This window comes from Panthera pardus, unplaced genomic scaffold (assembly GCF_024362965.1).
Source record: "Panthera pardus isolate Hobbes unplaced genomic scaffold, ASM2436296v1 HiC_scaffold_3, whole genome shotgun sequence".
NCBI classification, from domain to species: Eukaryota; Metazoa; Chordata; class Mammalia; order Carnivora; family Felidae; genus Panthera; species Panthera pardus.
Window position 1 is genome coordinate 21,890,705 of NW_026526876.1, and position 576,716 is coordinate 22,467,420.

Here is a 576,716-nt window from a genome sequence, read left to right on the forward strand (position 1 = left end):
GCAAAGTAACTTCAGCTTTGAACTTTTTGAAGAGTCTATAGCTCCTAATTAGTAGGCCACATTGTGTCATATAAACTAGCTGTTTTATCAAGTATTTGAGGTGGAAAATGAAGAAGGAGGGGGAGGGGGAGGGAAGAGAATGAATGTAATCCACTCACATCCTACACAATGTGGAAGCCACACACCACACTGTAAAACTCAGTGGAATGTTAATCTCTCTGATAAGGTCTTTATAAATTCTCAAATGGACCAAGGTCTCTTCAATAACAAAAGTATCTCAAAATGCCCTCAATACCATGTATCTGAATATGTTTCCAGCTGCTTATAGTGCTTGATGTAACATAGTTGCCATTGTGAGTCCCTGTTCTCTCAAGGCTGTTTCTGCAGGAACAAAGTGCACTTGACTCAGAAGTAACCCATTTCAAGAGATTCCAGAACTTGCAGGCAGAAGTTGCCTTTCATTGTCTAGTAGGTTTTAAAATAACTCAAAAGACTAGTGTATTATACATCCCCAGATAGTTATGAATTTGCTGCATTTCATTCTTGATGTTTCAAGATCCCCTCTCCCCCTAAGACTTCCAGCCCCTTTTCTAGCCACTTTTTTGTAGTCTTCTCTTAGGGAGTGTAAATTACCTGATAAAATTGTCCACTGGGGATATTTGAAACTGTATCCTTGTTTGTAAGAACAAGGATTCAACAAGGATCCAGGTGAATCCGGTTTACTTCACTTGTAGAAATACAACCTTCTGATTATCTATGTAATCATTTTTTATTACGTTTATTCACACTTGTTTGTTTGCTTTTGTTGGTTTGTTTTGTTTTATTTTTGTTTTTTGGACTAAAATAAAGGCAAGGATCTATTTCTAGACCCCTGCCTGGCATTTTATAAATATTTGTTAAGTGAGTGAATATATGAATGATATGTAGAATAACCTTAATTTTTGGTGACAGTAGGTAATTTACCCAAAGTTTATAGTTCACTGCCCCAGCCACTTTTTATTTTGGTGATAGTGTCTGCAGTGACTGGGAAAATGGGGAAGCGCCCCTATCACACCATTTTCCTCTCAGATAGTTCAATTACTAGATAATAAAGAATAAGTTTTAAGGCCTAATAAACAAGTCAAAGGAACATTTATTGATGTTTTTGACAATTTGGCAGGTTTATAACCATATTTTTCTTCTTTTATCAATATCATAATTATATAAAATGTTTATGTAACATTTATTTAATATTTTCCACCATGTACACAATTGACAATTTAGAAAATAATTAAATTTAAAATTAAATATTTGAATGGTTTTATATAATTGGAGTTAACAATTCAAATATGGTTCTCAGAGCACTGAATATCATTAATAGCATTAGGGGAAGAAACACATTTAAAACTTAATTACAGAACTGGCTTATGTTTACTTTTCAACCATATAAGTTTCTCCAGTAAGATTAAAACAAAATATTTGCTTTATTTTTCACAGGGACATGATTATGTCATAACATAGAATGTTATGAACATTTCAAATTTTTGTAAATCACATCTCTTTATTTTCCTTTGATTTCAAGGATTGGTGGCCAGTTTATGTATCAACTTTGGATTATATGATGTGATGGTCAATTTTATATAGTCTCCAATGATTCAATTGCATACTATTCCAGGTGTTTCTGTGAAGGTATTTTGTAGATGTGATTGAAGTCCATAAGTGGGTGACTTTTAGGTAAGAGAGATTATCCTAGATAATCTGGGTGGGCCTGATCTAATCAACTGGATGTGCTTTAGAACAGAATTGACATCTTCCAGAAGACTACAAAATTCCGCCTGTGGACTGTAGCTTCAGTTTGTACCTGAGAGTTTCAGCTTTATCCTTCCTGATGGCCTGGCTCACTGATTTCAGACTTGCCTAGCCGGCCCTCATAATCCTGTGAGCTAATTCCTGGCAGTAACATCCTTAATGTGCACCTTCCATTGGATCTGTTTTTCTAGTGAAATCTTGAGTGATACACATGAAGGTTCTAAAGATGCCCCATTGTATCTTCTGGTTGAATTTGAATGAATGATGAATATTTCCTTTCAAAACTAAGTTTCTCTATTCCTACTAGTCAAAAATACACAATACTTAATTTCTTAAAAAGCACTTAGGTCAAATTAACTAGAGTTAATTCTGTAGTGACATGAGTAATTTCCACCTAAGTTATTTGTATGCTAAGCGTAGGCTTTCCTCTATTACAAGTATATTAGTTACCTCTTTCTGCATAGCTTATTGCCTCCAAATTTAGTCACTGAAAAAAATAACACATTTATTATCTCACAATTTCTGTGGGTCAGGAATCCAGGCATGGACAGCTGGGTTCTGTGCTTCAGGTTCATGGGCTTAAATTAAACTGTCAGAGGGGGCTGTGGTCTCATCTCAAGGCTAAACTGGGGAACGACCCACTTCTAAGCTCCCAGTTTGTTGGCAGAATTCAGTTCCTCATTAGTTGTCAGACAGAAGGCCTCAATTCCTTGCTGGCTTTTTGGATAGAGTCTGACTTCAGTTCTGTGCCATATGGGCTTGGCAGCCTGCTTCACCGAAGCCATCCAGAGGGAAAGTCTGCATCCTTTTGTGACATCCCAACCCTATGCCAAGTTCTGTTCATTAGAAGCGAGTCAGTAGGAACAGGCCACACTGAAGCGGGAGGGGGGGGGTGGTGTCAAAGGGTTTAAACCTCAGAAGGTGGGGCTCATTAGGAGCCATCTTAGAAGACTGCCTACCATATCTTTTGTTGTTGTTGTTGTTAAATAAGGCACGTTTACTGCTTCGTATCTGTGCAGTGACAGCAGAGAAGCCAGTCTCTGAGACGAGAAAGATATCACAGTCCAGGACATGAACTTTCAATTTCCCCACATGCTTATATCTTTAGCTGTGGTGAGAAACACAGAGATCTCAAAATGTGTGCCCAAGTTTCTCAGCCCTCTCCACATTCCTGTGTCATTCTTAAAGACCCAAACAATAAAAAATAACCCAACATCTGTGGTTGAAACCAGAGCCGAGTGACTATATACTTAAATGATTGTACCCACACTAGGCAAGCACATCAGCAGTACAAAGAGATGAGAGAATGGGGATCAAGGAGTTGGAAATCTGGATAAATATACAGTAACTCTAACTAATTACTAAAGCCAAGTAGTGTATGTTGGCTAAGGAGAAAGTGTTACGGTGATGAGGAGGAAACCAACCAGATGGGGTCTGGATACGTTTGCTCCGGGCCCATGGATGTTGCCAAAGCACTATTTCAAAAGGTGCCAACACCAGAGAATTCCTCAGGGGAAATTCTTGTGCTGGGAAGAAGGCTGTCCTATTGTTTGTGAAAAACGCCTTCACATTTCAGGTCACAACACAGCAGTTCTGATGAAACTGGTTTGCAGAATGTAATCCTTGTCAGCCCACTTCCTTCTTGGAATTACACAGTCTCAAAGTTACAAGGAAATCGAAATATCATCGTGTAGCTCAACCCCTAACCTAGTGCAGATTCTCTTTGACCATGTTGATGGAAGGTCGTCTGTATCTTCTTGAGTCCTGTAGTGACAAGGAAGTCACTGAGTCCTGAGGCAATCTTTTCAGTATTAGACCTATCTATTCAATGCAGTGTTTGTTTCATGTTGAGTTGAAATCTGGCCTCCTGTCAGTTTTATGACTTGGTTCTAGCTTGGCTCTCAAAGACAGTGCAAAACCAGGCTATCCCCTTTTGATGTCATGGACTAGCAAATAGCCAGAAATAGTTCTGTAAATCTTTTTTTATTTGCCCTCTATAACCTGCACGTCTTTTATGATACATTGTATTTTCCTTGGGGATTCTTTGTATATTACAGCTTGCCACAATGTTCCCTTCTCTCCATAAGCTGTTCCTTTTAATAAGCTCTAATTTGTTAAGATCCATCTTAAAATAGGAGCACCTGGTTTGGAGACATCACTCCTGAATATGAAAATCATCAGGGAACTCTTCTTATGAGCTGTAAACAGTAATGTAAACAGTATTGTTAGGATTTGGGCAGTAAATGTTATATTGTTGGCTCATTTGATATTCTGAAGAATGAAAAATGAAAATGAAAATTCTCCCTAAATTTATTTTTCCCTTTCCCTTCCCTTTTCTTCCCTTCCCTTCCCCTCTCCCTTTCTTTCCCTCCTTTCTCTATTTCTTTTTTTCTTTAACAAGACTTTGAGAAAATGAAATATATCTATTATTATCTACTATGTGTTGGACTCCATTCTGGTACTTCATATGCATAACTTATTTTGTACTTCTTCAAACTCTGGAAGTAATTAGAAGTTCTCTCCCTACAGATGAGGAAACTGAGACTCAGAGAATTTAAGTAGGCTGTTCATGTTTACACAGATCTTGGATTGGCATCAGTTGAATCCATTTTTTTTTTCTCCCTGTAAACAAGGCTAGACAATCTTCACACTTCTCATATAGAGTCTTAACGGGTTCTAGAGGTGACCCATTTAAAACCTAGTGGGATAACCAATAAAAGGATTTGCATTATCTCTCAAGATCTAATTTGTCTGAATTGACCTAACTTAATGTCAGGACAAGGACTGGCAACGAACTTCCTTCCGTAATTTATGATTTCATGATTTCATCATTGTGTAATTGATTAAAAGAAAAAGCTACTTTGGATTTATCTCCATGTGACTTCCTCTTTTAGGTTTTGATTCATCATTCTATGTCAGTGAGCTTGTATTAAATCTTTGGGTTGGTCATGTTGTTAAATGCCCTGTCCATATTTGTGTCATCAGCATATTAGATAATTAAAAAGAAAAAAAAATATATGTGTATATATATATATATATATATATATATATATATATATATGTGTGTGTGTGTGTGTATATATATGTGTGTGTGTCTGTGTGTGTATATATATATATACATACACATACTGCCATGGCAAATAAATCATATATATTTGCCATAGGAAAGTAATACACACGTGCACACACATATATGCACACATACACAGGCTGTATTTATTTATTTAGTCTAAATCAATAATAAAGCCATTGAAAAGCCAGAACTAGGAAAAGAGCCCTGTGACAGATTATTAGATTATCATTTACAGAGTGGTAAAAAGCTCTTAATCAGCATTCTTAAGACATAACTTTTCACCCAGGTTTGACTACTTTGCATTAATCAGCCCCTGCTGCCCTATCTATGACTATCTAAAAACACAATGGCTAAGACTTTGCCAGAGTCAGTGGAAATTATGTAACTATTGTTTCTTCAGACCACACCAGCCTAGGGATATGAATTGGGTCACATTTACATAAAAATCATGTATGCCCTCCTACATACTCTGTGACCTGTGGTCCCCTGCAAAGCCCTGTGCACATATACCCAGCAAATTCTAATTCTTTCCAGGAATCCTTAGGGGGTGATCTCACTGGCTTTTGGGCATGGATGATCTTAGTTATTTCAAGTTAGGTCACCCTCTTGTTCCCTCCCTGACCCGGATACTTAAAGATGTTGCTGCCTGGGCATCTGGGCTTGCTAGGCTGCAGGTCAGCTCAACACATCCACGTGACCCCTGTGCCCACAGACACTTTTGCACTTCGTCCTGAAGCTGGCTTAAAGTTCAAAAGCCACCTCAGAGAAACTCCCTCCAGCAGTGCTGGTACTTCTCTGGATCGGTTTCTCCAATACAAAGGAGACCTGCTGCTCAAGACCATCCTGAAGTTCAAGGTACTGCTGATGGACAGGCTACATACACACGCCCTAATTCATCCGTGATCTCTGCGTCTCCCGGTAACACAACCCACGCACTATGCTTGGTCCTGAGGTGAACAATACTCCAGTCTCGTCCCTCTGTGTTACTCCATACATGGGTTTCAGTGTAGCAGTTATGTTTCTACACTTTCTCAAGGACTTTCTGAAAAGAGCTTTTTCAAGTTATCTCTATCTTTCAGCCTTCAGAATTGCATGTATACAAACTGCAACCAGTTAACAAATAACATTAGGAGTTGAAAATTGACCTTCTCCTTCATAAGAGTCCAAATGTGGCTCAGCATCCTCCATTAAGAAGAAGTGTTTTCTAGAAGATGCCTGTCAGCAGAGCCACCATTTGCCCAGGAACAAATATCTACTCAGTGAATCACTGAATAAAAATATAGGTGCTTCCAAATATGATGCTAATATTTTCTTTAATAATGGAAAAAGGAGCTTTCATTGGAACAATTTCCGTCTCACCTGATATTATTAGAAATTTATTTCAACTTAGAGGCTTTGGAATGGAGGTGGCGAGGTTCATGTGAGAGGCCACCTGTGCTGGGCAGTGAGGTAGCATTAAACTGTCATGGCCAGCCGGAGGCATATGAGAGAGGGGCCAAGAACATCCTGTGAAGTGGCATGGGGAGAAATACTTCTCCATCTCTCTCTCTGTCTCTCTCTCTCTCTCTCTCTCTCTCTCTCTCTCTCTCTCTCTTTTTTGGCATTGTAATTTTTCTTATGGCAGACTAAAGCTTTCTCAATGTCCCATTATATGCGACAGCCTTGTATTAGCTGTGCCCTGGAAAGCCAGAGGGTGGTGAGGCACCCACAAAGTGACAGGCTCATGGAACGGTGTGGAGATGGCAGGTGGCTGGGAAACCCAGGGCAGAAGTCTGGAGTCAGGTGAAAAACAACCATCAGAACATAGAAGTGGCTTTTAGGGCCCCTCTGCAGGTCTTTCAAAGGCCCTGGACTCGCTGAGGTACAAGATGGGGTCTCAGACTTTTGTTATTTGTTTCTGAGTCTGGAAGGCAAAGAACTTAGTGAAAGTTGAGTTATAAACATTTTCCATTATTTACTCATTTCAAGATACTATCAAAATAGCAAATCCGTTGAGTTGAGCATGGCAGTAACTGAATTGGCTCTCTGGCCCAACATTTCTCTCATGCTGGCTGATTCACCTCTACCCATATTTCATGCATTCATAATGATGTCACATCTATTTCCAAAGAAGGTGTAAAAGTGCATAATTAAAAGCATGTATACAATAGAATCATAAAATTAAAGAGCCAATTAAGAACTACCAGTGGGAAATATAGACATCTGCCAAATGAAGAAATTATTGCTCCTGAGCTTAAATTTCATCACCTTGTCAGATAAAACAAAAAGGAGAAGCGTTACTTAGCATGCACTAGTTACACATCAGATAACTGCTTTGTAGCACCAGTGATGGGCTTGTCACAGTAGATGACATGGTGTTGAATAATGAGGTGGGCATATTGATAGATCTATGATAGACATATAGACAGGTGTACATAGGTAGATGTATGTATATCCATATATGTGTAGGTGTGCATACATGCAGAGATGCAGTTAGCTCTATTGCATATTGCTACATAATATGAAAATAAAGTTACAAGAGGACACTTCTGTAAGATCTGAAGTAACACAGAACAGCAAGTTGGTGTTTTTTTTATTACCCGATTTGATACAGAGGCTTATTGAATCTATAATCTATAGAGAGACATACCCCTTAACATTAGGTTTTCAAGAGGGCTTTTAAACTGAGATTTCTGAACCTCACTCCAGATATATTGAATCTGGTGCTCTGGGAGGGCAGTGGATTCAAGAATAAGGTCCATGAAGAGTTCCTGCAGGACTCTGATCTGTGAGTAAATAGGAGATTGGGACCCCACTGCCTTGGATTATTACTCTCAAGTATCAATTGCCCTTACCTAAATGTTGACCACATGTGGACAAAGAACGACCAAAGACTGAGGTCAAGAGACTGAGGGAATATTTCACAATACTTTATACAATAGTCATTCCTAGTATATTTTCCTCCAGTAGGTACCAAGTAGGTATTGACTAATTTATTAAATGCCCCATTAAAGAGACATTGAGATAATGTAAATATAAGCTGATTTTCTTCCTCCTCCTCCTCCTCCTCCTCCTCCTCCTCCTCCTCCACCACCACCACCACCACCACCACCATCAGCACCACCAAAAAGAGAATAAAGCAATAACCCAAGAAAGTGCCTGTACTGTGTGCTGACAACCTGAATTCCCTTTTATCCCCTCTTCATTTGAGCAGGTCACTTTAGATTCTTTGGAAGTAGCAAAAGATGTTAGATATTTAGGCTGCTAGCTGGCCCTGTGCTTACCAAACCTTCCAGTTGATTCATGGCTATTCCTTGAGTTGGTTTCAGACGATGGATATTGTGACTTTATTACCTTTTCAAAGCTTTTACGTTCATCATTCTGAGTGCAGCCCAGGTGTCAGCAAGATCAGACAATGTTTGTGGCTTCAGCTAAGGTTAAAGAGAGGCAAAGATTCTTACAGGTGATGATGCCAGAGAATGAATCAATAGTCAAATTTAACCCAAGTTCCAGCTTGTTAATACAGTGCATGGTTGAGCTGCATTTTATTCCCCACGAGGTTTTTCAGAGCAAGCTCATCAGCCCAGGTGCCCCATATTGCTGTTGTGCCATTTCAAGATGTATTTCTTTCAGAAGGTAGGTTTTGTTCTTCAGGAGCTCAAAAGGGATTTGTAATTACCTTTGGACCTTTGAATAACCCAGAGTATGAATGAGAGGGGTCAGTTGAGGTGCCTTCCAAAGTTAAGTGGGTACTCTATAATCACAGTATCATCCCCTGTAGAAGCCTTATCATCAAATTTTAGGATTAAACACTGATTCTAAAATAGAAACAAATATTGTCCAGCCTTTGTTTGGATGATTTACCTGTGAATCAGCCTAGTACCTGGAAAGGGTATACTTTGATAAGCAGAACTATTTTATATGGCTGTTCATGTCTGAGGCTTTCAGTGGGCAGACACAGTCTCTGAATCAGTTTAACATAATATGTCAAACATTAGTCCAGAATTCACTAAAGTAGAGCTTGATTTCCATTTAGAAAGTGACTTATAAAGGAACTATGTGCTAGAAAGACTTAAAATAGGAAAGCCTTTTGTTCATAAGAGTTAGAATTCTACGTTTGGATAAGGTTGTAAAAAGTAAAAAACAAAACCAAAATTCATCAATTCAAGTAATTTTTGCTTATTGAAGGTCTACTGTGACCCAGACATAATGGTAGGGACCAGCGATGCCAGTGAGAATGAAATAAATATAGCCTGTCCCTCATGGAGATTTAATCTGGCAAGTAAACATACAGTTGATCCTAGAACAATGCAGGGGTTAGGGGTACTGACCCCCACACTGTCAAAAATCCATACCTAACTTTTGACTCCCTTAAAACCTAACTAGCCAACTATTGACTGGAAGCCAGACCAATAGCATAAGTTGGTTAACACATATTTTGTATGTTACATGTATTATATGCTGTATTCTTGCAATAAAGTAAGCTAGAAAAAAGAAAATATTATTAAGAAAATTATAAGGAAGAGAAAATACATCTGATAGGTAGGTAACTACTGTACTATGTTTGTTGGAAAAATCTGTGTATAAGTGCCCAGTTCAAGCCTGTCTTACTCAAGAGTCAACTGTATATGAAACAAGGCCATTTAATATAGTTTGGCAATGTTATAATAAGAGGATTTTAAGATGCTGAATTAAGATCACGTAGAAAGGGCATCCAAAACAGATGTGAGAGGTGATGCAAGGTTTAGGCTGAAGCCCAGAGCTTTGAATTGGAGTTCACCTGGTAGAGTACAAGGCTGGGGGAAGTGAGGGTGCATGGAAAAGGCAATGGAAGTGTGAACGGTATTCACAAATGCTGGAAGGCAAAAACGCCATGGGGTCAGAGAACCTGTAGGAATCTAAGGAAATCAATACCTGTTTGAATTTGGAGATAAGGGTTGAGAGTAGGGAAGCCTGTTAGTGACAGTGCTGAGCTTCTGGTTTGGGGAAATTGGTGATAGTTTGATGATACAGATGACAGATTGGATTTTAAGAATATTGATTTTGAAATACATGTTTGACATCCAAGTGGAGATGTTCAATAAATTCTTGGCTGTATAGTTCTTAATTTGGGGGAAAAGATGAAGGCTAAGTCTAATCCATAGATATGGGAATGATAACTACCAACCTGATAGTTGGAGCTTGTGGTTGGATGGCACCGTGTAGAGCAAGAAGGGGAAAAGACAGGTGAGAACTCAGGTTGGTAGCAGCATGAAAAGAAAAGACAGAGGAAGTAAAGGGGGTAGAAGGATTGCTGTTTCCCAGAACGTTAGGTTTCTAAGCAGAGATGACTTTTGCTCTTGTTAGGGTGGTTCATAATTACCTGCAGTCGCACAAAGTGTTTTCCTTTCATCTCCATCCTTGGCCCTGCATCTCTCTCTTCTCTCTTCTCTGTTTTCCTTTGACCTCCTTTCTACTCTCCCTTCTCTTCTCTTTCCGTAATCTTTTCATATATATTTAGTACTTGTCTAACACAATTAAAGTTGAAGTGTGGATGGAGCTTGGAAAAGAGAACAACTGTGAAGCGTGTCGTGTTATTTGTATGTGTTTATTCTAAAAACAATAAGATCTAATAATCAGCCTTCTTACTATCTCTAATTTTATAAATTCATGGATATTACTTAGTATATGCTTTCTACGAGAAAAATCTACCGTGGAGAGATGGATCAATTAATTAGATTACATATAACTAATTATTTCAGTTCTTTTCTAAAGCAAATCTAATGATAAGGTCTTATTGCCAGTTATCTCTGTATTCTGGATGTTTTCTACTTGTCCCTCATTCACTCTGCATTTTCTTGTTAATGCCCTTTGTTTTGGGAGGCCCACTTTTATGAACTGTATCAACCAAACTCCCTTGCCCTTTGCTTCCAGTTGGGTTTGGACAATTGGAGGTGCCAGCAAGACATGGCAGGGTAGGATGAAGTGAGATAGATAATGCATCAGCTCTCTTCTTACTGGCCACAAGTTTTCAGTGGCTGTATTTCTCAACCTAAGGTTATAGCTCCTGCCCCTTCTCTCTTCTGTAGCCATACGGCTCTCATGTACAGTGCATGTAGAGCCCATGTTCCTCTGTCTTAGCAAATGGTAATGGAATTTCGATCTTATTAGCTATGAGGTGCTTATCATCCCCTTTTGCTTTCCGTTAATTCTTTATGAATAGTGTCTTCATTAAACTCTTCTCAGTTATCCTTTTTAAAGGCTCTATCTATTGCTTCTGGTATCTTGATGGACAGAATCTGGACTGCAGGCTATTTAAGGGTAAGATCTCTACATGATATGTTTTACTTTTATTTCCTCAGTGACTTAAAAAGGACTAGTGCCTTAAAAGAGTCCATAGGAAGTATTTAAAAATGTTTATTGGAAGAATGAATATATGAATGAATGCTACTTCTGGAATGAGTTAAGCAGAAATAGCACAAAGTAAGAGGCAAAACAACTTATAAAATATACCTTGAAAATGATTGGTCGATCCCAATCTACATGGCATTTAGACAAAAAAAAAAAAAGAAAAAAGAAAAGTGATGACTATTTCTCCTTTTAAAGACAATTCAAATAAAACACCTAGATTGCTATAGCACCAAATTGAAAACTAGGCTGTAGGTATTGAAGTACACACAGAAAAGTTAGATGAAAAAGCATGGAAATTCAGGAGGCCATGTTCGAAAGGAATGTAAGCCACAGGGCTCCTTCCTTGAGAAGTTAACTCCCCGATTTGAGATTAGCTCCTGTGGTTTGGCTGGCTACGTGGTAGATGTTTAGCAAGCAATAACAGACATTTCCCTTTTTTCCCCAGGCAATACAGTGCCCAAACCAAAAAAGCATTGTTCTATCTATAAAACAAAATAAAACACAACAAAATGGCACAAGCCCACAATGGAGCATGTTGAAGCAGTATTTTCCAGTGAGAGTCTTAAGGATTAAGCAGCAGTATGGCCAGATTAGTGTTTCCTTTTCATGACCTTCTTGCTGTACACAAAGTGAAATGTCAACACACAATGAGCTGGTTGGCTAACGAGGTTTCTGTGCAGTATGGGGGGCGGGGTGGACGGGAGAGCTGGATTGAGATGCCAACCGGACTGACCTTTTCCATTTGTGTTGTGAGAAAAGCCACAGAGAGTGGCCGGGTTACTGTCTAAAAGCCGAAGGCAGTGCTGAATGGGCAAAGGCCTTCAGGGCACAGAGGACATGCATGTAAATGTTTCTGTGGCGGTCTGCCGTCTTTTTATAAAGCTTCCGCTGTTCCCAGGCTTGCTGCTGCTGCTGTTGCCACTGTTCGTGTCACTGCCAGTGTGTCACTGCCACCGTCAACGATGCTTTCATGACCACCACCACAGTCAAAACTGACAGTAATGACAAGTACCCTGGCGGTGTTCCTGCTGTGCTCCTTCACTAGGAAGTATACAATATAACAGTGGATTCCTGCTTCAGACTAAGAGGCATACCACAAGCCACACACTCTCACTGTGTGACCAGAGTTTAGGAGGCCCTGTGCTCACCAACAGTCACAAACGCCAACTTGCAGTCCTCAGTTCTCCACTAGTACACTGTGTGATTTTGAGCTACTTACGAAGCAAGTAAGAGAATAATTTGTAAGTCAGCTTTTGATCAGGGTAAGCAAAAGCCCAGAGATTTTGAAGTGGGATAAAATAGTATTTTGCATTAATTGATAATAAAGTATTACTTTATATTAATAAAAATATTACACAGGAGAAATGAAAGCCAGGAAAACATATATATATACATACACACACATGCACACACACATGTGTAATATTTACCAGAGACCTTCAGATTAACTTTATAATTCAATCTACTTTCTTCATTGTCACCTTATTGAGGGATAATTTTTCTAAAGTAAAATCCATCCACTTTAAGTGTATAATTATATGTTTTAACAAATACATCTAGTTATGAAACCAGCACCAAGATCAAGTTTTAGAACACTTCTGTCCATTCCCAATATTTCCCTCCTGTCCTCTTATGGTCAGTATCTTCCCCCAACACTGACCCTAGGAAGTCCCTGATTTGCTTTGTCACTAACTACTCTTTTTGTCTCTTCTTGAATTTCATACAAATGGAACCAGACAATTATTAGTCTTTTACCATTTTAATTCATCTATTAAATTTTCAACTGTGTTTCCTCTTGTTATTATTTTAATAATTGCTTTCTGGTGTGCAGTATATATTTTTGACTTGTGCCAATGTATTTATTTCCAGTAAAGAATGGGAACTCTGTATTAGAATAGTTCACCCAACCCAACTTTACACTCTTTTTATCACATATAATACGTCTCTAAACATTATGAACCCAACAATATTTACTCTATATTTAAAATCAGTTTTTGTTTCAGACAATAATAGGTCTTCTAAAAAATAAGAGAATCAAGGATTAGAGTATACATGCACCAATATTTTATATTTACATATGTATTTGCCATTCCTTGTGCATCTGGGATATGATCTGGTATCATTTCTCTTTTCCTGAAGGATTTCTGTTAGTGTAGCACAGAGCTGCTGGCAACAAATTCCTTCCATTTTTATTTGGACATGCCTTTATTGTACCTTCATTTGTGAAGAATAGTTCTTTTCGAAATATAAAACTATTGGTCAACAACATTTGTTTGATTGCTTTTTGTCTCTATGTCCTTGGGTCATGCCAGTGTTTTCTGTACCTCACTGATTCTGCTTAAGAAAAAAAAATAGTCATCAATCTTACCATTTTCTTCTATAAATAGTGTGCTGTTTTTCTCCAATTGCTCTCAAGATTTTCTCTTTTTCTTTGCCTTTCAGCATTTGATGACGATGTGTCATTGTGTCGTTTCCTTTATGTTTTTCTGGTTGGGTTTGTCAGGCTTGGTTGTGAAGGATCATGCTTTTCACCAGATTTGGGAAGATTATTTCTTTCAACATCTTTTCTTCCACCTTTCTTTTCACCCCCTTATGCCACCTTCAGTTGCACATTTGTATTAGAATACCAGCCACTGTTTCATACATTTCTAAGGTCTGTACAGTTTGCTTCAAGGTTTTGTCTCTGTTCTACAAATTTGATAATTTCTATTGGTCCATTTTCCAAGGTAACGGATTCTTTTTTAAGCCATCTCATATATGCTGGCTATCCTGTCTAGTTAATTTTAAATTTTCAGTTATTGCATTTTAAGCTCTAGTATTGCCATTTGATCTTTTTTTTTTTTTTTTAAATGAGTATAGTTGACCCATGATGTTATACTAATTTCAGGTGTACAACAGGTGATTTGACAAGTTTATATGTTATGCTATGCTCACCGCAAGTGTAGCCAGCTACCCTCCGTCACCACCATACAACGCTATCACAGTAGCATGACTATATTCCTCATGCTAGGGCTTTTATTCCCGGGATGTACTGCTTCCATAACTGAAAGCCTGTACCTCCCAGTGACCTTCACCCATTTTGCACATCACCCCACCCCCTTCCTTCGTGGCAAGCATCAGTTTGTTCTCTGTTTATAGGTCTGATTCTGCTCTTTGTTTATTCATCTGTGTTTTTTTGGATTCCGCACTTGAGTAAAATCATATGGTATTTGTCTTTCTTAGTCTGACTTATTTCACTTAGCATAATAGCTTCTAGGTCAATCCATGTTATTGCAGGTGGCATGATCTCATCCTTTTTTCTGTCTGTGTAATATTCTCTATGTATATGCATAAGTGTATCCATATTCTCTCTCTCTCTCCCTCTCTCCCTCTCTCTCTCACTCTCTCTCTCTCTCTCTATATATATATAATATATATATTATATATATAAAATAACATCTTTATCCATTCATCTATCAATGGACACTTAGGTTACTTCCATATCTTGGCTATTGTAAATAATGCTGCAATAAACATAGGGGTGCATATATTTTTTCAAATTAATATTTTTTTGGGGTTTTTTGGGTAAATACAAGGAGTAGAATTATTGGATCATATTATAATGATATTTTTAATTTTTTGAGGAAACTCCATAGTGTTTTCTACAGTGGCTGCACCAATATACAATCCCACCAAATGTACAAGGTGGGATTTCTCCAAATCCTTGCCAACACTTGTTATTTCTTGTCTTGCTGATTTTGGGCATTCTGACATGTATAAAATGATAATATCTCATTGTGGTTTTGATTTTCATTTCCCTGATAATTAGTGATATAGAGCAACTTTTAAAGTGTCAGTTGCCCATCTGTATGTCTTTAGAAAAATGTCTATTCAGTTCCTCTGCTCATTTTTTAATCAGATTTTTTTTTTTTTTGGTGTTGAGTTGTATAAATTCTTTATATAGTTTGGAAATTAACTCGCTATTGGATATATCATTTGCAAATATCTTCTCCCATTTAGTAGGCTGCCTTCTTGTTTTGTTGATGGTTTCCTTCACTGTGAAAAAGCTTTTTATTTTGATATAGTCCGAATAGTTTATTTTTTATTTTGTTTCTCTTGCCTTAGGATACATATCTAGAAAAATGTTTTGTGTGTGTGCGTGTGTGTTTTTTTTTTTGGTGAGAACATTTAAGTTCTACTCTCTTAGCCTATTTCAATTATACAATGCAGTTTTATCAACTACAGTCACTGTGTTTTCCATGAGATCTTCAGGCCTTCTTCATCTTTGTTTTAATTTATTTTTTTAAGCTTATTTATTTATTTATTTATTTTTAGAGAGAGAGGGAGAGAGAGAGAGAGAGAGAGAGAGAATCCCAAGCAGGTTGTGAACTAGCAGAGCCCAATGTGGAGCTTGAACTCATGAACTGTGAGATCATAACCTGAGCCCAAACCAAGAGTCAGACGCTTAACTGACTGAACCACCCAGGCACCCCAGGCCTTCTTCATCTTATAGCCGAAATTTTATACCCTTTAATGAAACTGTTCCGATTTTCCCACCTCTCAGCTCTGGCAACCACTTTTCTACTCTGTTTCTCTGAGGTTGACTTTTTATGTAGATTCTACGTACACAGGATACCATGCAATGTTTGTCTTTCTCTGTCTGGCTTATTTCACATAGCATAATGCCTTCAAGTTCCATCCATGTTTTTGCAAATGGCCAAGTTTTCCTCTTTCTCATGGCTAAATAATATTCCCATATATATATTACATATGTACATTTATACATTATATACGTATATATATACACATACATGTATACACACACACACACACATACACACACACACACACACCCTATCTTTTTTATTCACTCATTTGTTGTCAGATACTTAGCTTGTTTCCATGTCTTGACCATTGTGAATAATGCTGCAATGAACATGGGGGTGCAGATATCTTGTTTTCATTTCCTTTGAATATAAACCCAGAAGTGAAATTATTAGATCATACAGTAGTTCTATTTTAATTTTTTGAGCAATCTCCATACAGTTTTACATAGTGGCTGTACCAATTTATATTACCACCAACAGTGCACAAAGGTTTTTTTTTATTCCCTCCACTCCTCACCAAAAGTGCGGGTCTAGTAATTTTTGCTTTAAAAGTAGGCATTTTAGATAATGCATTATAATGATTCTGGCTTCTATTTTTTTCTTCTAAGTGTTAGTTTTTATGTTTTAGTAGGCTGTTAATATGCATGGATACAAGTTGAATAATCTGTCTTCCTTGTGGTGTACAACTGCTGAAGTCTATGCTGTTTGGGTTTTGTTTTTTATGCTTAATTCTCTAAGCGTCTCCCCTACATCTGTTCACTTGAGTGGTCAGCCAATAGTTTGTGCAGAGGCTATACTGAAACTCCTCAAGCGGCCAAGATTTCCACCTTTGCCACCCAAGCTGTGTGTGGGGGTTGAGGAACACATTCAAAGGCGTAACAAGTTTACAAGTCTCCCTAGGCTTTTGATTTTTGCCAGATTCTCCAGTGTCTTCCACATGCATATACAGTTTAGCAGTCAGCCAGAGAGTGAATTATATCAGCCTTTCTATGGTTCTCTTGCTTCCAAAATCTCCTCATTAAATTTCTACTTGCTTTACCACCTACCCAAAACCAAGTTCATCACCTCTGGCCAGTAGAGTTTTACTGCTGGAACTTGGGAGCAGAGAAATCCTCTAGGCAAGAAGCCCAAAAGCTCATTGTTTTTTCTCACAATGCAGTGGTAGTTTTTCATGAGCAAGTTCTTGCTTGCCTTTGGGTGTTTTCCAGTGCTCTGAAAAGGTTGATTTTTAATATTTTAACCTAATCATCTTTTCTTCTTCTTCTTCTTCTTCTTTTTGGTTTTTCTTCTTGGGGAAATTAAATGACCTCATGTATCCATTAATAAATGGAGAATGACCTATTTTGCATAATTTTTTTTATGAACACACTCCATTATCCGAGTTCATAGACATTTTTATGACTCATATATACCAGTACTGAAAACACTCACAAACTCAAGCAAGTCCAATGAGCCTTTGGAACTTCATGGTGGTGATCGCTTCTCGGCCTTTTGGCTAAGATCAAGTGTGGAACTTCATGGTGAGATGGACTGAATGGTGTCCCTGTCAAATTCATATGTTGAAGCTCTAACCCCTAATGTGACTATAATTGAAGATAGGGATTTTAGGACATCATTGAAGTTAAATGATAATTAAGGGCAGAGTGCTAAAACAATAGGATGGTTGACCTTATGAAAGGAAGAGATTTTCCCAACCACACCTACCAAGGAAAGGCCAAGTGAGTGCACAGTAAGAAGGTGGCCGTGTGTAAAACAGGAAGAGAGCTCTCACCAGAACCAGCCACACGGGCACCTTGAGCTCAGACTTCTAGCCTCTAGAACTATGAGAAAATACATTTCTGTTCAGACTACTCAGATTATGGAATTTTGTAATGCAGCCTGAGCTAATATACACGGAGTTCTCACTCAGGTAACTACTGCAATTCTAGGAGGTTTCGGAAGTTATCCTATACCCCTGCTTTTTTTTTAATCAATAAAAATATTGAGATTTAGGGAGATAATGTCTTCATACAAATACAAATAAGTTATCAATAAGTTAGAGCCACTGGACTAATGCCCAATTTCATCCCTAGTGAAGAACCTACTAGCATATTTTATAGCTATCAAGCCTTTGATCAGATATTGCACATCTAGTGATTCATCTTTCGGTTGAGTATCAGATCTGTCACAGTGATCCTACGGTCCTGCATGGTAGCAGTCTGCAGGGACTGAGGAGATGCTAGCCCGTCATAGGACATGGCTTCACCTAGGACCCATAGTCTGCACCACTCTTGTCCCTGACCATCTTCACTCATTGAAATAATGTTTTGTTTTGTTAGATACTTGAGATTGTAACACCTAGAGTGTATCTGTTCTTGCAGTAAGCCAGCATTTATTTATGTCTTCATTCTGGATATGAGGCAATCCTCAGCTGAAAAGAATGAATTTCCACAGAGGTCCTTATTCATGTCTTTGCTTCTAGTGACACTTGAGATAGCTGTATTAAGGAGTGAACACATAAGTATATTGAACTTACTCAGAATTTTTAGAGTGCTGAAGATTTCTGCCCTTAGCACTATTCAACCAAACCCCAAATCTAAAAAGTCTAAAAAAAAGATAAATGGAGCCACCCAGGAGAAATCAAGACATTTTCCTATTTATAAATCTTTTTTTGCTGCACTAATTTCTCTCTGTGCCTACTCAACTTAGACTTTCATTTGTCTGTATCAATTCAGTTTATCTCTTTAATGTAATAAACTTTCCTCTATTCCTGGAGTAATTCTCCTGTTATCACTGGCACTATTGTGTAACATCAGGGAAATTGAGTCGTGGATGTGTTCTCAAGATAAATCGACAGTCTCCATTTCCAAAACAGGCCTGTTTCACTTCCTAAAGGATTTAATCTTAAAAAGCTGTGGAGTGGGATTTTTCCCTGTGAATTAGATGATGCTATCTTACTATATTCTACAAATACACTGAGTATATCATCCATAAATGTATATACATACATACATACATACATACATACATACATATATACATACATACATATTCTCTGATTCTGCCCTGGAGGAGCATCTAAAACCAAAAGATTAACATAACAAGATTATCATCTTCTGGGTCATTTTCTCAACTAGTGTTCCTCACTTTCCCACAGGACAGGTCTGTCAGTGTTCTTACCCGCCCCCCTCTGCCCCGAGTTCCTGAGCATGAGTCAATCCTGTGGTAAAATGTTCCCATTGTTACTATAACTTCAGGCATTGGAGGGAAAGCCCATCTTTAGGGGTTATTTCCAGGATAACAGATTATTAAGAACTGTCAATTACATAGATGACTATACATTGCCTGACACATAACAGTCACTAAGCACTTACTCAAATACTTGTTAAATAAATAAATAGATGTCTTATCCACAATGTTGTTTACAACAGTAAAAAATACAAAACAACTTCAATTTCTAACATGAGGATGTTTTAAATTAAAGTGTATTACAATGCATTCATTCAGTGAAGTGATACTTGAATGTTAAACATGATGATTCATGTGGATGTTAATTTGTCATGCAGTGCTTCCTGATTCTCCCTCTGCCTTTCCCAGTACTCTTTTTTTTTTTTTTTTTTTTTTTTTTTTTTTGTCTCTTACACTGCCCCCCTCTTATCCCCTAAGTATAGTGAATTTCCAAAATTCTGCCACTGGCTCTTTTAATTTTCCCCATGGTCGTCCCCTGTATACACATATTTTTAGCTCTTCCCTGTAGACCACACAAAGGGCTAAGTCAGGAGTAGTTGATAAGGGAGTGAAGACCTTGAATTATAGACAGGATTTGGACAAGTAAAAATAGGGAGAAGACTATCCTAAGCAGAAGAGAGAGTATAAGAAAAGTTGCAAGAAGGAGCAGGGCTATTTGAAGGACAAGTATCATTCTTAAGTATCAGGGGTGAGGTATGAAACTAGGTTGGGACTTTATCTGCAGAAACTTTAAAACTTAATTTTATAGATAATAGGCTCACAGATAGGTTTTCTCAGGGGAACACAGATGAGTGAGTTACGCCTAAAGAAGATTCGTATGACAACATAAGGAAGCTTTTGACTGGGCAGAGACAGGAAACAAAAGTGTATAAAAGAGCAGAATGAATTAGTGAGAGTTTGTTAGGATATAGCAGCTCAGTAGTTGGCAAAGTATGGTCCTTTGGACCGAATATGCCTAATGCCTGATTTTGTAAATAAAGTTTTATTGGAATATAGCCACACTTGTTCCTTTACGTATTGTCTGTGACTACTTTTATGCTACAGTAGTAGGGTTGAGTGTTGCGACAGAGGCTGTATGACCCACAAAAACGAAATTATTTACTATCTGGTACTTAACCAAAAAGTGTTTGCCAACACTTGTTCTAACTCAGAGGCGCTAGCATTGACATACCCTAAAATTTGACAAAACGTAGGGGATGGGACAGAGGAAGGGTCCAAAACAAAGTGGGAAGCTTCATTTCTGTATGAAGTTCTGTATGACTGGAAGGACCATGGCATCGGAGGACATCATGCAGTCAGGAAGAGAAAGACTCTGAAGAAAAAGTAGATGTATGCATCGTTGGCTAAAAGTTCCCAGAAAATAATGGAGAATTTAAAATCTTACTATCTCATCTGTAAGTATAAGTATTTCCAATATTTTAAGCATCAAAGAGAGTTCTAGTGTTAACTACGGGCCTTTGCTGGGTGGTCTAAACATCTCCAAGGTTGTTCTGATTACCTTCCATGCTTCACTGACAACTTTTTCCTAAAGTTTGGTTCTCCAGTTAGAATAATTTAATTTCTGGGCCATGCCTGGAAATGCCATCACTGTGCCTGAGCAATGGGATGGTGAATCCTTGATCCTTGAAGTAGTTTTTCAAGAAGATTTTAGACGAGGGGCACGTCAGTGGCTTAGTTGGTTAAGTGTCCGACTTCTGCTCAGGTCATGATCTTACGGTTCATGGGTTAGAGTTCCGTGTTGGGCTCTGTGCTGACAGCCCAGAGTGTGATTGGGATCCTCTGGGCCCCATCTCTCTCTACCCCTCCCCCCCTTTCAAAAATAAATATTAAAAAAAATATTTTAGACCATATTGTTAATGTCAAAACAGATTATTGCAGATTATTCTCTTAATTCATAAAGATTTTCATGGCACAAAAACAGACACTCAGATCAGTGGAACAGAATAGAGAACCCAGAAATGGGCCCACAGATGTATGGCCAACTAATCTTTGACAAAGCAGGAAAGAATACCCAATGGAATAAAGACAGTTTCTTCAGCAAATGTTGCTGGGAAAACTGGACAGCGACATGCAGAAAAATGAACCTGGACCACTTTCTTATACCATACACCAAAGTAAACTCAAAATGGATGAAAGACCTAAATGTAAGACAGGAGGTCATCAAAATCCTAGAAGAGAAAGCAGGCAAAAACCTCTTTGACCTCGGCCACAGTAACTTCTTACTCAACCTGTCTCTTCGGGCAAGGGAAACCAAAGCAAAAATGAACTATTGGGACCTCATCAAAATAAAAAGCTACTGCACAGTGAAGGAAACAATAAGCAAAACTAAAAGGCAACCAACGGAATGGGAGAAGATATTTGTAAACAACATATCAGATAAAGGGTTAGTATCTAAAATCTATGGAGAATTTATCAAACTCAACACCCAAAAAACAAATAATCCAGTGAAGAAATGGGCAAACGGCATGAATAGACACTTCTCCAAAGAAGACATCCAGATGGCCAACCAACACATGAAAAAATGCTCAACGGCACTTATCAACAGGGAAATACAAGTCAAAACCACAATGAGATATCACTCCCACCTGTCAGAATCACTAAAATTAACAACTGAGGTAATAACAGATGCTGGTGAGGATGTGGAGAAAGAGACTCTGTTTCGCACTGCTGGTGGGAATGCAAACTGATGCAGCCACTCTGGAAAACAGTATGGAGGTTCCTCAGAAAATTAAAAATAGAGCTATACTACGTCCCAGCAATTGCACTACTAGGTATTTATCCAAGGGATACAGGTATGCTGTTTCAAAGGGACATATGCACCCCCCAATATTTATAGCAGCTCTATTGACAATAGCCAAAGTATGGAAAGAGACCAAATGCCCATCGATGGATGAATGGATGAAGAAGATGTGGTGTTTGTGTGTGTGTGTGTGTGTGTGTGTGTGTGTGTATACACATATATATGTACATATATATACACATATACATACATACATACATACATACACACACACACACACACACACACACACATGGAGTATTACTCGGTGATCAACAAGAATGAAATTTTGCCATTTGCAACTATGTGGATGCAACTAGAGGGTATTAGTCTACGTGAAATTAGTCAGTTGGAGAAAGACAAATATCATATGACTTCACTCATATGAGGAACTTAAGATACAAACAGATGAACATTAGGGGAGGGAAGCAAAAATAAAAAAAAACCAGGGAGGGGGACAATACATAAGAGACTCTTAAATGCAGAGAACAAACTGAGGGTTGCTGGAAGGATTGTGGGAGGGGGATGGGCTAAATGGGTAAGGGGCATTAAGGAATCTACTCCTGAAATCGTTGCACCATATGCTAACTAACTTGGATGTGAATTAAAAAATAAATACATTATTAATAAAAAATAAAAAATATACAGCTAACTAAAATTCATAAAGATTTTCAGAAACACTGTCAATCTACTAGCATTGTGCTCTAAAGTTTTCATCATAGAGCACAAAATTTTCAGCTCAACAATTTTTATTATTACTTCCAAATTCATATTGGAGATGATGTCAAACCACAGAAGAAAATTTAATTTCTTTTCTTGACCTCCTTACCTTTAAAAATGCTTAATAAAAGCTGATAGCTTCGCTGTCTAAATTACATTATGCTATTGAATAATGAATTATTAATTATATTTTAAATATATATAAACCTAAGTAACGTGACCATTTTTTTATAACCTGTTTTGGATGGAGATGGAAGTGACATAAACAGAAAATTAAGTGGGCATATGTGCAGTGTAGTCTTTCCACAAACATCTTTGATTTTCCTCACTTGAATATTCAAGGATATTGGTTTCTGTATGAAATCATTCATATTGGCATATCTTGTTCTGTACAGTTCTACCCAGAAGTTCCTTTAATCTCAAAAACATGCATAGAATTCTTATACAATGGAATACTACTTAGCAATGAGAAAGAATGAAATATGGCCTTTGGTAGCAACGTGGATGGAACTGGAGAGTGTGATGCTAAGTGAAATAAGTCATCCAGAGAAAGACAGATACCATGTTTTCACTCTTACGTGGATCCTGAGAAACTTAACAGAAGACCATGGGGGAGGGGAAGGGGGGGAAAAAAAAGAGAAGGAGGGAGCCAAACCATAAGAGACTCTTAAAAACTGAGAATAAACTGAGGGTTGATGGGGGGTGGGAGGGAGGGGAAAGTGGGTGACGGGCATTGAGGAGGGCACCTTTTGGGATGAGCACTGGGTGTTGTATGGAAACCAATTTGACAATAAATTTCATATAAAAAAAAAACATTAGTAAAAAGAAAAGAAGGGAAACAGAGGAAAGAGGGGGAGGGGGAGGTGGAAGAAGAAGAAGAGAGAAGTAGGCTACACAGGAGATGAGTTCCCACCTCTGTCCCCACCTTTCTGGGTAGCTTTCATCCCCTGGAAGGGGAGAGAGCCAGAGGCTGCCCCAGGCCTCCAGACTTCTACATTCTCATTCTGCTCCAGCAGCCTCTGTGGTAGGACTGACCAGCACCCACCTTCAGCTTCTGGAACTTCAGCTGGAGGTGGGTGAGCCTCACAACTGCATCTTTCTGCTCTGAGTACTCAGGCAGCTCCAGAATCACGTGCTGGCACTCTTTGATCACCTGATGCAGCTGCTGGATGTCAGAGGCCAGGGACAGACCCTGCCCAGAGCTTCCTCTTGGATGAAAGCTGGGGAAATGACGTTTGCTTGTCATGAAGGAAAGGAAGTGGCCTCCAGCTTAATCACCAAGCCCAGAGATGCCCCAGGCACCCATCCACCTCTAGCCCTCCCACCTCACAAGGACCCAGGGCCAGAGCTCAGCAAAGCCCCTGGACTCAGCACACTGTTCCACTGAGGAAAGAAGACAGGCTCAGGTCTGAGCTAAGGAACTGAGGCTGATCTCGTCTCAGGGAAGGGACAGAGATGCCCCAGGAGCCATCTTCTTCCTCCAGGAGACCAGGCAAAGGGAGGTGACACCAGATTCTTGGAGCTCAGTGTGTGGCCCATTGGAGGGGCTCAAAATTTTTTTAATGAATATATAAAACACAAATGAAATACATATCTGTACTGGCCACGCTTAAAGACCATATATAAGATGAAAAGTTCTAGGTAAATCTTCTTTTATTTAAGTTACATTTGAATGTTACTATGTTTCTCTCAAATGAAAGTTGAAGATACTTTGCATTAAAAAAAAGGAAGAAGGGTGGTAGGGCGTCTCAGTAGGTTGAGCATCTAACTCTTGATTTGGGCTCAGGTCATGCTCCCAGGGTCCCGGGATCAAGCCCCACAGGGGACTCTGTGCTGAGGGTGGAGACTGCTTGAGATCCTCTCTCTCTCTTGCTCTCAAATAAAAAAAAATAATTTAAAAAAGGAGGAGGAGGAATATTGACTGTGTGTGGTGTGTGTATGGTAGCAATAGAAAGGGAAAAAGAAAACAAAGGAAAACGTGGAGACTTAGTGTCATCCATGATGGGTTCCCTTTTTAGGGTTCTTTCTGAGTTAGTAGGTATGAATTATTTCCTAGCTCTCATGGAGGAATGCAGATGCAGAAAAATTAACAACTGTAGATACAGAACACTGCACTGAGTTGGGATACTTTGGTGATTTCTGAACTTGCACTTATACCTCTCTGTTATTATAAACATAGCCTTGTGTATTTGAGCATTATTTAAACTACCAAAAAATATTAGCTCTACCCAGCAGGTAGACATCTCTGACAGAATAATGTTAAATTAAATAAACAGTGTCTAATGAGATCTGTTATTACCTGCTCTTTGGTCATGCTTGGGCATGCAGTCTGAAGGCTTGTGTTTCTAAGTGCTATCATAAATCTTTCAGCCTGTTTTGCTCCTTAAAATTCTAACTAATATCTCTCCTCTAATGTTGAAGTCTGTAACCTCATTTAAATCTTTAAATCTCATTTAAATCTCCAATGTTGATGTCTTATGTCTTCATTAAATCTTATCTCTGAGGGGCGCCTGGGTGGCTCAGTTGGTTAAGCGTCCAACTTTGGCTCAGCTCATGATCTTGCGGTCTGTGATTTCGAGCCTCACGTCGGGCTCTGTGCTGACAGCTCAGAACCTGGAGCCTGCTTCGGATTCTGTGTCTCCTTCTCTTTCTGCACCTCCCCTGTCTGTGCTCTCTCTCCCTCTCAAAAATAAACATTTAAAAATTAAAAAAAAAAAAAAGAAACTTGTCTCTGAAAAGATAAGAAAGTCTGCATTGCAACAGATCATTTTTTATTTAAAAAAAATTTTTTTTTGTAATGTTTATTTATTTTTGAGACAGAGAGAGGCAGAGCATGAACAGGGGAGGAGCAGAGAGAGAGGGAGACACAGAATCAGAAGCAGGCTCCAGGCTCTGAGCCATCAGCCCAGAGCCCGACGCGGGGCTCGAACTCACGGACCGTGAGATCGTGACCTGAGCCGAAGTCGGACGCTTAACCGACTGCGCCACCCAGGCGCCCCAACAGATCATTTTTTAAAAGAGAAAGTCCACTTGCTTGAAAATCAGAGAGTATTAAGAAAAGAATTCTGTCAGAGGAAGAAATACTTGTATATGGTGAATCCTTCCATTTTCAATGATTTTTATTAACATCATTCTCATCAGGACTCCCTAAGGAGTCCTGTCCAGAGCTTCATGTGCTCAACTGTGCTGGATGAAGGAAGGAGAAGATAGAATTCCAACACATGGCTAAGAGTCTAAATTAATCTGCCTTGACTGCATATTGTTTGTGAAGATGTTACCTCCCAGGTAGCTATTTCTGTAATATGAAAGAAAGTCTCTTTAAAGAAAAAAGCATATAAATTGATAGATAATAGCTTGCATTCATGAATATGTTGAATCAACTCTTGCCGCTACACAGACTCATACCTGTTTATAATAACTTATTACACAGTTTCTTTCCTAGTTACCTCACTAGGAAGATATAAGATGTATAAGAAGGGCATAGACTAGAGTCCAACAGACCTGAGGTCGAATCCTATTTTTGGTTTATTCGATGTGCAGTATCTGAGCTTAAGCGCCCATAAGAATTTCAAACTTATATTCAAATCTGAACTCAGATCTGTTTTTCCTTAGGATCTATTCCTTCTTTCATATTTCTTGTCTCCAGCAGCCCCTGACTCAAATCAGAATCCTGTAAATCGTGATAGGCTTTCCCTTTCTTAGTCCACCATGATTTTTCTGCACGTGTAACCTGCCAATTGTCCTAACGGATGTGCTTTTCCACCACTTCTGTCTTCGTTGAGGCCCTGTTCAGGGCTCCATAGACTGCCTTCTCTCTGGCTGGTCTCTGTGACTCCAGCTGAACCATTGATCTGTCCTTTGTAATGTTGCCCTTGTGACCTCTTTAAAATACCAGTCTGACCGTGCTGTGCTCCTAAGTAAACTACTCAGTGCCTCCTTGCTGCAAACAGGACAGATGCCAGCTTCTCAGCATGGCCGTCACGTCTCTCTGGTGTGGCTCTGGCCTGCCCCGTGCAGTATGTTCCAGCCACTTGTGTTTTGTGAATGGGCTGAGATCTTTGGTGCCTGAACCTTTCTCACACTTCTTCTTTCACTGTGAATAACTCTCCTCTGTAGTTTCTTTTTGGAAATACACAAGAAGCCCACAAACAAAAATGAAGCAAACAACAACACAACTTTGAATATTTAGATTTAGTATTGAGTCTTTAGGAAGATTTTCTTACCTTCTCTACAGCAACCCTCTCTGTACTGTGTGTGTGGTGTGTGGGAGGGGGAGGGGGGCTAAGAATTAGTTACCAGAGAAAGCAGAGGTCCTCACTTTTTCCTGAAATCCTTATTCTTGGGTTTAAATCGCATTTATTTTTATTTATCAAGACTCTTCTTGCTGCCTAAACTTACTTCTGACATATTGTTCAGTCCTGGCTTTCCCTTATGCCTTGATCCTATCTCACAGACTCTATAATACAGCTACCATGTTTTTAGTTCTGAAAGTAATTGCTCTAATAAGTGCCACTCTAATAAAAAAAACATGTCAGCTCTTTTATTAAGTATAGCTCACATTTGCTCCCTGTTTACATGTAGTTGATTGTGTTATAACAATTTTTAAACTCTTGAATGTCATTGTTTCTGTGTTTTAACAGCACACCCTACCACTCCTAATTATCTTTTACTGGGAAAATATGCACCGTATACTTTTTATGTAAGCATTTTGCAAAACAAACTCCTTTATGGATTGTGGTAATTATTTGACAAGGTTTATCACCACAGGGTAATTTCTGTATCCTATCTCATTCCAGATATGGACATTATACTTGTGATCATGTGTTACCTTTGTGCGAAAGATGCTGCTGATTCACAAAGTACACGTGTTTTGAGTAGGTTATACATTGGGAGGAGATGAGTCTCACCAACTATACGTGCTTGCTCATAATTTAATGACAATCAAGTGTATGCCAGCTGACTGGGACTAGATCTGTGGAATGTAATCATTGAACATGAATCATGCTGCTTTGAAGGGGAGACAGTCAGGACTCTTACCTAAATTGAAACCCAATCCTAGTCCACTGTTTCCCAACTGATACATTACAAAGAAACCCTTGGTGTGCTGGGGTGTAATATTGATTCTCTTACCACTATTAATTTTTGACGTTGGACAAAAAGGGGAAAGATGGTGGCCATTGTAGTACAGAACAGGAGGCTGTCTGTATATGAAAGAGGACCAAGAATTGTTTGGACCACTTCCTGTTAGGTAAGAGTAGGAACCATCTCTGGGGATACTACTCGCCTCTTCCCTCCTCTGTTATCCTGGTGGGTTTCATAGACTGTCACAGACCAGAAATTATTTGATAGTGCAGCTTACAGCAATGATTCTAGCAGGCTTTTAAAAACATGATATGATACAGGAGCGCCTGGGTGGCTTGGTTGGTTAAGTGTCTGACTTTGGTTCAGGGCATGATCTCGTGGTTCTGTTAGGTTTGAGCCCCACATTGGGCTCTCTGCTGTCAGTGTGGAGCCTGCTTTAGATCCTCTGTCTCCCTCTCTCTGCCCCATGTGCATGCTCTGTCTCTCAAAAATAAATAAAAAATGAAAAAAATTAAGCATGCTTCTATACAGTGCTGTTTTATGGAATTAATATTGCAGACAACATGTAGGCCATTACTACTTACCGACTTCCAAGAGCCTCTGAACAATCTACACAGAATTGACATGCAACAGAAAAGCACACATTGGAACAAAAATCTTGTCAGTATTAAGTCAACAAGTCTCTCTGGCCTAGTGACACTTTTAGTACACCTGAAGCTATATTGTGCTGGCTCAACAATCAATGCGCCTTCACTACCCCTAGGTGTGTTGGTTAATTTTTCTTCTTGAGAATCAGGAATGACAGCTTATCCCTAGGACAAGAACTTGGGTAGACTGTTATCATTGTCACCATCATGATTAGAAATGGCAATGACAAGAATGTTCGCAGGCACTAAGTGTTACGCACTGAGCTAAAAATGCAGTTAATCACTGGCTCTCGAATGTAATTGTAATATGTCACCAGATCTCCTGCAATGACATATGTGACAATAGTTTTCCTTTTGGCTTGTCAGAGTCAAGTTTGTGGTGAAGTCCTCCATCATCTTCCCCCAAAAAGAAGGAGGTATACCATCACAAAGGTGACTGCTGTGTTTGAGAGCAATTCCATTGGCTAAAGTATGTTTTCCTAGTTCTTGATATCATCCTCTGTTCCACTGAGTGTCACTAGCTTATGCTTATAAAAGAGTCTGGAGTTCCAAGCTTTGTTAGGAAGTGAAACCCCATGTCTGGTCTTAAGCAGAGAGCTCTCTCTACATGACTCCTGCCCTCTGCCCAGCCTGTGAAGCATTCCATCTGCCTATGTCTGTGAGAAGGCACACAGCCTCTGGGGCTGAACCGGTGGGGTCAAATAATGTTCTCACCATTTAGTGTAATTAACTCCAACCACCCGTCTGTTGCAAGCCCCGGTGCAGCCAACACAAGCAAGAGTAGGCCAAGAAGAAATTTCTCCTCATTATTAAACCTAAATCTAAGCACTTGTCTGTCTGTAAAAACAGAGCAAAGGGAGGAAAACTGAAACCAGCGCACGGGGTCTGAGGTTTCAATAAATGTCAGGGAGCGTCAAGTCTGTTTAGATTGCAAATTATTGCTGGCTGACGGTCTTACCGTTTTACAACTAGAGATTGCTGTCATGGGGGTGACGTGGTGGAGGGGAGCCTCTCACATCACAGCCAGAGGGGAACAGAAGTTACCAAATACTATAACAATCATAAAACATTACAAGAGGGACTTTAGCGTTTGCTAAATTTAGTCTTTCCTTAATGCACATCTCAAGAAACAACAGCCCACAACACTTCACCCTTCCTATTGAGTTTGATGAAGTGTTGGATTTGCCAAAGATTGAGACCTCATTTCTCTGATTTAACCATCCTAAACTTTACTTCATCCCTCTCCTCTGCTCGGACACTTTGAACATCTGAGAGTGATAAAGGCGCCTAAATGTTTCAAGGTGAATTAATGCCTTACTACCTATCCTGGAGAAACACACCAATAATTTGAGTGGTGGTTAAGACTGTTTTTCAAGTAGATTAAAGGAGTGGGCAATTACCGATTAAAATAAACCCAAGGCATGAGCATTCCAGCCCTATAAATGGATGAACGCTGGTCAGCTGTTTCCCATTGGTGGAAAGGCTTTTCTCATGGCGAAAAATATACATGCTTCTTGGTGTGTCTACTGAAATTTACTAATATTGGTTATTCAATCTGTTTCTGACTAACACTTGATGTGCTGTGGCCAAAGTACTGAGTTAGATACACTGAAAATCAAGAAAGTGATGGTCCCCCCTTCTCCCTGAGCTCAAAGTCAAGTGTGCTTGTTTTAACCAAAGTTCTTTTGGTTTCAAATAACTGGAAAATCCCTCAAGTTAACTTAAGGCCAAAGGGAGAAAATTGTTGTAAGGTGCAATGGGATCTGTAGCTCCAAGAGAAAAAAATATTGCAGGACCACATACAAGCCTGGAAGCAGGCACTAGGAAGCTGTTAGAAATAAGATAACTTTCTCCAAATCCCTAGTTGCACCATCTGCACTTTCTCTTGCAGGTAGGCTTTATTCTTCTTGTTCTCAGCCTCCTAGGATTTATCTTTCTTTTCTTAACTATGCATGTAATTAAACAAGGTCTTCCCGGGCGAGCTTCCCATTTCAATTAGCTAGCTTTTGTAAGTCCCAACTCAGAATTTATGGAGGAGAGAATTGGATTTGTCCAACTTGGGTCTGATGTACATCCTTGTCAGTTAATGTTGATGATAAGATTCAAGGTCTGAAATGTGTGGCTTAATTCTGAGTATATGAGAGGTGAGCAGGGTCTGTCGATACAGTTGATTGATCTGTTTTCTATACTGATACATTTAAAGTGCCATAAGGATGAGGTTACAGGTGGGGGATGTCATACGATTTTTTTGTGAGATTTTGAGGAAGACAGAATCTATGAACTAGTCAATGTCTGGAAAAAAATCTAAGAAAGGAAAAATAATTATGGTTTCTACCTCATTGTCACATGAACTGTGATGGTATTTCTTGATAGTAGCATGACTACTTCCCATAATCTAATTTCTCGTAAAGATTGAGGTAATATGCCAGGAGCAGCCAGAAATCGACTTCCATGGCATTGCAGTCCAGTTCACAGGTGGCCTTGACATGGAAGAGAGGAGGGAATTCCTGGCGGTGAAATTATGAGCCTTCTATCTTTCTGTCCATATTTTCTGGGAGGGTTGTTGGTCTGAAGTCAGAATCTCCTCTGTTGCTTGGGGAACAGCCAACAGTATGAGCAAATGACAAGTACCAGACTGCTTTAGTTTGGGGTCCCCAGAAGCAGAATTAAGTCAAGGATTTGAGTGAAAGTATTTTATGTGGGGGACGACAGAAAACGCCCATAGGAGATTGAAGAAGATAGGCAAAGAAGGGGATGCAACCCATGAAGACTGTGCTACAGAGCTCATTACAAGCATGGATAAATGGAGATTAACTCACGGAGGGAATTTAGGAATCAGTGTAGAGCATATGACTTAGAGTCATCCTATAAAAAGATCACTGGGGAAATGAGGTCACTGGGGAAATGGTAGACAAACTCCAATCAGTTGGACTGATTGAGGACTGTTCCCAGGGTTTTGTTTTGAATACTTTGACAGCTCCAGTTTGCCATGCTGGCAGCAAAGCACCTCCGGGAGCAACAGGGAGCCTTTGGGAGGAGAAGTGCAGGTACTGGCAGTTGTACTGAAGTGGAAAGTGTGAGATGGTGGTGGGCACCGTAATAATGTACTATAGTCCGACCCGTGCACCACTCCTGTCACTGGTGCACTGTGTCAGTTTCATTGTGTCCTATGTTGACGCTTCAAGGTGGTGGCCAGGTGCAATATATTAGGTAATTAAATAAAATACTTAAAACAGGAGGGATCATGGGATAAGCCACAATCAGCTTCAGTTGGTCTCAAGACTACACTTGATACTCCTTGTCTTCCTTTTCTTGTACTCATTTCATATATTCCTCGTTCTTGCCCGACATTTCTGCTGGTTTCTCACCAAGGAGAACCTCAGAACTTCTTCCTTAGATATCAGAACCCTTGGTTACCATGCCCTTGTCAGGCTGCAGGTTCTGAAACTCTTGCAGTCATGCATTTCGTCTCATCCCCAGGCATAGAAGCACCAAGAAACATTCAGTGAATTCCCTGAGTTCAACACATATGTTTGGCCCTATTCTGTAATATTAGTTCTTTATGATAATTAGGGTCAAATCCACCAACCAGTTGGGGGACAAAACACACTCCAGCTGCAAGAAGAGAAAGCCCTTAAGGAAGAAAACAAAAAAGCAGCATTCGGTAGTGGGAAGTTAGTTAGTGGTGTGCACTGAGATAATACGGACACCGGGATGTGAGCAGGACGTGGCCAGGATCTGCTATGTAGCCATAGAGAAATACTTCGTGATATTTTGCTGAGTGAATAAATACATACACATTAGAGATTGATGACAAGGAGTTTTGGGAAAAAATGTAGACGCGCTTCTCGGTCATGACCCAATATTTAAAATTACGTTGAATGTGAATCCTCACCAGAAAATCCCAATAAAGGGATCCTTGTTTAAACCCAATGAATTACTCATGCTGCTATGGATAAAGAACTCAGGAAGGGACAACATTGTTAGCTAAAGTGATTGACTGGCTGTCAAGGGAAAATGTGGCTGGGACAAATATGGTTGGCACTCGGGAGTCTAGGGTGAGTCTTTGCACCACGAAGGGAGGCCACAGAGCATCGGAATTAGGAACACTGGCTCAGGCCCCAGGCTTTTGATGTCCAAGTCCTACTCCTGTGCAAGTCAGGACAAGCTAGCCTATGCTGCAGTTTCAACCCCACAATTCCAGCCTTTAAAACAATATATTTCTCAATATGTCACAGTCCATGCAGGTCTTTAGATTTTCAATTATGATATTAATGTTTTTTGGAACAGCTGTCCCTTTCCTTCACCTTACTTGCACTTCCATCCATCAAAATTCTACTTAACATCCAAATTCCTAATTAAATTGTACTCTTCCATGGAACATTCTGCTCTCCCCAATTCCATTACAGGAAGAGACCACTCCCTTCTCTTAACTCTGTGAATTTTATTTTGCATGTATTACCTCTTAAGTGCTTTTGTAGTTGAGTTTTCCTCTGACCCTTCTTCTTGAGGATAGGGATGTACCTTAGACATCGTATCAGTCCTAGAAAACACACAATAGGTACCAAGTATTTGTTGTCTAATGACGACAGTTTTAGTGACAATCTTATATAACTTTTGCCTAAAGAATCCTTACTTTTAATGTGTGGATAACTTTTATTCTACAATAGGCTGTATAAATCTTACACTAAACATAGTGGTAAGGCATAAGAAATGTGTGTGTGTGTGTGTGTGCGCGCGCGTATGCGTGTGCGTGTGTATAGAACACACTGGCACCTTTTCAGAGTAATGTTGGCACCTGTCTATCAAAATAAATGAATGTTTCCATTTCAGTTGCTTCATTTGTCAACAACACTACATGTCAGAGCATGCGTTAATCCATATGACTCTTCCCCTTAACTTATACATCTGGTTTTTATGCCTATCAGAATTAAATATGTCAAACCTCAATTTTTCTTACTTGTTTTTCAAGGTACCAGTTTTTGTTCTGGGATGTTATGCATGTGTATGTTTCAGTAATGGCTTTTTTTTTTTTTCCCAGACAAGCAGAGAATATGGTAAAGATAATTTATAATTTATCAAGATACCACAGTACCACAAACTAATTTTTCCAACAAAAATACTAGACAGTTAAATAATAAGGACATTTCAGATTTATGTATGTATCCGTTCATTGAAAAATAATTATTTTTAGACTTCATGGAAACAAAGGTGCCCAAATGCCATCATGGAACTTATTTCCGATGGCGGAAACACTCAAATGATCACCCAAAGGCAATATTAACACCGGTGATGACAGCAGTGTGTGACATACGTGATGTACCACGATGGTGTGGAGCAGGGTACTGGATCATAGTCAGGGAAGTTGGGAAGGCTTTCCTAAGAGAATGAGTGAATGGGGAGAGAAGGGCTCAGTGACATTACAACATGGTGGCCACCTTCACGTGGCTCATAGTTTGGTTAAATAGAGTAACGTGAATTGGTGAGTGCCACAGAAAGTCACACAGGGTCTCTGAGTAAGTCTGTATGGATGTTGATTCTCCTTTAAGTCTGGGATTGGTGTCATGAAGATATTAATGTGCTGACTCTTGCAGTGTGGGTGTTTGGTGACGATAGCCCACGATTAAAGACAGCGCCAACATGGAGTTAGCACGGCACACATTTCTGCAGGACCCAAGGGAAGGTTGAGATTTGGGATGTTCTCATTTTCTGGTTATGTTTTGTTTTGTGTTTTGCAAGGGATTGAACTATTTCATTGCTGTCCTCATGGCCTTCAAGTTCAGAGCTGGGTTTTTTCTCTACAGTCATGCCAGCTTCATTCAGCAGCTACGTAGATACAGTGATCCATATCTGTATATTTATTTATTTAGCCCTAAGCCTTTTTCAAGAATTCATACAAAATATTCCTGGTAAATGAGTTTTTTTAAATTAATTTATTTATTTTGAGAGAGAGGGAGAGATGAATGGGGGAGGGGCAGCGAGAGAGGGAGAGACAGAATCCCAAGTGGGCCTTGTGTTGTCAGCCCAAAGCCCAACGCGGGGCTTGGAACTCATGGAACTGTGAGATCATGACCTGAACAGAAACCAAGAGTCAGCTTAACTGACTGAGTCATGAAGATGCCCCATTGGTAAATATGTTTTAATCGTTATCTTCCTCCTCTTCTGCATCCTGGGTAATCTGGAAGTAATGCAACTCATAACCCTCTTTACTGTTAGCAACTACACACAACCAGTCATGTTGATTATCCTTCACATACGTTTTGGTAAGAAATTTCAGATACCTTTTGGAGAAAGGCACTTCAGAAGTTAACAGTGATCTTGCTCTTGCCTCTTTCAGTGGTTACAGCCCCTCCATGGAGATTCCCAGCTTTGCCATTCACTTGGATTCTCTTTGCAGAAACTGCTCAAAATTGGCAGCATCCATGATTCCATCTTCTACAGGGTGTGTGCAGTCAAGTGTAAACTTCAGAAGTTGATTCTTTATTTTTTTTCTGCCCCCCACCCCCGCCACAAGTCCCCCCCCCCCCCCCGCAGGCGCCATGGCGGCAATGGAGGCAGAAAAGGTAGTCAGTTATTGCATTATAATTTGTTGGATGAGTCCCATTTCTTTAGGACAAAAGGGACACAGGAGCTCAAGAAAACCAACACAGCACTCTCATGCCCTTGGTGATTGGGATGCTGTCTCCTACGAGTGGGCTTACAGGATGTGTATATACTTAAACACAGCATTTTCTTTGAAAGTGTATTCGGTTCTGTTAATCCATCCTATAGTGTGTGAAATTTTTTGGAAGCAAAACCTCTAATGCTCTCCTACCTTCATAGCATGCTCTTTGCTTTCTAAACAAAAAAAAAAGACAAGGGGGAAGTTATAGGTTGAAGTGGAAACACATCTATGTGTCCTAACATGCACATAAAGTGGTAAATTTTAACACTATAACTAAGGATTTCACACCAATAATCTTCCAAGAAGGCCCCTCTGTTTTCCCCCATGGCGAAGAAAAGCAGCCAAGTTTCTCTTGTTCAGCATCTTGAAATGGGCTCAAGTTTGATCCAGTGGTATGTAACTGTAATGGTTGTGGAATATTGCTTAACTTGCCAAGCAATCAAGCATAGCCATTTGCTTGTACAGCATGGGGCAGACCTTTCTGGAAGCCTTATGTCAGGAGGGTGACTATTGCGTCTCTTCACAGACTCTCTTTTTTTCTTATAACCTCTTGTACCTGGGTGTCTGAATGCCCACCTGGTAATAAATTCCTTCTCTTTCTTCACCAGAAACATTATTGCAGATTTTTTTTTTCAAACCAGGGAATTTAAAGGTTTCGGCAGAATAAAATCTCTCTGATCCCATTTTATTTGAGGCAGTGCCATAAGGAGAGAGGCAACAAAAAAGAGAAATGAAACCAGGAAGAAAAGGAGGAGAAACTAATATTATTGAGCAAATACTGTGTCACACACTGTGATGAGCACTTTACACAAGTCATGTCTTTACATTTATAACTTCTCCATTAAGTTTATTTTACCCTTTGTAGATGAGCAAGCCAAGCTCAGAAAGGTTAAGCAAATTAGTCAAATAGTGAATTGGAATTCGGCAATTATTTAATCGCCTCTCACCGTCTGCCAGTGCATTCTATTAGCGTTATGATCTGTTTCAAACACCGTTATTTTATCAGCACAAACATATTCAGCTGACATACAAAATAACTAGACGAAATGATTGGCGTAATGAAGAAAAGTAGCTTGCAGATTGACTTCTGTATCCTCAACCAGTGGCTCTTGCATTTAGTATACACATTCAGGGCTTGGCTGGACGTTCCAGGAGCATCTCCCCACTGCTGACTTGTAGGCTTCTCTCCTCTAGTGTCTCTCCAACGGCAGTTCCAGTGCCAAAGCCAATCCATCAACTTTTCAAAGGATGCCAGAACTTTTCGTTCATTCAACAGTCTTTCAACAAGTGTTTATTGAGTTCTTTATCAGGCAGAGTCCTGGCAGGAAAGAGAGCTCATCACAGATGGTACAAATGAAAAGATTTTAATGAAGGGTCGACTTAATGATATGTGGGCAGGGTTACAAGTAAAAATAGAGAAAGGATACAGTACCCAGAAATTAGGAGCAGCAGGAAGCCATTACACCCCCACAGTGGAAGGAATTAGAAGAGATTGCTTTCATGGAAGGAACAGAGTACTGGCAGGAGCTCTCTAGTTGTGGGGGGGACACAGCTCCTGCTGGAGATGGACTGAGGCAGTGATAGGGCAGGGAGGAATACCACAGTCCTTCTCTCCTCCCTCCCTACACATCTTCATAATGCCTCCCATTGGCTGAAGCACCCCAAAGCCATCTATCTAATGTTGGGTGCAGCTCACAGGGGTTTACCTCCAAGGGCACAGAGCAGGGCACAGAGGGCTGAAAATGGATCTGGGGTGAGTTGGGGATGAAACATTACTTGTCCAAGTACCCCCAAGTGTCTGGCTCTAACCTAAGCACTAGGGATGGAGCAGTGAGCACAACAGACAAGATTCTGCACTCAGGCAGCTATGTTCTAGTGCAGGATGGAGACAAAATAGAACAACAACAAAAAAAAGGTGAATGCTGAGGAAAGCCATAGAATGTCCCATGGTGATAAGCACCAAGGAGAAAATAATGAAGCTGGGAAAGGGGTTTTGAAATGTATGGAGGGTAGAGTTTTAGGTACGGGCAGCCAGAAATGCCCCTTTTCACCCCCAAAAGATGGCATTGTCAGAAGACCTAATAAAAAGGAGGGCGTGAGCCGTACTGGGAAAGAAGCATCACAGGCAGTGGGGACAGCAAGTACAGAGTCCCTGAGGAAGGCAAAGGCCTGGCCTGGTAACAAGCAGCTGCAGACAGGTGAGGGAGGAAAGAGGCGGGTGAGATGGAGTCAGGGCTTGACTCAGAAGGTCTCTTTGACTCATGGCATCTTTCTCCATCCCATGGCTTCACATTTGTGTTTTGTCTGTGACCAGACGCTGTACAGAGGAGGTAAAATGCTGATAGCAGAGAAAAGCTGAGAGGTGCAAGGTGATTCATCCATCACCATCTAGCATGGGCCAGTTCTCTTGTGGCAGGCCAGTTGACAGCACGCCTTCCGTTTATAGATTGGTTTTTGTTGGGTGTGATGCATATTCCTGTGACAATCACCTTTGGCCAGCGTATTAGAACACATGGTAGGACCATAGCGACCAATGCATAAGATGCAGTTTAGAAGGGACTGTGGCATTATTTAAGCTTCTCCAGGAGAAGCCATGAAATCAGACTACTTGATTTTACTTCTCCTGTACCCTGGGCCTTTTAGGTTTTCTCTACCCTCTAAAATAGAGTTTCAACCGCAAATTATAAATATTTTAAATGTATGTATGAGCTTCTCATGACTAGTCATTACCACCTCTCACTTAGATAGTATATTCATGCTTGTATGTATGTGTATATATGTGCATATCTGTATCTCTTTACATTTATAGATTATCTATATACATATCTATTGTATACATGTAGATATCTCCTTAGCTTTATATATATAAACTTCCTTCCCAACCTTTTTTTTTCTGAAAAATTCCTTTCAGCCATCAAGATTTCACAGCTCAGGTATCAGCTCCTTCAGTGAAACTTTCCCAGATAAATCGAAGGCATCTTGACCAGACTCTTCATGATGTCATGGCATTCAGTTCAGACAAATGTTAGAGACCTAATGATGCTGATTTGTGGTTTATCTCTTTACAGATCAATGATCCCAATTAGACTGTGACCTTCTGATGGCCAGAGATCCCTTATACCCTTTTGTGTTCCTGTCTTAGCAGGGCATATGGTTCATTGAACTTGATTAGAGCTTAAATTTATTTATATTTCAGTTAGTTATATTCCAGTTATTTGACTAACTGTGAAATATTATATTTTATTATTATTATTATTTATTATTTATATGATTTATATTATAATTTATTATATTATATTTCAGTTAATATAGAGTGCAATATTGGCTCAGAAATAGAATTCAGTGATTCATCACTTACAACACCCAGTGCTCATCACATGTGCCCTTCTTACTACCCATCACCCATCTAGGCCATCACCCACCCACTTCCCTCCATCACAGAGCAGATTTAAAGACAGGTGGTAGATAGATAGATAGATAGATAGATAGATAGATAGATAAAATGAATAAGCCTTATTCCTCATTACATGTATATATTAAATACATAGGGCTTATCTTAAATGCGAGTTTGCAGGACTGATATCCTCAACGGTTCAATATTAAGAGGATGTGCCGATGAGATCATGGATAGTGCTGTCAAACGGACTCTAAGTTTTAATTTACTAAAAATTCCAGAAAACAGATACCTCGAACATAGATAATTTGTTGTTGGCCATGAAGCAACCACAGAATACCCCAGCTTCCCTCAAATCCAATGGCCTTGCTGAGCCTGTCATCTGGGAGGTCTTTGTGATTTTATCTTATCTCTATTTGAGAGTCATAAAGACGAGTAACTAAAATGTGGTTAATAAACCCCAGCTGGGCATTTTCTAGGTGAATAAACACACCACTTTTTCTACTGTTTTTTCATGTGGAAATGATGAATAGGACTCACAACTCTTGTTTTCATTATAAGTAGAAAAGTAGAAATAATATCAAGTTATGATACTTGAGGTTGTTATAAAGTGCTTTAGAGACACCCTGAAAGTTTCAAATAATTATAGCTCCCGTAAAATTTTTATGGCTGCCTGTGGATTTTCATGATCAAAGAAAAAGTAAACAGAGAACACTTTTAGCTCAAAAGATATTCAGACCCTTATGATTTTTTTTTGTTGTTGGCTCTCCCTCTATTCCTAAAAGAGTGATTAATAGTTTCACAGTGTAAAAGCACTCATATTTGAGATTAAGTAATTGGATGAAATTGATTCCTGAATCTAATCTTCGTGCACCCCAGGCATACTGCATAATATATTACCTTGGTAATTAAAAATACAATGAGCTAGATATAAAGAAAGTTTTCCAAAAACTTCGAGTTACCAGTTTCATTCCAGTCCAGCTTATAGATTTCAGCTCCATGTTTTTTTCTTTTGCTAAAAAGTACATTATTACTACAAATAGTGGAATTTGAAGAGTTACAGATTAGATTTTAGTGTCATTAATATTAGTATCTTGATTTTAATAATTGTGCTGTGGTAATACAATAGATTGTCCTTGGTTTTAGGAAATAACAAACTGTTTATATGAGTCAAGAGGAAACACGTCTTTTCAATGGTCCAGAAAAAAAGATTATGTGTATATGTGCATACATACATAGGCATATGATGTGTGTATATGCATGTACACATATATACATGTGCACAATTATATACACACCCATATACATATATGTGAATAGATGCATACACACCTTTATGCATGCATCCATATATAGATTTATGAAATACATACATATTGAATACACATACATGAGAAAACATATCCCATGCATATATAGACAGCATACATGTATGTACATGAATGTACATATGTATGCATAGCATACATGTATGTACATGAATGTACATATGTATGCATATTTACCTATTTTATCACTAAAACATGCTTTACATTTCTTATGTTTTACATAAAGATATTTACATATAGTGACTCTGGGTGACTAATGTATAAGAATCCTTTGCACTGTTTTGAAACCTTAATATGTCTGAAATCACTTTAAAATTAAAAAAATCAAAGCATTTTAAGGCAGGTTGGAAGTGCTTCATTCTACCAAGTGTTCTAGAAGCAGGTAGAGGATTGAATCCACATACAAATATTTGGCTTTGTGCTGAGGAGAACTGTGTTTTTCAGACCCTAATTGCATTTCTAGTTCTAGTCAGCAATTCTATGGAAGGTGTGTAAGGAACAAGAGTGAAAGAAGCTTTTACAACTCAGAGTAAGGAAAATATATATACTTATATACACATAATTCTGATCTAGAGTGGGTCCACTTGTATTGTTTTAACTGAGATAAATTTACATAACCATTTTAAAGCATATAATGCAATGGTGTCTATAGCACATTTGCCAGATTGTGTGACCACAGCATAACCAAGTTCCAAAACACTTTTATCCCCTCCCCATACCCCCTACCAAAACAAACAAACAACAACAACAACAAACAACAACAACCCACTTTCTGTTAAACAGTAACTTCTCTATCTTTGGCTACCACCAATCTGCTTTGTGTTTCTATGCATTAACCTATTCTGGATATTTCACATAAATAGACTCTTACACTCTGTTGCCTTTTGCATCCGGCTCCTTTCACTTTTTGAAGTTCATCCATGTTGTAGCATGTGTGAGTACATCGTTCCTTTCTTTGGCTGGGTAATATTCTGTCGCATGTAGATACTATATTTGGCTTACCAGGTTATCCGTTGGAGGGTATCTGGTTTGTTTATACCTTTGATTATTGTGAATTGTGCTGCTATGAACATTTGTGTTCAAGTATGTGTTTGAGAACGAGGTCTCCATTTTTGCTGTGTATACCTAGGAATGGGGTTGCTAGGTCATATGGAAACTCTATGTTTAACTTTTTGAGGAACTGATAAACTGTTTTCCCACTAATATTGATGTTAGGGGCAAGACACATGAACTCATGATCCAGCGATAATCTTTACATTTAAACAATTGTTTTGTACATCTAGTAGTTGTTTAAGGCCATGTCTCATACAAACACCATGAGCAGGACTTGGACATTTCACTTAAATCTATACTAAGCCCTCAAGGAATTCTCATTTTAGAATCAGAATTTAGAACAAGGAAAATGAGTGATCAGGAGTAGCGTATGAGGGTTTTATATGTAACGTACCATGTTTCCCAAATTTTAAATCTGCTTGCTTTCTGAGTCATTTTAAGAACCCTATAGGGTGGGGCGCCTGGGTGGCTCAGTTGGTTAAGCACCCGACTTCAGCTCAGGTCATGATCTCACAGTCTGTGAGTTTGAGCCCCGCGTCAGGCTCTGTGCTGACAGCTCAGAGCTCAGAGCCTGGAGCCTGCTTCAGAGTCTGTGTCTCCCTCTCTCTTTGCCCCTCCCCTGCTCATGCTCTCTTCTCTCTGTCTCTCTCTCTCTCAAAAATAAAATAAAAAACATTAAAAAAAAAAAGAACCCTATAGGGAAATCAATAGAGGCATCGTTTTAAAAAAAATTATAGAAATATAATTAACATACAGTGTTATAAATTGTGTTATATACACAATTTCATGTGTACAATATAATGATTCAATAATTCTGTATATTACTTAGTGTTCATAATGATAAGTATACTCTTATTCCTCTCTATTTCATCCATCCCTTCACTTCCCTTCTGGCAACCACCAGTTTGTTCTGTATTTAAGAGTCTATTTGCTTGTTTATCTCCTTATTTCTTTGTTCTTTTTTTTTTTTAAGTTTCACATAGGAGTTAAATCACATTGTATTTGTTGTTGTCTGATTTATTTAATGTAGCATTATAACCCTTAGATTCATCTCTGTTGTTGCAAATGGCAAAATCTCACCCTTTTTATGGCTGAGTAATATCCTATTGTATATACATACCACATCTTCTTTATCCAGTCTTCCATCGATGGATGCTGGGGTTGCTTCCATATCTTGTCTATTGTAAATAATACTGCCAAAAACATAGGGGTGCATATCTTTTCGAATTAGTGTTTTTGTTTTCTTTGGGTAAATATTCAGTAGCAAAATTCCTGGATCATATGGTAATTTTATTTTTATTTTTATTTTCCGAAGAAGAAAATGGCCAACACAAAGATGCAAAGATGCTCAACATCACTAATCAGGAAAATGCAAATCAAAACTGCAGTGAGATATCACCTCACACCTGTCAGAATGGCTAGAATCAAAAAGACAGGAAGTAACAAGTGTTGGTGAGGATGTGGAAAGGAACACTTGTGCACTGTTGGGAGGAAGGCAAATTGGTGTAGCCACTGTGGAAAGCAGTATGGAGGTTCCTCAATACACACATCTTTTTTTTTATTTATTTAAATACAAGTTAATGAACATATAGTGTAATAATGGTTTCAGGAGTAGAATTTAGTGACTCATCACTAACATGTAACACCCAGTGCTCATCCCAACAAGTGCACTCCTTAATGCCCATCCCTCATTTAGCCCGTCCCTCCATGCAACACCCCTCCAGCAACTCTCAGTTTGTTCCCTTTGTTTAAGAATACCTCTTATGGTTTGCCTCACTCTCTGTTTTTATCTTGTTTTTGCTTCCCTTCCTCTGTGTTCATCTTTTTTTTTTTTTCTTAAGTTTCACATATGAATGAAATCATATGGAGTTTGTCTTTCTCTTACTGACTTAATTTGCTTAGCATAATACATTCTAGTTCCGTCTACGTTGTTGCAGATGGCAAGATTTCATTCTTTTTGATTGCCAAGCAATACTCCATTGTGTGTGTGTGTGTGTGTGTGTGTGTGTGTGTGTGTGTGTGTGTATACACCACATATTCTTTATCCATTCATCAGTCGATCGACATTTGGGCTCTTTCCATTATTTGGCTATTGTTGATAGTGCTGCTACAAACACTGGGGTGCATGTGTCCCTTCAAATCAGTATTTATGTATCCTTTGGATACATATCTAGTTGTGCAATTTCTGGGTCATTGGGCCCTTGATTTTGGGGGGAACCCCCACACTGGTCTCCCTAGTGGTTGCACCAGTTTGCACTTCCACCAACAGTCCAAAGGTGTTTCCCTTTCTCTGCAACTTCGCCAACATCTGTTGTTTCCTGAGTTGTTAATTTCAGCCATTCGGATAGGTATGAGGTGATATCTCATTGTGGTTTTGATTTGTATTTTCCTGATGATGAGTGATGTTGAGTATCTTTTCATGTCTATTAGACATGTGGATGTCTTCTATGGAAAAGTGTCTATTCATGTCTTTTACCCATTTCTTCAATGGATTATTTGTTTTTTCGGTGTTGAGTTTGATAAGTTCTTTATATTTTATAGATTTTGGAAACTAACCCTTTATCTGATATGTCATTTGCAAATATCTACTCCCATTCCATCATCCATTTGTTGATTGTTTCCTTCGCTGTGCAGAAGCTTTTTATCTTGATGATAGATCATTTTTGGTTTTGTTTCCTTTGCCTCCTGAGACATGTCTAGTAAGAATTTGCCATGGCTGAGGTCAAAGAGGTTGTTGCCTGTTTTCTCTTCTAGGATTTTGATGGTTTCCTGTTATATATTTAAATCTTTCATCCATTTTGAGTTTATTTTTTGTGTATGGTGTAAGAAAATGGTCCAGGTTCATTTTTCTGCATGTCGCTGTCCAGTGTTCCCAGCACCATTGTGGGTCTATTTCTGGGTTCTCTATTCTGTTCCACTGATCTATGTGTCTGTTTTTGTGCCAGTACCATACTGTCTTGATGATTATAGCTTTGTAATACAGCTTCAAGACCAGGATTATGATGCCTCCAGCTTTGATTTTCTTTTTCAGAATTGTTTTGGCTATTTGTGGTCTTTTCTGGTTCCATACAAATTTTAGGATTGTTTGTTCTAGCTCTGTGAAGAATGTTGGTGTTATTTTGATAGGGATTGCATATAGTCTCTTGCTGCTCACACTGATCTCCCCAACTTCTAACCGTAGAGCAGTCCCAGGCTCATCCCTGAGCCTTGTCTCCATTTACTCACACTCCCTAGAAGTCATTAAGAGTCATGGCTTTAAATGCATCCCATACACAGATAACTCTCAAGTTTTTATCTCCAGCCAGGAGTTCTCCTCTAAACTCCAGAGTTACCTGCCTGCACCGAGACTGTTCTACTTGGTTTTCCAACTGATACCTCAAACTTAATGTGTTTAACACTGTGAACACCTGATTTACTTTCCAACCTGCTTCTGCCTTGTCTTTACTATCTCAGTTAGTGGACTCACCTTTTGGAGTCTAAGTCAAGTATTTATATATTTCTTAACACCTGCATTTAATCTGTTAGCAAATCCTATTGGCTCTTTCCTCCAAATATACTCAGATTCCAACTCTTCTCACCCTCTACTGTCCCTGCCTTTGTCCAAGATGCCATCATTTCTCACCCAGATTAGTGCAATACCCTTCTAACAGGTTACCCTGCTTTTTTTTTTTTTCAGGTTTCTGATTCCCTTTGATCTTATCAGTAGGGTCTTTCCAATCAACTCTTTTTTTAAATATGAAATTTATTGTCAAATTGGTTTCCATACAACACCCAGTGCTCATCCCAACAAGTGCCCTCCTCCTCAATGCCCATCACCCACTTTCCCCTCCCTACCACCCCCATTAGCCCTCAGTTTATTCTCAGTTTTTAAGAGTCTCTTGTGGTTTGCCTCCCTCCCTCTCTAACCACAATTTCTTTATCCATTCGTCAGTTGATGGACATTGAGGTTCTGTCCATAATTTGGCTATTGTTGAAAGTGCTGCTATAAACATTGGGGTACAAGTACCCCTAGGCGTCAACTCTCCTGTAGCCCTTGGGTAAATGCCTAGCAGTGCTATTGTGCCTCTCCTCATCAGGGAAATACAAATCAAAACCACACTGAGATATCACCTCATGCCAGTCAGAGTGACTAAAATGAACAAATCAGGAGACTATAGATGCTGGAGAGGATGTGGAGAAACGGGAACCCTCTTGCACTGTTGGTGGGAATGCAAAGTGGTGCAGCCGCTCTGGGAAACAGTGTGTGGAGGTTCCTCAAAAAATTACAAATAGATCTGCCCTATGACCAAACAACTCTATTTAAAATAGCATCCCAGTAATCCCTAAATTCGTTCCCCACTTGTTCTTCTATAAACTTTACCATTAGACAAATATTACAGAATACTTCTTTGTATATTTCATCTCTCCCTACCTAGAACATGAGCTTCAAAAGAGTAAAGATTTTTGTCTGTTTCTCTTTTTTTACTGCTTTATCTAGAGCTGAGAGTAGTGCCCAGAACATGTTAAAAGTTTATTTTTAGATGCATTATGCATGAAAGGCAGTATGTCTAGAATACCTGCAAAGACTTCTTTGTGGCAAACAGTACACTCCTGAAATTAAATTAGTATGGTTAAGATATCAGTCATGTTTTGTGTATTTAAAAATATTTTCAGAGCCAGAAGATCCTCAAAAAATAGAAGACCCTTGTATATGACACATTTTCAGAGCCAAAAGATACTTTTCTAGGAGGTTTGATTAAAGGTGCCTCCGCAAGTTGATGTGTGGCCTTCAGCAGTATGATTACACATGCGCTTCTAAACCTCTAGTGAAATGTCCCTAGACTCGGTATCTGTAGTTCAGCAATGTCATTGTGCTTTTGTGACATGTCAGTGGTCTGACAGCTGGGCAAGCTGTTTAGTCCATTGTGAGCTTAAGCTATAAATTGGTGATGGCAGTAATAATAATAAGGAGCTCACAAGGTACTGGTGAGTGTCAGCTAAGATTTTGGACATGTTTTATAAAACCTTAAACATGCTACAAATGTAAGAAACCTGAGAAATGTTACAAATTTAAGGATGAGGACCCTCAGGCTAAGTAAAGATATGAAAATTAATAAGTTCAGTTTCATAATTCCCTTACCACAGAACTTTTCTTTACTATCAGATTTATTCAAACTTGATTGAAGGAATTATTCTTGCTGTTTGAGAGAGTCCTTTAGGCAGCCTGAAAATAATTTCAGGATGTTAAAATCCCAGACAGTATTCCAGGTTCTCTAAATGGGTGTAGTTTTTCAGTGACCAGTCAGATCAAAGCCCCGCCCCCTCCTCTTCTGGCCAGGTTTATGTTTCTACTCTTTTAAGAAATTAATCTTCCACAAGCCCAACAGGTAGCTAAAGCAGAACATATATAAAATGGAATGAAAGTTTTCAGGACATTGATACTGATGTAGGCCTCAAATCTGCTTTGGGACTTGAGTGTGAATGTCTACACTGACCCAGTAGGCTGTATTTCCTTCTCTATTATCATTGTCACTCACCTGCCTATCATTGATTATCATCTTAGTGCTAAGGATTCTACTCAGCAATTGATGTATGTTATTCTTTTTATACTTTATCAAATCTGTGTGTGGTAAGTATTATTATCCTCATTTTATATTGGAAGAGATTTGAACTCGGGGCGGGGGGGAGCATTATTTTTCTAAACAGGGAGATGACAGAATCAGACTGTAGATTCAAATCTAATTTCAAAGCTCATGGTTCTGTTATCACACAAGTCTCTTTTCTGACAGCCAAGCTCCGTTTTCATTTTGTAAGTCCACTTTGGTAATAGAGTTCCCCTGAAGGTGGAGAGTCTCAAAATAGGATGGGGGGTGGGCAAAGAAAAAAAAAAGGCAATAGAAATTATAGATTTCTGTTTCTATTGTATATATTATACAATATATTGTATATCTTAATACAAAGGTTAAGAGCTGGAAGAAGAGGTATTTCTTATATTCTTATCACAAAATTTTATTTGGACATAGGCTACTCTAACCTGGTGTTGCCTAATTTTGTGAAGACTTTGGCAGATGAGTGTGATCATTGCCCTGGCCTCCTGTGGGTTAGAGTTTAGTTGGAATATTACTAAAAGTTCTTGTTACTATTTACTCTTAAAGTGTCTAACAAATGTATTATCTAAAAATAAAAGTATTCTTAGATCCCTGTATACTCTACAAATAGAGTTGATGGATATATCCTTCTTTGTGTTTCTTTCAGACCCTTGGTAAAACCCTACTGGGCTATTTGCTTCTTTTACACATATAGTTCAGCACGGAATTAAAAGAAGGTGAAGCCTATATATATCATGGCCCAGCTTCTAGCTCGCCTCTGGCCTTGCTGGTTCTTATTAATGATTCATTTCTTTTGACAGGAGCGGCAACATTTCAGGACTTCTTGGGTGGAAGAAAGTTGGCAGAGAGAAAGTCCACGGTGAGTAGTTAAACATTATATGAATTAATAACCCCCATCAATAGTTTAATGGATGAAATGCATTGATTGCTTTGAGAATTATGCTGAGGTCTACAGTAATAAGCAGAAATGTCTGATTTGACATCTTTTTTTTTTTTTTAATATGTCTGCAACGTAATCTACTACCAATTACACAACAACCCCACCGAAGGAGTGCTGAGTGGTCCCACTACAGTAGTAACATGTTATAAAAGCTCGGGTTTCAGGACAATTAGCTTCTGGCTGCAGTTTATTACCCCATTTGAGATTTAAAACATTTTTTTTCCATTGCATTCCAACAATGCTTATGTGTCTGGGGCTAACACTTTAAAACAATAATGGAATGGCAAATATCTGTCTGGCTGGAGTTTGTTCAAGAAGAGGGGTGTATTAGCATTAAAAAATCAAGCAAGGCAGAGTGGACAAAACAAAAGCAACTTACTTAATTTCTCAAAATGACCAGGGTTGTAATGTTTACCAAGAAAAAAAAATGCCTTTCATTGGCATTTTGTAGAAAATTCAAGAAATATTTTGGAGAAAAGGATCATTCCTGTTTACTTAAAGGCAATTTCCACATAATAAAAAAGCAGTCCTTTGATAATTCTCATATCCATCTATATGTTTGGTGATCATCACCAGATTTCTGCCCTAAGATATATGAATCTCTTTTAATTGGCTGGTACAACAAAAAACCGGCCATCAGGAATTTTTCAGATGATGATGATGGTGGTGGTGGTGGTGGTGGTGGTGGTGGTGATGATGATGATGATGAAGAATGATGATGATGACAACAGTGGACTTTATTGAGCGTCTATTCTGTGGCCAGGTACCGTGCTTAACACTTTCCTGGTTAATGGTCTCATTTAATCATCCTAAATATCTCTTGAGTTAGGTACTATTGTTTCCCCCATTTTACAGATGAGGAAGTTGAGTCTTCCAGAGTCTAAGAATTGGAGGGTTTGAGGGCTAGCAGTAGGTCTGTAGACTGGTGCTTTTGAAAATGAGTCTAGAGGCTCGAAACAGTATGCAGTACTGCCCGGTCATGGTGGTGGTGGAGATGTTTGTGATGAAGATGATGAAGGCAATGGTAGGAGACCTGGGGAGCCTTCTTGTCAATCTCTTATATATTCGATAACTTTCTTTCCTCCAGGAATCTGAGCCATTTTCTCTCCTGTTTCCTTTCTGCCAATGTCTGTTTTGAATTATTTTATATTAATCCTGTTTTTTGCCTCCTGTCTTTCACACTGTGTGATCTGGTACTTCTTGTGGCTATTAAGGAGCTGAGTTGAGTGGGTGACATGGGAAGGTGAACCCTATCTCAGTAATTGCTCATTAAGACAGCTTATTTACAGGCCCCCACTTTCAGTGAAGAGTGAGAGTGTCATGGAAATGGGATTCCAAGAGCTCACTTACCTATGTAGTCAATCTACAGTATTCGTTCTTTGATACCTTTCTCACCTCAGATTTTTAAACTTCTAACTTTGGATGTAATCAAGTCTAGAGCGTAACCCACATGAGTGTGATGTTTCTCCATCTAAGGCTGTGTGGTAAAATCTGAATTTTGATATGACGTACGTACTTGTATCATTAAAATCAAACCTTTTTTATCCCTTGGAAAAAAGAATGCTTTCTGTGAATTAAAATATTAACATGTAGAAAATTATGAAGAGAACTTATGCAAAAATGAGTCAAGTGCAGTAAATAAAATAAGTGAATTAGCAAGTAAGCAATAATATTGTGTTGACCTAGAGCATATAGTGCATTACTGACTTTCTCCTGATATCAGCTCAGGTCAGGATGTTTCCCACCAAGGTGTGTTGGTATGTGATGCTTTAGGCACAGGAAGGGTGCATCTCCTTAAAACAGATGGCTTTTCTTTGTTCTTATTCTCCTCAGGCTCTTCATAGTGCCTGGCATGTTGGTTTCCCACTCTAGAATGGCTGGAGAAGGAACCAAGTGTTTTTCTCCATTTAGGCAGTACTATTGCCCTCTGTCGAGGTCAGCTTTGGTTCTGTGCTTGGAGTCTTTTTTCATGTGGGTCCAGTCTCCATGATGTCAGATGATCGGGCCTTTGTGTCTTCTGCCTAGAATGCCATTCCCCATTTCGTCTGTTTGGAAAATGCCTATTTATTCTTTGAGAGGCTGCTTCAACTTCAAAACTGCTGCTTGTAGCTTCCCCTCCTCTCCTCTCTTTTCCTTTCCCCAGGTAGAATTGCTTTCTCGCTTGTGTTTCCCTAACACTGTACGTATCACATTACACTATAAATATTTGTTTTGTCTTTCTCTACTATGAGACTGTAGGGCCTCTTATGGGGGACTCTGGCTTATTCACTCCTTTTTTGTATCTGCAGCACATAGCAAAATGTAAGGTCCATGTTAGGTTTGTGATAAATGTTTCTTGTCCTGCGCTGAAGTTCTGTGCCTCTGATTGTATGCTCCACCATCCAAAGTTATTATATATTATAATATTTATAATCCACATACAATACAGCAGATACTAATCCAGGAGCCATAATGTTGGATTATCTGTCATTGTTTTGTAACTGCTTGTGTATCAGTTTTATCATCTGTAAACTTTGAGGAATTGATCAAATTCATTTGCTTTTCATTCATTCATCAGTTGATTCATTAATTCATTCAAGATAAATTGATTACGTACCTGCTTTGCCCCCGATATTGGACTAGGTAACTTCTTCAACATAAAATGTCACATTTTTAGTTTGAAATACTACGTATTTTACTTAGAACACAAAAAGGTTTGGATCTGTGTAGACAATAGAGTTAATTTAACAACGCTGCTATTATAAGCTGTGCTACTAAGAGCACCCATAGACACAGTTTTGAATATAATTCAAACCAAGATAACAGCCTTTAGTTTGTGAATCTCATTAATGCTTCAAACCATATTATTTGTATCAACTAATCTTAAAATATCAGTTCTCCCAGTGATCACAGAGTAGGATTTCTAAGTTCCATTGTAGTGTTTGGTTTACCTTCTTAAATAAGCCAGAATATTGACTCAATGTGTATTTTATAAATCTAAGCAGATGTGGAAAGTCTTCAGACTTAAGAAAATCTGTACATTTGTTCAACAGCTATTTACCGAGTGCTAAATATGTGCCCAGTGTTATTTACTGAGTGCCTACTATGTGCCTAGTGTTAAAATATATGCCCAGGATTAGAAGGTCAACAAAATGGGTCTCTATCTTTGTGAAGTTTACACATTTATGGGGAGAAACATGGATGTAAACATATCATGATGGAAGAATATGCAGATTTTAGCAGAGAGGAAGAAATGCGCTCAGGTTTGGCCGAGGGTAGGGTGGGGCCAACAGACTTGTCAGAAAAAAGTCTTCATAAACTTTCCTGGGTTCTAGTCTTGGTTCTTCATATCAGTAGATGGTACTTGGGGTGAATGTCAAGAAATGTGTATGCCCCCACGCTGCCAATGCTGGGAGGAAGGAGAACATTCCAAGAGAAGGGAGAAGGATGAGCGGTAGCAGATGAATGTGAAATAATACATCATATTTAGGCAACTAGATAATATGTCATCATGGTTAGAGAGAAAGGGACAAGCTTGGTTTCAGGGATATCTAAGGCTATAGAGTAAACATTGGCGGGACTTTGTAGTCTCTTGGCTACGATGAAAGAATACCAACTATATCCTGTACATAGAGGGACATCCAGGACAGTCTTACACAGTAGAGCAAGGTGATCATTTTTCAAAAACTACTAGAAACATAAATGCGATCGAAAAATACTTGCTAAATCTTAAAATCTGAATTTGGAAACTTATACTTGTGTTTTCTTCTATAAGCGTTTGTGCTAAGTTATTTTTTTCAATCAATGGGAATTATAATACTCAAATGAGATCACATTATGGAGATGAAATTGGGAATGGGGTCTTCCATTCTATCAAAATCTTCCTTCCATACCTAGCATTAGGCCTTTATTAAGTTACTAAATTCTGTTTTGTTTTGTTTTGTTTTTTTACCTCTGGAGAAATAGCAGTCCAGTATTTAAGATCACCTCTTAGTGGAGGTTAAAATAAAGGCTTGGATTTTGGGCCTCAAACTTCAGTTTATGGAAAAAGAAGGCAGAAAAATGAACCACATAGATTTAGACATTTTTAGTGAGGAAAATAAATATTGACTGGCTATATTAGCTTCAAGTGAAAACATATCAATTGCAGATTTTTTAAATGCCAAATCACAGCAATTGATCTAGTGCAAATTAGTTTTTCCCTAACAGTTATTTAAGGGTTATTGATAAATCAGTAGTAAATAGGAAACACCAAAATTGAGGCTTTCTGAACTAATAATGTCAACTCCATTAACCATTTGTTGAGAGATTTTACCATACAAATGCTTTGAAAAATTTTTAATCTTTCAAGAGAAAAAAGTAAAATTTCATCATATTGCTTTTCATTGGAATAATGCAGTGACTTCCTAAGTGGTTTGTGACCTCAAATCTTTCCCTCGTCTAATCTATCTGTGCTGTGTTAGCTATAGAGCTCATCAATATGAAATCACACAAACCTCATTTTTAATCTTGGTTCTGCAAGTTTTTCACTATATGAGTCTCTGTTTCACTATCTGTATGATTGAAATAACAATACCTATTTGAAAAGAATGGGAAGCATTGTAAGGATTAAATGGAAACTCTTAGGTATAGGGTCTTGTGCTCTGTAGGTCTGGAACACATATTTATTGAGTAAAACAATGGCACACTTTGGGTAATGTTTAACTTTTCAACTAAGTTTATTATTTGTAGTTCTAAGCTAATTGTACACAATAAGGTAGATCCAGGTATAAAAATGATTTCATTTCTAATAGCTGGATTGTGAAAATCCTCAAATTGTTGTGTATGGAACACTATGAATGGAAATATTTTCAGGACATCCTGAAGCTCTTAATGCTTAATATTTACACATGATTGCTTGTGGACAATTTGCTTCCAAAGAGGAAAGCCAAGACCTATTCAGAAGCAGAAGAAAGCACTCCAAACAAATGATCACCTCAGTAACTGTCGAGGTAACCTGGCCTTGTTTTTGATGGATTGCAATGAATATCTGCCTTTTACAAAACAATATGCAATTGTTATTAAGAAGCCAAATGGGTAAAGAAAAAGGGATTATGTACCATAGGGAACTGGGGAAATCAATTAAAACAAGATCTGGAGGGGTGCTCCAGGCTGGCCTTCCACTTAACTCCCTATGTGAACATAGGCAACTCTCCCAGGAGAAGAGCTCTTTAACTCTAAGAGAGAACAAGTGCAACTCCTCAAAGAAAAGCAGAGGACGAGCATGAGATAGCAGACCACGGGGCAGACTCAAGTCAGACTGGCTTAGGAGAAATACTCTAAGTATCACCACAGAGATGTTTTCCGTATTCTCAGGAGGTAGCTGTTCCCATGAACACAAAACAATGCTTGCCAATGGTTGCCTTCAGAGGGAAGTCCAAGGACTACAAAATAAATTAACTTCCACGGCTAGTTCGGCCAAATCAGAACTGTAGAAAATTCAGACTGCTAGGGTGAATTAGCATATACTTGTTCTATGAACACATGGAAAACTGAAGTTTCCAGGGAGGTGCTTTTGGCACCTTAAATGAAAGCCACATTAACTCAGGGAAAAGCTGATAGTGACTAACAATTCCTACAAAAGACTATTTTTAGAAGCAAACCTGGTGAAATCATAATGGTCAGTCAAGAGAAGGACTGGCCCAATGACCTAATTACCACTTAGTGGGAAAACTAAAACCAGCCCTGGAAAATTGCGTCAATATTATGGCCTTTAATGGGCACCATTTTTAAAAATACCCATGGCTATCCTAAAAATTTTCCCTTTCTTTATGAGTAACCACATACTGAGAGCCAGTTTTATTTTGAAAAAAAAAAAAAAAAAAAAAAAATTAAATAATGAAGCTCTTCAAATTTCATGACAATCCCACCAAAAGCTCTGGTCCTAAAAGGTTAATTAGGTAATTAATCAAATGAGCAACTGTACTCCTCTTTCTGACACATCACTTGGGCCTAGATGCCTATGAACATCCCATTAATTAATGTAATGCCAAATAGGTGAGTACCTTCATATTTTAACATCAGAGCTTTCTTAGAAATGTATTTTTGTACACAGCTGCATCTAAATGCACCAGTAATTGCCTCTGCTCTTGATAGATGCCTTTAAATTTTTTTCTTTTCTTTTCCTTTTCCTTTCCTTTTGTTCCCTCCCTCCCTTCCTTCCTTCCTTCCTTCCTTCCTTCCTTCCTTCCTTCCTTCCTTCTCTCTTTCTTTCTTTCTCTTTTTTGCTGCAATAAACAAGCTACTGAAAAAGAGTGAGAAATTACCAAATGGACTTGCCTCAATGTTAGTGTGCATCTGTGGCCATAGTTCCAGAGTCTCAAAGCAAAAGTAATCTAATTAAAGGAGATGTAAATCTGGAATTGGCAATGAAAACTAATTAATCCATTTATTCATTCAATCAACAGTTCTATAGTAAATGCCTACTGCATTGTAAATATTGTAAGGGTATGCGATGCATGAAGCCAGAGTAGGCTTCAGCTCTCCAAGAGTTCAGGGACTAGAGTCATTCAATAAATTCTTGTTAATTTGATTTGACTAATTCAGTATATCCCAGGTATGATGTATTTGGTTGAAAAATACAGGTAACTGAGCACATGTTTTAAGAAAATTTTAATTACAAGAATAGTAGTCGAAATTCAATCCTTTAGTCAACAACCACAGCCAACAGCTGTGTTGTTGGATATGAAATGGTGGTGGTAAATAAATCATTCAACTGAAATTTGAACTTTGAATCTTCAGACAAGTTTTTCTGGCTTCTCTTCATCTTATGTCCAAAGCCCCTCACTGAGGCACAGCTTTCATCAAGACCTGAACCTTTATTCACATTGAGAAAGTATAATGTTTTTGCCTCCCTCTCTCCCTGATTAGAAAACATAGGAGTTTCTCAGACCCCCCCCCCCCACCCCCTACACTCCCTACCAGCTGTTTGTTTTAAATGGGGTCCATTTCAATTCTACACCATCATTCTGATATACTTCTCTTTTCACCAACTATCTTACTCTCCCACAAGCCCAGAATCCCTTTTGTTCGAAGATACATTTGTCTGGGCATAAAGGCCATGTGCACGATTTCAGAGCATATAGTTTGAAGTATAACGATTCTTTGAGTTTTTATCAAAGTCCTTATTGTTGTGGTCTGTTTGCACAAGCCATCATGGCCTTCTAATTCCTCAGCTATCTGCCTGCAATTGCAACAAACTTGTCTGTGGGCCTTTTTGAATCGTAGAGGCCCAGCTAAAGGTTCTGTTTATAGTCGTATCTTTGTATTAGCAGCTCTTCTAGAAAGTTAGCAATAAGGCAGATAATTTCTATGAATTAAGTACCTCTACATCCAGCCTTTTCATATTTAATATCTGAACTTCAAAACTGTTATAATTTTACTACAGCTGTTTTATTCCCTTTCATCTCATAAATAGGTCACACTCAGCAGGTTTTGCCTAGCTACCCTTTGTGATGAAAATGAGGAGGAATCACTTGTTAAATCCTATTTTTCCCTCCTGATATAGGTTACACAAATCTTTATGATGGGGGATCAGAGTTTATTGGAGGTTGGGCCCCAACTGCCTACTTTGTTTATAGAAAATTGAAAACTTTCCATTGTTTACCAACGCTATGGGTAATGTTAATGCTGTCTTTGGGTGAGGCTCACCAGGGACTGAGAAAATCCTGAAGCCATCTCTATATTAGTCAAGACTGGAATTGTTTGTTTGAAACACTTTCCTCCTCATATAATATTTGTTCCTTCTTACTCCAGATAAGAGTTTAATACAATAATAAAGATAAAAGATCTTTACCCCTCTCCATGCTAGATATCACTAGATTTTAGCCTTAATTCTCTGAAAAATATGATTTTTAATTCCTTTTAAGGGTCAAAACAGATGCACCAAGTATAATTCTGAATGACCAACGATATTGAATGCTGACTCCCTAGAGAACACACTCTAGTAGAGGTCAGCAATAAACATGTAATCAAATAGTTATTAAGATAATTTCAGATGCTGATCATTTTTAGGAGAAAAATAAACAAAAAACAGGTAATAGAGTTGAGAGTGAACAATAGAGAATATGGGTATGGGTAGGTGAAAACTTCAGCTAGAAGGACAAGATGAGAAAGCTTCTCTGAGGGCCTGACATTTGAGCTGAAAGGGCAACAGATGGTAAGTGGGTGCCAGATGTGAAAAATTGGAGGGAGGAACATTCTAGGGAGAAAGATGGCAAATGCAAAGTGTTGAAGCTAGAAGAGAAATGGCAAGAAAAACAAAGTGGCTGAACAGCCGTGAAAGAAGTGGGAAACTTTTAGGGGAGGAGGTGGGAGAGGGCATGTAAGTTTTCTAGATGGTGGTAAAGATGTGGGATGTTTTAGGAATCGCAGTGGGCAACCATTGATCTTTGAAGCACACATGAAATCCCATAAAATTTCTCTGTATGCAGTCTCAATGTGTGGCTTGTAAACTACCTTCTCTTGGTAACTGAATATCAGAAGTAGCTCCGGTCCCACAATGTATCTGCTGGTTATGAGTCATGCTGTTTCTCCTTAGTTCTCAGTGTCTAGCTTGGGTTCCTGGCAGCTACTGGGCAAGTCTAGTAATGCCAGCCTACAACCCATATGTTCCATTTTTAATATTACACAAACCAACACCAAATGACCGAAACTTTTAGCAACCTTAGAGGCTAGCTTACAACATAACAGGTCTTATGCATTTGCCTTTTTGTTTTCTCATTTTCATAGCACACGAAAATGTTCAGTGAAGATTTCTCATTTAAGAAATTTGAGGATAAACTTTCATGATATCCAGTTGCTGCAGAGTTGGGGATATGTTCTCCCTGAAGAAAAGTGTGAGAAGGAGAGTCCCTTATATCTTTTGGTAATGAAGAGATTGTATTCTGTCTCTGAATATCAGTGGTACATAGCTTTAGCGAACAGCTACTTTCTTGACTGTAATGGATATTATACTTGCTGCCTAGGACTCTTGAGATGGGAAATCATGAGATTCCTAGCTAGGCTCTCCTGTTTACCATAATCATCAAACATGCATTGAGCACCGGGTTCTATGTAGAACACTGCTGGGCATTTTTGGACCAGAAAGATGATCACATTAATCTACAATAGCATTTAATTCCAAAAAGTTAATTGAGATATCAAGAACACAAGGAAAGATGCCTGGGTGACTCAGTTGGTTAGGCATCTGACTTTAGCTAAGGTCACGATCTTACAGTTCCTCAGTTCGAGCCCTGCATCAGGCTCTGTACAGACAGCTCAGAGACTGGAACCTGCTTCAGATTCTGTGTCTCCCTCTCTCTCTGCCCCTCCCCCGCTTGTACTTTTTTTTTCTCTCTCTCTCAAAAATAAATTTAAAAAAAATTTAAAAATCAAAAAAAAAAAAAAAAAAAAAAAAAAGAACACAAGGAGAGAATGAGTTACTTTCCTCCAGCCTTTGATTTACTTACTTCTTGATAAGCAGGTACAAAATAGCAAAGCATCTTCACTCTCTTCTACAATCCTTGGCTAAGTTGCATGACCCTGTAAGCCATCTCTCAGAATCTGTGAATAGCCAAGATAGATATTTGTTTATCTGTTTTGTTTTGGTCTCATCTGAGACTCTTATTCTTAAAACTCTTTACTCTTAAAACTTGTTTGGATAGGGGCGCCTGGGTGGCTCAGTTGGTTGGGTGTCTGACCTCGGCTCAGGTCATGATCTCACACTCTGTGAGTTCGAGCCCCGCGTCAGGCTCTGTGCTGACAGCTCAGAGCCTGGAGCTTGCTTCAGATTCTTTGTCTCCCTCTCTCTCTGCCTCTTCCCCGCTCATGCTCTCTCTCTGTCTCAAAAATAAATAAAAACATTTAAAAAAAAAAAAAACTTGTTTGGATAAAAAGGGAGCAGCCCTTGGGGACCATGAGGTCTACTGTGAAAACCGGCATTTTGATTTTGATTTTTGCAGTTCACATTTCTTGCTAAATATGAAGAGACCTTTAAGGAGGTTGTCCTACCATGTATCTGTCCTCATCCAGTGTTTTCTCCCTCCACTTGGTACTAATATCCCCAAGTGAAAAACGAAATACCCAATGCCATTTATGCTTACCTCTATAATCTTGGAAAGACAGTTCTCATAAACTTTCTTAGATGTGATTGTAATGTCAAAATTTAAAGACTTTGAGGAAAAAAAGCCGCAAAATCACTTCTATTTTGTATTACGTTAAATCATTGGTTCCCAACTGCAAAGTGCCTTTCCTCCCTAGAGGATATTTTACAACTAGAGTCATTTTTGGTTGTCACAGCTTGGGGTGGAGAAAGGGGAGGGACTACTCTCAACTAGTGGGTAGAGACTAGAGTGGCTGCTGATGGTTTACAACGTGCATGACAATCCTCTACCATAAAGAATTATCCAGCTCAGAATGTTATTACTGCTCAGGTAGAGAAACCTTAAATGAGACTCATTCTTAGGAATCTCACAACCAATTTGCCTTTTACTTTTCAATGGTCGCAAGGCTTTAATGGAGAATATGTATTTGTCATTTGCTGAAATACTGAAATTTTGCTAATGGATTTGTCAAGTATTTGTTAAGATTTTAAATATATTTTTACATACTAAATTTCATATTACATAATATTGCTGGTTGCATTTCCAGTGATATAATTTTGTTTTGCAATAAAAATTGTGGTGTTTATTCCAAGACTGCTAACAATCCTTTGCCAGGTTAATGAAGAATGCTAGTCTGAATATGTTTGGAAGGTTTAAAGATGTGTTCTAATTAGAACTAAGTTGTATGTAAACATACCTCATACTCATATATATATGCAATGGCCATGTGTCCATCAATAATCTTGCATTAAAAGGTTTTTACAACCTGTATGTTTGATCGCAGAGGAACCAGATCAGTTATTGAGATCTGCAGGATGAATCACAAAACTATATAATACTTAAGTTCAAACATTGTCCTAGTTTTAGTTTCCATTTGAAAGCAAATAAATTAATAAAAAAGTGCTTATAACTTATAACTTTTTCCCAAGCTTATTTGTAATTGTCATCATGAGAGAAAGAGGAAGAGTCATCAACTTGAAACATATTTCCCAGGCTTTGCTAATTTCATTCTCTTCCATTGCTCGTTTTCAGTAAATAAATCAATTTTGAACATACACTATCAAGAATGATTTAAATATCAGAATGTTTGTTATATGAATGAGTTTGGGGGGTTGGCTTTATAGTTTCATTTTCCATGTGGCCCTACAATAACCAAAGAGACCGAAAGAACTCTGACAGGGTGCAAACTTCTTGAGAAATTACCAGAATTCCACAGATGTTGATGATTTCTACCTTAGCACAGCACTACTTACATCCTATGAACAAACTCTGTAGCCGGTCTTGTTTCAAGACTATGGTTAGGCCACCAGAAATAGAGCATAATGGTACTAATACGGTGGCATTCAGACTTGGTATTCATAATAAGCCATTTTCCCTGAGGCAGCTTCCAACCCCCTATGTGGATTTACTTTCCCAGTGATTATCTTTCCTTCCCTCAATGTATTCTTTGTGCTTGCTGGACTGGTTTGAAGTGTGAAGGTTAATGCACTGGGTGTGTATGTGGGAAGAAGTCCACACCACTACCTAGAGGCAGTTAATCATTCCCATTGTTATTTTAACATTGAGAATATACTTTATCTCTGGGACCAGAACCTGCACACAGGAACCAGGTAACCACCGTTTCGACATTGGGCTACACAGCGTTATATTTTATGTAATCAGTTAGCCTTTTTCATGTCTTAGGCTATACCATCAGCTTTTTGAATTCTCTGCAATTTCTCTACAGAACATGGATTTGTACAAGTCTTTCACAAATCGGTTACCTGAATTGATTAAATTCACCCCTTGTTATAAGATGCACATTTACTGCCAGCAGAAAACTGGCTTAATCTTTTGACCTCAGTAATGCTGAAGGGAATAGCAAACAGTCGTGACTTTAATGTTGTTAGGTTTTTTCTTTTTATTTCCTTATCTTTCATCCAAAGAGGTGTATGTGTATTTTTGGTGAAGTCTCTGAAGTAGGTCCTTTGATACGAAAAGTTATTTCAATGTAAACCAGATAAGTTATGTGCCTGTTTTTCTGACTCCCCATGAGGTGGAGGGCTGGACCCGGTTGCCAACTCTCAGAGCTTGGTCACATATGCTTTGTACATATGATATGTGCATGTTCTTTTCAGAATGAATCTACTTTTATTTATTTTCAGTCTGTTTCTGGGAGAAGAGATGCCTTCTTATCTCTTAGGTCCAAATATGTTAACTACTGTTTTCTCTGATCCCATTCAGTACTGAATACTGCTTCCTTAAACTTCATACACCATCAAGCCTCCACTAGGAAAAAATTAACACTGAATATTTATATCCCAGTCCAAGGGGAGATTAGACAACAACTAAATGAATGGGTGAATGGGAGAGCTTGCTTACTAATAAATGGCAGCTTCTTGGCTAAATTGCTAGAATTATTAGATGCTTTACTTTAGAAAAATGGAATTTTATTACTAAAGAAACCATTGAAAATGTATAGATAAGGATAAACTCTGGAAAAATTGTAATCTACTTCAGACCATAAAAAACATAAACAAAATATCTGCTGTGATGCCATGAGCCCAGAAAACAGGTCTTTCTCCCATTTCTCAATGCTGTTGGCTAGACTTATTCAGGGACAAGATAATTACTCTGATATACCAAGGCTGCTGACCAACACTTGCAGACAATTAATTGGACAAATGAATTGGACAAAGTTAAAATATTTGTAAACAAAAAATTGAAAATTTACAGTGGAGTGCTAAAACAGTGATTTTAGATTTTCATGAAAATTTACCACTCCTGGTAAGGAAAACTCGGTAGGTGTGATGAAAAGGAAAATACCAGAGAAAATTCACCCCATATCCCTGTTTGTGTGTGTACGCATGTGTGTGTGTGTGTGTGTGTGTGTGTGCGCACGCGTGTGTATGTGTGTGTGTGTGTGTATCTTTAGGGGTGCTTTTAACACATCCTTCTAAGACATGTGTATCTTCAATTTAACCACATAATTTAGTGGAGCCGTAGCATATTTTTCTTCTTCTTACTATTGTTCAAGGAAAGACACACTGAATCATGAAGATAAGGGATATTTAATGAAATGTACCAAGTGTTACTGAATTAGATCCAGAGTCTTTCAATAGGGATAGAGTTTATGGAGGTGTTATTGTAACTGTGGATAGGACCTTCAAGGAGGCATTTTGTTGTCTATGGAAAAAGTAACTGATGAACCATTTAGTGTTGTTGGGAGACATAATTTATAAAGGGAAACCTGCCATTCTAATAGTATCACTGAGTAGTGGGAAGAGACGAAAGAATGGGCCAGCTGCTCTTTATTGGGAGAAGATGGTGTCATAGGCCTTTCAGAAGAGTGATCAGGCCTCAGGAAATTGTCTGCCTCCTGGTGGGAACCTGGATATGATCTGGAAGTTTGACTTTCTATACTCCCCTTTCAAATACTGGCTATAAAAGCACAGCAAGTTATTTGTTACCTACCGTAGAATGAGAGGAGAATTTTGAGAAAGAATGGACAGGTAGGTTGGAAGCAGTGATAGGCTCATACATAAAAGACATGGCCAGCCCAGCTTGTTTGGTAGCTTACAAACATACACAAGCACAAACGTGAGCACTAAATTCGTAGTAGCTATATTTTCCAAGTCCTTTATAACAAAGAATCCACAAGACCACATTTTACCATCTACTTGGGAACAATATTAGCTTCAGTTTGGTAATGCAACCTCAGACATAGTATTTAAGAATAAATTTTCCTGGACCATAAAATTACACTTGTTTTGCTAGCAAAAGGAGAAAATAAATGTCTGTTTAAGCTAATTACTGTCCAACTCATGATTTTTGTTGTTGTTTAGCATGTAATAAACCCAACTTTGGAATTGGAATGGGATGTAAAATAGCCCCTATATAATATTATAAATCCTGCAAAGAATTAGACATCTGCACTTTTTTCCCCTGGCAATGGGCACTTTAACTCAAAACGTGTGTACTCGATGAAAATTAAATACATTGGGAAAATGAAAGTCAGCCAGTTCAACACACATTTTGCTTTGGGATTTAAGTAATATTTAGGATGTGGATTTCCAGGTGACAATGAAAAGTATAAGGACCTTGGGAGGTGAAATAACATATTTGCTGGACTAGAAACCCAGTATTGGAAGGACTGGAGCAGTATGGTTAACTGCGGAAGATGATGGGAGGGTGGCACCAATCGATTAGAGCAACTTTTTTGCTGAATTCCTCCTGGTGCTCACTTTAATCAGATCAGGCTATCATGGCCTTGTAGGGTGAACAGCTCATCCCAAGGTGCCCAGGACTTTCCTAGTTTTAATACTGAAGGTCCTATGACTCAACAACCCCCTTGATCCTGTGCAAACCAGGACATTGTTCACTCCAGCCCTGGGGAAAACAGCCAGCTTCTCAGGAAGCAAAATGCTTTAGAAGAACACCTGTCTTGCTCCATCAGAGACTCTGTGAAGCCAGGATGTGTAGGATGCCATCCTCACTTTCAAGACACCAGAATTTCCTTGGCACCTGGATTTCGTTATTTTGGTGTAGCATACTCCAGAAGGAATTTCTTTGCCTCTCAAAGATTCTGTCCTTCATCCCAAAGACTATCTACTCATCTCAGGTCAAGTTAAGGTTTTGACCTACATATTCAAAGTATCCTACATAAGTCACTTTGTGTGTTAAACCTAAGTGGGGCAAGGTTATATGTTACCTAGTCATCCCACTGACAAAGGGCACTTTTGTATTCAGTAGATGACCCGGATGTCCTCGCACCTTTCAGAGCCTCTCTTTCCTTTGATATAGCAATACCCACGGGAGGGGTAGGAAACTGACAGAGATAATCTGCAGGATAATTTTTGTTTCAGGTGTAGCACATAGTTTTTATTATGTAAGTATATTACGTTTGCTTGGAATACAATCTACCTTCAAGAACCTGGACAGCCCTCAACCCTAAACATCTGACCTAGAAGGGAAGACTCGGGGAGGTTACTAGAGGCAAAGTGCAACGTGCCGTTCCTAAGTCAGCTCACTGTTGAGGTATCCATGCAATCTGGGGTTACAGCATGATCCACCGTGTACCAATTATGCCATTCATATGCTTCATTTACTATATACACACATCAGAACTAGAGTTTCTTTCAAGGGCAAAACCCAAATCAGGCCACCAAAGCCACAAATCACGTAAGCCTGCACTAAACACCCACAGAGATCAGTGCAGCATACACTGTGTGCCTATGGATATATATTTGTACATCGAAAGCTAAAACAATGGCACAGATTGAAGATAAGGGAAGAACCCAGACTGTCATCATCCAGGGCACAACATTTGACAAACACAATTAGGAACCAGAAATGCAGCTCATCCATTCACCTGGGAGTTTTTTGGCAAAACTTGAAAGATACTGGCATTATGACCTCACGATGTCAGCTTTGAGTTCTGGATCTTTTTAATGAATGATTTCACTCTGAAGCACCAGGGATTTTGACTGGCTCGCCTTATTGCTCTTTTACTGATAAGTCATCAGGTTCTTCGTTTGTGTTAAGTTTAAAATGATGGAAGACAGTATAAGGTTATATTCCTCACACATACCAAAACCTGCAAGAAAAGGACAGAGTTTGGTAAAGTGGCATTTCAAACATCAGTTAGATGAGGCAGGATTTATCTGGTCATGGAGATCTCCAGCACTTAAACTCAAATCCCTGAGTCAGTGCCTAATCCATACATGGTCGCATCCTGAAGCAGACGCTCCATCTGAGGAAGCTGTTGCAATGCCTCAAAGAGTTTCCCTTTTAACTTGAATCCGATACACTTTTACTTTCTAACCAAGTGAAGGAGATGTGCGTAAAGTATTGACTACCGTTATTTTTATATGATGTCAACAATGTCTCAGGGACAGATTTGATTCTGTAAGAGAAAGGTGGAATTGAGACAGGACACGGGGAAGATAATCACTCTTAACCATAATGATTTGATCTTTCTTTTATAAGCGAGCACTCTGGATTCAATAACAAATTGCCTAGATAAATATATATGTGTGTATATACATACATACACACACACACACACACAAATATATATTGCTGTTCAAAAATTTAACAAGTTGTACATAAACGAATTGGCACTGGTATCACTAAGATGTAATAAATTCTATACAATTTCCTAATTCCAAGTAATTGACTGACCCAATTCAGATTAGCCAGGGGAGATTTGTGTGTATCTGTGAGTGCATGTGTTTTCCTAATGGCAACCTCTCTTACCTGTTTCTCCAATCCTTATGTATATATTAGGCTTCCATAATATGTCTATAATCAGTAAGTTACACCCAAAAGATGAGAGTAATGAGAATCAGATGCCTCTTTGTAATAAAGCTCTGCCTTGTCATAGTTTTTTTTTTTAATGTTTGTTTATTTTTGAGAGAGAGGGTGCAGAGAGAGAGGGAGAGAAAGAGGGAATCCCACTCAGGCTCCACACTATCAGCTTAGAGACCAGTGTGGGGCTTGAACTCACTAACCGTGAGATCATGACCTGAGCTGAGGTCAAGAGTCGGACACTTAACTGACTGAGCCGTCCAGGCACTGAAATTTATTGAGTGCTTGCTACATGACAGGCATTGTGCTAAATGCTTCACATAAATGGTCTTACTTTATTCTTAAAAAAGCTGTATTAAAGATGTGTCAGTATCTTTTTTTAAAATAAATAATAAAACTAAGGACTTAGGACATTTCCTCAAGTTCATATTATATTAGTTTTGGTAATTATAAATATTCAATGATTAAAGGAACGTCTATATTTCTAATGAATGTCTGAGTATAAAAAAAAGAAAAAACACCACATGTGGTTTTTAATCTATATGTGAGGCAGTCATATAAAAACTGAATTCCTCCCAGAAAATTAAGACATTGTGCATTAAAATTAAAATTAAAAGCGTAGTAACCAAATAGGGACACAATTCTTAACATTATTTTATGAGTGAGACAAAGCACACTTCTTTTAAGTAAAATAACAGGCAGGTTTTTAAATTACTCTTCCAGTTGACCTAAGAGTATAGAGGTCAGCTTGTGACTATTGAAGAATGAAAGTCCATTTAATGCCCATCATGTCTAATTGCAAAATTGTGCCAACAGAAAGATGCATACACATAGTAGGCACTTTATATGTATTAGGCAATGAGGCTAATCAATCAGTTGGTAACCATGTCTAAATTGTTTGCAACTAAATTTTAAATGACTTGAGTTCGGGCTGTTGCATGCAACAGATCAACTCTCCAACTTTACCTATGCCTCTGGCAGATAGCTGAGAACGCAAGAGGAAGAGAGTTATTGCGCCCTCTAGGGGTACTTTGTAGAAAAACCTCCCAAAGTACAAGTCCTACTGTTCATTACTAGCTGAGCATGAAGGGGTACCAGGGAATATGTGAGCTTGAAAGATGGAGTAGAGTTCACCTGCCTCTAGTGTGATCCTCCACCGGCTCATTCTTGGAACTGTTCCATCAGACCTTATAGGCTTTCTAATTATTTTACTATTGAAAGGGGAAGTTTCCAGCATGGCGTCAATTTCAGTTGCAGTTATTTATTTAGCCTTCACGTTCCAAAATAACTGTTAGTGGATACATTTCTACCTTGGAGAGCAGGATCTACACAGCCTCCTGTTGTCTGCTTCTGAATACTGTGTGATGCCTGAAGCGGCCCCTCAAAAATAACATCACGTGTTTCCTTATAAAGAGCTTGACTCCCTGAGAATCAGGCTATCTTTTGAAGATAAACAAGTTGTTAGGGAGAGATGGAGGGTAGGAAAAACTCATGATTGCAGCAACAGCAATCCAAAAACAGTTATAATTGCTGAAAATAAAGCAGAGAGCCAGGTACTGAGAATAAATGGATGCGTGTGGGAGTTAATACTTAACTGCTCGGCATACCCATCAAGCAATACACAAAGCAAATTTATGTAGTAGCTTGTTTAGTTGCTCACTGTGCCCCTAAGAGATGGTTGTTGTTACCCTTATTTTTTAAGGAATATGAAAGCGGTTTTGAAAAGACAACATGTTCAGGGTCACACAAATTGGCAGAGAAGAATTAGGCCTTTGGTCTTCCACCTCTTATGCTCTCTCCAACTACCTAACTTCTGTCTTCTAAGAATGTGCACTTTAATTTGTCATATGGGTGGGGGGGCTGGGTGGCTTAGTCAGTTAAGTGTCTGACTTTGGCTCAGGTCATGATCTCATGGTTTGTGGGTTTGAGCCCCGCATCAGGCTCTGTGCTGACAGCTCAGAGACTGGAGCCTGCTTCGGATTCTGTGTCTCCCTCTCTCTCTGCCCCTCCCCTGCTCGTGCTCTGTCTCTCTCTCAGTCTCTCAAAAATAAATAAACGGTAAAAAAAAAATAATTTGTTATATCTGGGGAGAACAGAAGCTCATCATTGAGTTGATAGTGCCACCTAGTTAAAGCCGTGAAGGAGTGAAATGTAGAAGGGAGTGAGAGCCCTCTGCACATTGGGGTTAGAGGGGGTTTCAGGGAGTAGAGAGAAGTACAATCGCCCTTAAAGGTCTCAAGAGGAACCAGGAAGGGATAGCAGAAGTTGACGGTTTCAGGGAGAAGAGGAAATGAAACAGCATGAGCTAATGGACATGTTAGCATTCTTCACGTGATATTGCAAATGAGTTCATCAGACTGCTCTTCCACCTCTATGCTGTAAGGTAATTTGAAATCTGATTAGAGGGGAAAGGTCAGATGAGCAAAAGCAGTAGCAAGAAAGACTTTTGAACTTAAGTAATATTGAAACAAAGCAGCTTAGACAAGGCACTGCAGTTATGAAGTCTAACTAAAGTCATGAGGATTCTGGGAAATGGAAGAAATTAGGTGTCAAAAGAAAGAGTAGCTAAAGCACAAAAATTATCGAGGGGGCTTTTCTCAAATTTGGCCCGTTCCCCATTTTCGCTTAAGAATATGTTTTCTTGAATGTGTAATTTCACATTTATCCTCATGATAATTTTTCCCCTCCCTGGAATGATGAGACAAGTATAAATTAGGGAAGAACATCTTACAGGGTGTTGGTGACATAGTGTGCCATGATGACCAACTCAGGGACAGGAAGCAGACCTCAGACTAAGCCATGCATATTAATAGATGGTATACATTGGGCTTGTTTAGTTATGTCCTGTCCAAGCCACACATATGTATGGTTTAAAGGGGTCTTTGGAAGTAGTTTGAAGTTAACCACCTCCAACTAGAAAATATTAAAAAGCTCACTTGCACATTCTTGCCAAATTTTAGCTGTCCTTCATGCATGCATGTAAAAATTGTCAGTGGCTGGAGGCAAAGCTCATGTGATAGGCTTGAGAAAAAAAAGTATGGGGCGTAATATACAGCAATAAAATGTGTCAAACAGTTTCATCCCTAGAAATGGTGGGAAAACAGTCTTGGGTTAATATCTGTGTAAGCAGATGGGCAAAAACCTCAACTCCAGATAAGCAAATTTCTACTTGTCCCATAGGAAGAAGAAAAGTGTCCTTTCTAAGCACATGACATGAAAGGAACATAAGGACTGAGTTGATTTTTTGGAACTGTGAGGATAGTGACACAATTCCTTTGACCTTGGAACTTACATGTCTAGATGTCTGAAAGCTTCTATGATTAAATTCCTCTCTCCATTCTTCAAAACTTAGTTTTCTTTCATTACCAGTTTTGGAGACTTGATTCCTTCAAATAATGTTCTGAATTCTCCTCTTTGTATTGTCCATAACGACATTGCCTAACAGAAAAATCAAGTTTCAGGCTTGGTACATGTTTAAGAATTCACTTTCAACATCTTGATGTGAGCCAGAGGTCTGCCTAACAGCAACAAAGATGAATGCAGAAGGAAATTTGGGCTGACAAATACCAGTCCCACCTGTGTTGGTTAATAAGCAAGACTCCAGCCCAGCCAGTAATCCTCTGGTAACCGTCATTTCCATGTATCCAATCAGTTGCCTGGGAATTATCCCAATAAAAAGAATACAGTGTGTCATTTATCAGGCAGCCAATTAAAGGGCCTCTGCAGCGCTAGGATAGCTGGAAGCCAGTTCTCACAAAGGAAGCAGGATGGGGCCAAGTCAGTATGGCCTTGAGGGAATTCAAGAAAGTAAGTTGTAGCTGATTCATACAGGGACTGGATTTACAAAATATTAGGAGTTGGTAGTATTTCAGTATGTCTCCTTGACGAGAATTCATGGAGGACACCCGGGTGTGGAATGACAACATATGAACTTGGCTGATCATGCTAAAATGGGGCTCTTAGTTTTTGTGACTATGAGATAGTTTTCGGAACATTTTCCTTGATCTCTGAGGCCCATTTAGCATTAAAAGTCTTGAATATGTGAAATAAAAACAAATAAATTCAACTTAAGTAAGGAAAAAAAATCCATGGGTTTATTGGGTGTCTTTGACTCTCTCCTTAACTGATGTCAGGAGAATGAACAAGAGTTGATGGGGACTTTCTATTCTCACTTTTGGAAAATGCAAACAATTCTGTTACCTCAAAACCCTTCTAAAACACAGGTTTTCACCCTCACGGTCACTTGGCTAAGGAAAGATCTCTCTAACAATGTTTTTAATCCAAAGATATTAAACACTCTCTAGGCCTACTTCAGCCAGCTCACTAATGTACAACATTGATTCAGTACCTAGACATGTCAGGAAGAAATATGTAAATGTATTCTATAGATTCTAGGATGTACTTTGTTTATTTTTTTATTTTAATATCTCTGAATTTATATAGACTTGTGCATTAAATTAACTGATTTTAAAGCACTGTGCAATAAATACATTGTTGGAATTTAATATTTTTAGTCCAAAATAAATTAATGGTCTATCTTGCAATCAATGACACCTGAAATTGGATGGAATATAAGAATGGATTTTAAATAGATTGAGTGAAGGGATGCCATCTACCCACCGGAAAAAAAAATACAAATATTTCTGTTTGAAATATAGCCCAGTAGGTGAATATATATAATGAATACATTAAGCTTAGAGTATTATAGTGAAGAAGCTAGAGATTCTGATAAAGGAATCAGCATAGAGTTCTTGGACTCTTGGAAGAGTTTTTTTGAATCATTAAAAAAAAATGCATCTGGAGATCTGTGTCTTGATTTTCATAAGATAGACCTCAAAAGCCAACATATATAGGAATCACCCTAAAGTTAGTCATTTATTCAGCCTAGTCATTCATTTTCTGATCTTACTGAAGCCAGTTTTAGTATTGAGTGTTCAGTTTAAAGCACTTGAAGTTCATCTACTCTGTTGCATGGTATCAGTTGCCTCTGAATTATTTCAATTAAAAAAAAAAAAAACCTAGCTAAACACTTTGGGAGGCACTTGATGGTTTAAATATTCAAAACAACTTTACTTGTGGAAAAGATCTTATTATAATAGAGAATAGTCAAATAAATCAACATTTTCAGTAGGTACTATAAGATTTTCACCCTCAGAATGTGTCCTGATAGTGTTCAAGTTGAAATCACCAGGTATGAGCTGAATAATTAACGTGGGCACTGGAATTTATTAGATCCAGGCTGAGATCCTGAGTGCAGTGTTTGCCAGCTGTGTGATCCTGGACCCTTGCTTCCCTTCTTGAAGATCTAGTTCCTGTTTCTTTAAGATGGAGATAATAGCACTTAACTGCATCAGGTTTGGTTTCAAACAAGTAAGATTCAATTGTGAAGTGTTTAGAAAAGGGCCTAGTCCACAATACACATTCAATAAATGGCAGGTATAATAATACTTTTTATTACAGTTAGTAGTCTACTATGGACAGCACTAACAAGTCTAATTCAGTTAAAGAAGTGGGTTCTCATTTCTTCTGCCCAGAACAAACTAAAGCCTGAGCATTCTAAACTCTGTCCTGAGACAGTGTCTAACGTGACTTGGCAAACCACAGATGGGTTCCAATTTTATTAGCTGTACAGGAAATTTCTGATTGATTTAACCTCCAAAAGACAATACCGTGTAATTAACATGTAACAAATGTCAACTCTTGTTATTGCTGGAACCGACAAGCCCTCCAGATCTCTGTCCTCCTGGCTTTTCTGTGCATCAGTGTGTTTTTTTTTCCTCTTTCTTCCTTTCTTTTTACTTTCCCATAGCGCCTTGTTGCACCCAGCTCACTTTGAATGATGTTAGGAACAAATTCAGTTGCAGTTCCTCCTGAAAGTCAGTTATTTTGAAACATAAAGAGACATAAAGAGATAAACACCACCTACCTGCTCTGTTTTGGGTGGCATAGAGCCAGAAATGATGCAACTGGTGTGAAGCTTTATCAATAGGGTTTTTTTTGTTGTTGTTTTTTTTAGGATTCTTTGTATTTGCATATCTGAGTAACTAAGGGATTGCTTTTTCCCCCAAAGCAATTTGTCCAAATCCTTAAAAGACAGCATGACCGCGGGGGGGGGGGGGGGGGGGGGGGGAACAAAACAAAAACAAACCTCTCCTCTTTAAAATTATGATATGATGGGGATTAAGACAGTACCATACCAAAATATACTGTGCTTATCATTGAGATGCCTGATTGTTAGTTCTTGAGTCTGCCAGTGAGACACTGGACCAATCTCTTTATCTCTCAAAGCTTCAAATTCATCTTCTTCAGAAAGATCTCCAGAGGTCCCTTTTAGATTTTATATTCTATGACTCCACATCCTGTTGAGAAATACACATTGCTGAATGGCAGTGCAAATTTTCAGCAAGGTTAGCAGTGAGAAGTCAGACCAACTAGGGCATGCATTACCCTTTCCCTGTAAGATGCTTCTTTTGATCTGTGGCATATAAGATATGTGTTTCAAGCTTTTGCATTAATAGAGATACTGGCTAGTAACTACCTAGTAAGTAATTGGCTGAGTTATGGCTGGAAAGAATGTCCTCTCTCATAAGCAAACTTGATTATTTTATCAGCACCAAACAGAGAGCTTGGCCATATTAACCACTGGATTCCAGTTGATTGACCCAAACATTGAGTGACGATGACAAATATAACAAAAAGGAAACAAAACTATTTCTTTTTAATTATGATTGGTTAGTGATTTTAGTCTCTGTTCCTTGCTCTACTGTTACCCAAATTCACCGCCTCAGCCCTCCACTAACCACACACACATGCACACTTCTCACTTACCCTTTTGTGTTTAGAGATTAGCTTTCATTCATTTTTTTCATGCTACTGATATTTATGGAGGACTTTGCAAAACTTTCGGCAAGGAATTAGAAGAGATACTGATGGCTAAGACCAAGGGAAGAGAGCCATTCTCAAGGAACTTTAGAGTGAAAAATAGGCAACATATATAAATAGGGTATAAAGCAAAGAGATAACAAAGTGATATGAAAATGTATATATTCATATAAAGGCAGGAAATCAAAAGAGGGGAATTTACATAAGTGGTCTTAGAAGAGACTTCATGGAGAAGACGGCACTTACAAAGGCTCCTGAGGGATGGGAGATTTGAGGCATGAAAAAGATTTGGGGTGGAGGAAAGAGTCCACCAGGTTAGAACTATATGCAAAAACCTTAAGGTCATGAACAAAGACCCTCCTTGCGGCTGGAGCCAAGGTTACAGGTGCATCATGGAGGCAAAGCAAAGGCTGGAGGGATGTGTGATAGTCAGACCATGGAGGACATGCATGGCAGGATAGAGAGCTGGGGATGTACCTGGTAGACTCTGGGGAATTAGAAATATGTTCAAGCAGACTCTGCAGGTATCTCCTTGGCTGGCTGGATCTTGCATTCACATCCTCGGTCAAATGCTATTTTCCTCACTGAGATCTTCTTTAGCTACTTTGATTAAAGCAGCCACTTACACTCCTCAGTTACTTTTATTATGTCTTACGTTGCTCTGTGTTGTTTTGTTAATAAAACAAATTACAGTCTAGGACTACTCTGCTTATGTGCCAATGTCTTTATTGTCTGCCAACACCTTCTAAAATATGGAACTCCAAGAGCAGAGGTACCTCAGCATCCTTGGTCTCTACTAATTGTCCAATGGGTGATTGAGCAAACTTGAACATGTCTGTTAAAGTCGCAGTTTACAGATATCCTCAGCCTATAGATACATAGTTTTCCTTTTCAGTATCTGGTAAAGGGAGTAAAAATGTTTTTAATAATAAAACTCAGCTTCTGCCAGCCTGAATTAGCGGCATCCCCAACTACTGTAAGGATCTCTATATTTACAGCGACGCCTCTTCCAGATGTTGTCGGTGCATATTTTTTCTTTCCAAGTACAACTCAAACTTCTCATGTGTTCCAAAACCACATGGAAGTGGAACGTTAAATCTGGGGGTGGGCATGTCTGTGTAATTTCCTTCATTTCTATAAGGTTTTGGTGGCTTTTTTCTCCCGTAGGCCACAGATTAGCTTAACAATTGCAAATCAGCTTCAGAGGTTTTCCCTTAAAGAAAAAGGAAAAAAAAAAAAGATAGCATGTTTGAACAGGCGAGGCTTGGTGAAAGTCTCTTTGTTTCACATCCTAAACTGTTCACTCAGCTTCTAGCTACCCTCTTTTCTTTGGATCAGTAAAAATCAATATATATATAATATGATATATATGTCTGTTCATGTACATATAGTTGCTCATCTCTTCTTTCAAACTGTCACAGGAACCGGAGAACATGATACTCCCTTCCTTTATACTCCTGACCAATATTGGCCTGTATGTGTGTGTGTGTGTGTGTGTGTGTGTGTGTGTGTATGCTTTAATACAAATTCCCAAAGGATGGAGAAAAAGAAGTGTAGTATAAATAAGCAAACAACCAATTGACTTAACAAATCCTTATTTAGCTGGCCTCTGGTTTTATTTTTGAGAACCACTTTCCTTGTTTTGATTTGAAATGATGCCACCAAAACATATTACAGAAACATTGCGCTTTGCAAAACAGAACAAGTCAAATGAGCCTCCCCAAGTGTAAACAGAAATCTTGTTTGGATGAACTGTTTTTAAGAATCCAAATTAAACCAAATGGCATCCTTTTAAAGTGCATGTGTTTCCCTTAAGTGCTAAAACTATATTATGTTCCTGCAATTCTTTTTTATCCCCAATGTTCCAGTTAAGCTGTGGTTTTTAAGATGTCCTGACTCTAAATGGTTTTCATACATTCGGCAAACCTGATTCTAGAGTCACCATCAATCACAATCACAATCTGTGTGTTATACGCGTTTCAGCATCCCCAGGGAACCAAGTTTGGTAACACACAGCTTGGCAGAAACCAGTTGGGTGCTGCTGTATGAGGGAAGATGAGCAAGCTTGTAGCATCTGTTTGCCTGTAATTAAATCAAGTCTGTGTTTTCCCACCCCGAGCACACTTGACTTAAGTGCCTGCATCACACCTTCCGTCACATGTTGTGACTTTTCACTTCTTCATAAACTATTACCAGTGATGGCAACACATTTCAAGGTTAGGTTCACCAGGCTGAGCATTACTTTCCTGTTAACCCTTGAGAAGGTATATTAGGAGTAACGAGTCCAGACATGAACATTTTGGGGCAAAAAAAAAAAAAAAAAAAAGCCCAATTTGTCTTTTCTGGATCAACCAAAATAGAGATAGGGTGTTCTTTTCAGCATTGTTATCAGATCAGTTTGTGTCTTGAGAGTCAGAAGAATAGGAAATTAGTCTTTCACAAATGTCCATCATATCAATGCCCTCTGCTTGTTTACTTCCTACTTGGAAAATACATTCATTTGCTCCTAGACATGAGATTGGCCTCAAAATGAAGTGATCAGTAGGAAACTGTCACTTTCCTTTTATTCCTATCCTTCCTACTTCTCCACCCCCACTCCCACCCACAACAAGCACAAAATCCTTAGCGGAGTTTTCATAAGCAGAGCTTAATATGTGGAGACCTACAGAGGTGGCGAATGGAGTTTAGATGGCTTCTCACTGAGATGAGTTTGCTTCCAGCTAATCCTGTCTCCCACCATCTGAAGCTAGCTGAATGTTGAACAGAAAGGTCAGAACAATGAGAAACATAATCTCTGGCTCCCTTGTAGATGCTTGCCAATGGGTGTGCCTAGTTATTTTGTCCCCCTTAGTTGTTTTCTGGAGATGATAGGGTACAAAGAGAGAGAGGAGACAAGACTAGCAGGTAAATAAATCTAGTGATTTTTAACAAACATAACAGGTTACATACACATCCCCACAGGTGTCCTCACCTTCAGCTCTGTTCCTTTGGAAGTTTATATAATTATTCATTAGCATTTTGGGCTTCCTTTTTTTCAGAATTGCTATTAGAGCCTGAAGCACATTCCTTAAATGTTTAAATATTTGAGGGCAGATTTGACTTTGGCCACGGTCAATTATCCTTCACAGTCTCAGCCAGGGAATCCCATTTGGATCCCAGAACTACAGTTGTCTACCATAAAGTAATAGGACAAATATTTCTACATATATAATAAAACCTTTTTAAAATACAAGAGGATTATGAATCTACATGTGAATGTCTGTTTTGCCTTTTTTTTTCCCAACTGGCATCACTCACATAAATACAGAGCTTCTCTATGTGATGAATTGGGGAGCTGAATACGCATCAGCCGGGTACATATCCACTCAAGTCAGATACGCCAAGATCCGGTTGTATTTTGGAATGGAAATCATTCATTAGTACAGTGTCTTGGTATTCCTAAAAAAAATGCCTAGGGAGATAGTGATAAATATGAAGAAAGGAAAATAAAACACAAAGAATAAAATAAGAGAAAATGGAGGGAGAGAAAGAAGACAGAGGGTTTTGATAATAGGGTGGTGGGAAGGGATGGATAAAGGATCAGCAACACTCCGCAGCGGTCCTTCCATGATTTGGGGAATGGATCGTGTGATGATTAATTCCATGTGTCATCTTGACTGAGCCATGGTGGGGCCCACATATTTGGTAGAACATTATTCTGGGTGTTTCTGTAAGAGTGGTTTTAGATGAGTTTAACATTTAAATTGTTAGACTAAGTAACGTAGATTGCCCTCCCTAATTTAGCCGGGTTGGGGGTGGGGAGCTCATCCAATCAGTTGAAGGCCTGAATAGAACAAAAGGACTGACCTTCCCCCGAATAAGAGGGAACTCCTCTTACCTGACTGTCTTTAAATGGGGACATCAGTTTTTTCCTGCCTTCAGACTCAAGCTGAAACATCTGTTCCTCCTGGGTTTTGAGTCTACCGGCCTCAAAACCATTCTGGTTCTCAGGCATTCCTACTTGGACTGGATCTAAACCATCGGCTCTCCTGGGCCTTCAGCTTGCAGACTGCAGATCTTGGAACACGTCAGTTTCCATAATCGTGTGAGCCAATTCCTTTTAATAAAATTCCCTTTTTCTCTCTCTCTGTCTCTCTCTCTGTCTCTCCGTCTGCCTCTCTCCATACATCTAGAGATAGAGATAGAGATAGAAAAAGATCCTGTTGGTTCTGTTTCTCTGATGAACTCTGACTAATGCAGTTTGGCTACTCATAATGACCTTGTAGTCTGGAGTTTTGCTGACCTTGCCCTTCATAAATCTGCATCACCATATTAATGAATCTTGACAGATGAGAAACTCTAATCTCAATCAAAAGGAGCTGGGGAAGGGGTGGTGAGTAGGGCAAAGACTAGTACTGGCAACAGCTTTTTGTGGCTGCACGTCTGTGCCCATGGCTCCCGGGATTAGCACAATCAGCAGGTGGCTGGGGAAGGACATCTGAACCGGAAGAATCCTCTCCTTCCTCACTCTCACCCCCTGCACCTCTATTCTGTTGGGGAGCATTACAGATTTTTTAACTCTAACTGTGGAAGCGAATGCAGCTGCTCTTTGTAATTGTTTGTGAAACTGAGTTAAAGGGAGGTTGTTGTGGCTCTGCAGGTGCAATCATTAGACGCATCTATGCTGTGTAATTAACCTCATTTCCATGTGAATGTCCGTGGTTTATGCGCTGCTTAGAGAACTCACGCCATGATCATTACACTTACAGTCAATCCAATTAGACAAAGGTTCCCACACTTAGAGAAGGATCAGGACAAACCACAAGGGTAGGCCTCTCTCAAGAAGGTCTCTAGTTAAATGTCTCAAAATAAACAACTGTGGCCTAATTAATTGTATGGCAGGCCAAAGGAACACACCAAAGAACTACTTATGTGTCTGGATCCCAATCCTAGGGAGCCGCTTAATAGAATCTCCCTTTGTCCACACTTGCAGTGGCTTAGAGATGTGTACAAATGGGGGACGGAGGGCTGGTGTCTACCCTCCCACCCTCTGTCTTATCACAAACCCCGGTTGCCCAATAAGATATCCAGTGGCTTTATTTTGATTTATTTTATACCCTTTATGTTTTCAGAACAATTAGGGGAAAAAAAAAAATCCATGGGTACTTCTAAGAGGAAGTTGGTCAGGCTGGCAAGGTTTTGCACAATATTTTATCAGAGCTACGGCTAGAGGGTGCCACCGAAGGATATTTTCCCTGGATGTCCCAGATTTATTGACTTCCTTTTCTTCTAAAGCTCTCTAAGGCTGCAGATCGAACCTCTCATTTTAAACATTCGTCATAATGTATGTGTTATGCGTGTCCATTCTTTCTCAGGAAGTTCGTAGCTGGATCCTTGAACATACCTTAGACTTCTGTTATCTCCCCAGAGACACCTAGCACCATGCTAGTAACTTCAGGGGAGCCCAGTAGATGCTTGGGGTGGGGGTGGGGGCTGTGCTAACTGATTAAATGGAAAGAACTGTGGCTTGTCAAATCACAGGAACCTACACGGGCTTTTTATATTCTAGAACACCTCTGAGACCTGCTTGAACCACAAAAAAGGCAGACTAAAAATAAAGGAAATTAGGAAAAGAGAATAACAACAACAAAAATACGTAAGGAGCTATAGCCCCTGGAAGAATGAGAGTTCATGATACTTTTGTGCTAAACTTCAGATAGACCGTGGCTCCTCGGAGTATACTGTCTGGACCGACAGCCGCGTCACTTGGGGTCTGTTAGAAGTTCCAAATCTCAGGCTCCATCCCAAAGCTACTGAGTGAAAGTCGACATTTTACAACTTCCAGGTGCTTCTTATGCACATGAAGTCAGAGAAACACTCAGCCTTAGGGCCTTAGAGCACCGCCGGTTCAAGGTTGAGTGACTCCCGGGACAGCTGCAGGGTTGTCCATGGTCCCTCAGAGCTCCTGCTGTCACTTTCTTATCTCCATCTTCTGCCATCCCTCTACAATTTTGTTTCTTATCTTCCTTTTTTTTTTGTTTGTTTTAAATGTGAGATCGTATCTTAGAGGAATAAATTTGGCATCTCCTCTTCCTCTCTATCACTTTCCTGTGTCTGTGGCCTCCTAACTGTACTTCTGAATCAGTCTTAGGAGCCACTTCTAGGAAGCATCTCCCAAGACTTTCAGGCCAGTTTGGCTCAAGTTTCGTTTCTTTTGCACTTACAGTACTTACCAGATACTCTTTTTTTTGTTGTTGTTAATATTTACCGGATACTCTTAAGTATTTATTTACTTATTTAAATGTCTGCCTCCCTCATTAGACTTAGAAATGCAGCATTTAGCATGGTATCTGGCATATAAATAATTGCGGCATGAAGGAAGGAAGCCCTTTGATTTCTGTACACGCCACACACAAATTAGTGTGTTCTTCAATGTTTTGATTGGCTGTGACATTTTCTTTCAGTGTGTTCAAATGCTGTATTCAAATGCTGATGGCAGGAAAATACATATATAATTGTTTTCTTAAGAGTTTTGGCAGTGTCTCTCGAAACGATATAGTGAAATTATTTGTAGAGCTTTTTAAAAATCCTGATTCCCTGGGCCTACCCTGGAACAAGTAACATGGACTCTCTATGGGTAAGGCCCAAACGCAGGCATCTTTTTTTTTTAAACTTTTTTTTAAGTTTATTTATTTAATTTTGAGAGAGACAGTGTGCGGGGGTGGGGAAGAGAGAGAGGGAGAGAGAGAATCCCAAGCAGGCTCCACACTGTCAGTGCAGAGCCAATGTGGGGCTCAAATTCATGAACCGTGACATCATGGTCTGAGCCGAAATCGAGAGTCGCATACTTAACCAACTGAGCCCCCCAGGCACCCCCAAACGCAGGCATTTTTAAAAGCCCTCCAGGTGGTTCCAAAGTGCAGTCGTGGTGGAAAATCACTAATTGAAAAGATTAGTGGGAGTTAAACTATTATAATTAAAATAAGCTGGGGCAGTGGTTTCTGATGCACTCATCTCAAGAGTTTTCGTGGTTTTGTGGCTGTGTCTTAGCATCTGTGGGTTTCATGGGGTGGCCTCTGGAGGACCCTGAGATGGCTCAGGACACCTTACCCTCAGCCTTAATTTGAGCAGCCGCTCTTTAACTGGCTTTGTAAATCCGACTTCTGTGAAGGATTGCCTTAAAGAACGGCTCTCGCTGCTGTTGAAAACAGACAAAAAAGCCTCTAAAGCACTCATTTAGGGACTAGCTAAAGGTGACAGAACATAAATAATTTATCATTTCCTTTTCCATTTGTTTTCTTTGTCACTCTTTTCATTCAGGGATGTGTTTTTGAAGAACAACTGCTATCCCATCACTCAGCTCAACTCACCTCTTAAGAGTTTACGGAAAGTTTAAATGACCCTGTCTCAATCAGTGGTTTCAGGGAAAAGAATGTGAAGAATTAATTGAATTGATGCCAAACCCACAAAATGGTTCAGCGTAAAAACCGATAATTAAAAATTAAGTAGAAATAACACATGGTCGTTCATAAGCAATTTCATTTTTATTTTTTTGTCAATAATAATTATGAAGCATCCATTATGCATAAAATACTAAATTAGCTTTGAGCAGTTTACAGTCTTATATATAATCCTATGTAACTGAAATTATATGTATATATATGTGTGTATATATATATATATATAGTGTATATGTATTTCATATATGTGCCTAATCTAAGCACAATTGGCAAGAAATGAGATTCTGTCCTACTGAGAGGAGCTTATTTTCAAGAGTCATGCTGATAAGTCTACATTTTTAAAGATGCTGTTTTAAAGAATATTTTTGTGGTACCTGAAGCAAATATGGCAGGAAGGTTAACGTTTTAAAAAATCTTGGTAGTTGCTAAAATGTTATTATTGCATGACTTTCTAGATGGTTAAAATATTAAGATAGGCAAAAGTAAACAAAATGCGAGAAAACAAAGAACAGTCAGGGAAGATTTATATGGGCATGATATTGTTAAAAAAAAAAAAAATTAAAATCGCACCAGCCATGTCTATCCCTCTCATATGACGATTGTCAGTTTCTGGCTGACTGAAAGTCTGTAACCTGCCGTTGAACCTCTCCAGTTCTGCTGTGGGAAGATTTTTCTGTAGGACAGGCCAAGGCAAGTCTAGAATGATTCCTGTAGAAGAGTTTAGGAGTGACTGTAATTTAGGAAAGTCCAAACTCCCAACCAGGCACTGTTGAGTATGCCCTTAGGAATGAGAGGCATGGTATGTGTTGGGTATTCTCTGGATCCCTGTCCCCATTGACTTCCCATCCTGCTCCTTCCTGCTTTACACCCCAGAAAGCAGCTCTTACGATGAACTTCAGCAGCTGGAACCCCTTTGTCCTCAGAAAAATACATTGAGTCAGAAACTCAAGTATCCTATTAAATCTGATAATTCTTGTCAGGGGAATGTTTCCCCATCAAGCCTCAAAGATATTCTGCAGCAATACCTATAACATGGGACTTAAGCCATGGAGAGTGTGAGGTCCAATTAATGAAAGTACTAATTACCTTCATAAAATAGTTGGTCTGGAGAAAAAATGTAAAGATAGATATAATTTAGTTTCTTTCCATTGGCCCACATAAGCCCAACCTGGGAAAATCTCACCTAGGCATCAGGTCTCTCAGTTGGTCCTAAAATTTCTTTCCTGATCCATAATTGCTAATTCACTTAAGTAAAAACAATATTTGGTCTCACAGGTGCCAACCCAAGTAAGCCATTGCTTTGCTTGGAGTGGCTGAAAAAATACAATTACATTACATTCATGAACATACCTCCTTCTTGAAAGAATGCAATTAACATTTGGAAAATGATTTGCTGCTGGATAATCTCAGTTTCTTAGTCCTAGAAAAAATATGAATAGTAAACCATACATTTTAAAAATGCACTGTATCACATAAAGACCTGGTCTTGATGCAAAAAAATAAAAATAATAAGTAATAATTATACCTTTTGCCTTATGGAACTGAAAAATCCTAACACCTTCTATTAGAATAAGCTGTTGAATACGTTGTTTTTACTTGACAGCTCCATCCAAAGAAACATCCACTCTTTGAGGTAACAAGTTTCTTCAAACAACTGCTGTTCCCAACAATGCCCTTGTGGTAGAAAGTATTGCACCCCCTTCAGCAAATGTCACTAAAAGTCTGAATTTTATAAGTTTTTATCAATTCATTTGATCATTTGATCTGAAGTAAGACTGAGCAATAACATTAGTAATAGTTCCTGGGTAATAAAGCCATTTTGGAATTGGCATTCATGGAGAGGAAGTCAATATTTTAAAATAAGAACATTTAAATGAGTTTACTGGCTCTATTTTTAGACTCATATAATTATGTCTGCATTAAAACTCTGAATCTCTCGTTATGAAATAAATCAGATATAAATTATGCCTGCTGAAAATCTTTAAATGCAGTTAATTAGGGGAAAACAGACACTTCATTTGAGGAATGGCCATGTGAACACCTTTTTGTCCTAACCACAGCTATGCTCTCTCCTTGCTGACTAATCTGTGTCCAAGTTCGTCTCGTCCGTGCCTATATTTTTGTTAATAAAAATATAAATACTTTTTAAAAACAAGCAAAACTAAAATCAGCTTCATGACTAGTAGTAGGAGAATTGATGGATTTCTAATTCCTTGTAATTGCTTTATTATGTTCAGCCAGACAATGAGAGCCAGGTTTCCATAGCAAATTCAAGTTCTGAATCAAGTCGGAATAATTTATTATACTAAATCACTCTATATGAATGAAGTACATTTCATCTTTGGCAAACAAATGTTCAAAGCACATGGACCACTTTCTTAGCAAAGTTTACTTAGAACATTATGTAAACAAGGCTCTCTGTAGATTAGGACAAGAAAACAAGAAGAGAAAACTTCATCATTTTCATTATGTGTTACAGACTAGGCACATGTCTCTGCTCATGATCATGGATGTGTGTGAATATTCACATATGACTGTTGGACTGAGAGTATGTTTAGATGAGCACTGACTCATTAACCCATCATCAAACAATACCTGATGAGCACATTTATCTTGATTTTAACTGCCATGAAGATAGGGCCAGGAGCCTTAGATTTATCTTCTCAAAATCTCTAAGAAAGACTTGAGCAGAAATTTTAAGGACTTGAATAAAAAACATGTTTCAGTAGTTTTTAAATATATTTTTGATGAAGGATTTTGGAGCCAATTTCAGTCATTATATCATTTTACTTATAAATACTTCAGTATTTGTAATACAGGTTTTTCAAGGCATTTAGTACCGTGGCAAGATGCTTATGATATAATTCTAATGGACTATTTTAACAGAATATGGATTCCAATATTTACAAAACACTGACATCTGGAAGTTGGGAGAATTTGCTATTTGAATGTTACCAGAAGGATCAGGTTCATTTGGGGGAAAAGTCTCATCTTCGCAAGGTAGAAAAAGGAAACATACTTGCATGGAATTTTAGGTGACACTTCCTATTAAATAGACATCTCCAGGTGAGAAACACAAGTCTAATATTTTCATATTTGTTGACTTTTATTGTTAAATTAGACTATGCCTCTCTAATTCCTAAGCATCATCAGTAAGAATCACTCAGTATTGTTCACAAGAACCACCAAAGTAGCCAATTACTTTATTTTTGAATGGTCTTCATCAATATATTATGAACTCATTCATTTAACATTTTTGAGCATTTTGATGCAGGAAACTGTATTAGGATCTAAGGAAATAAAATGAACAGAACATTGTTCCTCATATAAGGACTTTGTAATACAGGGTTATCAGAAGCATATAAAGAAATTACCACCACACTGTAGGCTTAGTTCTGTTGTATTAGTCATTATAGAAAAAAGGAGGTAACACACAAGACAGGATTATTGACTCTTCCCTGAAAAGGGAACCCACGAAGTCTTCCCAGTGAGATGTCAGAGTTGATTTCAAATACACAGAATAGCACCTTTCATATAGTACAGGGGCACTAAGTATTTTTGAATTTTTTTTAGAATAATATAAAATGTATAAATTATATGTTATAACCAAGTCCATATGGAAGATTTGCCTGATTCAGTATTTTTAAAATGTATTTTAGGTTCAATAACTTTGCAAATAATTCACTGGGGTCTTCTCAGCGTATGGTTTTAAATAAGGATATAGTCAGATTTTATTGTTAAAAATGTATTGGCTTTGGGGTAGTAAGACTGGCAGACTGAAGATAGAAACTTAAGACTGTTATAAATCCAACCAAAGGACATGAGATTATTTTGTCAATGAAGAGTTCTATGTTCAATAACGCTAAATCCCAGACCTGGGACATTATGTGTTCTCATTTCAGTATCCTGGGGTCATCCTGATAAGCTTATTTTTCTGCACATGAGGTTTGGAGCAGGGCTATTATATCTCCACAAGAAAGAGCAACAGCTGAACCTCATCATAACCCTGTGTTTTGTGTGTCGATTTTTGCTTTAGGGACATCCCATATATTTGCTTGGTGAGCTTTTACCTGCAAGGTTAACAAGGTCAGTGCGTGTCAAAAGCAATTATTTTCATTGGAGATTTATTTCCCTATGGGTAGCCTTAAGATATTCAAGTTACTAATGAGGGCATTGAAGTTAGGGTTTAAGTATATTATTAAGAGAAACATGACTGCCTGGAGAATAGCCATGATACATAGTTTAGCCACATCAAATCCCCTTTAGGAGACGTAAGTGTATGAATGTGCGTGTGTGTGTGTGTGTGTGTGTGCGTGTGTGTGTGTGTGTGTGGGATGGGTGGAGAACATACACATGTATATGTATTTGTGAACCTAAAGCCAAAGATTGATACTTCATTTTTGATCTGTTGACCTTTCCCCAAGACAGGCAGTTTTGTTGGTTTTACCTTGTTCTAACACTAACTTTAATCTGTCTAAAATCATAAAATAATCTTACTTTATTCTGTCTGCTGGGTTTGATCGAAATAGGTCTTTCTACCTCACTATACTATATAATCCCCAGAGCCAAAAATGTCACTTTGTAGTATTTATGTTCTTATTCTATGCTTTTGTGCTCATTCTCTGTCCTTCAGAGTCTTGACTTGCATATTGTAAACACTCAAAGTTTAAACCTTATAAGAAGAACTTCTCAAACTGTGTGTATGTGGATTCCCTGAAAATCCTGGTAATAGACAGATCTTGCCTCAGTAGATCTGGGGTGGGGTGTATTCTAAGAAGCTCACAGGTCACGCTGATCTTGCTCATCTGTAGATCATGTTTTGAGTAGCAAAGGTCTACAGTGTACCTCACTTTGGTTCCCCAGTGAGCTCAGACCCATTTCTATCTACTATGAAAATGAAGTCATTCATGAAAGGGAGTACAATTGGGATCACATTTGGTTTTAAGTTTGGGTGTTAATATTATACCAGGATTCACATATGGATATTATTGTTGTTTCCTTCAAAATGATTACCAACTACTTTTCCAGTGTGCAAATTCTGCTTTTGGAATTATCTGTAGAAATTCAAAGATGAGGAGTCACTCATTCATTCATTCATTCATTCATTCATATTATGATTCGACAGATGTTTACCAAGAGCCTAAAAAATCGTAAGTACTGTACTAGATTCTTAGGGACACATGGGTAAATAAAGGAAAGCTGTTGCCCTTAAGTACTCAAGGAGGTCAAAGAGGAGGCAAGTAGTCAACAAACAATAATGTTTCAACTTAATAAATAAAATGTGTATTTTGAGCATATTTGTTTTCTTAAACCAAATAAAAGTCATTTGGAATTAAAATTGGCATAAAATCTGGTAATGCATTTCCTTATGGAAAATAAGTTGTGGCTGTGAAGTAGTGAAACTTTTTCTTGACTGTCTTATAGCTTGATTCAACATGCACTTAGAATTGGGTTAGGAATGGCATTTTGGAATATGTCTATAGCACCACAATAACTTCTTTGAAGAAAACTATCCATAAGTAGCATCATGATTGTGGCAGAAATAACTCCATTATTTCTTATTTAAATATGTTTATCTCATAAGCTATGGATTTGGATGTGTGTGTATCTGTATGTACACATAATGCCCTATGCCAAATTTAATAATATTTAATACTTCACTCAGTGTGTTACTGGTTTTTGCAAATAAAAGACTGTACTTTATGAATTCTTAATCCACACCTCATATATCGCTTAAAGGTGGGCGACCATGTAATTTAGTATCCAAAATGAAACCCTTCAGGGTAAAAGGCTGCGCTATTAATATTTACACCAGGATAGTGGGCACAATGAGGACTGTTCTGGGGCAATCAGGACATAAGATCTTTTAACAGAAAGACCGAAAATTACTAAATAAAAATATCTCTTGTCTGGTCTTTTCAGTATTTTAGAATTAACTTACTAAAACATTATAATTTTTCTGAATAAATTATATTTGATAAATTTCTGTCTACATTTCAGAGAGTGTTGCTGGTGAGGGAGTTCTGGATTTTCCTGTTTTCTCCTGGCATCAGTCCTCCGTAATGGATTTTGTCCCAAACAGGGGGCACTAGGGTTTTCTTGTGGACAAAATCGCTTTTTTGGAAACAATAAAAAGGCTTTGTGGGGGAAAAAAAAATCTCCCGCGTTTAATAATTTGTTTTTTGAATTTAGCAATTATTTTCAGAATATGACTACTGGATACTGTATGATTTAACAGAGATTTTTAGGGGAAAATCTATAGAATTTTTAAAAGGTGGAGGATACTTCTTAAGGGTATACCTACATAAGTTGATGGTTGAAGCAGCCTATCTGGAAGAGTCATTTGATCAGTGGTTAATTTTTTATATTTATGTGTGAACTGTTTTATGAATGCAGGGCATTATTTTATAATTTACAGCTGTATTTGGCCAGACATTCTTGAAAAGGGGTAGGGTATGGATTGTACAGCTCTTTCATTAAATCTTGAAAAAATTATATTGAAATACACTAAAAGAAAGAAAAAAAAAGAATAACTCACTGGGGCTTAATAGCTTATTTCTGTAGGTATAGAAAGAAAAGAAAATGTTGTGGCCAGTTTTCTCTAAATTCTGAATACACAATAGAATGAAACCCATTTTTTCAATTAAAATTGAAATTCAAATTTTAATTGGAAAGTTGTTTTGCTTTTGCCTCAAACTGGCCTTACCTTTCACAACCTTCTATTTGATACTAATTTTTCATAAAATTAAATTTCCCCACTTATTTGAATTTTCCGTTTGTCTCTCTGCTGTAATGGAACTCTGACACTGTAACAGGTTATTTTTCACTGTTACTTTTGAAAAAGTGCTACCCGTATGTAGTTCCTCTGTTTAAAACAAAATAGATTGAATAAATGGTTAAGTAAAAATGCCAACACATAATTGACATCCAAAAGACCCGATTGATGTAATCTTTTTTTTCTATGTGGAAGTATGCAATTCATCTATTCTAATATTATTGTAGTGCTTTGTTCAAGTGTGAATGCTTAGTTTGATTTTTGGGCTGTGGTATCCTATTGTCCTTTTATCCTTTTCTATCCTTTTACCCATCAGGTCTTCATCTGTTCTTTGGAAATATAATTTCCTTTCACAATGCCGATGATTAATTTCTTTGTCTCATCATTTATCTAAAATTGTATTCCTCTTTCAACTTTTCTCATCTTCACATTTTTTTCAGTTCTTAAACAACAGATTTGTGTATAGTGTATGATACATTTGAATTTAGCACACATAGGAAAACCATCCAAACTCTGTATAGTGGGTGACTTTAGGTATAGCTAGTTCAGAACTTGTATCTCATAGCCTCTAGTTTTAACATTAGTTGAACATAAGAAGAATTGAAATGTGTGACGTAAGCCATAATTTTTTTAATAGAACAGAAAGAATAATATTATGGGTGGCCTATATCTATGATCCTAAGATTTATGGGATTTGGATGGAACAATATTTATCCATCACAGACTACATTATTTTGTTCATCAGTAGACTGCGAGCATTATAGACTCTCTGAATTATTAACTTTGCCTTCTCTGACCCTTTGGCCTCATTTTCAGTTTCAGATTTTTATTTAAATTTTAGTGAGATTATGCAGTGGATTGTCACAATTTTTCCAACTTTTGCCCTATTTGTAGAGAACCCTAAATATCATATCAGAAGACAGTGAACTATATTTATTTAAAAGGGCCATAGGTATTGGACCTTGAAAGAGGTGTGTGTGTGTGTGTGTGTGTGTGTGTGTGTGTGTGTGTGTGTGTGTTTCAGCTACTATTTTCAATGCATGGACAGAGAAACAGCTCTTAGGTTCTTACTTTTGTCAAAATTTATCCAGACACCCCTGGAGAAAAGACACTATGTCAGACTGTAAAAGTGAAACTTATTTATACTTGTTCATTATGTCATCTCAATCATCTCAAAGTCAATGCTAAGTGATTCCTCATCGTCTATTCTTGAAAGTTGACTCGTTTTATGGGGTTTGACCATTTACCTTGGAATATGATTCTTTGGTTAACAAGGATTCTATTTTAGAAAAGATAGTCTCCCTCTTGAAACCTCCACAGGTAGCCAGTTTAGTAGACATCTTGTTTTTCTGGGCATTGCAGTGATCGACAACAACAGCACCCGCCCCCCACCCCTGCCTTGGCCATTATAGGGCCAATCCTAAAGAAGGCAACATTTGTTTCACTGTCCCTCACATCCTGACATTGATCCTCAAAAATCACACCCCTGTTCTACAACCATACCCTTGGGAAAAATATTGTTCATGATTTCCCAGTCGCTGAAACTACTCTTACCTCCTTTTTTCTACTTTCAAATTTCCATTATCCCAGTGTCCTTTCCTCAGAGGAAAATTCCTGAGGATGACAGTTTGCTAAATGTTTTTCAATTCTTTTTATGCCCCTGGTCAAAATCGCTTATAAGATATCCTGGATCATGATTTTATTTTGACCATATAACTTGAAAAATTTGCCTATTTGTCTCATGTTAGGCCTCCCCCACTGTTATAGTGATGTTCGGAAGACCACCTTATAAAACTCTTCATAGCCTTTGAATGTAGATGAGAAATTCTAATTTTGCTGTTATTTGATCTTACTGCCGTCTCTGGCAGCTGACTCCATAATCCCTTTCTTCATCATTAATGAAAACTCAATCAATGGAGTCTAAATTAAGGAATCCATTTAATTAGATAACAGATACCAAATGGAATAACCAGTTCTTGTGTTGCCAGAAAGTGTTGGACTCTCTTTTTCAGCTTGGAATACTCATGTCAATAAATGTATATTTTACACTTCTGCCAAATGCTACTTTTTATCCCAGGAGATTTATTAACACAGATTACGTTTTCTTACACTCTGGAGGCAACTTCATTCCCTTTATAGGAGTGCGGGATATGCCCTTAGAATAAATTAATTTCTGAATATTAAATAAAATGCAGGAAATTCATGTGTCAAGTTATAAAGAGTCACCATTTAATTAAGCACTTACTTTATGTTATGCACTATGATAAATGCTTTCTATACATAATCTTGTAAATGAACTCAAATCTCTGTGTGTATTCTTCACCATTGTACAAAGAAGGAAACCAAGAAAGATAAGTTAATCAATACACAGTTAATAAATAGAAGTGGATTTCAAATCATGATCTGTTTGAATCAGTATGTCATGGTTAGTCTATCGGGGTCATCGTTAAGGTATTTTTTTTCATATATCACTTTCTCTAACTGGCAGATATCTTATGCTTACAAGGCTGGGCAAAATAAGACTGCCTCTTATTCTGTTCTTTTACTTCTCCCCTTTACTCATGACTTACTCTTGTTCTTCATACCCCCATATTTCCTCTTTGCCTATGGCTTACAGTTGCTGAAGGCATGCAGTGGCAACCCTAAGTACCATTGTTATTGGTATTTATGGCTAAGTATGATAAAAAGTTACACTAAATTAACAACATCTCATTGCTGCTTTTTCTCTTAGCGCATAAAAAAAAAATAGGGCCCAAATATGTTGTATCCGTGAAGCCTGATTCTAGTCATAATTTCCCCTAGACTTTGTAGTGACCATGATGTAAACACACACACAGCATTGTGGTCAGGAAACTTTGGTCTGAGTCCTGTGAAATTTAAACTTCCTTTGGGGCTTCTCCATTTACATAGGTAAACGGGAATGCAAGGAAAGGTGTCTCAGTGGCTGAAATGTCCCACAGGCTGCAAGGTAAAAATGGTACCAGGAATCCTTCCTACCTAAGACAGGACCCTGGGTGCTCAAAGTAGTTCTCAATTTTTAATGTGCATGAATAGCACCTTGGGATCTTATTAAAATGCAGATTTTGATAGACTAGATCTGGCATAGCACCCAAGACTGCATTTCTAACAAGCTCTCAGGAAGTATACGTGCTACTGGGCGGTTGAGCAGACCCTCTCTGCCCACAAATTTATTTCGATTCTACCATCCTCAGCACACGCATCATTAGCTTGCACTGTAGCCAATAGCAACGGGCTCATATCTGTGCATTTGAGGGTAATAACACGTGGTCATTGCCATCACGCACTCAAATCAGAGTGAAGCTTTGTGCGTATGCCCAAATAACTCCAGCTGAATTTTATCAGTTGATCTGGAAAAGAGACACTGATTGGTATTCCTGCATGGCTCCTCAAACTGAACCCTGCATCTTAGAATGAAGATTCTTGTTAAAAAATGAGAGCATCTTTTTTTTTTTTTTTTTTTTTACCGTTTAAAAAATTTCTTTCTGTATTGTGGTATTCTCCTTCCTGGACCAATTAAATGCCAACATTCCCTCCAGACAAGGCTGTATGATTGAGAAAGTATTTAAGATTAACCTAAAAAGAATTTTAAGAGAAAAAAAAAATCTAGTTTTCATGGTGATCCTAGGCATCAACAGCTATTTGTTGCATAGGAGAATTCTGCAAGGAAACAGGGACTTGATTTGGGGCTTGTGGATAGATATAAGGCATCAGTACCCACACTGCAGTAAACGTCGAAGTGCCTGTCATGGTTAAACATACGTGTCGATTTGGCCGGGCACAGGTGCCCAGTTCTTCCGTCAAACAGTAGTCTAGATGTTGCTGTGAAGGTATTTTGCAATGTGATTAACATTTACAATCAGTTACTTTTAAGTAAAAGAAATTTCCCTTGATAATGTTGTTGGGACTCATTCAATCAGTTGAAGGCCCCAAGAGCAAACCACTGAGGTTTCCCTGAGAGGAAAGAATTTAGCCTCAAGACTGTAATATACTAATCCTGCATGAGGGGCTGGCTGGCTCAGTGAGTGGAGCAGGCAGCTCTTGATCTCCAGACTATAAGTTCCAGCCCAGTGTTGGGTATAAAGAGTACTTAAAAAATGTTTTTTTACATTTATTTATTTTAGAGAGACAGAGAGAGACAGAGCAAAAGTGGGGAGGGGCAGAGAGAGAATGAGACACAGAGTCCGAAGCAGGCTCCAGGCTCTGAGCTGTCAGCACAGAGCCCGACACAGGGTTTGAACTCACAAACTGATCATGACCTGAGCTGAAGTCGGGTGCTTAACTGACTGAGCCACCCAGGTGCCCCCAAAAATAAAATATTTAAAGTTTTTTTAATGTGTGTGTGTGTGTGTGTTTTTTTTTTTTTTTTTTTTTTTAAGACAGAGACAGATTGCAAGCAGGGGAGGAGCAGAGAGAGAGGGAGACACAGAATCCAAAGCAGGCTCCAGGCTCTGAGCCGTCAGCACAGAGCCCCACACGGGGCTCGAACTCACAGACTGTGAGATCATGACCTGAGCTGAAGTCGGACGCTCAACCGACTGAGCCACCCAGGCGCCCCAAAAAATAAAATATTTAAAAAAGAAAAGAAAAAAAAATCCTGCATGAGTTTCCATTGTGCTGGGATGTCCCTGCAGATTTCTTCTTCTTCTTTTTTTTTTTTTTTTCAACGTTTATTTATTTTTGAGAGAGCACGAGCCGGGGAGAGGCAGAGAGGGAGGGAGACACAGAATCTGAAGCAGGCTCCAGCCTCTGAGCTGTCAGCAGAGCCCGATGAGGGGGTCGAACCCACAAACTGAGAGATTATGACTTGAGCCCAAGTCGGAAGCTTAACCCACTAAGCCACCCAGGCGCCTCTCCCTGCAGATTTCAGACTTGCCAGGCTCTGCAACTGTGTGAACTCCTTAAAAATCAATCTCTTTTGTATGTATCTATCTATCTATATATCTATCTAGATTTAGATAGATAGATATCTTCTATTGGTTCTATTTCTGTATGGAACACTGACAGATCCAGTGCCCACCTTGCTTTTAATGTATTGGTTTCTTGTCCATTCTAATGTGTCACATGTTTCCTTAAAATAAGTTGATTGAAACAATAATATTTAGTTTCACTGAGGAATGTATGTTGCATCATTCTGCAAGTATGGTACCTATTACTCTGGGTGGATGATTACTGGTCCCAAAACACCCCAGAGGGGTATAAGTCCTTAGGGTATATTTAGTAATTTTGGAAATGAGCTACACGTATGAGAAAAGATAATACAAGGGAGTTAATAATCAGGTGTTAAAGTGTATAACCAGGTGTGTAGTATCAATTATAAGGGCTGTAACTGTTTAATTGGGGAAGGAGAATTTAGTGGCACAATAGGTAGGAGATTGACTTGAGCCATAAAATTGAAGTGGCTGACATTTTTTAGCAACATAGGAGATTGTGGGGATTGAGATATTTAAAGTACAGGTAAGGGTATGAGTCAACAAGCAGAGGTAAAAATGAGATGTTACTAATATAAAGGAAGTCCAGACTTACCAGATCATCATGCCCTTATTTCCCCAGGCAATAGGCACCTAGATCTTGAGCATCTGTTACCTCTACACAGATACTCTTCTGTGAGTACACGGAGACAATATTTCATGACAGTTGTGCCTTCCAAAGGGAATGTGATTTTAACATTTCATGTGAAGGTCAAGATTCAGCAGTCCTTTCATGGTAACCCAGCACAGAGTGATGTGATGGAAATTAACACCTTAAAGTGTGTGCGCGTGTACGTATATATATAAAACACAGCCCCAATTGGACTTTTTAAAACCTCTGCTTCCTGCATCTATGACTAAGTGTGGTTAATTAAGCCTAGATCACTTTTTCCACTCCACCCATACTTCATAAAAACCTGTCGTAATTTTTTTTCTTGATTTATTTGCTCTTTTGTATTTTTCTTTTGCAATTTGCTAAAACAATAATCATTTCAAATGAAAAGACTTTCATATCAATAGGTGACCCAATGATTTACTGATCCTTTTAACACTGTGAAAAGAGAAATCCATTACCTTCTGAGGTGGCAGGGTGGGGGACGCAAAAGAAGGCCTCCTAACAGTGGTGTTCTATATTTATAGCTTTGGGCTTTTGGCTCCATAAGAGGTTTGGGGGTAGGGGGGTAAATGATACTCATTTGTAAGTATCAGCCATATTCACCAAGAAAAATGAAAATTTGATTTGTGGAATCCATTAAGATAGAAGCATGAATAATAACCTGAGAGTTAGCAGGGTGGGACTTTAAAAGGTACCTGAGTCTTAAAATGCATTATATTTTGCAATTTCAAAAGTATGTGTTCCAAATGGTGAAATGCATGCCCAAATCTGGCCCATGAAATAAAACATTCAAACCAGAAACCTTATTTACTTTGGCTTCCTCGTGGCCTTTTTCTTTTATCCATCAATGAATCAATCAATTAGCATTTTTAGGGAGTCCACTGTGGGCCCAAGAGGGTGATGAGGAATATGGAGGAAGCAAGGCATATATATATATACATGTTAAAACTAACAAAAAACTTTGGGATTCAGTCCAACTCTTTGGTGTCAACTCTTCTCTTTCCAGTCGCTTCCCAAAATATCTCCTAACTCAATAACTACTTCTTACCTAGTGTTGCCAGCTTTAGCAAATATAAATACTACGCTACACCTGTATTTATCTGGCAACTTAACCATCCATGTAATCCTCCTCATCGACGCTCTCCATAGCCTTCTACTCTAGAATAGATTACTATAAAATACTAACAAACACCCTGATAACTCTTAAAAATAAAGATAATGCCTGCTTATTGTTATAAACACTTGGAGCTAAACCAGGAGCTTAGTCAATAAAATTTTAATGGTGAAATTCAGCAAAGTGAAGAACACTTCTCTTTTACCCTCCCTTCTGCCCACCCTTTGACCTTGTTTCTTTAACACAGATCTTTGCTTTGATATTACTTAGAGTAAAGAAGAGATTGTAGGCATTGTCATTTGGGAGCCATTCAAGCATCTCCAAACCAGATTTATTTCTTACCACATACTGCCATGCTTCCTACACAGAAGTCAGTGCTTAAAGAGATTATTATCCAATAGGAAAGAAAGTGGCGGAGTCTTTTCCCATTTTTCATGGCAAATAACCTTCTTCCCAGCTCCCTGGCATTCTGGCCCATGTATGGTTACAATCCCAGACTGTGGCAAAAGCACTAATGTTTTTATAGAAAATCTCAGCGCTCTTGGAATATTGGTTGTTTGGGGCTCTGACCTAGTCTTAACCCAGATTTTCAGAAATTTGTACTTCTGTAGAGGAAAAAACTATACATTTAGGAATCAGAACATATATGTGTGTGTGTGTGTGTGTGTGTGTGTGTGTGTGTATTAATCTCACAACTTCCACCTCTCTCTTTTTCTCTCTCTCTCCTGTATCTTTGTCTTCTCCACTCCTGCTTCTGAAAGTGCTGGCCAGCTGGGACCTGTTTAGAAAATGAAAATATTCATTCACCCGGGTATTACTGCCACAGCTGCGGGGAACCTCTGCTGCCAGCCCAATACCAAGGCCAGGGAAGTCTAGAGTTTCGCTGAAGTTTGCAAAGCTTTCGGTACTTGTAGGCCAAGCCATGATTTCAGACGGAAATCGTGTGATATGTGGTCATTTGTGCCCCCAAACCATGCGAAGCTTGGAAACGTGGTGGATGTTTAAGCTTGCGTTGGACTTGGAGGGAGCATAGAGCATGAGCTGCAGGCACAGTGGTGATGGGGAAGTTCAGGTGTGTTGGACACCTCAGCCGTGGCTTACCAAACCTTTCTATCCAAAATGACACTGACCGTCTGCTTCCAAATAGCATGGCTGTATGTGTTTTAGATTTTCCCCCCACTAAAAGGAACCCTCATCTCCTGGAATCAGTGTCTTATTCACTCTTCAATAGCACAGAATTGGCTTTGGAGAACAGCAGTTTCCAAGAGAATGTCATGCTGACTTAGCAATACCAAAGTTTTTTGCATGGTGTTTTTGGCTACATGGTACATGTGGGACTAAGATACTGGCCAAAGCTGTGCTAGAGGAAAAAAAAAAAAAAAAGAGAGAGAGAGAGAGAAAGAAAGAGAAAGAAAGAAAGAACAACCTAGCATTCCTCTAGGTTTTTGAGAATTTAATGGACCACCTCTGTCATCACTCAATAATCAGAGTGGATTTAACATCCTTAGATGGTGATATTAAGGCAATTGTCTTATATATTAATGGGCATTTGAATCAGGAGTCCCCATTCCAGAAATGGGTTTAGGCAGTTTTCTCAGTTCCTTAATGGGCTGCTCAATTCTAGGCAATGCTGAATAAGTGATGTCGGGGCTCCGAAGTAAAAACTTACTTTCGAGCTCAGCAATGCCTTCAGAGTTTCTAAGTCAAGATGTTCAGAGGTGTATTTGAAAGTGTGAGCACCAAACAGCGCTACTCCTTTCCTTATGATTTCTGAATATGAACAATGAGTAAAAATGTATATGCCTTTTACTCCTCTTAGGGAAGCACCTCATTCCATGAAGATGCGACTAATAGCACTTTATACTCTATTCCAAGGGAATGTGAAATTCCCTAAATATGTAGGACAATTTCTGCTTGTTTCCTTCTTGAAACACAACATATAAATACTTGCAAAATTACTTTGGATATTGTAGAGGTGGACTATCTTGATATCCAAATGTCCCAAATCATATGGTTGAAAACCTTTATTATAGACTATTTTGGTTAATTTGGGGCGTTGTTCCTGATAATTTCCTATGTCACAGGTTTAGGAAATACAAAGACTAAGGGGATAGAGACTGTTATTGTAAGAGGTGGTGGTTTGTGATGGGATCCCAGGCTTGGGTGTGGTTTTTCAAGTACTACCTTTAGACAACAGCGAGGTGCCAGGCTGAAACTAGCCTTAAGACTGGCACGGTCATATGAACAAAGCAGAGTACTTCAGCATTTGTGTTTTCAATGACTCGGCTGCTTTCCTTCCCCTTCTTTCTCCTTTCCTTCTTAATTCACCAGATTCCTGACTTCCCCATCAGAAAGACCTTTTAATTCTTCCTGATAGAGACAAGGACCTTGTTGGTGGACACAGACATAGTAACAACAACAGCATGTAACTGGAAAAAGAAAGCAGATGTCTCTTGTGTGACTGCCACATTACAGATTTTTAGGTATTTCATGTACATATATTCACGCAGTTTTCCTAAAAATGTGAGAGGCGGGCATTGTAACTGGAACTCAGAGCAGTTAGTTGACTAGCCCAAGTTCCATAGTTGGCAAAAAAGCAATATTGGGTTCCAAATCCCGGTCCGGGTACCAAGACTATCTACTCTTCTCAAAATTATATGTAAGTGTAATAAAAATGGGATTTTACAAATTCTAACTTAAAGAGCTATGTGGACATTTTTCAGAACCTCCAATTTATTGATTCATTTTCTCATTTCTTTCTAAAAGAAATAATTAATTTTGCAGTTGCTAGAGAGACAAGAGACAAAGGACTTGAACGCAGCCTTTAAGAAGTCCTGAAAATAAACTCGCATTGTGCGGTGGGGAAAGGATGGAGGAAAGTTCACATGAATAAGCCATTACTGTTTCCTATGCTAAGGGTGATAATGATAATGATCAGAAAGACCAACACTGGAGTGATCACCATGTGCCAGGCATTGTGATGTATTCTCTACATGCATTATCTCATTTAATCTGTACAACAGCATTATGGGATGTCTACCCTTAATTAATTGAGAGAGGTCAATTAATTTATCCATGGGCACATGGGCACATGGGTCTACCGGAATCCGTGTTTTCAGCCTTCAATGCTACATGCTGGATTATGCTCGTTTCATTTGAGTGATACCAGTAAAATGCTGCTTAATTTATCAGTGGCATATGATTTCAGAGAGCTCTCCATGAACACCTGGTAATTTCTGTATGTTGTAGCACTACTGTCAAAATCAGCAGAGGCAATCGTATGCCTTGACCTTAAGGGATGCCAAGTCTTATGTAAGAAAATATGTGTTAAAGGAAAATCAACTATTGGACTTAGAATGAACTGACTCATCTTAGCCTATCCTTTGGCTGCTCTTTTATGTAAATATAAATATTATATATATATATATATATATATATATAATTTATATTATATGTATTTATATTATATATTTATATTATATATACACATGTGTTTATGTACATACACACATGGGGAGGCTTAGTATGTGGGCTTTTGTTTGTTTACTGTTTTTTAATTTTTGCATGCTGGTGTCTTCATTTAATACTGATACAGAGGGGAGACTATTGAGGGGTAATAGGGATATATATTTGGGGAAGCAGAGTCGAGAAAATATAATGGTGGGTAAAGTGTTGGCAGAAGGGTTTTTGTCCTTGTCTCTGAGAATGAATGAAGAGAACCTAAACCAATACACTCAAAGTACGAAATTTGAAATTTTGAAGTAGAAGGTAGAAAAGAATGCGATTTCTTAAGACTTGCTGTGTTATGTCTGCTTTAAATATATGCTTTGTCCCCTTGTCAGTTTTTTTTTTTTACCAGATTGATAGTGTTTTACTCATTTTGTCATCACAAATGTTGAGGGTCAAGTAACTTGCCTAATGTCACATTGCTAGTGAGTGAGATATCTCAGATTCAAAAACATGATCTTTATAGCTATAAAACCCGTGATGTGATTCCTGCTTCATATTGCCAGGCACATTCCAGCAAACATTTTAAAGTGTGTCCCAGATGTAAGAGGTTGTGTATAAAGTGCTGCTTTTTGGAGGAAATTACCTATCATCAGAAAAAAAAATTTTTAAATAAGATTGTCGATCTGTTTGGGAGATTTGAGTGCTCAAATCTGTTAATAGATGGTCTTGGTAGAGAACCTTTAGATCTCTAGGGCTGCAATTCTGATCAGGAATCCGGTGCTGAGGCTGGAAAGAACAGTGCGGCTTCAACAACAGAAGTTTCTTTCCTCTCAAAGGAAAGCAGCCTGGAAGGGGATGGTCTAGAGATCAGATCCTACGGTGAGTCCTTAGAGACCCAAGTTTCTTTCCTTTTGTCTTTCTGCTCCTTACAACAACAGGTTTCCATAATTAAGTTCATCTCACTCTCCAAGATGCCACTGGAGTTCTAGCCTTCGGGGCTTCACTCTACGTGGAAAATAAAAGGAAGTTTGAGAAGGTGAAAGGGCAAATGCCAGCACTCTGCCCCCCTTTTAGGGGCTTTCTCAAACGTCTCACACACAAACTTCAAATTACGCCTTATTGATCACCCTTAGCAACACGGGGGATTTTGCAAATAAAGTCTTTTGGCTGGGCACATTGCCACACAGATTAAATTTGGGGTTCTATTACTAAGAAAGAATGGGATAATGGATATTGGATAAGCTACTTGAAGTATTAACCACAATTATCTAATCAGGTGCTCACTCCCAGTGGCATGACTTCCAGTATAAATTCATTAAAATAACATCCTCGTTGCCATGTGTGGTCTGGGATCATTAAGAAATAATTGGATCAGCTGCCCACTCGAGGGAGAAGCCATGGAACAGGAGGATTTGGAGAGTATGTGTTTGAAACCATGCAGTCTGAGGACTGTCACTATAGATCGGGAAAAGAAGGAATGACTCACAAATGTTAATAGAGCTTAGTCATTGCCCTTCTGGAACTGTGTAAACCATGTAGGAATCCACAAGGAGAAAGACAGCGTGTGAAGCTGCATTCCCCATTGGCTCCAAACCAGATAGAGAGTCCCCACCCAGGCATCCTTATAGCTCATTTTTCAAGTATTAACATCTAAAAATATTTATTTTATCACGAACAAATAATCATGCGATCAGAAGAGTAGAAGGAACCCAGGGTAATTTTCTAGGAGAAGTGGGACTACATCTATACTTTCCCTAGATAGCTTTTGAAAGTAGGTGTTCAGTCAATCACCTTCCAAACTCCAAGAGTTTGGGCTTATTAAACGATTTAAGAGTTTTATCCATCTACCCTTGAGTTAGTTTTAACAACCCCAGAGATTTTCTGTCTTTCTCGTTCCCGACTCCTACTTCCTTCCAAGGTTTGTGACAGTCTAGCTAGAGGCAGAGGCGTGGCTTGAATTTCCATCATGCAGCCTTCCCTCCAATCAGCCATGTCATGGTGGAATTTTTATTGCTCATAAATTTTTTTACTGGCTAGATTAATGTGATTGAAAGCATCACACCCAGTAAATACCGTCTGCTATTTGCTTTAGCAATACCTGTGGAAAAGGGCAACTTGGGACCCAGGCACCGTGGAGCTGGTGAAACCATTGGCTGTGCAAAACTCGTTGGGGGCCCCTTTGACTGATGACCAGAAGTTGCTCTTAGAGGGAGGTCCACCCAGCAAGAGGCTCCATTGGTGCATGCCATTGCCATGTGTAGCCATGATTCACTTCACTGACTATCAAAGCTTTCTACAACTTTGCTTGCTGACTTTTGACCAGAGGTTCCCTTTCAACACGAGGAAAATCTGCCTAGAGAGAGAAAGAGAGAAAGCACATTACGGGGAAATAAATGGCAGCGTGTTTCTGGCGGTCTTGGTTTTATTGCCTGAGGAGCTTCGGCGTGAGCCCGCCCTGCGGTGTTGCCCAGTGGATGTGTATTGTGGCGTTTTATGGAGCATGGTTTATATCAGCATGGATTATTATAACAACAACAAGAGGGATATTCAATAAAACCTTGTTTGATGGCAAATGCTCCCACACAAAACACCTCTCACAGGCCAAAGAGATGTGGAGTGTTTATAAAAGCACTACCCTCGGAAATCTGCTTTCACAGAAAACCGCTTTTCTGAAATAGGTTGTGAAAGAAGGTGTGTGATCTGGGAGCCTGTGGTCCCCATCTGTTTTCTCCCCTCTGACCCTTGGTTGTTTGACTACATGGTCATGACCCTGTACTGAGTGGGGTAGATGGTCTGTAAAGATGTTCGCACAGCTTTGCCTTCATGCCTCCCAGCAGTGCCCGAAGCCCGCCTGCTCCCTCCTTCCTGGAAGAAATGCCAAAATTTCACTTCAAAAAAAAAAAAAAAAAAAAAAAGTTAGAAAAGAGAAACACAAACAGCGAATGTGCCAGATTGCTAAGGGGATCAAGGATTGAAATATAGCCTCAAAAGTTACATGTACCTAGAGAAACCCCAAAACTTTCCCTAAACCCAACCTGGAACGTTTATCTGCCTGACTCTCTTTAGTCTCAGGCCAGTTTTTAACCATTAGATGACTTCAAATTATGATGCTGGCAAGGGCTAGGTTAGATGGTAGCTGGGGGGAATTCTCTTTTTAAATTCAGTTCCTTGTGTGGGCGGGGTTGGCACAGCTGCCGTAGCCATTTGGTGCCAACTCCTCGGAACCGGAATGCCTCTTCTGGGCTGGAGCCCTGTGCATATCAGGGTCTGGATATGCAAGTTGGGAAGAGAAAGAGAACCCAAAAAGGGGGAAGATGTGCCAAGTCTGAAAAAGTGATGAGGGAAGGCGTAAGGGAGGAAAGAAAAAACCAGAAGTCACGAAAGACAGAAGAAAAAAGAGAGGAAGAGATTTACAAAATACAAGGAATGAGGGGAGGAAGGAAATGATAAGGAGAAAAATAAGGACCAGGTCGCTGGAAAATACATCTACACTTCGAAAACATCTTTCACTTGCAGCCATGAAGTTGGTTTCATAAGAGTTCCTGATGGTTTTGAAATTTCTGGCTGCTGTTTTCCCCTCAGACCTTTCTTCCAGGGTCTCGGACAAAGCCCCGTGCAACACCAGAGACTAGGTGAGCGCTCAGCCTATGTTTGTGAACGGACGTGCCATCCAACAGTCATGTGAATTTCTCGTGTATTGATAGTGGGAGAGAAGGCCTTGATGGAGAGCAGAAACAGGCTTTTACATGAAAGGCCGTCCAGTTCACTACCAGCCAGTGGCTCTAATCTCAGCCGAATGTACAGTGTTTATTTTTCCAAGAATGGGGCCTTCTATGACTCACGGTACTCAGATGCTACTTACTAATGGACCCTTGTACAAGTCAAGAATGTGACACACGGCGAGACGCGCAGCTTAACAATCACAAACAACAGCACAGTTAATGGGGGGTGAAGCTTCGGTGACATGTGTCACACCAAAGAGCCGACTCCTCGTGTTCCCTGAGGCCACAAATGAAGGGTCTCTGGATTGTGTAATAATGATAAAATATTGCCATCTGTTGGCATCCTGTGTAAGCAGGCTCTGACATACATAACATTGATGTTTTTCCAGACTGCCTCTCACATCTCTCCAGGGACAGGATATGTGAAAAGTACTGAGAAAAGAGTAGAACATGGCAGCCTGACCTTATAGGAAGAAAAAAAAAAAATGACATTCTAAAAGTTCAAACCTGGAGGGGAACAGACGGTTGGACAGTGGTCTAATCTCTCACTTCCAGCTATGGCGGCAGCAAAACCCACCGGAGGTTGCTGGCAGCCAGCTAGATGGATCATAGGATTTTGCTTCAGATATGTTGTCAAACGATTTGGAGGCACATGCATCCCTCGCCCCAGTGGGGTCAGGGCATTTTAAATGCTTGGGGGACCCTTTATTTGTTGACAGAGAGTTAAAGACAAGGATGTTTCGACTGTAAAAATCATGTATGATACAGGCAAAAGGGTAAATTGTAATAATCTAAAATATCCTCCCATAACTATCTATAGGTTCTGGATAAATATGACATAATTGCTTTTATTTTTATTTTTACGTGTTTCGCTGAGCTTGCAAAATGTGCAAGAAAATTGTCTAGTTGAAAAAACAAAAGTTGAGACCGGAAACCAGTGAATAATTGTATGATGCTTTAGAAGCCTACAGAAGTGTTTATTAGACCCAGTAATCTACAAGTTGGGTTATGATGTCAATTCAGAGACAGTACAATGCTAAGAGTTAGCACTGAGATCTCTACATATAGATGGGGGCCTTAAAGGGCAGCAGCTTCAGAAGGTGAGGGAAAAATAAATAAATGAAACTTGCAATACAGGGACACTTGTGTATATTTGCCAGACTCTGGGTGAAACAAACAAATGAACAAACAAACAAAGGCCTGACAAAACCATACCACAAATCCTAAGAATTTCACAAGTTTGAAGTTTAAATTTGCACTATTTTCATATTTCAGGAACCCCCAAACCAAAAAAAATTTATGGAAAAACTGTTATCAGGGTCAGTGGCCACTGATTTAGTGTCACTGTGGTGTGTATCCCAGCAGTGAACCCAAAATTGCTCTAAAATGATTTTCCCACAAATCAGCCCACAAGGAAGTCCCACAAAGGAGAGAATGAGAGAGAACTCAAAGTCCCACCAGAGAAGTTTCAATATTATATTGTTGAAGCACATGGGGAGTGGGGGGAAACCTCTTCCATGAGCAATGCTAAAAAAATGATGGTAAGGAATTTTCTAGAATTGCTGGATATGTGCTCCTTAGATGCAAAAGCCATAAGTTTAAAAATATAACCAAACATTAATCTATTTTTAGACACCTTGTAGTGAGTAAGGAACACTAAAGACCATTAAAGATAAATCTTCAGTCACAGTGAAGAGAAAGTCATCTACGCATAAACAACAATTAAAAGCCACCCAACACATGAGCAGAGTTCAAAAGTGAAGATTTAGGGGTGCCTGGGTGGCTCAGTGGGTTAAGCGGCTGACTTCGGCTCAGGTCATGATCTCACCTTTCTTGAGTTCCTCAGAGCCTGGAGCCTGCTTTAGATTGTGTGTCTCCCTCTCTCTCTGCCCCTCCCCCACTCGCACTCTGTCTCTCTCTCAAAAATAAACATTAAAAAAATTTTTTTTAAAAAGTGAGGATTCATTTAATCTCTCCAGATTTGAGCTGCTTTTTATAGAGGCAATATATTGGTTGATTTCCAATTGTTTAGAAGAAATGTAAAATCTTAATAGATGTTAAAATATATGGCATATGCATAATAATGTATATAAAATCTTAATACTAACGTCATTACCTAAATTCCACTCATTTTGTTTCATTCCTACCCAGTCCTTAAGCTACACTATTTCTCACCATTTCAAATCTCATGCACTACAGGATAAATACGAGTATGTGAATCCTCGCTTGTATAACACTGAAACAGTTTGTACCAAAAGTAGGCACCAACAAAATATAAATAGGGATTTATGGACATGCAGCATGTTTTTTGTTTTTTTTTTAAATGAAACATGTACACTGAAACAATTTTTCTTTCTTTGCTTTTCTAGAGATCCTGTTTTCCTTAGGATCTTATTAGCCCAGTAATCTTATTACTTCCTAGCAGACAGAACTCCTCTGCCTCAAGCTATGCCTCCTTTTTCCTTTCCTTGTTGATCTAGGGAGGATTTGGAGATTAGAAGGGCGAAGGTGCCTTCTTTACCAACAGCCAGGAGAAGTACTTTTTCAAAATGCCTTTCTAGGACATACTGATGCCATTGCACCGGGCCTGAGCCTATGTTACATCATACTGTTTTTTTTTTTTTTTTTAATTTTTTTTTAATGTTTTTTTATTTATTTTGTGACAGAGAGAGACAGAACATGAGCAGGGGAGGGCCAGAGAGAGAGGGAGACACAGAATCAGAAGCAGGCTCCAGGCTCTGAGCTGTCAGCACAGAGCCCGACGCGGGGCTCGAACCCACAGACCGTGAGATCATGACCTGAGCCGAAGTCGGACGCTCAACCGACGAGCCACCCAGGCGCCCCTCATCATACTGTTTTTTTCCTGCAATATGGTTCATTATCCTGTAGGAGAATTTTACCCTTAAAGATTTACATCCATCCATCCGAGGCCTGTAGACTGAAGGTCTAACCATTCCTGTTCCTGCTAAATAATATGAAAGGGCTTTAAGTATATTGTTTCCATAATTGTATTTACCCTCACATAAAGCCACCAAGCTTGGCTTCCCTCACATGATGAATACCATTGCAACTCATTCTCACTTGCTAATACCCACCACTCTCTTACAGCCCAGAGTGAAGGCAGATATCATTGTGAGTGCATTCGATTTTGGTGAAAAGGCGGTCTCAGAAACATTGCAGTATTCCTCTAGAGCCTGCCAGCTAGAGCCAGGTACTAACCAGATTTCCCCCCAAGTTTTCCTTTTCCATTGAATAATTATCCCAGTCTTCCTTTCTTTCTTTGAAAATAATAAAATAACAACAACAATAATAAAGTAAAATAATTATAATGTTATTACTAAATAAGAACATGTAATAATAAAATGTGGATTTTACGGGGCACCCGGGTGGCTCAGTCAGTTAAGCATCCAACATCCAACTATAGATTTCGGTTCAGGTCATAATCTCACAGTTCATGAGTTTGAGCCCCGCATCGGGGTCCTGCACTGACAGCACGGAGCCTACTTGGGATTCTCTCTCTCTTCCTCTCTCTCTGTCCCTCCCCTCCTTGCACACAACTCTCTCTCTCTCAAAATAAATAAGCATTAATTTTTTTTTTTAAGTTGTGAGAATATCAAAGAAAATGGGCAGTTGGACTACGTATCTGGATTTCAGAGGTGTCTTGACATAGTTGACATCTCCAAGTTTTCTAACCCGGACAGCTGAACATTATGAAAGCCCATCTCATTATTTTATGGCTGCAGTTCTAAATCTTCACTTTTCAAAAACCAAAGTTTAGATTACATCACTACGCTGCATGAGAAGTAAAATTTTTCACATGTGTGCTTTGATACACAGTGACTGCTTTGTAATGTCTGAGCACAAATCTTTCAGCAAAATTGGGAGAATATTGGAAATTATAAGCTGTAAACATCATTTGGCCGTTTTGGCCTGTGTTACAGCTCAGAGTTGTAAGGCGATCTGGTTTCACTTCTGAAATGTGCTTAGATTTTAGTTGAATGAATTACTGTGTTTTCAGAACAGCATCTCCCCAACCCATTGTGCCTCCAACGTATATCAATTCATCACTGGCACAACGAGGATCTTTAACATTTAGCAGATTAAAAAAAAAAAAAAAGGCAAGTTCTACAGGTGCCAGCAATGTTATAATCAGGACCCATGCTTGGTATCACCTTCCTAAATGGAGGCTGCACTCAGAATGTTTGTTCTGCTACAATTAATCACATGCTTTTCAAATGTCAACATAATTTTCATGGTCTGCTAAAAAGTAGTATTCATAATAGAGAAAAATAATAGAGTTACCATTAAAAATTGATCTGTCACTGTTCATTTTGAAATCGTTGGTTCTGCCTGAACAAACTGTATGGAATTTTAAAAGTTTCCATCCCGTGTATCCCCTCATGCCTGCTTGGAAAGTTTACCTGGCTTTCTGTATTCTGCCCAAGCTTCTCCATTATGCAGTGCTATACTTAAATGAAAATATGATGAAGAAAATGGAGTAGCTTGATTCTTTCTGAAAGTTGTATCTTACGTCCGGTGCCATACGCATGTAGGTGATCTAACAGTATCTGCCATTTGTTGGTGTTTGAAGTATGAGTGACCCTTGATGAAAAACAACAGAACTTGATGAATCTGATGGTATTCCTAAACTTTCCAGAAATAAGGATTTCTGACAGAGGGACAATTGCGTCTTATATTCAAGAATACTTTCTAGAAGAGGGCCCCATGACCTAAACATGTGTTCACGTGTCTTTATTATAAGCTTGAGCCAGGTTCGTTTTTATGCAGATAAATGCAGCCAATACTTAGAAAATTCCTCAAAGAAACCCCTTTCATCTGTGGGCTAAAATGTAAACAAGTCAAAGGCTAAGCTGTCATTTGTCACAGTAACTTCACATTATAGATACGGCATGGTCTGTGAGGTTTCTTTAACAAGAAACCAATACTTTGTGATCATTATGATCCAAATTCTCTCATAAGAATTTTGGATTTCCACATTCCTAATTAATATCTGCATATACATAAAGCCCAAACAAGGGTCTATACAATCCATTTTACTTTTAAAAAGAAAGTGAAAAGAATGAAGACATAGAAGAGAATCAACCTAAATAAGCAGCTGATTTTTTTTTGTATTTCAGTTATTACATGTTATATATATATATATATATATATATATACATATACATATATATAGTATCACATATATTTCATCATATATATGATATCACACACACATATGTATAGTTTCACATATAATGGCTATATCAGTGCATTTTGGGCACTAGTACCCTTTACTACTTTAATACACATATTTGTAAAATGAAATGAGAATTTGGGAAAACATGGGAAAAGTCACATATGGAGATTTTGACAGTCTTTTTTTTTTAATGTTTATTTAGTTTTGAGAGAAACAGAGAGAGCGTGAGCAGGGGAGGGGCAGAGAGAGAGAGAGGGGAGGCTCCAGGCTCTGAGCTGTCAGCACAGAGCTTGACGTGGGGCTTGAATTCATGAACTGCGAGATCATGACCTGAGCTTGAGTCGGACACTTAACTGACTGAGCCACCCAGGCGCCCCGAGATTTTGACAGTCATTTTTATGCACAGACAAATCAAATTGCCCTCAGGAGAGCACGTGTTTCATCTGTTGCAACCAGGACAAGTGCTGGAGATGTTAATTCCACCCACCCACTCCCTCGTCTCTGACTTGAGCCCTCTCCTTCCTGAAATGGTCTGAATCCCAGTTAAATCTGTAGCCGATTTCCTGAGGAAACCTGTCTGGCCCATGCAGAAATGAAGCCTATGTGCATTTAGACACAGCAATCCCTTCCTGTCCAATGGATTAGCCCAACCCCAGCTGATAACAATAAAACTCTCCTCAGGACAAATTTCCTACAAAATTTGTCACAGATTGTCGTTTAGACACATTAATTATAACTTAAAAAATAACTAACCACCAAATTCCAGAATTTTAGGGGGTGGTAATGAAATTCAACAAAACTACCCATTTCAAGACTGATTTTAAATGTTGGCTTCTCTTAGATTATCCTAATTCCTTCTAACACGACAGTCTTCTGACACCTGACCTTTAGCAGAGCACACAAGGTAGATCCTCTCAGAGGCATCCTTTGCTGGGTGATGAGTGATTAAGCATTAAAATTTTCTGCATTTCACATTTTCCAAAGAAGTGGAGTCAATAAAAATCTGAAATTGTAGATATCATGTTTGATAGAGAAATGTTAACTAAGAGTTAAAAACATTGCATTCATTGTGGATGGGAATGGGCCAGTAGTTTCCAAATCTGCATGTGAGTTGTTTCATACTGAGTGCTTGTGACCTACAGTCATTCAAATACCTTCTTAAACTGTTTGATAAGGGGAAAATATTTATTGGTTCCAGAATATTAAAATTATAAAATCAAAATTATTAATACTGTCAAAAGCTAAATTATATAAATGCTTTAGTTACAATAACATAGTAGAATGTTGGTCACTTTACTTATTTATTCATTTTTGCATTATGTTGGTTGTAATCTCAAAAGTCTGAGTGCCTAAGGCCTAAAGGTATCTTAAAACTACCCTGATCAAAAGCACCTGGAAAAGCTTTAAATCCAGATTCCTGGACCCCACTCCAGCCACTAAGAAACACCTTACAGAGTATGAACCAGGAATCTGTATTTTAAAAGCTCCCCAAAACAGTTCTGATGATTAGCCCGTGTAAATGATATAATCTGGATCAAATTTTATTTTTTTGCTAGATCCTGTGCTAAGAACAAAATCTTATGCTTGTATCCCGAATACTTAACAGCTGTCTTCAAAATATACTGATGGGCAGTTTTTTAAAGTTTGTTTGTTTGTTTTGAGAGAGAGAGAGAGAGAGAGAGAGAGAGAGAGAGAGAGAGAGAGAAAGAGAATCCCAAGCAGGCTCCACTCTCAGCTCAGAGCATGATGTGGGACTCTATCTCACGACTGAGAGATCACATTCTGAGCCGAAATCAAGAGTTCGAAGCTCAACCAACTAAGCCACCCACATGCCCCCTGATTGGCAATATTTATCTAAATTACAAGTTCATGTGCTTCTCTGCCTCGGAAGTACCACTTATGAGAACTTATATTTCTGCCTAGATAAAAGCATATTTTTACTACAAATAAGTAGGAACCATCCAAGGGTATATCTGCTGGGAACTAGCTGAATAAATGATTGCATCTAACATACTCTAGAGCTGTAAGAAGGAATGAACAAACACTCTGTGTCCCAATTGGGAAAAATACCCAGGATCTATTGTTAATGGAAAACATAAAGGTGAAGTACACAGTATATTATCACTACCATTTGTGTAAGAAAGAGGGAAGAAAACTTACATTTTTTTGCTCTGTTTTTTTTGGTGAGGTTTTTAAAATTGAAGTAAATTGACATACAATATTGTATTAGTTTCAGGTGTACAGCATAGTGATTCAACATTATATACATTACAAAATTATCACCATAATGAGTCTAGTGACCATTTGTCAGAGTGTAACTATTTTAGATATCTCATATAAGTAGAATCGTGTAGTCCTTCTATGGCTGTCCTATTTCACTTAGCATAATGTCCTCAAGGTTTATCCGTGCTGTTGTATGTTGCAGGAGTCCCTTCTCAGTTAAGGATGAATAATATTCCATTGCATGTATATATAACATTTTCTTTATTTATTCATGAATATTGAGGTTGTTTCCACATCTTTGCTATTGTGAATAGTGCTCTCATGGACATGGGAGTGCTAATATCTCTTGAAGATTCTGATTTCAATTCTTTTGGTCCAATACCCAGAAGTAGGATTGCTGGACTATACAGTAGTTATATTTTTTAATTTTTTGAGGAACCTCCATACTATTTTCCATAGTGCCAGTATCAATTTACATTCCTACCAACGGTGCCCAAGAGAATATCCTCGCTGTCACTTGTCTTTTTTTTTTTTTTTTTTTTTTCGTAATTAGCCATTCTAACAGGTGTGAAGTGATAGGACCAGGAGGCAGGAGAAAATGAGGAGTATATCAGTGAGTATAAAGTTTCATTTATGCAGGGGGCACCTGGGTGGCTCAAGTCGGTTGAGCGTCCGACTTTGGCTCAGGTCATGATCTCACAGCTGGTGGGTTTGAGCCCCGTGTCAGGCTCTGTGCTGACAGCTCAGAGCCTGGAGCCTGCTTTGGATTCTGTGTCTCCCTCTCTCTCTGCCCCTCCCCTGCTCATGCTGTCTCTGTGTCTCTCAAAAATAAATAAATGTAAAAAAACAAAGTTTTATTTATGCAAGATGAGTATGTTCTAGAGATCTGCTGTTCAATATCGTATTATACACTTAAAAGCTGTTAAGGGGGATAGATTTCTATTAAATGTTCTTAGCACAATCAAATAAAAATAAAAATTAACAAAAACACATCATTATATTTGCTTCTACTTCTCTAAAAAGAAGTAGAAATGTACACCAAAAAAACCTAAAATATGCTTTTCCTATGAAATGAGAAAGTTAAAGGACTATGGAGCTAGTAAATGCAGATAGGGCAAGAGTAAGATGTTTTATGTAAATTTACTATTGTTATTAAGCCATATAAAACATATCTACAACACTTTTTTAAAGTTTATTTATTTTGAGGGAGAGAGAGCAAGAATTGGGGAGAGGCAGAGAGACAGAGAGCGGAAGAGAGAATCCCAAGCAGGCTCTGTGCTGACAGCATGGGGCTCGTTCTCACAAACTATGAAATAATGACCTGAGCTGAAATCAGAGGAGTCCAAGGTTTAACTGACTGAGCCACTCAGGAAACCCTCTACAACATATTTTTAAATAATTAAAAATGTTTTATCATTTCTAGATAATGAAAATTTATAATTGTAATGAAATTTCTTGATGATACAGCCATACAACAACAGCAAAAAATAATACTTCCTGGAGATCCTTCAAAAAAGACATCAGGTAAACCTAAATATTTAGGAGCACATGTCAAGCCAGAGGACATAACAGTCTACCGTCAGTCTTGGTTTGACATTTAAGTGCTTTCCAAATTCCCTGGAATGACTTATTTTCTTCACCAGAACATACTCTTTGATGTTTTCTTGCCAAAAGGCCCTCGTCTCAAATCCAACAGTCCTGAGGCAGAACATGGCAGCCTCTGACCCACCGTAGTATGTTTTTAGGTGCAATAATGAAGAGAAGGATAAATCCATTTGAAATTCGAAATTCTGGGGAATTTCTGGGGGTGGGTGGATAACAGTTAACTAGCTTTGACAGAGAGCTAGAACCCCTCAGAGGACATGCCCAGATGATCTTTCCTTAGTACCCTTGTGTTTGAGGCGTAGCAGAAGTGTGTGTGTGTAATGAATACTAGAGAAAACTGGAGAATATCTGGAGTTAGAGCTACTCTCATGAGGTTTCGATACAAGAAAGATAATGCAGATTTTCATAGTAAGATACTTTTTAAATATGACTTCATTCTTACCTAACATGCCAAAAGAATATTTCTGAGTGTTAGGCATAGGGGGATTTCCAGTTACCCACTGGACCTTCTCGCAGCACCATGCTGAAGCTTGTAGAGGGGAAGGCAAGTATCCTAAGGCTTCCACCTACGCTCAAGTTCCCCAAATACCACCTGCACTACCAGCGAGCGTGGCTCTCTTGCTGCAGGCTTTGGATTATTTTCCCAAAATAAAAGACACCCAACCCTTCATGGAATTTGTAGTCATTTCATTCCTAAGGGGATGATTCATGAGTATAGAATTAGATAAACATATAGAAAAAAAAAAACTGTTGCAAATATTTAGATGTTCCCATGTGTCATTTTGATAACCAAACTGGTACTGGTACTTTTGAATAGCAACCATTACACTCCCCTTCTTGTTGCCGGTTGAACTGTAGCAGCCACTTAACTTCATAAGTTTATTTTCTGGATTGCTGGAACAATAGCTTGAACCTGCAGTCAGGCTTATGGGTGGATATGTGCCCTTTCCCTTAGCACTGGAACTGGATTTTAATCCAGCTAGCAAAAGTCAGTGCTTTTGCACAGCGGTCATGTCATTTGAAAATGTAAAGCAATGATTTGTCCTTATTGGCCTCTGAAAGATATAACACAGAACCTCTCTGAGGTTCTCTTTCCTCATCTTTAAGTCCTGACTCACTTAGCTGTAGGTGTTCATATCATGGCACTCCACGTGACAGCAGTTTGCATCTAATCATTTCACCCGTGTGTAATATACATCATATGCCATAACTTGTTACTAATAATAACCATCATCATCGTCATCGTCATTCACCTCAAATAATTTTCAACCTTGAAGGACTTTTAATGTATTTAGTTCAAGTTTATTTTTTCATAGAAGAGGAAACTGACGTCCAAGAGATGTGGGCATTGCTAATGGCGATTAGCAATCTAATTAATGGCAACATGGTAGTATGTAGATCCCAGGCTTACTAATTCCAGTCCAGAGTCCTTTGTGCCACATCATGTGACCTTACCATCATCATGGAGAAACTCTAATTCCAGGTTTTAAAAAATGTGTATACACACCGTGTATGTGTATGGATATGTTTATGTACATTGCACAAAAACTAGAAAAAATCTATTCAATCTCTTGGTGATCTTGTTTTCTTTTTTTGTGTGTGTGTAATTTTATGTTTTATGAATTTTCTGACCATAAGCAATAATTATTTTGTAAGCACTTACCAACAAAAATAACTAAATTTATGTTGGTATTACATCATCCTGTAGCCGTTTGGAGATTTCTTGAAAACAGAAAACAAATTAAGAAAGAAGATGTAAAAGTACAATTATGCTGGAATCCTAGGCCAAGGAGATGAAGGGCTTTTCTGATTTGTTTTGTTTTGTTTTGTTTTGTTTTGTTTTTGCTTTATGCTATCCCTTCTAGTCATACATGCTCCTGAGTAATGTTCCTGGAGAGAACATAAGAGCTAGAGAAAAGTTTTGCCCTATTGCTTGTTCAGTCCAGCTCACTTCTAGTTGGATTTTAACCGGGCATATGGTAGGCATTAAAAAACTTGTTGAAATGTACTCCTTTTGTTAGTGTGCTCTAAATCAGAGGACGTCCAAGCACTAACCTTTTGAAATGTGTTCATCTTTATGGCATTAAACACAGAAGACAGATCTGACAATTATTTTCACGATCTCTTATTTTGGAGTAGAGACATTAAACAACACAAATAGGACATCTGTTTGCTTTTATTTTTATTTTTGCGAAAGAAAGAGATCAGAAAACAAATTTTTTGAAGTCCCAGACATATCAAGGCAGATTTTAAGGAGCTGGGCTCCTTTGGTGAAGCGGGATGTGTGAAGACAGAGGAACCTTCCCATAACCTGCTTAGGTGGTTGGAGATCTTCATCTTTTTTTGATCAAAGACCTGGATTTCTAGGTGAAGAGGAAATAATTCACCCTCTACATTTAATCGATGCTCAGCAACTTTCTGTGCTACCAGACTATGGAGAAATTTACTTTTTTCTCTTAAGTATGTGTCTCTCCATGACCATAAAGGGACACAGTGAGAAAGAGAGGGGGCGCACAGCCCTGGAGTCAGCGTGTCAGGTGCTAGCCTCCACTCTGTTGTTAAGTTAATCGGATGATTTTTCTGAGCAGGTTAACTTCCAGCATATTTTTATTGAATGAACAGCAATTTCTCTGGATTTCAGCTTCTTTATCTGTAGAAGAAGGGAATGAATAAGTGAGGTTCATCTCTGTGTATAGGAGATGTGGATAGCTTGGAGGTACCTAGGACTGGGGTAAGTGAAAAAAAAATTTTGTGTCTGTGAGTTCATGGAAGGGACACCGTACTGATTTCTGACATTACAGCAACTCTACTCAGAACAGGTGTGAATATTGGACTTCTAAATAAGATTTTCTTTGATTAAGGATTTGGCTGATGAAATAAAGAATCCGGAGACCACTGTACTCTGTGAATTTTAGGTGTTTTCCCAGTTCTAAGATTCTGTGGTTCTGGTTATTATGATGGCAATCAAAGCTAACAATTGTTACGTACAGGAATGTTCTTATTCAAATATAAAATTCAAAATGTATTCTGTAGGCCACTGTGATGGTGTTTAACTTCTTCAAAGAGGAATTATACTCATCTTCTCATTTTTAAAAAATATCTCCAGTCTATAGGTGACTCTGACCAAAAAAAAAAAAAAGACAGAATGTAAAGTGGTTGCCCAAGATAGTAAGTGAGATCAGTGGCAACATTAGGAACTACCTATAACAATCTCTGGTCAAGTTTTGATTCTGCTAACTTAGCTGGAAATTTAAAAATGAGCATGAGTCCAATCTGTCATTGCCCGAAGGGTTGATGAAGTTTTCTAACACTTCTAGAACTCAGAGACAGAAAAACTGTTAGGTCTTCTAGTCGAGCTCTACCACCAAAGCAGGAAGCCCAGTAGACATAATAGTTGCTTGCACGCATGCTACTTTAAGGTCAACCACAAAGCCTTCTGGCTTAACAATGTAAAGATAGCCAAGTGATTCGAGGGAAGACTTTATTATAACTATTCTATTTACAAGGATGAAAATTCAATAAAACCTGGCTACCTGGAACCAAAGTAACAGCTCCATTTTGTCAAATCTCTCAAGGATTTATCAGTGAAGTTCCGTGACACATTGTAGTTGGTGACTGGCCACAGTCAAATTTTCAACAAGTCTTTCATAGACAAGTTAAGAGGCATGCTCATACAGTCACATATTTCATCTGTTTCTAAAGACCACAGCAAGGGATGGAAAGGGATGTAAAGAAAGGTAGGGTATGCTGAATAGTGTCAAAGAAGTACTTACCTAGATCTCTTCCTAAGTGTTCCTAAGTGTTCCTCTGATGGTTTTAGGACATTCTCAGAGGTATCTCAGGTGTGCCAGCCATAAATTTTCGTCACTACTTGTCGTAGTGATATTTTATTGTGCTTATTTTCCTCTCTGGTTCTTTCAGTGATGTGCATTGTTACTTTCCACCCTAATGTCTGGTGATTCTGCCTCCCCATGCTAGGCAACTATAACATCCTTTTGTGCTTCTTTAGTTCAAACATTGTTAGTACAGCTCTCTACTTTGGCTACCATGAATATTCTGTAGTCTAAAAGAGGGTCCATTCATCTAGCCATTAGTTAATCTCTATCCTGTGTTAAAGCTACACCCCAGTGATGTTCTGGCCTCTCAATATCTTCCAGAGAATCTAAAATATTAGTATTTTTTTTACTACCACTGTATTGAAAATTACCATAGACATGAATCCATGGAGTCAAGACCATCTGTGAAATTACCTCTTTGACTCTAAAATTTACCTTAAACCGGTCTTAATGGGCTTCGACTTTCTTTTCCTTTTCTTTTTTCAAGGCTCTTCAGTTTCTCTTGAGATTAAGCCTATTCAAGCTGCCCTACAGAAGTGGCCTAAGTGCAAGGCAAATATCCCATTTAGCTTCTCAAGCTGAGACTCCCCGCTACATATAGAGTGTCTGCGTAGTCTCACAAGATTTTCACTGTAAATTTCCACATAACCCCACAAAATAGTTTGTTCCCATCTGTAATAACTCCGGGTTGTTTATAGAGGCAGAATAGTCTGCAGAGTTACTCATATTTAGAAGTACTGAAAGAATAGTTGTAGAAGTAGGTACATGGCTGATGTTCCCCAAGGAAAGAACTTAAGATACAACTCTTGCCCAGTTTAATCTTGGTGCCAACATACCCAGAGACTGTGTCTTTGAAATATCCCTGCCCAAGTAGTTAAAATAAATTAAGAGGTCTGCCTGTTCCAGGAATGGCCCCTGAAATGACAATTTTTTCTTCATGTCCAGTGATTATGTTTTCAAAAAGGTGCTTTTAAAAACCACCTTTTTGCTAACGAAATGCATAATCTGTCCAAAAACAAGGCTGTGGCTTTAGCAGGTTGTTCTACTCGGCTTTCCAGCTGAAGGTAAACAGGATGCTTTGCTTCATTTTCCCTATTTTTCTTCATTTACAGTCATGCCATACTGTCTCCTCCCTCATAGCCCAAGGCAAATTCAGATGGAGCCACATCAATGTGGTAACACCAAGAAAAAACCATTTCTCCTCCTTGAGTTCAGCACACAGAAATCCAAAAGGAGAAAGAGTTAAAAAAAAAGAAAAAAAAAAGAAGCATACTTTCATGTGCTGGACCTTTACTTGTGGAATAATATAGAGGCAACGCTGAGAGCCGATTCTAGGGAAGTTAAACATAGAACTTAGGTTACAGAAAAATTCCAGTGTGGAAAATCCAGAACAAAGCATAGATGAAGTCTGGGTGCCGTTGGAATGTTGGTAGTTAATGCTCATAAGAAAGAACAATTAGCACAATCAGGAGATTTCTGTTATAAAATTAAGTAATTTCTGACTTGATTATGAGCATTGTGTCATAATACCTTCACTGTGCTTATTTCTTGGGTATTGTATGCTTCTGGAAATGCATACTGATGGGATCCCAATGCTTTGCTAAGGCAAGATCTATGATTATTATCTTGTCTTTAACATCTTAAAAATAAGTGCATCAGCAGAAGCTTAATTTAATATTTTCCTTAGTTAGCTACATCCCTTAGTCAAATAACATTTTGCTTTGTTTTTAAGCTTTTCACATACATACACACTGGTAGGAGAATGGGTCATTGCTTTATTGATGTTTTCATACCCTAAAAATATTTTTAAAGTATCATTTGTTATTTACTCTAATATTTAATATAAATCATGAAATTAACAAGGTAATAGGCCAACGCATGCAATTGTCTCTAGTTCTCATACTGTAATGGCTTTGTTATTTTATTATGCTCTCCAGCTGTAACTCATATTATGCAACTTCAGTTTTCCATAGGCAGGAATTAAGCCATCCAAGTAGATGTCATCTTGGAGTTGTACATTCTCGGGGCTGACCACTGTTGGGATATGACCAGTATGATGGCCATCAATCTTAAACTTGCCTGCCTTTTTCACTCGAACGAATGTGTACAGACTTGTCTGTAATATCTTAAGAGAAAAAAAAAATGATTTTTGAATGAAGCTGCTCACAAAAATTCAAGAGGATTTAAAAGTTTTAAATCCCTGTTTGTTTCCTTGGGGAAAATATTCAATGAAACATCATAGAGAAGTTGCATAGATAGCGGAGCTGTGGACAAATACAACCATATCCAAAAGCATGTGGAGGCACAGACCTTATACAATGGCCACATTTCAGATGTCATTAAGAACATTTGTCATCAGCAGTAATCATTTCACTTGCAAAGTTTATTGCCTTGGGGGTTGCTCAGTGTGCATTAAGCTCTGGGTGAAAATTGAGTAAGCAAGTGATTTGAACCCATTCAAATGAAAAAGAAAAAGAAAAAAAGCAAAGCACCTTGATTCTTTCAATGAGGGATCAAACTCTAGGCTTTAAGACCAAGTCCTTATCTTAACCTTTCTACACAATGCTCCTATGTGGTCTACTAAATCCAAAAAAAGTGTCCAATTTCTCACAGTGCTTTAGGCATCCAGGTCTGGGGAGATTAACTTTCCATTCATGAAATGTTTCATTCAGGTGTTCAGGAATAGTGCAGGAAAAAGAAATGAAAACTTAATATGTATTTGCATCGAGTCCTTTTACCATCAATAACCTGGACTTACTGGAAAATTAGAAAGACAAACTATAATATTGTTTATATTCTTTACAAAAATATGTTCTCCTTAATATATAGCAGCCCTGTTCACGTAGGTATGAAAGTATACCTTCTGTCCCCTCTACCAAAACCAGACTGAAACCTACCTATCACGTTCAGGTACACAACAGTAGGTTTAACTTAAACATTATCTCCGTTTTAGTTGTATCTTTTTAGTTGTGAGTAAAAAGAGCTGGCCCTTCAGTTACCACCTGCAGGGGCCCACTTTCTCTTGCAGTATTTCACGTTATTTCTTAGGTGACCTTCTTGTGATGTATGTTTTCTGGTACACTTTCTTTCACGTTTAATATTATGATCCATCTCCAAATTCATGTTGCCTGAATAAGTGAATATTTTAAATATTTTTGCTCTTGCTATTGATCTTTTTTACACCAGGGGAAAACCAAAACTCTCAGTGTTGAGAAAAAGGATGACTTCATTACTGTTATTTGCATTGCTAGTTATTATAATTAGTATTAGTATTATTTTTCATATTAGGGCCAACAAGTTCTATTGAAACTTTACTGTGTGTAAGATTTGAGGGGAGACTTCTACATGCATATGAAAAAAAATAGAAAATACAAGGATACCCTTGGAGAAAGGTGAAGTTTTAAAAATCTGATGGTATTTGAATAGATGTCATATAAAATGGCTCTATCCACAATGCATGTAGGCTGAACTACACCCCTCATTACATCATTCCAGTTACATCAATTTAGTTGATCCCACCAGTGCTTGGTTAGGTTTTTGCAAAACTTTGTTTCAGAGTGCTAACGTATTATTTAATTGCACATCCGCCCGTGAAAGTGCCCGGGGAATTTTTGCTATCAGGACATCTTGGAGCTGCAGAGGAGTGCCATCCCAAGAGTGCTGATTACCCACTCTTGAGGCAGTAACCTAATCCTGATCTCAATACCAGTATCATGCTGTCTAGATAGAGTAGGATGTCAAATCTGTGTACACAGATTTCACGTCACTGGTACATGCCCAGCCCCTAGAATAGAGCTTAGTATATACAGTCAAAATAGTTATAGGCTCTTCTTTTTAAGATGAAAACGAGAGCTCTTACTAATTGGGAACTGTTACATCAGAAGAAAAAACAATGGACCATTTATTTATTTTAATGTTTATTTGTTTTTGAGAGAGAGAGAGAGAGGTGGGGGAGGGGCAGAGAGAGAGAGAGGGAGACACAGAATCCAAAGCAGGCTCCAGGCTCTGAGCTTTCAGCACAGAGCCCAATGGGGGGCTCGAACTCATGAACTGTGAGTGAGATCATGACCTGAGCCAAAGTTGGACGCTTAACTGACTTAGCCACCCAGGTGCCCCTGGGCCATTTATTTACAAGAAAAGAGCTTATTTTACACTGAAGATATTTCATATCCACCTGAGGGAATGTGGGAGCTGGAAGCATGAAACAGCTCCCACCCCTCTGCCTGTAAGGATGGCTGTAATTAGTTCTTTCACATGCTGTTGCTTCGGTTAGAAAACAACCTTTGGCTAAATTATCATTCATTTCTTCATAATCCCCTATTTAATTTTGTTCGCTAAAAACAAAACAAAACCATTGAGCATTACACTCATAAAAAGACTTTTAAAAGTGTTCAGTTAAAAGGATTCAGTCCAAAAACGGGATAGAAGCATGGTCATAATCTCTCACTTTGAATTAAATTCCACTGAAATATTGACAGTCACTTTCTCTGAGAGTCAGATACGGGATTATCCTGTAAGTAACTCTTCTGTTGCTTACAGCCCTCTGGCCTCCAGCTTTTCCTGTCTCAGCCTGAATGTAAGACATACATTGTTGCTGCATCGGATCCCCGAGATCAGTCTGGATAGGGCAGCTGACCTCCCCAACTCCATCACAAAGCCCTGGCAAACGACCTTGTATTTCTGGAGTGGTGGTGGCATAGTCCCTGCCCTTTATCTCTGTTAAGAGCAGTGTAAGCTTTAGGCTTTAGGTTTTGAATTGCCTGTGAAAAGGGCACTGAAAATGTAAACAGAAGCAGCTGCTGCAGGAGCCTCGTTTGTCCAGGAAGCATTTAATTTGCTTACACTGGCCTATTGGCGGCCCAACCTGCGGAAAGTGGATATTCTCCTTTAGAATGTCACGGTGCAGACTGGCTGACAGTTTTTTGTCAGTCAATCCAGTCATCTAAATCACTTCTTTGTATCTGAACCTGGGAAAAAATAGCAGTAAGGGAACTACCGAGGATGTGGTTATCATGAGATAATCAACCCCCTGGGGAGATCAGACACACCTGTGCTATTCTGTCTTAGGCCCCGGAGAGTGATTAAGGCAGAAAAACTGCTCCCTGTTTCCTTCACCCCTATCACACTTTGATACAGCATGAACCACCAGCCTATAAATACATCCCCTGATAAAATCGGCTCACCTTGCACCCATGACTGTCGTCCACAAGGAGAAGTGGCAAAATAGCACAGGAAGCTATAGACTGTTGCTATTTTATTTCCCTGGCAAGGAGTCACAGATAAAAATCGATTGCAAGAGCGTTGTCTGGTGAGAATGAAGGCCGTGCCCAGGTCCGCTGGGATTTACCCTGTAAACCATACCTGCTCCACCGGGGGCAGGCCACCTTGGGGAGAGCTGTTGGAGACCAAATCCTCTCCATCAGTGGGTTAGTGCATGTGAAATCACTCTGTGTAACAGGAAAGACAAGAGCGCTCTTTATTTCCTTTGGGTCCAAACCTGTTTTGCCTATGAGCCTTCGGTCACGAACAACTTTTCTGCCAGGTGAAATGGAGTGTTTACAGGCATGGAAAAAAAATTTAAAAAGAAGACGAAATTTTTTATTTCCCTTCTCCACACTAAATGCGTTTCATTACAGCAGACTTCTCAGGCTATATGCCAGAAATCTCACGTATGAGGGAAAACTAGTTAAAATAAAACAAAACCAATCCCACCCATTTTGATTTCAATGTGGAAAAACTCTTTCCATGTGGGTCAGTTATAAAATAAAAGTTCAGAGCCTCACCAACGGAACCTGATGTGTGCAGAGCATTTGGGGATCCACACTCATTCCCTTCTTCCTATGGAGAAGGTAGCTAGCATTCTATACCGCTGCTCTGTCACCAGCCAGAGTGATTTTGCCACCGCCGTGGGCTGTACATTATGTGCAGTGACTGTTCTAAGGAGTGATGCTTAAATCTGAAATACGTTTCCACAAATTCACAAACCAGCCAATGCAGTAGAAGAGTACAGGGAAATATGTATCCTTTCACGAATTGTGGGATTCCTTGATATTGTTTTTAATCGTTTTGATGCCCAGTCTGGCTGGAGATGGGGGTCTGAAATGCAAATAAGTTGCAGGTGGATTTCTTAAAATGCAAACATCATCTGGGAAGGGTGAGATGGTCTTAGAAAGTGGTTCCTGAGTTAAATCTGGGGATAGGTGTTAAATCAAAGGACATAGGGGGCGGAGGGTTCAGAGTGGGATAAGACAAATTGGTCTTTTGGTTAATGCGTGTTTTCCCCCTCACAATGGTATGTGAGTGCTGTCATTTCTCCATATCACCTCCAGCAATTGGTATTACCATCTTTTCTTTATTTTTGCCAATCTGACAAGTGTGAAAAGACAGCCTGCTGTTTTTCATTTTTCTGATTACTAGCGTATGTAAGCCTTCTCTTGTGTATGTTGGTCATTCAGATATCTCCTTTTGTGGCTTACTTATTGCAATAATTTGCTCATTTTCTATTGAGCTTTTTTACTTAAAATTTTTCAATATGTATGTGTGAATTGTTCTAGTAACCTTCATCAATGACTGCCTCATCCTCACTAATTCATAATCGTTAATTTGTGATACAAGTTTTATCATGTACCCAGATCAATCCTGAGCTCCGCACACAGTTCCTTCGATTGGTTTGTCCATTTCTGTGTAAGTTCTTTTATTTGTAAAGTCCTCACATAGTATGCAATTTTTGTTGTTGTTGTTATAGCATATCTAAGAGAGCCTGTGAGTGTCTAATGGTGAAAAATCTCCTTCCAGCATGTTTTTACATATTTTTCTCCAGGAGCTTTAAGGATTTCTAAAGTGCTCGGTTTTGCTTGTTTACCTGATTACTTGTTTGTTTTTGGAGACGTCTTCCCACACATTTAGGGAGGGTGCAATTGAATATCACACATGTAAGATTTTAGGTTCTTGGGCACAAATTACTTTTCCCTGTCAAGGCTCCCTCGCTGCTTCTCAGGGCCATGTAGGAGTTTGAACTTTCAGCGTTTCATTGGTAGGTGGCTTTCTGAGGAGGAGAATTCTAGCTTCATCCACTCTACCTTGATCTTGAGCAGATCAAGATCACTTTTCTTGCTTCTTGTGGGGCTTTGGAATTCTAGCTCCTAGTATCTAGGCTACTTCATCAGTTTGGTCATAATGTTCTGCCTTCCTGTCTTATTTTTTTTAATTTATATTTGTTGTGCCAGAGTATTACCACTCCACTCACAAATCTTATTCTTTAAAGTGCAGCTATATAGTGTATGTTAGTATTGAATGTTTCATCTGTAGTTCTGTGAGTTCACCTCAAAAGAACTCCTCTTGAGTTTTGTGATTTTTGATAACCAGTTCAGTTTTATGGGTAATTTTTGGTATTTTCATGTGTTCCACTTTTTCTTGAGTCAATTTTGATAATCCATGCTTTTTTCTTTAAAAGTGTCCATTTAATCTAAAATTTTCAATATTCCCAGAAAATGGCCTTGGTATGCTTTCAAGTGTTTTTTTTTTTATTCTCAATTTGTAGTTTTATTCATATTTTCATAGCTGATTGTATGTATTTTTGCTTTCTCTCCATTTCTCCCTAAACAATCTAATTTCTAATGATTTGTTCAAAAAATAAATTTTCTTGTTTCCTATTATGTAGGACTTTAAATTCAAACTGAAACGTTGAGGCCATTTAAAATAATACCCTGCAGGGGCGCCTGGGTGGCTCAGTCGGTTGTCTTAACTGACTTAGCTCAGGTCATGATCTCACAGTCCATGAGTTCGAGCCCCATGTTGGGCTCTGTGCTGACAGCTCAGAGCCTGGAGCTTGCTACAGACTCTTGTTTCTCCCTCTCTCTCTGCCCCTCCCCTGCTTGCTGTCTCTCTCTCTCTCTCTCAACAATAAACATTAAAAAAATTAAAAAAAAATAAAATAATAAAATAAAATAATACCCTGCAGAGGTTAAGTATTACAAGCTATTTTTATTATTATAGTCATTTCTCTTTTATATTTCTAAATTTGCTCATGACTGTTTTTATTTTTGGAGTTTCTTCCTTTTGATTTCATTCATATTTCTTTTGTTATCTATTTTCTTCTTGAGTTGAATGCTAGTTTTCATTTTATCAGTTTAACTATTTATGCATGTAAATTTTTTCCGTAATATTTAATTGGATCTCACAAAGGCTAACGTATGGTATTCATTTCATTACTACATAGATTTTCTACAGTCTTGGATTTTATTTTCAATTTTAGTTAACAAGTTTTTTATAAATTTTTATTTCCTTACTTGTTTTTTTTCTGCTTTAATTTTGTTACCCTATCTTTTATTTTGATGAGGAAATGATTTCTGTCCCACTGTCCTGGTTCTGCCTCCTTGGAATTTACTAAGGTTTTATGGCGGCTTCATATGCTGTCAGTTGTGAATATCATGTGGACCCTTGTAATGGCTTCTTCTCTCTTTCCTGAATGTAGCATTAAACACACACAACACACACACACACACACACACACACACACACACACACACACTCTATTAGATCACCTTATTTATATTTTTCTAGAGTTTTAAATCTTCATATTTATTTTTTTATCCATGTACTTGTCAAGAGTAAGAGAGATAAGTTGCAATCTACTACTATCAGGATTCTGTGTACTTTTAGTATTTCCGGTAGCTTTTGTCTTAAGAAATTTGTCAGTATGTTGTTTGGGGGCACAGTGACGCATACCTATTAGATGTTCTTTGTGGATTGAGAGTTTTCATGTCACCATGTAGTCATTTCAATGCCTTTCTTCTGAATCCACCCGTGTTTATATTAAGATTAGAATCTTTATTTCCTTTGATCACTCATTTGCTTATTATTCCTCGCTCCACATTTGTATTTTTAGCCCCCTCCCTCCAGCCGTCCCCATCCTCCCTCTGTCAAATCCCTTTGTTTTGGTGTCACCTTTAGGTGATTAGACTTAGAGTCTGCACTGAGCTCTACAGTATAGAGTTGTAATCTTATCTGGGAGGGGCTTTTATTTTCTTTTCGGCCTTCACATTTTTATAGAATTTACATCTGCTGATAAAGTCTAAGAGTATAAGCCATGATCTAAGTTATGCTTTCCATATGTATTGCTGCTGCTGGGTTTTGTCCCACTTTTAAAATATGATTTGGCTTTTCCTAACTCTGTTGTGTGTTGTGAGGCTCCTTCTCATTATCCCAAAGTCTCACTAGCTATTTTTTCATTCCAGTGGACTCTGCCATCAGAACTTACATACTCCTTTCAACTCCCTCTTCTAGACGATATAGATGGAGCAACCGAAATGCTGTGTTTGCCCTTCTTTCACTTTACCTACTTGTTCATCCTCTGTGTTGTTATCAGAATTGAGCCAATTAAATTATTATCTGGGGAGGGGGAGAGAAAGAGAGAGAGAGAGAGAGAGAGCGGGCTCCATGCCCAGTGTGGAGCCCGACCCAGGGCTCGATCCCACGACGATGAGATCATGACCTGAGCCAAAATGGAGTTGGTTGCTTAACCGACACAGCCACCCAGGTGTCCCCTTGATTAAATTATTTTTTGTAGTTCCTTTGGTGCTTCCATTCATACTTGTAAATATAATTTGACATTATTATTTGTTTTATATGCTTTATATCTTTTAAACTCCAGGTATAAAAAAATCAGCATATGAAAGTATCTCACAACTTCTCTCTGTTCCTCTTCCAAATTTTGATTTTACTTAACATGTTGTCTTGATCATACACACACACACACACACACACACACACACACACACATCATTATAACACATATGTCATACTATGTATATACATTACGCAGGCAAACCTTGTTTTCTTACACTTGGTTTTATTGTGCTTCACAGATATTGCCTCTTTTGCAAACTGAAGGTTTGTGGCAACCCTGTGTTGAGCAGCATTTGCTCACTTTGTGCCTCTGTGTCACATTTTTGTAATTCTTGCAATATTTCAAACTTTTTCATTATTATTATATTTGTTATGGTGATCTGTGATCACTGATTATGACTTGCTGAAAACTCAGATCATGGTTAGCATTTTTTCGCAGTAAAATATTTTTGAATTAAGGTATACACAGTTTTCCTAGACATAATGCTATTGTACACTTAGTAGACTAACAACATAAACATAACTTTAATTTGCACTGGGAAACCAAAAGTTTCATTTGGTTCACTTAATTGAGATACTTCCTTTATTGCAGTGGTCTGGAACTCAAACTGCAATATCTCCAAGGTATGTATGTGTGTGTATATATATATATATATATACACACACACACACACACACACACACACACAATATATACATATATACACACACACACACATATATATAATACCATGTAATATGCTGTGTATGATACCATATCTATCTATATATGTGTATCTACATGTACGTATATATATGTATGCATACATACATGTATATACACACATATAGATACACATATATAGATATGTATACATACATGTATATACACATATATATATAATACCATGTAATATGCTGTGTATGATACCATATCTATTTATCTATCTAGATATAGATAGATATAGATTGATCAGTAAGTAGATATGTATAACATTTATAGTATGTATTATACTACATTCTGTTCTTTAACTCTACCCCCATTCTATACTTTAAAAATATTTATTTATTTATTTTGAGGGAGAGAGAGAGAGTGCTTATGTATGTGTGAGCAGGGAGGGGCAGAGAGAGAGGGAGAGAGAGAATTCCAAGCTGACTCCACACTGTCAGTGCAGAGCCTGACACGGGGCTTGAACTCACGCACCGTAAGATCATGACCTGAGCTGAAATCAAGTCACCTAACCAATTGAACCACCCAGGTACCCCATCTACACCCATTCTAAACTCATTGTTGTTGCAGCCTTAGACCTATGGTTACATGGCTAATACTTTTCCAGAATTTTTCCCCATTGTTGAGTCTTCCTCCAGCCATTTCTTCAAAGAAGGGTTCTAAGGAAACACTTTCCCTGAGTTCTTTCACATACAACAGCATTTGCCCATTTCTTTTATATCAAGCAGCAGTTTTCACATAGATACATGCCTGTCTTTACACAGAGAGACAATCCTGGTTACTCTTTTATTATAATATATTATTTTTGTATGTTGTGAATTGTCCATGGCTCACTTACTGCTGGAAGCATATTGGAGGTGATGGGAAAGAGAGAGGGCAGTGTTACCTTGTAGATGTAATCCTCACTGATAGACAATAACGTTCCTAATGACCATGTGCACTCATGTGTGCGTGCATGAGTGTGTGTGTGTGGGGGGGGGGGAGTGGAGAGACGGAGAGAGAGAGGGAGAAGGCCATCTTCAGCGCTGCTCACAACTTCAAGTCTCTCTCCCATATCCTGCCTTGTTTAGTGACTGTTTCCTGCATTTATGAGTATAGATCCGGATGTTTCCCTGTTCATTCTAACCTTCCCCCTCCATCCCATTATTCTGTTTTGCCAAACAGATCCAAGAAGTTCGCATTGCCAATGCAACTACTCAGTTTTAATTGTTCTGAACAACAGATAAGGGTTATTCCTTCCAGGGTGCCCACCTACTTTGGAGAACGGTGTCCTCCTGCCTTTGTCAGAGATAATGTGGGTGCAGGTGCGCTCTGAGCCTTCCCAGCTCCCTATGTGATGATCAGCGCGCTTGGCAGCACTTGAACTTTTATTGTGGCTCCAGGTTACAGATGCCTCTTTGTTCGCTTGAGGAGGATGTCTGCATTCGTTTCTTTCTCCCTTGTTTTGGGGTGATTTCCAAGAAGTAAAAAAAGCATACTTGTCTCCACCCTGAGATCTTAAAACTGGAATTTCATTCCACTGCTTTTGATTTGTATTATTTTAATTATTCAGGTTCAAGTATTTTGCAATTTGTGTTGTATTTTTCTTTCATGTATTCATGATTTATATAAAACTTTAATTTTTAGGTTCTAAACAAGTAGGTTTGGGGACTCCTTTTAAAATCATTTCTACTTTTACTTCTGCATAGTTAAAGGAAATCATTTTAAGTAATGTTTTACATTTGTTGATAATCTTTTTGGCCCAGAGACGTTTTCCTTTTTCTTTGTTTTCTGTAAATGTGGGGTTGAAAGTGACAAATCTTTTTAAAAGTTGGGTTTGGAGAATCAGATCAGTCAGGCTTGTTAAGTGTACCTTTTCAAATCTTGTGATTATTACTAATTTTTGACAATCAGTCCTTCTTTTTAGAAAAATGTTTTAAAATGTTTTGAATATAATGATAGATTTGTCATTTTCTTTTTGTTAGTTTGTCCATTATTGCTTTTTGTATTTCAAGGCTTATTGTTAGGTTTATACTAATTCCTATTATTGTAGCTTTTTGCAATAGTTATTATTAGTTATTAATGATTAAAAACAGTTTCCTTATATCCTATGCACGCTGCCCATGTTAAAATCTATTATTCTAAATTCATGTTGCTGTACAAGCTTTCCATTGCCTACTATATAATTTCCATCTATTGTTTTATTTTTATTTTTTTTAATTTTTATTTACTTATTAACATTTTTCATTCATTTTTGAGAGTGAGAGAGACAGAGCATGAGCAGGGGAGTGGCAGAGAGAGAGGGAGACACAGAATCCAAAGCAGGCTCCAGGCTCCGAGCTGTCAGCATGGAGCCCGATGCGGGGCTGGAATCCACAAACCGCAAGATGGTGACCTGAGCTGAAATCGGATGCCTAATGGACTGAGCCACTCAGGCGCCCCATATTGTTTTATTTTTTAATATTTATTTTGAGAGAGAGAGAGAGAGAGAGAGAGAGAGAGAGAGAATGTGCACATGTGAGTGGGGGAGGGGCAGAGACAGAGAGGGACAGAGAGAATCTCAAGCAGGCTCCACGCTGTCAGCACAGAGCCTGGCATGGGGCTCGATCTCATGAACTGTGAGATCATGACCTGAGCCGAAATCCAGAGTTGGATGCTTAACCAACTGAGCCACCCTTGTACCCCTACTTTCCATCTATTGTTTAAAACATTTTTGTATCATTGTGTGAATTTTTCCCTATGTAACATATTTAGAAGATTTATAAAAGTCCAATCTGAAATTTTTATATTTTTAATGGTCAAACTTAATCTATTCAAATTTATTGTGATTACTGATGTTATAGATTGTTTTCTACTCTCTTATTTTGTATTTCTATTTATTTTTTTTATTCCTTTCCTGGTTTTGTAGACTACGTGTTTACAAACTATTTTTGCTCCATTACTGTTTTAAAAGTTATGTGTTATCTTTTCTTTATTCTTTGAAGAGTGCCCTTGAATTTTAGCATGCATATGTAACTTTGTTTATTTTTTGCGGGGGAGAGAGAATGCGAATGCGTGGGCAGAGAGAGAAGGGGAGAGAGGATCTGAAGCGAGCTCTGTGTTGACAGCAGAGATCCCTGTGCGGAGCTTGAGTCCATAAACCACAATATAATGACCTGAGCCAAAGTCAGACGCTTAACCAACTGAGCCACCCAGGTTCCCTTATTCATATGTAATTTTATATTTTTCCAACAAAGCTTGTAGTTATTCATTCTATATCCTTATCACTACAATGACATTAGATAACTCTTCTAGGACTCCAGGCTTTATGCAGCAAACCCAGTTCCTAATTTGTTGGGATTATATTTATATTACATTATGCTGGAATCCATTCTATTTCTCTTGTTACTAAAATTTGAGTTCCTAAGTTCTTTAACTCCAGGGCATATTATTGTTTTAAACTTCTCATTTCCGAAACTTAAGGATTTACCCTTCTGTTATTTTGTTTTGCTTTTGCTATATTTTATGAACATTTCTGCACATATAATGTGTATCTTTAGGCTGTTTTCTTCATATTCTTCTCCTCATTCCCTTTCCTTGCATGTCCTGAAAATAATTAACAGCCTACTCTGTGGGCATGAAAAATCCCTGATTTGTAGTACTTGCCCATTTCCGTGGTGTAAATATTCCTACTGCAGTCAATGTCAAGGTGCCAATGCCACGTCAGCGTACTCTCAAAATTCCTCAACAGTTTAACTATCAACTCTGGCCAGGGCAAGTAACAGTGAGCTAGCTCCAGTACACCATTGTTAAATTACTATGCCATGAAAGTTTGAAAAATTCTGCCTTTTTCTTCAGTGGAACTATCGTCAGACTCATCAGTGTGCATTTGTATATGCATCCTCATGGTTCAGAGCCAGCGGACCACACGCTGGAAATCATATTCTTTGATGTTAGTAAGAAGGAAGGTTGGAAGAGGTCATAGTTATCTCTAATAGTAGCAGTATTTTGGTGGTTATGGCCTGGCATTTTGATTACTCTTTTAAACCTCTTTCACACAAAAACCCAGTTTTACTATGCCACAAAACCCCAATTTTTATTAACCCCAATTAATAAAACCAACCTCTCCCGAGTTGTTTGTTAGAGACTGAATATTTGTATCCCCCCCAAAATTCATATGTTGAAAACCAATCCCCAGTGTGATGGTATTTGAGGTGGGGACTTGGGGAGATGACTAGGTCATCAGGGCGGATCCCCATGAATGGGAGTAGTGCCTTTATAAAAGAAACCACAAAGAGCCCCACACTCCTTCTGCCATGCAAGGACACAGCATGCAGAAGGATGTCTGTAAACCAGAAAGTCGGCTCACACGAAACATCAAATCTGAAGGGACCTTGACCTAGGACTTGTCAGCCTCAAAAACCATGAGAAACAAATCTTGATGGTTTATAGGCTACCTAGTCTGGGAAGTTTGTCATAGCAGCTCAAACACACAAAGCCATAGCTTAAGCCAAAAACATTAAACATCATCCTTGAGTCCCCTGCAGCTCTTATTAACAATAATCCTAAAACTTTTTATCCAAGTATTCTGCTTCTTTCCATTTCCATTAAAATCACTCTAACCAAAGCCACCATGAATGTTTATCTGTATCTATACCATCCTGTATTGTGACTGCTTGCCATCTGAAACAATTGAGCATTGGAATATGGCTGGTCTAAGCTGGGCGTTGTAAGTATAAAATGCACACTGGCTTTTAAAGGCTTAGTACCCAAGGAAGAATGTAAAATATCCCATTAATACTTTCACATACCGATTACATGTTGAAATGATAAAATTTTGGAAAGTATGAGTTAAATTAAATATGTGAATAAAATATTTCCCCTTTTCTTTTTTTCTTTAATGTGGCAATAAGTACATTATATATGTGGCTTGCATCACATTTCTATTGACCTAAAAGAATTGGCCTAAGCCTTTGCAATAGCTTCCTAAATAGTTCCTTGGTATCCACTTTTGCCCCCTCCCACCACCGCACTTATCTAGTCCCTAGACTATATGTGGTCTTATAAAATTGTGAATCAGATTGTTTCACTCCCTGACCCAGTATCTTCCCGTTTCAGCTGAAATAAAATTGAATCCCCCCTCATGGCCTGCCGGTTCATATAAGATCTAACCTCAGACTAGGCTTCCAAACATGACTAGCCTTGTGGTAAGTTGCTCCTTCTGGTCTGTTCTCGGTTCTTATCAGTATCATCTCTGCCTCAAGCCTTTGCATTTACAGATCTCTCTACCAAGAAATAGCCTTCCCGCAGAGCTTTGAATGACTCATTCTTCCTTATCACCCAACTCAAATGCTTTCTCTTTGCTTTTTTCTATAAATGTCTTCCATAACCACTAAATATAGAGCGGCCTATATTTAAATTAGTGATATGGAGTTATATGACTTTAACTTGCCTTGTCATCTTCAAGGGAGGTTTAATTAGGTAAAAAAATATTTTTATATATTATTTTCTAGTAGAAATTAAGTCCCATGAGAATAAGGATCACGTAACTCACTTCTCGTACATATATGCCCTCAACAAAGATTCGTTGAATGGATGATAGAATGGAAGTAGACAGTCTTGGGTTCAAATGTGAACTCTACCATTTATTCAGTAAAATTGAGAAACATTCTTTATTCTATTTGAGCCTTTTTCTATTTCTCATTAATATGAGATAAATGTCAAGCAAGGTGTTAGGCCCCTAGTTTGTGCATATGATGTTGAAGGTATAACTAGAATTATTATTTCTATTACTATTATTAATGTTATGCCAATTCAAGGGTGGAAGAACTGTCACAGAGACAAATGCATGCAACTTATGTGTTGTCATCTTTCAGGAAAAGTTACTTAGCATGTACTTTAGGAGAAGCAATTTGTGTTTTTCTCTTTTCGTGGAAATTTCATTTGCTGAGTTTACTGAAATTGTGTCACTATTATTTGGAGATACAAAGACTCTTAAAGTATTCTTGACCTAAAAATTTACGTTGGATTTTTACTAAAAATATGAACACCTAAGGTATCAGTCTTATAAAACACAGACACACACACACACACACACCCTTCAAAGCTTCAGTTAGGAAAACTATAAACAAGATTGACCTAATGTGGCTAATCAAAGCACAAAGCATATTATCTATTCTGAAAAATTCAGCAGTAAAGGAAGCTCTTAAACAATATTTAATCCAAAATCATTTCAATGTTATTTGATCTGTAGATTCTTTTCTGTACTTTTTACCGATTTTCTTACCTTGGGTCTAAGTTGTAAGGGATATCTTTTGGGAAGTGAAGATTTGAAGTAGTTCCCAAGATTCTGTGAATTGCAAATAAAAAAAAAAAGTGAAAACGAAGTAGGCTGAACTTCGTGCAGTCCAACTTGGACTTGGCTGATCATAACCCATATTCAGTGCTACCTAAGACTAAAATAAAACCAAAACAAACAACAACCAAAATCCCTGACTTGTGGAATGCACCAAAACTTTACCTTAATCAAAAGAGAGAGCTTATCAAGTGTTTGAGGGAAGGATTTTTGCTGAAGAGGAATCCCAAGTGATGGCCTGAATCTAAAACATAACAGTAAGGTTGGATATAAGGTCAGAACCAGAGTATCAGATCCAAGACCACATAGCGCTGGAGATGAAAGCAAAAGGTAGCAGCCAAGGCTTTTGCTTCCAGTAGCGCTGGAATATCAGACTTCCGTTTGCTGGTGGCAGAGTAAATCAGCCTGAATTTAACATACAGGCTCAGGGCAAACTCATCATTTCAGACACGTTTTTCTCCCTACATCCAGATGAAATCAATCTTGACTCCATTGAAACCTATTCTTATTCACAACACCTCCACAGATTACAAAATGCACATTTAAAAAAAAAAAAAATCTGTTATGATGCCTGTATAATGTCATGTCTTAGCTTTTGCTTCTCTCAACTGAAATGAAGACAACCACTTTAAATTTTACTCCAAAGAAGTTATACACTTGGATGGTTCAAACTACCATCCAAGGAACATGTTCTTGTATATTTGAAATTTTTCAAGCATGAAAATTTGGTATTTCCCAGCTGCTCATCTCTAATTTGTGATTGTTAATAACAATTATCTTCTAACTAACAATTATCTTCTAACTTGCTTGGGAATTTTTAAATATTAACTTTCCATTCATGAAAGAACTGAAAGCATCTTATTCTTTCCAAATTTTCTATGTCTTGTGCTGCTTGCCTGGACTGAAAAATACAAATACTTCAAGAAAAAAATTTATTTTGAAATCATTAAATTTCTGACCCAATTTTACAGAAATTATGGGCTCAGTAATGTAAGTGCAACACTAAGGAATCTCCCAGATTCAATGTGCTGTGTGTCTTGCTCATCAATTACAATTGAAGAGAAATTTACCTAGAGTATTCCTGCTGAAAAGATGGCCCCAACCCAGTTTTCAAGGTGGACTCTGATGTTAGATTTTTTTTAACTGATTGTTTTTACTGTGATATCCCTTTCTTTTTTTCTTTCTTTCTTTCTTTCTTTCTTTCTTTCTTTCTTTCTTTCTTTCTTTCTTTCTTTCTTTCTTCCAGTTTACTTCATTTATTTTGACAGAGAGTGAGCATGAGCACGGCAGAGAGAGAGGGAAAGAGAGAATCTCAAGCAGGCAGATCCTGAAATGGGGCTCGATCTCACAGACCATGAGATCATTACCTGAGCTGAAATCGAGAGTTGTCAGACACCTAACCAACTGAGCCACCCAAGCAATCCCCCACCATCCACTGTTTCTACATTCTTTAAGCCTAAAGGTTTCCCAGCGTTCCTGGAGGACTGAATGGCTTGGACGAAGGAAAAGAAAAGTTGATACCTGAAAATTTGAAGACAGTGGTCAAGTAAATACTATTGTCTCATAGAGTGAGAAATGATGCCTATACCCTGTAACTAAATATTCCTTAGACCCACATACTTGGCTCTTTGTAAAAAGTCTGTTGGAGTCTGGAAACATACAGGAAAAGGAAGAGAATATAGAATAATTTGGGATGTTGGCTTTTTAAAATGAACCCCTAGAATGTCTTTTCCAAGACAGAACAAAATAAACCCAAATTGTCATTTTGATGACATACCCCAAATGACCATTCAAAAGAGCTTTTAGTGCTTCTGTTCAACTACCTTCCAAAAGACAGATGCAAGATAGCTACCCTTGCCGACAGCCTCAAATCCAAAGGAAATTGAAAGCACAAAAAAAAATCTGCATCATCTGTTTTTACTATTGTAGACCTGTGACATAAGAATCCTCCTAGATTAAATTTGCTAAGTGAACATTCTAAGCTAACCTTGTACATATATAACATGTACAGCTCACTTTTATGAAACAGATGACATATAAAGAAAATACACACACACACACACACACACACACACACACACACACACATAGAGACAGAGAGAGAGAGAGGGAGAGAAGGGGAGAGAGAGAGGAGAGAGGGAGAGAGACACCTGGGTGGCTCAGTTGGTTGAGCATCCAACTTCAGCTCAGGTCATGATCCTGCAGTTCTTGAGTTTGAGCCCCACATCGGGCTTGCTGCTGTCAGCATAGACCCTGTTTTGGATCCTCTGTCCCTCACTTTCTCTGCCCCTCCCCTGCCTATGCATGCTCTCTCTCTTTCAAAAAGTAAGTAAAACATTAAAAAAAAGAGAAGTAAGTAAAACATTTATGTATCGTTTATAGATAAAGACAAAATGAGTACTTATTACCCATCATGCAATTTAATAAATAAAACATTACCTTAAAAGCCCCAGAAGCCCCATGTGTGACCTTCCCAGATTGTATCCTTTTCTATGATAGACAGAATAACGACCCCACAAAGACATCCATGTCCTTAATTTCTGCAGCCTATGAATATGTTACCTTACATGGCAAAATGGACTTTGCAGATGTGATTAAGTTAAGGAGTTGGAGATGGGGAGATTATGGATTCTCCAGCTGGGCTCAATGTCATTCCAGGGTCCTTGTAAGAGGTAGATAAGAAGGCTAGAAATTAGAGTCAGAAAAAGGATGTGATAACGGCACCAAAGGCTTGAAGGACCCAAGGGATGCAGGTGGCCTCTAGAAGTTAGAAGAGGAAGAGGCAGAGCACACGGATGACACATTCATTTAGCTGAAGTGTCTGACTTCAGCTCAAGTCATGATCTCGTGGATTATGAGTTTGAGCCCCCCATCGGGCTCTGCACTGACAGTGTGAAGCCTGCTTGGGATTCTCTCTCTCTCCCTGTCTCACTGTGCCCTCCCCCACGTGTGTGTATGTGCACACAAAAACATTCTGTCTCTCTCTCTCCCTCCCTCTCTCTAAAATAAATAAATAAACTTTAAAAAGAAAAGAAGAGGGGTGCCTGGGTGGCTCAGTTGGTTAAGTGTCCAACTTCGGCTCAGGTCATGATCTTGCAGTCCGTAGGTTCAAGCCCTGCGTTGGGCTATGTGTTGACAGCTCAGAGCCTAGAGCCTGCTTTGGATTCTGTGTCTCCCTCCCTCTCTGTCTGCCCCTCCCCTGCTCATGCTCTGTCTCTCTCAAAAATAAATAAAGATTAAAAAAAAAATTTTTTAAAGAAAAGAAGAGGAAGAGGCTTCTCCCCTGAAGCCTCCAGAAAGAACACGGCTCTCCAACATCTTGATTTTATTCTTTTGACTTCTACAACTGTGCAAGAACAAAGTTTTCTTGTGTTAAGTTACTATGTTTATGGTAATTTGTTATAGCAGCTATCAAAGACTAATACACCCTCCCTCCCCTGGAAGTCACCACTGTCCTGACTTTTGTGATAATCACTCATTTGCTTGCTTATTTATTTAATTTTACAGCTGTACCTTCCGCATGTGTCTTTTTAAAAAATTTTTTTTTAATGTTTATTCAGTTTTGAGCATCAGATGGAGACATAGCATGAGTAGCGGAAGGGTAGAGAGAGAGGGAGACACAGAATCTGAAGCAGGCTCCAGGCTCTGAGCTGTCAGCACAGAGATCGATGTGGGTCTTGAACCCACAAACCGTGAGATCATGACCTGAGCTGAAGTCAGATGTTTAACTGACTGAGCCACCCAGGTGCCTCTGCGTGTGTCTTTAAACAATATGCTGATAAACTTGTAAACCTGAGTAGCAAGCACAATCTTAGCTATGTAAGGACAGGGCATGATTTCTCTAAGCTATATGAGAAGTCCGCAGAGAAAATAAACTGAGCAGTAGCTCTGGTTTCATTTCCCTGAGAGTTTACAAAGTCTCCTTCTGGGGAAATCAACAGGCAAGTTCATGAGTAAGACTCGAGTAACCCAAGACTCACCAATCTGGTGCACCTGGTGTGGCTATGGTACCAAGTATCTAAATATCTAAATACGAAGATAAGAATGTCAGTCCCTCTCTGAAGGTTTGTTTTTTCCTGTATAACCTCTCACCTTATCTTGCTTTGTTTATACTTTGGGTCTTCTGTCCTGTATTAGAGGTTTTTTCCAGGCATCTGTCGATTCTTGGCTGTCTGCTTTGTGAAGGGTAGTGGAGACTAAAACCTCAGTAGAATCACACTGATGAGATTACTGGTAGTGTTGCTGAGAAATGATCTAGGTGGGCACTGGTTTAGGATCCCTTGATGTCTGTATCCTAAGAAAACACTGGCTAGATCCCCAAGAGAACATTCTTCCCATTTCCTATCTGAGCGTTAAAGGTCAGGCTGCTGGTATGTTTAGAGCTGAACAGGAGAAGAAGGCTGGAAAGGTACCTCCTTTCAAAACTCAGCATGTAGGCTATATAATTCCCCTGTTTGCATTCATTACAACAAACAAGGATCCACATTCTCATCCTTGCCTGGCATTCCCCAATACACAAACCCTCTCGTTCATACCAGCCACAGGATAAATCTATAAATTCTTGAAAGTGGAGGGGAAAAACAGTTGCCCACAATGTTAGAATGAGCCTTAAGGATCTGAGTGCTTCTCAGGCCTTCTGATGTTAGCCATCCTTCCTTCTCCCCCAGTTTGCAGAGGCACCAAGTACCACTTTCAGAGCTTTTCAAAAATTCTGATAAAATGTATCTTTCCTATTCCAAATTTGGAATTTAACTTTCTTGGGTCAGTTAAGTCAGTCACCACTGGCCCATCCCCTTACGAGCTTTCCATATTGTGTTGAAACATTGTCCCACTTCAATTTTCTTTGTCTTTGAGGTGTACATCTTATTTTTTTTAATTGCTTTATTGTAATTTTTAGTGAGATATTTGAGAGAAAGGAAAATCAATGGGTCTGTTGAATCTACCATGTACGTATGTATGTATGGGCAGGTGTGTGTGTGTGTGTGTGTGTGTGTGTGTGTGATGGAATTGATTGTCGATATTTGGTTTCTCTTGACAAATAGAAAAAACTGAAAAATAGGCTCGTGACAACAGTTAGTTGTATCTGGTTGGCAACTGCCTTTTTAAAAGAGAGCATGTACTCTTCAGCTAAACACTACCTCCACCATTTCTTATTGTCTGACACTTAGGACATTTCGCTTCATTCATTTCTGGTACTTGATTGGCCTCTGTAGCCCTGGTAGTCAAAGAAAATAAGTTATAGCAGCTGACGGCAGGGACAATAACCGTCTTGGTGTTGGTGATAAAAGTGGTCTTGGTGACTCTGAATAAAGCAAACTGTTATATGTCCAGATAGAAAATATTTGAGGGGCCATTGGAGATGATTCATTAAAAATTTATGAAATCGAAGCAGCCTTACTGTTTCTCTTTACTCTCTCCAGGAGTATCAGGCCTTCTACATAAATCCTACAGATTAAAAGCAAAGTGTCAGCAATAATCATAATGAATTACACAAACAAGCAGTGGTCCCTAACTCTTGTGTCATGGGGCTGAGTGTAATTAATTTTTTTTAATTTCTCACTTTGTAGTCTTACAATTTATACCCCTCATGATACCACATCCTGCCTTATATTAAAACATACGTGTCAGGGCGCCTAGGTGGCTCAGTTGATTGTGCATCCGACTCTTGGTTTAGGCTCAGGTCACGACCCCAAGGTTGTGGGATCGAACCCCACGTTGGGCTCTGTGCTAAGTGAGGAGCCTGCTTGGGATTGTCTGTCTGTTGGTCTCTCTCTTTCCCTCTCCCTCACCCTCTCCTTCTGCCTGTCTCCCCACTCATGTGTGCTCTCTTACTCTCTGAAATAAATTAAAAAAACAAAAACAAAACAAAAAAACAACAAAGAAACCACATATATGTGTCATATTTCCCCTAAGAGGATATCAGTTCAACATTTTTTGTTGGTTGATATGCCCCCAGGGCATAGAACATAGGAGGTGCCAAAATGTTTGTTGAATGAATGAATGCATATATAATTCTTTTTTTTTTTTTTTTTTTTTAATGAATGTGATTAATACTCTAGGCCAGAGTTTCCTAAAATACTTCTTTGGAAGATTAGTTCTATGAAATGTTAATATTTTTTACAAAGAGAATGGTTCTGAAGATCATTACAAATTTGAAAAATGTTGGGTTGAACAAAGCTAAATGGGTTACTTTACTAGAGGACTTTTCAAGCCTTCCTTAATTTCTTCATTTACCAACAATATTTTTATATGTTCATCATTTGCTTTTTCCTATGCTCTGTGCTTTCGTGATTAACGGTATCCATACTGATACTGCTATTGAGGGCCTTAAAATCTAGCGATATGCAAACAGGAGGGGGAATCAATGAACTGTTTCCCTTCTAATTTATTTGAATAATAAATCCCTTTCTGAGGAGCATCTTGTGGTACTAGTGTTTCAAGGAACACCCTTTTGGAAACCCAGCTCTTGCCATAAAAGTAACTATTTTAATTCAGAAACTAGTTGGGAATTTTTATGTGCAATTAGTTCCAGGCCCCGTAGTAAATGGGGACTAATAGATTATAAATAGTTCCAGCTAGGGTACTCCAAACCCAATCAAACTTTCCCAATTCCATTTAAGAACAAGTGGTGGAAAAAGTAGCTCCCACTGGAGATATAAATCAAATCCAAGGGGAACTAATGATTTCACTCACCATTCAACTTTTCAAGCCAGTCTCAGAAGGTGAAAAGCATTGTAATCAATACAGAATATTGCACAATCAGCAACTAGACACTTCATGGTGTCAAACAGGAAGTGGACATTTTTGAAAGTCATTCGTGATGCTGTTGAAGATGCTGCTGTGCCTTCCCAGTGAGTGGTGTTTTATGGCAAGACCCATCATGACAGATGTTTTTCACATACCAACCAATTTGAATTGCCCAATCTCAAATACCTCAAACTCACAGAGTATATTTTGGAGAAAGGCCAAATTCTATTAATTAACTTTTATCTCTCTCTTGCTCGTTTTCTCTCTCACACACACACTGCCCTTTAAGGAAAAAAAAAAGCAATAAAGTTTCAGTAAACCTCAGGAATCTAATGTTTATTTTAATTAGCAATAAGCTTTTGAACAGGAAAACACATGCGGTATACTGTATTGCCATACTGGACTCCATCCCTACAAGATAAATGCTAAAATTGTCATCTCTGATTTTTATTATTCTTATAATCTATTTGTATTTTTATTTTTTTCAAATTGCAGTCTCCATTTGAGGTCACACTATAGATATAAGGACACTTTAGGGGTTATGGGCCCTATTTGTAGTGGGACATAAAGATTCCTAATTAAATGGAGTTATATTACTACATTCGTTTTTGATTATGACCTCAAAATATATCAGTAAAGCTTTAGAGAGCTCTACTAAGACTTTAATGATTCCTAATATAGTGAAGGAGTGAGGGAATGCACAAAGTAGGAAACACGTAGCCCTTGCCCTAGAAGGATTTACATTTTAATCTAAACAAGACAGAGCAAACAAGCAGATGAATAATTAACCATAGTAAGTCACATTTGTAATTTAGCATGGAGGGGGGAAGGGAAATACAGAACTGGGTTGATTTGTTTTAATTACTTATGTTTGTATATTCAGTGTTAGAAGTAGAAATGAATCATTATTTTAAACGGCAACCATAGAGTTAAGAATTAAAGCAACCCAATAGTTTTTGCAGGACTTATGAAGAAAAATAGTAATGGCATTAAGAAATAATGAGCATTTGCTAAGTGCCTACTGTGTGTCAAAGTTATATTCACCTTCCACTAATGGTCCAAAAGGTAGCTGTTTTTATTGCCACTTTATTAACGGGCAAAATAAGACTCTATGGTATTTAGGCAAGTTGCTCAATATTGAATTCAGTATAGAACGTGGATTGAAGCTCAGTCTAACCTCAGAGGCTTGGCTCTTTCTACCATGCCAGTTCCCTCCTAGGATGAGGCTGTGTTCAAATCTTTGCCTGTCCAGTTTAATGGCATGTTACTGAAACGCCAGACCCCAGCTGCAGGGTTTTAAGCTGGTAGAACAAGGATGGCCTGGTTGTTGTCTCTAAGTTAGAAACTATATCTGAAAATCGTTAGCGAGGTGCTAACCCTGTGGTGGAGACCAAACCTTCTTTGGCATGAAGAGGAAGCCTTAGAAAAAAATCTAAACATTCGATCGTAGTTAGAAATAACACCCCATCTCTAAGGAGACTGCTGCCAGCCTCTACCCCAGAGCCAGGGTCCAGGTGCCAAGAAGCCAGCGCCTGATCATGACAATGTTATTTTCCTGCATAGCTGCGCGGGCCTGACAGTATCATCCTGTCACGTGAGCAGTCACCGGCGCTGACTTGTCTGAGAATCAGTTGCTGAGGCTGCTAACCGGCCTGGGCAGGTTGATCCAGGGAGGTGGATGCAGAAGCAATTAAAACACACATACACTCACGTGCATGTGCCCCATTGCACACACAAGCACACACACCACACCACTACCACCAGCCCACTCAAACACCTGTAACTTCATTTGCAATTAATAAATTAATTAAAATGTTCTCATGGGAAAATGCCTTAGTGAAACCATGGGTTTACTGTAATGAAACCCAGCATCAAGAGCTGTACTATAATAATACTGATCATACCAGGAAGTGAGGTTATTGGTTGGTCTTTGACTTACAGAGAGGGGAATGATACGTTTAACTGCTCTATTTTCCCCCTCCCTCTTTGCGCTATTTGGTTGACTAATGTCTGCTGAGGATATGGCCTAAACTTAATTAAAGGAAAGGGAAGGAGAGAGAGTCCAATAGCAAAAGCTGTATTAATTACAGCAGACCCTGTGTTATGGCTATTTTCCCCTTACAATTAAAGTTGAAGCCAATGTGCACGGTAAAAGGCACAGGACTGAAGGAATTTTTAAAAAAGAAGAAAGTAATAAGTATTGGAAATGTTAAATGATGTACATAATTATGTATTTTTAACTTAAAAATTATCTGCACAAACCACCATGATGGGGTCGGAGAGTAGAAAGCGGGTATGTATTTCTCTTCACCTTTCATTGGATTAACTGATAATGTTGTTACGTGCATATGATTGTGTTCATTGTGATGTACACGATTATCAGTCGAGACACAATTTAAGTCCGCTTTTTCCTGTCTCCCTGTTGCTACCAGATATAGTTATTTTATAACTACATCATTAGTTCATGTCTTATTGGTTTGTTCATTCACTCATAAATAGTCAAGTTCCTCTCATTCGCCCATAGTCTTTCTCCTCAAGGAGTTACAACCTCAGGCAGGGCTTCTCTGTGCTATTGACAGCTTAAGCTGGATCGGTTTTTGTTTCGGAGGGTGGGGGCTGCCCTGTGCTTTGCAGAATGTGTCATAGCCTCCCTGGCTTCTCCCCACTAAATGTCAGTAGCTCCTCCCCCACATTGACATATTCAGCAATATGGCTCGAGAGGTCAAATGTCCCGTGAGGAGGCAGGATCACCCCTAGTTAGAACTACTCATCTTAGGGGCTTGCTATCTCTTTATAAATCCTTGAAGGTTCACATCTGTTCCTAGCCTACTGTTCTCTAGACATAAAACCCTGCCTCTATCCATAGGAAAGCAGATGAGCCCTCTAAGCCTTTGCTCCATCATTTCATGTATTATTAGTCCCTTACTGAGATGATTGGCCATTGTTCCTTACAGTGGCTGAGGCACAAATTTCAGACCTGTGATACCGGGCTGCATTTAGGAAATCTTAAGCTTCTCATGTCAGGATGACAGTTTGGAGATAGATAATGAAAGAAGTTAAGGGTCCAAAGGCAGGATGGGAGAGTAGAAAGACCATAAAACTTAAGCTTCAATTGTAACCTGTCCACTTAGCTAGTGGTATATAGGTAAGCCCTGTAAGTTTTCGTTTTCTGTGGTACAGAGTGAGGGCAATCTTGCCAGTGATGTAGGACAGTTGTGAGTGAGAATTATCGAACACAATGGCATGATAGGAAAAGGAGTGCTCAACTAAAGCACTCCCATCTCAATTAATGTGAGATTAAGCAAAGACCCCAAATTTTGTTGGTTTGAAAATTATGTGGAAGTTTTTTGAGTTTTCTCACCTAGACGTTTTTGCCATTTATAAAATGTGGGATGCACCTTCCTCATGTAGGTTTTCATTGGAGACTCAAGTTCTATCTCTGGAAAAGGTGAATGATAGTATCTTGTTGATCAGGGGCAGTGAATCAGAGCTGACTTGCCCAGCATTTCTCAATCGAGCAGGTGCCTGGTGGAGCCGTGGCGTCAGGAAGCAGCTCCCTAGGCTGTCTGTGGCCTCAGGTCTCCTGACTGTGCCGTCTAACTAGAATGAAACCTTCTCGAGATTCAGAGTCTAAGTATTTGGTGCTTTTACTCTGCTGGAAATAGATTCAGCTGCAACTCTTTTGTGACCCAACACTTCTCTTCCTCTTAAGGAGTCCAAAATGCCTCAAGTCAGACTTGAGACATTATCAACCAAAATATCCTCCATGTATCTCTGAAATACGGTCTTTCTGAAATCATAAATGACTTTTGTGGAAGTGTTGAAATTATGTGAGCAAATAACTGAAAAGTTGGAATCTCACAGCATGCAAAGATACTTATAATGAAGAATAAAAGAACTGTCATTGGGTCTCAAACTACAATTCTGCCCTCTTACAGAAACGACAATGAATGCTTCGTTGGAAAATAGGGGATTTGCCCCCCATGATAAGAACCTCTAAATTTAATAGTTGCCCCCTGAACATAGTTAACATTTTGTGTTGTAGTATGTTTAGGTTTAGAAATAGTTTGTCTCCATGCACTTAATTTCTCGTACACATTTCCCATTGGTTCCCTTTCTTCCTTACTTCAATGCAACTTATTTTTACTCTTTCTTCCTTACTTCAATGTAACTCATTTTTACTGTGGTCTCTGCACCACGAAATGAAGATGAGAGTATAGGAGCCGGAAGTGTACGAATAAAAAAGGGAACAGTATTTCTCACCAGCTCCTGGGAACAAGAATTTAAATGCTTTGGAAACATTATCTCATTTACAGTTGATCCTTGAACAACACGGGTTTAAACTGTGCACGTCCACTTTATATGCAGACTTTTTTTTTTTTTCTAAATACAGTATAGCACTGCAAGTGTATGTGCTCTTCCTTATGATTTTCTTAATAACATATTTTTCTCTAGTTATCTCTATTGTAAGAACACAACATGTAATACATATGACACGAAACGTGTTAACTGACTGTTGATGTCATCGGTAAGGCTTCTGGTCAACAGTAGGCTGTTAGTAGTTGAGTTTTGGGGGAGTCAAAATTCGTATGGGGATTTTCGCCCATGCTAAGGATTGGTGCCCCTGGCCCCCTGCATTGTTCAAGGGTCAACTGCAAAAATTTTAATAATAACCTGAGAAGAGAAAATTATTATCCCTATTTTTTTAAGAGGAAACTGAGGTTCAAGGAAATGAACTTACCAAAAGGAGCAGACACTTGAATGATAGAGCTGGCATTCGAAGGTAACAGATATAACTCATTCACTTTGTATTCTGCCATATTACCTACTAGATGTGTCTCCAATACATCCTGTCTGTCTCTTTTTCAAGTAGGTCCCCATCAGACTAGAAACTGAGCCACCCATGTGGGGTTTCCAGCTCACCTCCTGGCCTTCTGTCAGTGAACCCTCTCAGATTTCGGAGACCAGGCATTCAGAATCAGGGCTGCTTTCCACGCTCACTTCAAGTTTTATTCTTAATGTAGACAGGACTTGGGAATAATTCGACTTTTCCCTTTATTTCTCCAGCAAGCTGGGCAACATCTATACTGGAAGCAGCAGCCAATGAGAATTTACATTGCTCAGGGCTTACTGAAGAGCAGACCTGTGTAGACTGTCTCTTTTCCAAACTCACAGAAAACCTAGGAGATCGGGGTATCTTCATTATGCAAAGGAGGAAGCTGAAGACTAGACAGGAGACCAGAAGATTTAAGTCACTTGCCCAAGGTCCTACAGCAGAGCTGAGAGTCAAATCCAAACTGATCCCTGACAGCTCGCGTGCACCAGGTGGCTATAAACTACCCAGAGAATTGACTCGAGAGGTGCTGACCAGGCTGGGCTGCAGATGTATTATTTCCTTCAGTCTGCCCAGCTCTGGATTTAATTTGCAGTAAGATGGAGGCTGGGGCCAAGAAAACACCTGAGCTCAGCACCCTTGTTGTTTACTCAAGTACGTGTGCTCAGGGCAGTCTTTTGCTGAAGGCAGGTCTCTTCTGCCCAGATAAGAGAATGGTTACAGAAAAAAAAAAAAAAAAAAAAAAAAAAAGGCTGCCAGTTCTCAAGGAGAGCCCAAACTTTGGCTGTTGCGTCCCTTGATGTTTATGTGAATTTCGAGCACCAGGTTTTAATTTGACACTATCTTTGGGAAATCTAATTAGCAAGTCATAGGGTTTCCGTCTGCTGATCCTCTCAGATAGCAATTGTGTATACCGTAAACACAACAAGAAGACAGCAGCAAAAGGAGCCTCAGGAGGGTACAGGCAAGTCCTGGGGCAAGTGTGCTGACTCAATCCAGATGAGTCAGGGATGCTGGTAGAGGACTCACAGGCCCGAGCTCCCTTCCGCTCTCCGGTCGGGAGGCCCAAGGCGCAGGAGAACCCATGCAAGGGAGAAAACAATCCATGTTTGCAGATAATTAGTATAGCTGAGCTGGATTGTCCTGTTTATTAAAGATCTTGAGGGGCTGACGTAGAAGTAAGAGAGTATTCTGTCTGTAGTGAGTGTGAACTTAAATGTTCATACTCAGCAGTTAGCTTGTGATTGCTTTGAATATGGCATCAACAAAAAATATATTTCTTTAAATGCATCACTTTAGAATAACATTGCAGGCTTGGAGTCAGATAAGCCCAGGTATGAAACATAGCTGCACCACCTAGATATGTGAATGACTTAACATCCATGAATTGCAAAGTTTCCTCAAAGAAGTGGGGTTGAGAAGGATCTTCCTCCCTGAAGGATTCCAACTGTAAACACATCATTTAGCACAAAGGATTCACCGACTGTCACTACTGTCATTTCTTAAATGGACAGCTGAGCCACTGCTAATTGTAAAACTGGCAGCTATTGTTTGTTTTATGTCTGTTCTGTACCAGACACTTGATACGCATTAGTTTTATTTTTCACAAAAATCCTGTGGATGTGGTTGAAGAAATGGTCAAATTTGTGTCTTCTTTTTTTCTTTCCAGCAAGATCTCTCGGAACATTTTAAATTCTAAGGTCCTAAGGGGAAATGCAGGATATAAGAGGGGATCTCATAAATATGCCTTGAATGTCAGACAGTTTTATTGAAAAAAAAAATCAGTCAAAAAAACAACAAAAACAAAAACAAAAAAACAGCAGACTTACCTTAAATTTCAATCTTATTTTTTTTTAACGTTTATTTATTTTTGAGAGACAGAGGGGGGCAGAATGCTAGCAGGGGAGGGGCAGAGGAGGAGGGGCAGAGAGAGAGGGAGTCAATAATCCAAAGCAGGCTCCAGGCTCTGAGCTGTCAGCACAGAGCCCGATGTGGGGCTTGAACCCACCAATCCCTAGATCATGACCTGGGCCAAAGTCAGATGCTTAACCGACTGAGCCACCCCGGTGGTCCACCTTAAGTTTCAGTCTTTACAAAGCCTCTCCTTTTATGGGATACTCTATAAGTTATTTATATTAAAATGCAGTTAGTACTTTGTAAAGACATATTAACTTGTAAGTAAATCAATCAATATTTGTTTTAATGCCTACAGGATTACTTGAGAGAATAAGGGGAAAAAAATTAAAAATTATGTCCACGTAAATTAGGCCTTTCTGGATCACTTTAAAAACTGAGGCTGATATGATGCTCACAAACATATACCAACAGTCCAAACTGAACCAAAACATATTCATGTGTGATCCAAATGGGGACATATGGCTTGTGCTATAACTTCCAGTAACAACATTATTCACGAATGCATAAAGGATGGGGTCACAAATACTTAGAGGTAAAAATCCTGTGCTTTGCAAAAAAAAAAAAAAAAAAAAAAAAGTGATGTCTCAAAAAGTTTTTTTTAAAGAAAAATCCTATTGTTGAAGGTTTTGAAAGAAAATGATTTTGTGAAGTGAGTGGGAAGTGAATTATTTCCAAATTAATCTCATTTAATATAATATGGGGTTATAAATGTTACTAATTAATAACTTAAAAGAAGTAATTTTTCAGGGCACCTGGGTGGCTCCATCGGTAAAGTGTCCACCTTTGGTTCAGGGCATGATCTTGCAGTAGGTGAGTGAGAGCCCCGCGTCGGGCTCTGTGCTGACAGCTCAGAGCCTGGAGCCTGCTTCAGATTTTGTGTCTCCCTCTCTCTCTGCCCCTCCCCTCTTCATGCTCTGTCTCTCTAAGTTTTTTTAAAACAAAATTTTTTTAAGAAAAGAAGTTATCTTTCTCCTTAGAAGTGGATTTTTTTCAGTAGACCAAAAAAAAAAAAAAAAAAAAAAAAAAAAAAAAGAAAGAAAGAAAGAAAACCCCTTTCTTTTTAAGACTATTAACATATTTTGGAAGATGCATGGTATCAAATAGTATTTGCTGAAAGCAGGCTACTATGCTCGCTGTACTTATGAATATAAACATTAATCAGATACCAATGCTAACTTCAAGGAACCTACAGAAGGGTAGGAAAGATACGGCATATTTTAAAAATAGCTATTATATCTGATAGGAAGTGACAAAGCCAAAGTAGAAGTTATAAGTGAACTATTTTAGGAATTCCCTGAGATTTCAAAATAAACCACAAGTATGAGGTCTAATAGGTTTCTTTCTGTGTGTTTATTTTTTGTCTTTTGTCTGTTTCTTTGGCTGTTTGAGGTTTGAGGTTTAGTGAAGAGAGTAAGTAGGGGGGACTTGAAACCTACCCATGTCACATTGACTATGTCAAATGTCCATTGAAGTGGATTCAGGTTTAAAATGCACAACTGTAACCATCCCAAATCCCCAAATCAAGTTATGATGGCCAATTTTATATCTGTTATCATTTCAAGGGTGTCAAATTCTTCTGACATACCTTCTTCATTATTTTCAAATAATGTTTAAAAAATTATTATGTAAAAGAAATGTGGATGTCAATCTTTAAACCAGGAGAGAGAGGTGATTCTGGAAGGGTAGAATATTGAGGTCAATAAGAAAGTTATTCTACATCTTTTTGCATTCAGAAATATACTCAGGTCATCTCCATACATCTATTTCATATTTTAGCATCATAAGGAGTAGTGGACAAGTAATAGATTCTAACCCCGGCCTCAGAATAAGTCTCTCCTCCTCTGCAGCTTTGTAAAGGCCACTGGCCCATCTCAACATCCTCAGAGAATCGGAAATTTCCATTTAATAATGCTTCTACTTCCTCTTTTAGTCCATTATGGTGATAAACTTTTGTTTCCCTGAAACTGAGTTAGGTGTTATCATTATTTATTTATTTTTTTAGTAAATCTTGCATGTTCATTTAAACCTTCAGAAACATGACAGAATATGCATATGGACAGCCATGTTTGAAGCATATTATCTAAGGAACCACCAGAAAGGGGAGGGGGCAACTGAGTTAGAATTAAGCATCTAAAGCTTTATGAAAGATCATAAAAACTATCACCTGTGGCTCTAGGTAAGGGAATTAATAATGAAATAATTAAATCTTACTTGGAAAACAGCACAGAGGCAATTAGCACCAGTAGGTCCTTTATACTTTTTATTGTAGTAATGAGGACTCCGCATAAGGGAAAAAAAAAAATCCAATGAATACATGAGCTGGTACATTGGAGGTTCAAGTCTATGCAATGCAGGAAAAAGTCAGTTTATTACTTAATGTCCAGATCCAGATAACTGGTTTGAATTTTTTCACTACCAGCCTACTAGTTGTCGTAACAGAGGCACTGTCTGGACTTCTAATGGCTACATCAAACTTCTTTGCTCTTCCACCTACAGCTAACCTCAGATAGAATTTCATTCCTCCCTTGGCTGTGAACTCTCATGATGAATCAGGCTATAATGTATCTGCGATTGTCTTTTGTTGTTGTTGTTGTTGTTGTTGTTGTTGTTGTTTAAGCATTATAATTTTCATTGGATGCAGAGATGTATTTTCTTTTCTCCCAAGCAAATGTATGACATCTGGCCATTTTCCCCCTGTTGAAAAGGCATTCTGCCGTGGCTGGGCCATGATCGCACAGTTGTTAAACAGCAGGGATTATCAGGCAGGACAGTATTAAGTGGTATTTAACAGCAAGACCAAAGTTCTCTGTCAAATGCCTGACTTAGGACTCCTTGACTGTTCGCATCGAAGCCCCGAGACCTTTTGCACGGAACCATTTTTCATTCTGACAGCAAACTACTGTGGCTATCCAGGGTTGCTTTGCTGGAGCTGACAGCCAAGTATTTCTGTGGCAGAAATATTGCCACAGAGTAGGGGATCAGGGGTAGAGGGGAGACATTTTTATCTCTTTTCACTCCAAGTGCAATGGCATTCCAAGCAGTAGGTGTCCCAAGTCAATGACTGGTTAATCTATTCAGTATGATCCCTTGTCTAGTCATAACAATAGGGGGGTAGAGGGCAGGGGAGTGTGGGATATTGGCCTCACAATGTGATTGTCGAAAGTGCACATTACCTTCTCCATCTTTTCCAGGCACATTCTCATTGACGTCGGCCAGGGAGGGTGACCACTGAGACTGTCAATTTAAGTGCCATTCTCTAAAAGGTTTTTTATTGGGGGGGGAAGGGGGAGAGGGAGAGGTGTTTGACAGGTCCCTAAAGTTCAAGCCCAGCCATTTTATGACCACAGTAAGACATCAGTTATGGAGCTTATGATACGATGGGTGCAAAGGCAGGAAATAAAAGAAAGAACTTAATGAAAGTTTAATCTTCTGGGGAATTTGTGCCCCTCAGAGGCATAAATCGAGTGACCTGAAACTAAATTTCCCTGTCAAAGGCTGGCATCGAGTTCACGCACATTTTACAGCTATTCTAGAAAGGAATATATATTTTTTAAAATAACTATTTCTATTCTTAAGTGGGTGCCTGCCATTGCTGGTGGAGGCTGGGAAGTGCTCACAGTAGATTTATTAGAGAGGTTATTGCTTCTCTGTACAGCGTGCATTATAGAAGAGTTATATGGGTGTAGTTCCCTGAACAGTTGTCTGATCCCGATTTTAGCTCTACATGGCAGGCATTTGATTGGCTGAGAAGTTGAAACAAAAAATTCTTTGGGAACTGCAGTCACATCGGGCTGCCCCTCTCTGGGTCTGGGACGCCAAGTCCATATCAAAACTATGTGTAACACTGGTTCGTAGATGAGACGTGGCTCACAATCCCTGTTACATATGAGGCATTATACAGGCTGGAGTTCATGTGGCCAATCCTAGACTGACTTTCCAGGTCTCCAGGAATGAAAAGGGGGATTTTGGTCAGAGGAGTAAGCAGAGAAAATGCCAATGAGGTGAAGAAGCGTTATGTTGGGCCAAAAGATGCCCCTTAAAAGAGGCCACAGTGACCATCTCATTTTCCTGGTAGTAGCCGCACTTGATGGGTGAAACCTACGCTCATGTAAGTCAGGAAGTCCTGGTAGGTTCGGTCTTTATAGCGTGTGCCCCATCCAGCCCAACACATTGGGTCCTTGATCAGAAAGGACATTAGGAAACCATACACTTTGTGGGTAGACCTCTTCCAATTGATTAGTTCACTTGAGTAACAAGTCATGAGAAAACTTTCTTCATGCTCACGCTCTGGCTCGGTCGGCATAGTAAGCATTCTGTCTGTCTGGAATATACAACCTATTTGTAGGAAGGGTATTAATATTCTATGATACAGTAGAACACAATCTGATGTACACATTAAACATAAAAATAAACATCAACTTTTAATTGTTGGAAGAGTGGCAGTAATAGTTGCTTTCAGACTGAGTACAAATGATTCAATCTCCAAAGGAGAGGACATTGTGTATTCAGGTCTTTTTTCACCTGTGAGGGATTAGTTATATTGTCATGAAAGAGAAAGTAAAGTAAAGGAAACATCAAACATAGTATCGTTTTTTAAAAGCTCAATTTGGAACCCAGTATAAAGGTAATAACACACACACACACACACACACACACACACACACACACACACACACACGTGTGGCATCAGTGTAATTATTTATGATTACAAAATAGTCTGATTGAAGCTTTTAAGTCTTTCTATGAGTCAGTTTATCAGTAGAAGGAAGAGTGTAGACTCTGGAGTCAGGTCTTTGTTTTACTGTTTATAAGCAACTTTATTAAATTATTACTTATTAAATGATATCATGCCTTTCAGGGGTATTGGCATCTAGTAACTATTAAATAAATGTAAGCTCTTATCATCATCAATAGTGATAGCAAAGGTAGCAACAGTTATTTGAACATGAAAATTGAAGGAGTTGCAAATAGAAAAAAATGACAGTAACGAATATCTACAATTAATTTTGTTTCTACAGCACACTAAATGTTTTCTTAAATTGCAAAACTTCTAGCCTATTGTGAAATTGAGCAAGTATCTTCAGTTATTTTCATTTGCTAATTTAATTAAAAATGATTTCATCTTCCAAGTATTTGAAAGCCTGTGATTTATAGCTTCCAAACTGGATTTTCAGCCTTCCTAACACTCCAGTGTGTTTGTAGAGATGCACTGAATGCTCATTTTGGCCACGTGTCACATGGTCTAGCACCGTAACCAACATTTGGTCAAAATCAATATAGAAGCTAACGATCACTGCCACAAAAAGTGACTTCTGGGATATAAACATACATATGACATTTTATTAAAAATTCCCATTAATTTCCTATTTTATTATTAAAAATTATAATGGTCAAATGTATGTGTATGATACTTAGGGACAATGATATCTTGGGATTGTCAGTTCCTAGGTCTTTTAAAAATATTTTTACACACATTTGCAATTGCAAGTGCATTCTCATTTTCAACTGATACACTTAAAATGTTGGTAATAACCTTTTTTTGATAACCCAGAAGATAATACAAGTCTTCAGTATCATGTTTTCTTGAAGGAGCTTTGTTCTTAGGATTTATGACTTCTATAAATATCAAAAATTCTTTCTCTTCAACTACTGAAAATAGTTGGTAGTCTATAAATTATGTCAACATTTTTTGTTTACTTAACAAGTTAACCAACCACTAAGGATTCAAAACTATACAGAATTGTGTCCTTAAATTATTCTTGTGAATTCCGTGATTTTAAAGTTTGAGTAAGTAATTAAAGCAAAATGTGTTGGATACCTCTTTTCTCTCTAAAATTTTCTTCCTTTTTCACGTTCTTTGTATTCTTAACTGTATCTGGATGAAGAAGATTTATTATCAATATTGAATGTGGCTTGTTGTTATTTGTTTTGCTTTCTTCTCTATTTTTGTTTTTGTTTTGGATTTTATTTTCTCCTTGCATTAAATTTTTAAGGAGAGAAGTTGACTTTTTAAAGTTTTTTTTCTCACAAGATTTCAAGAAATTCCAACTGGTAACTTTTCTACAAAAAAGTTTATGGACTAAACTTAGTTAATTCACTGTAGGTTAATTGCGTATTAAAGGGTATTTTGTTAGGAATGCTAACATAAGATAGAATTCCTTCACCTTGTATTATTATTTAATTTTGATAACATTTGATAACACCATAAGAAAATAATGTTGCTTTATTACATTTTCTAGTTAATGCTTCTACTTAATATTTGTATTAAATAACAATTTATTATTTATATATTTGTAAATTATTTTCTCAACTAGTAAAAAGTGTTAATTGCTTTTGGGCATTATATTAATAACTATCACAGTCATTAATATATCACTTTATCATAATAATAAATACACATTATACTTAAGGTGACTAATTGAGGGGTGCCTGCATGGCTAGGTCGGTTAAGTGTCCGACTTTGGCTCAAGTCATGATCTCATGATTCGTGAGTTTGAGCCCCAAGTCGGGCTCTGTGCTGACAGCTCGGAGCCTGGAGCCTGCTTCAGATTCTGTCTCTCTCTCTCTCTCTGCCCCTCACCTGCTTGTGCTGTCTCTGTCTCTCAAAAATAAATAAACATTGAAAAAAATTTTAAAAATGAAGGTGACTAATTGATTTCCCACCTATAGAATACTTAAAGAGATTTTACTTCAGTTGAAATCTAGGATGTATTCTCCAGTTTAGTGATTCTCAAATTGAATTTATTCCCTCCCCCCCTCCCCTCCCCCCCCCCCCCCCCCCCCCGCCGAAACGAGGCAATGTTTGGAGACATTTTTTATTGTTCCTACCTGGGAGGGGGCCTGGAAACCGAATTCTCTAGTTAACCATACTGTAACAGGATACTTCATCAGTTAGCCTAGTACTTCTCAACTGGTGGTGGTACCTCCTCCCACCCCAATCTCCAGAAATGTTTTAAAATGTGTAAATAACCTTGGTTGTTGAGATAACAAGAGAAGGGGAATATGGCCTAAGGTGGAAAGGGGTCAGGGGTGTCATTTGTCTTGTAACCTATGACATAGTCACACATAATGAAGTGTGGTCCTCGCCAGAACAGCAATAACGTGTTAATAGAGAAACACTAGTCTCATCACCAGATCAAGAGATCTGAGACTGCCACTTACACATCCCTGGTCCAGTCAGCTGTGGATCTGTACAGGATGATGCTAGTCTTTCGTTTGCATTTGTGCTTAGGGCTCCCTTGTGCTCTGGGACAATGGTTGGAGCAATTCTCCATGGAAGGATCTGTGGATATGTAAGACATCTTAGCATAACATAGCATACTGACAGAGATCGTATTTAAGTCCAGACTTCATGAATAAAGCTTTCACAAAATTTTGAAGCTTTCACAAAATTTTAGGCATCTGCCGTATTAGACGTCATATCAAGGTTTATATATATATATATATATATATATATATATATATATATATATCTGTTTTCTTGTTTGTAGTTTACTATATAGAACTACAGTATCAACAATGCATCATTTAAACCAGTACTTGAAGGGTGCTTAACTAACAAGTGAATCACTTATTTTGCAACACAGACCTTAAGAGCTGTTAGTGTGTGAAAGGCACTAATTATGACTGTTCTTTCCCCAAGAAGCTTTTAAAAAGCTTCAACTGTTTAACCCATATCAACATTAGGGTAGCGTATGTTACAGACAACTTTTCCTGGGTGACATTAATCCTAATTTCCAAGGGTATACATCAGTACTGCCTTTACTTGAAGAGAGAATAAGAATCTGTTGAATCTAGGGGGTCCTGTGACCCATCACTTAACGGAGAATTGTCCAAGCAGACTAAAGATGAGGTGAACCTTGGTACTAAACTATTGTCTCATCTCTCTTGAGAGAATCTTCATGCAAAATAGTTCACATGTGAGTACCTAAAGGAAAGAGGTGCCGTACCACAGAACTTATGCGAGCAGATTGGATGGCAGTGCATAAGTCTGCTTGCTAACATTCAAAGGTTTGGATGTCTAGAAGAATTTGGTCTGATTATTTGCCAACTAACATACCACCTGATCATGGGACTGTGGAGGAAGTGACGTGGAAGCCCCTCCAGCTCTCATAGATATCAACCGATTCCTGGGACGCCCGGGTGGCTCAGTCAGTTGAATGTCAGACTTGGGCTCAGGTCATGATCTTGCAGTTCTCAAGTTCGGGCCCCACATTGAGCTTGCTGCTGTCAGCACAAAGCCCACTTTGGATCCTCTGTCCCCCCCTCTCTGCCCCTGCCCTGCTTGTGTGTGTGCACGCTCTCTCTCTCTCTCTCTCTCTCTCTCAAAAATAAACATTAAAAAAAAAAAATCAACTGATTTGTACCACAAAGACCCTATCTAAAGCGCTTTACATTGGTATGAGTTTCTAGTACTCATTAGAGGCAAACTTTGGCAGTCATAGTTTTCTATATGTTTCATTTATTTGGTAACGTTCTTTACGGCGCCTACAAACGTGCCAGGCATTGTGCTTGCTCTTCTCCGTCTACTATCTAATTCAGTCCTACAAACAATAGAGAGACCTGGACAGCATTTACACTTTGTACAGATGAGGAAACACGTTAAGAAAGTAGAAGTAGTTTGTTTAAGTCACAGGCTGACTGACAGAGGTATCATTTAAGTGTAGCATTTCATGAATTAACAAAAAAAACCCCAAAAAAACCCACCATTAATTTCTCAAAAGAAAAAAAGTGCTTACAAACTAATAGAACTCAAAGTCCGACACTATGCCTTATATGTGATTTGCATGTAATAGTTGGCTAATACACGCTTTAATACAATTTATCTTCTAAACTTATGTAAAGAAGGACTTGAGCACCTAGCTGGCTGTTGTGAATCAGGGCAGTTTTGCTTATAGGTAATTTTGTGGTTGGAAATCTTCATCATGGGGATAATCCTCAGAACTAGGGGTTTATAAGCTGAAATTTGAGGCACCAGTGTCCTAAGAGCACCTAGAGAAGGGCAAAGAGAGGCCATCAGGGCAAGATTTTGTGACCACTGGCCACCTCACTCTAGCTTCAACTTGAGTATTTTTCTTCAGCTTCTGAAAAATACCAATGTATCAAACTACTCTGTTTGGGAAAGGAAATTCCCAGCTTTAAAACAAATCAGAAGACATTCAGTTAGATGACTGATAATTTTACTTTAGGTGTATACAGTTTGGTGCTGCGTAAAAATTAACTGTCACAGGGGCACCTGGGTGGCTCAGTTGGTTAAGCTGAGGTTACGATCTCGGCTCAGGTTACGATCTCACGGTTCGGTTCGTGAGTTCGAGTTCTGCGCTGGTGGTCCGGAGCCTGCTTGGAATTCCCTCTCCCTCCCTCTCTGCCCCTACCTTCCCACTCATGCTCGCTCGCTCTCTCTCTCTCTCGCTCTCTCTCAAAATAAATAAATAAACTTAAAAAAATGAAAAACAACTTACTGTCACAAAGAAATTCATCTATTTTGAGTGAGTTCAAGATAGAACTATCATAGAACAGTAACCTTAATTTATTTCACAGATAAAATTAATTTATTACATGCACACACACACTCACATCTTCACTCAAGATGTCTTCAGAGCACCTGTTGGAATAAAAATGTATACAAGCTTGACAGGCCTCAGAGGGAGAGAGAAAAGATGATGAAATAAAACTCTCAGGAGCCGAAGGAGAGACTTAAAAGTAGTGCTAGAGATTGGCCAGAATGTCAACTTATCCAGGAAGTGATTAGCACAGATATTATCATTTTCTTGGGGAAAGCTATACATCTGGCCAGTCCAAACTCCATAAATCACCAATGTAACCGGAGTTGGGGATTCCATTAGCGCTTGATTTCAAGGAGGTTAGCATTTTAAAAAAACGTCGCTAAAATACTTCTGAAAAACAATCCTCTCTGAAGTGCGTGTGTGTGTGTGTGTGTGTGTGTGTGTGTGTGTGTGTGTGCACATGGAGTCAAGCATTAAGAAAATGAACGCTGCCGCAATCCCGTGACAGCACATGTGGCAGAAAGATCACCAGAGTTGGCGGCTTTTGTTGCTAATGGCGGAGCACTTGGTTTTACCTGCGACAAGACTCTTTGACAGTTCTTTTGAACTAACTTCCACTGTTTCTCCCTCTGTCAGAAAAAGTCAGACTTGAAACCTTGCATACCATGCGGTGTGGAGGGAATCCCTAAATTAGAGAAATATGGGTGTTTTTTCCACCTCCCTTCCCCCAGGCAAGGTGCTTTATCCAGTACACAAAAAGACTTGACATTTCCTGTCTGTTCCACCCTTGTTGATATGTGTGCCCAAAATCTGCAGAGGTTTTCAGACTTTTAATTTGTTTAACAGCCTGACGCTAAAATTAAAAAAAGTATTTGGATATATTCTAACTGGCTAAAATGGAATCTATCTCTTATTTCCTCTTTCAGAAGAAGCTTAATATATTGCAGGAGGCAATTTATAATATGGGCTATTTTTAGTAATTTGTCAGCTATTGAAATGAGTTCCGTTTGGCTTGGTTTGACTCTATAAAAATAAGTTGTAATAGTGTCTGTAGAATCAAAATGGGGCCCTGTTCTTAAAATGCCCTTGGCACATACAGGTTTTTTTCGGGTCCCCAGGTTCTGTATGAAGCCGACAGAGAGTGAAGGATAGCAGGAAGCAGCAAAGAAAGGAGTTTGAGCAGGGGATAGAGAAAGGGAGAGGCATCAAAAATCAAATAAGGAATGCATAGAATCTCCTTAGGATTTTCTAATATATTAAAAATTGTTATCATTCTGTTGTGAAAATTCTTTGCATTAATGTTTGCTAATTGGCCTTTTGAAGGGGTTCATTCTCTGATTTTGGTAAGTCCAATGGTCATTTTAGAAGTGTTATGTGTTGAAATTCAGAGAAGTAGACTTAGTGAAAAGAGAGAAAGCAAGAGGCTGGTATGTGAATTTGGATGGAAGTTATTTTGAATTTCCAGAAAATGTTTTTTTGGGTTATACCTGGTTTGTTTCTGTTAATTCATAAATAGTTCATAAGATTGAGAATGGTGTTCCATTTGTTTGTGATTTCAAAGCTTCAGAACCCACACTTGAAAATGAGAGAATTGTGACTCTATGGTTTACACTAAATAATTCCAATTCTTTAGCTACTTACGAGGTTGCATTTGATACTTTGATTTCATGTGTAGTAGTAATTTGTCAGCTATTGAAATTCATATGTATACCAACATAAAAATGTCAAATGGAATCTTGGGATATTTACATACACAGATATGAACCACAGATGAGAAGGATTTCCAAGGGTGTGGATCTCTTGTAGAACTGGTTTTAATGAGGTGCAGATAGAAGTCTTGAGATTATATTTCATTCTGTTGCATTACTGTTAAGGGAATTTGCTATTATTACCATTTTTATAGTCTCCAAACACCAAATTTTTGAATAAAAATGCAGTGATCACTGCTCATTATTGTAGTTTACCTGAGTACCTCATCTTGCACACTCATATTAAGGGCCTTGTATACAATTATAAGGCATGTGGACATGATTTCTCCACACTTATTAGTACCCATTACAGAAACTGAGAACTCTATTGGGCATGTCGTTTTTTCTTTCTAAAAAAGAAAAGCACTACATAGGATCTGGGTGAACTTAAATTCACTGCGGGTTTGCTTTGACCTCTGGTTTTTCTAGAGCTATAACTCTGTACCCTTCTGTATGCAGCCCAAGTATTAGAGTGGCCCAATTTGGGATTTTGTTCAAAATGTAGCCTAGTAGTTAAGAGCACATGTGCCAAAGCCCAAAGATACGAACTTCAAACTTGGTTCTACATGTTAGAGCTGTGGACTTGCCAAGATCTTTGAGTGAATGGACATTATTAGAGATTATTATTTTTCATATTATACTTTATATTGTATAACTTGTATAAGTTAAAAGTTGTATTTTAGTAGTGTTTCTATTTTTAAAAGACCCTAAAATAGTTAGATATCAAAATCTTAATTTTAGGATGTGTCTATGTGGAAAAAGTGAATAAATGAATATGCACCTACTTAATTAATCTCCATTACTGATCTAGAAAATTCAGATTTAAACTCTCAAACAGCCATTTTTCCTTAGCTTTTGGAATTTGAGAGGAGGTGAATTATCAGTCAATGAAAACAGTTACTTATTGAGTATCCATTACAATCACCATAGTCTTTTACATACTGTGAGAGATAAATATGATAATCAAAGCATAGCAAAAGCTTCATTCTGTCACGAGGAATCACTTAGTGAATATAATGGAAGCGAACAAGAGTGCTTCCACAACTTACTCACCAAGTGAGAGTGGCCACAACTTACTCACCAAGATCTTTCCTCAAACTGGGTGAAGAGAGATGCTTTTTAGATCAGAAGCCTTGTGCACCACCACCAGACCTGCATACTTGGTGTCCTAGGTTGGTTCAATCCAGAAGTAGAGGCCACCCTGTTAGCTCAAGAATGGAGTTTTCAAGCTCTCAGCAGAAAGAAAATCAAGAATAAACTGTGACTGACTAGTTGGATCAGTACGAACACAGCTGCATCGTGATCTCCGTGATCATCTGTTTGGGAGAAAACAGTCAGCATCAGGGCTTTTCCCCAGTCATGCTACATCAAAACCCATTCATAAAACTGTCACTGTGAGATAGCAAATGCTCTGTAAGTGGCCTGATGGTCCAGATATTGGGCATCTGAAGACAAGTAAGACCACTTGTTTCCTGAACCCTGAATATACTCGCATTTTGCATGCATTATTCTACAAATGGTCAAAATGTACACGGATTCATCCATACCTCCAGGCAGGTAATACATACCTACAAAATATATTACTTTCCAACTCCCTTAAGAACCGTTCATCATTGATACTTAGTGAGCACCTTCCTTAAGGAAAACCTCAATGTGTCATGGGGACATTTATAGCTTGGCCAGTGTTTGATTGAAAAAATCTGCTTTTTGTCTGTTTCTTGAGTGATCCAGAATCATTTTCAGATAAGACTATCCATATCCAGGCTATAAACCATCTGCAGCACAGCTAGCTTTTAAAAATGACATGCAGTCATACTCCCCAGCTATTACCAAAGCGTCCTAAACATTTTCTCAACATCTCAGACTTTTTTCCCTCTACTAGGCAGCTGCATGTTTGGAAAGTTCCCAGCATCAGTTGTGCCAGAGTTAAAAATCACCAACACCCACATAAGGATTTTTTTTCCTTCTTTATGAATTTGGCTTTAAATCTTTACCTTGATTTAGTGAGAAAATAAAATTGGGGCAATAGTCAATGTCTCATTTGTATATATTTGTATGAATTCCGTAACCTGGAGGATATCTCCAATCCAAGGAAATGTAACCATTAACCCACAGCTAAACAGTTTCCAAAGAAGTCTTTTCAAGGAATAGCTTTTAAATGCCCAAGGAGCTCAATCTAACGGCAGAGATATTTGAAATATACACAAACATACAAGGCTTTTAGATAAACACATTTTCAGGGAGCTTTTGATGAAAGTGATAAGTTACATTCTCTACAACTACACACACTGTATTTTATTACCCTTCAGTAGACACTTTATCAGCTATAAATGTTGGGTGGTTTAGGCTAGGAATCAACCCTGAGGGAAACAGTGGGAGGACTCTGGGACTCACAGTTCTATAGATCAACATAAACCTGAGACTCAATTTTATTTTCATTTATTAAAAAGGTCTGTGGTCCGCTTCTGCAATTTCAAATCCATTAGCTTCCTGCCCCCTTTAAGAAAAAAAAGAAGGTAACTGCAGATTTTATGGACTGATTGCTGATGGCTATGCTACTGCTCTATTGGTTTTGAGTGGAGAGTCCATTATAGATACATTATCCATAAACCATGTTTCCAGTGGAACCTGTAGCTTCCAATCTGACCGGGGAATGAGTGGAGTTGGCTTGGTCAAAGAGAGGCTGGGGAAAGGGTCAGGCCTCTTGGAAGCTAACGCAGGGTAGGCACCGGTGTAAGTTACAAACGTTCTTCCTACTTCCACATAATTATGTCTCAAATGTGCAGTGGTTGGATTTCGTTAACCAGCCACCAGATGAACTTGGAAATCATATCGACAGTAGATTAGAGTGGGAGTTTTCAACCTTTTTCCCTGCCATGTATGTTCAAACAATATATTTGTCTGTCTTTGAAACTCCCTGCTTCTTGGTGCTCGTATTCAGCAGCTGACTATGCCCATATGGTTTTTCCTAGTCTCAGGTATACTGTGTTTAAACCTTTTTCAACAAAGATGCAAAAACATTTTTAATGGCAATAAAACAAATGAAAATATGGTTTTCTATTTCCCTCCGTAACCCTAAATCTTTGATTTCCAAAAAGAAAACAAAAGTTAAATATGTCTTCTGTGTGATTGTTTGATTTTCCTTATTCCAATAACTTTTCTATCTGTGAAAGGAACAGAAGAATAATTAGAACAATACAACTGGCATTCATATAACATGAGACTTCTTTGGCAACAAGTCTCATTGATCTTTGAATTCTGTACCCTGCAGACTTTATGCTTGGCACACAGTAAATGACCAATGAATTTGTCAAACTGAGGTCGTTTTTTTTTTTTTAAGTGTAATTAATTGCATGAAACTAATATATTCATTCTTAAAATGGAAGGATATTTCTTTTCCATGATTAATGTAAAGGCAGTGTTGCTTAGGCAAAGACAATGAAGAATTTAATTCCTTTTTTTCTGGGGACTTTAATTTATGTGGTCCTTTTCAGTCCACTACCTACAGGTATTTCCCTCAATAGCCTGAAGTTTCTAATTGGATTTCCCAGTGTGCATCCAAGGGGTCTGTAGAGGGGTCTTATATACCTCTTCCAAAATATTTGGGTTTTATCTAAATGATGCAGTCAGAAGGCCTACTCTGACTTTTTTGCTGTTCTTTCTTTCTTTCTTTCTTTCTTTCTTTCTTTCTTTCTTTCTTTCTTTCTTTCTATGTTTATTCATTTTTGAGAAGCAGAGCACGAGCAGGGGAGGGACAGAGAAAGAGGGAGACACAGAATCCAAAGCAGGCTTCAGGCTCTGAGCTGTCAGCACAGAGCCCAGTGCAGGGCTCAAACTCATGAACTGTGAGATTAGGACCTGAGCCGAAGTCGGACGCCTAACCAACTGAGCCACCCAGGTGCTCCTACTCTATTTCTTAGAGCCTTTTGATTCACAGAAAAATTGAGAATAAGGTATAGAGATTTCTCACATAGTATCTGTCCCTACATATGAATGGCCTCCCCCATTATCAACCTCTCAGAGTGTCCCAAAGTGGTATATCTGTTACATTGATGAACCTATCTTGACACATCGTAATCATCCAAAGTCATAGTTCACCTAGGATTCTCTTAGTGTTGTACTTTCCATAGGTTTGGGCAAGTGTGTAAATAACATGTATCCATCATTATAGTATCATAGAGTATTTTACTACACTAAAAATCCTCTATGCCCTGTTTATTCCTACCCTGACTTAATAGCACATTGCATCCATTCATCAATTAATCCTGCCCACCAATCTGTCATTTCTGACATTTATTTTAATATTTTTGCTTTCTTGCAAATACAATCTAGGCTAAAGTCTTTTCTTCTGTTAATTGAGCTTCTTTGACAAACATTTAACTTTCCTCCCCTGCTTTCCTAATCTTTCTATTGCTTTTGATGTTTTACTAGGTGTATGACAAATTGTATAAAATGTTTAAATCAGACATTAACTTTAAAACTCTATGGTGTCAGCATTAGAATCATAATCATCAGCTAGGAGTCATGGCTATTCATTTGTTTAGAGCTTAAAAGACTGTGAATATGGAGCTCATCCCCCCTCCCCACCTCGTTCCATCCTTTTGGAAGTCCTGCCTTGATGGGACATTTTACTGTTTAGGACCTGTCTTCACAGAACTGTCCATCATCAGCCACAGTTGCCCCACCAGGAGCACAGGGTACCAGTTGGCAGGTCTGCTAACAGAAGCTGTTAACAAAGATCTGCTGACCCTGTGCTCTTTGAAGATGTTTTAAATTCCATCCTTTGATGCCCTTTGCCCTTTGACAGGAAGATCTCAGCCCCTCATCTCAAACCACTGGGCTGGAATAGACAACCCAATGACAGTGGAACTACTGCGTCTTGGCAGGAAATATGTTTTGAACTCACAATTTAAAAATTTTAAGAATTCATAAAAGCATCATTCTCTCCACCCATGCCAAATTCCCAGAATGCACTCTGCTCCCTGCTCCTCTTTCGACTTGTCTAAAGAAGTTCCAGATATGGCTTTTCCAGCCATGGACTAGAACAAACTGGGAAAGGTTCAAACAGGTGAGAGTAGCTGTGAAGAGTACTTTTTATTCAGCACCCACAACTCTAATGTAGTAAGTAGGATTAAGAAAAACAGTAGAGAATTTTCAAAATGGGAGGCCCCAGAACCATTATTGTCTGTCGTCACGTTAGCCCTCAATAAGACCACAAAACCAGACAGTAAAAACTGGGAGCCTGTGGTTCTCTCCTAACCAAGGGAGACGAGAAAACAGAGAGGGAGCGGCTATGTTTTCTTTTTACTTTTTTAGGGAACTCCTCATGAAGTCAGCCTTTCCCTGCTCAGCCCTGGTCTGACCACTGCACAGCGGTTGTTCTGTCTTTTCTAGGTACTGTGTGCTTTGTCACGGACACCATATGCTTACTGTGGTTAAACCTTCTTTGCCAGTCCCCTCCCACCCTCCTAGAAGAAGAGTCATTTCTGGGAGGAGAGAGAGAGAGAGAGAGAGAGAGAGAGTCCTTTCTGTTGCCAGTGCCTATGCTGACCCCATTTAAGCACACACTGTGTGTGACTCCTACATATAAAGTCTCAGTTTCCAAGACTGTGATTAGCATCACGCATCCTCATTATACTTTTATTTTAAGGGAGCACTTCTTGTGAAAATAAAATGGCAAAGAAGATTCTCACGTTATCACCATCGTTGGAAATAGCTTTTGCACAAAGGCAGAATCTGAAGTTTAAAGCAGCAGTGCTTTAAAGCAGTGGTGGAGTGTCTTTAGCCCAGAGCTCAGGCTGCTCTGAGTGAACAGAAGCAAAGCCGATCCAAACAGGCAAAGAATTACAGAGGTAGGCATGGCCTTAGACACTCTCTTCCAGCCACGTCACTTAACACGTAAAGGAACTGTGTCTCAGTGAGGTGCACTGACTTGCTGATGAATAGCAGCACAGCAGGCACAACTCGGCCTCTTGATTCCCGTCTGTCAAGAGCTTCTTCTAATACACAACCTCAGTAATTCTCAGCAAATTGTCTTGAAGGGGGATGAGGGACGCCCTGGATCGTTGACATAGACGTGACCGATTTTCTCAATAGCATCAAATTCCCAGTGATGTTTTCCTTAACTTAATATAAAAATTAGTCTGATTACGCACAGATCAATCTCACTCAAGTGAGAGAGAGCCCAGATGCATGTCCAGCGGTGGGAGAACAGCAGTTTGGAGATGGGGATATCGCTGTATACGATCCACAGGGTGGATAATCTCTCTGCTTTCATTGGAGTATGGTTTTATCAATTTTTCAGTTCCCTCCTCTTGTGGGTTGATTGGTTTTCACTGAGGAAACATGAACATTTTTTAGAAATAAAAAAAAAAACCACCCCACAAAGTGTAGATTAAAATGCAAATGAGGAGCAAATGAGAGAAATAGATCTAGGCACCCCAGCTCAGCCTCCTTCGTGGTTCCCTGGCAATGCTGCTGCCATCGTCATTGCTTAGCACATAATTAGCCTTGATATTGGAAGCCCACGTTTGTAGATCTCACTTACCACATTTCCTGTATATTACTAAACATTTCAAACCGAGACAGAGAGAAAGCAGGAGAAAGTGATTTCCACTGGCAAAAAAGGCTCACATTTCTTCTGTCTTGTAAAACAAAAGAGGAAAAATAATGGTAAATTACTCACATGGTGACTTCTTTTCTTAAACTTTCCCCCACTCCTTCCTCATCCTATTTTAAATAAAACCTGATGATGCAAAAGACCATTTGCCTTCTGACTGTGCAGTCCATCAGCTTGCAATGGAAATGTTTTCTTATTTTTATTTTATTTTTTTTAAATGACTACATATTAAAAGTGAGCCAGTCTTTGCCAGCTTTGGATAAAAGGCTATTTATTTTCAACCAATTTGATAGCTGCAGTTTTCAGTAATTGAATTTTCTGTGGTCAGAAAAGCAGTAATCTTAGAAACCAAATAAATATTTTTTAATAAAATGGAACACTGAGAAACCCTATAATAATGTCAAAAATGTAGCCACTTATGGATGGATAAATATTTTAAGAAATTTACATTTCACCCAAAGCTTTATGCAGCTAGCTTCCCTGGAGATTTTGAAGAGCGTAACGTTTTGCTCTGGGAACGGAACAATGTGGTGCTCAGATGAAATATACATGCCCTATAGAAACCTTGCTGGTTTTTAATGTCTCAAAAGCTGGTAGCTTTATCAGTGCCTCTAGCAAACAGTCTACACCAGGGTTTCTCTGTCTTGGGACTGCAGATATTTGGGACCAGATGATTCTTTGTTGTGAGGGGCTACTCTGTTCGCTGTAGGATGCTTAGCAGCTTCTCTGACCTTTACCCAGTTAGTTAGTTAGTTAGTTAGTTAGTTAGTTAGTTAGTTAGACCTTTACCCTTTACTAGTTATTAGCACCCATCCACCCTGTGGTGACAGCTAAAAATGGGTCCAGACATTGCCAGCTATCTCCTGGTCTGAGGTGCAAAATCAGCAGCGGTTGTGAACCATTCATCTAGTGAAGGACTCAAGTAAATATGATACATATTTTGGTGAATCTCATGTGTGTGGAATGTTGGTTCCTTTCACTAGTTTATCATTTAATGACTTGTATTATTCCAAGTGTGAACAAAAGTCCTTCGCAAGATCTGTGGAGACCTATGCAGTAGAAAGCATTTAAATAGATGACAAGCTTGAGTTGAGAGAGGAAGTATAGTTCAGAGAGTTTTATGTTTTGATGTAATATTACTTTTCTTGGAAGCATTCAGGTTCTTATCTTGACTCCACCATCACTCTGTGATAGACTTTAGGCAGTTACTGATTAGACAATTACCTTTATTGTGTTTCTTTTTTTTTCCACAATACTATAGAGACGGTATAATAATGTTCAAATTTCTCACTACCTGTATTATATTGTGTTGAATGACTAGTGAGATTCAGTGTTTATATATAAACTGAATTATTTCTTAGAATTTTTGTTTCAAAAATATAAAACTTAGGATATTTTGGCGTCAATTTTTTTTAATGTTTATTTATTTTGAGAGAGACAGAGAACGTGGGGGGAGGGGGGGCAGAGAGCGAGGGTGAGAGAATCCCAAGCAGGCTCCGTGCTGTCAGTGCAGAGCCTGATGCAAGGTTTGATCTCACAAAGTGTGAGATCATGACCTGAGATGAAATCAAGAGTCAGATGCTTGGGGCACCTGGGTGGCTCAGTCGGTTAAGCATCTGACTTCGGCTCAGGTCATGATCTCGCAGTTTGTGTTTGAGCCTGGCATCGGGCTTTGAGCTGACAACTCGGAGCCTGGAGCCTGCTTTGGATTCTGTCTCCCACTCTCTCTGCCCCTCCCCTGCTCATGCTCTGTCTCTCTCTGTCTCAAAAATAAATAAATATTAAAAAAAAAAAAAAAAGACAAAAAGAGTCAGATGCTTAACCAACTGAGCCACCCAGGCGCCCCAGCATCAAATTTTTTATCTCCCAGTTTCTACTCAGGATTTTTCCTAACTCACTAAAAGTAGATTTTGTGTCATATGTCCTTTTAAAAATTGGACTGGAAGAAGAAAAGCAGATCGTTAAGTTGAGATTGGAATGGAAGGTCAAAGAGAAGTTGGTGACACACAATTTTTTTCTCTTGTCTGCTAAATAAGAATGGGCAGAATGTAGTAAATGTTGTAAGAATACTCTACATTCATTGGGCTCCATGTTGTGATTGAAGTTTCACATGAACACAAGTCAAAGACCAAGATATTAAATTATTAGCCTTGGTTCACGAAGAAAGCAAAAAATTCCTCCAGAAATACATCACAAGACTAAGAGGCACCATAAAAACCACTAGATAGACCCCTTTCTGATGATGTGAAGGCAGGCCATAGCAATTCTCAACTACTTTCTGAGGCAGTAGGAATGATGCTAATAAGATGATAATATCAGGATTAAAACCAAATAAAAAAGCCTAGCACAAGCCAATGAGTGGATTATATTGCAGTTACCAATATTTCCAATTACATTTAGCCATGTTCTTGTCCATTACTACACCTTTGGCTAGATCCATAAGCCAACAGTGGCAATGGCTCACCTTGGTGAGTGTGTTTTTAATCTTTAATGGAATATAACATGCAGTATTAATTTAAAATTCAGTGAATACATAAGCACGGCATAGACTGAATTTCAAGGTCAGAATTTTAAATGTATAGATTTTTCCCTAACCGTTGCTTCCTTGGTGTTTTTAGGAACTTTCCTGGGGGCAGTGGGCACAGTTTTGAAATAATTCCTAATGTATACATTTGTTGAGAGGAAGGGAAAGGAACAGTCACATTTCGATGAGTGGATCCAGATCCGTCTGTTGGCCTGGAAATTTTTTTTTTTTTATCCTTCTGCATATGCATATGTTTTCCCTGATTTGATCCATTATTCAGTTAGATTAGTCCCGGTTTAATAATAACGGCCTCCCTCTAGCCTATCCCTTTAATGTTAGTGAAAACGAAAACCCAGGTGGTTTTCAACATGACACTAGGTGGAAATCAGTTATGAAATTACCTGTTTATTAATGATGTGTCAGGAGACTGACATGCTAACGGCGGGCACCGGCTGGAGTCGTGCTAATGTAGAAATAACAAGACCATATTATGTGCAATATGTATTCTATAGAACTATAACTTTCATTCCCTGGGGACGCCGCTGAAATCCAGATGTTTTATCTCAAGATTTTAATCCCAGAGAGTGAAGATTTTAAAGTGAAATCAAGCACCCTCGAAGTCACTGTTTGGCCACACTTCCTCGCTGGGGGACCCATGTGAGCAAACATTTAGTACCAGATGTGCAAAGGATTAGTGTCATATCAGTTAATTAGCCAGACAGGGGAAAAAGTCATTTTGCAATTGCAAAAGTGGGTTTAAAGCATAGCTTTAAAATGCATGTTGAAAACTGGTCTATTGATTAGTGTCAATGACATTTTCAAGGTTTGGTAGCTATGGAGCAAAATAAGAGCTGATCTAAATTGGGGAGAAACAAGTAATTTTATTTAAAATAAGGAATTTTTACAGGAAGGTTTTACATTTTTATCATAAAGAGATCTGGCCATAACACTATAAAATAGTATACTGTATAGATTCATACAGGCTCCTTTTTTTTTTTTTTTTTTTAAAGCAGGCAAAAATGTGCTATAAAGTTGATATTAGTACCAGGTAAAATAAACCAACGACCCTCACTACTTGGGTGGGGAGAGGACTTTCTTTTTCTTTTTCCCTTAGAGTGTTTTAGAAAGTAACTCACACAACAGATGGAGTGGGGAAATAGCAATGATCTGACGATTCTGTATTACCCACTATGTATCAAGCAAGTGAATAATTTTTACAAAAATACACCCTTGAACACGATATATCCCGGTAACTGCATTTGTACCTTCGCGCACGTTACACTGCATTTTTCTAACACCCTGTTTTAATACGAGTCTGTTATCTCCCAGAGTCCTCTCTCATCCTAGAGGCCAGTCCAAGTGGAGTATATGTAACAGCCAGCAACTTTGGGTCTGAATGTGGAAAGTAACCTGAAGCCACAAATGTCTTTAAGTCAAATAACTTCTGGATGCTAAGTATCCACGCTCTAATACAAAATGGCAAGAGAATTAAGAACACATCAGTGTGCTTTTACAAAAGAGAGGAAAAATATTACCTTTTTTACTCCTTTGGACTTCAAATTGCATTTTGGCAATTTCCCTGCACTTAGGAAACCTTCCCCATTGCACAAAATAGTGGCGCTGAATGCTTAACTGGTGGGAGGGTCTGAGGGGATGGAGGAGATTTGGCCAGGGTAGATAATCTGTCTGTGTAATTAGTGAAGCACATTGGCTTTTGTGCTAGGAAAATCAGGCAGTGGAATCACCCATTGCTGATCCCCTGGAATCTAATTTCTAAAGAGGTAATGAGGTGGTGAAGGAAGCTTCAGATTTCAGCACTGGTATCACCTTCTCTGTCTTTCCCTACCCCTTTATGTGCTGATATCCTACTTCTGTGCTTTCCTGAGATTGTTTTTTTTTACCCCTCCATCCTTATCATATTATACTATTTAGCTATTCGCCCCTCTAGGCGGCTCTTTGGATCTTGATTTCTTATGGTTCTACCGTTGAGCCAAGTTCCAGGCCCTTAAATCAATGTTGAGTATGTATTAAGCACTGAACAGTTTACAGTCGTTTGTCATTTGCATTTCATTTTCTTGTGCGTTTTCTTATTTGATGTTTTCAGCAACTTTGGAGGTAGGCATAATGAATGTCAATAACCCCTACTTTACAGAGAGTCAAATAATGAAACTTGCTTAATAGCACAAATAAATAGGAAGAACAGGAGGATTGGAACTAAAACCCTTCAGTTCAGCCCTGTGTTCTTTCCACTGTACTAAACTGATACACTGCTTTGTGAGCAGGAAACACAATACCTCAGCTACCAGAGACAGTAGGAAATGTCAACTGGTTAGGTGCCACAATGAAAACAAAACCATAATCTTGGAATTTAAAAGCCTAGTTTTTGAAAAGAAAGGGCATCTCTTTGTAAACAAATGTTTTGATTATTAAAGCCAGCTTCTCATCTCAGAAATACTTTTTCAATTTAGGCCCAATTTAATGAGAACCCCAGGATTGATAAGCCCTCAAAAAAGAAAAAAAAAAATCAAGTTTCAAAGGAGCAGTTGGGATTTGGAATATTTGTTGGAGCCTAAGGGATGTATAAAATCTACATGGTTATTTACATAAATTTCTTATAATTTCTATCACAAATATACTCTTGCTGTTTTCCCAAATCTTTATTTAATAATGATTATAATAAAATTAAGTTTATCTTCGCTGCCTTGCTCTTTGGTGCCAAGCAGCCAAAGTCAGCAATCCCCCCCCCCCTTTTTTTCCTTTTCAATAAAAGTCCCAGAATAGAAATAACATGTGACTGTGTGAGCTTATATTCAGGGTGGTTCAAAAGCACCAAGTCCCAAATGGAAATAAAACGTGGATAATTATGAGCAGACTTGAGTTATTCTTTTAGTTAAGGTAAGCAATGGCGTCTTCTGGTGTCCCCTAATTTACAGGGATTTGAAATCCCACAAGAGTTAGGGATTATCCCAGGGTGCTATCTTCTTTCATAGTTCGTTTCAAGGAGAGATTTGTTCCCCCTAGAAATGCCAGATTTAGAAATCCAAAGGCTAGAAGAGCTTATAGGAGTAATTTTGTCCAAGGAGTGCTTTGTGACAGTTTCATGCCTGGGATCGGTGAGAGGAGGGCCCTAGGCAAACACCGTAAAATGAGGGAATTTAGCATCCAGTGTCCTATAATGAAATAAAACTTCCTGGATATAGTACCTGCTTTTATTAGCTAAAGAATTTGCTGTATTCGTGGAATGCATGTTCACTTGTATTTTCTCTATCATAGATGCCCAGGTAGAACATGATTCAATTAACCTGATAAAACTAAAAACAAAACTGAAAACAACAGCAGCAGAAGTTCCTAATTTTTCCACTCTATTCTCCCCAGTGCAATCCATCTCTAAGTTCTTTTGGCTATATGTATATGAATACACACACACACACACACACACACACACACAATTGAATATATTCACACACACAAATGAATATATTCAGTTGTGTGTGTGTGTGTGTGTGTGTACTCAACCCCGTTTCTGATCTAGTCACTAAATGCTAGAGGATGAGATTCATTAATTAGCTTAGACAAATCAGGGCCTATCCCTGAAATGAGACTAAGACTAAGTCCATCCAAATCAGATGGACTGAGTGTTCGAGGATGGAATGGGAGTGTTTTTCTCAAGAAATAGTGGGATAAGGTAAGCGGATGCTGAACTTCGACAGGAAACCTGTCTGCTCTTATCATTTGCCCTAGTCTATTTTGGATTACCACTGGTGGTTTATGTTCTTTCCTCTCCTTTGAGACCATAAGCTTTCTCTGGTTAGGATCCAGCCTATTCGTATTTGGATCCTATAACAGCTGTCCCAGAAGCTCTAGCATTTTCGTGAAGTATGTGTCCAGTTGAATCATAAATGCTGGGAAGGGATGGTCCAAGCACGTGGGCCCTAGCTCATCTGGGCTTCTGTCTAAAGTACCTGTGCATCTGGGCTTTTTGACTTGAGCTTGTGAAGGAGTATCTTACTGTGTTTTTCTAGTATGATTCTCGGTATGTCTTTCCACCTTGCATTTCTCAGAGCCAAGACTGCCTGACCAAGAAACTTTTAAGCATGGCTACATCAGCAAAAGTCACATCGAGGTGGCAGCTTCCTGCTGAGTAAGGTGGGGGAGAAATGGCAGAGTAGGAATCCCTGCTAACCAGCCCTTTGGTGTGCAGGGAAGACGGTGTTGACACCATGACAGCCTATCAAAAACATCCAGAGTCCGGCCAGAAACTCTTTGATTTGGGTTCGGAAGACTCAAACACAGCTGGTTGGGATTTCCTTGTCGGTGTTTTATCCATCCCAGTTGCTATTGGAAACAGTTTGCAATTCATTTGAGGATTCTTTACATATGCCCTGAAGTATATGCGGCATTTAATTGAAAAACCACCAAATAAAGACTTCCGGGCCGTGTAAAGGGGCCGCCTTTGGTGCCAACACTGAACCGTATGCCTCCGTGGCTTTGCCGCAAGTGGATTTGGAGACACGGACGTTCCCATTATTGAAAAGTTCTCTTTGCCACCATTTCAGAAGACGTGCTTTGGGCCTCTGCTGGCCCCACTTGGAGTTGTAGGGGCAGAGAGCTTCCACTCCAGTATTGTCTCCAATAAGCCACCAGTTTAGGAGACAAACTCACTTCTAGCAGCAGGAAGAGCAGGAGTTGAGGGCAGAAGAGTCTCTTCCCCCTGTTTAAAAGAAATAGCTGAAGAACGAAAGGAAGAATGGAAAGAAGGAGAAAGGGTGTGAGGGAGGAAGGAAGCAAGAAAATGTCTTTGATTCCTGAAAATGTGTTCACATTTATCAAGTCACATGATGGGAAGGGGTGTCCCCAAATGTATTTAAAAGGTGATTTCAATGTTTGACTCTTTATTTCAACACTTGTATTAGAAGCCTCTCTAACTCTCCTTCCACGTACACTTCCACAAAAAATTTTTAGAAAGAAAAATCTTCCTTTCAAAAGCAGATGTCTTCACCGCTCCTGGATGGATGATCCCAAAGGACACTCTTGACCGTGTTGGTCTGTGGGAACACTTCTGTAAGCTGGGACAGATTATAAACAGAGGTAGTGAATACATGTAAGATGACAAAGGACAGTCCCCTGTCTCTCCCCAAATGTAGGGCTTGCTTTTATGGACAAAAACTGTCTGTATCATGGTAAGGAGAGGGGGTGGGGGTGGGGGAAGAGGCTGGAAAAAAACTAGCAAAGGGAAAAAAAAATTGGAGAGCCAGCCTGGCACCAAAAATATAATTTAGTGTGCAGGTATTTGATTTGATAGAAAACCTGCATTGATTTTAAAAAAATAGGTTCTTGACAAGGTCGTAATTCATTGAGAGAGGCCAAGCCCGCGGCTTAAGTTTGACATCCCCCTCCAACCTAAACCATAACTGGTTTTAGGTGATCCCCTGTGAGGGTAGCGTGTTGCAGCTGGCAAAAAAATAAACACTCCTGAGCCCTGTGCTAACAGATTTTTTTTTCTTTTTTTCTTTTTTCTTTTCTTTTCTTTTTTTTTTCTTTTTCTTTTTTTTTGATTTATGCCATGAGCTAAGGAAAACAGTTACATATTTTTGAGTCCTGGTTTTATTTGGCCTTTGCAAGCCTGCAGGATTGGTGTCCTGCTGAGGGAGAGGGACCCTGCAGAAACTGTAGCAGGCAGGAACAGACCAGGCTGCTGGAAAAGGTGGGAAAGGCAGGGGACAAGGACAGGCAGGAGGGTGGGGTATGAAGTCGCTACAACTTTTGATTCTCCAGGCATCTCCTCCAGCAGGATCCCCTCCCTTTTCTTTCTCCTTCAAGGCCATTCAAATCTCAGCTCAGAAGGTAGATTCTTTCAGGGTTTAATACTTGCAAAGGATTAGCTGTCCATATTTTCCCAAGCAGCATCAATATTTTTGTAGAGTCTGATAAACAAACAAACAAACAAACAAACAAACAAACAAATAAAACTGGGCCCTAGTGGAGAGCTTCCCTAGTTACTTTTCTTGGGAAGTGTCTTGGTAGCCCAGACTCGTCCAGGCGAACTGTGCCAGGGAAAGGCAATGTCTTGCTGTCTTCTGGCTGATACGTGACATGCTTGGTCCTCATTTTGCATAGAATGAGCTTGTAGGGAGTTTAGAAGCTCAGTGATGTTATGTTGCTCAAGGTCACCCAACTCCTGGGTGACAGTCAGGTCCAGGGCTTGGATCCTGGTTGTCTAATCCAGTGGGCTTCATACTCTACCACATGCCCCGCCCTCATTTAAAGAATTAAATGCAATTAATTAAATGCAGTGAGGCATTTTGGATTGGAGCCTTGGATTGGATCCTGGGACAACAAGAGGACATGAATGGAAGAACTGGTGAAATCCAAATAAAGACTTAAGATTAATTAATAGTACTGTACCAATGTTAGTTTCTTGGTTTGGGCAAATTTCATAGCAATGTAATATAATAATAACTAAGGAATCTGGGTAAAATCGCTTGGCACTGTATCTTCAGCTTTTCTATAAATCTAGAATTACTCCAGTGTAAAACCTAACTGTCTGAAAGAAACAATTACAGAAAAACAAAGGTGTTTTTACTTTTATTTTTTTACTTTTTATTTTTACTTTTATTTTTACTTTAATTCGAGTTTGTGAGTAGAATGCCTCCCCAAAATGCATTCCACTCAGATCACCCAGCATGCCACTTATTCCCAGCAGCTGAAATGGTCTTGCTTCTCCCAGGTATAGACTGGGAGGTAAAACTGGGGATTTTGACGGCACTGCAGGGTTTTTCAGCGGGCTGATGGGTAGGTGTGCTGCTTGCTTTATGAGCTTCAGCAGGGTCATCTTTAGAGAAGAAGATTTGTGTTGTAACTAAGTTCACATTTACAGATGGGGAAGTTGGGGACTTGCGTGCATCTCTTTATTTCTTGCAGACGTAGAGGATTAGCAGTTATTAGCCTTGAGTGAATCCTATCTTAACCCCGATGTTTTTGGAAAAAAAACATAAATAAGATATTTCCCCAGGAGCGGACAGCCCAGCTTTTGAGAGTCGGCCATAGTCATGGCTTACCACTCAGGCACTTGCCAGAACCTCTAAATTACTTACATTATTACATCACCCCACTTTGTGTATGTACTTGTCGCGTGGCATAAATATACCCTCTCTAGCCCGCTTCTTTAATCTGTTCTATCCACAGTATCACTAAAAAAAAAAAAAAAAAAAAAAAATGACTTCATGATGACAAATTGTTCCATATTAACGTGCAGAATTATTTGAATCACATTCAGTCTCCATGACAATATGAAAATATAAATGTCTGGTGCACAGAAACAAACAAAAACGTGTCACAGTGGTATAAAAAAATGAAATTAATTCACTACTTAAACCAGTTTTGTTTTTACCGCTTTGTTATCGTAAGTGCATGATGCAACTGTACTGCCTTTTAAAACAGACAGAAAAATGGGTATTTTTTTCCATCGTATTTGTCTCCTTCTCAGACACAACCACTGATTCACCAGTCGCTGGACAGGCAGCAGCAGCAGCGGCAGCAAAGCGAACTTGAGTATAATAAAATTCTGGTGTAACAGTGTGTTGAATGTTTACTTTGGCTCTGCTGCCCTCTCAAATCCCCCTTTTCAACTAATATTTTAAAATGTGGAAAGACATTAAAATGGAGATAAATTCAAGGCTCTCTCTGAAAGCGAGCGTCTCTTGTGCCGAGTATTCCGAGTTTTGCCCTCTTTGCTGCATTCAAATTCCCTTCATTCTGATAATTATTATGACATGAAAATTCAAGTCACTGCCTGTCTTTTGGCAACTAGCAATTTTACTCCGAAATAAAGGAGAAAATGGGGTCAGCTAGGTTTTTACAACTACTCCTGTTTCATCACTGACATTTATAAGTGGTCCTAAGGAAAACATGGGGTTCATTGGACTTTACCATTGCTGCTTCACAGGAGTGGAATAATGAAGAGGTCTGGAGTCCAGCAATGATGTGAATGAAGTCCCAGACTGCTTGTTACTACTTGTATTACTGGAGCAAATCACGCAGCCTTCCTCATTCTCCGTTTCTTGATGCGTAAAATGGGGATAGTAGGGGCACTGATTCGGTAGTAGAAATGAATTGGATAATGCATAAAAGCACCCAGCTTAGAGGCCAACAGACAGCATGAGCTCAAGTGAGTTCATCATGATGGTTGTCAATATCATTATGATTGGTGACTCCTTATTTTTTTCAAAGCCATACGGACTGCATGCCAGTTGAAGTTGTCCAGTAGATAATAAAATCAAGTGCCTACTCTCATGGAGTTTATATTCTAGAGGTGAAGGTGGACCAATAAGCAAACAAGTAAATATATAATTTTTCAGGTAGTAGGCACGATAAAGAAAATAAGCAAGGGCAAGGGGCTCCAGGGTAAAGGGTGCTATTTTAGGTAGGGTGGCCAAGGAAGCCCTCTCTGAGGAGGTGACCGTTGAGTAGAAACCTGACTGAAGGGATGGACGTTGAACAAGGTGGACTCTGGAGTGGATTAGACCAAGCAGAGGGAGCAGTGTATGTCAAAGCCCTCCGGGGAGTGCTGTTGGCACGTTTGTGGAATATCAAAGGATGCCCTCTCCCCGAAACACCCCTGCACACCTAGGGCTGGGAAAGCAGAAAGAGATAAAGCCAAAGAGGGAGGAGCAAGCTGACCTGGTGAGGTCTAGCAAAGGCTTTGACCATATTGTGAGTTGGATGGAAAGAAGTCATCTGAGGGTTTGAGCGCTGCAGTGATACATCCTGTTGCATTTTCAAAGTTTACATCTGTGCAGAGGATAGACGAGTGGGGAGAAAGAGGGAGAAGAATCTTTGACATTAGTCTAGGAGACGTGATCTTGACTCTGTCTAGGGGTCGGTGGAGGAGTTGGTGAGAAGTGATTTTTTTTTTTTTTTTTTTAATGTAGACACAACAGGTTTTGTTTGTGAACTGGGTGCTGAGACTTCTGCCTGTCTGCATTATTTCTATTCCCATATCCAACCTCAGTCAAGGAAGATTTTTAGATGTCACAAGATAATCTTATGTTTTCCTATAACTCCCGACAGTTAAAAGCACAGGTTATGTTCCTTCTGGAGTGTGGGCCTTATGAATAGTGGGGAGAAAGATGTTACACATCCGTGAATGCCAAGTTTGGGTGCCTCCTTTGCCTTGTAGTAACACAGTGACCTTGGTGAATTAGATGAGGGTAGTAGTGGATGCCATCTAAACAAATAGCACTTTGTCTTCACCAGGCACTCTTCTAAGTCTTTTTTCTTGTATTAACTTTTTTTTTTAATTTTTTTTTAACATTTATTTATTTTTGAGACAGAGAGAGACAGAGCATGAACGGGGGGGGGAGGGTCAGAGAGAGAGGGAGACACAGAATCTGAAACAGGCCCCGGGCTCTGAGCTGTCAGCACAGAGCCCGACGCGGGGCTCGAACTCACGGAGTGCGAGATCACGACCTGAGCCGAAGTCGGACGCTTAACCGACTGAGCCATCCAGGCGCCCCACTTGTATTAACTTTTACTAGATTTCATTCTGAGTCTCACAACACGATGAGGTAAGTCCTAAATAAGTTATCTCCATATTACAGATATAGAAACTGAGGTACAGGGAGGTTACATGATGGGCCCAGTGTCTCACAGTTAAACAGCCGAAGAGCTGTGATTTGTATGTGACTGTCTCTAGCCTTCACAGTCGTAGTGATTTGCTTTACTGCCCCTCACCCCACATAATTCCCTTCAAAGAGTATAATGAACACTCACGCACACAAATGAAAAATTGCACAGTATGCTAAATACCAGGAAGGAAAAAGTGTGGAGGCCTAGGAAATGCAAGGGCAGGGAAGAGCATGAAGAACGTACATAACCAGACCAGATAGTGCCGTTCCAGGGAGCTGAACTCAGATCTGATACATCAGGAGATTCCAGCTGCTCCCAGAGTGGAGGAGTGAATGCATATGACAGGCGTTGACTCACAAAGAATGTGTGGCGTGTTTGGAAAACCAGAAAGACAACAGTGTGGCTGGGCCGAGTGAGCCATGGGAGATGTGCAGGTAAAGAGTCTGAAAATAAGTGGGGAAGATTAGGCAAGAGGCTGTGTATGGGATAATAGACATCTTTATTGTCCAGAGGGGGGCACTTTCAAGAGTGAGGACACCTGTCAGGACACCCCTTCACCAGCTGGCACTGTCTCAGGGGAACTAGGACGTGTGCCCACTTTACTTGAACTGTAGTGGAAAGTCACGACTGGGTTTCCTATTTTCAAGAAGTTATCCTGTATATACCCAACAGGAATTCATGTATTTGTACACCAAAAGACGTGTACCAGAATGTATACAGCAGCACTATTCATAATAGTCCCAATCTGAAGGCTCCCAAAATGCTCTGGAGAGTAGAGTGGTTGCACACTTTCTGGCGCATTCTTGCAATGGATTACTCTACAGCAGCGAGAGCAAACAAATGATACCTGTCATAATATGGACGAATCTCAAAACTACAATATGCAAGCAAAAAAAGTCAGTCACAAAAGATACTTTCTGTATAATACCATGTTTGCAATATATAAATGCACAAAATCTTCCATGATAATTCATGTCAGAAAAATGAGTATTTTTAGGGAAGGCCATCACTGGAATCGTGTTACTATACTAACATTTTTTTAATGTTTATTTATTTTTGAGAGAGAGACAGAGGGAAAGGGAGAGACAGACAGAGAGGGAGACAGAGGATCTAAAGGAGGCTCCGTGTTGACAGCAGAGAGCCTGATGTGGGGCTCAAACTCACTAACTTTTGATCTGGATGTTAGTTACATGGGAGGGTTTAGTTTGTGAAAATTCTGAGTTGTTCACTTATGATATATGCACTGTTTTCTATTTTACTTAAAATAGGCAAGCTTCCTACTATGCAGAGAATAAGGTGAAAGAGATCAAGGTCCCAGGATTTATTAATTTATTGTGACTTCTTTCCAAGATGTATACTTGATATACAGTAACCTTGCTTTGCAAACACAATTCGTTCTGGAAACACGCTTGTAATCCAAAGCGCTTGTATAGCAAGGCAAATTTCCCATGAGACATAATGGAAACTCAGATGATTTGTTCCACAACCCAAAAATATTCACATAAAAAATGATTACAATACTGTAATATAATACAAAATAACAAAGAAAATACAAAATATAAACAAAAATAAATTAACCTGCACTTACCTTTGAAAACCTTCCTGGCTGGTGTGAAGGAGACCAGAGAGAGGAGGGTTATTGTGTAGGACAATTTTCACTAACACTGACAGAATCACTGCTGTCTATTGGCTCAGTGGAATCTTTTTCTTTTCGTGCCTCTTTAAAAAGGAGCCTATCCAATGACCTAGAATGAAGCAAAGCCTTCCTAAGCTCACTCTTGTATGGAAAAACAAAGGACTGTCCATAGGCGCTTTGAAGTGACAAAAATACACTAGTGCCAGCTGTGGGCATGCGTCCAGCATTCTGAAAAATCACGGATTTCTGCCAAACACCGAGGCCTGAGACCGAGCATTTGAGCATGGGAGACAATCCCCCACAATCCCCCAGAGAGAGAGAGAGAGAGAGAGAGGGAGGGAATGAAAGAGAAGAACCATTGGCTCATTTGTGATCATGTGACATTTAGCATCATGTACCACTCGTATTATAAGGCAATGTTCCTTTATCAAGTTAAAATTTATTAGAAATGTTTGCTAGCCTTGGGGCACCTGGGTGGGTCAGTCAGTTGAGCATCCAACTTCGGCTCAGGTCATGATCTCACAGTCGGTGAGTTTGAGCCCCGAGTCGGGCTCTGTGCTGACAGCTCGGAGCCTGGAGCCTGCTTCGGATTCCATGTCTCCCTCTCTCTCTGCCCCACCGCTGCTTGTGCTCTCTCTCCCTTAAAAGATAAACATTAAAAAAAATTTTTTTAAAGAAAAAAAGAAATGTTTGCCTGTCTTGCAGAATACTCACAGAACAAGTTACTCCCAATCCAAGGCTTTACTGTGTAAGAAACATTGTTGTGCTGTGGCCTGGCGTCACAACCTTGCGTACTATCGATATTTGTTCCAGATAATTCTTTGTTTGTGGTAGTGATGGGGGAGGAGGGCTGTCCTGACATGGTAGGGTGTTTCGTAGGATGGCTGGCCTCGCACTAGATGCCAGTAGCAGCTGCCACTTCTGGTCCTGACAATCAAGTATGTTTCCTAACATTGCCAGATGTCCCCTGGGCATAAAAATCTCCCTCAGTTGAGAACCACTGGACCATGGTGATAATGAACTCTGGCATTTATTGAGTGCTTTCTCTTCATTTATTCTACCAATATCCCTAAGGAAGGTGCTATCATTTTTTTTTCCTGTTTTCCAGGAGAGGAAACTGAGGTACAGTTATTTTAGGCATATTTAGCAAAACACTGCAAGTAGGTAATAGGTGACAGAGCCATGATTTACACCCAGATGGTCCAGATTCATAGTGCATGTTCTTAGCCACCATTTTCATCTGCTTCTTGACTCTTTGTCTAACACATGATCAGTGCTGCATAGGTTGTGCTCAGATCGAGAGGGATATGGCAGGACCTTATGATTTCCATAGTGATAATGTCTTCAAAACTTTCCATTCTTCAAAGTTACAAAAGTAAGGATTCATATTTTTAAAAAGTACTATGAGACTCAAGCTTAATAACCAAGTAATAGTGTGACTCACGAGTTACACCTTAATAAAACTTCAAGAGCTCACAGAGACCAATGTGATTATGGGACAAATTATTCCATTTATTTAAACACAGGGGAAATATACTTATATTTTACAATTGCCTTGAGTTATATATAAAACTAGCTTCTGGCCCTTTAATTACAGACAAAGGTAGAACCACTATGAGACGCTCATGAATGAAGAAGTGCCATCCACATCTGAAAAGGCATTTCTTCGGGCTCCAGATTCAATGGAAAGCTCTCTCTTTGAAGCCCGTTCCCTCCCCACTTTGAGGTTCGTTCAGAAGTAGTTTCCTCTGTTGCCAAATAAGTATGATTGGGAGTGCAAGAGAATCAAATATCAAAAAGCTTGATTTAAATGAAGAGTATAAATAGAATGACCAAGAACTAATATTGCTGGATTCTAACATTATTTGCCAACTCACATCCCCTAGGGAAATTTGGTTACATATTCCATGTGCCATGCCTCAGTGGTCCTCCTGGTGGCCCCCAACTAAAGCAGGCTGCCACTCTGCCTGTCCTGAAGCTCCCTTCCTGTGAGTTGGTCTTCTCTACAGATGGATTGTGTTTTAAAGTTGAAGAGTTAGTTGATTAGAATTGAAATGCATCCTCCAATGGAAATGTTACTACACATGCCATTTGGATTCCCAGGCTAGGTATCCAAAGCCTCCAAAAAAGAAAAAGACAGAGAAGGAGAGAAGTAAACGTGTCATGAACTATTTTCATAATTTGTTCTAGTAAGCATGCACGTGTGCTTGCTTGTATATATATACGTATATAGGCGTGCATAGGTATATGTGCACACACACACATATAACTTCTCGTTGAGACTAGATCCAACACTTCAAGATTTTTGAAAGCTGGTAAGTACAGAAAAATTACATTTTAAAGGTTTTTTTAAAAACTGTTTATTTTGAGAGAGCGTGAGAGTGTGAGTGGGAGAAGGGCTGAGAGAGGGAAGGAGAGAATCCCATCAGGCCCTGAACTGCCAGGACAGAGCCTGATGTGGGGCTTGGTCCCACGAACTGTGGACACATGACCTGAGCTGAAATCAAGAGCTGGATGCTTAATCGACTGAGCCACCCAGGTACTCCATTAAAGTGTTTATGTAGTTTTTAATGGTAGTAGCATTTTTGTTTTTTAATATTTTTTCTAGCTTTAGAAGTCTCAATTCATCACTGAGGAAATACACACCTTTGTTTTTAGGAAAGATGCCTTAAGGACTCCTTTGAATATGCCAGGGTAAAACAATAGTTTCACTCTGAAGGAAAGACTGGAAACAGCATTGAGTTAAACTCTTCTCATACTCACATAAAATTTATCTTTCTTGGAGTTGAACTTGAAATTCTGCCAAGCATTTCATTTTAGGAACTTGTGTATCTTTCCACGAGATTCAAGGAAATTGGAAGAGGCGATCAGGGTTAGCACTTTGGTTGTGGACCAAGAGACAGGGAGAGAAGCTGTCCAAGTGTGGACCTCAGACAAGCGTCTTCAACATCACCTGAGAACTTGTTAGATTGCAGCATCTCAGGTCTCACTCCAGACTCAGCATTTTATAAGATGGCCACAGACATGTATATACAGTAGAGTTCAGGAAGAACTGGCACAAAGGATCCTCGATAGGGTATGGACTCACCTATGAAGTCCAGCAACAGCAACATGGCTAGAATTCATTTTTAAGATTTTTTGGTTTTACTTGATTTGTGAATTTTCTTTGTCCTGTTGCTTTTTTAGTCTTCAGCTCCATGGGGAGCTAAGGGGAGGGCCTTGTCTTTGTTTGGAAAAATGTGCCTCTGGTGAACATTGCTAGTTCCTATATTGAATCCATTTTCACTTCCTAACAATTCCCGGATTTATCTTTGTTCACTCCTCAACCTAGCACATTTCGGGCGAAACTAAGCCTACCCTCGCTCAAGAGGTGGGACCTAGTTGGTTCAGCCTATCAGAATATGTTATTCCTTGGCCATAGCCGTTGGTTCAGGGTTGGGCATTGTCTTAGTCCAGGCTTTTATAACAGAATTTGGGTGGCTTATGAACAACAGAAATTTGTTTCTCACAGGCCTGGAGCCTGGAAGTCCAGGGTCAGGGCTTTGGCACATTCATTGTCTGGTGAGAGCCTGCTTCCTGGTTCACTAGTGGTTGTCTTCCTGCTGTGTTTTCACATGGTGGCTGCAGAGGGAGGGAACTTTCCAGGGTCTCTTTCATAAGGGCACTAACCCCATTCATGAAGGCGCCACCCTCATGAACTAATCCCCTCACAAATGTCCAACCTCCAGAGACCATCCCTGTGGGGATTAGGTTTCAACATTAGAATTTTGGGGGGTTCAAAAATGTTCATTCTAGAGCAGACATGTAACTTAAGCCAACCAGTCAGGATGAGTCTCGGTACTGTTCTTTGGAATGCTGGGTCAGGCACACTTTTTCTTTTTAACAGGAATGGGGAAACATGTGGCATTATTGCCACTGGCAGAATTCCATGATCAGGGGGTCATAGGGAGTGGGAATGGAAGAGAGAGTTAGAGATAGGATGAAGCTAACACCCTGGAGACAGAGGCAGACAGTAGAAGAAAATATGTACTTGATGACATTTTCAAACTGAGCGTTCATTAATCCTGAAGCCCTCCCTAAAGATGGACTTCCTGTATGGAAGCCGATAAATCCCCCTTATTGTGGATGCCAGGTTGAGAAGAGATTTCTGTGACCTGCGGCATTTGGAGCCTTCAGAGATACAGTTTTGCAGAGGGAGTGGCATTAACGTGATTGAAGCTGTGCTTGAAATGCTAAGCAGTGACCTAAAAAGTGCAAACTAGCTGCCTGACTCCAGGGGGGTGACTGACTGATTTGTGCAATGTGTAAGCATTTCTTAAAGAGATTATCAAGAACATTTGAGAGGGAAATTTAGTAAAAGACAACTTCCTGTGTTTCAGCAGAAAGAAACTCCAGGATTTTTTTTTTTTTTTTAATCACTAAAAGGATGTGCGATCCTTGAAACATGGAGATATCTGGAAGTTAGGTCACATAATATGTGTGTTACCTTGATTATGGAGTACTTGGCACATGTAAGGGAATGAATCAGACTTAAATTCATCTCATCCCCCAAATCCCCATACCCCATTACAGCCTTAGCGGCGCTGGAAAGAGAAGTGTTAGTGAGATTAGCTACAGTCCCTGCTGTACAGTTGATCCCAAGGCAGTAACTGATACTCGTCATCTCTTTCCTCCATTACCTTTTCTAGGCTTCTTTCCGTGCCTTCAGCATTTCTGCCAGCCTGGGTGGCTTGCCTAGGGGGGTGACACAGATTCAACATACTTTTGTTGTCGTTGTTGTTTTTGATACTTAACCATGTGTAGTTAAAACTGGACATGAGAGTAGTAAGACATGTCCCAGTGGCCAGCCTCTTCCTCCCCGACCGTATTTTGTAGTAATGGTTTTACCTCCTCATGATAATGACTCTCTGTGCTTGCACTTACTGTCATGAAGATTCCAAAATTATATGTGGCGGCTTTAGCTTTAATTCTAGTGGAATTTCCCCTGCTGACAGCATACCTTCTGAAACCAAGGATATCTAGGTCATAGAGCCTAAATTTGTAGGGACAGGAAGCACACATTTCTCCACATGGGTCACCAAATGTGTGAATGGGACCATTCCTACTTCTTCCCTTGACTGCCAAGCTCATGTGTTCTACCTACTGGGGGCACAGCACCATGCGTGAGACATTGGTTTGAGATGTATACTGCATCATGAAGGATGGTACTCCATCTTCATAGGGTGTCAACTTAAAGCTGGCGCCTGGGCTGAGTCTTTAGGAGGCCATACTCTTTCAATCCAGTACATTCTGGATGGTGTGGTGTATAGTAGGACCAGTGGATCTGTGGCGACTGCCACACCTTATGTGCTGTAAAGCCTGTTCCTGTGTCCAATATAATGTCATGTGGGATCCCATGCTAATAGGTGAGACACTCTTATGAGACCTGGACAGTGATGATGGCTAAGCTACTATGTGCAAAAAAAAAGGAAAATGCAAACTCATATCCAGAGTATGAGTCAAGCCAAGCCATGATGAAATATTGCCATTTCTAACTTGTAGCCAAATGACTGGCTGATATACTGGAGGAACTAGACTCTAGAAGGAAGAATGGGCCACAGCCTTGGTCCCTATTGCTAGCCAGTCAGCCACCCACCAGCTCCCTTGGTGGCAGGCCACCCTTGCTTTGAGCCTGTGCATTAGCTCCATCTCAGCCATTATACTCTGTACACAAGCCCATTGCTCAAGCACTGAGATGTCTAAGGATGTCAGAGTCTGGCTGATGTCAACCAGCCTATATCATTCTATCAACTTAGTTGTCCCTTCTGCAGTGGGCATTGGTCTTTGCTAAACATAAATCTGAGATACAGAGATATTCACCCTGTGTTCATTCCCGTTGGGTCATGTACATGCCTCTTCCCCGGCACTCTTGTCCCCAGTCTTCCAGTATTCCCAGGTCCCTAGCCAATTAGCCAAGCCATGTACCACTGCACAAGAGACCATGTGTATTCTTATTCCAGACCATTTTTTCTCTTCACACAAAGTGGATAACCAGGTGTACCGTCCAAAATTTTGCCCACTAGAAGGTCTTTCTCTTGACTGCTTCCCTTTGGGGCCACGTGTGAGTGGGGCTGTAGTCCATTTTTTTATTGACCTCTACTTACTTAGCTAATCCTTCTGTTGTTGTTTGTGTCTGTTATTTCATTCACAGAGATTTGACTTTTTGTGAGCTTGGTGATAGTGAATGTGAGTGAGCTCATTGGTAGATCTTAACCTGTGTGGTATCTAAAGACCTAAATTGGATATTTTTCCTCCAAGGAAGACTTGCTTTGCTGTTATCCAGGAGTCTTTGCTAAATTGCAGTGTTTCAGCTGATCACCAGAGTTCTAGATTCATCTTTCTTCCTTCTGTAGCTGGCTCCAGCTCCATGTTTCAAGGGCAGCGCTACCCTTAGCATTTGCCCTCAGAGTTACTTCCCTCTCTCTTTCTATTCTAGATCTAGTCCATACTTTTGGTGTGGCCACCAATGTCTCTAGAGTGAGCCTTCTCTAAAGTCTAGTTATTTTGCAGTGGGGCAATCCCTCAAAGAACCCCAGTTGGCATAGTGGCAGAAGAAAGAGTTAATTTCAACTTCCAGAGCATAATTTTTAAAAATTTAATATTTATGTATTTTTGAGAGAGAGTGAGATACAGTGCAAGCAGGGGAGGGGCAGAGAGAGAGGAGAGGGAGACACAGAATTTGAAGCAGTCTCCAGGCTCTCAGCTGTTAGCACGGAGCCTGATGTGAGGCTCAAACTCACGAGCCATGAGATCATGACATGAGCTGAAGTCAGACGCTTAACCAACTGAGCCACCCAGATGCCTCCAAAGAATCATTTTGATTGCCATTGAAATAAGGGAGATTTCTTAATGAACAGAAATTCCGGGAAGTTTAACATTGAAGGCATTGACTGATTTCTCTACTGTGGTGTAATAATAGTTCACACTGTATGGGTTGTATACATTTTCTCATTGAATCCTCACCAGACTCTTACAAGGTAGTTCCATGAAGGCCCCTGATTCTAGATGATGAAGTGAAGACACAGAGAAGTTATATAGCTGGCTGAACTAGAAAATGGTGAACCTGGGAATACTCAGCTATTCTTATTTCAAAGCCCAGGCTAACCCACCATGCTCCATTAGCTTCTGCAGTGTTAAGGTATGAAAAAATGCATTGCAACAGACAACAAAGCCAAATAGTCTTAACTGAAGTTGATATTATATGCTATGAATTTAAGCAGCCTGATAGTTGAACTGCTCTAGAAAGTTCCCTCTGACCATTCCTTCATTGCTCCTAACACTTCCCCAAGAGCCTATTTTAGTATTTGAATTCTGAGTTCATTGTCAACAACAGACATACTATTAATGTTAAGGGCACTTAACTCTGTCCACTTTCTTTTATCTTGTATTTTTACCACAACCTATTTTAAAAACAGTACGACTTTCCTTTTAATCTGCATTTCAAATTTTAAAGATAGCTACAAGGAAAGAAACAATAAAAAGCATGAGATGAAGAAAACAATCCGTTTCACCAGGAATTATGTTAAATGTGGGTAGTGAAAAACTCAGATAATGATGATGTGAGTGCCTTGTTCAAAAGAATAATTTCGAACATGACATTCAATCCAGAGAAATGGCACATACAACTCTGTTGCTTTGTTCTGAAATAATCCAGAAAACAGTGCTGGGAAATGCTCTAATCTCTCCTTACTAGGTCGGTATATCAGTTTTAATTGACGCCTTGTGCCAAAAAATGTCTTTGGCAATGTTTTACTCTAATTCTATGCCAAGAAACCGCTCCTTGATGGATAACAATAAAAGGAGGTCATTTACAATATAAAGTTCAATATGAAAGGAAAGTTAATAGGAAATAAAATACATGCAGTATATTTGGCTGAAGGTGCAGAGTGTCAAGCTACAGGAAATCTTCTGTAGTGATTTTATAATGTCTGTGGTCTGAAATAAAATTGCTCATGGAGTGTCTACTCAAGGCACAACCTTCCACCTTCAGTCACAAGCGGACGCATGTGTTTGCCTTTCTTCCGTAGGATGCTTTTGATTCCTTGACTGGTATTTATATTCTACACTGTGAGCTTTCAACATGGTTTCATAAAACCAGTGGACAGCTGGGGGCCAGGTGGTTAGAACGACACAAATAGTTGTGCGACGACCGCGAATTAGCGACAGGAAGGAAACGAAACATCGACAGAAGTCACCAGACTTAGATGCATGGCAAATAGAGCAGTTTATACCAAGAACGAACAAACAAACAAAAAACCTTCCCTAGAAACCTTTGTAATTTAAAGTGCCACTGCTGGCTTCATTAAGGTTGGTTTATATTTGAGTTAGAAACCTGTTGCAATGTCCAAAATGATACCAAAAAAAACAAAACAAAACAAAACACCTAAACAAAATAAAACAAAAGAACAATACAACTGAGAAATCACAGGAGGAATAATTTTAAACATTCCCTTTAAATTTTATGAGCTTAGAGGATCCAAAAGACATAGACCTAAAAAATGAAATGATGGTAGTTACGGAACAGTGCTCATGTTTTCCATGCTGAATAGTACCAATATGTGCACATACTTTCACACACTCTGTCTCACACTTAGTCACATGAGAATGGAATAAGGTACATATACAGAGGAGAACTCTATCTCAGCTACTTACCTTTATGTTCTAGCAATCAAAGGTGGGGTACAAACAACTTGGAAGGAGGATTTGATACTTGGCTTGTGGTCCTTAAAGCAAAAGTGTTCTTACATTTTTGTACAGACAATTGGCCGTAGAGGTAGTAGGGCTTCTTTTTTTTTTTTTTTTTTTTTTTCCTTCCCCATCTTCTTCTCTTTCTTCTTCAAGAAACCGTAACAAGCATGACTGAACAAAGAATCAACTTCAAAGTCTTGCTGTTTGGTAGGAAGTGCTTTCGAACAAAAATCATAAGCTTTTGTCAATGAGACCATTGTGAGAAATGATGAACGCCTCTCCCCCACCTCTTGTCAAAGTCATTAAAACGAAAGGTTTGTCTACCATACAAAAGAATACCTCAGTCAGAGGAAGAGTCCTGCCCTAACAGACCTTCCCTTTGCCCCAAGCATGGTCCTGGCACTGAGTTGAGTAGTGATTTTGTAATATATCACAAATAAGGAAACATGGGGCTGTACTTTTTCCCCCCTCTTCTTCCTTTCTCTCTTTTATTTATTTATTCATTTTAATCTGTACCATCCTGCCCTATCTTTGGGGGAATTTCTAAGGCAAGATATTGTTAAGGCGCACATGACAGTTGGAAAATCAAAATAGGTTTACATAAGGCAGCTGCATTTGTCCAGGCTAGTCCACTGTTTCTTTAGCTATATTTCATGGGAGTGGAGAAGAAATCTGTTTTCTGGAATTGGGAAAAAGCGTCTCTCATCCCTCTTCCCACCTTTCAGATCCCAGTTTGAATACTCCCCTGCACAAATCAGATTGGTCAGAAGAGGACCAGACTAGTAGCAGAAACATTCTATTTTGTGGTAGACGGTAATGCTATTTTTGTTACTTCCAAAGTCAGCCACTTTAGAGCTATATTTGAAGGTTCGAAGAAATAGTCCAGACCAGAAAGGTTTGGCATCAATCTCTTCACGAAAAGTATAGAAGGATAAGTGTAAGGAATTTTGGTTAAGTAGCTGTCATTTTAACTAAAATCGTAACTTGATAAACATCTGTAGTGAGGACAATGAATTAATTTGAACCTGCAGCCCACCTAATTATCATTTCTGTTTTACTTGTCCTCATGATATTTCATCCCCAATCCATTTTCCTTCCATTAAGGGTCATTTTGAGTCCGCTGATGGAAACGAGGTTCTGCATTTCACCCTTGACTTGTCAAAACAAAGGAAATGATGTTTGGCAATTATCAGTCATTTTTTTAAACCTAGATTTTCAGCAATATATTTTGCAAACAGTGAGCATAGAGCACAATTCCTATTGTGTGTGTGTGTGTGCTGTGGGATAAAGACAGTTTCTAAATGTAGGAAGTGGGGAAGGGTGATCTATGCTGAAGTGGGTGCAGCCACTTATGTTTGGAGTAACTGAAAGGTGAGAAGGAAACTTACAAGGTGTGATTTGACAATTGGCCCGCCTTGGTGGGCTGAACTCTTATGAATGAGAGACCATCCCTTCCCCCCTCACACCCACTCGGCTTTAGGCAAGCATGGAGATAGGAATTAGACACCTGTAATAATAGAGGACCACAGTGAACCCTTTATGGAAGAATTAGTCCCAGCACAGACAATTCCGTCTAAGTTACAGGCTTTTAATTTTCCAAATTATAATGATGTTGCCATCAAAAGAGACTTTCTTAAAGAACAAGTCATTACTTTGTTTTCTGTCATTTCACATCGGGCTGGTTGCTATCAGGCTCTACTGAGAACATTTCATCAAATGGGAATTAAAAAAAGGAAATTGTAGAAATTAAGAAACTGAGCAGTAGCACTTTGATTCACCATGTAATACTAACACCTAATTACCATCTTGTATACAAATGGAATCCAAAACCTATGCGTTTACTTTGCTTTGAAAGAGAAGCAACAACACAGGAGCTCTTAACAAGTCTTCCGCCTCGTTGATACTCCCAGAGACAGTCTTGTAAAATATCTAGTTCTGCTTAGAGCGGCCTCGGAATGTCTTCATTTCAGGAAGTGAACCGTGTACTACCATATACCATTGACTGGAAAAGGATGTCGTCCAGTGATATGAGTTCATCTTCCGCCAGTTGAAAGGATTAAAATGTTTCAGATTCTTAATTCTATTATTAGACCACATGTAGCCCAAGGACTAGGAGATTTATGATGCCTGGTTTTCTTAATCTCCTATGTTTAGTAAAATACTTAAAAATGCCAAGGCATTTAATCATTGTATATTGACTTAAGCCTCAGAGTGTTCTTCTAAGAGGGCTTTAGTTCAAAAAGTCTACCTTAAGCACAAGTCTAGACTGAGTAACGTGTTTGGCTGAGAAAATCAGGTTCATGGTGTCAATCCTTACCTCTGACATTCAAAAGCTTCCTTCTTATCTCCACCTAAAACTTTTCCAAATTTTACTGAGCAAGCAGTACATGCATGCAGGAAGCATGTTTAATCTATCTTTCTGTATTTCTCTCTCTTTGAAATATATCTCAACCCCGCCAGAATCTCTTAATCTGGTATTTTATTGTTAAATGTCATTTAATAATGCAGCATGAATGCTTCGAAAATGTTTTAAAAAATTAAAGCGAACAGTTGCCTCCTGCAAGAGACTGTCATTAGGTTTTGTAGATTACTTGTTCACAGGGATTTTTTTTTTTTTTTTAACAGGAGTGGAAATACTGATGTTTGCACATTCTGGCAATATGTTCAGCATCAATGACAACACAGCAAAATGGCAATGATATGTGGCATTGAAAATGTATGCTATAAAAAGTGTAGCTTTTAGAGTTTGCCTTTCCAGGGTTTGAAGGTTGCTAAGATCTGTAAGCCCTCTGCGAAGTTCCTCAACCTGAGTCTCAGTTTCTCTTTCCTAAACCCTTTGTTGCTGTAAAAATCAGACGGTGCAGTAGATGTGAATCCCTCAGCTCAACTTTTGACTCAAAGTAAGCACTTAATACCTCTAAATCATTCTTTCTCTAAATTACGAGAGACATCGCATTACCCTTTTGTTGGCTAACAAGGCTAACAAGGCTTTTGTTGGCTAAAGGCTAACCTCATGATTCTTGATACCTATGATTTCATGTTAGTAGTAAAGCACCAAGCAAATACTTCACTTTCTCCTGAATCTACCCAAAAGAATTGAAATCAGGATCTTTTAAAGATAGCCACACTCCCATATTCATTGCAGTACTGTTCACAGTAGCCAAAATGTAGAAACAACTTAAATGCCCATCAGTAGAAGAATGGATAAGGAAATGTAGTATATACATGCAATGGAATATTATTCAGCCTTTAAAAAAAAAAAAAAGAAGGAAAGCCTATAATACGTGACAACATAGATGAAACTTGGACATTATACTGAGTGAAATCAGTCAGTCACAGAGAGGCAAATCCTGCATGATTCCACTTACAGCAAACAACAGGTGGTGGTCGCCAGGGGGAGAGGAAATGACTTGCTAATCTGCAGGTGTAAAAAAATTCAGTTATGCAAGATAAATAAGTTCTAGAGGTCGGCTGTGCCACACTGTGCCTGTAGATAATGACACTGTGCTTTACACTTACAGTCTGCTAAAAGGTAGATCTCGGGGTAGGTATTCTTACCACAATTTAAAAACAGAAAGGGAAATTTAGTATGTGCTCTGATAGGGAAAAATAACAATTATTTTTTTTTAAAACAAATAAAAGCTGTGTGCTTCGCTCTAAGTGCAAACTTAAAAAAATTAAAAGTTTAAAAGTCTTTATTTCTTTAGTTTCATACTCATAAGAGATCAGGCGTTCCTTAATAAAATTCTCTTATTTTATACATGAAGAAATAGATGTCCAGAGATGCTGGAGGTAAGTGATTTAATAATAAGAAGAGGGTCTTTCCTCTCTGCCACCCAGCCAGAAAGATCAGCAGGAAAAGGAAAGACATTTGCATAGCAGGAGATCAAATTCAGCCTTCCCTACATAGGAAGGGCAGTTGGAATGACCAAAGATCAGATATGTTTTCAGCCTGTTTTGGCACCTGTCCATTCTGAAATCTGTACAACTGAATACATAATGGACTTCGCATAGCTGGCCCCTGTTCTTGTTAATTTTTTCATCTGTAAGCAAACAAAATATATGAGACCTGGTATAAAACAACAAGACTTTTAAGCAGGGTCCTAGATTCAAACCTGAGTTCCAATCCAGCCTATTATTTTCAGAGGTAGACAGAGTAATGTTTCCTTTGCTCCATTTCCATGTTTACTAGGATACAACATTGTTACACTTGATTGCATCAGAAAATATGGGAAGAGTGCTAGAAATTGACCTTACCACATGATCTCAGAAGGCTCTGCTCTGTCGCCAGGGAGTTGACCAGCACAAACAAGCTCCAGTAAAGAATGGGCTGCCACTAACAACTGCAGAAAACTGAACCCGTTTCCAAATTGAGATGGGAAGGTTTTGATTATGTTTCAGTGAATGTAGACATGAATATATATGAGTACATCAACTGCAACATCATATCCCCCCCCCCTTTTTTTGTATTCCCCTGGAAAGTATTGGTTTCATAAATGCTTGGTAGAAGCAGAAGCATCTCTCACTTCACTCAGTACCTTTGAGACATTTGGCAGGGAAGTGGGATTTGTCTTGGCACCCTCCTTCCTCTCCTGGTGCCTCTCTTTCCCTTTTCCCGTTTCATTCCTCACCCCATCAGGTTTTAATCTTGCTCTCATTTTTCAAGTACTTCCCTTTAGGTGTTTGTGATAATGGCTTAAAGCATTCTGACTCCCAGAAGCTTAAGTAAAGGAGTTTTAACATTTTACTCTGGAGCTTAGAAACCTGGAAAGCCTTCAGAAAAATTATTTGATGACCCTGGGACAGAGACGTGGGGAGGAGATCTTTGAATAGGCATCCCAGGAAGGTTCTGGATGCCCACAGATGGTCCGGAGGTGTGGTCTGCCCATTCATAAGTGTGATCTTGGGTTCATATGATGGCATCTAAAATATCTGGGGGCACCGTGAATGAGAGCTCCCCCTAAAGGAAAGGAGAAGACACTAGGAAGGCAGAAAAGAGCTGAAAGAGGAGAGTAGAAGGTTGAGGTAGCCTTGTTTAGAAAACAAAACTCAAGTCCATGCTGTCTTTTCACTGTTCTTCCTCCCTTAACCTGCCTGCCTTCCTTCCTTCTTCCTTCCTTCCTTCCTTCCCTCCCTTCCATTCCCTTCCCTTCCCCTCTTCCCTTCCTTTCTTCCTTCCCCTCCCCTTCCCTCCCCTTCCCTTCCTTTCCCTTCCATGCTCTTCCTCCTACACACCGTAAACTTGACCCCTTTTCTCTATTGTAAGCACTTGGTGCAATTTTGAAGGAAACTTTCCCAGTTACAAATGAGGCCCACTTGAAGTAGATCACGATGCAAATGAAGTAAGTAAATGCTGACTGACCCTTTGTGTCTGTGCTTTAATGGCTTGTTATTAGATACAAGCTTGTTAACAGTTGACAAGCAGACCTCTGTGGAAGTTGCCATTCATCCTGTCTTGTCAGTTAAAATTTAATCTTACTTAGTCAAAAATATTATCTGACCACCTACTAAATGCCAGGCCCTATTCCAGGTGCTGGAGATAGAGCAGCACAGTTGCCGGAGAAGTTCTTCGTCCCCATGAGAATGGCAGACATAAGCAATAGTGACAGTGATGAGAGACGTGCTGGTAGTTTACTAGAGAGAGACTGGGTAGCTACTAAAATTTTGAGTGTTCAGGGGAAGTCTACTTGAGATGATATTTTAGCAGTGACATGAATGTCCAGAAGAAGTCACCAATGTAAAAGATTATAGGAAGAGCTGGTTCAGTCCTCCTAAAAGAGCAAATCGCTTGATGTGTTTGAGACACAGCCTGAAGGCCAATGTGTTGCAGTTTAGCGGGCTAAGGAGAGATTCTTGCAAAATGAGAGGTGGATGCAGCTCTGCAGGGCTTTGCAAGAGAAGAAGTACCTTTGATTTTAATTCTTGAAGGAAGTGCTTGTAGACCTTTGGGAAGACGAGTAATCCAATCTGGTTTATGTCTTGAATGCCACTCTGACTGTGTTGAGTACAAGTTCACTTGCAAGAGAGCAAGAGAGAAGGAAAGATTGCATTTCAGAGACTATTTCAGAATTCCAGATAAGAGCTGATGGAGGCTTTGGCTGAGGGTATGGTAGTGAAGATGGAGAGAAAATTTTGTCTTTTGAAGGTAGAAGCTGAATTGCATGGGGAGTATGGAAAAGACGTAAATCAATGATAATTCCTGTATATTTGGCTTCAGCAATAGGGTGGGTGGTGGTGTAGTTTATTCTAGTAGGGAAAAAAGTCTGTGAGAGGATAGAGTTTAAGGGAAAATACCAATAGTTTGATCGATACACATTAAACTTTAGATACCTGTTGGGCATCAGTGGAGATATCAAGAAGGCAGCTGGAATCCTGAATAGAAATTAGGACTGGAGCTACTGTGGGAATCAATGTCACTTACACTAGATTTAAAGTCAAAGAAGCAGATGATTCAACTCCCTGGAAAGTGTAGAGATAGAACGGAGAATTATTCTCAGAGTTAGGGGTCTGCCAGAAGAGAAAGAAGAACGCAGGAGACTCTAAGGTGGTCTGTAGGGTGAGATTAAAACAGAGAATGTGATATTCAGGAAGCCAAGCAAAAAAAGCATCTCAAACAGAAGAGCAGTCCTTGAATGCAACCGAGGTATTCAGTGAAATAAGAAAAAATAGAAATGATCATTAGATTTGGTCACATGAAGGTCATTCAGGATCTTGAAGAGAGTAGTTTCAGTGAAATAATGGGAAGTGAATTGAGGTAAAGAGGTAAAGAGAAGAAGGATCCTAAGTCAGTTCGTAATCATAGTTTGAAATAATAATTACATAATCAACAATTTAGTTTTTATGACCATTGGCCTTAAGGTCACTTTCTTGTTGGCAATCCGTGATCTTTGGGATTCATAGCAAATGAAGCTTGTAGTCTGAAGTGATGCAGAATCAAAGTAGTATTTCCATCCTTGAAAATTGTGGATGTTAAGAGCTACTGTGAACTCTGCAAATATAATTTCCCACCTGAAGTAATAGAGCATTTTCCTTCCCTTTCTCTACCCATCCCTCCTTCAAATTAAATCTCAGGCACACTTCATCCTCCTGGCTTCCCAGATCTTGCCTTTTCTGCAAATTGGTTTGTGGCAACCCTGCAGGGAGCAAGTTTATCAAAGCCATTTTCCCAACAGCATTTGCCCACTTTGTGTCTCTGTGTCACACTTTGGTAAAATATTTCAAACTTCTTTTTATTGTTGTATTTGTTATGGTGATCTGGGATCAGTGATTACAACTCGCTAAAAACTCAGATGATGGCTAGCATTTTTTAGCAACAATGTATTTTTTAGTTAAGGTACATATATTGTTCTTTAGATATAATTCTGCTGCACACTTACTAGGCTGCAGTATAGTGTAAACATAACATTAACAGGCACCAGGAAGCCAAAAAAATTCTCTTGACTCGCTTTATCATGATACTCACTTTATTGCAGTGGTCTGGAACCCAACCTGCAATACCTTGAGTTATGCCTATACTGATCTTTAGAAAAAAATCCAGTCTGTTTAGGAACAAAATTCACTCTGCAGTCACTCTGCAGAACTTTAAGTTCTGAGGAAATATAGAAGAGAAAGGACAGGACTCTAGATAGAATATCTTGTATTTTAATAAGCTACATGTGTAAGTGGAAACATTTTATGGCTTGGCAATCAGAGGGACAAATATGTTAAAGGGATAAATGTATGAATGCTGGCAATCAGGATCTCAAATAAAGAAATAAAACAAAAGGCAATGATGGAGAGGAGAGAGAAATTTGGGTTGTTTTAATCCAGTTTTCCTCTTAAAAACGATTAGCCATAAACAGCAATGGAAGTGGTTTTCATGTTCCTTGAATCCTGAAATTTCTAAACCTTCTGAGGGAGACACCAGAGACCTCCATCTCTGGTGTTAGTTGTATTATAGAACAGGATGGCTGGATTTCAATTGATAATTACATGCCTCTTGTATTAACTGTCCAATTAGAATTAACAATTCTAATTGTTGTTTTAAACTTCTTTGAGTTTCTTGCTACAAAAACACGTGGAACATGTAACATTATGGCTTCAATTAGGAGTGATGGTTCTTCAATAATTTTTATTACATATTTTTTAATATTTTGTAACTATTTGGGAGTATAATTTTCCTTAAAATTCCCAAAGCTATGTAACCCAGTAGTTTGCCGATGAAACATTGTGTGAAATAATTTGTTTCCACCCTCATCCTTTTTTAACCATCTATCCGGTCTGGAAAATGGAGCATTTTAATGATAGAGTTAATGGTAAAGTGATGCCCATTGGTCTCTTCCAATATCGGATAGAAAGCCCTAGAAATCTGTGGAGCTTTGTTATATCTTGCACTTAAACATTGCTTTTCATAGAAAGTGCTAATGAGAAATAGAAGTCACTTTAAGAATGGAACATGACCTGAATCATCAAAAGGAACTCTTTGGGTGTCCCTAGTTCTCCAGAAACGAGATTATCTTCTTTACCTTTTAATTATCTCAATTTTTCTTTCTTTTTTATTGCTACAAGTCACTTGATTCATTAACAATTCATGAAGGCTTTTACATTTTCTGTAAATAGTAGTTTCAGAAAAGTACTTTCTAACAGAAGAGACATTACTCATTTTCTCAGGGGAAAAATAACCACTCATTAAACCATGACATCAAATCTAGACTATCAATGGGATTATTAAAAGCCATATGATGCTTCTTGATGACTCTTATTTCTATTATTACTGCAATTATTTTTTATTCACAACTGAACTATAATAGCAAAATATGTTTGGAATTCTCCATGACAGAAAAAAAAAAAAAAAGATAAAATAAAATCTTGGTAACAACAGTTTTAATAGTTTGGGCAGTGTAGGGGCGCCTGGGTGGCTCAGTCAGTTGGGCGTCTGACTTCGGCTCAGGTCATGATCTCACGATTTGTGAGTTTGAGCCCCATGTTGGGCTCTGAGCTGACAGCCTGGAGCCTGCTTCGGATTCTGTGTCTCCCTCTCTCTGTGCCCCTCCCCTGCTCACGCTCTGTCTCTCTCTCTCTCTGTCAAAAATAAATAAACATTAAAAAAAAAAAAAAAGTAGTTTGGGAAGTATATTAGAGCTTACTTTCATGAGTTAAACAGGCAGGACATACTAACAAGACTATGTTAACCTGAACAATAAAATGGCCAGTTACTTTATTAGCAAAATGGGTTGGACTTTGGGACAAGCAAACTATGGCAAAACCACAGGCAAGTCTAACAAAGGAGAGGAACATTATTGTGCAGAGAAGAAGAGGAAGTTGGGAGGGGTTGTTTTGAAGAAAAGTCCATTAAAGGAAAGCAAGAGTTCAGAGTGATGACAGTTTCTCATTGGCTGAGATTGCCGGGATGAACCATTTCTTGTAGAAGATGTGAGATACATCTTTTCTTGTTGAGGATTCTTCTGTTGGGCTCTGTATTTGACCATTTTTCCTGTGTTTGATGTCACATGGTAGGCTCCCCTGTCTAGCCTTCGGACTCCACTTTGGTGAGGTTTTTTCATTTATTAATTTTCACACCTAACGACTCCTGTCAGACGAGGGCCGTGTTCCCAAATGTACGTTGTATTAAGATGCCAAAAAGAGGCTTTTGTTATCTTTCTGAATTTGGATTATTAGGAAGGTCCTGGTAAAATGTGGGACGATGTCCTTATAAGTAAGTGTTTCATCCTAAGGACATCAGTGATCCAAAGGAAAGATAGAGCTTTTTAAGACCACTATGGTGGAAGTCTCCTAAATACTTCCGTTTGTAACATTTAATGTTGGCCTCATCAAAGGATTATCTGAATTTCCTTCTGCTAGGAGCATTCACCTTCTTTTTATACTGAAATTAGTGCTTGAAGTTTCGTATGTGTTTGGTAGTAGGATATATTCACAACAAAGGAAAAACGAAATCTTACACTTACGGAATGTGAGAAAACAGTCTTGTCACATCCTTGTGAGGCTTGTACTGTCACGTCATTTATCTGACAGGATATTAGACAGCTACATGTCCTCAAATGCTTCCCCGACTCCTTGCGCCTACGCTCAGCCTTTAAACACCATTGGGCTTGTGGGGTTACAGCTTACCTCCTAACACCCCCCCATCTGTGTTCAGTTGATACCGTTCGAAATATCCTTTTCCTCCCTGCTCTAAGCCCTGCCGGGATAGAGTTCTGTCCTGAATGGCTGCCTAGCGCTGACTCCTCATTTCTCCCAGATGCTGTTTTCGGTATACATACTTCCAGAAAGTGCCTCAGGGTTCTTGGTTCTGTCCAGAAAGCTACTTCCTAGAACCAAGATCCTCCGTATCACAAAACTAAATATAAGTAATGCTGTTACCTAGAGGGCAGATATACATGCAGACAATCACTAATCAATTACAGAGCTCCTGGTCACAGGGCTAGGGTCATGCAGCTTGGGGAGCTTTCTTTAACACTACCCTCTGGCAGCTACCAAGTATCAATTAGACTTGGTATGTGGGAGGAAACATAGTTTCCATCCAGGTTTAAAGACCATTACTGCTCTGCCCCACCCCCAGATTCCTGCTCTTGTCATGGCAAGACCTAAAGGACACCTAAGATTGCAGCTTCCATGATTTTCAACTGCAAGCAACTCCTATAGGGAACAAGCCATCAGTAGCCTGCCATTCCTGGACCTTCGGATGCCAAAGTTACTTTCCTTTCCATACTCTCATACCCCTGAGGGCTTTTGTAGAAGTTATGCAGAAGTCCCTTCTGGCACATATTACTTTGGTGGCTAATTGGTCACTACTTAAATATTTCCAGAAATCCAATTCAATTTCCTTTTTGGGTGCTCGGATTCCTAACCGTGTACCTAATTGTATCATGAGGGTCAGGCAGAGGTATGGCTTGGTCATCACTCCGGTCCCCAGAGACCACCTGGACCTGGGAATGGGATAAAATGTTACTCCCAAGCTCTACTCTGCTGGTGGGCATGGTTGCTAAATGTAAGAGCTAAACTCTTCTGCATTGGCTCCTACCCTCCCGCACCAGCTGAGCAAGTTGGAGAGAGCAGAAACCGATATTCTTATGCACGGAATATTGCTGTATCAATCCTATGAGGTGCCAGCATCCAGGCTACAACTGAAATAAGTAATATTTTGGAGTCTGATGTGAGGACATGCTACATGTGTCCCTTACAAGCTTTTCCATGATACTGTGGCCTGTTGGAATAGTTTTGAACCTTGATGTCATTATTTATTATTTATGAATTCTTTATACGCTCTTTATACGCTAGAGGAAGGTGAAGTATCATGATTGATGATGTGACCTCTGGAGCCAAAGATCCCGAGCTCTTAGCCCAGATCCACGTTTACTAGCTGTGTTACTTTGGGCAAGTTACTTAACCTCTCTATGCCTTAGTTTCCTCTTCAATTATTATCGCAATAGGTTTTTGTGACTAGTAAATGCAGGATCAATGCAAACTAATTAGTAAATGCAAATATTGATGCAAAAAAAAGTGCAGAGAACATAGGTGAGTGCTAAATGCATGGAAGAATTGATTGCACTAATTAGCTGTGTATCCCACAATTTAACTCATTTAAAATTGAATAAATGTGTCTTCTCTGAAAGTTGTTTATTATTTTTGTCAAGAGAAAAAAAAAAGGATGACAGATGTCCCACGGGACGGAATTTGCAGGATAGTTTTGGTTGACACTCCTTAGGTATTACAAGTCATTCCAGATATAAATTTACCTGATAACATTATTCCCTACAAAGGTCTCCACCTTATTAACTCTTATGACAGGAACAACTACCAAATATTTTGTTGGCTGAGATGACTATGTCTATTTCACTTGATCTACCTTTCTATTTCATAAAAACGTAAATGAAATTTCTTCATGCAGTTTATTTTTTAGGACTCCTGTGAACTTCCAGTGCTGACCACACATTTTCTGTTCTCTAAACCATTTCACAGTGTATTCTAGAACTTTTCAAAGGGGAGGCATTCTGATTCTACTAGTATACCTTTATTCAAAATTGTCCGTTGTCTCTCTTTGAAGTCAAGGCAAATTTTGTTTATGTCTCTTGTTTTTCATTATTCCAAAGATTTCTGACAGTTGCCTTAAGATCATTTCTTTGTATATTATAGTTTATCTTGTTCCAGATATTCTAGAAATCATTTATGCAAAGGGTTGTTTAACTTCTGTTTTCTAACTTGAATATAGCTTCCAATAGGGGGCAAAATTGCCTCCATTTGAGAACCACTGGTATACGTTATTTTTGTATGCGTATAGAAAATTTCTGGAAACATACAGAAGACACTAAGTGATCGCTTCTCTGGATAAAGAATAACTTTCATACTACCTGAAGATTTTACTCCATTGATGTATAATTTTAATGCAACCGTAACCGTATGTGTAATATACATTCTCAGGTCATTCTGGTCTTTAAATACCTTTCACAGTGTTGTAAAGTTTTCTAGTTGTCCTTGATTATATATCTCACTTCTCCTACTTTTTAATAATCCCTTTTTCTTTTTAACCTTGCAAGACGACACTCAAGTCTGCCGCATTGATTTCTTTGGTTTTCACGTCACCCACCATTATCCGGATTAGTTACTGCATGATAAGGGTTTCTTTCTTTGTCTGGAACTCTCTGGGGCTCTCTTTCTCTGTGCGTGTGTGTGTCTTTCCAGTTATTCTTCATTACTAGGTCTTAAATCTGGGATTATACCCATATATTCGCAAAGCTTTTGAAATGGACTTTTCTGAAGTTTGCATTACTTATTCAGACAGGCACTGCTTCCTGCAGCTCTAGACCCTGTAAGGCTTAACCAAAATGCCATTTCACTGGCACAGGGGAGCTTCCAGCTGGCGACAGTCAGAAAATAGCAGTTTCTACTTAGAACAGAGCCTGGCAGCTGGGGAATCCCAGAGTAGCAATCCTCATTTCTAAAAATGGTTCTGATATTCCATTTAAAACATACAGTATATTTTTTTTTATTTAGAAAATATTTATTTAGCTGTCAGAAACACTTCAGCTAATCACTACTCTTTGAAAAGGCTGGAATCTGGTTACACCCTCAGACATCATCAGAGCTCTGGGCTTTCATAAGAGGAGTATAATGAACTATAGTTGAAGAACCCTTGATAGTTTCCCCATGTGGAATTTTCTTGTCACCTACTGTATACACAACACAAATATCTCAATCCTTTGCATCTTCTAAGATCCTATTCCTGCCTTGTCTGCGCTCCCTTATCTTGCATGGTAAACAGAGACACGCCTTCAATAAGGGGAAGTAGAGAAGATCAAGGAGAGTCAGTGACTCAGTTTAATCTCCTTATGTACCCAGACTGTGAGATTTCAGCACTACAGAGTCAGACATCTCTTAATGGAGGAAATTAGAAAGCCCTGATAAGATAAGTAGGGGGAGGTGGTAACTGATTAGCTGTAAGGGCCTTAGGAACAGACTGACCATGAGAAAAATCAATGGACTTTTTTTTATTTTTTTGTTTCTAAAGCAAGTGGCATCCAAGAGGGTTCAGAATCAAAGCTAAATCAATAGTCTAGGAAGAGAAATCTAGGTTAAGGGGTCCATAATTGACTAAGCGGGGTCAAACTATGACCTAGCTAATCTTTCTTTCTGTTCCTCTCTGCTTTCCTATTTCCTCTCCCAGGTATTGACTTCATTTTAGAAATTACGTCTTCCAGAATATCTGTGTTGAGCGGTTCTACCTGGAATTAGTATGCATACACACACATATGGTAACATACAGAAATAGACATTGCTCTTTATATTATCATATGCACGTATGCATACACATATGTTTTCTCATCACTCTGGCTCTTGTGTCCTTAGAGTTTCTCATTCACATGTATGTTCTGAGCACCAAATCCTGTTTCTTTTCTGCTCTTCCTCATTCAGTGTTCCTTAACCTGTCCTCTTCACTCTCCCCTACAAGCTTCTGTTCTGCCACTTTGTGTGGCCACATATGCTTACTTCTCATGCCACAGTCACTGCAGGATTCTGCAAACGTGACATATGCTTCCAACATGTGATGACCTCCTGAACTTTCTGAATAACCTTTGGCAAATAATAATAAAGATGAAAATCTTAGCGACGTGCAGTCACTAAATCCTACGGGACAAATCAGTCAGTGCCCCTATCCATGAGCTTCTTCAATGTATCCCCTCAAAGTCATCACCTACCTCACATAGGAAGATTTCTGAAAACCTTATACCTAGATTGGAATAAGAAGGAGCAGTTTACTCATTTTTATGTGATAGCATGGACATAGAATGTAAATTTGGCTTTCATGGACATGAAGAATTCTAAGATTTAGGTCTATGGAAGGACTTACTTTATAGCTCATCTAATCTAATAAATCTAATCCTGTCATTTAAGGTCAGTTGGATTATCATTTTGCACGTGGGCATGAATTTTCTGAATAATGTTGTCATTATTAGTTTGTAATTCCCGGGGGGTGGGGGGTGGGGAGTGAATTTGCCTATCTCAGCAGAGAAATTTATATTATTTACATTTGTCATTGCTGAAGATTTGTGAACATATCATAGGCCAGCCTAGGTAAAAGCTTCAGAAGAAAGGGCTCTTTGACAGTTGCAAAAGTTGTTTTCTGTGAGACTCCATTATGCTCAGGCTGAGCTGGTTTTAAATTGGTTGATATGAAGAGATGCCATCTAGATCCCTGCTGAATTCAGTATTCTCAGAGTAAGACTGGTCTGCATGGAAAATGGTTTTTTACTTCTTTTAGGTTTCAGAGAAATACTAAGTGAGTTGACTGAGGCTGTTGGTAATGAAATGAGTAACCCACATAGTTTATCTAGTTTATTTTGCCTGTATTGGCTACTTTGAAGTATTATATAACTTTTTGGTAATCTGGAAAAGTGATACAAAGAGAAAAGTTGGCTCGCCAGTGTTAATATTTGTTCAAAACAGTGAGTCATATAAACTGGGATTTCCTCTTTGGGCTGCTTATTACTGGCATATTGTCTGAGTCTCAGTATAACTTGATGCAATAATCCTGGTTTAGAATGTGGAAGAATGCTTTGTCCAGGTTAATAGGAGATCTCTATTTGTCCCATATACCTATTGGAGAGTTAGTTTATTTTGGTTGCATTTAGAGAAATAGGTAATCTCATCAGTGGTTACCTGGTCAGGGTACTTGTTTGGCTTTTTCATCCCTCTTCATGACATGTGTCCACATCCTGGCTCACCCGCGGTTCTTCTAAGAAACAGTTATTTGTCTGCCTTTCCCATGACCATCTAAATCAGAAGGAAGTTCAGAAGGTGACCTTCAATTAGAAAAGTCTTAGGTGCTAACAGATTTGAACCTAGAATAATCTACCATGTAAGAAAGCAAAAACTTAATAATTTTCTTTCCTATAGGCAAAACATGTATCTGTTTCTTTGGGCTTAATCTTTCATGATTTATAAGGGTTTCTTCAGGTTCTAGAGATTACAGTGTGCTGTGTTATAATGCTACCTACTTAAACTACTTATAACTCTTCATAACTGATCTCAACTCAGGTCCAGGCTTTGCAACTTACTGATGTATCCATTTGGGCAACTCTCTTCCTTTGCAAATTGAGGATTAAAAAAAATATAAAAAAATGTATCATATGAGAATCGCATGTGACATTACAGGTAAGGCACCTAAAGTAGAGGAGCTGACACAGAGAAGATAAGCCACACCCATTTGTAATTACTATTGTGTAGTTAAAAGTCAGTGTGCCACTGTGGAAAACAGTATGGCAGCTCCTCAAAAAGAAATTACCATATGATCTGGCAATTCCTAGATAAATACCAAATAGAATTGGTAACAGAGACTCAACAGATATTTGTACACCCACATTCACGGTCGCTTTGCTCACAAGAGCCAAAAAGTGGAAATGACCCAAATGTCCATCAGCAGATGAGTAGGTAAACAAAACGTGGTATATACATACAGTGTAGCGTTATTCAGCCTTACAGCGGAATGCAATTCTGACCTGTGCTACTGCATGAATGAACCTTGAAGACATTATGCTAAGCGAAATAAGCCAGGCATAAAAGGACAAATATTATGTGATTCCACTTACACGAGGTACCCAGGGTCAAATTCATAGAAACAAAAATTAGAATGGTGGTTAGCAGGAGCTGGAGGGAAGGAAAACGGGGAGTTAGTGGTTAATGTACACAGACTTTCTGTTGGGGAAGATGAAAAAGTCCCGGAGATGAATGGTGGACATGATGGCACAAGAGTGTGAATGTGCTAAATGCCACTGACCCGTCCTCTTAAAACCGGACAAGTAGTACATTTTATGTGGTATATATCTTCTGACAATGAAAATAGAATTTTCTAAATTGTCAAAGTGTTCGTCATTTGTAACTAAAAAAGCTTACTCTTCTAACGTAAGTGAGGTCCTTATCTATCTCATGCTCTTCATCGTGATTTTGATGATGAAAGTTTTGACTCTCCGTTCCTTTTGACTTCTTCTTTGAGGAACTGTAGAAATGAAATGTTGGTGCGGGGAGCGGGGAGAGACAGTGTATGAAGACGACCGATGAAAGGTCATTCACTAATGGGGGAATGGTGGAGAAGTCATCATCAGATAATGTAATTTAGGGAGAAGTCTTTGAAAGAGTGATATTTTAGCAGACCTAAAAGAAATGAAGGTTCATATTTGCAAACATCTAAAGGAAGGAAATTCCAGACTCAAGCAAGGAACAGCAAAGGGAAAGTCCTTGAGGAAAGAGTAAGCTTTATATGTTCTAACAACAGAGAAAAGACCAGTGTGTCTGGAATAGTTAGTAAGGAGGAAATGGGTGCGGAGGAGTTGCAAGTGTTTAACAGAGGCCAGACTGGGTAGAACCTTGAAGGCTACGAGATAGATCTTACTTGGATTTTATTCTAAATGCAATGGAAGGAATTTAGATCTTATTCTAAATACAGTGGAGGGCATCAGAGGGAATTACAGAAGAGAGATAGTATCTGATTTATATATTTAGTAGACCACATCACTGTTTTTTTGGACAAGTGTGACTGGTAACGAAGTCAAATGCCTTTATACATTGGGCATTGGGCATTTATACATGCCCACTGTCTCTTAAATTATATTATATTATATAGTATTATATATTATTATTATATTATATATTATATATATTACACATTATTATTATATTATATATTATATATATTATAATATAATATATATATAATATACCATATTATATTATATATTATACATTGGGCATTTATACATGCCCACTGTCTCTTAAATTATATTATATTATATAGTATTATATATTATTATTATATTATATATTATATATATTACACATTATTATTATATTATATATTATATATAATATAATATAATATATATATAATATACCATATTATATTATATATTATACATTGGGCATTTATACATGCCCACTGTCTCTTAAATTATATTATATTATATAGTATTATATATTATTATTATATTATATATTATATATATTACACATTATTATTATATTATATATTATATATATTATAATATAATATATATATAATATACCATATTATATTATATATTATACATTGGGCATTTATACATGCCCACTGTCTCTTAAATTATATTATATTATATAGTATTATATATTATTATTATATTATATATTATATATATTACACATTATTATTATATTATATATTATATATAATATAATATAATATATATATAATATACCATATTATATTATATATTATACATTGGGCATTTATACATGCCCACTGTCTCTTAAATTATATTATATTATATAGTATTATATGTTATTATTATATTATATATTATATATATTACACATTATTATTATATTATATATTATATATATTATAATATAATATATATATAATATACCATATTATATTATATATTATACATTGGGCATTTATACATGCCCACTGTCTCTTAAAATGCATTCAGTAAGAATTACCTTGTCGTGGTCCTGGATGAAAATTCTGGTAGACCTGCAACATTTCTGTTCACTCGTTCATAATACACTATTCTGTCATGGCTTGAAATTGCAAACAGAGTTTCAACTTCAGGAGAATGTCCAGCCTTGTGTAACAATCCAAATCCTGAATTTGATTTAGTGTTTATCTCTTTCTTCTCTCCCAGGCAGGCTGCCACTCTATGGGAGACGTACCTGCATTGGAAAGAGGGTATAACTGACTTCTCTCCTAGCCCACCACAGGCTTCCACTCAGCTGTTGCAGGTGGATGAGACTGGGCTGGGTGGCTTGGTGTTCCCTGGGCTCAAAACATTAAAATAGAAACGTCCTCTCATGTGCTACTGTGGTGGGCCCATGTTTCCTTATTTCCTTTGACCCAGTATTTAAATCTCTATTCCTCTTGACCACTAAACGTTCTTGCTAGGCCCCTGAAAATCCAGAAGTACATATCCAAACCCTTCCCGATGAAAGATTCTTGTTCTCCAGGCAGCTCTATTGGATGGGAGGCCAAGACATCCCTTTACCCAGCATCTTCCTAAATCTTCTTTCTGTTTGATTCTTTCTTGTTCAGAAGGGGTGAGAGAGCTTCAGGGTCATTAGAAAAAGGTATTGAGGATTTATTTTGAAGCACCACATGTGAGGATTTGCCTGAGACTTACTTTGGTATCTGATATTGGTGTTTCAGGAAAACTGGGGCAAAGAAAGTCCATTTCTTACATCATATCACATGACTCCAGCCGCTGTGTGAAGAATGCTCTGCATTGGAATAAGAGAGGAAGGAATGAGAATAGCAGCAGTCCAGGTGAGACACAGTGGCCGCTTGGAAGAAAGTCGTGGATGAGCAAAAGGGTTTAGGATGTTTGGAAGACGGAGCTGCAAGAACTTATGATTGATTTGGCTGTTGCGGGTAGTGAGAAATGAAGGTAGACTTTGAACTTTAGGCCCAAGCCAGTGAACAGAAAGAACTGCTCTTCTCTGAGAAGCATGAAACTGCAGAATATTGCATCCAGGGTGTGTGTGGGGGCGGGGGGGGGGGTGGTGAAAAAGGAGTATTTATGAATGAATTATTCTGTTCTGTGTATTTTAAGCTTTAGAGTTGGATTTATGAGTCTGGAGTTCAAGGAGGGTTCAGGACTGGAGCTATATATTTTGAACTCACCAACAGATAGAAGACTTTAAATCCATGGGATTGGATGAGATTACTTAGGGAAAAAAGCATATGCAGTGAAGAGTAGCTTTTCTATAGCTGAGCCCTTGGACACAGAATGAGAAGGTGTCTTGGGTGGAATGAATGGAGTTGTAGCAAAGTGTGGTTTGTGGAAGCTGCCCAGAGTCTAGTAAGAAGGAGCCAGATGATTGGTTTCTGAATTTGGCAAGAGATTATTGGTGATCTTGAAAAGAGTAGTTAGTTTCATTGGAGTAGTAGGAGCAAAAATATGATGGGAGTGGCCTGAAGAGGTTAAGAAAAAGGGAGGGAGAGAGGGAAGGGGGTGAAGGTAGGGGGAGGAAGATGAGGGACTGGGGAGGAGGAGGGACCAGGAGAGATCACAGTGTGCCCTGAGTAGGTTGTAAGTTTTATATGTTCTTTATCCCTATTTTTATCAATAGTTCTGATAAAAATATTAGATAAAAAAAAGTAAAAAAGAAGTAACTCCGTGATCTGTTAGAGTCTTTGCTTCTGGGTGATAAAAATGGAGTCCCACTGCATCATTAATACTTTTGGCATTCTTAGTGAAAACCAACAAACATTATGGAGAAAGAAACTTGGCAAAATGATAACAAGTCTTTGCTGCAGCAGGACTTCTTTTGTTTGTTTTCATTTTTTTTTTAATGTTTATTCTTGAGAGAAAGAGAGAGACAGAGACAGCATGAGTGGGGGAGGGGCAGAGAGAGAAAGAGAAAGAGAGAGAGAGGGAGACACAGAATCTGAGGCAGGCTCCAAGCTCTGAACTGTCAGCACAGAGCCTGACGCGGGGCTCAAAGTCACGAATTGCAGGATCATGACCTGAGCTGAAGTTGGACGGTTAACCCACTGAACCACCCAGGCGCCCCCGTTTGTTTGATTTTAAATAATAATCAGTAGTGCTACACACCTTAAATTAAAATAGTGAAAATCCAAAACACTTACAACACCAAATGCTGATGAGGATGTGGAAAAATGACAGCTCTCATTCACTGCTGGTGGGAATGCAAAATGGTACAGCTCCTTGGGAAGACAGTTGGTGGTTTCTTACAAAACTAAACATAGTCTTACCATATGACCCAGCACTTGTACTGTGATATTTACCCAAATGAGTTGAAAACATATGTGCATACAAAAACCTGCACATGGATACTTAGAGCAGCCTTATGTGTAATTAAAACATATGTGCATACAAAAACCTGCACATGGATACTTAGAGCAGCCTTATGTGTAATTTCCAAAACTGGGAAGCAAGCAAGATATCCTTCAGTAGACGGATGCATAAGTAAGCTGTGGAGCATCCAGACAATGGAATATTATTCAATGTTAAAAATAAATGAGCTATCAAGTCATGAAAAGACATTGTGGAAATATAAGTACATATCACCAAGTGAAAGAAGCCAGTCTGAAAAGACTACATACTCTATAATTCTAACTATATAGCTTTTTGGAAAAGGTGAAACTATGGAGACAGTAAGACAGTAAGACTGATGGTTGCCAGGGGTTAGTGGGAGGGAGGGATGAGTAGTCAGGGCACAGAGGATCTTCAGTGCAGTGAGACTATTCTATACGATATTATAATGGTGGACACATATCATGAAACATTTGTCAAAACCCATAGAATGTACAAGACCAAGAGCGAACCCTAATGTAAACTATGGGCTTTGGGTGACAGTGATGTGTCAGTGTAGGTTTACTGATTATAACAAATGTATCAGTGTCATATGGGATGTTTATAGTGAAGGAGGGTATATGTTAGAGGCAGAGGGGAGTATATGGAAACTTTATACTTTCCTTTCAATTTTGTTGTGGACCTAAAACTGATTGAAAAAAACAACAACATTCTTAGGGCGCCTGGGTGTCTTAGTTGGTCAAGGGTCTGGGTCTTGGTTTCAGTTCAGGTCATCTCATGGCTTCGTGGGTTTGAGCCCTGCATCAGGCTCTGCACGAGAACCTGCTTGGGGATTCTCTCTCTCTCTCTCTCTCTTCTCTCTCTCTCTCTGTCTCTGCCCCTTCCCCACTTGTGCTGTCTCTGTCTCTCTCAAAATAAATAAACTTGAAAAAGAAATTATTTCTATTAAAAATACTTAGTAGTATTTAAGTAACAAGTGGGGTTTTAGCAGAGATTCAGATTCCTGAAATTTATTCCGTTCATGTTGGTATTGCCAACTTTTACAGGTGAAAGGGCCATGCACAGTTCCAACAATTTCATTAGAATGATTCATTTCTTTTTACTTAAATTTAGTGATTTGAACATACATCAAACCTGGTGCGGAAAACCTTTTCCTTTTTAACCAACTTTCTCAATCATACGACACTGACACATAAATCAGAATTGTCACAATGGATTACTTAGAGGTGTAGTATTTTGCAGTCATTATAAATGATGATGTAGAATCTTTTGAAATATGGAAAGTAACATTAAATGAAAACATTACAGAAAATAAAGGAATGATTGTTACCGTAAAGATGCACAAAACTGGACAATAGTTTGCAAGAAAAAAAAATAGAAATCAACATTAGTCATTTTTTTCCCTGTGTTCCAAAACAATTAACTGTGTTATATAGATTTTTTTTTTTTACAGCAGATTTTTTTTCCCCCAATAGAGTGACTTATTCTGTCGCACTTAGTTGATTTTGTTTTCATTGGAAAGTATTTATAGTTCTTCTCGGGTAAAAAAGGAGCCCATTGCTCTGAAAAACTTGAAAAATCTGTAAGTTTCCTGTGTGCTCTTGACACTTATTCCTCTCTTGGCATAGTTGCTGTTTCTCCTAGCATCTACTCTAACACAACTGCTTCCCAATTGATCCTGCTTATTTCTACAGAACAGAAAAACCGCGATGTAAACTTGGTAAGCATTGCATCCAAGTGTTAGAACCCACTGCATGGTGCGCTTCTCTCTGGAAACGAGTTTATATCCACATTGCTTTGGGGAAATCCATTTCTGAAGGGAGAAAGAAAAGGATAATGCAGATGAAATTTTAAGTCTGTATTGTGTCGTTCACACCCCTCTAGTACCCGTCCTATCCTCCTCTCTCAGAATTATGTGTTTTGTTTCCTTCATCTTCCCTGCTCCAGCTTTGCTGATATGCTTTGCTGTCCTCAAACAGGTCTGATTTCTTCTCCTCATTTCTTCCAGCCGCCTAGAAGACAACCCCGCCAGCCATTGTGTTGACTGACACTTATTCAGTCTTCAGGCAAAAACCAAACTCTTAAATAAGCTTTCCCAGACTCCACGGCAGTCAATTAATTAATCACGTTTAATGTCTGTTTTAAGATTGAAGCTCTTAAGTCTGCTGGCTGGCACTGTGCTATTTTGTGTAGCACCACATTCCAAGTGCCCTGCGTGATGCCTGGTCCATAGTAGGTGCTCAAAAATGTATAGGGTGTAAATAGCCAGCACTAAGCGCTCAGGAATGCTTCCTGGAGAGGTCACGGCAGGAGAAGTGATCTGTTCACTATCACTTCCCATTACTTATGCACAGGATTTTTGTAGCTGCACTCCATCACACATGCATGAAAATTAGTTTTCTTAACATTTGCTGTTTGAAATCAAGATGTAAACTTACACTTTACTGAAGTTCCTCTTTTGAAAAGTTGTTTTCCAGCTAGAATGTTCTTCATGAATCGTCCATGGCTGAACCTAATAAAAGTAATTTATCTATTTTGGAGTTTCAGCTTATAAAAGTTTCTGGAGTCCGACAGATTTTAGCTATTTCTTGAATAGTACAGATGTCTTGCTTAAAAAAAAAAAAATTACAACACCATATGTTCTCTGTTCCCATGAGTAGGTTTCAGGGAAGTTTTAATAGTTAAAGTAGGTTTTTTCTTTCTTTTGAAACCTAGCATGTGGATTTAGTGCTTATTAAAGTGAGAGACTGAGTGTAGTGGTTTGATTTAGGATTAGAAACGGGAGCTGGACTAAAAGCTTAGTTCTATCGCTGTGCCAAGAACCCTCCCCGAACAACTCTCGCCCTCACTGCACGTTGTGGACAGACCTTTGCATGCATCGTTTCCATCTTTTACCATTTGCTCACTTAGGCACAGAGAAGCTCGCATCATCAGCTCTGTTCAAGAAGGCCATGTTCAAATGCTGTGCCAAGAAGGGCCTATTTAACAGATGGAGATGTTTACTATTTGAGTCTTTCATTCCCTCTTTCCATGACACAAACCTTCTGAAACTACCAAGTGCAAGCCTTTAATTTTTAAAAATTCACACCGTGTGGCAGAGTATACCCACCCATTAAACACATAAACCAAGTAGCCACAGTCTTGTTGTGCAAACAAACCTATGTGTGAAGTCTGACACTGCCTGGCCACTCCGTGTAGTTAAGACAACACCCCCCTCCCCCGCCCTCAGCCCCCACCCCCCCAAAATGACCAAAATCAGTCTCTGTTAAGGAAAATATTGCACTCGTTGTTTTTCATGACATCAGCAGTTATTAGCTGGGGATACTACGGTTTTCCACAATTTAAAAAATATATTCAGAGGGAATACAAAAAATAGTATTGACATCTGATCAAACAAGACGTAGGTTAGGCCAGCTCTGCAGCTACAGTGAGGACCTGGTCTGTGGGATCCTCATACTCCATTCCCTGGCTTGATAAATTAAGGAGGGGAAAAGGTTCCAGAAAGAACTCAGCACCAGAATCGTGTGGTACTTCATTCCAAACCAGGGGATGGCAAACTTTGTGCTCGAGGGCCAGATCTGGCCCACCACCTGTATTTTACTTCTTACTTCTTTTATTATTTTTTTTCTTTGATGGGGGGAGGAGAGAGAGAGAGAGAGAGAGAGAGAGAGAGAGAGAGAGAGAATGAGATTGGGAATCTTAAGCAGGCTCCGTGCCCAGTGCGGATCCCCATCTGGGACTCTATCCCAGGACTGTGAGATCATGACCTGAACCGAAATCAAGAGTTAGATGCTCAACTGACTAAGCCACCCAGGTGCGCCCAAAACCTGTATTTATAAATAAAGTTTTATTAGAACATCACCACACTCATTTATTTATGAATTTTCGACGGCTGGTTTTGCACAATGATGGCAGAGATGAGTGGTTGTGACAAAGACTATATGGCCCTCAGAGCTGAAAACATTTTTTATCTGGACCTTTATAGAGAAAGTTTATTGACCCCTATTCTAAACCAAGAATGGCAGTCTTTCAAACTGTGGTCTCAAGTCGTTAAATTCTAGTTTCCTTGTTACAAGGGTAAAAACAAAAAACCAAACACCAAACCAAACAAACCAACTAAAAAAAAAGTGGTATGAGGTAAAGTGGGGTTGGGGAAGGCTTTCAAAGTGTTTTATGTATGTATGTATGTATGTATGTATGTATGTATGTATGTATGTGTGTATGTATTTATTTATTTTTAAAGAGTTTAATTTATTTGAGAGAGAGAGCAGGGGTAGGGAAGAGAGAGAATGAGAGAGAAAATCCTAAGCTGGCTTTGCACTGTCAGCACAAACCTGACGTGGGGCTTGAACCCACGAACTGTGAGATCATGACCTGAGCTGAAATCAAGAGTCAGATGCTCAACCGACTGAGCCACCCAGGCATCCCTCAAAATGCTTTAAAGTAAGAAGCATAGGTATGGAGATAGTGGTAATCAATCCAGGTGATACCAAAAATTGTCCCACAGATCATTCCTGGATTTTGGGGATCAACAAAGAGGCTAGGGTAGTTGGTATATAGGGTATGAATTATGAGAAAAGTAAATAAATAGGTCAAGACAGACCCAAATAAATAGGGTCAAGACAGCTTCTGCCCACCCATCCTCTTGACCCCTCGTTCAGTCTTGGACTATGCCTGTTCACCAACCAATTGGGTTCATTCAGGATTCATTTCTATTACCTGGTAACAAGTTGGGGCCAGTTCTCTTCAAAGTTATTTTAGTTGCCTACTAGAAGTTTCATAGGCATTTTAACTTTAGAACTTCACCACTTAGGGATTGCCTAGGATTTTACATAATAGTCTAGGAGTCCTTTCTGGCTATGTATGTATGTATGTATGTATCCACAAAATATTTTTTAGTAGTCTATTTTTGCTCTTTTAATATATTTAAATATCTAACACCTTTCAAATTCCCCTATGTAATTTGTGTTTCTTAAAAAATCTATATGGTTTCATAGGAAAATCTTCCTAGATACTAGAGACACTTGCTTTTTTTAGTAATCCAAAAAGATATTGAACACTGTTTTCAATATTTTTAAATGGATGGGTCAAAGTCTTATTGTTCAGGATGAACAAAGAATGATAAAAGATAGTGAAAATGAGTCTGCCACTTGGTGATTATAGACAAATTGTTTAGCCTTCATTAGTCTCAGTTTTCCCATAAGTAAAATGGCTATACCAATAGTACCTAACTTGGCATTGGTATAGCAAATAAGCGAATAATGCAAGTAACTTGTGCTTGAAGCAGAGTAAGCTAGCTATTTTTATTATAATTATCAGGTGGCTTTGACAACTCTGTACAGTTCAGCCATATGACAAGAAAAGAACGTCAGGATATTTGCCACGTAATTGTGCGTCAGTCTAAATGGAACATTTCCCACCAAAAGTGAAAATAGCCCAGTCTGGCATTTCTCTGGGTTGAGAAGGAAAAAAACAATCATTTGTCAAAGACACTGTTTTATGAGGATTTGACTGAGCACAAATTGAATTTGTGGCTTGGTCAAGGAGAGAAATATTTGCAAAACATCTCAAAGATGACAGTGATATATCCACATTGCCATTGGTTGCAGTTTAAAATTGATAACATTATGCTTCCACATATTTCTGAGAAAATGGTAATGTTTAAGAGACAATAAGCCCAGTTGTCCTAATACATTCATTTCTCTTTCTGAATGTTCAGAGCATTTTAACTCCTTTATGCTCTTTTACGGTGCCATGTGGGGAATTCTTTCTCTACAAAATTATAAGGCACACATCAGCAAAACTCTGGGTTTTTTTTTGTTTTTGTTTTTTTTTTTCCTGCTTCAGGTTTGAAGCCTAAGTGACCCTCTCAAATGCTTTATTCCAATGTTATATCAAGTTCGGTTTTAAGTAAAGGGGTTTTCCTTGTCAAAAGCAACATATCCAGTAAGTTGCAAGAATTAAAATGGACATATTCTTTCTTTGGTTTATTTAATAAATTATGTTGATATGAGAAAAAATATGTACTTTTTAAAAAATAAAATTTGTTGCTTCATTATTAGTGAAATGCATACGACTTGGGCCTAAATTGAACAAAGTTTCATAATCATCTTAGTCAAGTTCAAATGAAGGTTGCTCATAGGAATGACACCTAAGGTGGATCTTAATTTACTGGAACTGGTTTCCGCAGTCCTTTTGTTCTCATGATATTTAGTGTATGGTTACTTCACAGTGATTGGACAACATAATATTTTGAAATAATCCATCACACTCATGTGCACCAGGATATAATTGAAATGCATAGGGTGCTTCCTAGAAAAAAAACAAAAGATGTTTTGTGTGGACCACATCTGAATACATGTCAATTTTGATATTAATCCAACTAGATGCAACAGCAGTGCTAATAGCTATGAAACACTTGAAGACTATTATGTTTTTTGCTTTTTTTAAAGCATAAAATAAATATTTAACATTTAAATATACAATTGATGTTGGCTGTGATTGTGATCGTTCTGCCTCATCTTAAAGGAGAAAGCAAACTAACAATGAACTCTAAAAAAACATTTAAGGAAAGAATCCCACTTATAATAGCATCAAAAAGAATGAAATAATTAGGAATAAATTTAATGTAGGAGATGAAAGATCTATACACTGAAAATTATAACACATTGATGAAAGAAATTGAAGAAGATACAAATAAATAGGAAGATAGCTCATGTTCATGGATTGGAAAAATTAATATGTTAAAATACCCATACTATTTTAAATGACCTATAGATTGAATGACCTATAGGTTGTAATCCCTGTCACAATTCCAATGGCACTGTCACAGAACTAGAAAAAAAAATCCTAAAATTTGGATGGAACCATGAGAGAGCCCAGATAACTAAAGCAGTCTTGAGTATGAAATGCAAAGCTAGACAGATCATAGTTTCTGATTTCACACTATATTACAAAGCTATAGTAAAACAGATTGGTATTGGCATGAACATAGAACAGACACATAGATCACTGATACCGAATAGCGAGCCCAGAAATAAACTCACACATACAGGGTCAACTAATTTTTTTTTTTTTTTTTTTTGGTCAACGAATTTATGACAGAGGTGTCAAGAGTACATTATAGGAATGGATGTTCTATTCAATAAATGGTATTGGTAAAACTAGATATCTACGTGCAAAAGAATGAAATCGGATGCCTATCTTATACCACACACAAAAATCAACTCAGAATGAAGACTTCAGTTTAAGACCTGAAACCCTACAATTCCTATAAGAAAACATGGAGGGTAAGCTCCTTTGGTCTTGGCAATGAGTTTGGATCTGTCAGCAAAAACAAAGGCAACAAAAGTGAAAATAACCAGATAGGACTACATCAAACTAAAAAGTTTCCACACAGCAAATAAAATACTCAACAAAATGATAAAAGACAATCTATGGAATGAGAGTAAATATTTGCAAACCATATATCCAATAAGGAGTAAATACCCAAAATATATAAGGTAGACTTAGAACTCAATAGTGAAAAACACAAGTAACCATATTTAAAAATGGAAAAGAACCTAAATAGAAATTTTTCCAAAGAATACAAACAAATTGGGGCACTCGGGTGGCTCAGTCGGTGAAGCATCCGACTCTTGATTTTGGCTCAGGTCATGATCTCACGGTTTGTGGGATCAAGCCCTCTGTTGGGCTCTGTGCTGGCAGCACAGAGCCTGCTTGGGATTCTCTCTCTTTCCCACTCTTTCTGCTCACCCTCCACTCACACTGTTTCTGTCTCTCTCAAAATAAATAAAGAAAGAAAGAATTCTTTAAAAAAAAAGAATACAAACAAATTGCCAGTAAGTATATTGAAAGGTTCCAATATTACTAATCGTCAGGGAAATGCAAATCAAAACCATAATGAGATATTACCTCATACTTGTTAGGATGTCTATTATCAAAAAGACAAGAGATAACATATGTTGGTGAGGATGTGGAGAAAAGGGAAGTATGACTTATGCCCTAAAAGGACACCTTATTTGGAAAAATGGGAAATCATTAAGAAGTACCACAAAGATTTTTTGGAACTGTAAAAGGAATATAGACAAGTAAGTCCCTCAAGAGTCCAGGGGATGAAAGTCATTGCAAATGGCAGGAAAAATTCATAAAGAAGCAATATTTATTAAAAATAAGATACCCAATTTGTGGCAAAGAAATAGAAGCTAAGCGCCACCCCATGGAGAGGAAGAACCAAGGCAAAGCCAAATCGAAGGTGGGAGTAAAGTATGTGTTGGCACAAGTGAAACCCAGTCCACATTGAAGGAGGAGAAAATTAACAGAGCTCCTTCAAGTTTCATGGGAAACAGGAAGTCAAGTTAAGATTCAAGAGTCATAAGACAAATAAGATTTATTAGATAGAATATGTGGTGGTGACCACAGTCAGTTTGTGGATGGGCAACTGGAAAAAGAAAGATCAAGTAGGAATGTATTGCAAAAACAAAAAAAGTAACAGTGTTTTTGACTCAATGGGAACAAAAAGGAATAGCAGTCATAAACATTTTTGAAATACAGAAAAGACAGGCTAGATAGTCATTATTTCATATCGATTTATGATTGATAGATTTCTTCCTCATTTTGTGAGATAGGAACCTGATAGATGAGGAAAGTTGAATCTCAGAAAGTCATGCGTTTGCCCAACAATACACATAGCTGAAGCTGAGGAATATGCCTCATGACTCCAAATCTGGGAGACTGTTTTTTTTTTTTTTTTTGTATCCAGAGTTGTAAAAACAAAGAGCTCTAGGATTCAGCCTGACAGTATAAGTGGCTGAGGTAGATAAAGTAAAAGGGGGGAAAAATGATGTAAACATTATGACGAATGACAACTGACTTTGACCTTACTGTCTTAGATTAAAATAGAGAGTAGTGGAGACTGTGAGCAATGCTTTTTCTTATTTTTGTCAATGTTTATTCATTTAAGAGAGAGACAGACACAGAGACAGAGCATGAGCAAGGGGAGGAGCAGAGAGAGAAGGAGACACAATCTGAAGCAGGCTCCAGGTTCCGTGCTGTCAGCACAGAGCCCGACTTGGGGCTTGAACTCATGGGAGAAATGCTTTTTCTTAAAGGGAAGTCACCAGTGTGCTTCAAAAGGAGAAAATGTGAACCTTCAGTTACCAAAACTAAAATGTAGGAGCCAATCTTACCCTACAGCCAAATCCTGAACACTTTACCTTCAAACTATCTGAAGAATTTGATTGCTTCTTCACAATGCCTGCATTGCCTCCAAGTCACCATCGTCTCTCATTTAAAATATGTCTTCCCAGCTGTTCTCTAAAAGCTCACTCTTGATTATTTAAATTTCCCAGACTTTATTTTGCAGCTTTCCAAAAGACACTTTTACAAAAGTAAAAATGCCAGCCATAGTTTGAAGGAAAACGCTTTCATGATATGAATTTGAAAAAGAACTTATAATCAGAATTTTTAAAAATTCCTACAATAACTCAATGATAATAAAAGATAAACAAACCAGTTTAAGATATGGCCAAAAGATTTGAATAGACACTTCACACTGAGGCTACCCAATGACCAAAAGGCTCATTAGGGAAATGCGAATTAAAACCACACTGAGATACCACCATCAAAATGGTGATTCATAGCTTGGGGAAAACATTTGTGATTCATGTATATCATCTACTTGTGTGTAATAAATTATGATAAATTCAGCAGCTTAAAACAAAATAATCTCATGATTTCTGTGCATCAGGAGTTTGGGCTTGGCTCAGCTGAGTGTTTTAGCATCTCTCACGATGCAGCAATCAAGATTTCAGCCAGAGCGGAATGTCATCTGAAGGCTGGACATGAAAGGGATTTTCTTCCAAAGTCACATGGTGATTGGCAGAATTGAATTCTTCCAGGGAAGTTGGATTAAGGGCCCTGACCTCCCTTAGTTCCTTGAGTGTGGACCTCTCCAGCGTGGCAGCTTGCTTCATCCAAAGTACGCAAGCCAACAAGACAATAAAGAGTCTACTAGCAAGATGTAAAATACCGTCTTATGTAACATAAACTCAGTAGTGACATATCATTTTTGCCTCCTACTAATTAGACACAAGCCACAAGTCCTACCTACCAGCACCCAAGAGAAGGGGATTACATAAAAGTGTGAATGCAGAGAAGTGGAGATCATTGGCAACTGCCTTAGGTGCTACCTATTGTGTGTGTGTGACAAAGAACGTGTAGCATATTAATGAACTTCTATAAGTCAGTAATAAATATATGTATGACTTAGTTAAAATATGGGGAAAAGACTTAAGTAGGCACTTCTCAAAAGAAGATATCTGATAGCCAACATGTATATGAAAAGGTGCATTACATCATTAGTCATCTGAAAATTCAAACTAAAACCACAAAGAGATTCTGCTGCACACCCACCAGAATGGCTAAATTTAAGCAGCTGACAATACTCACTATTGTCAAGGAGGGAGAGTGACCGAGATTCTCCTTGTTACTCGTGGGAGTGTAAACCACATTGCAAAACACATTGGTAATATCTAATAAAGTTAAACACATACCTACCCATGACACACAGCTTCACTCCTAGATATTTCTTCTCTCAGAGAAATTAATACATGTGTCCACACACACATACACACAAATACTTTCTTCATAATAGCTCCAAACTAGAAAATACCAAAGTCTATCAACAGAATAATTCAAGAAAAAGAGTAGTATATTTGTATGAATCACTACACAGCAGATTTTAAGGACAAGCTAATGACACACACAATAACATGAATGAATTTCAAAAACACTGATCAGAGGAAGTCAGAAATAAACAAAAATTCATAGTGAAGTATTCTATTTTTATGAAATTCAAAAAGAGGCTAAATTAGTCTATGATGATAGAAGTCAGCAAAATTGTCATTTCTAGGAGGGGTGGAGAGAGATGTTTTTGATTCAGAAGGAGCATGTGGAAATGTTCTGGGTATGATGGACATGTTTTATATATTCATCTGGGGGGCGGATGTACAGATGTACATTTGTGGAAATAGTCACTTAAAATGTGTGCATCTTCCCGCATGCTCATTTTAGCTTAATAAATTAGAGTGAGGAAGACATAAAAACACTTTGATTGCATTCAGATCACTTGGGAATCTTGTTAAAATTCAAAGCCTGACATAGGCTTGAGATTCTACGTTACCAGCCAACTCCAGGCAGCACTGCTGCAGAAGCAGCCGACGCAGGCTTCTCTTGAGACTCCTTCTTCTTTACTATGTCCAGACGCTTAAGAGTCTAGAGACTCACTAATTCAATTTTCCTGCAGAGTGAATGTCTTATCTCCTACCGGGCATTTGCCTATATTTGGTGGTTTGAATCAGAATTCAGTAGGCCAACAACCCAGTGTTTCTGAGGAACTGAGAGAACAACTCCCCCTCCCCCACCCCACTACCACCACCACTCCCAGCCAAACCAGAGGATATTGAGGGGATCAGAATAAAACCTGGTCTTGGCGAAAGCCATCGGGTAGATGATCTTTGACCATCCCATAGGGCCAAAGGCACACCGCTTAAGTGAAACAGACTTAACAGAGACTGGGTCTGGTAAGTGAGGAAATCATAATCTGTGGCTCATACCGTTCTGTGTCATGAACCCGGACCTGAACTTTTCCAGACAGTCACACCTATATATTTTTTAAACCTAGGAATCTATTTCAGGGCCACAGAAGGTCAGCTTGGGTGCCAGTAGCATTTACAGCTTATACTGTGGGCTATGATGAAGAGTACATTAGACACCTGATACATGATAGCTGTATTGTTAGTTTGGCCGTATTAAACATTGAAAATGCGACTGGTCCATACTTGGAAAGTCGATTACTCAGATCTTTCTTTGAACAGCAAAAACTCTGATCTTTGATGGCTTTTTTCTTACCTTAATACTTTTGGCTTCCTTTATGAATAAGCCACTTTTCCCATATCTGAAGATTCTCCTGGGTAATGTTATTGCTCCTTAATCTAAACTAACAAAATGTGTTCGTTTAACAAAATAATCTGTTGTGCTTAAATTTAAACAAAATACATTTACTAAGCAAGTTGAGAGATAATAAAATCTGAGCAAAGGATGTTCACTAGATAATTTAAGATGATTAATTGAAGCAGTTTGCTACAATAAACTGTATGAAGACTTGGATCAGACTTGCCAGCTATAAAATTTAGGCAAATCACCTGTCTATAAAATGGAGATGATATCTATCTCACAATATTTGTAAGGAAGGTGATATTTGTAAAGGATGAATTGTAATGCAAAGCATGATGTAGATGTTTAATAAGTTTTAATTCCCTTCTCCCCACCCATCCCAGATTTGATCCAGAACACTAATCTCTAACCATCTCCAGTCCCTGGTATAAGTCCCCTATGAAAAGTACTACACAAAGCATTTAATCAACTTATAATTCTATGGGAAACTAGGTATCACTAAATACTATATATTTGCAAGCTGTCTTTTCCCACTGATAATCCCAGGAATTGGTTTAAGCGTAAAGCAGTCAGTGAAGACCGAGCGTGTCTAACTATGATCTTCAATATTTTTGTGTCTTCACTTCTTTTACAAATAATTATTAAAAGTAAGATAAATTTTCTTTTAGAAAACTAAACAAACCACACTTAGTAATGAGAAGATGACAGTCTTACTCTTGGGGGAATTTGTTTAAAAAGAAATGATTAAATTGCCCCTTTCTGGTCATATTTGCTTCTTTCCAGTGTCCTGTCCTCCACTCCGCCATTCTGCACAGGGAATGTTAAAACCAGACTGGAGGGAGGATAGAATCAACCTGCCCCCCACCCCCCCCCCCCCCAGAAACCACCCTCAATATATACGGGGACCAAAAGTAAGATAAAACAAAAACTCCAGGATTAAACTGCAAGTAGTCACTCAGCAATTATAAGAGATTTTCACAACCTGAGGAGAGAAGATACAGTGGCCAGAGCAACCAATGGGTGATGGAGAGGGACCAAGGGAGAGGAGAAGAATTTATCATCCTTAGGGAGGCGGTCAAATGAAGAGGGGGCTAAATTTAGGGACTAAGATGTCTGACAGTGCAATTGCTACTTGTTCAGACGTGTCATTACTTTTTTCAAAATAGTCTGTTTTTTCTCGACTACAAATGTATTTAAGGTTTTGTTGCAAAATTTAAGACAATGCAATTCCAAAAATTTCGCATACTTTGTGTTCTTATGTTTTGTATCAGTCAGGGTCCTGCCAGAAACAGAAGACACACCCAAATTAGAAAAAGAAAATTGGGGATTACTTACAAAGGAACTAATTACAGTTGACCCCATATAGTCAAAAATCCACATATAACTTTTGAGTCCCCCCAAATTTAACTGCTAATAGCCTAGCGTTGATTGGAAGCCTTACCGATAACATAAACAGTCAATTAACACATATTTTATATGGTATATATATTATATACTGTATTACTTCAATAAAATAAGCTAGAAAAAAGAAAATCTTATTAAGGGAATCATAAGAAAGAGAAAATACATTTACAAAACTGTACTGTATTTACTGGAAAAAATTCTCATATAAATGGGCCAGCACAGTTCAAACCCATGTTGTTTAAGGGTCAGCTATACAAAAGTGTGGCTGAATGTAAGAGACCCACAAGACAAGAATCCAGAGCTAGCAGTGGAAGGGCTGTTACTAGGAAAGATTAAGGAAATATTCCCAGAAGTCAGGAGGAGAGAGAGTGATATAGAAAAAGATGCTTTGTGAGGAGCATTAAGCCCTGAGACTTTCAGGAACACAGCCAGCTTAATATGCTCTCTCACAGGGAGAGAATCAGGATTATGAATTTCTTGGGCTTCTTCCTGTTTGTTGTTGTTGTTGTTGTCCAGTCTTTTGTGTGGCTTCTCCGTTAACTAAACCTACTAGTAAGTCAGAGAAAATGGGAACCCTTTCATATCACCTCGTGAGTTTGGGAAGTCCCCAGTAACTGAGGGTAGTCTCAGATTCAGTAATTTGTAGAATGGCACGTTGAACTCAACAAAGCTAGTATATTCATTTTGGTTTATTACAGTGAAAGGAAAGATCAAAATCTGTAAAGGGAAGAGCTGCATAAGGCAGGATCCAGGAGGAACCAGGCATAAGCTTCCTGTTGTCCTCATTCAGTGGAGTCATTTGGACAATATTTATTTCTCCCAGCAACAATGTGTGACAATACACACAGAATGTTGCCAACCGTGGAAGCTCACCCAAGCTTGGTGTCCAGAGTTTTATTGAGGGTTGGTCACTTAGACAAAGTATGACTGACCTTAGTCTCCAGCCCCTGCTGAGGGTGAGCTGACACCATGTGGCCCAAGGTGCAAACCATAAATCACATGGTTACCAGAGACTACCAGAATGGCCCAACACCCCCAGGTAAACAAAGTCACCCTTTTTTAGACAAGGGCTTAGAGTTTATCTCCCAAGATCTGGGGGCAAAGGGATAACCATGTGTGTATAGTATGAGTGTGTGCGTGTGTGTGTGTGTGTGTGTGTACGTGCAAAGTATATTATTTACTACATAGACCCATGTAGCTTAGTGGGACTGGCTATATAATTTGTGGGACCCAGTGCCAGATGAGAACGGGGGAGGTGCACCTGTTCAAAAATTATTACACATTTCAAATTGGTGACTGAGGAGCATTAAACCAAACATGGGGCACTTCTGAACATGAGAATGTGGACAACTGTGTAGGCCATATGCTGATGAAGTTAGCCTTGCAGGTCAGCTCGGTTTATTTGCTAATTGGGCATACTTGCCCTCATTCATATGGCACCAGGTGCTGAGGGGATTCCAGAGACTGAAAAAACCAACCCCTGCTCCTGAGGCATTTACAGCCTATTAGGGTAGATAGCTACATCCACAAATAGCTGTAATACAAACTAATAGTCTATGTACCTTCAGGAAGAAATAGGAAAATGCTATTGAATTTAGAAAGATTTAACAATGTTCCAGCTGGGATTATTAACATGGTTAATAATGGATCTTGCAAGGATCCAAGAGATAATGTTTATGAAAGCAGGTGGAAATATATATATTTTCACTTGGCAATGTATATATCCATTTGGTAAACAGCCACCTGAGTCTATAGAATCCTTTTGGCTGCTATCTGTCCTATTATTAGAAAAAAAGTAAGATACTAAAAGGAATGTGCTGTTTTGCTTCCAGAGGGCAAATCAGCTAATCAAATGGGAAACATACCCGTTCCAGGAGCAAGAGGAATATGGCATGAGACTGTGTCTATCTGATGGCTCTTACCTATAAATTCAGTCCCAGGATTAAACAAACATAAGCAAACGAACAAACAAACAAAATGAGGGGTGTTTTCTGCTACAATGACTGTGTGTGTATGTATTTGACTGAATGTATTACTTCAAAGAGTTGTTTGGGCCTTTCTTCCACCTTTGTAATTGCATACAACCAGAACCTATGGGATAACACAGAATGACAGGTTGAAAAGAAACAAAAGATTTCAACAGGTAAAATCCATTGGCGCATTTCTGTTCATGTAGGGAAAATGAAAAGCTCCAGTGTATGTGAACATTGGTTGTAATGGAGCCGGTCTCATTTCAGATGGCATGTCCTCCAGAAAATTTGATTCCCCAGGAATCTCTTAAGAGTAACTCAGTCCTATACCTTTCCTGACAAATTCTTGGAAGATAATAGTCAAATATAAAGATGTTGGAGGAGGCCTTTGAGATAACATATCCCCATCCCCACCCCCTACCAGAGACATGACCTTAGGCGATGGGGGGCCCCAAACTCCCCAGGACCCCCCATCCTTGAAATAATGTAGGAGAATAGACCCCCACAACACCCACAGCTGGAGCCGTTTCCTAGGATGCAGCCCTGAGACAGACTCTGGAGTGACTGAACCCTGTCAGGCCTCTATATAAACATTTAAGATTCTTGCAGTGGGTGCAGGGCTCTTCTTATCTTGTGACACCCAGGATGAGCCTTGGAAGTAAGTTCCCTTGCTTCTTAAACCTGTCACCTGCCCATCTGGAATCGCCTGCCTCTGTCCTCTGTCTCTTTGCCTTTCGTGTAAGGGGCAGATTCAGATTTCACCCAGGGAAGTCACGAGGCTGAAAGCCAATAAAGGAAAACCCACAGCTAGAGAGAACAGATATATGTCCCAAGACATCGCCAAGTTGAATGGTTGTTGATAAATAGTGACTGGAGATTAATAATTAAACTTTTTAATAGCAAATAGATGGGTCCCACAAGAAGACTGAATTACTCCTTAGGAGGCAATTCTACATGCCACTGAACGTGGGAAAGAAAGCCCCACAACTAATCCAATCTGTCAACCTCTGGGTTGTCCTTTCATTTAATCCATATTACTTTTATAACTCTTGCTTTTCTCCACCTACAGGTTAATGAAGTTACTGTTGTCTCCAGGATTAAGAAAACATGCTTCCTCTAATAAATCAAAGATCATCAGGTAAAACAACATTTAGGATTTCCTTACAGTATGAAAAAAAAAAAAAAAAAAGGCACTTACCTGGAGAGTGGGGCATTTCGACAAAGCCAATTTGGAATTCTTGAATTTAGATGTTGTTGCATTGCACTTGAGAAGAGAAGGAAACAAATCACAAGAGACTCTTAACAAAGACAACCAACTGAGGATTGATGGGGAGGGGGTGGGAGATGGGCTACATGGATGGTGGGTGCTAAGGAGGGCACTTGTGATGAGCACTGGGTGTTGTATATAAGTGATGAATCATCGAATTCTACTCCTGAAACCAATATTGCACTGTATATTAACTAACTCAAATTTAAATTTAAAATTTTAATATCAAATTTTAAACAGTTAACCCCTTATAGTGGCCTGGCAAGGGACCCGTGATAGCAGTACAATATTAACCTGTTTACAACAATTTTATTTAGAAAGGAAAAAAAAAAAAAAAGGACATCGAAAGCTCTATAATCTCAGTTTTTTATTTGAGAGGCAACAACTATAATGGAGCCATTTGATATTTATGTTTATATTTTATTTTGTGACTGGACTGGAATGCAGCATGTGAGATATTTTATATTAATAGATTTTGCAAGGATTTGTGTTAGTAGGATTGTGTGTTTGTTGTTTTGCTTGTGCTTTTTTTTTTCTTTTCTTGCTTTTATGGATGTTAGCATGCTTATGGGGCTCTGTGGGTACATGTGTGCTTTTAAAATACTCTTTTCAGGGTGCCTGGGTGGCTCAGTTAGTTAAGTATCTGACTTCGGCTTGGGTCATGATCTCTCAGTTCATTGAGTTCAAGCCCCACGTTGGGCTCTATGCAGACAGTTCAGAGCCTGGAGCCTGCTTTGGATTCTGTGTCTCCCTCTTTCTCTGCCCTCCCCCACTTGTGCTCAGTCTCTGTCTCTGTCTCTCTCTCAAAAATAAATAAACATTAAAAATTTTTTTAAGTTATTGAAAAATAAAAAATTAAAAGGTCTTTTCAAGAGATTTGGAAAATGATAGAAAACGGCAGGGAGAAAAGGTGAAAATAGTTTTGGTCTTTACCAGGAATAACAGCTACAATTAAAAAAAAAAAAAAGTGACATTTGAATTTTACCTACCTGAAGAAGATATTTTAATCCTTAAACAACATTTACCCCACACACTCATACATATTAAAAATAAAGATTAAAAAATAGATCTCCATCTAAAAAAAACAGACCTCTAATTTAACCAAAGCAAAGCATTTTAATGTTTCATTATGTGTATCCAAATTAGTGGTAGATGAATTCTGGAAAAGCTGCAAACATATTAAACTTTTATAAATTGCTAATACATTATAGTTTTATAAATTAAACCATATTTATTTTGCCAAAGCAAACTCAGTTTTTAGCATGACATATATGCATATATATAAAATTTATACTTTAAGCATACATATTTATAAAACAATTTTAATTTCTTGTTCAGAATTCAATTTCAGTTGAATAAACACTCAATTTTGTTTTCTCAGATACTTCTTAAAAAAGGATCTACCTGCATTTTTCTATGAATAAGTTACAAATTCCCAAATTCAGTATGATGCTTGCTGGCATGGTGTACCTAATTTTATAAAATGATACACACTTCTTAAATTGGGTACTTCCCTGATTTTAACCAAATGATGGATTTCTCTCCATTTATTAAATGTAGCTAGTGTTCCCCAAAATGGAAAGTGTGACCTCAGAGTTTAGAGGTTAAAACGGACATGGCATAATTTGGCTTATTTGATTTCTTTTCTCCTCCTTGAAGTTCTTACTATGCAATGCTGTGCCTCCTCCTTACAGTGGTAGATCAGTTGTGTTAACAGTTGAACTGCAGTGTCCTTAATTCTGATCTGGGGCTGGCCACGGGAGTTGCTTTGGCCAAAGAAATTATTGGAGTCATGACAAGGCAAGCAGGGACTTGAAATGATGCTTGCATATCTCCACTTGTGTTCTTGCACATCCTCCATTGACATGAGAATTTTTCCAAGTGAGAGGAGGAGAGACATATGGAACATAGCCAACTTGCCCCAGCTGTGGCCATCCTAGATCAGCCAACAGTCAGCTCAGCCCAAAACTATGAAAGCCCAGTCAGGATCAGCAGAGGCACCTAGCCAACCACACCAGACTAGTGAGCAATAAACACTTATTATTGCATCCCACTGAGGTTTTGTGATTGTTTATGATGGAGCATTATTATGGCAATAGACCCATCCGTTGCTGATACGCTCACCCAAGGCACTGTTTCAAGAAACTGATTGTATTTGCAACCTAGGCAGCTTGCTCAATACCTGATATCTTTGAGTGATCTGAGACTTTGGAGAAGATAGCTTTACCTCTCAGAGCCCTGATTTCTTCATCTATGAAATAAAATGACCAAACAACATCAGCTTCATGGTCACTTCTGTGTCTCTGTTCTTTGATTGATAATCTGATTTTCAAGGTGATGGATTCTTTTAAATGTACCTTTAGAAGCCTTTTGCAAAACTAAGTTTATAGTTCTATGTGGCTGAAACAGTCCAGAGCTACTGGGGGGTGATTTTGTTTCCTTCCACTAACACTTACCTACAGAGAACTCTTCCCCCCACCCAATGCCCAGTATCTCCCCCCTGCCTCATAGCAGAGGCAGCATTAGTGGTGGTTAACCTTGCTACCCCCAAAGCCAAAAAAGCCTTCTTGACAGCCCAGCCCTACAATTTAGGGTTGTGCAAACGTGGGGAGTCATGTTGGGTCTTACTGTCTTCATTAGGTAATGCTAGTACTTACCTCGGTGGTTTGCTTTAAAAAAGTGAATGAGCTCATCCGTTTAATTTAATGCAAATATTAAGAATCCAGAATGGTGCCTGGCACACCTAATATTATTACACTTTGGCTATTGGAATAATGGTCCTTCCACTTCTTGTGCCTCGAAGATTTTGGTTAAAAACTGAAATAGTGTCTGAGTAGAAGCAAGTGGGTATTTTTCATAGGACAGCATTTAGAAGAGCATGACCATGCTCAGTGGCCTGTTTCATCAGCAATGGTGCTGTGAGGCACACACAAATGTGCATACTAGCATTAGCCATGTTGGGAGCAACCATGACAGAACCAGTGTCCGAAAGAACCAAATCAGGTCTGAAAGAACCAAATCAAGTGTCAGATCTTGCCCGCATCAAGGAGGCAGTCTGATGTAAGCTGAAAGAACAGGGGAAACCAGAAGTCGGGAAAAATCTAGATTGCATTTCTATTGTTCCTAGTTACATATTTATTTCTAGTTTGTTATGTATTTCTGGTTACATCTCTTGCCGATTTGCAGTGGACTCCGATGTGACTTTGGATAAGGCACTTCACCTCTTTGAGCCTCGATGGCGTCTTCTGTAGAAATAGAAATTGCTGAGCTTTGGGAAAACATCCCGTGGAGATACTGATCATATACTCCAAACTGCTAGCCCTGTGCCTCTCAGATTCGTGTCCTGGGAATCATTAGGGTGCAGGTAAAGATACAGCCTCCGTCAGGGAGTCCTCATGGCGTGTCTGCAGAGTAGAGCTGGAGAATCTGCGTGTTCACCGAGGTTCCTGGGGCGCATTTTGTTGCTTCCTTTCTCTGCTAATTGGGAATCTGAACGACATCTGCCATTCTTTGTATGCCAGGGCCTCACGTGTATCCAGAGGGGCTGATGTGTGAGGAGGCACTTTGTGTGTAGTCAAACTCCAGAAACTTTCATTCTCCTTCTTGTTAAGGAAACAATGCTTCCAAACTCCCTGATCCTACTGAACTTTGGTCCTGTAGAATCTTGATTCTCTACATCTCAGCAAGAGGACTTTGAGATGTTTCTAAGGGAGGAGTTATCAACTGAGGGATGTGTGCTCATGTTGCTGGGGGGCGGGGAGGTTTGAGGGGGCGCAAATGAAAACGAGACAGAAGGCGGCAGGCACCCCGAAAGAGCCTTTTTTGCCCCTGGGGCTGTGCTTGGCCTCCTCCACAGACACCATCTCTTTGGATGCTCACAGCCCACGTGTTCTCGAAGAACAGCCTCGTGTTGGTGTTTGCCTCCAATCCACTTCCCGAGACCTCGGCGCATTGTAGTTCCCGCTGGGAAATGGGGAAAGCGGACCGAACAACAAACGACTGCTTTCGGGCCTGCGACCCTTCATCTAAGATTGCCAGCAGCCAGTGTTCACCCCGGTGAAAACCAGGCCTTTTCAACTGAGGGATGAAACAATTAAAATAACTCCATAAAAATGGCAGCTCAGGCCCTTCGTGGCTTAATTGCCATTGACAAAGGCAGATCTGGAATTGGAGGGGCTTGGGTGAGGATGCTTCCTTTGCTTCTCTCTCTCTCCCTCTCTCTCTCTCTCTCTGATGCTTCCTTTGCTCCTGTCTGCCTCTCTCTCTCCCTCACTCTCTGTCTCTGATGCTTCCTTTGCTCCTCTCTCCCTCTCTCTCTCCCTCACTCTCTCTCTCATGCTTCCTTTGCTCCTCTCTCCCTCTCTCTCTCTCTCCCTCACTCTCCCTCTCTCTGATGCTTCCTTTGCTCCTCTCTCTCTGTCTCTCTCTGTCTCTCTCTCTTCCTGGCCTTTCCCCATCACCTTTCTTGTTCTCTTGGAGTCTGATCTTCATCTTCAACTTGACTGCTCTCATGGCATCACGATCTCTGTTTTGGGTTCTCCTCTTCCCTTTCCTTTTTAGCATCTGGCCTGAGAGTCCCTGGGCCTGCCTCCGCTCCGCTCGGTCTCCCGGACCCCCTCCCTTCCACTCCACATCCCCCCTCACTCTCGGAGCTCCCCACTGATTTTACGAGTCCCCTGGAAGGTCTGCAGTTTATTGAAAGGTGAGGGAGGGCAAGTCTACCCTTGGGTTGGGGAGGGGGTGGCGGTTTCCTCCGTGGGGTTCCCCAGGCATGGCAGAAGGGGCAGACAGCTTTCTGGCTCCCTTCTGTCGAATCCCAATCAGAAAGCCCTATGCTGCTGTGGGTGTCTAAAAGCCACCTTTGGGCAAAAAGGATAATAAAAACGTTCAGTCAGACGTTCAAGGCAGCGTTCCAAACAGCTAGCTGCCAATTCTCCAGTTAAGAGAGGCCTGGCTCCCGGCCGCTCAGATTAACCCCTTTCCCTCCAGCTCTCCATGGAGATATTGCTGCTGTGATGCTTAGGACAGAGAAGAGACACAGAGAGACAGAGGGGGAGACACACGCACAGAGAGAGAGACAGAGACAGAGAGAGAGAGAGAGAGAGGATATTGCAATGAAAGAGAACTTCGGGAAGAATCCAGATTTCAGTGTTGCAAAGTTTTATTCCATTTGGACAGCCTGCGCTTCAATAAATAAGATGTTGTGAAGAGAGGGTGGTCAATGTGTTTGAAAGAAAAACACTGAAGGGTGCGACTCAGCTTTCCCTGGCTTTTTAACAGCCATGAACGGCTTGATATTTTTGGCTTGGATATATATGTGAATGTGTGTGTGTGAGAGAGTATTTTTTTCTTTTCAAAAATATGAGGTATTAGGCTCTCTCCCAAAGCACATTCAAGGGAGGCTGCCTGTAAGCCACACTCCTCTATTAGGGCAATGTGTCTTGCGAAGAAGGAAAGTAAAAAAAAAAAAAAAAAAAAAAGAGGAAGGAAGGAGACTCCCTCCCTTATGACACACTCACCTACATCCTGATGGCACTAGCTCCTTATTGTTCCCTGTCTAGCTCACTTTCTAGGTCTCTCTATATAGGGTGCTTATGTTCAGAATGCTCACGTCTCGGCCAGTAGCTTCATTCCATTGCAAAAACCCCAAACATGGTACAGTTAATGGACCCAGGTCAAAAGAGAAGGAACACGAGGCTGGAAGACAGACTCAGAACCCCCATGATGCTCAGTTGGCTTTGTCATCTGCCTAATGGCCCGAGTTTGAATCTTCGCTGTGCCTGACACTGGCTCCACTATTCGCTTTACATTTCCTCACTGGTTAAATGAGAATACCAATAGAATCTGTTCAATAGAGTCGTGGCAAAAACTAAATGAAATAATAACTTGCTAAACTCTTCAAAAGTACTCGATGCAAATTCGTGCTGAAGAATATCTGCTCTCGTTGGTAAATATTACTTGTTACTATCATTATTATCATCACAATTACTACCGTCAGTGTTTCTGAGGCTCTTCAGGGGCTGGTTGCTAGAGAACGGAGTAACGATTTCACACCAAGACCATACCACATTGTTGTTTTCCATCTTGGAAAGGCCACATCTAAGCCCAATCACCCAGGATCCCTGTAGTATTTTGCCAGATTCCCTAGGTATCAGTGTTCAAAGAAGGAACTGGGTAGCCTTTAACACATTTTCTGCTTTCAGTGAATTAATATTCAGTCTGGTTATGGAGGAAGCCCTCAACTGAGATTTTGATGCAATTTTAATGAAATCTGTGCTTAAGATAAACTTAGCTAATTAGTACCCGTCTTGGCTGCAGTAGCTAAATTTTGGCTGTCGAAGGAACTGTATATTTGCACAAATAGGAGTCTTGATGAGCCCCCCACAGAAGAACACAAGAAAATTAATAATTTGAGTTGATGATATGGTAGTAATAAGAGGGATCTGTCTTTATTAAATTCAGTTATTCTAACATAATAACGGAAAGTCAGCAGAACGACGTAGGCAGCAATATCTTAACCAGGTTTGTCTAAAGAATACAAATATTAAAGATTTGCCTCCTATCTCATCCTTCGGTAATACGAATTTTAATGGAAATCTAATATATGATAATTCTTCTCTTATCCTTCACTGGCCCAGGACCCTCAGGCCATAATTGAACTAACCAAGACCAGCATTTTGTTTCTCTGCTTGCTTCCAAGGCAGTGTCCTTGGTTTCTCTTAACTCTACTCTGTCTTCTCAGTTCAGCTGTTTTACAAGGAAAATCGTGATTCGATACAGACGTCTCCACTCAGAAGTTGCTCTTCCTGAGTTTCCATGTGTACACGCACAGGACTTTGTAGTACCCATAGCGCCTTATCTGAGCAAATGATCGATTGTAAGAGTGGGAGTACCTAGCACCAATTTGAAAATAAAAAAAGATGTTTGCTGCAGAGGCTTCCAGTTTCATATTCTTGCCAGCCTCTCTGGGAGCAGAATATTTTACTGAAAATGCAGTTGTTTCTCCTAAAGACTGCATTCTCTGGCCGGAAGTTAGGTTATTCCATATGATGAGGGCTCCACCAATGAGATGTAAGCATTTCTTCCCCCTTCAAATGCAATGAGTGTATCCTGCTTCTCTGTGTTCTCCTTGATGTCTGGAATATGGGTACAATGGCTGGGTCTCCAATACACATTTTTAAAAAAAATTTTTTTTTAACGTTTATTTATTTTTGAGACAGGAAGAGACAGGGCATGAACAGGGGAGGAGCAGAGAGAGAGGGAGACACAGAATCTGAAACAGGCTCCAGGCTCTGAGCTGTCAGCACAGAGCCCGACGCGGGGCTCAAACTCACGGACCGTGAGATCATGACCTGAGCTGAAGTCAGACGCTTAACCGACCAAGCCACCCAGACGCCCCTCCAACACACATCTTAAGAGTTCAGTGCATTCTGAGCACGTGTGTTCCTGTGATCTATGACTGTATAATAAACTTGTTCAAACTTAGTAATGTGAAATGACAGCTATTTTATAATGCTTGAGGATTCTGGGGCTCAGGAATTTAGACAGAGCACAATGGGGATGGCTTGTTTCAGCTCTGTGAGACCTCACGGTGTCTGGGAGCTCAGCTGTGAAGGCTCAAATGACCGAGCACTGGGGTGATCTTCAGGCTTCTTTAATCAAGTGTCCAGTGCACTGGGGTGATTTCAAGGTGAGGCTCATCTGGGACAGTCAACCAGAACACGCACTCACAGCCATTCTGAGTGCTCAAGCTTCTCACAGTGTGGGAGTTGGATTCCGAGAGCAGATGTTCCAAAACAAAATCAAACAAACACACAGGCAAAGGTGCATGGTCTTTGCTGACCTAACTTTAGAAGTTACGCAGCATCCCGTCTGCTCCATTTTCCTGCTTACAAGATGCCTCTGATTAAAGGAGGGAGGTGACTTTTCCCTACTTCTTTATCAGAGATTAATTAGCAAGGTCATATTGCATAAGCATGTGTGGTAATTGGCTCACCACATTGGGACTGTCGTTGGAAATTTCAATCTGCCACCAGGATTGAACAAAATGATAGGAATGTGGCTCTCCAATAGCTTTATGGTCACCACAACTGCTAATTCCCATTTATTTCTTGTTTTTTGTTTTTGTTTTTGTTTTGGTGTGTGTGTGTGTGAGAGAGAGATATTTACCTTGCTTCAAATATTGCTATTTTGATTTTACGTATCATGTAGTCAAATCAAATATTAACTGATCCAGCGATCTGTGACCTCAGATTTTACCACATCAGTAGCTCATCCAGGTACAAGGTTGGTTTAAACATCTACTGCTGCTAAGTCAGCAGGAAAAACTCAACATCAAATCCATTGCAGTCATTAGACTGATAGCATTCTCTTTTGCTTCATTTAGTCAACTTCTTTTTTATTTCTGCTATTTATCTTAGTGGAGAGCAGTAACCTCTGTGCTGAAATGGCCTGGTGGTATTTCCCATCCAGTGGTGTTGCTGATGGTGTACCAGCACGTTCTGATCCCATTTTTGGAGCTGGAACAATCTAAACTTGTATAGAAAAAGCCTTCATGGGTTTTTGTTGGCATAGGAGAAGTCTAATTACACACATTCAAATACACAAGAGAGAAATGGAAGGTTTTTCCCCATTGACTTGGAAAAGTTGGTGGTTTTGACCTGCAGTACTTGAATGAGAGATCCAGGCTAATTATGGGATTGCATGTTTAAAACAGTTATTTCTTTACAGGATACTCATAGCACATTTGTATGTTTAATTTTCTTTTGGATCTGTGATTTTCGACGACTTTCTACACAGAACTCTTTCAATTCAAGAAGGCACATTAGATTTATTTACCAGGAATAGCCTCATTAATTTTTTGCCTATGTTCTGGACCCATATTTTATTGCTTACTTTGTTTTATCGGTTTTATTCCCTGCTCATAAAGATATTCCAGGTCTATATTTGAATCATTTCTACTGCTTTATCTTCCTTATGGATTCCATGAGGTCTGGCATCTGCTTTGTTTCATTAACTGACGTTTTTCTAGTATTTTGCATAGTAAGGGTAGGTAAAAGACACTTGCTACAAAAGAATGAGCAACTAGGTCGTGTTATTATTTTTATATCTCTTCTTCTTTAAACATACTGTTGTGGTAGATATCTAGTCCACTCTTGCTAAAGCACGATTACGTAAATTATCTCATTGTTTTCACAAAGGGGCAAATATCATTGACATACTCTACCTATGGAGATCCAGGCTGATTCTGGTATCTTTGTCATTGATTATGAGAGCTAAGTAGGAAACTCCTTCTAACTGTAATTATGTGCCTGGTGCAGCTCTAGGACAAAAAGTAACCGGTTCACAGGAGTGGCAGAGGTAGGGCAAGGCATCATAATTGGAGCTTTGGAACATCAAAAGCTGTAGGCTTATAGGGTATCAGCAAAAGTGAGGCGCACATCTCTGTTTGGCAAGGACTAGCCCTAAGTATGTGATGGTTCAAAGACACCAGCTGGATACAGCAGGTTTTTCCAATGAGGAAATAAATAGAAAGTATGGAAGAAAGATCACCAAGAAAACTAACATGCAACTCAGTGTAACTCCTGTGCAATTTGGGTTCTCTTCATTACTGCTGTATCAGACGCTTCTCATACACCCCTGAGCAGCTTAAAATGAATATTCGTGGAAACCTCAAGAGGTCAAAAGCAGGAGGTGATTGCTAGTGCTGTAAGATTGCCTTTGTTCATGGCAACAGTTTTCAAATCAAAAATTCTCTTTAGAAGCCATCCCCATATCCAAATCCAAGACTGGCTACCCCAGGAATTTAAATGGTTTAAAAATATAATTGCACATATATTTGGCAATTTATGTTAAAAAAAACAGCTACTATGAGCAAGGAAATCTCATTCTACTGAAAACTTACTAATTGCTCGATGGTGTAATAATATGACTACATTTTTATTTACAGATCCAGGCTTATGCAGATAGATTACAGATAGCCCCAACCATAATGTCTTTGTGTTAATTAGGTAACATGTATTTTTTAACATGTATTTAACATGTATTTAACATGTATTTAACATGTATTTTTTAACATACAACAAACATGAACCTAATTTCAAGTGAAGATATCTATCTATATCTACCCATATTTATATAGACAGGTATGTATAAAATATATATATATATTATATATAATATATATATATTATATATATAATATATATTATATATATAATATATATTATATATAATATATATATTATATATATATAATATATATATTATATATATTAAAGTTTATTCATTTATTTTGAGAGAGAGAAAGAGGAGGGAAGGGAGAGAGAGAGAGAGAGAGAGAGAGAGAGAGAGAGAATCCCAAGCAGGCTCTACACTGCCAGTGCAGAGCCTGATGCGGGGCTTGAACTCACAAACTGCAAGATCATGACTTGAGCTGAAATAAAGAGTTGACAGCCTAACCAACTGAGCCACCCAAGCATCCCATCTATATAGACAGGTAAATGTATTTATATATATATAGATGTGGATATACACACACACACACACACACACATATATATATATATATACATACACATATATACATATATATACATATATATATCTAGATATCTAAATATATCTATATCTATCTATATCTAGATAGAGAGGTAGACAGACAGACAGACAGATAGTTCAGCACAAAGTGCAGTCAGTGCCCGTCTATGGAGAATTGTCTTCCAACACATGCCAGTAACATTCTTGTTAATAGGTAGATAGTTTATCATTCTGCAAAGTGATTCATTCAACATGCAGATAAGCATCCAAAAGAGTGCCCTAAGAAATGCCATAGTTCTTTGAAGCTCTTGTATACATTTTAGCAAAAAAAGTTGCTCTACTTCCAAAGATAGCACTTTTCTGGGAGAAGAGGCAGGTTTTATTATTTCCATTGATTATTTAGTTAAGAATTTACTTCTCCCATTTCTTTCTCTCTATAAAATAATGGAGCGAGAGCTGCAACTCTAACACATTGGACCATAAAAAACTTGGCAGACAAAAGCATAGGATAACGAGGAGCTGGGTTTCGGAATAAGACAAAACTGGGTTTAAATTAAAACTCAGATTCTTACTGGATGCCGGTTAGCTAAAGCTTGCTAAACCTCAAGTTCGCCATCCTTAATATAAAGGTGACATAGCCTAGTTAAAGGATTATGTGAATAGGGTATGGAAAATGTTTTATCCTTGGGACGCCTGGGTGGCTCAGTCGGTTAGGCGTCCGACTTCAGCTCAGGTCATGATCTCACGGTCCGTGAGTTTGAGCCCCGAGTCGGGCCCTGTGCTCACAGCTCAGAGCCTGGAGCCCATTTCAGATTCTGTGTCTCCCTCTCTCTCTGCCCCTCCCCCACTCATGCTCTCTCTCTCTCTCTCTCTCTCTCTCTCTCTCTCTCTCTCTCACTCTCAAAAATGAATACATGTTAAAAAAAAATTTTAAAAAAAGAAAAATAAATGAAAGTGTTTATTGGGGAGCCTGGGTGGCTCAGTGCATCAAGTGTCTGACTTCGACTCCGGTCATGATTTCACGGTTCGTGAGTTCGAGCCCCACATCAGGCTCTTTGCTGTCAGTGGAGAGCCCATTTTGGATCCTCTGTCCCCCTCTCTTTCTGCCCCTCCCCTATTCGCACTTTCTTGCTCTCTGTCTCTCTCTCCCTCTCAAAAATAAACATTACAAAAAAAAAAGAAAATGTTTATCAAAATGTGTAACATCTAGTGCTCAGCAGATGGTGGAATAAAGGGAACTACACAAAAAATTTAATTTCTTCACAGAGCCGATGGGAGGTGCTCTCATGAACCTCATCAAAGGTTGCATAATGTGGACAAGGAAACAGAGTCATGAAGAGGTTAAAAGGATTGTCTGATGTTGAGTTGGAGTACAACTTTTTGCCAGTGCCTGGGTCTGCTTAGACCACACATACACCTTATTTAGTTTGTCCCTGATAAATGATTTTTATAACAAGGGCTGTTGTGTGGCTCCAAGTTCATACCCAGTAGTATCCACACCAATGTGGGGGAGCAGCTCAGAAAAACCAGTGGGGAACCTGTGAGCACGAGCCAGCACAACAGGATGCTAAATCAATCAAAGAGTTAATGGTAGTCAGTTCTAATTAACCAGATTTTAAAGACTTTTTCTTTTAAAAAAAAAATGTTCAAAGTGTGACAGCTTCAAGTTGGCAATTAAAAGCTGTTGAGTTGTAGGTACCTCAAGGTAAGCTCTATTTTCACTTGTCTCAAAAACTAAAAAAAAAAAAAAAAAAAAAAAAAAAGAATCCATTTTTTTCCCAAACAGTTCCTATTTTCTTTTCTTTGCTTTTACTCTGAGCTGCCAGTGTGTATGCTTTTGAATGGACCGTGTTTGTTTTATTTTAAGTAATGCCGCAGTTGATTGAGACTGTGGGCAGCCACACTCCATCCCTAGCAGGTTTTATCCTATTCCCTACATTGATATTTTTGTAGTTATGGGTGTGTGTTTTTTTCCTTACGTGCATATCATGGTGTTAGTGACGGAAGAGGGGGAGGAGTGTGCGTGTGCGTGTGTGTGTGTGTGTGCGTGCGCGTGCACTTAACTGTCCACCTTCTGCTAGTTGAGACTTTAGCTATGTAGGGCAGGAGGATTTTGGCACACTTTCTTCTAAAGAAAACACAGCGTGATCTAAGGAGTGCCTACCTCTTACAAGGCCTCGATTGTGTGAAAATGCCAAAAGAGAAACAAATACAGCTTAATTGCGTCGGATGCTTGGTGACTAGTTCACAAATCTTTTATTTGTTTGGAGAAGTCCTGCCATAGCACTAAATTTTGTGTGCGTTCAGGGAGATTCAGACGCAACTTACAGTAGGACCTAGAAGCCAGTGTAATTACCCGGGCTCCTGTCACACTAACAAACTAATAGAGGCTTTAAATAAAATCAGGGAAGACCAGAGATTTGGGAAACTTGAAGAATGAGACTAAATGTTGACTCCTGTTGAATTTTCTTTCTCCATGTGTTCGAGAGGGCAGAGGCCCCATGGAAAATGGATTATATATTTCAAATTAAAAAAAAAAAAAACCACATCTTTTAAATCTCTGGTTAGGAGAATCCTGGGGTTCTGGAATCAGTGTGCTACTCTTCTGTTTTATTCCAGTTATGTGGGAGTTGCAAAGATATATTTCCTGATAAGAGAAATCTCCTAGTATCATGGCCCTGTCCACCTCCAGATAACCATAGGCATTTTGTGATATTGTCTGTAATCCAAGAAACCACATAAAAATCTAAGAAAAGTTAAAAGCTCTGAATAGCTATTGAAAAGAGTCTTTTGATAATGGAAAGAATTGACTTGGTGGGCATTTTCCTTTAGGAAGGACAGGGTACATTTCTCATCTGATAAAATCGGCCTCTTGTATTTGGGATATCCTTAAAAGTTTTAGGGTGCCACATGCAGGACTACGTAGTGGTCTACCCATGGTTCTTGATCTGTATGTAGACTGTAAGGAAGGCCTTCACGAAATTGTGGTGCAGCACAGGTCAAGGCTGGGTAAAAGATTGACTCTGTGAATGGGTGCATTTCTTGCAGTCGATCCAAACACTAACTTTGGATTGCTCTTCAGACTTGTGCTGTCCATGTCACTAGTAACCAAATTTAGTTGCTAATCCCAAATATGAGTAATTTGTTCTGCATAGAATATAATGAGTCTATTTAGAATGAGATGCATTAAACCACTCGTGGTAACATAACTGAGATTGGGACTATACTCCTGTCTTTCTTCAATTTCCTTTTTATTTTTTTTAAATGTTTATTTATTTTTTTATTTTTTTTTTTTAATTTTTTTAATTCTTTAAAGGTTTTTATTTTTTTTTATTTTTATTTTTTTTATTTTTTTTTATTTTTTAATATATGAAATTTACTGTCAAATTGGTTTCCATACAACACCCAGTGCTCATCCCAAAAGGTGCCCTCCTCAATACCCATCACCCACCCTGCCCTCCCTCCCACCCCCCATCAACCCTCAGTTTGTTCTCAGTTTTTAACAGTCTCTTATGCTTTGCTCTCTCCCACTCTACCCTCTTTTTTTTTTTTTTTTTTTTTTTCCTTCCCCTCCCCCATGGGTTTCTGTTATGTTTCTCAGGATCCACATAAGAGTGAAACCATATGGTATCTGTCTTTCTCTGTATGGCTTATTTCACTTAGCATCACACTCTCCAGTTCCATCCATGTTGCTACAAAAGGCCATATTTCATTTTTTCTCATTGCCACGTAGTATTCCATTGTGTATATAAACCACAATTTCTTTATCCATTCATCAGTTGATGGACATTTAGGCTCTTTCCATAATTTGGCTATTGTTGAGAGTGCCGCTATAAACATTGGGGTACAGGTGCCCCTATGCATCAGTACTCCTGTATCCCTTGGGTAAATTCCTAGCAGTGCTATTGCTGGGTCATAGGGTAGGTCTATTTTTAATTTTCTGAGGAACCTCCACACTGCTTTCCAGAGCGGCTGCACCAATTTGCATTCCCACCAACAGTGCAAGAGGGTTCCCGTTTCTCCACATCCTCTCCAGCATCTATAGTCTCCTGATTTCTTCATTTTGGCCACTCTGACTGGCGTGAGGTGGTATCTGAGTGTGGTTTTGATTTGTATTTCCCTGATAAGGAGCGACGTTGAACATCTTTTCATGTGCCTGTTGGCCATCCGGATGTCTTCTTTAGAGAAGTGTCTATTCATGTTTTCTGCCCATTTCTTCACTGGGTTATTTGTTTTTCGGGTGTGGAGTTTGATGAGCTCTTTATAGATTTTGGATACTAGCCCCTTGTCCGATGTGTCATTTGCAAATATCTTTTCCCATTCCGTTGGTTGCCTTTTAGTTTTGTTGGTTGTTTCCTTTGCTGTGCAGAAGCTTTTTATCTTCATAAGGTCCCAGTAATTCACTTTTGCTTTTAATTCCCTTGCCTTTGGGGATGTGCCGAGTAAGAGATTGCTACGGCTGAGGTCAGAGAGGTCTTTTCCTGCTTTCTCCTCTAAGGTTTTGATGGTTTCCTGTCTCACATTCAGGTCCTTTATCCATTTTGAGTTTATTTTTGTGAATGGTGTGAGAAAGTGGTCTAGTTTCAACCTTCTGCATGTTGCTGTCCAGTTCTCCCAGCACCATTTGTTAAAGAGACTGTCTTTTTTCCATTGGATGTTCTTTCCTGCTTTGTCAAAGATGAGTTGGCCATACGTTTGTGGGTCTAGTTCTGGGGTTTCTATTCTATTCCATTGGTCTATGTGTCTGTTTTTATGCCAATACCATGCTGTCTTGATGATGACAGCTTTGTAGTAGAGGCTAAAGTCTGGGATTGTGATGCCTCCTGCTTTGGTCTTCTTCTTCAAAATTACTTTGGCTATTCGGGGCCTTTTGTGGTTCCATATGAATTTTAGGATTGCTTGTTCTAGTTTCGAGAAGAATGCTGGTGCAATTTTGATTGGGATTGCATTGAATGTGTAGATAGCTTTGGGTAGTATTGACATTTTGACAATATTTATTCTTCCAATCCATGAGCAGGGAATGTCTTTCCATTTCTTTATATCTTCTTCAATTACCTGCATAAGCTTTCTATAATTTTCAGCATACAGATCTTTTAATGTTTATTTATTTTTGAGAGAGAGAGTGTGAGCAGAGGAGGGGCGAGGGTGGGGGGTGTGCAGGGAAGAAGACAGAGGATCCGAAGTAGACTCTCTGCACCACCACCTAAGCCACCCAGGCTCCCGTCAATTTCCATTTTAGTAATAGAGTAATTTATCCAGTCACCTATTCATTCAATAATGTGCAAGCGTTCTGTGTGTTCCACGCAATATGCTGTGTATTGGGAATAAAATTAAGGCTAGGTTAGAGTCCTTTTTCCTGAAAAAGTCGGTGGTTAATAGGAGACTCTGAGATATAAATAAATAGCACAATGCTAAAAATGACATAAATGAGTACATGTTCAATATAGGGTATAAATCCAGAGAACTGTTTCACTCAACCATGGTGGAGATGGGAAATCTCACAATAGGTATGGCACTGGGTTGGATTTTGAGCTACAAGTAAGAGTTTGCCAGAGGAAGAATGGAGGGAAATATATGGAAAAGACATACAAAGTAGGCACACTTCAGTGAAATAGACACTCTCTTCATTGTAAAATGCTCTGAACAGAATCACACAGATTAGATTTAAATAACTACTATTATGTAGCTATAATTTGAGGCAGCTATTTCCTTTTTGGCGGCCCCTTCTTCTGGAACAGTGTATTCTCGAAGATTACATATTTCTGGGTCTTTTTTTTTTTTTTTTTTGTCCTGAAGAATTGTGTGGCTATGCTTTATTTGATTTTGTGTCCCTCATACCCACCACTGTGTACATAGTTATAGCAGCTGCTAAGAAGAAATCGGTTCGATGAAGACATAAAAGAATAAATATTATGGACCTCAAAGATTCTAGGTATTAGGAGGGGCTTAGGAACAGCAAACTGATTGGAGGTATGGCTGAGAAGTTGTCTTCAATCTTTTTGCTTAGCGAGTGTGCTAGTTACATAGATTGTGGCTTTGGGGAATTGGAAGCCATAGGGAGCTAAGGCCCTTTTCCAGCCACACTTTGGCCTTGCCCCTAGAATGAGCAAAAGACTGAGTTAATAAATAGACGTAAGTTACTTCGTATGTTTGAAATACAGCGTCTAGAACCAGCCTTTCTCAAAGTATAAGAGAACTGCAAACTACTGGAATGATTTTCATCAATGCCCTATAAATAAGTAAAAATCTAATTGTAAAATGGCGAATTGTAAATGCTGTCCTTAACCGTTTATTGTAAAACTATCTGAAGTCCTTTGCTTAATCCCTCACTCAGGGACTGTGCATGAGACAAATCAAATGTTCTTGTCACTGAACAGGGCAGAGAGAGGCTGAGCCATCTAGCCAAATTAACCAATCTGCAATATACTTGGAGTCTCAATTTTTGCCAAAGTTGTAAGTGAAAATATCCAGGATAAAAGCCATATATAGAAAAGAAGTTTTTCATCCACATTTCATGTAATACCATAGATCACCAAAGCAAAAAGAATTTTAAAATCTAATTTGCTTTACACAAGGGATTGGGAAGCCTGGCAGGATTTTGGGTTCTTCGAGTATCTTGAGTTATTTCTCAAATATTTTGGGTTCAATAAAATCCAAAATGCATTTTGCCCTGAGCACTTTCCCCCTTAATTTTGAAACCCATGTGTAATCTAAAGGAAATGTAATCCATATGTTTCTGATTCATTTACACTTAACTCATCAAAATATTTTTCTAGGAGCTATTTGATGTTGAAGAAGCATTTCGAGACTTTTTAATAAGCTTTTTAAAACCTCCCCCTCCCCACTCCCTTAAAACAGAAGGCCATGTTTTGCCAAGGAGAAATAAGCCCCAATACCAAAATATTTGGGTTCAGTTCCAAACTCTGAACCACAGAATTTAAGATACGTTCTCAACTTATCCAGTTTGTTCTTGTATCCCATTTTCTGGGGCCAGTTCAGCATGTAAAATTCAGTAGAGTTGCCTAAAATGAAACGGTACTCCTGTGACTTTACCACAGGATCAAGAGGAAGGATTAAAACTGTGAGCTCACAAGGTTGTGATGTTAATACAAAAAAATTAAAGATGACCTCATATGGACCACGGCTTCAGTTCCAGGGAGGGATGAAGAGTTGAGGGAAGTAAACGGTTTCAGTTAGAATCACAGTCAAGATCACCTAACTGCCATATTTTGTCTTGCGTCGGAAGCTTGGCCCCGAGAAGTGAAGTACTCAGTGACTTTTTCCAACTTTCTCCAGTATAAACTAAAATTTCCAAATGAACTTATCTTTGCCACAAATTGGCTCATCCCCCAAATCCCCCACCGCCCATCTTAGTTGCGATGCTTGATGGTCAGAGCTTCCTGTTCCATGCCCACCACAGTTCTGGCCCAAGATGCTCTCTGCCTTACTGCCTTATTGACACTTGCTGGTCTCCAACACAAACTATGACCCCAAGATAATCAACGCTTTGTACCATTCCTTAAGACGTTGCTGTATTTGTCCATACCATACTGGTTGTCTTTAATGCCACTGTGTTCATATATGGAAGCTTTCTCTGGTCACTGGGCAGAAGTGTTGCTTCCTCTAACCATATCCTTTTATATCACAGTTTCTCAACTGCGGCAATATCTTAACTACTGACATTTATGATGAGATCGTTCTTTTTTGTTTGCTTGTTTTTTAATCTGGGCACCTTAGCTATTACTGTGCATTTTACAGTTTAGCATCCCTGCCCTCCACCCACTAGATGTCAACAGCACCCCCTTGGTCATGGCATTGGAAGATGTCTCCCGATTTGCCAAGCGTCCCAGGGACAATGAACATGGTTGATGATTGTTGGTACCATTCCCATGGGCAATCATAGATTACTTTACTCATATACGTATAGATTGCTATATATCCTAAGCTTCCTAAAGGCAGAGCATCCTGCTCAACTTTGTACCCAGAATAGTGCATTCTTTGGTGATTTGTATACTTTTGATTCTGTATATTCACTAAGTATCTGTTGAATTAAAGTGCCAGGGGAAAAATAACATAACTTAATTACATTTTCTAACACTTCCAGACCCAATAGTAACTAAATGCTGCTGGAAATATCTAGGGTGTGCCCTTTCTGCTCTCTAATCCCTGTCTTTGCAGACTCATTATCTTAAACCATTTCAGGCCTTGTAATAACCACTATCTGGCCTTCTGTTTTCCCTGTCTCTTCTGCTCTAAGGGAAAGAAAAATATAAAATATATTTCCCTGTCCTCTGGGAAGTTAAAATCTAAATTTGGAAAGAGCTATGCCCATGTGTAACTGAAAGTGTAAGAGTAAGATAGATGATATCAGCAGAGTTGATGGATTTATCAAAATAAAATGCAAGTTGGCTGGTTAAATTTTAATTTCAGATTAAAAAAACCCTGTTTTTATTGATACAAGTATGTGCCATGCAATAATGTAGGACAAATTTATGCTAAAATTATTCATTATTTATCTGAAATTCAAATTTAACTGAGTATTGGGGTGCCTAGGTGGCCTCAGAGAATTTTGATTTCAGCTCAGGTTATGATCTCACAGTTGTGAGTTAGAGCCCCACATTGGGCTCTGCACTGGGTGTAGAGCCTGCTTAAGATTCTCTCCATCACTCTCTGCCCCTCCCCCAGCACATGCAGACATGCTTTCATGCTTTTTCTCTCTCTCTCTCTCTCCAAATAAATAAATAGATATTTTTCTTTTAAATTTGCTACCTTTTTTTTTTGAGAGAGAGAGAGAGAACGGGGGAGGGGCAGAAGTGGGGGGAGAGAGAGAGGGAGAGAGAGAGAGAGAGAGAGAGAGAGAGAGAGAGAGAGAGAGAAAATCCCAAGTAGGCTCCACGCTTAGGATGGAGCCCAGTGCAGGGCTTGATCTCATGACACTGAGATCATGACCTGAGCCTAAATCAAGAGTCAGACACTTAACCGACTGAACTACCCAGGCACCCCAACTGAGTATTGAGCCCTAACTCTCAGTGTAGAAATTCCAAGAAGGACAGAAATAAGGACATTATAATAGAGGGACAGGAAAAGCTATGGTTTGCTTGTAGAAATTAGAGATAGGTCAGATTTTAGAGAAGGGTGTCTATGAGGAAATAACATAAATATGATGGTGAAAGAAGGGAATAAAGGTGCTTGAAAGCCATGTGGATAAACTTATATTTGAAGGGGAAAAACTTAGGTGTCCACTGAAAAGTGCCTTTTCTCACCTCTTCATTCGCCCATTGTTTGTCTTGTGCTCTTTTCTCCATATGAACTGCTTTCCCCGCAGCCCCTAGACACCTTGTCCACATCTGTATGTAATATATTAGCAGCTGTTCATTACCTGTCTGTTTTCCTCTTTTGATGATTAGCTCTCTGTCATTGCTATTACTACCTTCTACCTTGTCCACTATTAAATTTCCTGACCTTAGAAACTGAAAGGAGTAATCTGTTTACCCGCTTCAAAGTTCGTTTCCAGTGTATAATCCATCGGTAAAGCCTGAACTTCTAAGCCTGATCTTGAAGATGCTGATCAGTCAATTTCCTCTGGTTTAACCAACTTATTCTCCGAATGACCTCCAACATACCTTTTCTTCAATAATCAAGCATGTCTTCGTGCTCTCTGCCCACTCTCCTATTTCCTTGCTCCACATTTTCTCCACATGAGAAATTGCTTTCTTTCCCTCTCCATTAGGCCCTGATCCATACTTCCTTCAGAAATCAGTTGCAGCTTCACAAACCAAAAACTCTGGTGACGATCAAGGCTGCACCAGTGCTCTGAATTCTCATAGCAACTCTGTTCCGTTTGAAGTAATACACCAACCATTTGCTTATATTCTATCTTAACATTTCTTCCTTGCTTCATGGGCATAATTTTTATCTTTCTAACTAAACTATAATATTCTCAACCGCAAAGAGAACTCACAAAAATATTTTTATATCTCCCATGGTGCCTTCCATGCTTCTGGGCATACAGCAAATGATCATGAAGTACTTTTTTGGGTTTAATTGAATTAACATTCAGAGAAAACAATTTTACAAAATAGTATATAATTCGTATCAAATGTTTGAAAGTTTCTTACGGAAATTTGGAGGAAAACCTGTTTCAAAGATTAACCCTTCTTACTTAGAGAGTTCCTGAAAGTCAAAGCATGAAAAATTTCTGAATATTTTTATAGGATATGGTATTTAAAGGTCATGGTTTGATTACCTTTAGCCTAAGCAACTAAAATGATAATCACAATTAATTACTGTCCTGAGTACCAACTAAAATTTTGGACATTGTGTTCAAGCAATTTAAAATGTGTAGTCTCATTTAATCTATACGTCTGATACATATTATAGATTTCCCTTTTTATTCTAAATACGAGAAGTTAGGATAAAGACGGTTGAATAAGTTAGACAAAGGCACACAGGAGGGAAGTGACTGCACGGAGATTAAAACTTAGGCTGGTCTGATTCCAAAACCTGCGCTCTTTACCGCCATGCCCGTTTCTCTTTCCTAGCACAGAGGAACAGGGGAAGGCAGACAGCACCTCCAACTCCCATGTATAATTTTCTGGAAGGCCAGTGGGGGAATCATGAAAACATGCCTAGCTCCAGAGTTTTCCCATAAGAACTTCTCATCAGTAGTACCTTTCTATAAATCCAGCCTTGACATCTTTCATCTCCTACTGTTTTTCAAAAACGTTTTGATGTGGGACAAATTGATTCCCTTTATTTTCTCCTTGTCCTCACTCCTTGTGTTGTTTTTCCAGCTTTCTTTTCTCTTGCCTACACTATCACAATACCTTACTAACTGTTCTGGTCACCCTCAATCTCTCCCTATTCAGTACATCAGTATATTCTATTCAAGAATTATCACAGAGGCGCCTGGGTGGCTCAGTCGGTTAAGCATCCAACTCTTGATTTTTGGCTCAGGTCATGATCTCATGGTTCCTGGGATTGAGTCCCATGTCAGGCTCTGTGCTGACAGTGTGGAACATGCTTGAGATTCTCTCTCTCTCTCTCTCTCTCTCTCTCTCTCTCTCTCCCTCTCTCTCTCTCTCTGCCTCTCCCCCATTCATTCTCTAAATAAATAGATAAATAAACTGAAAAAAAAAAAAGAATGATCACATAAACAATAATTTTCAGCATGGCATTCTATTGTTAAACAGACAAAAAACAAACTTAATGACATCCAATGAAAACTGGCCCAAAACCGAGATCTAATATCAGATTTCTCTGGGGTTTTGCGTATGCCATCTGTTGTTGGGGTGTGTTTTGGGGGCACATGGCTCTTGTTTGATTATGTTCTTATTTAGTTTCCCAGGGAATTAAGTACATTGCCTGCACGTAGTAGATACTCAATAAACGTGTGCCAAGTAGACAAGAACCAAGTTGAAAATCTAGGATTTTGAGATTGGTGACTAACCTGCAGCTCTTCAGATTACCGAAGATAAAACTCCATGGTCCAATTAGGAAAGAAATTCTTCATCAAGATCATTCTTAATTTTCTGATTGTTTTGAAAAGAATCTATTTGAGAATCAGGAAGATTCTTAGAGCATTAAGACAATTTGATGATTCTTCAGAAAACCTGGTAAAAACGACAAATCAGTCCTTAACTATCACATAACTGTCTTCATCTGCCCTCACTCTCTACTTATGATCTCCCCTCAGTTATAATAACCATCTCTGAATGATGGGGAAAAAATAACCCTGAAAAAGAAAATCACTGAACTTTTGGAAATACCCAGTTTTTAATGAAATTTGAAGGAGAAAATGTCGATTAAGGGCTTGGTGATTTCACAAAAGAAAGATAATTGTACTGACATGTTTACTCGTGCAAGAAATAAGGATATTCAATGGTAGAATACAATGCTCCCGTGATTGTAAGCATCGGCATTTGGTATTCCATTTAGCCCTAAAATAAAATTCAAATTTCACAACACTTCATTTGAGCAGAATATTAATCCCCTGAGACTAGAAAGGAGAGCCAGTGTGAGCAAAGCTTTACAGGGTGGATCAAGTTAAAAACACACATACACCCATATATGTACATACACCTATGCTTGCACATGTGGATGGAAACAGCTTTGAATGGTTACAGAAGTCCCCAGCTCTGTGCCTGTAAGTTTATCTGTATTTTGGCCACTGATCCACCTGCTCAGAATGGAGCAGGGCACATCGTGATGAATAATTATTTAATCAAATACTTGCTCCATGCCTCCGACACCACTCCTTTAAGAATTGAGCTGGAAAAAAGACCAGCAAATATGTAAATTGGAACTGATTAGGGGATTAAGTTTCACTAAAAAAAAAAAAAAAAAAAAAAAAAAAAAATTAAAAATTGGAATAAAAACAGCCTGCAAATCCCTCTAAGCCAAGCCCTGTCTCTGAATTACAACACCAGCGCCTGTCGGCTGTGATAATTTCACTTCATTAAGTTCCAGATATAAATAGAGAGCCTTTTTTTTCCATTCACCACTTTAAATAAGCATGGGACTGAAAACACAGGGGTTATTGATCCACTCAGCTGTTTGTTATTGGGGCTTTGGTCTTGCTTCATTGTTGCATTAGAAACTTTCAAACACCTATATCATGGAGCCAGGGACAATTCACCTCTGTAGAAACCATTTTAAAGCTATTGTTTCCACTGCCAAAAAATATTAAAAGAATAAAATTAATCAAGCATGCTACATACTGAAATGCAAAACAGACGTGTATGTACATTATATGTAAAGAATGCAGAGAAATTAATAAGCAAAACTTCATTAAATACCAGTGCTTTGGGCACTAATACCAGATTGCTTTATACAGTAAGGTAATATAAAACACGATATTTTTACTGGATGTTTAAAGGTTCATATTTTTCCCAAGTCAGAGGCTTCCATATATAGATTTTTCAGATAATGTATAATCCAGTTCCTTCAAATTAACTATATTTTTTGTCACTCAAAACTTTTGAAAAATAAGACATATTACATAAAATTCTAATTCTAATCTTAGAAATAAAGTCCATGACAAAAAGAAAACTGTTGAATTAAGAGAACAATAAAAAGCTTACTTTTTATAGTTTAAGGCCAGGATCAGCAAATTTTTTCTGTAAAACAGGCAAAATCTGAGATATTATGTTAATACTTCTATAACCATTTAAAGTGTAACCCTTTAAGAATGTAAAAGCTATTCTTAGCTTGTAGGCCCTCCAAAAACAGGTGTTGCACTGGATTTCGCCAGAGGGCCACAGTTTGCCCACCCTTGGCTTAAGATCTACAGAATAGTGATGCTTTACCATTTCATATATTGTTTATCATTTTTATCTTGGTTCATATCTGGCCACTGACAAATACAGACATTTAATGGATTTTAGTTTTTATAATTAAAAAACATTTTTTAATGTTTATTTTTGAGAGACAGAGAGAGAGAGAGAGAGACAGAGTGTGAACGGGGGAGGGAAAAAAAGAGAGGGAGACCCAGAATCCGAAGGAGGCTCCAAGTTGTCAGCACAGAGCCTGACGTGGGGCTCGAACCCATGAGCCGTGGGATCATGATCTGAGCCGAAGTCAGATGCTTAACCGACTGAGCCACCCAGGTGCCCTAATGGGTTTCACTTTTAAGCTTTTATCTCCAAAAACTCACGTTCAAAAATATTTTAAGTCTGGGGGGAAATGACTTTACAAGGTCTTTACTTAGTTTCAATGGGCATTTGCCCATATAATAAAACACCTTGGCACCTCTTGGTACCAACCAACATGATGGGCTGGGGGCGCTGGCACCAACCTAAGAGTGAATAGCTGAACAGGCTGTGGGTCAGCACCGAAGAGGAGAGTCTGAGCTGTGGGGGAGGAATGTATGGAGAATGCTCAGGGTTTGGTAGGGCTTGGGCTTCACATAGATCATTTAGTTCTATAAGTTTTCTTTCTTTCTTCCTTTTTTTCTTTCTTTCTTTCTTTCTTTCTTTCTTTCTTTCTTTCTTTCTTTCTTTCTTTCTTTCTTTCTTTTACTTCATTAGCATTGGTTTAGAAACCAGTTTCAAGAGGCCAACACCCAAGGGCAAGGTGATTCAGGAAACTGTTTGGGAGATCTGTGACTTATTTGGTTTTGGTTTATATTGGTCCAGTGGTTTTTATTTCTCAACAACTGTGTGAGCTTAATAGAAACCAATCATTACTCTGACTTTAGGTCATATTCCTATTATGGATGCCTGACTAGTTGAGAGGGGGAGACAACTCTTGAGCAGACTTTTATCCTTGTTAGGTCTCAACTTCCTTAGATGAAAGACAGTGTCAGCTTTGTTCGAAATTACCCACGTTCAAGAGATCAAGGAAAAAAGGTCCCATCAAGATCTGAAAACATAGCTCACATAAGGCAACTGTGGAATATGTACTTTAAAAGTCTGAGAGAAGAATGGTCCTACCAAAGGAAGCTGGGAAGTTTGGAGCAAAACTTCCCACTTCTGAACCGGGGACTCCCAGAGAGCTATGACATTAATGGCAGGGCCTTTGAGAATTTGTATGTGTTCAACGCACTGTTTGTAAATTGGGTGAATTATACACATATGCCTTGTCTTTTTTAAGGCACGTGTATGCTTGTTGTTGTGATTGTTAGGATACAATTTATGTCAAAATCATTACCTAATTATGAGAATAATAGCTTATACGTGATGAGTGTTTACTCTCCACCGGACACGGTTGAAAATATTTTATAGATACTCTGCCATTTAATCACAGTATCCCCAGGAGATCAATACCATTGTCATCATTCCCTGTGAAAAGAGAAGAAATTGAGATATAGAAAAGTTACATCATGTGAACGTCACACTGTCAGTAAGTGATGGTGGCAAGATTGGAACCCTGACGCTGTAGCTCCTTCTCTTAACCCCTCGTCCTCAAATCCGTGTGCCATCTCTCCAACTAGGAGAGAATCTACAACTATTGTCATGTGGAGATCTGGGGAAGTTTTGCTGTTACAATGAGGCCCCCAAATTTCCATGGTTTAGGGATAAAGCTCAGTAAAGGAGAACAGGGAATGGGATATACATCAATGTTTGCATCGAATTTTTCCGAAAGGAGAGTGCTGTTCACGGACGGGAGAATGCTGGTCTTTTCGATATGGTTAGGTACATTGCAGAAGGAGAGCATAAAAGCTTTGGCTCACTCGGCTGTAAGAAATTCCATCCAGATATTTAAATGGTCTGTAAATAGGTTGCCATATGCCTTGCCTGTGGCACCAGAACATCTTGAGGTCTCTTCTCAGTGAATACTTGCTTCTACACTATAATGACATAGTACTCATATACACATATAGGATCACACACAATTTTCTTATTGCTCTATGTATATCTCCCTTATGTTTTTGAACCTACTTTCCAGAGGCTGATAACCTTTGAGTCTATTGATGGATATACATTTTTGGATTTGGAAAAATGGGTAATCAGACTCTTGAATTTATTAACCAGATCATGAGGCTCTGGCAACCTCTAGCTCGACACTGACTGATAGAAATATAATGCAAGCCACATATGTGATTTCAGATGTTCTAGAAGCCGTATTTAAAAAGTAAAAAGAGGGGTTCCTGGGTGGCTCAGTTAGTTAAGTGTCCGACTCTTTGTTTCAGCTCAGGTCATGATCTCACAGTTCATGAGTTCGAGTCCTGCCTCGGCCTCTGAGCTGACAGTGCAGAGCCTGCTTGGGATTCTGTCTCTCTCTGTCTCTATCTCTCTCTGTCTCTGTCTCTCTCTGCCCCTCCCACACACACTCTGTCTCAAAATAAATAAATAAACTTTAAAAAAAGTGAAATTAATTTTAGTAATATATTTTATTTTGTTCAATATATCTGAAACATTATCATTTCAACATGTAATTCATATAAAAATTAATGAGATTTTTCTTTTTTGTGTGCTAAGTCTTCAAAATATAGTGTGCATTTTACTCTTGAATCTCAATTTAGATGCTAAATTTCTCTGGGAACATTTGATCTGTATTTATGTTCCATAAAGCATGCTGTTGAAAAACCTATCCACATACCCCAGCTGTTGTAAGCATAACTGCTTTCCAATAACTGAATCAAGTATTAGACATTAAATAAAAAATAATTTGAATTGTATAAGTTTTAAAATTCAGTTCATTCATCACAGTGGATATATTTGAATTTTAACCTCTCACTACGCATCTGATCATTTATAAAGCTTATTGAGCATAATTTAGGTTAGTAAGTAGTAAGGAAGAAAACAGCTGACGTGTGTTAAGCCCTTCCTCTACCAGATACTATTCAAAATGTTTTCACTTTAATGACTGTTAGTATTATCATTTTACAGATAAGAAGAATGAGGCACAAGAGGGGTTAGATAGTTTCCCATGGCTGTGTAACTAAGATGTAAGAGAGTCCTTCTGGAGCTTGTCCTCTTAAAAACTCTGTGTATAGTACAATATCACACTATATACAGTAACCCCTGGAGCTGCTAATTTACTGTGTCTCGAGTCAGGCTCTGAGGTCTACATTTTCTAAAAGATCCATTGTAATTGTGATGTGCACTGCTGATCTGTGTGACATCATTGTTGGCTTTCTTCAAAAGCCAACAGTGGAGGGGCACCTGGTTGGCTCAGTCAGTTGAGCGTCAGACTCTTGATTTCAGCTCAGGCATGATCCTAGAGTCCTGGATTTGAGCCCTGCATTGGGCTTAGTGCTGGGCCTGGAACCTGCTTAAGATTCACTCTCTCTCCTTCTGCCCTTCTAACTCGCTCATATTCTCTCTCTCTAAAATTAAGTTAAATTAAAAATGAAAAAAACAACAACTAGAGAATAAATATTGATTTAATTTGAATAAGCCATCCTTCCAAAGCCTTTGTTGAGAATTCAAACATGATCATTGAAACAAAAGTCCTTTGTACCTCCCTGTATCTTTGGTTACGTAATACTGCATACTCCATGTCTGGTCCTCATTGTTGCATTTGATGCAGTTTTCTAATAATTCTTAAAGGGACTAACTAAATCTTGAAGCAGCTATAATCAATAATTTCAGACTTTTAAAAATAGAGTGCTTCCTGGATATTTTGCAAATACCATCTAGAGGGCAATTGAGTTATGTGATTAACGGGTGGGATAGAGAAAAAAACAACAACAAGAAATACAATGTTAAATATCACTCCCTTTAACCTCTCTAGGGCTACAATAATGCATTGCAAAGTCTTGTGTTGTAAGAATTTCTCAATGTGCTGGCCTTGAGAAATTCTGCTAGGTTTACTTGAAACTGAGATCTGTGAATTAAGAACACAACTTTCATTTATTCAGCAACAATTGGAAAGTGTGCACGTTTCCATGGAGACAAGTAAGCCATTTCCTTTCCCACATTATGAGCACAGGCCCTTCTACCAAGTCTGATTTCCGTCCTGTCACCCAAAGGTTTGGTGAGATTGGGGAGTTTGATCCTAGGGTCTGGCATGGCTCCAGGCAGAACAATAAAAAAAGACATAAATCATGGGGAAAACAAGTTGACACGGTGGGAGGTGTGAAGGTGGAGAGTTGAAATATGGCTGCCACCGCACGTCTGTGGAATACAGAACATTGGAAGAGCGCATCTTAATGAAAATGTGTGTGTAACCTCTGGTATCCACAGTGCGGATGTTAACGTGTGTAATGCTGCTAAAGAATCATAGCCCAGTGACATTCCTCTAGTTTCGTAGATAACTCCCGATCCTTAGTTTTACTGTTTCAAGATGTTATTTTACTTAGTTACTCATCGACTGCTTAATCCACTCTTTTCACAACCGTTTATGGAGCACACGCTAAGTATAGGCAATCACTTTAGCTTATGGGGAAGGGTAGGGAGTACGAGGCAGATCCAAAATTGTTTCAGACGTGAACCCTGCTGTGAAAGAGAGGTCCAGAAAGAATCACATCATGAGATAGATACTCAGAAATGCCACAAGACTTCCAATGAAGTACTCTAAAAATGGATATCTGCTCCTACTTTGTTTTGACACTGAATACAAGTAAAGGACAAAGTTAGTAACATTTGACCTGTATTTACTCCATCCACAAAAAAAAAAAAAAAAAAAGATTGCATTGTAAAACTAATTGATGTCTAAAGTTGAATCTCCAGGAATAGGACTCTAGAATGTTAAAAAGGTTTATTGGACCAGTGAATTAACTGGCATTGAGATCATTGACACTCATTGGCATCAACACAGAATCTGGAATGCCAAGTCTGTATTCTGCATACAATGTATGGACAAATTGTCAAGCACCTGCTCAAAGTTAACATAAGGAGACTGTGCCAACTCAAGGGGAGGAAAGTGGAAAATGGCCTAGGTTTCGTAGGTAAAGATATATACTTTCAAGATAAACATGGCGTATTCCTTTTGAATTATTTAGACTTTAAATAATCAACTACTAATTTTTAGGTGACCATCTCATTTCATACAGAACCTCCTTCCAGTTTTCCAGTTAAGACCTAGGCTTGGATTCCACCAAAAACATTAAAATCCAAGAAGAAACATAAAGCAGAAGCAAAGTGTCCCGGGGCGCCTGGGAGGCTCAGTCGGTTAAACGTCTGACTTTGGTACTGGTCATGATCTCATGGCTCGTGAGTTTAAGCCCCATGTCAGGTTCTCTGCTGTCAGCACAAAGCCCACTTCAAATCTTCTGTCCCCCTCTCTCTCTGCCCTTCCCCAGTTTGCACGCTCTCTCTCAAAATAAATAAATAGACAAATTTAAAAGATATTTTTTTTAAAAGTGTCCTTTTTCTTTTCCCTTTCTTTCTTTCCCTTCCTTTAAATAAATGATAGATGTGAATTAACCTGCAAATGATAAAAAAAAAAAATCCCATTATGTTCCTAAGCAACTCATTAGATATCCTAAATATCTGTTAACACAACTTCAAAGTTATTGAGAAAAGACAGATTTTATCTTCACCATCTCTCATAATCTCACCTAAATCAGGCTCACATCCCAGGGTTAGTACAGAAAAATGTACAGGCCACTGAGATTGCGGGCAGGGACCATGAGATTTTCAGAGCTGCTTCGGGAACCTTTGGAAAGAGTTTCCAACTGCAGTATGATTCCTTTATTGAGAGCTCTTTGCTTATCTTTATAGCCCACTCATTTTATAATTAGTCATTTATAATGTGTCAGAGATTGAGACTGAGACTAGGGCTTATGTGCAGGTACTTCACTTTGGGAAGTGATCCAAAGAAACCCAAGCGGGAGACAGGAAGAGTGAAAAGGGAAGGAGAGAGAGCTGATCTCCGGTGTGTACAACTGGAACTTGATCTCTTGGGGGAACCTCTGAGCCGCTGTGCAGAACGGCATTGGAACTAGAGAGGCAGAAGGGGGCGTATCTATTGGGCTGTATCTCCCATTTGTTAAGAGGAGACATACGGTGTGTTTACTTGTACATTTTGGTTTGCACATGAGTCACACTGAGCAATTTGCTCAGGCATCCCGCAGTGCACAGAAGAGAAGCCCGAGGAAGAAACAGAGACTGTCCTACGTGGCTACCATGACCCCTGAGAATAGCTGAGGGGACTAAGGCTGAGTGAAAGAGGTAGTTCGCAACCAATATCTCTCCCTCTCAACGTAGGTTTATCCAGGGCAGGGACCAAGTCTCATCCGCCTGTGTATATCTCTCATGATCCTTGTCCAATGCCTTGCACTCAGGAAGTGTTGAAAGTGCATTTGTTCCACTGAGTGGAGTGGAGACTCTCAGAAGCTGCCTTGTTTGTTCCTCAGTGCCTTTAGTTATGCATGCATATTATTTGAATACGCTTGACCTCATTTATTCATTTATTCATCCGTTTGAAATGTACTGAATCGATGAGAAAAGAACTGTTCTACTAAACATGTAGAGCATGAAACAAAAAAAATCAGTAAAGGTCCCTGTTGTCACAATTACATTAGAGAGAAATATATATACTTTAGAAAAAGTCTTAGTAGAACTAATTAGATAAACTAGTATGTGCTAATGAGAAGAAGATGTCTGATAGGGCATTAATGGGAGATTTTGCCCGTCAAGTACTATTAAAGCTGAACCCTGGGAGCTCATTAGGTATTGACCGGGTAGTGATTTGGTCTCAGCTTCTTATTCTATATAAAATGATAGACAGCTTCCTCCTGCCCGTTTTATGGGACAAAATTTAAGCTTGGTTTCTAGAAAAGAAACACAAGTCCTCAGAAGCTTACGTGAATACATTTTGCTACCACTGGATATGTTTCGGTAGATTTTCCAGAGTGTGACAGGATTTACTGGTGAAATATTAAATTAGGTTTCTCTTTTTTTTGTTGCAGCAGACTTGAAAGAATAAGAAAGTAATATTTTTTCTTTTTTTTCTCTCGAAAGAGCTGACTACTTAGCCTTTGTGTTCCTGTTCGAATATCCTGACTTGCTTGTGGAGATTTTAACAGCTTTTTTGTTTGCAAAAAGAGAAGTTAGCAGGCATCTAAAGCAATCTTTAGACCTAGGAGTCTGTTTGGAGTCTAGGACTTCTGAGCTTGACCGACTGGTTTCATGACTGAGAAGGCATGAGGTTAGTGTTGGAGGTGACTTGGCCCAAGTAGTCGACCCCAAGTGGGAAACAGGGACAGAAGGCAGATTTTGCAAGTGGCAAAAACATATATATTCTATTCCTGCATTCTTTCTGGGGGAGCGTGTTGGGAGTGGTGATCGTTCTGATGGAATTGTCCATGAATGCTGGAGTCATTGAAGACCAAGAACCATGGACTTGGGATTTTCCTTCTCCAAGATTCCCATGATGGACCTCAAACTATTGGTTCTTTCCCATAGTTTTCTGTTCTGCATATGACTCCGAGGCCCTTGAAAGGTCCTTCTGTGGTGATTGGTACCATTTACTTTTCATCCATTCAAGAAGAACATAAAAGAGATATAATTTGATGTGGAAAATCAATCACAAAAGTTATCTCTGGTACTTGAGGGCTCTAGAGAAAAGCCAGTTTCTATATTAGATTTGAGCCATGGGGTCCATTTTCATTCTGGCTCTGTTTATCAAAGTGGTATTTTTCTTCATCATTTTATCAAGGTGCTGATTATGTACCATTTGTCCTCCTAAAGTGACAGAGACCACACGTACCTGATCACCCTGATTGCTCCAAGAATCAGAGAATAGCTGCTACCTCCTCTGAACATCTGTGTGTTACTTCTTTGTAGTATCCTCCCTTCTGAACTTTTTCTTAGGATCATTGTCACTATTTTATTGTCATTGACTCTAGTATGGTGCCTCGCCTGTGGCATCATTCAACTAGCTGTTTATCAAGTGTACAATGAATCAATTGATGGAACTGATTGACATTCGTAAATGGAAACAGGTTTAAATATCTTTTGGCAAAAAAAAAAAAAAAAAAAGGAAAAAATCCACTTCTCCTAGCAACAACTCAGCTTACTTATTTTCCTTTTCCCCTCCTCCTACAGAATAGATCCACAGAAAATTAAAGTGTGTTTAATCCTTAAAAGCAGATATATATCATTTATTTCTAGAAAGAAACAGAAGAAAAGATGAAAGGAGAAGAAAGAAAAAAAATGAAGGAAATGGTAGTCTGAATAGGGCGAGGGAAGGAAGCATCTGGGAGCCAGCTCTTTCTATCCCAAATGGAGTAATGACAACAGCAGCAATTATAATGTGTTACCTTTATTGAGTGCTTTTTGTGCCAGGAATTTGTACTATTAACTCACTCCGTCAAAACAGCAGCTCTTGGAGGTATGTAATATTATTGCCCCCGTTTGACAGATGAAGAAACTGAGCCACGTAGAGTTGGGTAGCTTGTCCATGGCTGTGCCGCTAGAAAGATTTACTACCAGGGTATGTGAACCAGGCAGTAAGGCACTATATACAACCCAAGCTGGCAGGCCACACTGCGCTGCCTCTCCGTGAAGCTGTCTCTCACCAGATGCTTAGTTTGTACCCATGCCATTTTACTTAATCATCGTAACAATGTTGTGAGGTGGTTTTGTGATTACCATTCCAGTGACAAGGACAGTGAGTCTCAGAAAAAGCATGCCAATTACCTGTGATTCTCTAGCTTCTAAAAAGCAGGTTAGAATTCAGACTCAGATGGTCTTAAGTCCAAAGCCCCTGTTCTTTCCCTGTGCCAAATGCCTCCTTTTGGAAAACGTAGCAGAAGGCTTTCCACTGTCTCTAACTTCATGGGAGCAGTTGAAGATCCCCGTTGCACCACCTAAACTCACAGCCTTTTCCCTCAAAATGAGGTAGTCATTTTAATTTGGGGGAATTTTACTCTTGGTTGCCTTCCGGTTCCAGATATCTGAGAAGCACCCTATTTACCTCTGTCTCATTGTCTGGAACCCCACATCTCCATCTGCAAGTACCTGAAGTCCCTGCCGTCTTTCAGTTTATTTCCGTTATGAGGGATTAAAATGAATCACTGTTAACTTTTATATGTAATCATTCATATTATGGTTATGCACTAAAAAAAATAAAATCTTCCTTTAGATTAATATTGATTCAGAAGATAAGACTCATGAAGAAGATATTAAGTTTAGACAAAATATTTTTTTAATTTAAACTATTACACGTGTAAGTATACATCCACACATTTACATATTACCATTGTACTTTAAAAGTTCTCCTTAAAAACAAATGTGATAAATGGTTTAGTTATTATTTCAGTTTGGAAATAGGCAGCTACAGAAATAACATTTTAATATATTCCAGATTAGACTGCATGCTATATTTGTAATAAAGACTTGTTTCCAACATTACTTGGCAGATCACTCATATGAACAATTATCCAAATAGCTATTAGGATATGATTGCGCTCATTTCCAGGCAAAGCAGGGTTGCCAGAACTAAGCCTGGCTGCTGGTTAGATTTTGGTTTGACTTTTGGAGAAAGCCACAAGAATTTGTCAGTCATCTTGGCTGTAAGGGAGTCTCCCTGTCTTGAGGCTAGTCTCCTTCCTACTTGAAAATAAGGGCAAATGTGTTCCTCTTTTGTTTTATTTTTACAGTTTTACATGATCTAGAAAAAAAAAAAGAAGGAAAGGAGAGAGAGGTAGGGAGGAAAAGAGTGAAGGGGGTGATGTTGCACAGGAAAGTAAAATGAAACACTAAGAACATGAAGGAGTCTGTGGTGTAAAATCCTGGAGAAGCATGGGTATAATGGTCATACATCCATAGCCATGCATACATCATTTTGTGGATATGCTCCATGGTTATATCTCTGCAGAGAGATTCATACTTAGTGTAATTTCAAGAAGTGGATGCCAAAAAAAATGGTGTTTATAGAAATAGAAAATCAAGCTTTTTCCTGTTGCACATTCATTATGCTTCTGCATAGTTTGGCACCTGGGGATCCTGCTGGTTAATCTGGTCCAACATTCTAACCTAAGAACAGTGACTCCCTTAGACTAGGTGAAGAAAAGCTCCCTTTGTGCTCAGTCTATGGCTGGTGGAAAGATTATTTAGAAAGCCCGTGTGCTTCATGGGAGTGGGGTGATCCCTCCCACAGCTCATGATGATGGAGGTTTACGACAGGTCTCAGATTCCACTCATCAACCACCAAAACCACTGTCCCTTCCACAGCTGGAAAGGTCTCTATTCTTCTTCAGATTGTGGGGTGGGGAAGGGCTGAAAGGGCAAAGCAAATGCTTTTTTTTTTTTCAACCTAAAGTTATGGAATGGAGTCCATCTTGTTGAAGACTTCTCCAGTGTACTTTGCCAGTTTGGGGCTGGAAAGACAAGTTATCTGAGAAAATTATCTTTAATGGAAAGAAAACACCATGAACTCAGAAAGATGTCTTTTTCTTATCTACTGTAATGGAATGAGACCATTTTACTTTGCATAGAATCTAAGGGTCTCCAATAGTCATCTAGTTAAGACCTTTGTCTAGTGATTTTTATCACAACTAAACTATGTAAAATGGTTGATGATCAACAGTGGATCTTGAGTTCTATTAGGAGTGATTTCTACTAAGGTGTACCTGTCCTAACACTGGAATTCAGAGCGTTAGCAGAAGCAAGTCAAAGTGTCATTTTTATAGCTATCCTACACCATTCTTGGTGCAACTTTACAATTATTTTCATTAAATATTTATTGTACTTTTACAATGTGGAAGAGCATTAAGTTCTTATGATTCCATGATCTCTTTTAATGTTTGCAATGACACTTTTGGGGAAGTTTGATTATTAATGTCCATCTTATAGATGTGGAAACAAGGTATCAGAGAAGTTTAGTAGCTCATTCAAGTGTGAAAGGAACTCATGAATGATCTGGAGTGCAGACTCAGGTATTCTGACACTTAGTTCATGGCTATGTGGGTCCCCTGTCCTAAGGAGGTATATGATAACCTATATTTTGAAGAAAAAATTAGTATACATTATCTCACAAAAACATCAAAATAGTTCTTCTTAGCATATGTAAGGAAGCAAAACCATCACCGAAAGGATACTCTGCCTATAAAACTCAAGGGCGAATTCTTTTTTTCTACCTTGGCAGCTATAGACTTCTTCCCTTATGACCAGCCTAAAGGACCAAATGAGAAGATTCTAGATTGGTTTAACAAATAATAAGAGTTGCAACAGACATTGGCTCTTTTCTGTAGAGACAGTTAAGGGCAGAGGTTTTCTGTATTGATTCTCTGGCAGAAGGGGATGAGAGAAAGAAAGGATGAGGTGAAAGATTAACTTCAAGGACAAAACATACATGATATGTGTACCCTGGTGGAGAGAAAGGGAGAGTCTTTCTCTGTTTCCTCTTGTCCGTGCTTCCCAAACACTATTATATTTTCAACATTTTTATTTACTTAGAAAAAAAAATTACTAAAATATGTGTAAATAAAAAATATTGGATCAACAGTAGTATAAATATTAACACAGATTGTTCCTTTTTTTAATGTTTATTTTTTAGAGAAAGAGAGAGCGCGCACACACACACACGCACACAAGTGGGGGAGGAGCAGAAAGAGAGGGAGACACAGAATCTGAAGCAGACTCCAGGCTCTGAGCTGTCAGCACAGAGCCCAACCCAGGGTTTGAACTCATGAACTGATGAGATCATAACTTGAGCTGAAGTCAGATGCCCAACTGACTGAGCCACCCAGACACCCAAAACAGATTGTTCTTGAAAGATTATCTTAAAGAAAAAGAAAGAAAGAAAGAAAGAAAGAAAGAAAGAAAGAAAGAAAGAAAGAAAGAAAGAAAGAAAGAAAGAAAAAGGAAGGAAGGAAGGAAGGAAGGAAGGAAGGAAGGAAGGAAGAAACGAGGGGAGGAAGGAAGGAAGGAAGAAGGAAAGAAAAACATCAGCAACTACTGAGCAGTAGTTGCAATAAAGGGTTCTTAAAATAGAAGTCACCTTCTGGGCTGGTAGGACTCTATTGGAAAGTATTGGGCATTTCTGTTTAAATTCATAGGAAATCTTGATTCTCTGTTTTGGCCAAGAGTGATACATGATATTAAGGATGAAAAGAGGTTGAAGGATAAGGCATGATTGATTCCTAAATCCTAACTGTTTTATGAGATCACCCTAAATGTACCCCAAAATAGGACATCACATTTTCTGGAATCTTTTTTTTGTTTGTTTGTTTTTTTTTTTTCCTGCCAGTAATTCCAACTTTGTCCTGGCATTATCTAAATTTGTATTGTCAGTTAGAGGGAAGGCATTGGGTTCTGCCTGCCACAGGCTTTATTCCTGATTGACTTTTAAAACATATCACAATCATAGGAAGCTCATGTGACCCCCAAGGTCAAGGATATATTTAACTATAAAGAGAACTCACCCTCCTGTTTTATATAAATGCTTATTAAAATCTGCAATCACCTGGGATATAATGATACTCTGCATGCACTTTCCTTTTCATAACTACTGCTGAAATTAAACTTGGAAAAGAGGAGGAAAAGATTGATATTGTTGGTCGTTGGGGTTTGCATTTGACATTCCTCAAATAATGGGATGTAATATGGTTATGCAGAAAACAGATTGATTTTTCACAATTTTCCCACAGAGGTAATGGAGAACAGACTGGAGGAAATTCCAAGGTTTCATTGGGGGAACTATTTGCAACACAACTGAAGAAGAAAACAAACTCAAACCATCCTTTTATGCAATTTTGCCTTCAATATTTTTAAGTAGGAAATTTGCTAACTAATTTGTTTTCATTCCTGTGAGTTTCAGGAATTTGGGATTATTTTCAGTTTTGCAGAAAGATTTCAGAAAGTCTACCAATTGGGTGAATCACAGGTGATATCAGTTAAAATAATGGTGATAGTAATGGAATTGCATAGTATTTTCTTTTAAGGATTTAAGTCATATGTTTTAGAATCTCCTTCTTTTTTTGCCCCCAACTCCTTTCTTCTCTGTCTCCCTACATCCCAGCAGAAGCTAAAAGATAATATCAATGCATTACTGATATTGAAACAAAGCCAGAGATGTTGGGGCACATGCCCAACGTCACATAGTTGGTAGTGGCAATGCTGGAATCTCTCCCATTCCAACTTACACAGACTTTTATTAATGCTACAGAAAGGAATGCACCCATGAATTTCATTTCCTATTTCTTTGCAGGAAGCCAGTCAACTCAGTTGGTTAGTGCACGGTGCTAATGAGGCCAAGGTCACTGGCTTGGCCCCCTGAACAGTATCTTGAGCTTTGCATTTACAGAATTTCCTTCTCTTTCTAACCCTGGACCATAGACCTGTATAGAACAAAACTTTTCCTCAATTTCCTGTGTGATCCAAATATAGATGCTTCATAGAAAACTTGTCTTCATCGCCGAGAAAACAATTCAGAAGTGTTTATTCTAAATCCATGTGTCCAGAGAACAATGTCATTAGAACGATCAGCCAAAATTAATGAGACTGCATCTTTGGTTTTATTAATAAACCTCTCCCTCTCTCTCTCTCTCTCTCTCTCTCTCTCTCTCTCTCTCTCTCTCTCTCTCCCCCCCACCCCCACCCTCTTTCACACTGGGCATGTCTTGTTCCGAGTATAGGGAGACAGTTGTTTCTCGTTGCCTCAATCTCTAGGTTCCAGAAGAACGACTCAAGGATGCCTCAACAAGGAGGTAGCTGTGAACATAAGTGTGTTCAAGAGTAGTGATGGACTGTGCACAATTTCCAGTCTTAGACCTGGTGTTCCTCACTGGAGGCCCTGTGAAGACTGAATACCTAGGCTTCATAAAAAAAACAGACAACATAAGTCCCTGGTGTATGGGGGCATGTTGCCCGGCGCTCTTTTTCAAACTAGGAGTTTCATCTTTGATATATTTATCCCATCTCAACACTCTTTACTTCCAGTCACTTCCTCTTTTCCCAGAGCATGGAAAGTTGTCACATTGTTTATGGCCTGAAGAGAATTCCAGACATTTTCCTCATGTCCAGTGTTTCCAGTCTGTTGCCCTGTGCTCTGGCCTGGAAATATAGCTGGGAGAGGATGGGGCGGCAAAATGACACTTAAAATTTTTATTTATTTTTGAGAGAGAGAGAGAGAGAGAGAGAGAGAGAGAGAGAGAGAGACAGAGCATGAGTGGGGGAGGGCAGAGAGAAAGGGATACACAGAATCTGAAGCAGGCTCCAGGCTCTGAGCTGTCAGCACAGAGCCCGACGCGGGGCTCGAACTCATGAGCCGTGAGATCATAACCTGAGCCGAAGTTGGCTGCTTAACCAACTGAGCCACCCAGGCGCCCCAAAATGACACTTTTATAACAAGTCTGTGATGAACTGTCAGTAGAGAACGTAGTATAAATATAGGCCATGAAGCATCAAGGAAGGAAGTGAGAGCGTGATGCTTTAGGTCATGCAGACAAGTTAGAAGGTGACCTCCTCTTTTAATCTGCTCACTCTTACATCCACTAATGATGTAGATCCCATTTCAGACTTCTCTGGTTATAATCTTCAGCTTCTAGTTTGGACATGGCCTTCTCTTTCTTGGCAAAACCTTTTTGGATCACATTCTCACAAAGCTGCACACAGCCAGATTTCATGTTAGAGGACAGTCTTGTCAACTGATTAAAGTATAGGCCTAGTCACTGTGTTTCCTTTCCAGGCCTAGCTGTTTTATGTTGAGACTTCTAGAGAAAACAAAGGACTTCTCTTAAAGCGACAAGTCATAAAGGGATGGAAATTCAGTCCTTGAAAGAGCATGGCTGCGAGAAAATACATGGGGGGGGGGGGGTCCTTCCTTTTTGGCCTTTAAAATCACACCATGTAGAACTGAGATCTATCTCCCAGTACTATTCATAAAGTGAATTCTGTCCACAAACATGTTTGATCTTTTAATGTGGACTTCAACACATTGTTTGAGGGCTTTGAGGGAAAAGTAACTGTTGGCTCTGAGCTCGCGAGATGAAACCTCCTTATACCACTGGAAGATGATGTCTGAGGGGGCACTAGACCCAGATCCCCTTTTCTGCTTGGAAAACTTACCCAATATCTTATTCCCAGAGCAAACACAATTTCTATGGTTTTTCTATTGCTTTGCTGGCAAGTCAGCCAAGTGGAGTACATTATTTCATAGTAAAATAAACCTTCAGGGTTTTTTTTGTTCCACGGGAAATTACTCAGTGTGTAGTACAGACGTGTAACCCTCACATTTCCACAAGATTTGCTTCCCTTTATAATTGTGGATCCTGCTGTGTTTAAGAATGATCAAAAGTTACAGAAGCCTGGTTTTCATTTCTCTTCTTTTGTTACTTCCTAATCTCCAATTTCATTTACTTCCCTTCTCCCTTTCCCGTCCGACCAACGTCCACTAACAGCAGTGACTTAAAATTTTATCCGCGTAGACGCACCATGAGTGGGTTCAGTGGATGAGATCTTCACTCTATTTTATTGGGATTGTCTTTTTCATAAGAAATATGACTGAGAGCTCATTCAGCTGTGGAAATGCACATGGTTTTTTTTTGTTTTTTTTTTTTTGTTTTTTTTTTTTTTATCCATCAGGCAAACCATCTGCCTTTTTTGGCATTTTCTCATTTTGAGAGCCATGTTGCCATTGTAAGTGACCAGCACCGTAAAGAATCTACTATAGCAAATCTCTGCTTTTGTGCTTCACGGTCCCATAGAAAGAGGGGGAAAAAAAAAAGACATGAGAGTTCCTGAAACACTATCTTGGGTATTTCTTATAGGTGCTCCATAAATATTAGTGGTTTTTCTATTATTATGGTGATTGAGAGAATATTGTTCTGTTTTAGATGTTTGATCAGTATTTCTCCGTTAGCAAAACTGCTTTATGTTTAAGAACCTAGATATGTAATGTAATTGAATTCCCATTTTAAAAGTATGTGATAGTGACAAAAAGAGCAGGTTGATGAGTTGTTAAAAAAATTCAAACAAGGAAAAGCAAGAGTGATGAGTTACTAATACCCAGGTGTCCACTTAGCTTAGGCAATGAGAGCCACACACTAATGGAAGCAAGTCCTTGGGTCAGCCTTCTCAGGGTGGAATTAAATTTAATCTATTCCACTGTCACAGTAAATGAACATTACCCTGAGAGCCCATGTCGCTAATGTCTGTTATTAATCACAAGTAGTGAGCAAGAAAGTTTAGTTAAATGCTACCAACCATTCCCTACTACGCAAAACAAAACAAAACAAAATTCCAAGTATATAGCCTAACGATGAGTGTAGAGCATCCACCATTATATACAACATATAGCATGTTGTCAAACAGATTTCAGAATTTAAATATGTAGTAAGTGCAATTTCAGATTTCATTAATACTTCATTAGAAACCTGAGGAAGTGTGGTTCAAAAGCAGTGTCTTCCATTTATGACTTAAGAACTTAATTCCATTGATTCAAGGATGTGAAATCTCCTTCCTGTATGCCAAGCATAGGTGCTTAATTAACAGTAGAGAGAGATACATATACCAGCATGGCATTTACCGAGCATGTCGCACTTTGTAATAACTTGACTAGGACATTCGAGAAAGTTTAACTATATCAATTGTCTACCATGGTAGGTGAACTTTTTCTTTCTTATAAATAAAAGAACCATCCCCCCACTTCCCCCACCAAATGCTATCTTATTTGGACTTGTAATACATAAAAGAGATAAAAATAGAATCTCTCAGGTTAAAGTGAATGGCAGGTCTAGGGCAACCTAAAGCCTCCTAACCTCCCATCCACTAATGATTCCTTGATGGGAATGGCAAGGGCAGAAATGTATTGATGCCAGTTACCATTATTGTGGAATCAGGAAGAGCCCATTACCTCTGGGTCTGTCATGCACTGGCTCTCTGTATTGTACTTACAGCTGCTAGTTCTTATGCTTAAGGACAGAAAAATAAAATCACCTAATATATGCACCCAAATACGCTTAGAGTAGCTAAGAAACGTAGACCTTCAGATCCACATGAGGGCCGGGAAAGCAAACTCAGCTGAAGGTCCCATCCCAGCCCTTTTTGTTCACTACATGTATCCTCCTAAGTGACTAAATCTTCCTTGTTGCCCTCTGTCGGAGAGGATGATATTAATACCTATAGGGATTTGGTGAAGTTGAAAGAGGTAGCATATATGAAGAGAACTTAGCATAGTATCAAGCATAAATTAAGTACTCCATAAAAGTAGTGTTCTAATAAATAAGGAATTTGAATGGAGGGGCTCCCGGGTGGCTCAGTTGGTTAAGCGTCTGACTGTAGATTTTGGCTCAGGTCATGACCTCACAGTTCATGAGACTGAGCCCCGTGTCAGGCTCTGTGCTGACAGCGTGGAACCTGCTTGGGATTCTCTCTCTCCTCTCTATCTGCCCCTCCCCCTTCCCTCTCTCAAAACAAATAAGTAAACATTTAAAAAAAAGAATTTGGAATAGGAATAAACAATAATCATGATTTGAGAGTATAACAACAACTCTACACGACTAAGCTAGGATTTATTCACTGATGGTATAGTCTGTCTCTTAACTTGAGGCAATATTATTCCCTTGGACAAGGAATCAAAAATATTAAATGCCAAAATAAAAGATTGTGAAGCTTATCACTGTCTGGCAAGTTTCCATACAGTAGCTAAAGAAGACATGAGTGGGTAATGCATTATCTGGCTTGTTAAGTGTGAAATATTTACTATTTTAATTTATTTAGTTCTTCCAGTGGTCTGGTGATTGTGCAAATTAAATAGCATTGCCACTGTTTGTAACTTGTGTCCACCAGTTGAATATAGGTAAATCTTTCATTAAAATGTGAGAGAAAACAGATGAAGAGCTGATAACAGTATCTCTTATTGGCTTCAGAAGCTGAGTTTTGGCAGTGAATAGAGGAAAGAAAGAATTATATAAGATCAGCTTTCAGAACGTTCAATTAAATTTAAATAATATATTGTAAAGCTCAACATGGTTCTTGGCACAGACTAAACACTCGACAAATAGACATCATCATCTTTACTATCAATAAAATCTCTACTACCATCATCATTCAGATGCTCTCCTCCTGACTTAAATGAAGGTTTCATCTCAACAATTCAGGGATTTCAACCTTTGTCTATTAAAAAAAATGGAATCTACTTACATGGTGTATATACACATAGACCATTTTAATGACTAATGTGATTGAAGTCTTTTTTTTTTTAAATAAAATAAACATTGTATGAGACAGGTGAGAATTTTATGTTTTATGTTTTATGGACTTCATTGGATTATAGCATCTTCCTGAATTTCTGCACTATATATTTTAGTCATGAATAGACAGGCTGGGGTGGCTTGCCTAAGACGGGATTGGAGAGATGTGAGAAAATTAGGAATGGAATCTAGGGTTGTCAGGCTGAGGTATAGTTTACCTTCTGGCCCTACCTGTCTCTGATACTTGGGGGAGATTTCTGAAGTCAAGATAATGGCTTAGTGATGATCTGAAGAGATGGATGGATGGATGGATGGATGGATGGATGGATGGACAGATGGGTGGATGGATGGATAGATAGATAGATAGATAGATAGATAGATAGATAGATAGATAATATATAGATATACCTTTAATAGCCATTTTATCTTTGTAGCAACATCTAATGCATGATACTAGTAATTGACAAGACCAGCAGGCTAATGAGACAGTGCTCTCTTAGCACACCACACCTCAAAATGCTGTCGCTACATTTTGCAATCTAATTGACAAGCAAAATAGCTCAGAGACTGAAGATCGAGAGAAGAGCATGTCATTTTCTTTATTATGGCACTCTATATAAAACTTAGTGTGATAAGCTTTTAAACGAAAAGAGGAGTGATGTTAATGGTTATCTGTATTCACTGTGCACTGAAGCTTTTTAAAAAACTGGGTGAGATTTCTTGGCTTGAGGTTACTGTCATTTCTCCAAGTCCAAGCTTTATTTCCAGAGGCTCGTGGTTTGGAATCCCAGTCTGGAGTTGGCATTCCAATTCGCCCTCGGCCTGCCACAGCTAGATTGAATTTGCTGTTTCTGGACTCAAGTGCTGAACAAGATCCTGGTGCCTCAGGTAGGGGATGTTTGACCATAGAGGAAGAAATCTCTGTCTGCAGTCTCCTCTGCTCATAGAATGGAATCACCCATTAGTATGTGGTGGAACCACAGCGCGGGCATTGAACTCCTGTATGTAATATATTAATGCACCAGTGTCTAATTTCTTCTGTGGAAAAATAAAGGATATTTTCTCCCATAGGTTTGTCCAAATATAGTATATATAAAGTATTAGCAGTAAGGTCATAGAATCAGCCCTCCCACAGCCCTGGCACCTTGGGAGTTTATATTGTTCATGGTTTCTGGTAGATTTTTGAAAGATCCTCTTAGCTTTTGTCAATTTTACATAAATTAGTATATTATAATCATAAATATAAATCAAGAACAGCATCATAATCTTTAAAAGGGTAACCATTCAAAATGTGACTCTTGTGGGACAGCCGTTTTTTTAAAAATCTGATCTAGGTGGATTATACAATAAGCCAAGGAAGAGATGCTAACATATCACTTTAACTTCCATGAATGATGAATTCTTGCCAAAACTATTCGCAAAATTACAATTTGAAGACTCCAGTTTTCTCCTCTCCCTACTCTCTGCCACACCAATGACCTTTCCTCCTTTTTGCCCAATCTAAATCAATGAAACTCTAAAATGTTTCCCGTCTCAAACCTTCCTAACGTGTAGTTGCTGGAAATTGCCCCACTAGCATTTTACAATGTTCAATCTCTTAAAAGTTTTTTTTTTTTTAAATATTTATTTATTTTTGAGAAAGAGGAGAGAGAGAGAGAGAGAGAGAGAGAGAGAGAGAGAGAATGAGTGGGGGAGGGGCAGGTAGAGGGGAGGGAACAGAGGATCTAAAGAGGGCTCTATGCTGACAGGAGCGAGCCCGACACCAGGTTCAAACCCATGAACTGTGGGATCATGACCTGAGCCGAAGTCAGAAACTCAACTGACGGAGCCACTCAGGAGCCCAATGTTCAATCTTTTTAGTTTGACTTGATCCAAGATAAAAATTCCGTTCTGCTTCTCCCCATGGCCTTTGCTTCCCCAAAGAAACTACATATAAAGCTGTTGTGTTTATTCTGGAGTGTGAATTTCAGACACAGGATCAGGTTTTTGAGGGTGTAGAGGTGAGGAGAAGAAGCGGCATGATGGAGTGAGGGAATCTAGAAGAGAGAAGAAAGAGACACACATCCTGCTTTTGCTTATGTGGTCATTTTGGGCTCAGGGAATTAAAAGGGTTGAGGTTTTTCTCTCTAATTGATGATCACTTCCTATGTATGTCCCCAGACAATCCTAAAAATTATTGATCCCTTCGATCTTATCCTTAACTGAATAAGGATAATGCTATATATGAAGACAGTTCATTTGTTCACCATGCTAAATCTTTGTTTTTACTACAACTGTCTAGGAATGATTAGATAGTGGCCACTTAATTAGGCACAATTATGGAAGTCATTCTCTAAAGTAAAAAAGTAAAATAATCTTTATTTTCTCTTAAAAAGGATTTGGCCATTGATTGAGAAGGAAGAGGGGAAATTATTCATTTGGAAAAAAGGGTTTAATAGTTGATCCAAATAAACACATTATAATTAGTTTCCCCTTCAGTGTTCAATGAGTACTAGGGAAGTAAGTGGGATCCTTTGTCGTATACTCATGTAACATGAATACAATGCTGGAAAAAATTTCTATTAACTCATTACTGAAGGCAATTACAATAGATTGGCCTCACTCTACAGAAGTTTAAGCCATATACATTGTAGGGGAATAGTCTATCCCAAATTTCATTTACTTCTGCGGTGCACATGACTCTCCGTTCTCTCTCTACATCAGAGATTCTACCCAGCCCAAAGTTGTCGTTTAAGATCATGTGCCATCACTGCATGGAAGAATCCTCAATTACAGACTCTTGCTCTGACTTCTCTTGAATTGCAAGCCCACATTTGCAACTGCACTGTAGACTTTCCTGTTGGAATGTCCTTCTTTCAGTTCAAACTAATCCTCAAACACTATTGGTAATCCATTCTCTAAAATAGGTCCCCCACTGCAGATTTTTGGTGCCAGCATCCTGCCAACATGGACTCATCTATCATTTTCAATTCGATCACCACATTTATTCACTTTAAAACGTCTATTATTACCTTCTTCCGAATAAGTGCTGTACTTGAATTTGTCTCTGCAATATAGCATCAAAACAAAGTTTACTTTTTATTAGTTCTTGCCTTGAATGATTTCCCATGCTAACTGCTTTTCTGTCTACTGTTTGGGCTGTTTGGTTAGCAATTTGTCACATATCACCTTTTATAACGTCATCTGAACGTGAAAAGATAGAATTATGCCATCTTAAAACATGATTTTATTTCTTCGATTTAATTTATTGGCTTCAAGAAATCCCATAAAGCTGAAGCCCCAACGTAATTCAAAACGCACCCTTCCATGTTGATTTCTGTTGCTAACTTTCAGTGTTGATGATTGAACTAAATGAGGTTTTATGTTTCTGTGTTGATCCTCATGCTCATTGACATCTTCAGATGAAACTTAAGAACAAATGGACTGCTGAGAAAAAATCATATTGAGCAATCTAACAAACAGGGGAGAGGGATTCCACAAAGTCTAAAAAATATGGGGGGTGGGGGAAGATATGCTTAGTATTGACGTATAAATTCCTCTTTTTTCTTCAAGTGTTTTTTTTAGAAAAAAGGAGACACCTGGTATCTTTTTTTAAGAAATATAATTTATTGTCAAATTGGTTTCCATACTATATACCCAAGGCTCATCCCAACAAGTGCCCTCCTTCAATGCTCATCACCCACTTTCCCTTCTCCCCTACCCCCCATCAACCCTCAGTTTGTTCTCAGTCTTTAAGAGTCTCTTATGGTTTGCCTCCCTCCCTCTCTATAACTTTTTTCCCCCTTCCCCTTCCCCATGGTCTTTTGTCAAGTTTCTCAAGATCCCCATATGAGTGAAAACGTATGATATCTGTCTTTCTCTGACTGACTTATTTCACTTAGCATAATACCCTCCATTGCCATCCACATTGCTGCAAATGGCCAGATTTCATTCTTTCTCATTGCCAGGTAGTATTCCATTGCATATATAAATCACGTCTTCTTTATCCATTCGAGGAGACACCTGGTATCTAATCATATGTTGATGTGTCTTTTATTTTTTCATTAAAGTACTAGACACAAATATTGTTTTAATAGCATCTTTAACAAAGGTAGAAATATTGAATGTCCCAGCAGAAGGCATAGTTAAATACTGCAAGATTTTCTCCAGAAAGTAAGACTTCTAGCACTGTGAATCATCGCTACGTGAGGCTTATCTACAGAAAAACAGAGCCAGTGGTTTTGGTTATTTTGATACACATGTTCTCCCCCACCTACAGGACCTGTTGAAGACTCATAATTCCCACCTTACTCTACAATTATGTTGTGCTGACTTTTCTAAAACAGGCAGTACTGTCATTAAAATGTGCTCTGTGCTTTGGTCCTGCTGAAAATACCAAAATGGTTGTGGGCAATCTTAGTGACCGTATGCCGAGGCCACTTGCAGCAAATTCCCGTTCTAGGTGATCTTGCTGGCAAACGCACTCTCATGAAACGCACGTATAGTTTTGAGTTCCGTGTGTTATTCAGGCAAGGGACACCTCTCTCCTATAGGCTCTTTAATGAGTAACCTAAAAGTGTGAGATGCCATCTGCTGGAAACTGATAATATGGGCTGTGATATTCTGCAGTGACGCTTGGGCTGTCAGCAGAACTATAAAACTGATGTTCTTTCCACTTCCTTCCCCCCTTTCTCTACTTTATATGGATGATGCATGCATGGAGTTATTGAACTCGTTAGCCAAATGCCTGCCTCGCTGTATTCTAAACAACCTTTCCTTTTAAGATGTGCATTTAATGATCGTTTCTTTAGGGTTGGGAGTCTAACGGAGAGCGAAAAAGCCCAAACCCAGAACATGCCCAATTGTATGACACATCTCAATTTCAGAAATGTTAAAATAGAAAAACAATGTACCAAAGCATTTAAGAAAATTAGATAATGTGATAGCAACCTTCATTGTAAATTGTTCATGGACAAAAGAATTATGTTGCAGGTCAACAGGATGTTTGCGGTTTTGTTAATTAAAAAGGAATAGGGGCGCCTGGGTGGCGCAGTCGGTTAAGCGTCCGACTTCAGCCAGGTCACGATCTCGCGGCCCGTGAGTTCGAGCCCCGCGTCAGGCTCTGGGCTGATGGCTCGGAGCCTGGAGCCTGTTTCCGATTCTGTGTCTCCCTCTCTCTCTGCCCCTCCCCTGTTCATGCTCTGTCTCTCTCTGTCCCAAAAATAAATAAAAAACGTTGAAAAAAAAAAATTTAAAAAGGAATAAGGTATGATGGCGTTTGAGAATGTTTTGCCTTATGCAGTGCTTGGCACTGTAATGTAGAAATTTGCAGAATTTGAACGTGATCAGACGTTATAGTCAACACAGGTCTTGGAATGAGTTAGCCATTCCAAGAGCATTCTGTAGCATCAGGATATAGACTGACAAATTCCACATGTGCTTGACACATAGTAGGTAGTTAATAAATACTGCCTGACATGTGGGCTCAAATTTGGCTTTGGGCTTATGGGTCTATATGGATTATTGTCATTGACCCTTTGGGAGCCTTATACGTGTATTGTTTTAGTTGGTTTTATTTGAACTAATTTGTGCTTTGGAATGTATTTTGGAATGATGATTTGTCTGATTCTGCTCTTCAGCTAATTAAAACTACTAGAAATCATTCTGATTCTTATAGTGCACAAAATGAAAGACAATATACTGTGTAGGTTATTTTATTAATGAGAACACACGTATGGCATGACAGTCCAATTGTTTGTAAGATGTCAAAGTTTACCTACAAATTACAAAGTTACGTAGAGTCTGATATAATAATTCTATTCGGATTAATAACAGAGCTCAGTGCAGTAACTTTAGGATTGTTTTTCACCTGGAAATGATCTATACTGATACCTGGGCCCCATCCAGGATTTTAATTTTGTCTGTGTTGGGGCCGGGCATCAAAACATTTTCTAAAATATATTTCTATTGACTGTATTGGCAAACAAGAGTGAGAACCATTACTCAAAACAGTCGGCTTAAAAAGAACTTCAAAACTAGATTGCTTTCCTTTTTTCACCTGACAGGATTTTTTCAGCACTCTTGACAGGACGGTCTGTTTTTCCAGTGAGCCCATCTCTTGGGACAACAGAAGACACTGGTAAAAGTTGACTTGTGCACATCTCATAGATACTTCTGTAAAGACTGAATGGGATCTGCTTTACTCCAGGCTAATGAATTTCTTAGAAGAAAACTTGAGTTAAATGTTTACAAGTCATTTCAATTTATCCCTTCTTTTTCATAAAACATCAAAGTTCCCCAAAAGTTGTTTGATGCTGAGGATGAAGTGTATCTTATGCTAACATGCATCTCGTGTGTGTGTATATATATACGTGATATATATGAATAGGTGATATATATGTGAGAATATGAGATACACACATACCTGTTTTCCCATGTAGCTATATTTATGTTTTTTTAAACCTAATTCACCTGGGCTTATTTTCTAGTTGTATTTGATTTCAGTTTCCTGTATTTCATAATAATAAATTTACCGCTTTTCACTTGAGACCTAAAACCGTTCCTACTCATGCTACTGAAACATTTGTGGCACTACGTGATTTCTCTTGTCTCTCTTGTAGAGCTGTTAGAGCCTATGATTTAATTTTCAAATCAGCAATAACAGAATCCTTGAAAATTTAGCATTAATTGTGATAAATATTCACATCAGTTTTTTTTGTTGCTGTTCTTTTTTCCCTTCACCAAACCGATGGGCATGCTGGCAGCTTAAAATAAATCCCTATGAGATAAAGAAACTCTTTAACAGAAGGCCAGGAAGAAGCAGAACACATCTCTACGGTCTCTTCCAGTTGCTTGATAACTTAAAATCAAACCTTACTCTGTTTTTCAGAATCTCACCTCATAATCCAAGTGGCCTGGTTAAGGCATGCCGATGCCTGTGTTCACTGAGGAACCCACACTTCTAGGTAGTTATGCGAGTCTCTCACCTTTGTGCTATAAAATAGCACTTAATATTCCTTCATACCGTCCCCACAATGCTTTTGGAGTTTGATAAATGGTGCCACTTAGAGATTTGTCTTTCTTGTTTTTCTGGTCTCGTAACCTTAACCGTCTTGGGTCTCTGAACTAATTCTTCTAGGATGTTTCTCTTCAGGTTTATGATAGCCGTAAGAAGATGTCAGATTTTTATATCCCTTTGCCTCCTTGAGTTGTTTCTGTTTCTCTGGAAGGCTCCAATTTGCTGCCTTCACCATGTGTGGATGCCCATGGGGAAAAATTGTGTGTCTTCATTATGCCCCACTGGATTCTGTCTTGGATCCCGTCTCTTATCCTTTGCACCACACTGACTCGCCTGTCCTGCACAAGGTCTCAGGTCTCCGTATTAAGACAGTACCATTGGTGGCACTGACAGTTTTCTCTTCCCTGTGAGCATGGGTGAAATCAAGCTTTGAGACCGACAGCTCTTCTCACTGCTTGTGGTTCAACTTGAAACCACAAGGTCCAGAGGCACATGGTTTAGATTGAGTGTCTTTCTCCAGCTAACACGAACCATTTGTTCAAGCAACTCTGGTATCTCTTTGAGAATAAGAGACCTGCCTCAGTGCTCCCCAGACAGTCAAATAAATTCTCTTGGCTTCAAGACAAATTCAGAAAATTCTGCCCAACAATGGCATGCAGTTCAGTTTTTTCGTTTATTTTTGCAACTTGTGAAGGAATGGCCAATAGACTCCTTGAAAAAAAAAATTAAAAAATGCCAATCAAAGAAGTGGCAAATTAAAGAACTGTTTATTATGGAAAGTTCCCATATTACATTTAGGGAAAATGGAAATAAAATGATATGTCAAACAGGAAATAGAATTAGACGCCTGCCGGGAGGCAGAATACCTGCCACTGATATTTTCCTCCTACTTTTAATTCTCCGATTTAGCTGCATTAGGAATAAATGCTGCTCATGGATCTTGGGGAGCAAAGGGGGACTTGTCTGAGAAAAGATTATGCTATGTTCGTTCTGGGATGTGCTACATCAATCCCGAGTAAATCTTGTCTGCATTGTCCAAGCCTGAGCTCTCATAAGCCTAAGGTCAACGATTACTGCAATTTTTCCGTGAAATTTGGAGTAGTAGAAAAAGAGGTCGTGTAATTGTCATAATGAAATGCACAAATTTATTTCTAAGACACTTTATATCTTTTTTTCCCTATTACAGTTTTAAAGGTTAAAATTTTAGTTTATTACCTTTTAGTTAAACCTTTCTCTAGTCATTTGATGCTGTTTCACTCTTAGTATAAAATAAACAATAAATAAAAATAGCATAGGAAAGGGCGCCTGGGTGGCTGTGTCGGTTGAGCGTCTGACTTCAGCTCAGGTTGTGATCTCATGGTTCGTGGGGTCAAGCCCTGCATAGGGCTCTGTGCTGACAGCTCAGAGCCAGGAGCCTGCTTCGGATTCTGTTTCCATCTCTTTCTGCCACTCCCCTGCTCACACTCTGCCTCTGTCTCTCTCTCTCTCTCTCTCTCAAAAATAAACATTAAAAAAATTTTTTTTAATCACATAGGAAATTCCTGGGGAAAGAATCAATAATGGTGACCAAATGTTTGTATCCAGATGGAGGAATTTGGCATCCTTAGTGAAAGGAACACTTACTCCACTGAAATACCAATCCAACCACCTAGGTTTCCACCTCAACCATCCTTCCGTGTAGTTATAGTACACTATTTTCTCATTTGTTGTTTAATTCAATGCAGTGAGAATCTCCAGAACCTTCTCCCCACTGTCTCTGTGACAGGCCCCAGTGGGGGACACAGAGACAGACTCGATTCTTCAGTTGCTTACTGGTGTGCATACAAAAGCAATGAATCTTGTTGGAAGGATTCCAGTTAACCCTCTCAATTAGAAGCGTGACAGAAAACCCTTTGCCTTCCTGTAAGAGGGGCATTGGAGCTGGGACCACAGTGTAAAATATCTGGTGAGAGAGTGCAGGCAGATTTAAAAGAAAACACTGGCGTGCCTGGGTGGCTCAGTTGGTTAAGCGTCTGACTCTTAACTTCAGCTGTGGTTGGTGGGACTGGGCCCCATATCAGGCTCTGCACTGACAGTGTGGAGCCTGCTTGGGATTCTTTCTCGCGCCTGCTCGCTCTGCCTCCCCCCCCCCCCAAAAAAAAAACCAAATAAATAAACATTCTTAAAAAAGAAAACATATTAAAAATGAAGGGTTTGTGACTTTTCTAAGAATAAAAGGGGGCGGGCCTCAAATCCGTGAGCAGTGAGATCATGACCTGAGCTAAAGTCGGACATTTAACCGACTGAGCCACCCATGCGCCCCCAGCTATAAGGATATCTTAATAACAATTTTATATCTATCTACCTACGTATTATCTCTATCTATCTCTGTATCTCTCTTCCTATCGACCATCTCTCTACGTTTACTAACAGGAGGTATTGTAATGACTTCCCATGCAGCATACCGTTGAATCTAATCTTCCACCACAGCCCTATGTTCGTCCTTTTCCCATTTCACTGAGAGGAATTTAAGACCTCGCACTGTTAAATACAACATTCAAAGTCGTGTATTAAGTCGTAGGAAAGCCAGGAGCTGCCTCCAGGCAGACTGACATCTTAACTTGATAACACTGCCCGTGCTGTTTTCATTATGTCTCTGTGAACCAACATGTAGCACTATGACTGCAAGCTCTGGAAGTCCAAAGGAGGGGATGTGGAGAGAGAGAGAGGGAGGTATCTGAATCCCAGAAGAAAAGCTCCTTGGCCTTTTGAGATGAGCTACGTTTTGTGAGGCGTAACTGCTGTTGGACAATTTTTCGTTACTTCTGTGGGAACAATAGTGCATCCATTTTCCATTTTCTTCATGATGTACATTCTGTATGATGTGGATCCATGGTGGCAAGTTGGAGTTTCCAGTTTAGTGAGTCAAACCGATTTTGTGACTAGGCTGGTAAATCCATCCAATGGTAAGCCTTGAAGATATATAGAGGCTTGCCATGAAGAAAACATTCTTCTATTGGTTGTTCTTTGAATAGTGGCATTTCTTAAATATATCCTTTTGACAAAGGGCACAATATGCTAAACTGGTTTATGTTTAAAAAACAAAACTAAACAAAACAAAAGGAAAGAAATCTTTCTGCTCTACGTCTCTATCTCCTAGTTAGGCATAAGTGACCATAAAAATCCCTGAAGGTGTGAAACCACAATATATTTCCCTGTTCTATCATTAAAAGCTATTCGCAACATAAATGGGAATCAGAAGGAGAGGGCTGTGTGGAGGGAGAACAGCTTTAAGATTATATATAAGGAATTATTTCCCAGCAAGGATTGGTTCTGGGAATTTTGGTTCCTTGTTCTTTAACTGTTATGGGAATCTTGAAGAGACTTCTAATGTTACAGCCTCTTAAATTTCTGTATAGTACTGTATCATTTATATTAGCAAAATTGAGTTCATAACATAAGAGACTGATGTCACAAAGTTAATGAAGTGAGTCTGAGACATTGGGAGATGAATATACTGTAGGTACAGTATCAGGAAAACTAACTTGGCAACCTCAGAACTGAATGGAAGTACAGATTTAGCTTTTATGTCTGTTGTTTGAGCCCGTTGGCCAGGCATCAAGACCAGCGTTGGGCTGAGCTGTTCACCAGAGTTTCCAAAGTGTACTTACCGAGTCAGTCTGCTGTTAACGTAAAATCTTCAAGAGTACAGGCTTGGGCTCACAGAAGACTTTTAGACAATGCAGTGAGTGGAGATGGTAAGGCTCTGGGGATGATTTTGATGAGAAAAAAAAAAAAAAAAAGAGGCAGATGGAGACACATCTAATTGGGAATAATTTTATGTGTATGAAATGTGGATAGGACACGGGACATGGGGTGTGTTTATGTACACAGCAAAGTTTGGAAAAAGCAAAGCTTGTTGAGTTCAAAGCTCTGTTTATTTTTGACACAGCTGCTTTGCAATCAGTCATCAATCTACTGTTTTGCTTAATTATGGTGGAATTTTTTAAAAAGGGATTTAAAACACGAGCAGAGTCATTAAAGTGTTGGAATAGTAATGAATCTGAATTAACGGAAACATGTTTACTGCTTTCAGCAATAACATATAAAATCTGTGATATAGACAGATACTGATAAATAGGTCACAAGACATGAAAACAGTCATTTCACTAGCTTATACACCTAGGTTATAAATATGAGGGCACTTTAGAATATAATTTAAGCCTGTGTAAAACAAGAATTTGAAGACCCAATAAGGAATACTTAATGAATTAAGCATTTATTTTATTAGTTACTGATTTGACACTAGATTTCTCTTGCATAGGTGCATTTAGATAAAATAAACTTGATATTTTAGCTCATGGGATTATATATAGCCTCACAGATGTCACGAGACTCAGCGGGTTGGGATTTATGTTTAGAATAGAATGGTGTACGTAGTCCACATTGAAACAAGCTACTGGAGGGGCGCCTGGGTGGCTCAGTCAGTTGGGCGTCTGACTTCAGCTCAGGTCATGCTCTCTCGGTCCGTGAGATTGAGCGTCGCATCAGGCTCTGTGCTGACAGCTCAGAGCCTGGAGCCTCCTTCAGATTCTGTGCCTCCTTCTCCCTCTGCTCCTCTCCTGCTCACGCTCTGTCTCTATCTCTGTCTCTCTCAAAAATAAATAAACATTTAAAAATAAATAAATAAACCACTGGAGAAGAAAGCGGAAACATTTCTGGGTAAGATGTGCGAAGCTTTCCGGAAATCCATAGGGTGAGGATGCTTGCAGAACACTCGAAGGAGGTCTAGAGCAAGGAAAGAGCGCTTGTGGTCAATGCGAGAGGGCAATCTGAGGGGTAATTTCTAACAGCTAATGTGATACCTCACACTGCATGCGTGCTCCTGTGTGTCAGCATCGCTCTAATTAATTCATTTAAGTCTCTCCAGTACCATAGGGGCAAGTACGATTTCTGTCTCTGTTTGAGAGATGAGCTGGCTAAGGCACAGAGAGGTTAAGTACTCAGCAAAGGAGCAGACGTCAGATCTGAAATCAAGACACACTGTGTTACAGATGGAAGATTTCAAGTGCCCAACATCTGGAAAATGTCTAGTTTTGCTGAAACCAGAACATCTGATATCGTCTCGATTTGCCTTGTAGATTATATTTTGCTTAAAGTGAAGGAATCGTGGGTAGGGGCTGTTGTACTTGATTTGTATCAATAAAAGACAGAAAAGCTCATGGATGATGGGAGCATCATGGGAACCTGAGAGAGAAAAAAGGAAACAAAAACATGTCACCCAGAGCCTAGATGATGGAGAAAGGTAAAACTGGGCCTAATCAGAGAAGACCCTTAGATTTGAAGAATATGGATTACATACAAATATTAAAGTACATGGACATTCCCATGAACATTTCTTCAAAGCGCTTCAGCTCAGAACGGAATCTGGCAAGTTCTTACAGAAGAATATGCACCCTTCAGAAGAAAAGCAAAGAGTAAGAATAAGCATAAGAAATTCCCTCTTACAGCTGGAGTCTCTAATAATGGCAAACGTGGAATACTATGGCCAGGGAAGTAAACATAATTTGTAGGACATATAAACAAAAATGCAACAACATTTCTTAGGAGATGTTTATCGGTTTTACCTAAAAGTGTAAAATCTACACTGTGTTAGTAGGATGCATTCCCAGTAACCCAGGTAGATAAAGGTACTTTAAAGGGATTTATTAACTGGGAACTTGGCCAATGAACGTTTTAGAATGGCAACTCTGTAAGTTTAACTATACACTTACTTAGTTATCTCCGTGAAGGTGACCATGCTATTTAAACTGCGTGGCAGAGCAAACAATTGTCTCTCTTCTGGTTTAGCTCCGGACTTTTCCTCTCTGTTTCTTTTTCTCATATCCTATTCTTCTTTTCTCCTTTACCATTACCACTGGAACATCTTCTTGATTCAAGGCCTGTGTTACAATTGTAAAATGTTTCTAATTCTTTGCTTTTACACTTTCTCAAATTTTCCTTTTTAAATATTCTGTATTTATCAATAGTTTCCCAAGGCCAGCTGCTTGATGCATTACCTGGGAAACGTCTGCATGACGTTGTAAGTCTTTATTTCTCTGTCTGGAGCATTCTATCTTATGTTCTCTGCGTTCAGTATTTCATTTACTATGGTGATGCCCCAGAATTAAATTCCCTTTTGTTTAGAAGAATTATTTGCTTGGAGAACATACGGAAAACACATCACCCAGGAAGTAGCTCCATGACTGTTTCCATGTTAACACCACTGAGCCCCTACCTAGCTCTACCAATATATACATTTTTGGAACAAGACAACTTTTCACTTTTATATTAGCATATTTGCTTTCTTTAGAAGAATACTTACTATTGCCTGTTGCTGATGATGAGGGAATGAAATGATACCGTCTCAAGCTTTACTGATGGGCTGCCAGTCAAGGGGAAAAAATGTTTGGAAAGCCATGTGGCAACTTTTGCCAAGACTCTAAAAGTATCCATCTCCCTTGACCCTTCCATTTCGCTTCTGGGAACCTATCCTGAGGAAATAATACTAAATACAGAAAAGCTTTATGTAAATAGTAACACTATTTAACAAAGCACACTCTTGGAGAGGGAAAACATGAGAAGCACTCAATAATGAGAGAATGGTTAAATAAAAAACAAAATATTATTGTGCCATTACTATTGTCCGTAAATAATTTGTATTCACACAAAATAAAATTCTGTATAAAATTTTGGAGAATATGTAGTTGACTCTTGAACAACGCAGGGGTGGGGATGCCAACCACTGGCACAATTGAAAAATCCACGTATAACTTTTGATTCCCCCAAAACTTAACTACTAGTTGCTTATTGTTGACTGGAAGCCTTAGCAATAACGGAAACAATTGGCACATATTTTATATTTATATGTATTATATATATATCTTATAATAAAGTAAGCTAGAGAAAAATGTTACTGAAAATCATAACAAGAGAACACATTTACATATAAGTGGACCCACACAGTTCAAATCTGTGTTGTTCAAGGGCCAGCTGTATGGATACAATATGATCAGTATATATGTAAAATGCCCGCTTAGAGAAGGACTATAGTGTAATACTCCATTCATTTATTTGGTTACCTTAGAGTGATGGAATCAGCGGCAATTTCTTTTTCTATTTTTCAAGTTCAATGACATATGAACAGCAAGCATGCTCTATTTAAATGGGGACAAACGAAAAGCAAGTTCAGTGTTTTAAAAAGTTTCTCTAAGTCAGTCTTTTAAGGTTAACTCTCAAAATGATTTTGTTTGTTTGTTTGTTTGTTTGTTTTTTGTTATTGTTGCAGGAGATGGTGTCCAGGGGAAGCGAACTGACTAAAATATTTTTGAACTGGGGTGATTGGGGAGCAGTAGCTCAGTGAGGCAGCTTTATAAAGACTGGGTTGACCTCCAGGACATTGGGGAGAGATGACCTTGAACACCTCAGACAACATTAAACTCCAGGTTACAGCTGACTGGAATCCTGAGGTTTTATTGGCCATGAGCCAGTCTGCAGCTCACTGTAGCCACCCTAGTATTTTATAACATTGTAAAGACTGTATTGTTTCAAACATTTCAAAATTTTACACACAACCTGGCAGTCATCCAAAGCCATTTCCAATGGGCCAAAACTATCAGCAGCCACCCACCTCCTTGGCCATGGCTGCCTGATTAATGATGTTCCACCAATGGGGTCCTCCATTAGGATCATCTAGGCTGGGAGACCCCGGGACAAATACGATCTTTGAGACCTGTAAATTGTCTATACCCTTTGCAGCTGATTTTTTTTTTTTTTTTTTTTTTTTAATGGAGATGGAACATTAGAAAGCAGAGGTCTGGTGTGGTGCAGCTTGGATTAGCTAAATGCAGCAGGCTTTCATTCAATAAAAAAGCGAAGGATGCTCTTTGTCACAGACACTGTTCTTACTTCGGGATATTTGTTATGGCTTGTGACTTCTCTAAACTACTCAAGTTTCCCCTGCTCAGCCCTCCCCTTTTTTTCCATTGCTCCCTTATTCTGACTTAAAGTTTATTTACCCCATGGGCTTAGAAGTGAAGTTTTAAAAAAGCAAATATAATATTAAATATTCTCCATTGATGCTTTTCCTTTTGAAATGAATAATTTACACATTATTAAGTGTATTCAAGTCCTTCACATCATGGCCTAAATCGCTTACGATGTGCCGGTCCTGAGTGTTTTACGTATGAGAACTCACTTAATCTTTCCAACCACCCTATGAAGTAGCTACTGTTGTCGCCATCTTACAGATGAAAGCATGAATGCATAGAAAAGCGACGAATCTTACTCAAAGTCATTCATATGGTTTATTTTTTTTTTCTTAATTTTGTCTTTACCGTTTATTTATTTTTGAGAGAAAGAGACAGAGTGTGAGCAGGAGAGGGACAGAGAGAGAGAGGGAGACAGAAACCGAAGCAGGCTCCAGGCTCTGAGCTGTTAGCACAGAGCCCAACGTGGGGCTTGAACTCACGAGCGGTGAGATCATGACCTGAGCTGAAGACGCTTAACCAACTGAACCTCCCAGGTGCCCCCATTCATATGGTTTATAATCAGTGGAGCTAGAAAATGAGCCAGACCGAGTATCTCTGATTAACTACCTTTTCACTTAAGATGGTTTTCAGTCTCACATTTTCTAACAACCATCATCGTGATATTACAAGTGTTATGTTGAATATGTGCGAAATATTTCTTTACTGTTTCACTAAAACGGGAGGTAGAAATTGTTCTGAGAGAGAGAGAGAGGGAGAGAGAGATTTTCCCAAGCTTGTAGTTCCGATAGATACTGTCTTTAGATACTGACAGTAGTTTTCTATTCTCTAGCGGAACAATAATTTTGTTCCCCGGTTTGTTCTTCTAGCCCCGGAAAATATTATATCTTCTTTGTTTCTCAAATTATTTTTGGTCTAAGTGATACAGTAACTATCAGAAACACATTTATCACTATCATTAATTCCATGCAACTTTGTTTCACTTCTAAGGATGTTATTTATTAGGCCGACCTTGTAAAAGTGAAGAGACAGTACAGTCAGAAAAGAGGCTGACTCATTCCCATCCTATAATTGCGCACTGTCTATCTGGAAAGCGGGAAATGGAAATCAGTAAGATTTTACTAATGGCCACTGAGACATTCCAATCATTTCAGTCAACAGCTCTCATTCAATTATATAAACCTCGACTGTGCATTTTTTAGAACCAAATTACAGTATATGAGAAAACAAGAGCCGCAGGCTTCACAAAGTAGTCTATCTAACACCATAAAAGGCCCCGTATGAGCCCTTTATTCCATCTTGCTTCCCTGGTTGACAAGATTCATCAGAAAGTTCATCTTTTGGTTTGGCTTTGCTTTGGTTTCCCCAAAACAGAGTGTATTTACAAGGATTGTTCCAACAAAGGGTTGCTAGCCAGGTGTTGGGTGGGGGATGGGCTAAATGAGCGATGGGCATTAAGGAGGGCACTTGGTGAGATGAGCCCTGTGTGTTTTATGTAAGAGATGAATCACCGGATTCTGTTCTTAAAATCATTATCACACTATACGTTAACTAACTTGGATTTAAATATTTAAAAAATAATAAAAATAAAAATAAAAATAAAAGGATTGTTCACTTAGTACATTCTGCTGAATGATGCTGTTGATAGGATTGGGCATTCATGGTCTTGTTAATAAGAACCTGGAGGACATTGCATTGAGATAAGCCGGTCAGAGATAAATGCTGTATGATTATATGAGGTCTCTATGATAGCAAAACTCATAGAAGCAGCAAATAAAATGGGGATTGGGAAGGAGTGGGAAATGGGGAGTTGCTATTCAAAGGATATAAAATTTCTTTTTTTTATAAATATGAAATTTATTGTCAAATTGGTTTCCATACAATACCCAATGCTCATCCCAACAGGTGCCCTCCTCAATACCGCTCACCCACCTCCCCTCCCTCCACCCCCCATCAACCCTCAGTTTGTTCTCAGTTTTTAAGAGTCTCTTATGTTTTGGCTCTCTCCCTCTCTAACTTTTTTTTTTTTTTTCCCCTTCCCCTCCCTCCTGGTCTTCTGTTAAGTTTCTCAGGATCCACATAAGAGAAGATATGGTATCCACATATGGTATTTGTCTGTCTCTGACTTATTTCAGTCAGCATAATACCCTCCAGTTCCATCCACGTTGCTGCAAATGGCCATATTTCATTCTTTTTCATTGCCAGGTAGTATTCCATTGTGAATATAAACCACAACTTCTTTATCCATTCATCAGTTGATGGACATTTAGGCTCTTTCCAAAATTCGGCTATTGTTGAAAAGTACTGCTATAAACATTGGGGTACAAGTGCCCCTATGCATCAGCACTCCTGTATCCCTTGGGTAAATTCCTAGCAGTGCTATTGCTGGGTCATAGGGTAGATCTATTTTTAATTTCAATTACACAAGATGAGTTGATTCTAGAAATCTGATGTGCAACGTGCCTACACTTAGCAATATTGTATTGTACACTTAAAAATGTGTTAAAGATGTAGATCTTAACACAATTAGGAAGAAGAAGAAAGGCAACATGTGGACTTGCCTCTACATAATATCATGGAGGACAGGATCTTGTCCTAAGGGTGTTACGTTATCTACCTTCTCTGAATGCACAGCTTCCACACATGAAAGAAGTGGGCCACACAACGGAAAGAATGAATGTTTAGATAGCATTGAGGTATGGCTTTACTCTGTCCACCACTTACCAGTTGTTTGGGGTCGGAAGGGTTAAGTGAAAACCTCACTTTCCTCACTTGTAAAATGGTTACAATAATGTGTACATTGTAAGATTTTCATGAGGATTAGAAATAATATTTCAGATTGTGCGATAGATTGTCTAGAAAATAGCAGAACTTCAATAAAGTGTAGTGAGTACTATTTTATGTGTGTTAATTTCCTTTATCATCAGCCCCATGATGATGAGGAAAGAGTAGCATCTCAGCAGGCGCCAGGTGTCATAAATAAATGCAGCATGAGTATGACATTTTAGTAGCGAGAATGCTGTGTTAATAGGAAGATTAATAAAAGTAGGCATAGGAATATCCTACATTATCTAGCACCATTCCTGGGAAAAGATCAGGTTTCACACGGATGAAGGAAACCGTGGTATAGTTTATGAAAAATGCTTGTATTGTTGAAGTCCTTTTAGGAAGTATTTTCTCTTCTCTGCGTTTTCCCAGTATACTCTCATCCAAGTAAACCGTGTCTCTGGTGGAGCTGAAACGTAGATTAAAGCTAAGACCTCATTACTGAAGAGTCAAGACTTATACTTACTGAAATATGATATTGTCTTTAAGACACCTGAGTGTGGACGGGATTAATCCCAACATCCTTCAAATGTTGGTGTGGTGTGTGCTTTATAGCAATTGGCCAGAATTAATGTTTAAGGCACCGACGTAAGATAGTAACTCTAAACCTCTATGACAACCCCTCATATTGTTTCAGACCCTTCCATTACAAGCTAGTTAGGAAAGCAAGCTTCTATTTAGGTGGCTAGTGTGATTTGTAAGTTGCTTTTCCATAGTGATTGTTTTGCCAAGTTTAAACCTTCCTGCTCTGAGATTTCTGTGCTGTAAGCCTACATGCATCTTGATGGGTTTGCTTGTGCTAAATCAGGGGTCACCACTCACCAAACGAAAATCTTTTTGTTATCGATGGAGCTTGAACAAGAAACTTACCCACTTGGTTGGATAAAGAACACTTTGAACATTTGCTTATTACAGCAGTCTCAAAAACATTAGGGTAGGAGTTAAGCCCACAATTTTGTTTTAAATTAAGTGCTCCTAAAAAGCGTGAGACTAATAGCACCGACTAAAGCCAGTTATTTTTCTGGCAAGCAATATGTGAGTTTCCCCTCGTTGCTAAGCCAGTAAAATTCAGCATTACTGTGGCAATTTTCCTACTGTTCCAGTTCTTGGCCTGTGTCTACACAGCACCGAAATAGCTAGATGAAAAGTGAAAACTTCACTTGGTCGTTAGGATGCTGCCAAATATTAGAACATGGTGTATTATAAGTCATCAAGACGTTTCATTAGATTTTTCCCTCTTCACCACATATTTTGGCAATGTCGATGCCAGTGTAAACTTTATCCACAGGGACATTTCATGGATTCATTATACTCAGCATGGAACAAAAGAAGGGACACTAGGTGTCTTTTCAAAGAGACAGCTCCACCCAAATCTGGACTTTTTCTATTTCTCTTATTTTGTTTTTTTAAATTAAAATCATTTTTTTCTGGATCTGCCAAAATCACATATCCTGGGTTTTTAAATACTGTCTCACCCTTTCCCTAAGCATCCTCCGAGATGATTATAATTCCATTTAAGATAGTCAGCTTTCCTGCTTTGGATTCTGTGTCTCCCTCTCTCTCTGCCCCTCCCCCGCTCACGCTCTGTCTGTCTCTGCCTCTCAAAAATAAAGAAATGTAATGAAAAAAAATTTAAAAAAAAGATAGCTTTCAAAAGACAGAGTATATCCCTCTACAAGAACAAACAGCTATTGAATATTTACTACATTTCAAGCACTGTGCTAGATGGTTTGGCATATAAAGAAATGAGGTATAGTTCCTGCTTTCTAGAGATAAATTCCATTGGATAAAATGTTTGTTTGCTATCTATCTATTTATTTATTTATTTTTAATTTTTTTTTAACATTCATTTATTTTCAAGAGACAGAGATAGACAGAGCATGAGCAGGGGAGGGTCAGAGACAGAGGGAGACACAGAATCCAAAGCAGGCCCTAGGCTCCGAGCTGTCAGCACACAGCCCGACACGGGGCTCGAACCCACTGACTGTGAGATCATGACCTGAGCTGAAGTCAGACGCTCAACCGGCTGAGCCACCCAGGTGCCCCAAGAATATGTTTATTTAGATGAATGACAGTTACAGTTTGAAATATAAAAATATTCGATAAAATAATAAACAAGAATTGCAACTGATAGCCAAGCAGACATCACGGGGTGTGGCAGAGATTGCAAAGGCTTTGCTAAGGACATGAAGATTGAGTTGGATATTATAAAAAGCAGGGGACTTTGGCAAGTAGACAACAGGGACCTTGCAGCCAAGGGGAAGAGTAAGGTGTCAAGGTAGTGGAGGGACCACTTCATCCCAGTTTGCTTGGGACGTTCTCAGTTTTAGAGCTGGAAGTTCTGTGTTCCAGAAAACTCTTCAGTCGTGGACAGACAAGGATAGCTGGTCACCCTACTGGGCAACGATGAACATGATAAGGCCAGGAAACAACGAACAAGTAATTGGAGGATTCGTTTCAGGTGGAAATGGAAGAAGAAAAGTGGTTTGTACCACATGGCAAGGACCTTGCGTCGCCTATTGGGGCATTGGAAATGTAATCTGTGTTCAGTATGGGAAATCATGAATCCTTTCTTTAAATGGTCTGATGTCAACAAAGAATTATTTTTGAGAGATCAGTCAGATCATAGTATGTAGATGTACTTATTAATCAATTCATTTACTATCTGTATTTGTCGAGCACCTACTGTGTGCTGTGTGTTGTTCTAGACATCAGGGATGCCACAGCTTTTGTTCTCGTGGTGCTTACATTTTGGCGGTGAGAACAAGACAAAATCATACTTATATAATGATATGTCAGTGTTCTTAATAAATGAAATAGGACAAATGGACAGAGAGTGATAGGAAGCAGGGTGCTACTTTAGATTGAGTACTCAGAAATGATCTCTTTGATCAGATTGCATTTGAGCAGGGGCCTAAAGGAAATGAAGGAAAAGGTCATGTGGATAATCAGGAGAAAAGAATCCCACATAGAAGGAAAGTACATACAAAGGTCCTGAGGTAGGAATGTGCTAATATGTTTGAAGGGCACAAAGGAGAGCCCTGTGTTAGGAGCAGAACAGGTGGGATAAGAGGGGTAGGGGGGTTAGTACACTGGGTACCTGTGGTGACCAGCTCTTGCAGGGCCTATAGGCTTTGAGGAGTTAGTTGCTTTTCAATGAGTCTGGGGCACAGAGAACAGATTGGAGGCTGTCTCAATATTTTGCACATGGTAGAGGAGAACTGGAAAATAGGACAGGGTGGATAATACCTAAGAATGTCAGTACTATAATTTTGCAAGAAGGAATTAATTTATCAACAGTGAAAAAACACTGTGCTTCAAATTAGAACATGTATTACCCACTCTTCTGGTTCATCCTACTCCACCATAAAAGGCCATTCATATCCGTATGTGGGGGGAAATCATATTTTTTACAATGAGGGAGCCAATAATTGTTGCCTATGTTATTAATATCTAAGGAAAACCCTTCCATTTTTGTACCAGATATCATACAAAAATCCAAGAACAATTAAATTCTTACGTTTAAAAGAATAAACTGAAAATCCTGAATTTACTTCGAATTATTAAGCACCTTTTGTTTAATATTTCAGAGGGAAAGAAAGCCACGTTATCAGGCACATTTTGTGTATTTGATTTTTATCTGGGAAGATTTTTAATTAGAGCATTAAAATTGGGGGAAAGAAAGAGGAAACCCCTGTCCCATGTTGCTTGGGTGTGTTAAAATTTAAAGACCACATAATATTTACTACTCATTTTCATATTGTGAGTTTCCTAGTTCACTTAAAAAAATACACCAAATGTTATATTGCTTAATCCTCCCAAATACATTTTTATGTATGACAGTAATTCTGCTTGATTGGTGCTTTTTCATTATTATCCTTCTCTCCCTCATTTTTGGAACAAGTTTATTTATTCAACTGCAGAATCACATGCTAATACAATTTTAGGATTGCCAGTTTAAATCTCCACAACTCAACAAAGTGAAACACAGGGTTTTCATAACAGCATTGATTTCCCAACATTTTTTATGCCTTCTAATAAAGTGTACGTTAGAATGCGAGCCAGCAGTCCAAGAAATGTATATAATCAATGTTGGACAAGTTAATGTTATGAAAAAGGTCTTAACCTTCATATTTTCTGATTTGTTTTCTGTTTGTCTGCTTTTAATTAAATTTTTATTTTGCAATAATTACAGATTCATATACAGTTGTAAGAAATAATAAAGGGAGAGCCTGTGTACCTTTCCCCAGTTTCCCACAAAGGTAACAGCTTGTAAACTATAGAGCAATGGCTCAATGAGAATATTGACATTGATATAGTCAAGATACAGAACACTTCTGTAAACCCAAGGATCCCTCACATTGCCCTTTATAGCCGGACCCGTTTCCTTCCATTCCCACACCCTCCTTAACTTCTGGCAACCGCTAATCTGTTCTCCGTTTCTGTAATTTCATTTCAACAATGTTACAGAAATGTTATAAAAATACGGTATATAGCCTTTGGGATTGTTGGTTTGGTTTTGTTTTGTTTTTCATCCAGCATAATTCTTTGGAGATTCATCCAAATTGTTGCATGCCCACATAGTTGGTTCGTCTTTACTGTTGGAGTAGCAATCCGTGTTACAGATGCATAAATCTGTTTAACCATTCATCTGTTGAAGGACATCTGGGTTGTTTCCAGTTTGAGGCTATTATGAAAAATTCACTTATGGATATTTGTGTAAAATGGGTTTTCATTTATCTAGGACAAATGCCCAGGAGCACAATAGTGGGGTCGTATGGTCGTTACAAGTTTAGTTCTGTAAGAAACTGGCAAACTCTCTTCCAGGGCGGCCGTCCCATTCATTTTGTGTTCTCCGTGGCTGAGGATTGCTGTTGTTCCACGTCCTCACCAGCATTTGGTGTTGTCCAAGTTTTACTATTATTATTATCATAGCCACTTTAATAGGTGTAGGGTGGCATTATATTATTGTTGCAATTTGCAAAGCCCAAATGACATAGGAGGTTTAATGTTTTCATGTGCTCACTTTCCATCTGTATGTCTTCTTCTGCTAAGTGTCTCTCTTTCTCTCCCAGAGGATCTGTGCCATGAATGTTAGATCTTTTTCTGTAGTCCTGCAGGTTCCCAAAACTCTTTCCCATTTTTTTTTTTTTTTTGGTCTATTTTATCCTTGTTTTTAGGGCTGGGTCATCTCTATTGTTTTATCTTCAAGTTTGCTAATTCTTTCCTCTGCCTCCTCCATGCTGCTCTTGGGCCAATCCACTGAGTTTCAAAATTTGGGTTATTAAATTTTCATTATAAAATTTTTATTTTGCTTTTTGTTGTATCTTCTATCTCTTGGCTGAGACTTTCATTTTTCTTCTATTTATTTTAGGCATCTTATTATTGCTCATGGAAGCATTGATGATGATGATAGCTGCTTTAACATTTTGTCAGATAATTCTAGCACCTCTGTCATTCCAATGTTATTGTCTATTGGCCTTTTTTCCCCATCACTTTGAAATCCTCTTGATTCTTCCTATGATGAATGACTTTTTTATTGAAATTTGAACATTTTAGATATGATGTTATGAGAATCTGGATCTTATTTCTATCTTCTGTTTTAGATGACTTTTTTTTTTGACACTGTGTAGTAGGGGAAGTGGGGGTCATCCACTTTGCTCCTGCCATGTGAGGGTAGGGGTCTAAGCTTCCTGATCAGCCTTTGCTTGTGGGGCTGGAGTTAGGGTCGCAATATTTTCGGTGTCTTTTGGCTAGAGTAGTGTAGTTATTGCCTAAGAGTGTTCTTTCTTGCTAGGTTGTCCTTTTCTTGGTCCTTTGGCTGGAGAGAGTGGGCTTTAATTGGGATTTCTTGTGTCTGTATTCACTGGTGTTTCTAGATTTCTGGGTTCTTCAGCTCCAAATCTGGGATATGTGAGGCACACCATCACCACCACCCCTTGCAAGGAAGCTGACTTTTTTGATGTTGCTTGGTTTCCAAGGCCCAGGGCCAGTTAGCCTTTTCTTTCTACCTTTCAGGGTCTGTTATGTTTGTCTGATGTATAACATCCAGGGGATTTTCACTTGTCCTTAGCAGGAAGAATAGGAAGAGTACATTTATGCCATCTCTGAAGGGAAACCTCTTCCATCCCTTTTGATTCGATGATAAATGAACAAAAATATTGAGCCCTATTTGAGATCAAAACAACCATTTCTAGCTCCACGGTTTCAAATGGTGCTTTGTGAAACTCTACAGTTCTGACGCTTGCCCCAGATTTAGGTCCCACAGATACACATATGTGATGAACCTCTTTCCCTGGATGATCCACTGCCACCAGAAAGCCAACACATTTCGATATAATATAAACATTTTAAAGCAGACTTGTTTCTCTTCTATCTTCGGGTTTCATCAATTTCTTTTCCTGGTATTGCAGTTTCTGTTCTCAGAATCATCCTCCTACCACACACAACCACGTTCACAATCTCAGCACTGTTCTCAGTGGTGCCTCACCCTCATTGTCCCAGTCCACGCTGTCACCAAATCTGCTGTTCCTCGTTTACATTTTTCTTCATGCTTGTGTGTTGCTTTTGGTGTCTAATTCCATCACATCAGCCCAGATCCTTAACTTAACTATAGAAATATTTTCCTCCATGTTCCCTCCATGTTTCTTCCATGTGCCATCAGAGTCCTGCTCTGATTCATTCTATAACATATACCATCCTTCCTGACCCAGATGATCATTTAGTTCCTAGCTAACCAATTCCCCACCTCTGCGCCTTGGCTTATGCAGTGTAAACCCTACCCCTCTGAGCTACAAATATTCAAGAGTTATGCTGTTTTGGGGAACAGCCCAAGGAATCTCTTTTATTTTTATTTTTTATTTTTTTAAATTTTATGTTTATTCATTTTTGAAAGACAGAGAGAGACAGAGAACAAGCAGGGGTGGGGCGGAGGGAGAGGGGGACACAGAATCTGAAGCAGGCCCCAGGCTCTGAGCTGTCAGCACAGAGCCCGACGTGGGGTTCAAACTCACGAACTGCGAGATCATGACCTGAGCCGAAGTCGGACGCTCAACCAACTGAGCCACCCAGGCGCCCCAAGAAAACTCTTTTAAAAAGTCCTGGCTGATCCTACCAGCCATGGGTAACCACTCTACCTTGGACCACACATCCACTTTGTCAGTAACTTCCTATTGTTTTGTATTATATATGGCATCTCCTTGAGGACAGAAACATCTTATTTATCCTCATTTTCTTCCTATAATTTCTCCCCAAGCATCTTATATAGTAGTTATTAAAGTTGTTGAATGAATAAAGAAAGAAAAAAAATAATTCACAAAGCTTGTCTTGACATTTTCTTCTTATCTTCCTTTCCTGTCACTTTGTCATTTTAGTCTCCTCAAAGTGACAATATTCAGTCCAAATGACTTACAAATCTATTAAACTTCATAAGAGGACACTGCCAAATGAATAAAGGGCCCTTGAGTTTAAATATCTTCTAATAGTAGTGAGAAAGCCAATAGATAAAATGCCTCTTCTTTCACAGGTGAGAAGGGGCAACTCTGTTTCTGTTTGTGAAAGGTATAAATGAAGTGCAGGGCCTAAGATGCTATAATTGATGACAAAGAACATCATCATCCAACTCGGTGGCTTCCAAGTTGTCTCTAGGCAACCACAATACAGCCACATTAATAGATAAATCCAAATATGTAATTTTAGAAGAGCACATAACCTCTAAAGAGAGTTGCAGACAAGGTTTTTGCTCAATAGTGACTCATCTCAGTAGTTGACTTTTTTTTCCTGGATTCAACCAAGGAACTCTGAGTAAGTTGGCTTTGCCACGTCCCAAAGAAGCCCAGGGTAACTCTCACTCAGCCTTTGCTGTGAACAGAGACTATCAGGTCACCTAAGAAACAGCAATTTGTGGGCTCCTGCTTTATGCAATGATGACCTTGGCTTGCACAACCCAAATAGAATGTGCCCCAACTCATGAAGTCAAGGCAATGTGGTAAACAGAGCCTGTGCCAGCAGGACATCATTTCAACATCCCCTGGCATATAAAACATGTTTGGGCAGGGGCACACACATCATAAGCTGTATTTTGGTGTGGACAATCTGGGAAGTCAGTGGCGACTATGTAATAAATCCATTAGCTTCATAGAGACAGCCTCTGATGTTACGTCAAGTCAGCCACTTGTTAAACTTTTGAAAAGTCACTGAAAATGAGTGTCTTTGAAACGTGAACAATGGTCAGAATGGTATGGAAGCAGAACAGATAGCCAGTTGTTGGATGAAAGTGTTAAATAAAGCATTTGTACGATGTTATTATGGTAATGATGGTTGGTTTCAAATACAGACTATTGTACCAGTTGACATCAGTCAGGTACAGCCTGAGTATCTTGGGGTTTTAAGAGGAAAGGTGACTTTCTTCTCTTAAACATCTCCACAGAATTTATTTGTATCGAACACGCTCCAGTGCAGCCTGCAGTAATAAAGTAAATGGACATAACCTAAAGTGGGGTCCACGTATAAAGCCTCAACACTTTAATAAAATGAGCGTCGAGCCTACCGTTTTACAAAAGTTGTTTGCCGTTGTAATAATTCAATACCCACTTTTTGTTGAAAGCCGTTTAGTTAATATTGAATGCTTCAAGTCTAGATACAAATGAATGATCGTTGAGGCCTTTGGGCTTAGTACTTTACAAGGCAGAGTAAAAGAAAAGCAAACAAAACAAAACAACTTAATAAATGCTTGTTTAGATGGATTTACTTTGACATCGTGCTAGGCTCCCAGAGAAACCAGGTGTTTGCAAATTGTACTTTCTTAGTTTGCAAAGCTGAGTTGTACCTGGGTCTTTCTAATGCTTGAAAAGATTAGATGTAAGCTCGAGGTACCTACTCTGAATACTTCATTGAAGAACATTATATTTAGGGGACAGTTACAGTTAAAAAAATCAACCAATAAAATATTGCAGACTTCAAATATCATTGTTTTGAAAAAGGTTGAGAGATGGGAAATTAAGGACAGGTAAAGATAGAGTAATAGCTTTACAGAATCACTGATCATTTTTTCCCCTGGCTCTGGCAGGAGACATCTCTAGACGGTCATCACTGTGGTTTGCACATTCTCCTGCACCTAATAGCTATTTTTGACCAAAAAAATAAAATAAATAAAATAAAAATTAAATGTGGATTATGGATTCTAAGCTGTTCATATAGTTACATGCAAGAAATATGAACTTGGAAGCTTAGTCTATGCACATTGGTTCTTATCCTACTTTTCATTCTCAGCTTTCTGTCTTTGGGGCAGCTTTTTAAACATGATATTACATCTCTAGGGCCTAATTCATGCAAACATTAGCTTGTGATGGATAAAACAAATGTGAGATCTTGTAATAAATAAATAGCACCATTTCATATGAACCAGAACACTGAGAGACTTGAATATAAAATACAATATGCTCAGATATATGGGGACCATAACTGCGGAAAGGAAAGATGTGCCACAGTGAGTTCAGAAATGTGATTTAGCAAATGATCCAGACCAAAAAACATTTTAAAAAGAGAGCTCTACTGGCTGAAGCAATTTCTAATAGGTGATTTGCATTTCCAAAGAGCTCCCATGAATTTGAGGGGCCCCACACTGGACCATACAAAGTAAATCTCCTGATTTGAGTGAGAATATTTTTTTTATATTTGACAAACAAATATATTCACATTTTAATATACAGAGGTAATCATTGGTATCTGTATACTATTGTAGTCTTTAATGGTATTCCATTTCAGAATAAGTAGAAATGTTGAGATTATGAAATTTTGAAACACTAACACTAATGTTCACTAAATGAAATTAAAACTTCATTTATCCACAGTATTACGAGAGAATGAAATGAAAATTATAAACTTTCTAAATAGCTGAAATGTATCTCTTGTTGAATTTTATGTCGAATTTGAATTATCTTTGATTGAAACCTGAAAATATATCAAATCCTTTCCTATCTTCTTTTTAAAACAATTTTTAATGTTTATTTTTGAGAGAGAGAGAGACAGAGTGTGAGTGGGGGAGGGGCAGAGAGAGAGAGAGGGAGACACAGAATCTGAAGCGGGCTCTAGGCTCTGAGCTGTCAGCACAGAGCCTGATGCGGGGCTTGAACCCTCGAACAACGAGATCATGACTTGAGCCGAAGTCGGACGCTTAACCAACTGAGCCACCAGGCGCCCCAATCCTTTTCCATCTTTTTAAGGAGGATGCTTTGGATTACACATGTGCACCTTTATGAAGTTAAGCATCTTTATGATATTCAGGCCAGTGAGGAAAGGAAGAACATGGACTTACATGGTATCACAGTACAGCATATTAAGTTTCATGTGGGCTTATTCTTGTTAGTTTAGCCATTAAAAAAAAAAAAAACTATATTGTGTATAATTGATGTTAATACCATCACAAAAATTCTGTGTCACTTATAGTGCCTATCTTACTGATGAGGTGAAATACAAATACATAGAAGCATGCGTTGGACTTGGTATATGCTCAATAAATATTAGCCAATATATGTTGACACTTTTTATAGATAGGGTTCTCTCAGAAACATCCTCAAAGGGAGGTTAGCGTGCAGCATGTTTTTATGAAGTGCCCTTGAGGTCAACACCTGTGCATTGGAGGGTAAGAAAGTAGGGATGGGCAGAGGGAAAAATCCAGTGACAACCCAATCCCCAGATCAGCTCTGGCTAAGTTTACAGGGAGCTCTGGAACTGGAATAACCCTTCAGAACTTGCTCCAGTTGGGCCTGGGTGGCCAGGCTCCTTACACATTCATCAGTCACTGGTAGTGGGTCACTTGGGAAGAGCATGAGGCAGTCTCTACAGGGGATCAGTGTTAGGGCCAAGACCAGGATGAGGTGGGTAAAGCAGTCTCTTCAGTGCAAAATTTAAGGGGCATCCAAAACCCAGTGACCAGAGCAACCAATATTCTAATGCAATATTTTTTCAAATCAGATTTCATGCAGAAAATCCATGGTGAACAAAATATCAAAATTTAAATAAAGACAAGCTGTTATTTGTTTGTTTGATGGCCCTGTGATGGAAATAGTTGTTTTCAATCAGACAGTGGTGCTCAGGCCATCAAAGGTATTAAGTCTTCACTGGCTGGGCAGATTTATGACAATTGACAGTGTGGTGTGATAAGGCAGTACAAGTTCCTATTTATAGTCATGCTTTTTTTGTTTTTGTTTTTGTTTTGTTTCTGATTAGAAGGCTTTTGTTAAATTTTCCATTTGCTTCAAAATGTGGGGGATATTTTGATACATGTATATAGGGACATACATTTTGCCTTTTCTTCAGCATCCAATATGGCTGCCAAGCCTTGCTGAGCCTCCAAGGCTATCTGCCAGAGCATTCCCATATTCTGAGACAACAAGTTCTCCATTGAAATGGGATCTGGAAAGCCTATCAAAGTATCCTCCACAACTATCTATATGGTTGAACGATCAAAAATGTCATCCAATGATGAAATTTTGATTAATAGTAAGTAATGAATATACTCAACTCCAGATTTTAACCTTCACCTCAGGTTAAAAAAAAAAGCCTCATTTCTCACTTATCAGTATTCCTTGCTAATATGTAATACATTAGGTATGGCTGGACATTAGCTTCAAGTTACAAATGATTTGGGTTCTATCCTCTTTTTTTTTTTTTAAATAAAAAAAAAAAACATCTGACTGCATACTAACCACTTAATGTTTCCCCAGAATTTTAATTTCCTTCTCTGTGAAAATGGGGATGCCAGATTAGGTAATTTTTCACGTTTACCCAACTTTCGATTTTAAATATCTGTTTATTTACCTTTGTGAGGATGCTCAAAAGTCATCCCTGAAGAACAGAAATTAGTTCGTGTTACCGTGAACCTAGCAAATTCTCCAGTGCTGCACTTCATAAAACTGTTTGGCCCCTTCCCCCAAATGTCTCCAGCTCATCAGGAATTGTGAATTGCTGCTGATTCCTTTAGTGTTCTCGCTGTGTGGTCGTCAGGGTATCAGCCAGTATTAATTGGTAGTTAATTGTGCTGCATCCTAATGCTCTTCCCCACCCATTCTTCCTTATTTTCTTCCAAACCGTTTGAGATCAGATAATCAGCTTGGTATAATTGCCTCTTTAGTGTTTACTGAAGAGGTGAGAGATTGAGGTGGGGGGTGAGGGAGTGGTCAATGAATTCTGATACAGCAGCTTATGATATCCTGCCCCAAATTCAGAGCGGAGCTACAGATTAAAGCTTCGGAGAAGGGAAATTAGGTGGTGAACAAAACCTGCTAATACTTTGCGAATGTTTTATTTTGTCTGCATATTTTCCCCCAAAGGGCTCTTTGTCAAGGAACATCTATTATCATACATTTGGAGAAAAACTGGTGTAATGTGAAAATAAGTAACGTGTGAGGGAAGGACTTGGCTCTGTATATAAGTAGGCATGGAATTCATCTTTGCTCCCTACTTGTTGGATTTGCTTAGGATCGTGATGGCCAGAGCCATAGGACTCAGCCATTGATTTTATTTATAGGAAGCTAAAAAGTGAAAACCAAGTAAGTAACAACTAGTGATTCAGGACTCTTGTATCACTGTGTTACCTATGCTTCACAGAATTGAATGATTATCAGCAAGAATTGCTGCTTTTCATTTCATCTGTCTCACAATGTCAATATATAACCATGAGTATGTTGATTCCCTCTGTTCCAATTCCCTAATCTAAAAAGGAAAAAGGGTTCATTTCATAAGTGGTTTTCAGGAGGAAGTAAATTCTCAAAGCGCAAAGAGTGATTGATTAACAGTGTTGAGTTTGTTTGTGGGAGAGCTTGTCTGACTTGTTACCCTGGCTGTCTGAGTAGAATGCTTCCTAGAGAAAAGGACAAGAAACACACACACACACACACACACACACACACACACACACACACACACCATGCACCACAGAAATGTCAACCAACCAAACCCCATTTGGGAGCCTGCTGTTGTGACTTCATAGCCACAGCGTATTCTGTTACGTGACTGTTCAGAGCTTGATGTGCGCAATGTGCTTTGTAATCTTTGACAGTTTCGCCTTTTCTTTGAATACACGTGTCGCATTTGTGCTTCAGAAAAGCACCTTATAGAAGAGGTAAGACAGTAAGTCTAATTGATAAAAATTTTTCTGCTTTATAAAATTCATTTTTTAGTGGAGAACCTTGCCAAAATTAAATATATATTTATCTTTATATAAGTTGAGTACTTGTTTCATAAGCTAAAGGACCTGAGTAGACATATACAGATGGGGTTATGCTTCAATATGAATTTTTTTCTGTGAATGGATACTTTTAAGCTGTGTGGTTTTATAAAGCTGAAGCCTACGCTAAAAATACCCTACTATATTAATAAGAGCCTATTGACTCTACTTAGGAATGCCCTAATGTCAAAATAGTTCACCAAAATGCCACAGTGTGTTGCAAGAGAAAATAATAATTAGCACTCAATGAACCACATAACTTCTACATTTAACTGCTACAACCTATATATATATATATATATATATATATATATATATATATACACACACACACACACACACACACACACACACACACAAATATGTATGTTATTTAACATCAGGCTGTCTTTTAAAAACGTATTTCTTAATTAATTTGTTTGTTTTATTGTTTATTGGGAGCATAACATCAGAATTTGAAATGAGATACATTATTTGCATTGGTAAGCTGTACAGTAGAAATAATTAAGTGAGCAGTAAGATTTGTGTATGTAAATTACTTTACCTAAAGGGCTTTCAATAAAAATTAACATAAGATCATGTAACTCAATTTATTAAAAATGGCATGATAATTAATTCAGGTTCCTGTCACATTAAGTGAAAATAAACAAATTTACCCAATTAATACAGGCTAACCACTAATCATTCTATTTTTTCTTATTATTCCTTGGAGTACTCTATTAATTGAAGTAAATGTTAGTAATTTGAAAGCATCATTCAAATCTTGTTCTATACATTTATTTATTTATTTATTTTTAAATGCAGTATAATTTATTTGACAATTTTTAAAGTAATTTGTATTTTAATTTTCCTCAGATTATTAATTAAATTTGTATTTTCTTCTTTTTAATTGTTCTTTCATTTTTGTAATTATGTATCAGAAAATTTTCTTTTCTTTTTTTAATGAAATTTTTTATATTAAATATAATTTATTGTCAAATTGGTTTCCATACAACACCCAGTGCTCATCCCAACAGGTGCCCTCCTCAATGCCCATCACTCACTTTCCCCTCTCCCCGCCCCAATCAACCCTCAGTTCTCAGTATTTAAGAGTCTCTTATGGTTTGCCTCCCCCTAATGTCCATCACCTGACGAATGGATAAAGAAGATGTGGTTTATATATACGATGGAATACTACTTGGCAATGAGAAAGAATGAAATCTGGCCATTTATAGCAATGTGGATGGAACTGGAGGGTATTATGATAAGTCATGCAGAGAAAGACAGATACCATATGTTTTCAGTCATATGTGGATCCTGAGAAACTTAACAGAGAACCACGGGGGAGAGGAAGGGGGAACAATATATTTATTTTATACTTAATTTTGAATTGGTCTAGCCTCCCTACCTCCCAGAATAAATCTCTTGAACAGAATTGCTTTGCTTACTTGCTTCTTTATCATTTGGGCAATGATCCCGACACAACACTTGTCCTTGTAACAACTAAATCCCATCTCATTCTGTTAGCATCCCAGACATGTGTAGAGTCCTGCGTGCATGGTTTTAAGATCCATGAAAAGGATGGAAACCTAGTCTGAGTGTACCTGCCTTTTCCTGGCAGGGCCCTGGCTGAATCTCATCCAATCTGAGTGATTTGAGGAAAGTTTTGCAACAAAACTGATTATGCTGATGTGGGAAGAGTTTAGGGAAACCCTCAAGGGAAAGTGCAGTTCTCTGCAGCTAAATGGAACAAGAGTAAGGAGTCATTTCTGGAACCAGGGGAGAGACCAGTGTTCTGGAGCGATTCTGGGGATAAAAGCAATGACTATCTGAGATTCCCAGCAAGGAGGGAACCAGGGGGATAAATATTTTAACCTCACATTCTTCCTTCTTTCCAGTCTCTTTCCAGGGCCTCCATTGGTTGAACCCAAATGGAAGTCAAAGGGCAAAAGGGATCCTTGTTGTAATCCTTGTGGGTTGGCCTCTCAAGACACTAGCAGGGTGGGACCAGATGCAGAATGTTGAGTGAAGAGGCAAACACAGTTATCCAGCACACAAGAATATACTTCTCTGGGGTGACCTATTAATTGAAGTAAATTTTACTCATTGGGAAGCATTGTTCAAATCTTATTCATCTGCATGTAATTTATACATAATTTTGAATCATCCCCGCCTCTCCAAAAACACTGAAGTGTGCTAGTGTCATCCAGAGATGGGCTAAAACTCTTAGGAGAATACAGAATTTAATCCCTTTGAATCCAGTGTTCAATGAATCACTTAGTGTAGCTAGTACAAATGTTGGTAACAACTTACATGGGAGGAAAAATACTCTGGTGGAGGCTTGGTAACACTGTGAAGAATTTTTAAGGTTTTCAATAAATGTCATTAATATCAAATTTGATTCTACCACCTAAGAAACACATCCTCTTTATGAAGTACTTCTACATGATAGAAAATAGGTTCTGCACTACAACTTAGCAAAAGTCCTGCCTCCACCTTCTCTTACCCAGATGTCCGTAAGTCACTTCACCTCCGAGACCGAAGTTCCTTTTTCTGAAAGAATTATCCCAGACATTGCCTTTTTCCTTAGGGACTTTGCAGGGAGCAGATGAGACAGTACATAAGATAGCAAACTATATGCTAGATAGTCTATAAACCTTCATCAAAGTTGGTAGATCAGTCATTCTTCCCTGCAAAATACAAAGAAAAAAATACCTTTCTTCTTCAAACCATGAGGGGAAGGATTGCTGTCCTCAGTCTTTTTCTTTGACTTTTTTTTTCTTTAGTGAAAGACCCATATATAAGTTAAAAATAAGTGAGGTGAAGACAGGCCTCCTGCGGTTACACATTTTCCAAAGTCTCAATTGTAAAATATGATAATAAGTTATTAATCAATCTTTGTTTGTTTTAGTAGGGTAGCTATTCTCTGTGGAATTTGTTCAGATCGTATAGGGAAAACCCTTCAGAATCTCCCATATGAAGGTTGCACATTCAAATAATAGCCAGCGCTTGTGGAGTTTCCTTCTTGGCCAGCTAAAAATTCCCCCTGGCTTGGGAGAGCATGAAGTCTTTAGTGAGGATGTCAACAGTGATTTATTATAAGCTGAGTTAATTCTCCCTCAATTTAAAGGCCTTGCATACGACATAATCACTTTTTTCCCCCCCACAGAGGGAGCTGCTTATTCCACGATTCCCAAGACAGCTTCATCCAGACACTGGCCATGGTGAGATTTCAACTGTTTTCTTTGGACATTTTTGTTGTGGGGGATGGGGCATGGAGTATAATTAGTCAAGTATGGTTCTCACCCAAGAAAGCTTCCATGTGAAAAAAGCAAGTCGTGTGTGTGTGTGTGTGTGTGTGTGAGTGCGCACACATGTGTGTGCCTGTGTGTTCTGTGAATATATTAATATAACTCCATGTGTGTCTTTATGAAGCTTAGGAGAGCTTCTTGGTAGCAGAGCAAGGAGAAGTCATAAACCCAGCCTTGGGTAACGTACTAGTTAGACTTTTACTGTATTGGGTTGGTTGTGCTTTTTTTCTTTCTGGGCTCATAAACTGAAGGGAGGTAAAGGGAGTCTGGAGAAGGTTAAGAGATGAGCCCAGATAACTTCAAAGTTGAAAAATAAGACCTAATAGCAATATTTAGGTAGTAGCAATCATGGAGAGAAGTGAGCTAATTGGACATTGTGACTCTATCTTTAATGACATGAACTTCTTATATGCCAGTAATCTAGCCTTCTCCAGTTTTTCTGGAGACACTAAGTAAAAGTGGAAAGTTTAAGCCATGGTTTAATTGTTGGTAGTGGGGTAATGAGTGTTCATAAACTGCTGTTAATAATGTGATCCTTACACTCTGAATGCTCTGGACTACTAACATCCATAATAAGGCAGAAGTGGTGATACTCCTTCTCCTCTGATTTTATGCTCATAGACTTTCTATTCATATTTTGTAGTCACCAGAACTTTTCTGCTTAGAGCAAAGTTGGTTTTGTTACAAATATTAGAAAATTGCTCATTATACTTAGTCTAAAAAGGAAATGTGTTGGAAAAACCCAAAGACAGGATATGTCAGAACTGGAAGAGGCCTTGCACAGAGTAGACGTTGCCTCTCTGTGCCCAGATGCTTTCTGTGCAGGACATCCTCTGTGTAGGCCCTCCAGATCTACTCTTTACCCTTCTCCACTCAGCCACCTGCTCTGGCAGGATGGCCTGTACAGATGCTATCACTGGTTTTCTTGCCCTCGGGTTCTGGTTGGTTGCAGTCAGTGGGGAACCTTGGTATAAGATTAGAGAGGAGAAGAGTGAAATTGAAGTGTTTGGCACCCTCCGGGAGGTTTGCCTCAATTGATTACATCTATTAATCAAAGGACGTATCTTCTCGGAATGAGCAGATCCAATACGAGGAGCTACTACAATCTCTCGTTTCCAGTTCTGTGACTTCTCTCCCTCCCCGACTCTTTAGGTCAGGGTATTATCAAACCACATTAATCAAATCTCCTCAAATTATCTACAATTGAGTGTGGCATCTGTTTCCTTCCTAGACCCTGACTAATATAATCTCTTCATCTTTGTATGTGTCTCCTTAAGTCTATTCTACCTCTGTGCTCACTTCTCGTTCTCTTTCTCTCCCCACACATGGGAAAGAGTATCTTCCTAACTCCTTTATATCTTCTCAGTTCGTGTGCCAACAAAACTCAACCCAAATAGCAGTAATTAGTGGGTTTTAGTATATCCCATTCTCTTTTCTAAACTCTTTCAATATATTTTTACATTTAATCCCAACAACAGCCCACAGGTTCTAATATCATGTAGTTTTATAGATGAGGACATTGAGGCACAGAGAAATTGAATAACTTCCTGAGGTCACATAATTCAAGACAGAAGCTGAAGCTAACCTAGGCAGACACATTCCAGAATATATGTTTTAACATACATTTTTGGTAGTTTGGTGCTTGGTCTGGACTACCTTGGGTTGCATGTCCAATACTCACTCACTATAATGAGGTGGAGGTGAGGGGACAAGATACCATAATGTGCTTCTAATGAGTTGGACCTTTGGGAGAAAACTCTCTGAATATGGTACAAGGTAGGGCAGTTTTTGTAATCCTTTGAAAAAGTTGCCAGAGTTGTTTACAAAATACTGAAACTATTTTAAATCTTTTTGCTAGTTGTATGCTACTGTTCTTGCATTCCCTGACTCCTCTAGACTTCACTTAGAACAGACTCAAATAAGAGCCTACTTTATTTAGAATAAAACAAAAATAATAAAACATTATCTGCCTTCTCTTTAGTAGAGATTTGGTTAATGTCTTCAAACTATATACTATATTCCCCCCAATGACATTAGCACTGGGAATTTTTATCAGATTCTTCATGAGAAACGTGCGGGCTACTGGTGCAACTGTTCTGCCATTGACTGATGCTTTCTGTTATGTGGAACAGAAAAACAAGAACAACATTAAAATTGTTTGCCGCCTTTCACCCTTCTATGGCCAGTTTACACTTTTATACCCAGATTTTCTATATTGGCCAAGGTATAAGATGTTATTTTTGACCCAAGCTTTTAAAATCTCAAAGAGATTATTATCATTCCACTGTGAGAAACAGAATGCAATAAAGGGCTCTGAGTCCCCAAAAAGTATAATCTGAAATAACCTACTAGAGAGTATATCCTAAGCTTGTTTGTAAATGTGTACCTTTGTAGTTTTAGGTAGCTTTAAGATACTACTGTAAAGAGATAAAGAAAGGCATGCCAATCTGAAAAGATGACATCATCTTATAGTTTATTCCAAGAGCTGCTTTAGGCAGCAATGGAAGCTAAAAAATTGCTGTAAGGAAGACAACTCAAAACCATGCCTTTTTTGAAACAAAATACATATGCACCAAAAATAAATGATCCATTTTTAACTTGATTACCATTGTCATATATAATTAACCTGATTATATATATAATTAACTACTTTTATATTTCTCTCCTGAGGTGCTAGCACCATGAATTTTAGAGAACGTGTTTTATTTATCATTATGCTTTCAGCACCTAGTATGCTGCCTCACACATAGTAGATGACCAATACTGTTTGCTGAATGGATAAATGAAGTGTAAATGCCAATACAGATATAATGCTAATTCTCATATGTGCGTGTTTTTAACCATTTCCTACCTCAGTGATGATGTAATATACTATGAAAGTTATATATAAGAATGTGAGGATAGTTTATTAATTTACCCAGGTTAAGTAAAATCTGGGGTTTTGTAAAGACTGGCGTGATATTTGGTTGGGGATTTTTGGCATTGGAAATATAAAATTCTTGTTTGGGATCAGACCTAGAAGACATGGGTGATGCAGGATTACACCATTATCAACAAAGTGAAATTTTCTAAAGATTATGAAACTATGCAGACTTATTCCCTCATCTCCTATGAGAAGATGCTTATACGAACTTATAACCAGATGAAACTGACTTATAACCAGATGAAACTGACAGGTACTACAACAGTTGTACCTAGTGAGGCTTATATTAAACCTTTAGCCACCAGCAATTAACTGAAGATATAAGAAGACATGAGAGAAAAAACTGGTGGTGTGAGGGGTTACTGTGCATATAAAATGCAGATCTTCTGTACTCTGGGGCCTTGTCTGGATGGTGGCCCATGCCAAGTTCTTTTAGTAAGAGGGCCACATGGTAGTTGAGTGAAATTTGATGTTTTGCTTAGTTGTCTCAGACATGTTTACTTTAGTATAGGGTTATGAAAAGGTTGAATCAATAAACACTTTCTTTTCAGTCAGCAGACTTGCCATGGACATCAGTAGTCATGCTTAAAATGAAACTGGTTTTTCTCCATGAATGGAGGGATTCCTTGTTTTGTTTTTTGTTTTTTGTGTGTTTTCTTTTTTTTTTTTTTTTTTTTTTTTTTTTTTTTTTTTTTTTTTTGGAGAAAATGAGTTCCTGTAGATACTGAGCGCTAATAATTAGGTGTCTGACCAGAGACTTCAATACTTTTCATTTTATTCTGAGCAGGAATTTGAGTAATGGTAAATGACAACTCAAACAGTAAGATTGTGTTTGAATCTTTGTGGGCATTTTGAATAAGAAATAGTAAGTAAATCATGTAATTATTTTATGACTGCCATCCTCTACTATTTGGATTAAAATACATCTTGATGACCTTTACAATCTTGTCACAAACCAGGTCACAAGTGGATTTCAGGTCTTCTTTCTAGTTTTGTCTTAATCTTTCCATACAGTATTCCTTTATAAAAGAGTAAATTTAGTTATCCAATATAGCATTGTCTTGTCATACGTCTCTAGTAAAGTTAATGTGGAAAAAAAATACACAAACTAGTTATTAGGAAACAGAAGATGAAAAGAATGGAATTTTGGGGGGAGGACTTCAACTATCACACAATGAAGAAAAACAGCCAAATGACGTATAATTTCAAGCCCTTCACTTTTCAGTTTTCCAAAATTTACCTTATTGATTATACTGGAAGACTAAAAAATTCATGCGTGCAACCTTAATTCCGGAAGTCGTAACACATGACAAGCTTAGAATATTCTTGTCTTCCGTTGGCATGGATGTCTGCTGTAATGCATATGCACAACAAAGACACTCAATAGGGAAGTTGAAAACAATACAATTTTTTGGTGTTTGCAGTTTGTTTTTAAAAGTACTTTATTTCCTATTATACCTTTGACATCCAGTCACCATTATCAGCCCTGAGAGTTCAGTTTTCTGCAGACAAAAGCTTTTAGACATCTCCTTGGACCTGGTCCAGCTTGACTATAATAGGGTGTTTATCTTATTTCTTCTCCTGTTTTGCTTGTTGAGTACCCACAACATACAGGTGCGCATTAAGTGCTAGAGATTTTCCCTTGTTCTTGAAATGGAAAGAACTAATGAGGAAGTACTTAGTGAATTGGAAAAGGCCCAAAGGCAGGTGGGGAAGCTGAGCCATGACACTGAGATTATCATTGCCAGGGAGACCAAACTAGGTAAATTGATCTCTTCTAGGCTCTAGAGTCAGATAAGAAAGGCAGTGAAGGTACATGAGCCCAGGTATCCAGACCAGGTAAGACCTGGAGACAGCTGATTCTGGATGTGTTGAGGAACAGGCCAACAAAATGCTCTAGCAACCTGGGATGATATCATCAAAATAAGTAGAAAACGGTCCCATAATTGCATGTTTGAAGCAGTATATTAAATGCACTAGAAGTGGTTAAAAATATACATACTTGCAAATTATTCTTTGTAAACAAATGGGATTGCATGATGATTTTATTGTTATCTTTATATTTATTTTTACTTTCTCCTTTTAATTTTTTTTAGTATTGGTGACAGATTTGCAATGAACAGTCAGGGTTTTAGCCTGGCCTTTATTTCCATCCTTCCGGCTCTGTTTTCCCCACATCTCCTAATGAATAAAGGCTGCATTTTTTGAGGGCCTTGGAAGATGAAGATAAGCTTCCTGAGGAGCTATGTGAGAAAATAATCCTGGGTAGATGGAAAGATGAATGCACAAAGATGCTTCTGACAGCTTGACGGAGAAAATTGGAAATGCTCTATCTAGAGTTGAATTTTATCATAGAGGTCAAATACATTATGGTACAGCTAAGTGGGGCAACATTCTGAAGCTGAGACACCCAGGGGGGCACCCAGCAGGCTCAATAGGTAGAATATGTCATTCATGATCTCGCAGTCCTGAGTTCAAGCCCCACATTGGGCATAGAGCTTACTTTAAAAAATAGATGAAAACAGAAAACAAAATTCCTCACTATAAAACAATAAAAATAAAACAATGAGGTGGAACAACATATATTGATACGGGGATCACTCACAGCATATTTTAATTTAGTGTGGGTTTGTGTGTTTTTGAAAAAATGTAAACCAGAATGTTGGTAGTACCCAATGCTCTGGGTGGCAGGATTGGGAATGACTGCAGATATAGCCATCCATTCTCCCAATCCAAACCCTCCTATCAGATAATGGAGTCTGTGTCTCCACCCACAGACTCTGGATTGGCCATGTGAATTGCTTTGCCAACAGACCTCTGGTGTACGAGATAAAATTAAAGGCCTAGAAAGGGCTTGTATGTTGGACTTGCCTTCTTGCTTCTCCTGGGAGCCCCACTCCCGCCACCATGAGAACAAGGCCAGACAAACCGGTTGGATAGTGAGGCCCTGGAGAGGGCCTCCTGGAGAGTCCCCAGAAGAGGAGACCCTTAGCTTGCTGGCAATGGAAGAGCCTCCCAGGTGAGTCCAGCCCAAGTTGTTGACCCAAAGAAAAATAAGCTAAATAAGTGATTGTTATTTTAAGTCATAAAGTTTTGAGATGGTCTGTCATGCAGCAAGAACTAATGGATACCCTGTGTGCTTGTGTGTGTGTGTGCGTGTGCGTGTACACGCACGCACGCACATGGATGCACAAAGTTGTGTTTCTGGAAGGACATAAACCAAATTGTTAGTAGTGTTTTTCTTTTATTTCTGGAGGTGGAGTTATGGATGAATTTTCCTCTTGTTTGCCTTTCTTTTCTAAAAGAATCATGTTTATCCATGTGATTAAAAACAGACAACTGAAGAAAAAAAGGAAAGGAAAAGCCTAAAATTAAAACAATACAGTCTCTTTGTATAAAGAAAGGACTAACTGCTGGGCATGGTGGTTTTCTGTGTCTATTTTTCTAAATCAGTTTTTCTTGATAGTCCTATTAACCTATCAGCTATACGTGCCCCTGGATGTCATTGTTAAAAGCATAGGGACGCTGACGCCACAAATGCTGGCGGGAGTGGGAGATACAGGAACTTCCACTCATTGTTGGCGGGAGTGGGAAGTGGCACATCCATGTTGGAAGATAGTTTGGTGGTTTCTTTTTTTTTTTTTTTTAAATGTTTTTATTTATTTTTGAGACAGAGAGAAACAGAGCATGAGCAGGGGAGGGGCAGAGAGAGAGGGAGACACAGAATCTGAAGCAGGCTCCAGGCTCTGAGCTGTCAGCACAGAGCCTGACGCGGGGCTCGAACTCACGGACCGTGAGATTGTGACCTGACCAAAGTCAGATGCTCAACCAACTGAGCCACCCAGGCGCCCCTAGTTTGGTGGTTTCTTGTAAAACTGAACATACCGTTACCATACGATCCTGCAAATTGTGCTCTTTGGTAATTACTCAGAGAGGATGAAAACCTATGTCCACACAAAAAAACCTGTGCACAGATGTTTAAGGCAGTTTTACTCATAATTTCCAGCATTTGAAAGCAACCACGATGTCCTTCAGTATGTAAGTGGATAAACTGTGGTCTATCCAGACAATGGAATATTAGTTATATTGCTAAAAAGAAATGAGCTAGGAAGTCATGAAGAGACATGATTTAAATGCATGTTGCTAAGTGAAAAAAAAAAAGTCAATCTGAAAAGCCTGCAGACCGTCTGAGTCCAACTATATGACATTCTGGAAAAGGCAAAACTATGGAGATGGTAAAAATATCAGTTGCTGTGAAGGCTTGTGGACAGGGGTGGGAATAAATAGGCAGAGCACAGAGGATTTTTAGGGCAGTGAAAATACTCTGTATGGTACCATATGATGGGTACCTGTCACTAAACTTTTGTCCAAACCCATAGAATGTACAAGACTAAGTATGGATTTTGGGTGACAATGACATGTCAATGCAGGCTCATCATTTGTAACGTGTGCCACTCTGGTGGGGGATGTTGACAGTGAGGCTGTGTATATGTGGACACAGGGAGCATATGTGAAATCTCTGTGCCCTCCCCACAGTTTTGCAGTGAGCCTTCAATAGCTCTAAAAGATAAAATCTTGGGCCACCTGGGTGGCTCAGTTGGTTAAGCATCCAACTCTTGGTTTCAGCTCAGGTCGTGATCTCGCGGTTTTGTGGGTTCAAGCCCTGCATCTGCCAGTGCAGAGCCTGCTTGGGATTCTCTGTCTCCCTCTCTCTCTACACCACCTCCACTCACACTGTCTCTCTCCAGATCAATAACTAAACTTAAAAAAAAAAATGAAAGACAAAATCTTAAAAATAAAAAAATGTACCCTCCCCCCAAAAGCATAGGAAAAATAAATACAGAGAATAAATCCATACCATTTAACTTTGTCCCTATGTCTGGGTTTCTTTGCCCTCTTTACATTGCTGAAAACACTGGAAAATTAAAGGGCCTAACACACATGACATTTTCAAAGTGTCTGTGTTCTTCTTTCTCATACTTTAGTCTTATCAAACATTTATATAGATTCAAAGCAAAATGGAGAAGATGTGAAAGTGGAAAACACTTTGAAGCTTGATAGACTTGTTAGCAGAACGGTAACACAGGTGACCGAGGAAGATGATGGCATGCCAGGCATAGGGTTGAGTGATGAAGGAAATTTTCAGAAGCAGGAAGACGTTTGCCAGATAGGAGCCGGGTAGACTTCATATGCACTGAGCCTTGAAAAGGGATATAAAGCTTATTACATTCATCACATTTTTTAAGGATGAGTGAGAATAAAGAAACCACAGTTCAAACACCAAGCAGCCTACCAGTGAACCACAAAGATCTTCTGAGAGAATAAGTTCACTTTTATACTTTGTACAATTGGATTGTATTTTAGAAATTCCCAGAAGTTTTACCATCTCCTACTTCCCACCAACTTTCTTTTTATTTTGAATGTCCATTGCCTGCTTTACAGGCTCGATTATCGATGATCAGCTCGTTGAAGGAATATTCCATTCACAGGTAATTTTGAACAAATTTCTTTCCTTTTGTCTGAGTCTCATCTTTGTAATATCTGCAAGGCCTAATCTTTCAATACGTATAAAATATTTGGACTGTTTTCTTTTAGGGTTTAGAAATGCACACTTACCACATGTAAGAGGCTGCGACATTTGAAAAGAAGTTAAAAGGTTGAATCTAACAGAGACCATCCGATTATTATTGTATGAATGGAAAAGCAGGGAAAGTCTAGCCGGTGGAATTGGTTTTTCAACAACTTTATGTCTTACAGTTCCCTCTTCTTCTTTTGGTTGTTGGGACAGCGTTTGGGGCTTGGGGAGTAGGTGCATTGTGCCAGCTGCCGCATGCCGTTCTGTTGGGAACATCTTGAAAACTTCATTGCATGGATCTGTTATGTCAGAGTGTTTGTTTTTTCAAACAATTTGACATTTTGAGCCGTCAGCAGCCTGGAAAGTTCGCCTTCCAGATGGAGTTCCTCTGAGCGCCAATTTCCATGTGGTCCATTTCTGACCCCTTCTCAAACTGTGGGCCAAATCAGAATACCTCTCTGACCACAGTGGCTGTCTTTGCAATGCAGTCTCCTATCAGGCTTTCTCCTGGAGAATGCCAAATCTGGTTTTCCGAAGACTCACCTAGCCAGGCTAGTGATGTCCGAAAACTCAGCCCAGAGGAACACGTAACTTATTTTCTTCCTGGTGCCGGATCTCTTTCTTTCTTGCTCTCTTTCTCTTGTTCTCTTTCTTCTTCTCTCCCACCCTCCTTTCCTCCCTCCCTCTCTTCCTTCCTTCCTTCTGAAGAATAATTAACATATAATACTGTGTCAGTTTGATGTGTATAGCATAGTCATTTGATATTTATATACATTATAAAATGGTCACCACTTTAAGTCTAGTTACCATCCGTCACCATACAAAGTTGTTACAGTATTACCGACTATATTCTCTGTGCTCTAAGTTAGATCCCCATGTATTATTGATTTTTCAGCTGGAAGATTATACCTCTTAATCCCCTTTACCTAATTTGTACCTCCTCCCATCCCTCTTCCTTTTGGCAACCATCGGTTTGTTCTCTGTATCTGTGAGACTGTTTCTGTTGTGTTTTGTTTGTTCATCGACTTTGTTTTTAGCTTGTGAACCAGGTTTCTTGCAGGATCTTGCTTCTTAGACTGATGCATCACCTTTAGTTCCTTGTTTACTTTTTGGAACACAGAAAATACTAACTTAGAATAAGAACCATCTTCCATTTTGTACATATGATGTTTCTAGCGTCAGCTACTTTGGTTGCTGTTTTGTGATGATTTTGAAAGGCATTATGTTTCTTATACTGATTGGAACAATTTTATTTAGAACTAGGGAAAAGATAACGTAGTTTTTCTCAGATGAAGATGGGGACAGAATGGTACATGCAGAAAATGTAGAGAGAAGAAAAGTAGATTATTGTATGCTTAGAGCCGGGGTGAGAACAGTCATTTACTGTAAGTAAGCATGACTGCTTACTGGAGTGAGAAAGTTTCTAAAACAGGGTTATGGTGACGGTTTCACAGCATAGTAAATTTGGTAAAAATCATTGAATTTTATACTTTAAATGGATAGATTTTAAGGTATATGCAATATACCTCAATACAATTGTTTAATAAAGGAAAGGGTGACATCAGCATAATGAGATCATTTTAGTGATTCTCTCTATAAAGTATTTCTTGGACTTTAATATGTACTTGATACTAATATGTACTTGATACTAATATGTACTTGATACTAACCAAAATGATTACTATTAACTTCCATGGAAGTCAACTCATTTCCATGAGAAATAAAGAAAATTATTCATTCACACAGACATCAAACCCTCCACTCCCCCCCACCCCACCCACCCACACACCTAACTTCTCTATCTGATTCCTGGCCCTAGGGTCACAGAATACCCATTAAGACATTTTCCCCTTAGCCCTTCAAGTTTTTCTCAGCTGTCATTTTTACTATCTGCTTTCCTATCATACAGGATAGCTCTATAAGGTCTATCATTGACATCAAAAGCCTAACATTCCTTTATTTGGGGATAAATCATATCTCTGAGTATTATGTGCTAATTTTGCTAGGCTCACTCTCCATTTTACCAACGCACCTCCAAAAGATTCCCATGCCTTCAAATTCCACAGATACAAAACTGAATTCTCTCCAGTTTCCTTACACCAACTTTTATTAATATATTTTCTCTCCAGTCTTGGAACCTCAGAGTTATCTTTGACCTCTTCCTTGATCTCGGCACATAGAAAGTTCCACAAACCATTAGGCTTGCTCTTGAACGACTCTTATATTTATGCCTGTCTTTTCACTGCCTCTTCAACAGTCTTTAAACATCGAATATATACCAGTGAGAGACAAACCCAACACTTAGCTCATCTCTTTGCTTTATCACCTTGTTCCGTGAGATCCCGATTCCCTTGTCAGATTAATGCTCCCAAATGTCAGATTTGTCATTTTTCTTCTTCCCGGAAATTTTAACTGTTTAGTATTGCACTCAATCTACATCTGCAGAAGTTTTTTAAATCTAAAAATTTAAAGGCTGAAAAACACACTTGATAGGGTGTATCTGTGTGCACACACATGTACATGTGTGTTGGAAGTAGGGCAATATACAATATCTCATCTTTTCCCACAAATTGATGATACACTATAGTGAGATAAAAGGGGCTGAGAAGTGTCATAGCAGAAACGTTTTTTTAAGTTTATTTATTTTGGGAGAGAGAGAGAGAGAGAGAGAGAGAGCGAGCGAGCAGGGGAGAGGCAGAGAGAAAGGGAGAGAGAGAGAATCCCAAGCAGGCTCTGCTCTGAGTCTGACGTGGGACTTCATCTCACCACCTTGAGATCGTGACCTGAGCTGAAATCAAGAGTCAGACGCTTTACCAACTGAGCCACCCAGGTGCCCCAGGGGAAAAAAAAAAAACAAAAACATTTTTAATTTGGAATAGTGCAGAGTTTGTTAAAGTGCTTTGAACATGGACTATTTTAATAACATCTGTAGTATCATCGTGTGAGGACTATTGGGCAAAATAGTAGACTGAGGAATACTACCTAAATATGAAACTCAGTAGAAGAGATCAAGGATTGATTTGACTTCTCTGTATCTCAAAGTAGAAGAATTTGGGTACACCTTATTCTCACTTGTCCATGTGCCTGGTAAGTTTAAATCTTTTCCTCTTGTTTAGTCTGGTTATATCTTTTTGAGAGTTTTACTTTTCTTCTTATCTTTTGTGTTCTCGAACTGATACAAGACTCATCCCATAGGAGGTGGCTATGGTGATGGAGCTCACTGGGATCCAGTGCACATCCAATAAAGATCTATTAATGAAATCACTGAAATCCAAATCTGCAGTGACTACAAGAGTGTGGTAACACACATTGGGGGAAGTGATTCTTCACCAGAGATCCACTCGCTTTTTCCGGACTGGCCACAGATGCTTAAATTTTCTTGGTGTCTGCTCTGTGCCCAGGATATATTCTGAAGTTAGCATCAGTAGGGCGCATAGGTACAGCCAAGGGCAGGCATTGGCCAGATCTTTGATGGAATAAAATGGTGTCTAACACTAAAAGCAAGTCGTCATTCCTACTTAATCTTTCTAGGAAAACAGTGTCACACAAAAACATTTGAATCTATAATTGGCATCTTTAAAGATGCTTGCCATCTGGACCTCACTCAGTTTAATTAGTCATTGCAGGGTGGTGGTTCTCTTGTAAAAATCTTGCACTCCATTAACCTTGACTTTTCACACATTGACATTTCAAGCCCCTTCTTTGCTTTCATATGGTGGAGTGGACACATTTCCATTTAATAGGAGTCCACCTCGGGGTTCATGAGCCAGACGCTTGTTATTTGGCAAGGCCACTGAGCCCAAGTCTATAAATTGTGGCAGCCAGGAAAGGTTGCAGGCAGCTAAAAATGGCAAGAGAGCAGGAGTCATGGGGCTCACTCCACCCTTCCTCTAGAGATTTCCAAACAGCATGGTGAGCAAGGATTGGGAAGGGTAGCTGAGGGAAATAACACGTAGAGATGAACCTGAGCAAAACTTAAGAATGGGTTCATGCACTAAGGCAGCTTTACTCAGCCATGGACAGCTACACAGACTGATTATTTAGCAATTTCTGCCACAAAACATTATAGACAACTCGCCATTTATTTCTTTACCATTTAAGTGAAATACTGTCAAACTTGGACATCAGAAAACAAGGCCTCTTGTATTTCAGGGCAGTCCATAACATTCAATACTGTCCTTTCTTACCACTTTTTCCTTTCTTACCACTTTCAATTCCCTTTCATTACTGTTTATTTTCTGAGGGTAGGTTTCAAGAATGGGAGTGTCCATGTTTGGTCAACAGAATATCTGTTTTACATAATTTTTTTTTTTTTTAAGTTTGAAGCTGTGCAGCAGAAATGGCCATTAGACACGGTAGGAACGATGTCAAAGTAGTTAGAGAAAGCTACAAAGTCTTGTCTCTTGTGGCCCAAGAAGTGTCCATTTTCTGTAGCTGTCAGGTTCTCTTGGGTCTTATTTGAAATAGGAAATGTTTTACCTTGGTCCTGAGCTATATTTCTAACATTATTCTGTGTTTTGAATTTTACATTTATCATTATGCCTAACTATTAAAGTAAGTTGTATCTTCACCTAGGGCATTTAATCATCTCTTTCAGTTGTTCCATAATTATTGTATCCATTTAACAAACATTTACCATGTGCCAAACTTCTGATAATACCAAAGATCAGGAAATTTAAGTTCTAAATATCTATTCACTAGATACTATATACAGAACACAGTCAAAATAGAGAATTGAGGATTAGCAATAACAGCTTAGAAATTAAGTCCACTAAAATATGGAAATGATATCCTTAAGCAGCACTCCAGTGTGCATGCCAAAATGAATCAGTGTCTCTAGAAGCACAGATGTTATGCTGGGCATGGATGGAGCTCTAGCAATAGTGTATTGATTAACTAGTTGATTAATTAGCTCTGGCTGTGGTAGTCAATTGCCATAGTCTAAAATTTTTTAAAAAAGCCAGTTGTCTTTTCCAGTAGTCTCCCTGTATTCTTGTAATCTAGAGGCTCATTACTGCATCATGCTAATACAATATGATCTATAAGTATATGCTGGTGAAATAGAAATTTCTTGGAGGGTATTCGGTCTTTGTGTGTGTGTGTGTGTGTGTGTGTGTGTGTGTGTGATTTTTGAAATCACATTTTCTTTTTCTAGAGTAACATGCCAGATAAGGATACTTTGTGGAAATGATGGCCAAGCCTGAGTACATTTTTTAAGTTTACCTATTTATTCTTGAGAGAGAGAGAGAAGTGGGGGGGGGGGGGAGCAAGGAGCAGAGAGAGGAAGAGAGAGAATTCCAAGCAGGCTCTGCACTGTCAGCATGGAACCGAATGCGAGGGTCGAACTCACAAACCGTGAGATCATGACCTGAGCTGAAACCAAGAGTCGGACACTTAACTGACTGAGCCACCCAGGCGCCCCAAAGCTCGAGTGTCTTTGAGGTACAGTTACCTCAGGGAGGATCATCAAGCAGCCAAGGGAGAGCATGTGAGCATTGACTGGCTTGGAGTATGGACTATAGGAAGGTTGCAGTCAAACCCCAAGATGGTATTAGGAGGTATTGACACCAAAACTCCTTTGTAACTTTATACAGAGTCTGTGTGTTTTGATGGGGGTGGTATATGGAGGCCCTTTGCTTTCTACTAGTTATCTATTATCATAATAATACGACATCGCAAACCACATTAAAAATAGATGGCTTATGACAATAAGCTTCTTAGAAGTCATGAGACCAGGAGTTAGTTGCTCATTTAGGCTGGGTTCAGCTGGCTGGTTTTTTTGGTCTCCAGTGGGGATGTGGCATTTTGATAGCTGTTAGCTGGGAATAGGATAGCAAGGGGGCCTGTGTTTCTCATTCTGTAGCAGGCTAGCCCAGGCATGTTGTTATGGCAAAGGTCAAGAGAAAGAAAGTAGAAATGCATGTGATCTTTGTGCCGGGGCTTGGAACTGGTGCATCATCACTCTGTGGCATCCTGTTGACTGAAACACGTCACAGATTCAAAGGATGAGGAAAGAGACCCATCTATATAGAAAACGGAACTTCAAAGTCATATGGCAAAGAGTGTGGGGACAGCAAGGCATGAAGAATCTGGGCTATTTTTTAAATGTTTATTTATTTTAGAGAGAGAGAGAGAGACAGAGAGCGAGTGGGGGAGGGGCAGAGAGAGAGGGAGACACAGAATCTGAAGCGGGCTCCAGGCTCTGAACTGTCAGCACAGAGCCCAAAGCAGGGGCCTGAACCCACGAACGGCGAGATCCTGACCTGAGCTGAAGTCGGACACCCAACCGACTGAGCCACCCAGGTGCCCTGAATCTGGGCTATTAATACAGTTATTCTAGATACATTTATTCCTTAGAAGAAACATTTTAATCAGAGAATTTTAACTTTCTCAAGCTTTATTAGATGTCAAGCTGCATATACGTGACAAAAATACAGAATTAGAACATGGAAGTTATGAGAGCGGTATCTGTAGAGTTGACTTCTAATTCTGCCCACAGGAAAGAGGAACAATGCCTTTTCTCCAGTCAAAATGACAAATTTTGTGCAACGTATATTAAAATATCCATCAGTTTTGGAGATTTCAAAGCATTCCATGGTATCATTTCTAAGAAGCATTGGGAATTTATGATATATTGTAACCAGGTTCTATCAGGGGTCCCTGTAACCTGGCTGTTCTTACCCTGTCTCCAGTTTCCCTTAATGTTCATGTTGTTTTCCTTAAAACTAAGTCCTCGTGGTACAAATGGAGAAATGAGAAACCGATCAATGGGAAACTGGGCTAGTTTCTTCCAAACTGTTAGCAGTGAAATGTTTCTGGTGATACAGCTACAATTTAGAAACCTGAAATGATGCATAGGCCAACTATATTCTGAGTCTCTCTTACTAAACCCACTGCTCCAGCTGTAGAAATAGACTTGAGGGGCACCTGGGTGGCTCAGTCGGTTAAGTGTCCGCCAGTTGATCTTGGCTCAGATCATGATCTTGTGGTTTGTGAGTTCAAGCCCCGCATCGGGCTCCATGCTGACAGTGCACAGCCTGCCCGAGATTCCGTCTCTCTCCCTTTCTCTGCCCCTCCCAACACACACTCTCCCTTCCTCTCTCTCTCTCTCGCTCTCTCTCAAAATAAATAAACACTAAAAAAGAAATTGATTTGAAATATGGATTCTGTTGATCATAAACAAATGAACCATCATCAGAGAACTTGCCTCACTTTTAATGTTTTTAGGAAAGGGTGAAATTTTCCTCAGAGTAACTTACAAACCAGTTTTTATTAAATGTATTGAAAAACAGTGAGAAAAAGATACATTACCTGCACAAGTAGGTAACCAAGTATACCTGTCTGCTGAGACCTGAGGGGTTTTCTGAAGCATGGGCTGTCAGCGCTCAAATGTAGAATATCTCAGGCAAACTGTGACAAGTTGGTCGCCCTATTCACAAACATGCCTTTTGGACGGATAGTTGATAATCTGGCAATATTGTCTATGGGTCAAACATATTTGGTTAAACTGAGTTTTAAAGTATTCTGTGTCTGTAAGACAGACGTAGTTTTATCTCATTTTGTATGGAGAATTCTAAGTCACTCTACTTTACTTTGCTGTTCAAAGCCGAAACTGAAAGAAGTGAGGTAGAACTTATTTCACTTATGTGAATATTGGCTAAAGGAATAAAAATAAATACTTTTATATAATATAAATACCAGAAATGAGATGTCATTATTTTTAATGATTATTAAAAAAACCCTAATTTATCTATTGCTTTTTGACTCTGCCAAACAAAGGAACAATTTGATGATTTCTAAGATCCTTCCAGCTAGAATGTTCTAGAAGTCTGTAATAAAATGTAGTATTCTCCATTAGGAGAGAAATTACTTCAGGATGCAGACCGACTTGTAAAGAGTTAAATAGTACTGCGAAATGCTGCCATTTTAACAGAACATTTTAAACCAACGAAGTATAGTAACTACTGTTATTGTTTATTTTCTTTCTAGTCTAGAGAAATTTTTTTTTTTCTTTTTAATCTGCCAGAAGGGACCTTTAGGATTTGAGCCTTAACATTGTTCTTAAGACTTGAATTTATTTTTTAATTAGAGTTAAAATAAAAATAAATGTTCACTTTCTAGAGCTATGCAAGTTTGCAAAGGAAAAAAAAAAAAGAAACTTCCTCATCTGAAAAGATTTAATGGTAATCTATGCTGTAAAAGAGCATTTTGAAAAATATAAAACAAAGAGCTTTCAAAGTGGTCAAAGACTAATGTAAAGTGATATATTTCAGACCGGAGAGATGGTGTAACTTACTCCTGTCACTGCTGCCTGTTTATTGTGTTTGTCTGGTTGGCCCGGCAACCAGCTCATGCCATTTCACTCATTTTATAACGTTCCTGTAAATGTTAGGTAGGTCTGGATTTATTATACACTGTCAACACCTAAAATGGAACCCACTGCTTAACGTAGTTTATTTGGCTGGATGCCTCTGCCTCCTTAAAAAAAAAAAAAATTTGTGTGTGTGTGTGTATGTGTGTGTGTGTGTGTGTGTGTGTGTGTGTGTGTGTGTGTGTGGTGTGTCAAAGGAAAAAAAATCCTGTAGTGCTTCCAAAAGAAATGTAGCCCAGGCATAATTGAAGTTGGGTGGCATGGGCTATGTCAAAGGAGCATTTGAGCTCAGGAGCTGTCGTGTTGTTGGGTGGGGACATCTGACTCACAATATTTGTGACTTGGGTTTAGAAGGACATAGGACCAAGAGTCATGTTTATTGCTGAATTTATCATCCCCAGTGAAACCAGATGGCCAATCACTGTCGTCCAGAAAGGCCTGTGAGCCGTCAAAGGATGAATCATAAGCCTATTAGAAGTTGGACAGATTTCTTTCCTTCTTAGTAACATGCTCGTTTCATCCGTCTGCTCTATGACAAAGCAGATTTGATGGAGGCCCAAAAGATACAATCCTGGAGAGGTTACATGTTCGGATAATCTTAATCAAGCTTATATGTACTTTTGAGATAGTGGAGCATGAAGGTGAAACATTCGAGGAGCCAAAGTGGTTTAGGAATGTGAAAGGGAAATGTGATAGTCTGGCCACAACCAATGGCGGCAGGCTCAGCCCAACAGTAATGAAAATCACAGACAGGTACCTCTGCTGCCTTGCTCTGGATCCGCCACGCATTGAATCTGTGTCCTATTCATTCAGTTCCTTCAGGAACGGGGGTTGGCTATGAGTGGGAGTAGACTTTTGTTAACAGCTCTGTGCAAAATCAGTGAACAGATCTTGAAATCCTATATTCTTTTGTCTACCGGGGATCAATGAGTTCATCTGGTTCATTCCTCTATCAGTGTGCATTTTTCAAACAGGATGATTGGGTGCTGAATGCAAAAGTTTTAATAGAAAACTTTTATTTGTGGCTTTGCTTGAAGTCACATTCTTCCAGTCTCCCTCCTAGGTGTGCATCTAATCATTATTTTAAGAATGTGCAAATATGGAAAAGATTTATGAGAAAAGTTACCAGAAGCAGCCTGGCAATTTGAGAACTAAAGTTATTCTAGGTAATTGTGTCTTTTTGTTAGTTAGATAATTGTTATAACCATAGCTCAATGTACCGTGTGCTTAAATTTTAAAGGGAAAATTTTAAAACAGATAAAATCTATTGGTTAAATTGTATTTTACTTCCGTCTCTCCATCCAACCTGTATTTTATGTATTAACTGTATTTTATGAGTTAACTCAGGAAGGAAAATTTTTCCTAGAAAAGGACATTTCTCCTTCTAATCTCCAGCCTCCAAACCTAATAAACATGTGGCATAAACTTTCTGAGGGAAAATGGGAAAATTTGTTTTTAAAGCTCTAAATAGTATGTGTGCCCTTTGACGTAAAACAAATAGACTTCAGGGAATTATCTTAAAAGAAAAACTGTATATATATAATGTGTGTTTGTCATACTTGTGTGTGATATATACACCTACATATGTATCTGTTATTACATTGTGCCTGTAATGTACATGTTATATTACATGCATTATGCCTAGTCCATGTTATGGATATGTTCTCAAGTGTTAGGAAAAGTTTTATTTAGGTGATACAAATGGACAAAATTTGAACGTGTGTATGTGTGCGCACGCATGCATATGGCATGCTTGTTTTTTTGTACTGAGTAGGTATTCTAAACTTAAGTAAGACAAAACATTTTAACTTTGGTATTTCTCTGTAGACAAAACCCAAATCATGCAGTGTCACCATTATGTAGCCACTGTGGCAGGATAACTGATTACAGAGTTCACTTGATGCCTGAAAGTAGACTTGGCCAGTGTCATCGCAACTGCAGTGATTGGTCTGTGGATGCCTCAGACTGATATGACTAATTTATAACTCCATGTAACCCATCTCACTAGCATTCTGAATATGGACTTCCCAGGTCCAACTGTGACAAAGAGGCCATTGGTGGTGATGGAGGAGGTGTTCTGGCTAATCTACAGGATTACATGGCATTTGTAAAGGGAAAACCTTTATTAGTTAAATAGCACTTTTCATGACAAAATGTCATAATAAAAACTAATTTGGGGGGGTTGGTCATTGTGTGTGTGTGTGTGTGTGTGTGTGTGTGTGTGTGTGTGTGTTGTGTTTTATTTTTATTTTTGCCATGAAATAACTCATTGTTTGAATTTATCCTTGCTGGCTCCAGAGGGAAGGTGAGATTTGAGTTTTGATCCCACCAGTGAGCTGGAGGCACAAGGGAATGGCAGCCTAGAACAAGCAGTATAAGAGAGGCACCATTTATGGGTTGAGTCCATTCTTCACGGATCTAACATTTCAACTTTATTATTCAATGAAATACACATACATGTCTACTGGGTTTTCTGTTAGTCCAGTTTTTCTATTCTTTGGCTTATATGCTGTATTTTAATTTTTTTGTGTGTCATTGTTCTTCACCCCTGCCCTATTTTCATCATTTTTCTTGTCTGGGCTCAAATTATTATTATTTAGATGACTCCAAAACCACTTCACCAGTTAAAACAATGCCACACTAGATTTTAGTCGTAACCAACAAATCCTTGCAAATTAACTTCAGAGACTATATTATTGAGTGTTCTCAATTAAGGATATGGCTTTATTTGAATCCTTGCTTAATTTTCCATAATTTTTTATAGTTCTTAGTATATAGATATATTTTCAAGCTGGCTATTTCTAGTATATATAGAAAAATTATTGGTATCTGTGTGTATTTTGGGGGAAAAAACTTCCTGTACTTCTATTATGATTTCTAATATTTATTCGCTTCATTCTCATGCTTTCCAGGGATAGAATATTTCATCTACAAAGAGTGGCATGTAGTCTCATTTTTTGTTTGGTTGTCAGTTTTATTACATTGAGTAGAACTTCTAGAATAATTGATGTAATGATGGCTGTCCCTGTCTCTTTTCTGGCTATAATAGGAATTATTCCATTTATGTTTTAAGTATTTTGTCACCCATTGATTTCTATCATTTCCCATTTTATTATTACATGTCAGTTTTTAAATGATTCATTATCTTAGACATGTATGGGGAGATTTCTCTTTTGAAATATTCATGTGATGTTTTATATAAATAGAATTTCTAGTATTCGTCTATATTAAATTTAGGATATACCCTGATTGGTCATGGTCATTGGTCCATTACATGAAAATGTTAGTCTTTGGCTGTTGTTTTCACGACATCTCAGTGCCCTAGAACATTAGCTCATAGTAGGCACTCAATCAGCATTTGTTGAACGAATGGATACAAATAAATTTCCAGGAAATATAAGTTCTTGAGTGGATAAAATAGCATCTCTTATAAAAAGATAGATCTTCTTAATAATTCCCACATAAGTTATATTTCGGTCACATAAATTTCCATTATAAAATTCAAATGCTTTATTTTGCTCTAGCCATTTTGAACTCCTGTTTGTTTCTCTTAAATGTCTGGCCCACTCTTACCTGTGTTTCTGTACCACTGTTCCATTTTCCTGGAATGCTCCACTTGTAGGCACCCACACGGTTAACCCACTTCCTTCATAGCTGTATACACGTTATCTTTTCAAGGAAGTCAACCCTGATTTTTCTTCAACCCTAAATAATCCTATCACTTTGAAAATGTTCTCCATGTGATTTGCCCTTTATTCACCGTTCTAGCCGTACTGTTTACAGCATAGACTAGGTGTGTTGTATCCTTCTAAAAACTATGGACAACAGACTTCATTGAATTATCTAGAAAGTGCAAAAATCTAAAATTGAGCAACTTACAACTCCCTCCCCTCAGAGGTACAGATGGATTTTTTTAAAATAAGTTCTTGTAAGGACAGTATTACAAATCTTGGTCCAAGCCGTGTCAGCTGGTAAAACCCAATTGCTATCTGCTCAGAAAGCTCATTGAAAATGCCACTTTATCCACTTTAAGAAAGAAATCTTGTCACATCCTGTCTTCTTGTCCATTCCATTTTGGCTCTTGGTAGCTTCTTCTGTAAACATGATAAAGAAATGTCTGCAATTCTGCATTAATGACCACCTACATAATGAGATCAAATCTTAATTCTTGGTGACAAACAGAGTAAATATATGGGTAGTTTGTTTAGGCTCTATTTTGAAATGACTTAGTAGCCTGTGAAAACAAAGTTTAACAGGCTCATAAAAGTATGCTGTCTACATAACTAATGTGGACTTTGTTTTTATGTTGCCTATTACAGACTATAAACAGTAACAGTGGAGTCTATCTTTTATTCCATAGAGCTGTAAAATGTCCTGGCTGTGACAACATATATACTAAACACACTTTGTAAAGATGGTTGCATTTATTTTATATGTAAATGAAAACAATAAACTGTTAAAAACACAAAATGCAGATAAACACATTACACTTGAAATGTACTTAAAATTACATAAAATACGAAGGAGTTGTATTTTAATGTCTACATTGTCATTAGAGAGGAAAACTTTCCTGCAGCAAACTTTGCATGTTTAAAATTGTTCCTTAATCAGCCTCTTATGGAATTTCTGACAGCAGAGGCAGGACCCTGTCAGTGGACTCATGACTGCCCCTTTTAATTATCTCACAATTTGCTCACTGGTTTTGGGTAATTGCAACAATTTGCTTGCAGAAACCTGTGAGGAATCAGATGTTAATTGACTTTGTCTTGCTTAATCAGCCCCTCAAGAAACAGGCTTCATTTTCCTGACTGTTTCTTAAGCTGTGTGCTGGCATCCTGTGATAGAGTGGAAAGAAAACATACAGACAGTTGCCTTGGTATTGGCTGGCCAAATCTGATTATGAGTCCAACTCTGAATGGAGAGTTTCCAGGAATTAGCAGAGGGGCCTAGAGAAAATACTCAGAAATGTGAAGTGACACTAAAAAGTGTTTCTATAACTTATATACAGCATAGTAAAAAGGTAATACACATTTAAAATCAGGGTTCAAAACTTTGATTCCACTGCTATGATCTGGAACAATTTAGATATAATATACAGCTCAGTTTATTAGAGTGACCCATTTGTTTGGCTGTTTGGGATCTTTCCTGGTGTCACAATTCAGCATCTTTGATTTACCTTCTCACCTGACAATAACTTCCCAATTTCTACTTATCTTTTTGCCCTGCTCTTCTCAAAGCCTCATAATTAATAACGATAACTGAAGAGTGTCTACATTATCTAGAATCTAGTAGATACCCCCAAAAATATACAGCCCTACAATTAATACCCTATTTTTTCTGTACCCTTGATTCTATGAACCCAGGAAGTTAGTGAGCAACAGGGAGGGGTGAAGAGTTGGGAAAAATATAAAGTAGTGAAAAGAATACTATTTTTTTCCCATCCATAGATCATTTTCCATGTCAGCCACTTTCCTTTGTATCATTTACTTCATATAATTTTTAGGTCTTTAGGTGTTTCTCATATGAGATAGTTACTATTTAATCTTTCCCATGTAAGTCCTAGTTTGGCCACTTAATGATGCACATCTCTGGGAAGCTGCCTTTGTCTGTGCCTCAAGTCTTTTTAATCAGTGTTGTGTGATGAAGTAAGTTTATAGATTTCAAAATGTTGAGCCACCTTTGCATTCCTGATTTGAATCTAGTTTGATCATCATGGAATCTCTCTTATTACGATGTAGAATTTAGTTTGATGATATTTTCTTTGGAATTTTTGTCTCCAAATTTATGAATAAATGATCATTTCCTTTTTTTTTCCTCTCCTTCTACCCGCCCCCCCGCCTTTTTTTGCATGGTTTTAATACCAAAATTATACTGGCCTCAAAGAATGAGTTGAGACATAGGCTTTCCATTCTCTAGAGATTTAAATATGATTGGAACAATCTTGTCCTTACAATTTTGGAAAAACTCTCATAAAAGACTGCTGCCCTGGTGTGTGTGTGTGTGTGTGTGTGTGTGTGTGTGTGTGTGTGTGTGTGAGAGAGAGAGAGAGAAAGAATATTTTAAATGTACGCATTATATTTTTTAGAGCTTTCAGGATATTCTCTTTGTGTACTAAAATCCACGAAATTATCTGTTTAAATCTCAAATTTATTGGTAGAAAGTAGTTCATTATGTCCTTTCTTTAGTCTCTTATGCATTTATTTCTGCACCTAATTATTATTACTTTTGATCTTCAAAGTTTATTTAACACTCTTTCAAAAAAAATAGATTTAGTTTTGTTGATACCTTTATTGAATCTTTATTTTTTATTATGCTGATTTATGCTCATAACTTTACTATCTCTTTCCTTCTACATTTTAAGAATTAACTCTATAATTCATTTTCCAACTTATAAGGATGGATGATGCTTAATTCATTAATTTTCAGCCTTTCTTTTTTCTAAAACTGTAAATCTTCCATGTAGCTCCATTTTTCTACATGCCACAATTGTTGATATGTAGTGTCTTCATTTCCATTCAATAATTATATTTCAATTCTCCATTATGTTTTCTTAGAATTACATTTTTTATTACCAAATGTAAATAGATTTGTACTGTTTTTCTTGACTTTTAACATAATTGTGTTATTTACTAAAAACATGTTCTATATGTTACCTGAAATTTATTGAGTCCTGAATTATGGCCTCGTAGCATACATTCAGTTTTCCTAAAGTTTTATTTTATATTCAAGAGGAAGTTGTATTCTCCACCAGTAGATGAATAATTTCATGTATGCCCATTAAATGAAGTTTGTTAGTTCTGTTGGTAAATTTTACATAGGTTTATTGTTTTTTTTTTGTTTACAACTTATCATTGAGATAGGTATGTTGAAACCTCACACTATGATTATGAATTTGTTAATTTCTTTTTGCAGTTCTATCCATTTTTGGTTTATGTATTCTGGAGCTAAGTTAGTAGATGAATACAAGATTAATCTTTTTATCTTATTGATGAATTTAACTCTTTATTACTTATCATATAATTAACCTATTCCTGATAATGCTTTTGTCTTAATGTATTCTTTGTATGATATTGAGATTCAGCTACCTTTTGTTGATTATACCCTGAGTATATCTTTTACAGTCCCTTTATTTAAATTTTTTAAAATGTGTGTTTTTATGTTATAGAAGAATGTCTTATGAGCTGTTGAGGGGTCAAGGTTGGCATATTCTGAATAAATATTTATAAGCTGGGACTTTTTAGATATAATTTGATGATCTCTGTCTTTTAAATAGCAAGTTTAGTTCAAGTTTATAATTTCCACTTATCCCTCTCCCTTTCTTCTTTTAATCTCCTTCCTTGTATTCTTCAGGATTGGTGGTGGTTTTCGAATTGCTGTATTTTATTTTTCTTATTTTTCCAACGTTAAAAAAAAGTTCACTTGGATTTGAATTTATCCATCTCTACTCTTTTAGAGATTAGTCTGAAAATTATATCGTGAATATTGAATGAAACCCAAAGTTTAACATATTAAATTTTCAAACTAGATTTAGAATTAATCTTAGGGGCGCCTGGGTGGCTCAGTCAGTTGAGTGTCCAACTTCAGTTCAGGTCATGATCTTGCGGTTCGTGGGTTCGAGCCCCACGTTGGGCTGTGTGCTGACAGCTTGGAGCCTGGAGCCTGCTTCTGATTCTGTGTCTCCCTCTCTCTCTTCCCCTCCCCTGCTCACGCTCTGTCTCTCTCTCTCTCTCTCTCTCCCTCTCTCTCTCTCTTAAAAATAAATAAACTTTTAAAAAGTTTTTAAAAAGACTTAATATTACTACTATTTTAGTGATCACTCCTGAAATTTTATCATGCATATTTGGTTATTCAAGTACAAAGCTTAGCAATATCTTAAACCATATTTTTAGTTCTTTTGCTCCCCCCAAAATATACGATCCTCTTAAAGACCTGATATCCTCTAATTTATATGCTATTAATTTCCTGTAGGTTATTAGTGTTCTTTAAAAATAGCTTATTGTTTTAAGTAGGAACATTAATATTATTGCTTTAAACCAGATAATATTTGTCTAGATTTAATAAATGTTCACCACTTTTTCTTACTGTTTGCTTTTATATCTTGAATTTTCTCTGTATTTTCTTCTTCCTTGAAGTATATTTTTTAGTTCAGTCTATTAGTGGGAATTTTGTTTTTTTTACCTGCCAATGTTGTAATTTTATTTTGTTTTTTAAAACTGGATTAGCTTAGTGTACTATTTTTGTTTGATAGTTATTTTCTCAAGCACTTTGAAGATTCCCTTGATCTCTCATTTCTATAGTTACTTTTAAGAAATCTGTTATCAATGTAATTCTTACTCTTTTATTAGTGAGACGTCTTTTCCCTCTGCCTTTTGTGACATAGATTTATAAATTAAAATTTTATTAACTTAGGAATCTCATTTATAAGTAAGTGTATATTGTAGTTTTCTTCTTCATTTGGTACTTTTCTTCTTCATTATGCCACTATGTGTGAACACATACGCACAAAGTCTCAAAACTTAAATCATGTGACAAAAACCTCTGTTACATGCCTTATTTAATTTTATGTAACTAGATATTTAATATATATTTAGTATAGTATGTATGTATTATACATAGGGACACATACTTATATGTATCTTAAATATGGCATACTTATTTAAACTAGTAAATAGTGGAAATCATAAATAGCTCTTAAATATCTGGTGCTATGTGGGTGTACTTATTTGGGAATTTCTGTAGTTTAATATTATGCCCAGAAGAATTTTTAAAAAATCATCACCCTCATGTAATGCTGTATGAACAGGCCATTAAAACACTCTTGATCTACAGCCAAGTTTTGCACTACAGAATTGAGATATTCTGAATAAGTATTTGTGAGTTGGGTTCTTAACTAAATCAAACCTTACCACGTTGTCTGGTTTTGCACGACATTGTCTGCTGTTTACATACTATAGTAACCAGTTGTGGAATCGACAAGCAAAGGGGAGCATGGATGCTTTGGAGGGAGTTCAGAGAAACAGAATGATGATTAAAGACTAGAAAATCAAACCTTTGAGAAAAGATAAAAGGGACTGGGTTTCTATAGTCTGAAGAGTAAGTAACTGAAGAGTTATTTAAGAATAGTTTTCAACTTGAATGAGGAACTTTTAATAGGTAATGGTGGCTGAGGGTCCTCTGTCTCATGAAGCACGGCCAGATGTTATAGGTTTTGAGTCCAATACGAGGATATAGGTCACCTAGAGTTCATTATTGAATGATAATTATTTAATGTTTTGGTTAAATCAGAGCTGGCTCAGAGACCATCTTTCTGTAGCTTTACATGAGCACTACCCATGATTTCCAAACAGAATGAACTAGGTTTCCATAGTACTTGTAATTATATATATAATAGTATATTATCCCCATTATAGCAATATCTCCAATTCTGCGAATACTCCATTGAGCATCTTAGTGGGGTACTTACATAACCTACTTCCTATCATCAGTGCCTGGCAACTAGAAAGGACTAAATGGATTTCTGCTACATTGAGGCGAATGGATTGGGATTATTCTATAACATTTATAATTACTGTGTCCCACATATCGCAGTAGACCTATCTAACCTTTGGAGCCGGAACATACAAAATCTTCATAAAAGAGGTGGCCATTGAATTGGTTCTTGAAGGATAAAAATGATTTTTTTTTAATTTGACCGGTAAAAGTTAACGAAGAAGGGTTAAGTCTGATCAGAGAGTATAGACTGAGATGTCATGTTGGTGTGCATTGATGGTCAGTGCAATAAAAGACTAGACCAAATGGAGCATGATTATTAAGCAACATGTCAATTTTTAGGAGTTGGAATATTATGATACTCATTAATGTTTCCCAAGGTGTGTGATTTAAAATATTCAGTCTGAGAGAGCTTCATGCTTTTTATATGAAAACAAAGTTTCCATTTTTCTCAACTAAATTTGAGAAATGGGAATGTTAAATAGAATGAACCAGGTTTTTCCACTGGTAGATTTCTTCAAGTCACTGCGATGCAGAGAAGCACTGTGAATTTCCTAAAGAGGTTACCGTAGGCAGTCTTTCCCAAATGTAATTAATCACATGCCCCTTTTGTTGCTGAACAGATCAGCAGCTTGTGCAACACAGATAAACACAAGACAGAGACACTGAAGGTGAATAACATGATCAAAGTGATATTTAAAGAAGATTAATCTAGTGGTGGCACACAGGGCCAGTTGGATGGAAAAAGGGTCCAATTACAAGAGTACTGTAATTGAACAGGCATGAAATAATAGGGGTTTGAATTAAGGTCTTGCAATGGGACAAGCAACATAGGCTTGGATGGGAAAGAGACATGAAAGAATTGAATAAATTTGGTAAGTGACTGGGGTAAGGGGTAAGAAGCCAAAAGAATGAAAACTAACTCCAAAATTTCAAGCCTGGGTGGCTGGAAGAATGGTGGCACCATTGACAGAAAGAGGGAAGCCAGCCAGCAAATACATTTAGTTCTGTGTGTGAGGTGATAGCAGGGAATTAACTACAACATTTCACAGACTCTCATGGCCATAAAAGATCTCACAGGGCTTCGGGCTCATGTTCCTGTAGGCTTGTAAGCCTATAGTTTACCTATCTCAAACCATCATGGACCTTTTCACAATATTCTGGGAAGAAAGGAATCAAAAATCTTGCCCTGGGTAAGATTTTGCCATGTCCTCCAAACTAACATTGTTTTCTTTAATTAGTCAAGGGCTTCTGTTTGCTACCTACAGTAATCTCTATCTTATTCAGAATGGGGAATCAGTTGTTGCTTTTCACATACAAACTTGTAATTGAAATTGAAGGAACTTATGACTTTTTAGTCTTCTCCCTTTTTCTGGAGTCATGGAATTTCTCAAACCTTTTATAAGTTGGCATTTATAGTTATAGTGATTTAAAATTTAGTCACATGTAGATCACAAGCGTTGTATAATACATAAATACATTAATAAATGGAAATCTGTTGGAAAAGAACGCTGTTAAAATGAGCTTTCTTGGCTTGGGAAACTCATGCTCTTTATAGTTTTACAAAAATATCATCTCATTTCTTTGTCAATGGTGATCTAGAGTCTAAAGGTTCCTGGATTATGCTCTTCATAAGGTATAGTAATCACACACATTTAATATACCTTATAATGCAATCTTCCGGCTCACATGCAATAAGAATGCCTGCAAAAATGATTATACAGTCGATTCATTTTAAAAAATAGTCTACGTGCTATTGAGCATTAGCCACGTAAAATAATAATATTAAGAATAAATAAATAGTTGAGTAAAGGTTTTACGTGTACCTGTAAGATTTACTGTTTTATGGGATGACCTTGAATAATATGTGTACCAGATTGACTGGAAAGTTTATGAAACTAAGTTGATATTGACCACTTCTTCTGTATCACCAAAGATACCATGTAAAGGAAACACAAAAGATAGAACACAGTTTTCAGACTACTTAGTCGCATTTAAGACTTTCAAATAAATCATCATTATAATGTGCACATATAATTGGGAGCAATCTGAAGAAATCACCATGGTCTTTTTATGAATAAGGGAAGAGGCTTCTTAATAGTTGGCATAATTTTAGGAATAGGATTTTTGTATCCATACTGCATTAATAAATAAACAAAACAAGTAATGACCATTGTTCTTCCAAACATTCTTTCCTACCCTGCCATCTCGTCACCCCCATCCACATAGTCTGGCCTCCACACTTCATCACAGCCACCTCAGACCTATACTGTAGGGCACATCTTGTACTTCAATTCTCTCCTGATTCTCCCTTCCTCTGTACTGAGGAGTAAAGAGAGTCTTGTCAGATGCAGTTGGAATATTGGCATCTGTGTGATGTTGTATGAGCCTTAGGAGCCCAACCAAGCATCATACTTCAACTCTCTACCTTTTCTCTACAATGAGTAGCCTACTTGTTTAACTAGACTTTTAACCTGGTGTATCTGATTTTTACTACATTCCACTTTTGGCGTGAGGCCAAAGTCTGAGACCCCATCTAGTCATGTGAGGCTCTGAACCCTTGCCTGATGCCCACCAACCTCTTCTTCCTCCAGGTGAATCTGTCTCCTCTGTCCCTTTCATGAACTCATATGGATTGTCTTGGTTTAAAATTTGTATATACCTGATTCAAAAAAATTCCTTTCAAGCTCTTGCTTTGGTGAAGCTTACTGTACTCACTCAAATGGACCACGTTCTTTAATTCAACTAACCTCTGTTATTGAGGATCGCTGTGAGCCCAGTTCAGAAAGTTGCCAAGTTCAGAATCAAGTTCATTGGGCCTGAGTGTGTATTTCATGGCTCTTTCTCCATCCAAAGAAGAGGGAATATGTGAGGACCAGTTTACATTGTAATCCTCGAAAGTCGTACTTCCCTAAAAGAAATGATGAACATTGGTGGCAAAGAAGATACTAGGGGTGGGGAATCCTTAAACTCTCGCTCTCTTCCACGTTAAGATTTAGGATTCTGGTCCCAGGAATTTGATTTTCCAAATGGACTTTCTTTTACTTTCCCAATATCATGCAAATGCACTCTGAAGAGTGGCAGGGGAGTGAGCAAAACCAGAATAAGGACACTTCAAAGGTCTGTGGAGGTGAATGATAGAGAAACTGAAAGCTGCAGAGTGCACATGATTACCAAGGGAGTGTTTGGCATTTTGCCATTCTGGAGGCAGAGTGAGAAATGGACCCAGCAGATCAGCCCTTCGAAGTCTAGGTGGGCCACCTTAGCTCCGGGTTCAGATGACAGAGCAGCCCCTTTGAAAGTTGACTAGAAGAAAACCATGCCCTCTTTTCATTGTGGAAAGATTTTTAGCTAATAGTTCTCAACAGTATAAAAATCACCATGCTCATGGACACACACACACACACACACACACACACACACACACACAGAAATATTTTGTGAATCAAGGCATGATGTTGCCCCTAAATCCTTTCTGATTAAACCAATCCAGTAACACAGAAAATGCTACTAAATTAAACTCAACTGAAGAGCAAAACCCAGTAAGAACTCTGGTGCATCAGCTTGTTCCCTGTCACTGCCCTCTCTCATCATTGTTCTCCCTATGTCTGTATCTTCAATAAGAGTCCTTCATTCTTTACATAAAAAGGGGGTGGGGGGGAGGGGTGTTAGGACAAAGTCAGTTTGTTGGCAGGAACCATCAAGACTTCTGCAGGCTCAAGGCCAGTCTTTGCATAATCTCGTTCCTGGCCTCAGAAGCATGTAAAAGCACAGAAACTTCCAATAGGGTCAATCCAGGTGGATAAAGAAGCCCCACTCCCAAGGATTAACAGAGAGGGTGGCAGGAAGGGCAGAGGCGAGATGAGGAATGTCAGGCGTGGATGGGGTTATGTTTTAAGACTTGGGGATGTGTAAACAAAGACTCTGTTGCTCCTGGTTCCTCTTCCTCTTTTCCTCCTTCTTTCCATTACTTTGGGTTTGGAGGAGCAAGAGAACAGTTTAGTGATGCAGATGCTGTAGTCCTGCAAGGTAATGCTCAGAAAATATTATCTTCTTACAAAGTTTTCCAGGAGGAAAAAAAATAAAGATCACCTTACAGGCAAAGATGAACCTGAAATCTGTGGTTAATTTTTTTCACTGAAGATTCAGCTTAATTAATCTTGTAAAACTTTATTTAAATTTTCCAGTGGCAAGGGTGATTTTCAGTTTTAACTTTGATGCATGGGTAAACCGTAGTTGGTAATATATTACAGGAAACTAGTATAGAGAACTTTTTTTTTTTTCAAATTAAATTCTGTGTCTCCATTTGTTCACATTATTATTTATGACATGGCTTATCTTTAATGTATTTTATCACTATTTATCACTGTTCATCCTTGGCTACTAACAATTTCACAGTAAATTGTCTGTCTCCCTCTACTTACTGTATCTCAAGACAATCCGTAAGTCAACCCTGACCTCAACCAAACAAAATAAAACAAAGACCACTAGGCATTCAGAAAAAATTTTGGCAACAACAACAACAACAAAAACACTGAGGTGAAAAACTTCTTGCATGAACAGGCCTGCAGTTGAGACTTTCATATACTCTTAGTAAACATTTGAGTGTTTCCTCTAAATTATCTTCCTGAAAGCTTCATAATGAAATCTGATGGGCCTCTCATTGAACCTCAGTCTACATGTTTTAACTCCAGGATTGAAGCAATAGGAAGGAAGGGTTTCTAAATCACATAAAGGATTTTTTTGTGTGTGTGCAAAATTTAAAACACTTTTTCTTTTTCTTTTTTATCTGTTCTTCCAATTGGAACCTCTCTGTTGTAGTTTTAGTGATTTTTATATTATTATTATTATTATTATTATTATTATTATTATTATTTTATTAATGTCTGAGAAACTGCTTGGTAGACCTGTGACAGAGACTTGCTTTTAGTACATATGTGCCCTGGTGGTCTTGTTTTGGTATTCATAAATATTACAGCCAGACTTTTAATAGACATTCTAAACGAAAATAGAACTCAACTGGCTAACATTTAATTTTCTGTGTAAAATAAAAGAAGTAGCAAGAGACTAAAACATTGGCTGGGGCTGGCGTTCATTTGGGGAGCTCCCATAGGCTATATATCACCCTGTGTGGCTTTCATTTTCTTGGTGCAAATTGATTTAATGTGCAACATTATTAGATTAATGATGTCCCCTTGGAAGAAATGATCTTGCCAAAGAGATTTTGCTTAACTCTGCTCCTCTGCTCCACTCTGACCTTTGTGGTGGTTTGTGATCATGCAGAGAGAATGGGGTAAGATTTGGGGCTATCAGCAGCCCTGTTCTTAGTAAGGAAGCATATCTTTATCTACTTTTGCCCACAGAGAGATGAAAACTTTCAAGGGCCATGCCTCATGAGTACAAGTGAGGATTCATCTCTCTAGACTGGGTTTCATTTCTATATATTCTATAATAATACAGTTGAAAGTCTTGCCCACTTTTGCATTAGATAACTTGCACAATCAATTCCTCTTAAAATGTAGGCCTAGGAAACCATATGTTCAGTTAAATGCTTATTTGTGATTTTATAACAGGTACCTCCATATAACCTACTACTCTCCATTTTCTTTGAGAGAAAGTAACCCAGAGCCGAACTCCATTTTTGTTTCTTGGAACCATTTTATCGTGTGGTGCCTAAAGTGCAGCCTCAGGGGCCAGACTGCGGGGATTAAGTCTAGCTTCTCCACTAACTAGCTGAGTGACCTTAGACAAGTTTCAGCCTCTCTGTGCTTCAGCTTCCTTGTGTATAAAAAAGAAGTAATATGATTACCTACTTTCTTGGGTGTTAGGAGGATAGTATTAAATAAGTTAACATATGCACAATACTTAAAAAGATCACCCAACATGTTGTAAGGTTAGTATTATTATAGAATTTATTGCATTAATTTTCATGATCTGTCCTGTTTTTGAATGCACTATTTAAATGTATGTTTTTTAAATGTTTATTCTTATTTTTGAGAGAGAGAGAGAGAGAGAGAGAGAGAGAATGAGCAGGGGAGGGGCAGAGAGAGAGGGAGACACAGAATCCAAAGCAGGCTCCCGGCTCTGAGCTATCCGCACAGAGCTGGACACAGACCTCAAACCATGAACTGCCAGATCATGACATGAGCCCAAGTCAGACGCTTAACCAATGGAGCCACCCAGGTGCCCCTAAATGAATATATTTTTAATAAGGAATTTTTTTTTTTTTTAAGTTTATCTATTTTTGAGATGGGGGAGGGTCAGAGAGAGAGGAAGAGATTTGATCCCAAGCAGGCTCCGTGCTGTCAGTGGAGACCCTAACCTGGGGCTCAAACTCAGGAACCAAACTGTGAGATCATGACCTGAGCCAATATCAGGAGTTGGATGCTTAGCTGCTGAGCCACCCAGGCACCCCTATTTAAATATATTTTGATTTTGTAGGCTGCTTTAACCTCATCTTAAATGCAGAGTGTCTGAATTATTTTAACAAATAATACATATTATTCTATTCTAACCATAAAATGACAATGCATAATTACTAGGTAAAATTTGGAATTACGGAAAATTGTAAAGAGGAAATTAAATAAAAATCAACTATAATTCTACTTAATGAAATCGCTTTTGAATTTTTATATATTTATTTCAGCCTCTTAAATATTTTACCATGGGGTTTAAATTATATATTCTGATTTTTTTAATTTAAAATATATGTGAACTTTTTTTAAAGTTTATTTATTTATTTTGAGAGAGAGAGCTTGCAGGAGGGGCAGAGAAAGAAGGAGAGAAAGAGAATCCCAAGCAGGCTCTGCACTGTCAGCACGGACCCCAATATGGGCACAAATCCGTGAACTGTGAGATCATCAAAGAGCCAAAACTCAAGAGTCAGGTGCTCAACCGATTGAGCCACCCAGGCACCCCCTAAAGTCATTAAATATTCTTAGAAACATGATTTTTAAGGACTGCATGAAATTCTTATTATAGGACTACACCATTAATATATCCAACAAGTGAGTATTCAGTATAAGTGAATTTAAAAAAAAAAACAAAGTTGCCACTTCCAGGAAGAGAATGATGAGGCATTGTCTACTTGTGAGCTGAGTCAAATGAACACTTTTTAATATTGGACTTCGCTTCTCCTATTGCCCTAAGAAGTTATGAAAGCAAAAAGATGTATTCTCAACTTCACCAAACTCTCCAGATCATTAGATTCTCACACTTACGGTCACATAAAATTTTCTCCACTCCCGATAGAGTTTTATATTGGGCAAACCTTGCTGATAATGACAGATACTTGAATGTCAAAATACAGCACAATGCCAAGTAGCTTAAGGCTCTGGCTTTCTCTCTGCCAGTTATGGTTTCTAGGAAGAAGGTATTGCTCATCACTATGGCTGACCATTCCTCTATTCTTTAAAAAAATGTTTTTTAATGTTTATTTAGTTTTGAGAGAGAGTGGGGGGGAGGGGCAGAGAGAGAGGGAGACACAGAATCTGAAAGTCTCCAAGCTCTGTGCTGTCATCACAGATCCCAACATGGGGCTTGAACTCTGGAACAGCGAGATCATGACCTAGGCTGATGTCGGACGCTTAACCAACTGAGCCACCCAGGTGCCCCATCCTTTATTCTTCAAAACGTAGACAGGATTTTGAATTGTACCTTGGTTGTCCAGGTTACCCAGTGGTCTTTTTAAAGCCCTTTTGGCAGGAGGGACAAGAAAATACCCTTTTTAGATACTTCTGGCTTTTTAGTCCTCATCCTTACTAGATACATACAGATTGATGAATACATTTTCTAGACTCCAAATGTCAACGTGTATTTTTAGTATTGTGCTATACGTGGAAGATACTGATAAAAAGTGTAGTCCTGGCATGCTTACTAAAGTAACAGTGATGGAACAATCCCATGTGATTAGGGCTCTGATAGGGCTGGATGCAATAGGGAAAGGATACATTTCTTAAGGAAGATGCCGTAACGTTTCAAGAGTTGTCAGACAGCTTCAAAGACACTGGTAATGCTTAGGTTGTTTTTTGAAGGGTGTTGTATCAGGTAGAGTATGCAATATGGTAACCAAAGCCTTAAACCTTTGTGGCTCAACATAGTAAAAGGTTATTTATCACTCCTACTAAGTCTAACATGAATGTTCTTCATCAGATGCCCTCCAAACTCTTCTCTAAGTGATAAGCCAGGAAGCCCCAATCCCTCCATTATGTGATATGCTATTTCCTAGGAAGGTGAAAGTTTCCAGGGGCCTTCTGTATCTAACTGGCAAATGGGCTAGTAGAGAGAGTATGGAGGGTCATAAGAGGGCCAGTCTTGAAAGTGGCATTCTTACTGATGCATGCATCGTATTGGCTAGCACTCAGTCACAAGGAGGTATGTCTTAGCTGTGGGCCCAGGTGACGAAGGGAGTGTTGTGTTGTACGTTTAGCAGAGTCTTTGCCAGAGAGGTGGAATTTTCTACACAAACAATAGACAATACGGGTTATTGTAAATGGAATTGTACATTTAAAACTTCTCAATTTGGGGCGCCTGCGTGGCTCAGTCGGTTAAGTGTCCAACTTCAGCTCGGGTCATGATCTCACGGTGCGTGAGTTCGAGCCCCACGTCGGGCTCTGTGCCGACAGCTCAGAGCCTGGAGCCTGCTTGGGATTCTGTGTCTCCCTCCCCTCAGCTCCTCCCCTGCTCACACTCTGTCTCTCTCTCAAAAGAAATAAAGATTTAAAAAAATTTGTTTTTAGTTTCTCAATTTGAAGAGCAAGCCCTTAGGATTGAGAAATAAAGGAGATGGGGGTATTTCTATAGTGAATTGATCTATACGTGACATTTCTATGTGTTGCGTTTGGTTTCTTTCTTTACATATTTATCTGTTAGGTATTCAAATATATGTATATAAAAAATATATGTATATATTTGTTTGTTTTGTTTTGTTTTTTATTTTTCTTCCTGGAAAAGTTTAAATCACTTCTTCAGTACCACATATGCTGGTACATTTTCTATCTGACCTCAAACTTGGGAGTTCTCCAAAATTTATACTGAAAGTCTTCTAGGCCTAGGGCTCAATGGAATACAAAATCGTTCTTACTTAAGAAAATAATTAATCAGCTTATTGATGAAGTTAGTCTAGGAGAGCGTTTAGTCTCTAAAGAAAATGAAGGAGGGGTGCCTGGGTGGTTCAGTAGGTTGAGTGTCCAGCTCTTGGTTTTGGCTCAGGTCATGATCTCATGGTTCGTGAGTTAAGCCCCTGCTTGGGATTCTGTCTCTCTCTCCCTCTCTCTCCCTCTCTCTCCCTCTCTCTCCCTCTCTCTCTGCCCCTCCCATTCTCACGCTCTCTCTCAAAATAAATAAATAAACCTAAAAAAATGAAGGAAAAAACGCAAAAATAATGTTGCATATGTAAATAATTTCTGGTAGTATAAGGATGAATTAAAATCTGTCTGCCCATCAGAGAGCTTTTATTTTAGATGATTCTTCTTTATTCCAAACCTGAGTATGTTAAATGAAGAGTCCAGAATAACATTAAGTTTTACAATTATTAACAGCTTGCACATGAAACCTACATCTTACTTTAGAATGTAATTGCTCCTCGCAGATAATTGCAGAAGGGATAAAGTGTAGACACACACACACACACACACACACACACACACACACACACACACACACATTTTTCTTTGCCCTGGATGGTAGAGCATATGATTCATGATCTAAGAAACAAGCAAAAAAATCTAGCTGTCTGTTTTCTGGCCTCTTGGGTTAAAATCAAGGTCTCTAGCATTGCTTTCATGAAGGGTGGTGTTATGTTTTTTGAGGGGAGGCATGGGAAGAGGTGGTGGATGGTTAATATTTCAAAAAGGTAGCAATTACCTGATAACAGAAAGCAGCGTGGACTGTGTCTTGTTACCGCTCATTTCGGAGGTGCCAAACCTGCACGGACATCATCGCCATTACGGCTTCAGTTGGCTGAGGTCACCTTGGTTCACGTGTTTTATACATTGGTACCCTTCTCCTTATTACTTGCCAAACAAACCTTTTTATTTTTGCACACGTTTATGTTGATCTTGTGGTTTCTGAAATTGGATTCTGGCTCCTGGAGGCCTGAGTTTCCACAGCAACTGGAGGCCTTATCTGCTACTGGTTCTTGGCAGGCAGACAACCAGGTCTTTGAGTTTACTTTGGGTTTTTTTGCTTTTTTTTTTTTTAACTTTTTCTTCTTCTCTCCTATTTTTCCTACACCCTGTCATTTAAGCATTACATAATTAATTGCGTACATCCTGTGCCACATGCAATCGCCATGGCTTTGAAGTCCCAGTAGATCATTTTATAGAGCAGTGGGTGCCATTTTAAAAGAGAAAAAATAATGAAGACCTGGCGCCAGGGTATGGCTGTGTAGATTTTAGCGTGTCCTTCTCCAGGTATGATAAAGAAACCTGGGCACCTTCTGTTTGTTTTTCCGCATTTCCTTTCCAAACTGGCCTTTTCAATATATAGGAAAGACCTCAGAACGGAGTTTGTTATTTTTCTCTCTGAAGCTAATTCCTTTTCCAAAACCAGCATGAACTGCCTCATTTGGTGCTGAAGCGAGGTCTGCTTTTTTTTTTTTTTTTTTTTTCCTTGCAAATTGGAAAGAAAAGAATTCTGATTTAGCATCATGTCATTTGGAGGCTGCTACTGGTCCAGCCAGAGCGGAAAAAACAACAGACAAACAAGAAAAAAAATACCGACCCCCTTATTTAGACGCTATTAAAGTTTAGCAACAATAAATGATCTCATCACCTTCTTAATGTTTTTTTAAAAAATACATGTAATCATTTGCTTCAGTGAAAAGAACAAATTTATTGGGATAAGCTTTCAGAATCTCTATGAAAAGGATACACTCACTTTGGAAAGCAGAAATGTGTGGGTTTAGAGAAAAAAGAATAGATTCAAGTGTTTTAAAAGTTTAATTAGCGTTCGTTTTTGTTGATAGAGAGCAAATATATGACTATATAGATATACATATATGTATGCATGTATACATATACTATATCTATCTATGTATATATATAGTTTATATAGTTGGCAATTTTGTTCTCTTCCTAGGGAAAACACACCCAAATAATAATCGCTAGAAAAATAAATGGAATCCCATTAGTTGGCAAAGTAAAATGTTGGTGGATTTTTTGGTAGTGGTGGTATAACTTTCAATATAGCCAGAATCTAATCTTTGGTACCTCTATCTACATCTTTCTTTTACATCTTCTTTTTCCCTTTTTCATGTTTGAACTTTTCACTCTCTTGTGTGGTGTGCCCTGTATGCTCACATCCCCTGATGAGGGCAATTCCACAGGTAAAATCACTCCATTTCCTGAAGTTTTCCAAACATTCACCTCATCCAAACTTATGTACCTAGTGTCCCATTGCCTCAGGGAATTTTTTCTTCCCGCCCGAGCAAATGTAAGGAGCAAATTTTCACTTATTAGTGTTTAGCCTTGCATCTTAGGATTTAGGCTGCAGCTCAAACCTTTTTAGAAAAGACCTTTATGGTCAACTTACCTAAGCATCACACCCTCCATCCGCCCCTCCAACCCCATCTATTCTTGTAATCTCTTTTATTGTATCATTTCATGTATTCATTTATATAATTATGTAATGATAATTTTTTAATTGGGTAGCTGGTATATTCTCCATTATTCAGTCTAAAAAATGGAGAATAATTCATTGATTAATTTGTTCCAGAAATGTTCACTGAGCCTCAACACTGTGTCAGGCAGCGTGAATGGTCCTGGGGAATATGATGATAACTAAAATGGCCATAACCTCTTGCCATCAAACTGTATGTTGTCTAGAGACAGAAAAGTATGCAAGAGTAAAAGGGAGTCAAAGAATTATAGAGGCAATGTAACATGGTTTAGTAACTGCTAGGGCATGATGTTTGCAAGATGTTGTGGGCCACTGGAGTCTTTGAGGACCGCAAAAAATGTAAAGGAGAATATGATATTTAAGCAGAAACAGGAAATACAAATAATAGTTACCCAGGTAAAATTTGAGGAATGAGATTTAGGCAAAGGCAATAGCGTTCCTAAAGCCCCTAAACCCAAATGTAAGGGAGAGTAGGATATCCTGGCAACACTTCAATTGGTTCTGAATGGCCGGAAAACAATGTGCAGGAAAGAGTGGCAATACATGAGGCTATGAGCCAGGTAATGAAGGTCCTTTTAGCTATGCTACAGTAACCCGCTGAAATTGATTAAGAAAGGGAAAGCATGATTGGATTTTTACTTTAGAGATTAATCCACAAAGGATCACTTAAAAGAAGAGAATGCTAACAGCATGGAAAGTAGTAAGGGGTATAGGAAAATAACCCAAGAGAGCCAAAAATGAGAGTTAGAATCAACTAGCAAAGTGGCTATGGGGAAGGGAAGTGTATAAATGTAAGAACGACTTAGGAGGTATCATGGTTCTCATTAGATGAGAGAACAGGGAATATTATGGTTTAGAATTCTAGATGGATGGTGTCTACTCTATTTACATTAAGGGATTCTTTCAAGAATCATATTAGATAATGCATACTAAAACTATTATTTTTAGTTGAATACAACACTAAAATGTAAGAAAAAAAACACTAAAATGTAAGAAAAAAAAGTTGTAGAACTGTTTATACAGCGAGACTGCCATTTTGTTGTTGAGAGAGAATATCCTGATACTTAAGAGCAAATGTGACGTTTGAATAGGCCTTTTTTGAGTTTTATTTATTTATTTTGATTTATTATTGAAGTACAGTTGACATACAACGTTATATTAGCTTCAGATGTAGAACATATTGATTTGACAATTCTCCACATTACTCAGTGATTACCATGATAAATGTAATCATTATCTGTAACCAAACAACATTATTATTGTATTAATGACTGTATCTTCTATGCTGTACTTTTCATCCCCTTGACTTGTTATAACCAGAAGTTTGCACATCCTAATCCCCTTCACCTATTTCGGCTTTTGCCCCACCTACCTCCCCTCTGGCAACCACCAGTTTGTTCTCTGTATGTAAGAGTATGTTTGTTGTTTTGTTTGTTTGTTTGTTCATTTCTTTTGACTTTTAGATTCCACATATAAGAGAAATCACATGGTATATTTCTTTTTCTGTCTGACTTCACTTAACATAATACCTTTTAGGTCCATCCATATTGTCACAAATGGCAAGATCTCATTCTTTTTTATGACTGAGAAATATTCCATTGAATAAGTGTACCACATCTTCTTTATCCGTTCATCTATAGGCAAACATTTACGTTGCTTCCATAGCTTGGCTATTGTAAATAATGCTATGAGAAACATAGTGGTGCATTTCAAATTAGTGTTTTTATTTTCTTTAGGTAAGTACCCAGTAGTGGAATTACTGGATCATATGGTATTTCTATTTTTAATTTTTTGAGGAAATGCCATACTGTTTTCCACAGTGGACATTCCCACCAACAGTGCACAAATGTTTCCTTTTCTCCACATCCTCACCAACACTTGTTATTTCTTGTTTTTTTTCATAGTAGCCATTCTGACTGGTGTGAGGTAATATCTCTCCTTGTAGTCTTGATTTGTATTTCCCTGACGATTAGTGATATTGAGCATCTTTTCATGTGTCTATTGGCTATCTGTATGGCTCCTTTGGAAACATGTTGAATAGGGCATTTGGATAAGAAGACATGTACACATGCTCTTTCTCAATCAACTATAGATATTTGTTTCCTGTGTAATGTGCAAAACAGTTAACTGCATTTTAATCATGAGCCTTATTTTGTCAGCAGAAAAGCGATCAAGGATGGTATAAAGTTTTAGCATCAGATTATGCCGTAACTGATAACAGGCTCATGAGAAGGAAGACATGGCTTTAAATTTTGGCAACCAAATAATTTACTAGCCAAAGTGGACGCTTTGAAAGTGAGAAGGCATGCTATTAGTAGTAATACCAGGACAATAAGCACAGACACATTGGGATATATGATCATCTCAGTGAGGATTCTTCATGGTGTATAAAATGAGTTGGGTCACATTACATGTGTAATGATTAATTTTATGTGCCCAGATATTTGGTTAAACATTATTTCTAGGTGTGTCTGTAAGGGTGTTTCTGGATGAGATTGACATTTGAATCTATAAACTGAGTAGAGCAGACTGTTCTCCCCATTGTGGGTGGACCTCATCCAATCCATTAAGGCTTGAACAGAATAAAAATTCTCTCTGCTTGGCTGACTTTAAACTGGGACATTAATCTTCATCTGCCTTTGGACTTGACTAGAACTGGAACTCAGACCATCAACACACCTACTTCCCAGTTCTTTGGTCTCAAACAGGAACCACTGACTGTCTGAACTTCTGAATTTCTCGGCCTCTGTATTCATGTGAGCCAATTCCTTATAGTAAATCTCTTTCTATCCATGTTATTGGTTCTGTTTCTGTGAAGAACCCTAATACACATCCTACCTGGTACATAGTAAGTATCCAGCAAATGTTAGGTGAATCAAAATAGCTGTCACAAAATATCTGCCACTCTCGTGGATACAATCCTAAGAGTGGGATTACTGGGCCACAGAGTAGGTGTATATTGAATTTCTTAGAACTGATAAGTTTTCTAAAATAACTGTGCCATTTTAAATCCCCAGCAGCACTACATGAGAGTTTCAATTTCCCCGTATTCTTGCCACACTTGGTTTTGTCAGTCTTTAAATTTAGCGATTCTGATGGATGTATAGCAATACTGTATACTGTTTTAACTTGTATTTCTCTGGTGTTGATCAGTCTTGGACAGCCACTGGTTCTTGCAGTAGCTTCTGTGTTAAAAATCACTGGCTTTGGACTTAGATTGGGATAGACTCTCTGCCTTTCACTTTCTCATCCATAGATCAGAAACAGTGTCTATCTCATAACTTTTGTGTTAGACTTAAATTAATCTAGTGAATGTAAAATGGGAAAGATCCAACAAATACTAGCTTTCACTGTTACTAAGCCAGGAACCAAGGATAAAACATATTTAAGCAGTAGGAATACCACCAAACAGGAACACTGTGTAGACCATTTCTGGGGAAGATGTTCATGACTTTCACTTGCTCTTTATTTCCAGAAATAGCAAATAAGAGCATGAGCCCTGAAGAAGTCAGACAGTCTACCCTGGATTGCTTTACAAGATCACTACTTCCCACTGTTTAAACTTGACTTAACTTCCATTTCTTTCTATATAAAACTTGGGACATGGTAGAATCTAGTCCATGGGGTTGTGAGAATTAAATGGGGTAATCCATATAAAGCACGTAGAAAAGAGCTTATCTTTCCATAATTGTAGTGAACTTTTATTGCATGCTTCCGAATACATGCCAAGAGTTAGGGATCCATTGTTGGAACAAGATGGACTTTATACAGCTGAGTAATTCTTGATTCTTTCTGCCTCTCACTCCCCCATCCGAACCCAGGAACTTGCCCATCTCCACTGCTTCCTCCTTGATTCCAACTACCGTTTTATCTCACTGGATGAGCAGAAGAGCCTGAAACTTTGGCTTCTTCCACTCTTGGACCCCTACAGCTCATCGCCCTACTTGGATCTTTCCAATGGCTTTCTGTTACACTTGGTCAAAAACCCAAATCCCTTTCTTTGGTCCAAAAGGACCTCCAGGACGTGAACCTTGATTCTCTTTTCAATTCCATCTTACTTTACTGTCCCTTTTTAACTACGTTCTACCCACATTGGCCTTCTTTTTGTTTCTTAAGCACGTTAAACTCATTCTAGACTCAGGGCCCCACACACTTTCTATTTCCTCCGTCTGGAACTTCCTTTTCTGAAATCCTCACTGGGCTGACCCTTTTGCATCAATCATATCTTAGAAGAAATGTCACTTTCTCAGGGAGACCTTCCCCAAATACCTGATAGAAGGTAGTTCTTCTCAATCGTTTCCTTCTCCTTTATACATACATCATCCTCAATCTCTCTAAATCCCATTACCCTATTTTACTTTTCTCAATTCTTGTCATTATCTGAAATGATCATGTTTGTTTGTTTACTAGTTTGTTGCCTTTCTTCACTTATTAGAAGGCAAATCCCTTAGGGTATATGACTTTTTCTCATATACTCACTGCTGTAACTTCAGCAATTAACATAGTGTCTAACTCAGACACACTAGATAAATAAAACATTTATTTGTTCATGTATTATATACATTAAATAATAAATAAATATATATAAAATAAAATATATAATACCTCTGATGCAGAACTATCTAAAAGCCTTAGCTACTTAACGCACAGTCAATCATTTTAGCTGAATGAATCCGCTAATGGAAATCAAGGGCTAGGAAATTATGGTCCCAGTTTTGAGGTGTTTAGTGCAAAGATTCCCTAAGAATGATGACAATGGGTTGATCTCGTACTTATGAGTAAGAAGCATCAATGCCGACCATCTCTATCTTGTATAACAGATGTTCTTGTTAAGTGTTCCTCAGAATTAAATTCTGTCTTGTTTGTTCATCCTAAACTTGAGAAGAATGAGCAAAGTTCCAATTGATGGCACATTTCTTACCTAGGAAATATTTCCAGTCTGTGCACTTTTATTAAAGACTGGCTACTGGCAGAAAGACGAGCCAAGTTTTGGAGCCTGAATGTGGGCAGAGAACCACAGATAGCTTCTCTGTATTGGAACTCTACATTTGTTTGCTCTGTTCAGTGGCAACCAATGTATAATAAGAGAGAGGAAAAAAATCCTGTATTATTTATTAAGCATGCACCTAAGACCATGCTACTTTTTTATCTTAATTTTTCTTTTCCTTCTGATAACCCTAAATGGTAGATTGTATTAGCCTCTTTACATTGATGCTGAGAGATTCAATTATTTACCCAAGATGACAACTACAAGGCAGAAGAGGTTTTTTTTTTCCTAAAAAAATTATTGACTAGAGTATATAACCTCAGGTTTCAAAATTCAAAAACATACAATATCTATATAGTGTTAAATCCTCTGTTCTTGCCACCATACTGACTACCTTTTCATCAAAGGCCCAAATGACACAGAAAGAAGAGAACAGATCATGGCCCAAGATAGGTTAGTTATGCTGCTTCCTTAATGTTGATAAAAGCCATCCATATCAAGCCCTAAGTACATATAAATCACTTACATCTACCAGATGCATCAGGGTGTGTGTGTGTGTGTGTGTGTGTGTGTGTGTGTATACTTGTACATTTATGGACCTCCAACCACTAAGTAAGATCAGTAGTACAAGATATATCAGTAGAATTCAGTTTTATTAACTATGGCATATGGATGTTTAGCACGTGGCCATATGTTTCTCACAAAATGTAACTTCTAATCTGAGCACATCACTGCAATTATTTCTTCCCAGCAACAGTCCATATCCTATTTCTTTCTCTGAGGGTCTGCTTTTAGTTCTATTTCCACCTAAGTTTCACTTGTCTCTAGCAACACCTCTTTTTTTTTTTAACAAAACTTGGAAATATGGGGTGTTATGCTGAGGCTGAAATATTCCATATTTTTCTTCCATGAAACCCTGATTGGCAACAGTCAGCGATTGTCTCTCTTTTCCAGCACTAGGCTTGAGCCAGGATCAAAATATTCATGAATAATTCGCAAATAATTAAATTCTTCAGGTTTTGTTCTTGTTCACAGGAGCAAAGTAATTTTGGTCTCCTTATGGATTAGATTATCTGTAAAGGTCATGATTTAAGCAGTTTCTTTTTCAGATGTGATTCCTTTGAATGTGTGGCCCGATAGGACTCGAAGCAGCACAGGGTCTGTGTTTTCTCTGTAAATAAAAGCCTACAAAATTTCAACAAGTCAGCCCTTGTATGCCACATGGAGAGATTGATGACAAACCACATTATTTTCCCCCTTAATACAACAGCTCACGATCACAAATGCACTTTCTCAGAACACTGATTTACTTTACATCCACAGTGTACGAGATGTCAGATAAGTCAGTTACCTCTCTAAAGATCCCAACCTTCACACAGGAAAGCTATCAGTGTAAATTAGTACTATTTTTTTTTAAATATTCAAAATAAGGATTAAATTTTCAAAATAAAAATTCACTGTTTTACTATTTTGCTTTAGTAAAAGCAAATATAACACGTGGCCAACTGTCTACCGAAATATATACCATCACACACGCAAATATTTGTATTGTTCCTCTTCAAAATCACACAGTGAGAAAAAGGCAAGGACAGAGTTTAAGATAGGTGTCGCTATACAGATAGTTACATTCAAAAGAATACTTCAAAAATTCAGAAATCTCAAATCTTTCAGATTTTAATGGGATTTTAATTTGTGTTGCCAGACAGAAACAGCGGCCAGTGAAGTGCTCTGTCCTGGTGACCACCACTGTGTTTATAAAAATGGCATATTTTCTTATCAGGTCATTAGACCTTTACCCAGCCTGCATATTCACAGACTCAACCAATACTTTTACTGACTGACAAACGTTTACACTGCTGTCTCGAATTTCTTTATCTTTTATGTTCTACATTTCTGAAAGTAAACAAATGATTAGTCTTGGAAAGTTAGTGAGCCAGGGTTCTGATGCTATATCTCTAAGAGTTACCTTTGGAGTAAATTTTGGCTTCAGGGTACTTCCTGCCCAAAACGTATTCCTCACCGTCCTGCCAAGTTTCCAAAATTTCCACCCTTTTGGGTTGTCCTTTTTTAGTTAAGGCAGTGTCACCAAAAGTTGATGAGGCAACAGAGCCACTCTGCTAATGTGCTAGGTTGGATTCTTTTGTCTGATTAGTTAAGTCAGAGGAAAGAAGAACCTGCATTAATGTAAAAAAATAATGTAGGAGAAAGACATTCTGATCGGGGAAAACCGGTTCTGCAATTGGAAAAAGTCTGAAGAACCCAATTAATGGGACCAGGATAGATAGATAGATAGATAGATAGAGATAGAGATATAGATAGATAGATATAGATACAGGTGATGTAGATGTATTCATAGATGTAGATATGTAGCTGAGGATGTGTGTGTTGGGAGCAGGGGTGGTGCTGAGAAATTGGCAGATATTAACAACTTTAGCAGTCTCCTCCCAGGAAAGACTCTGAAAGGGATATAGAAAAATTTTAAATACATTTACATACTTGGCCCTTCTGCCTAATCTATTAGGTAGACAGAGTTAGACCTCTGTTATAAACAAACAGATCACAAAATTTTTGTTATTCCAGGTTATAACCATTGCGATTGGGTTAGAAATATATTTATAAGAATTTAATTCTTTTTTTATGTTTTTTTTTTTTATTTTACTTATTTTGAGAGAGAGACAGCATGAGCAGGGGAGGGGCAGAGAGAGGGAGAGAGAAAGAATCCCAAGCAGGCTCTGCACTTTGAGTGCAGAGCCTGATGTGGGGCTCAAACTCACGAACTGTGAGATCATGACCTGAGCCTAAACCAAGAGTTGGACGCTTAACTGACTGAGCCACTCAGGCATCCCTATAAAAATTTAATTCTAAGTGGGTATTTTACAGAACTATGATATATTTTTTTAAATTAATTTCAAACTTGTAGAATTTCTTGCTTCATATTTTCTTAAAATGTACCTACTCTTTGAATGTGTTGAGGAAAATGCTAACTATTCCACAGAAAACTAAAAACAAAATTAATGTCCAAGAAAATATGTTTTCCACAAATCCACTCTTTTCCTATAGGCCTGTGGGTTACTAGTGGTAAGGTTGTACATTTTGGACCTCTATGCCTGATTTGAATCTTAAATTCACCATTTACTAGCAGTGTTATATTGGGCAAGTGATGTTAACTCCACGTGCCTCGGGGGTTTTTTTACATGTAAAAGGGAATAATGATAATTCCTGTTTCATAGGAACCACTTACAAATAACTCAGTAAACATTTGAAAATTGCTCACCATGGTTCCTGCCACATAGCGAGCGCTATTTAGGTGTTTCTTAAATAAGTTACATCATCTTCTAGGTCCCAAGTACTAGAAACTGAAAACCTGATAATTCTTTCTAGACTCTTCTTTCTAAATTATCTTCCATGTCACTCTCATAGTTACCTTCTCCTTCCCAGTCACTTCTGTTGCCTTAGTTCAGACCCCATCATTTCTTAAAACCATCTTCTAATAGATCTCTCTGTCTCAAATCTTCAATAATCACACATACCAACCTTTAATAATCCTTTCTGTAGTGTCATCTTTATACAAGACATATTTAACTAACTCTCTTCCAATCATGAATACTTTTTCATTGATTGACTTCCCCTTACCTTCCCCATTTGTCACTCCTTCTGTTCCTTCAAATAAGACTTCGGGGCTGAAGGAGATCCTCTCTCCCTGTGGTCACGACCCTTACAACAAAAACTTCTGCCATCTTAAATGTACTGGACTTGTCTTCCTGTTTTCTCACTCTTGGGATGAGTGGGGGCTGCACTGATCCGCCAGCTGATGATAAGGATCGCTACATGTACAGTGGCACTCTCAACCTGCAGGCCATATTCATTCTCATTTACTCCATGTACTAAACATCCTAGGGTCTTATATTAGGGTGCTCCAGAGAAGCAAAACCAAAAGAAATAGAAAAGAGATTTATTATGAATGTTTGTCTCATGTGATTAGGGAGGCCATGATTTGCTGTGTGCAAACTCAACACTCAGAAAAACCAATGGTGTAGTTCCTGTCCCAGTGTGAAGACCTGAGAACGAAGGGAGCTGATGATGTAAGTCCCAGTCCAAGGAAAATCCATGTCCCAGCTCAGGCAGGCAGACAAGTAGGGAATGAATCCTCCCTTCCTCTGCGTTTTGTTCTATTCAGGCCCAGATGGATTGGATGACGTCCACTGATGCTGGGAAGGGCCATCCACACTAGTGATCCCACAGATTCAGTTGCCAATCTCATCCAGAAACACCCTCACAGGCACACCGGAAATAATGTTAAATCTGGGCACCTGGTGGTGCAAGCAAGTTGACACATAAAATTAGCTACCCCAGGTCTTTGGAGGGAGTTTCACTCTTCTCTAATTGCTCTATTTGTGCATAAATGAGGTTAATTCATGGGGAAACATGTAGACAACTTATGTTGGCTTCCGGTTTAGGCTCATTTCTGCAATCCAACATTGGTGGTGATATAGTTGATATTTGGACTTCTGTTTGACCTCTCAATCTATTTGTCAATCTGTTTAGAATCCATGAGGAAGTGGTGAGTGGTATGAATAATTGGCCTTCCTCAGAAAACCAATATTAATGATGTATCCCAGCTAATTTATGAGGATATTTGTTTCCCAAAGAAGTTACAACAGGAGATCTTGCTTACTATGTAGGGCCGATTACATTCCTTTGGTCCAAAATTCTCATTCAACCTTAGCACTGTTGACATTTTGGGCTGGGTGACTTTTGTAGTGTAAGGCTGTCGTGTATATTGTAAGATGTCCAGAACAATCCTTGGCATCTACTCACTAGATGCTGGTAGCACTCCTGTAGATGATGATCAAAAATGTCTCTAGACATTGCCAAATGCCCCCTTTGGGGTGGGGGGCAGTATTGCACTGGTAAAGTACCCTTGCTTTAGTCTAAGTACCTACGGAGGTTCAAGAGAAAATGAAAATTAGCAGAGAATATGTGGTAAAGGCAGAAACGTGGTAACGTTCGGGATCTCTTAGGTGACATTCAGAGATCTCTCAGGATCTCTTCAAAATGTAGAATCATTTTGATGTCTGCAGGCTGCAAGAGAGTAGCTGGGATTTTACCTGAAGTAACTGGGAACATTTTCCCTTTCCGGGTTAGAAAAAGAACAACACGTGGCCCATCATTCCTGGAGATTGTCTCATAATTTAAAAAGGAACTATGGAAATGTGTGCATTCACGGCCTTTAACTCAGTCTTCTTAATAATGCCTTCTTTAAACTGGATGATCCCACATTCATCCATCACTGAGTGACTTGGCAAGTTTATATAAATCTCATCTATGAAATAGGTTTGGTAATAGTCACAGACATCAAATGACTTTCGTGAGATTACAAACCATAACATAGGCAGAGACCTCAGCTAAATACTTGGCACATCTGAAGTGTGCAATAGCTATTACTCTCGTTACTATTGTGTGAACAGCTACCCAAAATACGTGGGTCCAGAAGAGCTAACAATGATGAATGGATAGCAAGCCCTGATAAGTATAATTGTAACATCCAACATCCAGTAGCTGCATGAATTTTGACTAAAAGAAATATATAGGCTTTATTCCTAAAACCAGTAATTTCCACAGAAAGGCATTACACACTGCCAGTATCTTCATGTTGCTTTTACTGGGAAGGCTCGCGCGCGCGCGTGCGCGCGCGCGCACACACACACACACACACACACACACACACACACACACACGCTTTGTTGAAACTTGAGTGTATCACTGTTCTGTCTAAATCAGTGATTCTCAACCAGGCCTGATTTTGCTCCCCCTGCTCATGGGACATCTGCCAGTGTCTGACAACATTTCTGGTTTGGGGAGAATGCTACTATATCTAGTGGGTAGAGACCAGGGATTACACTAGGCATTTTTGAACTAGCAGGCTATCCCCCCTAGCAAAGAATGATCAGACCCAAAATTTAGAGTAAGAAATCCTGCTCTGTTCATGTGAGTTTCCCAGACACCAAGAAACAGTCTCTAGAAAGTTGTATTATGACCTCATCACCTGCCATCCCAATGCTTTTCACTGTCACTTAGGTTTTATTCAGGATGTACTGTGGCTATCAAGTTAGCAGCTAGATGTGCATCATGTGTACCTGTTTATGACCTTCAGGAGCAGTTTTTTTAAAATACTTTCTCAAGATTATTTTGTCTTTTTTTTTTTTTTTTTTTTTTTATATAATTTAAGGACTGGGTTAATATTGTGTAAGCCTCAAGTCTATTCCAGTCCAAAAATTGATATTTGTTTTTTTCCCCCGAAATTGTTTTGTGGCATATTCTCAAACACTTAAGCCCACTATTGTAAACTAGCATTGCAAGCTTTTATTTTTATTTTTATTTTTATTTTTATTTTTATTTTTTAAAATTTATTTATTTATTTTGAGAGAGAGAGAGAGAGAGAGAGAGAAAGTGGGGGAGGCAGAGAGAGAAGGAGATAGAATCCCAAGCAGGCTCTGCACTGAGCAGATACGGACAGATGGCGGGGCTCAAACTCACAAATGGTGGGATCGTGACCTGAGCTGAAATCAAGGGTCAGACATTTAACTGACCTGAGCCACCCAAGCACCCCAAGTATTATAGCAAACTTCTGAAAGAAAAATAATTGAACATCTTTCAAAAGCCAAACCCCTCTATCACTTGCTATGCTTCAGCTGGGATCCCTCCTGCGGACTGTCTCGTCACTGTGGAAGAACCCTAGAGGAACCGTGATGAGACAGTTGCCACTAAGACGTCCTGGGGATTCCTGACAGGAGTCAAAGGAAGGGAAGGCCTGTGTTGTGTTTCTTCATCCCCCCCACCGCACCCCCCCTGAAAAGCAGGGAGACTAAAAAGCAATAAAGCAAATGGCGTTTCCTACAGGTAGCCTTAAATCATTCAACACAGAAGTCTTCAGGGAGCTACCCGGTTCCTCTTTCCTTCCCAGAATGAGCTTTCTGGCTAAATGCTCCTTATCCAGCCCTGAGTGTCTTCACCTGGCCCTCCAAGGGCTTTTATCCAGACGGGTCCGAGTATAACAGCATCCTTGCTTCTTCAGAAATGGGTCTTGACCCATGCATCACATTCAAAGACTTTTTCAATTGCTCCCCAGCGGGAAGAACGGAGCGCTCTGTTTTGCTTGTGATAATGTGCTAATCTCCAAGACCCAACATAAATTCTCTTGCATTGTCATTTGTCAACGTAGCAATATGGAGCCAGGGGGGAAAAAAAAGAAGGGGAAGGCAGTTGGGGGGAGTAGAGTAATGACAGAAAGAAAACTTGGCCTTCATTTTTTGTTCCTTCGTGCAGAACTTTCCCTTCCCTTCTTAATCTGTAAAACATCTGACAGAAAGGGCACTGCAAGCACAAATAAATAAATAATTCTCTGTGATGCTCCCCTCTGGTTTTTTGTCGGGTCAACATTTTAGACAGCTAAATATAAGCAGGAATGAAGATAATTTACACAGAAGTCCCCAGTTTGATGCTGGAAGCTTTGTGGACCTGTCTTCTGCACATTTTCACAACCTGCTCCAAAAATATCAGGTGGAGAGTTTGGGGATTGTGGGAGTAAAGCCTTTTAAGGTTGTCCTGGCTTTGCTGCAGGAAAAAAAAATTGAGACAATAGCAGTAAACAAGGTGCTATTTTCTCCCATTGGCGATAACTTGGAGAAAATGAATAAACAGGACATTTTTGTTCATTGCTGTTTTAGGAGCTTTATGGAGGCCTAATTTACATACCACAAAATTCACTCGTTTTAAGTGTACAACTCAGTGATATTTAGTAAATTCACCAAGTTGTGGAAGCATCACTACCATCTGAGGTTAGAACATTTCCACCATCTGCATGCGACTCCCGGTGCCCGTTGACAGTCACCACCTTTCCTAAGACAAATCCCAGGACACCTGTGATCTGTTTTCTGTGTCTATAGATTTGCATGTTTGGCATATTTCATAGAAATGGAATTATACACTGTGTAGTCTTTTGTGTCTGACTGCTTTCACTGAGCCCAATGATTTTGAGGCTTATCTGTGTTGTGCAGGTCAGTATTCTATGCCTTTTTTTTTTTTTTTTTTCTAACGAATAGTATTGCACTGAAATACCACATTGTGCTTATCCATTCACCAATGTATGGGCATTTGGGATAAAATTGATTTCGAAAATATCAGCAATGACGCTGTGTCAACATGGTATTAAATTAGAGAGCTTGTGTAAAGAACACGTTTCACAGCTGAGGCAAAAAGTATTCACTGTAGAGGCCAGAAAACTCTCAACCCGGTTCTTTGTCTATGGGTGGAGGCTTCTCTGAATATGCACTTCCAAGATACTGAAAGTACGTGTTATAGTCCAGTGCACAGTAAAAAACTAAGGAAGTCGCTGGACTTAGCTCGAAGCAAATTTTTACTGAAATGACTGGTAAATTTCACATGAGCCATTTTTCTCACTGCCTGCTCAACACTATTCTGAGAGTCCTAGGAGTGCTAAATAAATAGAAGAGATGGAGTTTGAAGCTCCTAATCAAGTTTGAAACCAACCAAATAGAATTTAGGAAGTTCTATGCTTAAGGTGTCATCCTTAGCATACTGAACAAGTTCGTTCAGTACATGAGTGATAAAACTAGACAGAAAGTTTGTCAGTTATTCTGACAACAAATATTGTGATAAAAACCACTTACCTAGGTTCCCAAGACAGAACTTCCAATAGGATAAAAGTGATTAATGTAAGTATGGACATTTTTATTATTAATTTTGTTTTTGATCATAAAAATAAATTATTTTTGTTATTGTGGCCAACATGTGCCAAGTTTTCTGCTTGGTGATTTATATGCATTTTTATATTTCTCATCAAATTATCCTGATTCTATTGATGAGAAGACTAAGTAAGGTTCAGAAGGGAGGTATAAAGTCATTTGTCTAATGTGATGTGATTAGTAAGAGTTGGACTAAAAACTCAAAAGACTAAAACTGGCTTCCCAAGTCATACCCACATATGTGTGCACGCGCACACACACACACACACACAAATTTAGTTTACAGCAAAAAAAAAAAAAAAATTAGAATGGATCAAAGGGAGACATTTTCTTTTTTTTAACGTTTATTCATTTTTGAGAGAGCACCAGCAAGGAAGGGGCAGACAGGGGGACAGAGGATCTGAAGAGGGCTTCTTGCTGACAGCAGTGAGCCTGATGCGGGGCTTGAACTCACAAACCACGAGGTCATGACCTGAGCTGAAGTAGGAAGCGCAACCAGCTGAGCTATGCAGGCGCCCCCAAAGGGAGACGTTTCTAACATTGAGAAACATGCAGCACTGAAACATAGTTCGCCTTTGAAACTTGTGGAACCCACGAATTAATTAATTTAATGGACCGTATTGGTATGGTATCTTTTAATTGGAATGATGAGTGACTACAGAAAGCTGCTTCTGGAAAGATGATTCTGTGTTTCTCTTCTTACATTCATAGAACCAAGGGGACAGCTATTGACTTGTTTTTTTGTTTTTTGTTTTTGTTTTTCCTTTTAAATACAGAGAGAGAGAGAGAGAGAGTGAGCAAGTTGGGGAGAGGAAGCAGAGGGAGAGAGAGAATCCCAAGCAGGCTGCATGCTCAGTTCAGAACCCAACATAGGGCTCGATCCCATGACCCTGGGATCATGACTTGAGCCAAAATTAAGAGTCAGGTGCTCGACCTACTGAGTCACCCAGGCACCCCAAATCCTTTTCCATTCTTACTTAATGGAAGTCCTTGAATGTCAAAGTGGCATCAGGTGTTTGATTCCAAAGGCAAGGAATCAAACCCAATTGGATTGTAGTCTGAACAGGCAACGATAGAAGTTTCCCTGCTATCATCAGCCTTCCAGTCAGTTGTGATTCAGGTCTCTCACGCTCCTGTTAGCACATCCATCAATTACCTTTTGAGGAAACAGTGAGAACTCGAGCCTTGATATCCAGGAGTTGTGAGCGCAAAGACAGATTTGCCAGGATTCTCTGTTACTGCCTGATGCGGAGTTTTCTAAAGGGTGGAAAAGTGAAAAGAAATCTCTTCTATCTCCCACTCTCTACCACTTATCAGGTTCTAGTCATAACTTCTCTCTCTCTCTCTCTCTCTCTTCCTCTTCCCTTCCCTCTCCCAATCTTTGTTTTGTGTCTTAGTTTTAAAAGAAATGTTGTTTTTTTTTTAATGACCGCTAAAATAAAATTACAGACCTGAACACTGGTGTTCTGTCTCTGTCTTCAGGCTCCTTGCCACAGAGTAAATGATTTATTTATTAGGACAGAAAAAAAATGGGAAGTGACATTTTTTACAGACATTGTCAACAAGATTACTTGACCTTTGAGATAAGCCAAGATATAAAAAGGAAGGATTCTTTCTAAGGCTTTTCTTCTCAAGTGCCTGACACCAAGTGTAGCTAATTGTCAGCAGCATTTTGAAACTCTAAACCCATTCCGTGAACCTTTAGTTAGAAGCAGACCTTGGCCGAAAATGACTCAAGCAAACTTTCCTTCTTCCCTCCCCCTTCTTCCCTCCCCTGTTTTTGGTTGTAAAACATCCATCCATTGTATGACATCCAAGATTTCACATGGAAACACCCCATGGCTTGTTTTTCATTGCAGGTTAAAATCAACTTTAATTTTGTTATTTTTTCCCCCTAAGATGTCGCCCATCCTATTAAAATGATTAGGCTTTTCTTTTGAAGAGTTACCTGAGGTAAAAACCTAATTGGCACGTTGGCCACTGAAAAATGATGCCAAAGGCAGGAGTGGTACCAGCCGATACATAGCAAGCCGTCTTAGCAGGGGCTCGATTTCATGCCACGATTTCAGATACTATGTGCTCAGCTCTGATGATAAAGCATCTGTGGTTGTTAAGCATTGGAAAATAGAACTGTGTTTCCTCAATGGAGAGGAACTGACCAACATTAAATATCACATTTATGTGCATAGCAGCCATAGAACGAATGACAAAATGTAACAAAGGTTCCTGCTCGGGAGACGTTTAATGCTGGGTTTGGCTCAGCTCAAAGTTTTCTACAGCCTTCTGTTCATTATTGGAAGCTCCGGTTTTGCCAACATGAGCGGCAAAACCTTCCATTTAATGGCTTAAATGAAATTATGTTTTACAAACTGAGTTTTCATTGTGATAATATGATGCATTCAACAGAGCTTAATGAGAAGACAGAGGAACATGTTTAAATACTCAAGTTTCCTTAGCAAAACAAAATGGTACTTTATATTCGGTGGTATAACATAACTGAATCGACCAGTGACAAAAAGATTGTCTTTTAACCAGACTGGCATAAATTTCTGTGCTATAAAAAAATACCTTTCCCCCCCCCCTTTTTTTTTAGAAAAAAAACCCTTCAATACTGGTGAGAATGGAAAGAGTTAATAGAAACCAAATTAATAGAAGATATGTCTTTTTACTCATCCACCCTACAGAAAGCTCCACATCAGGCAGTAACAGAGAGAATCCTGGCAAATCTGTCTTTGTGCTTGCAACTTCTAGGTATAAATGCTCGAGTTCTTAATGTTTCTTCAAGAGGTAAATGACATATGTACTAGCAGAAGCATGAGGCACCTGAATCAGAAGTGACTCCAAGACTCATGATAGCAAGGTAGTTTCTAGCCTTGCCTCTTCAGCCTACAATCCAATCGGCTTTGATTCCTTGCCTTGAGACTCAAACACCTGATGCCACTTTGACATTCAAGGACTTCCATTAAATGAGAATGGAAAAGGATTCAGTGGCTCATACATTGGCTCTATGAATTCAAGAAAGAAAGAGGGAGAGACAGAGGGACAAAGTCGACAGAGGAAAGGAGGAAGGAAGAGAATGAATGAAATAGGGGAAAAGAAAGCAACAGCAATACTGTTTCCAGATGCACATATTTTCCCCCCCTCTTTCATGTTGCTTGTTAAGTGAGCTAGGAGGAAAAACCTGAGAAATTATTATCTTTTCCTTCATGTAGAATATAGAATACAGTATCTTCTGTCAAATGACCAGTTTGTAAAATGCAGAAGAAAAGAATGCAGAGTCAAAATATAGCATTCGCTTAAATTGTTTCACAACCAGTAAGTGAAGATTTGAGCTCCTTTAACATCCAGACAACCCAACTTTTGGAAGATGAAAGACTGTAGGTTTTGATCGACTTATACTACAAGGGGAATTACTCTTTGTGATTTCTTTCTTACCTTTTATTTGTTCATTCATGATAGAATTAACATGTCTGAACAGTTCTCACTAAGAATAATACTTGGTGGGAGCGCCTTCGGTGGCTCAGTGGTCAAGCATCCGATTTCGGCTCAGGTCATGATCTCATGGTTCGTGGGTTCAAGCCCCGCATAGGGCTTTGTTCTGACAGCTCAGAGCCTGGAGCCTCCTTCGGATTCTGTGTCTCCCTCTGTCTCTGCCCCTCCCCTGCTCATGCTCTCTCTCAGTCTCTCAAAAATAGAAATAAAACGTTAAAAAAAAGAGAGAATAATATTTGGTGGAAAGGAAAAAAGATTTGCCTGTTCTCATTATGTCTCCCATAAACTACTCATGGAGGGAAGCTTCTGCTACATTTGTTTCATGGCTCATAAACTTGGCAATAGAGCTGATAGTCTATGCTTGCACACAGGCCTTAACATTTTATCACCCAGAATCTTACACATGTGCTTTTTGGGAATCTTTCCTCTGGTTCTCATTTTGACTCTTTTCCTAAGTGAGCTTGAACTTTAATGTCCTTAACCTCTGTCCCCGTGGTATAAAAACCACATTCCTAATAGGGATTCTCCAGATTGACCCTTTACATTTGCATCATTGCTGTAGAGCATGTGCTTTGCTCTTCACCTACGAATTGTATTCACTTTGTTGTGAAGTATGGAAAAAATTCCGTTTTTTTAAAATATTAGTTGATATCTGCAGTAAACCCTAGAGAAGCCTTCTAATTCAGAGTGCTGAAACAATTGTGAATCTCCTATGGATATCCTTTCCTTGGTTTGGTCTTTCTTGCTATGATTAGCATGGAGACCTTTGCTTTAGGGGTCCATCTGTTCTTGCTGCTTATTCCCCATGAAGTCAAGCCTAATGAAGGATGGCTCTCCGAAGGTTCATAAGTTTGATGTGCATGGCCATTCAGAGTCTGAATATCCATCAGAATTTCTCTGGCTTGGAAATCAGGTCAGAAATGCCATGAGACCATGTTCTCATGGGAGATTTCTCTGAATCAGGTGCGCTCTCTCTCTCTCTCTCTCTCTCTCTCTCTCTCTCCCTCTCTCCCTCCCTCCCCCCCCCCCCAGACCAGCTTTAAATAAATTGCCAAAAGAGCTCCCTTATTTCCCTTTTCATCATTTGACTGGAGCTATCATTCTACGATGACCACTGTTTAAAAATTTAACTTGATAATTAAATGTGTTGGAAGTCACTGAATACTGTCGGATACTGACCTTGAATATCATTTCATGTCAGGTTTTTTTCTTCTCTTTCCTTTTTACTCAATTGTTAATTACACAAGTCGTACAAAAAAAGACAATGGAAATAGGGACAAATCACCTCCAAGCTGAGCATACTGGGACTCTGACTTATGTATATCGTAAATTCAAGACAACCAGCCAACATTTACATTTACAGGAAAACTCAAATTACCATATTTCCAAAATAAATTATGTCCCTAAGCTTCATCTATGCTTGAATTGCGATTACTGGCATGTTTATATGGGTTATGCACTAAGGTGGTTCTTGCTCTGTCAAATGGCCAAATCTAAATAATCTGCAAAAATCCTCTGCCAAAATTTAGAAATCTCCTTTGGGCCTTCTCTTTACTATTGCAGTTTCAAGAAATATATTATGATCCTTAAATGTATACAAATTTACATATTATCACTTGATAAGTATAGTTGGTATGCCTTTTGTGCTGCTTTGCTAGATATAAAAGTTGATATTATAAACAAAAATTAAACAAATTTTAAAACATATACACTATGAATAATATGGAAAAAGCAGATTTGAAGTAAAATATTTTATCATGCTACTTTATTTAATTTTACTTAGTCTAGGAGCAGTAGAAATCTACACTTTACTATTGACTATAGTAGAAAAATGACATAACTTTGGGGAAAATTATTGAGAAATCATACATGCTATTATGTTGATATCAGTAAAATTTAAAATTAAAACTATGATAGAAAAAGTATTGGTTTTACTGTTTTTTGGAGATAGAAATACAATAAAATAAGATTCTTACTTAGAAATCATATACACTATTAAATTATGCTGATGTAAGTAAAATTTAAATTTAAAAATGTGATATGTGATGGGGCGCCTGGGTGGCTCAGTCAGTCAAGCATCCGACTTCAACTCAGGTCATGATGTCACGGTTTGTGAGTTCAAGCCCCATGTCGGGCTCTGTGCTGACAGCTCAGAGCCTGGAGCCTGCTTTGGATTCTGTATCTCTTTCTCTCTCTCTCCCTCTCTCTCTCTTTCTCTCTCAAAAATAAACATTAAATAAAAAATTTAAAAAAAAAAATCCCTTCTCTTGACTGCGCCCTTTGTCTTGCTGCTCACACCAAATATTACCACGGCAGCACGATTTTCAGGTCAGCTCATCTTCACGTATTAAGATAAAGATCTGTCCTTTTGCCCTGGAATTATGCTTTGTTTGGAAGGGTGAGTGCACTAAGTCTTAGGATAGCCTCTTTCTTCAAGCCTGAGTTAAAGAAGGGACGTAAGTATTTGGGAAATTGCCCTTAGGATGTCCTCGTCTGGTTCCAGACAAAAGCACATATTCTGTTTATTTTCTTAAGAGTCATTTGCTTCAACAAATTATATAAATGTACTGAATTACATGTTTGCATAGTAAATTAAATAATAATAATAATACTCAAATTCCAAGATAAGATGCTAATTGCAGCTTCCAAAATAGATTTTAAAATAATTATTTTCCCTATGTAATAATTGTTATCGAATTATCTGATGTGTACTCTACCTCACATAACAGGAAAAGTAAAACTTAGGTATGTCTGAGCAAATAAAAAAAAAAGATCACATCCAAATAGCCCCTTTAAGTTTGTAACACAGGAATATTTTCATTCTGATGGTTGAACGAATGGAAACTCAAATGATGTTTTTGTGAACTCTGGTTTTATTTTTACATCATATCTAAGAAAACTCTTAACTCTCTTTAAAGCCTTTTATGTAATATTTTGCACTTACAACATTAAAATTTAGTGAACACAAATGATACAAAATAAGAGAACCATAAGGATCTGAATCTCAGATAAAAACACTGAATTGAAATAAGATATTTCTATAAAAGATAGGTACAGGGACTTAATATATGCATTTTGGTTTTGAAATAATATATCTTAAGGAAGTTATTGGTTCAAGACCATCGGTATTCCTTTAAATACAATGGTATTCCTTCTATTTGCCTTAAAAGATGCAGCTCAGAGTTCCAACGTTGTAATCTCTCGTCAATTAAATGGCTTAATTTAAGGAAAAGTTTCCTTCAAAATTAGTAAATTTATAAAATGTATTCGTCTGTGTGCTATTTACTTATAACCATTTAGAGTTACAACTGAAATATAAAAGATCATTTTTTTTTTATAATTCACTGCTTGATCAACTCATTTCATTCTACGTTGTAAGTAAAGATATATTTTGTTGACTATGAAATAATTCTCTACTATGCCATCTCGCATATTTTTTTTTCCATTTTATAGACAGGTTTCATTTTTAATACTGCCAGCATTGGTTGTCTGGCAATCCACAGACAAAATGACTAAGTATCAAATTACCTTTTGTCCTGCATTAAACCAACAAGCTCATTACATGTGAGAGATAAGTGAGCAGCTATACCATCTATAGGAAGGAAGAAGCATGGACATACTTTCAACATCTTGACAGTATCCTGATGAACTGGGAATGGGCCCTAGGAAAAGAGTGAAGACAGAAAAATGGTTCCCCTTGGAAGAGGTTAAGAATTTCTCTAAAAACAGAATGAGTGAGCAAATCAAGAGAACCACAGCTCTGCTACTGTTTAAAAGACTTTAGATAACAATGTAAACATGTCAGGGAAAGAACCATTTATTTCCTCTATTATCCTACTGGGTAAAAGTTGCAGCTTGGTGCAGTGAACAGAAGTCTTTTCAGAGATCTTGGTTTTTCCTTGCATTTAATGTCTCTCTGTCTATTAAAGACATTTAGTATATTTCTTTCAGAGAATAAGGTGAATCAAGAAGTACTTTGTGAAATGCTTCCCACTAATGACTTAGAAAATTACAACTCAAAAAATGGGCTGTCTTCTTCCCTAGGAGTAATGTTTTTGAAATGATACAAACAAGAGGATGGGAGAAGGTGTTCATGTTACCTGTTGGAAAGAAGGAGGAAGGGGTCTTTGGATACCAGGTTCAGCTTATGATTTTATTGGAACTGAGAAGGGATGGTGTATCTAAAGCAAGGATGTTATGTTAGTTAATGAATACTCCCTGAATCTGGGAACTAGGGGACATTAACTAGAGTGCACTTGAACCACTAACAAGCTGAAAGACTTCAGATAAGTTATAACCTGTTTAAGCATTATTAACAACATATTAAAAATGATCTTTTCCCGAGATAAGTAATATAAAATAACAAAGGGAACCATATTTTGAAGAGTTAAAATATCTATAAGCCATTGAATATCTATGTGAAGAACAGTACACATTTCCAGAATTCTAAAATAGTAATCCATATATATGGATATATATCCCATATATATATAGATATATCTATATATATCTATATATATATCCATATATATATAGATATAGATATATATATCCATATATATATATATATATATATATATATATATATATATATATATTTACTTCTCTCATCTTTATAATGTAGAGACAAAGCTTTTTCCAAGTTGGGTTAATTTCACTACCATGTAATGCAAGACACTGGAAGTCATACTATAAATACATGGTATATTGCACAGTAAACTTTACTTTCATTTTAAACTGCAGAATATTAAAATAAAATCCATATATTTATCAGATTCATAAGCCCCAGGATTTCAATATATTTATTGGCATAATGATCGAAATGAGAAAAAAAATGTTGTAATCCATTTATCCCTCTGGTCCTATCTAGCCCACCCAATGATTATAGCAGATGTGAATTAAATATAGATACATTTACAATCAGACAGAAAGACAACATTGACCATATCTGAACATGGAGCTGCCAGCTTCGTAAATGTTAATGCCATAATAGTCTGGATTATGCAGTCACCGTTGCTATAATAACATTCGTCTGCTGTCAGCGCTCCTATGTTAAAACAAATTAGCCAGATGATTAATGAATATCAAAAACAGCATGTGGATTCTCTGTGCTGAAGGCTTACCCAGTGTGAAATCCACTGGCCTCCAAGTTAGTGAGATAGTTTCTGGATCAAATAATGCTCCTATGGACTTCACAAGCCTATAGAAAAATGTTTCTGACCCCTGGATTGCGTTTGGTTGCCAGGTAGAGCACGCCCTTCACTACATAACAGAGAGAAAACAGAGGTGAGGGTATGTTCATGTTCCTGTTATTTGTTTTTAGGACAAAACAGAGGAGGCTACTTCGTCAAAACATGCGCAGATTCAATCCAGAGTAATAAGCTTGAGGAGCAAATAACTATAATCATATAGGCAAATTCTCAAATAAAGTATATGCTTTCGTAAGAGCTAAAGATTACAGATGTTTCCTTCCCTCACTTCCACTTGCCAAAAGGCAAAGCTGCTTTAGTTTTCTTCTTTGCATTCAATGAACATTCAGAGGTGTAATATAAAAATGCAAATAAATTTAGCCTTTAAATAGGCACCATAAGACTGTAAGATTTACATTTATTAAAATAAAAAAATGTACACATACATATATAACATATGTTGATTCCATATAACAATATGTGTAATTCTGTTTTATATTTATAAAATTGTATATATAAACATATATAACTGCTTATAGTTACATGAGTTTTCATACATGCATGCAAAATGTTATTTTATACATTTGTATATGGACATATACACACAATTTGGAAGGTGTTATCTATTATCACAGGGTATAAAAGAATGTATAAAGATATTCTCGCTCAATAATTCTACTCCTTTAATCTGATTCTCAAGAAAGTATTTAAAGGTAATAAAATGCCACATTAAGATTTTCTTAATTGAAATTCTGTGTTAGTCAAGAGCTTTTTCTCTCCCCTCATTTATTTATATATTCAATTACTTATATTAGTCTGGACTCATTGACATCTATTGCATGGGTTGTAATGGGCTATTTCTATTTATTTTATTGCTCAAATTATTCCAGTTGCCTCCCGTGTTCTTTGACATGCTGGCAATGTTCTCTTAACATTCCCCTGCTTTCTGGCACAACAGTCTTGTTTGAGACTCAACCTATACGTCCCCTGCCCCAGCATCATCCTGCAGGCATCTTGGTTCATTTTACTTGGAAATGATACTTTAAAATCATGATCAGGACCTTAGTGTGCTCATTCCTACTGAGCATAATTGCTTTGAGGCCATCTCAGTGGACAGAGCTAGGAAATATGTGTGTGTGCATACATAGTTGTCTAGTGTCTGTATTTTTTAACTGTATTTTAAAAGTGAGTTCATGGACCTGTGGTTCCAGTCCAACACCACAAAGCTCATTCTAGCCTTTACAGCTTCCTTTGCTTGCAACTCCCGTCTTCAGCCGTGGAAGGCTGACTCTTGTTTCCACAGTGTCTTTACTTACTTTTTCAATCCTAGAGTACACACAAGGTGGCTTTAGTGTTGCTAGCATATTTCCTACCTGGAGGACACTATTTATCTAGACTTCTTTTGTCCCTAAGTTTACAGTACAAGAGTATTTGGTCAGATACTTTTTTTCCCAAGTTAGTTCTTTGCTTCCTCCCATCTCCTTCAGTTTGGTTATGTTTTTCACTAGCAATACAGTTAGGTTCATTTGTTGCTGTTTATATTCCGTTTGGGGGTCTTTCCCAAAAATCTGGTTGATTTGATTTGTTGATTTGTGGTGTGTGTCTATACAAAAAAAAAAAAAAAAAAAAGGATGTTCAGAGAAACATCACTCCTTCATCGTCTCCAGTACCTTCTTCCCCGTCCCCAGTCATTCCATCCTGATTGCACCCACCTTTGTTATGTGACCAGTATCATTAGTCTCTGGCTTATTCTTGTATTTCTTTTTGTCAGATGAGACCTATTCATATACTTATATCCCCTTCTTTCTTTTATGAAAATACTATAGAAAATTTTATTCGTTTTATTTTTCCACTTAACAACATATCCTACAAATCATTACGTCTTATTTCATCAAGATCTCTCTTAAGCTTTTTTTATAGTTGCATGGTATTCCACTGTGGGAATGTTCCATGATTGATTTAATCACTTTTAAAAATATAGTCATTTAGTTTGTTTCCAATCTTTTGCAGTTATAAGCAGTGATGCATGAATGATTTTATGCACGTGTATTTATTTTTGTATTATTGAATTTATATATTCAAGACAAATTCCTAGAGGTGGGATTGCTGCATCATAAAACCAGTGTATGGGTCATATTGCCTGGCATTGCTGAATTTCCCCCTGGAAAGTTTGGGTAAAATTCCATAATTGCTATCAGTGTCTGAGGGTGCTTATTTTTCTTCATCTTTACTAACAGAATTTGTGTCATTTTTCACAAATCTGATGGTAAGAAATGATATCTTGGTGGGTTTTATCCAAAGTACATTTCACAAATAATTGAAGATTTTAAGCAACTTTTCACATGTTCTGAGCCATTTTAAAAACTTCTGTCTCTGTGTGTGTGTGTGTGTGTGTGTGTGTGTGTGCACGCACGTGTGCACACCACAGATTTTAATAATAGTAGTAATATTGGTCTCCAAAATTACTGGTTGACTTTCATATAAATGTCTCTATTGTTCTTGACCTCTTAGTTTTGACAAGAATGTTCTTTATCATGTATAAGAAATATCTTATATTTCTGATTCTATACACTTTCTTTAAAAATAAGGAATAGGGGGGTGCCTGGGTGGCTCAGTTGGTTAAGTGTCTGACTTCGACTAAGGTCATGATCTCATGGTTTGTGAGTTCGAGCCCCGTGTTGGGCTCTGTGCTGACAGCTCAGAGCCTGGAACCCACTTTGGGTTCTGTGTCTCCTTTTCTCTGTGCTCCTCCTCTGCTCCCGCTCTGTCTTCTCTCTCCTTCAAAAATAAATAAACATTCAAAAAAATTAAAAAAAAATAAGGATGGTATGTATCATCTTATAAATTTACTTTTGGACATAATGAAATGTATTATAGCCATAATTTCCTTTTAAATAACTGTAATTTTAATTGTGTTATATTCATTATCAGTTAAAACTAGCAACTAACTTATCTTAAATTTGTTTTTTGTTTTCTTTTGTTTTAATTAGACTTTTCATGGGAGAACTTGGCTGCAAGTTTACTATGATCAAAATAGTAACACAGAATAAACATTCAATTTCATTATTTTTAATTCCTTTTTCTAAGTTATAAAAAATAACTATACATTTGTGTTTGTGTGTAGATCAATACACATACACACATATTAGCCATATTTATACTCACTAACACTGCACGCCGTATTAAATCCATAATTCAGATATGTCAGTAACTGTACTATGTTAAGCCTTTCACATTGCTTGTTCCAAAGAATTATTTTATACTCAGTATTTTCACTCAACCAAACAGGAGTAGGTGATGAATAATTTCACTTTATTCTTAGGCTTTTGTAGATCTATTATAGAAACCTGGGAAATTTATAGATTAGGGAAACACATAGCTATTCTAATTCCTGGATTGGCTTGATTTTCAATTTTTCTTTGTTCTTTTTAAATCAGTGCATAATCATTGCAGGAAATGCAACCATTCACATGCCATCGTAACGGTGCCTTCCTAGCTATTGTTCCTGGTAACAACTACCCACCCCCCACCCCCGCCCAGTACAATTTGCTGGCAGTGACGTTTGGGCTGAAATCTCAACGGTGTCACTAGTGAAAGCAAAGCAAAGACGTGTGTATATTCTCTGCTAATGAAATACCCTAAATACTTAGACCCTTTTCATCACAATATGTCACCCCTAAGAGACAGAAAATATGCATATGTCCGACTATTACTTCACATTTTCGATTTTATTGTATTTTACTTTTTGAACATCTACCTTTTACTGCTTCCTAGATCACATACCTGAACGGAATCAGAGTGAAATCCAACCACAAGTAACTGGCTTCTGTAATCAAAATACATCTCTAGAGGTTTCATGTTTGTTTTTCTATCTGTACACATGTAGTCTATAGACTTGTGGTATTTTAAAAACGTATATGGGTGAAATACCCACCTCAAAAATTTTTTACAAAAATATCCCTTTATTCTACAGAATGCGTTGAGTTGTATACATAAGTCACTCTATTAACATAAATATTTTTGCCCTGTCCATGTACACATATTGCAAATAAAGTGAAATGTATTTAAAGCAAATAAAAAATCATCAACAATAGGCAACACCGTAGATCAGATGTGATGCTAGGATTCAGGTCTCATTAACTGAATGGCAGAAAGGAAGTTCCTCACTCTGAACTCTCTGACGGTCAGACCTTTACAGAGTGTTGGGGAATAAGTAAAATGCATTTCTAATGAAGACAAGCACATTTCCCCAGAGTATACTATGATGGTTTGAATGGTAATGCCAACATGAGACAAAAGTCTGAAAATAGGATTTTTTTACTGTTACCTGAGTTTGCTACCTTGGGCACAGCACCTTATCTCTGTGTTTAAGATTTCTATCTTGCCAAAATAGAGAGTAGGATGAGACAAGCTACATGGACTTTTCCAACATTAAAATTCTGTGATGCCGTCATTCACTCCCAGCCTAGACATACAGAATACTATACAAACTGCTTATCCAAGTGACTAATGACATAGTAAATGCTGATATAAATTGGTTTATTGCTCTGGCTTTAGAAATACAATTAGTCCATCACAACGTATTAGATAACTAGATTTTTATAATTTAGCCTCCCTCCTTCCATTCTTTCTTCTTTTTTCTTTCTCTCTTTCTCTTGCTCCTTCTCTTTCTCTTTCTCTTTCTTTCATTCAGTCATACTATTTATTTATTATTTTTATTTGTACTGTTCCCACATGGCACTCATTTTTCATCTCCCTTCTGTTTCTTTGCACCTAACTAGTCTCTACTAAATTCATAAAAATTTGTAACTGTTTGCTACCTTTTAAGTGGTGAGTTCTTTTTGAGTAGAAACGATTTGCTCTTCATTATATACCCCTCAGTGACTTGTACATAGTCTATACTCATTCAGTGTGTCAAAACACAATGGAAAATTCTCATATAATATCTATCGTGTTTTAAAATCTCATTAAAGGGGCGCCTGGGTGGCTCATCGGTTAAGCGTCCGACTTCGGCTTAGGTCATGATCTCGCGGTCCGTGAGTTCGAGCCCCGCGTCGGGCTCTGTGCTGACAGCTCAGAGCCTGGAGCCTGTTTCAGATTCTGTGTCTCCCTCTCTCTCTGCCCCTCCCCTGTTCATGCTCTGTCTCTCTCTGTCTCAAAAATAAATAAACGTTAAAAAAAAAAAATTTAAAATCTCATTAAATTATATCATTATCCTAATACTGAGTTGAGGAATCCATGTCTTGGAAAGATTAAGACACTTGATCTCAAGGTCATGCAGCCACAGAATGGTAGAGCCAGAATTTGACCCTTAAGCTTTGGTCCCCTATACCTCTGTGTAACCTTTAAAGATGCAGGATCCAACAGTCTTCTTTGTTTCATAACACACAGACTAAAAGTTACATTCTTTGGTGAAATTATCAGAATAATTCCAATTTAGGGACTCTCTCAACACACATACAAAACGGAAACAAATTCATTTGACAACTAGTCTTTCAGTCCATCCAGAAACACCATGTTATAGGTAAAAGTTATCAAAAATTGCCTAGGAAATGTGTTTTTATTGAATTTATTTTTTGTGTGTCCATCAAGTGCCAGCCAGTAAAACTATTTTCCAATGTAGTTTGCTTTTTGGTGTTGGGACAGTATGTTTTAATGAAGGGCAATTTGGAAACTTTTATTAAAACCAAGTGGTATGTATGAGACTGGAGATTGAAGAGAAGCAGGTTACAACATAAAGGTAGAAAGGGATCCCCGTGCTCCGTCATTTATTTTCGTTTGTTTTAATCTTTGTTTATCATCACAAAGCCTAGAATAATAGTGCTCTGAGGGCCTGTGCTAGGGAAATAGAAGGAAATTGAAGTTCATTGTGTCAGTGGCACACATTGCCACCCTCGCCAGGAAAGGGAAGGGAATCTGAGAAACCCCAAGACAATTAAAATTTGATTTCCATATCCTAACTGACAATGTGCTACTCACCTGCTGTGGGATTTGAGCCCCTTACCGTATCACTGTTCCTACAGGAAGGGACTGGGCCAGATGTAAGCAATTTAATAATAAGTTTACATGAGTAACTACTTGGCTATCGATGGCCCTTGCCGTGTCATTTTGAATAATGGAAAAGCTTGCAGTGTAAAGTAAGGTAAATAGGAGAAATTGGATGCTCTAGACAGTAAAACGGAGATTGGACTTTTCTTGGCATTTATTGGGTTAATTGTTGTTTTTTTTTTTTCCTCCTCCCTTAACTTACGCTGAGTAGTTATACAATATAAAAAGCTCTTTTTCATATCCCCTCAGTGTGTACCGGGACTCCACATATAGAACCCCCCTTCCCCCCCAAAAAAAATTCAGACAGTGCCAAAATCTACATTTTCATTTGGCGAACTAGTTAAATCTATTCATAATCTGGTGCCTGAATCAAATTTCAGAGCCGACTAGACTGCCTTGGCTCCTGGTTTTTGTTGCTCGACCTGTCTCCGACTGAATTTAGCTATGATGTTACATCTTTAGCTGTAGAAAATTTCTAATAAGGGTGGCCTGTTTTCCTTTGCCATTGAAGGGTTCATACACAAGATTCAGCATTTCCGAGCGGGGGCCCATTTGGAGCCACCATGGTGCATTTTTTGGAAAGAAACTCCTTGTTTTTTTTAAACTATTTTTTATTTTCCTTCTTTCTCTAAATGTTCGCTTTCATGGCTCTAGCACTACATAAAACTCACGTATTCTCTAGTGAACAAATTGTGCAGAGAATGTTGTCAGGAGTCAGGAGAGAAGCCATGAAGATCTAAGGGATTAGTTGCAAAAACAGATGAGATTTTTCTATTTGCAATACAGAAAGAGCATTTATAGGGAGGTCAGGAGCAGTTTGGGGTGCCTAGATATCTGGTAGAAGGGTTATTTACTTCTTGAAGAATATCCTCTCTTTAGCAGAGAGAAGTAGAGAGAAAGGGAGAAGATTGGAAGGTCTATTGCCAGATCACAATGCAGCTGGAGACTTAGTGGAAGTGAGAAAACAATGATTAGATTGTTAAACATGAGGAAGTGACTATGGATTTCAGTTTGCTATATGGACAGTCCATGTATATTTTTGTTATCCTATCGGACTTATAAATCGGGTGGTAAATCATATGGTCACTCTGTACATTGTTCTTTTAAGGAGATCCATATGAGGTAACTATTGTAAAGCATTTTTATTGGGTCATAAGAAATATGGCCCTTCCCCCTTTTTTTTCGAAAAGCATTGGGAACTTTTGTTATTCCGTGAAAATATCACACAGTGTGCCATACCATTATCTACTTAAATACTACCGTGGAATTTTGTTAACACCACGTTAGGATAGTAATTAGAAATCAAGATGTGGACCAAGAGTTGGTAAGATAGTAAATGTTTTGTGGTCTGTGGGCCACAGAATGTCTGTTGTAATTATGAACTCTGTCAAGGTAGCTCTCGACGCAGCCACAGACAATATGTAAACAGGTGTGGCCGTGTCACAAGAAAACTTTATTTACAAAAAAGACAACAAGCCACACAATTTGGTGGCCACACATAGATTGCTGAACTCGATTAAGAAGACTATTTAGTCATGAGAACATGTTGAAGACATAATAATCAATGAAAAAGCATGCCACAGTGGAATATGACAATGTAGTTATTTTATTTATATGGAGAAAAGAACTAAACAACATACAGCGGTCTAATATGTTAAGAGGATGATGTCTGGGTTGTGAAATCAGTGATTTAGATAGTACTTATGTGTACTCCTATGATTTTCTTAAGTTTCTTGGGTGTTTTGCACTGAGCATATTTTACTCCAGAACTAAAGGAAAAGGAAAAAAAGAAAGGAAAAGAAAGTACTCCAGGTCATGATTTTAAGTGTGTGTTGACTTGTTTCTACACTATGTTGTTGTATGTCAATGCACAAGAGTCAAGCTGCCTGCGTTGGGTTCCAGGCTCCAGCATTGAGCAGCTGGGCATTTGGCCCAAGTTATTTAACTGCTTTTTGTCTTAGTTTCTTCTTCTGTCTATAGGAATAATCAGAAAACATTACCCCCATGAGGTGTTCGTGAAGATCAGGCTTTAGTTATAGGAGAAGGTTTGAGAACAAAATCTTGCACATATCCAATAAATAAAATTCTTTTTATGAGCTCTACAGGATAAAACTAATTCAACATCCCTTTCACGAAGGTTCTAGGGATTCCCTGAGAAAATTTGGTAGACTTTGATTTTTCCCAATTCTTAACTTTTAAAGAAAGGCAAAATAAATATTGTTATTTGTTGATATTATTATTTCCAATTACCATAGTTTGCCTGGTGATAACATTAAAGGAAAAACAACCAACAAAAAAGTCACCTTTCTGTATTTTTTATATAATAACATACGTCTTAAATGGCTAAAACTTGAAGATGTCCACAGTGTCTAAATATTACAGCTTCACCAAAATTTTAGGATTAGTACACTTTTTTCAAAATGCTTCCTAAATGCTATTTCATAGCAAACTTCTAACCTTCTCAAGGCTCAGAGCCCATGTGAGACTTTCCAACTCTACCCCCATGTAGGAAGCGCCTAGTATCTCACACTGTGCCCACGGAAGTTGGAAAAAGGCACAGTTTTCCCATGAAGTAGCCACAGGTACACATTAGAAAGACTACTAAGAATTAAATCCAGAAATAGTTTCTCTATTTTGATTAGCAGATTTTTTTCCTTGAAATTTCTCTACAAAAAACGTCAGAGAAAATGCATTAACACCTCCGAAAGTGGAAGTAATTGACATTTTCTGCTGTTATCCAGCCAATGAGAGTCGGACACAGAGCTCTGGGGGGAGGGAGATGTGAGGGAAGAGGGAACGGAGTGGAGGAGGGGGGAGAAATAGGCCCCCATTAACTGAGGTTGGTATCTCTGCCGTTGGGGGAAACCCCTTATAAAACAGGTTTTTTTTTAACTTTTCTCTTTCATTTTTTAAAAAAGAAACAAATCATCCCAATTTTTTTAATGTTTCCTTCCAATTTTTTTTATCATTGAGCTCTTTTTTAGCCTTGTCTCCCCATTTCCCACATTTACTCTCTTTGTTATATGTTTTTCCTCTTCAAATGTAAGCGCATGGGTGTGTATCTTTCAGTTAAGCCAAACCCTGAGGGCTACACTAAAGTCATAAAAAATTCTCCTGCCAATAAAATTTCAGCCAGTTCTCTATTAATTAAGTACCCTTTCTGCCCTTTCCCTGCTCAGCCACATTCTCGCTTTCCTCGCAATTGTCATTGTCTTCCTCTTTCACATTCTAGCTGAGTATCTTTTTTCCTTTTTTCAAAAAAATAATCATCACTATGATGAGCAAATGACTGTTTCTTTCATCAGATGAAGAGGTAAATAAGGGTTTATCTCTGTCTGGCTCATATTTGTTTCTCTTGTGCTCATTACCTGACACGTTGCACATTATAGGTGCTCAATAAATGTTTATTAAATGGATTGTCTAGGGGCGCCTGGGTGGCGCAGTCGGTTAAGCGTCCGACTTCAGCCAGGTCACGATCTCCCGGTCTGTGAGTTCGAGCCCCGCGTCAGGCTCTGGGCTGATGGCTTGGAGCCTGGAGCCTGTTTCCGATTCTGTGTCTCCCTCTCTCTCTGCCCCTCCCCCGTTCATGCTCTGTCTCTCTCTGTCCCAAAAATAAATAAAAAACGTTGAAAAAAAAATTAAAAAAAAAAAAATGGATTGTCTAAAAAATAACCTTCAAAAGCTCATTTGTTCCGGCTTACTAGTAGTTAGAAAATATTAGTTAGGCCAGCTGTGTTGTGCAAGACATCACGAAATGACCATCAGTTACTATAGATATCTCAGTTAATTTGACTGTAAAGATTTTATGATGAAAAACAAATTATCAAACAACAAGAAACACATCTTTAAAAAAAATGAAGCCCAATTGTGCTTTTTTTTCTTAGCCACGTAGGGTGGCATCTTTCTAAATTTTTTTAAGCTTAATAAAAAGGATGCCAGGTCTGCTAGTCCCACAATGGAACTGTACAGATGGCTGATATCAGGGGGTTACATAATGTTCCCACTTGTCCATTTACGACCAACAGACAGAAGTTTCAAAGAAACAATCTGTATGTCATGAAAAGCAGGTACATTGTTTCCCAAGAATGTTCTTTTCCAAACTTCTTCTGGTTTCATCTGGATTTGAAGCAAATTCGACAGTGCTAATACAACACGCTGCTAGGAAAGGGTAAGAAGAATATACATCTATAGCCATCATTATTTGTCAGCAGATCTTCAGTTTTCTTCTTAGAAAATAAAACGGAGGGCAGTGGGCCAAGGAGTAACACCACATGTTACCATTGTCATGTCCTTTATGGCCTGGGTCCCACATCACCATTTGGTGAAGGATTACTTCATCTCCTTGACTCTTTTCTCTGTTGACCTAGCACGCTGCTCTCACCTTAGAGTTACCATCGTTCAAATGATTTGTAGCTATTTGTGTTGAAGCCTATCTGAGATGAAGTTCTATGTGGGCAGGGCACTCACTTTCATCTTCCAGCCAGGGCACTTAGGAAAAAGCACTAAATGGATCTTTTGTGAATAAATTCAGCTGTGTAAATCATGTGCAAAATAAGATGTAGGCATATCGATTTCAGACAGCATCCGTTGAAACAGGCACTACTTTCCCTTCCATTACAAGGAAGGCAGCAACACATACTGTGTTCAGCATCCTTCCCCATGCCCACGTGAACCTCGCTTAGATTTTAAGGTCTAGATGTGAGAGTGTGGGCCCCTCTGTCACATCCCCCCTACTACCCACGGACTCTGGGCCATGGCCAATGTGGTTGTAGTGATGTCAAGAGCAGTCCTACCTGGCACTCAGGTCTTCTTCCCCAAGGGCCTGCTTACTTTTCTATCAAGAGGCAGGGGTCTGAATGCAATGTTGGAAACGTGTGTCTACAGAGCCTCAACCCAACTTCTCCTTGTTGTTGATTCGGCTCCCAAAGACCCTGTGACTTTAGAAATGATTTTTCCCACCTGATCCGTCTACCTCACTACTCCACCAACAGAGTTGTCTTTGCTTTTCGTCCTTAAGGTGTTGACACAACACACCCTCAATCTGGAAGACAAGAAAGGTCCACGGTACGAACCCAGGTTTTACTCACTTAAGCACATTTAACCTGGAGAGAAAGCCAAGAGACCGGGTTGGTTGGGGTCACTTATTCTGCCAAGTCTGGGTGGGTTTGCACTGGTCGAGGACTTAGTGCCAGCACTGATCATTATGTACTGGCACAGTAAATTAAGCTACCACACCTCTAATGAACGTAATTCCCTCATTTTGACAGAGTTCCCATTTCCAGTGATTCACGCTTTACATTTAGACACTTCTCCTGTAGGTGTTGGCCAAAGGCCTCTACTGGCAACTAAGCACTGCATTAGTTAGAAATTAGATTGAGAACCATCAAAATTATCTTTACATATCTCATGAGTCAGATTTGGACCTCAGCTATCCAGGATCAGAAGCACTTAGGGTGCCCTCCAAACCCTCTCCACCCTTCATGTTTCCGTCCCATCTTATGAGATTCAGGACCCAGGCTTTTGGTCAGGGTATCAGATCTGGACAGCCCCAAGCAAGGTGGGTATTTATTAACTGCCAAATACCATCATCAGAAGTGTAACTCTGCGGAAAGAATAAGAAACAGGGTGGTTACTTGAAAAAGGCAGCCTCCCTACGGTCAAAAGGAGGTACATTTGTTCTCAGTCCTTGTCCTAGAAAGGACAAAGGATTTTGGTTCTGGTGTTTGAGGGCTGGTGAGCATGGAGGAAATTATCTCAGCTTCTCATTTAGTTTAGGAAAGAAAGCTAGTGAGGGGTAACATGACTTCTATGTATGCTAAGGGTTTTGAAAGCAGGACTTGATTTACTCCTTAAAATTTACTCAGAGTCAAACATCTATTAAATAATCAAACTGAGAGGCTCGGTCAGTTAAGCCGCCGACTTCAGCTCAGGTCTCGATCTCAGGGTTCATGAGTTTGAGCCCTACATCAGGCTCTCTGCCCTTCCCCCACTCGTACTTTTTCAAAAATAAACTTTGAAAAAATTTTTAATTATTGAGAAAAAAAAAACATAATAGAACTGGGACTGAGGTCCACATTTGTCTCGTTCCGAACCCCAGGCCTTTACACACTACTGCAGGGATAGGTAAACTTTACCGAAAAGTGCCAGATAGTAAGTATTTTAGGGTTTGCCGATAATAGTCTGTATTGCAAATAGAGTCTCTATTGCAAATACGCAGTTCTGCTCTTACAGCTCAAGGAAGTGCCATAGACAATATGTAAATAAATGAGTGTGGCTGTTCTAACAAAACTTGATTTGCAGATACAGATGGTAGGCTGGATATAGGTCATGGACCGTAGTTTGCTGAACCCTGTCCTACTCTATACTCTAAAACACATATTTTCTAAGAAGTTTCCTTTCAGGCTTTCAACAACTTCTGGAGGATGGATCCTAACTGCATTTTATAAGGCTCTCGTTTTTCTCTCCTTTTCATCCACTCAACAAATATGTATTGATTACTAATTCAGGAATATTTATGAATTTCTGAATTTCTCCCTTACTCCTTCATTTGGGGCTCTTTCCTAATTATTTCACTCATCCTTTCTTTCTTTAGAATATCTCAAGAGTTTCTATTATTTGCCCAATACTCCCCAAATTTCATATTATGAGAACACCTTTTTTTCCCCCCTTCTTTCTAGAAAACTCACTTTTAGGTCAAGACATTGGGTGACATTTTTTGATATAAAGTGCTCTCTCACCCTCTCTTAGGTTTCTATTTGGGTTGCATATAATCAGGACTTTGGGAATCTGTAATGGATTTTCCAGGAGGCAACTCTGATGAAAATGTCAACTTTCTAAACAAAGACAGTTGTCAGAATGTTCTTTCAGAAATCCAGATTATTCACTATTTTCATCAGGTTGTTTTCAGTTCTTCAATAGTAAGGGGGCATTGCCACCTGGTGGAAAAAATATTGAGGGGGTTAGATGATCACCTGGGGAAAACACGGATAAGCACATTGACGTAGACTGGAGAATTTTACCTTGGTAATGTCATTTCAGTGACTCGTGGCATGAACACTGACCTCCTTCCATGTTCGGAATTTAAAACAAATAAATGCAAGCAAAAACTGTTAACAATCGCATTTTAAGAGATCCAGATCTTATTTCTTAGAAATAAATGACTTGAAATACCATATTATACCTAATTGTTAAAACTCCTCTGGACCCATTTCTTCACCATTTATAGAATTTTTCACTCTTTTTCTGTAATTTTCAATTACTTCTTCTGCATGGGCTTTTTTGTTCCTATTTTCAATAAGCAATGAGATATATATGTCTGTGTGTGTGTGTGTGTGTGTGTGTGTGTGTGTGTGTGTGAAATCTCTTCTTAACTAATATGTCTTTGATCAGCTTTTTAGTTTACATCCTTCACCAGCCAGCCTCTACCAGCTGCGCCTGCATTTTACCTACCTACCTATACATAGTCACGCACCCTGAAATCATCTCTCTACTTCCCATCATCTTCCTGAGTCTGCCCTCAGGAATGCTTAGCTTGACTTGCTCAGGTGGCCATCCCCAGTCCTTATGCTCACCGACCTCTCTGTGACCCGAACTTTGTCCTTGAAATTCTTCCTTGGCTTCCAGCTGCGTGGTTTCCTAATTCCGCTGTTTCTGCCCTCCCTGTTGCTTCTGTCTTTGCGTCCCATCACCAGTTTTCTTTGCCCCACTTCTCTGTGCGTCTGAAAGCCAAACATTTTATCTTCAGCCCTCTCCTCTTGATGGTCTCACTCTCTAGATTCATTCATTCATCCACAGGGCTTCAGCTGTCCCTCAGACTGCATGCGTATCTGCTTGCGTGGGCCTGGACCCAAGCTGCACTCTCGTCTTCACTTCCTACTTTTTCAGAGAGGATCCTAAATTCAGCATCTCCTTACATCAGCTGAAATCCACTCTTGACAAAACTAAAAGGAACACACTTCCTGTAATCATAAACACATTGCCCAATACCTCCATTTAAACGTAAGCGCACTTTCCCTAATAGTCAGTACTGGAAGTGTGAGAGCAATTCAGAAACATTCCCTTTCTTTTTTTGTTTTCACCCAGTCTCATCATGTGCCGATTTTGCTTCTTTTAAAATGTTCATCTTGAGTGTAAACTTCATGGGAGAAAAGCCTTGCTCACCATTGTCTCCTAGCACCTAACACCGGACTTGGCATATCATACATACATGCTTAATAAGTATTTGTCGATAAATAAATGAAAAAAAAAAAAAAACCTTCACAGACCTTTTTCTTTTGATCTGTGTCATATCCTTTTTATTTATCCCAGGACACCAGATGCTCTTTTATATTGCAGCTCTTTAATTTAACTATTGATCAGAGTATCCTCAGTGGCTCATTGAGTGGCAGTTTGCTAGGCCCCATTTCTAGCTGTTTGGATTCACTAGAACCGGACATCCAGAAGTTGGACGAGTGTAGTGCTTCACTCATGGCCCTCGGTTTTCTTTCTCTTCTGTCCTGTTTGATTATTGTAGAACTTCTATCTGAGTGGCAACACATTCTACTGTAGCCGGAAACTCAAAATTCATACAGAGTTGCCATCTTAGGATTTCATTCACACATAAGATGCACTCCGGAGGAGAACTGGGAGATCAGGTCTCCGAGCCCCAGTTTTATTTCCCATATCCTTGGTCTGTTAAATCATATCTATATCATGTGCTTTCTGTAAGGTTCAAACGAGACAATTTTTAGAAGATTGACGTGTAAATGAAAATACTCAGTTTCAATTAGATGGTTATTTTGACATTTTGTTTCTGCTCTAATTATAACAGTATTAACTACAAAATATTCCATGGCCAAATGCTTACAAAATTATAAACTCAGTGGAATGCTTCTCTGAAACAGTGTAGACTATAAACTGTTTCCAAAACATTAATTAGTTTATGCATTCTTTATAAGTAATCACATATGGACCAATTATCTGGGTTTGGAATTTTATTTGAAATTTGAAATTTTCTTTGAAAGAATAAATGTGCAGTTGAGCTTACAAAAAAGGAAGCTGATGGAGCAAATAGAAGTTTGTCTATAAAACTAATTTCTTACTTAAGAAGCAACTCATTGCTGACTTAGAAAAGGGACAGTGTGAAGTACGTATCTTAGCAACAATATGGATGTCACATGTGAATTTCTCAGACTGTTAAGGAAGATTGCCGTATTTCCCTCCTTTTTTAATGTTTATTGATTTTGAGGGAGAGACCGTGTGACCAGAGGAGGGGCAGAGAGAAGATCCTAAGCAGGCTCTGTGCCATCAGCGCAGCACCCTACACAGGACTCGATCCCACAGTGAGATCCTGACCTGAGCTGAAACCAAGAGTCCGCTGCTCAACTGACTGAGCCACCCAGGTGCCCCAAGATTGCTGTATTTCAACATTCATGGAGATCACATGGCTTTTTCACCTCTGTATTCCCAAAGTCTGGCAAATAGCAGAAGCTTGAAAACATTTATTAGTTAAAAAACCCAGTCTTCCATTATGGGATCTTAATCGTATGAAAATGTTATTTTTGCTGTCTTGCTTTCTATCTGAGTCTTCTCCAGCGCTATTTATTCCTTATTCTTTCCATGATCAGGTGATCCCATTGCCAGGTAACACTTTATAGTTGCAAAGTGGAAAGTTAGCAATAATGAGCCTAAACTGGTCACACAGCCTTGCCTAGAGGCAATATATGTGTACATATATATGTATATATTTATTACATAAATATATCATATATTATATATTACATAAATATATTTATATTTATTATATATTATTATATATTGTATAAATGTATATTATTATATACTATATAAATATATTTATATAAATATAAATATATATATATAAATATATTTATATAAATATAAATTTATATATATAAATATATTTATATAAATATAAATTTATATATATATATAAATATATAAATATAAATTTATATATATATATATAAATATATTGTATAAATATATTTTTGGGGCGCCTGGGTGGCTCAGTCGGTTGGGCGGCCGACTTCAGCTCAGGTCATGATCTCGCGGTCCGTGAGTTCGAGCCCCGTGTCAGGCTCTGTGCTGACAGCTCGGAGCCTGGAGCCTGTTTCGGATTCTGTGTCTCCCTCTTTCTGACCCTCCCCCATTCATGCTCTGTCTCTCCCTGTCTCAAAAATAAATAAAATGTTAAAAAAAATTTAAATATATTTTCTTCCTGAAACTTCTAAGTGGATGGCTGTTGCCATGTGACCAAATTTTCCCCGAAGGGATATGTTGCAAGTAGCTAGAGTTGCAGCTAGAGAACAAAGTGGTGTTCAAATATCTGTTGAGTGAGTAAAGAGGGAATGAATTGGTGAGGGAGGAGGAGTCATCTGTGTAAGTTCTGCCTTTCCTTTAAAAACTCGTGTCCCTCCCTGGCACATGGTTGAGCCTCTGATCCAGCTTTGAGCGTACAGATGACCACAGTGCTCCGGGGCAGGGGTTTGCCAACTTCTTCTTGAAAGGGTCACAGAGTAAATATTTCAGATTTGGTAGCCATGAGGTCACTGACATACTCAACTCTGCTCTCAGAGCATCAAAACAGACTTAGCACATACACAAACGGGTATGGTCGTGTTCCAGTACAACTTCCTATACAAAAACAGCAGGCTGGATTTGAGCTTGGAGTTGTGGTTTGTTGTGCCTGCACTGGAGGGTAGACAGGGTACAAGATGGGGAAAAGTGGAGAACTTCAAGGCTCTCTTGCAACTGAGCCACCCCATTAACCTGAACCACTCAACTCTGGGTGCTACTATGGCAGAGAAATAAGTACCTATTCTTTCTTTATGTTTTTTAAATGTTTATTTTATTTTTGAAAGCTAGAGAGAGAGAGAGAGAGAGAGAGAGCAAGCAGGGGAGAGGCAAAGAGAGAGGGAGAGAGAATCCCAAGCAGGCTCCATGCTTCCAGCACAGAGCCCGATGCAGGGCTCATTCTCTCAGACCGCGAGATCATGACCTGAGCCAAAATCAAGAGTCTGATGCTTAACGGACTGAGCCACCCAGGCACCTCTGTACCTTATTCTTTACACCATTATACTTTGAGGTTTCTGTGATACGGCCATGGTAGTTAGCTAGTGTATACAGGCTATGATAAAAATGAAGTGCTAGCTGAATTTATTGTTGCTGCTGCTCTGTTGTTATACTTATCATCATCATCATCATTATTTTAAGTGTATACTTATCCTGGGATAAATTGCCTGTGTTTAAACACCAGAAGTAGCCAGTGGGGGATTAAAAATCAAAAACAAAAACACCACAGAACATTTATAGTGTTTGGTAAACTCTCTTGATTCTATCATCGTAACATTCAAACGAATGGGGCATTTTAATTCCATTTTGTCAAATGAGGAAACAAAGTATGATATAGATTCAGTGTCTTGCCCTAGGTCACAGAACCGGAATGGAGTGAGATTAGGGTGTAAGGTCAGTTTTATCTGATTCCAAAGCCTCTGCTCACTGTGCCATGTAGTGGGGTAGTTGCCATTTTGTTTGGATACATATATTTATTAATATATCCAGCCCTACGAAGATTAAAAGGAAAATGCGTATCCCAAATGTTCTTTATGTTAGCCAAACACAAAGTATCCATAATAATACATAAAACAGTCCTTTATTTGGGATCCTATCTTGATATCATCTTGCTGAAGGATTCACACAAAGAGCTGAGGATCTGTGGGTGGCTGCTCTGTCCCTGCACTGTCCAATATGGTGGTCACTAGCCACATGTGGCCATTCAAATTACATGAAATTAATATAATAAAAAACTCCACTGCACCCCAAAATTGGCACTTCCTTAGTGGCGCTAGCCACATTGAAACAAGTTCACTTGCTACATGAGTTTGGTTGCCCCTAATTTGTGCAGTGCGGATTATGGGATATTGACTCACTGCAGAAAGTTCGACTGGATAGCGCTGCTCTCCTCTCTTACACTAGATTTGACTTTTGTAGCTTCTATGCAAATTCAGGCTCTCACTGCTTACCTTCGGGGGTACCCAGATGGCTATTCCATTAGCAGCATCCAGAGGAAGCTGCCCTCACTTCCAGTTTCCTTTATGTAGTTCCCCCAAGGCCCCTTCCTTCTTTTTTGTCTTTTTTTTCCCTTTTTGCTCCCCACCCTCGTGACCCTGCCACTTGCCTGTTGGTTGTCATTCCTCCAGCACTGATTACTTCCCAGCAGGATGGAGCCAGGGTCTCGAATGGTGTAAAAGCCAAAAGAAGGAGAAGGGAGCCACGGCAGTGTGTGGAATCTGTCCTCAAAGTGTGGAATCTGCAGACAAACCACATTTTCACACTGTCCATATGAACAATCCCCTGAGTTATTGTGCTAAAAGGATGTTTGCTTCTCTACTGTCCCTGCTAGAAACCAGAAGGAAGGGGGAGGGGCATGTGGAAACCCACCAGCTGCGTCCATTTTAAATAGTGTACGTTTGTGTGTATGCTTTTCCTTGCGCACGGGTTTTCCTGCCCTGCAGAGAGTGTGAAAGCCCCACTCACAGCAAACACCATCCACCACGCTGGCCATCCTTCTGTTGTTTAAGAAGCTACCGTAGGGGAAGCCAAAAGTACGTCTTTGTGCAGTGCTTTTGCTGAGGCTGGGGTCACTTTTCTTAAGAGAACACAATTGCCAGGGTTTACAAAAGTGGAACCTCGTGGGAAAATGGTTCAAACAGTCTGAGTAAGTGTGACAGCCCTGGTGGGAACCATAATGATGGACTAAACTCAAGTGTGCATTTCTGTCTGCATCAGAATGATCAGAATGGTGTGAAGGACCAAAAGGCAACAGCACTTGCTTGGCTCACGTGGAAGATGTGGGTCGCTGGGCTGTTGTCTTCAGTGACGTTTCATTAGGAAACTATGATGGGCCAACCGGGGATCGACCCCTGCGTCCCTACGACCTGCCTGTCGTCTTCAGGAATAGCCACTCCAAAGACAGAGCCCCATACAGAGATCAGCTTGCACTTAGTGGTCCTTGTCAATGAGTTTGTTAGCAGAACGGTACATTGTTTTGAAAGTTAGTCCCATATTAGAAAACTTAGGAGTTTTTGAGTGTTCATCACAAAGAGAGGGATTTGGGGGAAACTGCTGCCTTTCGTGTATATCTAGTACTTGTCCAAGGGGTACTTGGTGATTTGGGTTTTAAATGAAATAATTGTTATTTGCCTTCCGGAGTGTGAATTTACTTTCTTTGACCCTCCTTTGGAGTTCTTCGTTTTAAGATAAGCTCAAATATTGACAGAACTGGGACTGAGATTAAAGAGCATATAAAATGCATTAGCGTTCTACCAAAGGAAGAAGAAAGAAAAACCAAGGGGCCTCTCCCACAGTAAATAAAAGCGACAGAGGTTCTTAAGAAAACACTGCTGAATTTCATTCGTGTGTATAATGAAACGGATTAAGTTTACAGTGGTCTGAAGAACAGGATGGATTCTTCACCTTGACACCCCCAGGAACAAACCACAGTATTACCAGAACTCCCTTTTTATTCATTTTGACCATTTTCTTTTTGGTGTGTATCATAATCTGATGCGTAATGAAAACCAGCTGTTGCCCCTCAGAGGAAAAGGCGAAAGAGTCCGCCAAGTCGTCTAAAACCTGGATAGGCAGGGAATCAGCAGCCCAGGATCTCACTTATTAAGTCCTTAAAGAAAGATGGAGTTTGATGGGAAGGAGGAGGGGGGAAAAGATTACTCCGTTGATCATTCTACTTTTTATCAGATAATAAGTTATCCGTGTACACTATATATTATCTAAGGCTCCTGATCTTTCTCAGTTGAGTACTGTATGCTCCATTAGCCTTTTGAGATTTATCCCAGTCTGCCCAAAAGGAAAAAAAAAAAGTGCATCCTATTTATGATAGAAGCAGGATTCAGGATTCAAAATGATGACTAATTATTGACAGGGGTAAATAGAGAATTATCTGGTTCCCAGTTAATATAAATTAATATGTTTAATGTAAGGGTAGGACAGAGCAAAGGGGAGTTCCCATTTCCCCTCGTAAAATATTTACTATTCAGGTCCTCACCAGCTCTACCAGTCAAATATTTACTGTCAAAGTTCAGGAGCAAGGTGAGACATGTGGCCATTCACGGTGTAATGATCTGAGCTGGCCGGAGTGGAGTCGGATCCCCCCCCCCCCGACATTTTAGTCTTCATTTAACACTCTGGCTCTCTGTGTTCATGGAAACAAATCATTGAAGAGTTTTCTGTCAACCAAGTTACAAAACAGAAATTATATGTTTTATAAAGGCTCTTGACAGACCTAGGCATGTATTTTTGAGGTCTTTGAGATTCTCTGGTAAAAGTAATAACTAAATTGTCCATTTGGAAGTCTTCTTTTATTTGGTCATTTGATCACAGATTTTCCATCCATTATCTTTCAAATCAATTTGGAATATAGCAGAGAAATTTATCTGTAAACATTGTTCATTTTTAGAATATCTTGACCATTCTCAGTATAAAGGTAACATTTACTCTACAGTTGAAAGTACACCGTTCTCCATACAGCACATGATATAATTTACTGTATGGACTCACATATGATTTTGAGGTTCCTTGTCGATTCCCTCTGATGGATGAGAGGGAGGAGAGGGAGGGAGAGGAGGGAATATTTAAGGTAGAGCAGGGGGACAGAAGAGCAGAAAGAGATCCTTCCCTGCTCCCATGTCTTTTCATCCATTTCATTTGGCCTCCATTTTGATATTAAATTCACATCTAATTTTTTCTTTCTATATCTGTCCAAAATAAGCAAATATGTGCTGTTTGTTGCAACAGTATTTACACGTCTGAAATGACTCAGCTTTCAACACTTCCTAAAGATTTGTGAGTAGGACTCCTGCCCTCTGTCTGGCTTCTAAGAGCAATACAGACCTGAGTCAACTTCCTAATAAAACTGACCAAAACACCTAACTAGAATTCATCTATTCCTCTGAGGAGTATAAACAAAGGCTGTTGGAAAGAATATATCAGTTCTGCTACTTCGGCTGGCTAAATGGGAGCTTTTCTCCTGGACATTTCTCTTCTGTTTTAATGTCTTCAACTGCAGCAATGTGCTAAACAGAGAAAATCCATTCTCAGGACTTTCTGGGATTTGGGTCAAATGTCCCTTGGTTGTCATTCTAATCTTAAAGTCCTTTAAACAAAAGAGCTTTGTCTCAAAACATGGATCAGTTATTTCCTAAATTAGGTGAATAGCTTACCTAAGCTAAGACAGGAAGCCACTTTATTAATGGAGTTCAGAACAAACCCACAACATTAAAACACTTGATATTGCACATAAATACAAAAGGGAAATAAATCTGGCTGAGAACAAGAAAAATGCCTAAGTCCAATCTCTCTTAAATTCCTTAAAGTTAGAGGAAAAAAGCACTTATGATGCCCCAAATTTTCATTCCATTTTCAACTTTTCTTTATTCGTTACATTATTTTCATTAAAAGCTGGTGTCTTAAACACTCTGTGCTGTATTTATTGTTTATTGCACAATAGCTCTTTGGAAGAACTGCTCTCAAAAACTCATCGGAAGACATGAATAAAATGCCATTATGGACATGAAAATATGCCTTACCAGGATTTTGTTTTTAGTTGCCTACATTTCTAACCCTTCCTTGTTTCAGGAACGTTGGAAAGGGTTGAAAAAAGTCAGTATTCTCTCATCATTACCAGAGCAATTCTACACATTTCTCTCCATGCATTTTCCCAGATTCACAGCTGCTTCAGACAGCATGGCCCCCAAAATAAAAAATAAATTAATTAATTAATTAAAAAGAAAGAAAATGATTCAGTGGAGGGCAGTCTTGTGACCAATGGTAATTTCAACATGGTGCACACCAGTATCTTCCAAAGTGTGTTTACAGATCACCTCGCATCAGAATCTTTTTTCTTTTTTTTAAAGAACTTACTTGCACACGCTTTACCTTACAATTCCTGAATCTTCCAGAGAGTGAGACCAGGAATTCTGTACTTTGAACTAGCTCTCCAAATGACTGTTATGGATGCTAAATTTTGACAACCATTGGAATTGCATAAACCTACCAAGACACCATTTCAAGCAAAGGCTTAAGGCATAAAATGAGAGATGAATATATATGGCTGTTGCAAAACAAAGAAGAAACCATTGAACAACAGATACCATAATCAAAGTTAATGTGATCCATAGCCAATAAGAAATTAATATTCAGTATAAAGACCTACAAATCAATAAGTTAATGGCATATAATTCAGGAGACAATTTAGGCAAAGTATTCGGAAAAAAACTTCAAAACTGATAAGCTCAAATATTCAACAAATATGAAACGATGTTCAGTTTAACTGGCAATCAGGGAAATGCAAATCAAAACAAAATTAAAATGCTATTTTACAAAACTGCAAGAATTCGGAAGTGTGATATTATCACTCATGATCAGAAAGCAGGAACTTTCAGAAACTACTGAAGCATCAATCGGTACTACCACTTTGGAAAGAATGTGGAAATGTCTAGCAGAACTAAAAATGTGCATGCCTATAACTCAGAAAGCCCATTTCTAGATATATAGTTTATAAAACCAATAAACACTCAGCCACATGCAAAAGGATATGTGCATGAGAATATTCATGATAACTCTGCTTATAATTGCTCTCAGTCAGAAATGACCTAAAAGTTCATTAAAAGGTACAAGGCAAATGAAATATGGGATTTTTATATGACAGAATAATGTATGACACTTAAAAGAAATGAACAAGAGACATATATATCAGAGTGAATAATTTTAAAAAACGAAATTGAGTGAAAAATTAAGTTACAGAAGGAAATGAACATTACTATTTATATAAAACTGAAAGACAATAAATATGTGTGTGTACATGCACATACAGAGACATGATAAAAATGCGTGTGTGTCCATAACTTTGCCGAGGATTATAAGATTATAAACCAAATTCATTATAGCAGTTGCTTCTGGGGCATGAAAGACAAATGGGACACAGGAGGGAAAATTCAATTTTTAAATATCATCAATAATAAACTAATACTAATGTTTTTTATTTGCTAAGTGCTTTATGTATATCACATTTAATCTCATAACAATCCCATAGGATAATGGTGCTAATATCCTCTTTTTTCAAATAAGGATTTTCAAATGTTTTATTTCTTGTATTTATACACACACACTTTTAGGGCAGTGAGACTGCTCTGTGTGATGTTATAATGGTGGCTACATGTCATTATGTTTTTGTGCATACCCATAGAATGTATAACACCAAGAACTATAATATAAGCTACGGACTTTGGGTGATTATGATGTGTCAGTATAGGTTCATCCTTGTTTAAAAAAATAAAGTACCATTCTGGTGAGTGATGTTGATAATGGGCAAAGCATGGGTGGTAGTGAGGACATATTTCTGTACCTCCCTCTCAATTTTGTCATAAACCTAAAATTGCTCTAAAAATGGCCTTAAATTAACAAAACAAAACAAAACCTGAGGATCAGAAGTATAAGTGACTGAACAAAGATCAATGGATGAAGAATGAGACTGGCTTGTCTGAATCCACAGCCTGTTTTTAGCCTCAACATGGGGAGCACCAACTAAAATGTAAAAATACAACCAGAAATTCAGTCAAGAGGACAAGCAGTGAGTCTCAGATGGACAAAGACGGATGTTAGGAAGAAAGAAAGAGAGGGAGAGAGGAAGAGAGATTAGATTGATTTTTCAATCCAAACCCCTTATGTAGTATTTTTTCCATGAAAGAAGTAAGCTAATCCCTTTTTCAAAAAATACTGTAAACATGACTCTACACGTTACTGATTCATTAAAAGTCAAGCTCGGGAATAAATGTAGCCTTAGGTTCTCTCTTCCTGCATACTCTCAGAGCTCCATTTGCTTTTCCAGAAATTTGTTCCAACAGCTGAATGCTGAATTTTTTTCCAGTTCCATTTTTCTCCTTTTAAAAATGTCATTCCTGTTCTTTCAATTTTGTAGCCCATTATTGGAATAGAAATTATTCCATAAATACATTAAGATTTCCTCCTTTAAATAATGTCTACTATTTGTGTATGCCTTGAGAACAAACAAAATGCTCTCTTCAAAATTCCTGTTTCCCAGCTCCCAGAGCCTACTTTAGACAGTCACTCATTCAACCCTCTTATCCTTTCCTCTTAGTTGTTCTCTGCTTTTGAATCTGATCACGGAATCCTATTATGGAAATTACTGACCACTTTGAATGTCTTAATCCCTAGGGGCTGGTCAACCCCTCCCCACATCCAACAGGAAGGAGAAATGAACAAAGAAAGAAATCTGAGAGCCCCTACTTTTCTTCGCCTCTCTTTGGAATACTACAGATGTATCACTTTGCAAGCAAAAACCCAGTGCTGCAGGCCCCTGTTAGCTTTGCCAGGGGAGTTAATTCAGGTGATCATGTACACCCACCACATAGTTTAGCCAGCAACAAGCCCAATCTGTATGATGCCGAAGGAATGGTGGGCTTTTTAGAGGCGTTGTTTTCTAAATACCTTTTGTTTTCAATGTGAAGGAAAATAATTCAGATAAGTAAGTGCTCGTTAGCTTTGCTAATTACCATCCAAAGAATGGAAGAGGTTATTATAAGGAGACACGGCCATACTGTTGCGCGTTCAAAACTGAGGTCGGTTGCGTGAACTTTAACATATGGTCTAGAAGTAGCAGCAGATCACTGCTGAGGTGATGAGAGATGGTCCAGGTTCCCGTAGGAGACGAACACACATGGAGAATGAGGTTCACTGTGCAGCTTAAGCAGTGTCCATTCATGGAACTCATCAAGTCTGTGCGGTCCCTTGCTCTGCATGTATTTATATTAACCGGTATGCAGGATTGGCTACTCAATTAGGCTCCCTAGAAGATTGGATTTTTAAAAATGTTTATATATTTTAGAGAGAAAGAGAGAGAGAGCAGGAGAAGGGCAAAGAGAGAAGGAGAGCGAGAATCCCAAGCAGGCTCCACACTCAGTGCAGAGCCTGATGCGAGGCTCGATCTTACCGTGAGATCTTGACTCGAGCTGAAATCCAGAGTCGGAGGCTTCACCGACTGAGCCACCCTGGCACCCCAAGATTGAATTTATTTTAAGGATACATGTGAATCAGAACTACACAGAACCAGCTTGCATCTCTTCTGATGGTGTGGATGATCTCTATGCTGTCTCAATTCCTCTAGATGTGGTCAGTTCTCGTGCTGGAGTTGTCTGCTGGTCTTCCCTGAGGCCAGCTGCCTACTTCCCCTGGTGTGGGTGGTCTGGTACAAATTTAAAAAATAAAAGTCTCAATGCTGCTTATATAAAACATAAAAATATAGAAAATAGTCGCCTGCTGATCTAAATGCTATGTGTGTCTGATCCTATTCTGTTTATTCACCTCTCCCAATTTTCCACTTCCACTGAACCTATTCATAACCATGATGGAAACTTCTAGTCATTTACCTTACCCTCCTCTCCCCAGTCCTTCTGACCCCCCTGAGCTTCATTTGGCTGTGTTCCCAGTTGGGAGCCAGTGACAGGCATTTTAAGCATGCTATCACCAGAAGCCACTTTTATTCCATCCCTCACTTCCTTGATTCTCCTGTTTCAACTTACTGACAAAAGAAAATCCATCCGTTTACAACATCTTGCTGTATTTCACCTCTGCATCACAGGATCTCTTTCTGAAATCAACTAGGCTTTTCTAGTTCTTTCTCTTGTTGGTTTTTTGGTGTTGCTCTTATTTTAAATATATGTAGCCTTTTTGTCTTTCAAAACTACATTTTTACCTGAGCTCATTCCTTCTTTTCCTGTTGCCTCCAAATTACTTTCCATTCTATTACCTCCTGTTAGTTTCCATCTAACCTGTCTCTTCTGTTTTCTGGTTGGTCTCCAGACTTCTCCTACTCAATACACACACATGTTCTAATCTAACCAAATCCTGGAGGAAAGGCAAATAACTCCTCCTTCAATCTTGCTTCCTTCTCAAACTGTCATCTCTCGCATTTTTAATGTGTTTTATGATGGTCTACATTCAAATAAACCATTGCACGTCAGTCTTGCCAGTCGTGTCAGTGCTGCTCGTTGATGAGCGAGGAAACTGTTGCTCCAAAATGTAAAATCATTTGCACAGGCACCAAAAGATAAGTGACAAAGCTCAGCTCCAGCTCCGTTCTTTTGACCCCACTGGCATTTGAGACCACTGGAAGTCCTCCTGCATTCTCTATGACATGATACTTTGGGGTTCATCTTCTATATTTCACTGCTGTAACCATTTCATTCCGCTAACTGCCTCCACCTGTGATTTACCTTTCTAAGTAGGTTTTTGCCGAGAGTTCGGTACCTGGATGTCCCTTGTCTTGCCTTCACACCCTCTTCCTGAGAAACATATCTATTCGTGAGGCTCTCTACCAAATTACATTTGAACCGAGGCATTTCTACCAAGGTCCAGATTTCATATTTTAGCTTCCACCTAAACATCTCTATATGGATGGTTTCCAGGCACCATAAATTCAATAGATAAATTAATGGTCTTTCCTACATGCAAACGAAGAAAATCAACAAAACCATACTACTCCCCTAGGTTTCTTTTTCTTGATTATCTATGCTACTATTTACCATTTCTCTATCCAACTGGAAGTCCAAGTGGTTTATTAAACTTTTCTCTCAATGCCTTATCATCAAGGCTTATGATTTCTACTTCTGAAGTTTCCTTATAGCATCTTATTTCCCACTCACATGACCAGTGTCCCAGTGCAAATACACAGCCCTTCTCCCATGGATTATTCAAATCTTTACTGAAAGATGACTTCACCTCATCCTTTTCCTTCCCAGATGCATTCATTACATGACCTGGTCATGCCACCCCCTTGATTAAGGATCTTGGATGCAATCTATTATTTATATAAAAGATACCAAATTCCTTTCTTAACCTGTTATTCCAAGCCACTCACTATCTGACCCCAACATAATTTTTCAAAACCATGTCCCATTAGATCTGACTGTTGAGTGCAGTTTTGCCAAACTGGACAATTTGTAATGCTGAACAAGACATTCACTCTCTCACTTCTGTAACTATGGCGCTCCTACAGCTGGGAGGCCTTCATCTCCACTTGCAAAATCCTCTCCACCCTGTAATACCCAGCTCAATAGGACGTTCCCACATTTGTTTTGTTCTGTCTTAAGTGTGGCTAAAAATTATCACAAAACTGAATACTGTTCAACGCTTCTCTCAATAGATGAAATACATACACATACACACACACACGCACATATATATGCTGGGAATATCAGTGATCTCTCACAATAGATGAAATACACACACACACACACACACACACACACACACACACACAGTAAAACCTTGGATTGTCAGCAACTTGTTCTGTGAGCGTTCCACAAGACAAGCAAATATTTCTAATAAAATTTAGCTTGATAAACGAGCGATGTCTTGCAATACGAGTGGTACGTGATGGCGAACGTCACACGATCACAACTGAGCCAATGGTTCTTGAAATTCACCTTGATATACAAGTGCTTGGATTACAAGCATGTTTCTGGAACACATTATGCTCACAAACCAAGGTTTTACCATATGTATGTATGTACGTGGATAGAAATGACCAGAATTTCTATGTAGAGGATTAGGGCAGTTACTTACGCAAAAAAAAGTCTCCCCTTTTCCAGGTCTTATGAAACATGATTCCTCCACCTTCCTGCGGTGGGCTCATCATTGACCAATAGACTTCCTGATTCCACAGACCCCCTGATCAGGGCTTTCTTCTCTTTTATTCCAATCATCTTTCATTTCTAAGATGCTGGTCTCACCTTTGTTCTCCTCTGCTGAGGTTTTACAGAACTGTAGAAATTATCAAAAACAGCAATGTCTTTATACAGCACTATCAAAAATTTGGCCCAGTGGACTGGGTTAAATAGTGTTTTCTCCTGAGATTCATGTCCCCTGGAACTTTAAAATGCGGCCTTACTTAAAAATAAACTTTACAGATATAATTAGCTAAGATGAAGCCATCCTGGATTGGAGTAAGTCCTAAGTCCAGTTGCTGGTGTCTTTATAAGAAGGCCATGTGAAGACACAGAGACACACAGGGAAGTGTGCCATGTGACAATATGGAGGCAGAAATGTGATTTGTCCATAAGCCAAGGAACACTAAGGATTGACACAGCACCAGGAGCTAGGAGAGAGGCATAGCATAGACTCTTCCTGCTGGCATGTCGACTGAGGATTTCTAGCCTCAAGGCTGTGAGGGAATCAGTTTTTGTTGTTTTAAATCACCAGTTTATGGTATTTTGTTACAACAGTTCTAGGAAACTAATGCATTCAGTCAACCCATGGGATCAGAAAACTGACATCGAGTTTAATCAGAACACATCTTCTGCACCTTCCTTTGGGTTCCTTTCTCCCCGCTGATATATCCCAGAAGGTCACAACCATACCCTTCTTTGTGACAGACTTGTTAAGGTTTTCCTCAGAGCCTGCCCCCTTACCCTGCCCTCTCCCTCCCCCACGATCTTTCTAGAGGACGCTTCTCTCCTCTATCGGCATGCCCCTTGAACTACTCCAGGAGGATATGTCTGTGAAGCTTCGGTGAGAGCCAATTCAGACATAAAAAGCCAACTCCTTTATCGTCTACTCTCTCTGGCCAATACAAATTTCTCTGCCTATTGTAACTTTACAGAACCCTCTGTCTTTATTACATTTGTCACATTCTGCCTCAAGCAGAAGCTATGTGCACCAAAATTTTGCATTCCTCCCATAGCTGATTAAAACCCGTAAAGGCACCAGCTTTCATTCTGTTTGTATACAGCACAATGCCTTCAGTAATAAAGTCATTCAATACCATTTATTTCCAGCCCACAATATAACAAGAACATTTCAAAGTACTTAGTTGGTGTTTGGTCAACATGCCTTGGGTGAAAATGAATGATATCTGAAGCTTTCCTTTTTTTTTTTTTTTAATTTTAACCTGTTGAAAAATGAGCCTAGACCTTTCTTTCCTTTAGCTTACCTACCCTTCTGGTTAAATTATTTGATATCAGACACCGTTGACATCCCTTCTTTTTCTTTGAAACAGGAAACAACTCCAAGAATACATTAATCTAAACCCACTACACTTCTAAATCTCAAAGAACAGAGAGCAAAGGAAGCTGGAGAGAGGCCAGAAGTGACCCAACTTTATTCCCCCACTCTGTATTGTACACCCCCCCCCCCTCACACACACACACACCCGGTCTAATCTTCCCTACCCTACTAGGTGGTTTAAGAATTTTATCCTTTCTTCAGACTGGAAAAGGAAGTAGGGGCTGGAACTAGGTGTATACAAGTTGTTGAAAAGGCTTTCCGTGGATTTTGAGGACTGAGCTAAGAGTATGATTTTTATAGAACAACCAGAGCCTCTAATTTGAGAATGAAGGTCCACACTCATTCTCTGGCCTGAGTCCTATCAGCAGAATCACTGAGGCCAAGACTAAGAAATAGATAACTAATCTCTTCACATGGGGAGGCTAGTAAGTAAATAACACCGAGTGCTGCCAAGAGGAAGAAACTTATAAGCCAGGCAACTGCTGAACACATTGCCAAAAAGGAGAGGCTTCCACATTAATCACTACAGCTTTCAAAAAAGTAAATCGGGTTCAAGAGCAGTCATTCTCCTGCAGAATGTCAGTGGCTGGCAAATTGGCCTCCAAGCACTGTGAAATTAGATCAGCCGTTCTGACGTTCTCATTTCCATCAGATTCCTTTGAGGACCTTGCACACTTATCAGATAACCGGACCAATCTCGGACACTCCTTCAGAACCCACAGATCTGTGATTTACTACGTTCTCCCAGTGATTCTGACACACGCCCAAGGTGGAACCCCTTCTTTCTGGCTCACATACCTACTCCGGTTCCTAAATGTTGACTTTAGTCCAGTTTCTTAAATTGTGAATCCAATTCTCTCATCTCTAAACTGGAGATAATAAATAGTACCTTATCCTGGGTCTACTGTGAGTATTGGATAAAATAGTACAGGTAAAGAGCAAAGCAGCATGAGTGTCACACAGTAAACACTTAGGAAATGTCTGTGCTTATTATTACTCCTACGAAAGAGGCTCGCTGCCCCATGGATAGCTGCAGATACGAAATGCCCTTCAACACTTTAACCGGAAATTCTACATGATTCATGCTCATTGTAAATCTGGATTGCTGTATCAGCCATTTCCTGAAAGAGATAATTATGACGTGCTTGTTAATATTACTTTTATTTGTTGAAATACTCTTAGAGTGTTTGATCCTCAGGAAGTTATCATCACCAATGATTTTATGAGTGTACTGAGAGTAATTTTTAGGTTCCGAGCAAGAGAAAAGCAAATATGAATGCTTCTCTGCTGTTCTGAGATCAAAGAGCCTGAGTGACGTGATCACGTCCCTACAAAAAATGCCAAACGCCAACCCGCTGATAAGGCTGCTGCGGGTGCCTTACATCTGTGTGCCTCCCTCAATGCCTACCCCGGCTGTCTGTTGACAAGGAATATTTTGAAGTGTCTAAGAATTATTTTATGACTCTAATAATCATTGTTTCTTTAGTGACTCAGGTCTACACCTGTAACACTCAAGTTTTAGGAGGTGGATTTTTTGGTTTGGTTTTTTTGTTTTTGTTTTTTAAATCAAGGAACCTTATTTTCCTTGGAGGATCCTAAAGAAGAGATTGAAATAATAAAAATGGAGAAACTTTGTCAAGAAGGCTGCTATCTGCACTATTGAGCTCCAAGCCCCCTCAGCTATTAAAATAGATATACTCTGTCGAGTTCCCGGGAATGGGAAATCCCAGACTACGATAGGCACTTACTCAATGATCGAAGGGGATTCTGCACCATCGTGCGTGCATACACACGCAGTGAACCCATACCCACCCACCCCTTTCTCTTCTGTGGTCTTCTATCAGTCTGTTGAGTAGGATTTGCAAATGCGACCATGGAAAGCTCCAACATTTAGAAATAATTACTACATTTACTCGTAATTTCTAAATCACACCAGCTGCCATGGAGCATTCTGCTTCCTGTAAGGGCTTTAACAAGGCAACTTACTGCCATCCTTTGATAAGAGTCTGTTTTACAGGGCTTAGAATTTTGTCAGGCCTGAATATCTAAGATGGTTTTAAAAAATAGTTGAACTATGCTGTCTTCTTCCCTAAAAAAGTGTGCTGTGTTTTCTCGTGACTATGAATGTTTTATATTTTTTTCTGTTTTATTTTTCTCTGCTATCAGTTTGATTAAAATTAAAGTCCAAGGTAAACATATAGGAATCCAAAGTAAGAAGAGGCTTATTAAATGTGTGTTTTTGAATATCATGATGCCTGCCTCAAAAAACAATATTAAAATTTCACTGGCACACTTATGTTCAAGTGACTCATATAACTTTCCTTTTACTATTAATTACTTATTAGGAAAAAAATCATTGTCTCATCATGGGTAGGGGCATACGTTAACATTTATTAATTTAAACAACTAATATGTATTTAGATATATACTTTTGTTGGGAAAAATTCTAAAAGACTATATTAAAACATGAGATTTTCTCAAGGGACAAATTAATGAAAAGTATTCATCACCCTATGCCTCTAGAAATCATCTAAAGTAATACTACCCAATAGATATATAATGCAACCCATATATGCAATTTTAAAAGTTCTGGTAGCCAAATTTTTTAAAGGTAAAAAGGAATAGACAAAATTAATTTAAATGCTTTATTTAACCCAATATAATCAAAATATCATCATTAAAACATGTAATCAGTATTAAAAAATCACTAATGAACTACCTTACATTCTTATTTTTTTATTAGGTCTTTGAAATCTGGGGTGTGTTTTATACATACAGATTGTCTCACTTTTACTAGCCACATTTCAAGTGCTCAGTAGCCACACTTGGGTTAGTGCTTACTGTGCTTAGCAGTGGAGATCTAAAGAATTGTTTTTAAAAAGGAAGGAAAAATAAAGAAGCTAGAGAAAATCAGAATGATGGCAAAACTTAAATTACAGACAGAGAGGACATTTATCATTTAAGGCTTTATTTTTTATTAAATTTTTTTATTGTTTATTTATTGTTGAGAAAGAGACAGAGTGTGTGGGGGGGAGGGGCAGAGAGAGAGGGAGACACAGAATGCGAAGCAGACTCCAGGCTCTGAGCTGTCAGCAGAGCCCGACTTGGGGCTCGAACTCACAGGCTTGAGATCATGACCTGAGCCGAAGTCAGATGCTTCACCAACTGAGCCATCCAGGCACCCCTTTTATGGCTTTATTTTTAAGTCTCAAAGAATAAGACACAGAAATGCATTCATTTGTGATTATCACGACACCAATCTATGAAATACAACTATGTTTAAATCAGGTAAAAGGCACATTTTCTGTGATTTAATATTAAAAAAAAAAAAAAACTATTTCCCTTGTCACTACTAGCATGAGTTTGTAGATCTGAATGGAAAAACAATTAGGACAAAACAGCAAGTATTTCTTAAGTATGTACTTTAGGCTCCACACTTTGCTTATAGCTGTGAGGCATGCAAGAATCTTAAATGTGTTTCCTATGCAGTAGGTGTAGTATAGTGGAAGGAGCCAGATAGGTCTGGATTTGAATTTTGGTCAAATACTATGCTGTCTGAACTTAATTGACTTGTGTAAAATAGATGTAATAATACCAGCCTCACAGACTATGGTGCCGTAGATGAGGCCAAGTACCCCACTGTCTCACAGTGATTCTTCCATGAGGCAGACTCCATTTTACCTCCTTGACTCTGTTTGATAATGAGTTATAGTCTACTTTGTGAAGGAAAGATGATGTGTCCAAAATAATCTTCAAGCAAGGCAACATAGCCTTTAATTTAAGGTCTACCTGTGTGAAGCACGATTTAAGAACGGTAGAAAGTTAGAGAACAAGAATTGGAGACTGCCTGAAGGAAATGGGGTTTGAGCTTTCTTTGACCGTTATAAAGATTTGGAAATGGGGGAAGAAAATGGCAGACAAGATTCAGACAGTGTTACCCAAGTAATGTGTGTGGTGGAGTGACCAACTAAGCCAGTTTGCTTGGAACTTCAAGGTCTGTGGGATGCAGGATTTCCAAGGCTAAAACCGAGGCAGTCCTGGCCAAACTGGGATAGTTGGTTTCTCTAGCACAGGATAAAGAGAAGTAACAAGTTCAGCTTGATGGTGATAAATGTTCATGTTGTGAGACTTCTAGAAAATGGAATTAAATGGCTGGAGGGGGCAAGGTTTTGACGGGTCTTGAAAGACAAATGGGGGATGTGAAAAACAACACTAGAGACTATTTGTGAACAGAACTAACAAATGTGAAAGAACACTGGCTGTTGAGTCGAGAGAATTGAATTTTAGTTCTGGTCTACCACCAACTCTGATCCTCCCACAACCTTCACCTCCCAGGGGCTCAGTTGTCTCACTTACAAATGAGAAGGCTGTAACAAATAACCTCCAGAGCCTTGTGTGGCTGGACTCTGTTGTGATTCTGTTAGAAATAAGAAATCATAGAAGGCTTTTGACCATACTGGTGGTCCAAGATGAGTCTGAAAGGTATATATGCAGGTTAGCAGTTTTCTTTATCATCTTGGAAACATTTTCATACTCTCTCCAATATCATTACTCAAAAGTCTTCTAGAGACACAAATGGATAATGTGTATGTCCATTTCTTCTATTAAGAATGGGATAAATCTGTAGAAAGTGAGTTTCTGAGTTATCTGGGGATAATGTCCAAAATCCCACTGAGTTGAGGTTACTTTTTCATCACTTTCAAAACATTAAAGTTGTTAAGATACAGTTGTTTCCAAGAATTCAGAAGGAAGATGACAGACTAGACTATACCCATGAACACCTTCCTGAGTACATACTTTCATGAGTTACTATCTCACTAACAGATCCCCCAAGATAGAATTTTCCGTGTTGTTTTCAAAAGGTAGTTTTGACATCAGAAGCTAGAAAGAGAAAAGGAACGACCAAGGAAGGCAAAATGAGTTTGAAAGCTAAAGGTACACTCTCTAAGACAAATAACTCTGGCTTTGTCTTGTCTGAATTCATTTCCTTTTTTTTTTAAAGCCTATTTATTTATTTTGAGACAGAGAGGGACAGGCAGAGAGAGAGGTGGAGAGAGAATCCCAAGCAGGCTCCTCACTGTCAGCAAAGAGCCCGACTTGGGGCTCGATCTCATGAACCATGAGATTATGACCTGAGCCCGAAATCAAGATTTGGACACTCAACCAACTGTGCCACCCAGGTGCCCCTGTATTCACATCCTTTCTATTTATGGCTTAACTATGAGAGGGGTAGCTAGTATCTCCCAAGTACGAAGCTTATCTATTGGCTTCCTAGATCCTATTGGCAGAAACACGGCTCTAAATTTAGTGTTTATAACCAATAAACATTGAATACTAGACATTAGCTTCTTGCCAGAATAAAAATATCACTATACATCTTCATGGAAGGAAGAAAAAAAAAGTCGTGTTTTGGAAATTCAGTCAGTAAGAGTATCCATGCAAAAGAATGACAGATCATATTCTACCTGTTTAAGGGAAAACGAAGAAACACCTTAATTGCACTAATGGCTTAAATTTTTTCTCGTGTAATTACAAGTCTAAAGTTTTTCTTTGCTGCTAATTTTGTATGAAACATATTCGTGCTAAATATTCCCTTACCATACACCTAGAGATGTTTATTGACACAAATGCAGGGTATTTGAATTTAGGGGGAGAGGGTCATTGAAGCCAGAACTCAAGGCCAACCCCTTCCAACAGTAATTTGTGGGTTTTCCTACATTTAGTGGTTACAAAGAAGCCTTAGACTCTGTTGGTCACGACCAATACTGCGCCATTATTTTATATGAAATTTCAGAAAAAAGAATCCTTACTCTCATAACCCAATAAATATTTTAACTCACTTTAGCTGAGTATAGGGCTGGTGGTACGGAAGGGGTGAGGAAATGTGGGTGGCGTCACATAAATGAGACCAAATTCCCACAGAAGGGACCCACATGTCCAGTTTATCTGAGCCGTGAAAACAAACTTGTGTCTGGGTGTAAAATAAAGTAGTAATAAAATAAATTAGGCAGTGAGCCACATTTAGAATTGATGTCCTTTTTTAAAAAAAATCTCTTTTGTTAAAGTTGATTTTTTATTTTTGACAGAGAAAGAGAGAGAATGCAAGCGTGAGCTAGGGAGGGGCAGAGAGAGGGGGAGACAGAATCCGAAGCAGGCTCCAGGCTCCGAGCTGTCAGCACAGAGCCGGACGCGGGGCTCAAACTCACGAGCAGTCAGATCATGACCTGGGCCGATGTCGGACACTTAACCGACTGAGCCACGTGGGCGCCCCTCCTTTTTTGTTTTGTTACATGAAAACCTCTATGTAAAAATAATGTGTTTTTAAACAAAAATAAAATATCTACTTGTATGCACAATGTATAATTTATATAATGAAATTTACGTGAGTTTCCGCAAACAGAAACGTTTGTGCAGATGCTGTTCCTATTAAGAATCATAAAAAAGCACAAGGTAATACTGATCAAGAATAAAAAAGAAGGTAATACGGATCAAGAATAAGAGGATGAGCTGGGAAATGTGGATTTCCAGGATTCTGAAAGTATAATTTGAAAGATAGCCTGGCAATTAGCTCTCTCACACATTATTTCCACTCTGACCACTAGCTGAATATGCTAAAATAAGGGAAGGTGTAAAAAAAAAAAATCTTAAAATGATGTTAGTGTTCTGGTTAAAAAGAAACAAGGGGGAAAAGACCAAGAACGTAAATCTGACTAGGCAAACAAACAACTCTTGCACATATGGGGGGAAGGAAAATACCATTTCATTGGGATGGTAGTTTGATCAAGGGCTTGATCTGATCATTACACTTAATATTCTCCTCCTAAAAATTTAGCCCTAGAGCAGTTAACAATGAATATGTGGGTGGAAAAGCAATAACACGTTTCATTTCAGATACAAGTTAAAATATCCATGATTTTTAGGTGCTTTCTGTAGAATCCCAATGGAGAAAAAAGCTTTGGGAATCTACAGCATGAAGATGACAGTGATTTATCAGAATTTTGTTTTGAGGTTGATATGATGAGTGTAACATTTTAGCCTCTTTTCAAGAAATTGGGTGTTTCATTCCATGACTCAGGCATTCAGAAGCTGCATGGCTAATTTTATGGATGAAATAAGCATATTTAGTTTCACTTATTTGCCTTCAATGTACAGAAATAATTTTATTTCCAAGGTTCTGTCAGTAACTCTTTCCCCTTAGCTAAGAAGTAAAAATAATATATTGTTGTAATTGGCATTCAGCTGTAGCTTTTTTTAGAGCTCATAATATTAATTTGATTTGACTAAAACACAAGACTTTCTTAACTGGAGATTCTGTTGGAATTGGGATAACAGAAAGATTAAAGAGTTAATAAACATTGGTATCTAAGATATACCAGGATGACAAATTCTAAAATGTTTTAAAATATTTACAAGTAGAAATATTAAAAACCTACTCCTTACCCTCAGCTGAATTTCTTACACGTAACTGCAGAATGCAGGGAAATCATGCTGGAAAGAAAAAAGGAGGAAACAAGATGATGTATGTGGACAAGTGCTTGGGGGCAAAGAGAGTGTAAAAGTCTTTATCAAACAGAAAAAGTATACCCTGACTATACATTAATAGTGTTTAGCAGCATGCAAATGAGCCTGTTAATTATGTATCTGTTTCTACATCTTCCTACTCCCTACCAATGTTACCATGTTAGAGCCTTTGTAGTCTTACACTGATGTGGGAAGTTCCATTTGACTTTCTAACGTTGAAAAGCCTTTGGGATGCCACTTCTGACCCAGTTAATACCCTTCCCTGCCCCCTGGTGGTTGCCAGTGTTAGAGACCAGGTTTGCCAGTGTAGGTAAATGCCATTAGCACTTTATCATGTTGCTTTCTTTGTAGCTATCTTGGTTGCAGCTTTCCCCACAATTTTGGCACAGTCACTCCTTAATATCTTGTCAGTGTTGCTGAGTAAGTGCTGACATATGTTTTAGCAACAGAGCAAGTGGAGTACAGAAACCCACTCGTGTATGGAGTCTTGGTAAATGACAGGACCACCTGACCAATTACTTGGAAGAGAGAAAGTAGCGAAGCATGGCACTAAGCAACTGGTCTGCCATTAGTAAATAAGGAAACCCTCTCTCTATTTTACACCATACATCAAAAGTAATGGCAGAAAGATTCACGATTCAAATGGAGATTTCTGTTTCTAGGATAAGCTGAGTTGTTGAGACTAAGTCTCTTGCTGAAAGCAGATATCAGCTCAGTAGATTTTACTTTGTTAGTGTTTATTTATTTGTTTTGAAAGGTGGGGGAGGGGCATAGAGAGAGGGAGAGACAAAATCCCAAGCAGTCTCCACACTCTGCCCACAGCCTGACGTAGGTCTCCATCTTGCGTACCATGAGATCATGACCTGAACTGAAATCAAGAGTCAGACACTTGACCGACTGAGCTACCCAGTTGCCCCTCAACTCAATAGATTTTATACTAGTAATACTCGAAAGATGAGCAAATTCATAATTAAAGTGGGAGGTTATTGCTTATCTCTTCAGGTAATTGCCTTAATATTGCAAAGATTTCAGTTCTTCAAAACTGATCTTTAGATTTAGTGCAACCCCAATAAAAATTCCATTTTCTTCCTTTGCTAGACCTTCACAAGCACATTTTTAAAATTTTTTTTAAGTTTATGTGTTTTGAGAGAGAGAGAGAGAGAGTCCGAGTGGGGGAGAGGCAGAGAGAGAGGGAGAGAGAGAGAGGGAGAATCTCAAGCAGGCTCAGCACTGTCAGCACAGAGCCCGACGTGGGGCTTGAACTTACGAAACTGTAAGATCATAACCTGAGCTGAAATCAAGAGTCAGTCGCTAAACAGACTGAGCCACTCAGGTGCCCGGCAAGCACATTTTAGAATTTACATGAAATTGCAACAAATCATTAATAGTTAAGAACTCTTAATGAGGGACAGGTGGGCGAACTTTCTCCTCCTAATTTCAAACCTTATTTGAAAGCAATAGTAATTGAAGCGATGTGGAATTTGCACCGAGATAAACATAGATAAATGCAAAAGTATTTGAGAGTTCAGCACAGACGGTGGATACGCACACTTAACGTGTGACAGAAATGGCAGTGCACTACCAGACTGGAAAACACAGATTTAAAGACCCTTTGCATTTTAATGTATTAACATACATTATTTGTATTTGTTTTTTATTTTTAACTCCAGACTTCCAGAAATGTTGAAATATCAGTACTTTCCCAAATAGCTTAGCCTTTACCCAGATTCTCCAAATATTAACATTTGCACGCGCACACTCTCTGAGTAAATTATACATGAAGGGATAAGTACAGCATGACTCCATTCACAGAAAGTTCAAAGACAGATGAAAGTGAACTCTATCACTTAAAGGTACATACATAGGTAATAAACCATGAAGAAAATGGAAGTGATTTTAATATAAGTCTGGATGGCAGTTACCTCGGCAAGATAGTCAGAGAAGTGAACTGAGGCTCCTGAAATAAGGATGATGTCCTTTCTTTTTTTTTTTTTTAATGTTTTCGAAATTTGTATTTTTAGATAGAGAGAGAGCATGAGTGGGAGGGGTCAGAGGGAGAGAGAGGGTTTTAAGCAGGCTCCACATTGAGCGCAGAGCCTAATGCAGGGCTCAATCCCACGACCCTGGGATCATAACCTGATCTGAAATCAAGAGTCGGACACACCCAACTAAGCCACTCAGGTGCCCCATCCTTCCTTTCTTTATTTGAGGGAAGTCAATGTTATATTTATTTAAGTAGATGTAGTTCACATTATGACACATATGTTTTATTCATGTTTCCGTGTATAGTACATTTGACGATAAAATGAAAAAAAAACATTTAGAACTTTAAACACTGTAACTGGTTTTCTCAATCCTTTAGTAACCTATGGTAAAATTGACTTTATCAATGATATCTTTTGTCAGTAAATATCACAGGTTTGATATTTTATCAAATATCAAATCACAGGTTGAGATCTTATCAAGGGAACCCTTCTGGTCTCAAGTTTTTTTTAGAGAATTATTTGCTGATAGTAGTGGAGAACCCATTTGCCATGCTATTTATCAAAGTTAAATAAACAGTTACTCATAGCTTGGCTAGACAGGTGTTTAAAAAATACAGAAGACAGGTTTTGGCCTGGAGAAATAATCTTAACAGATGAACATAATATCAGTGACTTAATGAGAAGCTAATTAAAGGTTAAGACATAAGGAACACCTACTAAATCTTGACCAGGCCACTCACCAACCTACCAGTTCTGGACCCAGATCCTCTGCCCTCATGTGACTGTATGTGAATTATTTATGCTCCCATCCAGCTAGTCCAACAAGACAACTGTGCTGGCAGTTATTCCCACGTGCTCTTGTATCATCCATTTTCTCTCTCAATGATATCATTTTTGTCATAATTCAAACATGCTGTTATTGCTTGCGTCTTAGAAAAGCAAACTGTTCCCCTCTATAGCAAAATTTCAGAAAACTATTCATCGTGTTCAATTCGTATCTTTCTGTATTATTTTAAACTCACTCCAACCAGGTTTTTGCCCCCACTCCTCCACTGAAACTTCTCTTGTTAAGATCTCTGGAGACTCCATGTTGCTAACATCCATGATCAATGATTAGTCCTCATTTCATGGGACCTGTCACCATGCATTTGACACGGTTGGTCACTTCCTAATCCTGGAAACACTTTCATTCCTTGGCTTCCATGACATCACTCTATGACGTTTTTGTTTTGTTTTGTTTTGTTTTTTTAACTTTCTTCACTGACTGTTCATTGTCAACCTCCTTTGGTGCTTCTTTATTATTCCCGTCAACCTGGAAACACTGAATATGCCTCCCAGCCTCCACCCCCAAACCATGGGTTTCCTTTCCTTTCCTTTCCTTTCCTTTCCTTTCCTTTCCTTTCCTTTCCTTTCCTTTCCTTTCCTTTCCTTTCCTTTCCTTTCCCTTCCCTTTCCTTTTCCTTCCCTTCCCTTCCCTTCCCTTCCCTTCCCTTCCCTTCCCTTCCCTCTACCTGTACTCAATCCCTTGATGATTTCAGCTGGTAGTATGGTATAAATACCACCCATGTGCTAAGGATCCCCACATTTACATTTCTAGCCCAGGCTGTTGCACTTAACCCCAGACAACTACTCAACACCTCCATTTGGATGTCTAACAGACTGAACTACTGGAATTTTCCCAGAAGCTTCTTACCATCTTACTATCTCAGCCAAATCACAACTCCATCTTTCAAATGTCTTTATGTCATTCTAGATTCCTCCTTTTCTTTCACACCCCATGTCTAATCTGTCAGTTTGTATGGTTGGCATTATCTACTCTCTCTAATGTCTATGTAATATTTTCTTAAACTATTGCAGTAGATTCCAGATTGCTCTTCTAACTTCTGCTCATATTTCTCTAAAGTCTGGTCTTAATCCTGCAACCTGGAGGATGTTTCTAAAACTTAAAACAGATCATGCTCCTCCTCTGCTCAAAAACTTTTCAATGGCTTTTCAATTCAGAGTAAAAGATAAAGTCTTAAATAGCCTACCAAGCATTCTGTGATGGAGTCTCTGACCTCATCTCCTGAGTGCTCGCTCCAGGAGGGCCAGACAGAGATAGATCCCATTACTATTCCTGAGATGGGCATGCTTCCACATGAGGACATTTGAACTTCTGTCTCCGTGGCCTGGAATATTCTTCCCCCAGGTTTCCGGGTGGTTTGCTCTCTTGCCTCCTTTGCTTAAATTTTAACTTCTCAGTGAGGTAGTTTATTTAAAAATTGCAAGTCCCCAGGGCACCTGAGTGGTTCAGTTGGTTAAGCATCTCACTTCGGCTCAGGTCATGATCTCATGGCTTGGGAGTTTGAGTCCCACGTTGGGCTCTGTGCTGACAGCTCAGAACCTGGAGCCTGCTTAGGATTCTGTGTCTCCCTCTCTCCCTGCCCCTCTCCCACTTGCACTCTGTCTCTTTCTGTCCCTCGAAAATTAATAAACATAATTTTTTTTTCATTTCAAGTCCCCACTCCCAGAACCCCTCATCTCCCATACCTCACTCTATGTTGCCAGTGTATAATACACACTAGCATTTACTTAATTCATTTTTAGTTTTTCTACACTTAAAATAAATGTATTTTTTTTTCCTTAAATTTTCCCTAGCTCCTAGAAGAACATTCTACATATAGCATATGCTCAATATATATTTGTTCAATAAATTAATTGTATTGCTTCATATAAGCTGTAAGTGTTTTAAGAGTTTAGAGAAGAGGGAGACAAGTATTAGCCAGAAAAGTTAGAGTTTTGAACATACACAGTTTCTGCTTGTATTTCATGTACCATATGTGGTTGAGATCAAGCAGAAAGAAAAACACCTATATTGGATGGAGGTATGGAAAATAGAGTGTAGAAAAGAGACCTTCTCCCTTCAGAATAAAAGTCATGGTTTCTAGATGGTCCCTCATCACCAGTTTGATATATAAAATAAGGGTCTTTTATTCTTTTTCTCTCTCCCCTTTACTCTCTTGTTCTCACTCTCTCTCTCTCTCTCTCTTCCTTCCTTCCTTCCTTCCTTCCTTCCTTCCTTCCTTCCTTCCTTCCTTCTTCTAAGGTTCTAATCTCCCATCAAACATTTCTTGAAGAATTATTTTCCTTCCTTCTATCTATTTCCCATGACAAGTTGAAGACTATGAAACAGTTAGCTGTGACTGGGCCTTTCAGTTGTCAACTCATACCTGGATTTTTTTCTACAATAATAGCATCTCACCATTTGGTTAAACACATGGTTCCCTGAAATAATAACATGCACTTTCTTTTTTGAAACTACATGCGGTGATTAAGTTTTGACCAATGGGATACAAGGGAAATTGTATGTGTAACTTCCAGGAGACATAATGATGTCTGGGAAATATCATTAAAGGATGGGAGCATGGCCTTCTTCCTTTTCCATCTCCATGCTGAATGGAATTCAAACTGATGGCTGGGGCTTGAGAAGCATCTTGTATCACAAGCTGGTAGTCAGTTATGAAAGATGGCAGAACAACACAATAGAAAAGCCCAGAGTCCCCATAACTAAGAAGCTGCCAAACCAGCCCAAGCCTGTCCACCTGTACTTTAACGTGAGCCAGAAAGAACCTTCCATGTTGCTTAAGCCACTAATAATTTGTTTTTATGCCATTTACTGTCGAGTTTAATCCTAAAACACTATCAGTAAAAGTTCTCATCCTAAAGATGAAACTTCTTTTCTCAGATATCATATAAAAATATAAAACAACTGATAAGACATAACTATGTCAAGCAAGCCAAATGAGCACTGACTGTGGAGTCAGAGAAGAGTCCTAGAAGGTCTCTGCTGTGCCAGTCATTAACCCTTTAATTCGTAGATCTTGGAGAAGTGAGAGTGATGTGGCCAGTCTGTCTAGAACAGATGTGAAGATTTCAGGGAGCTTAGAGAAGGGACTCTATCAACGAATATGTGACTGTTTCAATACTATAGCAGCAGTCTGTAAACTGTAAAAAGTAAGGATTGTCTCAATGTCAACTCCTTCCGATGCAAGAGTGAAATGGGGATGCATCCCCTTTGATTTTTATCTAGATATAATTCTACTCCATGTAGAAGTAATTCTACTCCAGATTCAAGATTATAGGCAAAATTAATGAAAAAAAACCATTGCTGCAATAGTCTCAGGTCAGTAAACATTATACAACCTAAGGCGTTTATTATCACTATTAAAGAAGCAAGCTCTATGGCCATCTGGATCTGGTTTTGTAGCGATGTGAGCTGCTGGGGTCCCAAGTATAGCTTGAGAATGAAGCTAACACAATAGAAAGGAAGCCACTCAGTGCTGAAATTCTGGGTGCCAGTAACTTTCTGTGTCCTGAATTCAACCATACCTGAAATCAGGAGCTAGCTATAAACTTTTTATTATTTCAAAATAATAATTTTCCTCTTTCCTCTTGAACTAATTTAGGTCAGTGTTCTGCCATCTTGTAACTAAGACTCCTATGCGATCTAATGATCAGAAATGGCAATCTGCAGAAGCATCACAAAAGAGTATTCTCCATAAAGAACAGAATGAGCACAGACTCACAAACATGGACATTTATTTTTGAAAAGGGAACTAATTTTGTATACAAGTGGTAGGGGTTTGAAGGGCAAATTCAATTAGAGAAAATTAAAGACAATTGCATAAATAAAAAGACCACGGGAATATTTCAATCAAGATTTGATGAGGAGGGTATGAATTAAATAAATGGAAAGAAGCAGATAACAGAGCCACCGTGGAATCAAATGGATAATCGGGGAACAGGCTGAATAATTCATCAAAGGTCATGGATTTTTTTTTTTTATTTTAATTGGAGTTGGTGCTAACCCTGGTGATTCCAGGTCTCCAGGTCTCTGCTTTGCCATTCAACTACACCTTCCTGTGAGGTGAAGGGATATCTGGCCAGAAAACAGGACAAGCTACCTAAATTTCAGGGCCCAGTGCGAGATGAAAATGTGAGCCTCTTGTTTAACAATTCTTATGAATTTCAAGACAGCAACAGCAGAACTGTAAGCCCTGTGGATGGTGTACGTTGCCCAGCTGTGAAGCCTGCCTTGTCCACAAATGGAATTTACAGTTTTCTTCAATGAGTCTTCTATACACAGGTAAAGCTGTGATTTGGAAAGAAGCCTAAGGCTTTTTCACTGATGTGCTTTTTTTTTCCCCCCCACTGGCTTCAGTGATAAAACCCTTCACATGCAGCTTCTTGAATGGCCCAAATCTTCCATTTTTATGTTGCCCTAGCATGTTCAAGATTTGAAATGTGGGTCTTTGTGAAGGTGATTTTTAAATAGATTTGAAATACGTATTCTTCTTATCTATGTGAGAAAGACAAAACTAATTTGATATTGTCATTTTTTTTTTAATGTAAAGCTTTTATTTAGCTAAACTTTTGAAATATTTTGGGAAGTTCTTTCTAGAGATTAAAACTATTTTGGGGGCACCTGGGTGGCTCAACTGATTGAGTGTCTGACTCTTGATTTTGGCTCAGGTCATGATCTCATGGTCGTGGGATCGAGCCCCACATCAGGCTCTGTGCTGATAGCATGGAGCCTGCTTGGGATTCTCTCTCTCCCTCTCTGTCTGCCTCCCCCCAACCCCTGCTGCCCATGCACTCTTGCTCAGAATAAATAAATAAACAAACATTAAAAAATAAAACAAAAATATTTTCATTCGCATCAGACTTTTATACCTAGAATGAAAAAGGACCTTAGACACATTTTACAAAAATGTACCAAAGCCAGCTATCTTTCTATGTAATTCCATTTCTATGGAAATAATTTGAGAATTATTTGCCCTTTGTGAAAGGTTAAATTCCTGTTTTTCTGCTTATGCCCATTCAAAGTATTTATTGTGAGGGGTTGCAAATGGACAGTCTGGAACCAGAATGTCTAGGTTTAGATCAATAACTGTCACTTATATGTGACCTGTGTATTCTCCTTAACCTCAGTGATCCTGTCTTTGAAGAAGGAATGATAGCAGGAGCAACCTCATTAAGGCTCTGTGATGGTAATGTGAAGGAGTACATGTAGGACAGTTAAAATAGTGCATGAAACATTGTAAGCACTTAAAACATGCAACAGTTACTATCCCTTTATCCATTCAAACTTGGATTAACCCGCAAACTTGGTAAGTGATAGTGTTAACAGTTTGCAGGTATAAACCAGACTGACATGGGCGCTACCCACGTACAATGCGCAATAGATCGCGCACGGAGAAAAAATTAACAACCATGACACTGTCTGATGACTGATTGGAAGTGAGGACTACAACATGCCATGGAGCACTTAGCAGGGACACCAGAACTACTTGGGAAGGGTGAATTGCTTAAAAGAAGTGGGTTAGGAAACAGTTTCTAGAAAAATATGCTTCTAAATCAGAACCAGTAAGTACTCGTTGGCCAGATAAAAGACAGAGATAAAAATATAAAGGCAAAAAAGAGAAACGAGTGAGATAAAAGAGAGCATAGTGTCCTCAAAGTACTGAGAGTTGTTCGATAGTATATTGATAATCGTATGCAGTGGTAATATGATGAAATGCAGAGGGAATCAGGAGCCAAATCATTAAAGCATGCAAAGGGGTTTTGTTTTTATCCTAAAGACAATCTGCAGATGTACCTTGAGCCAGGAGTAGGCCACTAAATCAGTCTTTTGTAAGAGCATATTATACTTCCACATGGATAAGAAGGGGAAATGGAAAAGGAGAAATGAAAAATTTGATAGAATAATAGAAAATCCACTGAATAATTAGAAGACAGATAAAGACAAGGAAATGAGGAGGAAAAAGAAAGATGGCAGGTTGACCAGGGAGACCCAACATTGAAGAGGAGTTAGAGAATAGGGAATAAGAGACAAAAGTCATTAGGACACCTGAGTGGCTCAGTTGGTTAAGCATCCAACTTTGGCTCAGGTCATGATCTCATGGTTCGTGAGTTTGAGCCCCATGTAGGGCTCTGTGCTGACAGCTCAGAGCCTGGAATCTGCTTCAGGTTCTGTATCTTCCTCTCTCTTTGCCTCTCTCTCTCTCTCTCTCTCTCTCTCTCTCTCTCTCTCTCTGTCTCTCAAAAAAGACAATAGTCATCAAAAATGTGTAAAAGAACTTTATGCAGAATTAAAAAGCATGAGTTTCTAGATTAAAAGACATCACCTTGGGCTCAGTATTCTAATCAAGGTGCATTGTAAGAAAATTTTAGGTCACCAATAATAAAGAAAATATCGCAAAAGCTTTTAGGAAACAAACAAACAAACATAAAGCACAAGCAAAGAAAAATCATGAATGAAATTACTGGGAGGTAGAATACAGAAGAAATAGGTCTTTAGGATTCTGGGAAAAAATTCCAAAACTCTAATTATAATCCTGGCCAAACCATCAGGAGGTATAATAGTAGAATCGAGATATTTTCAGGCCTGCCAACGCTCAAAAAAATTACCTGCCATACATCTTTTTCCAGGAAGCTCCTGGCGTCACACTCCAAGGCAGTAATCCATAAAAGAGGAATATGTAGGATTTATGAAATAGGGAAGAAACAAAGACAACTCCCAGGATGATGTGAAGAGAAGTCTTAGGAAGACAGCTGATATAGCAGACCTGAACAATATCTTTTGCAGTTTGAGGTAGCAGAAAGGAGATACCAAGAAATACACACACACACACACACACACACACACACACACACACACACCCCTCACAAACCAATACACTATCTCATGTTGGAATCGAATGCGGAGAAGTTTTACTGTTTTTCTTTGGAAATCTTTGAAGCCAAATAAGTAATGCTTATATAGAACAAAATGCAAAGAAAAACAAAACAGAAGCAACTATTAACCATCCGAAGAGCATAAAAATGTACATAAGAGCGAAATGTAATCTTACAGCGCTTGGTGGCTAAGCTATAAACAAAATATGCCCAGTCATAATAAGGTGTGCACTGAATATTAATTTAACCAGAAATATCTGGGAGCAGGATGGAGGCAGGAAAGTAGCCCACCCACGCCTGTGTGTGTTGAGAAATACATTCTGGGGCTATTTCTCCATCAGCCACAGAGGAAAGCAGAAATCTAATCGGTAACTTTTTTTTTAAATTAAATATAGTTAGGCATTTTCTCTAGAAATACGAAGGTTAATACTGTTAGAGACAGCTAGAGTGGCTTCGCCCGTTGAATTAAAAGATGAGAACAAGAGGAACAAAGAAACAGCTGTTTTTTATTATAGAGTCTTCCAGAACTATTCAACTTTTTAAAACTTTTTATTATGAATTATAACTTATATGCAGAAAACCGTATAAAACGTATTTGGACAGTTTAACAATATAATAAAGGAAACATCTGTGTAACCACCATCTAGGTCAAAAAATAGAATATCGCCCACCTCTGGAACCTCAACCCTTGTGCCCTGTCTGGGCAAAACCTCCTCCCGACCCCTAGGGGTAACACTATCCTGACTTTTGTGATACGTTATTTTGCATTTATTTATACTTTCATCATGTATGCATACATCCCTTGATGATGTAGTTTCCCCTTCCATGGTTTTGACTGAATTTTACAAGTAGGTAGATAGTTTATATAAGTGAAATTTAAAATTTTACTTTATTATTTTTTTTTACTTTTTTTTAATGTTTATTTATTTTGGAGAGAGAGTGAGTGTGTGTGTGAGCGAGGGGGGGCAGAGAGAGAGAGAGACAGAAGATCCAAAGCAGGCTCTGTGCTGACAGTAGAAAGCCCGACGTGGGGCTAGAACTCATGAACTGTGACATCATGACCTGAGCCCAAGTCAGATGCTTAACGCCACCTAGGCGCCCCTGGAATTTAAAATTTAATGCAATATTTTGCCCATAGAAATACAAACATTGGTTTTATATACCCTCCACTATAAAGAATTATGGAGTATACTGGCTTTCCCACACTGATACTTTCATAAGAAAAAGGTATTCTTACTCATTTCTCCCAGACGCTTGTAAATATACCTTTACTTTGGAACTGCAAGGAACGTCTACAGATCTGTACAAGGAGTACTTGTATTTCTATACCATTAAATGACCACCGTATGTTTTTAATATTGTGCACTAAAAGCTATATTAAAATGCAATTTAACAATAATCTCAATGAGCCGTACGTGATTAACAGCAAAGAAGATTCTAAGACCAGAAGGAAGAAGGACAAGGCCCTTAAAAAAAAAAAAAAAAAAAAAAAAAAAAAAAGGAAAAAATTAACGTTTACACCCATACCACAAATCTGGTATTTTAAAAGAATGGTTTCCAACCAGGATGAGTATCAGAGTTGACTTTGAGGTTTTAAAACAATCCCAGTAAAAATCAGCCTCTTTGCCGGAGACGATAAATTAGAATCTCAGGGATTGGGCCATGGCAACAAGCATTATTTTAACGAACAATGGGCATCCGTGATGGTATCTGCAAACTCCTCAGAGCATATTGGTCCTAATACACTCATTCCTTATTGTGATACGCTATCCCAGAGCACAGCTGTCTTATTAGCGAAGAGCAGACACTCCCAACACCTCCCTTGACCCGTGTGGTCTTCTTTTCCCATCGTTTCCAGATTTGCCAAATGCCTCACCCGTGTAAGCTCAACAGCCCCCATTTCAGACTTGGAATCTGCTCGCTTCGTTTCCAACTCTGGCCCTAGGACCTGCCCTGGGCAGTCGTGGCATCGTATCATGAGGTGAACCACCTCGCGGCTGCCTCTTCTCCACCTAGTCAAAATGTATTCATTGGAACTCATTCTGGGCTGTGGAACAAAATGTAACAGGACACAGTCCTGACATTAGGAGAGGCCAAAGAGGTAGAGACAGAGCCAGTTTGGCTGCGTCAAGGCTGAGTCCTCTCTCTGTTGCTAAGGAGGAGCTTCGTCTCGTGGTCAGAGTAAAAGCTGGGAGCCATGACTCATGGAGCCTTTTCCTGACTCTTCTCTGAGTCACTTTATGACCGTGGACAAGTCCCTCTACCTTTCTGGGTCTCATGGACACCCATCTGGTCCTTCCAGTTTCCCTGAGATTTCATGTATTTGTATTTTTAAAGTGTTACGACTCTTCGGGAGAGACATTGCAGAAGAAATATTGGTTCTGGAGCTCAAGGGCATTATCCGAGTCAGGCTTTGCAAATAGAGGTGCTACGTCACTATTAACCTGTTTGTTTGCTATGGATTTCTTTTCCTTTTTCCATCTTGAGCTCTATCTAGTTTACTTTGGCCTGTCAGTGCTGCTGATGGCTACTTGGTGACCTTTACTTAAAGCACAGTGTTGATCAAGTTGTGCTCGCAATGAGCTCAGCAACCTATGTGACTTTCTCATTGTCTTTCAAATAAAAATCAAGGGGAGATTCAAGTGCTTCCACAATTAGATTCCAGTCCGCCCTCCGTGTTCCAGGTCCTCCGTTTCCTTACACATAGTTTATGATATAGGTGAACTGGCCGCCTCCTGGTTTTCAAATAAGCACTACCCCCTGAGGGCAAAGACCTTGTTTTATTTGATTTCACAGTCTGGGATCAAACACAATGCCTCCTCCATTGTCATCGCTTAATAGATGTTGGGTGAATGAGTAAATGAATGAATAAGTGAATGAATGGACGGATTCTGTTTCCTCCACCCAAAATGCCTTTAAAATATAAACACTGTCCATGTTTTATGGCCCATCTCAAATGACATCCTCCACAAAGCCTTCCTTGACTCTCCCTGTGGGAAAGGGCTTTCCCTCCTGTACACCATTCTATCTGCTCTAATGACATAATTCCATGTATTGAATTTACTTATATATATCATAGCCCTCATATCAAAGTCCCCTGAAGGGCAAGGACAAAGTGTTTTCCCGTTTTATATTTTTACTCAGTACTATTTTAAAAACTATTCTTTGAATTAAGTGTGCGTGTGTTTATGTGGTGCGTGCACGTGTGTTAACACACATGCCTTGAAATAGTATGTGTCCCCCCTTTGTACAAATATTCGTCATCTCTCAGTGTCTCCTGTCATTTTGGCTCTCTGAGGTTTAGGCAGCAGCTTCCTCTTCTGTGAAATAGGGAAGTAGGACCAGAGGATCCGTTTGATCTAGGCATAAGATTTCAAGAGTCAAGTGTTTGAAAGTGAAGAAATGTAATTTAAATGTAGTATTACCAAAAACATAGTGAGCTTTAACATCTTATACTGCCTGGTATTTTTTGTTGTCTGAGAAGTCATTAAGAAAATGCTGTTTTTTTCTCAGGTTTTCATCCTTGGCAATTACTGCTTGTTAACATTTAGTGCCAAAATCTCCCTAAGTTAAAAATAAAAATCACAGACCCCCAAAAGACCTTTGAGATGTTATATTCTGATCTCTTCACATAACAGAGGAGAAAATTGAGATTCTGGGATAGAAATCGGGTTGCTCCAAGCAGCATAAAACTGACTATGAAATCCCAGTGAAGGATGTCATTCTCCTGGATAAGTAAGCAAAACAAACCACAAGATTCATCAGCTTCCTTCTTCCTGATGACGTACTCATGATCTTTTTTGTTTTCCTTCCTCCACTCCTGGTTTGTTTGTTTGTTTGCTTGTTTAATTTTGGGATTAAGAATTAGTATTTTGGTTTCAGCAGTGATCCTACAGGTGTCTAAAGCATATGGTCTAAGTTTTCGCATTAGGTAGGTATCCATTAAGAAAAGCGTTGTTAGATGGAGTTGAGGAGTGCATCCCAGCTCCATCCGAACAACCGGGCGATAAATGAGAAAAGCAACAGTGTGAGTTTTGATGTTCTTGGAAAGCTTACCATATCTCAGGCCAGATTCGCATCCTTTGTAACTCCACAAGGGAATTCCCAGAAGGCATATATTTTCTCTCCTTGACAAATGTCTCATATTAAAGAGCAACAAAGGAAAATGGTTGAAACACCAAGGGTGTGATATTTTAAGAGATTGAACTGGGTCTTGGGCTCTTTTGAGCTGAATAGGTCACAGTTCTCCATTGGGAGAACATTTGTCGATCAATTTGTATCTCATTAGGGCTCCAAGGGCGCTTTAGCTGGGTCATCTATTTATTTGAGGTTTAGTGGTGAAATAGATTGATTTTCTCCCCACTCTTATGCATTTTTTTTTTAAGTTCCAGCTATCTTTTATTGTTCCCCATGGTAGATGATCCTCTTAAGAGAAGTTCAGTAGAGAAGGTAGAAGCCCCTGGAGTTGATATATGCTTCCATTAATCATGTCTAGGGAAGATAAAGAGTCTTGTAGGCATTTCATAGGGCAGATTGAAGACAATCAAATGGCATGCTTGCTAACCCTCAAGGCTATGGCACTGGCAGAGATGTCCCTGTTTTTGTTTTTTGTTTTTTGTTTTGCATAATAAGGAGCATAAATATTCATACTCACTGTTGTAATATACTCTTATTTGAATTGCAGTCACTACATCTAAAATACAACATTTTTTTTTACTCTGTTAAACTTAGTGGTACTTTTTTTTTTTAATATATGAAATTTATTGTCAAATTGGTTTCCATACAACACCCAGTGCTCATCCCAACAGGTGCCCTCCTCAATACCCATCACCCACCTTCCCCTCCCTCCCACCCCCCATCAGCCCTCAGTTTGTTCTCAGTTTTTAAGAATCTCTTATGCTTTGGCTCTCTCCCACTCTAACCTCTTTTTTTTTCCTTCCCCTCCCCCCTGGGTTCCTGTTAAGTTTCTCAGGATCCACATAAGAGTGAATACATATGGTATCTGTCTTTCTCTGTATGGCTTATATCACTTAGCATAACACTCTCCAGTTCCATCCACATTGCTATAAAGGGCCATATTTCACTCTTTCTCATTGCCACGTAGTACTCCATTGTGTATATAAACCACAATTTCTTTATCCATTCATCAGTTGATGGACATTTAGGGTCTTTCCATAGTTTGGCTATTGTTGAGAGTGCTGCTATAAACATTGGGGTACAAGTGCCCCTATGCATCAGTACTCCTGTATCCCTTGGGTAAATTCCTAGCAGTGCTACTGCTGGGTCATAGGGTAGATCTAGTTTTAATTTTTTGAGGAACCTCCACACTGTTTTCCAGAGTGGCTGCACCAGTTTGCATTCCCGCCAACAGTGCAAGAGGGTTCCTGTTTCTCCACATCCTCTCCAGCATCTATAGTCTCCTGATTTGTTCATTTTGGCCACTCTGACTGGCGTGAGGTGATATCTGAGTGTGGTTTTGATTTGTATTTCCCTGTAAAATACAACATGTTTAAGAAATGCTTTCTACAGAGTCCTTCTGTCTACATTAGCAAGAACAGCGACACATTTCAGTCGATCTTATATTCTGTGTTCATTGCCGCTTTCCTACAGGCGCTGCAAGGATGCTGCATCTGAACAAATACATGGGTTTTGAATGTAAATTCTAAAGTTCTATGAAGGTGTTGAGAGTGCTAATACACATATTTAAAATTTGATACACAATAAATACCCATCTGACACTAGGGATTACAAATGAAGTACTTAAACCCTAAGATGGCCTTTGCCTCAAGATTTTTTTTTAACTTCCAAGAGGACGTTAATCATTTGCTTCATTTATTCAGCATATATAATGAGGAAGTCCCACTACCTTCTTGGTAGGTTTTTGATTCAGTGTTTATTTCTCACCCCAATTCCACACCGACCTAGATAAGATAATCTAATTAAAACGAGGCTACTATTGACCTTTTTGTTTTAAATACTTCTTAGTGCAATAAACACCACTATCCCTGCTTCCATACCCCCAGCTTCATCTCCCCTGCAGAAAAAATCTTACCAACAGTGACTTGAATCAGCCCATATATGGTGAGCATTTATAACATATGGTGGACACAAGTCAAAGAATTTACTGCCATGAATTTGGATAATTCTTACAGTTCTGCCATCTCATCCTATTACGAGCCCCTATCTACAGTTGACAAAAAGTGAGAGATGACAAGATAATTTGGTACAGAGAATAAGACATGGACAGGTCAACTAGGTAGCCAAGGTCAAAGAGATAACAAGTAAGAGTTATCTTACTTGTTAGGATTTAAATCCTAACCCTAAGTGTGAGGGGGTGGGGGGAAGAAAAGAAGGTATATGTGAGATACACACACACACACACACACACACACACACACACACAATGGAATATTACTCAGCCATAAAGAAGTACAAAATCTTGGCATTTGCAACGACCTGCATGGGGCTAGAGTATATGATGCTGAGTTGAAATAAGCCAGTCAGAGAAACACAACTACCATGAGATTTAACTCATATGTGGAATTTAATAAGCAATACTAATGAGCAAAGGGATTAAAAAAAGAGAAAGAGGCAAAGCAAGAAACAGACTCTTAACTATACAGAACAAACAGATGGTTATCAGAGGGGAGGTGGGTGGAGGTGGGGTTAAATAGGTGATAGGGATTAAGGAGTGCACTTATGTGTTGAGCACCAGCTGTGTATGGAAGTGTTGAATCACTGTATCGTACACATGAAACTAACATTAGGCTGTATGATAACTGGAATAAAAGTAAAACCTTAAAATCCATCAATCAATCAACCAATCAATCCAGGCCCATGGGCTTTACCATTCATGCTCCTGTAATGAAGAGTCAATTTCCTGTTGATAACAGAGTTCAAACACTTGGTTATCAGTTCCCAGGTATATTAGAGATATTAACCACTGCCTTCTTACAGGAAATTAACAGGTTATATTAGGAATAATAGGATATTAGACTGGAGAGCCTAGCTCATAGGTATTTTTAAAATGTATGTTTGATAGCACTCTTCAGCACTTATTTGAAAGATGCTATATCAAGCTTAAAAAAGGCCTAATCATGGGGAAATTGCAAGTGAGAAAAAGAAAAGCCCAATGTTAGTAACAAATATAAAATGGTACACATGCATAGTATAAAATGACAATATTCTCTAATAACTACATGTGTATTATTATTATCCTTTGCCACAAAACAATAATTTCTATGATATATCCTTTAATGACTGTAAGTCGAATTATTACTGTTTCCTTGAAAAAAGTTATGTCTATAATATATGCTTTCTAAGAATTTAAGCCATGCTACTTTTAGCAAAAGAGAAATTAAAAAAAAATAGTAGTTTGGACCAAATCCTATGATATCTTCTATACAGTGAAAGCTTCAAATATTTTACTACTTTAAATGATAATAAATCAACTCAGATTGAGACGAATATTTATTATATTTGGAATTAACAATAATAAAACCAAATATTGCCTTCTGTAATATTCAGAGTGGAATTTAATGGAAATAAAATGATCCTGTGAAGTTTGATTTTCTACTTAATACATTGTCATATTTTTGGAACCAAGGTCTCTCTGAGATTACATTACTTGAAAAGTTGAAATAACTGTGTTCAAGTGTAAATCAGACTATTTTTCCTGGAGCTAATATCACCACCGTGGCCTAGTTTTACCTCTGCAGCCTTTTAAAAAATGCACTTAGGAACAGTCTGCTTGAATTAAAGAAAGAAGAGAGGAATTTCTTCTTTCTGCCTAAATTTGAAAACAAACTCACTTGCAATAAGAAAGAAGGGACTTCTGGACACTGGAAATTTCCTTCAAAACAGGGGAAAATTGTTTTTTACATCAACTGCATTCTTCAGTTTCAGAGTATAAAAAAAGAAAAGAAAAGAAAAAAATTAAATACACTAGAATTTTTACTAAATGAACTGTTCTGTATCTTCCACAAAATACCTTAAGAATTAAAGGATAAACCTGTTTATTTCCCATTTCAGTTTTTCATGGGAGCCTTTAAAAAACCAAACGCATGGATCACCACTGCTGGAGGGAAGCCTCACCTCCCTCTGGTGTTCACCAGCCTCCACGTAACAGAAGAGACTTCTTTTGTGATTTACGGAGACACCGCATTCTGCAAAATTGGGCCCAAAGACAAACCTCAGACTGTAGTCGCAGCTCGGCTCCTGCAACGACATACCTGGGCTATATTTGGAAATGTCTGTGTAGACAAAACAACGTGCACTTGGAGGGGAGGGTGTATGGAGGGAGCACAGCAGGCATTATCTGGTTTCACTGTCTACAGTGATCATATTATCTGAATAATTGCCCATTATTTGCTTTGTAGCCTAGAGCCCAAGGCCAATGTATTTACTTTCAAAGTGAAATGAAGAACAGAGGGTAAGTCAGCTCCCCTATGACTTTTCCCTCCTCCGTCCCCACTCCAACATTGGTTTTTAGCTTCCCCAATTGAGAAGCTATGCCTAGGCCCTAAATTGAATTTCTCGACTTCACTTGTGATATATCATACGTGGCTCTGCACCCTCTAAGTAGAGCATTATAAAAGGCATGCAGCCAGGGTGTGTGTGCCTGTGTGTGTGTGTGTGTGTGTGCGTGCGCACACGCATATGTGTGAGCTTGCGTGGTGGGGCAGTGGTGGAACCAAGCAGCTTGGGATGGGAAACTCTAAGAGCATCAGTACAATGATGTTTGGTGTGCAACAGATTCTTTTAATGTGTTCAATGCCAGATAAATCTGTTAGGTTTTAGGTTTCATTTAAAATGATTTCAGAACCTTGCCTCAAATATTCCTCAAATGCATGCCTTTCTTTTCAACTCACTTCCAGAGTTCTAGAACAGGCCCCAACATCAGTAACGGTGAATATTGTAGGTGTCTTCTAACTGGTTTCCAATTTTCTCCATCCAGTCCATCTTCTATATTGCCTATGGAGTGTTCTCCTTGAATAAAACTGTGGCTGTGCCTTTCTCCTGCGTGAAAAACCTCCAAGGGCATCCTATTATGAGCAGGAAAAAAATCCAATATTCTCTCGGTCCCAACCTCTTTTCACTTTGCTACCTTACCCGGTTCCTCTCTGGCTTACATTCTTTGTGAGCAATATCCAGTCACTTGTATACTGCCCAGATATGTGTCCTGATCTATTCCATTCTTCGTCATGCTCTGTATACCTTCTGCTTCACATCTCTGTAATGTAATCAACTTTCGACCTCCCCTTTCTTAACCTGTCCATTAAAACGGCACTGGTTCATCAGTAAATTCAGGAAATAGCTTCTGAAGTTGGAGCCGTCATTCATCTGTGCTTCCACATGTTACCGTCCATCACTTATCAGAGCATCAAACGCATTGCAATAAAATGAGCCAATATATATCTCACATTATGTAGCCATCTTTTCAGAGGGGAGACATTTCTTATGACCTAACACTTCTATCCCCATGACCCCATAACTAGTATATCAAGGGCATTGGTTGAAAGTCTGTGAAAATTATCTGTAGCACAGAGAGCCTCACTCGCCTGTTTACTCTTCCTGGGTACGCCTTCAGCTTAATGAACACTACATGTCAGGTATCCGTACAGGGACTACTTAAAGTTGACCTTTGCTTTAGGCTAAAAACAATACGTTTGAGAAAAAACAATAACATGACTTCCACCCTTGAAGTTTTCATTTGGCTGCATTTTGTTTTTTCCAGGCTGTTTTGAATGACTGAATCAGCCACTAAATAAATGTGTATTTTTGTATAACAATTTTGAGTGACTTCAACAGATTCTACAGTTGGAAGGGACTTTATATGTTGGACTAAAAGAAGAATAAAAGCTAACACTCACAGCAGGAAGAACAATTATCAAATTCATGAGTCAGTTCAACTACAGTTGAAATACATGTCTCTTAAGACTGTCCTTTCCAGAAAGAAATTGTTATGATTCTGATTCTAATTGACTCTTGAAGGGTGATCATTTATTATTTTAAGTAAGACCTTATGCCTTGAAGGTAGTTTGAGACATAAAAATGCTGACTTAGTATAGTTCCCTGCTGTGAAAGGCAAAATATGTGAAATTCAAACGGGAGGTCACCATTTTATCCTAAGCACAATAACATGGATATAAGCAAATATGTAAAATCAACCTTGGCAGCATAATAATAAATAAGACCTTGTCAGTGAATTGACTTGTGTTATCCAGTTGTTGACATGAACTTCAGTATAGTCTGTAATTGTAACACATGTGTGCATCTTATCTGACATTGCCGTAGTGTGGCTTAGTCAATAAATATGTGCTAAACATCTCCTTGGTAGCAGACTCACCACTAAGTGCTTAAGATGCAGATGTGAGAGATACAGGCTAGAACTTGGAAGATTTCACATTTTAGCGGAAAAGGCAAATGATTAATTCAACCGTTAAAATGCAGCATTACAAATGATCCATATGCAGAAGGTAGTGCAGAAAAAAAAAAAAAAAAAAACAGAGAGGGGACGTCAAACTCAGCAAGAGATTGCAGGAAGGCCCTCTGGAGAAAATGCTGCTGCATGGGGAGTCAGCAAAATTGTAGAAATAAGTCAAGCTGAGAATATGGCAGGAGGTTCCAGGAAGAGGTGAAGCAGGCACAAAATTCTGAGAGGATCCTCAGAACATGGCACATTTCAGAAACTGTAAATAATTCAATACGGCTAGACTATTGGATGCTCGGTAGGGGAGGATGAAGAAGTGAGATCATAGAAATAATATCACAAAGGATGGACATTGGCTGTGTATGTTATGCCCACTCATCTTTGCATTGTCGCATCTAGGGGACAACAGAAGGATTGCAAGTGAGAAAATAGCGGGATCATACTCACTGTAACAGTAGAACGGAGCGGCTCCTTAATCGGACCTACAGTAGAGTTGGGAGACAAATGCAGTATTCAGGGGAAGAAACATTGGAGGCCTGAAATAAAATACTGATGCAGAGAAGGAAGCAGGTGTGAGAGTCCCTTGGAAGGAGAAACCACAGACCTGATGGTGTATGGAGTCATGAGCAGGAGGAGATCGCCTCAGATTTTTGGCTCAGGAGACCCACTGGATGGCAATGCCACCTCCTTCAAGATCAGGGATCAAAGGAGAATTGGATTTGCAGAGAGAGGGGAAGTAAGAAGAGTTGACTTGGAGACACTTTGAGTTTGGGTTACTTTGGGGGCTTTCAGTCAGCAAAGTCGGTGGGGAGTCTATAAGTGTTCAGAGTGAAGCAAGAGCAAGGGCATGTAGGTGCTCTTTGAGTCATGGGTGCTGCAATCACTCCAGAGAAGCCTGTAGAATAAGACTGGAGCCTCCATCCAGTAGGGTGAAAAAGAACAAAAACTCAAAATTGCCAAATCCTGCAAAAGGTTCAAGTGCTGAAGGGAAGGAGAATGTCCATTGGATTTAATAAATAAGTCTTTATTGAACTGAAAAATGCAATTTTAACAAAGTTGTAGTGGATGAACCCAAGATGGAAGGGATTGAGCCATGAACTGGATGTGAGGAATTTATAATGGGGTTGAGGCTATTCTTTCAAGATGCACTGATGTGAGGGAAACGTGACTCAAAGTTCAACACGTTTTGATGCTATTTGAAGATAGGCATGTCTGACAGAGGAAGGAGCCTACAGAGAGGAAGAGGATATACAGGCCAGGTGTTTGAGATGTTTGGATCCAGAACAGAGAAAGAGAAGTTATAGTTGGAAAAGAGGAGAAATGTATTTTGATCCGAGGCAAAATGGAAGGTGGGAATCCCCGTATGTTGTCACGTAGAGGTGGATGGCAGTTTGAGGCTGTTCCCACCTGTCCTTTTCTATTTCTTTTGTCAAGTAGGAAGAGGAATCATTTGCTGAGACACGAGCGGAAATAATGAGACAGGTGAATGGAAAGAAATGGTGGTTATTTGGGGGAACAATTTGCTGAGCCAAGTTGTCTATTGCACTGAGTCCTTAGACAAAGGCCACCTTCTCCTTTGGTCCATTTAATGGACAGTGGGGATAATGATGGAGGTGGAGGAAGTTACGATTTTTTATCCCAGTTTAAGTTAGGTAAGAAGTTCCTATAAACAAGATGTTAACCTCATTCTGATATTCTGATATCACTATTATTTTCTCGTATTTCAGTTTTACACACAAATCCATAGAATTGTTATGTAAGAACTGTCTTATACGTGAGATCTACTTTTATGTTTCAAATTTTAGAAAACCTAGAATAGAAATTTACATACATTTATTAATTGTGTCTGAGCTGATGAATATATTGACGCTCAGACCTAAAGCCAATTCTCATTCTCATTTCATTTCTGGACAGATTTGTTTTGTTTTGAAGATTTTGCATAAACATATTCCAGTTCTAAGGTATACTAAATATACTATTATAGATATAGATATAGATATAGATATAGATATAGATATAGATAGATAGATAGATAGATAGATATACACACACATACATATACCTAAAATTTATTATAGTACATCTGACTTAAATATCACGCTGAATGAAACTGTCATAAAAGATCACTCTGGGGTTGGGTTCTTTCTTTCTTTCTTTCTTTCTTTTTTTCTTTCTTTCTTTCTTTCTTTCTTTCTTTCTTTCTTTCTTTCTTTTTTGAAAGTGAGAGGAACTGTTCAGGGAGAGACAGACTGGAAGCAATACAGGGGCTTTGATTTTATAAATATGAGGTTGTGTGTAAATCATAGTTTTATAAATTGACACACACTTAACCTGGAAAGGCATCTGATTACTTTAAAAGGACATTACTGTGAATACCTTTCTAGGTAGGTGATTATGTTTATCTGCGATTTAACTTTGTTTTTCAAACTGCGTATTGTTCATAGTGGGTCATAACTTCATGACAAACTGAAGGTTAATCGTGACTATTTATTCAATTATGTTTCAAGTGAAGGCAATCTGTCTGCATTAAACAGTGATCACAGAAGACTTAGCTATTCCTCCAATACAAGGCAAGGATGATGTGGAGACAAGCAGCTTGTTAATACCAGGTATATGGCACACATAATAAGCTAGGGTGTCAGTTTTGGCCTTTGCCGTCTTTTTGCCTTTTGAACTCCTGACACAGCATTTTTCGGGATCTGAAGATTGAACTCAAATTCCAAACTATTCCTCTGTATTCTCCACACCTCCCCTAAGAGGGAACAAACACACTGAGACTCCTTTGGTGTCTCATTTTCTAGCAATACCTAGCAAATGTTTTAACTTGAGTGTAACATCAACTTTCTTCTCCATAAATTACTCTGAAAGTATGCATACACTTTGTTGGTCATTCACATCCAAGAAACACCTGCTCTGGAAGAATCAGGTTGTGCAAAGCTGCCAAACTCGGGACACAGGGACACAAGCGAATGGCTTCAGGGCCCTCACACTCTGCTTTTTCCATGCAAACCAGAGGAAGTGTGGCCTTGAAGAGGCAGAGTAAAAAAATCCAGAAGATCCAGGCATGGAGTTAACTGACCACGTAGATTCACTAACACTTCCAGGAACAAAGAGTATAAGCCAGTGTTTTCCAACAAGAAAATACTGAGAAATGGGGCACTTGGGTGGCTCAGTCCCTTAAACGTCTGACTCTTGATTTTGGCTCAGGTCACGAGCTCACAGTTCCTGGTGTCGAGCCTTTGTGCTGATAGCCCAGAGCCTGCTTGGGATAGTCTGTCTCCCCCTCTCTCTGCACATCTCTCTCTCTCTCTTTCTGTCTCCCTGTCTCTCTTTACCCCAAAATAAATAAACATTAAAAAAAGAAAATGTTGAGAAATAAGAAATAAGAGAATTGGAGATGTACCAAAGGAAAATTATTCTTTCTATATTTCACCACTGACTTCTGTGAAACCTGGCTTCAAATCATGCCTCGATATTTAAGTGATACTAGGTACGTGGCTTGCTTGTGTCCTATTTTCTTTATCATAAAAAGAGTAAATTGTATGAATTGACCTCTACTTATCTTTACTCTCTATGATTTAGATTATGTAAATCCTTAAATATAAATTCAAGTATATTTTTAATGTCAGTGAAAATATTTCTAGTGATATGTGTAAAAGCTATGCACTAAACACTACCTGTAATTTTTTTTTGTAATCATTTTAGCTTCAGCAGGACTGAAGTAAAATTTTTTGTGACTGCTGATGGTCAATAATCCACAAGGAGAAAAGCTAACACCATAGGAAAGTAATAATAATAACAATTTAGATGGTGTTTTTGAAAAAATTTTTTAAAAGTTTGTTTGAGAGAGAGACATCGTGAGTCAGGGAGGGGAAGAGAGAGAGGACAGAGGATCCCAAGCGGGCCCTGCACTGCCAGCACAGAGCCCCTCGTGGGGGTTGAATTCCTGAAACTGTGAGGCCATGACCTGAACCAGAACCAAGAGTCAGATCTTAACTGACTAAGCCACCCAGTCACCCCTGAGTTGTTCTATAATCCATGGTCATTATCGCAACCATCACCATCTTCTTCATCAGTATAGTCAACTTGGTAGTGATAGTCATTTTAGGTGATACTTCTTAAGCTTTTACTATCTTCTAGGAACTAGCCTTAGGATTTTTCTTAGTGCTATCCTGATCCAGGTTCTTTCTACCCTCTTCTGTGTCCTGCTTTATGCCCTAGAATTTTGACCTTTGCAGAAAGGTCACCCAAGTTCCTTCTGTTGGTTAGATTCTGTTGCCTTTGGCCAATGGCAGGCACCAAAAAAGGATACAATATGGAAGACAATGAAATCAGGAATTCCTTCTCCTGCTTCCTCCCCACATAGACATCAAATCTGGCAGGGACTATATGCCTTCATGACTAGTGACCCCACCAGGGTGTCCCCTTTTCCATGGCCCCCCTGGTTTTACATCTTGGCTACCTCTGATAACACTGTTTTCTCTCTGGGTCCCTTGGGGTGCTATGGCTTCTCACAGTTATAAGTCTCTTCAGACTTTACTACTATTCCCTTATGTGCCCTTAGCCCACCTTTATCTCTATAAGTAATTTCTTCTTTGAGATATCTACATTTGAACCATCCATGAATTCCGATTTCTGGCAGGATCTTTATTATGTAATAATACAAAAATAGACATAGTATAAAATGTATAATAGTAAAAAGTATTAGATATAATATATAAGAGTATGTAATATTTGCTTTTATTTATTTATTTAACCCTTTAAAGAATGTGTTTTTAGGCCCAGCATTTTATAGTCCAGAAAATTGATACATAGAAATGCTAAATAATTTTCCCAAAGGCTGTATCTGATAAAGGCAGCAGGTGGTATTATAACCTAGATTTCTTTTCTTTTTCTGACTCCAAAATCTGTCAGTTCCCACCTACTTTCCTATGAAACAAAACAAAACAAAACAAACAAAAAACCAACTTCTGGTCAGCACTGTTAGTACTCATAATTTTTGACTGTCTCATAACTTGAGTTCTAAGCCATCCTCATTACCATATTAATCTCCAGGGGGAAAATCGTGTTCTGCAGTACTTTTCTAAGAACTTCCAGACTTTCTGGGCTCAGTAACCTAGGACTCTCACTAACTAGTTATTACGTTGCCCGTTATCAGTGGCAGTGGATTATTAGTTGTTAAAAAAAATAATAATAGTAAAAGCTTGATAAACTTAATGTAATCTTTGCCCCAATCATCCAGCCAAGCAGGTCTAGCTATAAAGTCATCTTTTTTTTTTTCTTTCTCTCTCTCAGCTGTTCCTTCTTGCTCAGTGCACATGGGTTTGGCATTTATTTTGCCTCTCAGTGGGAACACTCAGAGCTGTGGGTGGCCTCTCTTGAAACCTCTTGTTTAAAATGAAGTTGAGGAGGAAGCATGATGCTTTCTCAACAACAAAAAAAGAGAACATCTGTTCTCTTCTCTGGAGGATAAAAATACAGTGAGATTGGACCCAGGGAGAGTTCATTTGTCCCCTCTGCCTGCCCCCCCCCCCACCCCCCGTGACACACCAAGCCTATTTTTCTCCCCATCTAATGGCCCCAGTGCAGACAGGGAGGCAGATTCTGTATCTTAAATCATATGCTCTTCCTGCCAGATGGAGACACTTGGACATGGCATCATCAATTATTGGGCAGTAAGATTGTGTTTCTTTACTGTTTGGGATTTCCAAAGGAAATAAGCAACAGTTTTATTTAGTTATCTGCTTTTCCATCTATCCTCCCTTCTCAAAGAAAAAGGGGTCCCTCTTCTGCCCCACTTTAATTATTCTTGCTGTGCTCTGTGGCGTTTCTCTTCTGAGACACGTCTCTGGGATTTCTACTCATCTCGAAACAATGGCACCCCCCCCACACACACACACACACCCAGCATTTCCTTCTTCTAACCATAAAAGCCATCTAATTGTCCCGCTACAACGTAAAAGGTGAAAGAAATAATGTCCACAGTGTCTCCCATCTGCCTCCATCTCTCTTCACTTCCGCAGCCAAGTTTGTGCAGTGATCATTCACTTTCTGCATTGACTCAGCTGCCAGTCCATTCAGTCCACATCTAGCCATCCAGCCTGATGTGGGGATTTCTATGGAAAAGCTGTGACAAAATTCTGGAGTGTGCCTTTTGCCAAAAAATCTAGTGGACGTTTTTCAGTTCAACTGTGACATGATTTATCTACTTGATTTGACACTCTTGACTCCTCCCTCCTTGAAAATACATCATCTCGTGACTTCTGTGACCCTCCCACTTAACAGTCTTTTCTCAAAACTTCTCTCTGGTCATTCTTAGTCTTTTCCATGAACGACCCTTCCCCATTCATCTGTTCAATGAGAACGACTCTCCAGTGTGCCCTTGCACACGGTTGAATTTCCTGCGCTACAAAGTTCTGTGCTCAACAACCTTCTAGGCGTTTGGGGAACACCACAAATGAAACACGGACAAAGCAAGTCCCAGCGTGTTTCCCGGAGCAAACGCATGTGGCTTCTCCAACCTCCGTTTCTCAATAAATTATACAACCCTGTTTTTAGCGACACAAAGTAGAATACTGAGAGTCACCCTGAACCATCCCTTTCCCTCATTCCTGTATCCAAATTACCCTTAGGTTGACCGTGTCAACTGCTCTAGAATCCATCCTTTGGTACATCTCAAGTGTTTCTACCTTAGATGGGGTTGAAGCTTCTTCTAAATAAGTCAATGGACTTTGCCTTTTCTTCCTGGCTTCACTTTTAGGTCCCTCTACTCTAGTCCAAAATTCACATATGCCTTGGGCATAGGCTCAGAACTCCTTGGAATAAAGCTCATCTGAGTCATTTATTTTTTATTTTTTGCTTCAGCTCATGGGCAGCCCGGCTAATAACCTCGTGTGCTGAACTACCTGCAGATAACCCACGTGCATGTGGTCCCAACATCTTGGCTTCCACCTTGTTATCAGTTCTGTCTGGAGTGCCCTTCCTCTGCCTTCCTCTCCTCTTCATCCCATTTAGAACCTAATTATTTCTTAAGGTAGAGAGTTACAGCCTGCTAGAGGCTTTTCCTGATTGGGTTATGTTCCTTTCTTTGAGCCTCTAGAATGCCTCGTATCTCTTCTCCTACAGCACGTACACATTCCAGAGCAACTTTCAATCTACTTATCTAGCTACCCTACTGGTATGTTCATTCTTTTAGCTCTATGTCTATCAAATATTTTATCTGTAGTACCAAATTCAGACAGTGATTCCTAGTAGTCCCCAAATGTTGGCAGAGGAAATAAACTGCGGAGTGAATTATGTTATGGCTGGTTTGTCTAGTCATTTAGGAATAAGCTCTGGGAGGAATTTACAACTCAAGGTGAAAAGTATTTTCATCACTCACAGTGGGACCTCTGTGAGCTCTTCCCGGAAGGAGGAGGGCTTGGTGGGTTTCAAGAAAGAGATGTCTTCTGCTTTGCACCAGATGCTCAGAGAAATTGTAAAAAATAGTGGAGTATTTACAAACACTCCCACAAAGTACAAGGGCTTTCATTTTACCCACCTAGGAAGCAGATTAACTCTACTTGTATCTCTTTTACAAGAGAATCCTTTTACTATAAAAACAAAACAAAACAAAACAAAAAAACAGTTTGGTTCAGTCACTGAGAATATGTAGCAATAGAATGTAGTATGTCCTTAATCCTGTTGCTCAGAGGTCCAGACGATGAAAACTGCACAGCGAAATGTCAGAATGTGTGAAAACTTCAGCCAGGCTGAGCTGAGATTCCTCTTTCCTTTTGTTTTGAAAATAGATGTAATCATACGATGCATGTCTTTTTTGTGACTGGCTGATTTCACTTGGCATACTGTTTTTCAACGGATACATGTATACATAGTATGTACCAGTTCTTCATCCCTTTCTATTGCCAAATACTATTCCACAGCATGAATGCCTTAGGTTTTACTTACCCATGCATCAGTTGATGGACATTTGGGTTGTTTCCACTTTTTGGCTTATGTGTAGTTTTCCACTTTCTGGCTACTATGTATACAGCAGCTGTAAACATTTGTGTAAAAGGTTTTATGTTGCCATAAGTTTTCATTCCTCAGGTATATACCTAGAATTGGGATCGCTGAGTTCACACTATGTTTAAACTTAGTTTAAAGAGTGATGAACAATTTTACAGAGCGGTTTTGCCATTTTACGTTCTCTCCAGCAGTGTGGAAGCAGTCTGATTTCTCTGCATCATCACTAACACTTGTTACTGTCTGCCGTTTTCATTATGGCCATTCCAATGTGTATAAAATGTTATGTAAAATCATGGTTTTCATTTGCATTTCACTAATGGCTAGTGATACCAAGAATCTTTTCATATGGTTATTGACCATTTGTATATCTTTGGAGAAACATCTATCCAGATCCTTGTAATGCTATCAAGCACCTTTTTGTGTGCTTATTGAACATTTATTTCTTTTCTTTTTACTTTACTTTTTCTTTTTTAAAGGAAAGTCTATTCAGATATCTTGCCTATTTTAAAACTGTATTTTTTTTTTGGTAAGAATTGTAAGGTTGTACGAATTCTTTATATATTCTTACATTTACCTTATCAAAAATATGGTTGGCATATATTTTCTCCCATTGTGTGGGTTATCTTTTAACTTCTTGGATGCATCCTTTGAAACATACAAGCTTTATTTTTGATGAAGTGCAATTTTTTAATCTTTTTCTTTTGTCACTTGTAGTTTTGTTGTCCTATGTAAAAAAGCTGTATTTAACCCAAGCTCATGAAAATTGACTCCTGGACTTCTTCTAAGAGTTTTATAGTTTCGGCTCTTACATTTGGATTTATGATCCATTTTGAGTTCACATGTGTATGGTGTGAGGAAAACGTTCGTTTTCTTTCTTTTGCATGTGGCTGGCTGCCCAGTTGTCCCAGCACTGTTTGTTAAGAAGACTATACCTTCCATATCGAATCATCTTGACACCTTTGTTAAAAATCACTGACCATAGGAGCACCTGGGTGGCTCAGTCAGTTGAGCATCTGACTCTTGATTTCAGCTCAGGTCGTGATCCCAGCATTGTGGGATTGAGCCCTGAGTTGGGCTCCACACTGAGCACAGACCTGAATAAGATTCTCTCTCTCTCCCTCTGCCCCTCTCCCCCTGCTCTCTCTCTCTCTCTCTCTCTCTCATCTCTCTCTCTCTCAAAACAAAAAACAACATTGACTACAAATGTGGGAGTGTGTGACTGGACTTTCAGTCGTATCTACTCTTGTGCGGGCATCACATTTTTCATTACTCTTTCTTGTAGTAAGTTTTTACATCAGGAAAAGTAAGTCCTCCAGCTGTGTTCTTTCTCTAGATTGCTTTGGCTACCTTGGGTCTCTTCAATTATTGCTCACATTTCCTTGTGAACTTTAAGATCACCTTATCATTTTCTGCCCCCCCCCCCCCCCCCCCCAAAAAAAAAGCTAGCTGCTGCAATTTTGATAAGGATTGCACCGAACTTGTAGATCGCTTTGGGGCATATTGTTGTTTTAACAAAATAAAAATAAGTCCTCTGATCCATAAATTGGGGATATCTTTTTATTTATTTAGATTTCCTTTTAATCCCTTTCAGCAATATTTTGCAGTTTTCAAAGCATAATTTGACACTTATTTTGCTACATTTATTCCTACAGATTGTATTCATTTTGGTGCTTTTGTAAATGGAAATGACTTAATTTCAGATTTTTCACAGCTAGTGTGTAAAAATCAAATTGATTTTTGTGTATTCATGTATATACCCTGCAAGTTTACTGAACTCTTTGATTAGTTTTAATATTTCCATGGACTCCTTAGCTATTGTGTGTGCAAGCTCACGCCTCTGCAAGTAGAGATAGCTTGGCTTCTTCTTGTCCGATCTAGACTCTTTATTTAATTTTCTTGCCTAATTGTCCTGGATAAAATTTCCAGTACACTGTTGAATAGAAGCATTGAGACCATGTATCCTTGTCTCGTTCCTGATCTTAGAGAGAAAGCTTTCGTTTTTTTTTTTTTTTTTTTTCCACCATTAGGTATAATATTAGCTGTGGAATTTTTATAGATACTCTTTATTAGGTAGGGAAAGCTTCCTTCTATTCTGAATTTGCAGGTGTTTTTGTGGGGTTTTTTCCCATGAAAGAGTAATGGATTTGGTCAAATATTCTTTCTCAGTTTATTAAGATGACTATGTATTCTTTTTCCTTTATTCTGTTCATTTGATGTGTTTAATTGAAATCCTTATGTTGCACCAGCGTTGCATTCCTGAGTAAATCTGATACGTTCATGGTGTATAATCCTTCTTCTAGAGTACTAGATTCAGTTTCCTAATAATTTATTAAGAATTTTCATGTTTTGGGGCACCTGGGTGGCTCAGTTGGTTAAGCGTCCAACTTCGGCTCAGGTCATGATCTCAGAGTTCATGGGTTGGAGCCCCATGTGGGGGCTCTGTGCTGACAGCTCAGCCTGGAGCCTGCTTCAGATTCTGTGTCTCCCTCTCTCTGCCCCTCCCCACTGGTACTCTGTCTCTCTCTCTTTCTCAAAAGTAAACAAACGTTAAAAAAAAATTTTTTTTTGAAGAACAATACCACCCAGTGACCACCAGATCAATCCAGCAGAAGTGCACATGTAGAAGTAAGTGGCCCAGAGATAATTCAGAATCCCGTCAAGACAGATAAAATGGGGAATTATGTACATTAACATATAGTGATCCAAATTGTTTCTTATTCCTAGAATTTCTATATTGAAGTCATTTTCTGTAACTCGAATTTTAAGAAAGGAGACTTCAAGAATGTGGAGAGATTAACATCTTGACTGTAAATCAAATTACCTGTGCTAAGTGTTCGTAAAGGTTGGGAAGAATACAATTCCAGCAGTTTTTAAGAAATTCCACCCTCAGATGATCTTAAGTTAAACACTGAACAATTGTTAGCAGTAGCATATTTTTTTTACCCATGTTTACAAAATACTAAACTCAGATTGTCTGTATTAATTAATTCTGTGACTATTTAGATTTTTACCGTCTTCGAATTTTGATAAAAGCACTTAGATATTAAAATATCTTCAGGGGTGCCTGGGTGGCAGAGTCGGTTAAGCATTCGACTCTTGATCTCAGCTCGGGTCGTGGTCTCACAGTTTGTGAGCTCAAGCCCCACATCGGGCTCTGTGCTGATGGTGCAGAGCCTGCTTGGGATTCTCTCTCTCCTTCTCCCTGCCCCTCCCCAGCTTGTGCTCTCTCTCTCTCTCTCTCTCTCGAAATAAATAAACTTTAAAACAATTTTTTTAAATATATCTTTAAAAACAGTTTTTAAAACTTTACTTTTAGAAATCTCCTTATTGATGGGGTGCCTGGATGGCTCAGTCGGTTGAGTGTCCGACTTCGGCTCAGGTCATGACCTCACGGTCAGTGAGTTCAAGCCCTGCATTGGGCTCTGTGCTGACAGCTCAGAGCCTAGAGCCTGCTTTGGATTCTGGGTCTCCCTCTCTCTCTCTCTCTCTCTCTCTGCCTCTCCCCCACTCACGCTCTGTTCTGTCTCTCAAAAATGAATAAACGTTAAAAAAAATTTTTTTAAGAAATCTCCTTATTGAAGCAAGATTTGTTGATATAATAGTTGCACAAGTTAATTCCAGATATTTTTTAATGTAACTTTCTATCTTAAATTAAATATAGTGGCTCCAGAGTGGCTCAGTCTGTTATGCATCTGACTCTTGGTTTTGGCTCAGGTCATGATCTCACAGCTCATGGATTTGAGCCTCATGTCGAGCTCCATGCTGACAGTGCAGAGCCTGCTTGCGATTCTCTTTCTCTGTCCCTCCCCTGTCCACTTTTGTGCATGCCTGCTTTCTCTCTCTCTCTCTCTCTCCCTCCCTCTCCCTCTCAACATAAATAAATAAACTTAATTAATTAAATGTATTTGAGTAAATCAGATGGATTTTACCCCAAATGTTCTTATAGACTCAAGAAGCCATCTTACTTTGCAGGTTTTACGTTTTGGTTAAAATTACAGAGTGCTTTTGTCGTCCTGATATCTCCATGTGGCTGCTTAGAAAGTTGACTTTCTTAGCGTGATTCCTCTACTAACTACATTTGCATCTTTTCTCATGGATTCAATAATTAAAGTGAGACCACATTTTTTTTTTTCAGAATATCAAAGAAAACTGTTGCAAGATTGGGAACCAAGTCCTATTATCTCTTCATCATTAATTACGAATTGGGCTCAATTCTGAACCCCGCATGTGAATTTTCAACATTGTGTAGTTATTTGGTCTTTGGGCATTAGAGAGACCTACGTTGAAGTCTTGTGTCTATAGCTTATATTGGAAGAATAACTTCTATGAACTATGAGATTCTTATCTATAAATTAAGGGTAAAATGTGCTTTCTGCAATATTGGTATAAGTGTTTATTAGATAAGAATGTAGTATCTGGCATTCATGGTTATTATTACTGTTTTCACTGTTAATGTCCACATGAGTTTTTATGTTTGACTCTTAAGATCTTTTAAGATATGGTGGAAATAGCTACAGATTATCATTGGACCCGAGGCAGGAGAAATAATGGACTCTAACATAACTGTATCTAGGATTTCATTATTAATCGTCTTTGATCAGGCATATGTAGCACCATTTGATTGATATTGGCAGTGAACAAATATATATTTAAATAGAGATGGGGTGCCTACGTGGCTCAGTTGGTTAAGCAGACAACTCTTGATTTTGGCTCAGGTCATGATCTCACTGTTCGTGAGTTCAATCCCCGCATCTGGCTCTGCGCTCACAGTGCAGAACCTGCCTTCAGATCCCCTGTCTCCCTCTCTCTGCCCCTCCCCCACTCAGGCACGTCTGTATGCACGCTCTCTCTCAAAAATAAATAAATGTTAAAAATTTTTAAATAGAGGTATTATTTTTCATCTAGAAAGATATGCACTGGCTGAAATAGTACAGCCTACCCATTAAAAAAGTATATTTAGCCATCTCAAATTCTTTCCAAATCTAGGAGAATGGTACCTCAATAAATGCACACCCAATGTACATCTACCTTCACCAGATACGTTAATTATACAGTGAGCATTAGTCTCTTTTTTGCGGAGACTGTAGCTGAACTCTTAACCAGTTGTCAGGTATTTCTTGAACACCTGAAAATGAAATACTCTCTAGTTACTCTGCTGAATAAACAAGATAACTAAAAAGGAATCAAGGGGCCAGGCCTCTTTATTTTCCCGGGTGATGCAAACAACTCTTGCTATCAGCTGCTTCTTTAATGTAACTCAATGCACAGTATAGACTTTCCATTTGTGAAAACACAAATGGAGGTGGAAAACCAAAGGCTTGAAGAGTAGTTGTTTTTAGATACAGGAAAGAGTAAGATAGAAGTAAGAGATGATAGAGGGTTTTTTTTTTTTTCCACTTAAAAATGAGCGATAGAAGACAGTTGAGGAGAAAAACTCTTGAGGTTGACCTTTCACGTCTACACAGATTTCATGCCCCCCCCCCAAAAGAGAGATTTTTTAAAAAATCAAGACATAATTGACACACAACATTCTGTAAGTTTACAGTGTACCATGTGTTCATTTGATACATCTATGTATCGCAGTACGATCACCACTGTAGCATTAGCTAACATCTCTATCACCTTACATAATTATCATTTCTTTTTCTGGGTGAAAACGTTTAAGATGTCCTCTCTTAGAACTTTAAAGTCTATGATACAGTACTGTTGACTATAATCACAATGCTGTGCATTGGATCTCCAGAACTTACTCATCTTTTAACTGTGAGCTTGTACCCTTATACCAATATTTCCCCAATGCCCCCACGTAGCCCCCAGTCTCTGGTAACCACCATTTTACTCTGTTTCTATGAGTTCAGCTTTTCTTAGATTCCGCATGTAAGTGATATCTTACAGTATTTGTCTTTCTCTGCCTGACTTATTTCACTTAATATCATGCCCTCAAGCTCCATCCATGTTGTCACAAATGGCCAGATTTCCTTCTTTCTCATGGCTGAATAATATTCCATTGTATATATTCTACATTATCTTTATCCATTCATCCATTGATGGATGAATAATAAGTGTTCTGAGACCATGATGACATACGTAGTCATGAATGGATTAGAGGTAATTTCCTTGGAAGATCTATGTTACAACCCATTCATTTGATAGACACCAATTGGGATTTGCTTAGTAGCACTTAAGTGAATGCTGTATATAAGTGATTTATTCTCCTAATGTTATCATGAAGAAGGAAAATTATCCCTATTTTACATATGATAAAACTGAATCTCACCCAAGTTAGGAAGTAGAGCAGTTTAGAATTCCTTAAACAATAGATGTTTGTTTTGATAAGCCACCCAACCTATGCTACTTTTGCTATAGTAACCCAAGCTAAGACAGTGCTCAACATCATTAGCCACTAGGGAATTGCAAATTAAAACCACTATAGGATATCATGACATGCCCATCTGCCTGCCTAAAATAAAAAGTCATACAGCATCAAATATTAGTGAGAATACTCAAATATTGCTGTGAGAATATAAAATGTGAACTCAGGGATGCATGGGGGGTTCAGTCGGTTGAACGTCCAACTTTGACTCATGTCACGATCTCACTATCTGTGACTTCAAGTCCCACATCGGGCTTGCTGCTGTCAGCACAGAGCCAGCTTCAGATCCTCTGTCCTCCTCTCTCTCTGCCCCTCCCCTGCTTGTGCTCTCTCTCTCTCAAAAATAAACATTTAAAAATAAATACATAAGTAAACAAACAAATAAATAAATAAAATGTGAAATCACTGTGATAGTTTCTCCTGAAATTATATATACGCCTACCTACTCTGTGACCCAGGAATTCTGCCTACAGGTGTTTAGCCAAAAAACAGAAGATATTTGTCTACCAAGAAACATATACAAGAATATTCACAAGAATTTTATTTATAGTAGACAAAAACTGTCCAAATGCCCATGAAGAGGATGGTTAAACATATTGCAAGGTAGTCTCATAATTAAATACTACCGAGCAACGAACAAGAATGGATGTCTGATACATGCAATAATATGCAGGAATCTCAGACATCATGCTAAGTAAAAAAAGGTAGATAGGGGCGCCTGGGTGGCTCAGTCAGTTAGGCATCTGACTTCGGTTCAGGTCATGATCTCTCAGTTCGTGTGATCGAGCCCCACGTTGGGCTCTGTGCTGACAGCTCAGAGCCTGGAGCCTGCTTTGGATTCTGTGTCTCCCTGTCTCTCTCTGCCCCTCCCCCTGCTTGTGCTCTGTCTCTCTCAAAGATAAATAAACATTAAAAAATTGAAAATAAAAAAAGAAAGGTAGATAAAATTAGTATATATAAACTGTAGGATTTCATTATATGAAATTCTAGAACAAGCAGACTTAAGTAATCAAGAGGAATCAGAATGGTGATTTCTCCAAGATGGTGCTAAGTGAGGTTGGACGGTGGGGTATCTTGTTGTGGTGATGGTAATGGTGATATTCTATTTCCTTGATAGGGATGTGGGTCACATGGCATGGGTGTATATTTTTGTCAAAAATCTTTGAACTTAAAATCTGTGTAAATTATATCTCAATAAAAATTTTTAAAAAGAACCTACTTTAACTGAAAAACCACCCAGTACATTAGAGGGAGAGATTTTTATAAAGAACTTTAAATCAGTTCCATATATTTCTATCTATAAATCTTTCACAAACATCTACTCTTTATGACTCATAAGAGTTTCCTTTCAACACATCTTACAAGTGATTAAAACACATCAGGGACAAGGCAATTGAAAAGTAGTAAATCTTGATAATTCAAGCTTTAAAATCCCTCACTGTCTCTCTTCCTTTTTATCTCCCCTCCCTTCTCCATTGACTGAAGGTCTGAAAAATCCAATTAACCCGCCCTCAGCCACCCCTTGGAATATATAGATAAAATCATTGTTCATACAGATAAAATGCAATCTCAACTCTGCCCAGGGTTTTCCTATGCTCGTGGCGGGGATTAAATTCTACACTGTACTCTAATGTTCCCAGCCACTCATCCTAGGCCAAAAAATTACTTCAGACTTTAACACCGTCTACTCAGGATGTGAAGTTTCCACATTTACCAAATCACTTTCATGGAGATTTGCCGCACAGGTCAGATACATAAAGTTCTCTGAATAACTGATCCCCAAATACTTACATAGTTTCTAAAGGAGTAGCCACATTTGATTAAATACTTCCAGTGTATCTGTGTTCTGAGTAAAGATGGCACGTTAATTTAATCCTACTGGTATTCCCAACAAGGGCTGCTCTAGAGGAAAAACACACACACACAAAACAAAATAACTACCAAATTCTGAGACCAAAGTTTGTATAAATTGCTCTAAGTTATTACATGTACTAAGGGGAAGTCCAATTTAAAGTTAACTGTCCTCAGGGCACCTGGGTGGCTTAGCCAGTTGAGTTTCCAACTCTTGATTTCAGCTCAGGTCATGATCCAAGGTCATGGGATCGAGCCCCACATCAGGCTCCGTGCCGAGCATGAAGCCTGCTTAAGATTCTCTCTCTCTCTTCCTCTGTCCCGATCCCCAACTTGCACGCGCTCTCTCTCTCTCTCTCTCTCTCTCTCCTCTCAAAAAAATAAGTAAATAAAATTAACTGTCCTCAAACATAAATCCACTTACCATTCATATAGTTGCTATGTTAAACTGAATATATTGAAATAATAAAAAGATATTTATTGATTCCTTCCCTTCCTACTTTCATTCAATAAGGATTTGTTGAGCACTTACAGCAATGTTATGGGAGCACTGTGTTAGGAGTTGAGACTTACAAACTAATAAGATGGGTTCCTTGCCTTCAAGGAGCGTAAGTCGAAGGAGGGAGGTGGATGAAGGAAGAAGTAATATACTGTAATATAGGTAAGTAGAAGGTGAGACAAAAAATAGAAGGAGATTTGAAACCTGTAATATAATAATTTTCTTTTCTTTAAAATCGTTTGTTTTAATATTTACTTTATATTTTGAGAGAGAGAAAGCACAGGCAGGGAGAGGCAAAGAGAGGAGGGTGACAGAGGATCTGAAGCAGCCTCTGCACTGTCAGGAGAGAGCCCAATGTGGGCCTCGAAACTCATGAACCATGAGATCATGAGCTTAGCTGAAGTCAGATACCTAACTGACTGAGCCACGTGGGAGCCCCAATATAATCATCTTCTTAAGGCAGGCTGAAAGGCTGTCAAGTCCCCCCAAGCAGATCCCTCTTGCAAGACTTACCTGGGTCTTATAGGTGCTGATTACACTTACAGAGCAACTCACTTTACCTCCAGAACCCATTGAGCGGGTCTCAAGCCGATGTGCTGGGTGTGGCCAGGTCCTGTTTGCAGAGCAAGATTCATCAGTATCCAGGAGATGAACATGAGCTTCCTCTAGAAAGATACTTTCCCTTCTCATTTTTCCAGAGTAAGTTTCCATGAGGTGGGTGTGTTTTGGTTTAGCAGGGAAGAACTCCACCGTGGGTGTGTAATTTTAGTGGTTAGAGTATGACATAAAATGAAAACCATAAGTTCAAACTGTCTGGCTGTTTACGGGAATCCCACCTCCAGAGAACTGGCATTGGAGTGTGAGATTACTCATCTGAATTAACATGTTGGGTAAACACGTTCTTGTTAAGTGTAACACGGGCTATACATTTCCTGACAAAATAGGTTCTCAAATTTAAACAGAATCTGTGACGTACGGCCTGTTTTTGCAGATATATTTAGAAAGAGACAAGCTGTTGCCGTGCACTCTTGTCAATGTTGCCATGGGTTTCTGGTCAAAACCACAGACCAGAGACTTGATAGCACATTCTCAGTGAGAAGAGAGCTTACCAAGATCCCAGGTATTGTCCGTGGCATCACTTCATCTGTGTCTTGCCAACATCAATCAGTTCAGATCGTCTCTGATTCAGTTTGTTACTTTGTACTTTGGTTCTAAATACCAAGCCATGTGTTCCTCCGATTACAACTTATTTGTGAAGATCTTGTGTATCCTTGTCCGAGGTAAGAGAATCAGTGCCCAAGGTAGACATAACTGTAAGAATAAATCTAGGGGGGAGAAGTCACAACAAACAAAAACCCCAACCATATTACACTCAAGAGACAATGAGAAGCACTAAGAACCGAGAGGATTATCACATCTAACCACCTGCCTCATTCTGTGGCAATGGACACGGGAGCCAACATTTACTTAAATGTTTGTCTGCCACATTTCTCTAAGAGTTGAAGGTAAACTTGTGGTCTTCCACAAGTCCATTCCACCCATCCATTTATTTATACATTTTTTAATATTTTTATTTACTTTTGAGAGAGAGAGAAAGAGAGAGAGAGAGAGAAAGAGCATGAGCAGCAGAGGGGCAGAGAAGTAGACTCTGAGCTCAGAGACCAACGTGGGCCTCGAACTCATGAGCTGCGAGATCATGACCCGAGCCGAAGCCAGATGCCCAACGACTGAACCACCCAGGTGCCCCCGCGTCCATTTATTTATGAACAGATGAATCTCTAAGGCACTAACTATGTTAGCTACTTTCAGCAATATAAAAATTATAAAATAAAAAAATATTGTCCCTGGAGCAGAAAATTCTGATGAAATGGTAAACAAAGACAACTTCCTTCAAAATTAATAAGTACCTACCTACCCTTCTGTCTTAGTTCATTTGGGCTGCTATCACAAAAATGCCATAAACTGGATGACATGTAGAAAACAGGAATTTATTTCTCCTGGTTCTGAGACTGAAAGGCCAAGACAAGAGTATCACCATCGTTGTGGTGAGAGCCTTTCTTCTGGTTCAGAGAGAGGTCTTTTCACTGTGACCCCATATAGCAGAAGGGCAAAATAATTCTCTGGATTTTCTTTTGTAAGAACACTAACTTCAGTCGTGAGGGTCCTACCCCTGTGACCTATCCACCTACCAAAAGCCCCGCCTCTAGTACTATTATCCTGGGGGTTGAATTTTCAATATATGAATTTTGGGGGGACACAAACATTCAGATTGTAGTACTTCTCATCTTAAGACTGAGCAAACCAGACGAAGCAAAAAGATGTTTTTCATCCCCTTAGACATGTTAATGATCTTGGGAAAGTTTGTAGATTTAATAATACTGTTAGTATAATATAGTGAATCTATTTAAGTGACAACACTCATCTAAGAAGTGTGGATTTTATCAGTGACAGGACTTTCGCTTCCATAAGTATAAAGAAGGGGCAAATGCTTAATCATAGCAACGCTGTCTTCTTGCCAGGTTGGATATTGTTAAATGGAAAGACTTTTGCTTTGCTGAGTACCTTGGTGTGCTTGGATATGCAGGCTTTTGCATTCCTTGGGCTCGAAATCAAGTATGTGCCCAATCTCATATAGATCTGAAGGAGGAGAGGGGACCCAGACTTATACATGCAGATTTGCAGGAAAAACATGGGCATATCTTGGACTCAAGACCAATAGTGGATCTGTGTTCCTCACGAAACCTTTTACCTCAAGATCTGGTATGGAGCTCTCCATTTAAACTGCAAGTTCAAGTTTATACTGCAAAGTAACTCCCTGAAACAAACAAACAGGAAACAGGACAAAATTTACTGCTATCACACACCTTGCCTCTGGGATATGTGGAGGAGATTCTACTCAGGATCCTACTCACGCTTTCGTGAAGAAGAGAATCTGAAGGGTGGTCAAGATACAGAGAACACCACTGTGTCTTTGCTGGACCTCCTGAAGTTGCCATAGCAGCCAGGAGTGTCTCTGGTGGAGCACGAACTGATGCTTGTGACTCATGGGACCTGAGAAGTCCTTCTGAGCCATGGGCTCATCACACACAGCCTGTGTGGGGATGCAGGGAAGGGAGGGACAGTTGCTCACAGCCGCTCTTAGGTGGGGCCACCAGGTAGCAAATATGGCATAGAAGACTGACCATAGTTACCAGCTAGTCCTCCATAAATTCATTACTTTGTGTAGTCTCGAGGCGATTATTCATATTTGCCAGAAACTTGGAAGCCAGAAATGACTAAAAAGGTGGCACTTGAATCCGCTATTTCAAAATCAATGAATCGGGTTATTCCAAAAGCATTGCATCAACTTCCCCTTCCTTCTTGTGTAATTCGGACGGCACTGGTAACGTTTTGGAGGAGGCAAAGCTCGCCTCTTGTGTGCTCTACTTCCTGGTACTGAGACTCGCGTATCATTTCCCTTTAGCCTTATGGACATAATTCCAGATTTCTAGCTGTGTTTGCACTTCCTAGCAAAACCTACCAGACTTTTCCAAAGTCCTTGTTCCTTACTCTGACACTTTAACTCGGAATGTCCCATTTCTGCTTATTCTTGCAACCTTCTCTCTGCTGATGGATTACTGTCATATATACCTTTAATTTGTGAAAGGATTTTTGCCAGTTTTGAATATTAATGTGTTCCCTTATTAAAATTTCTCAGGGAAAATATATCCTAACCACACTGCTGATTAGAAATTTAAAGACAAGACCTAGTGACATTTTTGGGCAGAAAGGAGTTTTGGGATCAGAAAGGGAAGGGAGCCCTTAGATGATATTCAATAATGCAGAATCAGTGGACATTTGTTCCACTAAAAATTCACGCCTCGCTCTCCTTTCTCTCTCTCTCTCCCTCCCTCCCCTCTCTGCCTCCCTCTCTTTCATAGTGAACCTGTAAAGTCAATTTATATACTTATACTTTTAAATCTAGAGAATACAATGCTTCTGAATTATAGAATGTTTTACAATAAACTTTGCTGTTTGTATAATTTAACATAAATAATAACTTAAAAAATTAATGCTATGTGCAGAAGGAGTTTAAATAATAACAAATATATCTGCGTAAATTAGCTTTTTCCAGGTTAGTTTATATAAGCACATAAGACCAAGCAAATTTCCTTGCTGGTAGTATATTTATACACATGCACACAAAAATGCAGTCAATTTTGTTTTCCTGGAGACCCAGAAAATACATGACTGGTATTTTCTAATACCCGACTGGCTCCTAAAAATAAATTGATGATAGATGGGTGGATAGATAGATAGATAGATTGATAGGTGAATCCTCCCGGACTACCCAGCTGGCCATTATAGAATTTTAGCTCTTAGAGATATGACATAAATAAGAATCATGTAAATTGCCATTTCACCACATATGTGAACGTCTCATTCTAGATCTGTTGTTGTGACATTGGTCATAGGAAAGTCATAAATGAAAACTATACGGACACATTATCATGAATGGTGATCACTGTTTACTGTTATTCAAAAATCCAATTTCACTATAAGCATGTCTAATTTGCAGTCCTTTATATTTTGTGTTTCCCCTTTGCCATCAAAAGGAAGGATTGGATCATTTACTCTCCCAATTTCGTCTGGAAAATTATCCGGAAGAAAATATTTTTAAAACTCCAGGGATACCGGTTTATATCTATAATCATAGATATTTTCCCTGGGTTTGAAATGAACTAGTACAGATCTAGGTGTATGCATGAAAATCCAAAATTATTACCAGAAAAACCTATCATTTCTGTCTCCTACTGTGGCAACTGGCTAAAAGTAAATATTTGTTTACTCGGTAATTTATTTAAAATCCACTAAAAAAAGGAACTTGGGTTTTAGAGCAAGTTTTTGGTTTATTAAACAAACTCCCATCAGGCCACAAAGTTCTTTGTACCTGCTTAAGTACATTTCCAAAAAAGATGAAAAATAAGCTTTGTGTTTTCAAGTCTACCCATTTCAAGTCTAGGGAAACCTGAATGCATCTGAAACTAAAAGGTTAATTTTTTTACTTATGAGAAATTTTTAAATCTATGTTTTTGTAACAGATTCTACTTCATTAAGGTTTAGTCGTTGATACAGCTCTGAGACACTCTCTTGCCGTCCACACAAGGACCACAGATGACACTTTATCAATCTCTCTGCCAGCAAAATCTCACATCTATGCCTAAGAATACAGACTCTCAACCCCTGACCTCCATAGTGATCCTTAAACCAGCAAGAGAAAATGGGTTTGCCTTCATGCTAAACTCCTGAAAGGTGTATGGACTGATAGATTTGATTCTCCGTATCTTAGAGAGAAAGAGGTAGGTAGTGTGTGGGGGGAAGGAAGAAAAGACACAGGGAGGAGAGGAAGAGAGAGCAAACTAGCCTCAATCCATCTGAATCATTTAAAAACACAATGAGTATCTCATGCATAGGAAAAGTGGTTTGCAAATCTACATGTACATGTACATACATATATATTTGGGCACATAAATAAAACTATGTGTGTAATTTGTTTCTCTTCGAAGAGATGGATTTGACTGCAGAAGCTTGGGCTGCTCTGAAGCCTTAAGACCCTCAAGGAAGAAAAGCCTTAGTTGGTGCTTTCTTTAGAACAGTGTGTCTCAAGCTTTAAGGTACATACGGATGAGTTGAAAATCTTAAATTGCACTAAGTTTGAAGCAAGACCTGAGACTTTGCATTTTTTAAAAACCTCCGGGAGACGTTACTGCTGCTTCAGCAAGTGTCCCTCGCTTTAAGCAGCAAGGCCCAAGGTGCCTCAGTACAGGGAATACAAACAGACTTCCTTTCCCCTCGGTGCAAACTTGTTACTTTTTTTTAAAAGTTTGTTTGTTTGTTTGTTTAGAACAGGGAAGGGGCAGAGAGAGGGAGAGACGAATCCCAAACAGGATCCTCACTGTCAGTGCAGAGCCCGACGTGGGGCTCCAACTCAGAAACCATGAGATCATGACCTGAGCTGAGATCAAGTGTCAGATGTTTGGGGCACCTGGGTGGCTCAGTATGTTGAGTGTCCGGCTTCGACTCAGGTCATGATCTCGCGGATGGTAAGTTTGATCCCTGCGTTGGGCTCTGTGCTGACAGCTCGGAGCCTGGAGCCTGCTTTGGATGGTGTCTCCTCTCTCTGTCCCTCTCCTGCTCGCACTCTGTCTCTTTCTCTCTCCAAAATAAATAAACATTAAAACATTAAAAAAAAAAAAAAAAAAGAGTCAGATGCTTAACCGAATGAGCCACCCAGGTGCCCCCGATGGCAGGTTTATTCTTACTCAAGAAGCTCATAGAGCCTGTCTTTAGTAATGACTTTACCTTGACAAGCGCTCAGCTCCTATAAATAGGATAGAGAAAGCCACACAGGTCAGCTCAGACTCTGTCCTCATGTTCTTCACATTCTCTTGGAATCTGGCTTAGGAACAGTTGCAGAATCACGAATCATCAATTTACCTGTGCACGAAAGCAAAACAGCCAGGGTGGGTCTGTGCTTCTTATGGGCCTGGGCACAGAAAGACTCCTCAGTTAAACTCTCAGCTGAACACTGGCCACCTTAGGTACACATTTTCTCCACTGTAATTAAACTACATACTTACATAGACAACAAAATCTTCATGGAGCAGGCTAGCAGGCTTCCACCCTGGGTAAGCAGTCCTCGGCCATAAGAGATTTCTCTGTGTGACATCAGCCGACACTTAAAACCGCATGTCAAAACTTTGGTTTCCGGTAAGTGGAAACCTTTGCCACAAGATAGATGGGCTTTTTGAGGAATCTCTGTTATCAAATTTTGGAGAAGAAAACTGAAGAGGACCCTCCCTCATTCAAAAGCTATGTCCTGGGGGCACCTGGGTGGCTCACTCAATTAAGCATCCGATTTGGGCTCAGGTCATGATCTCACACTTTGTGGGTTCGAGCCCCACGTTGGGCTCTGTGCTGACAGCTCAGAGCCTGGACCCCACTTCTGATTCTGTGTCTCCCTCTCTCCACCCTTCCCCAACTCACTCTCTCTCTCTCTCTCTCTCTCTCAAAAATATATAAATATTAAAAAAATAAAACAAAAATCAAAAATTAAGAAAAAAAGCTATGCCATGTCCCCTCTCACAGAGGTATACCAACGGCCCCTCAAATTTTCTGTGTGTCCTGCCCCCAGGCACAAATTTCTACTACAGATTTTCAAAGCCAGCTGGGTACACAGTATCACTAGAGATGTCTTCTCTATAAATGACCCAAGTTGTTAACCTCCTTGCATGTCTCCTCCCCATTTTGTTCTAATGTTCCCTTCAGGGCACAGCCCCTCCCCAGACTTCTCTAAATGAAGGTTTTCTGTCTTACTCCACGGAATACCAATATCCACCAGGGTGGAATTGAGTCAGTTTGCTGGTCAGCATTTTCTTCCCATGCTATCTGATGGCTACAAATGGCCTTTCGGGTAACTGTCTCTTGCTGGCCTGGCCCCGTAGAAGTCTGAGGGAATTCTGTGGGAAGGTGGTGGAAGGAGCAGAAAGGCTGATTAAGCCATCACTTACATTGATTTAGTAGCCAGCAGCTTCAAGTGATGCTTTATCAACTCTTAAGTTCAAACCCTGGCTGGAAACTGAGTCATTCATCAAGAAGGATTAGAAAATGCAAAGGGTCCATAAATTTAACAGACTGATTCTTGTTATCTCCAGAGATTTTCCTGTCACTTAAAAATGATGTCTGGGGTACAATTTGCATCTAAAATGGCCTTGGAAAGAGGCAAAAGGCCAGTACTTCAAACTAATGAATCCTCAGGTTACAGAGAAATGCTCCCAGCCAAATAAAGCAAACCACATTCTGCCATATTCCAATCGGACCTAACCCGAATCAGCAGCAACCTTGCTAGTGGACGTTAGCTTCTTTCTTCCTGCAGAAATACTATTTCCACCCCCCCCCCTTCCCACCCTGCAAAAGGAGAAGTAAAGGGAGCATATGGAAAACAAAAACAGGGTGGTATACCAAGAAAATTTGGGTTCCAATTTCAGCTAGGACACCAAATAGCTCCGTGATTGTAGACAGGTCACATTTTCTCTTTGGGCTTTCGTTTCCCCATTTACAAAGTTGAATATCCAAGGTCCTTTCTGTACTATTCCTGTACAAGGTCTTTTCTTACTGTTCCAAGGCTGTAACTGTCTATGATTTTATAAAAGAATAATGGCTAGTGATTTTTCTAATGAATTAAAATGTTCAGTCTCCCTTCCTATGGGGTAGAAAAATGAGTATTTGATGTTTTTAATCTCTCAAAATCTGTTCTTTAGAGTGCTTCGTGTCTTCCTCATTCCAACCACAGACAATTTGAAAATTATCTCTAGGGTGACGTCACGTCCTGTAGATCACCCATCTGATGCGTGTGTCTGTGTGTGTCATATACACTTTTCCAGATAAATTTCTCTAAGCCATACTTCTAAAAGAGAAAAGACATGCTCCACTCAGGTGAAAATATTATTTGGATAATATTGTTATAGGCACATGTTAGAATGCGAGCCCCAAGTTATGCACTGGAATGAGTGTTTTTTTTTTTCTTGGAGGATTGTGACAAAGGGTTCATTTAGAGATAAGAAATGTTGCTGCCTCAATGGAGTTTCAATATTTGAAAAGACAATTAGATCAAGTGTGGCATTTGCAATAGCCTGATATGATTGAAAGATACATTTTTTACATACTTTAAGAAATAGAAGGTTGCTTCTTGAAAGTAACATTTTGTAAGTTACCATATCTCTGTATTGGTCACAGTAAATTACTTTTCATTCAGGTTCATTCTCCTTAGGGAAACCTATGAAGACATCAAAGCCTATCATATAAAAACCCAAAGGACTACAGAAAATATACATGTAATAGAGATTCCCTTCTGAGGTCATTTCTATGGCACAATGTGTTATTAGGCATTTTCAGCTAACAAATAAGAGACACCCAGGATACAAGTATATGTGTTTTAAAAAAGTGAGAAAGAGCAAAAAAGCTCAGATATATTTTCTGCAACAAAATAGATATTTGGGACAAATTATTGTCTTAAACCCTCTGCATCCAGTAGCCATTCCCCCCCCCCCCCCCGGCCCCCCCCACCTCCACCCGCCCAGTGTAAAAACCAACTTTCAATGCATGGCTTCTTAGAATCAGCACCTGTGGAAACTTACATGAAAAAGAACAGCTGACCCCTGAGTAATGTGGGGTTTAGGGGTGTGACCCCCTGTACTGTCGAAAAGCCAAGTGTAACTTTTGATTCCCCAAAAACTTAACTACAAATAGCCTACTGGTAACTAGAAGCCTTACAGGTAACAAAAGCAATCGACTAACACGTACATTGTAAATTATATGTATTATACACTGTATTCTTACAGTAAAGTAAGCTAGAGAGAAGAAAATACCATTAACAAAATCATAAGGAAGAAAAAATACATTTACAGGACTATACTGTGTTTTTAAAATCTGCGTAAATGTGCACCTGCTCAATTCCAACCAGTGTTGTTCAAAGGCCCTTTTTGTAATGTATGATCATTTCACTTTTTCCCAAAGTCATCAATTTTGACCTTTTTTGCCTCACCTGAATCAAATATCTGCCCTTATCAACATTCCCAGTAGAAAGGTTTCTTTTCCCTTGTGACAGTTGTACATTATAAACTTACTGAATTACTGCCATCACCAATTTGCTTTTTCACTGCACACGCTTGCTCGTAGAGTGCTACAGCATTGTCTGCTAAAATGAGTGATCGTTTCAACACACAGTGTCAGCAGGCAACACTTCCCATGAGTGACCGGCCAGTGGTCAGTCTTGCCATGTTCTCCTGGGTTGAACTCTTGAGTGGTCCAGTCGTATCTCCCCTAGCAAGAGGGTCACAATAACAATTCTTGTCGACAAGCAGTGTTTTTCTTCACATTTTCTATTTTACGTAATATGTAATGCCTTCTAATTGTTTCAAATAAAGACCTGATATTGTCCAGTTCAATGAACTCAGCAAATTGGACATCCCAAAATTCTATATCTACCTGTAAGCATTGTGAGTATAAACCATCTTTGAATGCAAATAAGTCTTGACTTAAGCCTGGAAGAAGTTTTTAGTGATCTAGCCTGAAGTCATCAGTCTAGAGAGAAGCTTGTCATCATAGAACTCTAGGCAGTGGTCTAATTCCTCTTATTATAGAACTGTCTTTGGTATAGAGTATGCTCAAAGATCAGAAAAAGTGAGTCTGAGAAAGTAGACTATGACATTAGGGCAAGAGTAGAGGAGACCCAAAGTTGTCCCCTCTGTTGGGCCATTGTCATGTGCCTGAGACAGCATTTTCACTTTTACCAGAAAAAGGGATAATCCTGGTGGTGAAACTGAAGGCCAGATAAAATTAAAGTTGAGCTAAAATCTCACAGTGTTTTCTTAAATTTCAGAGTGTAAATAGCTATCTGGTCCACCTACCTTCCTGCTATTCTAGTATGTTGTTCCAAGATAAGAAGCTCCAAGAGATAACTAACTGTAGTGTGAGGATTGAAAATACAAGATTTCTAAAGCTTTTTATGCCCCTTAGGTTATGCTAGTTCCTTTGGAAATAAAGCACTCCCAGGCCTATAAAATGTAAGCATCCCACATTTTAGAATCTCTGTTTTAAAAGAACAGATGCCCATAGCTCATCCCAGATTCCGAATTTTCTTCCCTCTTGACACTCTAAACTCAACACACTTAGTTGAAATTTTACATTATTTATATTTTCTGACTCACTTCAATTAGGGAACATGACTAAGTCCCTCTTCCATGGTTTCTTAGCACTGTGTGCAATTTTTCTGTTATATCTATTCTTTTTTTTATCACATTGCACTGTATTTGTTTTACGTCTGTGCTTTCAATGAGGACCATATAGACCAGATCAGGAATCTTTCCATAAATATTCATTTGTTTGTTTATTTGCCAATAACATGTTTAGGCCTTTGCATCTTAGGTCTAGGAAATAAAGGTAATCAAAATCTTATCAACAGAGTACAATAATAATTGTCAAATTATGGTCATTTGTTAACAGTTGAATGAGTAAAGAAAGGAAAACTGGGTAGATTCATTGTTAGCTTGCACACACCATGAGGAGAGCCGTTAGCCCTAACATAGGCAATAGGAGGCCTGAGACATGGTAGATATTTATAAATATTCCTTAAATGATATCGAATCAATGAAGAATAAATTTATTAGGGGACTTTCGAGTCAAAATCCATATTCTCGTTAAATAAGTTTTCTTTCTTCCTTTTGCTTCTCTTCCTCTTTTTTTTTCTTTTCCATTGCATGTTTTGTCTAGATCATTTGCACTTTGCATCAGACTCAGTAACAGCCTCGTATTATCAACAAACACTCACAGAAGACTACCAGTTGGTTCAATTAGGGTTTTTCAAATCAAATGTATTTATGTCATTGTCCCTGTTCTACTTTGATATGAAAAGGAAGTGTCTGGTTACCATTGTAAATTCCATTGGGTATTTGATCACTAACACATAACACTGAACATTTTCTCTCTGACCATTTCTCTGCTCTAAAGCAGATCATTAAATTGCTCCCAGGCAGAAAGAACACGGACCAGAACAGCAGGGCACTTTTGTAATAAGACCTTGTAAATTGAAAGCCCTGGGTACCTTTCCCACTGTGAGAACCCATGGAGACTGGTTCCTTTTAACATTGCATTAATAGGCTCTTCAGACCCAGTTAATTAAAGACAGTATATCCAGGCAGACTCTCATAGGCATGGCAACTCTTAAAAACCGGTTCTTATCTTTAGATATTTTTCCTCTATTGAAGCTCACATTGGTCATCAAGATTTGGTTTACCCAAATCTTTTGAAACTCAGTCTCCGTCTTATGTATAGAGCCATGGACTTGAAATGGCCTGTATTAATCATTCAATCATGTGCTTGGATTTATACATGTTTTTCCCAACAAAGTCAGATGTAAGGACCATCTAGCTATGGTTAAGCAAGTCCATTTATTAAGTCCCTGCTGGTTAAAGGAAAGGCTTATAATTGCAAATATCATGGCCATACAGTTACAAACTGGGGCCCTGCTGGGAAACGCAGGCCTTAATGTAGAGGTGTCATTAAAACCTCCAAGTCAGTTGAGGTAGTTAATCACTCAATTAGACTCTCATTATCATCTGCCCCGAATCAAAAAGGCTTCCCACAGTCAAGGAGGAGTTGCAACCAGTCACTTTGACAGGTGATCCCCTCCTCAAATACAATGGCTACAATAGGCCTTGGAGGAGATATCAGCAGGACGTGTTCTGTATCTAAGCTGGAGCAGAGGCCCTGGGAGCTTAGACAGCCCTAGCTGAGGAGATCAAAGGCAGGGAAACAGCTGATCCCAGACTGGCTGGTGTCAGACTGGTGTTTCCTCTGTCAAAGGCAGATGGAGAACCAACATATTGATTGCTGGCCTCAATATTCGGCCTGGAATAAAAGGCCTGGCCTGGGGGAATATTCAGGAGGAATGTCTGGCTTTGGAGGCCATGGCAGCACAGATATTAAGTGTCTGCTAGGCCTCCCTTTTGGAAAGGATTGCTTGAGAAAATCAAGGCGAATTTGTAATTTGTCCACCACACAGTGGCATGCTCTGTTCCATTTAAATGTTTCCTAAATGCACAGCTGGTCTTCCTGGGTAACGCTGTTCACCCAGGACCCCAAAAACCAACTGAGGGTTCCATGGGCCAAGCAACATCATAGACTAATTAATGTTGGACCTGTGACCAGCAACATTCCCAAGATATCTGTTGTCTAAGAAAAGAAGGAGGCTTGTATTGTCCTGATGTGACATGCTAACCTTTTCCCTAAAGAGTCAAATGCACCAAAGTTTATAATTTAATGCATAGAGAATGGAAAGTCTCCAAGAGAGACGCACAGGTGGATTCCTGGATATTTAGATAGAATTTGTCAAGTGGGACTTTATTCATTATTAAGTCTAGTGAGCCCAGTAGAAAGATCACCAACTGATACTGTCTTTAAGATAATTTCTCTTAACAGCTGTCAGTCCTTGTTCATCCATTCAAAACGGGGCTCTCTGCATGTGCCTGATATCGAACTGTGTAGTCATTAAATCACATTACTTAATCATCAATGAAGTTCATAATTTCACATCTCAATAGGAGACCATGGAAATGTTTTTTCTGCTTTTTAGTGTGAGACTCTTTCCTTAGAATTTGAGACCATAATAGACTGTCTTGGTGAACAAGCTCAGTTGATTTTATTTTATCCTTTCCTTCTTTCTTTTTTTATTTTATTTTTAAAATCCTGCCCTTCTTTAAAATGCCGAGTTTTTTAGGGGCAGCTGGGTGGCTCAGTCACTTAAGCGTCAGACTCGATCTCCGGTCGGGTCATGGTCTCTTCCAGGCGTGGAGCCTGCTTGGGATCCTCTCTCTCTCTCTCTCTCTCTCTCTCTCTCCTCTCTCAAAATTAATAAATAAACATAAAATAAAATAAAATGCTGAGTTTTTTTCAAGTGTTGCTTTGTGAATTTTTTTTTCAAGCTTAAAAAGTCTTTTAAAATATCTATCAAGTCAAATATTCAAAGAGCTTCTTTTTCCTGTGTTTTGCAAAATAACTTGTTTATAGTTTTACTGGCAATAAGTTTGAGATACGTTAATCTGCTTTTAATAACCTTTTAATGCACAATATCTTTAGATTTATAGAAAAATTGTGAAGATAGCACCAACTTCCCTTACATCCCACATACCGTTTCCTCTCTTATTAACAACTTAGTATAGCATATTTATTAAATTAATGAACTAATGTTGATAGATTTATTATTAATTAAAGTCCACACCTGACAGATTTCCTCAGTTTCTACTAATGTCCTTTCTGTTCCAGGACTCCAACCAATATACTGTGTTACATTTAGCTGTCATGACTCCTTACACTCTTCTTGGTTGTGAGTTTCTCAGACTTCCTTTGTTTTTGATGGCCTCTGTAGTTTTGAGTACAGGTCAGCACTTTTTTTTTTTTAATTTGAGAGAGAGAGAGAGAGAGAGAGAATCCCAAGCAGACTGACACAGGGCTCTATCTCACCACCATGATATTATGTTCTGAGCCAAAATCAGGAGTGGGACGTTTAATGGACTGAGCCACCCAGGTGCCCAAGGATTGCAGGTCAACATTTTATAGAATGCTCACCAACTGGTATTTCTCTAAAATACTGTTTTTCATTATTATACTGGAGTTACGGGTTTTTTGGAGGACGTCTGCAGAAGTCAAGAGCCATTTACATACCATCATATCAAGAGTACATTCATCAACATAACTTAGGACCACAGATACTAATCTTGATTACCTGGGTGAAGTAGGGTTTGTCAGGATTCACTACTGTCAAATTACTCTTCCCCCCCTTTCCATTCCATGCTCTTTAGAAGGAAGTCAGTATGGATAGCTCACATAAGGGGTAGGAGCTATGCCTCGCTTCCTTGAGGGCAGATTATGTACACAAATTATTTTGAATTCTTCTGCATGGGAGATTTGACTATTCGGTCATTATTTATTAAATAACTTGTTTATATAAGTAAGCACTTGTGGGCATTTCTTTTCTACTTTGAGATATTACCCAACACTACTAACTAGTATGCAGAGCTGAAGAAGTCTTTTTAGCTTTTAATCTTACAGATTTAGCTCATTTCCAAAGTTGTTTAGATCAGTACTTTGTACCTCCTTCAGTAAGGTTGTTTCGTACATTTTTAATAACATTGGGTTACATCCTGGAATCCCCTAGCCTCCTGAGTGATTCTGTGAAAGATCAGTCTTTGCTGGAAAGTTCTATGGGTTTTGGCAAATGCTTAGTGTGTCATGTATTTTTATTTTGCTTTGTTCAAAATAGTTTTTCTGCCCTAAGAAAAGTTCTCAGTGCCTCACCACCCAATTCCACCTCTTGACAAATACTGATCTATTATCTCTATAGTTTCGTCATTTCCAGAATGTCATGTAGATGAAAACATACAATGTATAGCCTTTATAGATTGGCTCCTTTTCACTTAGCAATATGCATTTAAAAATCATGTATGTCTTTATGTGGCTTGACAGCTCATTCCTTTTTTTTTTTTTTTTTACTAAATAGTATTCTCTTTATGTTTAAAACACTGTTTGTATATATACTTATTGAAGGATTGCTTCTACTTTGTCTACAGTTATGAAGAAATCTGCTACTGGGGTGCCTGGGTGGCTCAGTCACTTTGGCGTCTGATTCTTGATTTCAAGTCAGGTCATGATCTCGCGGTTCGAAAGTTTGATCCCTGCCCCAAGCTCTGTGCTAATGATGGGGAGCCCGCTTGGAATTCTCTCTCCCTCCCTCCCTGCCCCTTCCTTGCTCTCTGTCTCTCTTACTTTCTCTCTTTCAAAATAAATAAATAACTTAAAAAAAAAGAAATGTGCTGTAAACATGTGTGTGCTTGTTTTGGATAGCTTGGGCACTTACAATCGGTTGGGTAATTACCTAAGAACATCACTGGACTATAGGTTAAGACCTGTTTAGCTTTGTAAGAAACTGCCAACTTGTCTTCCAAAATGGCTGCACCAGTTTGCATCCCAACCAGCAATCAACGATGAACGTTTCTGTTATTCTTCAACCTCACCAGCATTGGTATCATCAGTGTTTTGGGTTTTAGCCCTTCTAACATGTGTGGCATAGTCTCTTGTTGTGATTTTATTATGCATTCCTCTAACGACAGGTGATGCTGAGTATATTTTCATGTAGTTATTTGCCATCTTAATATCTCTGTGGTAAGGTGTCTATTCAGATCTTTGGCCTATTTTTTAATTGGGGTGTTTGTTTTCTTATTGTTGAGCTGATGAGTTCTTTATACATTTTGGATACACGTCCTTTATCAGATGTGTATTTTACAAATAAAAGCTTGTCTGTGGCTTATCTTTATTTTCTTAACTGGCTATTTCACAATGCAGAAGTTTTACATTTTAATGAAATCCAGATTATTATTTTTTTCTCTTACATATCAATCTGTTTTTATTGAATGCTAAGAACTGTAAAGAATGTGAATCCATGGAGGGATTTTTCTCCCCCCATAAAGTTTAATTTTCGGTTAGGACAAAAAAAGCAGACCATGCTCTGTTAGAGTCTGTTTCAGTGACATTTGAATAGATTGTTGTCAAGTTGATTTATTTAAAATGTATACAAATGTCATTTCAACAATTCTATAGAAATTATTTCCAGTCACTCACTCACTTTTTTAATTTATAGCTGTCCCTAGTCATTTGGTCTTCCCTCTTTATTCCCCAAGTGCCTTCTAAATTTTTTTTAATGTTTATTTATTTTTGAGACAGAGAGAGACAGAGCATGAGCAGAGGAGGGTAGAGAGAGAGAGGGAGACACAGAATCATAAGGCAGGCTCCGGGCTCTGAGCTGTCAGCACAGAGCCTGACGCGGGGCTCGAACTCACGAGCTGTGAGATCATGACCTGAGCCTAAATTGGACGCTTAACCGACTGAGCCACCCAGCACCACCCCCCTGCCCCTGCCCCGCCCAAGTGCCTTCTTTGAAAACATCTTCAGTAAGTTTTGGGTTTTTTTTTTTTTAATTTCCTTCTCTACCCATCTATTCAAAACAAAAGGAAATAGAACAATATCTTGCAGGGTTGGAAGACCTAAATAACAGAAGCAAAGCACCTCATGTATCCCGGAGAACCTAACAAGCCATTGTTAAATGGTGTTATCGTACATTATAGTGACAGGTAAATTATAAGGTTCCTGCACTGTAGCCATGTGTTCCTCTGGCCCTTGAAAGAAGGCAGGGGTCAATATAAGCCTGCTTGAAGAACCACTAGGATCAGACATTGAAGTATATGCATCATGACACAGAGTTTGAGAGCAAAGTTTCCTGCTCTGGACTGCTCGGTTTCTCTGCTGTGTCTTCTACTGATTTGACCAGGACAGTGAGCAAATTCAGCTTGCTGTGCCCCATCTTCCTCATCTGCGAAATGGGTGCCAACAGTGCTATCTCCCCGATAGGACTGTCAGAGGATTAAATTAGTTAATGCTCGTAAACCCTCAGAAGAATGGCCGTCAGTGAATGAATGCTACATAACTATTTACTAGTGGTTTTTTTATTAGCATGGCATTCCAGACGCATAAAGCACCTCCTTATAATCATCGTTTGCCAGTAGCTTGTGGCGTCAGAATATACGAACCCTTTACCTTTAAAAGTCTTACGATCCTCCAATAGAGCTTGCCGCTAAAAACTATTTTTCTTCTCTACCACCAAGAGCAGAAATGCGTGGCAAGTGTGGTGGTCGTGGGAGTGCAGTGGGAACACGGGGCTTGTTTTGAGCCAGGACTCCCTGCTGGAGAGTACAGGAGAGGCCTGGATGGGGGTAGCTGTTGAGGCAGTGATGTATGACAAATATGACAAACGACTTGTTGCGGGAATGGATCATCAGAGCCTGGCTACGCTGGTGACATGTCACAGTCATACATCATCAGAGCAGTGCCCGGCAGGAGCAGCGGCCTGGAAAGCACCCTGCCCCATAAATTTTAATACAGCCAAATAAGAGGGCTGTAATTTTCTTTTCTTCTAAATTAAAGATTGACACTCGGGGAAGGAGGGACAGAGGAGTCTTTCATATGACCCAGTTGCTTTGCAAAGACCCCAGAGGCACTGAAGTCCTCTGCTGATACGCACTATCACTTTTGCTCCTCAGTGAATGAAAAAAAAAAAAAAAAAAAGAAAAGAAAAGAAAAATCCAGGCACCTTGGTTTAACTTAACCAGACTGCCCCAATCTCTGACCTGGGGCAGTCTGCCCTGTGATGTAGAGATAGCCTGTATTAACCTATGGAAAATTGTCTGAGACGGTGGGTCACTTAGGCATTCTCTGTTTGGCTATAATCAACTGATGGGAGTTCATCAAAGTTTGCTGGAATTTGTGAAACATGTTTAGTACTTTGTGTCTCTCTGGGGCCACGGTGGCTAAATCCACTGAACAAATTTAATGAGTTCTTTTAAAAATCCAGGGCGCCTGAGTGGCTCAGTCAGTTGAGTGCCGACTCCGGCTCATGTCATGATCTCACGGATGGTGGATTCGAGCCCCACGTCGGGCTCTGTGCTGACAGCTCGGAGCCTGGAGCCTGCTTCAGATTCTGCGTCTCCCTCTGTCTCTGCCCCTCCCCTGCTCATGCTCTGTCTCTTCCCCTGAAATAAATAAACATTAGGGGCGCCTGGGTGGCTCAGTCAATTAAGCATCCAACTTCGTCTCCATCATGATCTCACGGTTCGTGGGTTTGAGCCCCTCATCGGGCTCTGTGCTGACAGCTCAGAGCCTGGAGCCTGCTTCAGATTGTGTGTCTCCCTCTGTCTCTGCCCCTCCCCTGCTCGTGCTCTGTCTCTCTCTCTCTCTCTCAAAAATAAATAAACATTAAACAATTTTTAAAAAATCAAAATAACAGTTTCCTTTCTAGGTTTTGGCAAACAATGAACGAAACACTCTAAAAGCGTGCATTCCAGTTGGGTTTAAGAGCAGATACTAAAAATGAACACAAAATGAGTAAGACAGTTCCAACTTTTGAAAGTTACTATAAACAAGAATAGGAAAAAAAAAACAGTAATGTGATAGAGATCGGGTGTTCATTTTCGCTAAGGCAGTCAGCAAAGTCATCACTAAGGAGGTACCTTATGATTTGAGACCTCCGTGATGAGAAGCAAGCAGTTGAAGAAATTTCAAGGAAATAAAGTGCTCTCTGCCAAGACTTAGCCAATGGAAGTCCCGAGACAGAGATAAGCATGTCAGATTTGAGACAGAAGGGTAGCCCTGTAGCATATGCAAAAAGGACACGGGAAGAATGGAGATGATAGAGATCAGATGGGTAGGCGAGTTGCAGGTCATATAGAGACTTGCAATCCATGCTGAGGAGTTTGGATAACCTGGTGGCAAATGATTAGATGGTTTTATCAGGGGAAGGGTGTGAGAACAGTCACCATTTGGGGAAAAAAATCACTCTTGTTGCTACATGGAGGAAATAGTGAGATAGGCAACCTTGGGTGGGAGGGTAGGACTAGAGGTGGAGAGACCAGTCAGAAAGCTATCAGAATAATCCAGGCAAGAGATGATGTTGATCTAAGAATGCAATTTTAGCAGTAGGATGGTAAGAAGTGTTTGGATTCATAAAATATTTTGGAGGCTGAGCTGACATGACTTGCTCTTGGAGTAGATGTTTTGCATAAAGAGGAAAGGAGAACCAGGGCAAATTCTTAGTTTCTATTTCTAAATGACAGAGTGGTGGTGACATTGTTTACTAAAATGTCTAAAATTTTGGAATAAGTTTATGGAGGAAAATCAAGACTTTTGGGTTTTGGCCATGTTCTGTTGAGATGGCAATTTGGTAGCCTAATGGAGTTCTCAAATAGGCAGTCAGACATATAATTCTTGACCTCAGTAGACTGGTCTGGAGATGAAAATTGGAGACTCTTTAGGGTACATATAGTATTTTAAACCATGAGAACAAATGAAATCTCCAGAGAAATAGGTATAGCCGGAAAAGACAGAAAGGCTGAGCATGAAGATCTAGGGCATTCTAGTGTTTTGAGGTCCAGTAAGGGAGAAGGTACAAGTAAAAGAAAAGAAGGAAGGGTGATAAGAAAAGAAACAGAAAATATAGCCATCCAGGAGTTGGCATTGGAAGAAAATTTTAGAGAACAAAGTGTTTCAAGAAGGAGGGCTCAATCTACTGTGTCTATTGATGCTAAAAGGTGGTTTAAAATGAGCCCCAGGAGTATCATCTTTCAAAAATTATTAGTAACATTTGTGTGAGAAATATCTATGGAGTGATAGGGATGAAAGTCTGATTGGAATGATCTAAGGACAGAATGGTGGCTAAAGAATTAGGAACACACACTGTAGACAACTCGTTTTAATTTTTTTAATGTTTATTTATTTTTGTGTGTGAGAGAGAAGGGGGCAGAGAGAGAGGGAGACACAGAATCCAAAGCAAGCTCCAGGCTGAGCTGTCAACACAGAGCCCGATGCAGGGCTCGAACCCATAGACCGCAAGATCATGACCTGATCCAAAGTCAGATGCTTAACTGCCTGAGCCACCCAGGCACCCCAAGATAATTCTTTTGATGACTGTTGCTAGCAAAGGGAATGGAAACAGGGAACAGTAATTGAAGATGGGCACAAAGTCTAGGGAAGTCCTTTTAAAGATGGGTGACATAAAGGTACATTTGAGTATGAATGAGAAAGAGCCGTTAGAATGATAGAAGTAGGTGTAGCAGGACAGAAGGAGGGAAATTCCAGGAGTAGAGTCTCAGAGGGTAGAGGGGAATAGATCCAGAGTTCACAAATGGCCTTAAATAGGAGCAGGGCAAGTTCATGTATTTTAAAGGAAGAAAAGTGACAGCTTACAGTGCATATGTGAGCAGATTGGGAGATGTGGTTGCAATCAGATAAGGATTTTTATTGGATCTATTTTCTTTAAGAAGTATGAATCAAGTCTTCAACTGAGAATGCAGAGTGAAGGTGTTGAAGATTTCGGGAAAAAGACAGTGGAGGAATGTCATCTTTAGCAGGTAAAAATGATTGTTAAAATGCCAAAATAGTGTTAAAATGCTAAAATAATCTAGAAATTTGGGGGCTTATTTGTGATCATGAATTTCCCACCTGTCTTACTTCAAGGAGTGTTTACATCCTCAAATCCAGGCATTGAGTATGTGGTTAATGGGTTAACTAGAGTTAGGTATTGCTGGCCATATTATGCAAGGGATTGGTTCCAGACCAAGGGACATAGATTGGTCAGTTGAGCATCCAATCATGATCTCATGGCTCAGATCATGATCTCATGGTTTGTGAGTTCAAGCCCCACATTGGACTTACTACTGTCAGTGTAGAGCTCACTTTGGATCCTCTGTCCCCCTCTCTCTCTGCCCTTTCACCACTCACGCTCTCTCTCTCAAAAATAAAGGGAGAGAGAGAGATGAATACTAGTCTGTAAAGAGGTTTTGATGGATAATGAAAACATAGTTCTATAGATGGATTGAATTTATTGGTGGGTTAGTTATTTGGGAGAGCCAGTGTAAGTGAACCGGAGGGTTAGTAGTTGGTAAATGATCATAGACAGCAATGTTTGAAATTAAGATTTTAGAATTGGTGTAGTTACCAGGAGTGACCCAGTCTTGGGTATGCCATATAAGTGAACGACCAACCATGTAAGTCAAATGAGTGAAGAAACACTGTGGTATCTAATGAGAAAATACTGGTAGGCCATTGGATGGTTCATCTATATTACCATCAGAGTTATTGAGAATGGTAATAGATGCAGAAGTGAAAGAAAGACAGTAACCTAGGTGTGAGAGATTCAGCTGGCAGGCTATTTTTCTAGATTCAGTGTTCCCCCACACCCTAAGCCCAAGATGACCTCATAAGGGTATCTGTTCAGCCCCACATTTGAATAAAGGACCAGAAAATGCCTCAAAGGAAGAAAACAAGGACTGGGTGTCAGGTGTTGCCCCATGTAGGGAATTACACCTGGATGAGTCCAAAGTGTGGGGATCCTGAAGCTCAGGGACCAGGGTAGGGGCCTCAGTTTTCTGGATCTCAGGGCAACGCTGATAGAATGTAAAGTGAAATTATGATATAGTGTTGCCAGTATTATTTCTTCTATGATTCATTTTTATAAAAATGGTACATGATTTATAATTTTTAAAATCTAATTACTTGAATGCTTGTGATTTTTGTTCTGTGTTATTTTTTTTCCCCCGGATGACTGAACTAAACATACCTGAGGAACAACTCTTTCTTGCTAAGGAATATCTGCATGATTTTCCTTCAGAAGAAGGAAAATATATTCTCTTTGTTTAAGTTTATTTATTTTGAGGCGGGGGGTGGGGAAGGGTACAGAGAGAGACAGAGAGAGACAGAGAGAATCCCAAGCAAGCTCCATGCTGTCAGTGCAAAGCTCAACGTGAGGCTCAAACCCATGAACCTGACATCATGACCTGAGCCGAAATCAAGAGCTTGACACTCAACCGGCACCCGGGTGCCTCAAAAATATATTCTTAATATATGCCTTATACCCTATCCCTGAAAATTTCTTCTATTGTAAATATTACATTTTCCTAATTCATATTAATGCAAAAAATAAGTAACAATAGACTTCATGTTACTAAATAATTTATTTGAATGATAACCATAGAGCAGTGCTAAGACGAATGCTCTAAGATCATGAAACGTGGGTGAGCCTATTGCTTGGTTTATAGGAATGTTTCCCTTCCACATTATGTAGGAAACATTGATTTAAAATGAAGGAGAGACATGGGGCTCCTGGGTGGCTCAGTCGGTTGAGTGTCCAGCTTCGGTTCAGGTCATGATTTCAAGGTTCGTGGGTTTGAGCCCCGCACCGGGCTCTGTGCCTGGAGCCTGCTTTGGATGCCGTGTCTCCCTCTCTCTCTGCCCCTCCCCCACTCTCTCTCTCTCTCTGTCTCTCTCAAATAAATAAACATTAAAAAAATGTTTTTAAATGAAGGAGAGACAGACAGACAGACAAAGATAAACATGTAGAGAGCTGTAGAGAGACAAAGATATACAGAGATCAGGATACCATCTCATTAGAAAAATACATCTAAAATTCTGTAAGAAATCCCTATGCTATGGATGCTATCCCAAACATCTCTTGGCTAATATGAAAAATGTAAATATATCCAGCTAACTGGCTGGAAAATGGTCTCCAGTGCCATGATTTTTTTTTTTTTTTCCTGAGGCGGTACCTGTGTGGTTTCATTGAAGAGTTTCTTTAGCAGACGATGTTGGAAATTCAGGGAAAAGGCGCCAAGGGTTTCTTAGAAATGTATTTCATGGTACACTATCAAGGGACAGCATTTATTTTGGATATGCTTCCACAGGAGAATTGAGATGCTGTAGGGTAATTTGTCCCCCCCCATACGATGTTAATGGTCCTAAATTAATTATAAACCCCAAATTAGTATGCTCCCAGAAGTTAAGAGGAAATGCCTTCGTGTTTTCTTCTTCTTTTCAAAATTCTAGGGGACCCGGTGCTGAACAAACCTTACTCCCACCTATCAAAGGATCCAGTGTGTGTTAATTCTGTTACTCAACCAAATGTGTGCACTTTTTTTCTTTTTCTTTCCATTCTTTATTAGATCTCTCCTAAATAAACGAATGAAAAGAAAATGAACTGGATTTTAAAATCTACAAAATAAATTAATCTGCAGATAGTGCTCTAGTATTCAGAGAACTGAGCTAGTATTGGAAGTGAAAGGGAAAAAGTCTACCCGCCTTGATCCCGCTCGCAAGAAGAAACTGAAAATGTCAAAGTCCTCTCTGTTACGCGAGGTACTTGCTGTCTCAGAAAGGGCAGTGAGAACGTCTCGTTTCTGTTACTGTGCATTGCGCTTTGGTCACCTTCATTCATGTTCCAAGGACAGTGATAGTCTTGAACCGGCCCATACTTGGCATTTCACTGTCACCTATCAGTTATTTGCACTAGTGGGTAAGATACAGAGGGAGATAAAAGATGCCGTGGTAAACTCTAGAGAATAATCTTCAAGTTGTTTCTATTTGGTCTTTGGAGGGTTTTGTTTTAATATACTAGCAGTGACGTGATATGTAGAAATTTTTAGTTCTTAAGATAATCTAGTGATTCATATAATGAAGTTTGACGAGGCGAAGTCACCTTTCTCATTTGCATTCGTGCTTAGCTCTTTTCTCCTTATTTTCACAGAAGGATTTAATTCTATCACTTCTGCGACTGATTCTTCCAAACCACCAACCTGAAGCAGAGCGGTCCTTTGTAAATCTTGCCCCTTCACACCTTCCCTAGGGCAAGAGAGACTTATTTTGGCTTTTGAAATTTCTTCTCCTTGGTAGCCTAACTGTACGTAAATATCCCGTTTGTTTCCATGAAGTGCATAATTAGTTGAACGAATGAAAATGTTAATATGAATGGAAAAGCAGAGTGCTCATGGATAATTTTTAATTCCAATAATTCGTTCCCAGGTAATTGGGAATGCCTTCATAATTCTGAATTAAGGAATGGGTCATGTCCCTTGTATTAGTCTTCAAAATAAAACTCATAGCAGTGTTTACAAAGGCTAGGGAAAGTCCAGAAAAATAAGGTAAGAAACAGAGTAGTTTTCATGTAAGGAAAGACAGATGATTCAGTGTATTTAGTTTAGAGAGCAGGAGACTGGGAATCAGTAGTTGATTATTAATTTGAGAGTGGTATATGAACAAGTAGAGATAAGAACTGTTCTTTGTCTTTGGACAGTTATTAGATGCAGCCTGTTTGTTTGCACAGAGTATGATTATGAGTTATTTATCTTTATAACCCTAGGGTCTAGCCCAGTGCAGTTCATCTCGAATAATTATTGGAGATTTGGACTAAACTAAATGAATTAATTATTCTGTGGGCTTTATGATGACTGTAGGCATACTCTCAAAACTTGGGCTTTGCCAGGGTGCCTTGGTGGCTCAGGTGGTTAAGCATCTGAATCTTGATTTTGGCTCAGCTCACAGTCGCTTGGTTTGTGGGATCAAGCCCCACATTGGGCTCTGTGCTGACAGTGCGGAGCCTGCTTGGGATTCTTGCTCTCTCTCTCTCTCTCTCTCTCTCTCTCTGTCTCTCTGCCCCTCCCCCATTCACCCTTCCTCTTTCTCTCTTTCTCTGTCTCTCAAAATGGATAAATAAACTTAAAAAAAAAAAAACAACTTGGGCTTTGCCAATGGACAGGAGAGCTGGGAAGAAGCTCGGATAAAACATTTATATTTAGCATGTCTGTGCATTTTACACTTAATTCTAATAATAATTACCACTCGTTGAATATTTTATTCTACATTCAGCTTATTACACATTTCATCCCCCTGAATCCTTATCAATCAGAGAAAAAGGATAAGACGAAGGAAAACGTATACACATTCAGTACGTGAGGAAACTGAAGGTCAGAGAGGCGGAGAAATGCGTGCATCCTCACACAGCAGCATTTAAACCCACGTCTGTCAGCCTCCAAAGGCTGGACGTTTTCCTTCATGTTGTAGCGTCACATCTACACCAGGGCTTGTAATTACTTGACTAAAGGTGCTTACACCTGTTCTGTATTCCACGAAGTTAATTTCAAATGGTCTTCGATAAGAAGCTTTGGTTTGGGTTATGTGCAGTAGCCAGAATTCCAACTCTGACAGTGTTATCACCATGGATACTATTTTTTAATGTTCGACTGACACATTATGCCCATTTAATCTAAATGTGACAAAAATGGCGGTGCACAATGTATAACGAGTAAATGCCAGTTTATCAACGGAGAAGAGTTCGTGATTCTTTCCCAGAGCAGGAAGGAAGTTCCCCTCAACTCCGAGAATCCCAAATGTCAGTCCCACCTCAGACACGGAGATATTTGTGGATCGTTCCGTATCTTGTGTCCAGGATTCTCCAAAATTTTTTTCCAAAAGACATTTCCTCATTTTTGTCACACGCTCCTCCTGCAACAAGAATATACTTTCTGTAGTGGTGTTTTACACCATGTTACTGTGAGCCCATTTGTGTCTGTGCGATGAGAATTAAAATGGTTAAGCTGTGTCTCGCCTTTAGAAATTAGAGAATGGGGACACAGTGAGGGTAACTGACTAGTCCTAATCCTTGAGGGACTGCTCTTCCCACAGGTCAGGGAAGGACCAGCCACAATAAGACTGATGATAGATACATGTTTCTTTTCATATATTGGTGCTTTATAACTTCTAGAACTTATTTCTGCCCATGTTGCTTAAAAAAATGCCACCATCTTAAAAAGAAGCTTGTGTGGTTAAATGGGAAAAATATTTCTAGAGGACAGTGTTGGGGTATTCACCAAAGGTCTTAGAGATATGCACTTGATTCTGTAATCCACATTCTAGATTCTATTTTTTTTTTCCAGAAAATAACAGGCTTGTTCAGAAAAGGTACAAATCATGCTAAACAAAATTTTGAAATATCAAAAAGTATAGCTGGCAAACTAAATAATAGTCATACTAAAATCCATGTTATAGAAAAATATGTTTATAATATAAGGAAATGCTTGTAACATAAAATTGGTTTAAAAAAAATATTTGGAGTGGTTAGAGCATTTAGTGACTCTCTTTGTGGAAACGACAATCAGGTTGGGCAACAGGAAGTCAGAACAAAGAGTTAGATGAGTTGTCTTAGATTTGGGAGCTTTGTTCTTATACCACTGCAGATATCCGATAATGTTCCAAAGCTTGGTAGCCATAATAAACCACACCTTCAGTGCTTTGGTGCTTACAGCCCTTACGATTGACCTGTTTTTCCTAATAAATTCCCAACACTCAGGACTGTGCCCGTGGGGTTCTCCTGTGGGCATCCCTTTCAGAGTCCCCTTGCACCCTGATGTAGTTCAGATCCCCACTGGACTGCCTGTCCCCCGAAGACTGGATGCACAGCTAGCTGCTGCCCCAATAGTAGGTCTTTCCCGCATTAGGAACATCCATAAAGATAATAAATCCTGCTTGTGAAATGATCTCATCTCAGAGAAAGTGTTTTTTTTTCTTAATTATTTTAAGTTTATTTATTTTGAGAGAGAGAGAGAGAGAGAGAGAATGAGAATGAGTGGGGGAGGGGCAGAGAAAAAGGGAGAGAGAATCCCAAGCAGGCTCCGTGCTGTTAGCACAGAGCCGATGTGGGGCTTGAACTCATGAACCTTGAGATCATGACTTGAGAAAAAAATCAACAGTCAGCCGCTTAACCAACTGAGCCACCCAGGTGCCCCAGAGGAAGCTTTTCTTCACATGAGTAGCGCTGTGTCCCATCATGAGGTCATACGGAGCCTTGTCGTTCCGGGACCGTGTCAGTACCATTTCATATTCTCTATTCCACAGCTGCAAAGTGCAAAAATTGTACAACAGTTTCATGTGAGCTGCGGTTATGAAAATGCACAGGCTTCCGGAAGTCAGAGGATGGAGTCAGGAAAATAGTTTCTTTCTTTTTCTTTTTTTTTATTTATTTTTTATTTATTTTTAATTTTTTTTTTTAACGTTTATTTATTTTTGAGACAGGGAGACACAGCATGAATGGGGGAGGGTCAGAGAGAGAAGGAGACACAGGATCTGAAACAGTCTCCAGGCTCTGAGCGGTCAGCACAGAGCCCGATGCGGGGCTCGAACTCACGGACCGCGAGATCGTGACCTGAGCTGAAGTCGGACGCTTAACCGACTGAGCCACCCAGGCGCCCCTCTTTTTCTTTTTTATGTATGTTTGTGTTTTATTTTTTAAGTTCTTGGTTCTTGATTTGGCCAGAAAGTACAGTTTAGACCGTAACAATAAAAGCCCGGTAACGTCCCATTATGTTCACAGAAGTTGGTCCCTAGTGTTTTTGGGTGAAAAAGCCACAACTATGCGACAACAGCCCATAAAGCAGCTCAAACAACAAAGTACTGCTGACTGATAGTTTTTCCTGTATTTACATGTCCTCGTAAGATGCAGAAGGAAAAATAAATAGACAGATAAAAAGGTGCCTTCTATGCCACCACATTTAGCCATCCCTAACCGTGCCCTCAGGCTTTTCCTGCCACGAGAGAGTCCAGTAAATATAAGAAATAAATAGCAGAGGGAACCGCCTTCCCGAGCTACCCCTGCTACTCAGCTTACACCCTGCAGCGGGAGAATCGATTTCACTTTTATCATTATTTTAGCTGGCAATTGCTTAGACACTTATCCAGTTCTTCTTAAGAAGCTTAATTAAATTATTTTTGATATTGACCTCCCACAACAGTGAACTCCTCAAAATTTCCTTATGTGAGAATGGAACACTATTTTGTTTTGTGAAGGTGAGAGGAGGGAGGTAAGTTAACTGTAGAATCACACCCGCCTAGTCATGCATTTTCAGCGGCACTGGGGACACAAAGAAATTCAAATGAATAATATTGTTAAAGTTGACTTGTCTTGCTGAAGAGGTCGGAGGTAATTCACTTGTTATGTCAACATCAAAGGGAGAAGAGAAGGAGGGTTGTTCTCATCCCGTATGGATGAAGTTCTTCCATTTCCCTAAGGTTTAAAAAGAAAACAGGGCTCATAGAAACCTGGGCCATCCCTACAACGATACCATGATGGCAAGTGATGTGGGGGGACCATTTTGAAATGTTGTTTTGTTGTTTGTTTTTTTTTTTAACTTTTTTTTTTTTTTTAATTTATTTTTGAGACAGAGAGAGACAGAGCATGAACAGGGGAGGGGCAGAGAGAGAGGGAGACACAGAATCAGAAGCAGGCTCCAGGCTCTGAGCCATCAGCCCAGAGCCCGACGCGGGGCTCGAACTCACGGACCATGAGATCGTGACCTGAGCTGAAGTCGGACGCTTAACCGACTGAGCCACCCAGGCGCCCCTCAAGTTTTGTTGTTTTTATAGCGTAGTGTTGACGGTAATCGAAAACTTTAGAAAAGATCTCTCATATTCTCTGCAGCAATTAACTGAATCAGGGCACGGTTATTTGGTTTGTGGGATCCACATAAATATGCTTCAGACTGGAATTAACCATGTGCTCCTGTCCAGTCCATCTGTATTGCTTGTTCTGTGAGTACATGAAAACAGAATACTTTCAGATGCATGTTGTGCTATATTCTATCCAGTGGCTGATATATTTTTCCTCCTGTTATATACTCAGGCTATCACAGTTTGCAGGCAAATACTGTGAGTGTCCAAAACTATAGAAACTTAACACATCTGCAAATGCTATTGGGGGAAAATAGTGTGCACCTAAAACATTAGCTTTGCAGTAATGGGAACAAATCAAATGAAACTATTTATCTACTTGAAGGCAATATTGAATGCTTACTTATTCCTGATCTTGTCTTCATTCTCCCTGGCACCATGCCCGTAACCATTCGAGGTCAAGGTTCCATCCATGAGATCTGTAGGCATTTGCCTTTAGAACTCAACATTTTGATAAATAATAAGAGAAGGTGGCCTCATCGGTGATTCTAAATATGTCCCATGGCTGTTTTTATTTGTTTGTTTGTTTGTTTGTTTGGTTGGTTGGTTGGTTGCTTTTGCACAGCTGGTTTTATGAATAGTAGTTCTGGGTAGAATAAAGAGTTAAGTGTGCGAAATACGTAAAGGCGTATTTAAAGACAATGTGCACAGAATGTTTGCAAAGCTAATGATCTCGTCCATCCTTCTTCCTCATCCCTCTGTTATCTTCCTGAGAGTTCGGTTTGAGGGCCATATCTGCAGTCAGGGAACCTCATGAGATATTCATGCACAGACTCAGTCTTTCAATACACGGATTTTCAGGCTTGAAGAGGTAGGGAAACACCACTGCAGAGTGCATTGCAATGTATATAGAACGCGCGCGCTGCAGTGCACCCACAATACATCATACAAGAACACTGCTGTAAATGATTAAATGTGAAAATAAAAGTGTGCCTGTATGCTTGTAGTGGCTTCCTTCTCCACTGGTCTCCCTGACTCCAGCTTCTTCCTGTTTCCAGCCTGTCCCACATTCTCCTGCCAGAATAAACTTCCTGGTGTAGTGGAGAACCCAACCTAAGCCTAGACTACGTCTGGGCATGTCGTTTACACTGATGGGCATTTATGACAAGACATGGATCTGTAGGTGGGCTCAGGGAGCCTTTAGGGAGAAACTCATCTTGCGGGAAATAGAGAATTAGAGAGCAAAGCTTGATCAAGTAATAAAACCTGTGTTGTCAGAGATGACAGATGATTCTGAGTTCAGCCAGGAGCCTGTGATTATTCTACTGGATTTAGAATCTTCATCCAGAGGAAAACTGTGGGGCTAAAGCTAGAAGATGGATTTCACTAACCATTCTGTATACCCTAAGAGCAAAATAATCGTTACTTGGCGTGCTGCAAACTGTGGGTAACACAAAGGCTCTCATTTCTCTGCAATCCCTGGTGGGCTTTTGGAACCAAAATGTGTTTCAGTGTGTGGGTGGTAACACCTGTAGAGCTGGGAGATCGGCAAGGCAGCTTTCCTCTAAAGAAGAGCCGTCGGAGGTAAGAAGGAGACATCCGTGGGGCGCCTGGGTGGCTCCATCGGGTAAGCATTCGACTTCGGCGCAGGTCATGACCTCTTCTTGGTTTATGAGTTCGAGCTCTGCATGAGGCTCTGTGCTGACATCTCAGAGCCTGGAGCCTGCTTCAGATTCTCCCTCTCGCTCTGCCCCTCCCCTGCTTATGCTCTGTGTGTGTGTGTCTCTCTCTCAAAAATAAATAAACATTGCGGGGGGCAGGAAGAGACAGCCGTGCACTGTACTGGCACTCAGTGAGGCACGGGAGACTCACGGAAGCAGCCCTGGTCCTTCCTGTAGGGCCAACACTACCCAGGGGATACCAAGTGGTGACCGACCTTGTTTATGACCATGTGTGAGATGTTTTCCAAGACTCTAAGGAGTATTTGAGGAAGCTTTAGATGGAGCTGAAGTATGGAGTAAGTGTGTGGAGGCAAAGAGATATGGGAATTTTCCCTTTAAAAATTACAAAATATTGGGGCACCTGGGTGGCTGAGTCGGTTAAGCGTCTGATATCGGGTCAGGTCATGATCTTGCAGTCCTTGAGTTCGAGCCCCGCATCGGGCTCAGTGCTGACAGCTCAGAGCCCGGACCTGCTTCGGATTCTGTGTCTCCCTCTCTCTCTGCCCCTCCTCCACTCTCACTTGCTCTCTCAAAACTTACATAAACATTAAAAAATGCTTTAATTACAAAATATTTAAATCTGTTGGAAAACTCAGAAAATGCTAACACCCAAGTACCTAGGACCCACATAAAAGAGTTGTGAACATCTTTCCGTATTTGCTTGAGATTCCAATTTTATGATTTTTCTATTACAAAAATAAAACATGGGGGCACCTGGGTGGCTCAGTCAGTTGAGTGTCTGGCTTCAGCTCAAATCTCAGGGTTTGTGGGTTTGAGCCCCACGTTGGTCTTTGTGCTGATAGCACGGAGCCTGCTTCAGATTCTCTGTCTCCCTCTCTCTCTGCCCCTACCCCGTTCGCAATCTCTCTCAAAAATAAATAAACATTAAGAAATTTAAAAGTTAAAAAAATAAAACATTATAGATATATCTATGTTCCCTTCTGTTTCCCCACAGGGAACTGATACATGTGAATCCATTAAAAAAAAAAAAAAACTCATTATTTTTTTTTGCTTTTGAATGATAATAATAGATTATACACAACTTATAAAACTTTTTACGTTCAGTTTAAAAATAGTTGATCTACGTCTTTTGTTTAAAATAGTGTATAGTATGCCATTGGTTGAATGAACTGTGATTTATGCATCTGAGGCTCTGACATGTATGCTGTTGTTGATTGAGGCAAATTTTTATACACATGCTTATGGGATGCTTCTCATGTTCTCAATATCCTAGAAACTCCTACTGTTATATATGGAAGAGAGCCCAAACTACTCATGTGGGCTTTGGGCATTTGGGTTTGGCCACAAGAACACATTCAAACTTTTTTTTTTTAAGTTTTTTTTTTTATGTTTTTATTTATTTTTGAGACAGAGAGAGAGAGAGCATGAGCAGGGGAGGGGCAGAGAGAGAAGGAGACACAGAATCTGAAGCAGGCTCCAGGCTCTGAGCTGGCCGCACAGAGCCCGACACGAGGCTCGAACTCACGGACCGTGAGAACATGACCTGAGCTGAAGTCGAACGCTCAACCGACCGAGCCACCCGGGTGCCCCGAACACCTTCAAATTTTATACGCTGCTCCTCTTCTCCCCTGTGTCCTGGGACCACCACAGGTCACTCCAGTGGTCATCCCACGAACCTCTCTCCTGCTGCCTTCCTAAAATCCTTCTTGCTGCCTGGGGCACTTACCTGTCCTCTCCACCCCAGACCAGCACCACTCTCCGTTTGGAGAATCACCATTTAATTTTTAAAACCCAGACGTCCATACTTTCTGTCTGTTTGTCTATGTTTCCAATTCCCAGCGGGATTCAATCTTCCCTCGGAATCTTTCTGCTTTATCTCTATTACAGAATTGGTTTTACCCGGCCTTCGACTTCCGTTAGGACACATGAGTGCCTTCCCCGACTTTGATCTCTGGATCATCCTTGGATCCTCCCTATGAAATAAAAACAAAAGAATAAACAAGTGAACAAAGTAAAAATAAATAAATGCTCAATTACATGTTGTGGAGAAGGTAGCACTGATCTCAAGGGAGTTTTAGGGCTCCTTAAAACCCAGAAGCCAGTCAAGACTGCATTCCCCGTGACGTCAGCAGTCCTCCCCAAAATAAGGCTGTGAAAAATGACGAGCTAGGGGGCAGATGAACGTGGCCCAGTCAAACACGCTAGGGGACATTGTTGACAGTAGGGGTCAGGGAGTAGGAGAAAACTCCTTTTCTGTTACCGATCTGGGTGCGTGCGAGCTGGTTCCAGCGCACATTCCTCCATCAAAGGGATTGATCGATCGATTCACAGGTTGTTCTAGGCAGAGCGGCCTGCCTGGGACTCAGACCTTCCGGGTGGGTGGGAGGGAAGTCGTGGATCGGGAGGCGCACAGACGCAGGCACTCATCCCTGGCTCGGCCCCAGATTACAGGAATCTCTGGTAAGAGCCGGAGCCTGCTACACCATTAGAGAGAAAATCACTCGGCTCCCCCAGTCTTTTGCGTCCAATTTATGTCCAATTTGCAGACTTTCAACATTGCAACCTCACAGTTCATAAAATCAAACTCAGCCTGGGTAAGTCTCCAGGTAATGGATTTAGAATCACGGGAGGTGTTACCTGCAGTCCATGATGGGTAACTTTCTTGTTAACTAAAGTCCCTTTAGCTAAATGAGTTCCAGGTTTAAGTCTCCCTTTCTTTTTTTTGGCAGGGATTTGGGGGATGGGGGCGGGGCGGGCATAGAACTTTATTAGGCTGCGCGTGGAGAGCTTTTCATTGCAAAGGCAACAGAAAAAAAAAAAAAATTGGGATAAGCCAGTCTTTGTATAAACGGAACGTGGTGAAAGGAAGGCTGTGTATGGGGGCTAAGGGATCAACCCTCCGGCTCCACTCGGCTACGCAGGGGCTGGGGGAGACGGGCCGGGCGTTTCCGCAGGTAACTGGGGGAGGCAGAAACCGCAGCGGAGGGACTGGGGGGGGGGGGGTGCGGGGGGCGCGGCAGACACACAGCATCTCTCCTCGCCTCCTGCGTCCTTGCCCTGAGCACGAATTCACTCACCCTCCTCCGCCGGCCCCAGGGGGGTTCTCAGCAGCAGCCCGTGGTGGACAGCAGGTCAATCTAATATTCTGGGTGCGTGTCTGAGCGTGTCCGTGAATATGCGCGCCACGCGGGAAGGCAGGTGTGTGCTCACACTACCCATTACGGATCCATTCCAGAAACCTACAGGGAAATCTCCCTTCGAAGATTAGTAGCCCTTTAAATGTCGGGCTCAGAAGTCGGGTTAATTGGATGTCTTATGTTTTTAAAACAAGTCTCTTTCTTTCTTTTTTTTTTTTTTTAGTCACTCCACTTAAAAAGCTAATAAAATGCTATTTAATTTGGGCCTTCTGTTAGTCCTTAAACCAAGACTAGCAACTTCTATATTTTATTTCTTTGAAAAGTCGTTTCCCTTATAAAACTCGCATGGCTGCCTGCGTTTCATCCCTCACCTTCGCCTCGGCTTCCTGCTCTCTGTGCCTCCTCCTAACCCCTTCTCTCTTCCTGGTTTCTGCCCACGCTAACGCGGTCTTTTCTGGCCTCTCAGAGTACCAGGATCTTTTCCAAAAAGAATGCAGACCACTGTATTTGAGAGAGAAAGAACATCTATTCGACTTCATTTAGTGGTCAGATAATCGACTTTCACCTAAACAAGGTCTATTCTTAGAACTTTCAGGTAAAGAGTTAAGTGAGTATATAATGAAATTGTCCCATTGTTACCTACATTTGTTAACAGATCATAGATTCTCTTATCATGGAAGAATTGTAGACATGTGGGTCAGTATTGACATTTTATCTATTAATGCAAGATTAAGAAATAATAGACGGGCTGGCTGTCATGGTATCATAGTACTTTCCTTTACCAGAAGGCATCTTTGACATATATTTATTGACATCATTTATGTCTATAGGAGATATGTAGAACCGTGTTGCCGTTTCCTCCATTTATACATCTGTAAGATGGAGTGTGTGTGTTCTGTTTTTAATGTTTAGTTATTTATTTTTGAGAGGGAGAGAACAAGCACAAGCAGGGGAGGGGCAGAGAGAGGGGGAGACAGAGAATCCCAAGCAAGCCCCACACTGTCAGCACAGAGCCCAGCTGAGGGCTGGAATCTATGAACTGTGAGCTCATGACCTGAGCCAAAATCAAGAGTTGGAGGCTTAACCCACTGAGCCACCTAGGCACCCCTGGTTTTTTTTTTTTTTTTTTTTTTTTTAATCAGGTTAGTGGATTGTTGTAAATATAGGAATGATGCATATATACCTCCTAACATCCCGTCACTAAATAGGTGCTCACTCTGTGGTGGGCAAACTTTTTTTTTAAGTGGGGAGAAGTTCCTATGATACTGTTGTAATACTGTGTATCCCAACAAAGTTTAATGAGAGAGAAACAACCATTTTTTTTTTCTTTCAAAAACCAAACATAAACTCATTTAGCCTTCTTGATGTTGTAGAAACACTTATCACAACAGTTTGAGAAAGGGCTTCAAGGGATGCTAGAACAGGATGCAAATGTGTAACAAGGATTCTGGTATCTCAACCTAATGAGTCAATGCAAATTAATCACCTGGGGAAACTATTCAATAGAACAACCATGGAATGACTTTGATATATTGTTGGAATCTTCTCTTGCTGATATCACTTCTCTCTTTCATTTGGTCTTTGAGGGCAGATGTGCTCCTTTAACGTGGGTGCTGTTCTTTCTTTCCCAGACTCATGGGAGGGAAGGTGGAGACTATCTGACTATCAGTCTGTTGGCTCAATGCCTTGGGTCTTGTGCGAAACCAAGTTTCATTGAGAAGGAACGACCACCATGAAGTGCCTCGATTTGAATATCGCGATCTATGAATTTGAAGGGAAAAGAAAATGAAAGACTTACTGGAAATTTTAAGTTACCTCTTAGTCATGTGCCCTTTGGAAATTAAACTGCTCTCTCAGAACTTGGACTCCAGACCTGTCCTTTGGTTTGCATGAGGCATCTGGACAGAACTGTGAGCCAAAAGTGGTTAACCTGATCCCAAACACCTCTCCCCACCATATGCTCCTGAGTGTCTTAGAGTTTGCCTTTCCAGGCCAAGGACCAGAAAATGTCTACAAGATGAGGTTGGGACAATTATATGGTGGTGGCAGTATCTTATTTAAAAAAAAAAAAAAAAAGAAGATGGGGGAACCCTTAGGTGTTTAGGGTTTGGCAAACAGATTTAGCAAAATAGTTTAGGTTTGGAAATGTGGGGACACTCTGTCCTTAAGACACTTGTCTTTCATTTCTGTTAACGGCATTAAATATGAGTTAAAAATTGTATTGCTTTTAATTCATCAAACCTCTATTTATTCAGAAAGTCATTACTAAGATAAACATTAGAAAGGTAGAAGCAAGATTATCAATAGCTGGGATTAATGTGATTGTCAAAAAAAAAGCAAGCAAACTAACAAAAATAATTGTAAGTAACAAGTATAAGTTGTTGGTGGCTTGCTAGAAAAACAATAAAGAAAGATCAATTGTTTTTGTAAAAAAAAAAAAAAATAGCCTTGAACGAAATTTGGGGTTAGTCACTTCCTAGCCGGGGGAAAACACTCAATTTCTCTATGTCTATTTCTTTACCTGTAAAATAGAGCTAATAATACTTCTCATCTCAAACAACTGTTGTAAGAATAATATAGCGAAAAGAACACATTCAGCAAGTACCTCCCATTGAAGTGCCCAATAAACATAACATTTTAGTTTTAATTAGTTGGAAAATAAAATTAATATTATCTCATCCAAAATTGTCATTGAAATATACAAAAAAATTCTTAGAACAATTTTATGGAAAAAAGGTAGGACCCATAATAAGTAATATTAGATTTCACTATGGAGTATAAGGTTTACTTTCAGTAATGAAATAATATGCTATCTTTATAGATTGGGAGATTTAATATTATAGGGTTGCCAGAGTATATACAATCCATTGTGAACATTTAAGGTATAGTATGTGTCAACCACTACAAACGCTTGCATCCGGACAGCTTATTGCATATAGAGTGTCATCTCAAGGGATAAGAACTGGGAACTTGGAAGACTGGAACAAAGAAAGAGGCAAAGCCAATGTAGGGATGCATTATTTGGCTGATAACTCAAGTGGGCAACTGGGACTTGGTCCCGCTGGGGACACTCTGAAGAGCCACGTACAGTACATCGTCATCACTGAAGAAGACAGAAGAGCAGTGCATTCATCCGGCCACCTGTCGCACACTGGTCAGGGTTGCCCTTGGTCAAGGGTACTATTATTCGCTCGTACATCCAGATTTGTGCATGTGTCATAGTGGCTGAGTGGTTTCACCAAGCATCCTATGCAGAGGATGTCCTGGGACGAAGAAGGAGGGATTTCTGTTTTCAGAGGAGGCAAGTTGCCCTCAGATCTGAGTTCACTGCAGATACAGCAACGGCTGGAGTATGAAATGGGCTGAAAAGATGGGTGAGGCCACAGAGGGATTCGATGCAGAGGAGTAGTTTATAGTAAGAGTGGTGTTTCAAAAGCACTGGGGAAATAGCATTTTGACTATAGAGTTGGGGAAAACGGGTTAAAATGTGAATAAAACTTAAGTCACATAAAGTTCCAGGTGAAGCAACCATTTAAATGGTAGAAAATAAAAATACTAAAGGCTTAGAAGAAAGTATGGGTGAGTAGCTTTGTTGTTATTGTTGACTGATTGCTTGTTTTAGTTTTTGTTTTGTAGCAATCTTGGTGGTGGAACAGACTCTGTAGCCGTAATATTTAAGACTAAAAACCACGTAGGAAAATACTGTAACTAATTTTTAAAGTTTTGTAAAAGTTAATCCAAAATAGTTTTTGCTCTTCAAAAGTTGCTTTCTTTCTCCAACCAGTTTTATTAAATTAAACAAACATAATCTGAAGTTTGACTAGTTGGTTGCCAAGTTCTCATATCCACTCTCTACACTAATATACTGTATTTAATATTGTGTATGCAGCACTTAGTAACTTAAGAGCCTGTGATCAAAGAGAGATCTAGACCACCCTTAAATGTATATCCAAAATCTAGACGATTCTTTTAAGATCAAAGTCAGATTTATAGTCCGAATCTGTTGGGGGTGTAGATCTGTAAATGAAATATCGGAGCAATTTAAGAATAAAGTATTCCCCCCTTAATTTCACTGCTATTTGAATTTTTTAAAAAATAGTCATTGGAGACACATCTGGTTTTGTTACAGTTGGAGAAATTATGATTTTGTAGTGATTCCCCATGAAAAATAAATAAAAGTGGAGAATTTAGACAATTTGTCAAATACTGATTATAACCACCACCCTCATGCATCCGTGCCTAATCATGTGCCATGAGAGAAGACTTTGGGTCTAGGTTATAGCCATATTTGATTATTCCTACGCTTAGCTTTGTAACTTGATATAATTTCGATATTCAGAAGTGCTTTGCTTAACGCAGGGAGAGGAGGTGTCTATTAAACACTTCTGTGAATGACCCATTTTCCACATGCTCTCAACCAAACGATGAATTTGCATTTTTTTCTAATTCAGATTCAAATAATTTTTTCAACTTTTCTCTATTACAATCTCATTTTTACAATCAATGGAAAATGGGAAAAATCCTCCCAGAGACACCTTAAGTTGTGGGCCAAGATGTAAACAAGCAAAACAGCTTTAAACTGTGTCGTGTATCAGAAGAATGCCACATATCAGAAGAATGCCACAGAGAAAGGGTCCTCGCCATGGAAGCCTGACACTGAGGAACTCCTCCAAATAATATACACGTGGCGGCCCTTTAATTTCCTGAGTGTCTTTTTTCATTCACTTACTTTTTGTGACCACGTTTTTCTGAAATGAAGTTCACACTCAACGGGGCCAAATGTTTCCATTTGTGTTTTGCCACGGACTTGCTTTCGATCTACTTTGAGGACTAGCGAATACATTTGATGAATTCCAAAGCAACTGGGAAATTAGGGGAGGAAAAACATTGGCCACAGATTGATTATCTAGTGCAACATCGACTGAAAGATGCTCACTTTTTGAATTTTCCAGGTTGGGGGAATTAAGGAAACTTGTTGTTAGACAGAATTTGTGATGCTTTTCTCCATGGGCCATGAAGGGGAATCTCTTTAGGAATTGATCAACAGCTCAGATTTGTACTGGCGTGTGCTGCTTTTTCCTTTCAGCTGGTCCCGTTCTTTATAATTTTTCCCTTTTTTAGTCTAATAATATGCACAAGCTGGAATGTGCAATGCTCTCATACTTTCCACCGAGCTTCAAAGAAGAAATCAGAATGAAGCTTGTTGTAAACTTTTATTTCCATTTTCTGCTTTATGTAACCTTATTTGAGTAGCTCCAGTAACATGTAACCACATTGACCGACACTTAATTTGGACTCAGTGACGAAGGAAAGCCAAAAATAGCTCAGAAACAAACAAATTTGGAAAGTGTATGTCTGCCACTACATCAGATGTTGTCAAGTCAAGATTTTTTTTGGCAGGAAAAAGAGTAAAGTGAAAATGATTGAAACTCATTGATAGACGCATTTGGGCAAGTGAGCTGAATTATTGTTTTTTCTTTCTGCTGTGGTAGTTGTTAAGTAACATCGTGAAACAAAATGAAATGTGGTTCTTTGTTGAATCCAAAGTAGCTACATTATGACTAGTCACTTTTGTTTCCATGTGAAGTTAATTATATGTCCAATTTATTAAAAGTCATACATACATACATAAATTAATTATACATAAATTAATACATAAATTATACATATGTACATTTATACATACATTTATACATTTATCCATAAACTAATTAAATTATCGCATTACACTCCGTATAATGTCTCAACATACTATAAGCATTTGATAATAAAAGTGATGGTGGGTTAAATTCAATGTTCTTTAAGCTGTAAGCAACATCTGTGTTTTCTTTGCACCCATTTGCCAGTCAACAATTAAGTTGGTTGCGAGCCACTACAAAGTGTCTTTCATTTATTTTCTGTTTTGTAGCGTATGAAATAATTTTATGTCAGTTGTTTTTTCTGTTCCTAACAGTTGTCCGTGGCGTGTGATATTTCAAAGCATGTTAGCGATAGAGCTATGGATTGATTGTAGATCTTGTGACTCCAGATCCAGAGCATTTCTTGAATATCCAAAGACGGTATATGCTTAATGCCTTAATAAAATACACATTGTTGTCTTTTACCTATTTCAATGCATATAATTGACAACTGTATTTATGTAAAATAATATCCTGGACTTTTAGCAAATTAATGAAGAACTGACATGTCTCCAGGACCTATTTATACTAGGATGTGTATTTCTGTTCTAATTATGTATTGTTATGCATAGTTTTTGGTAGGATAAACTTACTAAAAACTTAGTGGCTTAAAATAGTAACCATTTAATGCGCTTGCCATCATTCTGCCATTTGGTCACTGCTTAGCTTGTGTGCTTCAATGGCATCAGTGGGGGTGGGGCTTGGGAGGGGTGGTTTAAGGCCACATTTCTAAGCAGGCTAACTCTCATGGCTGGAAGGTTGACGATGATTGTTTGCTGGAACTCAGATGTATGGGTTGGCCAGTAGCCTTGGTTCACACTTCTGTCTGGATTTGTTGGTTCGTCCCCCAAAGCCTCTCTGTGTGGTTAGCTTGGGTTTCCTTATAGGACTAAGTTCTCAGGGTAGTTGACTTCCAAAAGGGCCAGAGCAACAGCTTCCTAAGCACTTGGGCTCAGAAGTGGCACAGTGTCACTTCTGCCACCTTCTGTTGGTTCATATGACTCATAGGGCCAACCCATATTCAAGGAGAGAGAACAACACGAGGAAGTGTGTTTCACCGGGAGCCATCAATGCATCACTCAGAAACTTGTAAATAAATGCTCATAGCTTTACTCACAGCAGCCTTGTTCTGGAAACCACCCAGATGTCCTTCAGTGGATGAATGGCCATGGTAAACCCATACTATTGAACCCTACTCAGCAATAAAAGGGAATAAGTGCAAGAACTTGTATTAACCTTAAGGAAATAATTCTGAGCAAAAAAAGCTGATCTTGGAATACGTACCACACGATTCCATATATACGACATTTGGGAAATAACATGTTACAGAGATGAGGAGCAGATTAGTTGCTGCCTGGGGTTAGTGATGGGGAGGGTAGGTGTGGCTCTAAATGGGTCATTGCAGTGAGCTTTGCTGTGATGCTATAACTGCGTATCCCTATTGTGGTGTTAGTGATAAAATTGCACAGAGCTATATGTATATGCACGGGACTGATTAAGTCTAAAATACATTCTGTGGACTGTACCAATGTCAGTTTCTTAGCTGTGATGCTGAATCCTAGCTATGCAAGGTGTCGACATTAGTGGAGCTGGGTGGAAGGCACATAAGACCTCCCTGTACATTTCTTTGTGACTTCCTGCGAGCTTTAATTATTTTAAAATTGAAAGTAAAGAGGAAGATAACTTTTGGGTTTGAAAAGTGGTCGAGGAAGTTTGTGCAGCCAAAGGACTTGGGCTCAACCCTTGGCACACGTTTTATAACATGCCTAGGATTTTGTTCGGATTTTGTTCGTATTCAGGTACAGTGAAGCCAACAGATCAGGAGACAATTACCATTGAAAAGATAGTTTGTTACAGCTCCCAAGAGGAGGGAGCAGACACCATGGTACTTAAATTGTTGGGAACCAAGAATTGTCTGCCCTCTCCAGGTCCTTCTAACTGGACTAAGAATACAGATTAACATGAGGCAGACTAACGGGAGAAAATCAAATTTAATAGCATACAAATGGAGAATCCACACAGACATGGAGATTCCGAAGACAGGCAAAATGAGATGTATATATAGGTCATCCTGAACTAAGGAGGAGGGGGTAAGGGTCTGGGACTTCCAAAGAAAGGGATGCAGGGTACAGGAAGATGATAAAAGAATGAATGTTTGGTACGCAAATGTTTGCTGGGCTACCTGGAACCATAGGGACAGAGAAAACTTTGATCGGTCTTTGCTAGGTTCTTCTCTGTCTACCCTACCTAGTTCACATCCTAATGTAGTGGTCTACGGTAATAGTTGTCCATGGTGGTAGTTGTCCATGGTGGTAGTTGTCCATGGTGGTAGTTGTCTATGGTGATGGCTCTGTTCCTAGAGCAGGTCCTCTATTGAAATTCTTTTAGGCTGTGGAGGGGCACCGAAAGTGCTTTTCCTAATCTGCTGGGTTTTGATTGTTTTTTAACTCGAAATAATTTTCATGACCAAGTGGCCCATTTTGGGGCAGGCTGCCCTTGGCCCCTAAGGTCCACTCTGGAAAGACCAAGGTCATTCGGGACGCAGGTGGAGTGTGGGAAAGCAGGGACCAGAGCCTTTGTTGTGGTTTTAGCAGGAAGAAAGGGGTGAGGCAGGGTAAACAGCTGAACAGGCTTAGGATTGGATAGTTTGAAAAATTTTTGGCAGGCTCTGGCCTATAGAGGTGGTCTCAAATTGTTCCAAACCTGGCCCTGGGGTGATTTAAAGCAGAAAGAATAATAGCTTCCTAAGTGAGAATTTGATAAAGGCGATTGAACTCTGAATTGGTTGGTTTGCATATCAACGAGTGCTCTCCCTGGCAAGTGTTTTGCTAGCTCCAGGAATTAGCTAACCCCGCAGGTCCAGTCTCTTTCCCTCTTGGGGTTTGTAAGGTTCCAAGACGTCAAAGCGTCATAAAATGTAGAGGGAAAAAAACCAACATGATTAACAGAGTGTACCTCTTCTTAGCAGTTGTAACTCCAGAGTGTTATTTGACTGTTCGAGCCTCAATTTCCCCTTCTGTATAATTTGGATACTAATAATAAGGTCTGACTTATAAAGTTGCCATGAGGACAGACAAGAAAATAATCCACACAAAGCACTTAACAACGGTGCCTGGCATCTGTTAAGCACTCAATGAAATATGCTAATAATATGCAGCTTGGACTCTTGACAAAGCACTATCAGGTACAATAGTGGGTGGATTTGGAGGTTTCAATAAATCTCCACTCTAATAACTTATGGAATGACTAATGTCATATACAGAATTCTGAAGCAAAAGTCTCTTATTCTATCCTGTTTCCATTTTATTGTCACTTCCACTAAATTCTAGGATAAACTCCAGAGGGGAACACACATTGGTGGCAAGGAAAATCTGAGTACTATCGTAGGCTGTGATGTGTTTGTAATACACTTATTACACGTATAGAAACTGATCTAGAAATTACCTGCGTGAAGCACAATGAAAATAGGTCTTCTGACTTGGAACGTCAGCACCCCATGGTTTCTTCCGATCCATACTGTATTTCTAGGAATTGGTTGATTTTTCAGGGGCAATATACTCAGGTTGCACACAAGAACCCAGTTATATTCAGAGGCTTAGCTCATTTTCTTTGCATGAAGATAAATCATGTTTTGTCAGCTAAAGAAGGTTAGAAGTCAATTGGTAAATGGATGGCTTCACCACTGATCTGTGGAACTTCACGGGGGCATCCAGCTAACTATGACACCCCTCATCACTTCATAAATTAAAAACAATCCATAAATAACTTACTCTAAATTAGATGGGAGAGTGACATTTCAGGAGGCGTGGGGATGGGAAAGACGGGCATTTCCCTGAAAAAATGAAAGAGGCCCCTTGAAAGATCCCATAAGCATTGCTCAATTTTAGTGAACGTGACAAGCTGAACACAGGCCTGATAAAACCCCCAAAACTATATAAATTGTCTAAGAAAATTGAGATACAAGTGATCCACTTAAGTAAGAGTCTGAAGTCAGGTAACTTTACAACAACACTATATTTTCTGCAATATGATATGCAATTAATTCTTCCTTAAATAAACAAACTGATTAAAATTTCATTATGCTGACATCTCACAATAAACCTGGATCCAGTGAACCCCTTTCTTTCTGCTTATTTAAGTCTTTATAATTAATTCTGGATTTATGTCATTTGCTGGTTAATGTTACAGTCACCTTACTAACTAAGCAATTCTAAAGCTGTCGGAGCTCACAGGAGCCACTGAAGCAGTGGGTGATGGCTCACCGTTTTAATCCAATCCTCGGTTTGTGAAGTTTTTATTTTCCCGGGCTGCGGCATTTTCCTTTTAGCCAAGCAATTAAATGGTAATGTCTTCCCTTTATACGCAACAGTAATTCGATTGCAGCTGGACAGATGTGGCAGCATAATTTTGTCCAATTCACAGCCTCCTAACCCTTTTCTACCTCTTACTATTTTTTTTTTCTTTCTGTTTCAGCCCCCGAAACTATTTGGTCATCACTGGTACATTTAAACTATGAGGTTATACAAAGATCCTGAGAATTCTCTGCGTCACTCGGTGACCCTCATTTGTGTTGTTAACTTCCTTCTCTCAGCAGGTGTTGGCTGGGCTCCATGGAGGCGTTTCAGGGCTACACATGGAAGGCACTCCTGGTGTATCTCCGAGAATGCGGGAGATCCCTCCCAAGCAGGTAGTCAAATTCCAAGCCTCACACCCCACCTGCCCCTTGTGGTAAGTTGGTGTTTCCTTTCACCACATTTCAGCATGCAGAATTTTCACCGGCTTCTAAAATGTGTTTATATACATAAATGTTTCAAGAGTGGCCTTTGGAGGGTAGATCTGAAATGGTTTCACCACAAAAAAAGAAAGGGCAGGCCAGGTGATGGAAGCGTCCGCTAACAACCGGGTTGTGATAATCTTGCAACATGTAAGTGAATCAGATAGATGCCTTCTGTGCCTTAAACTTACACAGTGTGATATGTGAATTGTATCTCAGTGAAGCTGGAAAAAAAACACAAGAACGGCCTTTCCTGGAAACAAAATAAAATCAAATAAATCATAAACATGTAACTTGTACTTTTATCTCATACAGGTAGGGCATTATCATGAAGTCTTCTCTCACGGAAATTTCTTTCCCGGACTTCTCCCCAAATCCTCCCTGTCAACACAAGTTACATCCTGCTTTGAGGCCCAGATTAGTCTTCTAGGATTATGCCTCTCAGGGATGCTCCTTTTCTCTGAAGAATTTCATTGCCCCTGACGTTGATGTTTTATTTTCTAGTTAGAGATATTTTTTTGTGTGTGTATGACTATTCATTCCACAAGCATATCACTTAATCCTAAAACGAGCCCTTTTATGAAGGGCTTCCAGGGTGAGAGTCAGACATTTTGTTTTTCTTTTTTTCTTTTTTTCTTCCAATGTATGTAAATTACACAGGCTAGGAAGTCGTGATACAACCATAGGGAACTATTTTCTGTTCATTATTTATTCTTATCTCACTTTGTTCTAAAAGGTTTCAAGGTGGTTTCCAAGGCAGTGTATCTGAACCTGAATAATAAATTATTTTGTAATAAATGGCCTTGCATTGCACACTTACACGATGGCTTTATGTCGTTTTCATTCTGTTTAACCTCACGGCAGTTCTGTGCATTAAGAGGCTATATGTCACTGCTCTACAGGTTAGAGAAAACCGGATCAGGCTCTGAAGTAGTGTTTCCTTTCCTGTACTGCCTCCCTAGTATGCTTCTCATCACTTAGGAACGGTAGTTTTCTTTTTCCCTGAGCCAGTACATTAATCGCTCATCTTTGAGACAGTTTAATAGACATACTGAATCAGATTATTTGGGAAAGCAAACAGACTGATACTGATGTCATGGTCACAGAAAGGTAGGTCACGTGTCTTATCAAATGCTAACCCATAAAATGCCCAATGAATTCCATTTTGAATCACCTATGGCTTGAGGGGAGGTGATATTTGTAATGGGGAAAATAAATAGAAAATGAGATTCTGTATAGACTGTTCAGTTGGTTTAAATCTGAACTGATGCTTCTCTGTTCTCAGACTGTACTTGGGATTAAAGTAGGTTGATGATAACCAATCACTTCCGAGCCCCCAGAAATAGCCATAACGCAAAAATAGGTCCACCCAAAATGGGGACTCAGAAAGGATTTATTAAATAGCTTAACTTTGTGTGCATTGATAAATGAGCCTTTCTTTAAAAAAAAAAAAAAAAAAAAAAAAAAAAAAGATTTATTTATTTATTTTTTTTTTTTTTTTTTTTGAAACTTGGTTTCTAAGTGAGCCAGCTGCAGATGCCTTTGGGACTTTTGCAGTGTCATTATGAGAAACCGTCTGTCTAGCTTTCTTTCAAAATCTCCCAAGCTCTCTCCAGGTGTTGAGATTTAAGGATGTGCCATTCCTTACATGGGCTGCACAGGATGGACTCACCCACACTGTCAGCACCTCATGCACATGCACGAGAGAAGGCTCTCTTTGTATACTTCCTCAAGGCACCTCAGTGTAGCTATCTCATTCTGTTTCAAATTAACATCAGTGCTCGTTTCCGCTGGTTCTGCCCTGTAAAAGGAACTCTATATCCTTCAACTGTTCTCCGTTTGCAGGGCACCATGGGAAGCTGTTAAGATATGCAAATTGTGTTGTGTCAGTGTGCTCTCCTGGGTCATTTTTTCCCCCTTTCTTTTAGGAAATCTCAAAGCACATGTTAGAGTTTGGCTCTTAATACTGGAGGAAAAAAGAACAGTGACTGTGGGTTCTCCCTATGAATCTTCCCTTGGGGACAGAATTTCTAATAAGGTTGAGTCCTCCACTTTGGGAATATTGCAGGGACCAGTGAAATTACATGGTAAAATCACTAAAGCAGTCTTTAAATACACTGAGAAACGGACGCTATCATTTATGTGTTTACCAGTTATTTTTCCAGAAATAAAACTTTGCCAGAGAATGAATTCTTCAATCTGTAAGTAGTTTTAAGTGGCATGGTGAATAATCGAGTTTATCTCTGTGACCTAACAGTTAGGAATATAGTAGGGATGAGACTGGCCCAAGTTCAAATACTCAACTTCCATTGACTATGTGATATAAGTTGTTGAAAATCTCTTACGTTTTTGGCATCCTCATTTTTATACATCAGGATTATAATACCTAGTTCATGGCCTAGCACAAGGTAATGTTCCTGTCACATGGTCATCGTTCATTCTAGGAAAGCTACCATTGTTATTGTTATTTACTTACTTAGGAGAAAATAAGTAGTTGGTTGACTATTGCTCATCCAGAGCATTATTTGAGAACTTTTAACGACACATTTCTCATCATGGATCCGATCAATTGCCCCTGAATTCACTCTATCCACCTGTTATATATAATTGATAAATAATACAATAATAACTTTCTTATAGTAACTAAGCCAGCTCAATAATACTGTTTTTACCATGGTGGAAACAGAAAAAGAAATGATGCAGATTTTAGCAAGTGGCTTATTATAAAGGTATTGTTCTAATTTAAATACCCCATAATAGGTCACTAGTGCAGTGTGACGGTGAATTTTCCACCATAGTCCCGTGTGTCCCCCCTCACCCCTTCTTACACATGACAGTAGCCCCTAGCTCTTCCTCCTCACCCTTCTTGATAAAGTCCAAATTGTCCAAACGATGGCTGCTAATTCATAGAACAATTCCTCCTCCTCCTAAAGCCATCTTGCCCAACTATTCCAGAAAGTAGTTGCTGAAAGTCACCACCTGCTGAAGCCCTACAGAAGATTCTGCCCTCCCTGCCCAATCAAGTAGAATGCTCCTTTGGAGTCATCTCAGACCTGGCATTTTGAAATAAAGGCTCATTCATGGTGCCCTTGTTGATTTTCTTCCACATGTAGCTTATGTTTCCTTTTTTCTAAGTTTAAGAAATATTTTTCACAAATGGCAGAATATCTTGTTTTTCAAACCATCTGTCACTGCTTTGAAATTAATCATTTGAGAGAACAATGACAGATTACGATTACTAATAAGAAAGCAAATGATTTCACATGTCCACAAATCAGGGATGGAGTTCAGGATCCCTAAAATATGGCACCTTGGCATATTGAATATTTCAAGTTGAAGGTGTTCGAAAAAATGGCAGAGGCAGGAACGTCACTCTGACTTCCTTGCCTGCTTGCTCTTCTATCCTGAAGCAGATCAATAAAACACTCATGAGAGGGGTGCCCCTCTGTGGTCCCCAGGAAAGGACCATCCTTATCTCTGAGAACAAAGGGGTGTCAAGAAGAATCTTGACATACGGGGCTCGCTAAGTTTTCCCCAGTTTACCACCATTATCCTGTACTCCTTAACCTATCGTATTTCTCCAGAACTGTCCACTCATCACACCTACCACTTAAAGTGCGCGGTTTTCTGTTCCTTTGGGTCTTCATTTCCTTATGTAGGCTCCGGGTCACGTCAAATGTACATTAAATAAATGCCATATGCTTTCCTATACTGTTCACCTGTCTTTGTCAGTTTAATTTTCACACCCAGCCAGGAACCAACCCTAAGAGGGTTGAGGAAAATATTTCGTCCTCTACATCAGCTTAGATGTGGACTCTGGGAGATGCCAGATTTAGAATTAATTTCTAGAAGTCCCTTACAACAAACTCTTCCAGTCGGTTAAATGTTTCCGTTAAAAGTCAAGTAACTACTGGCACTCTTCACAGACATTATAAAAAGGTGTGATGTGGAAACAAAGTAAGTAAACAAAATCACAGCTGCCCTAGGAGAGGCTCAGAGATCTTGTAAGTCAAAGATGCTGTAGACCAGGGATCACCAGACTGAGATCCACATGCTGAATTCAGCTGGCCTCCTGTTTGTTTTTGCCTATGAGTTAAGAATGGTTTTCACATTTTCTAATGGTTGGGGAAAACATAAAAAGAATAACCATATTTTATGACCTGTAAATGTTATATGAAATTCAAAATTCAGTAACCATAAGTAAAGCTGTATTGGAGCGCAGCCGCATCCATTTGTTTGCCCGTAGTAGGTCTGCTTTTGCTCTGCGGGAACAGAGCTGAGTAGTTGGGAAAAAGACCACTGGCTCCCAATGCCAAACATCTTGACTACCTGGCCTTTTATGAAAAAAGCCGGCTGACGCCTAGTATAGACCATTGGAATTATAGATGGCCATTAGAGTCCAATTTTCAAAGCTCATTTTCATTTGTTTGTTTTGGTGACATAAGAAATTGCTTATATTACAGAGTTAAGGAAATAAAAGCACCATGGGAAATTATATACAGTGTAATATTGGTTATGTAAAATCAAAATGTGTAAATTACGTAAAAAAAGAAATATGCTTAGATGTTAACAGTACTTGACTTTAGATTGAAATTTACACATTCTGTCCCCTGCTTTTCTCTGTTCTTTTGGGACGTCTACAAACTAGAAAATCGGAAGAAAGTATTGAAAACAATTTTAAGTGGAACCAATTTGTATGACAATCTGTAAAATTGTTTCTACACTTTGGTTCTGGTGCATTAAACATGGGACATAGTTTATAACTATATTCTGCTAATTAAGGCTCCAAAGACCACATCTAGATAACTTCATCTCCCAAAATCTACATAACACATATTTTTTTTCCAAAATAACTCTTAAATTATTAAATACCCTTAATAAAAATCTGAGTACAATTCTAGTATTTCTGTATCTTATGAGTAAAGTAAACATTATGTTTCTGTTATTTTGCTAAACTGGGAAATGTATTGCTAATGAATCAGCTAAAAATTGTAAATTTTGAATGAAGAATGTAGTTGTTGGAGTTAAGGAAGACGTTTTAAGTTTCAAATGATTTATTTGACTGTTTAGTTATGTATGGAGAAAATCCATTTATATAAATATTAATTTTGTGGTAAGAATTTTCCATTTTCAATTTTTTTTAATGAAAGAGGACAAAAAAAACCCCTCTAAAGTCAAGCTCTTTGCTATAACTCAAGCACACTTAGAAGGATATGGTTCCAACAGATGCTTACCTATTTGGAAATGAAATACGGAGATAGATGTACATGAAGATTGATAAAGATGTGCATATATGTGCGTATATTCAAGGCCAGGTGACTCTACAGATTTATGCGTGATTAATTTAAGTTAAAAGAATTGTACCTATTTTCTGATCATGATTTGCACTGTCAGTAATTTTGTAAATGGCTATCTGGAGAGGACGTTTGTTATTGGCGAGGCTGATGTATTAGGCCTTTTTGATCATTCTTCATTTACAAAGCATTTGTTTGCCCCCGTTTGCTTGTGGCAGATTGAAGCAAACAGAAACAGGCTTTCAAATCATTATAAAGCCAAGTAGTTTTGCAGCGAAATACGTGACGAACAGAACTTTAGAAAGCCGACTATGAAGTTAGATGGGTCTAACAAAAGCTGGTCCTTCTTCCAAAATACAATCATCGCTTCTTAATTATTCTGTCTTTTTTTTTTCATCTTCTTTACAATTTCTATATTCCGTTTTGTGATATTAAAGAACACAGTGGTATTGGGGAGAAGAAAATAGGTCAAAAAATGAAACAAAGTGTTGTCCCAATGTTCACTGCAAGTAACTCAAATACCTAAACCTTATGAATGAAAGAGTATTCGGTTACATTAGGCCATGCACTTATGTTTAAGGGAGATCATTAGCTTGTAAAAACGACTCATTAAAATGTTGATTTTGTTTTTCCTTCATCTTATTAGAACAGGCATGAAAATGCATGATACGCAACGATAGTACACTCTTCTGTATACCGGGCACTCATTCTCTCTGAACTTTGAATAAAAACCCCAGAATTCTCAACTGAAGTCAGCACGTGAGACAGACCACATCCATGCTTTGGATGGGAGCTCTTCGGGGCAAGGAGTCAGGGGCAAGGAAGGACTCCTTGCATTCATCCAGCCGCCTCTAGATAGAGTTACATTAACAATGCGAGCTAACACGTAGGCGGTGTGTACCACGTCCCAGACACTTCCCTAAGAACTGTCATTAATACCTTGTGGATGCCTCACAACAGCCAAATGCTACTAGGGATATAACCCCCATTCCACAGATGAAAACACAAGCCCAGCAAGGTTTGGTAAGTGTGCCCAAGGCACACAGCTGTCAAGTGAGAGAAGCAGAGTTCAAACCCAAATTCCAGCCCGGCTCCGGCATGGGAGCAGCTAACCCTGCATAGCGCGGCCTCTTGAGAATGTGGCTGTTGCTTCTTAAGTGTTGAAAGAGAGAAAAGAGCCATAAATGTGTGTTTCTACTTGTGGAAGGAAGCGCATGTGCTCAATCGATTTGCTCTTAAAAGCACCTGTTCCTAATAGTCCCCACCCATGTCCGCCTTACCCCAACCTCCATTTAGTGCCTTTCTCCCCATTGTTCTCTGGAAGCAACACCATAACATCTGCTAATTACTATTAATCCTAATTCATTAGTTTCCATTGGCTATCTAACCTTTTGAAAAATGTTCTATTTAAAGGATAAATTAAATGTCATCCCAGAGGAATCAACTACCAGTAGGAAAGGTTTTGGGGTGAGGGCTCAAGGCCCCTCTGTAGCACTACTCCTAAAATCAAGCCACCAAAAGACCATTCATACTTAATGTGACCCATTGCTCATGGGAAGCATAGGGGACAAGATACCAAGACCAGTAATAAGCTTAGGGACTCACAAAAGTGTTTTAAATTATTTTAAAACCAGAAAAAAAAAAAGCACTTCAAGGTCAAAAAGAAGCTTTATGTTTTATTTTATTTTCATACCAAATGTAGTTGTAAAATAGGATTTTACGTTCCTCACTCTCCTTCCCTCTCCCTCTGTCCTCCTCCCTCCTCGCTCACCCCTTCCTTCCTTTCTCTACTTCTTTATTTAATGAAAGAAGAGAGCTATGAAGGCAGAAATGCTTAGGGTCACTAAAGTCAGAATGTGGCTGGTTGGGGAGGAGAAAGCAACTCTTCACTTATATGCATTCATTTTCTCCTAACAAATTAATTGAATCTAAGAGAAAACACAAACAGCAACAACAACAACAACAACAAAACCACAAAACAAACACCTTTTTGATCTTATGAATAGCTGAATCTGAGAATACAGTAATTTTTTCTTGTAAAATGATCTCTGTGGTTCCATAGAGCATGGATATAGCCTCTTCCTATGCTTTATTTCACAAGTAACTTGGAGATTGGGAGATCTATGCTTTACTTCACAAGTAACTTGGAGATTGGGAGAGCTTATTTTTCTCTTTGTGCCTTGGTTATTCTACTCAATAGCTACAATGGGTTAGCCAGTAGCAACAGGAGTAACATTTTATTTGTGTGTTGCAAATTATAACTTTCTGATTTTGTTCAGGGGGAAATAATTTTGTTTCTGTGCAACCTGTCATGTGATTATTTTAAGTAACTTTCGTGGTTAAAATAAGAACCATTTTGATAACTTGTCACATATTAACAAGTTAATTAACAAAATGTAATTAACAAAATTAACAAAAATGTAATGCTAAAATAGTAACAACGCCCAAAGATTTAGCTAAGTTTTGAGGTGCTAAATCATTAGCCTTCTCAGAAGTCCTGTGCCATTAAGAGAATGGGCTTTGGGATGTTATAGACCAGGACTTCCAGATTTGTTCTGTCCAGTACAGTCACCACTAGTCACATATGGCTGCTGAAATTTAATTTAAATTAATCAAAATTAATGAATTTCCTCAGTCACACTAGCCACATTTCAAGTGCTCAGTACTCTCATAGAATGTGGCCACCATATTGGAAATGGCAAATACAAAGCATTTCCATCATTATAGAAGGTTCTATTGGACTTGATTGGAGGTTGGCACATAAATAGTTTAGGCTTTGTAGGTAGGATATATGGTGTTTGTTGTAACTACTTAACTCTGTCATTGTAGTGGAAAAGCAACTGTAGACCATATATAAACAAATGGGTGTGGCTTTGTCCCAATAAAAGTTTATTTAAAAAAATAGGCAGTGGGCTGGGTCTGGCTAAGATATGTAATTTGCCACCTCTGGACTAGATTATCCATGCAGGGCACTAAACACTGCATTGGACACAAAATAAGCATTCAATAAATAGTATTATTTTCTTGAGTTTTTTTGAAAAACAAGAAAAGTAACTAAAAGGCAGGAAATAAGTAAAAAGCCCAATAGTTTTTGTAAGTATAATTCGGTGTGTTCCAGAAACGTAATAGCTATAATACTTAACTTAATGCTGTAAAAAAAAAAAAAAAAGGAAATAACAAAAATTTAAAAGTGTTTAGTGGGGAAAAAAAGATGCTTCTGGTTCTTCTTTATATTTTAAGAAAATTACATAGGTTATAGGCCTATTTTTTTAAGAGGATAGAACCACACATATGCATGGTTACACATCTCTGTGCAGTGACTTACACAAATTTTAACTTCATTGTCTCTGCTTATCCGTGTTTTTAAACATTTTCTACACATAATCTTTCATTTTTATAATCAAAAGAGAGTATTAAACTAATAAAATAACTGGAGTCTTAATCTTCCTACAACACATTCCTAATATTGGTGAGGGAAATGCACTGAACGTACTTTGTTCTCACTGAAGCACACCATTGTCCCATTCTATTTAGTCTGTTTCGGTATACATATTTTATAAACACCGTTGGTATGAGACAAAACAATAATAGTGTGAAGGTGGCCAAGCATGTAAATCTTGAGTAATTTAGAGATATGGTTTAATGGACTGTTGGATCATTTATGTCTTCAATATAATCATTTGGAATTTAGGAGAAAATTTCATAGACAAAATCCCTCCTTTTGTCTTCTTGTTACCTAAATACAAAAACAGAATTTTAAAATATTTTCCATCTATGAACCATGTTGTATTTTTATCAGCAGTGTATATATGCGTATCATACAGGGGTGAGTGCTGTACAAAACCAATGAAACCAGCCAACTCATTTTCCCTGAGAATTTATAGCATAAGAAAATGTCTACAACAAGGTATTAGGAATAAAAATGGATTCATAACAATACTTGGATTTGGGTTCTATTATAGACAAAACATACAAATGTCAAACTGAATTTTTAAATTTACACTCCAGTTTTGTTTAAAAAAAAACAGACAAATACACACATTTTATACACACACACACACACACACACACACGGATATATATACACATCACATACACACACACAAAAGATAAACAAAACTTTTGAATGTGTATTAAGTAAATGCACAAATAGTGACTTTGAAATGTACCTGAAAGTTAAACAATTCTGTACAAATATTTGCTATATCGGGAAATAGAGTGTTATCATGATTTCTGGCAATAATTTCATTAGAAACCAAATACAGTCTTTTGAAAAAATGTGTTTGGAGTGAAGGCAGACCAGGGAACTTTAAGAATGATTTAAAGATGCCTTCGACTGAAAATGTTCTGTTTTATTAATGCTGGTAGCCTGATCCCTTTAGTTTGAATTGTTACGAAATTGATCATAAGTGGCAATTATGAAGTAGCTACCCATGCCTATATTTTTATCTTCTTGATGGGAAAACATTCTGTTATAGTATAGATTAGCATACAGAAGAAAGGGAAACCTGTTTCCCTTTTCAGTTGAGAAAACCTCATTTGGGGAATGGTGTGATTTTCCATCTGAGGTGGTTATGCAGGCATTAGTCAAGGAGGCTTATAGGAAAGGACGAGATGTTAAGTTTTACCTCAAGATACATTTACAAGTCCTGTTTGGCAGTGTTTGCTCTGAGAACAAGCTATGCTATATATTTCAGAGAAATTGAAAGCATATGTTGACACCTAAAAAATCTTGAGAAATACCACTGGAGTTTGCAAGAAAACATATAAATATAATCAAATCGTTGTAGAATATGTCTACCTGGACCAACTATAATACTTCACTTGTTTTTGAAGGAGCTGTATTAGTGATCTTAATGCTATTAACTGTAATACACTGTGACCTAATTTAAACTGACTGATTGAGTTAATATTAAACTCTTCATCTAATATTTCCAAATTGAAATGAAAAGATTTAATAGTACCTGCTACAATTTTAGTAATAATTATGTTTCCTTGCTGATACTTGGCATATAGAGCCTTCCTGTCGAAAGATGGGGGTCTTGGAACAAGACTTAGGCCAAAATGAAGCCTCAGTAAGAAAACACGATTTGGGTCATATTTAGGCTGGCAGCTATTTGATGAGCTACGACCAGACATTCCCGTTTCTCCGGTACTCTGACCAGCCACTTCTATCCACAAAGACTGAAAATGATGCTCTGAAGGCATTGACTTCAATCTTAAATTTGAAGATGGACACCTGACATGAGTTCCTATCACCACAAAATCTTAATTTAAAGCCAGATACTGGTCAGTTCTTCCAGAAATATACCTATTTAGAGGTAACTACGGTTATAGAATATTGAGTGATCTTTGCCTATAGAAGATTCTTCACTTGAATAAAAGCATCAAGTGGCATTATTGCCATGATATGATTTTAGAATTCTATCCACCCGGGAAAGCATAGAAGAAAATCATGGTTATGATTTTTTTCTGCCTTAGTTTGAGTTGGAAATTCTGTGATGGGGACCTCAGGAAAGGAAAATCCTATGTCATGAGCTAGGATCTACCAGGAGCTTCCCACCTGCTGCTGTCACCTGGAAGTCTCATGATCTCCATTTGCTATGACGGGCACTGCTGAGTGCCCTTGAATATCTGCCTCTGTCTGTGCATCTTTTTTTGTTGTTCTTGTTGTTAGTTTCGTGGATTTGATATTGAGAAGAAGACAATTTTGTTAATGCAGTTTTTCACACGTTTCTTCCACACACTTACTCTTTTCATCAGATTTTACTTCATGAGCAATATAGTTCTACTTGCAAATTGGGTCCATCTTGCCAATTTTTTTTGGACTCTCTTTTAATTATGTATAACTTTCTAACTTCCTTCCTTCCTTCCTTCCTTCCTTCCTTCCTTCCTTCCTTCCTTCCTTTCTTTCTTTCACTGGTGGGGGTAGAGTATTTATGTGGAATAAATGATGCATATCCAACTCAATTATTTGGAAAGGGAGAAGCCCCTGCTTACCTTCCCCAACACAAACACATGGCACTACCATTACCACCAGCACTAGCCAAGGGGCAGAGAAATGGCTCCATGTTTCTCCGGTGAAAATTCACAAAGACTTTGCATTTCATGGAATGTTATGTAATTCTTATTAATATTCTCAGAGGGAGCATAGTGTTCCCAGCATACACACACACACACACACACACACACACACACACACACACACACACACACTCATTCTACCACACTGAACTTTGACTAACAGTAACTACCTCCATATATTGAGTACCTAGTATGTGCTAAAGAATTTGCTAGGTTTAAAATATATCTTATTTAAACCTAACTAAAATCTATGAAGTTAATCCTCTCTTTGTATATCAGGTAATGGAGACTTGGGAATTTACATAATTTGCTCACATCCCTATAACTACAAGATGAGAAAGATAAGTTTAAACACAGATTTATCTGATAACGAAGCTGTACTTTGAACTGCAGTGTGAATTTGCCCACCTTTTACGTCTCCTCATGATCTACAATTGCCTTGAAACTTTACAAAGCTCTTTTACTATTGTAAACAAATAAAGTCAACAAAAACGCAGAATCATTTGAGATATAAGGGTGTGTTCACTTTATGTGTCAGCTTGACTGGATCAGAGGATCCCAGATCCAAAATGATTTCTAAGTGTCTCTGGAGGGTATTTACAAATAAGAATAGCCTTTGAATGGGAAGACTCAGTAAATCAGAGAGCCCTGCTTAAAGTGAGTCATGTTATCCAATTCATTGAGGCCTGAATACTGTAAAAGGTAACAGAAGGAAGAATGCATTCCTTTTCTCTTCCTGCCTGCCTTCTTTGGCTGGGACGTTAGTCTTTTGTGCTGAAACTGGGACTTAGGCCATCTGCTCCCTTTGGTCTCAAGCTGGAACTATACCATTGGTTTTCCTGGAGATGCAGGTTGCAGACAGCGAATCATGGGACTTGTCAGCCTCCATAATCGTGCAAGCCAGTTCTTCATTACAGTAAGTTTGTGTCTATATATATATACGTATATATACATATACACGTGTATATGTATATATACGTATATATACGTGTATATACATATACACGTGTATATGTATATATACGTATATATACGTGTATATATATATATATATATATATATATATATATATATACATACATACATATCCTGTTGGTTCTGGTTCTTTGAAGAACCATGACTAATGCAGAGTGAGGATTTGCAAGAAAGGAAATAGACAAATACAAATTTTAAATTGCTTATTGTCAGGATCCTTTTGAACATCTCAAATCAGTGGATAGAATTGTAAAAAATATTTTGAGTATGTTTATGGGCACTTTTTTTTTTGGGGGGGGGGGAGATGGTCAGTAACTTTTATTATATTCTCTACGTGGTTCATGATAGCTATCTCTGTCTCTCATTCCTTTACCAAATAGCAACATACCCACTCCTCTTATTTAAATGATGAGTAATTGGATCATTGTTAGATTATTTCTAAGAGAATGCTCCCTGCAGTCAGTAAGACATGCATTCAAAATCAGGATCCTCTTCTACATGCTGAACAACTGCAGATAGGTGCCCAATTTTCGGATGCTCATTTTCCTAATCTACAAGATGGGACTAATAACAATGCCTGCCCCATAGACTTGTTGTTGTTGTTTTAAAATGAGAAAATATATCCAGCTTCAGCAATCACACAACACAAAGGAATAAAAGGCATCCAAATCAGCAAGGAGGAAGTCAAACTTTCACTCTTTGCAGACGACATGATACTCTATATGGAAAACCCAGAAGATTCCACCAAAAAACTGCTAGAATTGATCCATAAATTCAGCAAAGTCGCAGGCTATAAAACCAATGCACAGAAATCGGTTGCATTCTTATAGGCCAATAATGAAGCAACAGAAAGAGAAATCACAGAATCATAATAAAACCCTTTGAACCTAAATAAGTCAATTTCGATGACAAAGAGTCCAAAACAAAAGAAACAAAAACAAAGAAAGGATTGGCTTGGATAACCTAACAATAATAACAGAATGGGCTAATAAGTAACAATTCAAAGCTTTATTTGTATACTTTTGTTTCTCTAGATGTATATATAGTTGTATAAATTGTATAATTATAAATGGATATATACGTTTATACACACACACACACACACACACACTCTATTTACATCTACTTATCTATCACCTCTTTCTTTGACCTAAACTGATGAATCTCTTAGCCACTTATTCATTGTCACTCCTACCTACTCCTGGGTTGGAATCCCAAACCAAACTTCTGACATTAAAAACATGAAAGAGGGGCACCTGTGTGGCTCAGTCGGTTAAGCGTCCAGCTTTGGCTCAGGTCATGATCTCCTGGTTTGTGAGTTCGAGCCCTGCGTCAGGCTCTGTGCTGACAGCTCAGAGCCTGGAGCCTGCTTCCGATTCTGTGTCTCCTTCTCTCTCTGCCCCTCTCTTGCTTGCACTCTGTCTCTGTCTCTCTCTCAAAAATAAATAAACATTAAAAAAAAAAATGAAAACAGGAAGGAAAATTACAGAACTGAGGGCTGAGGCTGTTGATACTATAGCATCATTTTCTGGTTCAAATAAAAAAAGGAAGGAGTGAAAGTCACAAAAATGTATTCCCTTCATGTTGGTGGTTAGCAATCCCATTCTCTTCTACCCCTCCCCACCTCAGCAGATAACCCATTTGAGCTCATGGTGCTTTTCCATTCCCATGCCATAAACTAGCCCACTGCCCAACTTTCCCCAAGGACATTAAGTAATTTAGAATCAGACTCTGAGGTAATAATTAATGTGTTCTAGAATCTTTAAGCTCTAGGCCCTGTTATCATATGATTAGTTTTCTGAGTGGCAGTATCCATACTTAATAAAATGAGCTACTGTGTAGCCCCTTTGAAGAAGCTCATAAAACAGTGGGTTTAATTTGTCTGGGAAAATAGAGACTAAAATATGGTGCAGGTCCCTGATGGAAAATGTGGTTCTGTTATGCAGTGTTCCCACCAAATATCTTGGAAAATGGGCAATGTTAACATTGCTCTCTGGAGTAGTGCCAGAAAGAAACAGTGGATGTTCTCTTGTAAAAACCCTGAAAGCAGCAAGCAACCCATAAACAGTATGCAGACTGAGTCTGAAAATGGACCGTTTTATGTCCCCTAATGGAAGGATAGCTTATTTTTTCATGGATTTATAGCAACAATGTGATGTCATCAAGTGATTTATGGCCAGAAGCATAGCAAGTGTCAATATACAGTGGTGGGTGGAAACATCCTATTCTCACCAAGAAGCTGATCCCCACAGGAGGTTGTCTTTGCCCTAGGGCGGGGCCGATGTAGGAAAACCCAAGTTATTAGTGTTACTGGAAATGGGATGAGGGAGGTGAAGAATTACTGGAGTCTTAGGAAAGAATTTGGGGAATATAAAACTAATTTGTTTAGAATATAAAAATGATGATTGCAAATCAGATCATCAAATTCTTGTCTCAGCCAGTGACTACTATTTGATCCTCCTCAGGAAGATGGGAATGTTAATTACAAAATCCAGCCACACATGTAGTGAGTATTTTTAATGAGAAAAAGATACTGGCAATATGACGTGATAATAAAGAAGCATGATATTATTTTATTTTAATATTCACATACAATAAAATGTTCTCTGTTGGCATATAGTGCTACAAAAATTAAGAAAAATTCAAAAACCTGGTAACCGTCACCAAAAACAATAAATACGATGCCTCCATGATGTCACGGAATTCCCTAATGCTACTCTTTTGTGGTCAATCTTTCTCTGTTCAACCCCTGGCAACCACCAATATCTTCTCTGTTTGGTTTGCTTATCCCAGGAAAACACTTAAATGCAATCACATAATGTGCAGCTTTTTAAGACTACATAATGTCTGCATCTGAGATTCATTCATGCCATTGCACTTATCAATAATTCATTCTTTTTCATTACTGAGTAATATTCCATCATGTGGATGTACCTCAGTTTGTTAATCCCTTCAGGTGTTGAAGGGCATTTGAGTTGTTTCCAATTTTTGGTGATTTTAAGTAAAGTTGTTAAAACCATCCATGTACAGGTTTTTGAATGACCATAAATTTTTGCTTCTCTTGAAGAAATACTTAGAAGCAGGATTACTGATTCCTCTGGTATGTTTCACTTTATAAGAAACTGAAATGTTTTGCCATATTGTTTGCATGCACACCAGAAATGCATAAGTATTCCAATTACTCTCTATCTTTATTGCACTTGGCAATGTTAGGTGTTTGTGTTTGTTTTTGTTTCTTGCCTTATAATCGGTATGTAGTCATAGCTCTTTCTGGTTTAACTGAACTCATCCTTGAAATATTCTATGTAGATGGTATTAGCTCTGAAAAGAGAGTTTTATTTCTTCCTTTTTAATCTGTATTTCTTTTATTTTATTTTATTTTCTTGTGTTATTTCATCGGCTAGGATTTCCAGTATAGTGATGAGTAGGAGTAGAAAGCAAGTACATCCTTATCTTAGTTCCACTTTTAGGGAGAAAACATCCAGGTTTTCACAATTGAGTACATTAATAGCTTATGTTCTTTCTCCCTGTGGATGCCCTTTTTCATGTTCAGAAAGTCCTTTTTCTGTCCCTAAGTTGCTGAGGGTTTTTATCATAAATGAATGTTTTAAGCCTTGTCAAATGCTTTTCCACATCTATTAAGATAATTAGTTAACTTTTTTTTTTACTTTTATTCTGCTAATATGGTGAATTACACTGATTGATTTCTGAATGTTGGACCAGCTTTGCATTCCTGAGATAAATTTTATTTGGTAGGTTGAATTATACCTTTAATACACACTGAATTCAATTTGTGGTATTTCATTGAGATAATTTCATCTGTGTTCTTAGGTATATTGGTTTATGGTCTTTCTGCCTTTTAATTTTTTATCTGGGTTTTGTATCAAGGTAATGCTGGTGGCAGAAAATGTGTTATAGAATGTATTCCCTCCCATCTCATTTACTGAAAGATATTAATGTGATATTTGTGTTATTTCTTCCTTAAATGCTTGGAAGAATTTTCTAGTGAAACTATCTGGGCCTAAAGTTTTCTTTATTGGATAATTTTTACCTATGGATTCAATTTATTTAATAGATACAGTATTATTTTAGTTTTTTCAGCCTGTTATTTAAAAAAACAGGCTGAGTGGCTTCTAAAGACAAAATTAATTTCTCTCAATTCTGACCTTGGCTGGTAAATCCAAGGTCAAGGTGTCAGCATGGTGATGATCTGGTGAGAACCCTGTTCCTGGTTCACAACTGGAGCCTTCGTATTGTGTCCTCACATAGTTGGAGGTGCAAAGAATCCCTCTGGCACCCCTTTTATAAGAGTACTAATCCCATTAATGAGGGCCCCATCCTCATGATCTGATAAGTTCCCCAAACCTTACCTACCAATACCATTAATTTTGGCAGTAATATTCACCATGTGAATTTTGTGAAGACACAAACATTCAGATTGTAGCAGGTATTATTTAGGTAATCTATTTATTCTCCAATAAGTTTCAATAGTTTATGTCTTGTAAGTAATTTGTTATTTTATAAGACTTAAAGAGTCTGGACGGTGGGGCACAGTACAATTCACTTGGATAGATGAAAGGCAGATCTCTGTGTTACAGCTTCATATTAGAGAAGGCTGCTGGTCAGTGCCACGCAAAGACTTGCACCCAGGGTGGGTAGGGTGACAGCAAGCTGGAGCTATAAGGGTCAGCTTCTATGTGCCAAGTGGAGCAGGATCAGTTAGGTTTCCTGGGCTCTCTGTGGATTGGCTAATTTGAACAACTTCATGGGATATGGGGTGTACTTGTCACTAGTTGTTTGGTACCTGGTCCTGGGGTGATAAAGACAGGTGAACAGTAGTCAAGAGTGTGAGAACCTCATAAGGAAGTGATTCGAGTGTGGACTTGATTGACTCTTCAAGAAAGAGAATTGACCAGCGTCTGACCAAGGCCTCAAACTGGATCAAGACAGCATTTTATTTTAAAGTATATTATATTGGCCCATTGAATCAAAGCTGTTGAATTTGTAGACATAGTTGTCAGTATTCTTTTTTTAATCCTTTTGGCATATTCTATAGATAAAAGTCTATGGTATTATCCCATCTTTGATTCTTAGTTTTAAAATTTGTGTCTCTCTTCTTCTATTTCCTAATCATTCTGGCTAGAGTTTTATTAATTCTAATGATTTTTTTTTTTAAATTCATCTTTCATTTCATTGATTTTTCTCAGTTATCTTTTCTGTTTTAAAATGGAAAAAAAAAAACACCTCTCTTCTTTATTATTTCCTTCCTTCTGCTTGTTTGGTTCCAATTTGCTCTTCTCTTTTCTAGTTTCTTAAGATGGTAACTTAGCTTTTTTTTTTTTTTTAAGTTTATTTATTTATTTTGAGAGAGAGCAGTAGAGGGGCAGAGAAAGAGGGAGAGAGAGAATCCCAAGCAGGCTCCGTGCTGCCAGGGCAAAGCCTGATGAGGGGCTCCATCTCACAGCCATGATGTCATGACCTGAGGCAAAATCAAGCGTTGGACGCTTAAGTGACTGAGCCACCCAGGCACCCGGTAACTTACCTTTTTTATTAAAACAAAGAAAAATATTTATGGATCCTCATTACTTTTTTAATATAAAATTATATTATCTAGGTAATTTTGGAAAATATTTAGCTTCTATCCCATAAAGAGAGAGGCTGCAGTTAAACGATGCTTTATTTAACAGATACTTACGCATGAGAGAATGATGGGGAAAACCCAAAACCCAGAAACTAGGAGGGGATACCAAACCAACAGTGGAATCACACATGCCATGAACATGCCACGCATGCAACCTGTGTTGCAGTAGCCTTATGGCCATCTGGAATCCCACAGCCCCATACGAGGTGGGAGATGGGGCTTTGGATCCACCGAACATAGTTGACTCTGAGACTCCTGTATTACCCAAAGGTCTGGGAGGGATTTAACCCCTATGAAATGGACACAGGCAAAAGTTCATACACCAGCACAAGTTGGGAAAGGAAATTTGCGGTCTGTCTGGACCTGGGGAGGGAAAAACTCTCACATGAGAAATTGAAATTATACTTGTTCATAAAATGAAGATGCTTGCTCTCAAAAGTATGGTCTATTAATACAAGATAAATTTTCTGAGTGTCAGGTCATTAGGGAATTGTAAATTAAAACAAAAACACGATACTGCCATTACACACCTCTTAGAATAGCCTAACCTCTAAAAAACACCAACAGCAGCCAATGCTGCAGATCACAGAGCAACAGAAATGCCCATTCTCTGCTGCTGAGAATGACAATGATATGGCTGGCCACTTTGGAAGACAGTTCGGTGGTGTCTTATAAAACGAAACACACTCTTACCATACGATGCAGCAATCACACTCCTTGGTATTCACCCAAATGAGTTGAAAGCTTATGTCCACACAGAAGCCTGCACACACATATTTATAGCAGCTTTATTCATGATTGCCCTAAACTGGAAACAAACAAGTAGATGAATGCATAAACAAACCGGGGCACATCTATACAGTGGAACATTCCTTCTCAATAAAAAACAAATTAACTATTAAGCTATTTCGTGTTAGGCTTCAAAAATACACAGAGGAAACGTAAATTCATATTGCTAAGAGAAAGCAGCCTCTCTGCATAGGCCACGTGATCTAGGATTCCAACTCCGTGACATCGTGACATGTTGGAAAAGGCAAAACTATGGGAAGAGTAAGATCAGCGGCTGTCGGGGATTCTGGGGGAGGAAGGAAGGGAATGAATAGGTGGGGCACAAGGAAAGCAATTCTGTATGAAAATGTAATGGTGCATAACTATCATTCTGTATATAACTACTGTTATTGTTCCCTATATAACTACATAACTATGATATAACTGTCAAAATCCATAGAACTGTACAAAACAAAGAGTACAACTTGATGCAAACTATGAATTGTAGTAAATGACAACGTACCAATATTAGTGCATTGATTGTAATGGAAGTGCCGCATTAACGCAAAATTTTAAAAGAAATCTGCATGGTGGAGACGGGGGTGGGGTATATATGGAACTCTATATATGATCTGCTCAATTATTCTGCAAATCTGTACTAAAAACAAAGTCTAGGGGCGCCTGGGTGGCTCAGTCGGTTAAGCGGCCGACTTCAGCTCAGGTCACGATCTCACGGTCCGTGAGTTCGAGCCCCGCGTCGGGCTCTGGGCTGATGGCTCAGAGCCTGGAGCCTGCTTCTGATTCTGTGTCTCCCTCTCTCTCTGCCCTTCCCCCGTTCATGCTCTGTCTCTCTCTGTCTCAAAAATAAATAAAACGTTAAAAAAAAAATTAAAAAAAAAATAAATAAAAAATAAAAACAAAGTCTATTAATTATTTTTAAAACTTAAGAGTAGGCAGTTCAGAATCAAAAAGAAAATGAGCACATTCACAAGAATTAGGTGAATATGATGGGCTTACATAGATAAAAGCCAAAAAAGAGAAAAAAAAGAGAAGCAAAACAAATATGGTAAATAGAAAATACATGATTGTCTAAGTATCTGTGTGTATACGAACAAGCACATTACCTGCAAACAAAATACCCTCTTCCGTGAAAGCACTAATTTTAAAACTGGAATAATAAAATGTCCCAGCTATTGGAGAGATTTTCTCTAAATATCCTGTTATAGGAAGATAGAAAATAAAGATATGCAGAAAAATATAACTGGGAAATGACAACCAAAAGAAAGCTGATATGTCACTATCAACGTTGGAAAGTAGATTTTTGGGTAAAAAGAGAGTCAGGACTTAATGATAGAGGAGCCATTGACCAGGAACACAAAACTATATTAAATCAATATGTATATAACAATATAGGCCCAAATGTATAAAGCGATCATTGACAAAAGACCAAGGAGAAATTTAATTTGCAATGACGCATGCCCTTCTATAGGATTAACAAACCAGGGAAAAAGTAATGATAGAGTTCAACATTATAAATGGTAGGTTTAATTGCTTGTAGAACAAAACACAATGCATTTATAAAACACAAATTCTTTTCAAGAGCAAATGGAACATTTATACAAATTGACTATATACTATGTTATCAATATATCTGTATGTCAGTTTCCTTCAGATCAATTTTTTAATTGAAAAGCCCATACAATAGAAAGAGAATGACAGATTTAAAAATAGATTTTAGAAACGAGAAGATGCATTTTTAAGGAATGCATGGCTCAGATATGAAATTATATTGACATAAATACATTAGAGAAAGTTTAAGAAATTAACAAGTATTGGTCAAGATGTTGGTGAGATATTCTCCCATTGCTGATTGGGATGTAAAATGGTAGAGGGCTTTGTGCTTTGTGGAATAAATAGGCAAAATGTAATAAAGGTGAAGATACACATACCCCTAAGCCAACAAACCACATTTAGGTTCAGACACAGAGAAAGCATTCATTTGTAAGAGGACACACATAAAGGTAGTTTTGAAGCATTGTTTCTAATAGCAAAAAAATAGAAAATAATGGAGCTTAGTTTATTAAGTAATGAACAGATAACCTATCGTGTACTTATAAAGTGGGAAAAAACATTAATTATCAAAATTAATGAATTACCTAGAACAAGTTTACTTTTTGAGACTTTGCAGGCCAAGGTGTAAGTTGAGGATATTATACAGGTACTTCTATAGTATGAGAAAACACACACACGCACACATTTCCACAGGGTTTTTGTTGGTGAAATTCAAAATACAGGAATAAAAATAAGGTATTTTATTTTATTTTAATTTATTTTGTAATACATGTCTACTAATGAGAAGAATAGAGTTCCCTCTATGGGGATAAAATTTCATCTAATTGGAGTTCAAAATTAATGTTTCCTATCATCAAATTGATTGCAAATGTTCATTTGGGAAAAAAAAAGCTTTTTTAGTTTGAAGGCTACACAGAAACAGGTGTTGGATCAGATTTTGGCCCCTGGGCCATCATTTGCCAACTATTGAGCTAGATCAATATATCAGCATAATAGTGAGTGTAAACACATCTTGGTACCATTTATGCAAGCTATTTTTTTTTAAATAAAAACATTACTATTATTATTTACGGACATGGATAAGTAATAGAAGTATTAAAAAAAACATGAACAGGAAGGGTATATACCAACCGTAGGACAGGGTCGGAATGCAATATTTCAGGTTAAGGTAATGAATCCAACATTTCAATACGAGAATGCCTTTCTGGGCTCCAGATGCAGAATCCAAAATCTGCCTGCTGGATAGACCAACACAGGTTGGCCACAGGAATTTGGAATGGGATGTATCCAAAACTAAATGAATCATTTCCCTCTCCCCCACCTCTTCCACAGCTTCCTGCCAAATTATTCTCTTACTGACCCCATAGGGTTTATCTCAATAAATACCACGGGCATCTTCTCGGTCTTAATCTGTCCTTTTCTTCCCAACTTCAGATCCTTCTCATCATCATTCTGTCTCTGTCTTTTCCCTCTCTTTCTCTCCTCTATCACTATTACGAGAAAAGCCTCTTTTCTCCAGGAGAGAAAGCTTTTTGAAATCCAGATGGAATGGATCCTCGCATTCTCCCTCTTCAAATTCTCCAACGCCTCATTGGATAAGAAAAAATTAAAAGTCTTTAGCAGGTCTTATGAGACTTTCTGATTGATTTTCTTAACCTTTAAATGTTAAATTCTTAACTTTTAAATCTTTTAATACTTAACTTTAACCACTCCCCTCGACCTTGCCCCCCAACACACACAACTTTCCACAATGGTGGAAACTCCTATGATGCCACTGATAGGATGCAACAGGACGTTATTCCAAGAGGAGGCGCGGGAGCCCTCAGCAGAAGGGAGGAAGGGAAAGGACAGAAGCAGGAAAACAATGTGTTTTGTTTTGCAGAACCAACAGTTGCAGCCAAAGAGATGCCCAACTAGGCCTCTCTCCTGATGGCCCCTTGCTAGGTGGGTCTCACCCAAGAGCCCCATGTGTGAGCCAGTTTGAGCCAGATTGGAACTGAGGACTTACTTGGAAGCCCCCCTGAGCTGACCTGAAGTTACCCTTGTCTCATTATAATACTAAGATCTCCTATGGGTGGAGTTTTCTCTCATTTTTTTTTAACATGTGATGTATGCACTAGCATACTGACATACTAGGCATTCGCAACTGAACCAAAAGTACCCATGCCAGCTCCCTGCCCCCACCCCACCCCACCCCTCGATACATGGAATCAAAGCTTCCTGTACTAAACGCAGCAGGGTGGTAGTGCTTTGAGTGCTGTCTCCCTGGTAACAAGCAACAAAAAGTTCTTTGCTTTCAAGGCTTCTTTGGGTTGCATTCAATTTGATGCACCCCAAGTGGTGAACTCCTCGAGTTCAGTTACAGTACCCCTGCCAAGATTACATTTTAGGAGTGTTCCCCCCGTACATTTTTATTTATTTCAAATATAAGCATATTTGTGTATGTATTTACAAATTTACAGTATTAAATATGCTCAAAACAATTTTTTAGATATAAGAGGAATACAGTATAAGCCTTTTAGTATTAACAGCACACATAAAAATCTCGTTTCGTTCTCACTAACATGCTAATACTAGCTAGACTGCAAATAATGTATTTAATAAGAGCAAGGTGGTGGTGGCCACTGCCGCTTCTGACATGTTCTTTGCATCTGTGCATACGCTCTGCTTCCTCCCTGCTAATATGAAGGGCATTCAGTGCTTCTATCAAAGGGAAGCTCCTTCAATTTCCATCCTCCTCTCTCCTCAATCAGTTGTTTCTGTTCTTTCTGAATTGGTGTTTTCTTCCCCGTACTTCTGCTGAATCATCTCAAACAGCACACAAACGTTCTGTAATGTCTTCTATCTCTAAAAACCAAAACCAAAGCATCCTAGGACTCCCATAGCTCAATATCTCTGTTCCTTAAAGGGGAAAAGGTTTTGCCATCCCCAAACATTCCTCTTGGGCATAAGTTTTACCTTGAGCTCATTATTTTTAAGAAGGAACAGACACAAGAGAAGCTCTAAGAACCAAGTCGAGGTTACCCTTTTGTATGAGACATTTACATTTTTAAGGGAAATCACTATTTGTACAGGTGTCTCCCTCTGTACCTGGAAGAGAAGGGTGTCTAAACTTCTAGAAACTTATCAGTGGAGAAGAAAAAGAGCTAAGTCAACACAACATCCTTACTGTTGTTTACTGTGCTTTTCCTGATAACCTCCCGTATTCACACACACCCTAACCTCGTCCTTTTGTCTTTAGCTAGAGATATTATTTAAGGTAGTGTCTTGGGCCATTTTTGGAAAATCACTCAGTTTCATCCATGTATACAAGAGATTTACATGTTATTAAACTTCTATTGGTGTTTATCCTGTTAATCTATCTTTTATTACAAAAGGTCTCAGCCAAGAACCTAGGAGGGTAAAAGGAAACTTATTTTTCCTCCTCTATATCGCTCTTAATAGCAAAGTTCTTCCAAAATGTGGCCTATACACCCCTTTTAGCACCTCCTTCACCTCGAGCACTGCCCCACTGAAATAACTCTTTCCAGGTTCACCAGGGACCTTCACAGATGTAAATCCATTGGCTAATTCTTAACCCTCATGGTACTTGAGCACCCACAGCAGCCTCTGACATGGGTGGCCATCCTTTCTCCTTGACACACTCTGTTTACCTGACCCTGGGGAAGCATGTGCTCTCTTCCTTCCAAGCTTACTTTCTGATCCTGTGTTTATTTTGCTATTTCATTCTGTTCTCTCAAGACGTCTATGACAGAGCATACCTTCCATCACCCAGTCAGGCGTTGTACGCATGTAGTTGATCTCATGTATGCTCATGGCCTTCTGTCCAAATGCTGATGACTTACAAACTTCCATCTCAAGATGGGTCCTCTGTAGGATTCCAGATAGTTCTAGAAACACTGATGTGACACCTCTACCTCTGTGTCTATTAGGCATCTCAGATTTAACAGGTCCAGACCAAACTCCATATTCCTCCCTTTCATGGCTTCTCCTTCATTTATCACCGTGTCTGTAAATGTCAGCTGTAACCTTCCCTGTTCAGTCTTAAAGCCACAGGCACACCTTAACTTGTTTTTTATTTCACAAACCACATCCTATTCATCAATAAATCTTTTTGACTCTACCTTGGAAATGTCTTGTTTCTGAAATCTGAGCAATCCCCTCACTATAACTGCTGTCGTTCTGGTCCTTGCCATCATCACCCCACACACACTTGGTATTATCGCAGTACCCTTCTAAGGGTTGTCCCCTTGTCCCCACAGAGTCTGTTGGTCACACAATACTCAGAGTCACTTACTGTCATAAGATAAATCAGACTATGTCTCTCCTTTGTTCAAAACGCTCCTTATAGATTCCTGAACATACCAAGAACATCCATTCCGTGCCCTGCTTTTTGTTTGGGGTGGTTTTCCCTATAGTATCTGCATGGATACTTTTTTCCCTCATGTCTCTGCTCCTTAGGCCTCTACTGCTACCGCATCCACGGCATTCCTTATCCCCCTTACTCTGCAAATCATCAACACCTAATAGATGTAAGCACTTAGATGTATATACTTTTTAAGTTATTTATCTGTTTACTATTTATCTACCACCACCAGAATACAACCTCTCTGGTTCGAGGATTAATCTGTTTTGTTGACTGTTGTGTCCTCAGAACCTAGAATGACAGATCAGTTGATTGAAAGAGCCCGGCAGATTATTCTTTTTTTTTTTTTTTCTTTTTGAAGTGAATGCAGAACAAAGGAGTACATGACTGGATAGATTGGTTCTGATTAGCTTCTTATTGGTTTTGACTTGTAGTACGCCTATGATGGCTCATTTTATGTGTCAACTTGCCTGAACTGTGGTGCCCAGATGTTCAGTCAAACACCATTCTAGATGTCACTATGAAGAGTTTTTTGTCTTTTGTTTTTTTTTAAGATGTGGCTACCATTTAAATCAGTAACCTTTGAGTAATGTAGATTACCCCCCACAATGTGGGAAGACATCATCCAATCAGTTGAAGATGTTAAGACAAAACACTGAGGTACCCCGAAGAAGAAGGAATTCTGCGTCCAGGCTGCCTTCAGTCTTGACAGATGCAACATCAACATTTTTCTGGGTCTCCAGCCTGCAGGTATATCCTACAGATTTCAGATTTACCAGCCTCCACAATCATGTGAGCCAAGTCCTTAAAATCTCTCTGTCTCCACATACATAGACAGACGTATGTGTACACACATGTACACATACACACACATGCACATACTCATATATATATACACACATACACATCTTATTGGTTTTATTTCTCTGGAGATCACTGATTAATACAATGCCTAATGAAAACCTTATTACCAGAGTAAAAGCAGCTACAGCTAAATTATTTTTCTTTTGTTGATTCCCACCTTCATTAGAAATGTAACGATAGTACAGGTGATAGCATTTGGCCTTAACTTGTTCTATGTTCTTGGCAGTGGTCTAAGATATTTACATGTGTTCCCTCAGCTAATGCCTTCTACAATCAATGAGGAGTATGCCACTATCTGATTTTGAATGAGGAAACAGAGGCCCAGAGATGTAAACTGTTCAAGTGTTCAAGTTACACAGTGAGTGAGTGACAAAAGTAGAGGAGGGATTCATAGCTAGTCTATCTGTGGCTTCTTTGTGAGGCCATGTGTCCATTTCACGAGTGTTGGCTTAGTTAAAAGCAGACGTTATAATCTATTGGTCCATCTGTGTGAACATATCTAACTTGCATATTTTCATAGTGCCCTGATCTGAAAGAAAGAGGATGATGACTCTTTGTACCGTGGAACTCACACCCTTGCCTTAGGACACCTTTTGGACTGCACACGACACATGACCGTCTGCTACACACTCACACCCATCTATGTATTGTAACCATAAGCGACACGTGACATGGGAAGACACTCAGATAGAGCTGTAATACTAAGTATCAGCAAACATTAACTTCTTCATTTGCAAACAAAACGTAGGCATGAATACAACTTCTCTTTTCCTCCTGTACTCAGTGGACTATGCTGCTCACCACCAGGCCCCACTCTGGAGAGTCCAGCTGTGTCCTTGGGGTCCCCAAGTCCTCTGTCATCTCCACATGCTTCTGCACAAGACCTTCCCTCCATGATCTCCCCTTCCTCCTCAACAGTCTTAAGACTGCACAGGGTTTTGAAAAATAGAGCAAAATGTGAAAATTAAAACTCTACCAGCGTGTGAGGGTTCAGTTCAACAGACCAATTTGTCACAGTTAACAACATGTGAAATGGTTTCACGCCTTAGAGCGACACTACTGTGGCCTTTTCCTGGATAAACAGTGGCCACAGAGTCCCTAGAACCTCCCCGGCAGTCACAGTCTACTGGGGAAGAAGGGTTTCTACATGTTGCAACACCTATTTTATTTTTTTCTATACTTCTCTTGCAAAAATACATAATCTTGCCAGCAGAATTTGAGACTGGGAATATGTCACTTTCCTCTAAAACTTTTTAGTTTATTGTGGGAAAATAATAGCCACACTGGGTTGTTTTTCACTATATAGTCCATCCCAGAAATAAAATAAATAAAATAAAATAATAAAATAAAATAAGTAAAATAAAATAAAATGATCCCTGGAAATAAAATAAAATATAAAATAAAATGAAAATCAGGTTGTGTCGTGAACATTTTAATACATTTACTTAAATTACTTTGCAGATCATTTCAAAGATCATTCCCAAATATACATATAAATCTAAAATCCATTAATATATATTATATATAAATCCGTAGTCTATAAATACACACACACACACACACCCCTGTGTATAGAAAACTAACATGGTTTTTGGTAGTTTTAACTTTGTATTAGTGACTAGTTTTGATATTTTAAATGCTCAGACTAAACCAAGTAGACACCAATAACTCCCCCTACCCCATGCATTATGTATAAATACACTAATGGCTCTTAAAACTTAAAATACTAATGGAGATGTATTGTCTTCTTCACAGAGTTGAACACTACAAAGCCAATGTGGACAAGAGGAGTATACGACAAAAGCTAAATATATTGCCAATGCTCAAACATTAAAATTAAAGCAGTCATATTTTTCTTTCTTACAACCACAACTCTGTTTGACACCTATTACCGTAACCATTTTTTAAAAATGCGTGACTGGACTGGGCTCACATTTCTCACACCTTTATCTACTTCATGGCAGGTGTGAAGGAAAGAGTAGAAGACAAGTATGTGGCTAAAACCAAACTCAATTTTGAATGTCAATTTTGAGAAGGGAAAAAAGTATAAAAATGAAGCTGATTCATTAAATTGAAACCACCTTTCCCCTTCCAATTAAAAACATCTCCTACCCTCAGCCTCTTTCAGAAGTTACCTGCTGTATTACATGGGCATAGGAGGCAGTTGCTAAGAATAAAGCAACGGTAGAGTAAAGCACAAAAGCAAGAACATTGACTACTGAATAGGAATTTTACTGCTTTGTTGCAAGAAAATAACTACAGGATACTCAAAGCAGATATCAAAAGGTTAATAGGCTTCCCCTTCTCCTACTTTTGAAGATCGACAGAATCTACCCATAAGTCAACCACAGTTGACATTTGCACAACGTGGGTTTGAACAGTGCTGTCCACTTACGAGCAATTTTTTTATATATATATAAATATAGTACAGGATTGTAAATGTATTTTCTCTATGATTTTCTTTTTTTTTCTTATGATTTTCTTAATAACATTATTTTAGAAAGGGGGGGGAGGGACAGGGAGACAGAGAGAGAGAGAGAGAGAGAAAGAGAGAGAGAGAGACAACCTTAAGCATCGAGCTTAAATGAGCCCAACACAGAACTCGATCCCATGACCCTGGGGTCGTGACCTGAGCCTAAATCAAGAGTTAGATACTCAATCAACTGAGCCACCCAGGCACCCCCTTAATAACATTTTCTTTTCTCTAGCTTACTTTATGTAAGAAGACGATATACAATATATATAACTTACAAAATATGTGTTAATTGATTGTTTATGTTATCAGTAAGGCTTCTGGTCAATAGTAGGCAATTAATAGTTAAATTTTAGGGGGGTCAAAACTTATACATGGATTTTCAACTGTGTGGGGTGGGGAGAGGGTGTCAGCATCCTTAACACCTGCTTAGTTCAAGGTCAACTGTATTCTCATTTTGTTTTCAGATTTCACAGAGTCAGTGAAAGTACATATAAGAGCATGATTCCTGTGAAACTGTTTAAGTTGCATAATTGAAGAAATAAACCCTTTCTTCCTTCAATAATTCTATATATTATATTTAAACTAAGTTACAAAGACATGAAATGCTGGAAAATATCCTAAGAGCCAGTATTACACAAATAATAATCATAAAATATATTTTTAAAATTTTGTTTGTGTTTAACATAAGGTATGTATTACTGGAAGCTTATGGTGTGGGGTTTCTCACCTCCTGAAATTTACTCTAAAATTTGCTGATTTCCTTCTGAGCTAGGTCTTAAAATGATTTAATGGCTCCTTTTATGTCCAAGAATCACATACGTCATTCTTGAGTTATCACGAATCAGTGCATTTCTGTTACAAAGAGGCTTTAGGACACATCCTACTTGAGGGAGAAGCTTCCCTAAATGGTTCCAAAAGGACAGGTATGAAATTAACCAGTCATATGTTGTTTATATGGTAAACGAGTCATATAAATATTTGAATGTTTTTAAACTTTAATAAACTCACAAGCATTTGAAATTATTCATTTAATTCAAAATGTTGATATGTTGAGACAATTAGCACTTTAAATAATTGCATCCCCCTTATATATTTCAATCATTTTCCCCCAGTGCCTAAAGCAAGGTACATATGCATGTTTCAGTCTGTCCCCATGGCAGTGCAGGGCTCATGAACAAGCTCTGAAGGGCTCAAAGCCTGAGGACAGCAAAAGAAAGGATTAAAATCACACTTGTGTGGGGAACAAGAGGGCCAGAATTATTTGGATAGGAGAAAGAGAAAAACAATTATTTAAAAAGTTATCCAAAGAGGAAAAATAAGCTAGTTTGTTGTTGTTTACAACTTTAAAAATAAGTAATGTCCTTATACGGTAACCATGTTAATGCTAGGCTTGTTAACCAGGGAAAATTGTGTGTGTACTTGTGTGTGTATGTGTGTGTGCGTGTGCATGTGTGTGTGTGTGTGTGTGTGTGTGTGTGTGTGTAAAATTCAGTCTTTCATCTATCAGGCATATAATCTGCCTTCAAATAATGGATAGGGGCCAATTTACCATTGAAACTTTTTCTTATCCTCTTGGTCCAGAGAAGGTGTGACATGGAAGGTTCTGGAAAATTTCCTTTGACAGAAGTCTGAGTATAACATGTTCAGTGCTGGGCTGGCAACGTGGATTGAAATGCTCCTCATGGTATAGTTCCGGTGTTGGAATTTTAAGAGAGAGCCAACACCCTCACTCAGAACCAAGATTAAGTGAAAATTATATAAAATTGTCACATTCTACTTTGCAATTTAACGTAAAAGCTTCTGAAACCTCGTAAAACTCTTGCATTTTTTCCTGTGCAGCAGCAGTTTACTTGTAGAAAGAGACCTTGCAATATGTTCTAATACATTTTGAAAACTGCAAATCTGGGTGAATAATTGAAACGGTGGCAAGGGTGACTCAGGTGGTACAGCAGTGCCTCGTTGTCGTTATTAAGGAAAACAATACCTTGGCCTCTTAATTGTTTTGTATCTTTTACTTTGATTTCCTGAGAAATAGATGAATTGATACAGAAGCCAGCTAGCTGAATGCTTCAGGTTTTGCTTATTTCAGCCAGACCAAAGGAAATGCAAGAGATCACATGTTGAAAAGTAGCTGTTAGGTATTTGTCAGTTGGCTGATAGCAAGCTAGTGATAATAAGACGCCTTTAGAGGAACATAAACTTCAGTTTTGTGCCTGCTTGTAACCTGAAGAAATGTATGAAAAGGTAGCACACACTATACACACCATATGAACTTGGTAAAGGAGCTCTGGAGTGACTCCTTTGGTTTGTGGTTTCAGGATGCAGTGTACCCGACCACTGAATGTTTTTTGTGGGTGTTCAGGCCAGCAGAGGCTTATCTGCAGACTCACATCCCCCCCCCCCTCCCGTGGCTTTGGTGGCCCCATGATACGAGTTAGAAACAGTCTCTCAAACAGTGACTCTCAGCCCGTTTCAACACGTGTCCCTTAGAGCAGCACGTTCAGTTGGTGCCGGCAAAGGGGCTTTCTTTTTTTAACTTAAATTCGGTAAAGAAAAATCGTATGTCTCTCTAAACCTGATAACTCTCTTAGATTATTCTTGAAACTGTTCTGGAAGAGTAAAAATAAGTAGTCTTACCCTAAACAGCAAAGCCTCACTAATGCTCATCAATCGGTAAGGATTTGTCCAAATGAGACATAATCCACATTTAATTTTGCAATCTTAACTTTTGCTTTCTCACTCACGACAACTGATGACATGGTAAAGATAGCAAGAAAAGCAAGTACCAAAGATAACAGTAAAACAAGAGTGAAAAGGGGAAAAGATGATTTATAGAATATTGCTGTAAACCTTAAATTCAAGTTTGGTTGTTTATTTCAAGCCTTCCTTTGATATCATTCATTTAGTCCAAATACTGATAGCTGAACCTAGAGTCACGTTTTAATCATTAAAGTTCAAATTAATTCAATTTACTTTAGTTGATGTTTTCTATCGCTTTTCATTTAGAAAGAAGTATTTTTAGAGGCTAACAGATTGCAGTGTGATTAAATTTTCAGAGCTCGCTGATTTAATGCATCCCTTTAAGTGCCATTTATTTAGTCTACCTATTGAACCCATTTGTATCGCTTCACTGTTTATCCTGAGAATTAGGAACTTCTCCTCCATTATCCTGACTTAGATCTGGAAGTAAAGAGCTGTGAAGTATATTTTCCGATGAAGTCTTACACCCCTAAAAGGATTTCCTGTTCCACAAATCTATAGCTCCACACCAACAGTCACTGAGATCCAGGTCTGATGACAATCACAAACAAGGTGGTGTTAGTAAAAACTGATGCAGAAGAGAAGTTGATGTGTTCGACAAGAATCTGGTCTACTCTGCGCCATGATAGCCACCTTCATTTTTAAAAAAGTTCGTTTCAAATCCTTATCAATATAAGTAAAATGTAAATCCTGAATAAGCACGAAAACATGTAGTATTTAACTTCTGCTCCCTTTCTTTTGTTGCCTCTTGGCCGTTTCACTTCTCATTAGCACCTTAACAGGAAGGAAGGGTAAGAGAAGGAAACTCAACCAGACTTATTTCTGCTACTGCTATTGCAGCCTTAGAAGGAAAAGTGGAGGGCAGGATGCTGTACCAAGGTGAAAAGAATGTTCCAGAGCCTATAAAGAGGCAGTGTAATTTTGGATTCCTTTTTACCAATGTGTCTTCATAAATCAGAAACAGGTTACACTCAAATGAGCACGTGTGACTTTGGTTCTGAGATAAATAGGAAGCTTTGTTGGTTTTTTTGTCAATAATGGACAATCCATGGAAGACGTGATGTAGCATTTATTGAATGCCTATATAGAATTCCCAGATGTGTAATCACATTTGCATAAACCTCCCTATTTTATTACCATAATCCTCATCACCACTCTATGATAAGGGAAACACCACTGTATTCCAGTGTTTTCTTTCTCACTTACAAGCCCTAAAATTTAGAAGTTATCCCTGAGACATCTCTCTCTCCCTTGTCCCTTCCCCACTATATTGAATCCAGAATCAAAACTTACTGGGTTTTACTGTCTAAATATCTGTCACAGGTGTCTACTTCTCAAATTCCTCGTCCCGACCCTAGGCTAAAACTACAATCTCAATCACCAATATACCTCCAAACTGTGTCCCACCATACAGTAGACTTTCAAACCTTGAGGTTGGGACCACGTTTGTTTTTGCCCCCAGGATCTGGTATATGACCTGGCCTTCAGTAAGGGAGAGAAGGTGGCAGTAGCTATTGCTAATAAATTTTAAAATGTAAGTAGAGAAGATAATCATACTGTTAACACCTTAAATTCTTTATTTACTAACAACAACAACAACAACACGTACCCCCCACAAACACTTATTTTTCTTATTTGGACTCTGGAATGTCACGAAGGACTGCAGTGGACAGATCTTGAGGCCACTAATTCCAGATATTACCAGTAAGCATTACTTCAGGTCTGATTAAAAGAAGTCCCCTCCATCTGATGAGCTTTGCACAAAACTATTAAACTGACCTGAAATGAACTGCAGTAGGAATCTTTGGTTCCAGCGACAGGTTCCTAGGCTGTGTAATGGGTGATTAGCACTCGGCGTTTGGGATCCACCCGTCTTGGAATCTGATACGACTTCTACTACGTACTGGCGGGCATTCTTAAACAAGTCATTTCAGCTCTCTGAGATTGGGCTATTCTTCTGTAAAGTTAGAAGAGAGACACATAACTTGCAAGGATTTTGTGAGGGTTGAAGACAGTATTTATGAAGTGTCAAGCACACTGCCTAGCATGGAAAAGATGCCCAATAAATTTTAGTGTGAGTTCTCAAAGAACAATCTCTTTAAACTATAAAATAATCTGTGCTGATCTTTCTGGCAAAAAAAAAGAAAAGAAAAGAAAAAAGAAAAGAAAGGAAAGGAAAGGAAAGGAAAGGAAAGGAAAGGAAAGGAAGAGAAGAGAAGAGAAGAGAAGAGAAGAGAAGAGAAGAGAAGAGAAAAAGAAAGGTGCTGTGATTAACATTTTTAATGCTTCCAAAGGCCATTTGCAACTATTCAAGAATCTGCTTAGAGACAACCAAGAAGTAGGCAGCACAGCTGTTATTAGCCCCATTTTTTTAAAATAAAGAACTAGAGACCCAGATAGTTGTATGACTTGTACAAGGTCATAGAGTAAGTTAGTAATTAAACTTGGAAGAGGGCCTAGATGTTGGGATTTCTAATCTGTTTATATCCACACTCCCCCACCCCCATAGTAAGAACTGAATTCATTTCAGAGAGCTTCAGATTGTGGGTGTGAATTGTTCAATGTACCAAGGCTTTTTGGAGCTGTCAATAATAAGAGTATTTTAAATGATGAGAACTATTCTATTTCACTACTGTTTAGTCCAGCTTTTCTGTTTGAGGCTGTGCTTGATTCCACATTTGCTTATTCGTGTGTTCATTAAAAGTTGTAAAGTCAAGATTATATCAAGGCATGATGAAGAGATGGAAAGAGAGTGTGCCCCGTGTCAGAGACCCGGCTGCCTTCTGATCTAGCAAAGAATAAACATGCTACAGTGTCCAGCAGCCAAATGAGGGGAAAGACCACCATTAGACTTGCCCCTTCCCAAGGGCATCACATGATATTATCAACCTCCCAGAGATGGGAGGTGAGCCTAAGGGTGTGAATAAATAATTTCCCTTATAACAAGCACCCAACCCTATTACCATAGAAGACCAAATGGAAAGACTCTCAAAGCAAAACAAAGACAGAAAAGAAAAGAAAAAAAAAAAAGCTAGATAGAAACGAGATCCAGAAAATATTTCTGGGTGGTAGCATGTTGAAGTCCAGATGGAAATTTAGCATTAATTTGGCTAACACTATTTTAGTCACAGCACATTTTCAACTATTTATTTTTGTACTAAACCTCTCTTAGTAAGGTGGGTATCGAATGGAAATTTTTTTTCTAAGGTGGCATTTCAAATAATAACAATAATAATAAAATCCTGGATCAGGAGCCGTTTTTCCATTAGATACATAAAGAAGCCCAGCAAAGACCTTGAATGGGTCTATATTTTTTTGCTAATTTAATCTGTGCATATAAATGACATCTTTCCATTTCTTTTTAAAAGAAGGCTTGTTTTTCCATGTTTTTAAATGATTGGCTCCAACTTTGAGATGCTTGTTTCTTTAGTGTTGATACCCAGATATAAATTCACTCCTCCTAATTTATCCGGGGAAGAGGGGAGAGGAGCATGAGAGAGGAGAAGTTTATCCGTCTACGGTTCCGTATATAGAAAATTGATTTGCCAACCGTACCAAATGATAAAGCCCATCTTTGATATATTCCTGTCTCACTGCTTTCCAGGTCTTAAGGCATCTGATCCCAGGTCAGCTCCCCTCGGAGTATAATTCAGAACACAGTCCCTTCCCTTCGGAGATCCCATGCCACAGGGCTTGGGTATGTTGTTTTTGGCTGGGACAGACCTTATGAAAGAAATTATTCTGCCGCCTCACTGACAGAGTTGGGCATGGGGTACTGAGAAATGGAGCCTCTCCCAGTGGCCCTTTGCCTGGAATTTGTCCTAAAAGCATGAAACTGAGCAGGGTTTGTAGCAGACAGATGTGGATAATATATGCACCACCTTTCCATTCTGGTGTCTGTTTGCATGAGAATGAAACACTGCAGGATTTTAAATGCAGTCTTAGGTGATGGTGAAGCTGTGAACTCTCCTGGAGACCCCAGTGGCAGCTTTGATTGGGGAGTTTATTGGGGGTGAATTCCTGCCCCAACCAGATTCCCACCTCCCTCCCCTTTACCGCCCCCCCCCCCCCCCAGCCAAATCAAAAAGAAACTCTCATGGTGCCATGTCTGCTGGGGCAAGTTTTCTGAGGATAATACCCTAAAGATTTTTAGTAGCCCATAAAGAGTGACTATGATATAAACAGAGACAGCAGTCAAACCCAGCAGCTGGCCAACACTTGCATGCCCTAAAACGTTACCTAAAAACTGGGGATACTTAACAGGCCATGGGCATTTATTCAAAACCCTCTGTCGTCCATGTATTTCTAAAATGAGGGAGAAATAACTGGGTCAGCATCTTAACCTAGAATTATTGAAGGGTCCAAGAGTTTGTTGCTTTGGTTCTGTTTTTGTTTGGGATGAGCTTCCAGGAGCAATTATAGTAAAACTATAATTGTGTCACGAGCCCCCTCTTGGGTCATATGAGTTCTAGGTTGGCCCTTCACTGATTTTGAGCAAATTATTCTACTTCAGTGGAACAGCAGGTCCCTCGTATATAAAAAGAGAGGATGGATTTAAGTGACTTCTAGCTTACCTCTTCACTTTAAAACATTATAGCATCAGTGATGAAGAGTTGGCCATCATAGCGAGCTGAATGTAAAAGTACAGAAAAGCAGCCATTTGTGCTTTTATTGCCTGACCGTGAGTGGTTTGGAATATATATACATTATTGATTATATTTTTAAATTTTTATTTAGTTTTTCTCCCTGGAATTTAAGCTGGAGGTGAAATCTGGGATTTGGGGTGACCTCCAACTACTGGTACCCTTCCTTCCTCTAAGCCAAGAACCGACCTTCTCGCCTGGAGAACGTAGTATAAAGTTAGCGCTCTGCTTAGAGCAGGAGTCAGCAAACGATGGCCCCCAGGAGAAATCTGGCCCAGACAACCCGTTTTATAGGATCAATGCAGCCTCTACGTTCTTAAATAGTCAGAAAAAAAATCCAAAGAAGAATAATATTTCAGAACGTGTGAAAATTACCTGGAAGTAGAATTTCAGCATTCATAAATACATCTTATTTTATTGGAACACAGCGATGCCCATTTGCTTACTATTACCTGTGACTGCTTTCATGCTGCAAGGACAGAATTGAGTACTTGCATTGGAGTGGCTTTCAAAGCTCAAAATATTTACCATCTAGCTCATTACAGAAAAATATGCCAACCTTAGCTTACAACAAGGGTAAGAATCGTCAGAGAAATATTCGTAAAGATGTGCAAAGGAGAAAGAAAAACCAAGAAGCTAAAGAGGAAAACAATAATTACTAAATTTTGATTTCAATAATGTTGAGAGTATCTTTTTAAGTATGATACTAACACTTCCAAAATATAGATTGTATATTATTTGACTTAGGCCAAAAAAATTGTGAAGAATTAATACATGTATGATATTCTCCATATTACTGAATACTGGTGAGACCCAAAAAGGGTCAATGACTCGTGCAGTCACCCAGCTGGGTTAGCCACGTGGCTAGGATTCAAATCTAGGTTCCTTAAGACTAGTAGACCTAACTTACACTGCACACACCGAGGAAGGCTGATTGAAGAGGAAGGAGCATTCTGGGAAAGTGACATCAAACCTTTTTGTTAAGACTGAATTGTAATTCTTCCTAATGAATACATTTAAGACCCCAGGTTGGGGTTGGCCATCTTACCTCAAGTGTTGGTTCTATTGCAAGTAGCATACACACACACACATAAATATGTGTAAAACATTTAGAAGATTTGCAATTATCAAAAAACATGAACACATAAACTTTATTTATTTATTTATTTATTTATTTATTTATTTATTTATTTTGAGAGAGAGAGAGAGAGAGAGAGAGCACACGCAGGGAGGGGCAGAGAGAGAGAGAGACGCAGAACCCAGAGCAGGCTCCAGTCTCCGAGCTGTCAGCACAGAGCCCGACGCAGGGCTTGAACTCACGAACTGTGAGATCATGACCTAAGCTGAAGTCGGGGGCTCAACTGAAAAGCCACCCAAGCGTCCCGACACATAAACTATTTAGTTTAGACAATGCTATTTCTGTTGCCTACATAACTCCTCAGTAAGTTTGTTAGAAATAATGTATTATATCCATCATTACTACATATACTGTTATTCTAGTTATATATATTTACTTTACATGTTAGGTATCGTTATACATATATAGATCAATATATGGCATATATAATGCCATATTATTACATGTGACAAAAAGTATAATAAAGTCTAGCTCTCAAGGGTTTTAACTTAGATAAAAATTGACCAAAGACCAAATTAAAAAAGTAATGAAATAACCTATATATCTAGTAAATTCCACTAATGCCCCAAACCATACTCCCTGATCCGTACATTTTGTGAAAAAAGTAGCCAACAAATACAGCCACTGTCTCCCCCACATCAGCAATCACCATCAAACCCAAATCCAGAGCAGCTGATACAATTTAGTGGCACAGGAAGAGACAAACATGTGTGAAAGCAAACCCTGAAAGCCCATTGGATTACACAGTGGAGACTTTTGTGATAAAGGGGACTTAGTTTTACAGCTTAGTTGGGCGGGGGTGGGGAGAAAAACGAAAGAAGAAAAATCACCCAGGGTCTCTTTGGTTAAGTTATTTTGCAGATTTATGGAAACGTGCACGTGGTGGAAAATGACTTCCAGAAGTCAGAATTTTAGCTAAGCCATACTGTGGCTGCCGGCTCTCATGTGCAAACATGGCCTCATGCTCTGAGGTAACGTGAGGTAACTGTTTACAGGCAGGGAACACTTGACAATGTTAATTGCAGGATGCCTCAGGCCCCGGGCTGGCATTAGGCTCCTGGATCCTCCACTCTGATTAGAAATTTGTGAAATGTAACACATCTTGCCAGGTACATTCACATTTGGGTCAAGCCATTTCTACCAATAAAAAGAGTAGAGAAATATAACGGAAACACACGCACACACATACACATATGCAAGCATAAAGTAGGTCACAGTAGCCAATGCTGTGTCTATACAAGCTTACCCGATTAGCTATTTTAACTGATCACGACATTGAAAGTGATCAAGTTTGGTTATACTCGCTCCTGGCTCTTCATCAAATATGCTTTCCCTGTGGTTGGTGTTTGCTGTGGACCACAGAGCCTTGCTTACTGATAGCTGGGAACACTTTATTAAACACTAACGTGCTGATGAGTGTGAGCAGTTTAATTCCTTGGCTGCCTAACATATAGCCCCAAAGTCAACAAACAGATATTAGTATCCAAGCTATGCCTACAAGAATCAAAAAAGCCCATGAATTTTATTTAATCCACTTCATCACTTTGATTGAATTCACAGGTGGTTTAGTGAGTCTGGGTAGAAATGGCCACAGATTTAATTCATCATAAAACAAAACAAATGTCAATTTGACCAAGCCAGTAGTGGAAATATGGCCATGCGTGTTGTTTGCCGTAAGGTTGCTCTAGAGGAAGATAACTTTGTACAATTTCATGATGCCTTTTTGGCTCTCTGTGATGCTGGGAATGATATCTTCTTCCAATGGAATTTCTTAGCATGTCATATAATGCTCTTTTGTGAGTCAGATGTTACCTGTGTATAAGTATTTTGTGTTCTTTTGCCTTCCCTATTAATTTATAATTCTCTTGAAGTAAGGGACTCTGATGCATTTTTGTAGCACACACAGCCAGATGTCATCCACAGACTGGTTACTCTAGAAATATGTAATAAAAATAAATTAAAAAAAATTAATGATTGAGAGGCAAAGTCTCTCTCATGGTTCTTTGGGCTCTTCTGTTGTTAATTCATTCCACACATGCTCATAATAGATATATCCTGTATTCCAGGCATGGTTCTTGTCACTGCAAGGATACAAATCTGAACAGGATATACTCCCAGCTCGCAAGTAAGGCAGGGGGAGCATCGTGTGAGAACAAACATTTTAATACAATACAAAATATCGTCTATCTTATTAGAGAGGTCCAAACAAAAGCCTCTGATGGAATCCAAGGAAAGACTTCATTATTCTATTTGTTAATTTACTCTTCATTTATTAAATGCATATTCCTTTTAGTCAGGCACTGAGAAAACAGTATTATCAGTGATTGATAATGCTGCCTATCACCTATGTAGTGTTTGCAAAGTGCTATGAGCTATTTTCAGTGTATCACATACATTAATTCAGTACGCCCTCACAAAAAAATCGATGAGGTAGGTATTACTACTGTCCCTATCGGCCAGATGAGAAACCTGAGGAACAGAGAAATTGAGTGACTTGTCTGCTCTGTGTAGGAACCGCAGAGACACTGATCGAATAGTTCCCTTCACTGTGAGAAAAACCCCAAAGTAAGATCCATGACTGTAGACAGCTGTAACTGACCAGTGTAGTATGAGCTTCACACAGATATTTTAGGCACTGTTTTGAAATCAGTTTATCTCAAATGTATCCTAAACTGGCCAGGACCTGCCAGGTCCCGGAAGTGAGTATGTAATATAGGATTTGTAACTGTGACCATAATGATAGTGGAACCAGGTACAAAAGCACTTATATAAGAAAATAATTCAATATAAGACGGATCATGCTGTTGCTACCCAAATCTGTATCATCTATAATTATAATTAAATATAACTGTTAGCATAATATCATCTACAATTCCAAAGTAAAATTGGGGAATAAGCTCAATATTTAGGGATGCAAGGTAAATTCTGTGGCATAAGTAGATTTCTCAGGAAATTATCCACGTTTCATCTAAGACTTAAGATGTAATACCAGGAGCGCCTGGGTGGCTCAGTCGGTTGAGCGTCCGACTGCGACTCAGGTCATGATCTCATGACTTGTGAGTTTGAGTCCTGCGTCAGGCTCTGTGCTGACAGCTCAGAGCCTGGAGCTTGCTTCGGATTCTGTGTCTCCCTCTCTCTCTGCCCCTCCCCTGTTCATGCTCTGTCTCTCTCTGTCCCAAAAATAAATAAACGTTAAGGGGCGCCTGGGTGGCTCAGTCGGTTGGACGTCCGACTTCGGCTCAGGTCATGATCTCACAGTTCATGAGTTCGAGCCCCACGTCGGGCTCTGTGCTGACAGCTCAGAGCCTGGAGCTTGCTTCGGATTCTGTGTCTCCCTCTCTCTCTGCCCCTCCCCGCCCTCTCCCTCAAGAATAAATAAACATTAAAAATTTTTTAAATGTAATACCAAAGAAGAGTGATGTTTGCAAATAAATTTATTTAGCTTATGAGAAGAAGAATTTTCTTCCTTGATAGCTTTTTTAGCATGGAATAACCTGAAGAACCACAATATACGCTTCAAAAAATCTCACAAAATTGTATCTCCGCTATAAAATGGAGCAAGATAACCAAGTTGAATTAATTTTATTTGTAATACGTACTTTAAGCATGGCACATATTGCAAAAACTAGAAACTTGAGACTAATTCCTGTTGAGTATGTGTTTTGAATCCTGTGTAATAAATACATAAAGAAAATTTCCATGAGTTGTGAAAATCATTTTCTTCATTTCAACCAGGAGATTTGTTCTTTAAAATGATAATGTGGTGTTAAAAGTTTGATTGCAAAATAGCCTTGCTCTGGGGGCAGCTCCTGTGCTGCCTTGTGGTTTCTGCTGATATAAATTTGATATTTTACAAATGCAGAATATGAAATATATTCCTAACATGTGTCTCATACACTTATAATACACCCAAATGAAAAACAGCATAGGCTTGGAACATTTCTTGGCTGTGTGCTTAATGCCCTGTATCTGGAACATGTTAAATGTTATTATAGAAATAATTGAAACATTTCACACAGTTTCATGCAGTGAATTTTGCATGTTAAACTCGTACTCCTTCCTTCGGTTATGGAGGACTTTACATGCCTGATACACAAATGTTTCCCTTAGAATCAGGAACATGGATATGGTGTTTTTGTTTGTGTTTTTGTTTTTTAGGAACCAATATTAGGTGAACTTTGGAAGCAATTCACAGTCAGTTTTGCCAACAGCTGCCTATCACTGGATACACTCGCGAGGAGAGGTTTCTCTAAAAGTGAATTATTGAGAAAACATAGGCAAGACTTGTACTTTCACGATTTAAAATAACATCTTTTATTCCACTTAACTTCATCTCTAGTGATTCCTCTTATTTCCTTGGTGAATTCCCTTTTTTTAATCCTGGTATCCCATCAGTATCTTTTCAATGATAAGCTCTAAATATATAAGCATCCAAATATAACTCCTTTAATGCTGTATACTGAGTGTGGTCCATTTCTGGTAAGATTCCCTGTTTCCATTTACACAAATTGAAAGCTAGGGAGAATGAAGAAAGAAATCGCCCTGAGAGTTCATCTTTTCTTCCTTTTTTTAGCCCAAAGTTACATCAAGCACCTGAGTAGGTCGCTGGTAGCTTTAGAAAGACTTAGCAAGTCTAAAGTTACTCAATAGTCCTGTTAAACTAGTATTGGATAGTAATCTTTTAGTTCTGTGAACTGAATGTAACAGTTATTTATAAATCTATTTATAATTTATAAGTCATTGGTCTAACCACAGACAACACTATTTACTTATTGACTATTTAACTACTATCACGTAAAGTACATTCCGGGCCTATGTATATTTCATTCATAGTGCCCATTCTACTGCAGTGGTTCTCAAAGTGGGGTCCCTAGAATAGCACCAACACTGCACCTCTGGAACTTGTCAGAAATGCAGATTCACAGACCCCACTCCAGACCTATAGAAACAGAAACAAGAGCCCGGGGAGCTTGTGCTTTAACGAGCCTTCCAGAGGATTCCAAAGCATGATCAGGTTTAAGAATCATTGTTCTAGAAAGAGTCATACATTGTACTGTCTACTAAGATGGTGAGCCTCCATATTCCGCTAGAATCTTTGCCCTATTACAGGGTCTAGTGCAGGTTGTAGAAGAAATATGTACTTTAGAGTCAAATAGATCTTCCAGAAATGTATCATTTTTTAGGCAATAGGTAACCAACCTTAAGTTTGTGGGCAAAATATTCGTCTTGCTTTCTCTCATTCTCCCCAATGCCCCATCTCTTCTCTACCAAAATATACTCACAATTACACACACACACACACACACACACACACACACACACACACACACAGAATCTCTAAAGACACCAAATAAATATAACTTTTTTTTTAACTTTTATTTCAGCAAAGAAATTATTTAAGGCCATCACAATCAAATAGATTTGTGTGCGTGTATAGAAACGTATGGTTTAACTCATGGAAAAATGATTTGTTTGATTTTGAGAGATCTTGGAGAATAAAGCATTATGTAAGTTTACCTAAATTTGTTCATACCTCTATCTGACAGTTGTCAATGGCGGTAGAATGTAGCATTGTGTGTGGTTTAAAACAGGGGGTTTTGAATCTGAGTTTCACCTGTTAGTGTTGTGACTTACAGCAAGTAACATAAACTGCTTGACTTTCAGTTTTCTTGGTTATAAAGTGGAAGCAATAATATGATCTACACCATAGTATTGTTCGGAAAAAAATAAACATGATAGAGTACGCATACCAATGCATGTAGTACTTATTCAATAAGTGTTAGGTATCGTTAAGCTGGATTTTCATTGCATGTCTTTCTTAAGGTCACATCCTCATCCTAACTTTATTTTCTTGATTCATGTGCTAAAACATTACCTTTGGAAACATACAGTGTAAAGTTTCCTTTCCACCGAATTTTCAATAAATTATGAGCTTTCAATGTAATGATATGCATTTACCTTAATGCCCTCCCTTAAAAAAAAACTCCCTTAACATTTATATTAATGAGTCTTTTCAGTAGTTATGAGTCTGGACTATGCTCTTCCAAAGAAGTTTCCTCATAAATTAGCATTAATTGATGTCCAGTTTTTGGAAAATGTTAGCACACGTTATTTATGGCACGTTCTGTTCGTGTGGCGCCTCTTAATGTGAAAAAAAAAAGTTTTCAAAAGAGGTTCAAATGCTGTTTCCTTTGCTTGCAAAATGGTGAAAGCCACGGCCTTTGCGTGTTTGGCAAACCCTCAGTAATATTTCTAGTTAAAGAGCTTGTAGGCGATCTGAAGTCAAGGGTAAATGTGTGATCACTCTTGGTACAGCAGCTTTTTCCACATTCGCTTTCAGCCTGCAGATCATGTGGGAGTAAGTCACAGAGGCATCTTCCTCAGACTTGAATAAAAATGCCTTCTATCTCAAATGAAGCAAAATTTCCAAAATTTCCAAAATTGCCATCACTTCTACCAGGCTTATGAGACAAACACATAGCACACAAATATTAAAACTACTTCATTGTATTATTCATTGTGTATTTGTGTGTGCACACCTGTGCTGTTTGTACTTGTATAAGTATCTAAATAGACGAGTAATAAGAAAACCAAAACACAAGATTCCATGGAAGAAAAGTAAGTTTACAGTTTGGATACTTGGTCTTAAATCTATAGGGAAAATATGATGCAAGGTTGTAAGCAGAAATGTTCCTAAAAGTTGGGAAGTTTTTTCTTCATGTTAAACACCTTGAACTCATGTGTGCTGACAGTTCACACAGACGTGCTAGAGGTAATCCTTAGAGATACATGAGATGCGTGCTTAGAAACTAACATGTAATAAATTCTCAATAAATTGTGCCTGTTGTTTTTATTTTTTCCATCTTCGATATTTGATGATTTTTGTTCTGTCCTTTTTTTCAGTTCTACTGTGTATTTGCTGATTTGGGGGTAACAGAAGGCTGAAGCAGAGTAGACTCTCCCAATTAGAGACAAATCTGTTTTTCACTCTAAGAAAATCTGGAATTAGTCATTTCCTTCGATACAATTGGTCATGTAAATATAAATCTATACTGGCTTTTATTTGGGAGAAATCAAAGTCAACTGATGGTATTTCCATAAAAATTTACATCAACCACAAAACATGGGATGCTATTTGCATCAAATGTAAGCCCAAATGAATAAATAAGTCAAAAAATATCTTTTTAACTTCCATTGTAAACCCAATTTTTGAGTAAGAAGTATGTCTACAGATATAACCTTTCCTCAAAGGAATTTATACTTTTATTGAGGAGATGATATGTGCCCAGGGCAAACAAGAGAACTAGAAACATCATATAAGAGCCTCTGTAGTTTGGAGCGCTGGGGTGGCTCAGTCGGTTAAGCATCTGACTCTTGGTTTTGGCTCAGGTCATGATCTCACCGTGTGTGAGTTCAAGCCCCACATCGGGCTCTGTGCTGACAGCGTGGAGCCTGCTTGGGATTCTTTCTCTCCCTCTCTTTCTCTGCCTCTCCCCTGATTGTTCTCTCTCTCTCTCTCTCTCTCTCTCAAAATAAATAATTAAACTTAAAAAAATTAAAAAAGAGAGAGAGATGGCAATTTGCTGCCTGGTTGCATACAGGCAATTATAACTATAGAAATTCAGAGGATGTAAATATTATTTTCTGCATTCTTCAAATTCTTCACGATTTGCATCAGAGGAAGACTGGTCTCCAGAACATAAGACCTTTCCCAGAGGGGCATTTCACAGAAGATGGTCTCAAAGCCAAGGAGGAAAAAAAGTATTAACAGATAGCAAAATCAAGTATACTTAAGGTGGAGAGAGAAGACAGGTTCTGAACTGAAAACAAAATGATTGATTAGAAGGAGATAGCCAGACCGGCAAAGTGTGGATGATAGAGAAGCAGCGAGAAGGACAATGTGAGAGAACAGATGGCCAGGGTGAGGAGCAGAAGTAAGTATAGGCTCATGCCTTAATTTTTCAGAGGCTTAACTAAACACGGCCTGCAGCACATCTGAGAGAATATGGGCAGGTTTTAGATATAGTATAAGGCGGCTGAGGGAAGTAAAAAGAACAGCTTAGTTGGTGGAAAAATTACTGTTCATGCATCAGAGTTTGTTAGCATCGAAGAATACTAGGGTAAAATAGAGACTTTGTAGGCATAAAGATTTAGATTGGTTCTGTCCTCTGCTCATATTTTCACTGGAAATGGGAAAGTCATGCAGTGTTCTTGCCCTTCTGTTTTCTCATCTGTAGGATGGGATGAATGACACAAACTTCGTGAAATTCTTTTGAAAGTTAGCAGTGATAATACATATTGTTACCAGGAGATCTAACACAAGCTATGTTCTTTTTTTTTTTTTTTTTTTGAGAGAAAGAATACAGGTGTGTGTGAGTGGGGGAAGGGCAGAGGGAGAAGGAGAGAAAGAATTTCTTTTTTTTTTTTAATATTTATTTATTTATTTATCTATTTTTAATATATGAAATTTACTGTCAAATTGGTTTCCATACAACACCCAGTGCTCATCCCAAAAGGTGCCCTCCTCAATACCCATCACCCACCCTCCTCTCCCTCCCACCCCCCATCAACCCTCAGTTTGTTCTCAGTTTTTAACAGTCTCTTATTCTTTGGCTCTCTCCCACTCTAACCTCTTTTTTTTTTTTTTCCTTCCCTTCCCCCATGGGTTTCTGTTACGTTTCTCAGGATCCACATAAGAGTGAAACCATATGGTATCTGTCTTTCTCTGTATGGCTTATTTCACTTAGCATCACACTGTCCAGTTCCATCCACGTTGCTACAAAAGGCCATATTTCATTCTTTCTCATTGCCACGTAGTACTCCATTGTGTATATAAACCACAATTTCTTTATCCATTCGTCAGTTGATGGACATTTAGGCTCTTTCCATAATCTGGCTATTGTTGAGAGTGCTGCTATAAACATTGGGGTACAAGTGCCCCTATGCATCAGTACTCCTGTATCCCTTGGATAAATTCCTAGCAGTGCTATTGCTGGGTCATAGGGTAGGTCTATTTTTAATTTTCTGAGGAACCTCCACACTGCTTTCCAGAGCGGCTGCACCAATTTGCATTCCCACCAACAGTGCAAGAGGGTTCCCGTTTCTCCACATCCTCTCCAGCATCTATAGTCTCCTGATTTGTTCATTTTGGCCACTCTGACTGGCGTGAGGTGGTATCTGAGTGTGGTTTTGATTTGTATTTCCCTGATAAGGAGCGACGTTGAACATCTTTTCATGTGCCTGTTGGCCATCCGGATGTCTTCTTTAGAGAAGTGTCTATTCATGTTTTCTGCCCATTTCTTCACTGGGTTATTTGTTTTTCGGGTGTGGAGTTTGGTGAGCTCTTTATAGATTTTGGATACTAGCCCTTTGTCCGATATGTCATTTGCAAATATCTTTTCCCATTCCGTTGTTGCCTTTTAGTTTTGTTGGTTGTTTCCTTTGCTGTGCAGAAGCTTTTTATCTTCATAAGGTCCCAATAATTCACTTTTGCTTTTAATTCCCTTGCCTTTGGGGATGTGTCGAGTAAGAGATTGCTACGGCTGAGGTCAGAGAGGTCTTTTCCTGCTTTCTCCTCTAAGGTTTTGATGGTTTCCTGTCTCACATTCAGGTCCTTTATCCATTTTGAGTTTATTTTTGTGAATGGTGTGAGAAAGAATTTCAAAAAGGCTCCGTGCTCAGCAAGGAGCCCGATATGGGGGGTTTGGTCTTGTGACCATGAGATCATGATTTGAGCTGAAATCAAGAGTCAGACTCAACCACCTGAGCCACCCAGGCGCCCCACAAGCTACGTTCTCAGTAAATAATACCTCTGGTTATTATTTAGCCCAATTTCCTATCCAGTGTTTCCGTAGTGCTGATAACAGGCACATCAGTTTTCACATTATAATTCGTGATTGAAGAGTAATTAGTTAGAGTAGTCATAGTTGTTTTTGTTTTAAACTAGGAGACTTCATTCCGCCTCTTAGAAAGTCTCCCACTAAATGAGGATATTCTCAGCCTACAACTTTTCTGCACTGGTTTTGGTTTAACCATGGATACCCAATAAACCTAATTTTTTTTTTTTTTTTTTTACATAATAACATGTCCATACTTGTTTATGCTATCAAGGCTTCACTAACTCTTTGCTTCCATAGGCTGAGTATCACCATCGTGTCATTACTCAAGGGAACTCAGTGGTTGCTCTCTCTCGGAGAATGTTTTCTATCTGAGGGAGGGAGTTTTTGAAGCAATCACGGGATGTTTTGACCAATACAGAACGGAAATGAAGAGTTACCTCTCTTGTTCTCAGATAGTATCCTTCTAATAAAATATAAAGTCACCAGCTTTTTTTTTTCAAGTTTATTTATTTATTTTGAGAGAAAGAGAAAACAACAGGAGTGGAGGAGGGGCAGAGAGACAGGGAGGGAGGGAGAACCCCAAGCAGGATCAGCACTGTCAGTGCAGAGCCCGGCACAGGGTTCAAACCCACGAACCGTGGAATCATGACCTGAGCCGCAGTCAGACGCTCAGCTGACTGAGCCACCCAGGCACCCCAAGTCACCAGCTTTGGATAGCTACATTGCAGGATCAGTGACAGCAGATGGCCATCTTAAAACTTTTTCTAGGGGATAATCCATAAATCTACCCTTCTACTGACTGAGCCATTTGAGTTTTGCATTCATTCCACATATATGCAGTGTGAAAAGGCACTTTTTCTTGAATTTACATAGATTTGAGGAACCTAAGAGAGTCCCTTTCACACCAGATTCTGAGAGTCCCAAATCCGTGACAGTTGATAAGTGAACTGAGTTGTTTTTTTGTTCGGTTGGGTTTTCATTTGGCCCAACGTTGCAGATGTTATTTGCATCGTCTCAGTATCCTCCTGAAACTCAAAGAGGAAAGAACTCAGTACTTAATAAGAGAATGTAGAGACAGCAGGGCTATTAAAATGTTGTTTATATACTTTTGCTCTTTTAATTTATTTTCTCCATGTTCCTGCCACTTTTTCATTCCAGTCTCTATTTTCTCTTTCACTTTCACGACTAGCCATGCAAAAGGAATTTAGTAATTTCAAATTTTAGTAAACTGCACTTCAACAGTAAACAAGCAGAAGTGACCACATCAGTGTCATGTTCCCAATAAATATTAGAGTCTGACGTAGATTGGGTTTTCTCCTGACTGCTCTGGGGACTATTGAAGTTCCAGTCATCAGTCTTTACTAGATTCTTTGACTTCTTCACTAGATGTTCTGCACTCAGTTCTGAGCATGGGATTGTATTCACTATGAAACGACATGGCTAAAGATTGAAGTCGAAATTTGTGACTGTAACCGGTCTAAAGAAAACAGAGAAATCCGTGCCAGTGAACTGGTTTCTTTACTCTCGAAAGTGGTGAAAAATGTTGATCGAACAAAATATACACACCCAGTTCCTCACAATTTGTTACCCCTTAAGCTTAGGGATAACTTTTCTGTTAAAAAAAAAAAAAAAAAAAGGTAATAGACAGCTATCGCTCTACCCTGAAGGGTTTCAGAAAAGTTTCAGAATAAAAAAGGCATTGATATGCTGATAATGGAATTTTTTTCCCCTGTAGCGGTGAGCCTTCTTTCAAAAGCCAAAAGCAAATCACAGAAGAAATAACAAATAGTTATATCACCAAGGAGAAGAGGCAGTGCGGTTAGAGGTGATTTTAGATTTCTAATCCAAGATGTATGTGATCCATTACAATTTTCAGGACCCACATTTCTGACCCTTCTCCTTTCAAGGGATCTATTTCCTAGGCTATTTAATATACCTATTGCCTGGAGTCAAGTTCAAGCCACAATGTCCAATTTAACAAAAATGGTAATGCAAAAAACAAACAAACAAAAAACCCACCAAACTGACATCTTCTAAGTGTTCACAGAAGACAGACTCCAACACAGTTTTGTTGAAATATATGACTACTCATCCTCCCTAAATAGCTAGCTTCTAAAACTTCTGACAGTAGTTTTCCTTGGATTTGATGATTTCAAAGAACAGAGCCACAGATCAGATGGAGCTCTGACAAGAAGTTAGGTAGGAAACACTCAAGTATGGGGTAAGTTAAAGAGGAGGGAGTACCTAGAACTCTCAATCATGAGCCATTTTCAAAATGGCGTCTTACTACTTTTAGGGAGACATAATAACAGGAATAAGAGGCTGGTAGCATTACCAAGTATGAGCACTAGCAGACAAGCTTAAATAGATAAAACGTAGTTGTAAATAAAAGAATATGTTAGTTACACATTGGTGAAGTTGGTTTTAAGAATGCTGGAAAGGAGTCTCTTTTTAATTGTCTAAACTTTCAATTCCATAGCATAGTATATCAATTTTTAAGATGACACAAAACCCAATCCCATCCATTCTCACAAATTGAAATGCAAACAAGGGAAAAACAAAGTAACTTTTCAGCACATTTACATTTTTATTCAAAAAACACACGACATCACCATGAGGATGGTGCAATGAACACATATATTTGATTGATTGATTGAGTAATGTGAATAAACCAGGTACTACGTGAAAGGCTAAGTAACAGCAAGAGAAGGAGGACTTAAGTGACCTTTGGGCCATGGACATGGAAAATGTAATTTAACATCTGATTCCTCCCAACCTTTTCTGGTGTATCTTTCCCACTCCAGCTATCGATCGCTTCCTAGGTGGACCTCCTTCTTGCAGCGTTTCTATCCACGTTGGACAGTCCATTAATCAAGGCTGCTAAGGGAGGGGGTTAAATGCATGGATTTTCCAAATCCTGGTACTGCAATGCACAACTGTGTGACCTTTAGGCAACTTAGCTTCTCTCTGCATGTTTATGCATTGGGGATAAAATCATACTTTTCCCCTCATAGTTGTGTGAATCAAATGAGACAATGCATTGAAATGTTTAAAGCAATATATGACTTATATGAAGTCCCAAAGGACTTAAAATTAGTGTTTGTCCTAAGACTAACAACCTCGAGCAAGTACCCTAATATTATTCGTATTGATCTAGTGTCCGCTATTTGCAAAGTACTGTGCCCTGAGTTCTGTGCATTATATGCATTATGAGGAATGCAGAATTACATACAGAAGTCTTCTGTAATTCAAAGCAGTTTCCAATTTAGTAGAGAAGAGAACATTTCTGAAACTGTCTGTAGAACGTAACTGTTGATCGAAACTGTCAGCCAAAGGTTCTCGCACCACGTATGTATCATTTAAGGCAAGACAAGTTCAAGATCATGCAGTCCACTGGCCACCTCACTGGTGTTCACTGAGCACCTTCCATCTGCCAGGCACTGTGCTTGGTGGTCAAGATATAATGTACATAAGACGTGGTCTTCTTCTCAACCTACTCCTACTTAGGAAAGCAGACAGATCTATACGCAAATAAGTGTATCTTATTGACAGACAGGCAGGAATCAGGATGTGTTCAAGGAAGGATGGAGTGAATTCTTCTCTGGGGGGAGGGGAGAGGATCAGGTTTCAAAGATGAAAAGGAGTGACCTGATCCGGAGGAATGAGTGGAAGCAGCACCAGGCACACCAGGCAGGTGAGCCATGCAGAAGATACAAGTCTGAGTGAGGCGCATTCAGCACCTGTCAGTACGCCTGCATGGCTGAAAGAAGGCGAGCGGATGCAGGAGACAAGTCTGTAAGCAGACGGCCATCTGAAATGATTATTTGTAACTCACCTTCCAAGTTGCTGCAGGTGTGAGAGGCTAACGATGAAAGACGGGTAGACGAATTACGTCTGTGTGTCCAGTAGTACCTAAGCCTCACCGTGACCCTGCACTCCCTGGGGTACCATCGTTTGGCTCCGCCTTCTCTGATCTTACTCAAATTGAGGCCTTCCTGCTTCCTCAAAAAAACTTGTTGGAAATAGAAATTGTCATAAATAAAATTCTTCAAAATTACTGTCCTCTTCAGAGGAAGAGCTTTACGTGCTGTCCTTGTAAATAAACCACTTTATTTTTGGCAAGATTTTTAGAAAAGGTCTCCTTTAAAAAATACCAGTTTTCCTTCCTAGAGGCACAATACTCAGACATGAGGAAATATCAGTCAAGAAGACAAAATAAACATGTAATTCAGAAAAACCTTGAGCCAACTGGAATATATTGAATACTGTGTGTGTATGTATGTATGTGTGTGTGTGTGAGAAAGAGAGAGAGAGAAGGAGAGGGAGAGAGAGAGAAGGAAGGAAGGAAGGAAGGAAGGAAGGAAGGAAGGAAGGAAGGATGGAAGGAAGCAGGGAAGGAGAGAGAGAGAAAATGTGCTTTAAGACTTTTGGTCTACGATGTGGATTCCTGAGAATGATAGCCTCATTCTCTCCCAGACTATAGCAAAACAGTGTTAGTCATCTGACAGCCCCTCAAGGGATTGAGGGTTGGCAAACGATTGTTGCTTTAGGTTTTGCTTTGTGGTCTGACTCAAATTAAATCTATGCACCATGCATGTCTCTAGTTATAATAGAATCCACCATTAGCTCTGGTTCCACACATAGCCAATAGCATCAATATATTGCCCAGAATGGAAGGGCTGAGATGGGGTGGAAGACTGAAAACACGGCAGGTCCTTGTCCTCATTCAGACAACTCCAAGTTCAACATAACCACTCCTATTAAACTTTATCTCAGTCTTATCCTTAAGGTAACTATGTGCTTGAAAGAAGTTTCAGGGACCTTTAGTGTAATGTAGGTAACAAAAAACCTTAAGATGTACAGAATAGGCCACTATCTACATCCACTAATCCCTTGAGAGGATTATTCATTTTCCTCAGAGAAAATAATCCGTTTTGGGCACAGAAGGCACCTTGAACCTGAACAGATCATTCATGTTGGTCAGAAGAGGAAGGAAGAGTGATGCCAATGGAGGCCAGCACATCCCACGATTTGAGGATCGTGAGTTATTGGAGTGGGCAAACGACATGAGTTCTGTTTTGGGGAGAAGAGCACTTTAACCTGCAAATTGGAAACCGGGAGCAGCATAGCTTAGTGAAGAGAGAGCAGACTTTAGAATCGATGAGAGGCAGGTTTACCTTTCACTTCTGCATGAGAGCGATCACTTAGTCACAAAGGCATATGTTAAAGGTTAGGCAAAACTTATGTCGAGTGCCCGCTGGAACACCTGACACATGGTAGGCCCAAAGTGCCAGCCGTTCTTCACACAAATTATAAAAAATTACGACACATGATAAACTGAAATTCAACACATGTTTCCTTTTCAGTGGTGGAGAGTCAAGGACAGATGAATTATGGGGAGTGTAGGAATCAACGCAAAGCAGCGAGAATGATACTAATGTAAAAGGCAAGTTTCAAGAAGTCCCAAGAAACTAGCAAGGCCAAGGTCAGAGACGGTAGGTAAGCTGTAAAAAGACTGCCCTCCCTCCACTCCCCGGCCCTTTACAAGAATCTGCAGTTATTTAAAAGAGCTTCACTGCTGCATGTAAAATGTCTTCCCTTCCAGTCTTCTTGCAATGGCAAGTGGGGTGACCTTGAGTGACCCTTGACTATGTCAGGAAAGTCCTGATGGTGCCTCTGACACAGAGTGTGCGGTACCTAAATTTCCAGGTTCCTAGCACGAGGTTGGCCATTCATTAGTTGTATGGCTTGGAAAATGTGATGGCGATTGAATTTTTCAAGGCCTCACACTTTTAGCTGTCAGGTAAGGAGAATGAGCAATGTTATCCAAACCCTCATCGAGTCCTAAAAGAAGATGGCAGTGGTTTAAGGTTTGGGAAGGGAAATGGTGAAGCAGAAGAATGACAGGGATGGGGGTCTGTGTACATCAGAGTTGACAATGTGGCTGCCAATCAAGGCCAGCGTGCTGCTCACTCTTGTAGCAAAGTGCTATTTCCCTCTCACCTGTGCACCCACATATAATACTAGGTTAAGAAGCCCCTCTTGTCATCTACAGTATGTGCATGTACAAGTATATATCATACAGTATGTGGCCCAGAGTCCCATCTGAATGTACAGAATGTGTTCAGTTGGCAGGAAAAAAGAAAAAAAAGAAAAGTATTCTGATTTGTTTTGTTTAAAAGATTTAGGCTTTTCTTTTATTTATTTATTTTAATTCAAGAGAAAACCAGCAAATTCAGCCAGACAGTAGCTGTGTCTTTTGGCTGTAGAAATAATCTAATAAAAGCATCGCCTTTCAAAAGGGAAGGTGGGGGGAGGAGGGGAAGAAAGAAAACCCATCTCAGACATCGGTAACGTCATTTCAGCCCCAAATATATTTCACTCCCAGTTTGTATTTTTTGGACTCGCTCAGCTTACAATGGTTTTTACCCCAGGTTCATGCCACCAGAGTTGGAATTCATAACACAAACATGGAGACCAGGCACTGATTGACAGTCCTGACTCTGTTAATACCCCGTAGTAGGTCTTTTGTCCCGGTCAGAAGTTAAGATTTATTTTGACAAGTTTTCTCCCCGTTTTGTAGACTAGAAGTTTTACAATGAGGGTTATCCCCAGACTATATATATGGCATAGATTATCTGAATCCATAGCAAAATGGTAGGCACCGCCCCCCCTCCCCTGCATACCAGAACCCACAGAGACTGGAACTAGGTTTTTATTAAGTCATTACCCTCTTTAATGGATAGAATGTGAGTCTTGTTTTTGGTATGGAACCAGTCAAGAAGTGATCATGAAGGTAAGCTTCTCGATTAAGGAAGTCTCCTTGAAGGAAAAAAAAAAAAAAAAAATTAAATTTTTTCTGTGGTCAGGGTCAATTCCTTACCTTCAAAAGAACATTTTGGCATCCTTTTCAAAAAGAGGGTTTAGAGAGCCTTTGGATTAAGGCCACTGAGATTTTTCAATAATGGTAAATGTGATGTTTCTCAAATTGATGATTGAAGAGGCTTCATTAGTAGTAAACCTAGATATTTACGTTATTTTTATTTTTTTTATTTTTCAAATTTTTATTTAAATTCTAATTAGTTAACTTACAGTGCAATATTGGCATCAGGAGTAGAATTCAGTGATTCATCACTTAACATACAACGCCCAGTGCTCATTACAACAAGTGCCCTCCTGAATGCCCCTCACCCATCTAGCCCATCCCCTACCCACCTCCCTCCATCAACCCTCAGTTTGTTGTCTATCCTTAAGAGTCTCTCACAGTCTGTTCTCTCTCTCTTTTTCCCACTCCTATGTATTCATCTGTTTTATTTCTTAAATTCCACGTATGAGTGAAATCTTATGGTATTTGTCTTTTCCCTGACTGACTTATTTTGCTTAGCATAATACACTCTAGCTACCTCCATCCAAATCATTGCAAATGGCAATATTTCATTCTTTTTGATGGTCGAGTAATATTCCATTATATATACACCACATCTTCTTTATCCATTCATCATTCAATGGACATTTGGTCTCTCTCCATAGTATGGCTATTGTTGATATGCTGCTATAAACATCGGGGTGCATATACCCAAAATCTGTATTTTTGTATCCTTTGGGTAAATACCTACTAGTGCAATTGCTGAATTGTAGGGTAGTTCTATTTTTAGTTTTTTGAGGAACCTTCATACTATTTCCCAGAATTGCTGCACCAGTTTGCATTGCCACCAACAGGGTAAGATGGTTCCCCTTTCTCTGCATCCTCTCCAACACCTGTTGTTTCTTGTGTTCTTAATTTTAGCCATTCTGACAGGTGTGAGGTGGTATCTCATTGTGGTTTTGATTTACATTTCCATAATGATGAATAATATTGATCATCTTTTCATATGTCTGTTAGTCATAAGGATATCTTCTTTGGAAAAGTGTCTATTCATGTCTTCTGCCCATTTCTTAATTGGGTTATGTGTTTTTTGAATGTTGAGTTTGACAAGTTCTTTATAGATTTTGGCACTAACCCTTTATCAGACATATTGTTTGCAAATATCTTCTCCCATTCCGTAGATTGCCTTTTAGTTCTGTTGACTGTTTCCTTTGCCCTGCAGAAGCTTTTTATCTTGATGAAGTCCCAATAGTTCATTTTTGCTTTTGTTTCCATTGCCTCTGGTGATGTGTCTAGTAAGAACTTGCTATGGCCAAGGTCAAAGAAGTTGCTGCCTGTATTCTTCTCTAGGAGTTTGATGGTTTCCTGGTCTCACATTTAGGTCTTTCATCCATTTTGAATTTTTTTGTGGTGTATGGTGTAAGAAAGTATACCTGGATTTTTAGAACAGATTGTAATGTACAGCAGGATGAAGAAAAGGGACCATATCATGATTCTTACAATAAGATTATTCATTCCTTTCTCTTTAACATATGGATTCTAGTCTTTAGTAGTGTTCCCATTAAAAATACAGTCAAGTTCTGTGTGTGTGTGTGTGTGTGTGTGTGTGTGTGTGTGTGTGTATTTAACTTACAATGATTTTGCTGTCATTAGACAAAATAGCCAGTCTTTACTCTTTATGTCTTCTTAGAGCTGTGCAACAATCTGCTGTGACTGCTTGGAAGTATCTCAAATCTGTTGAGGGGAGAGCCAAATCTTGGTGAATTGAGTTCATTCTGCAATTGTTGGGTATTTGTCACAAAACAGACTGGCATGCTATATACTTCATGAGACCAAGGGTATGTCCTTTAAAAAAAAAGGGAATTACAAAAGATCTAATTGTGTTTAAGCAAGATAACCTTTATGGTTTCAACCAATCCTGAGATGCAGGATTCTAAAGACTCAGTAAAAGAGATTCAAGAACATTTCATAGTTTTTATCTGCATATCAGTAATTAGTATCAGTTTCTTCTTCATACAGAAGAAATCAAACAGAATCAAACTACCGATCACTCAACAATTCTTTAGAGTACTTTTACCAGCCATCTGTTTATGTGCAGTCTCTCCTGTGTCAACTCCTGGGCCTATATCCACAAACACGTGGAATTTACAGTTTGTGCAGGGAGATCAAATATTGTTAGCAACAAGTAAGAACTATAGACTGTAGAAAGAACTATAGATGATGCGAATAAAAGAATATAATAGAGAGCAAATGAGGAAGGCTAATTGGAGACAGAATAGTAAAAGAAGGCTTTTCTAGGGAGGGTAAAAATGAGCCAACTATGAGAAGATCTCAGAGTCTAGCATCTAAAGAGAAGAAGCAGCAAGGATGATTTTCTGAGAATGAAAAGGTGGGGTCTATTTGAGCAAGAGAGCAGAGAGACTAAAACAGAGCTTTCTGGAAGGGCAGAGGTGGGAAAGGGCAGTCTAGCTTAGAGATATGGGGTGGACCCAAGTCATTCAAAGTTTTTTAGGCTAGAGGGGTGCCTGGCTGCCCATTTGGTAGAACATGCAACTCTTGATCTCAGGGTCCTGAGTTTGAGCCCCACGTTGGGTGTGGAGCCTACAAAACTTTTTAGGCTGATGTAAGATTTTGAAAGAATATAATTTTAGTATCGTAAGAGGTCTTTGAAGATCTTTGAATGAGGTAATGATACAATCTGATTCTCAGTTTGCTTTATTTATTTATTTTTAATTTTTATGTATTTTTGAGAGAGAGAGAGCGAACAAGCGAGCGTGCCAGCCAGGGAGGGACAGAGAGAGAGGGAGACACAGAATCAGAAGCAGGCTCCAGGCTCTGAGCTGTCAGCACAGAGCCTGATGGGGGAGGGAGAGGGGGCTTAAACTCATGAACCTCAAGATCACGACCTGAGCTGAAGTCAGACTTAACTGACTGAGCCACCCAGGCACCCCATGATTCTCAGTTTTAAAAGTCACCCTGGATACAGTGTTTAGAATGCACCAGAGTCAGAGTGGAGAGTAAGGAGATTCATAGGAGACCCTTATATCTATTCGTTTTTAAATGATGATGCTAGTAGTACAATTAAAAAAACAAAAGCAGATTTAGTACATATCAAAGGGATAGAATCAATAGACTTTTGATTAGATGTAAGGTTGAAATCATCAATTAAATTAATACTAGTTGGGTGCCCGGCTGGCTCGGTTGGTTGAGCACGGGACTCTTGATCTCAGGGTCAACAGTTCAAGCCCCATGTTGGCCGTAAAGCTTACTTAAAAAACAAAACCACGATTAATTAATACTAGTTGCTTAGCGTCATAATGCAAGAGAAATTTGATATTGGCTGGTGTGAAGTCCAGTCAGCAGTCGAGAGGGGTAGGGCTGGATTTGAGGAGTGGCTCTGTCCCCAGCCTTCCAAGGAAACAAATTGAGTGCGACTCTACCATTTTCGAAACGCAGCCTACAAAATTACCCTGGGCATCAACATACAGCTCTGAAACAGGGGAAGAGAACACAGAGAATGCATGCCCTTTTCTTACCGACTTCATCCCCAAAGTGACATACACTGTTTTTGCTCCCATTTGGTGGGAAAGAGTCAGTTGACTTTACCTAGATGCAAGGGCAGCTGAAAAATATAGTTCTTGGCTGCACAGTTGTACCCACTAACAACTCTGCACTACATATTGGGGTCATGAGCCATTTCTGCCACAATGAGTGAAGAAATACCTATCATCATTTTGCAAGTTGTATGTATCTTTAAATTTTTTTATTTTAATATAAGTGAGACACTTCAACTTAAATTCGGTTATGCCTGTAAAATAAAGTTGTGTAATTTTCAAATCAGAGAAGCTGTTTGTGCTAAAGAAGCAAATTCTGAACACTTAGCTCCAAAAGTGCTCTAGAAACCGCTTCAAAATAATAATGCTCAATGCTGAGAACATCAAGCTGTGCCATCGTAAAGCTGTAATCCTTAAACAAGCTAATTTGCCCATTTATTACCGCAGTCGTTTTAAATTGGAATCTATTGCATAAGTCCTAAGCCGTCATACTTGTTCAATGAGAAATTTCCCACCATTTTATTAGGAAAATTAGACTTCACCTCTCACCACCAGGATACAGGTATTTACCCAGGATATTTCAATGCTCAGTATAATTTGTCCATTGTTCCCTCTATTCATTGTCCACTTAGATTACTTGAAAATAAACAGTGTAATTTCACCTGATTGTAACAAGCTAGCCACTGACGAACAAATTCTCCTTTGTTACTACATTCATCATTCTATTTAAACACTGTTTCATGTGTGAGTAGCCAATAAGCATTAAAAATACTGTAGTCCTCAAAAGAATGAATGAAAGTTCGGTCCTTACATTACCAATCTAAATACAGACATGAAGCTTTTGATCATTTTTCTGTTGTCTCTAGCTAGAGGTTTCACCTATGCCAAGATTACTATATTAAGACATGAAAATTTAAATACGCCTGGTAGGTTTTTTGTTTGTTTGGTTTTTGGTTTTTTGTTTGTTTTTAATTTCTTTTCTCAAACATAGATTTTCTTATCAGTTCCAAAAGCATCTGAATTGAGATAAATTACAATTCATTTCCTTAAAAGGAGTTTTGACCTCATTAAGTGTTGTTTTTCTTTAAAGCTATGCTGATATAGTCCTATGGACATTCAGACTAAGGAGAAGTTTAGGGTTTCTACTTTCCTCTTTGGAAAAAAACATACATAGTTAACTTTTTCTTTTTTTCTTCAAACCAAGGTATTGAAGGTGTATAATATTTTAAAAACACTCTTCTTAAAGCACATTTAAAAAAAAAAGCCTTTATAATTAAATATGGTAATGCGTGCAAAGTACTTGGCACATTTATTGAGCTGTGTAGCATAAAGTAAATCTTTTATGATGGTAACAAGTATTTGTGGCCTTAAGTATAATGACTGGACTTTATTATCTTCTTGGACTCTGAAGCTCCAGATGGAACATGTGCACAAGGGTGATCCCTTTCTCCTCCCCAAATCACTTTGAAATACTCTGTGGACTTAGGGAGGTAATAGTAAGACAATACTGCAATTAAGGACTGTGAATTTCTTGTCCACAAACATGGTTGTTGGGGATGTTAACTAAGTGGAGAGGAACAGAAGCATATAACAATTTATCACTGTAAATTTCAGCTGTAGATTATCTTGTAGACTGGTTTCTTCTTACTTTCATACATATATATATACATATATATATATATATATGAAAAAATATATGTAGGAAATACATAATATATATATCATATTTACTGAGTCTAAGGAATGGGGAAAAATTCTCAGAAGTTTTCAGAGAAAAGCACATCAATTCATGACATTTTAAATATAAGCATTTCAAAAGGTTTTTTTTTAATGTGGTAAAATATGCATAACATGAAATTTGCCATCTTTTTTTTTTTAATTTTTTTTTTTAACGTTTATTTATTTTTGAGACAGAGAGAGACAGAGAATGAACAGGGGAGGGGCAGAGAGAGAGGGAGACACAGAATCTGAAACAGGCTCCAGGCTCTGAGCTGTCAGCACAGAGCCCGATGCGGGGCTCGAACTCACGGACCGTGAGATCGTGACCTGAGCTGAAGTCGGCCGCTTAACCGACAGAGCCACCCAGGTGCCCCGAAATTTCCCATCTTAACCATTTTGAAATGTACAGTTCAGTGCCATTACATACATGAAAATTGTTGTGGTACTATCACTACAACCCACAGAACTCCTTTCATCTTGTAATACCAAAACTTTGTACCCGTTAAACAATAGCTCCCCATCCCCCCCCACTTCCTCCACCCCTGGCATCCACCATTCTACTTTCTGTCTCTATGAATTTGACTGCTCCAGGTATCCCATATAAGTAGAATAAAATAGCACTCATCCTTTTGTGACTGGTTTATTTTATTTAGCATAATGTCTTCAAGTTTTACTTATGTTATAGCTGGTGTCAGAATTTCCTTCCTTTGTCGTGCTGAATAATATTCCATTGACCACGTTTTGTTTATTAATTAATCTGTCAATGGACGCTTGAATTGTTTCTACCTTTTGGCTATTACAAATAACGCTACCATGAACGTGGATGTACAAACATCTAGCCAAGGCCCTGCTTTCCATTCTTTTGTGTATATATCCCCAAAAGCTGACTTGCTGGATCATATGGTAATTCTATTTTTTTAAATTCTGTTGAGGAACTGCCATACTGTTTCCCATAGCAGCTGCATCATTTTATGTTACCAACAATGGCACACAGGGTTCCAACTTCTCCACATCGTCTCCAACATTAGCTATTTTCCATTTGATTGTAAAATAGCCATCCTACTAGGTGTGCAGTGATATCTCGTGGTTTTGATTAGCATTTCACCAATGATTAGCAAGCTGAGTATCTTTGCTTTGCATGGGCTTTTTGATCATTGGTATATCTTCTTTGGAGAAATGTCTATTCAAGCCCTTTTCCCATTTTTTATCAGATTGCTTGTTTATTTTTCTTATGGAGCTGTAGAAATTAATTTATATATTCTGGATATTAACCCCTTATAAGATAGCTGATTTGCAAATATTTTCTACTCATTCTGTGGTTTGTCGCTTAACTCCATTGATTGTGCCCTCTAACACATAAAAGTTTAAAATTTTGATGTAATCCAATTTACCTGTTTTGTCTTTTGTTGCCTCTGTTTTGGTGCTTTATGTAAGAAATCACTGCTAATCTTGGGATGCCTGAGTGGCTCAGTTGGTTGAGCTTCCGACTTGAGCTCAGGTCATTATCTCATAATTTGTGAGTTTGAGCCTTGCATCGGGCTCTGTGCTGACAGCTCAGAGCCTGGAGCCTGCTTCAGATTCCGTGTCTCCCTCTCTCTCTCTCTCTCCCCTAGCTTGCACTTTCTCTCTCTCTCTCAAAAATAAATTAAAAAAAAAATCACTGCTAATCTAATGTCATAAAGCTTTTCTAACATTTAATCTACATTTGCCTTTAATTTATTTTGACTTAAGTTTTATATGTGATATAAGGTCAAATTTTTTAAATCGTTAATTTGCACTGGTATCTAAGATCACTTAATTCACAAATGGATTGAATTTAAATATCATTTGATTTAATGCCTGAACTAACAAATTCTTTCTAAAATAGTCATAGAATATTTTTTCAACTAGGCTATCTCCTACTTTTCCTTCAAAATTCAGCTGAAATGTTATCTATTCTGGAAGCATTCCAGGACACCTCCCTCCTCAACATACACTTATCTTGAATGGATTTAAGTGACTCATTTCTGAGCTCTTCCTAAAGCACCCGCCATAATGTACTATACTTTGAATTCTCTTTGCCTTTCAATAATATGTTAATCCTTAATGCAGAAATTATATATTAGTTTTCCTTGTATTCCCAAAATGTACTTGTCCAAAAAAATGTCTCCAGAAGGTAATTTTCCGGCATCCCTGCCTTATAAGATGGACCACTCACTTTTGGCTTAGTTAAATTACACCAACATATTTTTCTTCACTGCAGTTAACGTATTGTTCCTAGTTTGGCTTTAGATCAAGTAAAGTTCATCTTTTATATGAGAGTCCTACAATTATTTTAACACAGCCATCATGGCCTTCCCCAATGTGAAATCTTCTGTTCCAAAACAAACTTCTTCAGATCCTTTCTGACTCTTAATCACCTTCTTTATTCAGCTATGACTTCGTATGTTGAGAATCGGGGCTGGGAGTGATAAGTCATTTTCTCTGGAGCTTTTAATAGCAAAAATATAGGAGCCAACCTAAAATTCTTACAAAATCACACAAACTATTTGGAATCACAGTTTTAAACAATTACTTCTGAATCAGTGGATGGGAACCTATACCCAGAAGATATATGTGCAATTATTCTTAGTTTGAAACTGGATCCAATTCATATTTTGCAGTTTGCAAATCTCTTCCCTATTAATGTGTAGGGCAAATCCTGACACTGTATGTCTCAGGTCATTAGCATCTCCTGTAGGCGTACAAGCTACTTAAAAGAGTGTACTTCACTTTTCCCAAGAAAGGAGTTCGTTTTCCTGATAGAAGTTGATAAGATTTTTGAAAACACAGATATGGAGTCTCCTAGCCTTCTCGATTGCCTAAGTGAAAGTGTATCATAATATCAGATTCTTGTTTTCCGTTTCTTTTGTTCTCATAGTCTTTTTGTGTTTTCTCTCTCCCTCTCTCTCCTTGATCCTTGAGCAACTCGGGTTTATGTATAAGTCCACTCATACATGATTTTTACAGTTACAGCACTATAAATGTATTTTCTCTTCCTTATGATTTTCTTAATAACTCTTTATTTGAGCTTATTCTATTGTAAGCATGCAGAATATAAAATACATGTACAAAATAGGCGTTAATCTACTGTTTATGTTATCAGTGAGGCTTCCAGTCCACAGTGGGCTGTTGGTTAAGTTTTGGGGGAGCCAAAAGTTATCCATGGATTTTGGACTGTGTGGGGGTTGGCACCCCCACATTGCTCAAGCATCAACTGTACGTATATTCTCTGTGCTCTTTGCAAATAAGATGTAAAGTTAAAGAATTTCAATGGAACTAAATCTGGCACTCATATTTCATCCACAGTTTTTATCCTACCGCTTTGGGAGTAAAAAATACCAATGAGTTCTGAGTTTGCAATGACAAATGTAGAATTCATCTCAAATTCATGTATGGGTGACATTTGCATGTTGATTTCTTTGCCGTCCTAATGGTTAAATTTCAAAGCACATCTTTCCTTTTATCTTCAGCTGAATGAGACATCAAAATAAGGGCCAGATAAAGGCGGAAGTCCTTTGTCTGAAACTTCCCAGGCCTGGCCAGCTGTGATGAAAACTGTCTGAAGTTTCACAGGCTTCTTGTCTGGCCTCAAGCTGGTGTTTGCCTCTTTTATTTTGGAGATTTTAAAGGAATATTGCATTCTAGCATACAATGTCATAAGGGACCACGGAAGTCCTTTTCCTGGTGGTGTCTGAAAATATGTTAGATTAAATCATTTATTAGGTAATAAACCACTGATCACACAAGAGATATATGCTGTCTTTTATTTTAATCATGTTAATTTCTAAGGTCAACATAGTATTTAGTTGTATCACAATCTGAGCCCCAGTGAGATTGTCCCTCTTACTGATAAATCTAACCTTTTAAAGATGTTTAATTTTCTGATATCCCAAGGTAGATGATGAGATCAAGGGTTTTGCTTTAGCTTGTTTATTTTTAAATATTATATCTATTAGTAGAATCATCAACAAACAAGATAATGTCTGATGATAGAGAAGAAGAGTAAATAGACGGATTATATCAAATTACATTGAGTCAATTTTGAATAAGAACTAATGGTGATTTGATCTAAGCAGCAAGTAAATTTAGACAACTCGAGCCTGCTTTGGATTCTGGGTCTCCCTCTCTCTCTGCCCCACCCCCCTTCCCCACTTATGCTCTCTCTCTCTCTCTCTCTCAAAACTAAATAAACATTAATTTTTTTTTTTTAAATCAGGCAATTATGTCAGAGAATAGTATTGATATAATTAAGACTATAAAGCATATTCCATTAGTCCTTCCTTACTTCATGTAAATACATCCCTAATTTGGGATAGAGCATACATATGCCCAGGAATAAAACTATCCTGTGGCTGTCTGAGCGTGCAGCATTATTTATAGTGTTTAACCTTGTCTCAGAAAAAAATAACTAGTTATTTTTTCAGAATATTTTTTTCTCTAGTGTAAGGGCAAGTGCATATAGCACATCATAAAATATCTTGATAAATGTCAAAATATACTAAATTATCAAAAATTTGATAATTACACAAATAGGGTCCTGACCTATTTTGGGATCCAGCTCCTTGAAGTGCTGTTGATTGAATCAGGTTGACTCACTTCCTCGTACCTTTCTATGTTTTTTTCATGCCTGAAGGCCCGATCTACTTAGCCTGACCTCAAGGCCTGGCATTCTGTCTCAGATCCAAGTTCCTGCTCCTTCAAGCCTGCGTCTTGTCCTGCACATCATACACCTGTCAACCCGGACTATTCACTCTTCCCAGAACCTCCTCTGTGCTTTTTCACCTCTGTGCCTTTGTTCAGGATGTCCCTACAGCTGGAATGCTCATCAGCGCCACCTTAGTTCTGTGAGTCCAGTTCAATTGCCTGATGCTTGATGAAGTTTCCCATAAGCCCTCTTTTCTTTTCTTCATGTTATTCTAGACTTGTTTGTGATTCTTCCATAGCAATGGTTTTATGCTGCCTTTCAGCTGGATCTTCTTGATGAGATGATAAATATCTTGACCCTAAAGACTGTGTGTTTTCAATAGAGCAATCTGCAATATACCTAATCCGATGCCTTATAAATGTCAGAGAACATCACATGACTATAGTGACTTGAGTCCAAAGATAATGCCAAATATCGTACATTTTTGTGATGGCAGCAACCAGTTCGTAGGTGCCCATTTTTATTTCGGTTATCTGATGCAACGTAACTGACCAGTTCAAAACTGACTGGCTTAAAACAACATCTATTGTTTTTTATGATTCTGTGCTTTGCAACATGGGGAGTCCTTCTGCTAATCGTTCCATCATGAGGTGGCTACAGTCACCTCATGGTTAGGCTAAGGCTAGAGGTTCTAGGTGGTATCACTCACAGATTTGGCTACTTTGACTGGCTGCAGGCTGGGCTTCCTTGCTTTTCCTCCAGTTGAGTTCTCATCATCCATTAGACTTAGCTTCTTCACCTTATGGTGGTTTCAGAGTTCCAAGACAGAAAGGGTCAAAGTTGCACATTCTGTGAAGACCCGGGCTTCAGGATTCACACAACTTTACTTCTGCCATGTTGTGACAGGCAGAACAGCTCACAAAGCAAATTAAGGAGATGGTAAAATAAACTCTACTTCTTGACACAACGGGCTACGGTGTTCTCAAATTAACCTCTTATTCCTGAATCCCTTCCACCGTTTTTTTTTTTTAAGTTTATTTATTTATTTTGAGAGAGAGGCAGAGAAAGGGAGGAGAGAGAGGATCTCAAGCAGGCTCCACGCTGGCGGCATAGAGCCCGAGGTGGGGCTCGACCCCACAAACCGTGAGATCGTGACCTGAATTGAAGGCAGACGCTTAACCAAATGAGCCACCCAGGTGCCCTCCTTCCACCTCTTCACCCTGACTGTCTTTGCCCAACTTTGTAAGAGTTACTGTTCTGTTGCTCCTAGAGTTTCTCTTGGTTGCTCATCCAATGCTGCAGTCACCACCAAGCCTTTGCTCATTGCCCTTTATGCTTAGTTCCTTTACACATACATTATCTCTAGTCAATAACTCTATAATGCATAAATTGTAATTAAACTCAATTGAGAATCTTTAGGGAGCCAGGGTGTAAATCTGGGCACGTCTATACCCAAAGTCTGTGTTCTCTCCACTTCCTCTAAGGGTTTCTACAGAAGGAAGAGGGTGGGGAGAGGATTTGGTCAAAAAATAAACACCTACTAAGCACCTGCAAGCACTAGGCAGAGGGAGTACAGAGCTTTAGTAGAACGTCCAGTTTGGCTCCAACCTTCCTACTCATTCCTTGCCTTCTCTTGGCCCCTCCGTATGTCAAAAATGCAAACCCTTCCCTATAGTATGCCACGTAGCTGTCAGTGAATGTTTTATGTCTCAACTTTAAGGCAGAAAACTCAGAGTTTAATATCTGTTTATTACTTTTTTCCTCGTTATCTTTTTCTTTTACTTAATTTTATTTCCCTGACCATTTAACTTATTTAAGTTTAAGATTGATATTTTTATCTAGGATTGATGGCTGTGACAACATGTAAGTAAGTTCAGTCTCTTGAGCCTTTGTTTTGCCATTGCTGTTGTTGTTGTTCTTGCTGTTATTTGTTTGTTTTGAATCAGTGTAATGACGTGGTTGGATCATCTCCTGAGATGCTTTCAGAATCTAGGCTATTACTTCCCAGATCAGCTCAGCAGATCTGTTTCTACGAGTGGAGATGGGGAAAGGAACAGATGATCTATGCAAAGGGCCAGTGACAAATTAGTGCGCATGAGTAGCAAAAGACAAAAGAAGGGGGATAAACTGTCAAGGGGGTATTTTTCTTTCCCTTTATCCCTCCTCCCCTTTTTAGTAAAGAAATGAAAAGATCATTTATGCATCTTTGGTTTCAGCATCTAAGTCTCTTTGGGTCTGCCGTTATGTTCACTTGGGTTCTGGAAAGTCACACATACCATTTTTCTAAAAGACACAGAAGACAGGGGCGCCTGGGTGGCTCAGTCACTTAAGTGACCGACTTCAGCTCAGGTCATGATCTCAAGGTTGGTGGGTTTGAGCCCCGTGTCGGGCTCTCTGCTGACAGCTCAGAGCCTGGAGCCTGCTTGGGATTCTGTGTCTCCCCCTCTCTCTACCCCTCCCCTGCTCACGCTCTGTGTCTGTCTCTCAATAATAAATAAAAACATTTAAAAAAAATTTTTTTAAAGGCACAGAAGAGAAACTATTGTAAAATGACAACCTTGCAGGAAACCCACCTTGGACTCAAAATTTAAGATGAAGCAAAGTGGAGACGTATGCAGTTTTCCAGTGGATTCTGATTTGAATGTGAAGCGTCTTCAAAACTGCATTTTTTTCAATGGTTAATTTGAGCACGTGAAAAAGAAGAGGAGGAATGTTTCCCCAAATCCCTTTGTTTAACACCTTTTACTCCTGTAGAAAATACTCATGCGAAAAGTAGGAAATACCATGAATTCCATCTCCATCCAGTAGCTCCTGCTGTGGAGTCTTAACTCTACTTCATGGGAAGAACACTCCAGAACACCTGGAGAAACACAGTAGGGTCTGCACCCCAGGAACCACAGGAAGGTGGTAGAGATGAAAGTCCCATTATTTTGCAGTTTTCTTTGCATATTAGAGGCTGATTTTTCTCAGTAAGTTTGTCCATCCCTCCATTTTACTCTTCATGTGTAAACATACTCAACATCGTAAAAATCGAAGAGGAAAAGACTAATTTTAAATTTTCTCCGGAAAGCCTGTATTTTTATTGCCTTTCATAAAACACAACTAGATAAAGGAGAGCTACCTGATAAGAAAAACCAGAAAAGCTAAAGCCCTTTGTACCTTACAGTATTTCTACATCATTGTTGCTAAAGATTGGTTTTGTCCTCTTTCAATAAATAAAAGTATTCTATCCTATGAAAATCGCCATTCCATCCTTTTGAAAACCCTGGAAATATTTATAAATGAGGACATGTCTTGAGGAATGGGCAGGCTACTTTCACAGGCATGCAAAATGGAAACATATTTCATAATGGAAAAAAAGGAAACAAGGATATAAACATCTCATGGGCCCCAAGGAGGGGACATGTAGCATAAATAGTTTTCCCTGTTTCTCTCTCTCTGAGGACTTACCGTGTTTTTTTTTCCCTGCTTCATTTTGTGTATTGATCTTATTTTTGTCCTCAGGATGGCCTCCTCTCAGATGCTGATTAGAGCCTTTGAAAGTCAATTTTAAATTCTCATAAAAGAGAATCTCATGGGTCTAACTTGGGCCAGATTTCTACTCTGGGTCCAAAGTACTTATGGATGCCTGATGCCTCTTCAAAAGAGCATGTGGAGGCAGATGGTCAGAAGAAGAGTTTGGGGCATATTTTCCTCTAAAGGAAACATAAAATAGCAGGGAGATAATTGGTCGACAGCATAATTGGCATTTCTGGTAAGTCATGACCTTTATATTTTCCCAGGTATGTGTTGAGTCCATAGTGTATAGCTACAGCTAAGCAATCAACTAATCCAAAGCAAATAGCCCAAACAGAAATAACATATTTCTCATGTGTGCATGAATCAGCTGGGCAGTTTGGCTATTCTGGACCAAGCTTGGCTGATCTCACCTGGGCTCATTCGTGTGACTGCTATCAGCCGGCAAGTTGACTGGGAGCTTCCTAGCTTTCTAGGATGACCTCAACCCTCTCCTCCCCGTGTAGCCCCTCATCCTGCAGCAGAGGACCTGAGCTTATGCTCAGGGCAGACTGAAGGGTCTAACAAGGAGAGAAAAAGCACACAAAATCTCTCGGGGTCTAGTCTCAGAACTGGCATGATACTGCTTCTGAGCATTTTATTGGCAAAAGCATGTTTCGAGGCCAACCCCATATCTGGGCTGAGGAAATGGTCTCTACCTCTTGCAAGAACTTAAAAGTTACATTGCAAAGGCAGGGGTTAGAGGAGGCCATGAATTGGTGTCACCAATGCAGCCATCTGTCACATTTGCATCCTTTTTTATCTTATCCACTTATCATTTAATCCAACCCACTGTCTCTTTTTTTCCTTTCTGTTCCTTTTTCAGAAAGGCCATGTCTTTTTGGACCCTCTTTAGGATGTTAAACATTTTCTAGTTCTCTAGTTCTCTTTCTATGATCATGGTTCCTTTAATGGATTGTTTTCAGACACATAGGCTTCCTAAAATCTTCATCCTATAGTATTCATACTTAGGCTTTATTTTTTTAAGTAAATTTTTTACATTGGTTTAAAATCATGGTTAAGACCAGAGACTTGAGAGCTAGACTGCCTGGGTTTAAGTCATAGCTTCGCTTCTTACTACCATATAACTGGCAAATTGCTTCAATGTAAACTGCCTTTGCCTCAGTCTCCTCATCAGAGAAATGGGGATAATGGTACCTACCTCATAGAGTTTTATTAGGATTAGTGACTAAATATTTCTAAGTGAGATGAATAGTACCTGGTCACATGGTAACTTTCTGGTAAAAGTGTTATTGGTGTTACTTTTAGTGTTACGTACAATTTTTTAAATTTTTTAAATTTTTTTATTTTTTTTAATATGAAATTCATTGTCACATTGATTTCCACACAACACCCAGTGCTCATCCCGACAGGTGCCCTCCTCAATGCCCTTCACCCACTTTCCCCTCCCTCCCACCCCCATCAACCCTCAGTTTATTCTCAGTTTTTAAGAGTCTCTTCCCTCTCTTCCCTTCCCTCCTTCCCTCTCTGTAACTTTTTTTTCCCCCTTCCCCTCCCCCATGGTCTTCTGTTAAGTTTCTGAGGATCCACATGAGAGTGAAAACATATGGTATCTGTCTTTCTCTGGATGACTTATTTCACTTAGCATAACACTCTCCAGTTCCATCCACGTTGCTACCAAAGGCCATATTTCATTCTTTCTCATTGCCAAGTAGTACTCCATTGTATATATAAACCACAACTTCTTTATCCACTCATCAGTTGATGGACATTGAGGCTCTTTCCATAATTTAGCTATTGTTGAAAGTGCTGCTATAAACATTGAGGTACAAGTGTCCCTATGCAGTCAGCACTCCTGTATCCCTTGGGTAAATTCCTAGCAGTGTTAAAATTTTTTTTAATGTTTACTTATTTTTGAGAGAGAAGAGACAGAGTGTGAGTTGGGGAGGGGCAGAGAGAGAGGAAGACAGAATCTGAAGCAGGCTCCATGCTCTGAGCTGTCAGCACAGAGCCTGATGTGGGGCTCGAACTCATGAGCAGAGAGATCATGACCTGAGCCAAAGTCAAATGCTTAACCGACTGATCCACCCAGGTGCCCCTATCATTACTTTTTTAATCATTAAATGAACAAGAATGTGTCCAAACTCAGCATTTTAATTGAATGGATTGACCCTTTGCTTGTCATTTGTTTGCTGAGCCAAAGTTAATCTCAGATCTATAGCTGAAGAACTGAATGATGTGCGGAACTCCTCCCATCTCTGTGAACAATTACAATTCACCTTGGGCTGTGCCTTCTCCTAAGCTTGATTTGTGGGTCTACACTGCCAAGGGTTTTAACATTTCGCTGCCGGCCCATGCTTCCCTTGCTCCTCTCTCTCTTACTATGCAGGTGATTTTGGAGTTTCTGTTTCTAGAACATAGAAGATAAGTGCGCTAAAGAGGGAGGGAAGCGAGAAAAGCATCAGCTACAATGGGTTTGGTCAGTGTAGACCCTGTTTCTTTGCCTGAGCCTGGTTGGGGTTGTGTGGATCAGGTTTGCTTTCTCTCCAGCGTCTCTTATTCTGTCAAGATTGGTCTGTTTCTTGAGATGACACACACACAGGGCATCAATTGGTTAATACACTCAACTCCGTCTGGCTTCCAATTATTGAAAATTCCTTCCAGATTCAGGCCTTAGGTTGTCTGTCAATCTTAGTTTATAAGGTCATAAATTTGCATCTTTTCTGTCTTTACATAGTTTTTTCAGTGGGAGTTTGGGAGAAGCTTTGTACAGGACTTCTAGACAGAGGCCATTTTTAAACCAGAAACTTTGTTCACCTAATTGCCAAGTTTATTTGGCTCTTGTTTTCATTCAACCTAAAAATTTCGATGTGAACATTATCCAAGAATAACTCCTCCTTAAGTAAATATGGTATGTTATTGAATAAGAAGCACATCGAATTTTAAACTAAGAATTCTAAGATTTCCAGAAAACAGGTTACCCTCTCATGGAGACTTTTTTTTTGGCAGTTGGGGGGGAGTAGGTGACTTGTGATCCCCAAATGGAAACAAACTCTAAGATGTCAACGGTGATAGTTGGGTATTATTTTTGTTTAAAAAGTTTGAATATTGTAGATATAAGACTCTTATAACACAAGGAATATTATTTAATATTTACATTTCTCTGGATTATGTTTTTTTTCTTTTTTCTTTCTTTCTTTTTTTTTTTTTTTTGTGGAGGTAGAGTTTGAGTCCATAAGAGATGGAAAGATATTATTTCTTCCTGGTTGAAAAGTAAAATTCTAAAATAGGTATTTTGAACTTGTGCAGTTTTTACTTCCTAAATCTGTCACTAATCAGGGAATCCTGTGTGTGTGTGAGTGTGTGTGTGTGTGTGTGTGTGTGTGTGTGTGGCTGGCTGTTATTTATGAAGGAGTTATATTTTATGAAATTTTAATTTTGCAGAATGTTATTTGACATGTTTCTTCAGACTGCTATTTATGCTGACCCTGCATTTATCAACCTACCCATGAAGGGACAATAGAAAAAAGCTCATTGTTATTCTCTGACTTATTTTACTTAACATAATACACTCTAGCTCCATCTACATCATTGCAGGTGATAGGTTTTAAGGAGGTCACTTGTTATGGTGAGGGCCGGGTGTTGTATGTAAGTGATAGATCACTGAATTCTCCTGAAACCAGTATTGCAGTGTATGTTAACTAGCTAGAGTTTAAATAAACATTCGAGAGGCCGCTGGGTGGCTCATTCGGTTGAGCGTCTGACTTCGGCTTAGATCATGATCTCAGGGTTTGTAGGTTTGAGCCCCACGTCGGGCTCTGTGCAGAGCCAACTTCAGATCCTCTGTCTTCCTCCCTCCTCCACTCATGCTGTGTCTCTGTCTGTCTGTCTCTCTCAAAAAAATGGATAAACATTTAAAAATTTAAATAAGCATTTGAAAAAAAAAACATTTGTAAAACGTGTTCATAAGTTGTTTAAAAGAAAGCTAACCCCCAGATAATTCCAACATGTTCCTCTAAATAAGTGATAGAGTATGGATTCCTGCCTATTGAGCAGGCTACTGGGTGGTCCTGGTTACCAGTATTTCCCCAGTTGCAAACTAATAACGCTTGAGAAAACAGATATATTGAGAGGTACGTATTTGTTAAATCGGACTCTTAGAAATGTGGCCATTTGCAGGTAAGCAAACAAATGATAATGAATTGAGTCCAAATTCAGTAAGTTTTTTAGATATGTTTGAAAACTCAACCACATATAAAGTTGACTAAAACAGCACTGTCATCAAAACAAAAACATAACAACCACTATTGTAATTTGACCCATTGGAAAACAAACTCCAACTTTTTAATGACTTGGTGCAGTGCTATAAAGAACTCCTTCATTATACATATTGTGACATATGCAGGTTTATAGAACTCCATATCTGAAACTGAATTAGATGGGATCTACCAGATTTATTTCTGAATGGGTATAATTGTGAATGTTAACTGGCAATAAAAGTGATTGAGGGGCACCTGTGTGGCTCAGTGGTTGAGTGTCCTGCTCTTGGTTTTGGCTCAGGTCATGATCTCATGGTTCGTGGGTTCGAGCCCTGCATAGATGCTTTGCACTGACAGTACGGAGCCTACTTGGGATTCTCTCTCTCCCTGTCTCTCTGTCCCTTCCATATGAGCTCTCCCTCTCTCTATTTCTCTCTCTCTCTCCTTTTCAGTCTCTCTCCAAGTAAATAAATAAACTTAAAAAAAAAAGTGAAACAGTTTTGGAGTTTTGAAAAAAAATCCATTAATGCATTCTCCATTTCATTAATAGTCACTTGTTATGGTGACTTGTTATGGGGTAAGTACTATGCTCACTACACAAAACATCTTCATCAGATCCCTGTTAGGTAGGTTATTACACTAATCTGCTTTCTCCCTTATACAAAAAAACAAAATTGTTGATCTCATCCTTTTGTACCTTCACAACTTCTATTCTCACTTGGAGTTGTACTTATCTGTCTCTTTGGTAATAATTATATTTAAAATTTGTCTTCTATACGAGCTTTTACTCTCATTTATTACCTTGACTGTACTGCTACATTAATTTTTATTTTTTGATGTTATTCTGGGAATTATCCTAATTTCCCTGAGACAAGCACAGCTTTCACAGTGTTTTTAGATAATACTTCAGTATGCAAACTTTTTTTGACACAATGGTCATATTTTCTAAACCATTAAAAAATAAAGCATATTTAGGCAACCCTAAGTGTATTTCTCGGAACAATAGAGGAGGAGATCTGAAATTGGAATGTGTTGGGAAATCTATACTGTGTACTCACCATAATTACAGGGTTTGATCAAAGAGAACGAACTGGTTGACTGACCAACAGGCTTGTAACCCATCATACTGTTTGCATTAGTTTCTGCTTGGAATCTGCTGATGGAGGCTATAGTTTCTGGAAGAAATAATGTTTAATGTGGACTCAGTGTTAGAGCAAAAACTAATTTTTTATAAATAATTTTCAAGCTTCAGAAGGACCTCCGAATCTTGCTCTTTTTTTTTCTTCAATTCATCAAATCAAATAGTTATCACATCTGCCATGTTCTATGTAATTTGCCAAGTAGGAGATTTGGTGATGGATGAAACAGACATCATTCTTTCCCTTAAAGAAGGTACTAACTTATCCTGCGTCATGAGAAGTGTCTTGGAGTGTCTTACTGAAAAAATGAATCAAAATAATCTCTGAATTCCATATTTATCATGAAATTATAAATCTGAGAATGCATTTTTAAAAGATGATTTTGGGAAAGTGAGAGAGTTAAATTATAGAAGACAATAATTGGGATCTAACAACTTACATCAGAAATGATACATATGTTAAAGAGTAGCTATTGTTCCAACATGTAAAATTGTGTCAGAAATTTCAAAATAATACTAATAGCATGCTTAGGATTATATAAAACCCACGGATGTGCGGGCGATCTGGCTGCGACATCTGTCACCCCATTGATCGCCAGGGTTGATTTGGCTGATCTAGCTGGCTAGGCAGGTGTCCCCTTCCTCCCTCACCGCTCCACCGACGCTGCGTGCTGGGTCGAAGAGGATGACCTTCCCCGATAGAGGAGGGCCGTTCTTCGTTCTTCGGTCAAGGGTATCCGAGTAGCTGCGCTCCCCTGCTAGAACCTCCAAACAAGCTCTCGAGAATTATATAAAACCCAGGAAAATGCTGTTATCAAATTCTTCTGGGATAAGAGACTAGGTCAGCATTGGTCATTCCTTTGTCTATCTTCTCTAGCAATAGAAATCACTCTCCATTCTGTTGCAATTTGTAAGGATGAGTTGAAACCACATAAACTGATGAAGTACACAGCTAGTGTTCTCTGCTCTTTCTCTTTTTCTCTCCTTTAGATTTTCTCATTAGGCCCCAAACAAGTGGTTTGCCACTAATGCTTTCCTTTGATTCATTGTTATTGAAATAGAGGTATTCGAGCCAATATTTCTTAAATGATATCATACTTTTATTACCCCTGCTCTTTTTTTCCACGTAACTCTAGAAACCATGAGTTTACATAATGGAAGAGCTGAACGCCATCCCTTTGGAAAAAGTTATTCCGAGGTCTTGGCTCTACCAACTGCTGCCTACATACAGGATTTCTGACCACCATACACATGAAGAGATTAGAACATTAACATATTTAATCAAAGACATGTACTTTTCAACCTAAAATACTCAGTGCAAGTTAACCTATAGACGGTAACATTTTTACACGCCCACACATACATACATACTGCAAAAACCTGCTGTGGCTCCTATCGTAGGGTCTCAGCATCTGTCATTTATATCAATATAATTAAATCTTCAACTCATGGGGGAGGGGTGTCGTCAGGGTGGTCACTGGCTGTATGAAGCTATGCTTCTTTAAGGTACAGAATAACAAAATAGAAGTAATGCATAATAGGACAATGGGACGATGATTTTGTCTCGTTCTGGTCCGACAAATAAAATGGTTTCTCTTAGATGATAGTGGAGAAAAAATCTAATTCTGATGTGGACCATAATATTTTAGATGTGTTGTTCTACATAAAAACAATACTAGTTAGATAAATTAGCATCATGATTTCATTTGAGTCTGTTTTCATTTGTGTTTGTGGAATGGGGATGACTCCATCTGATATTTTTGTGGTGGGGAGAAATTAGCTTTTTCTCCTCATGCCTCTTTTATAGGCTTGGGGAGGAGGACATTTCACTTCTCTAAGCACCAAATTTCAAGAGAGTCGAGCAAAGTATACACCATAAAATATGCAATGACTTAATTGATTAGTGAAGTGGTCTTTTCTATTCTTTTGCCAAAATAAGCTCGGAATAATAAATCTTATGTAACATAATGCATCAACAGTTCTATTCCATAATAACAAACCCAAACCTTTGTAACTTAGAATGATGGTGTGAGAGAGTATTTGTCTCTTACATTTTATGATCAATCTTTTCATCTTTCTTAGAGCTGATGCTGCAGGGTGCACAGTTAAGTGGAAAGTACAGAGTTTCCATGGATCTCATTGAAGCTAATGAGTTTAATATACTTTCTGTCAAGCTTGAATCAAGTTGTTAATTAGGAGGCAAATTGGCCAATTTAATATCCCCTTCTTTTTTTCTTTCTGTTTTGTGCTCTCAGAATATAAATAATCATGGATTAGGCAAAAGGTCAAGAAGAAAAATAAAGAAAGGGGGCTTGGAAATTTCCTAGATTATAATCGAAGATGTTGAATGAGCAAAAACTAAATTATCTTCTTAATTTTGCCGTGAATATCAAATTTCCCATAAAGACAAGACCTCTTACACAAGAAATAACAAAATCAAAGATAAAAATCAGTAGAGTTTAGCTCTAATTTCCCAGAAATTAATTTTCATTATTTTTCATCTTTCATACAGTTACTTTCATTTTAGGTTAAATGTATTTTTTTTTTTTTTTTTTTTTTTTTTTTTTTGTAATTTCCCACTTAATCTATTCCAAATAGTTACAATGTGTAGGTCTGGGTAGCTGATTGCCTTTCTTGATTCCCTTTCAGATTTTCAAACAGTGTTTACAATTGATCACATATTTTTTTGCTGTCACTTGTTTCTTCTACCTCTTTGCTTTTAATGCCTCCTCCTTAGATGTCTCAGCCAAGAGCAGCATCATGTTGACAACAACTTAACTGTCATGAATGCAAGCTGGTTTTGCAAGCCATTAGTGCCCTTCACCAGTCAAGTGTTGGACCACTAGAAATGAAGAAGCAGAACTTTGGTTTGCATATGTTGACATGAACAACTCAGTTGTACCCGTTATGAGAGTAACTGCTTAGCTCATGATGAGTGACTAGGTCATCCAACAAGAAACAGCAATGGGCCCTCCATGGGAGCAGGGTAGCAAGGTGCTGACAGCTTAATGAATGGCTTGTCTGTTATGACAGTGGGACACCTTGCAATGCCAAGTGCAAATATTTGAAAGAATATGCAATGCAGGAAACGTATATATGTTCTATATATAGGACATTTAGATTGCCTGTATCACTAACACATGGGCAGAGTTTGAGAAATCTTATTTTATAATGTGCAACATCACCCATGTCAGATACACTTTGAGATCTAGGGATAAATGGAGCATGACACTCAGAGCAAAATGGGAATTCTACTGTATGTACTTAGGGACTGGGGCCCTTAGGGGTAGCTGAGCTCAACATAGAATAGTGCCCATAGTTTTTACATCTCTAACTCTGATCTCATTTATAATTTCATTGTAGACATATCCAGGCACCATGTCAGATGAAATGGATAAGGAGATAATTTTGAGAAATGCCTTTAGATAAAATTAAAGAGAGAGGCATGGCTGAGGAGCCAGTTGATCAGAATAATATGAGGCTCACTTCAACTGTCTGATTAAGAGATTGCCTACATCAATGTTGAAGAGCAATAAAATATCTGAGCTTGTAAAGAATGATACTATTTTTATTTTTTAAATTTTATTTATTTTTTTGAATTTTTTTTCTTTTTTTTAAAATTTATTTTGAAAAAGAGAGAAAGCATGGAGGGGAGAGGCAGAGAGAGAGAGAGAGAGAGAAAGAGAGAGAATCCCAAGCAGGCTCCATGTTGTCGGCACAGAGCCCGACACTGGGCTCTGTCCCACAAACCATGAGATCATGACCTGTGCAGAAATCAAGAGTGCGATGCTCAATTGACTGAGCCACCTAGGCGCCCCTGGTATGTTTATTTTTTTTCCTGATATTATTTTTAGGTGGACTCATTTTAGAGTTATAACTCAGGTAATTTTTAATTAAATCAGCATAGGTAGATGACTGACTGATAGGTCTTCAAATAGATCCTAAGACACTTATCCACTCTCGCACTGGCTCTTGTAAATGCATTTGTTAACCATGACAAATAATCGTGGAGACGAGCAATTAGACACCCCAACTACGGAGATTAATGGCCATTGAGAATCTGATAGGTTGAAAGTGGCTGTGTGGTAGACTAGAGCATGTGATATCTTCTATTAAAGAAGTGAAGAGGAGGGTGGAGAGCACGGAAGCACCTGACACCTGTAGATATCCATGCTGTTGAAAGGGCATTAATGCTAACTCATTAGCCAGATTAAACCCTAGACAAATCTCCTTCTTGGCTCATCGTTACGTGCATTCCCATTCATTATTCATCAGTTTTACTGACAAATGGCTCAGTACCAGGTGCTTTGCTGCCTGTTCTAGTTAATGGCATCCTGCCTCCAGAAATGTACTGGATCAAAGCCCTAAAATCAAATCTACAGACTGCTGTCCTTAGCTCTCCATTCATTCTCTGGCAACTCTCCCAGCAACATTGGCTTCTCAGAGCCTTGCTAAGATGGCATTTCTTCCTAGCCACAAAACAATTCGGTAGGAATAAAGGGCCCAAGCCAACAGGAACTCACATGAAACTGGCAAAATATAGGTCCCTTCAGCTATTGGATCTGCCTTGTCTATGTAACAAGGTCCCAACATCTGGTTTAAACTACTTGGCTGAGGCAACAGAATAATATCTGGCTTTCCAATCATTAGAATGCCATCATTTGGCCTAATGAATCAATCCAATTAGATAAGGGATCTCTATGCTATTGAAACATGGCTGTTATAGCTTTGCTGCAAAATCGTATGTCCCTATAGCGCAGGCTAAGTGGTCTGCTAAATGTTTATTTTTCTTCATCAGTTTTACAATATTTTTCCATATATGACTTATCTATTTATAAAATTGAATATATAATGAAGCATATAAAAATTGTGTGTGCTTCTGTGCTTTCTCACTATCTGTGACCCTCCTTTTCCCATGGAATCAGCTCTACATTGCACTACTGAAGGGCTCCCCGCCAGAGCCATTCTAGATGCTTCACTTGTCTATCAGGTGGGTTCACCTGCTTGTTTTCCCTCAACATTGCCAGTTATTTATAACTATTACCCCTCAAATGCACCCTTTATTTCTACTTTGTCTGCTTTCACTACAGGCCTGGTCTTCGTAATCAGCGAGTTATGAACACTATATACAGTAGCTTCATTTAAACATGCTTCAAAACCCTAGTTGGAGTAAAACATGGGAGAAATCTTTCCTTTTGCAATTAAGGCAGATGAGGACTTAAACCATATGAATGTAAACTCTGTGACAGGTGAGTGGGATGATGGCTCTCTCTTGATGGCCCTTCCCTTGACGGAAGTTTGTTGACTCTCAAAACATGGCCACAGCTTGCTGCTAGAAACAGAGGTGAAAAGTGGAAGCATGTTAGAGACACCCAGAAACAGATTCCTCCTGCACCCCCTCCTCAGCCGGTGTCCTCATCTAGTTACTGGCTTCTCTTTCGAAACTCTTGAAAGACTTGTTAAATGTTTCAACCTGAAAGAGAAAAAAAAAAACAAAACATATATATATATATATATATATATATATATATATATGAGCAAGGCCAAATGAAAATGGCAGTCAATGCATTTTGTAACACGTATGACAGGAAAGAAGCTAATTTTCTTAATATAAAAAACTTAATCAAGGCACCTGGGTGGCTCAGTCAGTTAAGCCTCCGACTTTGGCTCAGGTCACGATCTCGCAGTTCCACGAGCTCAAGCCCCGTGTCAGGCTCTGTGCTGATGGCTCGGAGCCTGGAGCCTGCTTCTGCTTCTGTGTCTCCCTGTCTCTCTGCCCCTCTCCCGCTCATGCTTTGTCTCTCTCTCTCTCAAAAATAAATAAACGTTAAAAAAAAAAACAAACACAGTGAGGAAGGTCCGTTTGTATCGATATGGACCAACTTCAAAGATATAGTAAAAATTCGGAGTGAAAGAGAATATGTATAAAATTCCAGCTGTGTGAAAAAGGAAGGGTATACACATGTTGGCAGATATCCATATTATTGTAGATTTTTACGTAAAAACTTTGTAGTAGTGATTGTATCTGAGGTAGGGAAATAGGAGACTTCAAGTCATTGGCACAGAAAACGTGGTTTTCACTGAATACTTATTTGTGTTCTTCAGGTTTTTCACTTTTGCATAAATTAGTATTTTAAAATTTTTAAAAATACGTTATCTATATATTTATTTATATGTGATATATTTTGTATAACATATGCTCATTATATATAAGTATACCTAACATATCACATATAATAAAATATATACTATCTATAGTATATATCCATCTAGGGATTAGGAAGGAAAGAATCTGATCCAAAAAAAGGTACAACAAGATGGTGATGACTAATACTGGCTAATTTTCTACTCCCTTACTTCCAGTCAGCTGGAAATTTTCATTAAAAACAAAATAGCCTCTAATAGATAAACTTTATCTCTGATAGATAAAATAGATAAAAATTTAAGCCAGAGAAGATGACTTGTTTCCTTGGTGGGAGCAGAATTTTGTGCTTGATATATTCTGCCTCATCTCTGAAAACCCTGAAGTATACAGATAAGCGATGCTTTGATTCTTTGTTTTTATTTTTTGTCGTCGATTTTGATGAGTTTCTTCCCTCCAGCTCTTTTTCTATTCAGAAGGAAGATGTGTCCACTGATCTACTTCTGTTTTATTAGTTTTGTGTTTTGATTCAGTGAGCATTATAATATTGCTTCATTATACAAAGGGGTCAGATAGAACCGCAAAAAGGAAGGGGCCACCCTTCATAAATAATACTGTCATTTCATGATGATGGCTGCATTCACTGAATGGCTAGCATGAGTCAGTTCAGCTAGTGGCCCCTAGCACATGGATGCTTAATTAGTATAAAACCATACTTTTCAGGGTTTACTTTTCCAACCTTAGAGCCTAAAGTACTATCCCAGAAAGCAATTAGTTCTCTCCCCGCCCCCCTTCTCTCTCAGTTGTACCAAATGCACATGACAGTTAGAATCTCCAAAGTGTCTGGATATTCAGCCAAATGACTTTCATGACTCTTGTAAGTTGTGGACCCGATGTGCTCTGCCTTCATTTATCTCATTCCTCCTTCATTCATTTCCTTATTCTGATAAGTATAATGCCTTCCATCAGGCTCCTTTTTACCTTACCCACCCAATCCACCATAATTCAACTTCTAACCATTGAACTGCACACTTTAGGGCCCCCATTCCATCAATCGCAATTGACCTACATTTTCAAGCTTTTGAGGAAAGAGTTCTCCACCTTTATGTAACCAAAGTAAACCAAAGCCTGGCAGGGTGGCTTCTCCCTTAGGCTTTTCATCTTTCAGCCTGGGAAGTACTGTGGCAAATGTCTTAGTCCTCACTACCCACTTCAGTACTTCTTCAGGTCATCATTTCTGCCATCAGCCCTCTCTTTCATCCTCCATAACTACTCCCATAAACCTTCACTCTTTTTCTCAAGCCAGCTCTACTCCACATTCTAACTTGATATCTTGCCCTTTGCTCATTAACTTCTTCAACTTCCTGCCCCCTACCCAAACAACGAATTGCATCTGTGCCCCTTCTTTTCTATCTTGGAAGGCCTGGAATCCCTTCTACAAACAAGACTTGTGCATACACCTTTTCTTTCCATTCCATTTCCTTCTGAGTTCAAGATGACCTCAGGAACATCAGGTTCCATTACTAGAGTGGCTCATTCCCAATTTCTCCTCTTCTGTGGCCCTTTGCTTCTGTTAGCTAAAACAAACAAACAAGCAAACCAAACCAAAACAACAACAATAAAACACATGGGGGATAAAAAAAAAACCCAAACTTCTTTAACTCTTTGGTCTCCATGATTTGAGCCAGAAATCAAGCATTCTCATCATTGCCTCTGCTTGCTTATGCATACCATCAGCTCATTATCCATTTCTATAAAGCAGTGCTTCTCAAAGTTTACAGTGCTCCTGGGGATTCTGCTCGGAAGCAGATTCTGATTGTGCAGGTCTGAGGTATGGCCAGAGTGTCTGCATTTCTAAGAAGCTCCTGGCACTGCTATTGATTCTCTCCAGACCCCCATGGTGTGGAAGACTAAAGATGCTTTCAAAATACTTGGTGAGATTTCAAGAGCAAATTTCAAAAGAATATACATGATTATTTTCCATAGCTTTTATCCGATTGCTTGGAGAGAACATTCTAATCCTAACTCTGACAATGTCATCACCATTGTTTCATTGATCTAGGTGCTAAATTAGGTTTATTTACCTACGTTATGTCATTGGTCTTTATAATACTCAGAATATATACTAGGAAAACTGGAGTTTAAAGAGGTTAAATGACTTATTTGTGGGCCAAGTTGACAAAAAAAGAAAAAAATGGTTAGAATCATCATTGGTGGAAATAATTAATATTCTAAATATTTATTAATATCCTAAAATATTTTGAATGTATACTCCAGTTTCCCTTATATTTACCACCTTACTTTCTTTTTCTCCCCTATTTTATCTCTCTTCGCTAACAAGACTGGGTGTTAGAAAGTAACTTTTGTTTTTAGAGAAAAAAACAATACTTTCCATGTCTCCACAGAATGAGAACACAGGGGATGAAGCACTTAACTTGGCAATGTTCTCATAAATAACAATAAAGTTTGCTTGTGAGGTCAGATTGATTAGGTTTAAAACATGGCTTTGCCTCCTAATTTGTGACCAAATTATGTAACTTCTCTGTGCCTCAATTTTCTTGAAAAGGCAGGAAAATAATAAAATTTTCATTATAGGTTGTGACAAAGACAAAATTGAAATAAGACCTCTTATGAAATAAACTAGCACCTGGCAAGTGATTAATGCATCTCAGTAGTTGCTACGCATATTATTATTACTGTTATTATTACTATTATTATTATGGATTTTAAAAAATTTCCTCCTGAGATAATGGCTGGGATTATGGTACTGAGACTGAAAGATATAATTTAGCCAAATGATCTATCATTTTGGTTTGCTAGTTCTGTCCACAGACTGAGTCTGCAGAACTCCCCTGGTACTTGAAATTCTGCAGACCAATTTCTCCTCCATCTCTAATCCTCTCCAAGAAGATAGAGAAGTTAATGAATTAGCTTGATCTATCTCCTTAAGCTTTACTGTCATCAGCAAATTGCCCTAAAGAATATTATAAATGGACTTTACAAATTAGAAATCATGACCTTAAATTACTTCCTTCCTCCCTCTATTCTCTCATTTCAAAAAGTTGCACATCTACTACCAATCAACTTAGCTCTGTCAGACAAAATTTAATCAGGCATTTCTTATACAGAATTGTGTGCAAAAACTCTTTAGTAGGATCTGTAGTTTTGTTTGTTAAGATTATCCAATGACTCCGCTGTAACAATTATTTAGAGAAAAAAAAGAACTTGATCATCCTACCGTTGAGAATTATTATAGGATTAGAGTCACTGATACTTTGAATCTTTGTGATTCTTGTTGATTTTGATGGGGTTTTGGGGTGATGGTGGGGTTCATGGGGTCCAGAGCCAATGGTCAAGAAAGAATTCTTGAAGACATCTTTGGTTCAAAAAGGTGATTTTATTAAAGCATGGGGACAGGATCCATGGGCAGGAAGAGCTGCACTGGGGTTGTGCAGAGTGACTGCTTATATACTGTGGGGTTTGGGGGGAAGTAAAGTCAAGAGAAAGTTTCTTAAAGGGATTTCCATATGCTAAAGAAGATTTACAGATTACTGGAGGCCTAACTATTGTCAAGCTAAGGTTGTTTCCCTGTGCCGCGCTCCCCCCCCCCCAACCCGCAAAGCATTAAGATAGTAGGGAGTTCCTGATTAAGCTATTGATAAAATATTTGTAAACTGATGGAGATTATCAGTTGAACCATTGTTTACTGTCCTTTCCTTTGTTCTTGGGCAGCCAGGAGTGCCTGAGGAATATCACACATATCCCACCTTGATAGTGGGGGGGAGGGGGTGGGTAGTTATGCTAGCTTGTACTTGGCCCTTAGCTTACCTTATGGTCCCTCATCAATTTCATTTGGTAAATTGCCTGAATTTATATAATTGACAGACTAACATTTTTCTACCTAACTGTACAAAGAGGATTTATATATGTCCAAGAGGCATCTTTAATACTTATATAGATAAAAAAAAAATTAGTAATGCCTCTGTTATCAAAGCCAAAAGGTGATTTCTTTATACTGACACAGTAAATAAGTACATTTTTTTTTAAACAAATGATAAATTTGTAAAGCTGGGATTGACCTGGAAGATAATGAAATAAAAAACTAATTTTTTTTTTTTCATTCAGTGAGCTTTAGAAAGTTAAGTGTCAGGGCACCTGGGTGGCTCAGTCAGTCGAGCATCCGACTTCAGCTCAGGTCATGATGTCACAGTTTGTGAGTTTGAGCCACATATGAGGGCTCACTGCCGTTGTTGCAGAGCCCATTTCAGAACCTCTGTACCCCTCTCTCTCTGCCCCTCCCCCACTCACGTTCTCTCTCTCTCTCTCTCTCTCTCCTTCTCAAAAATAAGTAAAACATTAAAAAGAAAGAAAGAAAGAAAGAAAGAAAGAAAGAAAGAAAGAAAGAAAGAAAACAAGCAAGCAGGAAAGTTAGGTGTCTTGCCCGCTGTCATGGAGAGGCAGTTAAGACAGAAATATAAGATCAATTTCTCTTTTTACTGTATGAACAACACTTCTGAATGCATGCTAACGTTTAATTTGACTTCATTTTAGCTATCATCTACAACTGGGGATAAAATTGACCTAGCAAAAGAATGCATCATTACCAGATGTCATTTGATTTTAATAAAAATGTGGTTTGTATTATTGTTTGTTTTGCCAGGGTGTGTTTTGTTTACAGCTTTCTTAGTTCACTTGGTCACTCCCTATGTGAATATCTGCTCAGGAAACACAGCTTTTGCTACTCTGGCGTGGCCTCTGTCTGCGCTCTGGTTCAGATTTCAAATGCATCTGCGTATGTAACTTTCCTCTGCATGAACATGGTTAGGAGTGGAGGCTAAATCTGGTTAAAGATGGAAAAAAGATCACATGCATATATTGTACTGCCCTCCAGATGCCTCAGTATAATAATTTCAGGGAATAAAGGAGAGAAACGCAAATCTCACAAGAATAAAGAGAAAGTATTGAGACAAAACAAGTTAGAATTATAGGGCATCAAAAAGTAAGATAGAGTCCTGATAACTAACTTCACAATATCAAAAAAAGCTGAATTCTAATTTGATACTGGGACAAGCCCTAAAGTTACCTTGTGTACGTGGCAGAACTTCCCCCCCCCCACCCCCCGCCCCGGTCTAGAATCAGCAGGAAAAGGCATTCTTGAGATGAGGGTAAAGGAAGAAGAATTGATCAATGGTTTGAAAAAGAAGGTAGGGACAACCAGATCCTCTTGTCATTCTGACAGCCTGGAGGTCATCCCTGTCGTTGAATATAGCAGGTGCATTCTCATAAACCAGCTGGGATCTGGCCTGGGAGAGAGCAGTTGATGAAGATTTCATGTGGAAAACAGACGTTGATTACAAGTTTACATTGTAAATTTATAGGTTCCCAGCTTTCTTCTTTTTTTATTTTTTTTAGAGTTTATTTATTTATTTTGAGACAGAGAGAATATCCCAAGTAGGCTCTGCACTCACAGTGCTCTCATGGTTCGTGAGTTCGAGCCCTCCATTGGGCTCCTCACTGACAGTGCGGAGCCTGCTTAAGATTCTCTCTCTTTCTCTCTCTCTCTGCCCCTGTCCTGCTCGCTCTCTCTCTCAAAATAAATAAAATAAAACTTTAAAATACATACGGACAGACATAGAACAAACTCATGGTTGCCACAGGGGAGGGGATGGGCAAAATGGGTGAAGGGGATTTGGAGATACAGGTTTCCAGTTATGGACTGAATAAGTCATGGGAACAAGAGGCACAGAATAGGGAATATAGTCAAAGATGTTGTAATAGTGTTGTATGGTGACAGATGGTTCACTTGTGGTGAACACAGCCTAAAGCATAGAGTTGTCGAACCGTGTTGTACAGCTGAAACTAATGTAACAATGTGTGTCAACTGTATTCAAATTTTTAAAAACTAAAATAAGAATAATAAATAATAAAATAAACTAGGTTGACTTTGGCAAAGAATTTTCCAAAACTCACAAAAGTTTTCAAACCAAATACCCAAGAAACTTGGTGAACTTCTAGAATACGAAACAAAATAAAAGTACCTAGGTACATTACTATAAAATGGATTGAAAAAATGTCTTAGAAGAAAGAACAGTAGGGATGCCTGGCTGGCTGAGTCAACGGAGTGTGCCAATCTTGACCTCAGCGTTGTGAGTTTGAGCCCCATGTTGGGTGTAGAGATTACTTTAAAAATACAATCTTCAGGGGCACCTGGGTGGCTCAGTTGGTGGAGCACGCGACTCTTGGTCTCAGGGTTGTGAGTTCAAGCCCCAGGTTGGGTGTGGAGATTACTTTAAAATAAAATCTTAAATATTTGTTCTAAAAGGTCATTTTAAATAAAGGAGAAACTTGTTAGGAAAGGTAAATCTGATGTAATGTAATAAAACGTGAAAACCTGAAAAAAAATGGAGTAGTACCAAAGGTTTAGAAGTAGCCACTTTTATGAAGCTGGACACTTAATTCTTGTCAAAAACTGCATATTTTACCCATTATGCTAAATCAGGTTTAGAGTATCTCATGTGGTTGTGAATCCCACTGTGTAACTCCTGCCTTCCTATTTACATACTGAGTGTAAAGAACCAAACAAGTGTTTTGACCTTGTGCATCTAAAACACCTGGGTTATTTGGGAGAACTTGAACTTGTTTTCCATGGGTAGAATTAACCAGGTAATTGCCTCCTGATCACAACACATGTCAAGTCTAAATCTGGCCTCAGTCTTTACGTAGCCTTTGCTGGTGGTTTCTTTCCAGCCTATCACTCACTACCTGGACTGTCTTAAGACATTTAAATGTTCTCCATTCTTTAAAATCTCTACTCACCACACCCAGCAGAAGCCATGAAATAGCAGTCCAAGGAGAGACCTGGAAGAAGGGAGGAAGTAAGACAGCTGTACTTTTGGACTCCAGAGTTAATTCAGGGGACCGGTTGCTGGAATCACTTCTTATTTTATTCCGGTGGCTTTTCTGGTGGAAGAGACACTGGTTTGGTCTCCTCCAGTAGAAGGTGAACATCTGGAGTTGATCTTTCTCAGTATTTAGGAAAGAATTGTCAGCAGATCACAACCACTCGTAAACGTTTTATGGAAGATGAGCATTGCCTGGACGGCCAGGACTAAAACTCCTCATACCAACCTGCCAATGGGCTGTTCCTCCCTAATGAGGACTTGTCGATTGCTTGATGCACTGGCCTGGCTTTTGATGCAGTTTATGTGGTTTCTGCATCGCAAATCAAAAGCTGGAGGTCATTCCCTGCTTGCAGTACATGTAAGAGCAGCTGGTTTTGCAAGAGAAAACCCAACAGCTATATACCTCTACTCACTGCTGTTCATGTTCTCATCAAAACTCACCTTTGATATGATGATATAGATATCATCTAGCAAAGATCTACCAGAAATCATCTCTTGCTCCCCAGGAGAGAAGAACCGCACTCTATCTGGGCATCCTCAGCCACCAGCTTGTCTAATCTTCACACACCACCATCCTGACCTTGTGGGGCAAGGACTATCAACAGTGCTGGGCACTGGTAAAGCCAGCATCCCCTCTCGAGCTGATAACGAGGAGACGCATGAATTGGCCTTTTCAACCAACCTCATGGTGTCCAGCCAGAGTTTATCTTCAGTTTTAAGGAAGGAAAAGCTGAAGTTGGCTAAAAGCTTTTCTTTATTCTCTCTTCCCTTGATATCCTATAAGTCACCAGGGGAGCTGAATATTGCAAAATCCTGTCATGGAACAGCAGGCTGATAAACTGAAAAACAAAAACAGATGTGGAGCAGAGAAAGCTTCTGGACATTTGTTTCTTGCTTTGGACTGGTTCACATACTAAGACTCTTTAACCCTACTCCTACTCAGAAAAATCTAATATTTCCTCTGCCTCTGACTATCACAATCCTTGGATAATTCACATCTTTGGATACTCACCTCTCCCACATTGAAGTCAAAATAAAGTAATGGGAAAATGCAAAATAAAAATAATACGTGACATTTATTGCATGTGTATGTGCCAAACACTCTACAGGCAATATTTCGTTTAAACACAGAGGGGGCAGAGAGCTCATACCCTGGAGCCCGACGACCCAGAGTCAATTCCTGTTGTAGTTCTTAATAGCTGAGTGGCCTGGAGCAAGTTATTCAACTGTTTGTTGTCTCAATTTTGTCACCAGTGTAAGGGGAATTACAATACATGTATCTCCCTCTTTAAGAGTTAACACTTGCACAGTGCATAGAACAGTGTTTGGCACACCGTAAAACCTCAATACGTGTAAACTATTAATCTTATTATAATGCAATAAGTAGTCGTATCAATCCTCAGTGAGATTAAGCCACATGTGAAATATGCAGAATGGAGGTCAATCAAAGCCCTTGCCTGTTGGACTCTACACCCAAAGTAGTGAATCCGAATGCCACACAGTACAACCTTCAAGGCAAAACCACCCCCCACCAACCTAGGCACATCACAGTGATTTTTACATATGTGTGGGAAACAAATAGAATTCAGGCTCCAATCTCACAGATTTGGATGTGAATTCTGCAGATTTCTTCAACTTCTATTTGCTTCATGAAGGTACAATTGGTATTATCATTCTAGGATCCAAGAGATAGAAAAGACATAAGTTTTTCCAAGGGACTGATCTCTACCCTAAGAATGAAAAACAAAAACAAAAACAAAAACAAAACACGACAACAAAAAACTTTAGCTCATCCTGTGGATGGACTAATTAGAGAAGGTAGATATATATCTTCATCCTGTTTCGCCTGATATTTATCACCTGGGAATCTATTGACTTCAAGTGACAGAAGATACTATGAATGAAGGTTAATTCATTCATAATGAATAAAGTATAAAGTACTTATTATGTGACAATGACAAGAATCCCCAGGAGAGGGTGTTTCCAGGTTAGGGTAATTCGGTAACTCAAGGATGTTAATTCAGTAATTCAAGGATTTCCATTCTGCCACTTAACCGCCATTAGCATATTCCCTTTCATTCCCAGTCTTGTCCTCACATGGTGGTGTGATGGCTGTAGCTTCAGCCTGATTTGTAACTGGGCCCATGACCTAAGCCAGCTTAGACACGTGACACATTTCTGACCACTGGTATATAAAAGTGACATATGCCACTTTCCAAAGCAGCCTTTATTTTTACCTTTCTCCATTCTTTTTACACCCATTAGGGATGACAGAATGGAAATCTGGAAATAGCCTGGATTCAACATCAAAGGATCTACTGTATCCACACCAAATTGTCTAGTATTACATAAAAGAAAACGACACTGTTCTCTGACTTAAGAAACTGCTACTTTGATTCTCTTCTGCTTGTGTTCCAATCAATATCCTAATGATAGTGTCCCTGCTACGTTCCCCAATAACCTACACTCAACACTGCAACTGGAATGATGGCTTAAGTTTAAATCAATTTCACTGTCCAATGGCTGCCATTGTTTTCACTGCACTGAGGCATTACATAGTCCCCTCTTACTTTTGATCTATATGATACCCCTCTGCTCTATACAAATTGTATTCCAGAAATCCTGACCTTCTTTTTGTTCCCAAGTGGAAAAACAAAACAAAGTACCACCAACAGAAATGTCAACCTCACTCTAGGCCCTTATGCTTCCTATTCTTTTTCTCTTTCCTTTCTTCCCAAGGACCAACCTCAGCTACCATCTCCTGAACGAGATATTTCTTGAGCATCCTTTCTAAATGACACTTCATCACCACTCAGTAACACTGCTTTATTTGCTCATAGTTCTTAACAGCATCTCAAATTTTCTGTTCTAATCATTTGGTTACTTACTGGTGTGCTATGCCTTCTGCCATTAAAATGTAAGCTCTTGGAAAACTAAGACCTCATATACCTAGACATATCAGTTCTGTAAAAGCACAGCACTATGTAATTTGTATCAACCACTTTTCACTTAGTTTTCTGGATCCATTTTCATGCCACTCCATAAGCATTCAGATTGCTTGAGGGTACCTGTTAGCTGGAGCCTTATTCCGTAAATAATTTTGTGTTCCCCCTCTCCATGTGATGAACATTTCCAATAGACCCCACAGTTAAGTGCCTCTAGTAATCAGATACTAAGAGAATTCTTAAATAAAATCATAAAGAAACTTAGAAGGATTAGGCAAAAAGCAGCTAATTGGCAGAATAAACATCCAAAATGATGTCTAATTTGGTTGAAAATAACCAGGATCTACGGCATGACGCCGGGAAAGATTGCGGAAGTGCTTGGCTTCTGGCTTAATTTGCAATCCAACCTAAGGAAGATTGTTAAAATCCTCGTAAGTTGGATGGACCCTTTCAAATAAGTGCATTGAGAATCTTAAGGTACAACAATTTCAAGTCAAAGTGGGAGAACTTTTCTGTGTGTTTCCGGTTATCTTTAAAAATGAGTAACAGCTCTGCCCCTGGCACACTGGTCTGGCTGGAGAACGGAAACACTCCCAGCAAGTGCTTGTGTGAAGGCAAAACAAAGCTCAGAAAGTGACGAGGGAAAACCATCCTTGTCTTTTTCTGCATAATGACAATCCATTGGTTGCACTGATTTTCAAAAATTGATGATTTTATGATTAAAATAAATCTAAAGTAACACATCTTTAAATGCTCTCTTTCTTTATTCATTCATGTGACAACTGTCTTCTGTTTGCATGCTGTGAGATTGGCCACACAGAACTAAAGCTTCAGTATTTGGATGATGAACAAAGGGATGCCCAACATAGAATGAGACGCTCTTCCTTGGAAATTGTACGTACCTGCATTAAGTCACAGAATTCTATAGAAGTTCTCTGCCAGCTTTCTAATGTTTCAAGCCTGTTTTCACTCTATTATTTTTCTCTAAGCAGACTTAACCTTAGAAACCAAATAATGACATCCTTCCTAGAAGAAAAAAAAGTTTCCTCAAATTACTTGAGCGGACTTCCGTGGATGTTTTATTTTCAATAAACCTTGAGGCAAATAGCCACTTTTGAACCTTGCACTTTGGCCCCTGAGTTTCACAACCTGGCGAAAGATCAATACCAGAGTCAAAAGTGTCAGCAAAAATGAAAATGATATGCACAAATTGTTATTTATACAAGTCCCCTGATTTTGTTTACTGAGCTTAATATAAACTTTGTCTTTTGATTAAAAGCAAATGTTCAAGTTCTCTGTAGGGACCTGCTGTTCTAGATGATTATATCTTAAAAAAAAAAAATAAACCTGTAAAGGGCAAGAATTAACTGAAAAAGGCAGATCCCTCGCAGGAATTCCTTTGGTATTATATAGCAGAAGATAATGACTATGCCATGTCGGCATGTGGGCCAGAAAAAGAGAGAGAAGATCACAAAAGACACACTCCTTTACTTATGAAGGTCTTCTGAAATACATATCCTTCAAAACAATTGGTATAATATACCAAAAATAATAAAAGTTGTCCTTTTGAATTAGCTTTTCTCCTTGAAATTTACCAAAATGAAGTGATCAAAGAAGCACACCAATATTGTCTTTGCTGATTACGGCACTTTATTCTTTATAGAAATAACAAAATTAAGAGTAAAAAATTAATAACCAGGTGACAAAGAAATGGTTCTATTCATTTATTATAAAAAATAAATCTACTTGTTATACTATATAGACTAATTCAATGAGAAAATTAATGTCTTCGTGTATATAAAAAAGCAAGATACTAATACTACCCATACAGTGTGATTCACCATTTGTAAAATCTACCAATTATATAGACATTAATGTATACAAATTAATTGGCCTATTTCTCTGGTCATTGGATCTACAGATAATTTTCATTTTCCTTATTATGTGTTTTTATTTTTAAGTTTTTTCCAAAGACTATATATTGCTTTTATAACTAAGCAGTAGTTGTGAAAATGAATGTTATGCTGTTTAAAGTACTATCTAGACACAAAAAGAAAACCTATTGAGTTTATCAAGACCCTGTTCGTTTCGTAGAGCCTACAGAAGCATATGGCAATGAATTCTAAACTCACTTGTTTCTTGTTCCTTTTGGGGGGTTCCCACTACCAAGAGAGTAAATCTCAACTCTTCAGTCCAAACTATTAATAAACACCTGTGACAAATTCAGTCCTGGCTCTACACATTGCTAAGAATTTCAGTAGTCTATAATTCTTGTCCTCAAGGAGTTTACAATCTCAGGAAAACAGACTTACTACTGAAGTATTTACAGAATAATTAATGGACAATTTGTGTGGTCCTTACCAACTGTGCGGCCAGTTTCCTGAGTTTACTCCTCTTCTCCTGTGATGTTAAAGCTTAAGAGAGTGGCAGGGACCTTGTGAATTAATTAACAAGAGCAAATACAGTAAAGCCCCAGTTGAATTGTTTACATTGTATTCAGTGCAGCTCATACTAAATCATTTAAAACATGGAAGTGAAACGTACATCTTCTGTTTGATTTTAGTTGTTAGGGAATTAAAATTAAAATACCAGATTGTATCACTTAGCACCAGCTTAGGTATTTCAGTGAAGACAAAATATTAGATCAAAAAAGGATTCAATCTCAAAGTAGACACAATTTAAGCATAACCCGCTGTCAAATGTTTGGTGATTTATTTGTATCCATCACAGGAATGTTAAACCCTGGTGAAAAGAATGTCTTTTATAAGTAACTCTTCTGAATCATGCCCTTGGTCCCATTGGTTATAACTTCACACAAGTTCTAACTTAAAAACAAAACAACACACACACACACACAAATGCATAATGAAAAAAAAATGGAGACAAAATAAAAATTGGTGGGAAAAAAAGCTCAGTATCTGTAAGTAATTAAATATCACATTGGTTCCTTGGAATTGAGCAGGCGAGATCATGTTTCACTCCATTAATTTGTTCTTTTTACTGCCCACCATAGGAAACAAAGAATGGAAATCAGTCCCCAGATTTCCATCTTAAACTCAGAGCATCCTTACTAGTAAGATCGTCTTCTGTTATCAACTTTTTGATCGAAGATTGCAACCTCTCTGGTAATGATGTCAAGAAGAAATGTTTCAAAATAAAACCACAGTAAAATTTAACTTGTACCTGGACTAGAAACAACTGTGGGTTGACCAGTTGTATGGCTGTGTGAAACACAAAATGATTGCCCAATGACCATTTCAGAATAAGATATCCCACATGTTACCCTAAGTAGGATTTCAAAGGGAATGATAGTACATCTATTCAGCAACCTGTCATAAGTAGATGAGCACCTTCATTTGCTTAGTTGTCATATTTTCCTTTCAGTTTACATAAATGTGGGAAAATCTTACTGTCCCAATAACTTAATAGTTTCATATTTTTATTTTTCTACGTGAAAAGGAATAAGGATAATTACAAACATGCACTGAAAGCAATAACACTTATTTCACTTGACCTTGAATTTACCTCTGCTTAAACAGAAGTCACTTCCGATACGAAGCAGTAAGTCAGAAATGTACAGCTGAAAATTCGTTTCATTTCTTTTAAATGAAATGGCCAACTGGATATTCCTCAGAGTGACATTAATGGGTCACAAGCATTAGGGGGCTGTGCTGTCCAGAGAAAAGCTTCCAGCTTCCTTGGTGAATGCCTCGCTTTTATAAACCAGAACCCAGTCCTTCTTTCCTTACAGCAACCGGCCAAAACCTCTGCCATAGTCTAATAAAAAGATTTCCATATTTTGTTTTCTTCCACTTATCATCTGACCAATGGCAGAATGAACTGTAGAGTAAGAGAAAAAATGGAGTGCTAGGGATAAACCATATGCAGATAAGCTCAGAGAGAAGGCCATGTAGTGTATATACTGCAAAGTACCTGTGAATACTTAATTTTTTAGCATTGCTTTGCCTTTTACTAGTAAGAAAGTTGCTTGTAAAATAAACCACACACACTGTCGGAACTCACAATTGGAACATTTAAATGATTATTTGCTTCTCTTTCTACCAGCTTGTAAAACATTATTTTCTTATTCTTCCTTAAATAGCCTGTGCTAATTACATACCATGACCCCTGCCCTCCAAGTGCCTTCATTTATGGCAGCACATTCCTTTCCAGGGCAACACATTGGCCAGGTTTATAGGATGCGGCTACCAGGCCTTCCACCCCTGACTCCTGCTTCCCTAGGTCATAAGTCTAACTCACCACATACAACTCAGCGAAAAATTTCATTTCTTCATGAGAAGTACATAACTCAGCTGACTCCCAAGGAATGAATGCAAAAGTGATAGCAAGATCACCCTTTGGAATATCAAGCATGTCAATTCAGAAACATTTTTGTGATTTGTTTCACCCCCAAAAAAGAGAGAAAAACAACATTGTAACCTAGGACTGTGTAGCTGATTTACCAATGTGGAGTCATTTCTAGAGGGATTATGTAAACAATGCTTGAATTGACTTCCTTAGCAGACTGCAGGTTGGAAGTTTAGGAACTGCTTTGAATTGTCAGTCAAGTATGATGTGAAACTGGCAACGAGGTGAGAAGATGTGAGGTGAGAAGATGTGAGTTAGACCCCGTGTGTATCTAAAGGCATCCAAATAAAATGTTTTTCAGATGAGGCTGTGCTTATCTTTCATTTTCATGTCTAATGCAAGTTTGGAACTCTTCTAGTTGTTATGCATTTGGCCAAGTATTGAATTTAGCACCCCTCAATTTAGATCAATTGAGACAAATAGACCTAACAAAGAGAGATTATTATTAAAACAGAATCTCATACTTGAATTATTTGGGAAAAACTCAACATGTCTGTGCAGAGGGGCATCTAATTTAAACGAGTATTTCTATCACTCAAATTCTGAAAAATTTATCTGAGTTATTTGTTTATTTCAGATTAAGGTGTTTAAGGAAGTTGAACTATTCAGATAATCACTTGAAGCCCTTAATACATTTTCAGAAACTGCCTGTGTCTATAACATAAGCATACACGATAATGTAGTCAATTGCTCAATGAATAACGTTGGTACTTTTCATGCAATTATGACTGAGAAAGAAACATACAACCAAACTGGAGAGTGTTTGGCATCCTGTTGTGTTGATATATGCAAATATATAAAACCATGTATTGTTCATCATTGTAATAATGTCTCTATTACAGCTAATACCTTCACTAAGAAAACAAGGATGTGAGAATTTAAACTTAAATTTAATTAATGAAGCTGTTTTGTACAAGAAATAATACAATTCATATAAAAGTATTTTCATTTAAGTATGTTAAAATCCAGATTTACACAAATTATAAATAAGTACTAGGTAATAATTCATTTATTACCTGGTACTATGATTAATATTATCAGGTATTATTATTATTATATTCTTATTCTGTTTAATAATATCATTACCAGGTAATAGGATCTCTGGGTAATTTCATTAAATAGTAAATGTCTAATATACATTTAAATAATATATTTGTGTAAATATTTAAGTATATATAACAATGGAATATTACACAGCCTTAAAAAAGGATGAGATTGAGCCATTTGCGACAACATGGATAGACCTAGAGTGTGTTAGGTTAATTGGAATAAGTCAGCCTGAAAAGACAAATGCCGTATGATTTCACTCATATGTGGAATCTAAAACAAAAAGCAAAACAAATGAATAAACAAACAAAAAGCAGAATCAGACCTATTAACACAGAGAACAAACTCATGGTTGCCAGAGGGGAAAGGGTGGGATTATGGGCAAAATGGGTGAAGGGAGTGGGAGGTACAGGCTTCCAGCTATGGAATGAATAAGTCACAGGAACCAAGGGCACAACACAGGGAATATACTCCACGCTTTTAACAATGACATTGTTTGGGGACATATGGTGGCTGTAATTGTGAACACAGCATAAGGTACAGAGAAGTTGAATTTCTTGGTTGTACACCTGAAACTAATGTAATATTGTGTGTGTCAACTATATTCAAATAAAGAATTTAAATATATACGCACACACACACACACACACACACACACACACATACGTATGTGTGTGTATATTCTTATATACAACTCACCACAATTTGATTTAGAAATAAATTTTCCACGAGGGGCATCGTGTACATGTTAAATGTCTTCCTTATGGTACTTGACTCAGCCTTCAAAGCTTTTTTCACAGGAGCATTGTTACATGTGATGACTTCCTTATATAGACAGAGACCTCTTTGCTCGTCATCTCCCTGATTACGGTAAGGAGGACAAGCGTTAACATCCTGGGATGCCGTTCTTAGGATGGCTTGGAGTCCTTCACCCATGTGCGGGTACTGTGGGCTCTCAGAAAAGAGACCATTTACTTGCCCTGTTGTCAGCGCATCTGGAAGCCTTGTCAAAACAATATAATTTTACTTTGTAACTTTTTGACATTGGTATTTATTGCACCTGTCTTTGGGCATGATTTATGACCTGTCTGGTGACTATTTCTCCTCAAGTTGGAGTTTACAATATGGGATAAGTGAACCATTTAAAGGTCTGTGTATGCTTCAACATGGCAAATGGACATTTTTCACGCATCCCTCACCTTCTCTCCTCCCCTCTCTCAACTTCATTATCACCACCTAAACAGCCACTGTGATACACCATTCACTCAGTTCTTCAGAGAAAGAAAGAGAAAGATTATGTAAGACTACATTTTCCACAATCTCTTTCGCAGGGGAATTATGTGTGGATAAATTCTAATGAGTGGCAAGAAAATTCACCATAGGGGAGGCATCCAATGGAAAACATGTGCTTGTTGTCAGGAGGGCCCAGTGACCTTTTGTCTTTGTAATGGTATCCTGGCTGGGACTCATCAGTGTTCCTATCTATCACCAGAAAACACACTTCCCATTGGCAAAATTGCACATATTTTAAAGGCAGCCATTCTAATTAAATTGCTTAACTAGGCCGCAATCAAGAAACCTTTTCTTCCTTGACTATCCCCTCCGGGTCTTGGGATTAATTTACAATTGTTTAGCCATTCTCCTTAATCTCATAAAGTACGCACTCTAGATGTGTTTTTGTGTCCCATGTTTTCATGATAAAACGTCTGTAAACCCTTCAATTTTTACTCTCCCAAGGTCCATACGAACATGATTTATTTGGGGGAAATTCTATAATTGCTAAGAAAATCTAACATTTTTCAAAAAGAGTTAGAAATATGTAAATAGAATCTGTTTCCTTGTCTGTTTCCTCGGAACTGCAAACTCTTTCTCTTCATAGAACCTCATGGAAAACTGCATTATCTTAAAATAACATTAAAAGGGATGCATTTCATTGTACAGGTGTAAAATTTTTGCACTTAGAAATTAAAGAAAAAATTAAAAGTTAAAACCCTTTATATGATAATTTAAAGGGTTTTCTCTTTATACATATACAGTGTTCATATACAATGTTTGTGTCTAATTTTAAATTAGTAATGCTTTTGTACACTTCTGAGATGGACCTAAAAACTCACTAGTAAACTCATTGTTTACTGTGCCATTATATTACTTCAGTGATACTTGGCATCAGTTTCTACAAGTTACCCTTACTTTAATCAGATAGCTAACATACACTTTAAAATATCTAGTCTAGGGCGCCTGGGTGGCTCAGTCAGTTAAGCATCTGACTCTTGGTTTTGACTCAGGTCATGATCCCATGGTTTGTGGGTTCATGCCCCATGTTGGGCTCCATGCTTACGGTGCAGAGCGTATTTGGGGTTCTCTCTCTCTCCCTCTCTCTCTGCCCCCCCCCCACTTGCGCTCTCCAGATAAATAAATAATTTAAAAAACATTAAAAATAGCCTATATTTTTAAATATACTTCAAATATTCATTGCAGAAGCTACTCAATCATAAATAAGGTGAACTTCATTCACTCAAATAATTCGATCTGTCAATTGAAAACTCTGTTTTAAGTAGATGATTGATAAAATTTTTTATACACCAGTAATTCAGACAAAAATGACACCTTTAAAAAAAGGCATTAATATTTCCTTTCTTTGCTAACTCCTTACAGCTGCAGCTTTTTTAATTTTTATGTAGGCAATAGTTTCTGCAGCAAAGAATCCTGTATGTCTGAGCTCCTCACGTTTCTGTATTGCTCATCCCTCCAACAGTGTCCCAAGTATTTTAACATTTTAACCCAGAAACGATAATCTAACCCTTGAATCATTTGTGTTGTACTCCTTTACTCTCAAACTTGTCCATATCATTGATTTGTCATTTCTATTGTTGCGAGACCCAAAAAGGATAAATCTGTCAGATCAGAGTGTAGATGGACAATTATGTTCTGGTTCGTGCATCCAACACTTACATATAAATCAAACCTTGTAGTTCATAGATTGTTCATCTATCTTACAGTGTCATTCAGTGTCTGGCCCAGATTTTCCTCTGGACAGCTAAACAAAGACTACTCCTTACCATCTTCTTTTGGTGCAATCATGTTTTACTCCTATAACACTTCTGCAACCATCTTCCTTTTTAGAAGACCGGGGCCTGTGCTTTTTGACAACTGGAAATGACACGGGGACACTTTTGTGAACTATAATACTTACGTCATTGGGGTTGGAGTGTATACTAGTTGTTCAACTGTCAGCCCTTGCCATTTCTTGTTAGTCCACCTTCAATCCAGAAAAAATGAGCAGTCCCTCTCTACTCAGTGATACAATTTCCTTCTTGAACCTACTCATCCTTAACAAATTGGAGTCTGCCAATGGGTTGCCAAGCCAGTGACATCAGCACTGGCAGGACATTAAATCGAGATTAGAAATGGCCCCATGACATCATCCTCTTGTTCCTATCGAACAGATGGTTTCTGTATATTGTGCAATTTTAGATCATTATTCATGGTTTGGGTCAGTATAATTCAGGAAGCCAAAAAACTGCCAAGAAAAATTGACCTGGAACCAGTTCAAAGACTCAAAATTATTTTATTGATTAGATGCCTGAGTTTCCATTTTCCAGGAGGACATCATGAATCATCAATACATGATAATACCTGAGTCATTTTAGCATTCGTGATGTTTAGAACTTCAAAACAAGATAATCTTTGAAGGGTTAACCTTAAAGAAGCATGATAATAAGATATCTAAGGAACTTTGTTGGGTACAACTGAACTGGGGCCAGAAACTATTGACTGAGGCAAGTGGTTTGTTTGAACTGGATGGTTATTTATTTTCACCTTATACTTGTTGACTTCATATCCTCCCTTAAGCTCAGCTCAGAGACAGTGAAGAGGTATGTTTTAAACAAGCCAGACAGGAAGCTATTTTGAAAGGCCTTGTTCAGGCATTATACCAAAGCAAGAAGATAAAGCACAGATTTGGCTGGCTGAGGACTTGGAGAATAAAATCATGTTCAAAACAAAACAAAACCTAAATGTGTTCGGAGTAAGCTTTATAAGAGACCACAAACTCATATATTCTTTCTCTAAGAATCTGGAAGGAATTTCAGTAAAAATGTGCTTTATTTAGAATAAGCATTAGATATTTTTGGAAGATATATCCTATTATATTATCACTGCCACAGAGCACGTCTCTTGCATGGATCATTGCAACTTTGTTCCTAAAAAAATCAGTGCTAGGGGCACCTGGGTGGCTCAGTCAGTTGAGTGTCTGACTTTGGCCCAGGTCATGATCTCATGGTTTGTGGGTTTGAGCCCTGCATCGGACTCTGCTGATAGCTTGCTCTGAGCCTGGAGCCTGCTTCGGATTCTGTGTCTCGTTCTCTCTCTGCCACTCACGCTCTGTCTCTCTCTGTCTCTCAAAAATAAATGAATGTAAAAAAAAAAATCAGCACTATGCCAAACTTCTATCGATCTGAGCTGCCATCAAATACACTTCCTGCCGTCTCAGTGTTGTTCCAGTCTCTATGTTCCTATCTTACTTAAAATAATTAAGACCCTTATTACTACCCGCTTATCTGAGGATAAATTTTACATTAAGAAAATAAGATCTTTGACTCTTTCTGTGTGGGCTATTTCTTCCAATTTCCCTCAAAACTGATCTTAGGGATAAATCACCTGGTCTTTAAGAAGGTATTAAATTCTCATGATTCTGTTTACTTTATATTCATTCATTTATTTGCAGCTAGTATAGCTTAACCTTCACACTGCAAAAATTTTGAGTCTCTTGACTCTCTTCTCTCTTGATGTTCTTTTTTTAAAATTTCATTTCTAGGTCCCGTTGGATAGAAATGCTGGTGGTTCTAGGAATCCCTGAAAGTAAGAATACAATTTCTTATAAAAATGTTGAAAATGTATTCCATACACTCATAGATGATAATCAGCAATGTCCAATTTTTACTGCAACATGACACAGCACCTTGTATAACTATAATGTACTCCAACCATAATACGCTGGAAACCTTCCTTTTGTCAAAGAAACGGCCAGTTTAATCAATTTTATAGTTCGTCACCCAGGCACCTGCTCCCCACCCCCATGCCCAATGATGTAAGCAATAACAGCATTACATTGAATTAACCTAAGTTCCACATGAACTAGGTCTGAGAAAGAAGCAAAACTGTTAAATGGTAGTGGTGACTGGGGCAGGGGAATGTAGGAATTCTAGAAGCTTCTTTAGGAGCTCTTCTTCCAGAGGCTGCCATAGCTCTGAGGGGGAATTGAGCAGATGCTTATGAATGAATTTTCTTTTTTTCCCCCTTTTTTCTTTTTTCTTTTTCTTTTTACAGCTGAAAGGACGCCGTGGGGGCTTGTCTAATCTCTTGGCTCTGTCTCTCTCAATGCCACAGCTATTGGAGATATCACTAGAAACTATACCAAGATATTTTTTCCCCCTGGGATATTCTGTTTGTCTCTTTGGAATATAGAGGTCTTATGTATTCGTACGTGTCCTTCCCAAACCTTTAAAACACTTTGGATTGTATTTAGGTGGATATAAGAATGTTGTTCTTTTGGCGGGATTCTGTAGGAACTGGGACCTTGCTCTAGCTATCTGCTCTGTGACTACAGATGATCCCTGACGTCTACTGATTCGCCTTTACAATGATGCGGAAACATACACACGCAGTAGAAACCACACTTGGAATTTGGAATTTGGATCTGTTCTGGTGCTTGCTTCGGCAGCACATATACTAACATTGGAACGACACAGAGAAGATTAGCACGTTCCCCCCCCCCCCCGCCCCCGCATGGATCTGATTCTAGGGTCTGGTGAAATGCAGCACAATCCCGTCTCCTGAGGGCCTGCCACCCCCCCCCCCCCCCCCCCCGTCAGCCCAGTGATCAGGGGGATTGACAGCCAGCACACCAACAACCATTCTGTTTGTCACTTCTAGTCCAGTGCTCAATAAATTACATGAGATCCTCAGCTCAACATTTTGTTGTGAAATAGGCTTTGTGTTCGATGATTTTGCCCAACTGTAGGCTACTGTAAGTGTTCTGAACGTGTTTAAGGTAAGCGAGGCTATGGTGTTCGGTAAGTTAGATGTATGGAGTGCATTTCTGACTCACGATATTTTCAGCTTACAATGGGTTTATCGGGACATGGCCCCATTGTGAGTGAAGGTGTGCATTTAAAAACTCACGCAACTTATTATTTCCTTATTTTCCACTCACGTGACATGCCCCTTTCAGTCTTCAAAACGTAGGGGGTACTGCATAGACACAGATCTTTCTTCCTTGTTTCGATAGAAGGCAAATCACGCAGAACGTTGTACTTGCACAGGAGAAATGAAACATACTCTTTAGTTGATAACATGTTTTGACATACAAACAGGTGAGAAAAGGGAGAGAAACACACTAAAGGAATGTTTCTGTGAATGACTTCTTCAGGATTCCTCCCAAGAGCTGCTCTAAAGATATACAGTTCTAGGTTTGAGGGAGGGTAGACATGTTTACGTGCCATTTCCCCCCACCAAGTACAAACTGATAAGCTGTTGTAGATCCTGCTTTCTGTAGAACTTCACGTTTTGAGGCATAAGAAAGAAAAGGTTAAATAGAGGAGTGTTCTATGTTACACCTCCCCTTGATCATTGAATAAATAAATATACACTATAATACTTTCCTTCCAGGAGCCAAAGAAAGGCCCTTATATTTTGGAAAAGCCTTGGTAACAGTCATGTGTCTGTGGAGTTTGAAGTCGTTCTCTGAATGGTCAAAGTAGGTAAACATTTCAGTATAGGAGGAATCTTCTCAACAAAGTTTATGTTCTATCTTATTATCTAATCCGTGCTGAACATCCAAAGAGATCTGAAAAAAAAAAAGAAAAGAAAACCCAGAACCCAAACCAAACACCACCAAAACTCACTTCTCTTCCTTCATCACGACCAACTGCAGCCAAAACATGTCTGCAGTGAGGAAAATATCTGCAGCCTCCAGGAGCTTTGATATAATCAAGGCCAGTGAGATGTGCCAGACCCTTTCCCTTTTTCCCAGATGGTGGAGTTTGCTACTTTCACATTTGGCTTTTAATGGACAAGCGAGGAAGCCTGCCAGGAAAGCAGGCGAACAAGCTAAGAAAACAAACAAACAAAAGCAATCACGCCCTAGACGCGGAGGCCAATGACAGGTATGATTGATCAGGTGTCCAGCTGGAAGCTGTCACCACCAAGTTGAGAGAAACAGGCAGAGCTTGGCGTGTTTCACGGGCCAAAGATTATCTTGGGGTATTAGGTAGGCAGCATTCTTCAGCAAACAAAGAAATTGAAAGGATGGAGTTTGCTTTGCTCCAACCACTCGCCCAACCGAGCTGTTTACCACATGACTCTCCTTATATAAGGGATACTTGAAACTAAACATAGTCTATTTCCTTTTGGAAACTTGTTGGAGAAAAACATACTGCACACCGCTGTATTCTTCTTTTGTCTGTATGTGCATATTCAAACCGAATACTTTCTTGTGTTAAATGCACGTTTTGACGCACAATAACTTCAGCAGTATACCGTCCATCAGGAGGCATACTTGAATCCAAAGACTTAATGTTCTAATTATGGCATCATTTCCTTGTTACTTGAATGAGGAAAATAGAAACCCCATCAACTCTACAGTATTGTCTTTAGAACCAGCTGCAATAAAACCATATTCGCTTGATTTTAACATGCCATGGATAATAATAAGGCTTGTGCAAAGCTTTTGAATAAAAAACACCTTTTAGCATATTAAAAGTAAGCACATTGATTTTAAGATGCATCCAATTAGCTGAGAAATATTAAAATGTAAATAGGAGGTACACATTGCAATCAAGGAAATAGGATATATATGAAAACATTTTATAAGCCGCAAAACACTAGAAACATGGATGGTATTACTAACAATTAGGTCATAATGAAAACACGTTAATAATATGGAATTATTAATACCCTGGTTGTGATAAAGGCAGTAACTTTGAATAACATAAACTCTTCACATATTCAAATTGAACTTGAATTCACAATTACTAAGAAAGAAAATAATGGAAAATAAACCCCTGACAAATTTTATTTCATCTGAACATAAGAAAGCATCAGTGTAACAAATATCTCCTAAAAATTTCAATCTCATTTCATTTTCACCAACACACACACATTTTATGAACAAATTACAGAACTTAAGCTCTCCTATTCATTCCTTGCTTTTGGCAAGCACACAGTTTCTATTTACAAGTGCAGTATCTGTTTTCAAATACTCAGTATCAAAAAGAAGATAATTCGATGATGTATGATTGACAGCGATACTGGTTATTATCTTGACAGAATTGTATGGTTTTTATTTTTAACTGTAGACTAAGCAAATTGTCTCTCCAAATTTGTATGAATTAGGATTCACACAAATGGTGTAAATTCTTTAACAAACTTTATAAAGCGTTGTCAAAGTTTTTATATTGTTAGCCATTTCTCCAGGAATCGAAAAATGACATTTACATTGGACAACTGTTTGTTTTAACTGCTACTTCATAGCTTTAAAAATAAAAAGGCTTTCTTATCAGTAGTTTGAGAATCAGCACAGGCTTTCTGTAATATTTAACACACTCTAGCAAGTAGACAGCGTCGGTTTGGAGGAGGAAACCCTAGATAAGTATTTCCTTAACTATCTCTCCAAGGCACGAAGCATACTTTAAAAAAATGCTTGTTTTATCTTAAACTTTGTCTCTGTCATTTTATGGGATATAAGGAAATTATTGGAAGTGAAAGATGAAGAAACAGATCATCAATATCTTTTCTGTGTGACCAAATTCTGATCTCTTGCCAAAATATTTTGGTAAAACACTGGTAAATGGGAGGCCATGGGTATATAAGAAAACTTATTTCCATAGATCAGTGGTTTCCAAACTTGGCCCCTCCCCAGAATCACCTGAGACAGATGAAATACATCCAGAGTTTCTGGTCTACTTTGGGAGATTCTGAGTAGTGGGTCTGGGAGGGTCCCAGGAAAATGTGTTTTTAAAGTTTCTCAGGTGATTCTAATTAGAGCTGGAGACTGCCGCCATACAATTCAAATGAACTTTCCGGACTCATTAATAATGTAACAATATGGAAAAATGTTATTTCTTTAGCAGGAGATTTTTTTTTTTTTTTTTACTCTTTTATGTTGCAAGAATATTTGATAAACTGCTTGGCAAGGGTGGAGTAAATGCTCAGGGGAAGTGTTTAAGGAACAAAAGATGGTCCTTGGCTACATTCCAAACTTTCGTCTGCCAAACGTGGTACATAAAGTAAGGGTATGAGATGAATTATTTTGGAGAAAAAATAATTTAAAAAATTTGTTTTTCAACATTTATTTGGTTTTGAGAGAGAGAGAGAGAGCGGGGCAGGGGCAGAGAAAGAGGGGAATACAGAATCCGAAGCAGGCTCCAGGCTCTGAGTTATCAGCACAGAGGCTAATGCGGGGCTCGAACTCATGAACCATGAGATCATGACGTGAGCCAAAACTGGATGCTTAGACTGAGCCACCCAGGTGCCCCAGAAAGGAGAGCTTTTAAAAAGGGAAGAAAATAAAGGTAAAAGCAAAGCATTCTTGGTTGAGCACCTGGTGCCTAAATATTTACTAAACTTAGTAAATATTGTTGTTATTACTGTTACTATATCTGTTGTTATTACTATTATTACCTCTAATATAGTATGTGGATAACCTAAGTCTGCAATATATTAGGGTCTAAAGATCTAGTTTGGAAGTCATCATTGGCATTTACATTAATTAAAACTATACTCTTCAAGAGGATCAAATGTAATGACTAGCAAAACCCGGTGACCATTGACCATACACGTGTGAGGCAAAGAGAACTAAAGGGAAGCATTTCCTCTAGGTAATTTGTCGGCACAGTGGACCGTCTCTCTCAATTTAAAGCTGAATCACAACTACCCAACGTACCCCCAAACAATAATGAATCTTTGGAAATGACAGAAAATGTTTCGCAAGGAATGATTTCATACTTGAGCGTCTTCGGGAAACTAGAGCTAATGGTAGTTTAATAATGATTATTTGAATGTCAAACGACAGACCAACAGACTCTCTTTAATATTGCTAATTTCCTTTCTCCCCTTCCCCCCACCCTTGAGTGGAAGGTACTTTATTTTTAACCATTAATTTTTTTTAATATTTATTTATTTTTGAGAGACAGAGTGCAAGAGGGGAAGGAACAGAGGGAGAGGGAGACACAGA

At 38.7% G+C, this 576,716-nt stretch overlaps 1 long non-coding RNA gene and 2 pseudogenes across 1 annotated transcript; 2 read left to right on the forward strand and 1 right to left on the reverse strand.

Moving 5' to 3' along the window:
* Positions 1–34,411: 34,411 nt before the first annotated feature.
* Positions 34,412–41,882, reverse strand: LOC128774274 (60S ribosomal protein L22-like; annotated as a pseudogene).
* Positions 41,883–46,916: 5,034 nt separating this feature from the next.
* On the forward strand, positions 46,917–314,587 carry LOC109277019 (uncharacterized). The gene is made up of 4 exons (XR_002084948.2): positions 46,917–47,158; positions 218,710–218,778; positions 295,180–295,234; positions 314,489–314,587. It is a non-coding gene; the product is annotated as an uncharacterized LOC109277019 (long non-coding RNA).
* Positions 314,588–572,188: 257,601 nt separating this feature from the next.
* Positions 572,189–572,251, forward strand: LOC128774344 (U6 spliceosomal RNA; annotated as a pseudogene).
* Positions 572,252–576,716: the final 4,465 nt, after the last annotated feature.